General features: G+C 40.0%; 4 protein-coding genes across 15 annotated transcripts; 2 read left to right on the top strand and 2 right to left on the bottom strand.

Annotated features, from left to right (window-relative positions):
- Positions 1-146396: 146396 nt before the first annotated feature.
- CTBP1 (C-terminal binding protein 1) lies at positions 146397-404014 on the bottom strand. 9 transcript variants are annotated; one of them, XM_061992283.1, is made up of 11 exons: positions 214297-214519; positions 189905-189993; positions 188251-188467; positions 184870-185024; positions 171780-171924; positions 167812-168018; positions 161614-161828; positions 157649-157779; positions 155419-155546; positions 153247-153364; positions 146397-147993 (listed from the first exon to the last, which is right to left on the bottom strand). In XM_061992283.1, the coding sequence occupies exons 3-11, from the start codon at positions 188255-188257 to the stop codon at positions 147807-147809; spliced, it is 1293 nt and encodes a 430-aa protein (XP_061848267.1). In that variant the 5' UTR covers positions 188258-188467; positions 189905-189993; positions 214297-214519; the 3' UTR covers positions 146397-147806. The 9 variants fall into 9 exon arrangements, with proteins under 9 accessions (XP_061848267.1, XP_061848265.1, XP_061848268.1 ...); XM_061992281.1 differs by lacking the exons at positions 188251-188467; positions 189905-189993; positions 214297-214519 and adding exons at positions 342886-343048; positions 403950-404014; XM_061992284.1 differs by lacking the exon at positions 189905-189993.
- A 625-nt stretch (positions 404015-404639) lies between these two features.
- Positions 404640-458289, top strand: MAEA (macrophage erythroblast attacher, E3 ubiquitin ligase). Of its 3 annotated transcripts, XM_061993869.1 has the most exons (10): positions 404795-404881; positions 412514-412611; positions 422310-422492; positions 426593-426796; positions 442636-442758; positions 445726-445802; positions 452175-452283; positions 455686-455819; positions 456504-456699; positions 457116-458289. In XM_061993869.1, the coding sequence occupies exons 3-10, from the start codon at positions 422385-422387 to the stop codon at positions 457209-457211; spliced, it is 1047 nt and encodes a 348-aa protein (XP_061849853.1). In that variant the 5' UTR covers positions 404795-404881; positions 412514-412611; positions 422310-422384; the 3' UTR covers positions 457212-458289. The 3 variants fall into 3 exon arrangements, with proteins under 3 accessions (XP_061849852.1, XP_061849851.1, XP_061849853.1); XM_061993868.1 differs by lacking the exons at positions 404795-404881; positions 412514-412611 and adding an exon at positions 404640-404732; XM_061993867.1 differs by lacking the exon at positions 412514-412611 and having other exon boundaries at positions 404789-404881.
- Positions 458290-477034: 18745 nt separating this feature from the next.
- On the top strand, positions 477035-535490 carry UVSSA (UV stimulated scaffold protein A). 2 transcript variants are annotated; one of them, XM_061992920.1, is made up of 13 exons: positions 477037-477309; positions 477547-477877; positions 481072-481192; positions 482318-482746; positions 483834-483943; positions 484716-484844; positions 500882-500993; positions 513108-513285; positions 513874-514026; positions 518127-518310; positions 519482-519593; positions 526236-526419; positions 531562-535490. In XM_061992920.1, exons 1-13 carry the CDS (start codon positions 477212-477214, stop codon positions 531653-531655), a joined length of 2235 nt encoding a protein of 744 aa, XP_061848904.1. In that variant the 5' UTR covers positions 477037-477211; the 3' UTR covers positions 531656-535490. The 2 variants fall into 2 exon arrangements, with proteins under 2 accessions (XP_061848905.1, XP_061848904.1); XM_061992921.1 differs by lacking the exon at positions 526236-526419 and having other exon boundaries at positions 477035-477309; positions 531562-531646.
- A 9491-nt stretch (positions 535491-544981) lies between these two features.
- NKX1-1 (NK1 homeobox 1) lies at positions 544982-549934 on the bottom strand. Its single transcript, XM_061993225.1, has 3 exons — positions 549466-549934; positions 545597-545802; positions 544982-545512 (listed from the first exon to the last, which is right to left on the bottom strand). Exons 1-3 carry the CDS (start codon positions 549932-549934, stop codon positions 544982-544984), a joined length of 1206 nt encoding a protein of 401 aa, XP_061849209.1.
- Between the last annotated feature and the right edge of the window lie 224 nt (positions 549935-550158).

The raw sequence follows: 550158 nt of genomic DNA, 5'->3' as shown, positions 1-550158 counted from the left end.
GTGAATACACTTTAAATGAGAAGCATGTTTTCTTGTAAGTTTTATTGTCTGACAGATGCTTCTTCCAAACATTTACAGAGAGCTTGCTCACTCTCACACACCATATGTATGTGTTCAAATAAAAGGGGTGAGGCAGCTAAAAAAGTCAAGAGGGAAAAAAAAAGTTACATTTCATAATGGCATATACTCACACAGACTGTGTCTTCTGCAAATATGAATTAATTTCAAGTAGTACAGTGTACATTTTTGTGTTCTTCAGTACCTTATGCTGGACGATGAAAGGGCTCAGTAACATTGTGGTTTCTTTGGAAAGAGTGGTTTGGGAAAGCTCTGAGATTTTTCTTAGCTGTCTTCAGAGCGAAAATCCTAAATAAACATTTTATTATTACAGTTAGATCATACATCCTCTGTAGCACAGTATATAAGCTTACATCATTAAAATTATTTAAACTATTTGGGGAAAAATATTCATAATATAGTGATCCAATTAAGAAATAATGTTTCATATTTATTATAAATTATTTTCCCCACCACATTTCAAGAAAGGGAAAACAAACAAAGACTTTGTGTCATTCCTTTAAGGTTAAGAAATGCTATTGTAGCTGATCAGCAAAGGAAGTTAAGTTCAAAAGTTTACAGTGAGCCATGAAGAAAGATCTCTAAGATGATGGTATAGTACATGGAAAAACAACAGAAGTTATTTTTCAGATGAAACTCCCAAGCCATCATAGGTATATAGTTTAAGCAACACTTTATTGTCCACCAGGAGAGTGTCACCAAACAACCAGTTTGACCTTTGTGGTACTTTAACTGGAAACTCATCCTTCCGTTCTGCCCCCCACTCCATGGCAAAGCAACAAGAAAAGCCCAGACAGGAATAAACCAGGATGTCTGAATGGAATTTCCATTAATTATTCTCCAGACAAAACAGAATCTAATGCAAATTTCAACACTCAGCACCCATAACCACGATTCTGGAAAGATTATGGGAATTCTGTAGCAGGTTAAGCCATCTAGACATGGACATGCCCTTTATTACCAAGGCTCCTTCCTATCTCCTACGCTAATGCAACATTTTCAATTATTTATTTATGTTCCAGGAGCCAGTCTCCACTAAGAAAAAGAGCAAAAAGACTTTATGGATACTTTCACACCAGTTTTTTGAGGTTTTTCTTGAAGGATGGTGTTTGAATTACATTCAGCTTTCTCCCTCCTAGGCACTGAATTCCAGATCCACAGGTTCCTTAGAGAACTGAGTCTACTTACATCACAAGTGAGTGTAGCCCTCTAAAACTCTACAAAGACCTCACAGATTTTAATGTATGTTGCTCAAAGCACCGTTAAAATTAGTTAAGATTACTTATTTATTACTATGTAGTTTTAAACTTCAGTGAACATACTGTGATGCTTTTAGGGCAACACTTAGAACGAGAATAAAGCAATTAACTCTGAATCCATCCCACAGTTATTTCATATATCAGACCAGTCTTTTCCTTTCAAAGAAAAATTACGGCCAAAAGGCACATCACCACACTAGATCATTCTGGTTCCACGACTGCATATTACGAATGTATCCAGGAACAAGACAATACATGCAGGCTGCATAATTTGGCACAGCTATTGTAACAAAAACAGAGTGATAGAAGAAACTGAATCCTTGGAAGTCATTAACTTAGGAAGTCATTTGAGGTTTCTGAGTAGAGAGTAGACAAACAAATAAAAAAAAATCAACACAGTTATAGTTTATTCTTGCCTTGGAATAGGAATGCATGATGCTTTGTGCTGAGCATCCAAGAGGCTCTCCAGTTCTAGAAATCTATGTAATCCTTTTATCCTCCTTCTGAGGCTCCATTACTCTAATTCCTTGAGCTTATCATACTCTTCCACATAAGATATGCTGTTAATGGAATACAACTCAACCAAGCTGTTTTATTTTCCTATCTTACTGATGTTGGAATGAGATACTTTGAAGCATTTTATTTTAACAAACCAAATAAAAACTGGACTCCGGTGACTGTAATATTTAATTATATTTTCTCCTCTCGCTATGGCTGAAGGAGAGGGAAAACAGAGGTAAACATGCTAGTTAATACTGTAAGAAAATACTGACTCGAGGGCTCCTAGTCTTTTTCCTTTAAATAGAAACTATGTTAAGCATAATCAGTCTCTGACATTGCAAAGGACATAAAAACACTAAATGTACTTCATAGATGAGAAGACAGGGAAAAAAAAGAAAAAAAATCCCAGGTTTCCACTCAATGGATTACTTTCATGACTGAGAAGTGACAGATGCCAAATTTCTGTGGGGCAGCAGTTGGAGAAAAAAATTGCTGTGGGATCAGAACCTATGGTTGCATTCCTTCTTTAGTTCCCATGTCCCATTAGAAAGCATCTGAAAACTCATGGAAAGAGAAAAAAGCTTCCATCTATAAACCATTTTGCCTGTATATAAAATTCGAGTATTTTCTTTCTCTTTTACAGCAAAAGAGCCTTTGTTTGTCAAATTTCTATCTCTTCAGCTACATCTTTTTACTGTCCACATACATACCTGTATAGGCCCTGAATGCTAAAAGGAGCAGGCATACAGAGCTGATTTTACTTAAACATCAGTGCCAAAGAGTGCCTTGTCTTTAATTTTACTTGCACAAGCATGCAACTTTTGTTATTTCTTGTCAATAAGAGAAGACAGTATTACAGTTCTTGCAGGCTTTACCAGGATCTCCAGGAAAAAACCTGGAAAGTAAAAACCAAAAATGCTGTCCAGATATGTTTGGATGTTAAACAAAAAACATAGCTACATCTAAACTAGTCTGTATTTTTGGGAACCAAAAATAATGAAGAAAACAAGAAAATAAGGAAAAATCCATACTTAAAAATATACCAGTACAGTCTGTATCATGTTGACTCGAATCATTTACACCATTTGAAAACATTTAGATGACTGTTCACCATATCATACAGGAATACAGCACACTAAAAGGGTGTAAATTCCATTTTCAGTAGAGAGTATTGTAGCCCTTTTTTTTTTAGTTATGACTTTTTAATTACACTATAAAATGAAGAGAAAGTTAGTTTAATGATTGCTGTGATGATACTTTACCTACTACAAAACAGAAGCTCCAGAAATCTTGTCTATATACTCCTGATGTGTTAGTACATGGTACAATTTTGCTAAAACAATTTCCATGTTGCTGGTAAGGATTGTATGTGCAACTTTGATATTCATAGGCTGTTTAATATGCTTATGACTAGCTAACATCTCTTTGTCCACCAAGATAAACGTAATATTGTATTACTTAAGAAGGATTATACAGCCATACTTTCTCTCCTGAAGTTACCATGGATACACATGCGATTATGGACATTCAACGATGCCAAAAGGTTTACATTCAGTCAAAACTCTCTGAGCTCTTCAGCTGTAAAATCTCAGAACTAGAGTGGCAAGCAGCAGAACATTTGTCATAGACAAACTGTGGCGTTGGCTTGAAAGCTTTTATAAAATTAACATCTTACCCAGAGGAATAAAGCATTCTCAGTATTGGATGGCACAAGAGAAGTGGAGGCAACTTTAACCTCTATTCATCTTTTAGCATGAAAATTTAATTTACAGATTAAGGTAACTGAAATGAATGTATACATGTGAACTAGATATGCAAGCTAACATTGGATCTAAGAGAGATCTGGTCATTATAGTCCATTATAGAATCTAGAGAACTGTTCAGTTTACCCTTTAATCCATACCTGTTTGTCCAAACAAATAACTGATGAGTAGCTCTCTCTCTTCCACTAACTCTATCGGTGAGCTCTGCATTGATCAGACACCTAGATCTCATGACACATAAGTAACTGATTCAGGCTTCTCTTTCTTTTGCTGAAACCAAGGCCAAGAGGACATTTCTAGAGGCTATCTAGGTGGTCTTGCTCTGGCAGGGGGGTTGGACTAGATGATTGTTCGAGATTCCTTCCAACCCTTAAGATTCTGTGATTGAAGATTATAATCAAGGTCCAACCTGTTAGTAGAGGATTGCAAATTCCCACTGTATTTTGAATTTAGAAATTACCTTTGTAAGGATGTTGGGTTTACAGTTGGCAGGGAGTTGGGGAAGGAATGTTTTGTAATTCAGGACTCACTAAGTATTCAAGCCAAGATAAGGAAAAGAATAAGGAAAAATCCCAGTGTTATTGACACAATAACACTGATCAGCTACAAAAAGCTCTTCTGTCATCTGCTGCATTCTTCTGTCATCTGTATGTCTACACAGTGAGATAAACTGGAGAACTAGCCCAGTTAACAGCAAATCTTTCTAAGCCAGCTTTCAGTCAATTTAGTTCCCTCATTTGACTCACTGTTTGACGTAAGAAACATGATAGAACAAGCAGCTATCAACAGAAAAGAGATGAGAGCACCCATGTCAGAGTCAATATCCTCCTAATTTACATGGACATGGCAATGTAACAATGCATTACAGATTGTAGGCACAAATGTGGCTTTAAAGATGGTAGGGACAAGTTAATGCAGCTGGCAAGCTACTTCCAATTATCAGAAACAGGTGCTGCAAGTTAATCAATTGGGCCCTGGGTGATCACATGGGCAGAAGCAGCATATGAAGAAGTAGCTAGCAAAGGAAAGGTGGCTTGGAGTCAACTCTGTTGGTTGTACTATGTTGCCTGTGTATGTCTCTGCACGTGCACTACCTAGATTCTCTACATCTTTGAATGACTATAGCTTGCACCACTACAACAATGGATTGACTAGTGAAACTAGGGATACACTAGGCATTGCATCCATTTCCTGGGAGTCTTTTGGCTATTCCAGTTTGCTGAGGCCTCTGGTACTCAAGGCGTTAAGATTTCTGGATAACCACCTACACCAGCACTTTTGGATTCTTGATCTGTCATTTGCCACGTTAACACAGAAATTGTGTTCCACTGTATCATTCTCCTTCAGAAATCAAGTACTATTAGTAAAGTCAGAGGTATTTTCTCTTGTTTCACCACAGTTCTTCTTGGCTCTCACAAGTGTTCATCGGTTGGAAGATCCTGATTACTTCATCATCAAAGTTATCTATCCAATCCATCTGTAGCAGAAACCATGAAATCTTGTAATCGCCTTTATGAGTAAGAAGAGTTATCTCAGTGACTACATTGTAGAAGAGCATCAAATTATCCTTCTAAATTAGTCACTGCCAAGCTTATATTATTCCTTGTTTCATAGTCAGTTTTGTTGATTTTCCTTAAATATATTAAATGATAGCTGTGGAGTTATTTAGAGTTACATCTTTAATTTCTGTGAATAAGTAGGTACTGTTAAAAAAGGAATTGATCTTTTCTGGGAAGTCATTCATATATCACAGTCTGCACATAGCTCTAATTCAGGAAAAGAACCATTATTTGCCACCATAGCACAATATCTTCTTCCCACACCAGTACTGGTGAGGAGTCAATGCAGATATAAGAGTAGCATTATAGTGAGGATTTTCTGTCCACTGACAAAGTAGGACTACATTTTGGGAATCAAGATATTTTTTTTTACCTTCCCCTGGGAAAGTTATATAAGAAAATCAGCACAACTTCCTTGTTTACGTATAATTCTGTCATGATTCCTTAGCATGGTTATAAATATGTTCTAAGCACATGCAGAAAAACTAGGAATTTCCAATCTAATGATAACTTGTTAAAAAAAGAAAAAAAAGATTGTGTCATTCAAGAGCATGATGTCTCAGATATTGTAAAGATCACAGGCACTTGCAGTGTTGCATTCACCATTCTTTAGACCTCACCTACTGCACACCTCTGACCGTTATACAGAAAGATATTGATAATCTTGAGTCCATTCATTGGACTTCACTCAAGAAGGGAAAACTTTCAAGAGTACCTGATAGGCCTTCCAGTGCCTATAAGGAGGTCATCAAGAAGATAAGTGGTAAATTTTGGGAGGACAAGTGACAATGGGTTTAAACTAAAGTAAGAAAGGTTCAAACCAGATTTAAGAATAATCTTTTTGAACATCATAACAGTCAAGTAGCGGAGTAGCTGTCCCAAAGATGCAGTGCAGTCTCCCTCCTTTAAGATGAGACCGGATAAAGCCTTGAGCAATCTGATCTAATCTCAAAACTATCTGCTTTGAGTAGGAGATTGAACTAGAAAGCTCCTGAGGTCCCTTTTACCCTCAACTATCCTATGATATTATATTGTGAAGAAAATGTGTTTGCAATCTTCTTCCAGTGTTACAGGTAACAGTAAGAAACTTTCACCTGTCTAATAATCTCATAGGCTTTCTGCACATCTGGGATTTCTCTTTCATAATTAAAGCCAGGAATTTATAAAATTAAAGTTTGTAAAGGAGAGGGAGGAAGAGCTGATGTCTGTGAATGGCATGAATACAAGTCTATTTCGTGAAATGGAATTCAATGCAGAAACCAACCAATCTAGCACCAACCAATCTTGCTCCAAAACTCAAGACACAGAAATTAACATGATGAACATGGAGCTAATTATTGACTGAGAGATGAGATCTACAAATTCAGAAACATGGTCATGCAAATACAGTTTCTTTTGAGTTCTGAGGGAAGATCCATGCACCTGTCTCTGCACATTGGTCAATGACAGCAGCTTCCATAGGCATGTTTGTGGGGTTCTAGAGGGCTTCTGGATGAAAAACTATACTGTAGAGAACTAAATGCATTGCCACAGAGTTTATTAAGGGAAACTTCAAGTCTTTTGTGATCCTCTTAACAAGAAGTAATATTACCAGGCTTTTGTCTACAGTCTTTTATTAATGTCGTGAAGTCAACAACTACAAAATAGATATTCTTAATTGAAAATACTAATATCTTGATGATGAAGGAATCAAATAGCCATCTATCTGCATTTCATAGAATCATAGAATGGTGGGGGTTGGAAGGGACCTTTAGAGAACATTTAGTCCAACCCCCTTGCCAAAGCAGGTCCACCTAGATCAGGAAAAACATTGAAATTTTAAACATTAAACATTAAAATTTAACACTGAAAACATTTGGAACTGGGAGGTTATTGTTGAGATATTGTGCTGCATATATAAATATTGTCTTATAGCTTGGCACCAAATAGTCTCCAACATACAGAAAGAAAATTTCAACAGAATTACCAAGTGGAAAAAGAAGTAGCTTTCATGACATATATATCTACAAGCACAAAAGGTCTTAAAAGTATTATAGGGTGAAAGAAACAAGACTATTACATATGACATTATTGATTCTGACCACAGGCTAGTATCTCATCTACACCAAAATCTTACCCTTCTTCAGAAATAATGAATGAAATAAAGTTTTCTATTCTATTTGATTCTCAGCAAAACTCAGGACAATGCAAACTGTAAGAACAATTTATTTCCTAAATCAATGTTTTTGCCAATATGTCAGAAAGTGAAATATATTTTTTAAAGGGTTTGCTATTTTGAAATTGAAGAAAACTGGGTTTTAAATAATAAGTTATATAATTTCTTGAAATCATTACTGCTGCTTCAGATCCCTGCATTATTAATAAGTGCCTGAGTGTGAATTTTATTTATCAATTACTACACTCAAAATGTGTAGTCAACAAAGAGTTCCATTATATTCCACATTAACTACAAATTAAGGGTGAGTTAACATGAATTTATATTTCAGGAAGCTGCAGTGCTCATTTACTTCTTTTATTTCTAAAACTAAACCAACGTCAAGTATCGTGCTAGGAGACACTGTATTGCTAAAAATGCTTCAATAGATTTTTAATTCTGAAGCACTGTTATAAATGTGAATTAACATCAACAGAAACACTCTACAATTATGCCAGCGTGAACATAATCAGAACCTGACGTATTCTTTTGCAAGATGTAAAACTCATAGTGTAATTTCTTTTGTCAATAGAAAAGCGGTTGCCCAGACCAGATTTTAATTAATCACCCTGAATTCTATTTGCAGTTTCAATTAAGAAAATATATTATTCTTTATTTCTTGTCTTAACCCGTTCTTCAAAGTTACAATGCAGTTTAGTGAATGTGTTATCAGTTATGGGTTCTGAGAAGCTGTTCTAGCAGTTGTTTGGGCAACATTTTATAATTGTAAATAAAATACATTATTAGAAGTAACCAAAAAAAGCATAAAAATATTACACTTATTGTTAAAAATAAGGGTAAAGAGATACAGAACTGAAGAAAAGCTACAGTGCTCATTGACATTCTTCCTTTTCCCACTCCTCACATTTAATTTGTTATATGAGAAGTAATAGTCCTATATTATCATTATAATATGACACATTTCTGTCTCTACAATTACTATAATGGAAAGAGTCAGAACAATCAAAATCAGAAATGCAAAAGCATTGATTTACTCATCTAAGAAAGGGGACCAATATTCTGCAATGAATAAATTTATTCCTAAATGTTTTGTGAAAAAAAAATATCCTATTTATTTTATGGAATCACAGAAACATCAACTGGGAGAGACCTTTGGACATCTCTTGTCTAACCTCTTATTCAAAGCAGGGCTGTCACCTAACTATGTCAGGCCACCTCTGCCTTTATCCAATTGAGTCATGAAAAGCACCGATGGTGGAGGTTTGCATCACCTCCATAGATAACCGATTCCAGTGCTGCACCATTCTCCTTGTGGAAAAGCTTTTCCTCCTCCATAACACAAACCTCCCAGGGTGCAACCTGTGGCTGTTATCTGCCATTTCCAAGCGAAGTTTTGGCTTTGCTATCTTCGACAGAAATCATGTTTCAACTGATTGGATGCTGCTATTAGATTGCTCTTGACCTCCTCTTTCTAGTCTAAACAAGCTTAGATCCTTCAGTCTCTCATCATATGTCAGGTACTTTATTCCAGCTTGCCTCAGTAGCCCTCCTCTGGGCACTCTCCATTCTCTCAACATCTTTCTTGATTTGGGTATCTCAGACCTAAATATTCAATCTGACTTCACCACTGGTGAGTACAGGGTGTAAGAACTCCCCTCAGTCTGCTGGCCATGCAGCTCCCAATACAGCCCAATATGCGTTTTGCTTTACTCACAATGAGATCATGCTTCTTTATTCAAGGTGGCATCCACAGTAATTGCCAGGTTCTTTTGAATGTTGTTGCTCTTTAGTCAGCCAGTTCCCATCATGAGTTGATGCATGGGGTTATTTTGACACCAGGACAGAGCTATGTTTTTGACATTGGCTGGCTCCTCAAGTTTAGGAAAATGTGCCTGGAGAATAGATTCATTGTTTGTCTCATCAGTCACTCTACTGATTTAGTATTGTCATCAAATTTACCAATGTTACCCTGTTTCATCAAGTTTATAGCACAATGATGAAAGATGAAAATGCCCCATGATGTAAGGAAAAGCATTTTACCTTGTTTGAAATGTGCCTTTTCTGCAAGTCTGGAAGTCTTTCTCTGGGAATTCTGCTTCCAACAAGCCTTTGGTAGTTACCAATACTCGGTTTAACACATTGCTGTTGCATTCTCTACTTTTAATGTTCACTGTTTTGAAAACTACATCAGCATTTGCTTTCCCTGCTGTTCTGATGCAGAAGCAGATGTCTCTATCTTAATAGTGATTTTGACACTTCTCTTGGCCAAGTAACTTTTGGCAAATTAGATTGTGTAAGCAGCTTAGTTCTTGTGAGAAAAATAGAGATACCATGATGCTGACAGTGAAAGAATTCTCAGATGCATCAATCTGCCAAACTTTGGATCATCCTCAGCAACAATATTTATCTTTTAGTAATTATCCCAGTGGTATAAAAACTGATATAAACACAGTCAATTTGTTGCATCTGCAGGTAAGTAAATCTCCTGATTCTCAATATGAGAAGCTGCTTTTACAGATGTTTGCAATGATTACTGTAGTGCCTGACCTGTCTTTTTCCCCATGAAAATAATAATAATAATTTAAAAAATAACTCTGAAAGCAACAGTTTGTAAAATCTACTGTGAACAGAAGGTAAATCTGCACCTGTTATATCAGAAATCTCAAATTATTATGGCAGGCGACCCATTATTTCACACTATTGATTTATTTACTCTTTCTTTGTTGGATACCTCAACAAAGTCCAATTAAATACGACAAATCAGACAATCGGAATTACACTTATTGCCAAGCATTATTGTCTTACACCAATCCATTCACATCTCAGCTAGCTAGTGCAGTATAATAGATATTAACACAGCGAAATATAGTGCAGGTTTGCTCAATAAAGGCAATGCAGATATAATTTCACAGAATCATAGAATCATGGAATGGTAGGGGTTGGAAGGGACCTTTAGAGATCATCTAGTTCAACCCTCCTGCTCAAGCAGGGTCACTTAGATCAGGTCGCATAGGAACATGTCCAGGTGGGTCTTGAAGACCTCCAAGGAAGGAGCCTCCGTAACCCCTCTGGGCAGCCTGTGCCAGGGCTCCCTCACCTCACAGTAAAATAGTTTTTTCTTATATTTAAGTGGAACTATTTGTGTTCAGCTTCATCCCATCACCCCTTGTCCTGTTACTGTCTACTGTAGAAAAGAGGGATGTCCTAACCTCCTGACACTCACCCTTTAGATATTTGTAAATATTAACAGATCTCCCCTCAGTCGCCTCTTCTCCAGACTAAACAGCCCCAGTTCCTGTAGCCTTTCCTCATATGAAAGATGTTCTATACCCTTGATCATCTTGGTGGCCCTGCATTGGACTCTCTTTCCAGCAGTTCGCTGTCCCTCTTGAGCTGAGGAGCCCAGAACTGGACACAGGACTCCAGATGAGGCCTCAGCAGGGCAGAGTAGAGCGGGAGAAGAACCTCCCCTGCTGGCCACACTCTTGATGCATCCCAGGATGCCATTAGCCTTCTTGGCCATGAGGGCACATTGCTGGCTCATGGTTAGTTTATTATCAACCAGCACTCCCAGGTCTCTCTCTGCAGAGCTGCTCTCCAGCAGGTCAATCCCCAGCTTGTACTGGTGCATGGGGTTGTTCCTTCCCAGATGCAGGACTCTGCACTTGTCCTTGTTGAACCTCAGGAGGTTCCTCTCTGCCCAACTCTCCAGCTGGTCGAGATCCTGCTGAATGGCAGCACAGCCTCTGGGGAATCAGCCAGTGCTCCCAGTTTGGTGTCATCAGGGAAATTGCTCAGGGTACACTGTCCCCTCATCCAGGTCCTTGATGAAGATGTTGAACAAGACTGGCCCCAGAACCCATCCCTGTGGAACTCCACTGGCCACCGGCCTCCAACTCGACTCTGTGCCATTGATCAGCACCCTCTGGTCTCTGTCATTCAGCCAGCTCTCGATCCACCTCACTGTCCACTCATCCAAGCCACACTGCCTGAGCTTTCTGATGAGGATGTTGTGGGAGACAGCGTCAAAAGCCTTGCTGAAGTCAAGGTAGATGACATCTGCTGCTCTCCCCTCATCTAGCCAGCCGGTTATGCACTCATAGAAGGATATCAGGTTAGTTAAACAGCATTTCCCCTTGGTGAAGCCATGTTGACTCCTCCTGAATTTACGTTGTGATGTGTATACAAAACATGTGGCATTTGGATTTTGGTTCATCTTCAGTAACACTGCCAATTATCACAAAACAGGAAGGGAAGAGGGTTAAAAACTGCATAATGCTTTGTGTTCAATTTACAGAGGGATCAATGTCTTTTTTTGATAGATTGTCCCTATAAATTATACATTTATTTTCCTGGATTGTATTAGAATTTCTTGAGGATATAGGACAGCAGAGAACTTGACTGACTGTATGGGGGCCCACACATATATGAATTTATAATATTGAACCACAGACTTTATAAATAAACAATCTTCTAAACAGAAGGGAAGATATATTTGATTTGAAGTGTATATTTTGTGATAGATGCTGGCTTGAAAAATGAAGATGTTTCATTTTAGCATCTAGAGATAGAAGAGCAGGCAAAAAATGAGAAAATCATAAAACAATATTAGAGTATGTTCTTATATCTCTGCTGGACGAGTTCCTATGTGACCTACTCTAGGTGGTCCTGCTCTGGCAGGGGGCTTGGACTTGATGATCTTTCGAGGTCCCTTCCAACCCTTAAGATTCTGCTACTCTGTGATTCTGTTAGCTAGATACTAGTTGTCATGACTATTTTGGTCAAAGTCAAGAGTTAAAATAACAAGCTTATTTTTCCATGGTTTCTAGTCCATTATAGTAGCTATTTGTCTCCTTCTACCAGCAGGATTGGACAAATAAATTATATCAAGGACAATTTACTAATATCTCTGTAGTCATTTCCAAATAAGGAAGGGAGGTTCTCCATCCCAGAAAGCTTATATATAAATATTTGCCTTCATGAGGTGGTCTGAGCCTTGAGGTAGTATTAACCATCTTATCTGGAGAATGAACATATCTCAAAACACTGAAGTGATTCTAATCTCTGTGTTTTCTCAGAGCATAGATGATCCCTTAAAACAGAGCAAATGCAAATCGTCTAGATGGTGCAGAAAACTAAAAGTTTTGAAAACAAATCTTCCCCCTGTTTTCTATTTCTCTTCAGAATGAGCCTTTCCTTCCAGATGCTCTGGAGTTCAGCAATTTGCACTGCCTTTCTGGGGTTGCAGCAACCTTCACACAGTCTCCCTCTGGGTCTCTAGGAATGTATCCTCTCCTTGACCTCTGAGGTTTGGCTGTAGATCTGCTTCTTTGCAACAAGCAAGACATGTGCTTTGTCAGGAGTCTTCAAGTCTGCATGCAGACGTTGTAATCTCCTCCTTTCCCTCCTGTCCATCCACCTGACACAGATTGCCACAGCCAGGAAAAGCAGAGGCAGCCTTCCTCACACCCTTTTAAACCAAACAAGAAGGAAAAAAACCATTAAGCAACAACCAGAAAGTAGAGACTAATCCATGAGCAAAAAGACAGATTTATAATCTGTCATAAAATCAAAAAACAGTAGAAATTGGAGGCATGTGACCTATTCTAAATGGTCCTGCTCTTGCAGGGGTGTTGGACTGGATGATCTTTCAAAGGCCCTTCCAACCCTTAAGATTCTGTGATTCTGTGATTCCATCTAAACTGCAAAGACTTTCCTGGTTCTAAGGCTGGCATGAACCTTGTTCATTTTCCTAACTCAGGCAAGACCTGAATTGAGACCTGGACTCATCAACACTCCTTAAGTCCTGGTTTCTGGGGAGTGAAGATGAAGGTATTTGAGCTGGAATGGTTCAAGTTTATGCTTCATCTTTCAGAGTCTGGATAACACTGGCACAGCCCTGAATGAGGATGATATTAATATAAAGCCATTAGGCAAAACAGAAAAGCACAGATGGATAGATCTTAAGAAATAATTAAAATGCATCCACCTCTTTGACTTCTCTAGTCACCTGTCAAAGATGTTGTTGAATAATTGTCTGTCCAGCTTCTAACATTGCTACCTGTTGTCGTGACATCTGAATGCCTCTTCAGACAATGAAACACAAGATTATTTACAATCTCTGCAGGTGAAAAATAAAGCATCATATTAGAAAATTTCTACCTCAGCAAAACTCAGTGGAGGAGGTAGCTCGAACAGAATTTAGACTTTTGTAGGAACATGACATTATTGTGAGTTGATGTCCTCACTTGCAGCAGCAACAGTACTGTTAGATCATACGGTAGAAAATAAACAGGAGTGAGGAAGCGAATCCCTTTGGTAGTTCAAATGGTTCTCTCCTAACCATACCTCATCTCTTTTGAAAGCCCTTCTCTTCAGCAGCATTCTTTGACTGTCAGATTTCAAATGCTCTGTCAGTTAGGATAATCTACATAAAACTGAGGAATTCCAAACCTTGTTTCTGCTGTTTTCTACCAGATTCAACTTTATTTAATCATCAAAGACGTTGGGATTGCTGGGATTCACTGTGACATATCAGTCCATACTGCTCACTGATTCATCTTGCCAGATGTTTCTTGTTTATACATCCAACAGATATATTAGATTCATCATATCTTCATGGCATTTTCTCATAGAAAAAAATTTCCTTGTTGATGTTTCTTTTAGATACATGGTAAATTCTTTCTAAAGCTACCTTGAAAATCCATTCCACTCAACTGTTTTTTATCCATGGTAGCAAATATCTTGGCAGACACCAAGTCAGTCACGATCATGCCCAAAATGTCAAGGACTGTTGTATTTTTCTATAGAGATCTTCCATATGCCATTGATAGTGATTTTTCACTAAAACCCACTCTGGGATTGCCATTATGAAGCCACTGATAGCATTTAGGATATGTGTCAGGTTGTACCAGCCTTTAATGAAACATTTCCAACTCCAACTTTTGAATTATAACAACCATTCATAAGCTCCATATATATTTGACAGGACAAAGACTCATTATGAAAAAGTGGGGAAAAAAAAATCCACAGTAGACAATGTTTGTAAGATCTGTAGACATCTCCGTTTCATTTCCCAGTCTTCCCAGTTCTCAAGGGAAATCCAAGACAGAGGCTTCAGAGATCAGACTGGAAAATGTAGAATACGTCCCACCTTTTATATCCACCTGTTTAATATTCAGATAAGGAAGACAGAATTTCTCTAGGGAAATTGCAACAGAAGTTTGTAGTAGAAAACTACAAAAATTTTATGTGTTCCTTGAAGTTTGAAATTTTCAAATTACAAGCCAAGGAAGCCTTTCTGTTTATAAGCAGCCTTCTGTTTCTGAGATGTTTAGGGATCCCCTTTCCTGCATGGCAGAAGAGGCAATATCAGAAGGGGCTAACAAATCAAAAGACCTTGATTTTTTTAAAGAATAAATCTTGCCCCCAAATCTGGAAACCTTCAGAAATTTAAATCTGGAGGAAACAAGAGACCACGATTTTTAGGAAACAGAAAATTAACAGAAGTAAACTGTGAGTATTCTCACCAATTATAAAGGAAAACTATATCTGTGTTTTGTTTAAAAGTATTTCCTTAGGGTAATATGGAGTGTTAGGTTTGGATCTCGTAAACTACCTGCAAAGCTCTAGTAATAAAGTAAATGGGAATATGTTATAAGCATGATGGTACTTATACTAAAAGAACAGATGAGATGTGCATGTACACTACTGAGAGAAGCGTAGTATACTTTTATGAGCCTACTACAATTTATCTATCAGACTAGCAGACTCAGAAGGAACTTATCAGGATATCACTTTTGGCAGTAACATCTGGAAAATCTTTAGAAGTAACTTAATTTTCTAGAGTGAAAAAAGACTCTCTCGGGTCCTCTGTAGTACTTGGTACAAGTCATCAAGGCTTTAAGTTTCCACTCAGACACAAAGATAGGGGAAGGACGTGGATTAAGACGTCATTTCACTCAATAACATGGAAAGAAAATAGTAGAAACAGGTACCTCATAACTGAGATCGTAGAAAATGAATAATAAATGTAAACATGAATATAGAAAATATAGCTACAAAGAACTATTTTTTTTAATCTGAAATCCATATAGATTTTTCATGTTGTATTACTAGCCTTGGACCATGTTATATTCATTTGGATGCTTTCAGTGTCTGTTGTTTACATCCTGTATTTTGAACTCTGATGTAATATTTCAGGGCATGAAAAGGCTATGAGGGTAACACTGACCCTTCTTTTTCATTTTCCTGCATTCTTTTGCTGGCCTCTCTTGAGTAATGCTCATGTGCATTTGTTACTTAAGTATGTCAGTATCACCAAAGCACAAGGAACAAAAGAGGAAATTTAGATAGCTTAGAAAACCTTGTACATCTGCAGTTGCCACATGGACTATTTTGCTTTGGGTTTGGGTTTTTTTTAGCAACATTAAAATGAGACATTTCCTTTTCATTTTCGCATCCCAAGGAAAAGGCATGAAAATGGGAGAGCAATACATTGAATGGAAATCATTACTTTCTGTCATAAACTTGACCAAGAGAGATTCAGAATATTGACTAAAATAATTCCAGAATATAGTTATATTTTCAAAGTTGGACAGGTGCTAAGTCTTTTGTTTTGTGAAGTTGTCTAACCCTCCATAAATCAAGTATATCCCTTCTCAAATTAGCTCCCATTGTTTCAGCTTTTCAATGGGATATTTCAAAACAATCTTACCATACTTTTCAGATGACCAAATCTGCTTATGAATACTAACTTTTCAAGGAAAGGCATCAACATGCTCCATTTTTGCAAAGAGAAATCAAATTATTGGTACATTTCTTTGAGGTTTTTTTGGTTTAAAAATCACAGAGTGTACCTACATCAGCATTTTAGTGCAGGTGTCATCTTTTGAAGCAAATTTCCTGATCATTCCCTTTTAATAACATTTTCATTCATATTATGGATTGGTCTTAGATCTCCATACAAGTTGGATTTTGGAATGAGAGTGATTAGAAGGTGAGCTTTAGCAAGCATTCACTCCACAGTATGACCACAACTAGCCAGACTGCTTCGATTTATTCATCATCTTATATTGATCTGTGATGCTTGATAATTTGGACACAGTTTCCACTGGACTTTGACTTAAAAACACTCACAATATGCAGAACTAAATGCTAAAGTGATTTAGGCACTTTGATTGTCATTAAAATGTATGTAGGGCTGAAGGATATGATCTTCTTTGGCACTTTACCAAAATTTCTTTAATTGGTTATCTGCATCTTTAAATCAAGCATCATCTTTGGCAATCAGAATTTCATGTTTCTGTACTGCAGTTCCACTTTCTTAAAATAAGTATAAGTAATAATACCCAGCTTGACAGCATGTGATGGGAATAAATATATTAAAAACCGTAAGCTCCTCAAATCAAAGAATAAGAGGGTTGCATCAATCCCTAACATAGATTGCTTTCATATCACAGATCAAGGTTAAACAAAGGCTAAAGCTCTGCATGCATGATTTGCAAATGCAGTTATGCTAATAACATGATGATCTTAATTAGATGATCAGCTGCATATCTGACTTTTGATAATAAGTCCTAATGTGACTTGCTAATCAATGTCAGATATGGGAATAGAATGTACAATTTCTGAGTTGTGAATCCATACACTAATTGCTAAACCAGACTGCCTCCCTAATGTCACCCTTCATTTCAAATCTATCTCCTGCTTGTACTCACATCATGTATTATTTGAATAGCTTTTTGTAGATCCACAGACTATTAAGATCAGAATAATCCCCATAATCATATTATCCAACTTATGTATGAAAAGGAAAAAAGAAATTTTTGGTATTTCATATTAGAAAATCAATATTTTTTCTTTTTACCATAAATTTACATTATCAGTCTTATTTTTTGACTGGGCTACAGAACATTCTTTTCAACAGCATCTAAATTTGATTTCAAGATTCTGAATGATGAATCATTTGACCCTTTCTGTGAGAAGAAATGTCAATTATTAATTGATCTCAATGCAGCGAGATGCTCAAAAATAAGGTCAGATTCATCCTAGTTTTAAAAGTTATATTTAATTACCAGTTTAAATGCTTCTGACTTCTGCTTTCAAACACAACAATATCTTTTTATGCCCTTAACTGCTAGATTAAAGGTTGCTACACCTCAGATCTTAGATTGCTGTATAAAGGACACTATGAAAGAAAATTAATCACTTTAATCACACGGCTTAATTTACTGTGGGAAGTAATTCAGATAGCTAAAAAAAAAATAACATAGTAATTTTTGTTTCAAATGTTTTATTTTTCTTTTAATTTCTCAGTAACAGAGACAAATCTTAAAAAAGAACTGTTACAAAAATGGATTTTAAAGTTAAACTGGAAGATTTGCCTAGATTCATTCTTTTTTTCCAGTGGACAATCTCTGTATTCTATACTTGAAGAGCAGGAGAAAAAAAGGAAAGAAACCATTTTTTCTTCCTGAAACCAAAGTATTTGTCAGCTGTTTCTTTGAGTTTTTGTCGACACATCAGAAAATCATCTTAACAACTGGAATTCCCATTAATTAACTCCCTGGAATAAATACAGCTGTCAAAGCAAAATAGGGTATTGTGGAATTTCCACACACAATAAATCGTTGCCACTTCAATGGAAAAATGTTAGAATTAATGAAACTGAATAAGTGCAAGAAGCTGACATGACAGCCCAGTGAATCTAAGCTTCATTTATGTAAAAGCATTGCATGAAATAGTTTCAAAATTGAAAATACTCATATAAATCTAAAGAATAAGACCTTAACTTACAGAAAAGAAAGGAGACAGTTTTCCTTCTGTATGCACACTATGTACAATGGTACATATGCAAACCTTAATCTGAAAAAATGAAAAAGTCTGTTATATCTGTATTTAATTTTATCTCCCCAAAATTAAATGTTAATAGACTGTGGCCTAATTGTAACATGATGTGCTCTTTTTTATCGTATGCAAAATTTTGGGGAAGGGAAAGGGAAAACAGCAAGATGTTTCTCATTAAAAAAGTGTATGTTTGCTGCTGCAGCTGCAGCTTTGGCTTCATTTCATACTTCTGAGCTCTCAAAGGGCATAGAAAGGAACAGTAATAGCCACTATGGCCCCAAACATATCACCTCTTAAATAGAAATGGAAAATTTAAAGAGGAAGAAAATTAGACTTGGTTTCTCTTCTAGTAAAAAAAAACCCAAACCTTTCTCTAAAGAAAAAAAATACCCATGAAGTTATATAGGTAAACCACTGCTGGTGTTTCAGATTCTAGAAAGGAAAATAATAACTTTTCAGTAATTTTTAAAATGTCCAATTTCATTTTTCTCCCATGTAATGCACTTTTCCAATCAGTTTACTTTTCACGAGGAATCCTGTATGATAAAGAACTATAATAGCAGAAGTTCAGTTCCCACAGTGGAAAAAATCCACCCTGTGAATATGTGCACATGTATACCAAAAGATTCTATATAAATAGCAGTAATATTCAAGCTGTAAATTATGGAATGATGTAAGAACATTAATTTATCAAGAACTTTCAACTCCTCACCTTTGCTTTGCTCATTAATCCATTCTTCCTGGGATGAATGAAACATTGTCAGACATTGAGAAATCCATCAAAAATGGGAGTTCTATGAGACTGAACAAAAAGCTGATTTGTAAAGCAAAAATAGCTGGCAAAAAAAAGAAATCGATAGGGCAGTTCTGAAACTTAAGGGGAGGGAAGATTTCTTTTCCTAAACACAGGATTAATTTCTCAGCATTTTGTTCTAATTAAAACACACTAAATAAAACTAATTTTAAAGGCCTGGCAAAACAAAATGCTACAAACATTGGGGTGGAAAATGGAAAATAATGAACTACAGATAAACAGCCTTAATCATAGCTCTTAACTGTATACTGGAAAGTGCTCGGTGCTACGAGGTTAGTTTACAAATTTTGCTGGAATGAAATCATTTATTATACAAAGAATGAGCAACTGGAAAATAATAAGTTCTGAAGACTCTAAACCAAAAAAAAATTAATGATTCAAGTAAGAAAAAGTCAATACATTTTATTTAGAGAGGATAAAAACCCTTTTTATCCCGTATTAATATATTCTATAATTCCAGTGATTAATATTTTAGAAAAGGAACTTCTTTTTTAGTTTCATTGTGCTACAGTGTGAAAACTAGCCACATGCATCCTACTGCTATCCTTCCAGTACACCCTCAGCCAGAACAGAGAAGGTCTGAATTATGGTCCTACTATTTACAAGGTTAAAGAAGGAACTACACTTTAAAATTTACCAAAACAAAGATGTCCAATTTTAAATGCTACCTTCTAGAAAATCCTCAAAAGTCAGTCTAATTTCTGCAGGAATTAAACAGAGTTATTTTGTGTAGAATTAGAACTCTGAAACCACTGCTTGAGTACCAAATTTGACCTTGGTGCTTAGTGATAACAAAAGATGTAATATCTCCTATGTCCAGCCATTATAAATACACATCAAATATTGCAGAGGGAGCATCTGGTTTTAAGAGGCACTTACTTTGGAATGACAGACTGAGACATGTAATGTACGAAAGTGATACATTTTGATTTCTATTACTGGCCTTCACAATTATCATCAGTATCTCTACAGTGTGTTTTTCCTATTCTGCCAAACAAACCATATTTCTGTTAATTATATGACTAAATTAGTCATTCCAAACTTAATACCTCCTAAAGCCATCAGCAGATGTTCCCTTTATAATCATTGATGTCATTCTATAAATGATTGAAAAGGAGATGTTAAATGGAGTGCTATGAGTAAATGCTAACTTTGGCATTCTTCTTGTCTAACTTTAGCTGTGTAACAGCATAGCATCTGGCCTGCCTCAGTCAAATGTGCTGTCTCCATAGACAGTGACACTTCCAAAAGGAAACTCATCCTGTCTAAAACACACACAAGAAACAACCCTGTCAAACTCTTCATTATCTCTAGAAACAGCCTGATTATTAAGATCAGGCAAAATTGTTACCTTTTAAACCTCAAACTCGTGAAACTGATGCTATCTTTCAACTGAATATTGTGGCAAACTGCAGGTCAGATTCCATTCTTAGTTTCAGCTGATCTTGATCTACATTTCAGTAAGATCCAAAAACTGTCCTGTCTTGCAGGAAAAAAGGTGACTGAATGGTAAGTGATGCTTGTCTCAAACATTTCCACAGATGGCCTCTCAATCAAATGCAACAGACACGTGAAGTCAGAGATAAATATTCTTAGACCGCTGGTGCTTATTTCAAAGTCAAAATCAACAGTAATGAACTTATCACACTTATGAGAAATATTCAACACAATATTTTTAAAACAAGGAGGATGCAGATAGAACAGAGTGGGAGCAAAAGGGATTTACTTTGACTTTCAGTTACAGCCTTTACGAACGCCATATCTTTTCTGTTCTCTTCCTTGCTGCTTTATCAATCTGTACCACAATTTACTACTGAATGAGTCTGCAGGAGAAAAAAAAAATTACTGTTTTCCCTCTAAATAGCTATCAGCATGTTCTTTCACTATAAATCCTAGTGAGATCCCTGGTGGTGGCATAACTGTTAACAAATACATAAAGTGATATGGAATAGCTCCATTTCCCCAGCATATTAAAACTACAGTTTTCAACATTTAATGTCTCTGGTATCCTTAACCCCCTACAAGTTGTAGAATTAGCTAAAGCTTTGCCTCCAGGTATCCCATCAGGATGCTCCAATAGAGAGATTTACATTCAGTGTAACTCTCTAGGAGCAAAATATCTTTTTTGACATACTTAATGCGTCATAATAACGGCAAATTTATTGTATCAAGCATTAACCACTTTCTCCTTCATACATGCCTGGAGCAAGGAGGAAACATCACTATTACCATAAGTATGCTACACTGAATGAACAAATATGCAGAAGCCTTACTGCAGCCTTCAATCATTTACATTATTTTTAAACGATATAATTTTAAAATGTGTTCTGTTTGGAGTCATCAATGAGAATGGAACAGATGGTTAGAGCTTAATTTCAAGTAATTTGTCTATTAAAATACACTGCATTGCCAGTGAGTCTTCATTATAACCCTAACTCATTACAAGGGAGTTGGAATCTATGGGGTAGACAGAAAGGTATTAGACCTTTAGGAAAAGTTTATAGTCTTAGAGGATTCACTAGGAGAAGTGAACATAGATGAGTGTTTCAATATAAGTTTTTTGAGGAAAAAATGGGAAAAGCAAGAAAGAATTAAATTATTATTTATGGGCCATTCAGACTTCCCAGTTTTCCAGGACAGAAAGGATATTCACATGCACAAAAATAAGGACCTGCTCTATGTAATTTTATTCATGGATTTCTTAGTTTGCATTGACTTTTAACTGTTTATTAATGTAGAAGATTACAGTTTTACATTACAATAATAAAGACATTTTTAGAAGTAATTTCTTGGAAGTATTTTGAATAAGCAAATGATGCATATCAGAATTCATTATTGCCTTTTTCTCTGTGTTAAAAATTTATTTTAAAGCTTTTTAACACAAAAGCCCAATAAGGCTGTTAATGTTTTCAGATGGTATTAGAATTAATTTTATATTCATTATCTATCTTTAGGGATAAGGAATGAGCAACAGGGAGCCAAAAAGCACACACTGGATGTAACAATTTGGGTTAATCAAAGCTAAAGGTAATGGGAGGGACTTTAAAGGTACATAGAATATAGGAAGCATAAGATCCTTTCAGAGGAATTTCCCAGCTGATATAATCAAACTGACATGAAGTGAAATGAATCTTGTGGGTTTTCATATACCTTCTTGATATCTAAGTTATTTTTCATTCCAGCAATAAGATCCTTGTGTTATTGTGATCAGAGTACCAAAAACTTTTGCTTCTTAGTAACTGTTCAAAAAATAAACACATAGTCACAAACAAAATTACAGACAAAATCATTCTGCATCTATTCTGAAGCTTGTTTTTTGTAACTCTGCCCACATATGCACACTTTGTATATAACTGTATCAAGAAATGCATTGTTCATGTCTGGTGGTGGACCAGAATCCATGAGCAATGATTAAATATACTGAAAACTGCAGTATCATGTATATCTTGTAAATATGTAATTGTGACAAAATGTTAGAACAATTGATTAAGAATGATGCTGGGGCAACAAGTTCACATCCTCCCACTACCTCGAGGAAAGCAAAATCTTAACTCTGACCTTCGAAATGAGGGCTATAATAACAAGATCCTGGCTAGTTTAATGTTCTCCATCTTTATTGAAAGATACTCATCAAAAAATGCAAGATTCACTGGAACTAAAACATATATGCTTCTGGTTTGAGAACTAATGTGTCATTTAAATTTGATGTGTCATGCAAATTTGTTATATCAAGCATTACCCGTTTGCCTGGTCATATGTGCCTGGAAAAAGGAAATGAGTTTAGGACAGAAGAGTCTTACACTCTCATTTGCTCCCAGCACCAGTTACATATTTTTCAACCACTGTGTAATGCCTGAGAACTATTCTCATATCCGAAGACAATTTCTGATCAAGATATTTTAGAACTAAGTTACTGATGAAGTCCTGCTGTGCAATGTCTAATTTAAATGTGTTTTATTTGATGTAAAGAATATTTGGCTTTCCAAAATGACTGTATAAATTAAAGCTCTGCTCAGTTTAGAAGCTCACACACAAATATTACCAGTATGAAATGAAAAAAAAAATAGAAATTAAAATCCATCCTACAAGAGTGCAAGTTTGTTTTTAAAACTAAATACTAATTTTCACATAATAGTAGTTTCAATTGATAGTAAAAGCCTCATCTCCTGCATTGTCTAAAACTAGAAAAGTGAAGAAACAAGACAACGTTGTATGATTTCCTCTCCTCAAATTATGCTGAAGCTTGTCAAATGTGTATCTTGTCAAGCCTCCTCCAAATACATGAAGAAATGTCTAATATTCCCCTTAGATCTCATCTCATCTCATTTATAAAGTGTATTTTATGAATATTAGCAGATGAGGTTTATCTTTATTTCGAATACCCAACCAATCCCTGAAGAATAAGACATGGATGATGACATTTTGTATTACAGTAAGAGAAACCAATTGCAAAGTTTTATCTGTAGTGTGGACTTTAATTTTTAAACATAAATAAACATGAACAAACCCCAAACGTCATAACTTGATGAACTAAGAAAGAAAAGACAGTTTAAGACTTGAATAAAATTTCAAGTTACTTCTTGGTATGCATAAACTATTTTAATAAGACAATGATAAGAACTACATTTTGAAAGTGTATGAAAAGCAGGAGAGTCAGAAATCTAGTTGTATAGCCTAGTGACTACACAGGGCTGTACAAATACATGTTGCACGCCATGACCCACATCCTTCAGGGATCCTCTCTAGACACGGTGGACTTTGAAGAAAAAAAATAGCTTCAAGATGAACAATGAAAGGGTTAGTACCAGTCCTTAATGCTAAAAATAGTAATGTGGATAGACACAAACCCAATGCTATTTGTTTGTACCTAGTCACCGAATCACAGAATCTCAAGGACTGGGATGGATCTTGAAATATCATCTAATCCAACCCCTATTTAATAGTTCTCCCCTAAAAACATAGCATCCCATGTATTCTCTCTTTCTGAAGATTCTGAAGGATGGAAATGGAAATTCCCTCCTCTTATGTTTGGCCTCACTGCAAGATTCAGTGTTTCAAGGTTATTACTTGCGGAGTGCTCAGCACCCTTTCCATAGGGATTGAAATACCTGGGCTTCATTTGGTTCCAGGCTTGCAAGTAACTGTAAATAAAATGCTCTGCTCTTTTCTCTGCAGAGTGGCAATAATACAGAACTGTATGACAAATTGTTTCTGAAAGCAATAATGGATTTTTATAAGTTTAATAGAAATTCATCCTTCTCTACATTATTGTTAAAAAACGATGTCTCCAGATGATTAAATGAAATGTGTGTCAATGTTCAGTGAGATTTTATAAACTGGAAAAGTTTCAACTAGCCAAAGCAGAGATTTCTTTTTATTTGAATAGCAAATATACAGTAAGATTTACTTTGAAAATCTCTTAGAAAATGCTCAGAATAATGTCTCATAAAAGTCATTTGAATGTAAGACCAGTAAAGTACTTATTTACTCAAGTATTACTTTCCAACTGGTAAGCAATTTCAAAGCTACATTTTTTCATATGAATCTACTCCATAGTTTGTATCTTAAAACATTTGTTCAGTGTACAGCTAAAATTAACATCTCTGCCTCAGATTTTAGTTATGAAATATATGTGAACTGATCTAGGTGGACCTCCTTCTGCAGGGGGGTTGGACTAGATGATCTCTAAAAGTGTCTTCCAACCTCTACCATTCTATGATTCTATGCCAGGGCCTAGTGGGATGAACACTGAGAGAAGTGGAAGGTCCCACAGAGACTCACAAGTCAGAGCACATCGCATTTCCAGGGAGCAGGGTAGGCTGGGGTCAGTTCAGGGCATCCACAACCCAGTGCATTAGACAGCCCAGTAGAGCCTAAGGTGGCAATGGCAGGGCTTTGGCAGAGCATAGAACCAGCCACTGAGGCAGGGACTGATGTCTCTGGGTTGATCTGAAATGCAATCCTGGGCCCATGGATGGGGCATGAGTAGGACTGCTCAGGGCTATTAACATCTACTGGTGACCTCAGGGTCCTGACAGTTTAGACCTTTTTTTTTTTTTTAATGAATAAAGTAGTAAAGACTCATAAAAGCAAAATCATGTTAGCAAGAATAAGGCTTTAAGTGCTGGGAGCCACCTGAATAGAAACATTTCCTCATCCTTGAAAACACTTCCTATTCTTTTTCTTAACCAGAGTTGAAAATTTAATTCCTAACCACAAGATTATGAGCTGGATTTTTATCTGAGAACCAAAAATATCATTAGCTGCATAAATCTCTCCAAATAAAGACTTCTAGTCTCTGTATACTCAAAAAATGATATAGTCCATTGGTGAAATTCTTTACATTGAACTGAATAACAGGTTCTGGTCCAGGATTTCTAAGTAGTATCTCAGTCACTTGAAATGAGACTCAACACCATTGACTGCATCCACTGACCTGAAAATACATTTTCCCCATAGATTTTGCTAGAGCCTTCAAGCATCAACCTACACATTTTTTATGACAATTGATGTTTCTCTGTAATGCACATCATTCTAAAACGCTTTAAAGTGCCCTGTATCAGCCCTGAAGAACAAAAATAATAGAGAAAGCCAATGTAATAAGTAAAACCTCTCAAAACATCTCACATCTGCAATGACTGTGCCCAATACACAACTCATACAAATTACTGAGAGCTTATATTAATGTTGAAGTTTTCTGTTACAACCAACATCAAATACATCATTTAAAATTTTTTACTTTTATTTGGAGGAAATTCATTTGAATGACATCATCATTTGAAAGTCTTAACTCATTCCCCAAGAAGAGGGTGGCAGTCACACTTCACTCACCTCAATACAGAATTTGTGCATAGGTAAATAACCCTTAAATGCAAGGCTGAGGGAGCTGGGACTCTTTAGCTTGGAGAAGAGATGACTGAGGGGTGAGCTCATTAATGTTTACAAATACATAAAGAGTGAGTGTCAGGAGAATGGCAGTTCTTCTCAGTGACGTCCAATGACAGGACAAGGGGCAAGGGGTACAAGTTGGAACAGAAGAGGTTCCAAAGGAACACAAGGAAAAACTTCTTCCCTGTTCAGATGAGGAAGCACTGGAATAGGCTGCTCAGATGGGTTGTGAAGTCTCCTTCTCTGGACACATTCAAATCCCACCTAGATGTGTTCCTGCATGACCTACTCTAGGTGGTCCTGCTCTGGCAGAGGGGTTGGACTGGATGATCTTTCAAGGTCCGTTCCAACCCTTAAGATTCTGTGATTCTAGAGGAAAAAGAGAAATTACAATGGCTTTTTGTCTTCCAGACAGTCTGTAAAAACATCACTGAGCTTATGGCAACACAACAGTATGAAAATTTGATGTTTGTTCTAATGTTGGAAGATTAATTGAAACTTTTTACAGCAGTAGTGCATGCAATTTAGTACTTGCATAACTGTGCTAGCTGGACAAGGCATAACTGGAAGGAAGAACCTAGTAAAGTGAGTAATTTAAGTTAAGAAACTTGCAAATTGCATCACTGCAAGATAGGTGGTCTGACTTAAGTATCTTTTTCGTGTTATAGCAGAACATACACGAGGTCAGTGAGGGTATCTAGCAGCTTCGTGTTTTTTGAGTTTTTATTCCCCTAGGAGCAGTGACATTCCCTGGACATCTCAGATTTTTAGCACAATTTGAGCTGCCAGACCTGTGCTGAAGTGCTCAGAATTTGAGCAAGCTGAGATGTTTCTGCACCTTCCTTATGTCTGTAGTGTGGGTGGGACTGATGACCTAAACATTTTCTGATTTATCTTATTTGTCAGGTAGCCTTGACAACATAGAAAATGACAAAAGTTGGCAAGCCTCTGGAGAGTATTTTTGTGTATTTTATACAGAGAAAGTATCTACATCCTTGCTATCAGTACTCTCTAAGCTAAATTTATTGATTAGAAGAAAAATAACCCATCAGCTTGAGTCATTAAAATATTATAAAAATGTGTATTTTTTTCAGTCTCTGAGTCAGAAATTCTGCTGATTCAGATGGGGAAAAAAAATCTTAAAACATAGGTAGAGCTGGAAGAGAGAAATGTTGGCACTGGGAATAGAGGACACTTCTTCCAAAAAATAATAAGAGTATGAGCAAAGGACCCTGTTTAGTGGAAAAAAGTGGCATCCGTGGAAATTTAAGAAGAAGAAGAAGAAGAAGAAGAAGAAGACGAAGAGTTAGGTAGCAGCAGTTCAGAAATAAAGCTGAGGAGTTATTACAGACTACAAATCATATTGGAGTCAATAATACACAATTGTAAAATAATAGTAAGCATTATATCAGAACATACATAGAGATGTGAGAGATTATCTAATCTATGTCTCACCACTCTGAACAGTGCTCAGTTGGTGCACTACATCCCATTTCAGAAAGCTATGGATTGGCAAGACTGCATGGCTAGGTGCATCCTGATGCCACACAACTAATTCCTGACATAGCTGTCAGGCCTTAGTTTGACTGGACACAGAGCTACACTGCTGTGCCTCTAGGGAAAAGCATAGCTAATGTATTACATGTGTGAATCGTCTTCTGACCACTGTTATCTATAATGAACTACATGGAACGGAAATTCAACATCATATTTTCCTTAATAGCCTTCTGCAGTTCTTGACTTGCAGAATGACTGTGAATCTGACTGTGCAGCTCATCAAAATATTTGTCCTGCAGATAAGAACCCACCCTTGACAGCGCACAGCCATTTGCTCTTCTCACAGAAGCAGTGATTTTTCCTCTGTACCTTGCAATAACTAACAGTTCATGAATAGCATCCAGATCTACACTAACCTCGCCAAAAAAATTATTCATGAAAAGATCATCATAACAACATATTCAATTCAAGTATTTCTAAATCTCTTTGCTTTGCTAGGGCTCAAGGTCAAGAAACAGCATTCAAGCGCACTGAAAGTTTGGGCAGAAGAGCACTGAGGGACTGAAGGTCAGCAAGTGATTATCTCCTGTGAGACTTAATTCAAAGAGCCACTAGTCTCTCTATTCAAATTCAATTCAGTCTTTACTGAATTCTTAAAATCAAGCTCAAGCTTATCTTTTTTTGCATCCCTAGATACAGTATTTTTGCCCATTGGCAAATTTCAGACATTATCTCAGCTTCTCAGATGACATTTCCACAGATTATTATACTGCAAAGCCTTCAACTTGTAGTGTTCATGGTCTCTTGTGTGGATATCGTCCAACAGTTAATCCCCTCTTACAACCTCTGAGGAATTTGAAATATCAATAGAATAGCCTAGAGCAGGTTTTGGAAATTTTTTTAAGTCTCTGAAAACATGGCTTACAAAAAAAACTCCAAAACCCAATCAACTCTCCCTGTCCCTATCAGCTCTTCTTCTTGTTGGCATAAAGATAGATACTTATTTCTATGAAGGGAAGTGAAAAAAGAAAATCCAGTCTAATTTATGTACCACAGGCTGATGAATATCACATAAAAGTTAATGACTGAAAACCTAAATAAATAGTGTATTTACAATAGGTTACAATTTTCACCACTTATCCAGTCACATAAAGATTGGCTTCCTGCTGCCTCCTGCAGATTAAGTCTTCTTGATGTATATCCAGACTCCTCACAGATTTTATTATTGCTGTTTATATACTGCTTCTCTGTGGCCTTTTTCAAGTGTTTGGTAAGTTGACGAGACTACAGGTTACTGGAATGTAGATGATGTGAATCATCTACTATTTACTGCATATGATTAACCATCACAATCCCTCCAACTTGATGGTCTTCAAAGTGTTTCATGTCTGTGATGCTATTAGTTGGATACACACTACTAGTGGGATACAACTACTTATGTCTTTAGTGTTTACTAGTATCCTAATAGTCCTTAGTACACATTACCTTTTATTTTCATCCTTCACAGAGCCTGCAAGTGATATCCAAGAGCCTTCTTAGTCCTTTTCTTGAGACCCTCTGCCTGCCTGACACTATTTTGCTGTGGTTTTCAGTCTTGCAGAGACATTGTAGAGTATTGATAATGTTTTCTCATGTTCCATTGCATTCTCCACGTTCTCAGAAGTTTGCCCTATGCTGTATTTTCACCATAAATGGCTTTTTAAAATAGTTTTTATTCTACCCTCACAGCACAGTTTCAAAAGCATGTTTTGTGACTTTTCAGTTACTCTTGGTAGTGGTTTTTTATAGTCACTTTCTAATGGCTCCAAGATAAGACTCTAACTGAAATTCTGCAATTATTCCAGATCATTTTCTGAACATATTAGATATCTACTAGTAAGAGCTTTGGCCTGTTTGCTTTTATATGAATATTTTTTCCTGATTTGCCATTTTAAATCACACTTTCACTTCAGTGAAATGCCACTATAGTGGCATTTTAGGGTTATTGGCATAAAAAATTTCTCGGTTTTGAGCGGTTGACAATTTACTCAAAGTTTTTATCATCAGTTTGAAACAGGTGCACTGAAAATGTCAAGGGTTGAAATGATGCTTTTGTTGATAGCTACTTCTATCTTTAGTAGTTACAATGTGAAAAACATTCTCTTCCCTCGTAGTTTTACAGGCTGTTTGAGGAACTATTTCTAGCTTCATCTTACCTCTAGATGTACCACTTCCTTGGTTTCCTTGTCTCTTGGTTCATGGGCTTCTGACGTGGTTTAGCCCTGGCTGGGTGTCAGATGCCCACCAAGTCATTCTATCACTACTACTCCTAGACTGGACAGGAGAGAGAGAAATATAATGAGAGGTTTGCGAGTCGATATAGGGACAGGGGGATCTCTCAGCAATTAGTGTCACAGGCAAAACAGACTCAACTTGTGGAGCAAAAAGGTTTGATTTATTAATGAACCATCTGAACAGTGAGATGAGAAATAAAACTGAATCTTAAAACACCTCCCCCCACCCCTCCCTCTTCCCAGGACTATCCTTTCTTCCTCTCCAGCAGCACAGGGAATGAGGGATGGGGGTTATGGTCAGTTCATTACAGATGGGTTTTGCTGCTGCTTCTTCTCAGGGGGAGGCCTCCTCACACTTCCTACTGCTACACTGTGGGGTCCCTCCCATGGGAGACAGTCCATCACGAACTTCTCCAGTGCAGGTTCTTCCCATGGGCAGCAGCTCCTCATGAGTTGCTCCAGCATGGGGCCTCCCATGGGGGCAGCTCCTCACACCCTGCCCCAAGATGGGTCATGCCTCAGGAGAACAGTCTTTCAGGTACTGAGTGCTCCAGTCCAATTCCCTCATAGCATCACAAGTCCTGACAGCAAACCTGCTCTGGTGTGGGCTCCCCATGGACTCCGAAGTCATGCCAGGAACTTGCTCCAGGGTGAGCTTCCTCCACAGTCACAGCCTCCTTCAGGCATCCACCTGCTCCAGCGTGGGCTGCTCCACGGGCTGCAAGTGGATCTCTGCTCCACCATGGACCTCCATGAACTATAAGGGAACAGCTGCCTCACCACGGGCTGCAACACAGATCACAAGGGGACTTCTCTTTCAGGGCCTAAGCACTCTCCTCCCCCTCCTTCTCCACAGATCTTGGTGTCTGTGGAGATGTTTTCACATTCTCACTCCCTGTTGCTGCTACATTTCAGCAACCACACAGCAACTTCTTCTAAAATCTGTTATTCACAGAGGCATTACCTCAGTCACTAATTGGCCAGGCCTGGGTCAGCGGCAGGTCCATCTTAGAATTAACCCTGTCAGCTACAGGGCAGGCCTCTGGCAACTGTTTAAAGAAGCCAGTCCTGTAGCCCCTGCCCCCTGTTACCAAAAACCTGACCCAGGCAAAACCACTACAGCTTCTTACCAAAAGTCTGTATTTGTCCTCTGCCTCCTGAAAGAGTTTACTGTAGAGCAAGATTTGGCCTCACTGCTCTAGTCTAATGTTGCCATTGCTGTTCTTGGCATTAAATCACACCTAGCCCCATAAACCAGTGGCAACTGAATTTAGGCATTGGTCTAACAGCATAGTTGCAAACATAGAAACGGACTCATTGGCATTCTTCTGGAAAACTTCATCCTCAGCATCTCTCAGTCTTCTAAAGTTACACTGAAGTTATCCTTCGCTTTACTAGAAATATTTACAGTCTTGATGACTACTACTTATTTTTCCTTTCTTGAAATACCATGACTTCAGAGGATATAGTTATTCTCTTTCTCACATACTGTACTGCCTAAATATAGGGCATTTTTCCTTATGTTTTTCCGCACATTGATCTCCACCTAATGTGCACCGTGACAAATCTGCCTCCAAGTGAGGTCATCTGTTTCCCTTCTTGATTCTCATGGTTTGAACCTTTGTATTTTGAGTTCATTATCCATGTAATTATGTTGATATCATTTTTTTTCATATTAATTCATTGTCTTGGCCCTTTTACTGTGGCTTGCTTTTAATGTCATGCTGTCTGGAATGACATCTCTTATGTGCAATCCTATCCTTAGTTGGGTATTTTGAATCTCTCCAAAGTTACCTGTGGTTATTGGATTCCTTAGAATCATTGAATCACAGAATGGTAGGGGTTGGAAGGGACCTTTAGAGTTCATCTAGTCTGACTCCCCTGCAGAAGCAGGTCAACCTAGATCAGGTTGCACAGGAACATGTCCAGGCAGGTCTTGAAGACACCCAGAGAAGGAGACTCTACATCCTCCCTGGGCAGCCTGTGCCGGGGCTCCCTCACCCTCACAATGAAATAGATTTTTCTTATATTTAAATGGGACTTCTTGTGTTCCAGCTTCATCATATTACCCCTTGTCACGTTGCTAGATACAATAGAAAAAAGGGATGCCCCAACCTCCTGACACCCACCATTTAGATATTTGTAACTATTAATAAGAGTGCCTCTCAGTCTCCTCTTTTCTAGACTAAACAGCCCCATTTCTCGCAGCCTTTCCTCATATGAAAGATGCTCCAGTCCCTCAGCATCTTGGTGGTCCTGTACTGGACTCTCTCCATCAGTTCCCTGTCCCTCTTGATCTGAGGAGCTCAGAGCTGGACACAGGACTCCAGATGAGGCCTCACCAGGGCAGAGTAGAGCAGAACCTCCCTTGACCTGCTGGCCACACTCTTCTTGATGCATGTCAGAATGTCATTGGCCTTCTTGGCCACCAGGGCACATTGCTGGCTCATGTTCAGTTTATTATCAACCAGCACTCCCAGGTCTCTCTCCTGGAGCTGCTCTCCAGCAGGTCAATCCCCAGTTTGTACTGGTGCATGGGGTTATTACTTCCCAGATGCAGGACTTTGCACTTGTCCTTTCCCTTTTTAGCTGCTTGGTTGTGGATGTGAAGTCAGCTTTCCTCTATACTCTTATTAGGTGCATGTTGTTAAAATAGTGTGATTTCAGATCCACTTCCAGTAAAGATGATAGACCTCATTAGCACTTTGGAGCTCTCTTTTTAGAGATACTAATTAAGACTTCAGACTTTCCTGTGCTGTATCCATACTGGGAGTCAAATTTGAAAATTCATAGAATCACAGAATTGAAGGAAGAGACCTTTAGAGATCATGTAGCCCAAACCCCTGCAGAAGCAGGGTCACCTAGATCAGGTGTCACAGGAATGTGTCCAGGCGAATCTTGAAGACCTCCAGAGAAGGAGCCTCCATAACCTCTCTGGCAGCCTGTGCCAGGGCTCTGTCACTTCACTGATTTGGACTTGGAACCTGGACTTGAGACTAGCTTTGGAGAATCCCTTTAGCTACAATATAGATGTCTGTAGATACAGATTCCTGAAAAAGCCTTTTAGATATTTTTCCAAGTAGTGACACAGTGTTGACTTATCCTTTTTCATATTTGCTATGATTTTTTTGTCTTCATCCCTTATTAGCTTTGTACAGATACTGGTCCTTTTTCCTCATTGCTTTCATGCTTGTAGAAGTAATATTTTATCTAGAATGTCACCATTCCCTGTAACCTGAGACTTTCCATGACATCTCTTAATCTTGTTTCCAGTACTGATTTGTTTACTACATTTTCCTGTTTGATGATGCTTTTGCTATGTTGAGCACTGTCACAGTGCTTCATTTACAGTTTTCTAGCTTGTAACATGAAATACTTAAATCCCTGTAAAACTGAAAATAAGCCTGACATATGTAGATAGCTAAAGATGAATGAGATGAATTGCATTAAACCTATCAACTCAACCATAAGCTGCAACAACTGCTACCAGAACAAATGTTGCACAGGCTTTTGAATATTTTTCTGGTTCTTGTAATTGTTCATATTGTAAGTGGAAGCACTGAGATCTTATAAAATCATGTATATCATCACCTTCTGCACTTCCATATGCTGAGCTGCATAAAGATAAGTATAACCAACCAGTCATGGGAGGGAGGTGATTCTCCTCCTCTACTCTGCTCTCATAAGATCTCTGCCTGGTGTATTGTCTCCACATCTGCATTCCCCAGTAAAAGACAGACATGGATCTGTTAGGTCCAGAGGAGGGTCAAGAAAATGGTCAGAGGGCTAGAACAGCACTCCTGTGAAAAAGACTGAGAGCTGAGGTTATTTAGTTTGGAGGAAAAAAAGTGTCCAGGGAGATCTCATTCTGGGCTTTCAATATATAAAAGGACTCACAAGAAAGAAGGAAAACTTTTTACAAGACTCTGTAGTGACAGCACAAGGGACAATGGTTTTAAACTGAAAGAGGGTAGATTTACACTGGATATAAGGAAGATTTTTTTAACAATGATGGTGGTGAGGCACTGGAACAAGTGAATGCCCCATAATTGGAAATGTTTGAAGTCAGATTGGATGAGGTCTTGAGTAACTTGATCTAGTGAAAAGTGTCCCTGGCCAAGGCAGGGGGGTTGTACTAGGTGACCTTTGAAGAACCTCCCTTGCAATCCAAACCATTCTATGATTCTGTGACTCTCTGTCACTCTTTGAAGAGGTTCGTAACTTGTCTGATCCTCCAAATGCTTACCATTCCTTTTTACATTTCTGTTCAATCCAAAGAGTTCATCAGATATACTATTGACATTATTTTGGGCTTCTTTACTATGATGTGTAGATTTGTTGAAAATGAAACTTTGTAAGTAATGTGTAAGTTCAATTCACTTATTTTTGGAGTCCAGAAGGTAATTCCTAACAGGAAGGAGAGTTGTTGTCACATTTCACCTGTGATCCACCCAATCAAAGCTTACCTGATTTCAGTTAGGGACTTGAATCGGGAGCTATTTGAAGTGGACATTCCACCACCAGGACTGTGGTTACTGTAAATTTGGATTCTCATTTCCCCTGAACGCAGCTTTTCCACATTACATAAATAAAAGTTTATTGGAGCAACAAACTGGACAAGTGTCTGCATACTCAGTCCAAGTCTTTTAACCATAGCTCCTTTAAATAAAATGAGGAGAATATATCTCTCTTGGACTTAGAACTTTCTGAATTACATTTCTCTATTTCCAAAACAATTTCAGTAAGTTCTTTTCTAGGGTATTAGACTGTCATTAAAAGTCAAAACAGAAGAAAATTTGAGACTCTGAAAAAACTCTATAACAGTTAAGGGAACCGTAGAGGAAACAAATTTTTTGCCTAGTAAATGCACACTAAATCCCATTGATTACTATATCAGTTTCATACATGATAAATGTTTCATACTACATAGATCTCCATGGATACATCAGGAGTTTGTTCCTCTGGATCCTGGTCTTAAGGAAAAAGAGTAACGCTTCACTTCAGCATTGGTTACCACAGATCAAGGTGTCCGAAGTTGAGCTAGAGATTATCCAGAGGATAGTGACTATAATAATCAGAATTCTGGTGTAGCCATTAGTCTTGTTCTGTTTTATATTAAACCACTCATAAAGCAGAAGCAAGAACAGAAAGATTTCCAAACACCTAAATATTAGTTGTAAATATTACTAAAATTCAGATGCAAATCTTGGATAGTATTTGTGACAGGGCTACAAATCAGATTCTGTCAAAATCTTTCTCTTTTCTCATCTTCTACACTGAAATAAAAATATGTATTTTTTTCATCTTTTAATATGCCAAAGAGGCAATACTATGTATTATTTGAGCTTGACTTCTCTCTTTGTAGAATAGTAATATTGCTGGGCATAAGAAAAACTTCTTGCCAGAATTATCTTGACTGTAATCTTTTATCTAAATATAAGGCTACAAAAGTAGGAACTACAGAGATCTTGAAGGTCCGTGTAATGACATTCTGGGAGACAACATAAAGGCAGAAGTTGCACAGAGCTATTCAGAAATTAATTAAAATGGTATTTTTCTTTATACATACTTGATATTAATGCTTAATATTCTGTGTCAGGAAAAAACTCTTATTAATATGTTTGGTAAGAGCCTACAAGTTTAGATAGATATTAGAAAATAACAGAAATTTAACAGTATCATAGAATCATAGAATGGTAGGGGTTGGAAGGGACCTTTAGAGATCATCTAGTCCAACTCCCCTGTAGAAGCAGGGTCACCTAGATCAGGTTGAATAGGAACATGTCCAGGTAGGTCTTGAAGACCTCCAAGGAAGGAGACTCCACACCCCCTCTGGGCAGCCTGTGCCAGGGCTCCCTCACCTCACAGTGAAATAGGTTTTTCTTATATTTAAGTGGAATTTTTTCTGCTCCAACTTCATCCCATTACCCCTTGTCCTGTTGCTAGATACCATTGAGAAAAGGGATGTCCCAACCTCCTGACACTCACCCTTTAGATATTTATAAATGTTAATAAGATCACCACTCAATCTCCTCTTCTCCAGACTAAACAGCCCCAGTTCCCACAGCCTTTCCTCGTATGACAGGGTTTCTTTACTCTAACACAATCTCAGAAAGGAGTACCTTAAGTATTGTTGACAACTTCAGACTTAAGTCATATATAGTCCAAAATGCATATTACAAATCTTCAAAGCTTCCATATTTCTCATTATATATATTTTGTAACATTATAGCACATATAGTGCTTTAAAGAAGCTGTAGTCACAAAAAAGAGGCAGTTTGAGGTTAAATGTAATCTAATCAGAATTCATAATCAAAGTATGTCCCGTGAAAGATTTGAGGAAGAGGAGGAAAAGGCAAGAACAGGACATGAAATACTGTGTCATGTTCAACACCCAAGCACAAGAATTTAAAAAAGAGCAATTCCCTGAATTGTTCCATTTTGCAATCATGTCGTTTTGAACTACAGAAGTGTCTAGAGCAGTTACCATCAGTGATTCTGGTAAGGAAAATATAGCACCAGCAGTCTCCAACACATGTCAAATTTAATATCAACTGCAAAAGGCAGCCAATTTCACAAACTAGCTGAGATACTGGAATATATAAGTCATGCCATTATCATTAGTGGGTTAAGATTGCTTAAAACGTGTTGGCAGTTTCATTTTTAACTCTGTTCCATTTTTTTATAGTAAGCAGCTTTTAAAAGCTTAAAAATTTTGCCTGTTAGTAAAGCTGGCTCTTATTAGACTTTTTGTTTCTTTAAATGTTGCACTCACTAAAGCCAAATTACCACAGCACTCTTGTACAGCCCTATGCTTGACACAATATTCAGGAGATGAAGGAAGTTCTCCCATTTCTCTGCACAGAAACTTCAAGGTTTGGTTGTGGTCATTACCGGTTAGACAGATCCATCTTCCTGTGAGTAACAGTCACAGGCCCCTTAGCAGGCAGTATCATACAAGACCCTATAACTATCTCACATTCATATGTTGTCTGAAGAAAGACACGTTTGTATGAGAAAGGAGAAAGAAATGTTATAAAATGGTTCTTTCATTTCCCCTATGGGAAAAATCCTTACTGAGGTCTGAATTTTCTTTACTTTTGTCAATTTCACCCATTCCTCCACTCAAAAAAATATTTGAACAAGATCATTAGGCTTAAGGATGGTTTTTTTCAGCATTACTGACTTGATAATAATGGAAAAAGGTTTCAGGCAGTGCTTTGAATAGAATGAATAACAGAATCTTAGTATTTCAAGATGGAAATGACTTTTTAATTCATGTTCTCCATCCTTTTAATCAAGAGATGACTCTGTAAAGGGAGGTCAGATTCTTGGATTGAGTTGTTTAAACTGTAGTACCTTCAAATTTGTCTCTTTAAAGAATTAAATGTCTTTTTTTATAACATTATCTTCTAAAAGCTTTATTTAGTCAAAAGTAAACAGAAATCTTGCTATGAAAGATGGCACTTATGCTATGTCAGTAAATAAGAAGCAGAATACTTCTGCTACTAAGAGAAACGAGACATTTCTCTATCTACACATTCCTTTTGTTATGTAAGTGTTAAAATATCAAACGATGCAAAAAGTTTGTGAGTAAAACATTAAAACAAAGCACATCTTTCTTTTTAATTTTGTTTAGTAGAACAGAAGGGAAAGGTCTCAAACCCTTGTGCTTTCAGTTCTGTTAAGCAGATGTGTTCACTCATGATCTCCCACTTCAAAGATTTTTTTTCCCTACACTATTTATTTATATAAATTGCTGAAAGTTTTCTAGCTGCCTTGTACTTAGTGCTACTGCAAAATACATTTTTAAACATCATAGGAAAGAGGAGATGAATCATTTTCATTTTTGCTAGTTCCAAAATATTTTATAATGACTTTAACAGTGCAAGAATCTCTGGATTACCTCTGACAGGGGAAGGGGGTGGAGATGCTGTGGGGTTTTTTTCTCTGTATTAACATCAGTGGAATCATCTGGAGTCCATCAAGTATAGGTCTGTTTCTAGTATCAGTATTTTGAAACATGCTTTATATATCGTATGAGGCTACTCAACTAGAGCTTTTTTCCCTCAGCTCAATCTCACTAACTGAATAAAATAGACTGCTAAGACTTTTACAGTTTTTTCCCTGTAGCTGCCATGTCCATATAACTTGACCATCCACAGTTTCTTATGGCAACAGCATTTCAGATTTCATGAGGCAGTACTCTGCAAAGAAATGAGATGACATTTTCAGTTGAAAATTGGCAAAATATGTTTGCCTTATAAAACCACTCTGTTGTTCATATACATCAGCTCATCCAAGAGAAATGCTGGCAAAAAAATATTTTCAGCCAAACTGTAGCCCATTGTGTACAAAATAAAAATAAACTTGTGGTAGGATATAGGCAGGACAGGGAATCAGGATCATTAAATATTCCTCTAACTGGTTTGTCCTGTCAAAAAGGTTGCATTGGAAAAATATTGCAACTAAACGGAGGATTTTCAAGGCTTTCTTGAAATCCTGCAGATTTCACAGTCCTGGCAGAAAGTAGATGCTTTGCAGTGGTAGCCAGGGCCTCTCTATGCTACTGACACAGTAGCATGGATCATTCTGAAGCTATGTTCCTGTCTGCATTGTACACATCTGACCTGAAATCTGATTTAAAGGAAACATCAAAAACAAAGAATCTTTACTCTCCACCACCCCATGAGTCTCAGTCTCTTTGGCTGACATCATCCCAAGGGCTGGGACTCACAGAATACCTGAGGTGAGAAGGGACCTTTGGAGATCACCTAGTCCAACTTCCCTGCTCAAAGGAGGATCAGTTAGAGCAGACTACTTGGGGCCATATCCAATTTGATCTTGAATTTCTCCTAGATATATACTCAACAACTTCTCTGGGCTAACTTTTCCAGTTTTTAGCCACTTTAACACTTAAAAAATTATCATAGAATCATGGAATGGTAGGGTTGGAAGGGACTTTCAGAGATCTAGTCCAGCCCCCCCCCGCAGAAGCAGAATTATACTTTTGCCTTGAAAAGGAATTTCTTGTATTTCCATTTATGATCACTGCCTCTTTTCCTTTTGCTATGCAGCACTGAAAAGTCTGGCTTCACCTTCTTTACATCATCACATCAGGTATGTATGCACATTGATAAGATCACCCAGTGAGCCTTCTCCTCTCCAAGATGAACAAATCCAGCTCACTCAGCCTCTCCTTGAGTGTCCAATGCTCCAATCACTAATAATTTTTGTTCACCTTTGCTCAATTCACTCCAGTGTCTCCACGTCTCTCATTATTAGGGAGTACATTGCTGGACTCTGGACTCTAAATGTGTCTCACCAGTGCTGAGAAGAGAGGAAAGATCACCCTTCTCAACCTGCTTCCTAACACAGCTCTGACCAAGGTCTCTATCTGCAAATCTGCTCTCCAGTCATGCAACCACACTTGAAACAGTCAGGATGTCTCCTGGCATTATCATTGGTTCCCATTCAGAGTGGCAGCAGGAAATAGTAACACAAGGGCCATTCAGACCTGGGCAACCTCTCTACAATGTCCCTGATCTAAACTTCTAGCAAACAGCAAACCTCCCTAGACAGCAAGTCTGGTTATCAGATGTTCCGTTTTGAGACCCTCATTACAAGAACTACATTTAGGTGCTGCAGCATGTCCAGAAATAGGCGTTGGAGCTGGTGAAGGGTCTGGAGAACAAGCCCAGTGAGGACTGACTGAGGAAACTGGGAGTGTTTAGTCTGGAGACGAAGAGGCTGAGGGGTGAACTTCTCACTCGCTACAAAAGAGGTTGCAGCAAGGTGGAGTCACAGAATCACAGAATCTTAAGGGTTGGAAGGGACCTGGAAAGCTCATCCAGTCCAACCCCTCTGCCAGAGCAGGGCCACCTGGAGTTGGTCACACAGGAACTCATCTGCCTCTTCTCCCAAGTAACACGCAACAAGATAAAAAAGAAATGGCCTCAAGTTGCATCAAGATTAGATATTAGGAAAAATTTCCTGTTAGATTCCCTTTCTGCTTCCTCCTGATGCTCCTGCATGACACAGGCTTATTAGAGGCATTACAACCTTCAGGTGAATCATAGTCCTCCCAGCTTGGTGTCATGAAAGACTTAGCTGAGGATACACTCTGTCCCCTCATCCAGATCACTGATGAAGATGTGTGTGCCATTCAGCAGGATCTCAGCCAGCTTGAGAGCTGGGCAGAGAGGAACCTCATGAGGTTCAACAAGGACAAGTGCAGAGTCCTGTACCTGGGAAGGAACAACCCCCTGCACCAGTACAGGCTGGGGATTGACCTGCTGGAGAGCAGCTCCAGGAGAGAGACCTGGGAGTGCTGGTTGACAATAAACTAACCATGAGCCAGCAATGTGCCCTCGTGGCCAAGAAGGCCAATGGCATCCTGGGATGCATCAGAAGAGTGTGGCCAGCAGGTCAGGGGAGGTTCTTCTCCCCCTCTCCTCTGCCCTGCTGAGGCCTCATCTGGAGTCCTGTGTCCAGTTCTGGGCTCCTCAGCTCAAGAAGGTCAGGAAACTTAGAGAGAGTCCAGTTCAGGACTACCAAGATGCTGAGGGGACTGGAGCATCTTTCATATGAGGAAAGGCTGTGGGAAATGGGGCTGTTTAGTCTGGAGGAGACTGGGGGAGGGGGGGATCTCATTGATATTTATAAGTATCTAAATGGTGGATGTCAGGAGGTTGGGATATCCCTTTTTTTCGATGGTATCTAGCATCAGGACAAGGGGTGATGGGATGAAGCTGGAACACAGAAAGTTTCATTTAAACATAAGAAAAATCTATTTCATTGTGAGAGTGAGGGAGCCCTGGCACAGGCTGCCCAGGGAGGGTGTGGAGTCTTCTATCCTTGGAAGTATTCAAGACCCACCTGGACACATTCCTGTGTGACCTGATCCAGGTGGACCTGCTTCTGCAGGGGGCTTTGACTAGATGATCTCTAAAGGTCCCTTCCAACTCCTACCATTCTATGATTCTATGTTGAACAAGACTGGCCTCAGAACTCTGGAACTCCACTGGCTACAGGCCTCTTTTATTGTCATCTCTGATGCTGTGCAGTCTGTCAATCTCTTCCCACAGTTCTTTTACCTGGTAAAGTACACAGCTTCTGCAGGGATAGAGACCATCTTCCCCTGTGTCAGGAAGATTGGACCTTGTGATTTCTGACTCTTACAACTTGCTTGAGGTAAAGAGGGTGTACAATATATCAGCTTCAAGATAGATATGTCCTGCAGAATACAAATCTGCTGATGGTACTGCACATCAGTTAATGGTAACAGGATCTCCATGGTGTAGCAATTTCAATTCATGTGTTCACTCACAAGAGCAAAATGGTTATTAAACTCAGCTTAACCAACAAGCAACAGTATCTGAACACATCACCCCAGTCAGAAGCAGGCATCCCATGATCTTGTAAAAATTGCCAATCACACTTTTATATTTTCCACTTTTTTAAGCCAGCTGCCTTGATTGCCTGCAGCCTTCCTCACAGATGTAGCTGTTGCCTTCCTTGACCCCTGCACTGTGGTCTTTCTGTTTATAGTCTAGGCATTGTGAATGTGAGCATCTTCTTAGATGTTGTTTCATATAAATTTACAACATCCATGTGCTCTTTATTTTTATGTCTTATTGACTCCTAATCACATTTCAAACCTTAGATAAAAATCACATGTCTTGTCATCTTAATTTCTGTTTTCCCAGACTATCAGTTAAATAGGACTGGGGTGAGTCTTTCTTCTGTTGCTAATTCTATGAAGATATGGTCTGTGAGAAGGAAAACACAGTATATGAAATAAAACTGTTCTCTATCCTTTGCACTCAGACTTGTAGTTTGAATGTAATCTTCTAATTTGCTGATTATAAAACCCCATGATTTTATTAGTCATTGTAGTGCTGCTAACCTCAGGCACTCGAACACTCTGAGTAAAACTGCAAAAGTTCTACAGCGATGCTAAAACCCATGAAATCTAAAAATATATACATGAGGACATTTCATTTCCTGGGCTAAAGCCTCTAGGGCATGTTGAGGTCAAATTTTCAAACTTTTTGTGCAAACAGGAAGACTATAAATAAATCTTTTTTTAACATAAGTTTATCTAGCTCCTTCCTTTCAGGATCATAGACAATGAGAATCATGATAGTCACAGTACCATAATAAAAGCTGTCAATATTGCCATTTTCTTGCTAGTAGGGTGAACAGGGCTGGTTTTGCTGAATGCTAATGTTTTTTTCCAAGTCAGGATTTACAGATAATAATGAATCAGGCTTGATTTATTTCAAGTGTGAAGGACATTAGGTCATGTTAAAAAGATGGGGAATAAACCCACAGATAAAACTTGTTTCAAACAGAGGAAAAAAGAAATACTCTGTGATGGTAGAGATTTTTTTATCTATGAAGTTCAGCAGTGCTGCCATTCAATATCACTAAAGCTGAGAGTGATAAGGCTTCTGGAGAAGTAAGAGAGGGAAAAAAAGGACAAGGGAGGGGAAAAGCTAACAAGAAGTAGTGCAGTGTCATTTTAGAAAGTATTTTCCACCATCTCAAGCTCTAGCCATCATCATTTGTTAACATAATTGGATAGTCAGGTTACATACTTGGATGGTTTTGGCAGTCTTGCTGTCTCAAATACAGCTTTCACAAGCTACATGGTCTCTGTGCACTTGAATGACGACTAACCAAGTGGCTGTCATCCAGTCAAGGAATGGAAATGATTGTGAATAGTTTGGGGATGTATATACACACATAATGGTAGCTATGTGGCTTCTGTTAAGGCCAGTCTCTCTTGAGTTACAGCAAGATCATTATTTTTATGAAGCAGGAATGGAGTTATAGCTGTACTTCAGCTATTTTTATTCTGAACATGTAGTGATGTTTGTACTCTATTCATACCTAAGCAAACTCAGTAACAAAAAGTGTAGGGTCTTCAGCACAAAGGCTTGAATGCTTGATGAAGAGTCAGATCTACAGAAAGCAGATGGAAGATATGCCATCCTTCTGGGACTAATCTGATCAAACACATAATTACAAATACTCTCAGATGTAAAAATAGAAAATACTCTGGGATATCTTCATTCCTCCCAAATGCTACTTGGATTAAATTTACTTCTTTTCATGGATATTCTCCCCATGCTGCTTCTTTAAGTGACATCCAGCTTAGAGAATCACCAAGTATAAAGGAAAAAGTAGCCTGTTTGAGCTAGAGCCACAAAATGATTTATGAGCTGCAATAATGAAGCATTGTAAATCTAATTTTTTGGGGGCAAGCCACACTCACAACCCCGTATTAGGTGACCAGATTTTCAAAATGATGGCAGGGAAGAGAGACATCTCAAAATAAGATTCAAAATTATGAAGTCTCTGGGGAGGGAATCATATAGAGATGAGGAAAAAAAGGAATAAGAACACATCCTAAATCTTGCTTCTTTTTTAAATCTGAGGAGAAGTAGTCCCTGAGTTAGGGATAATTTCCTGAACACAGGTATCTACCATCTGTCTTTCAAACATGAGCAGAATTATTCTCTTTATATCCAACAGCAGCAAATTACCCCACCATTACCACTCCCTCCACATCACACTGTAACCCCCAGAACAAATCTGATTAGTGTCTTCATCCTGCACCAGGATATGAAAGAGACATGCTGAAATGCTCTCCTCTGTCTGAGGACATTTCAAACCACATCCTCCAACTTCTCTGGAGGGCATCTTGAGCACAAGACAGTTATGAACCAGATACATTCTCCTTTCTTCTGGTTGAAAATGTTCTAAAAATTATACATTGTTCTCTAAAATTGTACAAGAATAAACAAACCAACCAAGATGTGTTGGAACAGAAAAAGCAAAACATTAAAGTGATTCTTGACCCTGATGCTCAGGACAACAGGAAGGGAACATTGTCAGATTCCAGTTTTCAGCCCCAAAGCCTGCTTTTGCATTTTATCCAGGTAAAATGTGTCTACTATTATGAATTCACATTTCAGTTGCCCTATAAATAAAGGATCTATTCAGTTTTCATTTTTCACTCATTTTCCATAAAGGGAAACAGGAACAAGTTTAGCAACATGTCACTTCCTTGCAAAAACAGCATGAAAAAGAAAAAATCCAGAGAATTAATCTACACCTAACTCACTCACTCCAATATTTGAAAATAGGCAATAAAAATATCCATTAAAAGCTGACAGAATATAGCTCAGTTCCTACAACAAAGAACCCAGTCTGGCCACACATGGTTTTAAGAAATTGCTCCCTTCTTTTTTAATCATGTCTTTGTAAAACAAACCAAGCTACCATATAGCATAAAATTAGGCTTAAATACAGTGGTAAGAATAAGGAATTTGCAAAACACTAAAATTCAAGCACATATTTTACCAAAGTAGGGGTTTTTCATCTTTTAATGTACTCATGGATATTTTCCTAAATGTCATATAGCATTTTTGAGATCTGGGGATATACTGTCTTTTATTTCTAAGTCATATTTGGAAAATAATGAAATAAATTCAAGAACAAAAAACTTATTAGAAGTGTTTTTTTTTAGAATAAATATTAGAATTTTTTTAGAATAAGTAAACTCTTGAATTAGCTGATCAAAGCTGGAAACACACATTCTGACCTCACCATAATTAAAACACCCTGCAAGTCATATAGTGAAATACTGTTGGCTCTAGGTAGTGCTTGTTAAGTGTGTTCTGTTCTTTCCATAAAAACATAACTTAATTTTCTGTATGTGGTTTTAATTTGTTCAAATGTTTGTATAAATTATCAGTATTACATTTCATTTTTCCTGGGGAAAATACAGTTGAATTCTACATCAAGAGAAGCTGACTTTTTCATTCTTTTTAATTCTTTACCCCACCCTGCTCAGTGGAGCTGCAGTTTTTCCTTTTGTATTTCAAGTCAATACCATCCAAATACAGAGTTCTCTTTGCTGCAATGTTTATGTGCAACAGTGTCTCCTAGGAGCAGTAATAATCCTTGTTAGCCCTTCCACAATCCCTAATCAGAAGGAGCAAATTATTTAGGTTTATCCTTCTTGTCTCTCACTTTCTTCCTCATAAAATATCAGAATATCTCAAAGATCAGGAAATGATCAGGTCTTTGCTCATTAGTCTGCCCTTAATTCCTTCCATCCGAATCTCCTCCTTCAGCAGGATGCTGAGAATTCTGGCCCTAAATGCCCAAAATTCTTGAGTAAAAGCATTCATATGAGTGAGACTCCTGAGGTTCTGAAAGCTAAATATATCCTTAAGTCTTTTGCTGGATAATGGTTGGAACATTCAGCACTATACAGGACAAAGATCTGGGCAATGTCCTATAATTTTATACCTGGAGAAATTGCCTAATTCCTTCATGTAACAACAAGAGGATCAGCAGAAGGGTCTTCTGTCTGGATCAGGAAGGACATGCATGAAGAAGGAAATACAAAAATCAGGAAATATCAACATTTTTCAGAAGTTAATAACTTCTATTTTTTAAAAAGAGGAAAAAATAAGCATGTTGCTGTGTTGTGTCTAGTTAGGTCCAAATAAAACCTTTACTATAATTTTGGGGCATAGTGGTTTAAGCTGTACAAGAAACATCATGCTCACTCCAAAGGTGTGGATAGAAATACTCATGAAGTGAGAGGTTTAGTTTGGAAATATTCCCACATTACACTCTTTCATTCAATAAATAAGCTCCTTTGATATAAAAGTTTCGCTTTAGTCAGTCCCCCAAGCTGTTCATTTTCACGGAACTGGATGTGATGTGTCAGCCTGTGGTCACAGGATGCAATAAAGACCAAGTGCTGAAGATACAGATGCAAAGCCCTTAGACCACTAACCAACAGCTAGAAAACCAGAAAAGCTAGAAAAATAGATCTATGTTAAAGGATTGTCACTAGCATGAAACCAGACACTTAATTCACATTGATATTCACACAGACCTGCCTAGACATGTTCCTATGTGACCTGATCTAGGTGAACTTGCTTCTGCAGGGGGGTTGGACTAGATGACCTCTGGAGGTCCCTTCCAACCCCTACCATTCTATGATTCTATAAATGCACATGGGTTTTCATTCAAGTCAATAATCTTGGTACGTGTAAGAATAACACCCCAGGTACATATTCTACAATAACATTTATCTTGGACTCAGTTCACTGATTTATAAGAGAGATATAGCAGTTCTGACACCTACCTGTATTCAGCATGGGGTTTCAGGGCAAAATTGCTATAAAAAGGAAATAGGCAGGAAAAGGAACAAGGCATCAAACAAACAAACATAATTTCCTGCGTATTATAACAGCAAAAAATTGGCTCATGAGGGAGCAGCATCTAGACACATGCTTGTGTCAACACAAAGGATCTGCTTTTCCACTTCCTTGCATTGTATAATGTCATGCTTATGTGAAGAAATTACAAATTGCCTTACTCATGATGGTAGCAGTTTGCACTCACTTTGAACAGAGGTAAATGATGGCTTATGACAGAATGGAGAATGTCCATCATTGCACTTGTGCATCTGCTTTGAAAAGTAGAATGTGTTCCAAACTTTCCTCATCTCACCATGATGCCAGGGGAGTGACAAAAGACCCGTGTTCTTAATCCTTTTCCAGTAGGTAGGTACAGCAATGTTTGTACATATACTTAAAGAAAGACAGAAAAGTCAGGTTATTTCTGACCAAGGAATTCATCATCTTTGAGGCAGAAAAATACTCATTGACCTGAGCAGTGATGTATCAGAATAAAACTTTCTGACAGATGCATTTAGAATATATGTTTTTTAATATAATAATTTTTCATAGAATGGTAGGGGTTGGAAGGGACTTTTAGAGATCACCTAGTCCAACCCCCCTGCAGAAGCAGCTCCACCTAGATCAAGTCACATAGTAACGCATCCAAGCAAGTTTTGAAGACCTCCAGAGAAGGATACTCCACGCCCTCCCAGGACAGCCTGTGCCAGGGCTCCATCACTCTCACAGTGAAATAGTTTTTCTTATGTTTAAATGGAACTTTTTCTGCTCCAGCTTCATCCCATCACGCCTTGTCCTGATGCTAGGTACAATAGGAAAAAAGGGATGCCCCTTACATCAACCATTTATATACTTGCAAATATCAATGAGATCCCCCTCAGCCTCCTCCGCCAAGCTGAACAGCCCCAGTTCCCACAGCCTTTCCTCATAATAATTTCCAATGCCCTCAGTAACTTAGTGGCCTGTGCTGGACTCTCTCCAGAAGTTCTCTGTCCCTCTTGAGCTGAGCAGCCCAGAACTGGACACAGGACTCCAGATGCAGCCTCACCAGGGCAGAGGAGAGGGGCAGCAGAACCTCCCTCGACCTGCTGCCCACACTCTTGATGCACCCCAGGATGCCATTGGCCTTCTTGGCCACGAGGGCACATTGCTGGCTCATGGTTAGTTTATTATCAACCAGCACTCCCAGGTCTCTCTCCTGGAGCTGCTCTCCAGCAGGTCAATCCCCAGCCTGTACTGGTGCATGGGGTTGTACCTTCCTGCTTCTGGAATTTTGTAGTTCTTCCTGGGATTTGTTTGACTTTCAGGGACACCAATTTATTCTGATGTTTTAGGTACTCAAAAAGAATGTAAAACCAAGTGATATTTTCCGAGATATTTCACGATCTTGCTCCTAAAAAACAATAACCACATATAATGGGAAAATGAAAAAGCTTTTCCTATGACTGACACTCTCTTTAATAAACATGTAACACTCATGTCAAGCAGAAGAATGTTCTTTTTTTGTTGATTTAAAGAAGATGAATCCGTGTTTACAGTAATGCATTCATTGTACATTTCGCTAGGAAAGTACAGAAATATCTGCAGAAAGTTTCAGAAACAACTAAGAAATTCCAGGCTGTTTTTTCTGCCTTGTACTTTGTGAAGTCAGTGTACCGAGCAGGCTGAAATAGTATTCTTTATTTGGCAGTGATTCACAATCGAGTTACACTATGTATGATCTCTTAGGTTTTGAAATGCCCCTTCTTCAGCTCTCTACAACTTGAATCTCCAAACTGCACTTCTCAGTTAGATATTTTGCAAATTATTACCTGATCTGCAGATCCTTGCAGGGGAAGGGACTGAGACACTCACATCCTTAGGTATTACAAGTGAATTACAGAGCACAAAGAGATGTTTGAGTCATATTGAAAATTACTGTTATGTGACCCATTTAAATCTTTGCAGATTCTCTCCTCTCAGGGATATTTTTTCAATGCAAAAGTCATTAAATATGTATTTTAAATAGTATGATTATTAAAAGTAAACACATAACTAATCTCTAATGGCCATGCTGAAGTAATTCTTATTTGAACAGATTTACTTTTTCTGAGTCAGCTCCTTCAGTACTTTACAAAATATTAGTTCTTTAGTAATAAGCTCTTGCCTCTGGACAGAGGTTCAGAAAGTAGGGTGCATTATTAGAGCACAGAGAAAAACTACAAACTAATGAAGGTCTTTACCCATCTATTAACTATAATAAGCCAATTCAATCCCTAATATAAAACCTTGAATGGTACGATTCATTTGATTGTGTGATTATTTGTTGAAGGATCTAGGCAATTAGAAAAAAGAAGGTAATGCCAAACTTGCTTTCAATAAGATATTGGTTGTGCAGAATACTTTCTAGAGACTTTCCACAACAGTTTACTTTTGAAAAAATATTACCCCAGCAACTCTGCCAAGACTGAGCAGAGCACAGATTGTGTGCTACAGATACATAAATTAAAGAATAGTAAGATTTATGTACCTGGGGTGCTATTCTTACACATACCGAGATTATTAACTTGAATAACAATGCAGGAAACCCATGTGCATTTATAGAATCATAGAATGGTAGGATTGGAAGAGACTTTTAGAGATCATCAAGTCCAACCCCCCTGCAGAAGCACAGGAACATGTCCAGGCGAGTCTTGAAGCCCTCCAAGGAAGGAGACTCCACAACCCCTCTGTGCAGCCTGTGCCAGGGCTCCCTCACCTCACAGTGAAATAGTTTTTTCTTATGTTTAAGTGTAACTTTTTGTGTTCCAGCTTCACCCCATTACCCCTTGTCCTGTCACTAGATACAATAGAAAAAAAAGGATGCCCCAACCTCTTAACACCCACCATTTAGATATTTGTAAATATTAATGAGACCCTTCTCCAGTCTCCTCTTTTCTAGACTAAACAGCCCCAGGTCCCGCAGCCTTTCCACATACAAAAGATGCTCCAGTCCCCTGATCATCTTGGTGGCCCTGTGCTGGACTCTCTCCAGAAGTTCTCTGTCCCCCTTGAGCTGAGGAGCCAAGAACTGTACAGAAGTACTTTGTGTCCTAGTCACAAAACTAGCCTTGTGCTATTGTTCCAGATGGCTCCTGTTCTCTCACCACGTAACTGCCTCCTTTCAGCTAGCTACTACAGCTCTATGCTGGAACAGAGGCATGCAGTACACTAAATTAACCCTGAGCTGATTGGTGTTTTGCACAAGTTGCATTGAGAAGGCATCAGACTTTTCTTGTTCAGTTTATAACTAGTCAATGTACAGATCGTGTACAGGACTTTGTAAACACAGAAAGCAACTGTTGTTCAAATCTGATGGTTAATGACTTTTCCATCTGTTGGCTGGAAGTCAAGGGCAGTTTGAACAGCACTTAGCACAGCATGTAGAGAGCACAAACACCACCCATAAACTATCTCTGGTAACTTATCAAACAGCTTATCCACATATACAGCTGTTTCAGGAGCCTACATTTGCAGAATGTTGATCATATCACATATAGATTTCTCTGTATACAAAAGGCTACCAGTCTAAGTCTTAAGGAAATGAGTACTCGAGGATTGTACATAATTTTCAAGTCTCACAGTTACAACTGAATTGTCATTTATTTGCAAAACTCCCACAGTAAGTTCTTGTAACTGACAGCTTGATAAAAACTGTGCATTATCAAATATTGAGCAAAAGATTGCACAATTCAAGGAAATTGTCACAGAGTTCAAGCCTGCAAAACACACCCTACTCTTGTATCCATCTAGAAAACGTGTTCTTAATGATAAAAAGCTCAAGAAACATCACTAATGGCTTCTTGCACTCATTAAATTTATTGCAAGATGGAGGGAACTGACAAGAGCTCAATGTCATTGCAGGGAACCAGAATCATCCACTGGCTTGGAGGTTACAGTAAATCCATAACCAAAATCCAGATGACCTGTCAGTGAAGTTTTCTTTACTCATCTCTATCTAAATACATTTTGTGAACTGTTTGCTGTGCAAACCAGATAGGCATTTTCTTTCTTCAAAAAGCATCAGACATCCTACAATACATTTCAATTCCATAACAATATGTGCAACACCCACTTCCCCCCCAAAAAGCTCAAACAGGCCCAGAAACTTTTGATTTATTTTTAAAAGATACTGTGCTATTTTTTCTAATGAGATTAACTTTTGCAATTAAGGAAAGAGTAAGTGGGTGAGCAAAGGGGTCAGAAAGATAAAAGCAGTGCATGTTTGTCTCTAGTCAATGTTGTGAAACCTTTCCCTATCCCCTCCAGACTACCACAGACCAATTCTCAACAAATTGCACAACAGCTTTTATTTTGAGCTGGAAAGATCTCTTTCAGATGAACACAGAAAGATATCAGAAGAAACTAACCTGACAAACAGCAATGGGGGATATATGTTTAAGCAACTGCAACCAAAGCTCTCACCCAATATGCATGAAGATAGTGCTTAAGTGACAGGGGCAAAGAAATGCAGACACGACTCCTCTATTTTATTCTGGGGGTTTGAGTACACACTAAAAAAATTAGGGAATGTGCTAATAAAAGAGGTCTTTGAGATCAACTTTATAAAACACAGATTCTATTCAGAAAGCTGATATGCAAATCTGAAGTCCAGAACAATGAGTGGGGAGTGAAAAGGAGAAAATTACAACAGCAAAAAATCTGAAGGGATTGCTTTACCAAAAAAATCCAGAAGAAAAATTAAAATATTCCAATGTGCAAAAGAAGAGTTCAGAATAAACCTCAGTTGTTTGCATATTTGATTCCAAACGTTCTAGCTATCTCCACCCATGTACTAATGTGCTTTCCAGGTAAAATATATCTGCACAACAATACCTCTAATAGACTTCATGGAGCCAGCTGAATTCACTTCCCTGTCACAGGCACCACTAAAATCAGAAATCTAGATGTGTAACATATGTCCAGAAATGGCATATTTCTGACTTTTGATGCCCAGGCAGATTAAGAGAAATAAACCAGGATATTAGATATTTTAACTTTCCATTTAAGCTAAATTATGTTTATTTTTTAAATAAGCTCTTTGGATTCTTTCAGGGATTAGTCCCATCAAATAGGGTAAATCAATGTTAGGAGAGCATTAATCAAAACATAACCCCCTTCTTTCCCAGAAAGACACCATAGAAATGACTGTTTGCTGGTCCTGCTGCATCGACTAGACTCTTTGCTGGAACAAGCTGCAGTAAGCTGACAACTCATCTTGCACAGTAAAACTCATACACAATGATGCACAGTAAAACTTTCATTCAGAGTGAATTATTTTTCACTATCGATTATAAAAGGGACAATATTGCTTTGTCCTTCCAGTCTTTGAAATGTGGGTTCTTTTTCACAGTATCTCAAAAGAAAATGACCAAAAGCCAATAAACTCATTGAGTTGTTTCCATTCCAATTGATTCTGAAGCAGATAAAAGTGTTTGGTTACACTTGGCCTTTTAGCTGTAAGATGGTAAGTGTAAGGGCAGACTCAAAGCAAGAATCAAGGCCAAATTCCCCCAACACCCATATTATTTATGTATTTACCTGTACATTCACACATTTTTATGCATGTTTATATTGCTAAAGTGTTCTCAGAGCCTTCTTCGAAAAAGCCCATCTTGTGCATCCAGGAAATTAAATTCAGACACACAGTATTTCAACATCTTCCCACTTTTACCTGCTTTGTCCCTTCTGGGGCTACATCTACAACTCCTCTCTGCCTTTACAGGAATGCTGCTGGGAACATCAGGGATGCCTAGCTTTAATTCACATTGCCTACAAGGACGAGTACATCTGCACCAACATCCTACAGTACCTTTGTGAGCACAGTTATCCCAGGTGTCCATCTCTCCACCCAACCCTGTCCTCCAACACTGTTCAGTCCCTCCTTTCAACCTCACCTGTAGTGTCCAAACACAGCTCTAAGCTCTTAGATTTTAAATTATTCCCAGGACAAATAAACTAAGAGAGAGTGTGGAAGTCCTTGCTGTATTTCCAGTTGAATACAATTTTCAGCAATGAAAACTTTTATAGGCTTGATAAATCTTCCGATTAAATCCTATATGTTCAAACATCTTTGTTCGCCAGACTTAGGTTATATTTTGTTCCTTCTCCATTTCTGATTTCTTGTAAGAAGGTATCCAAGTCCTTTTACAACTCTTTTGTTCCAAAAACTGAGACTAAAAATGAGGAAAAATTGTAAAACTTACAGTTATTTTTACTTTGAATAAGTGTGACAATGGCAATGGCTGGATCAAATGGATACCAATCTAATTTCAGCAGAGCACAGCTGGAGGAGAAGAAACCTAAAACCACAGAATCAGTGAAACAAAAACAATGGTCTTTTAAAATTTCAAACATGTAATACAAGTTCATGGCAACTAGCTAAGGTTCATATGACCCATTAATCTTTGAATGATTTTCTTTCTCTAGGCTTCTGAAGAGCTTCAGTTCATTGCTGCCTCCACAAATAGTTTTTGTTGTTGTTGCTGGGGGCTTTTTTTCAATAAGAACATCCCGTCATGAGCTCTTTGCTCATTTTATTGAAGGGTATTTTTTGTAGATCATCTCATGGGAAAACTCCATTTAATATTTTTAGATCATCCTTGGGAAGAATTTCTTTTGCCCTGAGAACACATCACTGGAGGTAGGAAAAAGAGCTCCAGAGTTATAGCTACATCCAGAGCCCCACACACTTCCCTCTCCTATGGGGTCCACATTACAGAAACCCGAGAACAGACATTCACTGGTATGGCTTTAATTATGTACAATTTTTACATTGTGGTTTTCTTGTAGCTTTTACTTCTGTGACATCACTTCTTTACGTTGAAAGCCAGGGACAGAAGGGGAAGCGAATCCAATCTGCTAGAGATGTTGAGAAGGATTTTTCAGATTGAGACAAGAGTTTGAAACCTTTTTCTCTGTGCAGTTCCTAGTGATGAAACATATTACTTGCCCTTCCTCCCAGACTCTTGAGTTATGTTTCCCTGGACTGCACATATGTACACTTCCCAGCACAGCCAGTTCTAACAGCTTTAGACACATTAACAAACAGATTAAATGATGTGTTGCTTTTAGGAACTGATTCTTTGATGCCTGAAAAAAAAAAGGGCTTATAGGCTGTTAAGTTACATTTTACTTACAGAGGAACCCAAACCAAAAATCCTAGTTGTGAACTTTATATTACTTTGCTTTTCTATGCAAAGAGAAGAAAACTCAGCATAGGTGGTATAGGAAGTACTTCATAACATCTTTTCCCAGAGAGATGCCCCTGCAGTTACTCTTCCTTTTACCTGTATTCTTAATGACAAAGAAGCTTGTCAGACACGTTTGATTCACATGTATTAAAAGCCTGAATAGTTGTGGTCACACGGAAATATTAAACATCTGTAAATACCAAGTGTGGTTCCCATCACACATAAAAGAAAACAAACTGAACTCTATCTGGAAAATATCTTTCTCGCTGTGCTTGAAAAAGGAACCTCCTGTCACAACAACTCACTGTTACATGCTGATTTCGAGTGAATACATGGAGAGTGCACAAGCAAAACCCTATTATCTTCTTCCCATAGCATTGAAAAGGCGAAAGGCAGACTATGCTATTAAGGCTCACATACATGCCCCAGGACCCACAAAGGGCATTTTGGTCCACACACTGACTGCATGCCTTCCATTACACTTAGTGTGGGGCCCAGCATGTCCCCCAGCTATTTCATCATATCTGCCATTACTGACTTCTCCGAGCCAACAAACTCAGGGTTGGGTTTTTTTTTTCCTACTCTTTGTGATACAACATGAACTTTCCTTGTTTGGTTTATGTTCCAAGAGACAAATGATGGGGAAAACATTTCTGAAGCTCTTTCATTTGTCAATGACAAATGCAGAGATTTATATGAAACACCAGCAAAATGGAAATATTGACTCCGACCCTTCAGTCTGGATGAAAAGTGCTACCCAGGTGAAAAGTGTCATTATTGTTATGAATCAACTGCACACACATCACAGGCATAACAAAGTAATGTTTATTGCTGGTAACCTTTGTAACAATCATAGTTTCCAGTGTGGACTCTTCAGTTGACGATCAAACTCTACGGGTGAGATTTCAAGAGCTGCCTTAGTAAATTTGGTGCCAGCTCAGATGGAAAATTGCTGAGAAATGGGTGCCTAACTCCCACAGGGCCTTTGAAGAGAGGCTCATCTTGCATTAATTGGAAGTGAGGAGGAAACAGAAATTCAATATAGTATCACAAGAGCATGAGAATGAAAATGTCATATTGAGCAACTTGGACGGAAAAGTTCTGTGTCACTCAAGGGCAAATTATTTGAGGATCCTGTTATTTACTGGCATTTTACTTTACTTCACCACCAGGAGAAAGCAGAAATTTAGAAAGATGTCCTGCAATGTCTCAGATCCTTCCTTTCAGTTCTCCAGAGCCCTTAGTGGCAAACTCCAATCAACCACAATGCTATCTGCAGAATTATTCTACATCTGTACAGAGTAAAGAGGAGAGACAGATACCACAGGGATGGAATCAGGACTGCTGCTTGAATTTCTCTCTGTCTCACATCACAATATCATTCTCTATATGTTTCAGTATATATCTGGAAGAAGCACAGCTAAAACTGTTGACTTTAGAGAAGATCGGGTTGATGCTGATATGTTTCAAGCAAAACCAATACTTTACACAGTATCACCTAATATTTAGACATCCATCCTCAGGTTGTTAGGTATCTCTTCAGCCATAGACATCTGTGCTCATTGTGCTTCTGGAAGTTCACTCAATGACAGCATAAAAAACCACTGATTTGCATCCAAAATGGGATTGAATATTTCATGAGTCCAGATACTGACACTTAGCTTAGTGAGGAAAGCTTTTTTACTTCCCCATAAGCTTTCCTAACACTGAAACTACCCCAGAACTTTCCTGTCCCTGAAACCTGTTGCATTTCTTTTTTTTTCAACAGCAGAAGTCACCACTGGAGCCATTCATCCTCTGCACTTGCTCACTGCACTGCACTGAATAGGCTGCATATTGTCTTGACATTCAAAGTCCTCCCTGGATTTAGCTCTAATTAGCAATTCTTTTTCCTCTGCACTAATGATTGTCTGAGGACATCTGCTTTTCTGTGGAAACACCAGGGAATGGGGGCACCACTTCCTAGGGATGACTGGAAACTGTTCAGGGATCCCACGCAGCTGGGAACTTGCCCTAGCAGGAGCTCAAGAAGGAACACATCTACTGAAGCAACCATGTTTCCTGATTAGTCCAAGGGTTGAAAGAGTAGTACTGCTCTATTTTTGAATACTTAGATAAAAGAGGTTGCCCTAATTAGCAGGCACTGGGGCAGAGATTTTCATTGGACCAACTTATACTTACTTAACAAATAAGAATAAGCAAAGGTAGCCCATAAACCCATGGATAAGGGTCTGTACTTAGACTATGCTTGTGAAAAATTCAGCTACAACAATGAGCTGCAGGCTCTTGATTTAACTCCAGACCATTTTCACTTCAGAGAAGCATAAAGAACTTGATAATATAGTGAAAATAAGCCCTGTAGTAACAATTCAGCGACCACTGTAGCATTTTACACAGTTTGAACTGTTTTTACTGATTTTCACAGAGAAGCCTGTAATAAAATACCTCCTGAGTCCTTGTTCTTCATCTGTGTGTTATAAAATAGAAATTTATCATAAAAGAAATGTTTTTGCTTAGAATTCAGTTTTTTCATCGTGATGAACCTCCAAATTAAATAGATGAAAGAGCAGTGGGCTATCAAGGATAGTACCCAGTTTACATCAGGAAAGAACTAGCTGCAAAGCAAAATATTTCATGGGAACCTTTCTAGCTCTGCAGATAGAAACCCTCATAATTATTCGCTGACCTTTCTCCTGCACACAGCTCCTCAGCATACTCTAGCAAATGCTGCAGCTTTGCAGAGAAAGAGATGAAAAACCTAATGGAAAACAGGCTTTTCTGCTGTGTGGGTTTTTTCAGTACTTCTTTCATTTCATGATCATTCTTTTTCTTCCTATTTTAAGTTGTTCTAATGAATTTCTAGTTTTCCGCTTTAGTAGGAGCCTGCAACAGAAGTGGTCTCATGCCAGAAAGTGGAGAGAGATGATGTGCAACACCTTCTTGAGACCAATAGACTGCAATTAAAGGAAAAACTCATTAGTTACTATGATGCCCCAATGTTAGCATTTTAATTAGGGTAGAAAGAGTCTTCCACTGCTGAAATTCAAAGAACAGGTAAATACCAATTGTTTAGCAACAGGGCTCCATTTTGGCTTATGGAAAAGAACTCGGTTAAGTTGAAGGCAGGTGTTAGTCAAAGAAAACTGCCCTTCCTTCCAAGTTTGGTATTGGGTTTTGACCTAGGTTTTGTCTCACAGTTTACAAGAAGGTGTCAGAGATGCAATGTGATGAAAGGGTGGCAGCACTGCAAAACTGGAGAGCTGGCTTTCTTGTGACAACTACATTTCCATTTTTTTATTCCTACAGTGATTTAATAACATCAAGGTAGAAAATACTAAGCTTGACCTTGCTCAGAGCATATGAAGTCCCAGCACTCGTGGGCAGTTGCAGCCTATGAGAAAGAGAATATTACAGGCATACAAGAAGACTGCAGCCATGCCATAATCCTCAAATGGCCTCATTTAGATAAGGGAAAGCTTTCAACTGGAAAACAAACTGTATGAGCATGAACATGGAACATTAGTGAATCATCCTATGCATGGGGAATCTGAGACCATAAAGGGACTCCCCAGTATTTGCAGTACAAGAGAGGTCTTGAAAGTTCTCTGGTGTAAGAAGACAAAATTAGTTGATGAGGAAAAAGTGGAAAAAACAAAGCTAGGATATATTTTTCAGTAGGAATATCAGGAGTCTCAAGAAACCTCAAACTCCTGACTGTGTTTTATTTTAGCTTCATCTACAGATACACACTGACTGCAGGAAACAATTTGTAAGCACTTTCCAAAACTTTAACCGTCTATACAGTTGTACAGAGTATACCAATATTCTACAGTAAGGAAAGACTGGCAGCAAAGTTTGATGGAATAGATTAAGGACTTGAGATCCAAAATTTGCAACAATCTGACTGGGGCTATTTGTTTAAAAAAAAAAAACCAAACTGTTTGTTTTGCAAATAGTTCTTATTTCTAGAGCCAAAAATGATTGTAAGAGAATTAGATTAGTAACCAGCAGTCCAAACAAGCTTATTCAGCTTATTTTACTGCTTGTGTTGATGACACTGTCTTTTGTCTTCATCCAGTAGTGGGAAGTGCTTTATCATCTTCTGGTTTGGAAAAAGATTGAAGCAGCTAATGTAAAAAAAATATATTCTCCAGTAGCTGCAGCATGATTAATTTTCCACCCCATGAGATCACTGTGAGTTTGAAAGCACCCTAGAGCTTTATTTGCTACATTATAGTCATCAAGGACCATAAAGCATCCTCTTCCTTCCGCACCACTAACACTTCAGAGAGCCAGTATGGTTGAATGGAATGAGCAAAGGGTTGAAAATCAGGAAAATTTTATTGTAAACTTAAAACAGCTTGTGACTTGCCTTTGGCCTTGGTTAAATAATGTTGAGCTCAGTTCTCTGAAGCAATACAGTCCTCTACTCCAGCTAAAGAAATTGTAGACTCTAGCCCATATGACACCCAGGCTTTGATACATGCATTATAAAATGGGGATAGTAGTACCAATGTTTTTTCATCAGGCACTTTGGGGTTTGTTGGTGAAGTGCAATAGGTAACAGCAAGACATTTTAATTAAGGTCTGTAAATCATATTCAAAAGAGAAATTACTTACATTCTAGTTGTTCCACATCATTCCTTCCAGATAAGCACATGGAGGAAATCCTGCACATTACATTTCCCTTTTGCTGTACAGAAAGTTCACTTGGGGATTTCTCCCTTTTCCAAATCATTAACACAATCCAATCCCAGCAGTATAGGATGAAAAATCTGTGGTTTAGGCTGCTTCAAACCCCCTGCAGCAGTCATCCTCCTTACTTTAAAGATACTCAGTTTATGCCTGAGGAGTTTCATGGCAAGTAGAGGTACCTAAGCCCCCTGCCTCCCGAACAAGAGCAGACATGATTCCTACAAAAGCTTATAAGCTTGCCCAAAAGCAGTTCACTTCTTTTATCAATCAGCTATTCTTCATCTCCTTTTGGGTAAATCAGCTGACCAAACAGAAACACTTCCCTAGACAGACTGAGACAAGGTAGGTAGAATCATGCACATTACTATTGCCACCAAGGAAACGAGACAGAGAAAAGATCACTAAGATGGTACTGCTCTGGAGTGGCCTCCAAGGATGATCCTTAGAGAAACAGTTCCTACTGAGAAACGTAAAGAAGGGGAAACTTTCATAGATATTGAGAGCACCTTTTGATTTGAAGCAGGACAACAGATTTACTTCCCTCCACTGGTGTGAACAGCCACACAGAAGCAATCAAAACTACTCACAGAAGCAAAAGTTAGGCAAGACTTTTCAATATCACCATCCCAGTATTGACCTGAGTAAGTTCTGCCCACAGTTGTGCTAGAAAGAAACAGATATGAAAATACATTCAAGACATGACCTTCAGCATTACTTTTAAGAAAATGTGTTTCTCCTTAGCATCATCTGGTTCTGTGTCCATAAATTAACTATAATTTAGATAACTGTCAGATGATACAGAAAATGTACAAATAATAATCTTCCTGTTTTTCTGGGTGGTTTTGTTTAAATAATTTTTAAAAGAAAAGAATGTCATCAGAAGCTAAGGTTCATCTGCATCTTTTTAAAATGCCATTGCACTGAATTTTTCCCCATTTATTTTTACTCACATAATTTTTCCCATCTTGTCCTTCCAACTCCTTGCTTCTCTACACGAATCTTCTAGATGCCAGCAAAGATCTGCTCGGATGGGTGATTTTCAGTGAAGATGCAAAATAAAAACCAGCACTGTATGGAATATAAAGCAAAATTTTAGCAGTTGAAATGTATGAGGTATGTTTCTCCCAGTGTACTTTTATATCAAAAACATTTAATTGGGTTAAAAGTAGCATTAAGCTTCATTTCTCATATTGGATGCATCTTGCTGGTGGCCTACAGTTACGTAGCTCCCTGCTATATAAAGTTATCCCTTCAGTTTACATTTTGTTAACTTTGTTCAGTTTCTGAGGTGATGAATTTAACACCTGGTACCATTTTGGTCATGCCTCTTGTTGTTCTCTTAAAGGTATCACTGCAAGCCACAATCTCTGAGTGTTTATGTTCAGTGTCACCCTGGCACTGCCAGCTGAAGACAGCTTTGCACCATTTAAATAGATTAATTTTCTTGAGATGGACCTTGCTACTAGTCTCTTTTCCAGCTGGACAGAATAATTAGGTTGTCTCACCCCAGCCAACAGAGAGTTTAATCCTCAAGCCCTCAATGTTCCATAAATCTGTCTGCAGAGAGCCACTGCTAGCAATTCTTTGTTGTTTATGTCATATCTTGTAAAATCTGTTGAGCCTACTTCGAGCATGTGTCTGCTTTGACTTTTCCTAAAGAACAGTCTTTCTCTCTCTGGAGACCAAGCCTGAACTGTAGCATTTATCTTTCCCTGCATTCAGATAGGCAGTTGTGAAAGTCTCTGTCTCTCATGGGGATATATTCCAATGAGTCAGACTTGCTTTCTCTGGATTGACAAGTTCTGACAGCAAATATTAGTACTATCTTGGAATATTAGTCAACTGGACTCCAACTGAGAGCTGAATAAAAAGACAGATCTTCATTCTGAAGCTGATTCCCAGCCAAGGCTCCCACTAAAAAAAAAAAAAACAGGACCTTTTCCTGAGTAACCAAGAGGGAGTAAGAAGAGTAGGCAGGATTTCGAATGTCTTTGACTCTGTAGGAACTGACAGTTGGGCCCACAAATTTTCTCCATAGATATTATTTGCATTTAAAACATAAGACAAGAAACAGCACAAACACGTTTTTTTATTATCCCGAGCAATCACAATTTGATAATTCATTCCACTTTGTAATCAAAAGCAGTTCACAACAATAAGAGTTGGCAACCAAAAAAAAAATCTGAAACATCCTTTTCCTTATTTTTATCATCGCAGCACAACACAGATAAATGAAACAGCTGAGCTAAAAGCTGTAAAAGCAGCGCTTCCTTCAGATGGAAAATTCAAGAGGAAAAAACAAGAAATGATCTTAATTGCTAATCCCCATTCATGCTGGATCTTTACCAGGTCCGTATTAATATCATCTTGTTCTAAGTAATTTCTGTATTTCCTCTCAAACTTCTTCCTTGATGAGAACTTTAGCATCTAGTTGTTATATGATCTTCGTTTGAGATTCAGTTCTGGCATTTAAATAGGAAAATACGGTGTCATGTTATTGAAAGAAGTAATTCTTAGAATCACAACATTTCCATTGAATATTGCAGATCTTGTTTATCTGAAGAGGAACTGGAACTTCATTAAAGAGAATCAACAAACGAATGCTTCAATTCCAAGAGCAAGGTTATTCTTAAAAGAATGAGAGGGGAAAAAGAGAAAAAAGATAAAGAGAAGAGGATGAGAGAGTTAAAATTAGCAAACTTATAATCTCTGCACACCTGAACTCATTTTTTTGGAGTCTACATGAAGAAACAGTCATACAAATTATGCTGCTTTTAGACTTTACATTGTTACAGTAAGAGAATTATGGTTGCAGGTCCCAAGAAGGAGACCTAAAGTTTGAATACTTGCCAGACAAGAAATGTAGACTGCTCCAATGATCAGCTGCAAGAAGCATACCTCAGCAGCAGGTCATATGGGGAACACACCAGGGAAAATGGCCATCCAAAGATGCCTTTCTGCCACCTTCAGAGGGACATGGAGCAGATTTGAAACCCAGTGTGGATCAGCACATAGTGGTTATGTTGTTTCCTTGAGGTATATAGAAAGCAAACAGCTGATTGGGCAGAGGGTTACAACAGCTCAGAAGCAGCTGTGGATTTCAGAGATTCCCAGACAGAAGTATGATATCAAAGTGTACAGTTACAGTCAACACATCTATCTCACGTACTCATACAGTCCCCTTTCTTCCCGCATATGGACACCTCCCAGTCTTGTAATGTTTCACCTTACAACATTCTCTACATTTCTACATAGATTTTCCTTGGACAACTGAGGCAAATGAGGTTTCAGGAGGGAAGACGAGGGGGCAGGGGGAAACTGTTCAGTGCCAAGGTATTGTTATTGTGTCTTCAGAAGCGCCTTGATCCACAAGAAAAACAACAACCTGGGTGCAGAGATGGTTTTAAAAGCTCCCTGCATGCCTGCTTTATCATGGAGTGCTTAACACCTTTCTAAAATGTGCCTCTGAATTGTTTCTGTCACTCTGGAGAAGCAGAGTTGGAGCAAAAAAGCACAGGTCTCCTATAGGCACTGACTCTCTCCCTTTTTCTTTCTCTCTTTTTCTCCTCCTTGATGACCTTAAAATAATGTAGATAATCCGAGGAAAACAGAATCATATCTTTTGCTGGAAGACAGCAAAAGAATGGAAATTGACTCAATATGTTCTGTAACCACTCACAGTTGAGATTCATGGAAGTTGAAATCACACAAATTCAGACCAAAAATAAAGCTATGCCTTTTTCTTTTTTCAACAGTGAAGATGATTAATCACTGCTACAGCTTAAAGATATCTGCAATATTTTCCATCACTAGCAACTTCTAAATCAGTGCTCAATGGCTTTTAAAAAGAGATGCTCAAGTTCAATTAAAAATTCATTCAGGGAAGACCTACGACCTCTTGTACATGGGATCAGATGGTCATCATAGTCTTTTTTAGGTTTACAATCTATTAATTAGATCTTTCTATTCCCTTCTCTGGGATCACCCTTTCAATTCCACTTCTCAGCATCAGAGGTAATTAATTCTTGAGTTCCTGTAGATTTTGCTTTTCAAGCACCTAGACAGAAGGCAGTTCTATTAAAAATGCCATTAACTCCTGCAAAGCTCATTTAGCTGCTACCATTTCTCATTGGTGGGCCAATCCACCAGTAGGTATATGAAGTTTGACTCTTCATGAGCACAGTATGGTTGTTTTCAAGTTGTGCTGTACACAACCTGACACTAATATGAGTAAGACACTGTTCAGCCCACTATGCTTGAATGTGGTCACGCATATCTCACTTAAAGAAAGAACACTTGTGTAATTCTTGCTGGCTATCCTTAGTAATCACAAATCTATTCAGTCTGGGGTTTGACAAGAGACTAGCTAAGGTTTTTCTTCCAATTAAGTGTTAATGGCTTGAGAATATTTACCTTCTAGTTTTTTTGCTCAAGATGCAACATTTTAATTTCCAAATACCATTATCTAACGTTCATTGCCACTCCATGAAAAGTGTACATTTGAGACAAGCCAGCTCTAAACTAACTTCAGGCTCTGTTAGTATCCTAGGACAGCAGCATGGGCTTCGGCACACATGACTTTTTTCTGTACCATGACTGTAAAATAAGAACACATTCATTACCATTCAGCACACACCGAGTTAAGGCTAAACTGATAATTCTACTTCCATTACTCAGTCCCTGAGGCAGGTCAATGATTTGGGGGTTTGGTTAAATAAGTTATTTAAAAAGATAGCAGTAGTTGCTAACATTATTCTCACTTATATTTGTATCTTTATTTATAGTTTTAACCTTATTTACAGGGATAATTTTTATTAATAATACATATTTTCTCGTAACCTCAGAAATGCACCTTTTCACAGTATGGGAGATTTTATTTGTTACCTACTTACAACAGATCATAAGGTCAGAAAGTGAGTTAAAATCTTCTCCCTATGTGAAAAAAAATATTAGACATTATATTTGATACAATATTAATGTGCTATTGCTGGTTGTTTAGCATCAGAAGGAGATGCTAAGTGTTACCAGGGCAAAATCCCTGTGGGAGGGCAAGACTCATTTCACTTAACTCCGTATGTCTAAAGTATGAACAACTATATCAAAGCCAGGCACCTTTGATTTCTTTTAAGTCAGTACATAGTGTTAAAATCGAGTTTATCTGCCTAATCTTAGCTGTCTGCTGAGGGGTGAGATAAATCCCAACCTAAAAGTGCCCATTTCTCCTCACTGTATATTAAAAAGCCTTTACAGCTGGGTTGGCTGTAGAGTCTGCAGTGCAAATCGTTCCTGTTGGTCAGCCTGTGTGGATGCTGTCTCCAGCAATCACCGTTTTAATAGGTTGAGAGGACATGTGCCAAAACATCATTATTGAATAGCATTAACACAAAGATGTAGGCAGCAAGAGTCAGTCACACAGCAGATGTTTAAGTGCTGCAAAAATACCCCGACTTTCTGAAGGATGTAGTTGTAGGTGGCCTCGAAAAAAGATGAAGTTATTTTTTAGTGCAGATATGTATTTACATACACCAAAGTATGACAAGCACTGGCTTAAGACAAGCTGGGAACAGTGGTCAGACCTTCAGAAGAACTGGGGTCACTATATTCAGAGATATGGATTGCATACTGGGTATATTTATTGAAAATGTCAGTTTTTAAGCTTGGACTAAGTTAAGATTCTAAAAGAGACAGTTGATTCAAAGAATTGATTTATCTGTTTATGACTGAGTTATCAATTGTTGTGAGAGTGAGGGATATAACATATTTTAAAGACTTGCCTTTGAATTTTTATGCCATATAAGCAGCTTTGAAAAGCTTCCTCAGAGTGTCTATTCCATCACCGAAACTGCTGCTTTTTTGCACGGGTAGAAATCCAAAGAATTTCAGTGCTATTTTTTTTACTGTGTAATTCACTTTTTGCCATGTTTCCTGAACTTGTATCTACTTCTATACAACAATCAACCACGACAAACTCTTTTCCAAGCTTATAAAACTACCATTCTTCAAAGCAGATAGCAGCTGTTTTGTAGCTGTCGTACTGCATCATAAGGAAAAGGTCACTCCCCATAGAAAAGTTTGTAAGCTAAATTACAGAATTTGATCTGGTGCCAAATTCTAAAAGCAGAGATACCACATTATGGTGAACTGTGGTGTCCAGAGTCTAATGCATTTCTTATTAAAATCAACAGAAAGTTTATTTCAACGAGGGTTGGATTGAGTCCTAATTACATGTCTACAAACTCTTCCTGTATGCCAGTTCCAGAGCCAGAACTGCTGTTGATTAGATGTCCTTACAATGTACTTTTCAGTCCTGTGGCCAGTAAAACAATTAATTTCTATTGTTAGCATTAAATTTAATTAAAACTAATTTTACTATTGAACAATAGATAATTCACTTTGATATTTAATTAGATAGCTGTCTCATTTCCAGTTCTACTAGCACAATTTTCCAAAATCATAGAATGTTAAGGGGTTGGAAGTGATCTTTAGAGATCATCTAGTTCATCTTGTAAGAGTATAAAATTGTTGGTATAATTTTTACACTAACAGTACAATTGTGATCAAATTGCTTTACAGATAAAGCAAGACTTTACTAATCCTGATTACAGTTCTCTTGATTCAAGAATGAGATACATTGCCTTTTTCTGGCACGTTCCTTCCCCTGTCAATGATAGCAAAAGATTCTTAAAAATCTGTCAGTGGATTATCAGTAAATATGAATCTGGATTCAATTCTTACCAAAAGAGTCTCCCCAGTAGTTTTAATGTGAGATAGATGAAGTACTCAAAGAAGTAAACACGGGAAATAATAAGAAAAATCAAAGGTTGTGATGAATCTGTTTGATGTTGCTGTGAAAAATGGCCACCTGATAACTGGACCTTGTATCAGGCTGAAACTTTCTAACAAATTCTTTTTTTAGGTATATTTCATGTTCTGTGAGCCTGGTCCCATGGATTGATGGATTCATGCATGTCTATGTATATGTTTCCTTCGCATTTTTCTTACAGCTCTTTATGGTTGATGTTTTTTTGCCCAATGAAACATTGTTCTCTCTTTTTCAGTTTTGTTTCTCTGTGTTTAATTTGTCTTCTGGGTTAGGGGCCACTGCTGGCTGAGGATCTATCCTTCTTGTAAGTGAGACACAGCTATTTCTGTTTCTTAGTCCCTGCTGTGCCAGAGGAATTATTTGTGTGTGGCTATTTGTTTCTGGGCATTGGATTAGACTACTAAAGGAGCAGTTTGGGAGGTAAAGAATGCTGGGAATGACTTTGTGTCAGCTCTGCTGAGCTCCAGAGGCTGGTTTTCAAAGTCTTCCTTGAACCTAACTCTCATATTTTCCAAAGCTAGCTGTGATGACATGGGACACCAATATTTTAGGAATTGTCCATGCTCTGCCTAGTTCATAGTAAACTTTCAGACACTTCCTTCTGCATATCTTTCTTGTTTCTACACCAAGCAAAGAGTGAAGGTGTCTTCTAAAAAATCTCACTCAAATGGTGCTACACAATCAACATTATGAGTTTTTACATCAGGCCCCATGTTTCTTCCAAGCATATGACAAAAATCACATTCCATGACAGTACAATATGTTCATATGCAAATGGATAGGTTTCGATGAAAAAGAATTAAATGAAAGGCTCTAAATTAAGAGTATTTTAAAAAGAAGTTGAAATGTCTTCAAAAGCAAGTGCTCAGGACTTTAAAATTCATTCATCATCTATACTGTCTGAAGGAAATAAGGAGGTGTGAGTTCAACTACCAGAAGGAACCACAAGGTGGGTTCAGCCAGAATAAAGCTTGTGAGGCTTGTAAAGAAGAATAAGATACATGATCAGCAGTTATCCCTGTGGCATGATAATCAAAGGTCAGGTACCCACACAACCTGGGGGTCAATCTCACCGAAAAAAAAAGACACAAATAACACTTTAATGAAGAAGAGACCATGACATAGACTGTATTCAATAGAGAATTTTTGTTCTTTTGCATTCTTGGTAAAGTAAACCAGAGCGTTGTTCCAAGTGTTTAATAAAGCCAGTTAGTATGATCAAGTGCAAAACCTAATACTTCCTTTTTACTGCTTCAAATCTTGCCTTGATTGTAATGGACAGTATGATCTACCAACCCTTTTCCTTCCTAGGGACAATGAACACACATCATTAATGTAGTATCAAGGCACTTCACAGTATATACATTTTGTTTCACAAACAAATGAACATTTAGCTGTTTTTCTGATGGCATTATCAACAGCATTGCAAATACATCAAGTGAGCTGGAGTGAAGAATGACTGTAAGATAAGGCATGCATAGCATAAACTAAATTAAACAAAGCAGAAAATATTACATATGGTTCTAAGTAATGTTAGTCTTCTTAATCCTCAAATAGCCACTAAATTATACTTCCAGATTTAGTTATGATATTTACAAATGACTGAACTACATTTAAAGAGGTGAAACTGGCTACAAATGGAGGCAAGCTCATAGTTTAAGGTCACAGTGCTGCCAGCACGGAGCAAATGCTTATTACTGGTGTATTTTTGGTCATGGGGAAATCTCTGTCACTATGAACAAATCCCAGAGAAGTATATTTTTATTATATCTTCCAAATCTGGCATTCAGGCTTTATGTAAATAGACAAGACAGAGGATCTTTCTTTTTAAAATGCTAGGAACTAGAGGCACAGCTGAGATTTGTTGGAGAATATTTCCATTCAAATCATTTGTATGAGTAACCCAAAAACTAAGATATTTTTTTTTAAAAGGGAAGAAAATAAGTAGGAAAATATTGGATGAAAAACATGGCATCTTGCTGGAAGCTACATAAAATCACTTCTCTTTTCCTCCTCTAAACATAGCACCTCCAAGGAGAAAAACAAAAGAGTTCAAAATAAGTTTGCTAGTTTTGTTTCCTTATAACTGAAAACAGAAGGTGCATTTTTTAAAGATTGTATCATCCCTGAGGTCAGTTGCACAGTTGCTCTCAGAAATCCTCTGTCATCTTTTGATATCCATTGTCCTTATAATTTTTTTTTCTCTAGAGTACCTTTCATCTAACATCTGTCTCCTTTTTTCTTGGTAGACAACCACAGTGCAGACCTAGACCTTGGAAGAAGTGTAAAGAAACAGAGTCCCAAAAAACTCAGATGTAGTACTGTAATTTACAGAAAACTAAACACAGTTAATTTTGGCAGGAGCTAAATAAAGGCTATGTCTTACAGTGAACTGACCTGGGCAATACTCATAATGACTTTGTAGAGCAGCGTGAGTCCAGAGAGCTCAGGTTAGTTTAAGTTAAGTTTAATAAGTTTTATTTTATGAAGAATTTGGTGGGTAAAGAAAGAAGAAAGACAGCAGTAAGTGTTGTAATGTAGCACTCTGCTGGTATGAACTATGATGATCTGAAGTTACTCAGATCAGAGGATCTCTCTCCACTACATACACTTTGCCAAAGAGTTACTGGCCATCATGCTCCACAGGGAATCACATTCTTATGTGTATAGTCATAGAAAGATGCATCATCACATTGTGGTACCTGAAATCAGCCCCAGACTAATCCTTGTGCTTCGGTGGGAGATGATTGCCTAGATGTCAGCAAAGGCAGAAGCTCCTGAAGGCTTTATTCTTAAAAGTCATTTTACTTGCATTTGTTACTCTCAAAGGAGGGGAAAAAAAAGTGCATTCTGCTCCTGAGAGTCATTTGTAGTGATTCTTCTCATCAGACACCTTAAAGATTGATAAATTTCATCCCAGTGAGGCAACAGTAGAAAAACGTGACGATAAATGTTGGAAACAAGTCCCATAGAGAACACAGAAACCAGTCTCCTCCCCTAACTGTCATTTAGGATTTCCCCCCCGGCACCCAGCTGTGCAAGCAGAGAGCAAAACTAAGCAAAAGTTCACTTCCTGAGTGTTACTGTTCAGGATCATCCTCCAAAACTAACTTGGTAAGCTGAGCTTGCCTTGCCTGTCTCGGAAACTCCACTCTGAATCATTTCCCTCCCTGTTTTCCAAGATGAAAAAACTCCCTTCTCACACTTTTAAATATTTCTATTCCAAATTAGTGGGGTTTTTACATAAAAATCTGTTAATATTTCTATCAAGTATGTTTGTGACTGTCCCACAGTCTCTCCTTCTGCATTCAGTAGAGTGAGTCCAAACAGAAAACCCAGCCATGCCAAGCCCAATCCTTCACTACAGGTGCTGTTTGGAGGTCAAAATCTTACATTCCTAGACTTAATCCTTCCAGAATGCATAAAAACTTCTGATAATTGTGGCAATTTAAAAATGCCCTAATTTAAAAATCACTGTCTTTTGCTTGCTTCTGGTCTCCGGTAGAGACAGCACGTGACAGATTAATCAAAGAGATCTGGGATTTTGGGAGCTTTGCCTGAAAGATTTTCACACCTCTGCCTCCAGACTGGGTTAGCTCTGACTGCTCAGAACTTGCTCAGATCTAGTATCAGTAATATCTAGAGACAAGACAAGGGGTAATGGAAAGAAGCTGGAATACAAGAAGTTCCATTTAAACATAAGGAAAAACTATTTCACTGTTGAGGTGAGGGAGCCCTGGCACAGGCTGCCCAGGGAGGATGTGGAGGCCCTTTCCTTGGAGGTCTTCAAAATCCACCTGGATTTTTTCCTATGTGACCTGATCTAGATTGACTTGCTTGAGCAGGGGGGTTGGACTAGACCATCTCTAAAGGTCTCTTCCAACCCCTACCATTCTATTATTGAATGACCTAAAAGTTGGCATTTGTTGCCTCCCATCACTATCTTCCCTGCCAGAGTGAGATCTGTGGTGTCCCAGCTGTCATGTCAGAGTTTGTTTGTCTCTGAGAGCAGCAGATTTTATTCTTCAGAGCAACAGATAAAGTTTTGTAGCTTTTATGAAAGCACTCTGCCCCAGATCTAATAACCATTTAATTATGTTCCATAGAAGATGCTGTCCTTGTTAGTTTAATGAAATCATAAATGCAAGGAGAATAAGTTTACCTCAGTGTTTAGAACTGACCTTAAGATTACCTTCAAGTCCAGATCTACCAACTATCCATGAAACAGCACCGCATCGTGCCTCCCAGGTGCCCTCTCCAGCCACAACAGGAGCTCAGCAGAATATCCTGGCATGCAGAAGAGCACTCTCTATCCTCTTCCAGTCACCCCTTTTTGCATCTGGGTCTGGAGGGTGACATGCCCCACAGTGATCACCAAATCCCCTGTTCTTTACTTTGAAGTCTTCCTTTCTCATCTCTACAATCCACAAGGAAAAAAAAAGGAGAGACACCGTCTATGTTGCAATTGTTAGAAGAGGTCTGGAGGGGACAAGTTTTATGGCTGCTTTGTAGAAACAAGCAGCCTGTTTCATGGGTAATGCAGCACAGTAGAGAGAGGGAAGGGTAGCTTGCAGTACAGGCTGCTCAAGGATGCAGAACTAGTGATTAAATATCAAATTCTTCTTCCTGAAAAATTAGCAAGATAAAGAGTTGTAATAGAGAGTTCCCCCAAACTACTGTTCTAAAAATAAGATTAAGAGGTCTGGGGTTCTCCTTAGGTAACAGCATTTTCATATGTATTGAAAAAGTGAGTCACACAACAAACTATGCCAACCAAATGCTGAGGTGTTTCTGGAACTGCAGCACTTCTATGAAGAAATCTGGAGCCTCAAAGCCGGCCAGAGAAAACCAAGAAGTCCAGTCTGTGTGCACACTTCATTTTTGGTGGCTCTGTTGAGGAGGAAATTTCTCTACATATGACCCTTTGGCTCCCAGACGGTAATGATTTGCTTAGCTCATTGCGTTTCAGAGTGAAGAAGTGAGTCAAATTGCCTGAGGTCTTTCTCAAAGGCATTGCACTACCTTGGGCAATTCCCTTCAAGACTGTTTGAAGATGTGCTACTAAACAGCAATGTCCACATTTAGTAAAATAAATAAGACGTTTTTTATGACAGCAACTGGCAGGCATGCTCACCTTCCAACAAAAATCTGAAGCCCTTTTTAATGAAGTGTGCTGGAGCCACAAGCCCGATTCTGCTTCCAAATAAAAAAAGAAAACACACCTCATTAGATGCCAATACAACCTTTCAACTGCCCAAATTCAGAATCATGAGTTTTCTGTTTCTGCTGCTTCTGTTTTACTCTGTAAAATTATGAGATCTAATTTACCCATCAGACACAACATTTTGAGGTTAATCTGACTGTTTGGAACTCTTAAAACTTAGGGCTGAAGAGTCCCAACGGGGCTTACAGCTCTCTAATAATTGCAACTGTTAAAATACATATTGTGCTTGTGAATTTCAGTGTGCAGTGATTCCACAGACATCATTCACAAGACAGAAGCAGTCACAGTCAGTCATACAGGAAGGAGAAATGGAAAATTTAGAAAGAGGCATTTAGGGTGAAGGGAAGGCTCGGGAAGGGGAATTCGTATCAGTGAAAAACAGACATTGTGCAGGACCTACACATGGAAAATTACCCCACAGGGACCTTAACAATTTCAATTCAGTTACACAAAGCTCAACACAGCTATCACACAGGGAGAAACGACTGACCAAAACTCATATGATCCTCACACTGTTTTCAAGCTTGTATTTTCTACCATTACTCTAACTAGAAAGCTCACTAATACATAGGCAGTAGTTCAGCTACATAGTTCCCAAGCTACTAGTTCCTGAACTGTTCAGCTTCTTAAGCAAAGTTACAACATCCTAGAGATTGAGACGTACTTCTATGCACACATTCCTGCAGCTATCGCTTTTTAAAGATGCTCATTGCTAAGCCAATATAAACTGAAATGAAATAATAGACTGACAGGGAAAAAATAAGAGAAGCAAATGTGTTTGTTCTGAGGAAGCTCACATAGTCAAGACAATCATAGAATCGTTTCAGTTGGAAGAGACCTTTAAGATCATCGAGTCCAGACTTTGTCCCAGCCCTATCAACCACTAGACCGTTTCCCTAAGTGCAACATTCACTCAAACACCTCCAGGGATGGTGACTCCAGCACATCCCTGGGCAGCTGTTCCAATGCCTGACAACCCTTTCAGTCAAGAAACTCCTCCTCAGATCCAGCCTGAACTTCCCGTGCCTCAATGTCACGGACCGTTGCACTGCAGAGAGTTTTGCTCCGAATGATATACTTACTGCATTACAAACTCTTAACTTCTGTTAATCCACACTAGAAAAAAATCCTCTTCTCACATTTTGTTATGTGTCTTATTGGAATTAGGAGGTTATTTGTCTGACTTTGCCAGTAATACCAGAAATCTGGATTAGCGGTTTGCTCTGTTGCTTCTGTCCACAAAGAGGTCAGGTCTCCATCTTTTAATAGCTTTTTGTCTCGACAAACTCCAACTGCACACAGCGACAAAGGAACATGAAAACTAGCAGGAAGAGATCCATGTGTTCATCTATCTTGCAATTTCACAGTCATCTACTTCAAAATCAAGCTGCAGATATGTTTACATTATCTCTAGCACTTGCAGTACATTCCTGCTAAACTGACTCTCCTTAATTTCCCTTTATCTGTATGTCTTTCATCTGAGTAGTCTGAACTGAACTGTCAACAAAATAGTTCTTTCCCAATGAGAAAATCATTAATTTTCATGTGACTGAAACTAATGAATATTTCCACATACAATTTTTAGACTTTGGTTCTTTCTCCTTGATGTAACCTTGAGTCTGAATTTCCATGGTTTATGTTATTCAGTTGGGATGTAACATCCCTATAATTTCTTTCCTGTTTAGTACTTCATACATGTTCTCAAAATTAATCCCATCTTAGAAAAGCTTTTTGTCTTACAATGTCTGCAAATAAATCACTGTATTCTTAGATAATGGAAATTGTCAGTGATTAAATTCAATTTGATAGGGTATGAGTGAAATTTCTCTGACTAGTTATCAACAGTATCTTGATTTTAGGTTTGGCTTTATCATTATATCTCCTACATTTACAGCTGCCTGTACTTTCCCTCAGCAGTTCTCCATATTTCATTTTGCAGATTGTTTTCTGCTGGCTTGTGAATATATGGGTATTTGGCAGTGGTTTTATAACCTATAATCAGAACCGAAAATTATAGTGATCCCATTTGTGTTATTATAGTTTAAGAATGTGTCAGATTTTCCATTTTAAACTTTTTACTGTAAAGAAGCTACAACTTTTCTTTACTGCCAAATAATTCTGCAAAATTTCCAATAAGAATAATGTCATTTATTAATTTGACGTTTTTCTCAGGACTTTGGCAGTGGGTGTGTGGATATAGTTTCTCTCAAAATTCAAGGGAAATAATATTCTCACTTCTGTAGTCAGTGACCACCTTTTAGCACAAAAAAGTTAGATGACTGTCTTTTTAAGGACCTATAGTAGTGCATAAAAGGATTACTAGAGAATGACTGGAATTATTTCCTTTCACTGGAAACATAATAAGCTCCTTGAAGATAGTGCCAAGATTTTTCTGCCAGAGGAACAAGAGAATGGATAAGGGAATCAGCTCTCTACTCTGATCATATAACCTTATTTATTTTTAAACATATTATCATCCAAAATAAAACAAATCTTCCCACACCCCACAGCATCTTCTAGATGAGAGCACTGTAGGTGTGAAAATTAGGAAGTGCTGTGCAGGAACTCGTGACAGGAGAAGAAACCTGAAATGAAACCGAGGTGACACTGTTTAAGAGGCACTCACCAGCAGCTTCCCTGACCTTGCCCACTGACCTGACTAAAAGCTAGGGTCCTCTCACCCATTACAACATCTCCAAATGTTGCATGTAATACATCTTGCATTCTCTCCTCCCAATTTGAGGCAAAAGAAGATGTAAAAAGGTAGTAAAATTTGGGCCTCCAGCTTCTTTAACCTATTGGTGAAAAGACAGACAGTGCACACAAATCCATCCTAGAAAACAGCAGGCTGGGAAGCTGTTAGTAGCTCTCACATCATCACTCCAATTTTAGCTGGTTTTGACCTTCAGACTTTTGTTCTGCCCAGCAAAGCATAATTTAATTTCCTTTAAGTTTCAACTACCTGTTCTACCATTAGCTCCCATGGGACCCTGAGCAAACAGTATATCTCAGATTTTCAGGCAAGGTGGGAAATTATAGCACCTTTAGGCTGCTATGAGACAGATCAGCTGGCTCTGGTTTGGTGAGCTCACTCCTGGACACTTCAGCCATCAGAAGTGGATCTCAAACACAGAGAGACAACTAGATGCCAAAAAAAGCTTTACCATGTCTTCACTGTCTCCATTTACAAAAGGGAAATTGTGACAGTTTGATTGCAAGACCTCTATGTTATGGAAATTGGTTGTGCTGTAGGAAGAAAGAGTACTGTTGAAAAAGTACCATAGGAAGAAAGAGAGACTTCCAGCTTCATTCTGGTGATGCAGTTCTCTGGGGTATGTGAATAAATCAGAAATCTTGTGAGAATAATCCTGGTTCTGAGGCTTTCTGTGCTTTCACTTCCACTAATGTATGGAAATCTTACAGAAAGGGATTTCGTCTCCTGATATTTGAACACATCTAGTTCTGGTCCTGCTCAGTGAGAAAGGTTTCTTGATGAGCTGGGTTTTTTTTACCTGTTAGTTTGCATAAAATGCTGAGGATTTTAAGAACTCAGCTCCTGACATACTTAGCTCATATAATTTACATAACTTTTTAAAAGAAAATAATAATTATGAAGACTATGAGATATCACATGCCAATTTTTCCACTACAAATTACATCTCATTGTCAGTATTTCCATTCACTCTCATTGACCATAACCAAAGGCAATGAGCCTAAACACTGGAAGCATAGTCTCGCCTTCAGTGGATTTCCTCCAAACCTCAATATGGCACGTCTGACATCATTGCACATGGAACATCTATTGCCTTTGAACTAAAACCTACAGTGAGAGGTTTTTTAGAATGCAGACAGTGAAGCTGCCAGCACTGTGAAAGAGAGTTGGAAACAAGGAATGAGAAAACCTTATAACCTCTCTCCTCTCTGTTCCCAGGTGATTCCCTGGCTGTTGTGTTAGATCCTCAGCATCAAAGGTGAATGGCAGAGATTAGAAGTAACTTTAGGTGTTTGTATAAGGAACTGCACAAGACAAAAATCCCTATGCCAAAGGGCACTGCCCTGCAATTATTTCACACCTGCAATCCCTCTGATGTCACTGGCTGAGTTCACATTGCATAAAATTCATATACACAGCCAAGAGCCAGCTCTGGACCTTCTCCAACAAGTAAACCACGCTTTAGACAGGGAAGAGGACTCAGTGAGGGTTTAGTACATTTTGTCAAAAGCTATCTGTCCAAGAAAGCCGTGGAGGAGCTTGCCTAGGGTGTCTAAAGAACTGGTTTTAAGAAGTTGTCTCTATCCTACAATGTCATCACCAACTCACTGATTTCTCAATGTGTTGCATCCATTGAGCAAACTAAAAGCCCTGAACCAAGTCCACAGACCCATGGTCAGCAACACTCCCTGGGCAAAGAGTTCCCACCTAAATAAAATGATGTAGTCACAGGTGGCATTTTTTGCCTGCAAACCTTACATTGGAAATCCTCGTGAGCATGACTCAAGCTAAACAGAGGGAGTTCATAAGCTTTTGGGAGTAACATATTCCATACTTTCCCTGCAGTTTATTGGCAAATTAATTCTAATGCAGTCCAATTACATCATGAAGTGTAATGTAGAAATATTTCATGAAGGTTACCTTCATAGAGTGTGAAAACCTGATGAACAGCAATTCAGAGGGAACTGCTTGGCCCATCTCCTATTTACTTGGAAACATTATTGCCTTAAAAAAAACCCAAAACCTTAAATATATTACTTGTTTTTGTGGCTCAAAACCCCTTAATTTGAAGATTTTTATGACTCCTTTACAATACACATCGATTTAAAAAATGTTTTAAACTAAACCAGATCATTTACTGCCAACTGCACTTTGGGCATATCATTGATTAATCCAATGTGATAAAACAACCTTGTTTTTATTCATACTTTAAGAGAATAATAAAACCTGCATATTTGGAAATACTGAAGCAATATCTTGGCCCAGAGCTATTTAGGTATGAATTATTCACATCTAGTTTATTTTTTTTATTATTTTAAATTCATGAATCCCCAGAATGGTTTTGTAAAGTGTATCAGTGAAACTATGTTTCTAATTATTAAGGGAGAAGGGTGGATCAGAATGCATCATATATGTAAAGGGGTCATTTTTTATTTGTATTCCTTGCAAGCCACTGTGAATCTCCTTGGAGGTTAGTTATTCAGTATTCACACTATATTTTAGCTGTTGGCCCATTGAGAGAGAATATAGATAAGAGTTACTTTGTTCAAATAACTTTTGCAAAATGAATTTATTTTACATCCTGTTAGCCTAGAACTGGCTAAATATACCCATTTAGAGGTTTCACCAGTAACTGGGATCCCATTGCCCAAAACTGGTCTGGAGGAACCAGAGGAAATCACAGAAATAGAAAGAATGGGTTTGCATCTTCATCAAAGGCGCATGTAACAGTGATAGGCTGTTTATCTTGATATTACACTGCTACAAATGGGATGTTTTCCTTAACTTCTGCAAAATATCATAGACAGAAATACCTTTTGTAAGTGAAAAAACAAAACATTAATCCTACTTTTGCAATCCTTCCATCCTGTGTAATCTAACAATGCCTTCTGTGTACACCATGATCCGAACTGAGACAGAGGAAAATATGAGACTGAGATAATTATTTTTTCTTATTCCATCACTTAATTTCAGTAGTACATCAACAATTCACCTCGGTGCATCTCCAGCCTTTCTCTTCAGTCTAGGAAACATTTTTCTATGTGTTTGTACAGTACTCAGTGTAACCCTGTGCTTGCTAAATACTGTTGTGTTTTTTTTGTACAATTACAGAAAACCATATGGGTTGGAAGGCACCTTGGACAACATCTATTCCAAAAAAACAATTCAGAGCAGGTCCAGTTAGATCAGCCTACACAAGGATTTGTGGAGTTCTGCATATCTCCAAGATGGACTTTCCAAAACCTTTCTCACTGTGAGCGTGATAGAGCACTGAAACAGGCTACACAGGTGAGTTGTTGCACCTCCTTCTCTGGGGACATTCAAAACCCACCTGAATGACTTCCTATGTGACCTACTCTAGGTGGTCCTGCTCTGGCAGGGGGATTGGACTAGATGATCTTTTGAGTTCCCTTCCAACCCTTAAGATTCTGTAAATCTCTCTAGATCCATCTTCCTGAATTATCAACCTCATGGTAAAAACTTTTCTTCCTTTAATCAGAATTTTTTTCAACGTGTGTCCATTGCCATAGTAGTCTTGGTTTATCCTTTCTATACTGTCTAGTAGGTTGCTGGACAGAGCAGTAAGGCATTATCTTCCATGTAGAACTGCATGTTTTGAAAAATTCCCACCTCCTGGTTCAATTCATCAAAATCAATTAACCTCAAATTCTACATGGTTATAGTTCCATCAGCATGATGGAGCTTCTCTGCACAGTTAGAGGTAAACCAAGCCATATGTTTGAATATTTGCACCAAAGGAGTCAAACAACAGAAGTATTCTCACCTCATCAATATTTTCTTAGTTTTATTTGGCTCATGAAACATTAAAATGCTGGAATCTGAAAGTAAAAGGTACTTTAAGCTGCTGGACACATTGAAAACCAATGCCATTGAGTAGCAGTCTTGTGAATCTGTTAGGGAGGAATTAGGTGTTAACAGCAGCTTATTATACCTAATAACGTTTGCATAGCCAATTTATACTTTATAAAGTGTGGCATTGTTCTGGAGTGTGGCCCTGATGGGGACTTTATGAAGTATGCAGGAGGCAATACAGACTTTATGAAGTCCATATTGAGGATAAGTGTCAAATTAAGTAGGAAAGACACACCAAGCCCTGATACATGACTTGGAAACTCATGCTCATCTGCTACCTGAAAGATCCCCTGTCATTGATGTCACAGGATTACACACAAAACACAAGTCTTGAGCATATTCTACTACTTTGTGAAATTATTTTAATATACTAGTGTTAAGAATATAAAGTAATTTCTAGGAAAAAAACCCAATGAAACTAGGAAACTGCTATGAAATTCATCAGCGTAGTCACGTGTGGTCACTTGTCCAGATCTTTCTATAATAAGCTCTACAATATAGAGAAAAAGCATGACTGACAAAATGGTTATTCTGTGGTTTTCTCCTGCAGATCTCCTTCTTCTGACAAAATTTATAATTTGCTCTTGAAAAACAGACACTCATTATGGGACAAGCAATAATTTGCAGAAGAAAGGTTTATAGACCACTGCAAAGGAAATCTTTCTGAGGTGTAAACCTTGATTAGTGCAATAAAAAGCCATGGATCTTCTAGATCTTTCTCTAATTACTAAATTTATTTGTTTATAATAGCACAACTTCAACAGGACAAGTGAAGAGGAAAAGTGAAGGGAGGTGTGAGGGTCCCACCTCCCAGGTCAACCAAAAGCCTCTCAGTTGCTCTCAGAGAAGGTAAGACATAGGTCTTTGAACCTCAGAAGGTTAAGAAGAATTCAACTTGGCTGTCTTACTTCACAGGCAAGTGTCTTCACACCTCAAGCTATAAAAAGTATTAGAAAAAATAAATTTCACCTTCTGAATGAGCATGTATTAAAGCTAAGTATTCTGCTATGATCATGGGATGCAAATTTATCTTCAGAAGTACTGAGGCTCTTCTTGAGACAAGTATCTATTGAAAAAAAACACATGAACAAGGCAGATATCAACCACAAAAGAACAGAAATATCCAAAACTCATGGACAACTTACCTATCTTCAGTTCCTGGAGAATGAATGAAGGCACCTCCACAGATTCCAAAGCAAGGCACCTAGGCATTGTGGGATTCAAGGTGCAACCTCTCTCTCAGACTTTGTTCTTATCTCCTGGGTTACTTTGTTGGTTGTTGCTTAGATCACCCTAGGCACACATACCTCCACAAATTCCCACTGTAAAGGGAACTGAAGCATCCAAATATGCCTTCTGCCAAAAACGTGCAAGAAGGCTGGGTACCTGAGTGCACTCTCATGCTTAAATGGTAGACAAGTACGTACCTTCCTGTTGCCTTGACCCGTTTTGGTCAGCAGGGCCTGACCATCATATCTTTACCTTCAGAGAGGGCACACACTGATTCTGAGTGGTTGTGCTCTGTTTCAAATTGGGCAAAATTCCCTCTAACCAAAAGGAAACTCCACTAAATGAAGGGCTGCAGAGGTTTGATCTTATAAAAATCACATTAACAAGATAGGTTATTGGCTCTTCATCCTCACATCCCCGTTGACCCACTGTGCAAAGCAAAGTTTCAGTTTGTGACTCTCCTTCAAAACATTGCAATTGCTTTTGTATTTCGTTATAAATATCATCTCCATTGAGTTTGGTTTACATTGTCGATAAAGAATGAAGTTTCCCTTTGTTTTCATTTCTCAACCCATGGATTGCCTGTGAAATATAGAAAGCAGATGGTTTATTAAAACTAGACACAAACAATAACAGCTCTAAACACTGTATGGATTTTTTCCATACTTATCAAGCTGTCAATTAGATTACCTTAACTCACTTTTGAGATGCTCTGACCATTCAGATACATATTTTGATTAATTATTCTACAAAAGCTCTTTATTTACAAGTTGGTCATTTCAGAAATGTAATTTTAGTTGTCTCATATGCAACAGTTTAGCAGGTGTTGGATTACTAACTTGTGGAGACTGGAAAGGATCTCTTCCTTTTAAATTAGAAATTATTAAAGTATTGCCATACTAGGTAGACAACACAATATTTTCAGCTACTAAATCTATGAGCTAAGTTGATTGATTTTATCTCATTTAAATCAGTATGAAATTGATTAAATGACCTGGCACATTTTGTCATTCAGCTTGAGAGAGAAAAACCCAGTGCAATGTTTCAACAGCTGCTTCATTGCTTGTCCATTACTTAACAACTAAAATACTGCAGTTTGAGTATGACTAGAAAATGTACAGATATTGTTTTAGAGCATCATTATGAGTCTGGTAAATAGGTTTAGACTAAGGATATGAAAACAAACTCTCTGTAATTTTCTGTAGCAGTGTTTAAAAGGCTTATGATTGGCAGCATAACTGATTGTATTGACCAAAAGAGCTGTGGACATCTGGCTTTCTAGCCCTACAGATGAAAGACCATATGTTATTAAAAAAAAACACAGCAAGAGGGGGAAAAAGTAGTTGTAGGCTGAATACATGAGCAAGGGTTGGTGTTGCTCCAACAAGAGGTGAACGATGTAGGAATGTAGGGCAATTCAGAAACGTTGTTGACTTGTTGACCAACACATAGTTGAATTGACAGCTGAGTATCAATAAAAACCTCAGAGATCTCTCTGCTTCATCTTTTCCGATGATGACAAGAAATGCCTGTAGCTTACCAAAAGTGTCTTCTGTCAGTATCTCCAGCTGTTTCACCAAGCTTCAACTTAGTATCACAGAATCACAGAATCTTAAGGGTTGGAAGGGACCTTGAAAGACCATCCAGTGCAACCTCCCTGTCAAAACAGGACCACCTAGAGTAGGTCACAGGGGAACTGGTCCAGATCAAATCAAGGCATGTTACAATTTTCAACATCGATCCCAGTTTTCCCATGCTTGCAGCTCTGGAAAGAATGCATCCATTCAGATTCATCTCAAGTGAGTTATGAAGGAACCAAAGCTGACTTGTAATTTACTGGTTTATGTCATTTATTTTCAAATGTTACATCAAAGTTGGGCGTAAACTCATTTGTTTGTGCTGCTCCCTATTTGAGTTCATAAAGAATGGTAACAGTTATAGGCCCAGCTTACTGTGTGGGCTGTTAAAACAGTAATATCTCTGGTGGTTTAGGGAAAAAAAGAAAAAAGTTATTTCTAAATGTAAAATAGGAAATAAAGATGTTGCTCTACATCACACCAAGTGCTACCTGGTGGCATAGCTTTCATTTTTGTCAGTGATCAATGGAAAAGAACATAAATTGAAAACAGTATCTGAAGATTATCTTCAAGTAATGATGAGTAGAGATTAGAGATCTTTACTCTTCTTGAAGGCAGTATAACGTATTTCAGAGAGTAAGTAAAATTCACACCAAGTTGGCTGGCATTTTGAAAGGTGCTAACTCAGCATATTGCTGAAAGTTTCTGCTGAACTGAGCACTTTTTATTCTTTGAGACAAACATCTGTGATTCAGTGTGATAGATTTTAATATAGTTAGACAATAGAACAAGATGTGTTTTAGAGAAAAAAACATCAGTAGGAATGAATGGTTCTTGAAAGCTCCATAATATGTACTTTTAAATTATATTCAATAACAGATTTTTCTCCAGCTTACTCTTATCAGCTAAGAATGATCTTTTGTTTTATTAAGTGAAGACAGAGCAGATAAAAGCATATTTTTTTCCCCAAAACATGGTATCAACTATTTTAAATTAGAATTTTTACATAGTATGCTAAACTACAGCCTTTGTGTCTGTCAGGGGTTTGGGGTGACTTAATGCACCGAATTAAAAGGCGCAGTATGTAGTAGAGCCAATCAAACTAGAAACCACAGAATCATTCAATTCTATTGTTAGTTTTCACAGTCTCACTAGGTAAAGTTATTCAAAGCAGTTCTAAACAAAAGCAAGGGGGGAAAAAAGAGTAAGTTCATTCCATCACCAGGAAACGGATGTTATTGCTGCCTCCCAAGATAATTAGCAAATATGACCCCCAAGCCTGAACCAGCTTCATCCTATCTTAGGCTTTTAAGATTGTCCTAATCAATTTAATCCCAACCACTAACTAGTGTGGCTTTTTACAGTTCTTCACACAGGTTTCATAAAAGGTTTTCTGCAATATGGGCTCCACTACAGACAACTGTTTTGATTTCAAGGAGCACAGGCTGTAAGCAGAGCATACAGTCATTGCTCCTAGCAATCCCAGACCTAGAATCCTCAAGGAAGTGTGTAAGTTCTCCAGATACTTGCAAAAGACCATTGCATAACACTTGATTTCACCTTCAATAATCATTTTGTCATTGCATTCAGATGATAAAGTGGATACAGATGTTCATTAACAACAAAAACATATGCAAACAAGGAAGCGATCCAAGAAGCTGATAGCAACTGAACAGTCCAATGCTGACCATCACGTTGCACAGTCACAAACTTCTATCTTCAGACCAAAAAAGAAATCTGACCCCTCCACCATCTATAAGAATCCAAACTATTTTTTCTCTCCCTACCCACACTTCAAGGCTAAGGCAGTTTTACACAGGGTATATTTAAGCCTCAGTGGCCTAAGGCTGGAGAAGAGTTTGCAACTTTCCAGCCAACCTGGATTTGCTTCTATAAATCTTTCCATACAAACAGTCTGCTCCACTGGCTGAGAGTCAGTGGCTTTGCTGATCTTATTTCTGGTGGCAACAATACTTAATATGAAAAATTCCTCCTGGGGGCTTTTCCAGAGGTATTTTCTCTCCCAGCTTCCCAGTGAAGGAGGGAAACACAAAGCAGATCATCTGCAGGGAGCGACAGCTTCTGTTCGTCACGTCAAACATCGCAGACTCTATCCTCATCCTCTGGAGGGAATCATTCACACAGAGAAGATTAGCCAAAAGGATTAGCATGCACCCAGATTATCCACACACACAGCTCACTCAACTAATAAACCACCACCTTTACTCATTTTCTGCCTTTTAACCTCTCGGTTGCCAGACTTCTGATACTCATCCCCATACTTTAGACGTTGATGATAACGTTAGTGGCTGGTCTGACATGCTTAAGGCCTGGCTCGCCAGCCACAAGATGTCAGTGTTGCTGAATTTTATTATTCCTACCTGCAGAGCATCATCTTTGGATGTTACTGAGGGTGGCTGTCAACCCTGGGCATTATGCAGTGAGTCTAACAGAAAAAAAAAAACCCCACAGGAGTAACCACACAACCAAGGATAACAGAAATCTGCAAGGCAAAGTGAAATTTGGCATTAGCTATAAGAAGTAAAACTTAAACTATATGGTTATTGCTGCCACTTTCTCCTGAAGTGCAAATCCTTGTGTCTCTTCACAAGTTCCAACTCATGCAACACTTGAGCTTAATAGACAGTTCTTGCATAGCAATGTCACTTGGAAAGGAGCAACCAGAGATGACAGCAGAGCTCTTTTATCATGAAGATACTAGTCCATCCCACCAGAAATGAGGCTGTCCAGGAACACTGTCTCTACCAAATCTCACTAGGATATCTGATATCAAAGACCATGCTGTCTCCCCATTTCACTCTTGCTATATGCTTCCACACTCCTCTGCCCATATACCACCATGGAGATCTTTCCGTTCCCAGGCTTGCTCCTCTCTGTATCGCTTCCCCAATTGTATGAGCACACATTTATGAAAGGCCAAACTACAGTTTACTGGATTATCTGGTTTTAAAACACCCTTTCCTCTTCCCAGCCCTTCACAGAAGGCCAAGGTCAGGCAAAAGAGGAACTTTTGAACCTATATTGTTGTGGACACGATGTATTGTGAAACTGCACCTCGGATTTCCTCTGCAGACTGACCAACCCATATGTCGATTATTTTTCTGCTTCCTTCTTGGTTGCAGGAGATTTGCTTCATCAAACACTGACTTGATTTCCACGTCTAAGTATAGCAGGGCACGGGTACAATTAGCATGAGAATTCCTGTTTACATTATTTGCTACCATTCATGTCCTCTGAACTTGTTTACTTTTGAAATCACAGGAAGCACGACTTTGGTGGGAGTGAAGGCTGGACCGTTCTCCATGAAAAAAATTAGATGAATAGAGATAGATGAATTTATACACACTTGCAGTTATCAAAATACACAATGGAAACCTGATTATTTGAGCTGGGAAGTTACATAGACAGTTGAATCTATACTTTCTATTGGAAAATATCTCCCAATAACAAAGGCAAAGTCTTTAATAATGGGGGGCATATTTAGAGGGAAAACAAGAGTTTACTTAATTCTTACAACCTTTCCCCAGCTGCCACCCTTGCCCTTCTTTTTCTCCCCAAATAGTGCCACGGGCAAAGCAACAAAAATAAACCTCAGGTAAAATCTTTCCTGTTTCCAAATCTTCCCTTCACTTGTGCTGAACATCTCAACTATAAAAATACATTCCCAGTTTCATAAAAATCATTCTTCCTACAGGCAGCTCCTCCCTGTTCCATTAAACAGTCTGGTTGTAATGACCATAAACCCCTGTATTTGTCTCTGTCCAGCCTTTGCATTGTGTTGAAGCCATCGTCTTCTCTGCTGGAGTAAGGGATTCTGTTTGCTTGACACGTTCCTGCCTGCCCCTGCTAGTGACAGGAGGCACAAACGTGCCAACATTCACAGGTCTGAAGCTGCTGGCGTGCCCAGGTGTTGTGCAGAGACACGGGCTGGCTCCTCACTGCATGCACAGTGACCGTTTGTCTGTGCTTTCCGGCTGCCTGGAAATCTGAGAGATTAATGCCCAAAGTGGTAGAGCTGGCAGGAGCACAGTGGAGAGATTCTCAGAACAGCCTGACACTTTCCATTGAACTAGTTTGCCTCATGAAAAAATTGCATTTTCTAGGGTCACCTCAGGATGAGGATGACCAGGAATCATTTTTTTCTCTCGAGGTCCCACTCAGTTAAGGACATTTTCATGCGAATTCTAAAATTTCCAAGCTATTTACTAAAACACTGAGACTTCAAGCTACAAACCCTTGGGGAGAGGGACGTTAGTTTTTAATATGATTCCTGGAAAAGTTGAAGAGGTGACCGAAGCAGGGTTATTTGATCCAGCGCTTACGTATGTAGACGGCTAACTTAGCTAAACAAGGTATTGTGCTTCAAATAGCTAGAGCAGTCTAAGAGGTAAAGGTTAGGACTGCACAGGAAAGGATTTCATCAGCCCCAAATTAATAAGGACAGGGATGGAAATATAAGACTTAGAAACTAGAGAGTGGAGGAATATCTAATTTCAGGCACTCTAGTGTAAAGGTGAAACAGCCCTATTAATGTTCACTCTGGCATAAGCCAGTTCTGGCATCAGGGCCCTGCCCTAAGGGTATGCCTTTTTCACTTGTTTTTGTTTTTCCTTCCCTATAACAAACTAAGGATTTTCGTGATGAGAGATAGAGCAAGGCATAATCCTAGGGCACTCTTCTTTTTCTTTTTTGAGTGGGGAGCTACAGAAAGAAAAATACAGCTCTTCTTTTAAATTGTAAAAGGGCAAACTTCAGCTGTGTTGCTTAATTCAGTTTCACATGCAATAACCTTTCAAATGGGGCTTGAAAGTCAAGTCAAATTTCAATATAAATGATATTGCCAGGTTAACATTAACGTATGAGACACTGCCCTTTATGTTTCACTATCATCCCTTTGAATGTGTTGAATGGTAACTTTAACAGAATCATAAAAATCTTCAATTTCCTCTGTAGATTTCACCAATGCCAAGAGCAGTAAAACAGCTATGCTTTTGTCTTATTTGTAAGGCTTGTGATTATTTTAACATCTCAGGTTTTGCAGATCTTGTGTGCTTAGATCCTAAGAAATACTTTCCTATTTAGAGCTGCTCAAATTATTTCATCCTGACTTGCTTCCTCTAACAAGGATGGTAGAATTGGAAGCCACAAGTGAAAAAAAAAAGGAGGTATGGAAATATCCTGATGCCAATATGCTTCATAATTTGACTTCAGTGAATATTCAGTCCTGTTAATTAAACAAGGGCACCAGAAAGTTATTTAAATATGTATCAGATGTTGATACATCGTCAGGTTTTAATGTGAAAAATTTGAGCCCGCAGAGTAATTTCTTGAGAAACATTCAAATGACAGAAAACAGTGAGGAGAGCAAAGATTCAGCTTAAACTACAGCCTTTCAACACATGGCTGTCGCTGCAAGAGGAAAAATGTGTCACCACAAGAGCCACAGGGGACAGAAGGGTACAGAAAGGCTGCAAGAAAAGTGTCACCTTGCACCCATAGAGACCAACATTGCTGGCCCCAGCAGCCCATTGCCAATGCAATCCCCTTGCTCTGATACAAACATTTGTGCAAAGGGATGGAAAAGCAATCCCTGCAAGCTGGAAACCAGGGATGCAGCGTTTCTGTACTGGATGAGGTGTGAAAAGCCCGACTCATCCTTTCCTGCAAAAGGACAAACTTGTCCATGAGCAAAAGTTTTGTCCCCCCAGCTAAATGCAACCCCTGCCCAACAGGGATGGGTGTCCAGGGTCCGTTGTACCTCCCTGCTTTCCCACACCCGGTGCTTCCCAACCTTGCCACCCCATGAATCATCTGCTCTGGAGGTCGCTGCAATTTGAGAGAGGATTCACTCTTATCAGTTGAGGCCCTTTCAAAACAATAAATGCTGCACAAGGGAATATAAATTTCTGGGTTTTTAATTACTACCCAGTCAGGCTGTGAGGAAAACGTGACTGCTTGGACAGAGGCAGCTTAATAATACCTCATAGTATTATCAATACAATAAAGAACTTTGTAATTGACAAATATGTGAATTCACTTTTAAAAATTTTGGTTAGGATTTATTGGATCTGCCTTGACATGTCTGGGAAAAAGCTTCACCAAATGCTGCTCTGCTGTCTGAAGGAAAAAACATTGGTTTGACCATGTAAAAAGGCAAAATGAAATATTCTAGCTTATCCCAGTGATTCTAGGGGCTTGAAATATGAAAGGAACATCATTTCAGGGATAGGAGAGGCATTTTGCTGCTGTTATGAATGTTTGCCCAAATATGTCTAAAACAGGCACTTCATCTTATAGTTTCAGTCAACCAGTTAAGGTTGAAAGGTTCAACTTCCAAAAAGATGTGGAAGTGTAACCCCAGTCCCAGTATTCAGGAGGAGAACTGGGCTTCCTCGGGCTTCTTTTGCTAGATATTGTGATCTGTCCTTGACAAGGGGTAAGAGGATAAAGCTGGAACACAAAAAGTTCCACTTAAATATAAGAAAAAACTATTTCACTGTTGAGGTGAGGGAGCCCTGGCACAGGCTGCCCAGGGGGGTTGTGGAGTCTCCCTCCTTGGAGGTCTTCAAGACCCACCTGGACATGTTCCTATGTGACCTGATCTAGGTGACCCTGCTTGAGCAGGGGGGTTGGACTGGATGATCTCTAAAAGTCCCTTCCAACCCCTACCATTCTATGATTCTATGATTAAGCCATAGGTTTCACATGTCCATTATATTCAGGGATGACCAGTGGCAGGTCATCTTATTTTTTCACATGCCTTACTACAGATAGCAGCTGTATGATTGCCACAGATCTTTGCTATCAACACATAAAGCACTATAAAATACTAAAGGATCTGAAATAGAGGATCATTAAGTGCCTTTTTGACACAGAACTGTCTGGCTTCATTCAGTATCTGTATGACAGATCTAATAATGCCTCTTTACAAGGCCACTGTGAACAGAAATGTAGTGGTTTGATGGATTTATTTAGATTCTGTAACAATAAAAAGGAGAGAAGGAAGCCTAGGATAAAAGTAAATAATCCCGTATTAGTTACTAAACAAAGCCAGAGGCTGTACTTAATAACAGGACTAAAATATCTGTGATCACATCATCTGAGAGTTCAGCATGATGCAAAAGAACCATTGTTAAGTGGGAATTTCAATAAAACATTTATTTATGGTATTTTTAAATTTTAAACACATGATTTACCTTTGACATTCACAGAGTGTAAGACTTTTTCTTGTACTCATACATTAGCATCTTCTCTAAATACACAGCATTTTGATCTACAATAGACACAATATTTGGAAACAATTGACTTCCTGCATGCCTAGTGATTGACATCTCTTCTAACTATGGGCTAACATTTTAATTTCAGGCTTTGCTTCAGTGTTTTGCAAGGTAAGCAATGATTTTGCACTATTGCATTATCCTTACACCAGCATTAGCTACATCCAACCTTAGCCTGGGTTTATTCTCAGTGAAAAATGTCCTGATAAGCATCAGTCGTGCCATGAGAATATGCTACAAGAATCTAGATCATTCTTTTCTCAGAAGGCCACATGTCCAATGTCAGTAGGACATAGCACTTTGAATCCAGTGAATGCTTAAGTGTGTTTCTGAATTGGGGCCTGGATACCATATCTGTTATGGTTATTTGCAAGTCACATTTCAATATCCAGCTTCTCAGCCTTCAGTGTGTTTTTGTAGTTGCAACTTTCCACCTCCCCCGCACTGATTTAAGTGATGTTATTCTTGGCTAATAGTAATTGTGAGAAAATTGAATTCCATCTGTTTCCACCAAAAGCAGAAAATAGAATGTGAGAATCAATAGAAGACTGCACTTGTTATACACATTTGTCACAATCAGCGGCTTTGCTAAGGAAACATGTCCGCAGGTATGATTTGCAAAATAAATAGCAAGTCACAGTATCTGAACACCAGCTGGCATATTTAAAAGTCAGAGCCTCTTCTGACAGCTACAGATCACAAATTTTCAGACATTGCACAGCCCCTCCAGACTCGTTCAAGAGGAAAGATGTCTTTCACCGTACAACTGGACAGATGAGAATTTTAACACAAATACAGACCTGGCAGTGCATTCATCATCAAAGTTTTGGCTTTACATCAGGTAGTTTCTCCATCTCAGATGATCATTTACTCACATTAATGCTGAGTCCTCCATATCCCTTGTAATTTCATACATAGTTACAGTGTGTCATCAGAGATTTCTATATGACTAATATCAGCATCATTTCAGGTTTCCTCCCTAGTGTTGTCAGAATTGAAATCTCTGTGGCTCCCCTTGGCTGAGCTGTCTCATTCATGGTCATGATCAAACCACAAAGAGGCAAACACATAGCATTTTAATAAGTCCTAGCAAGCCCATGCTTCATGTACAGGCACAATACACTCTTTCTTCAGATCCATTATCTATTCACCTCATAGGACATACCAATGTATCTGACTGGTTTTATCACAACCATAAGCTGGGTGGATCATTTCAGGAGTCTATCAACAAGAACTGCCAGATTCCTTCCCAGAGTATTGTTTGTTTAATGTGTACTTTATCAGAGTGTACAACACTTTTGCCTAGTTCCCCTACAGTCTCTGTGTAATACAGCATCTTTTTGCAGATCGTGCTGTGACACAGCCAGTGCCAGCTCAGAGTTTCTTGCTGTGTCAACAAAGCCAAGTTTAGTGGTGGCAGCAGATCATGTCTTCCAGGCACCATTTCCCTACTCGAGTGGGCAGCATACACTATGCAGCCTGCTCCATCCTCAAATAAAGCACAACTCTGGAATGCAGGAAGATAAGAACCATCCTCTCATCAGACTGGTTGTTCTGTAGCTTGAGATCTGCTCAGTACTGTGCAAACCTCACTTTGAGGTCAGTGGTGGAGGGCAAAGCTGGGCTCACCCGCACCCACTGACACCAGAAGATTAACCAAGGCCACCCCATTTGTATTAGTCAGGAATAACAGGCATAGTTCATGAATTTAAAAGGTGATTTGGGGGTTCCTCAGTCTTTATGAGACTTACAATCGTGTAACTAAAACCGTTTCCAGAAAACGTGGACGCTCAACCTTAAAAGCTCAAGTGCCTTGAGCTTCGAATTTAATGCCTGTTGTTTGCCAAAATACATAGGAAAAAGGTGTGTTTGACTGCTTCACAGCAACAGTAAAAAACCAAAAAGTCATTAAAAAGGAGCATTGTGGTATGAATAATGCCATTATGTTAGTTAACAGTATGCCTTCATCTGGAACTCTGTTTGCTATACCTGAGTTTGAATTTTAGCAGAGCGTACAGGCAGTAAAACCTGGAAAGTCCAAAGTGGTAATTACAATGTTCATCAGCCTAAAAAGGCTCCCATAGGCAGAGAGATTTAGACAGTAAAACAGCTTTCAATTTAGAGGAAAGTAAGTAAAAAATGACAGAGCAGAGGTGTGTAGCATAAAGAACAACTTGAGAAAAATAGAGTAAAATTTAGTGTTTAGTTCTTCCTAAAGGCTTCCCTATAGGTCAGTGCAATTTTAACATAAAAAATCTCACAAGAGTCAAAGAAACGTTTTCTGCAGTGCCTAACTGCTCTGAAAATGTCGGAGGAAACAAGGAGTCAACAGCCTTAAAAGAGGGCAGGCACTCAAATTTATATCTGTGATTATCCTGACTGAAATAAAACATCTGGAGATCAATCTGTAGTAAAGTACAGAACAAAGTTTAGTTTTAGAGCACAGCTTTAGTTGCTGAACTCCGAGCTCCATCAGACATGGTTTTATCATACCAGCTGACAGGAAGGTGAAGCTCTTACAATGCCATAAGCCATAGTTCCACAGTGCAATGAGTGGCACATGCAAACAAGTTTTTCCAAGACTTACTTTTCAAAATTCAGGAGGGTTACAAGTGCTTGTTACACACATAGTGGTATAATATTCAAAGAGGTTAGAGAGAGAGTTGCAGGTATTATTCCTCTCCCAGCCTCCCCTTGGCTTTTCCAGCCGGAAACGGCCAGTTTAGGAATAAGGACAGCGTGTGGCTCCACTCAAACAGAATGTAATGGGAAACGGAAAACACTGAATGGGGCAAAAGTTCATGAGTTTGGTGCCAGTAATTGGATACTTTTAAGATTGTTTGGGTTTTGTTGAGGCTTTTTCAAGAAAAAAAAAGTTAAATAAATCATATCTGGGAGAAAAATTAAGCTCTCTGAGGATGAAAGCATCAGTCAATTGAAGAGCCAAGATCTGAAGGTAAAAGTTGTGGCAGACCCATATCCTGCATTAATCAAGCAGATACAGAGAGATGTACCGTACTGACCAGCTGGTTTATCTGCTTCCTGTCTACACAGGCAAGATGTCCCGACCACATGTGCCCTAGCACAGGCTGAACTCTAAACCAACTCCACAAAAATTATAGCCAGCATCGATCTTGTGAACAACAACTGAACTCAGGACATCTCAAGCTGAACATGTGAACCTCTACAGCCAGACAGAAAGGTAAATGTCATAGTGGTGCTGAAACAAAGCCACATCCTCTGTGTATTAGGCACAGCAAAAGGGAAATCTAATAGATATATACAGCAAGAGGCATGCACATAGATGCTGAGCAGTGAATTGTGTCCACAACATTATGAGCCCAAGAGCAGTAAGGTTTGAAAAGGTTGGCATCTTCTCAGCTGAGGTTCCAGTGCCTGCCAGTTACCCATCTCTACATGTTCTTTAAACAAACAACTATTGCAGATTCATATTAATGAAGATTTCAAACAATATTATGAAAGACAGTTGCAGCCCCATCCTTTGTTTAAAATGTGCTGTGAGGGGCTTTTGGAAACATCCTGATTTCAAACATTTGGTGTCTCTTCCTCTTACATGCCTTTCTGAGTTTTAAATCTTTCAGATATGCTCAGGTCTGATATCCAGGTTACTTATGACTAGAAGGAGTAGAAGCCAACTTGAGTTTTAGAAATCAATGTTTCCATTAAATGAGCTGTTCACAGGAGCTAATGCTTCAAGAATAATCATTAAATAATGCAAGATTCATAACCAGAATAATTTCTTAGCGGTACTTCATCAAATTCAGCTATTTTAATCACTTTGACTTTGTCAAACACAGCTTCCAGTGCAGCTTGCAGGAGACCCAGTCTGTGCACACAAACCCATTGACTTATTTGTTAGACTTTCTGCTATTTCCCCACAAACACAAACCATTTCACCCACTGAAGGTCTAGCAAGGCTGTTTTCTCTGTTTCATTTCCATGCTAGCCCTAAAGAAGAAAATCAGAGGAAAGAAATCCGTATCTTCATCATCTCTTATCTTTCAGCTGTAGACACACACATATACATCTTTCCATCCAGAAGGAAAAAATAGGTTCCCTTTCTTTGTGCAGCTAAAGCTTGGTTCATTTTTTACTACCATCTGCTTCCAGCTGCCTGGTTTTCCAGTCCAGTTTGTAGACAAATTTAGCCTTTCTGACCGCAGGCAGGTATGTTCCCAGCATCTGCTGCAGCAAAGCACTGATGATCTGGTTGTGAATCGTCTCTGATTCTATCATTAGGATGCTGGGACTGCCTTACTAGTAAAAAAAGACTTTTATCAACCCAAGAAGCATCCAGAGGAGCCACTATATATAGAGAGAGAGAGAGAAAGAGAGAGAGAGAGAGATTAGATTGTATAAATACAACTAAATTATGAATATTTATTGATAATGAAAACATCCCAAAATTAAGATGTGCTGGTTCACAAGGTACTTCAAAGTAGGTTTATTGTGGCCCAGTAAAGATGTGGACTGGCTTGGCACCCATGATAGCCATGCCCCAGCCTCTCAAGCTGAATTAATTCAAAAGCTGTGCTCTAGAAATGTTAACGATAAAAACATTACCACCAGTAAAAGCAGTGGAGTGGGATGGCTGATAGACAACACTGCTACACTAAACAAGACCAGTAAAGATAAATAAAATAGATGCAATATTCTATTCTTAACTATTATGGGACAGGCTGTTGGTGTAGATAGGTGAGGGTTTGGCACTCAGCATCTTTCAAAAGATTCATGCAACAGCTTGCACTTGCAAACCGATGTCAGCAGTGCTGCCTGTTATACTACAAGCTGAAGAGACTTTGTGTGATGTGAACCTCCTTAGAAGAGAAGCTCTGCTTGCTCTGGGAAATCACCTCCCAAAGGGCACCCTGCTACTTGTCTTTTCTTCAGCAAATGTAACAGAAACAATTCATAAACCTAACACTAATACTGAATTTCAGATGTATATAAACCAGTTATCGGTGATGTTGAGCACATCTCTGAAGGTTCATGCTGCAATGTGTGGGTGAATCTGAGCAAAGCAGCTGTCTTTGAGTAATTTGTGAAGAGTAAAACTAGTTCCAGCTCGTTCTTGCAAGAGCTCAGCACACAGCTTAGCCACAAAACATTTCCCGTACTGTGGTATTTATCAGCTGAGCAATCTGCAGAAATCCCTGAATTTCGAGGGGAAAATGTGGCAGCTTGTTTGTTAAATGCAAGTTACTAAAAGTGGTAAATTACTTTTTTTTACTACCTCTCTCTGATATATGCAGCTGAACACACAAATCACTGAGACTTCACTGGAAGTCTGGAAAACCTCACAGTTCCGGAGTTAATCATTAATATTGTGGGGTTACAAGGAGGTATTTTTAAGATTGCCACAGCATGTGGGAAATTCCCATGTGCATTCCCTGCAGGTTTTCAAGAAATAGCCTTTTCTATTTGGCTCAGATGCTTTTGTAATTGTTTACATAAATTGAATATGAAGTATCAAGGTCAGATATTTTCCAGAAAGCCAAGGAAAACAATTTACCATTCTGTTGTATGAGAAAACATGAGAACAATTCCAGCATTAGACAACTTCCTTTTCTTTCTCTTACTTTATGTGGTATTGCATTATGTCACAGAAAACATTGAAACTCTGCTTACTTAAAAGTGTGCAATCTGTTGGATACAGAAATCCCAAACTAAGAGAGATGGCGAGAAGTTTAACCTCAGGCACTCAAAGCAAAGCTATTTCCCTTCATTTTACTTTCCAGATAACCAGCACAACCTGCAGCATTAGTTCAGTTCCTAGTAAAAGCTCTGGTAGCCTAAAAATTTACATTCATGCAATTATATTCTTACTTTTGAAGAGATCCCTATCTCCCACTTAACATTACTAGTGGAGAGATTAGCCAAAAACAACACTCATGTAATCTCTCAAATTGATAAAGTTCTCACTAAATCTGACCATTATCTGCTGACATTTTTTTTCCCAAAGTCTTCACTCAAATAATGATGTTTGGGCTGCCTATCCCCAAGGACTTTACAGGCTTTTTTTGAGAGCTATGGAAAAAGTCATCTAGACCTTCAGCTTCTTTGGGAAAAGAAACCCTTTTCCATTCTAACCCTACTCAGTTGGGGTAAGAACTTACAGTAAGACACTCTGGCTGTGATGCCTAGTAGATGTTTTGCCACCACCAATAGAGATTTCAGGATTAAAGTGGGATAATACAAGCCAGCATTTCTTCCAAGAGGTGAGAATCCTCTAGACCAGCCCCTGTAATATATGTATCACGTATCTTGTAGGGCTGTTTAGCTGAAGTTTGCACCATAGCAGGCTCTCCTGACCCATTCTCATGCTCAGAGGTCTACACTGGGAAGTCACTTCTGTAGATGCCCTGCTTGAGAAATTTCAGGTAACACAGACAGTGTCCAACATAGATGAATAAAAATCACTTCTAAGAATTAGACTTCTTTGAGAATGGTGCCACTATTTTTTTTTTACCATCTTCCCTTCACCTCTTCTTCTCATTTAAAATTCAGCACTTCTTAGTGTACCAGAGTTCAGCAAAGATGTTGAGGCTCCTCTAGCCTGTACTGCCAAAAACATCATGGGCATTTACCAAAGACTGGTTTAACAAAGACTCCTGAAAATCCTTGCTGCAATGAACAACACACTCCTTGCAAAACAAATATCAGGATGAGAAAATGCAGCCACTGAAATGTAGGTTTGGGTCAATGCTTTCAGAAAGGACACAGATCAAACTGTCTGAGTCCAGGGGAAAACAACAAAAAAAGAGGGAAGATTTAAACCCCATTAATTATGAGGAAAGCTTAAAAGGATGGGCTTTGTTTAGTCTAGAAAGGAGAAAACTAAGAGGAATTGTGATAGCAGTCTCCAAACAGATGGACTTGTAGCTCTAGATGAGAGGAAATGACTGTCCCTTGGGCTCTCTGGGAGCCTGGAAAGCAGCAACGGTGTCACACTGGCCTTGAGGAGGACACGAACAAGGCAGTAGGAAAAAGTTTCTAACATTAAGCAGTGATAAGCCCTGAAAGCATTTCCTAGGGAGGTTGCAGGACCTCTGTCACCAGAGGTTTTTGAAAACATGTGAGGCAAACATGTGCCAAGTGTAGTTAGTGCAAAGCCATTCCCACCCAGGTGAGGAGATGGACTGGCTGACCTCCTGAGAGCTCTCCCAGTCCTATTTTCAATCGTTCTATTCTTCCTCTCTTAAGAAGTGTGGAGAGGTGTGCAATTGCTTGTCACAACCCATTTATAAAAAGCAATTCTCTTACAAAATTCCGATAGGACATCCCAAGATGGCACATTGGAAGCAAGTGCTGAATCCTACCTCATTTCTGCCTTGCAACCACACACTCCCTTGTTCAGTTCTGTTTTTCCTCTGACTGTCACAGCTTGGCTCCAAGATTTTTAAAAGAGCGTTCAGAAAATCTGTTAGAAAATAAGTCTCTGTCTCAATGAATAACTAAAAACAAAACTCCAACTGTATTTAGAAATAGAGAACGTGGGTAAATAAGGCTGTAATTGATGGTAAGATTTTAGGAAGGAAAGGCACACAGACTTGGATACAACCTCTAGACATGGACTGCACTCTGAGATAAGGAAACACACAAAAGAATTCAGCAATCTGATTTCAATGCACCAAAAACATCTCTGGAAAGAGTATGGGTATACTGTTCATGCATATTCCCCTTCTAGCATTATCAGTAATACAAGTCCAATACTACTGAGGTATTTAAGTTTTTAACTCTATTCACTGGGAACCAGGTAGCTAAGCATCACTACAAGCTGAGCCCATATTTATACATCAATATAAATGTTAGACCAAAGAACCTTCCCAAGGTTGGCTGGTCACAGCAGGGCCCACCTAAGGACTCTGAGCTTTGTTTGCTCAGAGTTGTCATCATAAATATGTTCTCTGATCACACTTTACCTAAAAGGAAACAAACCCACCCTATAGCTTAACATTTCACGCAGGCTTGAAAGGTTTGGTAAAAGGTCAGAAAACCACAACAAAACCATTTGAGAATGTTTTTCATTACTTCCTCCCACCTAAAAACGTTCCTCTGTTTTTGAGGCTGTGATCTTTTCAGAAACTTGCACAGACTAAAATGTTTCTTATTCCATGTGCACATCTCTTTTTTTAAAAAAACAAAAACCAAAACACAACACATCATCTCTCTCATTTCTCAAGAATTCAGTTGGCAATTCAAACAGTTTATTTTTTAGTTAATAAGTTATTGTACAATGTCTACTAAAAATATCTGAGACAATCATGCTGTGTTTGGACTGACTGTCTGAATTATGTCCCTTTTCCTTTATTTTTAAAGAGTTTTGCTGCTTCAAAACTCCATTTAGGTTTCTTGCAACTGTTTGGACACGTGCTGTGTCCTGCAGACACTGCTCTCATTTGCAAGCTTTGGAAGATCAAAGAATCTCTTCTAGCCTTTGAAACTCACCACCTTAAAATCTACCTTCCCAATTACTGGACAAGGTTTATTCAATATCCTGGCTTCCTGTGCTATCTTTATAAGTTTCTCTCCCTGACCAACATGAGCCCAGTGCTCACCTTACCCTCACCACCAGTTAAATACAGCTCCTGAAATGTGGTGTCTTTCCTTCTGCTCGGTCACAGAAATCATCCTGCTGGAACCCTGCAATGCAAGAGAAGGTGGGGGAAAGATGAGTTTCTCCAGGATGTAGCACACAACATTCTCCAGCACTGTTTCCAAATGCCACGGTGCCTCCACAATCTCTGCATCCAGCAGAAAACTATAATGGTGTCACAAAGGTTTCTGAAGGAGAGCTTTTTCATGCCAGGGAGGTGGAGCTAAAACAGGTGCAAATGTAGTTTGCCATGCTGGCTACCCACCCAGTGTCAGCTCCAAGTGGAAGTCTCTTCTCTGGAGACATTCCAAACCCACTTGGACGAGTTCCTGTGTGACCTACTCTAGGTGGTCCTGCTCTGGCAGGGGGGTTGCACTGGATGAGCGTTCGAGATCTCTTCCAACCCTTCAGATTCTGTGATGCTGTGTGATTGTGAAGCTCAGTTTCAGACTTCCTGTGTGATAATTGATCTTAGGGTGTATTTTTCATTTTGCTGTAACCCATCACGTTGGAACTCTCTCTCAGCCTGAGAGGTGACACAGGCTGATGTTTAGCCACCCATAGCTTTCATGTAGTCTGTGAAGTTGTGTGTGGTTCTGCTGGTTTAAGTGGACCACTGTTAAAAATAAAGAAATAAAAAGTCACACTATCAGAATAACCATGCAAGTATTGTAAACTAATGAAAGGATATGTTCTGATCATAACTCATTAACTCCAGAGTGAAAAGTGCTGCTATCCAGTAATCCTAATTACAAGTAATAACTTCTTTCTACTTGGAACAGAGAATTTCAATTCACTGCAAATTCAAAGCAATTTAACAATAAGACTGACAGCAGGAACAAGAGAAGAGCCACATCTATTTAGAGAACACAAAGCAGTGCCTGCTTTACAATAGTGTTTTGTGACTGACTGAACGACTGGGAAAACTCGGCAGGGCTACTTTTTGAAGGGAAAGATGGATACATGTGTATTCATTTGGGCACAAGCTGATAGAGAACGCAAGAGCAACACAGTTATCTGCCTTCAAAAGACAATATGGAAAGCACGTTTCTTTATTCATGGTATGCCATTAAAAATAAATAAAGTGGAAAAGGCACGTGGGCTACAGTATTATCCCACTGTAAAACACCCACTTCTAGAGAGACCTTCTGCAAGGGCAGGAGTCCCCCAGGCTCTGCTGCAGCAGACACAGCCCCTCGCTGCCGGGAAAAGCTCTTCCACAGAACAATTAGACAACAAAACCAACTGTGAAAAGCTTTGGGAGTCTGAGTCCCCCATCTTCATCCTTCACAGTAAATAAAGGATAAGTGACTGCCTTCCTATGAAAACAACCTTCCCTTCCACACCAGAGAATGGCAAAGGGAATTACAGAAATCTCCAAATTCATACAGATCTCATGGCACAGCGTGGTGGCAACGCGAGCCTGGAGGATTATGAGAGAGTAATTACTCTCTGCCATAGTTTCTCTTTGTGCTGCTTTGCTCTAAGGATGCTGTACAGATTGCTCTCCCCTCAGTTCCCAGAGCAAATTACTTCCCTCAGCCTATGAGCCATCTCATCAGACAGTTTTGGGATAGCCTGGAACAAAGTGACACAAGGCTGAGGTCTGCCAGGAATCTGGAGAAATGCGACCTGGGGCCTGTGTATGTCTTTATGTGCTTATTGGAAAACATGAACAAGTTTTCAGTATTCACAGAGAAACACAGAACAACCTTAAAATTTGGGAGAAGTGAAGAAATGCTCTTCTGGTTTTTCTCAGTCAGGATGAGAGGAAAGGGCTCCCTGCTGATGCATCAAGGATTCCCACTTTCCATGTTCTCACTTTAATGCTGCATTCCACCCACCTCCCCATCCTGCTTTGAGCGAAGGAGCACCAGCTGACGTTTCCTCTGAGACCACAAATATGATACCAGATCATTATGGAGCCAGATTTTGCAATACTTTTTACTCCACTTCCTCTCTTGAAATCAAAGCCTCATGTGTCAGTGTCACACTATCGCAGCCAGAAGCCTTCTCCTCCTCCAGTCCAGTTTCTTCTGCTCCTCGTTGCCATTGAGGACACAGCTCCCCATGGCAGCACATATGAATGCTAGAAAGGAAAGTGGTTTTTTTTTCCCCTGTATCCCCAGTGCTAGGCAGCAGAGTGAATTCAATCCATGTTACAGAAGACTTCTCCCTCATTTTTTTCTGGGAATATGGCAGAGTTATTGGTTCTGTTTCCTGTAAGGATTATTTCCTGTGATGAATTTGAAAGTACATTTAGAACATGCAGTTGGCTGTTATGTTTTACTGTATGGCACATTCTTGTGTTTGGAGATGGCAGCTGAGGGGTTTTTGAGGCAATGTCAATATTTGAGACAAAATAAAATCACACTGTCCACAGTAGCTGGGATCAATTAGTCTCATTTTCTAAGGCTTTTCCCTTAGGTTAATAGACCACCACTAGGAAAGATCACAAAGGTGCTCATACCATCTCATTTCATGCCATTTAAACATAATTGATATTTAGCCTTCCTAGAGCCCTTCCCATAGCCAAAAGAGATAAATGTCTTAAAAGGGCAGCACAAAGCCCACTGCTGAGGGCAGTCAGCTTTCCCTGGGCGGTGCAGTGGAAGCTTACATCAACTTTTTTTTAGATGCTTGGCAAGATATCTTGCTTTGGAAGACTTTTGTGAGACAAGATGAGAGTGAAGGGATGTTTTTACTGCAGACATAACTTGAAGTGCTTTTTCACTCTTATCCTTTCCTGTTTGACACAAGACATCTTGTACTCAGTCCTGCTGTGTCTTCTGCTCCTCCTGCCTGGCTTGCTGGGGTGAGAAGGAGGACAGGTTCTGCTCCAACATAAGCTGGAAACTAGGACTGGTCAAAAAAATTGCTGTCCCAGAAAACTCAGAAATTTAAAAAAAAAAACAACCCAAAACAAGTCAAACAAACTTGTTCAACAAAGGCCAAAATGTTGCAATGAGGAAAAGACTACCAACCAAAACCACACAGAACTCAGTCATGTCATGGTACTTTGTGTTTTTGAGAAGGTTCAGTAGAACACCAGCCTTTTTATTTCCTTTTGTGTCCAGAAGGCATGTGGCAATTTCAGAATAACGATTTTGAAATGTCACTGTCTTTCAAACAGACCAATCTGCTGAAGTTCAGCCTTTCCTGCCAGTACTTTCCACTTCAAACAATTGGCAGGTCCTGATGAAATAATATTTACCTTAAATAAAAAACAACAACATTTCTGACCAGATTGGATAATCTTGCAGAGCACACTGCAGCAAGGGTGTAAGATACATTACTCAAGAGTAAATGTTTCCTTGGTTCCTTCCCACAGCTTCCCAAATGACACATATCAAATGGTTGTCAGTCCATCCAGCTGTCTGGTAAAGCAAGCTGATGACTTTGGGGCCCTTGCACCCCTGGTGAGTTTGAATAAACCTCACAATAAATTAATCAGACTGTTTATGTTTCAATTTACTCTTCCTCAAAATATTGAGTGTATAGAAAGCTGGTGCTCAAGATAGTGGCTTGAGAGAAGTGGGTCTTCTTTGATCATGGCTTAGATTCTTTTTTGAAAGACAGAGGCACCGGTGGCTATTAGTCTAGGGTATTTTAACTATCCTTCCTCTGCATGCCAAGATTGGTCTTAAAAAGAGCTTCAAAACCCAAGCATTCATGTTCATGCTTGCTCTTCTGCATGCTTCACCTCACCCTTGCTCAGACTCCTCTGGCAGTTCAGTCCCTCTAGTCACTAGCATGTGGCTGAGCACGTTTCTGCTTTGGAGGGAAAGACATTCTGCCTGGCTGTTGCCAAGACTAAAAGCAGTTCCTGATATTAATTCAAGTTCTTATAAGAGTGCATGACTCCCATTCACAGCTAATTGTTAGAGACTTGGGATGGAAACTGATCACAAAATAATATGAGAGGCACAGATGTACATCTTCAGCAAACCTATTTATATGGCAAAAGTCCTGTCCTGACTCCAGGCTACCAATGGGCAGGAGCTGACATCTTGAAATCCTTCTCACAAGAGTTAAGGGTGCAAGATAATATCTTGGTCTGGGTGAAATAGGGTCTGTCTAGCTTCAGAGATCTGCACACCTTGAGATCATCTCCAAGGAGCAGACCCCCTAATGCATTGGTGCAGAATAGACAGAGCGGCTGGACTCTGCTCCCCCACCTTAAGCCTGCCTGTAAGTGTGTGTTTATCTTCAGGCATAAAGATTTTTAAAATGCTTTCATTGGCTTGCACCGGGAGGTAGATGGCAGGATTAATAGCTGTTCTTCAAAGCTATAAACTGCACGGTGTGTTTGCTCAGACTTTGACCCATGAGTTACTGCTGTAATTAAATCCAGAAGGAGAGACCATAATAGCATTCTGACTTGATTTCCAGTGGCAGAGCATTGATTAAGAGAGCTACATAATAAATGAGAGGCATTTCAGAATCACACTGTTGATGTTATCTGTAATTTTTTTGTAATTACAAAAGCCTAAAGAAAATTGTGTATTATAATTACATGCATTATTAATCCTACTCGGTTATAATACGAATTCTTCCATGATTACAGGTTGCAGCAAGCTTTTTGTGATTTTTGTTTTTAAGAGGTCCAGTGATTTGGTTTACAAAAGCCCTTGTAAACAACAGACAAATTGTATATTATTTCAAACTTATGCAGAAACAGAGAAAGTTTGAATTAATGAAAATCCAAAAGGGAATAAATAGTTTAGGGGCAATTGTTTTGCTGTTTAAAGTTTGTGGCACAATGAAAAGGTCTCTCGTGTGTTCTACCTTCTCTGCAGTCCTCAGCACAGAAGTATTCAATAATTGAATGTGGAAGAAGGCAAGTGGGATATTTAATGAGCAAAACCCAACAATTTATGGGTCATTCAGCTCCTTTTGAAGACAGTGGTCTGAGCACAGAGATTTGTTCTTGAATTAAATTGTATTCTGTCATCTTATATGACTATTTAGTGTATGTCTTTTCAACTCCTTTCACTTAAATCAGCAGGGAGTTAAGCAGAAGATACACAGCAATTCTTAACTCCCTGAGAAGAGTGACCACAACATAAAAGTCTGTATTTCCAGAGAAAGCAAAAACACTCCAAAGTCACATTAGTTAAGAAAACCTCTCAGTCATGTTAATAACTGGATACTCTTACAGACAGTCCCTCTGGATTCAGAGGGATTGATTCCTCATATGAGCAGGTGTTCAGGAAAGTGAGCAAAGGTTTAACCCTCTGGACTACATTTCTTCAGGTCTGAATAACCTAACTAATTTGGGTTGATGGAACAGGTAAGGCTCAGGTATCACAATTCTTTTTGCAACTCTCCATGCTGACATTTTAGAGAGACACTTGAAGGCTCATTTTTTGAAGATATCAAAAAGCATTGTAACATGAAAATTAACTGTAGATTAATAACTAAGTTGCACCTTTCATCACCTGTTTTCTATCCACAGTTTAATTACAGGTACAAAACCAACAGGATATAAATGGTAAGATATACTGAAAGATCTTTAAGTGCTTGAGAGTGAGAACAGCATTAACAAGTCTTCCTGTATTCCCATCATTCATCAGGCAGATCTTGCACATGCTTTGAACTGAATTGTTTGATACATGTTTGGGTGAACTTCACCATGTCTGCTAACTTTTGATTCACATTTTAACTAATGTGATGAACAAATTGCATATCCAAGAAGAAAAAAGGCAACTTTTAAGAAAACAATGTACCTTCATCATCCTCATGAGGACAGAGATAGCAGGAGCCACTCGTAGTTAGCCACAGATCTATCCTGCAACATCAACAAAGAGATTATGAAGCTGCCAGAGCATGGAAGTGGGAAAGCACAAACATAAACAGGCAGTTCTCTCGTTTCTGACCCCACAACATTAGTAATCACACAACCTCAGCATGAAGAGCCATCATGCACAACAGATCCCAATATCACTTCTTCCCAGAACTGAAACCCATGTGCCAAGACCACCAACATCGCAGGGCCACCCAACACCAGCCTCTGCCAGCCAGAACCATACAACCCCCATTTGGCTCATGGAAATAAGGCTACATTAATGCCTGCTAAAGACTATTTGGAGAATTGTTAAAAGTTGGTTCTGAACACATTCCAGTCACTGAGTGTTGATTCTGGCAGGCGCAAACTGAGTCATGCTTGGTCCCACACTGAGCCACTGCACTGCAGTCTGGGGCTCTCTCCAGATGGTTACAGATGCCTCTGAATGGGGACCAGCTGGTTAATGTTTTCTTGCCTTGGTTACACGCAGATAAAACCATTTGCGTCATGGTTACTTTAGATGGAAAGTGGTTTTGCTTAATTCGCTTTAGGCTCAATAAAAGGCATTTTTTAGCTGGAAACAAAAGGGTTATTCTGGCAGGTTATGGAAATGTTTTGCAGGTTTGCCTGTGATTTAAATGCTTGAGCCAATCTTAACTGAACTCTCTTAAGACAGACATAAATGCCCCAAGTTGTGCTGTCACATTAAATGCATCGGTTGTCTTGTTCACTTCTCAGTTGCATTTTGCCATAACATACGCTGGGTGGCAATGAGCTTTGATTTCAAGACTTCTGGAGACACTCCAACCTAGAAGAGCATTTGTCACTGCCTGAATTTTGTCTTCATCCACTTCACGTGGTATTTCAAGGTGCTTACCTTGATGAACAGATTCTCCTAGCCCTAAGTCTTGCAAGCAAGGGATTTTCTTCTTTAATTTTTGTAATTACTGATAATTAAAAGAGATTAATGAGGAAGCAATATGAAGGACAAAACTTCTTTCTCCCCAATCACCCAGGATTATGTCAAAACAGAGGTCCAGCTAGCTGAGACAACACTGATTAGACTGGAAATCGTTGTATGTGCGCTTACCTTGGACGTTCCAGCACCAGATCTCATCCTCAGAATACAGTTGACTTTTGTATTTGTTATAAATGAAATATATTTTTGATCAAGGAATACCTTTCAGTTTTTCCTTCTGTTGTTGTAAGAATTTACTTTTGCCTGACCTTTCAGATCCCACTGTATCAAAACTCCCTTTATACAGGATTCCTCCAATCCAAGAATTTTGAAGCACAGGAGTTCTTTATGGATTAACTGCAGTAACTCAGCTCACTTGACCAGATTTAAATTCCAATTGATGACCAATCAGTTAGATTTGCTTTCTTAATTCATGGATTTTCTTAATATTACTATCAATAAATTATTTTCTTAATATATTATTTTAAATGCTAAATATTCATATTTTATTGGTCATCTATAAACAGATCAGACACGTTCCTGTGTGACCTGATATAGGTGAATATGCTTTAGCAGAGGGTTAGACTAGATGACTTCTAGATGTCCCTTCCAACCCCAATCATTCTATGATCTCATGCCTTAAAATACATCTTATTCCCCACTGACATTGCAGTGGAGACATGCAGCACCTGGAGTGTAGATGTTTATTTTTGGTCAGATTCATCCTTGGTGAGTCTGGATTTACGTACTTGAACCTTGAGACTTAGGAAAAAAAGACCTGTTATGAGCATGAAGGGTAGGTGTCACGGTAACAAACAGTTCATTTCAACAGGAAGAAATTATTTCTTCTGAAGTGTCATCATTAACAACAACATAAAACTAACCACAGATTGCTTTACCTGCATTAGGAAACGTGTTTTGCTGGGACTCTAAACATGGAAGTGCAATATAAATTGTGTACATTTTCCACTAACTGCTGTCTCTGCCTTAGAAACAGTCTCTAACTGCTAAAGTAAATTGATTCCATGTGCCAACACCGCCACAAAATTAGTGAATCTACTAGTAGATGCATTGCCCCTTTATGGAAACTCATATCACTTACTGCTATGGGAATAAGCCTGGTGGGGTGATTCAAGACCATCTTACACAGCGCACAAGCAATTACTGCTGGAACAAGAACTCATTTTACACAAAGCTGTATTTATCCTTAGTTTGAAATGACACTGCTTCAAATTATCCCAGTGACTCTATAGAGACTATGTTCAGGCAGTTAACTCATTAACATTGCAGTCTCCAGATGGGCAAAGACAGATCACACGGATTTATATGTTTAATGAATAGTCAAATACGGCAGCTCCTTTAAAATTTTATCTAAATATTTTCTAACATAGCTAAGAGGTCACTCTGATCTATTTCAGTGTACTACTCAAAATTTATACTGCCTGTGAAAGCAATCCAGGGGCCGGTTTGTCTTTAAAGGTTCTGTAACACTTGCTGAATATAGTTTACCACATTTCTTGCCAAATTATGGCAAAAACTGACATCCTCTGACTCTGAATGAAGTTTGCTTCGTGTGTTTGAACTTCAGAAGTGGCTAATACCTATGGTTCATCTACATGTGGTTGGATTTCAGTCTCTGTCCTGGGCGTTCAGAGCTAAATCAAGTCTGACTGGCTGACATGTGACACTATATTCCTATTTAAGAGACTGTGGAGCTCCTCTTAAGAGAACCCCAGAAAATATTTACTTCTGCAGTATCCCAAATCCTAAAGAAAAGGTGAAAATAGAGTTTAACTGAGCCCCTTTGTAGCCATTTGCTTTAAAAAACCATAAAAACTAGGAAAACATGAATCAAAAGTTAGTATTAGTTAGTTTTCATTCCTTGGAGGACTTAAACATGGTACAAACCTACTCTCTAGAAAGCTTCTCAATTCCTGCATCGAATTCCTATTACACAGGCAAGCAATGTGCCTATAAACAGGCTGTTGTATCATGCAAGGACACCAGCCACCCCTTGTCAAGCTATATTCTCAGATGATGTCCCATAGGCTTCATTTAAAATTGTTCCCAAAAGAAAGCACATTGAATTTGGCCTGTAAGTTGCTATAGTACCCTACATTGCTTCAGCACAGGCACAATCTGTAAATACCTACAGTACTAAAACCAGAGCTTTCCACTTCAACGTGGCATCATGATTCAACACCCAGAAACTGAAGACATAGCAAATCAAAATAGTTGTCATTATAAACACATCTCCAAACAGCTAGAACAAGCTTCCCAGTGGTGGAAAGCTCTGTCTTCTTCATTGCCCCAGTGAATGCAGAAATCAGTGATGAGGAATCAAACAGAAGTTATGGGGAAAGAATTCACTGGGTGAGGGTTGATGGTCAGTGTTGTGATTTTTTATAATTTGATAATAGGTTTTGGACTGAAAATCCATGAATTTAAATCATTTCAAGTGTCATCATTTTGATTAATTCATCCCTCTCCTTGTTTTTATGACACTTTTAAGCAATTCGCAGGGCTCTTGCCTGATCCTTTCATCTCTCCTAAGAGAAATCTGCTGTTTCACAGAGAGAAATGTGTGAGGTAATTTACTCGTGTGTTATTAAAGCCTGTCTTCTTGTAGATGGATGCGTGCTCATATGTTGCCATGTTAACAGGAGTTGTATGAAACACAGTCTCATTAGTCATTAGAAGCTCCAGGAATAAACAGATTACTTCAGCTACACAATACTGATTTTTTCGTGATCGCTGTCCGCATCCGCATAGCTTTCTGGCTCCAACAGTCCTATTGTGAAGATCAGAGAGAGAGAAAAGGGAAACTAGTGCCCTGTTTAACTTCCAGCCTGATGCCAATACTCTTCATATTGCAAACCAGAATAACCAAGGACCCAAAGTAAATTAATTCTCTATTCAAACATTCCTATCTGAAATTATGTATGGCAGGGTTCCCTGTAAATCACCAGCATATGGAGAATTTCTTCAGAGATTTACTGCTCCCCAGGCTCTCTCAGATAAAGACAACATATTGAGAGAAGGGAATGGCAAGTCAGAGAGTTAGAATGACAAACAGCATCATATTGCCTTAACAGAATGTACACCATCCAAATGATGGCATCTTTGATGGACTGGAGCCAAGCCCTCCCATAACAGTGTCTGACAACTGCCCTCTCCCTGCTCACCTCGATTTAATTACATATAAGTGAATTGCAATAAACTAACTGAATTATGCAAAGCAGTATCCTCTCAGGAAGGAGATAATGACACAACCATGAGAATTTCTCCCAGTAAATCACTTGCTTCTCTAGATTTGCACAGAGTCATCAAATAACAGCCCTGGAAGGAATCAAAGATGTCTTTACTTGAAGACAGTATCAGTTTATGTCATTCCTGACAGATGTTTGTCTAATCTGTTCCTAAAGACCCCACAACTGTAGGAACTTCACAGCTTCTCCAAGAAACCTTTTCCAGTCCCTTATTGCCCTTGCCCTTTGGGAGGTTTTCATAATAGCTCAGCTTAAATTGCCCTTATGTTAATTTGCAAGTATCACTGTTTGTCCTATTCATCATGAACACAGGAAACCTTTTCATCCTGTTTGAAACGGCCCTTTATGTACCTGAACTGAACACACCAGGCCTTGCTTCAGCATTTGTTTGTGCCACTTCATAACTCCAGGTCTTTGAACTCACAAATCAGAGGGGTTTTTTGTTTTAAAAAAAAAGGCAAATATCTCACAACCTTTATCAGAAGAGGACACTGAACTCTTCTTTGTGTGTGCACAAGTCTCTTTCATTGACCAAAACTGGCCATAGCATTCACATGCTGAGCAGAGCAGAGGGCTCTCCTGTCTGAATCTGATAGTGGGATGTTTGTCTCACACAACACTACACCACTGCCTACCTGCAATTCATTTCTAATCTGTTACAATGAAAAATACCTTCTTGGAGAACTTCTTTCTAACCAGCTGTTTCCCAGCCTGTTTTCTTAGTACAGTATTTCTAGATGAGCATTTTGCACGTATCCCCTGCTGAGTTTAACTGTTTTTTCAGACCTTAGTTTATCACAGAAATGTGACTCTTTCCTTCAGTCTGTTTGCAGGCCTTCTCAGTTTTATGCCTGCTACAAAGTTACCATGCAAACTTTGATTTCTTCTCAAAATCAAGCTTTGTGAGCTTTATTCCTCCCCAGTCCAATCTGCAACAGTACTTTGCAATAAAGGAAATTAAAAATGGTTTAACAACTTATTTTAGACCAGCCTATGTTGACTGCTATTCATCTGCCAATTGTTTTTGTAAACGTTACAGTTCATTTCCTATAGTTGATATTTTCTTCCTTTAGAACTGTTGTTAATCTGGCTGGACCATAATTCTCAAGTTACTCTGGTAAAGAAATATGTTTTCTCCTTCTCCAGAATTCTTCAAGCTCACTGTAATTATCTTCAGGCAGTTTTCACTCTTGAATGTGTAGCAGACCAATCCCACCTTTGATCTTTCTCATTTGATTAATGATTCTTACAGAATTCTTTCTGGTTATCTTTGAGGTCTCATTTTGTGCCTTGGCCTTTCTGTTTTTATCCCTGGATGCTTGTGCTGCTCTTTCAGATTTATTCATAGAAATCTGACTTATTCTCTTTTTTTTATGAGTATTTCTGTCTGCTGTTAAAGTTACAGAAAAACCCCTCAGCATCTACACAGCTTGGCACCTACTGAATTTCCTGTTCTTGCAACTGGACAGCCTGAATTCAGCCTTTAGTTTACTCTGATGAACTGACAACTTCATAGTTTCCATTTGCTTTACCTCTTCAGAGATCTTGTTTACTAAATTTGAGTTTATTGATATCTTCCTCTTGAAACCCACTGCTGTTATCATGATCTCTCCCACCTTCCTCTTCTGACATGGAAGTCATAGAATCATAGAATGATAGGGGTTGGAAGGGATCTTTAGAGATCATCTAGTCCAACTCCCCTGCAGAAGCAGGGTCACCTAGATCAGGTCACATAGGAACATGTCCAGGCGGGTCTTGAAGACCTCCAAGGAAGGAGACTCCACAACCCCTCTGGGCAGCCTGTGCCAGGGCTCCCTCACCTCAACAGGGAAATAGTTTTTTCTTATGTTTTAGTGGAACTTTTTGTGTTCCAGCATCATCCCATTACCCCTTGTTATATTGCTAGCTACTATAGAAAAAGGGATGTCCCAATCTCCTGCCACCCACCCTTTAGATATCTGTAAATGTTAGTAAGATCTCCCCTTAATCTCCTCTTCTCCAGACTAAACAGCCCCAGTCCTGAGGCAATTTTAAAAACAAAGAAACCTTTAAAATATCCAGTAGGTATAACAGCCCTTTATCATTTAATGATAATTAAGAATACAGAGAGGAACAAAATGTAACAGTTCAGCTGCCAAGTAGGAAGGAAACAGTAGTTAGGAGGGGAAGTTTTAAGAGAAATAGGAATCTACCAGTATGTTCTGAAGCAGTGTCAAAGCAACCCAGAGCTTTGAAGGGCCTTGGAGACTGTTTCCATCCAAACTAATGAGAAATTTTCTGATCTTCAATTCAGTGAGACAAACTCTCTCAATCATAAAGTTCTTCTGATTACCCTCAAAAATCACAGTAATAGTCTTGATAGTGTAGTCAATAGAAAAAAACATGAGTATGGCATCTCTCCTTGAGAAGTGGCACTGTACTTCAACACACAACACACTCTCAGTACTTGTTTGGACAGATTTCAGTTTCTTCTGCAGACAAAGATTAAGATTTTAACCTTGAAATTCTTAGGACTAATTTATGCAATAAAGCATTTCTGTGTGCCCCAGCACAGAAAAGGAGCTCATCTGGATGTCTTTTGAAGTGCCATCCGTGAGCAGGTAAGCACTTGACTGAAGACACAGCTTCCCCTGATGGGTCATTTAACCCTAAGTGGAATACCTTCAGAAAACATGGCAATTAGTCCAAATAAGCCTCTGACTTGTAAGCATTTGTTCACCACCCAGAAGCAGATATTTGGACAACTGTGTTTTTGGAACAGCATCCCTCAATGCTTAAAATAACCCAGAAATACCACTTACTATAGAAATCAGCACTGAAACCAACACCTTTTTCTGCACTACTTCAAACCTGCACTACTTCTTACTGTCTGCCACTTCTCCATGGCTGGAAAGCAATAGCTGTTCATCGTCTTCACAAGGGGATGGGACCTGCAATCTGTCTGGCAGCTAAGCAGCAACTCCTTGAGGTTTCATTCCTAGAAAGAGAAAGCCCAGATATATAACAACTTTCTGGCTATTATGCATATCCCCCTCTGCCCCTGGGATTGACCGTGTTCTCTCGTGTGTAGTTGTTTCACCTCCTGATGCTGCTGAGAGAGAACTGAGACCCTTTTTTGGCTAGTGGGGAAGGGCCATACCTTTTGGAGGCTGTCAAGCATGGTGTGCAGCAGCTGCTGCCCATGGAAATGCTGTCTGTCAGCAGATCTGGCTGCAGTGCACAGCATACTCCAACTGCACACATGTGCACACAGTTCTTTGGGTACCCTCAGCATCGCCTGTATCAGGCCTTCCCCTCGTAACACAAGACCTGTGACATTTGAAAAAGAGGGGAAAATAGGGAGAGGAGTGTTTCATGTTCCTGTAAAACAATAAAAATAATCCAGTGGGGAAGAATCAGACAATGATAGCCTCTCTCTTCAATATACCTAAAAACGTATGAAGAGAAAGTCATTCTGGTTTTGTCCTTTTTTTAATGCTGTTAGACATTTTAACTCTCTGGCCTGTGGAGATATAGGCAACAGCTGCCCTTTTGGCTGGACAGATGAGCCCCAAAACACTGTAGGCACACCAATGGCCAGTTATTTCTGGGCAGGAGTCCAGGGGCTGATCTCAGTCCGAAGCCCTCTACAAGGAGCAGCCTCTGTAGGAAAGAGCTTTCTTTTTCCCTCTCCTTTAGGGGTGATTATCAGCAAGAGCCACTCTCTAAATACATCCCTCTCACCATTTGAAGATGCAGCAGAATATCCTCAATGGAAAATCCCCATCTCTGAAAGATCCTGTACCTCGAAGCTAGCCAGGGCTTCTGGCCTGTGGACCAGATTGTGAGACTCGGCTTTGCAGCCAAGAATTTTCTCCACTGGACAAAAGAAATGCAGGAGTCCATTTCCAAACAGCAACAAGCAGGGGAAAAAAAAAGTGCATGGGGTGAGAGGAGTCTCAGCAGTCCACAGCAGGCAAATGTAAGCTGATATTTTGCATCTCCAGCCATCATCTGCTGTGTGGTCTGGCAGCATCGGTGCACCTGTGGATTTTTCCCAGAAAGGGGATGTTAAGAAACAGCAGATGTCAAGAAGACAACAAATCTGATCCCTTCCAGAGAGAGCTGCCTGCACCGATCACGGGAGAATGTCAAGGGAAGAATTGGGTTAAATCCCTCTTCCTCCTCCCCAGCAATGTGTACAGCTAAATTCACCAACTGTCCCAGCACCTACACACCAAATGGTCTTCTCTTGAACAAAGACCAGCCAGGGAAGACGGTGACTCCCTCTATTCAAGTCATCTCTGGTTAAAGTACTCATTTCAGACTTGACTATAAATTCTAAATCAATCTAAGGCAGCTCAAGCCCCATCTTCCACAGACTGTGGAGTATTTGCCTGTGGGACTCTGTTAAATCCTCGAAACATAGCATAAGTAGAAACAACTTGGAAGCAACTTTCCCTGTTACACTCTCTTTTCTCAATGTGCTTGTCAACAATGCACTCCTGTGTAATGCTAGAGGATTAGGTTTTGTTGGCATCTGTTGTAGAACCACCGATTTACAGTACTGGTCCTCACTCCAGCCTGCTTGGCAGGGCTGAGGGATTGCTGCTCCACCAAAACTTCATTAACTCCTTCTGCTCACCACCAGAGTGTTCCTCATTTCAGCTGGTGAAGAAGAGTGCTGGAAAAAATTTAAAAGGAGATTTAAACATCTGATTAAAAGATAGGTAGTCAAAGAGAGGATAACGGAGAAGGAGGGTTATTTGTTTCACAGGTAGACCAGGTTATGGATGCCTCTGGTTCTTGGTAGGTTGCTGCAGTAAAGATGGATCCAAACATTTCTTCTGCTTTAGAGGAGACCAGTTTCATGGCTGGACCTTGCTGCTCTCCTCTATTTTTACAAGAGGTCAGAGTTGTTCTTCCTGACAGTCCATTCCATATTTCTTTCTACTTACTTTTGACATGTTGTAGTGGTCAATACCAGGGGAAATTAGGTTTCCTTTGCTATCAGAAAACCATCTCCCACAGTTTACTAGGCCAGACCAGGTGCAAGTTTTCATCAGTAATTAAACCAATTTCCTCATTGCTTAAGGGGAACCAATTGATTGACCAGGTACCACTCTGTATGCCTGCAGGCTTGAGCCCATCACTGCACTGACTGCTCTCTGCTCAGAAAACTTTCCATCTGTTAAAACTGATTACACTTTTACCCCTCCTTTCCTGAGAAGAGAAAGGGTAATTAAAAATATAGTATTCTAAAATAAATTAACACTGCCATAGTGAAATAAATTCACATGAAAGGCAGTCTCATGCAGAAGGGCAAGAGAACTGAGTGTTCAGAGTGACATGCTGCTCCCAGTGGGCCTCTGAACTGAGTAGGCTCTAATCAATGACACATGCCATTTCTGCAAAAGACAGCCCAAAGGCACACCGGGGTGAATTAAACAGGCAATTTCAACCCTATCCTGATTTTCCTGTTTTTATGAGTTTAAATCTGATCTTTAACATTGTTTGAAAACAATTTTTGTGGTTTAATTAGATATAGTGACAATAAGTCAATAGCCAGTCTAACATTTTCTGGTCCCCAACCTGGAACCAGTGAAGTACCGAGTCCGTGATAAACCTAAGTGTCTATCTTTACATCTTAAAAGCCTTTCAAGCCTGCAGTTGAGCTCACTCTTCCATGTGTACCAATCTGCTAAATGTCCCTGTACTTACTAATATTTTCAGATACCACCTTCTAAAGCTTGAAATAACATCTATATGTTTTTGTTCTAACTCCACGTCTAACAGCCTGTGGCTTGATAGTTTAAATCTTCCATTTGTCAAGCCTGCATTAATTTGCAGGGGAGGCATGATTCAATCTGAACCTTATTGATAAAACCAACTAATGGCTGGAATTTACATAGAAATAATACAGGCATCAAAAGCTATCCAGGAGTTTGAAGCATCAGAAATAATCATGGTGCATTGAATAAGATCATATGAATAATTCAAGAGCTTCAGCATTGCAGTTTTGGATTCCTGTAAGATCACTGTTCTTTTTTTCCAGAATTGTAAGCTAAAAAGGAAAAAAAAAAAATCACATCAAGCCTTGTACATTTATTTAGCTCATCTGAAAAATACACTACTCCCTCCTCAGTAGCTCTCCGTGACTGGTAAGAGTAAATGTAGGCTTGTCAGACCAAAACTAGTACTTTTTAAGGATAAAGTTTTCTAAAACACCTACTAACCACAAGGCAGCAAAACGTCTGATAAGAAAAAAAAAATAGATAGCAGCTTTATTTTTTACTTTTCTTTGTTTGTTATTTTTGTATCAATTTGCCTTAAATATCCCTGTCCCGCTCTACCCTTAACCACCGTCAGAAATGTGGGACAATGGCAGAGTACTGGGCTAGACCAGGGCACTCTCTGGCTACTATAAATACCCTTTTTCAAACAATCTCAGGTAATTCCTTCCCAAATGCAGTCTGTATGAGGAGCTGTGCCAAAATACCTAACTGCAGTAGTTGTGCCCAAGGCTCTGCACCACTGCTCAGTCATGTCCTCTGCCCTGGCACCATGGCTGAAGGCCTTTGGGTATCTTTCTCACATCTCAATTTCTGCATGGCCCTGTTGGATGCTTTTATTCTCCATTGCCCTTCCCTTGGTGCTTCAGCTCCCCTTTTCTGAGTACTCCCCAGGCTGCCTTAGCCCTGGCAGTGAGAACACCACATGGCAAGGGTGGCCCAGGCTGCAGCTGCCCTTGGAGAGGGGTTGAGGGCAGGCCCAGGTTTCAGCTCCGTCTCTAAACGCATTTATTATAAGAGATACAGCAGGATCTTGTTTGAATAGACAATAGACAGGAAATTAACAGTTAAGGCTGAAACTCTAGTCCTTCATTCCTGTGATTAAAAGAAAACAGATATCATGCTGAAAGGGAAAGACAATTTCAGCTTTCATGTAGCACTGTCCTTCAAACGGTGCTTCACATCAGGCACTATTTCTCTGCAGCATTTAGCCATTAATTTCCTTCATTTTAAGTAAAAAGCATCCACAGAAGATTATAAAATGCTCTGTATTCCCAAACAGACAGATGATAATGGCTCATCCTGAATATGCCATTCTGTCCCTCCACACAGATATTAAATGGATGAGATAAATCGTGGCTTAGGGGTTTACAGAGTCATCATGTCAGTGATAGCAATGGATTACAAACTTCCTCCTTTAGACAGCAAACATCCAATTACCAGCATCATCTTCCTTCATGCTTTGAGCAGTGAAGGAGGGGTTGGCATCTATAATTTTTCATTTCTCAATAGATTCAGGCTGATACAGTAATGCATGTTGCAACTGAACACATTGATATCCACAGTCATTAATAAACAAGATGCCACATTACACAACCCATGGGGACATTACAGTGAGAACAAGGAGCCTGCTCCATCTTTGCCTCCCTGTATAGTGTAGGTGTGCAAGGAGAGGCATGAAAACACTCTGGGCATGTTTGCAACATAAGCAAACACAACACTTGTGATAAAAACATGCTAACCAGCATAACACGTACAATAATCTAGTCTGAACTCATAGCTAACCCTGTTTTGAGCAGGAGACTGGACTAAGCACTTCCTGAGGCCCCTTCCAACTTGAATTAACCTGTATCAGCCAGCTGAAATCAGCTGGGTCTTTAATATTCATTCTCTTGATACACCAAGTAAACAGAGGGTTGAGAAAAGGTAATTATACTGAGCAATACCAATTAAATTACTTAATGAGAAATCAATAAGTAATTAATTTAATTACTTAATGAAAAATTAAAGGTCTATTAGGAAATAGGGAGGTGACAAAAAGCTCTAGGAGTCCATGGTGTTTCCTTTTGGTCTCATACAATAGCAGGGATCTTTGAACAGTGATCCTGCTGAACGCTCTTCCAGGCCAACAGAAAGGCAATATAACTCTTAATGTCCAGAGAGTTTTGCTATCCAGGGCCTCTTACCACAGCAAAGCTAAATTCCTCACTACATTGAGGTACTGGAGCATGTCTAGAGACGGGCACCAGAGCTGAGGAAGGGTCTTGACAAGTCTGATGAGGAGCACCTGAGGGAACTGGGGCTGTTTAGTCCTAAGAAGAGAAGGCTGAGGGGAGACATGATCACTCTCTACAATTCCCTGACAGGGGGTTATATTGGAGGGGAAGAAGTCAGTGTCTTCTCCCAAGCAACAAATGATAGGACAAGGGGAAATGTCCTCAAATTGCACCAGGAGATGTTTAGATTGGCAATTAGGAAGATTTTTTTTCTCTGCAAGGGCTGTCAAACACTGTCCCAGGCAGCCCAGGGAGGTGGGCGAGTCACCATCTGTGGAAATACATAAAAGCCATGTAGCTGAGGTGCTGAGGGACACCAGTTAGTGATGGGCTTGGCAGTGTCAGGTGAGTGGTTGGACTTAATGATCTTAAAGGTTTTTTCCAACTGAAATGATTCTATGATTCTATGATAAAGCTCCCCAGCTCCTTTTCTTCCTGGGAAGGGTGCTGGAGGACACAAACCTTTACTTGCCTATGTGGGTTTTTTTAAGCTGGATACATAATGTTAAGTAGCAACATGGTGCCTCCTACCATCATCCCTGCTTGGTCAGCTCACTGCCCACTTTCACCAAGTTTGCAACAGCACCAACCTGGACTACATGTTTTTCACACTGGAGGGCAGGACTCTGTTCAGAAGGACCTGTAGAGTCTGGAGAAACAGGCTGATGGGAATCTTGTGGAGTTCAACATAGAAAATACCAAGTTGTGCATCTGGGATGGCCCAACTCTGTACAGCAGTACAGCACATGGAGTGAGTGACTGGTACTGTAACTCGGGCTATCAATCCTCTTTTTTTGGCAAATAATCAAGATTAGACTGTACAAGTCTTGAGCAACCTCAGCTAAGTTTAAGGATGGCCCAGTTGTAAGCAAAGGTCAGAGAAGATATCTTTCTCACCACTGAAGGGCTGGACTAGATGACCTCTAGTCACTTACAACTCAAATCATTTTATGGTTCTATGATGCCATGAAAAATTGTTCTTTAGAAACTTGCTAGCAAGAAAACACCAGGGAGTAAGCTGGAAACAATAATTAAACATAAATGATTAAAAAAAGATTGATCCCACTTGCAAGCATTTAAATGTGCCAGCTGCTAAATTACAACATTGGCACAGACCTGGATGCCTGTGCCCATTCTAAACAGTGATCGATGAGATCTGTGCAGATAGATGCTGGCCCCTGTCCTGTGAGCAGATCAGTGTGCCCAAACCCTCTGTGACCAGAATAATGTTGTGAAATCCCCATGACTTCATGGGAAATCCCTGCATGGGAACATCTAGGCATCAGTATGGCTTGGACCAGGAGACCATGACTTAAAGCAGCTTGTGTAGCCAGAGGGCTCTGCACATTCTTTGTAATGTTTCTATTTGGGCTAAAGGACACAAAATCTAGAAAGAAGAAACACTTTACTATTCCCAAGAGGAATATAGAGCAAGTGGCATCTAGAAGAGGATGGCAAGTCCCTGATGCTGTGGTTGTAATTTACATGCATCAGGCCTCCATAAGTACTAGAAGTAAATCACAGACCTTTAGAGATCATCCAGTCCAACCCCCCTGCTAAAGCAGATCAGGTCATGCAGGAATGCATCCACGTGGGTTTTGAAAATCTCCAGAGAAGGAGAAGTTACCTCTCCCAGCAGTTCCCCAATCCCTTTTTTCACTATCCAGCAGCAGTCTTCATTTTATTAAGTATTAAGGCACAGCACTGGACCCTTCATGGGCACAAGAAGAAACATAGAATCCAACTGCAAGGAAGGAAGCAATCCCACACATACATCGGCCCCTCTGAGTAGGGACTGCACATCTAGGGTGATGTGATCCCTTATTCCACCTGCTTCATTTGCAGGCTGAATCATTCTAGCATAAACAAGAAAGGGTATAGGTCCTCAGGTGAGAGGGCTGTACTTCCAGTTAGGGTTCAAGGCATTTGCTGTTCCAATAGCTGAGCACACAGTAAAAGACTTCTGTACACTCGCACTGATAGTTGTAAACAGAGGAACAATGGGCACTTATAGCCCAACCTTCTGGAATCATCTCAGGCCCCTTGCACCACCACTCCCGCTCACAGGCGTGTCAGGCTGCATGTCATGTATGTCTCCTGCTTTTGTTAGTCATTTGCAGGCAAGGGATTGTGTCTGCCACTCCTTTAATTATGGAAAAGTTGTCTGTGCACAATTTACACAAGCCCCTGTTCTGCTCTTTATCAATATTGAACACGCCTTCCTGTCTCGTCGAAGCTCCAGCTTGCAGCCACACAACATTTGCTCATAGCTGCAGGCTATGTCAGCGAGACTTTGATAGAGCAACAAACGAGTTCCTTGTTCAAACAAACAGCACTAACGAAGCGAGCAGAGCATGGCAAACGCTGCCAGGATTGCAGCTGGCTGGAGCAGCACCCGCTCCAGGATGGAAACCGGGGCTTTCAGTATGCAGAGTGAATTCTGTCACAGCACCTGCATCTGCCTTGGCAGGTGTTGCTGGTGCTCCTGTCTAACCTGTGAGTGAGCAAGTAAACAGGCATGTGTCCCAGCACTTCAGGAGGATGGGCTCTGCAGTCAGCAGGTTACTCTGCTACACGTCATAGAGATGTACTGGAAAGAAATATCTCCCATGCAATGGAGGGACACACGCTCTAGGTACTTTGAAGTCCTTTCCACTCTCCACAGGGAAATTAATCTGATATTAGGCATCTAATTAAGGTGTGCAGTGCTCACTGATGTAAAAAACTCCAGGAAGCATTGACAGCCTCGCAGGACAGGGTGTGAGCAGTGAGAAAACTGTCCAGGAACTAAACATTGCATCTGTGTGTTTGCCAGGGGCTCCTCCTGACCTTCTCCAGACCTCTGGGTACCACCAACAGTGACTAGCAAGAAGAAACCCTGAGGACACTAAGCTAGCTGATCACTGAGTGGCAAAAGATGATATCTATGGATCCTTTTTGATCACAGGTGATGTGTATCACTCTAAACTGCTGTAGTTTGGCAGCAGAGAAGAAGGTTTGACCTTGTCCTTGGAGCTGTGCTGTGAGCAATGTAGAAACACTGAAGTGGATAAGAAAAATGTGTCTGTCCCAAGAGCAGGCAAACTTGCTCAGCAGGGTTTGCTACAGAGGCAATGGGCAGTTTTACTTGCAAATCCTTGCCTCCTGCTCCCCATCCTGCCACCTCTCCACATGACATGTGTGGTCTGGACACCCAACACAGGCAGCTACAGGTGAAAATTCCCAGTAGTCACAGAGAAACTTAAACTCCACCCATGTTCAAGGACAAAGGTGTAAAGTTGATGCTAAGTTTTCTTATTTTACCTCTCTCCGATCAGAACATTTAAAAGCACAAACTATGCACCAGCATTATTAAGCACACCGAGAAACACTGTGTTTATGCCTTGAATCACTTCATCACAGAGGCAAAATCAGGCCTTTGCTGATTGCCAAATGCCAGGAAACTTTAATGAATAGGTTTTGTTATACAGGGAAAATGAGGGCTCGACTTTCATTTGCATAATGATTAAAGCAAACTTGCAAATCACATTTTACACAGGTAATAATCATCTGCAGCTATTCTGCAAGAGTTGACTTATTTCCAGTGGCTTTAGCACTGGTTTTTCAAGTGATTGGTGATTTCAAACCCTTCTGTTTTGAGCTGTCCAGCCTGCCCTAATCTTAAAAAGGCTTCAAAGGTCAGTGCTTTCTGAAATTGAAACTTCTCTGAGGGTATCCTCCTGAGCATACAGAAAATCACTACTTGCTTTTTCAAACCCCAGCTGTGGCTGCTCAGTCTCATGACCATATATGAGCAAGTATCAAGGAAACAGAAGATCTGTAGGCCACAAAAATGCTAAGAGGGTGTGACTGTTTTACTGCAGGAACAATACTAGGGTGTATAACTCAATACACAGAAGAAAAATGACACTAACCAAGACTATCCAAGCAAATGTTATACCCCTGACAAGTGCTGGCACTTGAATTTTAACTTACATCATTAGGACTTGCTGCCAGGTAAACTCCAAATGTTAGTGCCTGAACATTAGTCAGAGCAAAGGTCCATCCAGAGCCTAGTGTCTTGTGACTTGCATGGGGAAGGAGAGGATGTAACTCTTGGCCAGACCCTCAAGCTTCTGGTAAACCAGAAGTTTAGCAACAGCTTGAGCAGGAGATTGCATCTAGACCACTGTTTTGTTCATGTACTGATCTCCTCACAATTTGTCAAAGCTCTTTCTGAATCCACCTTTGCTTTTGCAACAGTCTGTGCTAACGGTCAGCGACCTCAGTTGTGTCCTGGGTAAGAAGTACTTCAGTCAGGTTGCTTCCTTGCTGCTAGTTCTTGCTTTCTATAAAGCAGCAAAGAGTCAAGATCATCACATTCAGCTGAGCAAACCCTGACCCCAGAGAGGACCTTCTCTGAAGGCTCTCATCCTTCCACAGATATTGTTATTCTTTGGAGCTCTTCCAGTTCTACTTGGTGATCTTGGGATGATCTTGGGATGCATCAGGAAGAGTGTGGCCAGCAGGTCAAAGGAGGTTCTGCTCCCCCTCTACTCTGCCCTGGTGAGCCCTCATCTTGTGTCCAGTTCTGGGCTCTCCAGCTCAAGAGGGACAGGGAACTGCTGGAGAGAGGCCAGCACAGGGCCACCAAGATGATCAGGGGACTGGAGCATCTTCTTTATGAGGAAAGGCTGTGGGAACTGGGGCTGTTTAGTCTGGAGAAGAGGAGACTGAGGGGTGATCTAATTAATATTTATAAATAGCTAAATGGTGGGTGTCAGGAGGTTAGGGCATCCCTTTTTTCTATTGTATCTAGTGACAGGACAAGGGGTAATGGGGTGAATGGGATGGAACACAAAAAGTTCCATTTAAACATAAGTAAAAACTATTTTATTGTTGAAGCAAGAGAGCCCTGGCACAGGCTGCCCAGGAAGGGTGTGGAGGCTCCTTCTCTGGAAGTTTTCAAAACCCACTTGCATACATTCTTGTGTCACCTGATCTAGGTGGACTTGGTTCTGCAGGTGGGTTGGACTAGATGATCTCTAAAGACTCCTTCCAACCCCTACCATTCTATGATTCTATGAACTTAGGAGAGTGTGGTCAAATCTGCAGGAATATTTTAAGCTGAGAGTACAATATAGCTTTATACAACTGATTTATACACCTTGCCTAAAGGTGTTCAAGTGCTTTTGCAGACACCTTCATATCAAGTACTTGAGGCCAGAGATGAATCTGCAGATGCAAAAGCTGTAGATTTCTGTGGACTTTCAGAAATTATGACTTCAGGTCTCCGTTGCACCTTGAAGTATAGTGCCAGGGGCTGAGAGAGACAATCCCAAAGTTGAAAAAAACCCATTCAGTATGTGAGGGTTCCCCATCCCCCTTGCTGGCTGTTATCTCAGTTCAACACAGAGAGCACTGCACTTTAAGGAAAACAAACTTGAATGATCTGTTGTGGAGGGGCTGTCATGCACTGATGTGTACAGAGCACATGAATGAAACCTCGGGTCTAGCAAAGATGGGCCAAGAGATGATGTGTGTTCCTCCTTCCTTTCCAGAGCCTGAACCAAGGTCGCCTTCTGGCTTAGTTTTGAGGTTTTACAACATGACTGATCAAGTGTTTAACTCAAAGTTCCCCTCCCTGTGCTCTGCCTGGATTTGGTACAAGCAGCTTTAATTTATACCACTAGAATAGCATGCTCAGTTGTTCCACCAACAGACAGACACATATCTCGGAAATGTCTTCTGCCAAAGTCTCTCTTTCTGCCACAAGCCTGCAAGCAGACCCCTGGCTCCCCTCTGGCACTGCAACTCCAGCATTAAAAAAGGTCACCAAAGCACAACAGGCAGCACATTCTCCCTCCACCGGGGCAGAGGGAGGAAGGGGGCAGATTCCAGCAACTCCAGAGGCTTGTAGGAATCTCTTTTGGGATGAGTGAGACTGTTAAATAAGAAAGACCATGTGAGAAATGAGTTGTCAGAGCTGTTTTCTGCCAAATCAGACGAAAGAAAGACGTATACACCAATGTCAGCAGCTCAGCCACAGTTCCAGGTCCCTGTAGCCCTGGAGCTGAGGCAGGTGCTGCTGATGTTCCCATGGGGGCTGCAGCAAGCTTTCTGCCAAGGACTGCTGCAAGCACAGCAAAAGCTGTGTGTACACAGCTCCAGCTCTACAGGCATAAAAAGCACAGACAGAATAATAAAATTGCTTAAGGTGGTGTAAGTAACCACATGAATATGCAGGAAGCCTATAAATTCTTTTCAGACTGCCTGGGTGCACTCCACGCCTGCAGATTTCTCACACAGGAAAGGTGAGGCAGAGAGCAGTGCTTTATAAGCTGCTGATAAGGACTCGACTGGAAGGTTTGTTGATGGAAATGTGATAAGTGAGAACGAATGGCAGCACAGAAAATATAGTTCCCACTTCCAAAGAGTGAACAGAAAGGCGTGTTTTAGCTGCCTTTGTAATCATGTGGCTTTACTTTCTATCTTCATTCACCTGGTATCTCTCTCAGCTATGCAGAAATTGGAACTAATACAATAAAAGGTCCTTTCCATGTGCAATTTTCAAGTGCCTGTAGGACACTTGTTTGCTAGATGATAGCTAATGCTTCCAAAGGCCTGTAAGTCAGGTAGAAATGCTTTCCTTTTCAGATACAGCTTGGATCTCAATTTGCAAGGTACTTAGGTAGTTAACTTCTGGTAAGGCATTCAACCTTCATCAACATTACTGAAACTAAAAAGATATAAAAATGTCTCTCTCTACTCACTTTTTTCAGAGTCTAAGTCCCAATGCTCTTTGGTGCAAAAAGGGCTCAGAAGAACCACAACTGATTTCCAAAAATGACGTTGCAAGCTGCCACCATGGGGTCCAGACTGACCTTCCCACTTCTATCACAGCAGACAGGACTTTTTCACAGCCTCTCAGGACTTGCATCTCTGTGTCCTGAAATCTTACTAGGGTACTACCAGCAGGGCTATGGGAGCACAGAACATCTCTCTCTTGGGTTTTTTAGCAGGATCTTCAGCTGTATGCTTCTTTTTCCTCCCTTTACATTTTTTCTAATGACACAGTTAGGAGTTCAGCAGCACTGAATTACTCCTGAGGTTTAAATACCTTTGTTTCACATTATCTATCCATGCATAAAAGGGTCTGAGCAGTGGTTTTCTCTTTTCATAGTATCATAGAATGATAGAATCATAGAATTGTATCTGTTGGAAAAAAAGATCTTTAAGATCAAGTCCAACCACTAATCTCACTCTGCTAAGTCCATCACTAAATCATGTCCCTCAGCACCTCATCTATGTGGCTTTGCAATATTTCCAGTGATGGGGACTACACCACCTCCCTGGGCAGCTTGGGACAGGGGCTGGCAACCCTCTCAGGGAAATAGTTTTTCCTTATCTTCAACCTAATCCTTCTCTGGTGCAACTTGGGTCCATTTCCTATTGTCCTATCACTTGTTACTTGGGAGAAGAGCCCGACCCTCACCTCACTACAACCTCCTTTCAGATAGTTGAAGAGAGTGATAAGATGTTCCCTTAGCCTTCCCTTCTCAAGACTAAACACCTCCAGCTCTCTCAGCCACTCCCCATCCGACTAGGCTCCAGACCCTTCACCAGCTCCGGTGCCCATCTCTGGACACACTCCAGCACCTCAGTGTCTTTCTTGTAGTGAGGGGCCCAGAACTGAACACAGCACTCGAGGCGCAGCCTCACCAGCACTGAGCACAGCGGGACAATCCCTGCCCTGGTCCTGCAGACCACACTATTTCTGATACAAGCCTTCTTGGCCACCTGGGCACACTGCTGGCTCATGCTCAGCCACTATTGATCAACATCCCCAGGTCCTTTTCCCCCAGATAGCTTTCCAGCCCTCTGCCCCAAGCCTGTAGCGTTTTCCCGCGATATCTTAGATGTTTTTTCCACAGAAGCACAGCTTCTCTCTAAGGCCATTTAGAAGATGACCTTTCGGCTCCAAAGTGTGCGTTTGAACATATGGCAAGTCTTTATCTTGGCATGCAGGGGAGGTTAGCGGAGGTCGCTCCCAAAGCAGGTCAGTGCTGCTGCACACCTGCTGCCCAGCTGCAGCCATGCTCGCCAGACACGGCACGGCCGTGATGGGGCCATCCCACACACAGGGCACTGCCATAAACAACTTACCAAACCCCACACCACTTCTACCTCCCATTCCCGATCCACTCAGCTTGAGTTTAGTTGAATGGGAACTTGCACTGTGAATGTCAATAGCACAAAGGGCAGATTTTAGTATTGAGCATTTCTGATTCAGTCTAGAATCAGAAACTTCTACCTCCCACTCCCTCTTGACTCAGCTTCTCAATGCCTGTTAAATTTAACTAGCCACTCTGAAATTTAGGCTTGGAATTTAGTTGGATGGGAACCTGCGCTGTGGATGTCAATAGCAGAAAGGGCAGATTTTAGTGTTCAGTGTTTCTGGTTCACTCTAGGAGTCCATGGAAATGCTAGAGCATTTCATTACTCCTATAAATCCCAGTCAGCAGAGAGGACTGCAGCTGTATGAAATACTGACACCACTCTGAAATGATATACTCCTGCACTACCGGCCCTGCTCCACAAACTTGAATATCAGCCCCACAGCTGAATCTTTCTAAAATGGTCATCAGATGATTCATGCAAGTTTCTGCTTCAGGAAAATGACAGATGGGGTAGGTGAATGCAATAAAGGCCAAAAAACCCACGGCAGACACGTTTTCATTAAAGCTTTGCAAATACAGCCTAAACCCTCACAGATTATGGAAAAGTACCTGCCAATATAATGCTCTGTACCACCTCCTGGGGCCCAGTATAGCTCATGGCCTAAAGCACTGAGTAAGGCTGAGCACTCCTGAGGTTCTGGTGATACTGCTGGCTTGAGAAAACAGCATTCACATCTCCAGATGACCCTGCAGAAAGTCTTTTATACTCATTCAGGGAGCAGCAATTCCCTGACTCACAAAGGTGCTGTAGGGTGAGCAGTTATACTCTGGTCCAGCCATCATGGCCCCACTTCTACAAGCAGCTGCAATACCACAAACAGACAACGTGAAGCACAGTGTGGTCTGTGTCTCCATATCACCAGCAGCCCTCAGACCCATGGGCCTCCATTGCAGAGAAATCCCACAACTTCTCTGCTCACTGTGTCAAACCCTTTAGGAAGGAGTCAAGGCTGTTATGTTGATGTAATACCATGGGATATACAGCAGTCAACAAGTGAGGGCCTTGCTCCTGACTTAATCCTTAAGTAGGACCACACTTGGGCAACAGAAAGAGACAGTTTGGGCTTAAGTTTCTGTCTCTGCTGTCTACAATTCCTGATAACCAGTTCTAACCTGTAAAATAGCAATTAGATGTGACCTCTGTTGTTAATGGTCATAAAGATACTTGAGATTAGCCAGACATTGCAGTTTTTCCCACTGAAAGGCAGCATATTGTATCAGCAATCCACATTCTGTTCTTATTTCTATTAGAGGCACTAAGAAAACCCAGATCCCAACATCTGGAATCACCACTAGCAAGACCAGTAAAATAAAAGACATTTAAAATACAGGTTAAGAATAAGGCACTAATGGGAATGCAATACATGCATTGGAGATTTTGAAACTGTGGTCAATTGGAACTTACCTCCTAAGTAGATTTTCACCAAATTCAGAGGATTAATTCCATAATACTTTCTCAGGCCAAGTTAATTGCCTCTCAAGTATTGGTGTGTGTTTCCAGATGGAAACAAAATTGAGGACTCCACTGAGCAGGATAAGTGTCCAACTGTGCTTTTCAATGCCATGAAAAATCTAGAGAAAAGCCAAAGAGGATGGATTCCAAAATATCTTAAGCAGGCAAACACTTCAGTCCAGACAGCTGAGAAAGTCATCGATACACGATTAGACAGCCTGAAAATGTGTTATCAGCATACCTTGGAGTCTGTGATAACTTCATCAAGGGAGGATAATGATTGCTTTACAGGAAAAAAGAGACATGAAAAGTGTTATGAAATTTGTAACTTTACTGAGTAATTTTTGGGTAGGTAATTTAAAAGACCTGTTTGATTCTCTTAGATATAGCTGGGGTAAAAAGACAGCCATGGAACAGTGTCTTTATCCCACCAGATATCAAGAGCTTCAGTGTAGGTGTCTGGCCAAACAGGACACTCTCAAGCACCCACTACAAATGGGATGAAGTGCTCAGACATGATGTTCTTCCATCTTCAGTGATCATAAAGGAGTTTACATGGCTAGGAGCTGGAGCTATCACAAGTGTGAGCAACTTTAGACTATGGCAGCAGTTAGGTAGGAGGTAAGTGGATTCAAAGATCACACAATTGCCACCTCTGAAATATTGTTTTTGTGTATTACATTGCTTCAATATTACATGAAAAAAAGCAAGGAAAGGGAGCAGTAGCGTTTGCAGATTTGAGTCACTCTTTCCTTAAAAATAGCCTCTCCATCCTATAGGACTATCTTGTATCTTTTTCATCTAAACTACGACAGAAATCTTCCCATTGGAAGGGAAAAGCAAGGAAGGGCTGCTTCACATCTCCAGTTGTGTCTGCTGTCCAGCTTCTTTGTGTGCATTGACAGATTCCTCTCAGTTGGAGGAATAACTTCAGGATATCAAAGGAGTCCTGTAACAATCATGCACCAGGAGAGAAGTCTTTCACCCAGGGAGGTGGTCAACATAGACAATGGCAATTCACCACCCTGATGATTCACAGACACAAAGGAAGGTTTATACAAGTAGGGAAATATCTCAAAATTCCAAAGACAGATGTTCTAAGCAACACAGAAGTACACACATTCCCATTACTGGGGGTCTTCAACACCATACCTGGGTTCAGGTTTGAAAATCTGCTGTGAAACACAAAACCTTACTAGTGCATAAGCCGCTTGTTGTACTTGGAGAACATCATCCTTTCCTTGCTTCTCCTTTCCAATGAGAAGACTCAGGGATGCCTTTTTTCCTTTAAAATTCCTGCCATGATGAAAAGCACAAAAAGTAACGGCTCAGGTGTTGCTCTCAGCGACTGGCTGATGAACAGAAAATTCCTTCCCCATGTCTGCCATTCACACAGCTAGCAGAGAGCTCCTGAGAGCAGTAAATTAGAAATGCAATGAAAAAACAGTGGGAAGAAGAGTTTCCAGGACTGTCCACATGTTGTTGGCATACCCCATTTATCAGAGGCATTGATGACCACTAACAGGAGCCAACCAAAGCACAAAACCTTAAACTGGAGGCAGCCACCCCTGAAAGAGTTTGGATTCATTTTTTAAAAGAGATTTATTTTTTTGTTCTGGTAGATCCAAACCACAGTGTTTCAATTTTACCAATCAAAGCTGGAATATTAGGGTTTTTTTTGCAGAAACTGCATTTTCCATCAAAGAAATTTTCAACTGAACGTTTCTGCTTGGTTTTCAAATTGTTTTTAACATCCTCTGTCAGTATCAGGATTGGTTTCTGGATATGGTCTGCTTATTTTGCTTTTTCTCTTTAAAAGGTATAAAATCTGATGTAATTTGAAACTTTAGTAGTATTTTTTCTTTTAATACTTATATTACAGCATTCAATAAATGATATAAATAAAGAAATAAAATTACAGCTGCCAGCAACTGAACTGTTTAAACAAACTTTATGAGGCCCCAGTGAATGTATCTCCAGGAGTGGATTGAGATGTCAGGCAAGTTAAAAGCCATTTGACTTTGTAATTCAAGAATGACTTTTTTCTCACATAAACTTAATGTAGCCCAGACAAACTCACAAAGCATTTAAACCGTGTAAGAGTTTAAATATTCAGTTTAATAATCTAGTTGGTGTGAACTGAGATGTCTGGAAATGTAGTATTGAATCTGGAAAGCATCTATCCAGGAATGTGGAATACAAAAGCACCATGCTCTTCTCTTGCTGTTTTGGGACAGTCTTCAGTTAGAAAGGTTGCAAAAATATCACACTCTATAAATCAAATATTCTACCTTCTGATACTGCTTATAGTGTTCTACATGGTTTCAAATATGAAAACATATTTGAATAAATACATATTTAATGTCTTAGATTTGACTCTTCTACTTGTAACGTTCGATACTCTTGTTGGATTAAAGCTTGAATATTTTCAGGCAAGCCACATAATAACTCACCGAGCATATTTGTAGGTCAGATCTTCATTAACAGGCTGCCCAGGGAGGGTGTGGAGTCTTCAAGACCCACCTGGACGTGTTCCTGAATAGAGCTGATCTAGGTGGGACCTGCTTCTGCAGGGGGGTTGGACTGTGTGATCTCTAAAGGTCCCTTCCAGCCCTGCCATTCTATGATTCTATGATTCACTTTATGAGACACTGATTAGACCTCGTCTTCTTGCACATGACCCACACTTGAGCAAGGTCTGTCACACTGAGATGACTGAGCAAATCCATCTCAAAGGAGGAGTTACTGCAGAGGAATTCTGTACCAGCCTTTGCCACTGAAGTAAAATCTCCCAATTTTTTTCTGTCATGAATTTTTACACCTAATCATTTCAGCACTTTGGTTACAGGCTAACACCAACTGTCTTGGCATGAATCAAGAGTCAGGAAAAATGAGCCAGAGGGAAGAAAGTATTTGTTAAACCAACTTTGCCATCAAAGCAGAGCACTGTGGACAAATGCCTGTCCTCACTCACTGGATGGTTTAGGATCACACCTTGAGCTGACCTTGGGTCCCAGCTTCCAGATTGCAGACAGCAATTCATTAGCAACCCACAGTGCAGCTGGCAGGTAACACAGTAGGACATGAACTTGATGAAAGGCTCTGGCAGGGCAGGTAGATGTTGATCACTGTTAGTGTGATAAGGCACTGACTGCTACTCGCTTTCCTCAAGCACCATCACCCCGTCAAAATACATCCTTCCTGACACCAGACTGTCTCCCATTTCTATGGCTGCTGCTGCACCACTAAGTCAACTCCAGCATGGTAGAAAATCACTCTTCTCCCCTGCTTGTCCAAGATGTTTGGGACTTTCCAGGGAACCACATGCCATCCTGGTATATTTACTTTTCCCCATCACAGTTTGCATACCTGGCTGGTATCACCTTGCAGTAAATGAGGGAAACAGCTATTCACCACATCCTTCCCTGCATGCTTTTGTATTTGACACTTTCACACTATTAACAATTTCGGTGTCCTGTGGGCTTGTGGGTGTTTGATCCCACCAGTCTAATGTTCTGCATGTTCACACTGTCCCACGTGCAGCTGGAGGGTGCTCTCTAAGGCCCTCATCACACCTCTCTGCCACATACATTTGCTGTCCTTTTCTACACAGGATAGACAACCCAAGGCCAATTGTATGATGTTCAACAAGGCCAAGTGCTGGGTCCTGCGCTTGGGCCACAACGACCCCAGGCAAAGCTACAGGCTTGGGACAGAGGGGCTGGAAAGCTGTCCAGAGGAAAAGGACCTGGAGGTGTTAGCTGACAGTGGCTGAACATGAGCCAGCAGTGTGCCCAGGTGGCCAAGAAGGCCAAGGGCATCCTGGCTTGTACCAGAGATAGTGTGACCAGCAGGGCCAGCACAGGGGTTTTCCCCCTGTACTCAGCACTGGTGAGGCTGCACCTCGAGTGCTGTGTGCAGTTCTGGGCCCCTCACTACAAGACATGTAATGAAGTGTTGGAGCGTGTCCAGAGACAGGCACTGGACCTGGTGACAGGTCTGGAGCCCAAGCTTGATGAGGAGCAGTTGAGGGAGATGGATGTGTTTACTCTGGAGGAGACACAAGGGGAGACATGATCACTCTACAAATATCTGTTAGGCTACTGTAGTGAGGTGGGGGTCCATCTCTTCTCCCAAGTAAGAAGTGACAGGACAAGAAGAAATGGCTTTAAGTTGCACCAGGGGAGGATTAGATCAGATAATAGGAAGATTTTTTTTCTCTTAAAGGTTTGTTAGACACTGTCCCAGGCTGCCCAGGGAGGTGGGAGTGTCCCCATCCCTGGAGATATTTAAATGCTGTGTAGATGAGGTTCTTAGGGACACGGGTTAGTGATGGGCTTGGCAGTGTGAGGTTAGTGGTTGGACTCAATTTTAAAGGTCTTTTTCTACCAAAATGATTCTATGTTTCAAAAACCCTGCTGCTCCAACTTCAGCCTCATTGGGTGAGAGCTTCTTACCTGCAGCCCTCCCTGATTCCTGATCCCTGCTGCCCTGAGCCTGCTCAAAGAGCACTTCCAGCAGTCCCACCATGTCTGCAGACTGGGCAGAGTTTAATTGTTAATTTCTTGTTTTTCATTTAAACAACAGACAAATGATTGACTCTAGCAATCTCAGTCAGCCCACGCTCCACACAGACAATCTGCTGTCACATATTAGGTCCTTTTACAGTGAGGCAAGCGGGAGGAGAGCCAGGAAAGTTACCTCTGCTGTGTCCCAAGTGAGAAAGCATTTGGGGCTTGCAGAAAAAGCCCATAGTAGTAGGTGAACGCAGTGTGCAATTTCCAAGCACTTATCTTAAAAGCAGAGCTTTGAGCATATGACATGAATCAGAATCCTGAGTGCTTCTCATCCTTTACTTTTCTCAAATCCTGCTGAAGAGGTACAAAAAGCTCAATTTACAGAGTACCAGAGCTGCTGATTCACAGCAGAAATGAGCAATACCAACAGCCTGAGCCCACTCTTCCACAGCCTCCTCTCTGTGACCGCTCACTGCAGAGTCTACAGAGGTCCAGGATGACAGAAACCATAGCTTTGATGGGGTGATGGGAAGTCTAATCCAGTTGATGTCTGAGTATAGTGTGAAGGTGGAAGAAAGCTTTTCACCTCCTTGTGTGATGCCTCAGCACCTCAGAAATTCAGTGTGGCTGCTGGGGGATGTGCAGAGCGTCACACGCCAAGCTGCTGCTGCTGCTGCTGCTGGAGTAAAGTCGCAGCATTTTACCCCTGGGATGAACTTTTTCTCTCATTTCCATTTTCATTGAAATATCAATTTGCATTTATTAAAAAGCCCTTACCCTCCTCTCCAGGAAAAAAAAAAACACACAACACAACCACCCTGATCTAAAGAAAGAGATTGGTTTACATAAAAACCTATTAGTTTAGCTGATTGCTTCCAAAACATTTCTGAGAAAGCCTTCCATTACCATACAAATGGTGCTGGGCCTTTTTGCAGGCTAACTGCTTGATAGTGTAATGATTTGGGCAAATATTCATCAAGACAGCTGCTCTGTGAGTGTGGGTATGAGGCTGCTGCACGCCTCTCAGAAAGAAAAGAGCAAGAAATAGCTGATCTCACAGAATCACAGAATGGCAGAATGGTAGGAGCTAGAAAGGACCTTTGAAGATCATCTAGTCCAACTCCCCTGCTAAAAGCAGGTCCACCTAGATCAGGTCACACAGGAAGGCATTCAGGCAGGTTTGAAAACCTCCAGAGAAGGAACCTCCACACCCTCCCTGGGCAGCCTGTGCCAGGGCTCCCTCATCTCCACAGTAGAATAGTTTTTCCTTAAGTGGACCTTTTTGTGTTTCAGCTTTTGTCCATTACACCCAGCCCTATCACTGGACACTACAGAAAAAAGTGTTGTCCCATCCTCTTGACAAACATCTTTCAAATACTTTTAAGTATTAGTCTCCTAATCAGTCTCCTCCAGGCTAAACAGTCCCAGTTCCTGCAGCCTTCTCCTCATAAGGAAGATGCTCCAGTCTCCTCAGCATCTTCATGGTCCTGTGCTGGACTCTCTCCAGCACTTTCCTGTCCCTCTTGAGCTGAGGAGCCCAGAACTGGACACAGGACTCCAGATGAGGCCTCACTAGGGCACAGTAGAGAGGGAGAAGAACCTCCCTTGACCTGCTGGTCACATTCTTCCTGATGCCCCCAGGATGCCATTGGCCTTCTTGGCCATGAGGGCACATTGCTGGCTCATGTTCAGTTTATTATTGAGCAAGACTCCCAGGTCTCTCTCTGCAAAGCTGCTCTTCAGCAGGTCAATCCCCAGCCTGTACTGGTGCATGGGGTTGTTCCTACCCAGGTGCAGGACTCTGCACTTGTCCTTGTTGAACCTCAGGAGGTTCCTCTCTGCCCAACTCTCCAGCCGGTCAAGATCCTGCTGAATGGCAGCACAGCCTCTGGGGAATCAGCCAGTGCTCCCAGTTTGGTGTCATCAGGGAACTTGCTGAGGGTCACTCTGTCCCCTCATCCAGGTGGCTCAATAAGATGTTGAACAAGACTGGCCCCAGAACCCATCCCTGTGGAACTCCACTGGCCACAGACCTCCAACTCGACTCTGTGCCGTTGATCGCCACACTCTGGGCTCTGTCATTCAGCCAGCTCTCCATCCACCTCACTGTCCACTCATCCCAGCCACACTGCCTGAGCTTTCTGATGAGGATGTTATGGGAGATGGTGTCAAAAGCCTTGCTGAAGTTAAGGTAGATGACATCTGCTGCTCCCCCCTCATCTAGTCAGCCAGTTACACTCTTATAGAAGGATATCACATTGATCAATCAGGACTTCCCTTTGGTGAATCTGTATTGAGTTCCTCTGATAACCTTCTTTTCCTTCATGTGTTTTAAGATGACATTCAGGATGAGTTGTTCCATCACCTTTCCAGGGATGGAGATGAGGTTGACCAGCCTGTAGTTTCCTGGGTCATCCTTCTTGCCCTTTTTGAAGGCTGGAGTGACACTGGCCATTCTCCTGTCCTCAGGCACCTCACCTGTTCTCAATTATCAATCAAAAAGTATGGAGATTGGCTTAGCAATATCATCAGCAGCTCCCTCAGCACTCGTGGGTGCATCCCATCAGTTCCCATAGGTTTAGCTTGCCCAACAGGTCTCTAACCTCACTCTCCTCCACCAAGGGAAAGTCTTCCATTCTCCAGAGTATACTACTATCCTCCAGGGACTGGGCTTCCCAAGGGCCAGCCTCGGCAGAGAAGACTGAGGCAAAGAAGGCATTCAGGAGTTCTGCCCTTTTTGCATCCTCCATCACCAGGACATCCTCTTGTTCATCAGTGGGTTTGCATTCTCCTTAATCTTACTTTTGCTGCTGATATATTTGAAAAAGCCACAGTCGTCTCACCACATCCCCACAGAAGCACCTCAAACACATAGGGGGCTGTGAAAAGGGAGATGATGGGAGGATTTGAGGGAGGAGAGGGAGGCTGGCAGCCCAGTGTGAACGCATGTGGGGATCACGTGCTGGAGAAGAGCAGTGAGGGAGCATGCCCACTGCCTTGGCTGAGAGCTGCATTCCTCCTCCATGTCATCATTTCTCCTCCTTGCTGTTGTAACCACGAGATCCCACAAGCTTTTTCCTGGTGAGTGAAGCCAACAGAGCTAGCAATGCTGTAACTTTATAGACCTCTATGTAAATAGCTCCAACAGGTCCGTCCCTGAGGCACAACTCACTGGTTGTCTCTTTGGGATTGCAGGGTACAGGGTGATGTGAAAACAGCCAGGAGCGAGGACATCACCTCAGTGGCTGGGCAGCGGTGTGGGCAAGAGATTCTCTGGGTTTGTAAAAGGGATGTTGACCACTGAAGGTCTTGCAAAGTCTGCCAAGCCAAGGCTTTTGAGTCACTGGATAAACAGTCCTCTGCAGTCGTGTGGGTGCTGTCTGTCCCTTTCCTGTAAACGTGGAGCTTCTCTTAAATACTCCCCAGAGGTGCTTTGGTGAATCAGCCAGCCGTGTGAATAAAATGAGGATCCAGATCTAAAACACCATCATAAATTTAAAGAGCTGATTTCATAGAATCATAAAATCATTTTGGTTGAAAAAGACCTTTGAGTCCAACCCCTCACCTCACACTGCCAAGCCCATCTCTAACCCATGTCTCTCAGCACCTCATCTGCAGGGTTGGGAACTCCACCACCTCCCTGGGCAGCCTGGGACAGTGTCTAACAACCCTCTCAGGGAAAAAATTCTTCCTAATCTCCAATCTAAACCTTTCCTGGTGCAACTTGAGGCCTTTTCTTCTTCTCCTATTGCTTGTTACTTGGGAGAGACTGACTCCCACCTTGCTACAGTCTCCTTTCAGGTAGTTGTAGACAGTGATCACATCTCCCCTCAGCTTTCTCGTCTTCAGACTAGAAGATCTCAAACCTGGAAGAAGTGTCTGCACAGAACTTGCTTTTTTCAATTTAACAATAATCACGGCAATCACCTTTGAGAGAACAAACATCTCATTAGTATCAGTCATGGGACACGAGGTGATGCAGTAACAACCTCTGTAAACAATGTATTGCAGAAAGCCACAATCAGCCTCATTGGCCTTTAAACAAGAGGACTAAAAATAAAGAAATCTGTGACTTCTAAAGATGCAGCATGAGAGCAGTAAACATTTAAACATTCAGCAGCTATTCCACATTATATTTACACATAATTTCCTGTTCTAATAAGGCAAAATGGAAAGGAAACAAAATATAGAACAGCTACTGTAGCAAGGAGACATCATCAGCTGCTGCTGAAAATGAAATAAACCATCAAATCCCTGTGACTTTTCATCAAGAACATGTGAGTCCTAAGCCCGTGTCTCAACTTCCCTGTGAGCACCTGCCGATTTCACACTGCTGGCTGCAGAAAAATGAGCTGAATTATCCCATCTGGCTCTGACCAGAACCGGTGGCTCCTCACTCCCAGCCTGTTTTAGGAGCACTGCATGGAACCCAGACACTCAGGGGTGTTGCCAGGTGCTCTTCTATCACAAGCATGTCAGCAGCAGTATACACCAGTGACACATGACTGGGTGGGATATTAATGAAAGCCACCCAATGTGCAGTGGAGGTGTTTAAAAACAAGGACACAGTTAATTCAGCAGCTTTGTCCCCATTACAGTAAGGTTCTCCCACAGACACAAAATCATAGAATCCCAGGTTGGATTGGAAGGGACCTCTAGAGACCATCCAGTCCAACCCCCTGCTAAAGCAGGTTCCCCTCAATCACAGGGCACAGGAAGGTGTCCAAGTGGGTTTGGAAACCCCTCAAGAAGGAGCCTCCACACCCTCCCTGGGCAGCCTGTGCCAGGGCTCCCTCACCTCCACAGCAAAGAAGTTTTTACTCACATTTAAAAGGAACTTCCTGTGTTCCAGCTTGTGTCTGTTACCTCTTGTCCTGTCACTGGGCAATGCAGAAAAAAGACTGGACTCATCTTCTTGACACTAGCCCTTTAGGTATTTATAAGTGATGATAAGGTCTCCTGTCAGTCTTCTCCAAGCTGAATAGCCCCAGTTCCCACAGCCTTTCCTCATAAGGAAGATGCTCCATTCCCCTGATCATCTTGGTGGTCCTGTGTTGGACTCTCTCCAGCACTTCCCTGTCCCTCTTGAGCTGAGGAGCCCAGAACTGGACACAGGGCTCACCAGGGCAGAGTAGAGGGGGAGCAGAACCTCCCTCAACACACTGGTCACACTTGATGCATCCCAGGCTGCCATTGGCCTTCTTGGCCACGAGGGCACATTGTTAACTCACGTTCAGTTTATTGTCAACCAGCACTCCCAGGTCTCTCTCTGCAGAGCTGCTCTTCAGCAGGTCAGTCCTCAGCCTGTGCTGCTGCATGGGGTTGCTCCTTCCCAGGTGCAGACCTTTTCTCTTCAATTCTTAATTTTATGTAACATGTAATTTGGTTGCCAAAACATAATCAGAGCTGAGCAGGCATCCTCCTGCTTTTTTTTATTTGAGGTGACAAAGCACAGAGGGACACCCAACGAGAGAGACTTAATCAGAACTCACCTCGATCCTGACTTGCCGAGGATGCTGAAGGGATGGCTGCTCTGAGAGTCAGCCTTCTGAAGCAGTGAACTCACAGCCTCTGATTCTGCCCCCGCATTTGTGCTGTTAGAGGTCATGAATTGGTCCAGCACTGCACTCTGAACACCAGCAGCAACTTTCACACACACTCAAAGCTGAGTCAGCCACAGCAGAATCATACAACACCTATTTGTAGGTCAATGGCTAATCCTCTAACAACTGACCTAAACATTCTGGGAGTGTAGGACCTGGACTAGCTAACCAGGTCCTACAGCTCAGAGGTAGGGCTCAGACTGCACACTGAAGGTCAGCAGATGCAGGAAGAACTACCAAAAAAACTGGTTCCATTGCCTGCCTGCTCCCACTGTGTCTTTCTCTGCATACAGGATATGTGAATGAGGGGCAGCAGACAGGCAGCAGACAAAATAACTCTCTCCTTCCCTGCACTTCAAACCCTGTCCACAATTTTCCAGCTGCAGCCTGTCCCTGGTGCCATGAGAGAAGTAGAGGGAAGCCAAAGGGAAATACAAAAAAGCCCTTTCTGAAGACATCAGGCCAGTTGTACGTCGGGAGGGAAAACCCTTGCTGATTGGAGCCCCCTTCCCATCTGCTCCATGGAGGTGATTGGCTGAGGCAGCAGAGCATGAGATTTGATTATAATTACTGTCTTAACGCAGAGCTGAAATTGTTCTGAGCACATGGAGCTTCTGGGAACAGGCAAGCATCCAAAATAATCTTTGGACTGCAAACTCTGTGACGAAGTGATGGCACAAACCGACAGACATCCCAACCCGCTTGGGAGCCTACTTCCCATCAGGCAGGGTTGTCCCCGTCAGCCTGCAATTTCACCTCCAGACAGCTCCCGCTCTCATTCCGGCCTTGGCAGACACATTGTTTTCCAACAAGGAAAAAAATACGTACATCCAGGGACCATAAACCAGCTCAGCCCAATTAAATCAAAGCCAGTGGCTGCCGGGCTCTGCTTCTCTCCGCAGTCGATTCCAATCTGGTGCCTGCCGTGCAAAACCGGTGACACTATGGACTGCAGCGATACAATTGGGACCAAAGCCCAAATCTGTAAAGGTATTTAGAGGCTTAAGTGACAGTTAGATGTCTAAATATCTTTGTGGAGTGACGTGAAATTCTTGGGACAGACATTTTTTGTCTCTCCAGAGAAGAAACCAGCTCCATTACTACGTGTAATCCCGAGGACTCCTACACGTCTCCGTGTTGAACAACACCTGTAGCTCCAGTTGTGAGAAGCCAGATGCAGGGGGGGCAACATCACCTTCCCTGGCCTTTTGCTCTTAACCTCCAGAAACTGGAAGCATTTACTACTCCCTGGCTTCTCATTAAATAAGCCTGACTTCCTGGAGGCTGTGTAAAGCTTTTAGTAGTTAGCAGTGCATGGTAAATTAGAAATGAAGTGTTTGCTGGCTGGAAGGCGTCATGCTGGACATCCTTAGGAAACAGGCTTGCAGCAGTCCCTGTCATGAGCCCTGTTTGAGCAGTCCCTTTTTGTCTACTAGGTGGTTCCTAGCAGAACCTGGTGAGCACTGAGAGGGTTTTACACAATAACTGGCCAGCGTGCACAAGGATGAAGAGCTTTGGCTTTTGCCATCAGTGAAGCAGGATTTGGTCACTCCCTTGAGTCTTGCTAATACCCAGGCACTGCAAAGGAATCTAAAAGGCTTATGCTATTCCAGGTGGGCAAAGCACTGTGTAGGGTAGGAGCTCACAGAAAGTCAATCCAGGAGAATTAGTGTTTCTTCTAGCTGTTATATCCTGCTTAATTCTAACTCCTCTAGGAGTTATTTCACCACAGCATCCGTACAATGAGCTCCAGAATGCCTATTGCTCTGACCTAGCTATGGGTACCCCTGCAAAGGAAATCCACTTGAAACACTTTTCACTGTAAATTCAAAGTTGGAATGGACACGGATAATCTGCAATCGGGTTTCATGGGTACTCCTCTGCATTCTTCAATGAGAGTTCCCCTTGGTGCCTTCACATGAAAGGGTTATTTTTGTGACTCTCCAGTAATGCAAAGCCATGTTTCCCCTCTTCCAACCTGCTGCTTCTGAGTCACATTTTCTCCTGGCACTTGGAAGAGCAAACAGCAGTAAGAAGTGCGAAACCTCGGTGACCTTGACAAGTGTAAACCAGCCTCCCCGCTGGGAAAGGCTCTAGGAAAGGGCATTCTGGACAAGGGAAGCAGCTGCTGCCAATGCCCAGTTGTAATCTTTTTGTCAAGCGCAACAAGGGTGTTGTTAACTACACTGCTGCATCAGACCTGTGAGCCCTGCCTGCTGTGCCCAGGCTCCTCTCCCAGCAATCCCATTACATGCCCATTTGCTCAACCTCTGCTTTGTTGCACATCTCTGTTACTGTGAGAGGCTGGAGAAAGCCCTACCCCTTGATCACAGATGCTGAACATCTTAAAGGTATTTTATATCTGATTAAGCACTTTATAAGTCTCTTCATGCAAGTACCAGGCCAGATTTCCTCATTTTGTAGGCATAAGAAAATATTTTTGCTTAGTTCAATAAAACCATTTGTATCCATCTTTACTGATTCCACTATTGTTTTCCCTTGCTCAGCAAGATGTATATTACAGCCTGGTTAATTGTGTGTTTGATCTTTACTACTTAACCAGATCTATTTATCATTACAATGCATCAGTACATTATAAAGCTTTCAGGCACATTTATCAACACAACAATGCTCCCACTACAGAAGAGTCCTCCAGGGAAATAAAGCCACGACAAGGAATACTTCAATGTGATTCACTTAACAGTACAAATATTTGTAATTACAAAAATCTTTAAGTGTGCTTCTCCCATAGATGCTATGTTTTACTTAAAATTGCTTTCATAATGGGATGGTGCCTCCAATTTATGCAGCTGATGGCATCCTCAAATTAAAGAAAGCAAGGCCAAGTTAACTGCTTTCTTACATCACTTTGCTAATGTGAAGGCAGAACTCATGTTTGCTGTTGAAAATTTGGTTACACCCAATAAAACAAGACCATTTGAAAAACACTGGTGCGTGATTAATAACTGCTATAAATACATTACAGCACGAATGCAACGTTACAGAGAGCTGCCAGCCATGTGTGAACTGAGTCTACAGCAATCAATTAACCATTAATTGCAATGTCTGTTAATCATTGATTAACCCTTTGTAAATATCAAATCACAGAATCTTCAGGTTTGGAAGGGACCTCGAAAGCTCACTCAGTCCAACCCCCTTGCCAGAGCAGGACCGCCTAGAGTGGGTCACACAGGAACTCATCCAGAGAAGGAGACTGAACAAATACACTACCCTTACTGTAAACTGGGAGCACCATGTTATATTACATGGCTATTCATGTTTCTCATGTCTACCAAAGATAAATACATGCTGTCAATTTGGTGCAATTCCAGCACCATTTTAACGTGTTTAACATTCTTGGACAGTATGTTCTTACTCCACTAGTAGCTTTGGGGTTTTTTTTGCTTTTGCCTTGTAGCAAATCATTGCAAACTGAAGGACATCCCAGGAAGTCAGCTTTCACAGCTGAAAACTGACAGGTTACAGAAAAAGGTCTGGGGATATTTGCTTTTGCTTACCAGGCAGGCAGTGATAGTCAATTTGGCTGACCCAGGTATTGCGACGGCAGCTCTCAGCTGTGGCTCACGGATACAGGAACTGGCAGCACTGCACCTGAGCTGAGCTGGCATCCAAGGGACCATAGCAGGCAGTCTGAGCTGAGCTCTGAGCTCAGAAATCAGGGTAGTGCTCAGCAGCACTTCTCAGACCTCCAGCTATCCTTCCACCTACAACAGTCTCTTGCCTTCAGATCATGGCAATGTGAAACTCACCTTCACCAGATCCATCACACCATTGAAATAGCCAAGACTCCCTGAAGCCATGAGAACTAAAAGTGAAATTCTGAATACAAGTACCAGAATGTCAGTACTAAGATTCTGAAGGCAAGTACTCAAAAGTCAGCAAAACCCAGGCTTCTGCTATTCTGTGACATCTCAGTGTGGCCGCCATATGAACACTACGATGCTCAAGCGACAAGCATTGTGCTGCATTTTCCATAGTATTACACATAGCCTTCCATTCAGAAGGTCAATGCTCCATTAATAAATAACTGGTCAAAGATCTGCTTTGTATCCATTGATCCTTAGACTCAACATATTGCCATTGTTATTGTGCCTAATTTTAACATGTAGACTTTAACATCCAGTTAAAAGAGGGAAGCAGAGGAAATCTAATTCTGCCTGTGTTTCACACTGTTCAAGAACAGGAAGATTCCCATCATGTTCCAAAACATTTCAGACAAACCAAATTCTCTGATTTTCTAAGCAAAACCCATGTGGAAGGAGAGGGAGTGAATGTGCCACTGCAGTGCATCACAGGACCTATGTGTACAGCAGGTGAGCTTCACATCCCAATACCTATGAAGTAAAGGTACCACTACCCAAAAATGTGTGATCAGCAGAGCAGTAAGGTTCACAGCTGCAAGAAGGATTGGTAGGGAACAGGCCAACCATGGCAGGACAGGCTTGGATGCATGAAAGCTGTCTGAAAGGAGCCAGCCAAAAGCACTGCTGTCACCACAGAGAGGGAACTGGAAACTTCCCTGTGAGGGCCCCTGAAAGCTATTGAGAAAGCAGAAAAAAAACAGACCATGATGGAAATCTGTAACTTGAGACATTTCCAGGAGGCAAAAATCACAAGGATGTATTCCACAAGGGACAAAATCACATAGAATCAGGATAACAAACAAAATGATCTATCCTCAGGCTTTAGAACATGCTTAGGGTGTCAAAGTTTCCCCTCTGTTTTTTTAACCAGCCTTCATATTTGTGCCTGTGAAATCTTTGGAGCAAGAACCATCTTCAAATATTCATTTACATGTTTATAAATACAAGAAAGCATTTACACAGCCTTTATTCTGTCTGGAATTTCAGAAGGGAAACAACACCTGAACTGTGAGTAACAGGTGAGCCAGGGCTGGCATAGCTTTATTAACAGCCTCACCAGGTTGCTTAATATGTTATCCTCTTCAAAGTCTGTGATACGACAACAAATTCTGCTGCTGAAACGCTCCAGGCAGGTTTAAACTTTGAACAACTGATACATAATTAAGAATGGAAGCATTTACAGACTGTTAAAGGGAAGATTCTCCACGTGCAGTTATCTAAATATGCCATAATACCTTATTCAAAATACTATTTATAGAGGTAGCCTAGAACAGTGGCAGGGAAAGCAGAGCACCTTACTTTAAGGGGGGACTTCTCTCCGCAGTTGGATGCACCAAGTGTCTGTTTTGCCACCTAGTGGCTACTGTTGAGGGACCGTCGGAATGTTTGTGCCCATCACCTCCCAGATCTTGGGGGAAAATAGCAGAAAGAGATAGTAGCAATTAAAGAGACAATAGCGTTTTTAACAGTCACAAACCAGGTTACCTACAGGTCTTAAACTCAGCTGAGAAATCAGTAGAAAAGCTCATGGATCACAGTCCAGGTGCTCCAGAGCCAGGATATGGCACTGACTTGAAACTGTGAGCAACGAGGGATTTCTGAGAAGGGAACTGGAGAAAACAGCATCTGACTTCGTTCCTGTTGTCAAATACAGAGGTTGGCATGAAACAGCCTTAGCTCATCTGTCTCGCTGAAGCCAAAGGTTTGGGTTGGTACCGCAGCAGCTGCCTCTCAGCACCTCCACAAGCTCAGGCTTGTCAGATGGGAAAGCACATGATCACGTTGCACTCTTCTGTGGCATTTTCACATGCTGAACTTGCTGTGAGGGTCAGCCTGCAATTTCCATCCCCTGACACGTTCAACCAGGTGAAGGCTACAGCAGGCAAACTGTCCTTCCCCAGGCCAAGCAGATGTTGCCCTTCTGAATGTCCAGGCCCCTGGAATGAACAACATACTGAAAAATCATTTTAAAGCCTCAACATATCACAACCAAGGAAACATTGCCCTTTCTGACCAGGCATTTACCTTCCCAAAGGGATTTCAGAGGCTGATGGAGCTGAGCCTAAGCATCTGTTCGAGAGCGTTTCCAACATTTGGAGTTTGAAAACTCAGAATAATAGATACTGGGAGTGAATTATCAGATGTGGATTCTCCAAGCAGTTTTTCAAAAACCACAGTTCCATCCTTCTGTGTCTTCAGGGAACAGATTTCCAGCGAGCTGTGTGCATCTGGAGAGAACAGGCATAAGAAGCAGTGCACAGATGTACCCCTTCTGCATGGCACTTCATTTCCTCGGTGTGCAATTCCTAAGTAAGAAAGAATAAACCACTTTGAAAACAGAAAATTACACTCACTGCCATGAGAAGCTTACACCAGATACATTCAGATCTGCAAAGACTGTCCCTGCTTTATTCTAGTGTAGCCTCAGGCACTCAGCTGGATGGAGAATATACACAAGGAGCTATTCCTTTTAAGCTTTTACTTAGGTCACTGGAGACAAAGAGAAGAAAGAACCCAAACAGATGAATCTAGATGTAAGAACAGCCACCATCCAGTCAACTGTCTTTTCAAAGGAGAACCTGTGATGTCTGCTTAGATCTGAACTCACAAGTGTCTGTCACAAATACATCACAAAGTACCAAGAGTCACCAACAATTAACTGCAAAAGTAAACCAAAATGCTTTAGGGATCACAGCAACATCAGAAAGCTTATCCTGCCTCCATCAAAGTTGGACCTAACACATGAAGAGAGTTCTACAAATGGTTCGTGGACAGGTTTGGTCCCAGAGCCACTGTCATTGGGTTAATTATGAAAATTCAAGTGGGATGTGTGCCACAATCCAAGGGACCTCCATTTAACACTACTCTTTCAACAGATTTAAGTTTCCTGTAAAATGGGATCAGATGTCAGCTACTAGTTGCATGATGCAAAACTGGGCCTTTAGCCTTTGAATTTACAGAGGCTGAAAGCTTTGAGTCTCAGCAGAGTTTTTTCTCTCTTGCCTTTGCCTCTTGCAATATGTGGGCTGTATCCTGGGCTTAAAATGGCAGGTCTGCAGGAGGAAAAGGAAAAAAACCAACCAAACAGAAAAAAGGCAGCTGTTCAGAGCATGAATTCTTGAAAACCTTCAGTTTCAGCAATCCATTTCAAAGGACAGGCTGTCCACTTCAAGCTCAGAATGGAAAGGAATGGCCTTGGAGCTAATTACAAATGGCTAGAGTTTAAAGAGAGAAAGATAAATCTATCACCAAAAGTTCATAACATGATAAACATGTTTCACATCAATTGGGCCTTGAAAAAAACATGGGTGAGCAAACAGCAAAATGACTGAAAAGCCGGAGCAAAAAGAAGCTGGAAGTCCCCAACCCCATTTTCATATGAAAATATACTGGTGCCAACAAAAGTAAATGTGTTACTGGAAAACACCACAACAGATTCTCTTTCTGTTGTGGCTTAACACAGTAAAATACAACACTGACTTCACTTTACATGAGGACTTCACCCAAATCCTTCTAAACAGCAATGGAGACTTAAGTGGGATTTACTGTGATGCTTTTAGGTGTGCTGAAGAGCAAATATTGCTGCTGCTGCTGAGCTGCTGGGAAGGGGAACACGCTGTGAAGCACACAGCTGTGTTGGAGGAATTGTTGAGAATTCCATCTATTGCATCGGGTGGGACTTTTTGAAAATGGTTGGAGGGGTCTGGAAACAAAAGACTGAGATGTCAGCTCCTTAGATTTATTTTTAGATGTTGATTTTCTGCCTTAACCATTAGGGTTCACCCAGGAAGGATCAGCTCTCTAAGTTTTTCCCAAAAGAACTGTGTTGTCATTGATAACAAGCTAAACATGAGCCAGCAATGTGCCCTTGTGGCCAGGAAGGCCAATGGCATCCTGGGATGCATCAAGAAGATTGTGGGCAGCAGGTCAAGGGAGGTTCTGCTCCCTCTCTGCTCTGCCCTGCTGAGGCCTCATCTGGAGTCCTGTGTCCAGTTCTGGGCTCCTCAGCTCAAGAGGGACAGGGAAGTGCTGGAGAGAGTCCAGCTCAGGGCCACCAAGATGATCAGGGGACTGGAACATCTTTCATACGAGGAAAGGCTGTGGGAACTGGGGTTGTTTAGTCTGGAGAAGAGGAGACTGAGGGGGAATATTTACAAATATTGAATTGATGGGTGTCAGGAGGTTGGGGCATCCCTTTTCTCAATGGTATCTAGCAACAGGACAAGGGGTAATGGGATGAAACTGGAACACAAAAAGTTCCACCTAAATATAAGAAAAAGCTATTTCACTGTTGAGGTGAGGGAGCCCTGGAACAGGCTGCCCAGAGGGGGTGTGGAGGCTCCTTCCTTGGAGGTCTTCAAGACCCGCCTGGACATGTTCCTATGTGACCTGATCTAGGTGAACCTGCTTCTGCAGGGGGGTTGGACTAGATGATCTCTAAAGGTCCCTTCCAGCCCCTACCATTCTATGATTCTATGATTCATAGCACAAATAGCACTGCCACATTGGCACATAATTGTCTGTTGTAACACATCAAACTTGATATGTAAACAGGGCTCTTGTGGCAACTGAAGCTAACAATTTTGCTCCTCTTTATTACTTTGAATCCTTGTAACTCAAAACATATTCAACTACTTAAATGTATTTTTTTTATCTCCCTCACTTTGTTTCTTGAGCAGATCATCAGTCCTTCCAGTCAGCAAGTGCTTATCTTTTTTAGGCAGCACATGAAAGAAGGGGATAGATATGTAGCTAAAGACTCTGCCTTCAGCAGACTGGCATGCTCAGAGAATGATCTGCATCATCTTGGAAAAGTCTGAAATGCCTCTAATCACCCCAAGGACATACTTTAGTTTGTTTATGGCGGCCTTGACACAGTGTCACAACCTCCCCCAAAAGAAAAAATGCTCCTTCAAGAAAACACTCCGTTAGGGCTCTGAGCAGAAACACAAAAGCAAAGCAAAGTGCTGAGACTAGGTTTGAAGAACCACACTTGTTTCTGTAGTACAGAAAATACGGGAACAAAACTCCAGTTGAGGAATTGCATTAAAAAAAGATCAACTGGGCCATCCCAAGCACAAAAGTGGACATAAAAGATATTGAGTATTGGATATGGGTTTAATGAAGTCCTGTGCACGGAGGTCAGCCCAGGAGAGGGATGAAAAACAACTGGTCTGCGTCAAGCTGGAACTCACAGATGAAAAGCAGAACTGATCAAAGGGCTTTTTTTTTTCTAAAAAAGGGAAGAAGAATTTTAAAGGTAACTTTCCAGGTCCTCTGAAGGTTAAAAGGAAACAGGGAAGGACAGGAGGCAGACACTGAGGGACAAACAGCCTGATATGAGGTACGAGACCCAGATAAGGTCTGTTGTGCAAGACGCAGAAACAAAATGGGTGCAGATGGTGGGATGAAGACAGTGCTTGGACTACAAGAGCAGGACCACTGCACTGAGCATGGAGCTTTTGCTGCTAATGAGGTGCTCAGCTCTATCTAGGCAAATGTCATTTCAAGACCAAGAAGAGGATTAATCAAGTTCTTGAAGCTTGTTGACTGTAAGAAAATGGGTTAGCAAGGAAATCAGAAAGTCAATGGAGGCAAGACGACAGTAGCTGACAGTCAGAGATGAGAAATGTCGTCATTTCATCTGCAGAAGGTAGTCAGACTGCACTGTGCCACTGGAAAGGACAAAAACACAGAGCCACAAAGGGAAGGATGGGCTGTGTAATGAAAGAAACTGGAAAAGAAAACAGATGAATAACGCAGTTTGGTCTTCCTGGAAGATGTGTCACTGACCTCAGTACAAAGGCAAATTGGCTAAAATGTGACACGCTCACTAAATTCAAGTCAGCCCACATGACCTCATGCTCAACATGAAACAATAACTGGAATTTAGAGACAGGAAAAGCCAAATAAAATAAAGCAGTTTGAAAATCACAGTGATGGTTGTCCCCCATTCAAATTATCAAAGGAAATGGCAAAACCCCCATCACCCGACACTTTAATACATAGACTAGACTATAATATATAGACTCTTTCTGCAAGATTTACTTAAGTCAAAACATGACCTTTACTCTTTATTTTTCCTAATTTACAAAAGCTAGGAAGGTTGGAGCGAATAGAATAAAGGAAATACTGGCACTGCTGCCTTCTTCAAGCAGAACAACCAATATTATTGAAGCATCCATTGAGATTAAACAAGAGGAGAACAAAATCCTTCAGTCTGAGGCAAGGAGTAAGCTGGTAAGAGACTACAGCAGTCACAGTCATTTGGAAAGCCAGCTTTAATCCTCTGAGGTGGAAGGCTGGACAACAAAATAATAAGGCCTTTTCTGAAAAAAACTGTACTAAAGCAAAAAGCCTTGAGGCTTGTTATAATGGAAGCTGAAGTGTTTTACCCTGAATGGAAAAGGCCTCTAGTTGTTGGTTTGGTTACAACCTTGTACAACCTTTAAACAATGCTCTTGACATTTTGGACTGAAAAAACAAAGTTATAAAGAAAACCCCCAAAACTCCAAACACAAAACCAAAGAAACCCAACCCAAGCTGCAGGGACTTCAGGACTGACTCTCAGTCACCCCAAGTGCAAACCTGTCCTAGGATCTCCCCGCCAATAGGCCTCTTCCTAACCCCCATTTCTGCTTGTCTGTTCATATACCAGCATTTCTTAACGTTCCTCCTTCCTCATCAGCATTTACTATTCATAGCTATTTCCCCAACTCAGCCTTCACTTTAAGCCGAAAAAGCCAAGTGACTCTGATTTCCTCTCCCACGGTAAGACCTTCCACACCTTCATTCCTTCTGAGAGAAGGTCTTTGACTTCAGCTTGAGCTCACCCTTTTGGGAATGCATGACCAAGACTACACATCAAAATGCTCCAGATTCTATGTAGCATCTCTGTTCCATTTTCATCCCTACCAAAAATACTGTGCTGGATGCATCTGCCATCATGCTGTTGTCTATCACAGCTGTCCCACAGTGGCAATCAATCTGTCTTACCAAAAGAAATCACCTATGGCTCCTTTTTCTGACAGTTGTTTTGACTTGCAACTACTTGACCTTGCATTTGCTCAATTTCTAACAACCTATTCTTTGGTATCATCAAACCCTTGTGCAGACTCCAGAGCCCCACGTGTTCTGCAACCCCTACAATCTTCATCAGTCTCAGTGGTATGCCATCTTCTTGACCAAGACCCTTAATTCAAATAACAGCACCAAAACAAATTAATCCTGTTTGAGGTAGGTGCTTTGATTCCCTTCTCTTTCACCTTTCAACACTGCTTCAGGTCACCTGTGGCCCTGTGCTGCCATTGCCTTCCCCGCTTCCTATTCTCCCACTGATTGCACCTTCTTCTAAACTTTACTTTACTGTCTAAACTTTACTTTGCACATTTTTTGCCAGAGGAAATCTCATCACATGTCCAGTACCCAACAAGAGCAGTCATAAAACACATAAGGTTAGCTTTGCAGTGGTCTTAAAAACCCACCTGGATGTGCTCCTGTGTGACCTGATCTAGGTGGACCTGCTTCTGCGGGGGGGTTGGACTAGATGATCTCTAAAGGTCCCTTCCAACCCCTACCATTCTGTGATTCTATGAACAGCCTTTGTTTATTATGGTACACTTTCCCAACTAGTCATTTACCCCAAATCCTTTCTCTTAAAGTTTTTTAATTCAGGCCATAACCCAGTCAGTGCCCATCAGCCTTGTCATTGTCGATGTGACTCTTCTTATCTGCTCCAACAGAAGCAGGAAACTGGACTACTCTTCACTAGTCAGACCCACAGACATATTTCAAGCACCAGCGCAGAAGTATTGAACATGTTACTACCACAGTGGCAACATCCTATTGCACTCACTGGTGCAGCATGTCAGGCTCAGAAACTGAAATGTTTGTGCCTGAGCAAGCACAGAAATGTGCAGCTGAAGGATAGAGAGCTTCAGCTTTAGTGCACGCAATAAATCCTGGTGCCTTCATTTTCAGTTCATCAGTTTATTGATTCACTGGAAACAAAGGTTACTTACATAAGCCACGTCCAAACCCATGCAAGAGAAGGAAATAAAAAAGAAAACCCAAACCCCTTTTTGTTTCCCTCAGGAAATTCCGTTGCAAATGAGACTGTCAGCAATTCTTTGCTGCCAGATGTTAAATGTTTGTTTTACATACATTAAAAAAGCATCTTCAGCCTGACAAAGCATCTGAAAACATGAATTACCAATGAAATGCAAAATTCTACTTCAACTGCAGGAGACTGCATTTGTTTTTTTGCAAGTTTCTGGCCACAAATCTTCTTACAAGTGTCTTTGCTGGCACAACTTTCAGCTTTAGGGCTATTTTCTGTTTGGTTTTTTTTTTCATGAAGGGAATAGGAGTGGTTTTAACATCAAACAAAAACCTTCCACTCTTCCATGGAGACACAATTTCACTGTATATAGTGCTCCCTGGGTACAAATCCACAAGTTTCTGTCTGTTTTAATTTACAGCCTTATAACATTTTCCTAGAAGTGGAAGTCGCTCTGTAGACTTCCAGGAATGGGGGACACGAACTTTTCATAGATCCCATATAAACAGATCACTAACCTTAGGTCCACAGCTGCTACTTTAGATTAACAGTGAACAAATAGACAAAAAGCCACCATAGAATCACAGAATCACTTCAGCTGGAAGAGACTTTTAAGCTCGAGTCCAGCCTTTGTCCCAGCCCTATCAACCACTAGACCATTTCCCTAAGTGCAACATACACCCATCTCTTAAACACCTCCGGGGACGGTGACTCCAGCACCTCCCTGGGCAGCCCCTTCCTATGCCTGGCAAATCTTACAGGAAAGAAATTCCTCCTCATATCCAGCCTGAACCTCCCCTGGTGCAACTTGAGGCCATTTCCTCTTGTTCTACTGCTTGTCACAGACTGACTCTCACCTCATTACAGCTTCCTTTTAGGTAGTTGTAGAGAGGGGTAAGATCTTTCCTGAACCTTCTTTTCTCCAGGCTAAACAGACCCAGATCCTTCAGCCATTCTTTCTATAAGACATGCTCCAAATCCTTTCCTAGCTTGGTAGCCCAGCTCTGGATCCCCTCCAGCACTTCCATGTCCTCGTAGAGAGAAGTCCAAAACTAGACACAGTATTTGAGGTGCAGCCTCACCAAAGCTGAGTACAGGGGAATGATCACCTCCCTGCTCCTGGTGACAACACTGTTCTTGATTCAGGCCAGGGTGCCCTTGGCCTTCTTGGCCAACTGGGCACACAGCTGGCTCTTGTTCAGCAATGAGGTTTATGCCCAGGTCCACTTTTGCCCATCCCATCCTGGATTTTCTTCTTGCAGCAGTTAAACTCTCCTCTTGCTGTTTTACACTGTGTAGGGGTGAAGGACATCTTATGCAGGGGCACAAATGGCTTCCAGCTGAAATCTCACCTGCCTTGAAAACACTTCTTCCCGTGCTCAGAGAAATCAACTCCAACAGCAAACAGAATCCTATCCTGCCGCAACACTTCCACCATCACAAAAGCAAATAAAACAATGGACACTTCTCGTGTTGGACTTCGGCAAAAGACGTTTATTATTATCATTATTATTACTGTTGTGTTGCTGTTGTACCTCCTCTGCTCTGCCCACAGTGCTTGGCATCAACGCCAACGTTACCGTATCGTAGCTGACGGTGCCGATGTACAAATCAAAATCCATCTTAATCTCAAACTCCATTAGAAACACAGGAAAGGGGAAGAAAAAAAATAAAAGAGAGATCAACATTTATGAAATGTAAAGGCAAAAATGGTATGGAAAGAACTGGGGACTCTTTTTTTATTGGCTTTTTTTTTTCTCAAGCTTCCAAGACAGTGTTACAAACAACAGAGAGCAAAGTAAAGCTAGAAAGGAAATAACTTGACAGCACCTGTTTAAAAATTACAGCTAAGGAACCTAATAAAAGTTGAATAAACAAGTTACTAGAAATAAAAAATAATAATTTTTTACACGTTGTGATATTTGTCTGGGATTTTTATTTCTTTAAAATAATTCCATACAAATGGTTACAGTCACAAACATGGTTTCTTTTTTTTTTTTAACCAAAAATATTGCTAGCCTACCACATTACCAGGAAGGAATCAATGTAGGCAATGAAATGCTGCTACTTTTCAGTAGTCTAGTGCCTTTTTTGCATTACCACCAATAATATATACTTGTAACTGGTGACCAAAAGCACAAGAATGCTCGTTTATACAAAACCTCATTCTGTTGTTTTGTTTGGGGTTGGGGTTTTGTTTGTTTGTTTGTTTCCTCAAAATCTCTTTGCACGGTTGTCTTCACTTTGAAATAAGGGAAATTCATGCCAAAAATTAAGAGAAACTGTTTTTCTTTTGCTTACTAAGTTATTCTAAAAAATAAGACAAGCAGGTAGAAAAAACAATGCACTGTGTGGCGTAGAAAGAAAAATGGGAAAAATTCATTGTCCTGAGAAGTTTGCCAACTGCCTCATTTTTGGGCATGTTTTAAAATATAAAAAGAAAGACTTTTTAATCTCAAAATTGGTTTGTTGAATGCCTCCCTTATGTTTTTTCCTTGTCAACAGCTAAGCAAACAAACCCTTTTTAATGTTCTAAAAACTGTACACAGACAAGTACATTCATGATATAATTAACTACTAACTTCTCTTGCTTAACAAAGAACCCATAGGACACAGAAACAGTGAATCAGTCCACTGGACAGGGACAAACTACAATTTATACGGAGGAAAAAAATGTTTCCAAATCTTCTTTTTTGTCTCCCACCTTTTCCTTTTATACTGTATATTGGACCAGTTTCTAAACCAATAATCGTCTCCTCCTGTAAGTTCATGGGTTTTGCCTTTAATCAAAATCCAGGGTTTTGTTTTGTTGTGTTTGTTTGTTTGTTTTTCCACACGCTGAAGTTGAAATCTGCGATGCTGGGAATGCTGTTTTCGTAGGCTACAATTGGTCGCTTGGGTGGTCTCTATCAGCTTCTGGTTTGACAGTTTGGCCTGGGGAAGGAGCATGGGGCGGGTGGGCTACAGCAGGGAGGCCGTGTGATAAAGACATAGGGTTGGGGACTATTCCTTCTACTGCTGCAGGTATGCCAGTGGAAGCCACGCTTACGACGCCCGGGGGATACCTGCTGAGAGAAGAAAACAAGAACACACGTTAAAACCAAGAGGTGACTGGCTGGAACACTCACCTTGCCTCCTCCTTGAGCTACAGAGCTGCTTCTATTGTTTTAAGACCAGTGAGAAAGACAGTTGGTTAAGTTCCAGATGAGATACCACACGCAGGTGTTGCTCAACAAAGCAGAAGATGCTGTAAGTATTCCCAAACGAGAAAGTTTCCTAGACAGCTTCTTCCGATTCCAGATTGTGACAGCACAGCAAGAGAAACAATCTGGAAACTTAAATACTCTTCTCAAAATACACCTCAACAGCTCTGTGCAACACCTATCTGTCCTCTATGACTTTTCCTCAAGTTGACCTTTGGGGATTCTTTTTTTTTCTCCTCATGTAGAAAAAGTATCTCTTTAAACTGATGTTGCAGTGGTAGCTTTCTGATAGCCTCCAAAAAGAGCAACCATACCCACACACTCTTAACATGACAAAGTCAAACCTGTTGCACCCAAGTAACATTTTTAGCATCAAACCTGTACTTGTCTGAAAAGAGAACCAGCTATAGTTATAAAGAAGACAAAGGCTTTATGCAGACAGTAAGAAATAAAGATGTGAACACAAAACACTATGGATGGTTTCAAAGATCTCTAACTCCTGGCTGAACACCAAGGCCTGAATAGTTTACAAATTCAACCAAAACCCACTCTCTGATTCAGCATGTTTTTATGATGGCTCTGATATTATCAGGCTAAAAAGAATCACAGAATGGTAGGGGTTGGAAGAGATCTTTAGAGATCATCCAGTTCAACTCCCCTGCAGAAGCAAGTTCACCTAGATCAAGTCACATAGGAACGTGTGCAGACAGGTCTTGAAGACCTTCAAGGAAGGAGCCTCCACACCCTCCCTGGGCAGCCTGTGCCAGGGCTCCCTCACCCTTACAGTAAAACAGTTTTTCTTATGTTTAAATGGAACTTTTTGTGTTCCAGCTTCATCCCATTACCCCTTGTCCTGCTGCTAGATACAACAGAAAAAAGGGATGTCCCAACCTCCTGACATCCACCATGTATATACTTATAAATATTAATGAGATCCCTCCCTCAATCTCTTCTTCTCCAGGCTAAACAGCCCCAGTTCCCGCAGCCTTTCCTCATACAGAAGATGCTCCAGCCCCCCGATTATCTCGGTGGCCCCGCACTGGACTCTCTCCAGCACTTCCCTGTCCCTCTTGAGCTGGGGAGCCCAGTTTCAGTCCCAAAGTTCGGTATAACTGATGATATTTCACAGTGCTGTATATAGACTATATGACACTATACACTGCACTGCTCATTCCAGGAAAGATCCCTACAGGCTATACCATCAACTGTAATCTGGGATGGGGAACCAGTCTGGGAAACACCACATCACCCGTGGGTCAGAACTTTGCTCCCAATTGCACACGTATTGACAGGGTTTCCTATGTTAGTTCCTCCTCCAGAGAGGTTCCTTAGAATTAATTTGCAGTTGCTAATGGAATTAGTTGCTTGTTTCACTATCTCAATTTGAACCTTATTAATCAAATTTGCTTCAATTCCTATAAAAACTGTCAAACTGGGTATTGTCTTATTTCTTCATGCTTAATTTTGAAACAGCTCACCTGTTACTCTAGGAGCTTTGCAAAAACCACGACCTGACAGGACAAAGCCTTCCATTTAGAAGTCCAACACAGTAACTGTTTCCAACACAGAATCTCTCCTTTGCAATAACATATTCCCCAGCATCAACACACTGGAGATGGGAGAAACCAAGGAGAAGGAAATGCTGCAAATGTGTTTCCCTCAGGAAGAAAAGTCAGAGCTTCCCCTCCTGAAAATGGACAGTGCTGAATCAGGAACATTAACAGTTACCTTATAAGCACACTTAGCAGTTCAAACTGCACATCTGTAATTCTCCTTTAATTCTAAATAGTCTTTCCATATATAAAAATATTCCCCTTGGACACCACGTTACAGTAACTGGGATTCCACCTGCCAGCACATCTCCTCAGATCCAGGTGTCCTACAGACTTTTAGAAATGTCCAAAAGCCCCACAATTGGTTTTCTTGTTCTGAAGTTACATAGAGGCAGTAGCCAAAATACAGGTAACATAGCCCTCTGCAGAATATGTGTTTTGCTTGACAACTCCTAACCTTATTTTGCCACTCTCTTGTCATAATTTTTGCCCCTTTTTAATTTAATCATCAGTGTTGTACAAGTTGTACCTCTGAAAGGTGAGCACACAAGCTCAACAGCCTCCAAACATGGACACTTCTATCCTACATAACCTTCCCTTATGTTGCCATTTATTGCTTTTCTATTCTTAATCAACAAATACTTTCCCTCCAGCACTTCATAAAGCTGCTCCCAATCTTCTTCCTCTGGCAGCTGTGAGTTGAAAGGTTTTCCAGGTAAAAAATGTCCACTGAATTAAATTTTCGTGAAAGTGGGAGCAACAGATCAGTTACATCTCCTCTGCTACTTCATATTCTTCCTTCCCCTTCTCAGTCTTAATTTATAAAGAAAAAATACAGTAGTCCTCTTAACTAAACCTGAAAGGCAACTCCTATGTTCATTTCCTGTATTGTTTTAATCTACAGAAGCACCCTGAACTCACTATATTAAGCTCTTGATAAAGAAACTGTCCCAAAAGAGATGAGAAAACCAAGCACATGCTGTTCTCTTATAGAGCTTGAAAGCCACCAGTGAAATACCTCAACATGAAGTAAGTCCTGAATTACCAACTTCTAACTATTCTCATGCAACTACCTCTTCAGTACTCAGACATTCTTATCTTCTGTTAGAAGGCAGAATGGTATGTCAACATGTCTATATAAATTACACAATCACCCTTCACTGGCTGTCAGATTTCACTTTGCCTGTAGCCTGTGACACTGGAAATGGCAGGCGCTTATTTAACGGGCAGCTCAGTAACAATCACACAGTAACACCACAAAAACACGGCATGTATTATGCTGCTTCCTCAAGCCAATTACAAATAGTTTCTTCTCGGGAATACTGTTCATCTTTACTCATAAGACAAATCCTGTTTGCTTGACCTTTTGTGTTGATAAGGCATCTTGCATTTCACATAGCAAACAGTTTTGTCTTCCACAGAATATGATCATGTTCAGAGGATCTAGATTATATTTTGCTGATGAATGCTTGTTGCTTGTGATAATATCTGATAATCTGATAATTTAAGAGTTGTGTCCTACATCAAAATACAAGTGACATATACCCAGAATAAAATAACCTCGTTAGACTTAGTTTGCTGAAGAAGCCACATGCATTTTTTAACACAGAATCATAAAATGGTAGGGGTTGGAAGGGACCTTTAGAGATCATCTAGTCCAACGTCCCTGCTCAAGCAGGTCGACCTAGATCAGGTCACATAGGAACATGTCCAGGCGAGTCTAGAAGACCTCCAAGGAAGGAGACTCCACACCCTCCCTGGGCAGTCTGTGCCAGGGCTCCCTCACCTCAACAGTGAAATAGCTTTTTCTTATATTTAAATGGAACTTTTTGTGTTCCAGCTTCATCCCATCACCCCTTGTCCTGTCACTCGATACTATAGAAAGGGAATGTTCCAACCTCCTGACACCCACCATTTAGATATTTGTAAATATTAACGAGATTCCCCCCTCAGTCTCCTCTTGTCTAGACTAAAAAGCCCCAGTTCCCACACCTGTTTCTCATTTTGGGGCTCCCAAGTCCAGCAGAAGCAGGCTTCACAGCTAGGGATGCATTTCTAGAAAGAGATCTAAAGGTCTCTTCCAACCCTACCATTCCAAGATTCTGTGATTTTATTTAGTCATGCAACCCTGCTCCTAACTGTCATGACAGGGTTGAAGCTACTGCCCCCAGTCCAGCAACATCTGACTTTAGACCTCAACTGCACTCAGCTCTACTCTCAAGTGCTCCAAATGAAAGTCAATGAAACCACATGCTGTGTGGAAGAGGACACGTGTGCTTGGACTTTCTGTTTCAGTAAATAAAAACACCCTTCTTCAGATACTCAGGGCTATGGGTAGCCCTGAATGTTTATTTTTCCAAAAACAAACATCTTGGTATGATGTGAGATATATACAGTGATCTAATCAAAGTTAGTATGTTTTCTTTTGCTGCACCAAGAGCTCTTGATCAGGAGATTGTGGCAGAGGGTGTTGATGCTCCCTCCATCATCACTTGCTGATGAGAAATGTTAGAATTCACTGGGATGTGAGAGCTTTGCTTCACGTCTCAGCAGTGCACAGCTGGGTTCTTATATGGGGGAATACACACACATACAGTCCTGTATCTACTAAAAGTATAAGGTAGCTCTCCTAAAGAAGGACAAAGACAAGGAAGATGTAGGAAGGACAGCAGAAAGATCAGGACAGAGAGGTATAAAAAAAAAGATAATGAAAGGACTGCACTGTCCCTTCCCTCAAGGCATTGAGAGAAGCAGCTGTTTGTAGCTTTCTCAGCCACTTTCATCCCACTTATGAGTGAATGCCATACTGGAAGATAAAAAATTGCAGATGTTTTTCATAAATGAAAATTGTGTGAAGCTGGCTACTGGGAAAAATCTGTTGCTAGAACAGCTGCTGGAGATAAAGGGACAGAGAAAAGACTCTCAAGCAAAAAAACTGAGGAATGCACATATTAGACATTAAAAAATTGCTCCTTTCTATTAATTATGAAGAGCTGCTTTCATGGTTGATTGAGAATACATAGATCACATCCCTCAAATGCTTTTGCTTAAAAATTAAACATGTAATTCAGAAAACACTATTTTCAGTATATTTTCATAATCACCACAGGCTATTCCACTGCATTCACCACTGAGCTGTTTGTTCTCTCGTGTCTGGAGGCCTCAGAGCCACGTAATAATAGTTTATTATTGAACAAAGTCTTTATGTAACCTACTACTCTATCATTACCTTCAGCAAAAAGAACATACACTTCCACTGCACTCACTGGAGATGATTAGAATTGTTTTACTGGAATATACAAAAACCAGTGTGTTGTTCAGATATTGCTAACCACACATACAAACACACACAAAAGATTAGAAAAGGAAATGTACTGATGCACTGCGTGAGTGACTCCAACTAGCAAAACAACAGCATTCTCCTGAATGCAACAATTAGGAAAATAATACAGCTGGGGCCTAATCCAGACCCACTTAATTTATTAATAGAAATGTCTTTTGTTTATTCTGGACTATGCAGCTCTGAATTAAGGAGGTGCTTCTTTTGCACCTGCAGCACACTTACCTGTATGCAGCACCGTTAAGCTCTGGATGAACAACGCCGGGATCCATGCTGGCCCAATGTGTAGCTGCAGTCAAATGATCTTTGTTAACACAGTTTTTCAGGCTGTCTGGAATACGACCTAGGATGAAGTGAGAGAGGGAGAGGAAATTAAAAGAAAGAAAAAAAAAACAACAATGTACTTCACACCCTCTAGCTGTTAAAAATAGTTGTAAGTATTTGCTAACTCCCGTGGACATGTTCTACTAGTCTCCCCTTACAAAAGGGTATTATTTATGTTAAACTTATTTCACAATCATCTTTTACACTTGCCATGCTCCCTGTTCTTCCATGACTGTTTTCAACAGTCCTCCTTATTTAACACTTCAAATGTTTTGATGTTCAAAACATATTTAGTATTTGCTCACTGATTTTACCTTATACATCAGAATATCACTGATTTTTTTTTTGAAAGGCAGAACAACTTAATCTTTACGGTCAGATGGTAGTAGAATGGCTTGCACTCTTTTCTTGTTCACCTTTTTCCAATTACCTCCTCTCTCCTTTGCGTTCTCCTACAGCTTTCACATATCCAGCTTTATCCCACACTTCCTGCATCTTTCCTACATTTGCTTCACTGCAATTCAATGTCATTCTCACCTCCTTAATGCTGGCCTCAGTTTGATCTTACCACAAACCATGTGCAAACACTAAAGTGTTGACAGCTTCAATACAAATCAATGACTTAGATCGCTGATAGCACAACCCCACACTTTAGGAAAGTACAGGTCTGTCTTCCTAGGCACATATGTTTTGGCTACTGCACAGTATTTCACATAAAACTAGCTCCATATCTGACTCTTATTTGCACATCAATCATCACTCAAGTAGGCTTGTGCAATCTCTCAGAGCTGTTTGGGAACAGGTAATGGTTACACAGGAACTTAATGAATGTGCTATTAGAGTGTAAGCACAAGGACCAATTCCAGCAAAGGGATGGTCAGACTCTTTAGGTTACCTCTAAAACAGAGAGAAAATAGTCCTGTAAAGGGCAATTCAGATCAGGAGTTTAAGAGCTGCCTTTAATCACTATCCAGAGGAGAATCTTTCTGCACAGGCTATAAATGAAAGCGAATTGGCCAGCATCTCCAGGCACAAGATCCAGGAAAGGCAACTGCTAGCACTTTTTGTAGAGCAGAGCAGTGTGTTGGCACTGAACTGCTCTCAAGGTGACACAGATGGCCCTTCATGTCTGCAGCGCATTCAGTCTTTATTGACAAGGGGGAAAACAGTAAAGTCCTACTAAAGAGAGAACATTAGGGCTTAATGAATCATTTTCAAGTATGAAAATCCTTCCTTTTATTTTAGGCTACAAGGGATTCAAACCAATGCCAAATGGCTCACTCTTCTCATTTTATTTATTAGCAGTGCATGTTCAAGACATAACTGTTTTCTCTTATGTGAACAGTTTACAATTTCATGGAAGTTATATAACAAAGAGACTTTGCCCTTTAAAATGCCAGACTTCTTTAGCAATGCTTTAAAGACAGGCACATCAAAAATCGAGTACCCTTCCCAACAAAATACTGGAAACTTAGCTCAGACATGGAGATGAATTTTTGAGATATGAGCACTACTGGGAATAGCATGAAGCTCTAGATGTTTTTTCTCTGATCATTACAGCCTTAAAGACACTGAGATTCCAGGCCATTCTCTAAAACAAATTTGGATGAACTTGGAAAATATGAAGAAGACAAAGAGAAAAGAATAAAGGAAACACAACTGCTTATCACAGGCATAAGGGGGCACCTATAAAAGATATAAAAAACCTATAAAAGATACCAGCCTTATTTGGGTGATTCGCCGTCAAGCCCATCAGATGGGTTATATGTATATTAAGCAAAAAAATCCCAACCCTACAGATTTTTCACATATAAGGACTCTTCTATTAGATGGAAAAAGTGCTTTGCAGTGCTTGCCTTCTCTTTATATCTGCCGTGAACCTGCAAAATTATCTGTTCTGCGAACGAGTATTTGCTTGCTTCTATGTTCCAAATACTAAAAGTGTTCAACGAAACCTTAGGCTGTTTTGACCTTTTTTTAATTATTTTTAGCATCTTTCAAGACTGAAGAATGAAAAAAAAAGCTGTTAAAAAAGAAATACACAGTGAAGGAGCTGATAAGGTGAGTTGGTACCTGTGATCGCCCTTCGGATCTCTCGCGCTGCTTCCTCCCGCATCTCAATGGAGGCTTGTTCGCTATACCAGGCTGCATGTGGGGTACAGATCAGGTTTGGTGCATCCTTCAAGGGGCCCTGACTAAAGCTAAATGAAGATTTAAAACAAGATCAAATGACACAAAATATATGGGGGGGGGGGGGGGGGGAAGGGATCCAGATGGATTTGTACATACACAGATTAATTTCTACAACAGAAAAGAACTGCATTTCTATTCCTTGTTGGGTTTGGTTTTAATTCTGTCAGTTAATCTAATACACTATTCATAGTATAAATAAGCAACAATCACTTCTCATAAACTCAAAGGGTAGCACTTAGGTACAGTAGCAACTCTAGGTTCTGTTGAATGCACTTACTGCTAACTACAGCCACTGCCACTCCAGTTCTGGTGCAGAAATGCATAAAGCAATACCCAAATCGACTCAGGATGGCATTCCATCTGCCCATTTCATCACAATTTAGCTTTTACTACATTAGCCAACAAAGCTCTGCTCTCTTAAGAGTCTCTGTCAATGTGACATTTGGTCATTTAAAGGAAAACTCTTACAATTATTTCCAAATAAGAAGTGTGTCCATCAGCAGCCTCGAGTTTGGGGTTTTTTTCTAATTTGGTTTTTTTTCCTGTTATTAACTATTTTTTTCTTTCCTGTTCCCTTACAGAATCTTCACAGAAAGAAGGAAATTTACTGTACAGATTGATTTTCAGGAAAAGCAATAAATCTGTATAAAAGTGCTACCACAGGTACAGACTAAAGAAACCGAAAATAACAGAAACTCGCTCCTCCTATTTATTTCCAGTTTTAATCATCTTACAGTCAATTGCAACAACAGGAGAACAAATATTTTAAGACAACAGCAGAGTTGGTTACATTTCATAAAATGTTAGATTTCATCTGTAGTTCAATGAACATCAGAATATCTGGCAAAACTCTTTGAGTTGCACGCTGCGATCAGATAGACGTGCAGCACTGAAGCCAAAGGAAATTGTGGCTGTAATCCTGCAACTGAATCTCTGCAGATGGCATCTCCATGCAGTAAATGGGGCTTCCTATAGGTGCAATGGTCTGCTTGTGCAGATCTGAGATCTGTATTGGGAGGAATGTAAGGGAGCTGAGAGTCTCTGGAGCTGTCAGGCTGGCTTTGCACAGCACTACTGCATTGTAATGATTACATTTAGAAGTAAATGAATGCAGGATATGCATAAATAAAATATTAGTGATGTGGCATTGTGTCAGTAGATATAAAAATTCTACCTGAATGGATACTATCATTTTTTTTTAAACTTTCTGTTCCTCCCTACCCCTCAAACTCATATGAGAGAGACTGTGCTTTCTCTCCAGTCTTTCAACCTGCCCTCAAGTCCTGAATCTTCTATTTAAAAACTTATGTTCCAGTTAAAATTGACATTTGTCCCTGCTCAGACTGAACAACTCAAAAAGGCTTGTTGCATACAAGCAGTGAGCCAAAGCAGTCTGTTCTCATACCTGTAACTCAGGAGTCAGGCTCAAGACTCAAGGACATATCAAATAGGCTCGTTTCTGATTAGGAGTGCTGATATTTTAAGACCAATGCCACTTTGGGGAGTGGTACGTTTCTGCCTAACATGCTAGACTTCTCAATGTCATTCAACAACTAAGGTTTGTGCTACCAGCTCTGCTAATGACAGCAGACTGGTCCCCTGATAAAAGAGAAAATCAAACCAAACCTGCACTCAGACCTAACTTTCTTTTGCAAGATCTTACATTTATAGCTTTCTTGCAGAGGCAACCTAGACAAATGTATGTCTTTTTCCCCAGAAAGATGTCATAAAAAGTAGTTGTTGCTCACATCAAATCTCTACTCTTTGCCTTCAGACATCACATTAGCTGCCCCCAATGTTGACAAAGAGGCATTCCCCTCCAAGCCATGGATTTGAACCCAATTCTCTGCTATTTCTGCTAAATAAACCCATTGTTTTTTGTAGTTTAAGAATTAAATCTTGGATGCCATTTTTTTCACTTCTGACCACAAGCTCCATCTACATTTGCATTAGTCCAGTGCTGCACAGATTCATGTTGCTTTACTATGGAATATTTTAGCTACCAAATGAAGGGAAAACTCCATTTACTTGTCGCTGTTGATAGTATCATGCACTAAGACTTAAAAATAAGAAAGTGAACAAAATAAAAAGAAAAGAAAAGGAAAAGCACCTGAATGGTTCTGACTCATGTACATCTAAGGCTGCCCCTCGTATCCTTCCTTCCTTCAGGGCCTGTGCAAGTGCTTTTTCGTCTACTAACCCACCTCGAGCTGTGTTGACCAGGAAAGCCCCTTGTCTCATCTAGGGAAAGTTAAAAACAAGAATGATGAAATAAAAATAAATGAAAGAAAATCGTCGTGGCATTATTTTTCTTTTACTCAAAGAGAAGCATCCATTACAACAAAGGCTATTCAGCTGGTTTAACCTGAAACAGTTGTCTTCCCTCTCCACTGGAAAGTACCACAACATGTGATGCTTCTATCATAAAATGCCATTTCACAGCACTTAATAACCTTTTGTTTCTGGTAAGCAGTGTCTTTTAATAGAAGCGTTGTTTCAGACATTCTGCAGTAACACGATCAAAAGATACAACTGTGCATATGGAAGTAACAGATCATTTTATGCCTTTTTATTTCACTGTGAAATTGCATGAGACAGTAACTACAGCATATTCTTAAACAAATTCATACTTTGTGGGTTTCAACTTTCACACGAATAAAAGTCTACATGAATTTTTCCTGAAAAACAAATGCTTTTGGATTTTCAAACACTTTTCCCTCCAGTTGCCCAAACACAGTACATCTATGGTTTATTTATTGTTGTTACTTCAGCTTCCTCCTCCCTGCGTGGCACTTCAAATAGTAGTCTGAAGAATTCATAGATTATTCAATTAAAAGGCATGAAAATGAATTTGGTTGACAACGCTGTGTGCCCAGGAGAGAAGCTGTGCTGTGCACAGTGCAGATATTAGCACTCTAGATACCATGGTGTAGAGAGAACTACAAGAATTCACACCGTAACATATCCACAACATGAAAACAAAGTGATGGTTTAAACAAGAGAGGTGGCACAGGAAAAAAGTTAACTGCTACCATCCTGCTTCTAGCCACCCTAATTTTTCATCTTTTATCAAATGTCTTAAACATAGCTTCTGAGGAAGCATTTCTGTGCATGAAGGTAAGCATGTGAAGGGTAGGAACCACAGTGAAGATGAGTGATAAAAACCTGATTTTGTACTGAGTCCATCTCTCACAGTAAAACAAGAAAACCCCAACGTTTTACAGAAAGTCAACTGCGTGAAACTTACACATCAAACTAAAGCTTATGTAAATGGATCCTTACTCTGAAAGGCTGAATTGAGATGCCAAACTCATGAACAAGGAGATTTTTTTTATGTGAGACCATAGCAAATATTTAACAATCAATATGCAAATGCTTGCAGGATAGTTGTAACAAAAAAGCAACTTAATCCCGTTTAACTGGCCAGCTCACTGGGTTTAGCGTGCAATTGCCTCTCCCCATTTGCAGACTCCTGGGCTTCCAGGAGAATCATCTGTAGGTTTGTACAGCAAAACCAAAGTTCACTTAAAGGAGCAGAACCAAGGGATCCTTCTTTCAGTTTCATGTAATTAACCCAGGAATTGGAACAGTGAGGAAATGGTGGCAGGATGTAAAGTTGGTCTAGTAATAGCAAGACATTCCTGATGGGAAGTATCACTGCATCTCCACTATCACTGCCAGCTGAGAGAACTAGATCAAAACTAGCACAGGAAGGCTCACCCAAGTGACAATCACACCTGCTGTGCAGACATGCCTTAGAGGCTCAAGGGAGCTTATATACCCTTCCTAAATAGGAAGCTCTTGCTAATTTGAGGTTTAAGTATAGCCTGGTGTATTTATATGCCTTTTGAAGGACTTGAAAATCTTAAAGTGGACCCTGCTAAAATCTTCTGTCCAACCTCCATAACCTTACTCGAGTTTTCATTTTAGGACTACTTAGAAAACTCTACAACTGGTCCAAGTCCAAGTCAAACAGAACATGGCTGCATAAACACATTCTAGTGGGAATGACTTACTTGACTCACAATCAGTTGCAAGGGTGGATGTAGCTTTAGATGACCCTGAACAATGGGTGGAAGCTTTTTAAGAGCTTCACAGCAACAAATGCTGATGGCTGTTAAACACACCTACACTAAACCTGCACAACTGCTTTGGAAATGCATTGTTTTCAAACTATAGTGTCTGTTTCTCAAATCTGTAAAACTAAAGATGACCTCTCAGCTTCTCTTAAAGAGCACTGGATTATCAGGGGTTCACTTCTCTGAGAAACACTGGGACTGCAAGGCCAAGCACAATGGTTAGGCAGAATGGTGACTAATTACAGGGAAAAGCTACTGAAAGAGGAGACTGACACCAAATTTTCAAAGACATTTTAAGGTTACATAATTTCAGATTCTAAACAAAATTCAGGGGGAGACTTTAGTGAAATGAGACCCACCATACTTCTCTGCACTTGGTTTAAAAATTGGTTGTTACATGAGCATGCATTATTGGACAAAAATGGGATGCAATGCTCTTTAAAAATTTTAGGCCAGCTCTAACATTTGTCAGCTTAAAAAAAACTATTCTGCTCTTTTTGATCCACATTCACAAGATCTGCTCTACGCAATGTTACAGTTCTCACATCAGCTGTTGTAATACAGCTGCTTCAGCCAAACTTTTACCCAAAGCATGAACTACCTTCTAACATTTTCATCTTTGCTTTACACATGAAGGATAGCAAACAGCAAGATCAAGGCTTACAATGTCCTTTCCACTTTATGATATACCTTTCATTTCAGATGGTATCACTCAGTTTTAACGTGTTCTGTTTGTTTCTCTGATTAATGCACTCTCCAAAGCTCATTGCATCTATTCACCAAAAACTCCTGTGATAAACTGGCCCAAGTTTCAAAGTACACTATACAATGAGTGACCACTGCTAAGCCTCCAGATGGTCCCACTACATTCAGAGTGATTCTGCTAGGGTCTAGACGTCTGCTTGCAAAGACATCTTACCATGTAATAACCATTAAATGTTCCTCAGCACAAAACAAAAGAGAATATTCAGGGGAGGGTGACAGCTGTGTTCTCTTAGAGATCTGCATTCTTAGTTTTGTAGAGTTTTAAATCCCAAACCCTGATTTTATGTTGGGATGTACCTATAAAATCGCTAAACTCTCAAATCCAAGAGTGTGTCACATTGCCAGGTTTCTGCCATGATCCTACATGACTATGGAACACGTTCAGCAATTACTTCAGTTCTCCTAAATTTCAGAAGTAGTAGGTGCAAACTATTTATCAGAAATCAAGCACAGATTTTACTGCAAAAGAGTGGTCTTGTCATTTGTTACCAACACACACAAATGCTACGTCTATAAAGAGCAGCAAAATCAACTATTGCATCTTTCCTGTGTGCTATTTGAGATCCTTACACCTCAGTGATACATTTCTAGCTGTAAACACTGAGGTTGCCTGAGTCAGAAGCCAGACATTTAATAAGAAAGCTTACTACCAAATCAGTCAATAACAGAGCAGTTATCATTCCTAGATTTTGAAATTAGTTTAGTATTACCTAAAACTTTAGAGAGAGGTTAGTGCTAATTCCAAGAGATACTTTTATTTCCCCCGAACAGTGCAATGCTGTAAACGTGATCCATCTATGAAGCACTGTGCAAACATCAGGACTGAGCACAGGGGGGAGCCATTTAGTCATAATCTTTAAATTGCATCGAAAGAACAGAACTCACTGAGGAATACAAGTGAAACGAGAATTGCTACCTGAAAATAACACCGGTTAAGTACCTACTAGAAGAGGTAGAAAAAGTGCTTTAACATAAATGCAACTTCATTAAATCCCAGCAACATTAAGAAAATTATTTCCACAAATGCAGTATTACTGAGCAAAAAAATACAATAAAAAGCAATGATTCAAAAGCCACCAGCTATTTCCTAATGACTTATAAACATGTCTGATTTCAAAGCAGTAAAAGGGAAAGAAGAGTCTTTCAAATGAGAATCTGCCTGTTTACATCAATAAGCTCTATAACATCAGGAACCAGCACCGGTGTGGAGAGCACTCACAGAGATTATTACCTGCTTTATGGTGAAGTCATTAATAAGATGATGATTGTGTTCATTCAAGTTGCAGTGCAGGGTAACGCAGTCACTGTGGAACAGCAGGTCCTGCAAAGTGCTCACCCGCTGCAGTCCCAGAGCACGCTCCATGCCATCTGAGAGGTATGGGTCATAGAAAATCACACTGAAGCCAAAGGCTTTGGCACGTAGTGCTACTGCTTGCCCAACACGCCCTAGAACGAGATCAACATGCAATGAGAACAGATGTGGAGCAGCTGGTGGAAGGGAGCCTCCTCCTTCCTATTGCAAACTCTTGTTATCAAACCCTACTGTTTTGTACAGCAACTGAAATAGGATAAAAAAGAGGCGGCTCCAATGCACTTGAAATCATCACTTAGATCAGAAACATGACATCTGGGCTGTTTTACACTGCCTTGTACAAAACAAAGCAAGAGGCTTGCACCTTTTGCAACTGGAGATCTGAAATGCCAGAAGATGTCATGTAATCTGCAATAATCTGTGTAATACAAGGGTTTGCCTGCTGGGCCTGTTTATGGTAAAACAGTACTGCTTGTGAATGCATTCTGCCAATGGCTCACTCTTACCCACATCGGACCAGCTGGCTTTAATAAAAAGCTATGAAATTAATCCTCAGAAATGGATGCAATAAAAGATAACTTGTTTAATCTGAAGCTCAATCACTCTCAATGCATGGAATGTCCTTTCTGAACTATCATTTTCTTTCATTTTGAATAACACCCTTTCAACATTAAAATGCCTACAAGAATCTTGTCATCCAAGGCTTTAAAAAAAACTCTGTAGCCTTCTACCTAAATGATGAATAAATATGGCACTCACTTAAGAAGAGTGCTGTACCATTTTTTAGTCACGCTGACCTCAGCTTTTCTCTGTTCCACTTACTGTCATATTTCAGAGTTGTGCTTGAAATTGCTGTTTGGGCATGACTCCACGCCACATGTTATTGGGAGGTGTGTATTTCCCTTTGACACCATCAGTAGAAGACAGAGAAAATAAGTGAGTGCATCAAGCGAGAAAGGGTCTTTTGAAGAATGAGAACTAATGTGCTTTTCAGAAGACTCCACACTAGATACTCACAAATGTTAAAGACATTTCAAAAGCATCACTAGACACACCATAATAATCATGTCTCATTAAAAAGAGTCGACATATTTTCTTTTGTAACATCCGAGTTTGTTCAAAAAAAAAGCAGCAAATTAACGCAGGGAAATCCCATCTCTTTCCAATTGTGCTTGAAGGGATTTCCCTCTGCTTTTCAGTTTCTCTTTGAATAAACTTAAGGAGCCACAAGAAGAAAGGTTTTGTGTTGATCATTTAACCTGAACATGGCAATTCTGCAGTGCTTAGTGACAGATGTGCTTGGAATACTAAACAGCGTGTCAATCTGATGGGCGCTGGCTGCTCTTCTTTGGGGACACCAAGTTAAAATGCTCTTACAGATCTTTTATTTCAATACTTGCGTACATGTCATTTGTTTGCCTTCCAAGCTGCTTTTTATGAACTTCAATTAGATAATTTTCAGCACAAACACTGTGTTATTTTCAATTTTTGGCATGTTCACAGCCCAAGGAATCAATCACACAACTGTAAACAATTTGTGGGGTGGGTTTTTTTAAAGGTAGCGTATCGCTTGTACTCCAGCTCCATTCATTTTCACATGCAACATTCTGTCATCTGTTCTTCTTTATACTCCTTACAACACTAATACCTGAGGGGATTCATGACAGTCAAATCTCTTACAATAGACTCTCCAGTTAAAGCTACACTTTCCATTCATTGTAACCAGGCTAATAAACCCAAAGCTTTCTTCGATGTGCATGTTTCCTTCTGAAACACTTGATTATCACATCTGTGTAGCTCTAGTCAGAATTGATTTTATGGGATAAAACTCTTACACTAGTAACCATTTATATTTAGTCTTAGTTGTTAGACAAATACATAGGTGGATGCAGGTAATCTGCCAAACCCTTTCTAAGCTATGGTCCAACAACAAATCTCTGATGGCTTTTTTTCCTCTTTCATGAAAAACTGGGCATGAGTAATGTCTCAAAAACTACCTGTCACATCAAGAACAACAGAAGAGCAGACAAAGCATCCCACCTTTGCGACAGCTCTATCTTAAAAACATGTTCAGTTGTTATGAGTATTCATGGCTGCTTCCAGGAAAGACAAGTTTGTTATTCAATATTCAAAATACGTGGTGAACTTTCTGGCTTGTATCATGGGAAGAATGCAGAAAACACAGGTTGCATAAAGTTGTAAAAAAAAGCAGAAAGCAACAAAAGTCTATTTTAGAAATTAAGAGACTTGCACAAAGCTCTAGCAAAGCCCATGCATCACCTCAGTGACACCAGCAGCTACTTCTCCTGTTAGAGGCTGAACCATCCACTCCCAGCAAGACTAACAATTCCTCCCAACTCTCAGAGTTTGTGGGTGTCTACGACCTTGTCAATGACTTGAGTGTGACAGCAGAGTACCTGCAGTTGCCAATGACCCCCACTCTGGGAAGAGAACCTGCACGGTAATACTGAGTTTTATCAAATGTCCCTGATAGCATGGAGATGTTGACGACCTGTCTGCAGACTTTCATGGAAAGATCAAGTGCTTTCACTCAGCAGCCCCTTCCTGTCTATGCAACAGTAATGGAGAATCTGGGTAATTTTTCCTCCCTCTTCGGAGAACTCCTGAAACATGGAGAGTGCCATTCTGGGGGTTGGACTAGATGATCTCTCCAGGTCCCTTCTAACCTCAAGATTCTGTAATTTTGTTACATTTCCTTCTGAGCACATTAAGAGAGCCAGTAGGACTCCAAAGGGCACATCATTTATTGCATGGTGGTACCAGTCAACTCTTAAGCCTTAATACCATGCTATGATTCTATGATTCTATAATGCAGATCAGTACTTTGGCCACGATCTAAGGACTGTTCCGAGAGGAAAGACAAACGGAGTGACGACATTCACTACGATTTTGGAGACAAATGTGTTTGGAGGAATTTCACCTCTCTTGAGCAAGGAAATGCACTAGCTATTAGTCATCAGCATTTGTAACCAGGAAGGAAAGGGAAGGGAGTGTGACTTCACTGCTGTAAAATCATCATTATGGCAGAACCACGTCCAGCAATCTATTCATCCAAGTACTTACATGCTGCTGCTCAGAAAAATTCTTCTTTAAAAAAACCTCAAATGTCTAGATATAAGGTGAAAAGGTAGCTTTGCTGTTTTGGTTTTTTTTAATGCAGGGCTTACTATCCAAGCTTGTGATGCATCACTTGAAATACAGGACACTGGATAGCAATAAAGATCAAAAGTGACAGAGAGAGCTGTTTAATGATGTGGTATTATTATTTATGTAAGGCTCAAAGAATCACACACTTCATAAAGACAGAAAGGAACACAGGCTCTGCCCTAAGGAGCTCAGAGGCTAACCAAACAACTAAACAATGACGGATGGTATCCAACAAGCACATGAAGGACGCATTATGCTGGTGAGTCTCTGCTTATCTTCAAGCTCAATACAAGCAGAGGATGAGAGATGGGGTTAAATTTAAAGGAGGAGCACAGAGTAATAGGATTAAGTAGGATAGACCAAGTGTTAAAGCAGGAATATGCATGAGAGGAGGCAAAGAAAAGAGAGAGGGTGATGGAAAGAAAAAGGCAAGTGAGTCACAAAACTTGGCCAGACCAGTGGATAAGGAAGCGAGCAGCTGAAGCTTTGGAGGGAAAGACACATGACGTAGTCAATCCCCAGCACAGAGATAGGCAAGAGGTAGGGTGTTTCTCTTTGGCAAAACAAGAGAAAAGCCCAGGAACAGATGTGAAGAAGGTCTGCAGTTAGCTGTTGCAGCAGCAAAGTGATAAATTTAAGCAACTCACTGCTGAAGAGACCACAAGTTTAAGATGAGAACAGAGAAACATAGCTGGGCTTGAGATACGAGATGATCTCAGACACACAGGAATGAGAAAGAACAGAGACGGCTTTACTACACAGAACTAGAGAAAAGAAGGACTTAGCAATACATGATGAGACTGGTTTGTGTGCAACATATTCACTTCTTAGTGGTTCATCACTCCTAATGCTGATGTGTCTAAATAATAAAGTAACAAACTTTGGCAAAACAACATGGGAAGAGGCTACAAATAGAGAAACACAACCTAAGAACATCAGTCATTTGTAGGTGGTTGTAAAAACACATTTTACTCTGAAAATAGAGACAGGTAGCCTCTTGCAGTGATCTATTATAGAAAAGAGAAGAACGTTTTCCACAGTCTAATCGAATGTAAATACTCTTACAGTCCCATTTCCTTGTCTTCTAAGACCACGTTTTTATCCATCATGAACACGTCGCTAAGTAGGAGTTTGTCAGAACACGTCAGAATCAAAACGTTGTGCCTATTCACATATATGTGTGCAAAAAGCAGCTGTGGAAGTTTTCAAAATTGACTTTAAAACTTAATTTTCCAAGAAATCATGAATATTCTATTGTAGGGAAAAAAAAAAAGTGGGAACAAGAAAAGGCAAGAGAAAAAGACTGGCTAAGAACTCTAATAGATGTGTACCTTTAACAATAGATTTTTACAAGACTTTTTAATATACTTCATATGTTTTATGAATCATAGAATGGTAGGACTGGAAGGGACCTTTAGAGATAATCTAGTCCAACCCCCCTGCAGAAGCAGGTTCACCTAGATCAGGTCGCATAGGAACATGTCCAGGCAAGTCTTGAACACCTCCAAGGAAGGAGACATGAAGCTTTACAGGCATGTTGTTAACCTGATTATCCATTTGTTTCTCTATACTCCTCAGTCATTCCTAACAGAAAGAACACTCACAAAATTCACTTAAGGAAGTCAATAGTGCATGACTTTTTGTTTTCTACTCTCAGTCTGGAACTTCCGTAATACAAAAAAATGCAATGCCTACAGGACAGCTATGCCCAGCAAACAGGCACAGAGCATGTGAGCCAAGGCTTAAGTTTAAAAAATTAGGTCTGCATTTCCATTTCTGTACCACTGCAGGTGACTGTTTGTTATTTATGTACAGATGCTGTGACCGTGAGTGCAATAATCATTGCGTGTTTAAATGAACTGCATAAATGGGTACAGATTGGAGTAGGCAACTTCATGACTGACTTCAAAGTCCTATTTTAAAGGTAATTTTTTTACTGTGAAGATGTTTTTAGTGTGCTGCACACTCATTTAAGTGAGTACTATGTAATGCCAGTCTATTTTCAGCTTCCAAAAGTAAGAGTTTGTGGCTTGAGTTATTTGACAGCAACGTGTAACTGGAACAGTCATTTAAGTATGATGCCTTGCTGGCAGATTCATATTATTAATTCTTGTGGATGAATACCACAGCAATTACATCAGTAGTCTATCAGATCTTTGATAAGACAAGCACATGACTGAATAATTTTTATACAGAAACTGACTTGCTTGTTTTTCTTCTCCACTTCTCTAACAGACAGTAATTAATTCATTTCAAGCAAGCCTGTCCATCTGTTAGATGCAGCAACACATTTAGGGCCATTCAGAGAGGTAAGCAGGTGATTTTATTAGGCCTGGAAACATTTCAAACATTTTGCATCTATTTTTATCTCTCATTTGAGATGAAATACAGTTTCAGATGCAGCTCAACCAAACGCATGATCTAACTGCTCTGTAGGTTGTTACTGCAGCAAGGACTTTTCAGATATGTTAAAACCAGTTAAAAGGAACAAACCACAAACAGAATCAGATATGACAACGGCTGAGAAATACAACAGATACAGGTGACATCAAGCTGAAGAGGGAGGATCCTTGGTATGGTCCTGCTGTGACAGGCGGGTTGGACTGGATGACCTTTTGAGGTTCCTTCCAACCCTTAAGATTCTGTGATGGAGAAGTAATGAAGGATGTCTCCTTCTCTTACAAGCAGCATGTCTGACACCAGAAATATGGCAGGAGAAAGATGGACAGAAGCTCAAAGAATTCAGAGAGTTACCAGCAACAAAATGAGTTGTCTGAGGAAAACGATATCTAAGGGGAAAACATTTGAGATATCAGGAACAGAGCTGTATTACACAGAAGATTTGATATGGAAAGGAACAAACTAACAGTTCCATTAGCCTGAATCTTCATAGTTTTTTAAAGGAAGGGAAGGCAAGGTGTATCCAAGCAGCTCTCCATGCCAACATACCTAATCCAATAATGCCCAAGGTCTCCCCTCTGATCCTGGCAGCTCCAGAAGCCACTTCCCGAATCTGTTCCACGCTTTGTACTCTTGTGCCTTCTCGCAGAGCCTGGTGAAGCCAGGTGGTTCGCCTGTACAGGTTCAGAATGTGGCACATGGTAGAATCTGCTGTTTCTTCTACAGAGGCAGCTGGCACATTACACACTGCGATTCCTGCAAAGAATGAGGGGAGAGAACAACAGTTGACAAATGTTTCTCTTTTTTTTTTGCCATTTTTTTAATTACTATTGATTGCAAACTAAGGCAAAGAGTAAACAGGCCACTGAAAACACAAAGGGAAAGTACTGAAGATGACAGGTAGTTTTGAACACAAGTTGAGGTCTTGTTAAGAATTTTACATGAACACTGTGCTATGTGTTTTGAATAACAGAGAGAAATCTGCCTTGCTCTCAACAGTGTAGTTAGTGGTGGTTGTTTAGATTTAATTGTGTGAGTTGGCTCTCCACCACTGAGCAAATACCCTCCCAAAAGGTATCTATACAAGGCATACAAAAAGAAGAAAATCTTTTATAATGGCAGCAACTCTTACAAAGCTCTCACAGGACAACTATTTGTATTTCAAATTCATATATGGATAACCATGAAACACAAAGGAACAGTTTGTTTCTTGATGCATACAGGTCTGAAGATTTACAACTGATAGAATCTAAGTCATCCCCTGTCTCTCAAATTAAAGAGAGAACCCATCTAATTGTCAATAGGGAAAAAGAAAATCTGCTTCTGTACAGCATATGAAGATAATGCAAAATTAAGTCAATGTTCCTAACAACTGAAAAGTTACTAGTTTAAAAGGACACAATGTCAAGCAGCTAAAAGACCGTTAGAGATTTCCACAGACAACTGTGGCAGACTGACTGATTCAAATCTCACAATATTCTCTTTTTTTTAACTTCAAAAACCAGATCAGGCAACAAGAGCTTGTAACTGCAGGCAAGTTACCCCATTCTGCTTTTTAACTTTCAGTACTCAACGTACAGCAGTTTGGGAAAATGTTTACTTGAAAAAGTTTATGTCCTTTTTGACTTGCCTCTCTTCGTCCTTTCTGTTTACTACATGTTCTTTCTCTAATCATCAGCTCCCACAAATGTTTGTCTCAGTTCTGCTGACTGAGATCACAAACAGTACACAGTACAATTTCACAGTGGAGAAAAAAAAGTGTTTTGTATCCTGAAAAACACCCTAATACTGTTTGTACTGTCTAGTTGTTTGGGATTTTTACATAAATAAATATTCAGTAAGTCCTCAGCTAATGCCAGTATAGCTTATGAAGCAGTGAAAAAAACCCACTCTCCTCAATAACAACAATCTGATAAATAATATGCTTATATCATATTTATCTACATTTTTCATACAAATGTCCTTTTTCTGCCGTCCATTACCATTGTAAAGCTTTCTTTATGTCAGTAAAAACCAACATAAACCTGCAGAACTATTTTTCTTTCTTCTGCTGCAGACATTCAGTGACTGAGTCACTGCTTGTAGGCTTACACAAAGATAAACCAGCATCATTTGCTGGAATATTAATCTTGGCATCCTGCTAACATTAATGGCAGTGTGAAGTTCATCATTGTTTTAAAATGGGTGGAAAAAAGCATGAATAGAGGGATAAGTTACAAGATTGAAAAATATCATCCCTTTAAGGGCATCATTTTAAACAGCAGCATTTGTTTATACAAAAAGTCTTTTTCATGAAGCAAAAAATGCAGGTTTTAGATGGCCAAACAAATTTAATAAGCATGTATCATGATAGCTGGCTTCAACAAAATAATGCTTTAAAGGGAGCTTGAAGAGTTATACTACATATTCGGGGAGAGAAATAAGGAATTGAACTCACTTTATACCCTCTTCCATAATAGGTTTCCTTAAGAAACTCAGGAGAGAAAAGTCAGATAATTTCACTCCTAATCTGTAAGAAATTCTTCTTCCTTATCACCCCCCAACTTTAAAACCAGCTTAATGTCTGGAAGGCAGAGACATGGTGAACCACAAAATGCAGCAGGGATATGAAGAGACATATGAAGAGGAAAATACATCACACTCTCATCTCCTATGCATTGCTTCTATGCTCCCCTCCCTCTCCCCTTTTCCCATCACTTTTCGGTTCAGTGCTGAAAAATGCAGGAGTCAAACGAGCATCACCTTGTCTCCCACTTCACTTGCATTCAGCTACAATCACAGTTTGTGCACATTTTCTAGTCAGTGATTAATATAGTGGAGAAAATCAGACCAGGTCTTAAAGATTTTATCCAAGAAAAATGTGTTTTCGTGCATTTTAAGAAGAGCAAAAGTGCTACTGTGAAAATAACACAACAGAAAAAGCAGGTAAGAAGCTATGAGCCAGCTCTACAACTTCTAACTGAAGAAGTTCCTACAGAAGTTCAGGAATACGTCAGACTTTACAGTCTAACTGTATTTCAAGAGAGAATCAGAGCTTTTTACAAAGAGCAATGAACTCTCCTATTACCTTGAGATGCAAATTCAACAAATGGAAAGTGATGTGTCCCAGTAGTGGTGAGTTAGTATGTAATTCCAACTGTTTCCCCCAAACTACTGGAAAACATTTTACACCATAAACCTTTCAGCTTTTGACAGAGCAGACAATAATATTTTGTACATACTGGAATGCACAAATGGGATGGATCTGTGTAACTCAGTCTAATCACTACACAGTAACTGAATGATTAGGAATGTGGCCATTTAGCATTTCATATGACTGAAAATTTCCCAAATCTGTCATACTCTGAATTGAAAAACTATGTGGATGCATTCAAATTATAAGCTTGGGCTACAGTCATGCACGGAGACTTGCAAAAACAACCAACAAAACTGCAAAGATTTTCCTCATAGCAGGGATTCTGTGCCTAAATCCGACTCCTGACTGGTTGCGGCCTTTGACCTGTACCTAGATTTTGGGTCTTGAATTAGGATTTTACCCCAAGCTAATCTCTAGATCTATATATGTTTCCTGGGGCTCACACCTAATTCTGGAACTAGTTAGTAGGAAAACAGTCTTGCAAGCTTTCAGACTTGGTCTGTTCTTCATAGAAACTCACAAAGAAGTTTTTATCCTCTGCCTGTTGGCAAGCTACACCACCATTAGAACCAGGTGATGGATTTACTACCATTTGCTGATGGAACAGAACATATTACAGCACCCCACTACCTCAGTGGGGTTATTACTAGGGCTAAGCACTGTCACATTGAAGTAAATGTTTCCAAGATCTTCCCAGGACATAATTAGAAGCATATTTTGTCACTTAAATCTTAAGAGAAGAAATATGTAGACGTTTACTCTGAGCAGTAGTTTGACCTGTAGATTATAGATAAGAAACACCTTATCCTAAAGAAAAGCATGAATCAGACTGTTGGCTTTTTCACAGTGGAAACACTAAGCACCATCTCCTCATCGTTCCGGTACCTAAATTTATTCTGTAGCAGCAACAACCGATTCTCCTATAAAATCGTTATTTCCATTTTATGGAGTGGTTTAGTACTAAATCTCATGCATCATAAATAAGTCTCAGACAGCTGATAATGACCTCATTTTTTATTCAAACAGAAGTAGTATATGCCATGCTGATGGAATTATATTTTGTGATTGGATTACAGCAGTAGTATTTGAAACACACACAACTAGGGTAAAAAAGAAAGAGATGAAAAATTACGGCCTTACTCCTTGGATTTATATTGAACGGGCAGATTGTCACCGTGTCACAAAGCTGTTCACGTTATCGCTTAATTAACTAATGCCAGTAGCTCCATAATGACTTTTAAAACACTTTGATGAGAAAATTATACAGCTTACATACTATGTTAATATAAATTATACAGAAAACATTAATGCAAAGACTCAGATGCTCTCAGACTTCCAGAGGCAAGCAGAAGAGGTAAAATAACGTCTTTCATCGTCATACCTAAATCTCCAGCAGATTTGATGTCAATGTTATCAAAACCGCTGCCAATTCGGACAATTATTCGAAGTGCTTTAAATTTCTCCAGGTCTTCTCGTGTTAAAGTGATCGTGTGATACATCAGTGCACCCACTGCTTCATTTAGTACCTAGAAATAAAATGGAAGAAGAAACACTTATTTTCTTTCACAGGATCTCAGCTTATTCATGTACACATATTTTCAGGTATAAAAAGACTGTAAACGCATTAAATCCTGGTCTTTTCTTTTAAAGGTTATTTCTCGAAGTATCCTTCAGCCACTTGTTATTTTTGTCTGATACATTTGTTCTAGCATGAGGAGATCAGAAGAACTAAGTGACCTGTATTTGTGTTCTTATTAAGAGGGAAAAATCACAGGAGACGCTCCACAATATCGAATCCTAAGCACTGGACTGCATATGAAACACAAGGTGTGAGCAGGTGCTCACTTTACACACTAATTTTATGCTTAAGCAGCTGAGATTCAGTTTTGAATGGAGACACAGAGTAGGATGTCTTCACCACACACATAATGGTACATGCATTCACTGTCCTGTTAAACCTGCATAGAAAATATTCAGTAATCATCATTAAATCCTTAGAGAACAGACTGAAATCTATCAATCCATACAAAAGAACAAAGTGTTAGTTTACTGATACTGCAACTAAGCTCTCACTGATAGAAAACTGGGTATCGTATAAATTGGTGCACCTAAGATACCAAATCAGACCTTATCCAGAAAAATTAGCACCACTAAGAAATCAGAAATTGTACTAAAGCAAAAAAGTTGAAAGGAAAAAAAAAAAACCTGAGAGATAACCAGATGAAAATAAATTCACAAGGTCTGAAAAGTCTGAGTATCTTTCAAATTATGGTAAGAGTACATCCCATCTACTCAAGAAAGGTTAAGAATAAGGTGTGTGGAAATGGGGAAAAGAGCCTAGCATACCATGTCCAGTAGTTTCAAATTCTGCCACCAAACAGTGACACTGCACCCAGCTGATACAAGTTTACCGTTCAGAAAGTAGATAATATTTTTTCTCTTTTTATATGCAAATTAGATGATTTCACTTCTTCAAAATGCTTCTGTTTCTGCCTTCTGCACTTACTACCTAATACCCTAATCGTTCTACAAGAGACAACACATGCAGAGATCATTTCAATATCTAAACTATCTGTAACGACTTCAAGGGGTTCCTATGACATACTTCACATAAAAGTACTGCAGATGCTCTAAATTTCTTATTCAATAGACTTTTGGATCTGGGACACGTACAGATTCTGTCACCTGAGCTATTTCTGCTCATACAAGCATCTTCTAGGGTGCTGCAAGATCCATAACAACAACTGACATGAACATAAATCGCTTAAAAAAAAACCTATGGCAAAAAAAACCAGTCTCACACCTGGAGGATTCCAATTATTGCAACTCAAGATCTGTAGAAGTAACTTTATAAAGTAAAATGCACAAATAACAAATTTAAAAGTAATTTGTCCATAAAAACAAAAGAAAACTGCATCTTACTGAACACTTCACAACATGACTTATGCTATTTCAACAGGTGCTTCTGCATTGGTAACCTCAGATCTAAGTCAAAGAAAGAGGAGAATCCTTTGAGCAGAATGAACTGCAAAAAAAATTACACAGAAAAATTACACAGCCTTAAAGAACGTAGCTACAACATAATTCAAAGAACAGCTGTAGGCTCTGATCTTATAAATGATTATACACATGCAAAAAGCCTTGATTTTAACAGTACAAACAAGTCTTTTGGAGATTATATCTAGCAGTTACCAATCAGAACATATTTCCTTGAACTGTTGCATAGGGTTAAAAAAACCCAAACCAGTGTATTGGTTTTGCTTATAAAGCAACATTGCAGTTGGTATGGACCAGTTGGTATGGACCAAGTCAAAGCTCACGCCCAAGGAGACCTACACAAGCAATAGCCCCTCTTAAAACCTGAATGCCTAACTAAAATGCCTCCAGGGAGCTTTTTATCCTATTAATCCATACAAGAAAATCGTTCCAGAATCTCACAGCTTCAACCATGTGGAAATTCCTTCTAATCTCCAGCCTCAATTTATTCAGAGTCCAGCTTCTATCCATTTGCTCTGGTGCCAGTGTCGGTCATTTGCTTTGACCATACTTTCTCTTCTTCTTGGTGTGTACAATCCAAATTGTATTACAGACAATAATCACATCCCTTCTTAGCATTTCTTTGGTTAGTCTTCATAAGCTGAGTGCTTTCAGTCCTGTCTAGGATGCTGTCCTTCTATCCCCTTGATCAAGTCTAACACTTAGCCACTGTGTTCATGCAAGTTTAATCTCAACTCTTCTGAGCGACCACAACTGCACCAAGAGCTTTACCAGAGATCTCCCTCCTCACTGACTTACACCAGTGCTACCACTTTCAGCAGCAGTACATGTACTGCAATCAGCTCCTAATGACGCCTCAGGTGACATGTGACATTTCTTCATGGCCACCATCATGCTGCCAGCTGATCCTTTGACTACTACAGAATTCTGAATCCTTTTCCCTGTAGCACACCCTGTTGTCAGAATCCCCAGGGTATTTTTTCTCCAAAACACAGCGCTTGTTACCTTACAGCTCAAGATCCTCAAGTTCAATATGATATGCTGGTTCTCTCCAATTAGCCATGTCCTCTATTTTGGGTGGTATCACATACATTTCCTCCTGCCCCTCTGAGGTGGCTCTGGAAGGCTGTGATGCAGGAGAAAGACATCTAAAGTGGCTCAGACATCTGTGTTGTAAAATCACAGTGCTTCACCTGGGAGGCAGCTTTTCACTTCATAATCATGCTTACTTTATCAACCCAGCCAGTCAAGATTGTAATTTGGACTCTTAAGAGTGCTGGTCTGGACCCATCACACTACATTTTCGGGCCCATCTAGGTTACTGTTTGGCAGTAGGAGGAGACAGAAAACTGTTGGGAAGTGTGGGAATGTGTTCAATAAAAGGAAAAAAAAACCTCTCTCAGCTCTGGCTTAAGGCCGACACTAGCCACTTCCACAGGCAGATACCTACCCATCATATGGGATATACAACAAATAGATGCAAATGAAAAACCTTCTTTTAGTGTTTGACCCTCTTTTAGAGTGATGAAACAGGTAGTAAGGAAAGGTAATGACAAAAAATGTAATCTTCTGTGACTATTTATTAGTTCACATTAATTTGATTCCTTAGTTACATTATTGCCTTTTGCAACTGGTCAAGTGCTTGAAGGACCACAAAAAGGCAGAAAATAATGGCAGAAAGTCAGAAGGTAGAACCATTTATCATTGATGAATGTTAATATTGGTACTTGCAGATTACAAGATTAACAGTGAAAAGTTCTGTATTTTGGAATTATTTGTATCAATTACATTCTCAGTCATCACATTTTAGTAAATGCACACAAGGAAGTCTGACAGGCTTGTGAATGAGTAAAATCAAAACTTGAAATAAATCCGAGCACAAGACATGAAACTGAAATCTAGCAGAAATGTGAACAGTTCTGGAAAATTACATAATCTTTAGAAAAAATAAACGTGCATTAGAGTAGTTTACAGAAAACACAGTGGTGGATGCATGAAAAAAAAATGGGGTGTATGTGGGTTTTTTCATCATAAACTTGGTTGACACAACATTCAGTAACTTATAGTACAATTTTATTACAAAGACATCAACTCACGTTAGAGAGAGAGAGAACGTATTTAACAAGCAAGATAAAAATTTCATATCAGCCCAAGTATGTGATAATCAGACAATGCTCTTTCACCATCTCTCATGCAGAAAAGCAATGGGCAAAATCTGACAGAGAAGGAGCCGAGTTTCAACAGCCATTCCTGCTTTCATCAGACTACAGTTGTGCTTTTTGGGAAGAAAAGATTTGACATAAAAGCTGAAACACAGGACATGGGTTGGCTTCCTTCTGTTACCAAATGATGATGTGGCCCATCTGCACAATTTCTGTGACTTCAGACTTACTTCCAGGTGAAGCTACAGCACACTGCTTGTTGGAAGCCTTTTTCATACCCTCTTCAACAAGCTGAAATCCTTTTCAATCACAACTGCTCAGACAGGTCTTTCTGCTGTTCTTCAGCCTCTAAAGGACTACTTTGCTTTCATAACATGTCAGGTCTCTCAGGCTCTTACGTGAGACTGTGGTAGGAGACATTTCTACTTTGAAGAATTTACCAAATCTTGCTTAGTGAAAGACCATGGGATTGGAGCATCTTCTTTATGAAAAAAGTCTGTGGGAACTGGGGCTGTTTAGTCTGGAGGAGACTGAGGGAGGATCTCATTAATATTTTTATCAGAAGGTTGGGGCATACCTTTTTTCCTGTTGTATCTAGCAACAGGACAAGGGGGGATGGGACGAAGCTGGAACACAAAAAGTTCCATTTAAACATAGGAAAAAACTATTTCACTGTTGAGGTGAAGGAGCCCTGGCACAGGCTGCCCAGGGAGGGTGTGAAGTCTCCTTCCTTGGAGGTCTTCAAGATCCACCTGGTTCTATAGGACCTGATCTAGACATATCTGCTTCTCCAGGAGGGTTGGACTAGGTGAACTCTAAAGGTCCCCTTCCAACCCTACCATTCTATGGTTCTATGAATTCTGAAGCTTGAAATCCTTCTTAAACATCTTCCTATCCATTTTTTGTTTCACATTTCAGCATTAGGCTATTTTAACCACCATGCCAAACGCCACACATGCCACCATTGTGGCACACATGCCTCACATTATTTGGGGAAGAACCCTTAACATCTTTTTTATTTTTACCAAAATTTACATATTGTAACATACTAAGTATAGAACAGCGAGGCTTCCTATTCTTTGGTCACCTAAAGATACGCTACTAGATTGTACTATAACACCCTGATCTCAAAAGCTTGTGAATCAAATCTATAGAAACCAAACAAGCAGGTAACACACCAAACTATTTCAGATGCAGAGACAGAACCTATTTAGAAACCACATGTGGAATATGACAATATATCATTTGTTTAAAAAGATTTCCAGAAAATCACCCCTGGAAAGTGCAGTATTTCATCTGATTCTCCATACTACAGGGTGGAAAAACACGTACTTTACCTAAGCTGAGTAGGCCTTGGATTATTTGACTTTCAAAAAGCAGCTGTATGTCAAATTTGTAATCAACATTCTGCCACACAGGGCAAGGCTGTAGCAGAATTGTAGCAGCTCTCAAAACCTCACTATGACATTACAAAGGGTCCACATGAAACTAATGCCAGTAAAACTAAGAAGAAAATACCGTGTGCTCAAATGGTATTTAGCAGGTCTCCAAAACTCTGTGTTTTACAAGTTCCCGTTTCTCTTTAGGAGACCATCAGCTCAATCTTAGCTTCCTTTAACCCAAAGTGCTGTCAGTCACCTACTCATTTCATGATACACACTTTACTCAGCCACAATACTGTCTAGCATAGATACTAAATACTAATATTTAACCTTATACTGCATATAAACATAAATATTTTATACAAATCTAAACAGAAATTAACTGCAGACTCCTGAAAACACTCTAAAAATTTCTATATCAGCACTACATATATACACACACACATTTGACATGCAATATTTCTAGTCTTTTTTAAAAATATTGCTGAAAAATACATACATACAAATATATACAGCTACATAAATACCCTGCAGAGCAAACTTCCTTTCAAAAGCTATATCAAAGCCAGTCTTTCAAACTCGGGATTCACTGACAAATATATGCAGTTTAATGATAGAAGTCAATCTGAGAATACAGCCTCTGAAAACACTTTTATTGAATAAAAGGTTTTAATGAAAAGTCTTCAACAGGAGTGCTGTGTGTTCACTTGTCTGAATTGTGCCCCATTTCAGTTCACGTCTATCAGACGCCACAATGAATTGAACACCTATACCAAAGGATCACTATGCCATGAAAGTCACTGATGACAATGCATCAACCCACACAACCCTGTCTCAGAAAATCCGTTCATAATCACCAGCAATTTTCAAGCCTCAACGATCCTTAGTAAAACCTGGCACTGGGAAATGAAAGAAAAAAACTAGTTGATAACCAGCTATATCAGACCCTAATCCATCTCTAAGGTTGATGTGCAGCTTGCTGGGTTCAGGAGTGTTTCCATTCTGCTCTTCAAAAGGTGTTAGTTCAGAGGAGACACTGGCAGCCTGCCTCTTCCTCTAAGGCTGAACTTCACCCGTGATACTGCCACTGGCAAATCTAACAGATGTTGGCAGAAGAGTCATTGAATATAAACACTGATTTTGTATACATCCTTACTATGATAGCTGTAACTACTTGGCTGTGTAAAAAAAAGCTTTCAGGATTTTCCTTTGTTAATTTTTCTTCAAAGTCTTTCATAATGAATCTGATCCAAGGCTCCTTCAGTTTCAGTAAATTTACAGAGTTTTGGATCAGCTCCAAAGTGACAACTTATTCCTAAGTATACATCACTGTTTAGAAAAAGGTGACTTCCTTTCAATCTGTGTTCTTTGAGAATTTAATTTTGATGGAAAACTGCAAGTGCATCATGAGTATAAAGAGCACTGATGGTGCAAATGCAAGACTGCAGCTTTACTGCTTAAACAAAGGAGAATCTAAAATTGGAAAAATTGTCTTACTTAATCATTCACAGAATCACAGAATGGCTGGAGTAGAAAGAAACCTCTAAAGATCATCTAGTCCAACCTCCCTGCTAAAGTAGGTTCCCCTAGATCAGATCAGTGATACAACTGGAACAAACTGGTCTCAGCTGACCAGCAGTACCATTCTTAGTTTGTCTGTATCAATTTCAAAACATTTATGGCATCAAAAAAGCTCTTCAAGCTCTTCTTTGAAACAGTCTTAGATAAAACTTTAGTGACTGGAACTGTTTCTACATCTAATTTCTATGTAAAAGTGTGACTGAAAAATTTCAAGTCCCACAACTGTTGAATAGGAAGTTTAGCTTTTAAATGTGTTTAACTTTGAAACTACTGAAATGTAGTATCCCTGTGAATACTATTTTATTTTGTGCTTTTATAGCAGTAGTCAAGGGATCTGATATATTCCACCTCAACTCAACAAACTGTAAGGATGGAGCACAGGTTTACCACACAAACAAGTATCTCTGTAATGTCCTGCTGAAATGAGTTACCTGCATAGAGCTGCAAATCCAGTCAAAAACACATCCCATTTTTTTATTTGAGACGAGATGTAGAAAACTGCGTATCTGCAGAAAAAGATACTAAGAAAAATCACAGAACCTCAAGGGCTGGAAGGGACCTCAAAAGCTCATCCAGTTCAAATCCCCTGCCAGAGCAGGGCCACCTAGGGTAGGTCACACAGGAACTCGTCCAGGTGGGATTTGAATGTCTCCAGAGAAGGAGACTCCACAACTCATCTCGGCAGCCTGTGCCAGTGCTCCCTCACCCTTCCCATAAGGGAAAGTTTTCCCTTGTGTTTCTTTGGAACCTCTTATGTTGCAGTTTGTACCTGTTGCCCCTTGTAGCTTCAAACTCCCGACTTCTTTCCAGCCTGTAAGTTTTCCTTTAAAAAAAAATAATTCATTTCTGATCAGCTGTGCTTCACATCTTTTTCATTTGATTTTGCAAGGATCACTTTTCTCCTTGCTGTCTATTACTATATCTCACATATTATGTTTACAGTTAGTGCTTTGGAGCTACATGGTGCATTCCATGTCAGGAAACCCAAAGAGTAAATAAGTTGAACTCCGAAAATCTTAGGCAACATGAAGACCTCAAGGGAGTGCTTGAGTCTAATGCCTTCGAAGATATGGAAGTGGAAAGAAGAAGCAATATAGCAGAAATCAGAAGTGTTGGGTAGTCTGCCAAGAAGCCAGGAAAAGCAATAAACTGTGAATGGCACTGAAAGGAAGAGGGATTGGGGAGAAAAAAAAACAGAGAGAAAGGGAGAGATGACACAGCACAAGACAGTGAAAAAATCCAGTTGACCCAGAATGAGGATGGGAGCAAGCTGATTTTTTTTCTTTTGGATGAGCACCTGTATTTTTGGCTGAACAAATCAAAACACCATGTACACTTGGAAACAGTCAGAGATGGTTACTGAGAAGACTGATTTAGATGTGCTTAACTGTAAAATAAGAAACAGTTTAAAGACAGTGAGGAACTTTTACTGACAGTTAATGCAATCTCCCTTAATAGAGATTTAAGCAGGAAAAATCTTCAAACCATTTGTACTCTAAATGACAGAGGTATCCTGATAGGATGCAGTGAATCCCATGGTACAGTCTGACAAACGCTATGCTCAGGTTCACACAGTCATATGGAACAGCTACAATAAAACGGAGCTAAGGAGTCTAAGTATAAACAGGTACATTGCAGTCTTTCAAATGGCTTGAAAACAAACTATTTTCTAGGGGAAGGGGGGGGGGGGGGGGAGAAGAAATCAGTATAACTTTACAAATGAGTAACTTCTGAAGAAGTGTAATAACTGTCCTCTAACTACAAAGTTATTTCAAAGCCTTGGGTTACTCTCAGAAGAAGTCAGTATTCACACAAGCACTGTCAGCCTCATTTTCAGAAGGAAACCAATCTCTGCCATCCAACTCCCACCCAAAGCAGCAGCAAGAGGAATGAATGCTTTGACCTGAGATGAAGTCGAGTTCTAATACACATTATTACAGACTTGTGACCTTAAACAAGTTATTTATTTTCCATACTTTAATTTCCTCAGCCATAAAAAGAGAATGATAAATGAACTCTGGCATAAGGGAATTCCTATAGAATTGCAACTTTGACATTACTCTCTTTGGAGAAAGCTTTAATTAGTACACACAGTAAGATATAACAGTATTTGCTAATGTCCTACTTATAACCCTGTGTACAAATGGCATTCAAACCCTAATTTCTTTTCCTCCTTTCTGTATGCATTAAAATCTCTCAGTCTCCTTGCTCCTCTATGAAAAAAATATCTAGCTTATGCTTTGCTGTCTCAAATTCCTACAAATTCCCCTTTTCCACTCTATTTCCCGTGTTTTCTGGCCATCTTAAGAGATAAACCATGCTACTGTCCCTGAAACCTCCTCAGCAGCAGCAGAATCCCTTCTCTGGATTCAAAAATGTTTACTCCTCAAAACCAGACTCCTCATACCCCTGTGAGCAAGGCTCCACAACAGCCCCAGCTGAGCTTATACCAGTTCTTACGTTCCTAGCCATCCTTTTGAAGTTTTTCACTCCTTTCCACCTCATCTGATTTTCAGTTCATGTTTTGGTCTTTTTTTTTTTTTCATTGCATTCATCTACACACACCCATCTTTGTGTATTAAAAATATTAATCATCTCCTTCAAATCCCATCTTACATTTCCCAGTCTCTGGCCTGCCTCCTGCAACTTCAGATTATCTAAATGTATCAGTACTTGCTACCCCATTAGATTCAGTATCTCCTCTTAAAGACAAAAAGATATATGAAAGGAAAACTAAATTTCACCTTTTCCTTTCAGCAAGGTCTTCTCAACACTAAACCTTTTCCTGACTTTTCAGCCATCTCTTCTTTCACAATGGGGAATGTTCTTTTGCAAATTAACATCCACTATCAAAATCTGTAACAGGACATTATTTAGTATTTCCAGGAATGTGCATTCATAAACATATGAACATTTTGGATACTGCTTTAAATATGCAACTTCTGATTTTAAACTTTTCCTGAAAACAATTTTATATTAAATAAAGCACCATTCTCAAATAAGGTATTATACAAGCAATATTAAAATACAGATATTTCTCTATTAGAACTCTAAAGGTCAGTGGGAAATAGGTGTTTTTCACTACAGATGAACAGTAGAAATAAAAAGGGAACTTATTACCTGGAAGTAAATGGTGCTCCACACTTTGTAAATCTGATCTCTTAGCCTACATTACAGTAATATAACAATACAATCATGAATCAAGGCTGGTGAATTTTGATGCAGAAATGTATTACCTGACAGAACAGTGGTAATTCACAAAACCAAACATTTTAGGCTTGCATCACCCTTTGGCCTAGTGACAGTTTTTATTATGGCAATGTACTGGTAGCAAGTAAAAACACAATTTCCAGATATATTACTGAGCTCTCTGAGAGTGAATTATTTTGGTATAATAAAAAGCAAACGATGCAAGCTTTCATATAATCCATTAAATACACCCCAGCGAAGATCAACAACAGATGACCTGTGTCACTCATCAGTTATTTAAATGCTTTTTCAAAGCTACAATTTGAGATACACACACTGACCTTCACTCTTAAGATCTCAAAAGTTCTTATACCACACCCCACTGATAACAGAAAATATTGAGTGCTTCTAAGGCAAGGCATTCATGTCACACAGGAATTCCTCAGTCTTCATGAATCAGAAGTAAATGATGCTGATTTCGGTAAGCAAAGCTGTTATCTACTAAAAACAGGTGAAACAGCATTTATATTACTACTTCTTCGGGTGTTATTCAGTTCTTATCAGGACTTTCACGTCTTAAACTTATGACAATGGTATGAGACAGGGAAGCAAGATCAAAGCAACTTTTCAACATGATTAAAAAGAAATAAGGCATTATGTAGTATTTTAAATCTCAATATATATAAAAAAAAAAGATAACTAAGATTAAAAGGCTTGGGTTGAATATTCCTCTAAATTAAAGACAAAGTATTATACTTAGATTATTATTGTCTTTGACCCTTCAATAGTTAAAAACAAAGCTTAATTTGTAATAAAACCCCCAAATCAGTATCCACTTCCATGCATTTCCAATCACCAATGGAGACAGAGGAGTTTATACTTCTTTCCATCTGTTCTCAGGTTAAGTACCCTTTCAATTACTTTTAGGTTCTCATTCACCAACACAATATTAAATAGTTCCAGTTGTATGCACAGCAAAAACACTGATTTGATTTTTTCTTTGAACAGATGTTAAAGAGAATGGCACAACAAACAGAAGTTCAGGTTTTGAGTTTAGAGAACTTCACTGCCCACACACTATAAAGAAGGTCTTCTGTTTGACAGCACAAATGCATTACAAGACATGAGATCAGAACTGTAATATTGCCAGTTCTGAATTTAGCTTGTAATTCAAGAATCATCTATAAAGAACAGCTTTAACTATCCTGTGATAAACAACTAATGAACTGAAATAAAAGAGCCTCTTTGGAATGTAGATTATTTCCTAGCAGGAGTAATTTCATTTTTTTCCGTTTTTTTCCACTTTCCTACTCACAGTAGAATTTTACTGTATCTAAAAATGCAGCTGAACAAAACAAGGTCATAGTGTTAGTCACTCATGAAGTGTTAGACAACTCTAAATACCATTCCTGACTATTGTTCTGATAACCGCCTGTTGCTGTGTGGAAAAGGGGGCAGAAGGGTAAGATAAACTGTAAAAGTTTGCAGAGACATCCACCAACAAACTACAACACAGGGCTTGAGGAGAAAGGTCGTCTCTTGTGTTTGCTTGAACCATGAGAATGATCAGTTCTAGCGTGCTGTGCTGATACACCATAGAAGTCCTTAGTCTTCTTTTTATTATTTAAAAAAGAAAAAAAAAAAAAGGAAAAAACAACCCTACCACTTGAAAATAGCTAACTTCTCTTATCAAGTGAATAAATCTCATTTTCTGTAATGTGCCAACATCCTTCTAGTAAGAACATATTAAGCAACTCTTCAGCTTGTTTCTTCTTACGGAAAATATTTTCATTGTCAAAAAAATTATCATTTTTTAAAATATTGACATTTTTAAGTTGTTAGCTTTGTAAGAAACTCAAAGAGAGATTAAATATTTCATTCTACACAATTTAACATGTTTAACAATGCTATATTTTATAAGAACATGAAAAATAAACAAACAAACAAGTTATGAACTCTAAATAGTGAAAAGCTTATGAAAATCTGTCACAAACCCAAAGGCTGCTATAATTAGCGCAGAACAACTCCAATAAGGTATCTGTAGAGAAAGAAGAACACTGATGCAGTAACACCTCCTTAACACCTGAATCACACTCAGCAGTATAAAGTACCATATGTACCAGAGTGGATACAAACACTTACCTAATAAGCCTTTAAGTAAATACTTGGATCTGTACTTGCTCATCATGGATTTTTGCTGGAGAAGAAGAAAACAAATTCCCTTGGAAGTGAACCCTGACTGCCCTCCACTGCACTTGGCTCCTCCTCTGCAGTCATATTTTTTCCAGTTTTTTACTTACTGTAAGGCCTGTTTTCACCCTTCCTTAGGTAAGGAATATCTGGCATTTGAGGCTTTCTCTGATAGTCAACAAGTTCACCAGAATGAATCCTACCTCCAGAGACACATGGATGTGAAAAGGTTCTATTGCTGTCCAGAGAGCAGCAAGTATTTGGGGTAGACACAAGGCCTCCATGCTGAAAGAAGCCACTGAAGAGAAAAGGTCTATGGGCCATCTGTCTCCCACTACAAAAAAATGAGTATCCCTTTAAGAAAATGAGAAAACCTGTGACAACATTAAGAACCACTACAGCTCCTAATCCACCAGAAAGGGTGTGAACTTCTGGAATAACACACAGTTAGGATGTATTTTATTTTCTAAAGAAATCTGGTGTCAGCATTTATTTTGAAATTCTTCTGCAGTGTCAATTCTCAGTGCACAAGGCCTCCTAACCCAATTTGCACAATTCCTTGGCTAAACAAGGAAGTCTGAAAGCTCCTCACACAGCCAATCTAGTACTGAGGTTGTCCAGTTGAAGGCTGAGTAACAGTGTTTCCAAGAAGCATTTCAGAATATGATGTAATAATACAGTTTTCCCAGAGGTAACTCTCTCCATGAATCTAATTCACTAGCTAAGTATACGGATATCATCCAGACAAAGACACACTACACAAAAGCACAGTTCAACACAGACATTTTCATCTTTGTTTCATCATCAGGTTGCATCAGTTATTGGAAATGACTAGTACCTCACCAAGGTAATAAACCATTAACAAAGATGCAATTGCTAAACACATTGTCATAGCCAACACTGTATCTGTTTGTAATCTTTAAAATATATGCGTTTTCTAAAGCATCTCAATTACACCTCTAAATATTACCTTTTCGTGAATTTCTTGTGTAGACTGAGCATCACAAAACGCCACTGTGGCTACATCCTTCAGAATAGGCATTTCTACTGTACAGTCCCTGCCATCCAGCAATGCTACCAAAGGGCGCGGGTGCATGGGCCCATTCATGATCGGAGGTCGAATGCCTACAAAGAAACAGAGAGGAATTGTTATTCAAGCCATGCAAACGTGATTAAAAAACCCAATAGGTTCTAGCTAGTCTGTTTATTCTGATGGCAGAGAAAGATTTCAAGGACTGCAGCTACTAAACCAAGTTTAGAGTCAGCAATCAACCAAACACTGAAGGATTAAGGAAAAAAAATGCCACGAGAGCTCAGGAGGTAACTGAACAAAGGAAGATGGACAAACCCACAAAGGGAATAGTGTATTTGTCTTTTACAGACCTACTGCACTTGTGCTATCTTATCCAAGGTTTATGTTTTGATTGGACTCCACACCTTTGTGAGCTCTAGAAAGAGTGAGAAATATCTTGTCCAGGCTTGTAAGGGTATAGCTTACAGAATATCATAAGCAACTCGGTGTGGATTTGGGTATTCAGCTTACATATATGATGATGATCTGCTCAGACTAAAATTTTGTTGGAAAAGAAAAAGTCAACAGCAGCAACACTTTGAATTTACTGAAGATCCAATGGTCAAGTGTACAGACTAATTGCTGATGGATATATGTAGCTCAGACTTACATCTTCCAAAAAACTCCCCATCTGTACAGCTTAGTCAAACAAACACATTGTACTTAATCCACCACTGAATAGTGCTATGAAGTATGAAGTCCCTCCCTAAACCAACAGCACTCTTGGAACATGTCAGAGTGAGGATGAAATACACATTAAATATCTGGGGGAAGGAAAATCAGTTGCAAATGCAGCCTTCGTTTATATCTTCTTTAAGGAGTCTTAAAATGAAAAGTAAACCTTATAACAAGACACTTAGCGTCTTTTTAACAGTACAGATGCTATAAATACACACAAAAGTGCTCAAGGGAATAATATTGAACCATTACATTCACACAAAAGTAGTTAAGTGTGGGTGGGAAAAAAGGGACTTCCTGAAGAGATAAGGAAGAGGAAAAACAAGAATAAAGTACAATATTTTCTTTTCCTCTTTTAAAGTAAGAAGTTTTAAACACTGCAAAGTGAAGCAGGCCACATATTTCTTGTATGCAAATTTCAACATCATTTTTGTTGCAGTGTGAACTTAAAAGTGTTTCTTACTGCTTGATAATACAAGTTCATCCAACATTAATGGAAAAGACTGAGGCTCCCCAGCTGCCTTCTACAAGCAATCCCTGCATCTTATGTCTTGGTCTGTGTCAAAGTGAGCCTTGAAAGACTGTCATCTGCATTTTAAGTAGAGGGAAAATTAGAAGAATCCCAGGTGTACAAGATACCTGGTGAAGAAAAATTGCTGCTGGGCAAGAAGACTTTCAGCAGCATATTGCTTCCCCACTGAGACCAATCTCACATCTGGGGCTGAAGGGGTAGAGCTGTTACCCTCAGTCTCAACTGTCCACCCTGCTAAGTCAAGATGATAGTACAGCCCTGCTACAATCTGGCATTGAATTCTTTACCTACTCAAACAGATTTTTTGTATTTAGAACAGGAATCATTACATTTGGTCCTTTTCTGTTGTAGTCCCAGTGTCTCTCAACAACTGATGATGCCAATGGACTGACTGAAGTACCCTCACCACAGCACGCAAGGATTTGGATGTGAGACGTATCCACACACGCAGAGCTTTCCATAGGTACAACACCCATGAATGCTATTCTCTGTTGTAAAACCATCAATTCCTAACCTTTACAGTGAGAGACATGCTTAGAAACACTTCTGATATGCATATTCTTCCAGTAATATGCAACCAGTAAAATTAAATGGAAGCTTTTTTAATACAAACTCTTTTAACATGCATCTTGCTAACTTACTCTTGTTACCTGCTTGAACCAGAAAATGCCACATCACCCTCATACAGTAATTTTTTTAGTCAATGATCCACACACTAACAATGTAGTACAGAACACAAACATTACATGAACACACAATGTAAAGCCACGTAGTTGTTCAGGGAATAATTACTATCCTTTAATAGGAACTTTATTATAAAGCCACACGTTAAATTTATGTAGAAACACATTAGTTTACTTAGAAACACCCTAACATAAAGCATATGATAGATTTCTTTCAAAATAGCATATGCAATGGCATTAATAAAATGCAATTCTATCCTGAAACCAAAGTAAAAATTATACTGAAGTCCTATTTACACTGCAAAGAAGAACTGTGATCATTTGGCAACCAACATGTTATGGTCATCATGTTAAAATTATCAGTCAGCAAAGCCAGGATTTCAACAATTTTTCAACAGCTGGTTCCCTCAGAGAAGAACCAAAGAACCTCTGTCAATAGAGGAGCACATATAGTCCAAACAGGTAACAGAAGATGAAGTTTAAAACTCTCACTTTTAAGAAATATTTTTCTGACTAGGGCTAACTCAAAAAATTGTGGAACACAGTAACACAGAACAAAACTTGGTTTCTTTATAATACATAAAGATCTGGTCAGTGTATCTATCACTTTCAACCAGGTTACTTGTGTCTAATACTTGTGCTCAGTGGAATGCCAGACTGAGCCCCAAAGCACAAATACAAAACTCAGAAAAACAAGTAGAAGGATAGAGCCTCTCCCCAAGAGAACCTCAGATTTGTCAGAGTCCCCAGAACTCAAATACACCCAGTGACCTTGACCACAAAAACCCTGCAAACCTTTGCTTGCCAAAATCCTTTCTGAACTTCAGCTTAGACTTCCTGTTGCACAATTTTTCTGCCTAAAGACCGTATCATTGAATCGCAGACAATAACTCAACACTTAAGTAAACTTAATCACAGGAGCAGTCACTATTTAAAGTTTACATTTGGAAAGACATAGTTTCACTAAGAATCAGAACCCTTTGAACAAAAAAACTACTTCTTCCAACACTGAGATCAGGTCTGCCCGTTTCTTATCTAGAAATGTCGTATTGCCCTGTGTGTTTGGCTTTGCAGTAGACCCTCAGGATGGCAAGATAAAGCAGTGTGTATTTAAGAGCAGTATTTTCCATGCTGCATTAACAGTAAATCATGAGACTTGGCGTCATGGAGAAATAACTGTGAACTGGTCAAAATTTACATTCGATACCACAAATGTGAAACTGATTTTAAAAAAACATAATAATTTCACTTAGCTGGCTTATTTAAGTACAGCATTTCACACAACACATAAAAATTATACCATCCACCCCCACATCCTAGAACCTCCGTTATGGGAAAACAATCTCAGTTTATCCTAACTTGAGACTTTCAGGAACCCCTACCAACCTGACATTTCTTAATCTGAGCTTGATTTCCAGGGTCATGAATTCGATTTCTCAATGCTTTACAATCTTCAGTATTCTGAGGCAAAATAGCAGCCTGTCATTCCATCCTCATTTCCATGTCTTTAATTTTTCTTGCAGCCTCCTGTAATCTTGAACCAAATCTTTTAAACTTCTTATCCACTGCAACCTCTGTAGCCTGGATGGCGTTCAAATTTTTACTAAAAATTAAACACAAACAATACATTAAAACAACGTTAAGGGTCTGACTGGAGCTCACAGAAGCCAGGAAACTCAAAGTTAAAGCTTCTCACTGCATCTGTACCCTTCCCCCTTTCCACCACACCTGCTGTGCTGCCACTGGCCATTTCCACAGCAGGGAAACCTGCTGCCTGGGAAAACACAGAGACCCTTTGTGCAGGACAGCAGGTGTATCGCAAACAGACGTACCTGGAACAGTCGGCACCGCTCGGGCAGCCAAGGCTTTGCCAAGGTGAGGAGGGACCTGAGGCTTGGCTGTGATCTCCAACACCACCCACTGCTCCAGCAAGTACTGGAGATGGAGTGAGAAGCCTTAACTCTGAACTTGCTGGTTTTGTCAAGTAAAAGTCAGGCCCTTAAGGTTATCTAAATGTATTTAAGATTAAAAAAAACCCACTTTCCACAACAGCTCTAATCCAGACAGTAGGCTGAGGGTTGTCTCAACCACCAACATGGAAATAATCTGGTGGTGAAGCTCCTGCCCCAGTAGCAGCTATGATATCAGTGACTGCTGGAAGCTTTCTAAGATAATAACAGGTATACATGCAGAAACAGAGTAGTTGACTCTATGTAGCATCTAATAGAACAGTGCGTTCTCAGAGCTGCAGTTCAGATTAGCTGCTCTTAGAACAAAAAGTCTCAAAACTTTATTCTAGTCCTGCTTCTATGGAAAAAAAATGGGCATTGAAAAAGCAGTTTTCAGCTGCATAACCTGACAGGAGGCCAGCTCTACACACAAGCATTTCAACTGACTCAGTTTCACAAACAAGAGGATTAATGAATTTATCATCCAGCTTTGTAACTGAAACAGGAGAGGAATGGTTGTGAATTATTACCTCCATGCCTCTGGCAGCACAGGGAATTATTATCAGAGCAACCTTAGCACAAGATATATTCTTTGAATTGGAAAGAAAAACAGCTACCTAGGCAGCCTAGTTTCCCCTTCCCTCTCACTCCAAAATCCTACGTGTGTCTTCTGTCTCTCCTGAAATAAAGTGCACCTTTGTGTGCTGCACTCCAAGGGAGTATTGAAGCCAATACCATTAGGCATGCTCACAACTAGACGATAAGAAAGCTCTCCCTGACATAATCTAGGCTGTCATAATGTGTTTCAAATCTCTCGTAAAACAACCTTTTCTGTTACGAAGTGACAGTAACTAAAGCGATCACATTGCATAAATAACAGAGATCTCAAAGTAGGCTGTCATTGTTGGCTGACATTAGAAAACACACCAAAAATGCAACAAGGTAAGTTATTAATGATGCTTAACAACATCATTTTCACTTTCTTTTTTCTGCTGCTGATAATATAACATCATTAGGATGAGGGATGTCTCAAGGCAACACGTGAAAAGTAAAGGACATTGTCAGGTTTGTAGGCCCAAAATTTGACCTACCTTTCATTTTCTTAAATCTGTTTGCAAAGTCCATGTAATTCTTTAAATGTGTTTTTCTTTTTTCAAAACAAATGCTTCAATTCTTTTTTCTGAAAAATATATCAATGCCAGAAAGCACAACACTTATCAGTAACCCTACAATAACAAACCAATATGCATATGAAATGGAGAACAGCAGTCTGGTAGAGTTTTCATTTTTACAGTTCTGGGGACTCTTACAAGTGCAAAGATTAAACAAGCTGGAAAACACCCTTGACAATGTCCTTTTAAAAGAAGAATCTGTTCTGTAAAAGTTTCTTTATGCATCGCAAAACATTGGAGTGATTTAAGATTTTAACAAAATGCAGACCACTGAAAAATCTCACCAATATTTACAAAAACAAGGCCCAAAAGTGACAGGTTGGACATTCAACTAATTTACAGTCTTGCACATGTAACAAACGACTAATCTCCTCTCATTTATCTTTATATTCTTACTTAAGCTGTACATTTGGTCAGAGCTGTCACTTATTTACCTCAAAAAAATTTACATGGTTTTCAAAAACAAATGCTACTATTAATTCAAGTAAAGAATGACTTGTTAAAGCAAACAAACAAAACATATCCCACTCAGAAGCTGTTATGAATTGAATTTGCCAATATGCACTACCTATAAAGTCATACTTTCCAAACATATTTTAAGGTTCCCAACACATCATGCACTTCTAAATTTCAGACCCTATTTCGAGAGGCCCATTGTTTTGTGCACTGTGACCTCAAGTGACATTTAAGATTCAAACGTAGAACAAACTCTGAAAGCAGCCAAGTAGAAATAAACTTTAAAATACACTGTAGGTACATGCATCAGTAAAATCAACACAAGAAAAAAGAGCACTTAACAGCCTTCAGTATTTTGATATTCAGCATATTTAGATGCTGAACATGCAACACAAAAATCTCCTGATTCCACCAGAATCAGAGCCAACGCCTTTTGCCACCCTCTTCAACAAAAGCAGGATGCAGTCTCCCATGATTTGAGATGTGGGATTGGTGGGGGCAGAGGGGAGAATACAAGGAACACCAACAAGGGACACGTACAAAAAGGTGACAGCTACCCTCGGAAGCCTGAATTGCTTAACAGACTGAATTTAATTCCATTATTTTCTTTTTAGTTTCAATGTTTCTAAATATGCTTCCTATGATTTTAGGAAGCTGCTGCCAAGTCTTACTGAAATTAATTGGAACAATCCCAAATTGACTTTCAAAGGACTAAGAACTGGACTTCACAATATACATACAAGAGAAAACTAAGCATAAGCTTCACTTAAAACATGGATGCAGTCTCTATTGAAGTGCACAAGGCTTAGAGGTTAATGCTAGAGAAACTTTAATGGAAGAGCAGAGCTGATGAATACTGCTGCACTCTACACTTTTTATTTATCTCAATTCCGTAAAAACAAGTCATCTTCCTCCTTTTTTTGATTTGCAAGAGACCAAGTAAAGTAAAAGTGGTTTCCAATGCTGTGTTGACCCAATGATGTGCACAGCAGCCACACCCACTTAGATCTTCTTGTTAATTGTGAAGACTGAAATCCACCCAGCTGCTCCAGGACATTCACAGCTCATTCCCTTACATAAAATATATAACCAACAGCACTACCATGTAATTACTGCCCTGGTCCCTACCCTGCCATCATAGTTCAGATTTATGCACACATGATATCATTATTTTACCACCTTTGAGAGATGAGTCTGGGTATCCAAGCAATTGGATACGGTGCACAACGCAAAGGCCTCCATACAGTACCTTAAGATAATTCCCTTACTTGATTCTCCCCTTTAGTACAACAGAAACAGAATAAGCCAATGGTTTCTAACTAGCAAATCCCACATTTTCCTGCTATTACAGAAACCCGAGTCACAATTTCTTGTTACTTTTCCACAGTCACACAGAGAGCAAACTGACCATTCTGAGATAGTAGTCTGGTAACTCTGAGGCTATGGGTTGCTGTTGTGTTTCTAAGTATTGATCTCTAACCAGTCTTTTTTAAACCTCTGGTCATTTTGCTGTTCTCTCTCTAACATCTGTCAGTACATACACAAAATCCTCAATGCTTGTCAGGACACAAAAAAAACCCCTAAGGTCCCACAAGGCACATCTTGAAAGCCTATGATCAGAAATAATTTCCTGTTTAGGGAAACAAAATTCATCTGGCAACGTTTTCTACTACTAAACATGTACTTCAAACATCCACATGAAAACTGGAAGTGTGGCACATCTGTCAAAAAATTACTCAAATCAGAAATTCAGAGTATGCTGTAACAACATACTTAATCTTAACTAATACTTTTCAAAATAAGACTGAAAACAATATGAACCATACTTATTTAATGTCAAATGAACAAGCAGTGCTAGCACAACCTGTTACTGTAAAATGTTTTGTCTATCACTAAAAAAAGCAAATGAAATGACAATACTCAGTAACAACTATATCAAGTACTAAACTGAGAAAGCTTAAGTATGAGCGATAAAATATACACAAAAAGCAACATTGCAGATGCACTGACTTCAACTAACAGTTCCAAGAAAGGCAAAACATTTGAAGGGACTGAGCTTTCCCCGGATGTGCAGCACTTCAGTGCCTGTCCACAGTGATTACCTCACTGTTGCAAGTATTTTCAGCTTTATTAAGTAAGAGGTAAGGGGAGAGGGATATAAAACCAGTGATGGTGGAGCTGCCTTAGCTAAGTACACTCCTGCTAATCCCAGCTTCAGAGAAATTAGCTAAGGCTGCCAACTTTTGTTACTTATCCCACAAGTTTTACAATGACTAAGAAATGTCCTTACTTGCACATACTGTGGCAAAAGCCACAAAATACTTCATAACTTACAGGAATTAGTGCCGTGAAACTCAAGACAGTACCTACAGATTAAGAATGAAAGAACCTGAGAATTCCAACACTCCAGCAGACATATTTGCCCATAACCAACTCTGGACATTGATTTCCCTGCTACTGATGGGGCAGCCCCTCTAGATACAGAGTTGAAAGCATGAATAAAGCTTGCATCAAAGATGTTCCCACAAGGCACTGTATGCTGGGTAGAGGTCACGGTATACATTCACTTTCATCTTCTCCCAGACAATGTCCAGGCTGATAATGGCAACCGGAGGGGGAAACCTCCCTTAACATACACTCAAACCCTAGTTTAAAATACAACTGAGCTTATATTTCAGCCCTTAAACTTTATAGGTTGGTGGGTGTGACTTCAAAAAAAAATTTCAAAGCCAGAAAATTCCTGCTGACAGGAACTAGAAAAACAATCTGCTTCAACAATTGTAATAGAAGCAGTATGATTAACTCTCTGAGCCATTCCAGTAACAATAATAGATCATGCCAAGACTTACTAAAACACTTTCAACAGAAGACGTAGTCTCAGAGATTTTGAGGACAATACTTAGGATACGGAACACAAGCCTAGGATGAGTTGGCAAAACGAGGCTGTATTGCCTCATGAAGTACATCAGTGGCTCTTACCCTTGCTCTTTTACCCATGTGTTCATCATCAAGAAGCATGCAAGCATTGCTTTTTCATTTTTAAATCACTATCAAGAACAGGCATCTCAGCTGTGATTCTGATAAAAGCTAAACTACTGAATGTTACTTTTAAATGTGATGCCCTCAAGGAACAACTCCTGATTTGCCTCTAAAACATTTTGTATTTGAATGATGAAAGAAAAACTGTGGGTTTTTTTCTCTCTCCTCCAAAAAATGTCACTCCCACAGTAAGTTACTTTATTCAAGCAGGTTTGAAGGGTTTTTGGTTTTGTTTTAAAACCACTGACTGAAAGTATGCTTCAGGGGAAAAAAAAATACCACTTTTTAGCACTGCAAATCCAACTGCCTTTGGGCTACTAATTTCACATTATGTTTTAAAGACACTGCCAAGGATTTGTTATGTAATACAATTTCTGTTCTAATGGCTACTTTCTGCGCTGCTTTTCTCATGTTTTAGATGCTGTACAGGATGCTGTCTCAAAAAAACTCAATAACCTGAGCGGAGCCAACATCAAAGGCTTCCTCTATTCCGATCCCAAACATTGAAAGCAATTCTCTAACAGCACACCTGTACTTTGACCAAGAACGTTAAACTATTACTTGAGGCACTCCTTATTTTTCTTATCAAGAGTCTGAAGATTAGCAAGTGTGGGGCCTTGTATGATCAAATTTTCACAAGGTTGGGTTTTTTTTTTTTTTTAGGTCAGTAGAACACACTCGAATGACACTAAAAATAACAGCAAGGAAGTATTTTACATATTGAACACCCACTGACCTCTCTGTTCCCTTTGTAACTTCTTACCTTTTGGGGGTTTTTATTTGGGGAAAACATCTAATGTGATTCACCATCCTCTCAGATAAACACCACAGTGCTATAATGTGTCAGCAATCCTTAGAGTGGAACAAAAATTCTATGACTTGCTTGTTTAATGATGAGAAGAGAGGAGGGCTAGAAACTTCCTCTATGATATCCAGCTAAAACACTTAAAAAAAAAAAAAATACATAGCCCAGACTTTTAAGACCGGTTTAATTAAAAAGGGTCATTTCAGCACAGTATCAAGGTTTCGGGTAAAGGAGGATAATAAACTCCCTCTTGAGTTACAACCCATTATGTTCTCCTGAAAACCAAAACAACTCTGACAAACACTGAACTGGTGCAAAGGGCTCCTTAAAGCTCTTTTTTTTCCCCTCTCCCTTTTTGGTTCCTCCCACAGTCACTGACCTCTGCTCTGCTCTGACAATTTTAACAAAATGGATGATGATGATTACAAACTAGAGAACAGTTTTCTTGTAAAAATGAGAAAATTAGGAAGTCTGGAGTGTAATGAAATCAAAGTTCTGCACCTTTCATCCAGAGTCCCCTGCAGCCAAACCTAGTTTAAATAAATAGGATTTTCTGAAAAGATTGTTCATTCTGAAGGTAAGCAAACAGGAAGTATAGAAATGGCAAGCTCACCGAGAATGGGCCAGTAACAACAAGCCAAAGTGCCAAACAAAACAGGCGGTTTAAGGCAAAAGTTAGGTTTATATTATCATTTTACATTTAATCATAATATAATAAAAGTACATGAAGTAAGAGAGCTGTTCTACTGAGCTTTTCTTCAACTACAGTTTTGAGCTTCCAATTTCAAAAGCCCTGGTCCCAATATCACAGTTAAAGGCTGTACTGAAAAAAAGAGTTAAAATTGGGAGTTATACCCATGGCTTGATGAGAGTAGCAAAATGCTTCTTCCCACACATACCATACACTAAAGGGGTTTAGAGGTTTTTGAACACTTTAAGTTGTTTCCACTGAACTGGTGAGAAGCCAGAAGTGTTTAAAAATGACCTATATTTGCATTTTTTCACTCAGCTTTATAATGTTGCTTTTAGTCTCTGTAGCTTAACCATTTTCAACTTGAAAAGGGTCTATTCACACGCATGAAAATGCTTTGTCTGCAGACAATTATAAATTTTTCAGAGCACAAATCATGTTCTATCTCTGAAAATCGCATAAAACATTAACGTGCTAAAAACATCAGTTGCAGGAAAGTATTATGAAAGGAATTATTGACTCCATTATTAAAGAGTTACAAAATCTGAAGGCAAAGGGCTGCCCATCGTTCTTCACACGGGCAAGACTTCTTAAGAGGTTCTCTCTCCAACTGTATACTCGCAGTTTGATTGAGTGCTGTATTCTGGAAAATTAATTCACTACTACATTCCCCAGCTAAGATGTTAGTTTGTAGTTTTATTCTAACCTTTTCCATGTATGCCTTATCTTCCCCCCCCCAAAAAAGGAAAAAAAACCAACCCCAAGCTCACTACAGCTTCCGTGTCCCCCAATCTGCAGGCAGAGACATTTACAAGTCTGCCCACGGCACATATGTGCGTCACACAAATGTCATCTCCACCTCTCGCAGTGACAGCCTCAGACTTCTGCGGTGTTACAGGCTGGGAAAAAACGGACAGTTACAAAAAAAAACAGACCCAAGCAACTTCCTTTCAAAACAAAATATAGATTGACAGTGGACTGAGAAACGATTTGAATGGAAACCAGGCCAATGTAATAGATGCAATAAAGAATTTCCAAAATAAGACATCTTACTCTGTGGTTTTTCTGCATTTTTTGAAACTAGAAACAGGAGGGATGTCAGTAGCAGGATAAACAGCAGCATGCTGAAACGCTTGCAGGAGTTTTACATTTCTAGACGCAGTCACAGAAAACACTTCAAATTACTTGGAATTTTAACAGCCAAAGATAATCAAAGGATGACCGACCGCATGCACATAAACTCAAAGCCTGTCTTGAAACTCATTCTGTTGCTTAGAACATGGACAGAACATAAAGATACTGGAAAGCAGATCTAACTGTTTCCCGCTGCCTGGAATTTATGACAAAATGGGAGCTAACTGCAGCTTACTGCTTGCCCAGTGCAGGACGACTGCTATCACTTAACTCCCAGAAACCAAGAAAGCACTACGACTGTTCTCTAGAATGTCATGGCAGAGCATGAAGCTAATACTTGCTCTCAAATGTGAGAAACAACAACAGAGCAACAGGTCTTCACAACACATTATTTCCCCTATTTTCTGGATGTAAAGCAAACCAAATGACTGCAGGTGTAGCACTGCAAAAGTAAAAAAAAAAATATAAGTTTTTACTTCTGCTTCCTAACTTTGGCTTCTACCACTTCTTTCTGCTTATTAAGTACTTCGATAGCACAACTGTTATTTCAGAAGAAATTGTAGCTCTTAGAGCATTTTCTTCAGATCATCCTCTCTGTCCCTCTGAGTAAGGACTGTCTGCTCAAGTATAAAAGGAAGAGAAGAAATGACTGCTGAGAATAGCAGAGGAAATCTGGAAAATAACTGTCTGTAGTGAAAATTCTACATCCCCAAGCAGCCAGATGACGGTCATTTATTAGGTCTGCACTGTAAACCAGATTAAAATAAGGCACACAGAAACAGTGAATAAGCTGGTGCTGGCCAATGAGCTAAATGCTTTAAGAGGCAATTCCACTTGAGTGTTCTCTTACTTTTGGAAAAAATAATTAATTAGCATTATTCCTCATGAAGTCTACATCACCACAATACACTTTGAAATGTGACCCTCAAGGGCTTTTCTGAGCTGCCACTCAAAGTTCAGTATACTGATGCATCCAGGCCTCCCACAAGTGTTTTCCTAAAAAATCTGCTTTCCAAGTTCTGAATGCTAGGGACTATAAAATTACCTTGCAGCAAGTTGCAACATAACAATTCCTTAACAAAATAGCATTAGGATACTTTTTACTGCCATCTCCTTGCAGATAACTAATGTTCTCTAACACCATACAATGCTTAACACAATCTCATAGCAGACTTGCAGAACAAGTGGAGTTACTGAAAATTGCACAGCTAATAAGTTTTAGTCATTTTTTTCCCTTTAAGGATATAAGCTTCTAGCAATATTTTCAAAGCTGTCTATGTTTTGATACATTTCTCTATATACTTCTTCTGTAAGCACTTTCCAGAACACTTAGATAAAATCCTCAACTTAAGCAGGACTACGTAGGCCTTAAAGTACATTAACTACTTCATATAATTAAACTTTTAAAGGACAGCAGGATTAGTAGCTTAATTCTTTGGGAGGTCAGGCAAGCACCCACCATTAGAATAGGAGAGAGCTTCGCCACAGAAGAGAAGCCTTTGATTTCAATGACTTCTATATCCAACCTGTGACTGGATTCAAGAAAAGACATTCTCTCTTCTGACACTGCAGAAGAACAGAGATCATGCAACAGCAAATACACTTCACTTACTCGCTTTGTTCTGAATTTTAAGGACCATCTTATCACCAAAAAAAATCAACACAACTGGCAAGTTTTGTGTGAACTCACATCTGCCATCGGTCAGAACTAACGAGTTGTGAGTGCTGCCAGACACCAAACACAGACAACAATCTGGCTGAAGAATTAAAAACATGTAGGAAAAAGTTATGCAGATTACTGAAAACTTAGTTCCAGAGAGAACATGAAAGAAGAGATCAATCTAAGCCAGAAAAGTTACAGTTCAGTCAAGGGATTAAGTCAATTACAGTGAAGTATGTTTCCCCCCCCTTCAATGTGGTTCTCATTGCTGCCCTTCCTAGGCCAGGATTGTCATTAGGTGCTTCAGCAGAGGAAAAAAACAGGTAGTATACAAGAGCCAGAGAAGCACATCTCATCTCTAGTTACTCTTACAAGCACACCAGGATGATAAAAGGGTGGCACCCATTTATTCTTCACTCTTCTCTGTTAACAGACCCATTTGCTTACGACAGATAGAGGGGAAGGGGAGAGAGGAAAGAAGGGAGAAATGGTTTTATTCTGTGCGTATGATGAGATACCGTCACACAGGAAGTGGCGTGGCCTAACTTCTTCTCACAGCTGCTTCATGGTTAGCAAAAATCTGATCTGTAAACTGCTGAAAGCCCTCAAAGACAAAAAGCCCTCATCTTCTCTACTGAACTATCTCAACCTCTAACAAAACCACTTGCAAGTAATGACAAGAAAGGACTGAACAGTTTCAGTAGAAGGGTTTCATATGAAGCAAGCTATTTCCTTTTCCATTGAAGTTGTTCAAAGAAAAGATGAAATGTGAAAATGCGGGGCTTACACCTATAGGGTTTTGCTTTTTGATTTTGTTTTAAACAATCTGAAAGGAATGAGCCATATGGTTGCTGAGTAACACCATGAAATTCATAAAATAAGACTAATGGCACGAACAATGTATTCCTGATCTGCAGATCTGTCGTTCCTTCACTGAAATTTGTCAAATCCTGCACAGACTTTTTGAACTGAACTGTGTGTACTTTAGGGAATAAAGCAGTGCACCAATACACTGAAATACGCCAGATGAACTGTTTATCAAATATGTAGAATGGAGTTATGACCAGTATCAATTGAATATGTCTGGTTTGTACAATACCTATGAGAAGGTTTCTGAAAAAGTGTTTGAAGCCTGGAAGAGGCTGGTGAAGTATGAGCCAAGGTAAACGAATTAAAATCTTATTTTCATTCTGCATATCCAATCTGTATGAAGCTCTTCAGACAACAGTCTGTCGCTATTAGGAATTAGAATGAGATTAAATCTCATCCTAAAGAACTTGAAAGCAGCTACATTGAAAGCAGACAGTCTGCATCTGCTTTTAGCAGGTCTTAAATTAGATATTTAGTTATCTGTACTTAAAATAGTATGTATTCAGAGTGAGTTCCAAATTCTATACATGGGAACAAACACTAATAGTCTAACCATTCTTAATAATGAAGATGTGCAGTGGCACTACTTGTTTTTTTTTTCCAAGCAACAGTTGCTACAGGCACACCATTACGTCACCATGAATACCATGGCAGTGATCATAAAAGAAGTCTACAAGCTCCCTTTTGCCACTATAAAGGTTTTTCACAAACTGCAAACTCTGCTAACTAAAATCACAAAATATCAATGGAAGTACTTCCCCAACTTTCAGCAGAACTGACCAAAGCAAATCTCTAACATTTTCCAACTGAAATTCAGCAAAACCTCACAAGAAAACAAGGCACTCTTGAAATAAAAAAGGGGAAAGGTAACATCACTGAATACATTAATGAAATCAAAATTGAGTGGTGCAACTTTGCATTATGTACAACTGTTACACGTTTCCTGAGCTTAAAATACAATTTGGTGTCAGTCTTTGTTTCACTGATTCTATTGAGTTCTATGTATAAAAATAATTTTTATTCAAAGTACTCTCTTCCTAATATAATGTGTATGATCCAGTAGAGTATTTCCCCTCCACTCCCCTTTAAAAAAAAAAGTACATTTTCCCCTCTAAGACAGAAGGAAAGATAATTTATATTGCGTCGGAAAGCATGAAAGTATTAATGGCAGGGAATGATGAAGAACATAAATGGTTTCCATTTTCACATTCAAAAACAAGTACCTGCAAAATAATGCTAAAAGCAACTGGCCTATAAAGAAGCCATGTTTCCATGCCAACTGATCACAGAAATACATGTAATTCAACAACAACAAAAAAATAACCTACAAAACATGAAAATAAAAAGAAAGCAGAAGTGCTAGAAATCAAGATCCTGACCATACCCAACTATTTTACAAGAATAGCAAAGAACACAACAAAGGATGCCATTTAAGATGTGAATGGTACACAGCTAATGGCACTTCATCATTACAATACTTCTAAAAGCTGTCACTCCCTAGTCAACATGAAAAACAGGATACAGAACACCTCCATTAAGAAGGAGGGAACACTCCTACAATAGTAGCAATTCTCATGGAGGTTTCACAGTTGGTAGACAGGAAAGCATGGGTTACTATTCAGTGCACATCATTTATTAGGATTTGATTCTTTTGTCTTTAAGAAGATCTTGCTTTGTTCCTCATTCACACAGAGTTGTGCTGGGGTTCTGCAATCAGACATCAGAGCTGCTTGTAGACTAAGGCAGTCCCCTATTTAAGGGTTAGTTGCAAACCCAAGCGCATTAGGAACAAGCATATCGTCACACAAGCGCTGAGCCAAAATTATGGTCACAGAAGTTGGAAACTGGCACATACATATCTGGTGTAATTAAAATTTTCTATGTATATGAGCAACTTCCAATTTCACAATTGATAAAAAGATGCTGATGCTTTCTGTACTTCAGCAAAAAAAAGTTACAAGTTCCTACTTCAAATCCCAGCATATACTGTCCACATATGTATGCATTTCCATATAGAAAAAACAAGACTTATTTTAAGCAAGGAAGGTTAGAAATATTGAATAGAAAAGAATGCTACAGAACTAAACATAGCTGCTTCCAAGATACTAACATTTAGATGCAATAAACCCAGCAGTTCAAGTATTTGTACTTTAAAACCTAGAGAAATAAATAATGTCCAACTAAAAGGTCCATAAAACCTGTGTTCTAAATGAACACAAACTGAAGACAGGACAATAAATTTCTGTTTCTTAATATGTCTTTATTTTATCAAGTAAACAACAGTGCTTTTCTTCCTATTTAGTTCTTAAAAAGATATTAAAAGTCATTAGGGGTTTAAAACAGATGGAAAATTATGGTCACACAAGAGGAAGTTGGAAACCTCACCATTAATGCATCTTAGTGCATTTGATTTTTACTGTTTTGCTGCATTCTGCATGAATAAAGAACAGAAAATTACAAGTATTTATTTGCATCCATCCTACTGGCTCCCTGTTTACGTGAACATACAGATTACATGACAACGGGCCTACGCACTGTGTGGAAAACCACAAAGTTCACAGAAAATGGATATTAGCTTCATTTATTACCTTCAGACTACACAGGGACCAGAGTGACATCAGTGGATGAAAGGGAATAATTCTATGTCCATACTCCACCTTACACAGATAGCATGGAAGATTAAGGGTTTCACCAGACTTTCTTCTCTAGCCAATTCAGAATTCACCAAGAATTAAGCTTTTACATGTGACGCTTGCTGTCCCTTTATAATAAAGCCCATGCATATTCAAGGAAGCGCTTTGCAATTTAAAAGACAAAATATATTCTGGTAGAAAAGATCTAAGCTCCTAAGTCACTAAGATGATTTTTTTAAAGCAAGAACAGTGTTTATATCACAGCTTAAGAAAACTGTAAACATTTAGCATCTCTGAAACTCTTTGTTTCTGACTACCTTTCCTCAATCTTCAGCTAAGGTTGGCCACAGCTTCACTAACCCAGCATTACTGTAATTTCTGTAGAAGCTGAGAAGCTAATTAATCTAGGTGGAGGGGCCATGATTTCTCCAGAGTTCTTCACATATAAACTATTATTTTGAGGCAGTACACTCTAAATTCCTGTTTGGGATCCTAAAATAAAAAATCAAATCAAACAGCTCCACACATTTAAGACATACTGAACACTCTTAATTGATCAAGCACTTGTGCACTTTGCAGTACATAAACTGCTCATCAGCTCTCAAAGTATGATGATATGAATTTTGACAGAGAAAAAAAGGTTTTTTAATAAATTCCTAATGATTTCTAATATCACAAAATACTATTCAAAAGAGCAGCAGCTAAAAGCTATCAGCCAGCCACAGAGCAGACAGTACTTGTGTGTCCAGCTCCACACTTCAACAACTTCTACCTGCTATGTTTTGGGAGGACTAGGGGAGGGCAAAGCTGAGTAAGATGAAAGGTCAGTTCAGTTTCTAAGACCTTCACCTCATTTTTCATCTATTGTCACAAAGACTCTACAGTTCTACAAACACCCTTCTACTTTTTGGAAGCTTCTGCAATAGTTTTGTACTAGCTACATCATTTCACTACCACATACGAAACCATCCATAGAGTGCACTGATTTTTCAAACAGCACTACCTCAGGCAAGATTCTAAATGGAAACGGAGCAGACGACTCCATACTATTTCAATATAAACAAGAGAACAATAATGAAATAAATAAAACCAAATAAATCATTGTCAACAGAGCAAAAACTGGGAGGGCAAACAGCAACAATTTCATGTTCAGTAACACTTCTCCCATAGCCTTGGCCAGCACAGTCTGTTTATACAAATGAAAGAAAGAATGCTGCCCTGAACTTGCCCATTATCCCACAGAAAAGGTATTGTGGGAATGTTAACTTTCACCCTGGCTGACTTCCAGATGCCAGCAGGAAAAAACGCCCTTTTAAAATTTTAGTCAACTGAGGAATATTCCACATTTTTCACATTTTCCAATTATTCCAAGTTATGTATAAACTAATATATGCCTTGAATGGAATCCATATTAAAAAAAAGGGTGTAATAAGATGATCATCTACTCTGCAAAAGAATGAATCAAGGGGTCTTGCGTCCAAACCAAACAGCCAGTATCGTATTTCACAAACTGTGGCGGCTTTTGAAAAAGCCAGTACATTTCTAAATACCAGAAATGTTTGCAATGTCCATAAGAGCACTTACTGGACAATGGGAGTAGGAAGTGTAAGAAGTGCCATCCTGATTTCAGCCATGTAGGCTGGTGATGCAGGCCTGGTGCCATGTGACAAAGACGCTGTTTGCGGCCTGCATTCTATCGTACAATTAACAGAGAAATGCATCTTATTATGCATCTAACCACTGAATGGACTTCACAACAGGAAGTGCCACATAGAAGAAACACAGAATAACAGAATCGTTAAGGTGAGAAAAGGACCTCTAAGGTCACTGACTCTAACCCTTAAGCCAGTGCTGCCACAGGCAACACTAAACCATGCCACTCAGCCCCATTGCTACATAGCTTTTAAAGATGTCCAGGGATGAAGGCTCCAGTACCTCCCTGGGCAGCTTGTTTTTGGGGGAAAAAATTAAAAAATCCTAATCTCCAATCTAAACCTCCCCTGGCGCATTTGAGCCCATTTCCTCGTCTCCTGTCACTTGTTACTTGTGAGAAAGGATCGACCCTCACCTTGCCACAAGCTCCTATCAGGTAGTTATAGAGTGATCATGTCTCCCGTCATGTCTCCTCCAGACTAAACACTCCCAGTTCCCTCAGCCGTTCCTCATCAGACTTGTGCTCCAGACCCCTCACCAGCTTTAATGCCCATCTCTGGACATGCTCCAGCACCTCAGTGCCTCACCTCTTCCAGTGAGGGGTCCAGAACTGAACACAGCACTAGAGATGTGGCCTCACCAGCGCTGAGTACAGGGGGATCATCACTGCTCTGGTCCTGCTGGTCACACTATTTCTGGTACAAGCCAGGATGCCCTTGGCTTTCTTGGTCACCTGGACACACTGCTGGCTCGTGTTCAGCTGCTTTCAATTAACACTAGGTCCTTTTCTGCCAGATAGCTTTCCAGCTCCTCTGTCCCAAGCCTATAGTGTTGCCTGGGGTTGTTGTGACCCAAGTGCAGGACTCAGTACTTGGCCTTGTTGAACCTCATGTCCATTTCTCCAGCCCATGCAGTTCCCTCTGAAGAGGCAGAGGGAACTCAAGGCAGGTGTACACTCCCACCCAGCTTGGTGTAATCTGCAAATTTACTGAGGGTGCACTTGATCCCCCTCATCCAGATCACTGATAAAGACATTAAACAAAAGTGGAGAGAGTCAAGCACGGCAACTGTGTGGACTGGAGAAGACCCCACAACGAAACAAGTAAAAATCCTCTTTCTGTTTTTAACAGAAGGCATTTCTCTTGCTCTTTTGCATCTAGCACTTCAAGTAGCTGTCTTTACTTAACAGCCATCTTGAAGTTTTTAATAGTTGTACAATGTGCAAACTCAAACTGAAAGAAATTATCCCTTACTTCTGCTCTGCCAAAGTTCAACTGTTAAGCAAAAATAGCTCGCAATCATGTCTCTGCTCCAAGACTTTGTATCTCAGCAAAAGCAGGACTACTTAGTGATAGCATAACATCCCCATATTTCAGTGCATCACAGCAGTGGAGCTGCAGCTTCATCACTTACCAGTATTCTGCTCTTTTGTTTGCATGCATGTCCTGTCAAGCTAATCAGTGAAATACAATTTCCTGAATCAAATATGCAGGAGGGTTTTTTTTTTCCTGTTTAAAGAGGAAGAGCTTTAATGATGTAAAGTATGTTTTTAATTCAAAAAAGGTAAGCCCTTCAGTCACAGCAGAATGTTTTGTACAACATCATGTTCAGTCAAGCCACAGGTCGTCTTTCTATTCAGTGCATTTACCTTAATTTGCTTCACAACTGGAATCACACTGCCTCCCAAATCACTTCCCTGTGATAAAACAAGACATAAACAAGACCTACCAGGGACCTACTTAGAGTATCATTAACCAGAGAATCTGACTCTAATTTGGTGGTATTTTCAACAGAACCTGGAGTGTTTTCCCACCTCACCATCACTACCCGCACTAAACGTGTGGTGGGACAGGGCACAGAAAAGAGAAGTGAATTATCCCAGGTCACTCCTGAGGCTACTCCAAAGTGTTACAAGACCACCAAGATCATCTGGGCCATTCCACTGCCACTTAGGACATTTGTTAGCACTGCTGCCTCCGCTCTTCTCTCTCTTCCAATTCTCCTCTCAACAATCAGACAAAATTTGCTCAGAAAGCTACCCTGCACTTCATTTCAGTATTTAGTAATGAGAAACTTCTGTTCTCTATAACAAAAAACAAAAAAAGAGAGACTTGAGAAGTTGATTCAGTTTTCATGTTGGACATGAATTTACTAACAGGTGCTTTAGCAAAGTTCTCTCATTAGAGCTGCATTTACATTCAGATATGCTTGTGAACTATAGCTCAACTGCCCAATATAAAGTTGTTGCAAAGTAACATATATTGATTTGTTTTTGCTGATGGCTAAATATCTTAATGCAAACATTAAATAAGCCTAGTTTACACCTGAACAAGAGTTCAAATAGGTTTGCACTACCTCAACTAACTTGATTTAAAGTTGTACGTAATTAAATGTGAGCAGTTTCCCAGGTATCACCTGGCTTATTCACAGACTCCGCCTTTCACCATGCACTTAATTCTGTGATCAAAGAAACCTTAAGACATAACAGAAAAGGTTATTCACTATTACTAAAAATAAAGCACTGCTTAATGTTCTTTTTTTTAACTAGTCTTTGAAAAGGAATCCTAATTTCTACTAATTCTCCTTGAAAATCAGAGAGAATTACACAATTTTTGAGATCCCTTTTTTTTCCAGAACAAAAAATATCCCCTGCTGCCAATAAATCTTCAGGGCATTTCAACAACTGCTAGAATTGTGTAAACCACACTTTGAAAAATTCACCATTTCTTTCAGACAGTATCCCCAGGACAGTCAAACACCCCAAACTTTATTTTCAATTTGTTGGGTGTTTTTTTTTTCCTTCCTCTTTGACTCTTTGTGAACATAAGAAAATATTTTCTATGTTTTTGGTTGTTTTTTTTTTAAACAAAGCCATAAATCTCAGAAAGATCCCTAACACAATTTAACAGGCTTAAAAACAAGTCCAGAAGAAGCTGGCAAAGCTATGAAACCAAATGCACGACAGCAAGATTTGCAGCACTTCAGGTTCTAAATTACCAACTCGGTGCAATGTACTGCTCTATACTTTCTTTATCCATTAAGAAAATAAGATTCATGATTTTGGAGAGTCCTCATCATCCTAGTTCTTTCATCTAAGTGACAGAACTTGTTCCTCAACTGTAGGTTGAGCCATAGTGATCTTTGGACCTAATTTTAACAAAAGGGTTGTCCTGAGGTAACTTAGGCTTGGTATGTAGGATGCAGCCAGGATCCTACCTATTTGTAAGCCCACTCTAGTTCCCCACGATATCAGCTGGGAGCTGAGAAACTCAACATCCTGCAAGATCAAAATCTGCTAGGAAAGGGAAAAATTTGTGCCTGCAGCTTACTGTTTCTCCGAATTCCTACTGAAAACCCTTTTTTAGTGCTTGCTCTAAGGAGATAGTTCTCACTGCTGAATACATAATGCTAGATTTAAATTGTAGATGGTTGAAGAGTGGTCATGAGACAAATACCAAATGTATTTGTATGCCTCTGTATTTACAGTAAGAAGGAAAGTCATCTGGATTCATGGATTCAAAATGTGAAACCTTTTGAACAAAGACAAGGCAGGAGAAAGCCTTGAGCAGAGGACTGACAAATACAAACAACATACACAACCAAAGTGTTGTGAAACCCTTTCAGAACCATACAATACTATGGGAATTAAGTAAACTTAAAAATCCCCTGCAATACATTCGTCATAGCAAATTTGTGATTTCCTGTACGCTCAGTTCTAACAGTACAATGGAGCCTCTATTGTCAGCCTCCTCCCACAAGCTTCTAAAAAAATGTAAGACATTCTTTTTATCTAGACTGGACTGGCTGAAATACATCCAGCTCAATGCAGATAAAAGGTTATTTTCTTAGATGTTGCTTTTGCTTGTAAAAAATGAAAAATAAAGAAATAAATCTGCCACCTGGCTGTGCCAAGTTCAAAGTTCATAAAGGAGTGGTGCTTTCGTGGCTAAACTGCTGACCACACGTCTCAAGTAGAGCAGATGTAAGAAGCCGTTACAGTTTGAGGGTAACAAGAAAAGATTCCACATTAAGAACTACCAGCAAATTCAACACAATTCAAACAGGCCTTGACAGTCTCACAGGAGCTGAAAAACCAAAACAAAATTGACAGAACCAAGGAGTAAAGTGACTGCAGTACTAACTGCAAACCTTTATCGATGGTGAAGGTATCGAGTCCTTCAGGTGCAAGTAACTGGTTCACAGAGGTACTGGAAATTGGTATTGCATTTTTTCATCTTGAAGGATCCTGAAAGCTAATGCAAACCAATCAAAATGAACAGGCTTTCCCACCAAAAGTTGTTATAAGGAATAAAAGAAATAATCCTGGCAAAAGGAGGTCTAAGAAAGGAGTACGACTAGCAGAAGTATAGCACGCAGGAGAGAATTTGGTGAGGATGCAAAACACAACACAAAATGCTGCAGGGGCTTAGGTCATTATCTTAATGATGTTTTTTTAGTCAAGGAATAGTATCCTGAGAGAGAAAGACTTGGCTACGTAGTCCTCTTCAGCATGGGAATGTACACATACAACACTAAATTACTAAAGATCACTTCTCAGCAAACCAGATTACATGAACTGGAAAATCAACAGCATGGGAAAGGTTGCGATACACATTAATACTATTCAGTGAAGAACTAGACACACATTAAGATGGTTGGTAGACCACAAATGTGAAAATGCTCATTATCTGGTTGAAAACAAACAGTTTAACATATCTGGAAGAACACATTAAAGAGAAAAAAAACCCATCTCTATTTAAGTATCAGTTTAAGAGTTTGGAGACTGGCTTGTGGTTATCTCTGCTAAACATTTTTGTCCTGCATGACTCTGCAAAGACTAAAGCCACTCACTCAGCAAGAGACAAACTGGCTGCAACCATTTAATGAAATTTGACTCATCTGGGAATTTCAATGAAGTGCTCCACACCACTGTTTCTGCTAAGCCATACATTTTCTTTATGGGATGGAGAGTGCCATGTGACAAACACACAAGGAGAAACAGCAATTTTGGACAGCTCAGCTTAAAACAGATAACTCTGAAAAATCTATATTCAGGTAAAAATCCCACAGAAGCTAAGAGAAATTCTGCAGTTAGAAATTAAAGATACTGGCATCTGCACCAATGGCAAAGATATTTCTGCCTGCCAGTCCTCAGCAGCACCTCTCACTGACTACACCTATGACTAACAGCTGCCCCGGGCAGCACTCCCTCCCTGCAAATCCTCCTGCGCATCAGCCCCATCTGACTGGAGAGCACACAGCTTAGTACAGCTCCTTTCTGGCTCATTCTCCCAACTTCTGACTCACCCCCCAGGGCTACGATGACATTCTGCAGTGTGGAAAAAAAAATAATAATGCATGTGTAGTGGAAGATGATGAAAATCCCTGCAGTGCTGCTCTCTCCTGGCTTGATTCTGAGCTCTCCATTGGCTGAGCACAATGCAGGACGGCACACTGGCCGTTCCTCTCCTGGCCAGGTACAGGATATTACAGCATGTGGGGTACACTACTGCCATGGGAAAATAATCCAGCTCAATGGGAACGCAGCAGGGAGAGCTTCAGAGAGTTGGATTTGCCATTCCTGCTGTCATCTGATGGCAGCCACGGGCTAATTCCTATTGATCACGTTTGGGGGGTGGGAGAAAGGAACAACCCGCCACACAGCAGTGGCAACAGCAGTCACCCTGGCTTTCAGAGGCTCTGATGGGAGCAAAACAGTAAGCAGGACCTCCTACTTGTGCTGCTCCTAGAACTCAGCTTTTCTAAACCACTATCCGCCTGCGGTCAGACTCTGCTCTAGCTGTCCAACATGGATAAGGATCTATATCCCTTTCACATCCGAGCAGGCACATTTAGGTAAATATGCCTAACACCAGGCTGCCCACCGTATTTCTCAACTACGAACACTTCTGCCTTCTGAAGGTCACGTGTCAACAGAGCACAGAAGGTGGCTAAAGCAACGCTTCGTTTAAAAGGCAGTAAAACAGCTATGCTCTTATCATGTTCCGCATGGGAGCATAAGGTTTAATTGCAAAGCTCCTAGCGTACCCCACCGGGACAAGCCTCTTACCACTCTTATCACAGGGCCTGTCCATGTATGACAGCAGGAGATGGAATCTACGAAAAAAAACCATACTGGCCCTGTTCAGGAAGACCATTAATGTCCAGCCAGCAGTAAGAAATTTGGACTGCCAGCATGAATTTGGAATCGTGACTGAAGTCAAGGAAAAAACGTTTCTCTGCTTCCATCCTTTTTGTGTGAGCTGGCATCACAGTTTCCCTAAAAAGCCTGAAAGGAGAGGAGGGGTAATGTGGCGAGTTCTGGCATACATACAGAGCCAGAAAGCGTGAACAACTTTCAGCGCAGACTTACGTAACTTCGCGGCTGGTGACACAACTCGCTGCAAGTGATTTGGGCACGGCTAAGGGACATCCGCTGACCTCTAAATACAACTATCAAAATGGGCCTTAAAATACCTAACAGAAAGCCAAATTACATATTCACACCACCTCACGTTTTAATACCAGAGCTACAAACCCTTCATATGTAACAGAAATAAAAAGGTTTTATTAAAAAAAACAAACAACCGAACCCCTCAACTTCACAAGTACTCTGGACAATGGCCCCCAGCCCGAGGCCAGCTTTTCCTGCCTTCTGTAGAGCATCCCTTCTGGCTGACTGTACCTGGCACGTACACTGCAAGGAACTTCCTCCAAAAGCCCCTCAAAAAGGCAGGTATAATAACAGGTGAAAATTTTGAGATGAGCAATGACAGTTCAAAATAAACAGTGATGTGAAATATGCCCCAGCATTCGCAATGTTCAGTTCAAAGGAAAAAGAAATAAAAATCAAACAATGTCAATTTTCAGTTATGTTGATTAGACACAAACTGGGTAATTAGTAAATGGAATAATAATACAGAGAACACGATATGTTTGAGATGAAACGACAAAAATATTTCATGAAAGAGACAAGTTAATTTATAATCATCTTCCTTAAAAATTAAATTCCTGCTCTGCTATAGCAAACATAACCACATTACACATTGCACATCAACAAATAATTAACCTATTCATCTAATATATAGTATTTTTCAGGAGAGGTTTCCTTCGAGTGATTTCTTTTAATTTTACTTTGTGAGCTATTGGTTGGTTGTTCTTTTTAAGCAATGACTTCATTACTTTTACAGCATTCACAGAGGTAAAGACCTTGGTTCAGGCAGTGGGTGCAGCTGAGGGAGGCTGTGCTCCAGATACTCCCATCCCCAAGGTGGCTGCAGATAGCAGCTACCAAACCAGACAAGGCCATGGGCTGTCTCATATTCCTTGAGGAACTAGCTAGGTCTCTGGTTGAGTTCAAAAAGAAGTTTTTACTGGTTTCAATCGTCAAATCAAAGCCGAACATCAAAGGATAGGGCCCCACAGGCGCCTAAAAATGTCTGCTCCAGGGACTCACTGGACACTTTTCCACATCATAAGCAATTTCAGACACTTCCTCCTCCCCGCAACACCACTGCATACATCAGTTCCAGCCAGCCAACACTTGGATGCTGCTGGATTCCCAAAACACTTCTGAGTACATTAATCATTTGGGGAGACAGGGTAAGGATTCCTGTGCCTTGGAAAAACATCCTATAGCCCTGAGACCCTAAACACGCCACACAATCAGAAGTGCTGACGCATCTCTCTAGTTCTCCCAGAGGAATGCTGGTGAAGACGCAACGGGTTCTATTTCAACAGGAAACGTTAATTCTAGATTTATCTGTCATGCACATTTGCTCTATTTTCCCTCATCAATATAAAGAGTAAAATAAATCATCAGCTTTGCTCTCAAGGCAGTAGGGAAGAAAGAGACCCAAAAACGCAACTGGGAACTTGTCTTCCCAAACAGTAAATCTGCTGCCCTGCTGCCTGGCAGTGAGCAAGCACGTGCGGCAGAGGAACTGAGGCTAAAGGGCTATGTACTACAACTTTTATCCTCACCTTAAGTTTTAGGACATGTATTAAAAGTGTAACTCCATCTCTACTCTCTCACTAAATAAATAATTACGGGGCCAGAAGGTTAGGGAGCCTCAGATGAGGCTGCTATGTTGCTGTAGTGCCAACTGCTATGGGATTTGAAAGCTTGACACATGCTGGAGAGTATCACCTCATCAATGTTCCCAGCTGGCTTCAGAGGCGCAAACCTAAATATTGCTCTTAAAGTCAGGTCTGTAACACACAAGTAGCCAACCTCTCCAGATAACCTTTGAGAAACACAGTTATTGCAAATGCATGGAAGGTTAAGCAAAGACAAAATGGCAACAAGCAACTGTAGTCCAAAATATTTGCATAGTTTTGATAAGCCTTACATTTTACCTGAGCAAATTAAGGACTGTGTTGCTTCTCAGTGTCTTTATTTAAAAAAACATTTAAATCTGCAACTGTCCACACTCTTTCTGCTGTTCAAACTATTTTCTAGTAAAATAAGCTTTTGGCTTTTTTGTTTTTCATTCTAATGGTATTCATATAAACAGGTACTATAACAGGTACTACTATGTCTGTTTCCCCCCCCAAAAAAGACTACTCAGCCTAGTCACCAATCCACAGGAGATGTTTTTAATTGATAAGGAGGGATAGCAAGTACACTACTGTATCTGCATGATAACACTTCACAGTACCCAGGCTAATCCTAATCTCTCAGATCACCCTTTTGGCTAAGTACTACCACTGTTTACATTGCAAATAAAACAATAACTCTTAGAAACAGAGAGATTAGTAAATTGAAGCATCACACATTTTCTTAACAGAGGGCAGATGCTATTTATCTTTACAATACAGAAGGACAAGTCAAGAGCTAACCAAACTGACAAACACTAAGGGCACCTGCAATTCTTTTTGTCAGGCTAGCAGGGACTCCACTTTATGATAAAGCATCACAGTGTATACAATATTTAGGAAGATGAGCTTTTGATACCTAGTACATTGTGTGCTCTAAAACTGCGCTCGAGCTACTCCTTAACTATGTGTGACAAGACTCAACTGAAAAAAAGACAAAGGTGACTGTAGTAGTTCCATTTCAAAATAGTTTCATTGTCTAAACTCTTCTACTGAGCATGACTGCAGCAACTCTCGGGGTTATTACTCTTTTATCTGCCAATTCAGAAACACAGTAACACGTTCCTTGGTTAAGAAATACTAGATCTACTTTATCAGGAGGAGGCTGGGGATGGGGGTTTACAAAAGGACAGAAAACACACCACTGACTGCAGTAATTTATGCCCTTGATGCCATCAAACATCCCAAGTATTAATTTACATTACCAATGACAAGAAGCGGGAAACAATTTTAACTCTCAATTTCTCTCATCTGTTTAGGAACTGCAGTCACCACATTAAAAAAAACCCACCAATCTATTTCTTGTTCGAACTGTGGCAGGTTGGGGGCAGGGGGCGGCTTGTTCCATTTTGGTGTGAAATAGACCCGTGAATGGCAAACGGACAAAATATTTTGTCACCAGCTTACTCTCGGGATGGCTGACATAATAATAAGCCAAGGAGGATATTATTTGTCAAACGTTAAAGAACTGCAATATTGAAATCTTGCTGCCTTTGGGGGTCAATAAAGAGCAGTGTTATAAAATACACTAAACTGAGCAGTTTGGGCTGCTAATTTTACATGCCTGCTTCACCGATGCACAGCTAAAAATAGATAAAACAGATAAGAACACAGAACAAAGAGATGCACTGGACAATTATCGTTCTACCAGCGTAGCCTACTTTATAGTGAGCTTTGTAACCCTTTTTCTTTACAAAACATAGAGCTTTTCAAAGCCTTGCTCAAAGAGATTGCAAGCTACAACTGAAATTATTTATACCCATTTTCTTTTTTTCTTAGTATTTTCTTGTTCCCTTCGTAGTGGGATGAAATAATGAGATTTGAAATATTTTAATAAGGGCATTGGGCTACTTGTCAGGAGGCTTGAATGCTAAACGAGAATATTTACATCTTCTAAGGCCCAGGAGAAGGAATCGGTGCGACACACTTGAAACACCTATGTGTATCGTAAATACGATCGTTAATTGTAATTCACTGGAGGGGGGGAAAAAGTATGCATTCACTTCAGTTTATGATGCTTCCTTACTTTCAATGAGACTTAGCGGGTGATTATCTTTAGCTGCTCCATCATGGCCTAAAAGCAAACATTCTTTCTGATAAGGACAACAGTTATTAAAATATAAGGTGACGTTAAATTGTTTAATTGAAGTTACAACAGGTGAAATTTTGAAATCCGCTGCTGCTAACAGCGTCTTCTACCATTCTTCTGTCGAGATCAGTAACTACAATTGAAATCCTGACTTTTGAATTTAAATTTTCAGAAGAAAACAAAGCAGCAGAGCAGACTGACTCATACCCACATCGTAAATAGGCTTATTCTCTGCTTTGTAGCCTTTTTTTGGTATCATTTGCTTACAAAACGGTCATGTTTATAAACAGAATTGGACATTCTGTCTCCTTGTGTCTCGGAGAAAAGGGGGGAAAAAAAATCACCTTCAGATTAACATGATAATTTATGCCAAGCAGTTCTGGAGGCATATCTGTTACAGCATCCCATGCATAATATTATTCATGTTACCTTAAAAAACAGCAGCAATCCATAAACGCATTCGCTAGCACACGTTACAAAAAACAAAAACAAAAAAAAGGAAGAGGCAAAAAAAGAGAAATTCAAATTTAGGAAGAAGAGCCTTACCTCTCTGATACATAACCCGTCCACAGATTTAGCAAAATCATTTCAACAGCCAGGCCTTAAGCACTTTTTACAGCAATAAAACGCCGCTTTTAAACTTCCTGTTTATTGAAATATTAGCACAGCTTTTTTTTTCCCCCCTCTCTCTTTCCCCGCCGTGGCACTTTACCAGCATTTCTCTGCAGTTAAAAGCCAAAGCACCGCTCAACTCTAGAGCGAACGGGACCGGGGGGTGGGGAGGGGGGGAAAGCACCCCAAACCAACGTTCTGGATGCAGTTTTAGCGCCGTTCTGACTTTTTTATTCAAGGATGAATTACACCCGCAGCCGCCTTGCCTGGCTGCGCCTCGCCTGCCTCCCCGCGTTTAATTTTCATTCCTATTCCTGGGGATTTTTTTTGTTCCAAGCCCCCCAAGCCACCTCCAGCAGCTCCCAGGCAAAGTTGCGCCGGCGCTGCGGCCGCGGGGGGAGCCGCACTCCCGCTCCGGCTGCCGCCGGGGGCCGGGGGCGGCGCGGCGGGGCCGGGTGACGGGCACACAAAGCGCGGCGGTGGCGGGGGCCGATCGTAACCCACCCCCCGCCCCCGGTCCCCACCGCCACCGAGCAGGCCGACGCAGCCGCGTCACGACGCGAGATCGTTACCTAGAGGCAAGCCCTTGTTTAGTAAGTGAGAACTTCCCATTGAAAAACGCTACGTCCGCGCCCGCCGCGGGGAGGAGGCCGGGGGGCTGCCGCCGCTCCGCGACGGCGAGGCTGGCAATGGAAACGCGAGCCGCCGCCGCGGCATATGGCGGCTACTCCGTGGGCGCCCCTGAACTGAGGCGCCTCGGCGCGAGCGCGCGCGCGCCCGCCCGCCTTCCTTCCTTCCCTCCCGCGCGCGCCCCCGCCGCGCGCACGCGCCCCGCCCACCGGGGCTGGGCGCGCGGGGGGGCGAGGGCGGGGAGGGGGGGGGGGCAGGGGGAGCGGCCGCGGCCGCCGCTGCCTCCGCCGCCGCCACCGCGGGCGGGGCTTCCGCGCCCCGGCTCGATCTCCTGGTTCTAGGCAAAGCACCGAAGAAAGAAAGAGAGTGGGGCGGGCGCAGGAGGGCCTAAAGCCTGACCGCTCCGCTCGGCTCGCCGGCGTTTTGTCACCGAGCACCGAAACCTGGAGCTGCTTTTAGGAACCCACGTAGCCACTTCTGCATTGTCGTGTTTTGTTTAAAGTTCAAGAAACTTACCTCTAGCTGCATTCAGCACCCTTGGTGCTATCCCAAAACATCAGCACTTCTCGTGGTTTATTATGGTTTAACTGAGGCTTTCCCCCCTTATAAATTACCAGGGATGAAAAACAAGAGACCCTCAGAACACGTTACTTTGGCTCCGAATGAGCGTGAGGTTCGGCGCCTCCTGTGCCACCGATCCCTCGGAGCCGCACTCGAGGCCCAAAACCGTCCCCGTGCTGCCACCAAGAAGCGGCAGAGCTGAGGCTCACACCAAACGACGGCGAGTTTAGACGAAAAGCACCAAATCAGCCAAATACTGACATTCGTTCCCATCGGGGATGCCCCCGCACATTCCCGTTAAGCTGCCCAGGGCCGGGCCCTTTTCGGCCCTCACCTTCGGTCACTCAGTGCGAAAGCCCCACCGTGTTAACGGCCGGCTGAGGCGCCTCCGGGACACCTCCGCAGCTGCCTGGGGCGCCCACCCCGCAGCTCCCAGCCCCGTGTGAACGCCCAGACCTGCCCCACACACGGGTTACTAAAAGGGCCGATTCAGCCGTGCCGATACCGCGCGATGGCACCAAATCAGCGCACCACTAGTACCCGACGGCCGCACGGAAGCCCCGCGGCCTGAGCCCCGAGGTGCCCCCACGGTGTGGCTCGGCCGCCTCCACACACAGCCCTGCTCCCATCGCCTCCTCAGGAGGGTAACGCCTGCTTGTTGAAACTAAGTGTTTTGCCTCTGTGCTGTCGAAAGCGGAGCCCGGGCCGAGATCTGGGTCCCAACCCGGTGTGTACCGCCAGCGCTCAAACCCCAGCCCCCCTCGTTCTCTCCGGGGTGCCACCACACGGGCATCCCCCCGAGAGCCCGCCATTCGCCTGCCGCGGCTGCGGCGGCGGACGCAAAACAAAAGTCAGTGCGGGCGCCCCCGCGTCCGGCTGGGTCAGCTGACGGCGGCCCGGCGCGGCCCGGCCCAGCCTCGCCCGGGTGACGGGGGTGCGGGAGCCCCAGCGCCGCCATGGCCCCGCGCCCGCCGCCGGCCTCCCCGCGCCCACCTCGCCTCCTCTCCTCTCCTCAAATCGGTTTCGGCGGCTCCAGCTCCAGACATCTGAGAAACTTTTACGCCGTATGCGCAGCCGCCTCTCTCCTCCGCGGCCGGGCAGCGGAGCGGCGGCCGGGCACAGGCAGGGTGTTCGCTCCTTCGCCCCCTCCCCACACACGAGCCTCGCCAGTGAAAAACACCGTTTTGGGGGCTTTTCTTTTTGCCTTCCCCCCACCACCCCCTTCCCGAGAGCAAACGCTCGATTCCTGTCAGCGCTTACACCGCAAACGGCCCCGGGCTGCCCGGGGACACGAAGCCCCCTCAGACAACGACGTGAGGGAGGAGAGGGAGAACACCACAGGTCACCCTCTGATAAAACGAAGCTGCCCGCGCTGTTTTCTGAGCTCGGCTGTGAGGAGGGGCCGGGTTCTCCTCCGCCGGAGGGGGGTGGCAGAGCTCTTACCGAGGTGGAGGCGAGGGCCGCCGGGCCGCCAGGCCGCGCCGAGGGGCAGCGTGGGGCCGCCCCAGAGCAGCGCGGCGTGCCCCGCCTGAGGGGCAGCGAGCCCGGGCTCCATCGCTCCGTGCCGCCGCCTCACTCCATGCCGGGCTCCCTGCGCTGAGTTTCGGTACCTCCTCTCGCACGTTTGTAATCGTTTTGCGGGATGACCTGAGAGTTAATTCTGCTGACTGAGTGCACTGCTCAGCTCCTGGGACCGTGGGTGCTTCTTAAAAACGAGTGTACGGAAAGGGAGGGGGTAGATGGGAAGATTTTAGAGCGTTTTTTGCGTGGTTTTTTTTTGATTCTGCAAGATTCTGCAATACTTAAGGCACCCGTGGTAATGGGTATGTTAGCGGTAGCTAGTACAAATAGTTACAGGGATGCCTGGGCAGCATTCATTAGTAATTCACTCTGGTAAGTGACATGCCAGATACGAGAAGTTGATCGTCTCTTCTGTCACAGGCTTGCATTTCCTGCGGTGAGGGTGGGTTGTTTGTTTAAGAGGGGAATATTTGAACCCAAAGGTTACAAAGGGTGGGTTCAGCCTCCAAGTTGTGTGGATTTGAGGAAGTGAAGGGCACAAGTGAAGGATTTTAGCTTACAGGCAGCCTTTAGCAATTTGGCTCCACCCCCCTAATAACTTGTTTTTCTCTATCGTTATACAGGTAGTGTCCATTTCATGGATCAGGATCCAGAGGATCAGGAGGTAACTCCCACGACAAGTTTCTACAGCCTCTGCCTTTCTTGATTTTCTTCCTATGTTCATGGGAAAGCCTTTTGTGGCTCAGTATAGACGTCTCAGACATCCCTCAAACAATTCAGTTTCCCTGGATTCTCACTGTGCATCACTAGGGCAGCATCTAGCCAAGCACCTCATGTGGGGTTGGTATAAATAAACAAATTAGGGTTTAATCCCTTTAAAGTGGTTAACCACTTTATTGCCATTTATAGATGTTAGCAAATGTCAAAATATACACATATCAAAGCTGAAAGAAGAAAATCATGATTTTGTTGTTGTTTTTCTTGACTAAGTTGCCATGTGGCAAAGTATCAGCAGGAATGAGCATTAGGGATAGAGAACATGCTCAAACTGCAAGTGAAATATCTGTGAATACCAATGTGGATATGGAAGGAGCTCAAGGAAGAAATAATAGTGGAAAATTAAAATTCAGAAATGAAATGAAGGCTTTGGTTACTTTTTTTTTTCCTTCTAGAGAAACATAAACAGAGGCAATGAGACCATTTCCTCAGTGGGGTTACATGACTGGGCAAATGTTTAGTTCTAAACTGGAACTGCTGCTTCGAGGAGGGAGGGGAGTGTGGTACAAAATATTATGACAAGGGGAGTGCTCTAAGTGAGGATAAGTTGGCATGATGAACAGATGGAGTATTCAATAACAGGAGGTTATTAATACTGCAGTTTGGTATTCTCTACGCTTCTTCATGAAGGGATTCATATGCTTGCTCTTTTTCCTTTCTGATTGTATGCAGACTTAACAAATAGGCAGGCTGGAGGCTGTGCTGGGCTTATTTCCCTCCCGGCGCACACACGTCACAGATTCATGTCTCCTGTGAAAAAACATCAAGGGCTGGATCCTCAAGCTGATCCTAACTAGACCTACTGTGTTCCTTTCAGTAGTGGAAAGCTGATTTGCACCTGCTGAAGGAGAGAGGTTATCTGACCCCTGTCGAAAGGTCTCTCCACCCTGTTCTTTGACAGCTGCCACAAGGCACCTGCTCTAAGAGAATAAACTATGAAGATGCTCAGGAAGGAAAAGAAAATGAAATAACCCAAGAGCGATTGAAGCCTTCCTTCAGAACACAATGCCATGCTCTTTCTGTTTAAGAAAATCACACTCCCTTTGGCCTGGAGTCTGAGCATTCTCCCCTACATGGTTTGCAGTGGCCTGATTTTAGGCTGGACGTGAGAAAATCCAGCAGCTGCCCAGCTGACTCCTGTCAGGCCTTAGGCCACCCCAATCCCTTTTACTTCCTATTTTCTGCTCACCTCTGGGTCACTAAACATTCAGTCACCTTCACATCTTTCAGACCATGCCTTGTACAGCTACAGTGCAAGTAAATCTTCCACAAAATGTAACAGTCCCCTTCCTCTTATCACAGTTTGGCACTGCAACAATTCTTTGTTTACCAGTAACATTACACAGCTGAGTTATCTTCTGTGTTTCACACAAAGAATTATGGCATTTTTCAAAGCCCCCAAACTGTTTCTTGGCTTCTTCAGAGTCAGCTGGAGGAGCACATGTGCTGAAGAGTAAATACATTGTTTTAAGTGTATCTGTTAACAGCCATATGTATCATTTAAGTAGAAGTTTTATTCCCCTCAGAATGTCTAGCCATAAGGGCATGACCTTGGGCTTTCACAAATGAAACACATTAGGGTACGATATCTTTAGCAGATGTGACTTTGAAGATACTGAAAGAGGAAGTTTTGCTGTTGTTATCATCTAAGCAACGAGCCAAGATACATGTTGAATGCTCCCTAAAGTGAATAATGGCGTTTGACAATATTCTTACATCTAGTTACTCAGACCATGTACTCAAAGGTTTTCTTTAGTTTGCCATAGCTGAGTGTCCTTGCTCTTCCAGGCGTGTTTTTGCCTCAGCATCAAACACACGTCACCCATTGGAACAGCTTTTCAAGCCATCATTTTAAAACCTTTATGCCTTTCTTCATCATTATGTAAGATTATATTTCAATGGAATATCTTAACTTTTGTCAACAGTAAATCTTGCAGATGCTATTAGGAGAGCCTGAAACGGATTTACGTCTGAAGAAAAGAATGGTTGGATAAAGCAGGTCCAACATTTAAATTTCAGTCTAAAAATAGATCTTTAAAATGTCTAATCAAAATAAGTCAATACCATTTCTTTACAATCTGGAAAGAAGATCGTGTTTGGATTTAAATCTTTCCTTAATTCTTTTGCACAGATCCCAAAAAGCATTTGTTTATAAAACACACTCGGGGAGATCAGCCTACTTTCATTTTACAGTTGCATATTTTAATTAGAGCTGCTTTTTTTTTTCCCAATGTATAACTTCCCCTGTGTGAAACTCCCCGCTGCAGGAAGTGAATGCCTTCTGCTTGATGTGAAAGAGAAAGGCTATTTTATAGAAATACTTTTCAGCAGGTTCTGAGGGGAAAATGGGAAAAAAAACCCAGAATAACTGAACAAAAGGGAAATGCCTCATCTTCAAGAAGTGGTGGTCATCATAAGCACGAAATAAAACAGAGGACCTTCATCTGCTGTAAAGAAAGGTTTGCTGAGGGATCAAAGCCTTCAAGTTCCACTTAATGAACAAGAAGCTCAGCTGTGTCAAACATTCAAAAGTCATTTTTGAAATGCCAAATGTGCATTGCTCCATTCTCAGAATGCTATACTGGTGCTATGCTGGACATACCAGCCATACAGAAGTGAAAAAGCTTGCAGTGCGCTGAATGAATGGAAGAATAAATTCCCTTCAAACCAGTGAGCACAAAACCCTTCTCTCCTCTCGTATTATCTGTACTAAGTGACTAAGGGATTTTCTTCTTGATCTCACCCTCTTCATACAAGTGCTAAAAGCACAAGAACCAGGGTGGAATTAAATCCTCTGCATTTCTGGTTATCGTTAAAGGAGCGGTATCAATTTCCATGTAGTCAGGAGGAGTTAACAGACCGTTTTCAAGAAGGTCTGTGTTCTGGCTGAAGAGAAAAAGAAGACAGAGATGAACAGCAGAAGAGACCTATGGAGAACCATTAGTGGATGTCAGCCATTGTCCATCTGTTCACAGTGGAATAAATCCAGACCTGAAGGGAACAACTGCAACCTGCCCCATATGGCTGGCTCCCTTCCGTGCTGGCAGGGCTTCTTTGGGGATTTGACATTGGACAAGGTAAAGGAGAAGCGGCACAATCTGTCTTCCCAGGAACACGAAGGATCAAAAAGTGGGTTAGTAACCCAGAGGAAGGTTTTTCCCTTCTCACCTGTCTGAAATCTCGGAGCTCATTCAACCTGTGAATGTTGTGGAGATACTATGCTGAGGCCCTTACTAATGGAGTCTTTTCTCTACTGACACAATTACATGGACAGTGGATAGCCCCTCAATCAGAGGGGGACACCAGCAATCCAGCTGTCTCCCAAGGTGCTCAGACAAAGTATTTGGCATATATTATACCAAAAAAATCAATTAAAAACTACACTGCAATACACTTCCAACAGAATGAACCAGCATAACAACATTCTGCATTTACTTTTATAGGACTGGATTGTAGCAAATTACTGTTGAGTAGTAATTTACTTCTTGAGTTTTAAATCAGTCTGGGTGTGGCCTTGAAGCAGAGTATTATTTGCTAAATGATTAAGGGCAGTAGGCTCAGACCCATATTAAATAGTCATGACATCTGATTGTCTCTTTAAAATTGTAAGTAAAACCAGATACTCTTTGTGATGCTGCATTCTGTATGCAAAGAAACTGATGTACATATTAAAGCCAAATGAATGGCTTGAAACCTGTAAGTTTGTAGTAGATTCAACAACCTGTTTGGTGGTAGTAATTTCACAGGTATTACAGGGAATAATTAACCAGCCAGTGGCCTAAGCAGAACTAGTGGATGTCCTGAGTGAACATGTTGTTGTGAGTCTGACTTCAGTCGTAAGACAGCCTGCTGAGAAACTTGACAGATGTAGAAAAACAAAGTCAGAAGTAACATGCAAAAGCCACATTCACCTACACATATTCAAGGGCAGGCTACTGCCCACACCGCTTCCAGAAGGAAGGAGAGAGATGCTCAGGCTGGAGGCTTGATGTCTGCTCCAGCTCTGAAGCCATAAGCAGTTGGAATTTGCCAGCTTTACTCCAAATGTGAGGTGATTATCTGTTCAGAAGTAGGATTCATTATCCTGGGCCTGGCACCATACTAAAGCAGAAGCAGAGGCATCTCTAGATGTTGTACGTTCACACCAACCTTGGCTGGCAGTAACTCAGCAGCCTCTGTGCTGCAATGTTATTTTCACTGTCTTACCCTCTACTACCTCTTCAATTCCCTTGCTTGATGTTTGGCATCTTATTTTTGTCACAGTTGCTCAACAAGTAGCCAGGAAAAGAAGTTACAGTTGTATCAGAGATAACTTTTAAAGTTTCCAATGATATTTGCACTTATAAATGTCACTCATTCACCGGGTGGCACACAGAACGTCATACTTCCTTGTTTGAAACATGTACTACAATGCTGCAGACCCTCTCAGGAAAAATAAAGGTAGGTATGCACTCAAATCAACTCCTCACTGAGCATTTTAGAGACTTTTCTCTCAAGCCAACCATGAGGCTCACCAATCTGACAAACTGGCAAGGATACTAAAGGATGCAAAAAGCAAAATGTCCCTTTGCTGTCAAGGACCTTAAGTACAACCACACACTGTGATTATAGAGATTTATGACGTTAAAGTGAACTCTCCTGCTTTCTCCAATTTGAGATGATTACTAATTATCAGTCTTGAATTCCATCCTCTCCTAAATTGAATGCTGCTTTGTGCCCTCATGAAATACTGCACTACCAGCACTCCACTATCACCTCGAGCTAAGAGAATGGTTCATTACCGAGCAAAAAGTGACCTCTAGTGAATCATCCCACCAACTCCTGAGACACACAACATCTCCCTGGCAGCACCTTGTCTTTCACTGATCACATCCACAGACAATTAAAAGCTGGTCATGCCACACCATGACATTTGTCAGCATCTGTACACCATCAGTCAAGCACTTCAAATACCTTCAGTTAACTTGCACTTTGCACAGCAGCTGTAACATACTACATAAAACATTTGCATATCAAAAAACCTGAACACATTTGTATAAACACAGTTAAAACTGCCTATAGATAACTATTAGAGAATTTAATGGGTTATGATAAAAACTGGAAGCTCTAACTGGATGTTTTGTTTTCATTTCATTGTAAAAGCAGTATATCCAGAAATTTGTAAATAGAATAAGAAAAGCATCCTATTAAATATGTAAAACTAATCATAATCCCCATGAACAGCCCTTTGTGCTCTAAGAAAACAGGAAAATTAGAGTGGAGACAAACAGCAGCAAAGATATGGGCAGTGAAAATCAATTCCATATTTACGACATATGGAACAAGATACAGGCCAGGCGATCCATAGCAGTGAGTGGTCGATGATTTCAGAACAGTAAAAAGACACTAGCAAGGTTTCCCAAGTAAAACACGTGCCCCATTGCCACAGAAACACATCTCTTCTGCCTCCCTATATCTATCAACATCCTGTTATTTTTATACCCTTCCTAATGTGTATATATTTTCTAACAAACATTTTACAGGCAGTTATTGGGAGGTGCTGCTTTATTTTCTTAAACCAAAACCAAGGGGTAATGGGATGAAGCTGGAACACAAAAAGTTCCATTTGAATATAAGAAAAAAATATTTCACTGTTGAGGTGAGGGAGCCCTGGCACAGGCTGCCCAGGGAGGGTGTGGAGGCTCCTTCCTTGGAGGTCTTCAAGACCCACCTGGACATGTTCCTATGCGACCTGATCTAGGTGACCCTGCTTCTGCAGGGGGGTTGGACTAGATCCCTAAAGGTCCCTTCCAACCCCTACCATTCTCTGATTCAAAATAAAGGCTCTTGTGCAACTTTTTGACTTCCCATTCTCAAGATTTAAAAATCAATCAAGAAATCCTTAGCCCTTTGCAAGACTCTTAAGGTACAACTCAAATCCTAAAAGGTGTCAGTTTATGTGCAGGCTTACACAGTCAGATGGGAACTTTCTGTATACTGAAAAAACTCCCTTTGTCTTGCTGCAGAATGGAAAGAGAGGAGTGGACCCTTATCCTGGCATAAATACTGTCTGATTGTACTACTTCTATTCCTATAACTTAGAATTGATAACAGAAGAAAGTTGGTTCAAATACGTGATAATCAGTATCAACAGATTGATATTTGTTGCTGAATACCTCAATTTACAAAGGCAGCACTGCACATTATGATAGGATGGTATTATATAAAGATTATTGGATGAAGTTTCCAAAACCTTGCCATATTACCTGAAAAATAATGCTGCAGAGATATCACATGAAAATCTCCTTTAAACCCTCATCTTTGCAACGGTTCAACTCCTCTAAGCAGGACGGCACTATCTGACACGGATGGTTTGTTGAATTTGTATCACAGCAACACACAACTGTGGTCCTACAAGTGTCTTTTGGGAAATCCATAATCGCACAAAGCCCATGACTCTTGACAGCAGAATGGCAGTCGCTGTTGTGGCTGGCAGGCGCTGGCAGGGCAGCTGGGCTGAGACCTCTGCAGTGTCTGTCGTCCACAATGACATTCACAGAATGACAGAATGGCAGGGGTTGGAAGGGACCTTTAGAGATCATCCAGGCCATCCCCCGTGCCAAAGCAAGTCCACCTAGATCAGGTCACAGAAACACGTCCAGGTGGGTTTTGAGACGGAACCTCCACACTCCCTGCGCTCCCTCACCTCAACAGTGAAATAGTTTTTCCTTATGTTTAAATGGAACTTTTTGTGTTCCAGCTTCTTTCCATTACCCCTTGTCCTGTCACTGGATACAACAGAAAAAAACAATGCCCCAACCTCCTGACACCCACCATTTAGATATTTGTAAATATTAATGAGATCCCTCCTCAGTCTCCTCCAGACTAAACAGCCCCAGTTCCCGCAGCCTTTGCTCATAAGAAAGATCTTATGCTGCACTGGCCTATCTCCAGCAGTTCCCTGAGCTGGGGACCCCTGTCTCCAGACAGGACTCCAGATGAGGCCTCACCAGAGCAGAGCAGAGGGGGAGCAGAACCTCTCTCAACCTGCTGCCCACACTCTTCTTGATGCATCCCAGGATGCCGTTGGCCTTTTTGGCCACGAGGGCACATTGCTGGCTCAGGGTTAGTTTGCTGTCAGCCAGAACTCCCAGGTCTCTCTCCACAAAGCCCACGAAGAGTTCATCATGAACTGTAAACGAAGCGCATGACAATAGAGGAAAAGAACTTTCAATGATGGTTTTGAAAGGTAAATTTCCTAGAAAAGGCTACTGAATAGAAGAGGATTTGGAACATCACATCAACTTCTGAAATGTGTTTCAACGAATGTACTGCTTTACTTATCTTACTCTTTACAGGTTGTTTTCATTTATTTTGTCAAGACAATTATTCAATCTCTTAACACATACTGCCTTTTTTATGAAGCAGGGTATCTAAAACCGCTTTTCAGTAATGAACTAGAATTTTTCACTACACTGATGTGCCATTTGAGCTACCAGGTCACAGGAAACACAGTAAGCAATTAAAAACCTGCCACACTGATGCAATCAAGAATTTCAACATTTTCAATTTTATTACGTAGTTCTAGAGAACATCTTAGGGTAAACAAACCCTGCTTTTTAACTTGCTTCAAACTCTCATGTTTTATTCGGGTCCTGTTTATTCCTATGACCAGCAGAAGTGTCACTGATATTAGAATCAGCTTTTACTACTTTGCATATCTGGAAGAATGATCACAGTACAGGCTCGTACATCACCTCGGGAAGCATAAAGCTCAGCAGACATACTCAAAAAGGGAAATAATTCCACGCAAACAGATTGGTTTCTTAATTAAAATGATTTTATATGCCTTATGAACAGTACAAATTACATCAGAGATGATGAAGTTACCTTAGGAGAAATGTACTTTAAATTAACTAGCGGAGGCTAAAGACAACTGAGCTGTAATAATAAGTAAATGTATATAGATAATGTATAAATAATTAATTAGCTTTCCCTGAAAGACATGGAAACAAATGAGAATAGTTTGGGTACTACTGTGTTCTGCCAGTCTCTAACTAAAGTGGGTTCCGAGAGACATGACCCAGAAAGGCTAAAGTTTGTCTTTCCCAGAGGCTGCACCTACACGATTTACATTACAGAGAAACCCATGTCAGAAAGAACAACCACAGGAGGGGAATGAACAATAATTCACGAACACAGTAACTACTCTAAAGAGAATAAAGCCCCACCCTACCTTGGTTCAGAAAGAGGATTTTCAGTGTTTTGCCTGTTAAGCACCATAACTGTACTGTAACTTCAACTAAACATCAAATACTGAGAGGGAAGGGATGATTTTTTATTTCTTGAGGTTTTATAATCACAACCAGAGTTAAGTGCTCTCCTCAGTCTATTCCTGGATCTGACAAGACATCTCCAATTGTGTGAAAATCTATGGACGTTTTGAGGTGGAGACAGATGTCTGCAAGGCTGTAGGCTGAGGTCATCAAACTCATCTCATTTGTGACCTAAGCCTGGTCTCTTGGCTCTCTTAAAAAAAGAGAAAGGGGGAGGGGGGAGGGGCAGGGGAGAAGACAGATGGAAAGGACACAAATGAAATTGTTTACTAATTTATGTAAAAATTTGTTCTGGTTAACTTTTAATCTAATAGCACATGGAGGTTTCTGTAACATACAGCCAATGTGATGCGCATTGACAAGATATGTATTTGGTCATCTATCACTACTAGTTCTCACAGTGTAATTATTGTTCCTGGCATTATTAGCAGGCACCTATTATTTCCTGATCATCTAACCAACAAACTTCAAGAGCTTGTATCTGTAGCTCATTTCAAAAATGGTTTTATTGTGCTAAGTGGGTGAAACTGCTTAAATTTCTATGTACTTTACATAAATCTTTATTGATCAATGAATGGTTCAATTTCTCAGTTCTTGAAACATCCAAAGAAGCAAGTGCCACGCTGACACTGACATCATTTCTGCTGCTTAAGGGAAGATAAAATTGGGTCTCTGAAAGCTGCAGGCAAAACACTACAATGGCTAACAAATATTCCTTGTGTGTACATGATTGGAACGGCTGTCTCCATTGGGCGCTGACTGTACGTCGTGGGGCACAGAATGGATTCACACAACATTTGTTTTGTTCACATCAGTTCATGTGTACACACAGTATTCAATCAGCTCATTTTACAATCACTGCTACCTGCTCCCTGACCCCAGAGATGCCTTCTTGCCTGAAAAGAACCATCAAACCTCCAACACACTGCAAAATCCCCACAATGTAAATACATATATATGTGTATGTATATTCATGGCACAAAGGGGGGGGGGCTCTGTTTTTTTAACAAGCAAATATAGACTGATAGGAAATTTTCTGAACCTCGTTCCCTTTTATAGCTGCAGGGTAGCCTAAATTTTTACATATAATCCACTCTTATGATGAACACTGTTTCTGTTCTGCTCTTAAAAAAAAAAGAGAAAAGGAGAAAAAGGTTTTGTATAGGAGCATTAATAGTTCCACTTGCCCTGTGGCAAGCAGGGAAAATATGTCAATGTGAATTATTGTACTGTCTCCATGGATCAAGATTTCTCTTAGTGCTTTCAAAATTCCACTAACAGAAACAATTGCTAAGAGCATTTGCTACTTAGCCTGCTATGCTGGAATCAAATAAGACCCTAGGATCAAGTAATGCTAAAATATTATCTTTTATATTGATTTTCTCCCCCTACATTAACTGAAGAAAGAAACAGCTAAATAATTTCACCCGGAAAGAACGGCATCTCCCTCTCACAAGGACATTCAAAGAATTTAAATAATCAAGATAATTGCAAAATAGAATTTTGAGGAGCTTACACGACCAGAAATGTAAGAATATGACAGTATAATTTTACTTCATTCTGCCCTAAACAAGTTGTACTACATATTCTCCTTACTACACAGAGAGTTACAGTGGCAAATGTAATCTCTTCTCTACAGAAACTGAGAACACCCACATGGATGCATGACAAAATGAATTCTAATTTTGCACAGTTGTGCATGCACATTCGTATCTGAAGGAGTGAGCCAAATACTAATAAAGAGATTCCAAGTCCATTTTCTCTACTGGAAGGCTATTTTATGGGTATTTATTACATTCTCTTTCTATTATCTCTTTTCTAGCACTAGATTATGGTCTCAATTAGTTAATACAGTACAATTGTAGAAATTCATGGGACATTAGGCTGATATGTAATGAAAAATTATTTCTGAACTTCTTGATCTGGCCAACAAGAACACAGCAGAACAAGAATGAATGACTGATGAAACCCAGACACTGTGTACCTGCACGTTATTGATTGCTTCTACCAAATAGCAAATTATTTTCACTAGAAAATAATCGTCTTGATGTTTATACTACATTCAGAACCAGGATTCATAAACATCTGACAAATTTATCTCAGGAAACCATGAAGATGCAATAAATTAGAGCTTTGCAGGGTGTCTTGAGTTAGCACTGCTGGTGTTCTGGTTAAAAAAGTTAGTGGTACACAAAAGCGATAAAAACAAACACATGTTAAAAGGACTATGAATCAGTTAGCTTAGGACATGTTTGTCAATGAAAAGCTCTCTCAATAGAGATGTTTCTAATGGGTATCTGTCATCATCTTCACCAACGATGCAGTCGTAAATAGAAAATCTTTGCCAAAATGACTGTGAACGTCACAAGAACAATAATAACGGTCTGTAAAAAATCATAGCAACAGCACAATCGCACAGTCATTTTGGATTACAGATAAATGAAGATCACAGAAACAAAACATGCCTTAATAAAAACAAGATGGAAAGCTTTGCCATTGGAAACTACTGTCACACTGGCAGGGTAGCGAACTACAGCCTCAAAAGTGATGTGCAACTCTGTGTGAGTTCCAAGAACCAACCACCCCTCTAAAAGAGTATCATAGAATCATAGAATGGTAGGTGTTGGAAGGGACCTTTAGAGATCATCTAGTCCAACCACTCTGCAGAAGCAGGTCCATCTAGATCAGGTCACATAGGAACTTGTCCAGGTGGGTCTTGAAGACCTCCAAGGAAGAAGACTCCATACCCATGTCCCTTAGCACCTCAGCTACATGGCTTTGCAGTATCTCCAGGGATGGGGACTCCATCCACCACCTCCTGTGGCAGCGTGTGCCAGTGTCTAAGCCCTCTCAGGGAACAAGTTCCTTCTAATGCCCACTATAAAACTACTTTGTCACAACCTCACCCCATGTCCTCTCATTCATTACTTAGAAGACACTGATCCTCACATTGCTACAGCCTTCTTTCAGGTAGCTGTAGAGAGTGATCATGTCTCCCCTCTGCCTCCTCTTCTCAGGACTGAACACCTCCAACTCCCTCAGCCACTACTCATCAGACTTGTGCTCCAGATCCTTCCCTAGCTTCATTGCCTGTCTCTGGACATGCTCCAGCACCTCAGTGTCTTTCTTGCAGTGAGGGGCCCCAAATTGAAGACAGTATCCTCCTTCTGGCCCTTCTTCTAGATAGGTATCGCATTTGCCATCCTCTAGTTCTCCGAGACCTCTCCAATGAGCCAGGACTGCTGGTATATGATGGAAAGTGGTTTGGTGAGCACTTCACCAGCTCCCTCAGCACCCTCAAGTGGATCCCATCCAGCCCCAAGGACAGACGTGTGTCGAGGTAGAGCAGCCAGTCGCATATCCTTTCCCCTTGGACTAGGGGGACTTCACTCTGCTCCTTGCCCCTGTCTTTCAGTGGGATGGGTACCCAGAGAACAACAGATCTTACTATTGAAGACTGAGGCAAAGAAGGCATTAAGTATCTCAGTGTTTTCCTCATTGTTGGTCATTATGTTTGCCCTCACATCCATTGAAGGATGAAGATTCTCCTTAGCCTTACTTTTGTTGCTTTTATAGAAACTCTTTCTATTATCTTTACAGCAGTGCCCAGCTTCAGTTCTTATTGTGCTTCAGCTCTTCTCATCTTCCCTCTGCATAACCTCAGAACCAAACTGTACTCCTCTTCAGTTGCTGTCCCTTCTTCCAAAGGTCATAAACTCTTTTTCTTTTTCCCCCTGAGCTCCAGCATAAGCTTCTTGTTCAGCCTGGCATACCTATGCCTTACAGAAGAATGAAACACAGTCGGTATAAGACAACAGTGCTTTTCTATGATGTGGCTATTTCAGCTCCTTGCTTTTAGCAATCTGTGTGACTGTACTCCAGTCACAACCATATTCATTAAAAATACATATCAGTGCCTCCATGTGCCTGTGCTCTTCTCACCCTTAATTTTGGCTTTAGCCAGCAGATGCATTGGAGATGGTGCAACCACTCAGGTCCACACACACATCCTCTGAATCCCGCTTAAACCAGAGTTTGCCACGAAGCTGAGTCCTCATCACTGCCCCACCGTGCTGCCATTAATTGCATAAAACACTTCTTGGAGAGAAAAAAAAAGTCATTTCTGAGACCCAAGAAGCACAACATGCACTAATCACTTCTGCAATAATTATGGCTCATGAAGTAAGTGTGAACTATGTGTCTGTCTGCAGTTTTCACAATCAATTTAGCTCGAAAACAGCACTTTTCTGTTTTCCAATTTATTGGGAAAACTAAGAAGTTTGTGGGTTTCTTTTTTCTCTATGGACTAAGCCTTGATGATACTGAAATCAATGACTGTTTGCCATTCAAGTATACAAGGCCCCAATATGCTAAGACCAAAGTTTTAAGTTAAATTTGTAACTATTTGCTACACTAACAGTTAACACAAGCTAATTTCTGCTTCCCAGAGCTCTGAAGTAATAATAATGAACATGAAACAAAGATCACTGCTATTCAGTCAGTAGTTTTTAGGTGGTTAAACTGAAAGGCTAGAGGGATTCAATTAAACATTTAATAACTGCAGAGGACAGCACAGCTCAGTGTGCCAAAACAAACTTCAGCTCACAGATGTATTAAAAATTTGAAAGATTTTTAGTAAAGGAAATCCATATTTTATTAACATTCTTGCTACAGCTGAAGAAATAACACATGCCATCATAAATTAAACGTTTAAATCAGTACTGTACACTGTCTTGGATATTGCCTGCCTTAAATTCAACTATTTCTATAACTCATTCTGAGTTTTTAGAAAAATATAGAGAATGTGAATCATCTTTTACCACACAGTCTCCTGGCCAAACTTGCTCCAGTTACAAATTAACTATAGGCAGGATGATAGGAAAACCAAACACCAGCTGTAACAGGTATTTGTGGGATAAGGAGCTGGCTTCTCTGCTGACATCACGCATATTCAACCTTCAGAAAGCAGAAGAGGACGACTTTTGTAATGGAGTAATCCTTTCCAGAAAAGTCCTCTGACCTCCAGAGCTTGTTATTCCTGCAGCTGGCTTGTCACCTCTGCTGGCCTTGATCAGATGAGGGTAGCAAAGTTGTGTGCACTTGTCCCATCTTTTTGCAAGGGCTCAGCAGAACCTGACACCTTGTTCATATTTCATACTTTAACTGACGATTGGTTAGTAATAGTTAGCAAATTCCCTGAACGTTCAAAGAGCTTCCAAGAGAAAGGTGTTAATAAGTTTAGTGGGGGGATTAAAATCTTCATTGGCTTTGTCCTACACTCCTGACTCTCCTTTAGCAGACTGGATGCTAACCTCTTCTCAGTGAAGACCCAAAGAAGTAAGGCTTAGAAATACATACCAATTTTGAAATTTGGAGATACTGGTTATAGTCAAAAGCTGCAGTTCAACAACAATATCACTGGGTGCCTTCATCTATTCTTGTTAAATGAGCAGGATCTTCTAACATGAGAGATCCCTTTAGTCCTCCACTTACTGCCATCGCCAGGTAGAGTAGACCCCACTAAACACAACCTCTGAGCCCCATCATGCATCTGGTTGTCCAGCAGACCACAGGCATGCCACCACAACCTGCCAATTTGAATAACACTGTGGGAGGGAGTGTGGACAGCTTTGCTCAAATCCAGGAAAACAATGTCTGCTGCTCTCCCCTACTGCTTCATGTGCCCTGAAACACATTCCCAGTTCTCACACTACCAATGCAGTGGCAGAAACTTTTGTTTGCAACGCTCAAGGCTCAGCTTCAGCTTTGGTTTTCCTAACACCATCCTCACTTGCAAGGACAGTATTTCTAAATTCCTCCTTTGCAGCCTCTCCCTCCTTCCACCCCATACCATGCCCCCATGCCCTTAGACATCCAAGCTTACTGGAGACTGTGTAAGGCCTCCACAGATCCAATTTATACACATGGTTTCCTGAGCAATTTAACCTAATGATTTGCTTCCAGTTTCACTCAAAAAGGCTTTTCTTTTTTTTTTTTTCCTTTTTAAACAAAGGCTAACTTAAGGAACATTGACATCTATAATGGGACTTGGATGGCAGCATGTGAGTAGCATTAAAAAGCCTACTGGGAGCAAAATTATGCCTCTTAAGAAGAGTGTGGTTTTAGAATTTAACTGTTGCCTAGGCCTCTTCTTAAATTCTTATCTGTGCTAAACAACAGAAGAAACGAGTTGACTTCAGAAAAAAACACCATTTTTTTTTCTTTAGGTGTAATTTGGGCAAGTAAAAAACCCCAGTCACTCAGATTAAGCAATATTTCCTAGAATCTTCTCTTCCAGCAGACACAGACAGATCATCCTTCAGTTCATTTTTGTAAATGTGATTATAGGTCCATTTATATATATGACATTTTAGAAGTAATTGTACAAGCACAGCTAAGTAATTGTACTTGAAAATTTGATGATGGAAACAACTTTTTCTTTCTTGCATTCATCACTAATGAAAAGAGAAGGCACTGAGGTTTTTTTAATAAATAATAACCTAATTATTTCTGCATGTTCTAAGTACAAACCTTCAGTCTGCTAAATGTTCCTGTGAATGAAAGATATTTTAAAACTCCATCAATTATAACTGATGTCAAACTGATTTTTGTTTCAATAAGGGGTCTGCTTGTGTTAAATAAAATTCTAGTGGTTTGGGGTTTTTTTTCCCCCCCCATATTTTGTTTTAGTTAATGGCAAATAAACTGCCCCAGAGGTGAAAAATGTGGCCAGATTATCAAATATTTTTTCATAAATAATGCATAAAAATATTGTTAGGCTGATGGCAGTTGTGAAACTGATGGCCTTTTCATTCCTAATCCCTAATTTCAGATCCTTTGTTTTAAAGTATATTTTATCTAAGTGATTTTGAAGTCCATCATCTGAAACCACATGGACCAAATGTCAGGAGCACAACCCGAAAGAGGTAACATTTCTGACCTAAATCACTAAAGTGAGAGGGTAACATAGTAGGGCATTATGCCAAGGTGGGGTTTGTACCTGAAATCACTACACCTCAAACTTGTAAGAATGTTGAATTATTTAGATTTCTCTTCTTCTCTGGAGACATTCCAAGCCCACCTGGACGAGCTCCTGTGTGACCTACTCCAGGTGGTCCTGCTCTGGCAGGAGGGTTGGACTGGATGAGCTTTCGAGGTCCCTTCCAACCCTTGAGACTCTGTGAAAACATTTGAGGGAGGACTTGCCCCCCTTGCCTTTTAGTGCAGGGTTGGGCAGGGTGTCATCAGCTGCTCTGTAAGAGAAGTCACTGGGCTCAGCCATCCCCCATTGGGTCACCTCATCTGGTCTGCCCTTGTCTTCAAACTCCTCAGTGTTTCCCATATTGAAATACTAATGATTTGCTCCTTTCAGCTTCAATGGTTAAAATGACCCAATTGCAAATTTTAACATCTCCATGAGATGGTAGGAGAGGAAAAAAACCCGTAATCCTATGGAAAGTAACATTTCCACATCCTACTTCTGGTGCAAGATATCTGTTGAACGCTGATGATGTTTACCAAGTTGACTTTACTTGTACTGATCTCCTGTAACACCAGACTGAAGGATGAATCTGAACATTCTCCTATCAGTTGCTCAAAATACACACAGAATTATAGTTTCTACTTATTCTGCAATTTGATCACAATCTTTCTGTGAAGTGTCGATTTATATAACAAATTCGTGAGTTACAATCCTAGACATCCCAGGAACTGTGGAAAACCCACACTGAGCTCCCTATCCTCGACATAATCATGAAGAAAACACACAAAAATACCCCTTCAAGCTATAAAGCAATCCTTTAAAGCAATTTTATTATCCAAAGCATAATAAAATCTGGACTTTGATCAGAGAAGGAGCAAGTTGCAGAGCTCAGGACCGTGTCCTCCTGCTAACTCTTTCCTCCTCCCTCCTTTGGCAGCTGCAGGTGTCACTGAAATGGCTTACACCAATCTGGTGCAAACCACTGCTTCTACATTTTAAACTGAACATCATCCAGAGAACTTCACTTCAAACTCTGCTGTCCTCCCACCTCCTACTTTTTAAATGTAGCCTTAACTTTGTAACATTGCTCTCAAGAAAACACAGCAGAAAAGGATTTCACCACAGAAAAGTGTTCCCTAGATGTCTTGAAAAGCTGCTTCCCTCCATGAAGGGAAATGAGGTTTCATGACCCCAAACCCTCTACTGCTGCATCTCATCCCACTGTTTAGTTCCAAGACTGATATAAGTCATGCAGGGCACCACCCAGAGCAGTGGCACACCTCCATCCATGCAGCTGAGAAGAACCAGTTTACAAAGGAATGCTTGTGTGCTCCATCACAAAAACCAGGTGCTGAGGCAAGCCTGCATGCATTGTACCCTGAACACCTCTTGCATCAATATGTCCCAGACAGGTAAGGAGAAGCTGAAGGTCCTGAAGACTTGCTGTATTTTGAATTTGTACAACCCTATTTAAGCCCACATAACTGAAGTTTATTCATCTTCTGGAAAATAACAGCGTACATTTCCATTCTTGTATTTACAATACATACTTGACAACAGGACTTTCATCATTTCTGCCTTCACTTTAACAGGACAAATAATTTGGCACCAAAGGCTGCAAGAAGATGAACAGATTTCATGTCCACACAAAGCAGTATGAAAACAATATAGCCATGGAGCACCACATTTTCTTGAATTTTCTGTCTGGTTTTGAACAAGGAGATGTTTCCCTCTGAAAGGCCATTTCACGTTCAAACTAAAGGGAAGGGCAGTACAGCTGTGTCATTTGATTAAAAAAAAAATCTCCAGGAAGTAAATATTTGCTCTCTGCTGAATAATTGGCATGTCTGGAGCTTAAAGGGGATTTGAAGAGGGAGTAATTTACTTAGATGGTATAACCAGGTGTGTAACAATAATTTATAAAGTGATGAACTCTTTTTGTAAGAGAACAGAATACGACACTCCTCAAAAACAGACCCAAAAACCATTGTGCTGAGTGTTGTGGAAGGCATGGGAGGAAGAAGTCCCCTAAAAGCTTCATAATTTACATATAAAGTAAATGCTTCAGACATTAAACAAATGTAGAATAATAATGGGTAAATATTACTTCTCAAATCTTCATGGAGGGAAGCAGCTTCTCCTACTGAAAATGAAATACTGGACTAGATGAGACAGTAGAGGTCACATCCAGTATCTAACTCCATACAGCAATTGAAGTGAAACAGGCAACAAAAATATATATATATTCAGCTACTTGTGTGTGTGACATGTCACAAAACAAACTCAGTATTTGGGTACCAGAACACAAATTCAATGGATGCAGCGAAGCCATCTCAAGAATGTTTAAATAGGGAGTTATGGTTCTTGTAGGAGACAGAAGCATTACATTTTAATTGCTAGTCTTTATAGCCATGTAACAGAATAAGTCTAATAACTGGAAGCACAGGCGTGATGATTAAAATATAGTCCATCTTACTAAGTTGTCCTTTAGTCAAACACAAGGAAGTAATTCTATTCCTAAATTATTTACTGAAGACATTTGCAAGAGGCAAATCGCCACTTCAATCTTTGCTTCCTTTCTTAACCAAGGGGAAAAACAAGAAGCCAAATTGACAACACATAAAAAAGGAAGAAAACAGTGTTTGCAAAACAAATGCTACACTTTGTCCTTCTGGAATCTTGACTGGGTGTTAGTAATGTGTCATTTGGAAAAATGTAATTCAACAGATCATTCCTGCTAGCTTCTGGAGATCTATGGCTTTGGTGCAGCATTGCTTGTGCCAATGTGATACAAAATGCAGGTGGAAAATAGAAATGCTATTAATCTGTCAAACAATACAATGAAATGTTTCAATACATATCTAAAACATGCAGACCCTGAATCTCTTCTGTCCAGGATGTCAGTTTTTCCCAGACTGGGGAACAAGAGAGGTAGGCATGGTGCTAGAACAATATGTTCCACTTGCAACATCCAAACATGGTAACAGAGTGTTATTCAAAGGGTAAAGTTCATCTGGAAGCAGAGGATATTTTAAGTATTCACCTAGATACATAAAACTATGTACTTTTTCTTAGAAAGAAATATGAATTAGAGAGAATTCCTCTCTACACATCCTGCCCAAAGGTACCAGAAGTCTGTTTCACCTCATGCCTTTATAGCTACTGCTACTGTTTGAGTTTTTTGCTCCTGTTGGCCTACATGGTCTACCATCAACTCAAAAAGTCAAGAGATGATAATAAAAAGTATTTAAAGAAAAGTAGCACTAGCAGCAAAAGAGGAAATTTAGTCTATTAAATGAAAAAGAAGAACAAGGGTCAAAAAACCTTTGTACATTTTCCAAACATTTGACTACTTTGACACAAAGTATCTGTGAAAAGAAATTAACTCTGTAATAAAAAGATCATACATGGTTTCCTTGCCAGAGGTGAAAGTTCTAAAGGTGCAAAGTGGTGTTGTCATGAATTATCTTTTCTTATGTCTGCAAGATTGAAGGACAAAAAGCAGTTTTTTTTCATATATCACCTGGCTGCACTGATCACCCCAAACACATCAACAACCAAATGATGAACAAATGCTCCCAAGATGGGCTGCCCCAATGAGACTACCGAAGTGATTGAATGGACCTCTCCTGGGCCAGCTTTTATGACAAGAGTCAAATACTTTGGCCAACCAAATGTGAAAATGGATCTAGAGTTTGGGGTTGACTGTTAGAGTGCACTGTAAAACAATTCCATCAAGACTTTGGTACCAATGAAGTAAAGAATGTTGTAACCTCAATGTACAAATAACAAAAGCCCAAACCCACTAAATTCAGAAATATCAATCTTCCAATCAGGGAAGAAAGGGGAAAGGAGGGGAAAGAAATGTTCAGCTGCAGAAGGAAGGCTGACATGAAAATTAGGGGAAAAAGAATCAGTGATTAAGACATCTCTTAGCTTTAATTCCCATTGAACAAGTGTTCAAGGTCAGGATGGATGGAGCTTTAAACAACATGATCTAAAGAAATCTCAACCTCTCCAAGTTGAGAGAGTTGGGATTGTTTAGCCTGGAGAAGAGAAAGCTCCACCAAGACCTTGCAGCAGCATTCCAGTACCTAAAGGAGCTGACAGGGAAGTTGGGAGATGGACTTATCACAAGGGCATGTTCTGGTATGTCAAAGGGTCACCATTTTAAACTGAAAGAAGGGCAATTTAGTCAAGATGTAAGGAAGAAATGCACTGGACCAAGAGACACTGTTGATACCCCATTCCTGGAAATATTCAGGGGCAGACTGGATGAGGCTTTGGGTAACCTGGTCTAGCAGAAGATGTCCTTGCCCATCAACCTAAATGATTCTGTAATTGTAACAACAACCACCAGAATGGCTTCTGATCCACTGTAAATGAAAGATGACTTCCTAAGGCTTAGATACTATAACGAAGAATGACTTAGAAAATAATCAAAGACCATCACCTTTATAAACCTATTCTAGATGCTTCCTGCAAACACTATAGAATAGTTTCCCAACTGCTAACAGTCAGCATGGCTCTAAATATAATCTCTGAAATAAAAACTTGGCAGGACAACAATATTTTCAACTAGTCCTTTCTATGAAAGCGTCTTTCTTCAGGTGCTTTGACACAAACAGGGTTATTATACTTTTACACTGTAATACCAGCAGGTTTGAGGAGGAGTGGAGGCTGGTTTTCTAGACATCCTTTTCTGAATTTTCTTTTTAAATAATGACAGAGCAGCTGTAATTGTTCTTTGTTCTTTTGGAAAAAAGAAAAACCCAACCAAAAGAAAACAGTGAAAATTGGCACTTTAGGCAGCATCTGATGCAAGTGAAGTGGAATAAATGAAATCCATTCTAGTTTTCTATCGAGTCAGCAACTGCAAGAAACCAGATGACCTCTGGAACAAACCCAAATATGTACTTATAAATACCAATTTTTTACAGTGCTTTGTTTTACTTATTTAATTCCTACTATTTCTTTACCATCTGTCTTTAAGAAGGTTTCCCTCTGACCAATGAAGTGGCTAACATAATGCAGCAGACAGGTTGGCTTCTTCAACATGGACATCCTTACAAATGAGATAAATGTCCTGGCATTCATAGCTTATTTGATTATAAGGAAAAATAGAGTAAAAAAAATACAATATTGCTGCTATTCCACACTTTTATTCTAGGAAGAGCAACTTCCCTTAAAAGCAGATGCTATTCTATTTTATTTATTTAATATAAACCAGAGAAAATATGTCTGTTGAAACTGCTATATGCTTGCATAAATACACTTACTGTATTTGCACACACATTTAATTATTAGCATTATTCTTGAATTGTGGCTTTGGTCCATTATGTTTAGAATGAGATAATATTAGTAGATGGTTAATTCCAAACCAGTTTTACATATTTTGTACATGATTTTATCCTTGTCCTACATCAGCTTTACGTGATGGTTTTACAGAAACAGTTTCAAGACTTAAAACAGTACAAGTATGAATCCCATTTTGCTCTTTGTAAATACTGTCTGTACAGAACTAAGAGAACTTACATATATAAAATAATGAAATACATTTTAGAAGTCACATTACTGACTTCCACTTTCAAGTATTAAGGTATTAAAAAAGCTTATTTGCTTTTCATTGACAGGGTAAAATCAACTTTCTTTTCACTAAATATTCTGAACAGCACTAAAGAGAGTATTACATTTAGTAATGATAAAACTCAACAGCTTCTAGAATTTCTCGCAGTGATGCATGCAAGACTCAATCACTACCCTGCCAAGAGAGAAAAACCTCCCCATAAACCACGGACTTTGCAACTGAAGAGGCAGCAAAAGTGAACAGGCTCCAAATGAGAGGCAAATTTTTTGAGTTTCATAAATACATTATATCTCACATGCACACAAAAAAATGGCATGACTCCATTTTTGAGTCAAAGCTCACTTAATAAAAATGTGCACATTGGAAGGTGTATCTATGTACAAATTCTATACTTAAGAGAACTGAAGCTTCTGCATGTAGTGAAAGGCACTTACACTGCAATGGAACCAAAATTCACTTGGAAACCTGCATTTATGGCTTCAAAAATCAACCAGCTGAGAAACAGCATATCTTAAAAATTCTCCAAACAACCTATTATTATCCCTATTCTAGTAACATCTAAACGTGCCAGATGAAATGACAGCCCCATGGCGTGAACTCAGAATGAGCAAATGTCTCTCATTAGAGATGAAGGAGATAAGACAAAGGGAAAAAAAGGAGAAGCCAGTTGAAGTGCCTTGGTTGACATCAACAAATGCATCACTGGACAAACCAATAATATAAAGCCAAATCAGCTTTCTACACCAGCATAATTAGGAATTTGACCTCTCAAATTGGTATTTACAAATCGATGTATCCAGGCGTGCCACTTGTGCACAGAATTCCCCCTCCTTCCCTCCCCAGTCCCTGAGGACACTTGTGCAAAAGCAAGGGACCAAAAAACTTGATTTGTGGTTTTGGAAGCAAAAAAAAAAGATTATTTTTCATGTTTTCCTTTGTGTTTTTCCCCACTCATTCAAAATGAAAAGTACTATCTTAAAATAGTGATAACATTTCTTCTGCATTTCATACCCCTAACTCTTTAACCACCCATGGCACCACTCACACAATAATCAGAGGCAATTACATTGTCAACCACAGCAGAGAAAAAAAAGTAGCAATGAGAAATTTTACAAGTTCTTCTAGTTCAGATAATTTTAGTTTCCTTTTTTTTCAGGGTGGGCAGTCAGTACTAGATAGCCAGCCCTCTTATGAAACACAGAAATTCTTCTGAGCTCACTCATATGCAGAGCCTCAAAGATGCTGGGTCCCAAGAGAGCAGATTTGGACCTCTGCAAGGCATTTCACTGCAGAGGGCTCAAGTGAGAAAACAACGTTGGTTATGGCACTGCTGTTGCCAATACCAGCTTGAGAAGGGGAGGACTGGAAGAGTATTGGCACAAGAAGGCAGTTGAACTGGCTTCCAAATGATCTCAATACAAGCACATATCAGAAACACAACTACAGAGCTGAAAACCATCCCAGAAATTCAGCCTTCTTCCAACTTGCTAAACCAAAAGCACTGCACACTATGGTTCTCTCTCAGAGTCCGAAATCTGAGAGTATTTGAAGGTGGAAAAAGTACAAAATTAAGTTGTTAAAATATAATTTACATCGATGACAAAGAAAAATAGGAGGAAAAAAATGCCTTCTATTTTATTAAACACAAATCTATCAGCAGTCTGACCAAAGCAAATAAAGATGCCCATGAAAGATTTAGGATGCATCTTTTATGCACAAACTCCACGAAAATCAGACTTGAAGCATGTCAGGGCTACTGCTTGCTTAGCAGCACAAGAAGAAAGAAAAGTGGAGCTGCATGCCTAAACCTCTTGTTTCGCCTTCTGTAATTTATGAAAGCACACTTCAGCTGATGGGAGACGATAACAGCTCTGAAGAGCAGCATTAGGAAAGCCTAAGTGAATCAGTCTTTCATATAGCTGAAGGGAAAACCAGAGAAAACCAGAATATGTTACACTTGCAGCACCAACTGAAGAAAATCTACTGACTTTGGGTATGATAAAAATATTGCCATTTACTGTCACTTTTTTCATTGCCTTCAATTAATTTTTCTCTCTGTCATATCCAGATAAATGCTGGCAATCTTTACTCCTCAAACCTATAAGCTGTTTTTCATTTTTGCTATCAGAGTCTATATAGTATGTCTGTGAGAAAGAATATGATTTAAGAGTAGTGTAATACTTTAAAATGTATTAATGTATAATAACGTTTCCTATTTAATCCGAGACATTTCTTAAATTAAAAACACATCTAATGGAAATCTATGTGACTCAATAAATCCATTACAAAACTATCTTCTTTGTGTGATGGAGTCACAAAATGGCTCTGTCACATGCATGTATAATTCTGTATTTCATCCTTTCAAGGAACAGTAAAACATGTTGAAAATGAACTTACTACATAATTTTGAGGAACTGCGGCTGTATAAGTCCAAATAGAAAGTGTAACAAAATGCTTGCAACTAAATATATTCAAATCAAGCATCGAGCCATTGAGTACAGAAATTCAAGCTGTGAAAGCATCTAAGGGAAAGATAAATCATTTATTAAAAACCCAACAGCATTAAGGTATACTTCTAAATATTTTCCAGTTGTGCTTCTTGATGTATATTTGAATAACGTGTTGCTTGTCCTCCTCAGTTCCTAGAAATCTTCCTTTCCTACAGCTGTTTGGTGTCTACTCTGATTAAAAATAGACAAATTCTTGTCCCAGGTCAGACTAAAGACTCAGACAGCCCAGCATGCTGTCTTTGGCCATGGCCAAAAATGATTGCCTCAGAAAAACACAAAGAGGGGAGTACTCCTATAGTAATATTTTCCCAAATGTGCAGTAACCTGGTGCTAAGGGATCTCTAAAGCAAGAACTGATGGATAGAAAAAGCCAAGAGATTTCACTTTTACTTGCCCAAATGCAGCTGGAATAGTCCAGAGCTCCACATCACCACCAAGGTGCCCCTTCCTACACCTCAGTCCCCATCACAGACCTTTCAGTCACAATTTACACTCTTCAAAGTAAAAGAAAGGGGAGAAAGCCAAGTTCTACAGGTACTCCAAAGATGCTTTTAAAGCATGAGGAGAAAAAGTAGCACTAATTAACTTCATTTAAAACCAACAAAGTCATCCAGATTCTTCAAGCAGAGTACTTTTTAAGCAACAGTAATATTAAAGTAAAGAGAAATTACCATGGCTAGTAAGAAGTGATTCATTCTGAAAACAGGTATAGTTGGGCCAGAAATAAAATGTTTAAACATTATCTGAGAATCAGGAGGACAGACTGGGAGGTGCTTTAATTGCACAGGTGAAGCACATTTGAGGCTATGAAACCAAGTTACAACTGAATTTTTAAAGCTGAATTGTTCACCACTTACAAGCCTCTCGCTAGAATCTGCTTTTTTTTTTCTCTCTTCATTATCACACACGTGAACAAGAGGTTAAATAATGGTGAAATTAATTGACCTTAAAACAATTTTCTGGAGCAGGGCTGTATGCAGATAAAAATCATATAGCCTGAAAGGCCGACTTTTCTTCTCATGGGCTTAAAAGAACCATAGCACAAGACAACAATCCCTTCACCTGGCAGTAATGTGCATACAAAATCAGATTAACACAATTCTCTTCCAAAATTTTCTGGCTAGACCACAGTAAACATCCAAAGAAGTCTGCCTGGAGATGGCTGTGTAGATTGCATAGTTGCCTAATTGATTTACAAAGTATTCAAAGAGTCTTAACACTTCTGAACAGTTCTACCTAAATATGCTTGAAGGGTGATTGTTTTTAACCCTGACAGAGATTTTTACTCATTTTTACCTCCCGACCTGAACCCATCCTTCATGTAAAGCTTATGCCTCCTTACCCTGCACTCACAAAGCCAAAAGGATGTCAGAGAAAGGTTGTCCACTTCCAAGAAGGATAAATGCTGGATGTAAAAAGCCTAAAAACCCAGTGAAAATGTCACAGGTGTTCTTTGAGCAAAGCTATTAACGTCAAAGATGTTTAAAAGAAAACACTGTAGAGATTGAAGTATTGAGATGTTTTGATTAAGGTTAAGTGGAGAACTCTAGGATTGGCTTCTCAGGTTCCTTATTTCCTACATATTTGAAAGGTCACATCAGTGATATCAGATATTTTAAAATGTGCATATAAACAACCCTGAAATATGTTCATTTGTTAATGCACAGAAAGTACATTACTGAGGGTACTGGAAATTACCTCTTCAAAACTACATGCTCAAAATGCAGCTGGCTGCAATCAGTGCCCTGACTTTCTACCATTCGTACCTGCTGCATTTAGGGGTATCACAGGATATGTCCTCAACTACTGCTCTTAGTTTCTGTGGATGGGATGTCCAAGAGTTTGTTCTGTCCATCTTTCAGACTGACAGATATAACCTACCTCCATGATTCCCAAAGGTAGGAAGGTCTAGATCCCCACCACTTGCTGTGTAACTTCTTTAGTTCATTTGGTTTATGCTGGTCTCTCATTAGATTAAGTTGCCTCCCTGCTTCTAACTATGGAAGGATCTGATGGAACAGCAGCTCTGCTCAGCCACGTGTTTACTGAGACTTGTAACGAGTCTCTATAAAAACGGAGGATTAAAAGTTCATGGTTTAGAAAGTAAAGCTTTTAAGAGGGGCTGTTGTACACATGGGGTTCACAAAGCCACACACCTAAAAATCACTGCTGCTTGCTTTCTTTAAGCAAAAAGTATCCATCTCTGGAGAATCACACAATACTTTTTCCAAGTAAAACTAGGTCTGCACATTACACCGAGACTCAATGACAATTCAAATCATACCACTTTTCTTTTTCTCTAGCCAAGAGTGGGAAGGATGTGTGTGTACACTGCTTTTCCCCCAAGCATCTTCTGGTACACTACTATTTGAAACCCTCTTTTGTAAGGAACACAGCCTAGATATTTTCGCAGCCATTAGCGATGGCTAACTGTGGAAATGCAGGAAAATTTAACAACAGTACAACACTTTGCTATTTTTAAAGCTGGAATATTTTATACTGGGGTCTTTTACCACATTAAAGCACAATGAGAGCTAGGCAGCTAATTATCTAAGAGGTAACAAAACTTTTAAACTACACACAGATGTTGAGCTGCACTAAAAGGACAATTATTTGCCAAAATCACTGCCAAATTAAAGTTCCTATTTGGAAACTTTCACACACTTGTGTTTGGTGCAGCTGCAGCTGTTTAATTGCACATAAATTTTGTTTTCCCCTTTCTGATTGTTATTCAAATGACATTAAAGAGCAATTACAGCAGAATGACAATAACTAGTCCGTTAAAAGTTCAAATTGTAGAAGATCTGTTTTAATTTAAATCCAATAAAGTATTAAAATAGTGAAATAAATGGATCTCTGTGCACAGAAATGTTCTTCTTTATACATGCAGGTATGTTAATACACATATCTACCATATGGGCAGTGGGTGTAACTGTCAGCTCTGGCTGCTGTAATCTTAAGCCTTTGGGCTGGGGCTGGTCTGCAGATGGGCTCGCCCCTTGGAAAGAAATGGGCAGTTTGGGGAGCCATTCATTTGAACAGTGACTTCCAGATTGAATGAGATGAGCAGTAGCCATGGTGCCACATGCACAGAGCATAGGGGTGTTCTGGGCAGCTGCATCAGATATATACATTGCAGACCAACATATACATATATATAAATATATAGGTGGCCAGGTAAGCCACGTGCTTTTGGAGCCTGGTTTTGCCAGGATCTGACCTCAGTGGGCATATACCTTGGTATGAATGCTGAGCCTCACACATCTGATGACCAGACATTTAGCCGAACACACAAATCTTCAGACTGTAAAACTTCTGCAGACTTCATCATTTCAGTATTTATACTGCACCTAAATACCCCCAGTGGACTTGGTTACCTCCTTTACAAAAACATCTCTTAAAAATTAGTCTTGGAAATTGGTCTGGAGGTTATAAATCAGTGTGGCTACATCAGAACAACAGACATCACCAAAACACGTGTCAGCACAGCACTGACTACATCCCTAAGGGTTCTCCTTATCAAACTGGGCAGATAAAACACTATTGCATTTCTTAAACCTAATGGATTCATGACATTTTCAGCTATGTACTGACATCAGTGTGAGAACTTCTAACACTGCCACAGCAATGTATTTACTTTTACCATATAAACATCATCTGTATATTGCTTAACCTTGGTAAGTGGCAATGAGGTACTTGTTTATCAATAGTTAATATTTTATTTACAAAATCATGTTTTAAAACTGCTATTTTTTTATATATATGCTTTAATATCAAGTAGCAACATTCTCAAATTTAAGAAATAGACTTGCTCTTCATTATTTTCTTAGGGAGAATAGTTTCAATCTACTTATATGAAAGTTGTGAGGAGACATAATTACTTATTTCTCAACACAGTCACCTCAAGTAAAAATCATTATTTAACATACTAAAACTACATTATTTAAATGCCTGATAAACACAACATTTCTGAAAGCACTGGAAATGTCACCAATAGCATATTTCATTATTAAACTAGAAAGAAACTCCAAACAACTAAGATTTGATTTTAGGTAGAGTCTCAATAGAAATAAAGGAAGAAAAAATCCCTTTTATTCAAAAAGTACACTTTCATAAAAAGACTGCCTTTTCATTAAGTCAAACTCATTTGCTTCTTTCAGTCTTTCAGCTCTTATTTCTCCCCTCCCCAAATGCAAAAATGAAGGACAATTCCATACTAGCTACCAGAGACAAAGAGAACCATTACCTGTGTAATCCAACATAGTTATGAAAAACATGCTATAATCATCTGCTATACATGCAATCAAAAAAAACCCCAAAAAAAGGCCACATGATTCTTCACAGAATTCCAGAATGGTCAGGGTTGAAAGGGACCTCTAGAGATCATGCAGTCAAATTCCTTGCTAAAGCAGGTTCCCCTTGATCAAGTCACAATTGAATGCATCCAAGTGGGTTTGGAAACCTCCAGAGAAGAAGAATTCACACCCTCACATCCTCCCTGGGCAGCCTGTGCCACAGCTCCTTCACCTCAACAGTAAAGAAGTAACCAGCTGGCAGCCAGTTACCAGTGGTGTTCCCCAGGACTCAGTACTAGGGCTTGTTTTAACATCTTTATCAATGACCTCAATGAGAGGATCAAGTGAACTCTCAGTAAATTTGCTGACAACATCAAGCTGGACAGGAGCATTGACCTGCTTGAGGGCAGGAAGGTTCTTCAGAGGGACCTGGCCAGGCTGGAGCAATGGGCCAAGGCCAATTGTATGAGGTTCAACAAGGCCAAATGCTGGTTCCTGCACCTGGGCCACAACAACCCCAGGCAACACTACAGGCTTGGGGCAGAGGGGCTGGAAAGCTTTTCAAAGGAAAAGGACCTCAGGGTGTTAATTAACAGCAGCTGAACATGTGAGCAGTGTGCCAAGATGGCCAAGAAGGTCAATGGCATCCTGGCTTGTATCAGAAACAGTCTGACCGGTAGGGTCAAGGAAATGATTGTCCCCCTGTACTCAGCACCGATGAGGCTGCATCTTGAGTGCTGCGTTCAGTTCTGGGCCCCTCACTACAAGAAGGACACTGAGGTACTGGAGCGTGTCCAGACACAGGCAATGGAGCTGGTGAAGGCTCTAGAGAACAAGTCTGATGAGGAGTGGCTGAAGGAACTGGGGGTGTTTAGCCTGGAGAAGAGGAGGCTAAGAGGAGACATGATCACTCTCTACAACTACCTGAAGGGGAACTGTAGTGAGCTGGGGGTCGGTCTCTTCTCTGCAGTAATGAATGACAAGATACGAGAAAATGGGCTCAAGTTGCATCAGGTGAGGTTTAGTTTGGAGATTAAGAAGAACATATTCAATAAGAGGATCATTGAGCATTGGAATGGACTGCCCAGGGAGGTGGTGGAGTCCCCATCCCTAGAGATATTCAAAAGATGCATAGCTGTGGAGCTGAGACACATGGTTTAGTGATGAGCCTGGCAGTGTGAGGTGGGTGGTTGCACTTGTTGATCTTTAAGGTCTTTTCCAATCATAATGATTCAGTAACTCTATAATTCTCCAGTTCTATGATTCTCCTCATATTCAAGTGTAGCTTCCTGTGTCTCAGCTTGTACCTGTTACCCCTTGTCCTGACAGTGGGGACTACAGAAAAAAATACTAGCCTCATCCACTTTTAGGTCAGTTACCTGTCCTTTAGGTATTTACAAGCATTGATAAGGTCTCCTCTCAGTCTTTTCCAGGTTAAACGGCCTCAGGTCACATAGCTTTTCCCCATAAGGAAGATGGTCCAGTCCCCTCAGCATCTTGGTGACTTTCCACTGGACTCTCTCCAGAAGTTCTCTGTCCTTCTTGAGCTGAGGAGTCCAGACCTGGACACATGACTCCAGAAGAGGAGCAGGGCAGAGTAGAGGGGGAGAAGAACCTCCCTCAACTTGCTGCCCACAGTCTTCTTTTGATGCACCCCAGGATGCCATTGGCCTTCCTGGCCACGAGGGCACGTTGCTGGCTCATGTTCAGTTTATTATCAACCAGCACTCCCAGGTCTCTCTCTGCAGAGCTGCTCTCCAGCAGGTCAATCCCCAGCCTGTCCTGGTGCATGGGGTTGTTCATTCCCAGATGCAGGACTCTGCACTTGTCCTTGTTGAACCTCATGAGGTTCCTCTCTGCCCAACTCTCCAGCTGGTTGAGATCCCGCTGAATGGCAGCACAGCCTCTGGGGAATCAGCCAGTCCTCCCAGTTTGGTGTCATCAGGGAACTTGCTGAGGGCACACCCTGTCCCCTCATCCAGGTGGTTGATGAAGATGTTGAACAAGACTGGCCCCAGAACCCATCTCTGTGGAACTCCACTGGCCACAGGCCTCCAACTCGACTCTGTGCCATTGATCAGCACCCTCTGGGCTCTGTCATTCAGCCAACTCTCGATCCACAGCCACACTGCCTGAGCTTTCTGATGATGATGTTGTGGGAGACAGTGTCAAAAGCCTTGCTGAAGTCAAGGTAGATGACATCTGCTGCTCCCCCCTCATCTAGCCAGCCAGTTATACTACCAGGTTAGTCAAGTAGGATTTCCACTTGGTGGATTCCTGTTGACTATCCCTGATAACCTTCTTTGCTTCACGTGTTTAGAAATGACATCCAGGATAAGCTGTTTCATCACCTTTCCAGGGATGGCGGTGAGGCTGACCGGGCTTTAGTTTCCTGGATCCTCCTTCCTGCCCTTTTTGAAGACTGGAGTGACAATGGCCTTCCTCCAGTCCTCAGACACTTCACTTGTGTTCCACACCTGTTCAAAAATGATAGAGAGCAACCTAGTTATAACATCAGTCAGCTCCCTCAGGACTCATGGGTGCATCCCAGCAGGACCCATGGATTTATGGGTGTCTAGCTTGCCTAGCACATCACTAACCCAATCCTCTCCAAACAAGAGAAGGTTCAGTCCAGGCAAATTAGCTATTTTTAGTTATGTGGTCCAGATAAACAAAATCTCTTGCCTTAACAATACCAACTTGTTCCCACCTTACCTATAAATCTCTAAACTAGAGAAAAACATCTTCTCCGACATGCAAATACTTACAAATTCCATCATTAAAATGAGTGGATTAATCACACCTGTATGAGTGAAAACTATACATTAAGTATACCAAATAGAAAGCCCTAGTCTCCCATTTTTTAAAATCATTACCTCCACTACTTATGTTGAACACTGAAGAAAAGATTTCCTATTTTTCTTCTTCTTGGCTAAAGGGGATCTATCCCACAGCAGCACAGCTACAACCTCTCGTTACGTGCAGTATGCTGTGGTCTACTTTCCCAGCTCACACTCAGATGAATTATCATTTTTTGAATTGAAATGCTTTAAGAATAATATTTTTCTTCAGACTTGGCATAAGTTAGGCAGCATTCCAGTTCCTGAGGAATATTCTGAAGCCTGCAGATAGCAAATCATTAAAATTTTGAAGACTCAGTAAAAACGGAATCAGAAGATCTATCAGCTGAAAATTGGTCAATCTAGTCCACATCCTGACTCTGGAAGTTGTCCAAGCATCTGATGTTTGAAAAGCAATTTTTCTACAAGTAAGGAAAAAACACATCTTTTTCTGACTCACATTGTCAGTCCTTCATATCATGAAATCCTCCTAGAATTTCCATTTGCATACACTATTTAGTTATTAAATTATTTCATCGTAAATTCTAGCCTATTCTGGTCTAAAAGGGCATCCATTAAGCACTTATCTTTTAAGGACAGCCCTTTCCAAGGCTTGGCATCACTGTTTTTAGCGATACTAGTAACTAACCAGTTCAAAACCTTCCATCCCTTATGAAGTTACTCACATCGACCAAATATGGATATTTCTTTCCTATCATCACTGCAGAACCTCTCATGATGAGGGCTGCTAACTCTATTTGGTACTGTATTATTGAGAGATAAATATTAGATACCTGCACTTAAGGAATTGCCCTTCAGGTGCTACAAACTGTTCCTTACAAGCAGAGCAGACAACTCTATGGAAGCAGGAACTCAGAAAATCAAGCGTTACCTGCAAGTCCTGAGCTTCATAAAAAAATAAATACCATCTAATCTTGAGTTTATCTTGAAGAGATTGTGTAGCAGTTGTTATTTTCCCTGGGCAGCTACTAAAGGATGTAACATCCTTCAAAGGCACTCCTTGCTGGTTTCTAAAGCTAAAAAAGTATTTTGTTTCTTCTAGTGAGAGGGCACTGAGAGGGGATAAAGAAGGGCAGAATGAAAAGAATTGGGAAAAGAGGAGAATATCTCATTTCTATTAACTCTAGGGATCCTGTCCTTGAGATGAAGAGTCAAAACAAGGAAAATGTTCTGTGCAAACCTGCTTTTCGGGGTATTCTCTAAGTAAAGAATTGAAACAAGATTAAGATCTAAATTGCTTTCTCTTTTGAGAATCCAGAACTGTCAGTGATACACCAATAAGCTTTTAGAAGTCTGGCCCAAAACAAGTCACATCTTTCACGATAAGCACATCCCTCAAAGCACAAAGCACGCATCAGTTCTTTTATATATATTATAATCTAGAAGATGCATTTGTGAGTACCAATGTAAACAGAGATCTTCCTTTGTTGTTTACTCCTCTGTTTCACAGCTTGAAGAGACACACATATCATTTCCTTTCCCTCACAAATCAGAGATGCCAAATTTTAATATCTTTATACAGCATATTCTTCTATACATTTAGCATCACTGTTCCAGGAAAAAAAAAATACACCTCCTGATTTTACTAAGGATGTGTGGTCATTAACATCTGTAATTTGTGAGCTGCCTTCAAAACTTGTCTGTAAAGACACAAGTAGAGAAAAGGCTGCAATACATAAAAGACCGTGATTTCATGAGAATCTTGAGCTTTTCACCAAGAGGAGCTCTTGAAAGAGCAGTAGTCATCATGCATCAATGCAGAAACACACCTGGTCAGAGATACAAAGAGGAATTGGGGCTGTTTAGTCTGGAGGAGACTAAGGGGGGTATGTCATTAATACTTGTAAGTATATAAATGGTGGGTGTCAGAAGGTTGGAGCATCTCTTTTTTCTCTTGTAACTAGTGACAGGTCAAGGGGTGATGGGATGAAGCTGGAACACAAAAAGTTCCATTTAAACATAAGAAAAAACTATTTCACTGTTGAGGTGAGGGAGCCCTGGCACAGGCTGCCCAGGGAGGGTGTGGAGGCTCCTTCCTTGAAGGTCTTCAAGACCTGTCTGCACACGTTCCTATGTGAACCTGCTTCTGCAGGAGGGTTGGACTAGATGATCCCTAAAGGTCCCTTCCAACCCCTACCATTCTATGATTCTATGAATAGCTCAATATCTATCTCAGTGCCACCAGCTGAAAAAAGAAAAATGTTTGAAAGCATATTCCTCTGAAATAAGGAAATGAAGAAGAAATGCTAAGATTTTACATCCATTATTGGAGCAGAAAAAAAAAAGAAAAAGAGTGCATATCTCTCTCTACCAGAACTAATTTTCTACTCTCTTCCCTTATTTTTCCAGGGTTATTACAGAGGTGACTTCTAAATGACAACGTGCCTTACATAATGACTTATTAACTATCTCGCATATCCATCACCAACAAAGATATTATCTAAAGCATAGTTATCATCTAAATCTAATGAACAGGAAGGCATTACAGAGAAATTAAGTGAAATAACGTGAAACCAGAAACTATGAAAAAAATATCCTTTCATGAGTGACTAACCATCTCTCTGAAGTTACTTCCAATATTTGCATATGAAAAGAGGACTGCACACAGTTTCAGAAGTTCATATATTATAAGCTCTGATGTTATATCCATCTCCCATATGAACTAATTGAAGGAAGGATACATTTGCCCTGAGGTATTGGATGAGAGATAAAAGGATAGTCAAAATACAGATGGGGCTACAATGGTTACGGCTAGTGAAAACGATGCCAACGTCCAGCAGACAAATACATCCAATATGAAGAATCAATTATACAGAGCAGCATTCAGTGCCAGGGCACGAAGGCACCACACCCTAGGAAGAGAAAGATCATTTTATAGGGAGCATTTATTTTAAAAATGAAATAAATGGGTTTGGGGAAATGCTGGAAAGCAAACAGAATGGCCATTCAAAAACTTTGCAATCAATGAACCATTCTTCAGACGTCTGTTGCTTTAAACTGACAATTTTTTCTGAAATAAAAGCCAGACAAACTGAGTCAGGTTTGGATAACTGACGGTTTAGACCTCCAGGATTTCTTCAGAAAATCTCACATGACCACTAAAAAACCCACAACTGATTCTTTGTGTGCCCGCTGACATAAAAAAATATACTTTCTGCTAAAAAGGCTGGGCTCACATTAGCATTTGTTTCTACTCCATTTTATCATGCTCTCTGTCACACTGTTTGGAGGAGAATGATATATAACATTTTTCACAAACTGTCATATGCTTGCAGATCAGTGGGTTAATGTATCAGCCTTTCACCTTTGGAAACCACAGTTCAACAGCCTGAATTACTTCGGTCATAAATGTAGTATTGTCTTAGTTCAATACAGACTTGTGTTTGAAGAACTGTAACAAAATATTTTTATAACCTTGTGGAAAAGATAAGAAGTTGGCAATTCTCTTTTATGCCATAGATTTCCTCTGTAATCTCAAGAAAGCTAATTAAACCCAGCCTTTGAAAATAATTGGGTATCTAACATTCTGATTTTACTAAGTCTGGTTTAAATAAAACTACTTCCTTTGATAGACCAAGCTGTGATATGAAATAACTATAAATTATTTCCATAAATAGGTTCACAGCAGGTAAAATAGATTATAGGCTGATAAAAGTAAAATGTACATCGAGCTCACATAAGAAGTGAAAAAGGGGTTTCTTTTAGGAATAGAGAGGGAATAAAAGTATTGTTAAAAATCAGATTTTCAGCTTGAAACCAGTTTCCACATTTCAATAATAAAGCTGTGAAACAAACCTGTTTGTTTAAAGAAAAAAAGTCAAACCCACACTGGGATATCATTGGTAAAGAATTAGATAGCAACCCTGTAACAGCAATACCTAGCAATCATTTTGCTCCTGGATACGCATCACCACGCATTTTAACTTCATCCTTTACTATATATACCATAGAGCACGGTGGTCAATCTAATCTTTATAATCAGTATGTTTAAGGGATTTACGAGACCATAACATCCATCCTTCCCAAAAAGCGGATGGAGTTTTAACTTCATATTGATGTTTTTAAGACCTCAGAGCTCCAGGCAGGATATATTGTTCTTGAAAAGAAGGGCAAAGCCTTCTGAAACCAAACACACCACAAACAAGCGCACAGCCAGCTAATTTCCTGCCTTCATACAACTAACGGGCATGTTAATTCTTTTACTGTAATAGGGATTATAAAAAAAACCCCAACACTATTCTATTGATTTTAGTGGTGCTGTCACTGTAGCTGAATAATACTTTTCCAGTATCACTTTGCATTACTGCTTCAACCTCTGATGACAGATGAGAAGTACTGAATCTTAGCCAAAAGCTGAATACGCCATTATCTCTTTTCGCACAGCTGCACAGACGTATCCTCATACAGAGTGGTGCTTTCTACCATTTTGTTTAGGGTTTTAAAAAGAAATACTAAATAAGTAAATAAATAAATAGATCCCATATCCTAAAGGCAAAGACAACCTGAAACTTTGCTCAAAGAAGCATGAAAGCACAATTCCTTTGTAAAATGTATGACTACCTTATAATGTCACATTACCATACTTGGAGTTAGTAATGGGTGGCTGAACTCTGAAATGTTGTTTGGTTTTTATTCTCCGTTTGTTCCAGTCAGTTCAGCAAATTCCAGAAAGGGGATGGATAAATAAATGCATAAAGGTTTATATTAACTCAGTCAAAGTTATAATGTAATTCAAATACTATCGGGAAGAGAGGCACTTAAGCCTGAAAGGGACCTTTTGAGTCACTGACTCCAGTTTTCAACTACTATTCACGCTTAGCTCATATAGGCCTTTTTAAAAAGCAGATCACACTCTACTTTAAAGCCAGCTTGGTGTCCAGACCCACCACGTCTGTCAGAGCAATCACTCGTGGTCAGAAGGTTCCCAGCAGCAAGTCTAAAAGCAGTAATTGACACTTTATATCATTTCATTTCTTATGGTAATGCTGGCATTCAGCTGAAATAACTCCTCATACTTCCCTCTCCTTTAATCTTCTGATATTCTTGCAGACAGCAAACATATACATGCTCTCTGCCAAAATTCTGCTATGTTTCCAGCCACTCTGACTGATCTCCTCAGGACACTCATCTCCGTGGTTTCCTCCATCATGTTAACAAGTCTTCCCTCTCTTGTCCCACTATGAATTCTTCATTTGTGAATGTGATGACAAGAGTAACACACAGGATCTGAGATGAAACAAAAGCTTTATTCAACAACATTACAATTTCCCTCTCTAGAGGAAGTTTCTTATACTCTGCATCATATTTGACCTCACTCATGGCTATATTTCATTAGGGGCTTGCAGTTAACCTGCAGTCACCTATCACTGTTTTTTCTCTTCCTTTTGTCATTTTGAACAGTGGAATAACATGAACTGAATAATATGAACATCATTAAAACAATATCTACTCTCAGTGTCTCAGTGCATATCCTTGCACTTTGTGGTATGATATTTCCAAACATTAGTACTTTACCCATCCTCATCATCTTCCTCCCAGATATTCTGATCCTTTACTACACATTGATAATTCTGTCCTAATTCACATTCTGAGCATATTTCATTCAAACAACCTTCCTGTAAGATCACTAATGAAAATACAAAACACAATACCCACCAGGACCAATTCATGCATCACTAACAATCCTCTAACTTCCTTACTTTCCTTTGAATGAAGTCCTTTATCACACTCTCTATTCTTTAAGTAATTCTTATCCTCTCAGTTTCACTAATGATTTCCTGCAGTGACACTTACTAAGCACTTAGTGAAGCACAGACTGAGTAAAGTATCAGTTACTTATTTTCCGTAAACTCGGGCTACACTTTATGCCATTTTTATCTACTAGATCAGAAACTAGTTCCTCAAAACACTTTCCAAGGGCTGCAAAGGAGATGTGACTAACAAGTTGGTAGATCTTTTAATTAACTTTCCTTCTTCTCTTAAAATTTTTGTTGTACACGAACTGTTTTCCAATTGTAATTCTTATTTCTTGATCTTCGTTGCCATTAGCTGTCTTCTTCATCATTACCCTTTTGGGAAAGGCAAGGAAAGAAGTAACTTGTGGATAACCAGCTGTATTTAATCTCAACTTCATCCAGAATGAAGGAAGTCCCACTTCTATTTTCCTGATTTTCTTTTAACAACCTCTGTCTATCAATTAAACTTTCTTAAGCAAGATTAAGCCAACTTGTCTTTTCCATACTTGTATCTGACTTAGAAATAGCGTGACAAGCAGGGCAAAGGAAATCATTGTCCCCATGTATTTGGCACTGATGAGGGTGCACCTCAAATACTGTGTTCAATTTTGGGTCCCTCACTACAAGAAGGACATTGAAGTGCTGGAGTGTGTCCAGAGATGTGCAAGGAAGCTGCGGAAGGGTCTGGAGCACAAGTCTGAGGGAACTGAGTGTGTTTTAGTCCACAGAAGAGAAGGCTGAGAAGAGACATGATCACACTCTACAACTACCTGAAGGGGAGTTGTGAGGTGGGGGTCAGTCTCTTCTCTCCAGTAATGAGTGATAGGACAAGAGGAGGGCTAGACTGGAGGTTAGGAAGAACTTTTTGCCTGAGAGGGTTGTTAAAGATTGTCCCAGGCTGCCCAGGGAGGTGGTGGAGTTCCTATCCCTAGAGAGATTTAAAAGCCGTGGAGGTGAGGTGCTGAGGGCTATGGGTTAGTGGTGGGTTTGGCAGTGTGAGGTGAGAGGTTGGATTTGATGATCTTAAAGGTCTTTTCCCATCAAAATGATTCCATGATTCCATGATACTTTCTCTTAACCAGTGCAACTCTAAGATGCCACTTTTTGTTTTCTTGCATTTGATGTCCCTGCTCAGTCTATTTTTACATTCCTTGGAGACTGTTCATTCTCAAAACCCTTCTAGACACTGCTTTTCATCTCTGCCGGGCCAGAACGCCTCTGTTTTTTTTGAGTAGCGTGTGTAACTTTGACCTCCAGACATTCTACACGTCCAAATTCAAGTCCTCAAACACCTTGTCCCAGTTGACATCACCAAGTTGCTCTTTTAAAGTTTCTGTGCTAAAAACCTCACACTTTTTCTTTTTTTTTTTTCATTCATTATCCTCAGGACCAGCAACAAGACAACACAGATCCCCACCCACGGCTGCAAGGACAGCGAGGGCACATCCATCTCCTGCCACAGCGACAACTGCAGTCTGGTGGGGTAGCAATTCTATCCTCCATTGGTATGGCAGGGCATAATTCTCATCAACCAGCTTCAGTCTTTTGCTGCCAACCCTCTGCTCAAATATTTTCCAAGAGGAAAGGTAGCAGAGGATGCTGTGTACATTTTTAACTCACTTTGACACAGTCAGAAGTTAACATGCTCTTCACAACAGTTTCATTGCAGATACCAATACAAGGTCTATTGGCAGAGATGATACAAAATGAAGCATTTAAAGCACTGGCTTCTATTCCCAACACTGTTTCTGTCTCACTCAGAAAGTAACTAAATCGGAATACCTTACTGACAAAAGCAGGTGGTTATTGTTACGTCTCTTTCCTTGGAGGTCTTCAAGACCTGCCTGGACGTGTTCCTATGCGACCTGACCTAGGTGAACCTGCTTCTGCAGGGGGGTTGAACTGGATGATCTCTGAAGGTCCCTTCCAATCCAACCATTCCATGATTCTATGAACTACTAAATCCCACACATTATGGGAGACCCTCATGTTTAGTCAAGAGTATGTGATTGCTATTAGAAACTGGAAGGCAACAGCCATCTCATCTCACTAACGAGGATAAAAAGAATATTAACTTGAAGATGGTATGTATTTTCTTGCACAGCACTATTTTACATTGCTGAGGCACAGCTGCTTTTGTAGGAGAGTGCCACAGCACTTTGGACCAAAAAGTATTTTTTCACAAAACCCACATGTAACCTGAGTAACTGTTTCCTCTTCTGAGGGAGGAAGAGAGCCTGAAGCCTAAGTATCAAATGGCACACAGAAGGAGGAGGGTAAGAGTAAGAAGTCTCATACTAGAGATACTGAAAATTTTGCTAAGGTTGTATATACATGTATAACTGATCAATGCCCCAAAATAAATATGTATACACCATGACAAAAAGGCACCACTCTCATTTCAACAATGTCTTTCTGTGTTGCACAACGACAGAATAAGAACTCAATTCACGGCCACTCAAGAAAGTACAATGTTTGTCATGCTTTACCAATGGAAAGAACTCTGCCATCTCTGTTCAGCCACTTGCTTTCATCATAGTACAACATACGTGTATCCACACAGAACTGCTCCCAGGTTAGCAGCAATAAAATACCACCCAGCAATGTTGTCTCTGAAGAGGTTCAAGCACACAGTGCATTCAAATAAATTTGAACAACAGGATCAAATTATATTAAAAAACCTCAACAAGTCTCCTGGTTTTTATTCTTATGTACAAAGATACACAACTTTTATTCCCATATGCATATATATTACTTTTTTCTCACCAAACCATTTATTCCATTGAAAATGGTATCAATAATTCAATTTAAAAGGTCTTTCTTTACACAATGAGTGGTTGTAGAGCTGAAAAGTTCTCAAAAAAAGACCCAACCAGTTACCACTGACCCAGTAGAACAGATTTACAATTTCACCTTAAAACAAAAACTTATTTTTCCTACTAAAAATAGTCTTAAATCTTGTGGCTAATCCTGCTAGCAGCATCCAGTTACCCTTAGTAGCAGCCATCTATTCTGAGCATGTTCTGGCATAACAAACTCAACAACCAAACTTTAAGCTTTAGGAGGTGACACATTGAACACAGGGCACACAAACTCACCTACAATGCATTATCTTCATATTCAAGAGATGTAATGATGAAATCCCATTGCAGAGTGGGCAGTGAGGCATCCCAACTACAGGTGGCTGGGGTTGAGCAAGTGCTCCCCTGCCACAGCCTTCCCAAACCCCAAAGCAGGTTACCAAGATGTCACACACATGTGGTGCAGCAGTTATCTCAGAGCGCCCTTTCCAGGTTGCTCCAATTCCAACCTGGCCTGGAACACTTCAAGGGATGGGGGAGCCACATTCTCTCTGTGCCACGTCACCTCCTCCAGTCCCTTAATACCCTAGCAGGGAAGAATTTCTGCCTTATAGCTAATTTAAATCCATCCTCTCTCAGTCTGAAGCCATCACCCCTGTCCTATGACTGCATGTCCTTCTAAAAAGTCTCTCTCCAACTTTTTGCCAGCCTCTTTAGGTACTGGAAGGCTCCTATAAGGTCTCCCTGAAGCCTTTGCTTCTCCAGGCTGAACAACCCCAACTCTCCACAGCAGAGATGCTCCCGCCCTCTGATCATCTCTATTTTCTCCTCTGGACTCGTTCAAACAGCTCCATGTTCTTCTTACGTTGGAAGTCCCAGAGCCAAACACAGTACTGCAGGGGGGGTCTCACCAGAGTTTCAGCAAACTGAATCAGTCCTTTCCCATGGGCATTTTTATACAAAAGTAGATAGGCAAAAAGTTAAGTCAGTCTACATGAAAAGGTGAAGTCAGCCTGGGTTATTACACATTGAAATGGTCACAACGTGAAAAGTTAGAGCAAGTGATGCACACAGCTACAGGCAGGAATGGGAGCTAGATAGACAGATGGGAAACCGTGGCATTGGTCAAATACGGAGCAAAAAAAAGGTTGAAGACACTTCCCCTCCCCCAGCTTGGAAGGAGTGCATACAGTGTATTTTTATCCAATTATGTATCATGCTCTTTTGCTCCATCTGCTGGTCTGCAACAGCAGACAATGTATTCCACATCTACTATAATTACAATATCAATAAAAAATGAAGATAAAAATAATAGGGAAACATTACTTCTCAGGGTCTACCTCATGAACTTTTATCCATATGTCTTTGCATTTATAGCTAAATGTCTCATTGCCTCATCTTTTACTTAAATGACTTTATTGCAGCTTTTTGGGGTCATTTCCCCCCCCTACATACTATAAGCCTAAAAACTTATTTTTTCACTTACACATTCAAGCAACAGAAAAATCTTATTATGAAGGGTTTTCTGAGATCAAATTCTTTTACTTCCCAATGGTATAATTTTAAAAAAAAATGAGAATTGGAAGGATTTCCTTGCACCTTACAATCACAATAAGTCTGTGTACAAATAGATTATCCATATACAGACTTACATGTATTCAGGTATTTCTTCAATAAATTAAATTCTACTAAGGAAAAGGGTATTCCAGGGCATTTTTATTATTTCCCTAGAGGGAATCATATTCCACTGGAGAATTAAAAACTGGGTCTGGATGAGATATGAAGAGGTCCTTAGTCTATCCACCACCTATAGTATCCCCTCCAAAAAACCTCTAGATGACAGCACCTCCTAAAGCAACTTACTTCACAGTAATACCAGCGCTGGAACAAATCTGCTGAACAACTTAATCATTTTAAAGCTGCAATTTAACACCTTCTTCCACACTCTGAGATGGATAACACATGAACTCATGCAGTGTTGTTTAGGTGTCTGATAGTATATCACCTTTGGGTTTGCAGCAAAGCAGAAGCACCTGATTAGCACATTAATGGAGCAAACAGAGGCCCTGATCAGAAGAGGTTAAATATGCCATACCCTCCTGCCACCCTGAGCTTACAGCACAAGTTTAGGTAGGTTAAGATGCACAGTGACATGTATACATTCCTAAATACTATTCTTTCCAGTGTAAAGCAAGAAGTAAATTAGTTGCCATGCTGATAACTTTAAGGCTTGTGGAAGTCAAGCACAGGCACAGCTAGGAAGTAGGGGATTTTTACTGTTTGAGTCTTGCAATTTCATTTTTCAATTGTCAAAAGCACATATAAATTTGGTTAGAAAGAAGCCTGGTAAGGTTTGAAGACTCCAGTGTTCTTGTGAATGAGAGGCATTGGGAGAATCTTCCAGTAGTGCTGAAACTTTCTTCTTTTTATAGTAAGCATGAATCATAGAATCACAGAATGGTGGGGGTTGAAGGACCCTCTAGACATCATTCAGCTCAAGCCCTGCTCAAGCAGGTCCACTTCAATCAGGGGAAGAGGAACATGTCCAGTCAGGTCTGTAAACCTCCTGAGAAGAAGGCTCCACATGCTCCCTGGGCAGCCTGGGCCAGGGTTTCCCCCCCTCAACACCAAAGAAGTTTCTCCTCATGTTCCAGTGGAACTTCTGTGTTCCAGATTGTGCCCGTTACCCCTTGTCTTGTCACTGGAAACTACATAAAAAATACTGTCCCCATCCTTTTTTGCATCCACCTTTTAGGTGGATGAGATTATATATGAGATCAGTTCCTCAGCCTCCCCTTCTCCAGCCTTAACAGCCCCAGGTCTTGCAGCCTTTCCTCATCAGAGAGATGTTCCAATCCCCTTATTATCTTTGTAGACCCTCCACTGGACTCTCCAGAAGTTCCCTATCACTCTTGAACTGAGAAGCCCAAACTTGGACACAGGATCCCAGATATGAAGACAAAAAAATATGAAAAACCCCCAAAAAACAAAACCCAAAGCCCAAGTTTAAAATCCATTTTTTCAATAGGATCTTAACTCAGAAGTTTTACAACATCAAGCTGAATATTCTTCCAAAGTTAGCTGTCACTGAAATTGGAGGCGTGTGGAATAAATCACTACAAGCTTGCTCTGCTCAGAAATTCCTCCCATAGTATCTGATCCTCAATGGCAAGGAGGAGAGTTACTCACTACTTCGGTTTACCAGGTTGTTGTCAAGCACAACATCTTAATGTTCAAATACAGCAAAAAGATGAAGCTTCTAATTTTGTATTCAGATTGTATTAGTCGATGTCTTTCTCAGCAGCAGGGGAACGTCTCTCACGTCCTCTCACAGAGCAGTTGAAGAAGAGAAAGTTGCCAAAAAATGTATAAGAAATCAGTAATGACTTTTTTGGAAATGAAAACAAACATCCAATATTTCAAATTACTTTATTAGATGTTTGCACAAGTCAAATCACTTGCAGACCACGTAAGGCACCTTGTATCTATCTGTTCTACAGATAAATAGTAGCAGGATGTAAAAGTAAAGAGAGCAGAATTGCCTATCTGTTGTCTGCTTAGTGTGATTTCTAAATACACCAAAAAACCCTTGAATTCTGTCTTTTTGAAAGCCAGTAAAGAGAAAAATATTACCTGACCTTAATAAATTTTTCTTCCACAGCTTTTTTTTCTTTTAATAATGTGCCTAATTTTATACTTTGACAGCTCCCACATTATTCATTTTAGGTCACACATTACAAACAAAACAACATTCCAGAGGAGTATATTGAATAACAGTCAAAATTGGGTTGTTTAGGGAGATAACACAGTGCAGATGCAGTAGTACAAGAGCAGAATTTGCCTCTTTCTGCTGCCTGCTGCTAAGGAACAAAATCATCTCCATCCAGACAAGCGTTCTCCTAGCACCTCATCGTGCAGCTACAGGTATTCACAACACTAGCTGTAAATGAAATAACCAGTATTTAGGAAAAAACCTCCAAATGTATAGGCATTGATCTTTGCTTTAGAGTCACAGGGTAGCAGAGGGTCTGTGTGGGTCGGACTATCAGACCCCAGCAGTTCTGCACAGGGAGAGAGAGGTGAGGAAAGGGTAGCAAATGCCAAACTTCAAAATGTGTAATCAGAAGTTAAATTCCAGTCTGCACTAAGCTGTTCCATGTCTGCCCTCTGTTCCTCAGTTTCCCATATGGTCAAAAAAAGGCTCATAGGACTTTTTGTACCTTTAGAATAAAATACTATATATGCACTGCTTGCTCATTATTAAAAGCTTTTATTTCTGCACATCCCTAAAATACTTCTCTAGAGCTTCAGCTGATGGTATTACAGATGTCAGTCTTTGAGAAGCCAGTGAGACAGCATTTAGCTACAGGCTTAAATGAAGAGTAATGCATATAGATTCTACATTAGTGACACGCCATTTCTACAAGTAAAGATTTTTTCCTCTCTTCCCTGCAAATATTTATGCACTCATTTAAAACCCAAGTGCAACTGTGCAATACAACCAGCTTGAAACAATATGACTGAGCTTGCTTAGAATACAAAACAATATGAAATTAATTTTTGCTGTACTGAAATCCAACACACATTTCAGGGGAAACAAAGTAAAGCCATGAAACACGACTCTTTCTCCTGGGCTTCAGTACTAATTGCTTGTGGACTTTGCAAGACATTAGAAACTGCAGAAAACCACAAAGTCTTTTCTCAGTGGAAATCATGAGAAAAATACCGTTTCTTCTGACCACAACAATAAAGGCTTTTAAACACACAAAGTCGTCAAAAGACTTTCTAAGCAACTCAGAAGAAATCACTTCAGACAGGATTACTACTTTATATGTATATCCAAAGCCCTGCAGGCATACTAGAGTCGTATTCGTTAATTCTGCACTAGGCTGCTTTGACTTTACCACGGGGCTTTTGAAACATTAAAAAAATGGTTGAAAACATGAGGCTTAAAGAAAACTCATATTGCCTTATACTGTAAATATCCTATATCAGGAGTTGAGGATGCTTGATGTCCTTGCCTTTATTTGTTTGGCAATAATCTGTACAATTTTCCTCCTTTTTTTTTTTCCCTTTAATCCACTTCCAATTGCAGAACAGCTCACTAGAGAAGACTCACTGAAACGATGGAAAAATCATTGTAACTGCCACAACCCAGGACCCTGCACATGACTGCACATGTGCATAAAGCTGTTCTTTAAATGATCAAGTATGGGTGTGCTGTGTTCAGAAAATCGAGCCCTTTACTTAGTTATGAAAATTAGCACAGTCAATACACCCAGTGAAACTTTGTATTTTCCAGTACAGAAGCCCAACTCTTTCTCTCCATGCCTCTAATGTCTGGCCTACAGGAGAAAAGTTATCACCTGTAGAGTAATGCATGAGTTGAAGTTGGATATATCCCTTAGGCTGTCATTGCTCCCTTGCTGCCCCAGCTCTTGACTCTTCTGCATAGCTGCAGTAGTGTTAGTTTTTAGTGCAAACAAAGTCTAAAATTCTCTTGTCTCAACTAGCTCTCATCTGGAGTTGGCCTAACCCACAAAAAATGCTCATCCTGTCATATGTTCACAGAGCAGCACTAACTGGCAGTCTTGAAGAACTCATCACTTATTGTCTCTTTCGATAAGGACAATCCTACCTTACTTCATCCAACATCTCATTCCTGAGAGCAGACACCTGCTTCTGAAGATGCTGATAATTTAAGGAAAATATTAATGACAGCATGGAGTTGTACCAAAGCACACAAGGTTTTATGTCCTTTCTTCTCCTATAGTCCGGTCTGAATACGAAATGCAAATTAAAATCACAGATTAGGATGATTTAAATCAGTCATTCCCGGTTTTATCAATAAAAATGAATGTTTTTTCCAGCAAGGACTGCCTGTTTAATTACAAACAGACACCTTTGTGTCTCTGAACAAAACACACCCAGGACAAGGGGTAATGGGATGAAGCTGGAACACAAAAAATCCCATTTAAACATAAGAAAAAACTATTTCACTGCTGAGGTGAGGGAGCCCTGGCACAGGCTGCCCAGAGGGGGTGTGGAGGCTCCTTCCTTGGAGGTCTTCAAGACCCGCCTGGACACGTTCTTGTGTGACCTGATCTAGGTGACCATGCTTCTGCAGGGGGGTTGGACTAGATGATCTCTAAAGGTCCCTTCCAACCCCTACCATTCTGTGATACTCTTGCAGCCTGTCTTTAAAAGCACGGAGATGCATCCATCCATAAACAAAGTTCAGTTTTATCCATGTATTCAGCGTATTTATCCATGTGCAAAGGACATGACTACAGAGCATTACCAGTCACACGCACAACTAACAGATGAAGTAACGTCAGTAAAATAAACTTCTGGAAGGTTCTTAGCATTAAGTTACTTCAATAGCTTTTATAGACAAGAGGAAACAGTCCTGGGAAGGTACTAAGGCAAGTTTTCTCAAGGCTAGTTGCAAAGCCTTGCAAAGGCTGTGAATGTCACGTTGCAGAACCAGCAAAAAACTTCTCCTCCAGTAGTGGAACATTCAGTGCAGGAGCGCAATTGCTTTTAAGAAAGTGGTTTGGTATCCTCAGAAACAACGACTGTATTTTTCAAAAGTGATTAGTGCTTGGGCCTGGAAGTGATGATAAACCATCCTCTGAAAAATCAGATACTTTCATCTTCTCACACAAACATTAAAAGCATCAAAATTTTCCAGTTCATTTTTGAAGTGTTGGCCCAGAGGTACACGTTGGAGCTATGAATATACAGTTCTCTTCCCAGCCCGAAACACTGTTTAATGGAGTTAATAAGAAGTCTGCTTTTCTGTACTTTTCAAGAGTTTCAGGTTTTCTAATGAAGAGCATATTAACAGAGTATTTTCATACCCTAATGCTTTCTCCGCTGATTTCACCGCACATTAGACATCCAACCATTCCAGTCCATCCTACAAAGTACCTGTTGTTCCCAATACAACTGTTGGTGTGACTAAGAAAGCTCCACTGTTCTACAGGAACAGGCTGCCCAGAGGGGTTGTGGAGGCCCCTTCCTTGGAGCTCTTCAAGACCCACCTGGACATGTTCCTACGTGACCTGATCTAGGTGAACCTGCTCCTGCAGTGGGGCTGGACTAGATGATCTCTAAAGGTCCCTTCCAACCCAACCATTCTATGATTCTATGATTTCAGTGTTAAATGCCACGTTCTGTATAGTCTGAAATAGTTTGTTCTGATCTCACAAGAAAACTACATAATTTGGGACTTAAAAATTATCCCAGTATCATAAGCACCAATTTTCTCTCTAAAATCAATTCTCACCTATGTATAGAGGATCACACTTTAAAAAAAGTCTGTAATTTGTAAAGTCTAAAGGAAAATAAACTTCCAAATCTGTACCTTATTAGCACCCAGTTGGTTTTCCCAGAGTAATCTGCATACAACGAAATACGCTCATCCACTGTCTATGCAAACTAGAAGCTCGCCTGGGCAATCAAGCTTAAACAACACCTAAACATACAACCATGAGGAGTATTGTGATTTACACATCACGAGCAGTGGAAGTATGGAGCTAAATTAACAGGCTCCCCCCCTTTGAAAACTGAACTCATTATAAAACCTTGGCTAGAGAACAACTTGACTGCAGCCTACCTGACGACATCTCATACCTTTTATGTCAGCATAAGCAGAAAAGATAAATCCTGATACATGTTACCCCAATTACTTATTAGAACGTGCTTCTCCCTATACAAATGTGTTAGATCCATGTTGGGTTTGTTCCTATTAGGTAAAACTAATTTATTTGGTATAAGGCAAATGGAAAAAAAATGAGACCATTTTAGATTGGCCTAAGGTCACTTCATGGGCAAAACAATGTATTTAAACTGCAGAGATGACAACATGCTTAATATGACTACAAAGAAATTGCCTCCTTGATGACAATACATTAAAATCCTCATTGAATATTCATAGAATTTTTGACAAGATTGAGTGACACGTAATCCCAGCCCCAGCAAGCACCGACTTGATAGTCTCCCGGTGTGAGGATGGATGCCACACCAGCCAGGTCATCTTTGTTCTTCCCAGGGCCAGGAACAATTGTACAAAACATCCTGGTTTCCAGTTTTTAATATCACATCAGGCTGACAGAAATAGAAGAGAAGGAAATCAAATGTACAAAGCTCCCCCATACATCGGATGCACCAGGGTGCAGAAGAGCCTTTATCACAAGTGTACAGTAAGTGAGTGGAAGAGCTGTAATTTCCTTATAGCATAGCAATGGAAAATTAGAGCAACGGCAAAGAAAAATCCTCCGAGCGACTTTCACTTACTAAGTTATGACCTCTGCATGATAAATAGGTAAGCAGAGTTTAAATGATGTGAAATATGTCATTTCAGGATGCATTAGGATGCCATTAACAGACAGTAGCTTAGACATCAGGAAAATATTAAGATGGATAGATTACTTAGCAACAATAGGACAAAGGATGTTTTAATAAAGGCAATGCAAGACAATGCCACACTAACAGCACCGACGAACCAATGTGCCTTTTTATTTCCCTCGGATGTGATAAAAAACAATTACCATTGAGACAAATAAGCCCAGACAATTGAAAAACATTCAAGTCGAAGCCTTGTTTATTTATCAAGTAAGAGATTTCACTGCAAAGTTCTGTACCAGTAATGGAATGTGATTAATACTGTAGTATTTCAATTCCATTATAAAATTCCCATAATTTCATAATAGCAGAAGTGATATGGAACATATTCCTTATGCCTTACGACAGTTCCCTGCCACCTGTATCCTGCTGGATGTCATAGCGGGTCATGAAGCAGTTCAAAGAGATATGACAAAGTTGTCCAGCTCTACTGCTCCTCTTAGGAACAGTGAGACCTGACAGAACTTTACGAAAGGCAATGATGAATTATACATAACCACTTCACACAGTAACTTTTAGTGACACGCTTGGGTTTGGTTTTTAAGTTTGGAAACAAAAGAAATCATAAAATACGTGCGGGAATATCACCCTGGCATAAGAGAGAGTAAGGAACACATAGGTGTATAATAATGCACAGTAACAAAACTGAAAAATAGAATTTAAATCACTCCTTTTATCTTGCTGTTTTCTTGTAAGGCCCAGGCTGACATCTTTGCAACAGCTCCAACTGCACAGTTATACCTGGCGCATGCAAAATTCTTGCATTTTTACACTATTGACCATTCACACGAGCCAGCAATGTGCCCTCATGGCTAAGAAGGGCAATGGCATCCTGGGGTGGATTAGAAGGGCTGTGGGCAGTAGGTTGAGAGAGGTTCTCCTCCCCCTGTACTCTGCCCTCATGAGACCACATCTGGAATATTGTGTCCGGTTCTGGGTCCCTCAGTTCAAGAAGGACAGGGAGCTGCTGGAGAGAGGCACAGGGCCACAGAGATTATGAAGGGACTCGAGCATCTCCCTTATGATGGGAGATCAGCCTTAAGGCTGAGCGAACTGGGGCTCTTTAGCTTGGAGAAGAGGAGACTGAGGAGTGACCTCCTTAACGTTTACAAATATGTAAAGGGTGGGTGTCAGGAGGATGGAGCCAGGCTGTTCTCAATGATGTGGAATGATAGGACAAGGGGTAATGGGTATAAGCTGGAACAGAAGAGGTTACAAAGAAACATAAGGAAAAACTTCTACACTGTGAGGGAGCACTGAAACAGGCTGCCCAGATGGATTGTGGAGTCTCCGTCTCTGGAGACATTCCAAACCTACCTGGACAAGTTCCTGTGTGACCTCTAGGTGGTCCTGTTCTGGCAAGGGGGTTGGGACTAGATCTTTCAAGGTCCATTCCAACCCTTGAGATTCTGTGACACAGCCAATATGGTGGGTGTTTGCACTACTCCAAAGACAGAGGAGTGCCAAGCAATGCCTCTTAAAGCCATCACTCCTACTAAGTATATGGACATGACATATAACATATCAGAGATGAGTCTTGAATCTGCCTTCCCCATCTGCCAGCCCCTTTCACTGTCAGTCAGCCCGATGATGCGAGTGTGTATGTGAGTGATGTTGAAGGACTTTATAAACCCTCCAACGCAAACACTTTAAAAAGAATGTTAAAAAGAGAACAACCCTTTCTGCTTAGAAAATTTTAACCGTCATAGGAAAAAGAAAAGTCTTTTGTGACACAAGGAGGTTTTGTGAGGCCAAAGCTCTGCCTTGTTTGAATAGGCAATAACATCAGCAAAAACAATGGGGACAAAGCTTTTGGCGGCAGTGCTGCACGGCACAGCTGGCTGCAGCTGCAGCACCAAAGCCTGCGAGTACCCCACACCGAGTGGGGCAGCAGGACAGGGGGAGGGCAGAGCCTCAGGGAACACAATCCCTCTGATAAATCCACTCCTACTTTTTAGTTCTATTGTATTCAACAACTTTTTAAGTGAATTAGAGTAATTTGCTCGGCTACAAACGACAGGCAGAGCCCAAATACAGCAGCTGTTGGGGTTTTTTAAACCACTTACATGACAACTGTAAGTTCAGACACCTGATAGTACAGATAATGACAGTAACTCACTGCTCTAAGCTGGGTACCTTTCTCAGGCAAGCCTTTGCTTTCATTTGCTACACAGTTCTGCTCAGTGTTTCACATGGCTGCAAATAAATAACAATATGTTTTAGGGAAATGGCTCCATGACAAAGGTAAGGAAGGGACTGCTGTGCTCCTATAGACCACAGAGCACGTTCCTCTCTTGTCAGCTTCCTTTTAATAATTCATCTCTAACAACTCAGTCTCAATTCCCACAGACAGCATCATTCTTTAGAGGGGTACGTTGCACTCCAGCTGCACTGCTGTGGGTTGCAGTGGATGCGAGCAGAGTTTTGCCATCAGTCTCTGTTCCTCGTGTGTTTTGGAAGCAGAAACAGGTTCATCAGCTTAAGGAAAACACCAGACTTTAAACTTCAAAAGGAGGTATTTTAGATAAAAATGATAATCTACAATACTGCACCACATCACAACTGCTGCTTGGGATCTGTCCTTGGGCAGGCTTCCCCATGCACAGCCCCACTGCAATCAGTCATTAAAATCCCACTGAAGTCCCTATTGCTTTCAGCTTGGAGGATCCAGTTACAGGTGGGCACAAACAACCCTACTTTGGACTTCAGAATTTTAAATTCCTCACCAATGAAGAGGAAAAAAAGCCATTTTAATGCAGTTCTGATTTACAGTACACCAGCATGACTCTGTTTGGAAGATGCAAGAAAACAAAAGGTCCTAAAGCCACTGCTCCACATTCTTCAAATCACTACTATACAGGCAGTTATGTTCTGCTGGGTATCATGTAACATCAACTCCATAAGTACATGGGCAGCAATTACAAGATAAGCTTGAAGACTTCTGTTAGCCTTCTGCAAAAGCTAGGCATTAAACAAGATACAGCTCTGCAACTGATCTGCCTATTTAGTTAGTTAGTATTTGTGAATTGGCCTCTTAGAAACAACAGTTATATCTAGCACCTTTTTTTTTCCCCACTGTCCTCCATCCTGATGGGAGTGGAAGAGATGTATATGTTTATATGACCCTGTGCTCCTACTCTAAAAGATGCTCTCAAGACTGTGGCTTCTTCTGCAGCATGAGCTGGAGCTCCCACCATCATCATCTATCCAAGCCCCTCCTGAGATGCACCCCGCAGGCATACAGACAGAGATCATCTGTGGACTATGAGACAGGCAACTTCATCTAAAGCACACACTTAAGGAAAATTTGAGTAAAATCAGTCCAACCACTTTTGGAAGTTATTGCCACTCACCCCAGATAAATTGCAACGTTGCAATTGAAACCGCTTACAAAATTACAAAGTATTTCAACTGAAAAAAAAGCCAACCAAAAACCCACCAACATTGCATTTGGTTTGTTTCACAGAACTTTCTGAAAACAAGACGATTGCTGGTATCTTTAGACAATTGGCCTGATTACACTTAAAGTTCCAAACAGCTTTTGCATGATACTTTGCAGTGCTTTCAGCATAAAGCCACCTGCAACATAAGCAGGAAGGGAAGCCTTTGCCAGGTCCTTCCTCAGTTAAATTATACTGTTTGTGTTTCACACTTAGAAGCTCTTTTTTGCTTTTGGAAAATGAAACCCCAAACTTTCATTTATCTTATTTTCCTTTTGTGTAGACAGAGCTAAAGATTAAAATGCATTCAGGAAAGAGGTGCTGAGAGTTGGAAATAAACCCAGGGAAACTGCAACAGCAAAGGAAATGAAACATTTCTCATCACAAGTACTTAAGTGACGCCTACTGCAGCACATGCTGCTGGGCTTTCATGCATTAAAATAATGCTAATTACTGATTTAGTTGTAATTACATCTAATGTGTATCTGTATACTTTGAATCACCTTTACAGAAGCAGCAGGATAAAGTGGGAAAAACCCCCTAACATTTTATCAATTGCATGCTTCCACAAAGCAACATATGAAATGCAAACCCTACCTGGTAATGGACTCTGAGACCAAGCTTAACTCCATCTCACTTTATACATGCAGTATTTTTTGTCTTCACTGAATTTTAACACACTGTATTTACTTCTAAATAAACTTCAACTAGTCATGCTAATGTTTTAATCAATGTAGCAGTAGATACCATGAAGTTTCCATCAGTTTTGTTTCTCAGCCTTAATTTAGTGGCGACATTCAGTTTTTGCATTTCATAACCACACTGTTTTACTGCACCAGCCTGGCTTGTTATTTACACAAATGCAAGCATAACCCCAGGAATCACCTGGAGCCAACAGTTACATCTGTGCAAAAATTTACTCTCCCTTAGAATGTCATTTGGAAATTATCCTCAGAAAATGTTATTTTCCCCACTCTTGAATACTGCACTGACTCCTTCCCTTCCCCAAAAGATATCTATCAGTCTGGCATCACTGGAACTGACTGACTATTGATTTAGTCCAAAGTCGCTTCTCTGGAGAAAACATCTCTGTCAGCCTCAGCTTCAGGGCTTGCTCAGTAAAAGGTTTTTTATGTATGCAGCAATATATTTGTTGTACAACAAGAAGTTAAAACAAGCTAGATATTTATGTATTGTCAAAAAAACCCCAAATCAAACATGTTACTATAATACACAGAAAGATACCAAAAGAGATTCAAGTTATGAAGCCAGCACATCATCTAATGCCTGGCTGGTGCTCACAGAGCCAAAGTTTATCATTTGTTACTGGCTTTAACTGCAACAGCAAAGCTGCAGCTCTAAACAGACCAGTGCATCTGTGATCATATTATCCAGGTACTGGAAATGGCTGGACACATTCTCAGGGTGCACATGATGTTTGTGAGCCTGAGGGTCTTTCCTGAAACAGCACAAAGAGTTTGCAAGGGGAAAGCCAAACTGTATCTTAGATACACCAATTCAGAACAAGAATGTCAAAAATAATCACATTTTATATTGTTAAAATCAACTTTTATCAGGGATGACAAGGCTGACACGTCTCATACTATCAGTTGACTACAAACACAAGGCACAGCCAAAAGAGTGCCTGAATTACACCATCCCTAGGTAAGCTGATCACCACCTGCATGGGCTTCTGGCACAGCAACAAGATGTCAGGAAGCTTTTCCTATCAAAGATTTCAAGAATAAAAATCACAGGAACTTTAACCATCCTTCCAAATCTTGCTCCAAAAGCACATAGAACCCCATTCATTACCACTCCCTTCACAAGCACTGATGCTGAACTACATAAAGTGCCCAGCTAGCTACATTTTCAAAAGCCTGAAGTAGCTTGATTCAGTAGCTGTACGGGCTTTGAGCTATTTATTCAGCTGCAGGGCCACTGAGATAAGGCTTTTTTAAAATCAGTGACATTTTGGTAACAGTATTTATTAATTGTTTGACAAAATAACACAAAGCAGGAGCTGAGGAACTTTGTACATCTCTTCATTTGTCACCTCATCCTTTAGACAAAGCTTTCTCTTTGGTTCTGGCCATCAAACTCATCCCTTAAACAAGAGTAGAGCTTTACAGATAACTCAATAGTTACCTGTCCTACATATAAGCAATGTGATTCCAGCAAGGGAGAAAGGTTGGTATTAGCCTTCAGAGTCCAGCAACTGTATTATTACCAACACACTATTAACCAACAATCACTGATTCACCTGTTATATATCAGTTGGAGCCTTAAGAAGTAAAGAGAGAGCACAGTTGACTCAGAAAATGGGCTGGTTTTTATTTTGTGTTTTGCTTGTTTTAAAAAAAAAATCTTAATTATTTGATAACTCACAATTAAAAGCTTCAAAGCTTTTAAACTTTCAGTATATAAAACAGTGAATTTTCCACAACAGAAAATACAAAGATGGGATTTAAAAATTAAGACTCTAGAAGAGTGAACAGCATTAAACCAGGTAAGTATGATTTCCAAGTAACATGTGAGTTTACAAAGTGCTCTGTCAGCCTCCTCTCTCTGTAAAAGCTTATGAGTACACTCCAAATATCTGTCATGGTCTACAGTCAAGACCACAAGATCACAAGAGCAGCTCTCTAAATACATCAGAACACTTCCAATGCAGCACTTGACGTCTGGCTGAAACTTTACACTTTGCAAAAGCTTCACTTCCAGAAAGTTTCACTTATTTTGGAAAGGCACACAACTTGGACAGATCCATACAGACCAGTCACAGACACTGGAGGAGGATTAACTTACAAGACATACAGGTGGTGCCCAAAATACATGGCTCATTTCTCAGATTTATATGTGGTTTCTTTCGCTTGTCCTCAACTGCACACACAGGAAAGACAACGTGTCACAGATATGAAATCTTCATACTGCTAACATTCAAATCCAAGTTGCTCTTACACAGCTAGAATTTGCAAGTTCATACATTAGTTTCCTGAATAGTATACATACATATTGTGGCCCTCTCCTTCTGCAAAATCCCATCATAATTCAGTTAATAAATAACATTCACACTTTAATTGGAGAAAAACAATGTCTTTGCAGAGATGACTAACAAAAAAGCTTGGCAGCCAAGAAAGACAAACGACTGGTTTTTGCCCCAGTTCCCTTAAGCAGAAGCAAAACACTTCCAAAAGAAAAAAAACCCAACAGATATCAAGCCACAGGTAGGTACTAGGAGTAACTACAATCTGCTGACCTAGGTGCATGAAACAGAGATGTAAACCCAGCCTTTCAGCCTACACTAGAGCTTTGCAAGTCATGGATGGAGAATGAAATAAATATTTAACCTATTCCACCAAATATTTCAATCATCAGTTAAATGCATCACTCAACATCCCTACTGTAGTGTTTTCTGAGACCTCGTGATCTCTGCAAGTACCTACACCTTTTATTAAAAATTACTCTTTAAGCAGCAGAAGAAAGTGAAATAAACTGAATGAATTGAAATTCATTACCAATTAAGTGTAATTTAATTCATGATTCTTTCAGCCTTCTCATGAGAATTACAAGCTGCAGGAGGAATGCACACCTGACTGACAGAGCTTGATTTACCACTGCTGGTCCCCCAGGAAATCACATAAAGCTATGTAGCTATAACATAGCTATTAGGAAACTCTTGCCCTCCCCTAAAAAAAAGATGTTTACAAAAATAGATTTTAAGAACATCTGTGTAAGAACTGAGAATGTGTTTCTAAAAAGGTAACAGCATGCTGGTTTTTAGGAAGATAATTAAACCCCGAAGTTAGCATCCAGGATGGCTAATCAAAGAAGCTCCAGCTCACACACCAGATTTGGGAACCTAAATGCTTCCAGAAGCAGCTAAGACAAGACCTGATTAACCAGATTTCAGAGGTTAATAGTGTCAAAAAAGTTAATTATAAGTATAGAAAATGGGTTTTTTTCCTGATTGCCACCTCTGTAAGTGACCTAGTGAGCCACTCAAAGTCTTGGCTGAACCAGGAAACAACACAAGCCAGTGTGCATGACCTACAGCCCTAGAAAGGGAGACAGCACCCATAACCAAAGAAAAACCTATAGCAAACAGCAACTCAGCAGAATCCAAAGCATGAGACCAGCTCTTGCATTTTGACTTTCATATTTCCCCTCATAGAATCATAGAATGGTAGGGGTTGGGAGGGACCTTTAGAGATCATCTAGTCCAACCCCCCTGCAGAAGCAGGGTCATCTAGATCAGATCACATAGGAACATGTCCAGGAGGGTCTTGAAGACCTCCAAGGAAGGAGACTCCACAACCCCTCTGGGCAGCCTGTGCCAGGGCTCCCTCACCTCAACAGTGAAATAGTTTTTTCTTATGTTTAAGATAAACTTTTTGTGTTCCAGCTTCATCCCATCACCCCTTGTCCTGTTACTATCTACCATCGAAAAAAGGGATGTCCCAACCTCCTGACACCCACCCTTTTAGATATTTGTAAATGTTAATAAGATCTCTCCTCAGCCTCCTCTTCTCCAGACTAAACAGTCCCAGTTCCCGCAGCCTTTCCTCGTATGAAAGATGTTCCAGTCCCCTGATCATCTTGGTGGCCCTGTGCTGAAATTCCCCTAAAAAAATTCTGATATTCCCCTCTCTGCATTGAGAATCAAATGCTGCTGAAAAAACACACACACTGCAAAACATGAACACTTATTTATCCTACACCACCTGACAAATACATGGCTAATTCTTCTGGCACAACTACTTTAGTCCTTGGTCCTGCCTACTTGCTTATTTCTGGCATGAGATGTTCACCAACTTTTACCACCACAACTCTCTGTCTTCCACCCAAGTACACACCATTCAAGTGCTGGGAAATGTGGAATTTTAGTTTGCATTTATAGCATTGTTTTGTTTTTTAAAATAAAAAGGAACTTCACTGATTTGCTCCTAGAAAGCAAAGGAAAATGATTTGATGTTGACCCAAGGTCTTGAGGAGTTATTTATAATAATATGTAGAATCACAGAACCTCAAGGGCTGGAAGGGACCTCAAAAGATCATCTAGTCCAATATAAAACCATGTCTAAATTAGCTATAATGTACCAAACTGGCAAGCACTTGTAGGAAAACAGGAATGTCCAAGTGTTTGTTACAGACAACTAGTAAAAAAAAGATGCCATCATTGCACAAGTAAAAAGAATTTCAGAAGAAAAAGCTTTGCCTGGACTAGTTCAGCCACAGAGCCTCATGGCTAGTCTCGTGACAGAAAGAGGTGTGAGGAGAGCTATTTTTCTTCATTATTTTTGCATCATTTTAATGCATCTTAATCCTGATTGCAGGGGTAGTGATGACTGAAGAGGGTGGTATATATAAAACAGATTGCTCTCAGTGGGTTTACAAGGTATAGGTTTGAAGAAACTGGTCAGAAACGGAATTTGATAGAGACGGATTTCAGAAATAAATGAAAATGTATTCTGAAGTAAATTCTGATGACTCAAAAAATCTTAAACATAAGATAGATTTTTTCTTCCTCTTTTTTCCCCAAGCAAAGAACCTCTTTCCCTTAGAACAGCTTCATTCAAGAAAAGATTCCAGATGTGCAAGTGTTTGGTTTAAAACAAGTTTTCCTAAAATATACAAAAGAATTATAGTAACTCAACTGGCTCCTTACAAAATTCATGAATACAAAAAAACCCAAAAAAACCCCCATTTTCAGCATCTGGAACTGTTCCACTCAGCCCCTCAAGGCTACTCAGATATTCTACTATTGACTCTCCACTCAGGTCTAATATTTCAGTAGAAAAAACGATGAAGTTGGGAAAACTCATCAATATTCCACTACAAACTTTGCAATAAGAAAAGCAGATTTTTTTCTTATGATGTAAGTAAGCTGTTAGCCCTGTAAATTAGATGACTAATTGCATGACTGTTCTTTTAAATTACATGACTAGGAACAAAAGCACTTTATAATGAAAAAAATCTCTTGTAAATACTTCAAACTCCAGTAACTGAAACCCCCACCTTTAGAACCTGGTATCACACAACTTCATTTTAAATTGCTTGTAACAAGAAAAACATCGATGAATCAAGTTTATCTTCCACATCAATCAACAATCAAAGCAGCAATTCACTTGCAGAGGACTATTTTACTTACAATAATTCATGCTTTGGGGGCAGAATAGTTTCTTGTTTCCCATAATAAAATGATTATATACATAATGGGCAAATTTATTCATATATATTTAATCTTATACTTGTGTGTGCATGTATACGAGTATATGTAAAATATATATGTGCGTATATAATCTCAGTATCTTCTTTTCCCCATGATGCTCATTTTAAATGAACAACTGACAATATTAACAGCATATTGGTATTCACACTTCAACAGTTACGCCCTTTCTTCCTTCCTGTGCATGGGACATACATGACTTTGCCTGAGTATATGTGAGGGCATCTCTGGCGTGGGCAGTGAGCACTGCAGAAGCCATCCAAGCAGTTGAGTGGGTGCAGAAGGGATGCAGAAGGACTGAACTTGATACTGCCACTGTGATATTTCAGCTGTTTTGTTTCAAATCAGCTCAGTATGTTTATGGGAGATGAAAAACACACCTAATAAATACCACATAGATATACCACATAAATACCCACCGTATCTCTTCTGCACTGTTGCCAGCATTAGTTGACTGTCAGGGTATTTTCTTGTGCTAGTTTATCTCCAGCTAGATAAAACTCTGGCCTGCATTCCAACCTTCTGCAAGAGCTTTCTGCAAATTGTTCAGGCAAACTTCATCTGCATCTGGGCTTGCCTCACCACAAAAGATGGGGTTCCCACCAGCCAGACATGTCTATTACCCTACAGCTCATGCTTTCACAGCTTTAGGTTTTCAGATGGAATGGTTGGCAGAAATTTCAGACAAAAATACAAGTAAAAACTGTTGATTTTCAAACACTGGAGAGAATAATGTAAAATCCAAAACCTCATTAAAACTAACCTTAAGTAAATTCTGTGAAATCTAACAATGCACATGCATACCCTAAACAATGGTAATATTCTAGAATAACAACGTGTAAAAAAATCCCATCTGTAACATGCAAAGGAGAATGGTTGGAAAAGTACTTGCAATGTCATGGGGGATTATTTAAGAGTTTTAACACTGTATTTAAGAATCTCTTGTCTATTTGCTTAACAAAGACTACTTTTACTTACTCATGTGTAGAACAAAAAGGCATTTGGAAGTCTCTCACTTGGAAGTCAACAGCAGAAATTGGCATTATAGAATCACACTTCTATTATCAGCCATTTAATCTGAAATCCTTGTGTTGATGAAGTATTTACTGCCGCAGCACACAAGGCATAAGTAAGCATTTCCAAACGTAATTCATTCCCCCATTTGATTTAGAACTCATTTTTTCATAAACTCTGCAAGTGCTGTAGTAATGTCATTCAACAATCTTATTTTCAAATTGAATCAATCTCTATAATATCATCTAGAAACAGTTTTGTGATCCCTACTGTTTTGCTCTCAATAGACCACCTCATGCGTTTATGTGAGCTGAAATATCACATCATGAACTTAGTAGAAAAATTATGTGATGTATCTTCCATGTGCTTTCTCCATGCACAAGCCAAGCTGGATGATTTCTTTCCTTATGTAAACAGCTATGTACAAATCATGTGAAACTCCCCAGACAGAAGTCAGGTCAATGGAAAGTCTTATTCGTTTCTCCTTGTCCATCCCCTTGATGAGCCCATCGACAATGTCTTTACCAATATCCAATGTCAAAGCTAAAAATCTCTGGTTTCCCTCTCCCCCAAAAGTGCTAAGGAGTAACAAAGCAAAGACTTACTGAAATTGATTTTTGATGAAGCAATTTTAACATCTACAAATTTTTCTATGAAGGAAACAAAGGAGGTATTGGCAAACAGCTCTTGAGCAGCAGTGAGAGATGGTTAGGAATTCACAGGCAGAAGAAGAAACAATTTTGTCTTTTGAACAAATTATCATTTCTTAAAATGAAACAATCTGGAAATTAATAGCATTAAATCAAACAGCGGCAACCAGTCAAAAACGTTTGCCAAATGGAGGTGGTCTAAATGCCAACACCGTGGTGGCACTGCTTGCCACCCAGCCTGGCACACAGGTCGCCAAGGAGGGGACAGGCATCCACATGCAAACCCCAGCCACCACCACAACCCTGGCACAGCTGGCTGGGATGCCAAAGCTGGCAGCTCACAGCACTTGTTGAACACCCACATCTCAAAACATCTCAGAGATGCTCCATGCACCTGCGTAGGACAACATGCAAACAGCAATGTCAAAAGAGTAGAAGAAACTCCCAGAATGGGTAACAACTGCACATCCAGCACGAGGGGTGGCTGAAAATACACTCAGAAGGATGTTCAAATAGCTCATTCTACAGCTCATCCCTAGTCAGCGATTTCAGTCCACATTTAATCATACTGAAGCATATGTCTAAGTGCTTGTCTTAAAAATTATAGTATTTCTTTGTGTGCTTGCTGTGCTTTTTATTAACACAACTGAAGTATCTTGTATTTCCAGTTAACAGTATCACTGCATGTTGTACAAGCTAAAGCTTTCCAGTTTAACTCCACAGCTGGCTTTCCTCCTGTAAATGCCTCTGCTCTATACATTGCCTCATTTTCCTTGCAACTACAAGGAACTAATGGCATAAAAATTAAAGGGGGAAAAAAAAGAGAAAGAAACCAAATCAAATGCCTGCAGCAAGTATTTTTGGTTTAGCATTTAGCTGCTGCTAGTCCTGATGCCCACAGAGAGTGAGAAGTGCAACTTGAAAATCATAGGAGAATGAACAGGAAATCTTTTCCTAGGAAGCTATCAAAAAACTCCAAACACTACTGTACTGCACATTATAGTTTTCCCTGGATGGGCCCTGGATGCAAGCACAAAGAGACTAAAAAAAACCCTCTCAATTCCAAAGAAACCTAATGGAACCAGAATTTCATTTAACAGAAAAGGAATGCAGGGAGAAAAAAGAAGAAAAATGACTCCTGACTGTTCAGAATTCCTTTATAATATTTGGGAATTTTTACTGCAACATACTTTGTTAGGAAAAAAAACCCCACAAAACAACTGCCATATAACCAGGTGTGATGACCCTACAGAAAAGAGTCACATCTTTTGAACATGTAAGTTATCAGCATGTATTCAGCTACTGAATGGAAGTTAGGTCTAAGACCAAAAGACATCACTGGAAGTTACCACAATTCACCCATAGTTGGGGAAGTTTTTCTAAAATCTCTTCTTCTGCTCAGTGACCAAATGATCACCTATTGCCTACGAAACTACAATATTAACCCCACTTTAATGGAGAGATTCTACATCAGCAACAAGTGAAGGTCCCACCATGGTACTGCTCAGAGCAAAAGCTACAGTTAATCCAACCCACTCTCTGCATCTCTCTCAGTGTAAGGGAATTGAGTTTGTCCACCCTCATATGTTTTTAGAATATTAATAAATCAATATTGATTGAATTAATATTAACACAGTCACTACTTAACCACTTTGTTGGAAAACAACTCAAGATTTGTTAAAAATCCAGATTGTCTGCACAAGAAGGTACCAAATATTAAAGTAACAGACAAATCAACTCCGAAGCTCAATGTTCAAGTCTTGCTTCACCTGGGCCAAAACCAAGGAGGTACTAACAAACAGTAGTACACATCCAAGTAAAGCATCAGAAGTTTTATTAACCTCCAAATGAATTAACAAGAAAGTATTAAATGGCTCAGTGCAATCCTCACTTTTTGTCTGCAGGGAAGTTAAAGTTTGTGTAATTTAACTGTTTCTTTAAAAACAATCATCTCCAATGGAATGAAGTTACACTGTGTCTCCATGAGTCTCTTTTTTTCCAAAGATTTAAAGCCCAAATATTTAAAATCAAAGTTACTGAGCATATCTGCTTCATATTAAAACTCTCATCTGATGCCGGAGTCTAAACACCTCTACAGCTAGACCAGGCATGTGGTAGGACAGTGAGAAGTTGTACCAACGAGCTGGCACCTCCTTGGCAGCTCTACACCTACATGAGTGTCTCTTGTTAATCGGTGACCTGCCAAACAACAGTCACAACTGGTTATAGATCCACTGACGTTCCACTCTTACTCATTAATTACAGTTACCACAGTCTGTATTTAATTACCTTTTATGAGCAGGAGGTTCAATTAGATGAGTAAGGCTGTTACACAGGAATGATCCATTTGTGTGCATTCTGTTATTACAAACCAGAAAATTAAAAAATGGAGATAGTGCTTATGATTCCCAATGAACATTTCTAACAAGTAACAGTCAATCTCAAGCTTTCCATCTTAATCTCACGTCTCTCATAGCCAAGATCCTCATCATCAGGCCCTCAAGTCCAGTGTGGGTCAGATGAGGGGCTTTCTCAGTCTCTCCCATGCTGCAACTCACCAAGATTCAGAGGGTTCAGGTTCAACCTCCTCTTCAGTCAATAAAGCAAATAGGCAGAGAGATATAAAAGATGGAGAAGTGACAGGGAAATACCTTTTTTTCTTTCACCAGCACCAAGTTGAATGCTTTTTAAAAAACCCACACTTTTCTGTATATCACATGTAATGTTTTTAAGGTTTATCTAAATTTATGGAATCACAGAATGGTAGGGGTTGGAGGGACCTTTAGAGATCATTTAGTCCAACCCCCATGCTAAAGCAGGTCCACCTAGATCAGGTCGCACAGGAATGTGTCCAGGCAGGTTTTGAAGACCTCCAAGGAAAGAGACTCCATGCTCTCCCAGGGCAGCCTGTGCCAGGGCTCCATCAACCTCACAGTGAAATAGTTTTTTCTTATGTTTAAGTGGAACTTTTTGTGTTCCAGCTTCATCCCATCACCCCTTGTCCTGTTGCTAGATACAATAGAAAAAAGGGATGTCCCAACCTCCTGACACCCACCATTTATATACTTGTAAATATTAATGAGATCCCCCCTCAGTCTTCCCTTCTCTAGACTCAATTCAGATTGACTGCTGTTCTGACAACATTTTCTAGTTGTTTGGCTTGTTTTGCATGGTGTTTGCCATGATGCCACTATCGTGTGCACTCTTACTACTCTTGAGTTTATGAAAATAAAGTACTTTCCAACAGAAGTAAAGAGACAAAGAACTTAACATTTACCATATGATGGTACTGAAAGCAGGGAGAAAAAAAACCCCTATCCATTGATTCCCTTTCTGAACACAGAGATAAACAAGTCTTTCCCCAAAAGGCAATAACTGGGACGTGCCCAGGGTCAGGGTTACAAAACCCCAGCAAACAGTGATTGATTTTCCTTCCAGCCAGGGAGGGCTCAGTGCTCCGGCAGTCCCGGGCAGGGCATGTCTCTGGCCCCCATCGGGTGCTTCTCACCTTCCCAAGCTAAACAGCAAAAGGTTTTGGGGTTAGCCATGAATGCCACTACTGTTTGGTTTGCAATTGGTGGGAAAAGCTTTATTCCACATCCTCCCCTCCCTTTTTTTTCCCCCAGTTTTCAGTTACAAGTACCATTGGCAATTTAAAAAATCTCATGAGTTGACATTCTTTAAGACAGCTCTAGTTAAAAGCAAGACCGTGAAACCAAGGCTATGATACAGAATATATTTGCTCATTCAAGCACTGGGCTCAGTGGGCAATTCTGAACTGGACTTGCAGATTATTCCTGAAAAAAAATGTATCTGTAAAGCTTTTCATAATTTTCTTTTGAATTTAAGGAAAAAAAACACCACCCATTTCCCCTCTTCATTGTAGAGTAAGCATCCACATCAGAAAGAAGTTATTTTCCATCCACATAGAGATTCCACCTATAATAAAAGGTCACTTATTACCCCACTTTGCCAACACAAAAGAAACCTCCAGCTGAATGGGGTCTCCAGGAGGGGAACAGATGGGCCAAGCCTATAACATAGCACTGCTGTATTGACTGGTGATGGAACCGAAATCGCATCGCCATGGCAACTCCTTTACTGCCTCCTCCCTCAAGACAACAAGAAATAGCTCACGAGAGGTATTTTAGGAAATCCATAAAAAGAGAAAAATTGTGGTTCTGGCTTTCCAATTATTTAAAGCACACCTACAAAAGGTGCTTTCAGGAAATGGGTGGATGGCATTTGCTTCCACCAAGTGAAAAATCATCTTTGCCTGTGCAGTAAAGACTTGTGATGAATGCTGGGTTATCAATCACCCTTCTGAAACGGTAACTGCAAACTTTATGGTGCTTCCCCTAAAAATCCTTACACTGATTTTCTGATGTACACGCTTTGGGTCTTCAGTTTCCTGAACAGTGAGTCTCCTGAAGCAAGGTCTAATGAAAATCTGCCTATTTCTTCTCTGAAAATGATCTGAATTTATCAGGCGATTACACCTACCTGTGACACTCACAATGTCTGTATTGCTATTGTATGTAATCATTACAAATGCTGAGGACTCCTGCTTTGCAAAAATCCCTTTGAAAAACAAAGGGAATAAGACTGCACCAAAACCAAGACCAAACTCCCCGGTGCGAGGGAGGGAACGGAAAGCGGGTGGATGTCAGCGAACTCCGGCTTCTTTTAAGCAGGATATTCCCAAGCTTTTAAACAATAATAAACACTTCATTCTCAAAATACAGTTCTCTGAAGTGTTTGTTTCCTTCCAATTGAAATTAATTGGGTTTTAATTTTCAGTAGAAGACTCCATCTCTATTTTCAGACTTGTTTACATCAATACACGTCACAGAGATATAAAAACCGTGACACATATTATTTACAAAAGGATAGATCTCTGAATGCAAACTGCTTGTTAAATAGTCCTAGTGCAATTCTTGCTTGAAGCTTAAGAAACTAATAAACATATTTGATTTTTATAGCATTACCTCAAAACACCAGGAACATAACCCAAAGCAGTTCCAGCTGCTTCATGTATACTTGAATAATTTTGGAAACTTTCATTTCTGACGCACCCCTGAAGGGCCCCACTTAGATTGTAAATGTTTTTGTTTTGGTTGGCAGAAGCCCCTGTACAAGCCCTGATTTAATATCAGCTTTAAAGCAATAATAAAAATAATAATCTCACTCACATGCCAAACCACCCAAGCTGCTGCAGACCCCAGGGAGGAACCGGCTGTGGGAATCGGGCTCATCAGTTCCCATCCTGTTTTCTTAACTCTCTGCAAATTTGAAGATGCCATAATGGAGCTCTCCTCACCCTGACCCCTGGGCAGCTGAATTCAGTTGCTTTCACAGAATCACAGCATGGAAGGGACTGGAAGAGATCTCTAGAGATCCTCCAGTCCAAACCCCTGCTAAAGCAGGTTCCCCTTGATCAGGGGGCACAGGAACGTGTCCAGGCAGATTTGGAAACCTCCAGAGAAGGAGACTCCTCACCCTCCCTGGGCAGCCTGGGCCAGGGCTCCCTCACCTCAACAGCAAAGAAGATTTTCTTTATGTTTAAGAGGGACTTTTTGTGTTCCACCTTTTGTCCATTACCCCTAATCCTGTCACTTGAAAAAAAGTGTCACCTCATCCTCTTGGCATCCACCATTTAAATACTTTCCATAGTTAAGCAGCCCCAGCACTGACACGGTGGGCTGTGTTCAGCTGTTGCAATTTGGAGTAAGAACAGCCAAACTACACAAAATATCTGAAGATTAAAGATTTTAGGATAATGGTCACAAAACTTCCCAAAGTTAGGTAGAACAGGCACCAGAAAAACAACAAACACTGCTTAGCCATTCAATTTTTCCTTGTTTATTCTCAAACTCGGTAGATTTTTTCCCCCACACCTACAAAGTGTCACTGTATAAAACGCATGTGATTTTGGCTTTTCCTTGCTTCTTTTTTTTTAAGGCATGAAGCATTGTCTTTCAAAAATAGTCAGAAAATGGCAGAAAATCTCTCTGCAGCCTTCCTACCCTGCTTGCTGCTGCCCAACACAGACATTGTGTTAAAGCTTTCCCACTCCTTGCCATGCCAAATCTATCAGATGATGCTCCTGTCACTGAGAGCTCTTGCCCAGGGAGCTGCAGATGACGGGATTGTTGCTTTCGGCTGCTTATAAACACGTGGTTCCACCCCCAAACTCTTGTGCACTCATCTCATTGCTCTCTTGGCTGCATTAGTCATCCTCTGCACAACGCTCAGCACTGATAAACTGATGGTTTATTCTTAGGGTTAAAAATCACCACACTATATCTAGCTAGGATTTGGGGTACCTTCAACTTCAATTCTTTTCTCTTGAGAGTATCAAAGTATCTCTCTTTTGTCTCTGATAACATGTTTCCCAGGCCTTTAAACTATTGTTGTGCCTCTTCTCCAAAGCTTTTCCCACCTGATGGAAGGACTCACCTGCCTCAATCCTGGTCAGTCCCACTGAAGAAGCAATACCCTGTGCCCAAAACACATTTTGTCCACTGCTCTGCAAAGAAAGTTCTGGAAGCTCATGCTCATCTGCCAGCTCATCCTAATCCAGAGTCAATGTCTATTGAGATAACTCACCATTCTAACATGTAGCTTTTGCTTCTGTGCATCAGATTTCATTTTCCAATGTATTAAATCATATATTAACCCCATTAAATGATGTGATCCAGAGCCCCTTGTGCCTACAACTTCTCTTCAGCAATTTTCTTCCTTGTCTCAACTACAAACATCATCAATTATGTCTTTAAAGTTTTTTTCCATCTCATGGATAAAAATGTCAGCAAGGATTAAGACAAAAAATTATTCTCTACAGGACTCTGGTAAAAACTACCCATGTTTAATCCACTTAATCTTTATAGTGCTCATTTTGTGTCATTCCAGTTTTCTAATTAAAATGTTGCATGGTATCAAGTCAGATGTCATCAAGAAACGTAGACTGTTAAATCAACACTATTATCCTCATTAAAAACAATCCTATAAAAAGACCCTGCAGTTTAATAATTTCCATACTATAAATCTATGTAGACTGCTGTCAATTTTACTTCCACAGCTTCAATCCACATCATGATTTTTTAAACATGTGGCAAGCAAACTAACAGTTGAGGCAAAAAGAAGTTACAAGCAGCAGAAAGTAATTTACACCACAGAAAAAAAATTACTCAAAACCTTCTGAAGCTAAACCTGAAGCTAAACTGGGCACCACAGAAAAGAGCTGTTTAAGCTGCAGTTAGAACGTCACTGTAAGAATATCTACCCCTACCAGTAACTCCCCTGATGTGCCATTAAAGCTCCTGCAGCCAAACCAGTTGTTTCAAATGAGGATGACCCCTCATCTTCAAAAAAATATATTTTAGCCTCTTTATTCCCCAGACTCCTCCTTGCTAATTAAAAAAAAAAAAGCTTTTGAACTCAGCAGAGGAACAAAAAGGCACAATAGTATTCACAGACCTGACGTGACATAAAGATATTGGTACATTAGGAAACTCATTTTGTCATTATATCACATTGTGTAAATAGAAAACATCATTAATAAGGACAGACATGTTAATATCGGTTCCCTTCAAAACCTACAGGCAAGAGGAGAAGGGGGAATGACAATATTTGGCAAGAGGAAAAAAAACAGTTGCAAATGAGATGTTTTTCAATCCCATTAACAACCTTTAGTAACAACTGAGAATGAAAACAAACTTACAAACACTTTACTGTCTTTTAGAGTGTTCAACTGAAACAGTATATTTAATCTAAGTCATATGGAACATTACAACAATGCTCTTTTTGGCCTCAATATGAATTGAGAATATTAAGTATGTATGCAAAATGCTGGAATGTCTCCAGAATGAAATTTTCAATATGAGGCTTTGTCCTCCTATTTTTTCTTCTTACTTCAAGCTGCAAAGATATTAAAAATTAGGTCAAGCTTATAAAACTCAACAAAAGTATAAGGATCTGCAGTTTCTTGGATTTGTTTAAGTATCTTCCTTAAAAATTTGCCATAAAACAATTTTCCATTTTTTTTTTTTTAAAAAAAAGACAAATACAGATTTGGATTTCCCAACCTTCCTGGAAACAAGCACACACAAAAATAAGGTAACTACTAAAACACAGCTTTCTTCTTGTCCTTGGAAGGCATTACTGCATTTACTATCAAGCAAAGTCACTCAAACTATATGTCCTCTAGAGACTAATCCTCTGCACAAAACATGGAGAATTTCTAAGAAATTAAAAGAAAGTAGATATCCAATTTTTTAAGAATAAACATGTACCAAATCAAACATGATTCTCTAGTTTGCTGCACATGACTAAAAGCGTCATATCCATCAACCTTGTCAGCAACTGCCTCTTCATTTGCATTTTATCACTTTCTAAATTCTAACAGATGTCAAAGTCAACTTTTATTCTTTTTTTTTTAAATAGTAAAATAGACTTAGAGAATTAAGGAGGCACTACCTTTACTTCTGCTGCCTGTCCCACGTGCCCCTAATGTGCCAACACACCATACCCATTTGCCCATCTGAGAAACAAATCATCTGGCCATGGTAGAGATGATGGGATACACCTTCTGCCAGCAAACCAGCTCCACTTCCATGAAGCCCTCACAAGCCACTCTTTCCTCCATTCTCATTCATGGAGCAGAATGTACACTGGGTAGACAACACAGTCTTCCCAATCACTCCACGGACCTCCACACTTACATTTGTTTACCTTTATGTGTAGTTCATCACCATCCTTGCAAAAGCCTGTTTGACATTAGATGTGGCTTGCAGATTTCTTACACCACAGCCTTCAGCAGAAAAGTGATTTACTTAACTAAAAACATGCTTAATAAGACAAATTGTAAACAAGTGTAAATTTAAATTTCAGATTCCACCTCTCCAAAAAAATGCTGCAGCCAGATCAAAGAAATCAAATCTGCTGGGTTGCTGCAATGCATCAAAAACATCAGCTCCAGTTACTAGAGCTGTGGAAGTGAAGAAGTGGGATGCTTAAGAGAGGTACTGACAGCACCAAGGAGAAGCAAAACCTGACAAGGAAGAGACCTGTAATCCCCCAAGAAACTAACTCCAGCCTCTGCGCTAGATACCATAAGGATCTAATTCTGTGACAGCAAGCAAGTAAACAGGTAGAGTGCTAGACACATGGGAGCCTGGCTAGCAGTGAACCCAGTTTTCACTGCAGTCAGTGACAGTTGAACAATAGGAGAACTCTGGTTGTGTCAGTAATAGGGCAAAGTAAATATTAATACGAAATAATAAATAAATGGGAGTCTACTAAACTAATGGTTAAAGCTGAATACCCAGGAATGGCTTTGGATCCCCACACCACAAGTAACAACCAGTGGAACAGTAATAAACTGAAAAAACGAAATAGCCAACATGGGATTAAGATAAAATGTTAGCACAAAACTCTATAATAACTTCAGTTGGAAAGGAGCACAGGAGATCATGCTCCAAAACACAATTTGTACACTACTCCTTTCTGATGACTTGGGAAACAGATATAAGGGTCAAGAGGCCCAGGTAATTCCGTGAAGCTACACCACCAGCAGTGATAGAAAAATGCTGTAACACAAGTCACTAGAAAATCAAATCCAAGTTGCTGTCAAGGTTTATTAGCAGCTAGTGATCAAAACAGTCAAGGGATCTGAAGCCAATTAGAATGCTTAAATACATCAGCGAAACATCCTTGAGGCACCCTGGAAGTGCTGGGCTTAGAATGAAGAAGGTGACAAATTGCTGACAGGTCACCAAGTGATCTAGTTGAATGAAGGCAAAAACCACATTTCCAAAAAGACCTAAATGAAATGAGGAGCTGGGCAAAAAATGCTAGGTTCTTATGTAAAGATGGACACCCTCAACTCAGAAAAATAAACCAGTGCTGTGATAAAGTTAATTGAAGAAAATGTGTACTGACTTAGTGGCACTTGTCTTGAGCTGTGTATTTCTGGTGTTAAAAAAGGCAGAATTCTAACATGGAAATCCTGTATTAGTTTTTCTTTTCTCTTGCACAGTCTACAAAGAGTTAAAATGAAAATTAACACTCATGTTTTTTAAGGGCAACCTGCAGGATGAGTGTAAAGGTTTAGCACTGGGCCAGGTGAGATGGAAGTCAAGTGGAGTTCCCAAATTGGAACAATAATTTCCAGAGTGGACCTACATCCAGGAAAGTGCCCGATGACCCTCACTCAAAGGCTCCTATAGGACTGCTTCCACCATGAGCAGGTGTGAATTCAGTGCCTCAGTCCACTCCTGCAGCCTCATGGACCAGCAGGAGGAGACTCCTACCACTGCCAGCCTTTGATCTTAGGACAACCTTCTGTCAGAACCATTTCGTGTCAATGACAGATAATCACACAAAATTATGAATAAAAGAGGCAATGACTTGCTGGAAAAGCAACAAAACTGAGAGGAAAAGGCTCATGAAAATATTTTTAATAGGTGTCTGAAAAATTATCTGTCTACAGCTTATCAGTGAATACCTGTTTGCATGAAAAATGTACCGCTGCAAGAATATTTGTTATCTTGACCTAATTTATGTATATACAAATAAAACTATATAATGTTAAAATTACCTATTTATATTATACAGACTTTAAATTCACACATCTATTTTATAAACTCAACTCTTTATCAGAAAGACACACAGGCAATTTGAAAAGGAAAAATATATAAAGACTTAAAATACAGTTGCAATACCCCAGTCTCTTCTAAGGGTTTTCTTGACTCCTGTAAATCAAGCATGAAGCTGGCATTAAAGTACGTTGCTGATAAACTACAGCAACTTTCCAAGGCATTTCTGGGAGTTTTAACCAATATTCCCTCACAGTGTCACCTCGTTTGCCTGAGAAAAGCAGTTGCAGTTATGCAACACTTCTTTAAGACATAGAAACCCAGGCAAAGTTTTGTTTATTGCTATCTAAATCCCCATATAAAATGACAATGTTCAGATATCTCTTGGCAACCAGCCCCACAATTTACAAGCCCACACCATTTTGCAAATATATATGGCAAGATATTTATTGCAACCCATCCAAAGTTTCTTGACTGTTGATTTAGTATCTGCTTCCCGTACTCCTGCTGAACGTTTATGTAAGATGATTGCTTTTAATCTTGATTTGCTTTAGATGTGCCCTGACAACTACTTAGAAAAGTGGCATTTTCCTGACAAAATGAATCATTTGTTTTCTACCACCAAGTTGCAGATCTTTGTAACTGAAGTTAAAAGACTTGAACACGCCCTAGGAAGTCTCTTTCTCCACTTAGAAATTATAGGGAGCAAATATATTCCATTTGAAAATCTCCTGATTAAAATAAAAAAATATATCAACATTTCAAAATTAGACAACATTTCCAAAAGCATAATAGGAACAGTATATTGTGATTGCAAGAGGAAAAATACAGTGTGGAATTGCACAATTCTTTTCTAAGTAAAAATACTGACACCACGTTCCGATGAGAAAACCTTTTTGTCCCTTTGATTCAACAATAAATTTCATGTAACTTTTCTTGGCTGTAGGAATGGAACAGAAATAAAACCCAAACACTGTCCTGATGTGTTAGCATTAAATGTCTCCTTTAAGAAATATACTTAAGTCTCTCTTATTGTTACATAAAGTTCTAATTTCGGCCTGAACAAGAGAGTGAAAAAGAAAATAATCACAATCAATTCTCAAACCAAGAATTCATCAGAGGTCTAAAAATATAAAACAGTCCTTTCTAAGGAAGAACAGACTTTGATTTCCAGCTCTACATTCCAGTTTCTACCACCTTTGCTTGGCAAACAGTGGTCAGTGCTAAACCCCTCATCCAAAGCATTTCTAACAGTCTCACCCTCCTCAAATTCCTCATGTCTTTCCAGAGTATTAAACACTTCTGATTTTTTTAGACCTTCCCACGGCTATCCCTTCCTATTTGTTTATTTCTGACATCTCTCCCTTCTCAGAAATGAGTCCTCCTCCTTCTCCAGCATCCACTGAGGTTCAGATGTTGACATCATGTTTTTCTCTTTCCATCCCATTCCTCCATCTGAGCAAACTCCATCATCTTTACGCTGACAGCTCAAGTTCAATGTTACTCCAAGATGAAACTAATTTTAAATTTTGCAGAGGTACAGAATGTGGATTCAGTAAGTATCACTTCACTCTCCATCAGCCTATGAAATTTCAGCGGTCTCCAGTTATTTGTCTCAGCAGCTAATGCCATCAGGCCACTGCTTCACAGCACAGCATCATCAGTAATTTGTCTCCCATTCTTCCTGGGCCTTTTTGGCCACATGCAAGTTGTGCTACTTCTACTTTGAAAAAAAAAAAACCAAACAACCCCAAAACTGCTGAGGAACACAATTCTTTCTCATGACCTTAAACTCATCTCCTATATGTTTTCCCAATGGCCCTGATCAAAGTGACTCATCAAGCCTTTGCCAAATATCACTACTTGGCTATTTTCTTTCATTGTTTTACGTCATCTCACACTTTAAGCCCCTGAATTTAGCTGGGTTTTGGCAACTCATGCACAACACAAGATTTTTTTTCCCCATGGCACGTAAAAGATGTAATTACAGTTGCTCGCCTCCATTTTCTGTCTACTAAGGACACCCAATACCATTTGGCTGCTTGCTGTAGTCACCTTCAAGCTTTCTGGCTTTTAGAGACAGAACTGTTCTTCAGCATATAATCTTTTCTCCTTTAACAAAAAATTCCCACACCAATGTCTTTTTGTTATAATACCGTGAGTCATTATTATTATTAATAATCAACACCATAAACGTTCACCAAGTGACAAATGCACTTGCAGGGGGAAGGTTGCTGAAAAACTATTTGCTGTACTTGAGACGGGTTTCCTGCTACTCACTTACTTCATCTGCTAGCTGAAATATAGAGTGACCTCTCCATATGGCACTTACAACATATGGAGGGGAAAAAAAATACAGATGCACAAACGTTTTGTGTAAACCAGAGTGAAACTGTAGAGCAGCCCTCAGCTCCAATTCATCTCCTTTGTACTGACATCATAATTTAGAGAAATTTAAATGTCCCAAGGTTTGTCTTTGACAAAAGCTAACATTTCTGAAACACTTTTTCAGAACGCTGTTTCTGAAACAATGGATTATAAAAGGTCTTCAGTAGTAAGCAAGAAGGTCTTTTATGAAGGAAAATACCAGTTACTGATGGCTATCAGACAATCAAACGTGTCCCTGTGTGGACATGCACAGAACACATCCGCTGATGACTGAGCTACTGCTTTCAGATAAATTACACTTTTTCCTTCAAAATTCTTCAGACAGTAGTTTTGGCTATTTTTTTTTTAAACAATCATTCCAAAATGATGAAGTTGGAACACAAAAAGTTCCACTTATAAGAAAAAACTATTTGACTGTTCAGGTGAGGGAGCCCTGGCACAGGCTGCCCAGAGGGGTTGTGGAGCCTCCTTCCTTGGAGGTCTTCAAGTCCCGCCTGGACATGTTCCTATGTGACCTAAGTGAACCTGCTTCTGCATGGTGGTTGGACTAGATGATCTCTAAAGGTCCCCTCCAACTCCTACCATTCTATGATTCCATGAAAATATTTCAACTCATGTGAATAATGATCTCAGGTCACTAAACTAAAATGTATTACAACACAAGTATAGCCACAGAGAGAACTGTCTTTTATTTTCCATGAAAAGGAGAAAAGTTCAATACCATAAAATTAGCCCCTCATGGAAAAATGGCAGGACAAAGTTTACTGAAAAAGGCTTGATCCTCTGCATTCAACTGCTTAAAGCAAGAGATGTATGTAGCCAGCTACTTCGTAGTATTTTAGTATCCACAAGCAGATTTGCAGATCTAACAGCATGAATTTACAGTTTTCCACAGGCAAACAAAAAGCCATCATCTTCCCAAGGCGTGTCACTCATGCTCTGCATCAGGGAACAGCCATCCCATACGGTGCCTTTCCTCTATGGGCACAACATCTACACGCATGAGCAACCTGACTCCAGCACGGGATGCAGCTGTGGTCTCTGAACAACCAGACCTCAGAGTTCCCAGTTGGATGAAGTAAATCTTTATAAGTCTCTAAACTGCAGAAACCAGGACATGCTGCTCCAACAGACTGACATTCCAAGGTGGCCAAGTTGAATGTGTCATTGGAGGTGTAAAAATTTCCTGTTCAGGCGCTTCCATTTCAACAAGGTAAAAGGTTTCCTTGCAGCTGAAAAATACCACAAAAGGCACTCATGGCAACATGTGCAGGTGATGTTGGGGGTATATAATCCATAGACATAGGCTGTTGGGAACATTAATCCAATGGGCTCCATTTGATCAAGAGAAGATGACATGCCAGGCCTTGGAAAGGGCCATTGGGGCTTTAGGAGCATCCAAACCCAGAACACTAGCCCTGACCAAGGTGCAGTATGGCTGTTTCATAGTAAACTTGCTCCATTGGGAAAAGAAGACGAAAAGCAAATGAAATGTAAACTCTGTAGAAAGCAGATTTGAAGAATGCAGGTAGCGTGTATTTACAGCAATGTCACTATATGGTTTACAGCTCACTTTTTTCTTCACACAGATCTAGCTGTTAATGAAAAAGGTCCTCAGTAGCAGCATACTCAAACTGTAACTAGCTTCATGTGTTATCTCTTTCTCCTTATCTTCAGATGTTAAAATTGAGTTAATCTCTCAGCAGAAAAGCATAGATCACTGTCCTTGTATCACACGCACCATAACCCACACAAGTTTCGTTGATGCTATGTGACCACCAACTGGAGGAAACAAAGCACTGCAGGATAATAACTGAAGACATGTGTGGTCCAGAAGACATACTCCTTACTAATGAACTCAAAATCTTTGACATAAAAAAGGTATGTCCCATTTTCCAACGTCTCTGGTCGGGGTTCTTTACTGGTTGTTTCCCTACGATCCTGTTCAAAGGGTTGATCCATCCTTTCCCCAGCTGCTCTCAAAAATACGTGCTGTCCTGTACTAAATTTGGTAAATCTAGATGTGTGCACTTCACCATCTGCTCTACTCCCATTTTAATCCAGCTCCCACCTGGCTGGCACGGCCTGAAGTCTTGTGGCAGAAGATGGGCACAGCAACCTGGGGCTCAGCTGGGAGCTTCTCATTGAGAGTCTGCCAACACTGCCTTGAATCCATTCTTACTACCCTCTCCTATACTCACAGCAACTGTGAAGTCCCTATTAATTAAGCCCTTTCATTTGATCCACTTTTCTCAAAATAGCACTACCTGGGATGGGCTAAAAACGAGATGGGGGAGGGGGAGGAAGAGGAGGGAAGCCACACATTTTGCTTCCTGGATAACACCTCTCAGAAAAGCCAACTCTTTCTGATTTTCTCCACTATTTTTTCTTTCTCTCCTTTTTTTTTCTTCAACTTCTCTTCTGTATCTTCTTTTTGTTTCTCTCTGCAAGAAGAGGAATCAGGTTAGGAAAAAGGAATGATGGAGAACGCCGATCTAAATTGCTTCACATCTTCAAAAATGTGGAGAGAAAATGATGGGGCGTGGGAAGGGAATGGAGCCCTGTGGCTTTCCTTTTCCAGAGTTGACTTTCTTTTTCCTTCTGGCTCATGATCGAAGGAGACATGAGAGGGTAAGAACTGCTGGAGATTTTGGCAAATATTGAAACAGGAGAATCATGCAACTACAATTATTTGGAGAAGAGGAAGCAAATGCTAAAGAAAAATAAACCCCACAAATGTAGACTGTGGTCTCTTTCCAGAGGGAAAAGGCTTTATTCAGTCTGAATCAAATCTGTTTCTTTCTCACATTAATTCAAGCATGGCCTTTTATATAAAATTCACAAATACTTATGTCCAATGCAATGGTGAATATCAGTTTAGATGCATCAGAAAACCTTGTTTTATTGTAAGAGGGAAGACACATGGTTTTGTTTTCTGAAGGATGACAGGGAACCAGACAGAAATAAAAGCACAGCCTTAATATTGTAACTACTGATGTTAAAAAGTTCTTGTCTACAAATTCTGAGGCACCACCATGCACTTTTTGTTTACACTGACATTTTGCAAGGATGATAACATAGACTAAAACCAATCCCAGCATTCTGCACTGTTGTCTGCAACAAGGTTAGCTTCCAGTTCAGAAGAAAGGACTCTCATCATAAAAACAGGATACTCAGATATACCTGGGATCTGAAACACAGGCTTTGTTCCTGTAGCATGAGGCATTTTCCAGGTACTCAAGTAGAAGGTACTGTGCTAGAGCTGCCAATAGGGATCATCATTTCTCTCTAACATGGCTAGCAAGTCTTTCTTTGTCAGTCTTGCAAAAACCAATACCAAAAAAAGAGAACTGTTAACCTACTGACACTAAATGCAAGTACAGAAAGTGAACATTTATTTAAACATGAGCTGTTCTTGGGGCATCCTTTTGCAGTTTTGTTTTCTTACTTGCAACCTTCGGGAAGGAAGAATCTCTGTCACTGCTTGTTTGCAGAGCTTATACTATTCATGGAATCAAACTAGCACAAGCACCTGATTATTTGCCTTCACCAACCAAATGCACCAGAGAAAACATTCTCCGTTTTTAACTCATTTAAATTAGAGGTATATTTCATGGAGACATGAGATCTCCAGAGGAATAAGGTTTGCATTTAGTGACATTTTCAGAAAGACACAAGAAATAATATATAATAACTACTATTTCTGCTGCCTGACAGGCTGGTTGGAGTCTCTTAAAACAGCTTGCTAAAATAAACCAACTTTTTTCCTGCACAGATTTGCCATCAGGGAACTGAATCTTATCCTTATACGGTTACAACAAAACAGAAGTCCTGAAAAGAAGTACAAAATTGAGTCCATATTTTAACTCGGGAAACAGGGATATGAAGGTACAGCAAAGTTGAAAATTGATTTCTTCAGAATTAGCAATAGTCAGATGCTTAAGAAAATCATCTCCCCGGTGATCACCCCTCTTGCCCTTCACCCGAAATCATTCCCCTCCATCTAGTAAGGTCTTAACTCATTAGAGCTACAAAGTTAAAGCAGAGATTTGACATCTAAAGGCAGTATTCAGGCTTTACCCACTAAAATACTTTTTTATATGCACATATGGTTACTTTTACCATTAAAGAATTCAAAATGCTATGGCAAGGCAGAAATTACTTAATTTAGGCTACAAGCAGCAACACTGAATCTGTAATAAAACCACGATACACATGAAAACAAAAGAACCTCTCAGTGTTAAACACTGGAAAATGACCTTAAGAACAATAGATTCTAAACTAATTTGGAAGAATCTAAAATAATGTGTGTGCTAAGATAAGACAGAAATCAAAACTACCTGAAAAGAAAATCGACATTAGGATTAAGAGCCCACTTCTCTCCAAATTACAAGATGCAGGAAAAAAAATAAGGCTTGAAAAGACAAGGTTTTCTTTTCCATTTTATCAATTTTTTGCTGGGGACCTTATTCAATTAAGAAGTTGCTTGAGAAGCAAATTGCTCTGAAGCGGAGCTGAACCTCACCCAAGGTTAACTGCAACACCCAAACGCAGGCCATTTCCTTTGGTTTCTTTTTATAACAAGAAACTATTTCTTTAAAAGACATAAAGAAACAAAAGATGCTGCTATGGCTGCTCACACAAGCACATTACATTTCTGATGTTTGCAGTACTCAAATTCTGCATAAGTAAACTTTAAAGAATACTGAGAGGAGTTATTTTCATCCTCTTTTTCATTACCCGACACTACGAGCTGAATCGTATGTGAGATTTCACTGTACTACATACAAAAGCAGCGGCACACCAGTGAGCACTTCATTAATTAAAAGCCAGAAAAGGAAGTTTGCTAAACGAAGCAAATGTTCTTATCACTCCTATCTATATTCATTAAAACTGACAGGAAACCAAATATCACCATCTGTCTACTTGCAATAAAGACACTAAAAACAGCTCCAGGGTAGAAGAATAATATAAAGTATAAAACTGCAGTTTTTCAAGTTTCAGTTTTAAATGGACAAGAGACAAACTGATGTCAGATGGGGGAGAATAAAAGATGACAGGGAGCTGGTACATGAGACTGGAGAAAAAAAAATTGTATGTTTTACAATGTAAACTGACAGTTCCTTTGAAATCTCACGTAATAAACGATGAACCTAAAGTTTGCTCTGTATTTCTCATTCAGATCAAGGGGTCCACAAAAAGCAAATCATTGCAACTGCAGCTCATTTGCCTATTTGGAAACAAATGCTACCAAAAACATCCAGAAAATTGTATTAAGCTACATGAACTGCAAAGTTCTAATGCTCAAGCAAGTCACGGGAAATCCTTCTGTGCCTTTATTGTGTACTGATGTGCTGTCTTGATCTTTACAGAGGTTTATTTATTCCTATATTTGGATTTTGCTTGTAAGTCAGCAGCTCAGCATAAAAGTTGAATAAGATTCGATGAATGGAAGAGGATTGCAGAGGTAGTAACTTAGCTCTGACAAAAATACCAGGGCTCACACCAGCAGTTGCAGAGGTCAACCGAAGGTCACCAATTTAAGGTAATTTCCAGCAGTTGCATAATTCCTACGTCTATTAATTGCCCTTTTTTTTTTCGTACTGCAGGAAAGAAGAGAGCAAAAACAAATACATGGTAACAAGATATTTAATGACAGAAATGAAAATAAACTACCACTCACATTTTCAACAGCATAGCTCTGTGTTGTTCATTCTGCACCAGACCCCGGCTGCATTTCGCATAGCAATGAAGAGCACTTCCAGTTCCTCTCAATGCTGCATAAAATATTAGCTCTATAGTCACAGTTTTTAAGACTAAATTAGGTTAAAGCCATTTAAAGCTGAGAGAAACTGAAAAATAAAATGCCTTGTTACAAGTGCCAGCCGGCTCCCAGCCCCATGTCGTGCCCAGGTACCAAAGCACAGATGTCACAGGGCAGATTTCTGTCATACCTTCAAGAAACACAAATGGGCTTAGGAGGGGAGGAGCAACAGAGTTAAAGGCTAAATCGAAGGCTTATTGATTTTTATTATTATGCTCCTCCAGAATGGCACTTTTTTGTGTGTAATTTAATTTTGCTTCCTAAGAACAATAATTCATGCATCTAAAAAGGCTCTCATTATTCTTTTATGAGAATGCCTTTTTTTTAGACTCGATACAATCACAACACAGCAGTTATTATTCTTCTGTTAATACTTTAACAATGCTAACAGATCCATTAAAACAGCTCAGCACAAGAGGCATTAAAGAAACAGAAGTGTAGAACTATTTCAGTTTACTAAACAAATCACAAAAGGAAAGTAATGAAGTCTGAGAGTAAAAAGTTACTGTAAAGCGATGTGCAAATGCGCCATCAAATTCCTCTTCAATTCTGAGGCAGTTTCTTTCAAAAGTCAATCTATGAAGGCGTAGGAAAAGTAAAATACTTGATGTGAAGGTTGAAAATCAAGGATAAACTCTCTTTTATGTTAAATAAATAACACACATCCATTATCTGTCCATGTCAATGAAACCACCAAGATGTTTGGAGGAGACTTTGGAAAGCTGATAGGCAAATGTGGAGATATGTATCAGAAGAGAAAATACAAAATCATCCATAATAGCTTCCTCTGTGTGGTTTTAAATAGCATCCAGACCCAAGCTGGTGAATGTTTATTTATTCTAAGTTGGTTGTATGATATCTTTTAAAAAACAAACAAACACAGAAGAAACATTGTTACAAGGAGGAGAGGAAGAAGCAAAATGTTGACTTGTTAGCTTTATAAACCTCTTAATCACAGAAAAACAGGATCTTAAGGGTTGGAAGGGACCTCAAAACATCACCTAATCCAACCCTCCTGCCAGAGCAGGACCACCTAGAGCGGGTCACACAGGAACTCATCCAGGTGGGTTTTGAATGCCTCCAGAAAAGAAGCTACATAGTAAGACTAACAAGTACATGCCAGACTATTACAGTTTGAAAAAAGATATTTTAAATACCCCTCATCAAAGCTCCTGTTTTCCTACTGAGAGTAACAACTGGGGAAGTTGCACTTTATTTTATTTAATGATAGGAAGTGTACAAAGACTGAGGTTCTTTAGAAGCACAATAACCAGCAGAAAAGGTAAACTTCTTTGGCAGAAATAGCAAGCACAATTTAGTCCTCCTGTCCACCGCTGGCACAGTAACCAGGAGGAGTAAATCACTAAAGCACCTTGAGAAAACGAGCCACAGACTCCCTGGATTTGAGAATGCTGGGCTGGGAAAAACCTTCTGGGGAAGTGAGAAGGATCAATTTCCTATAATCCTCTTAAAAAGGTAAATGCTCAATCCTGAAACGCATGGTGTTTCCTAATCCCTCTTGTTCCTATGTTATGAGACTGTTTCTTATTTTTTTTTTCCTTTAATTACATTAAAATTGAATATTATTTATACACAAACAAATTACCAGTATTGATCTTATTATCTATATATGTGCATAACAAAATATCCATTTATTAATGTACACTCTGTAGTTTTTTGATCTTGCACCTTCCTTGTCTACGAGCCGAAACATTTCCTTTGCCTGGTCTTCAACTACAGATGAAGCAATTCCTTCTATAAGGTCACTATAAAGCACCCACTTCATTCTGGTTGCACTAAACTCTTTGCTCATAGGATTATGTTTGCTGGGTTTAAACTCAACATGGTTTTTGCCCTTTTGTACCTAAAACTCATCATTTTCTCTTCATCTTGATACATACAATAAAACACGAATTTGATACAAGCCTGCAATATGACTTATTGTGGGGAGCTGTGACACCCCCTCATCTGCTGTGACACCTTCTTGTTGGTATTATTCCTGATTTCACTTTAGACAGTCAATAACAATTTTCCCACACACTTTTGTAAAGGCTCCCTAAAATCTGCTTTTAAGAATTGAATGATAAAGCAACAATACCCAAGACACAATGCCTTCATGTGTGTTATTTACAGTACAATACCATGACATCTGTGTGCCAGTAAGGCTCATCATGCTTTTGCGCTACTGCTTTATAAAACCTGACCAAAGACCAAGTCCATCCTAGAAGTACCTTTTAATCCACACAAAGACAACATAATTTATTACTATTTACGTTATTTTAAGCACTTTTCAGTTGCTGTTTAGATGGTCTTAGTAGTAACAACTGCAGCAATCTGGAAGAGGTTTGCCATAAAACAGGGTGGTATTAAAAACCTGGGTGTCTTAAAGCCTGGGGAAAGTACAGTAATGCTACAAGGCATGAGAGAAAACCTGCAAGAGGTACTCCCTTCACAGACAATACATCTTTATTTGTTACTAGGAATGAACAGATATTTACAAATAAAGATTAATCCAGAGCTACACTATGTTTCTGTAATACTTCATCACTCCCATGTGTCAATTCCCTCGCATTTCATTCTTCTGCCCCCTACCATCTTTATTGCCTTGAACCAGGCTTAGGACAACTATTTCTCCATGTCCTGGTTTTGTCCTACCGATCTCCTGGTCCAAATGATGCAATACAGGTGATAGCTGAAAACCCACTCCAGCAGCATCTCAGCAAGCTTATGTGCCAAGCCCTTGCCTCTTTGGTAACAAGCCAACTATTTTTTCTACCATTTCTTTATATTCTGCAGTAATTATATCTTCTTTTATTCTTTTTCTCAGTCTATCCCATTATTTCTCTCTATTTTACCTACTATCCATTACTTTTCAGGGGTTTTTTTTTTCCCTTTTATCCTCCTATCATTATCACAGCCTTTAAGAGAAAGCTGAGCCTGTTAAGTACCACACATCTGTCATTTCAGCATTGTGATTAGAAAGCAGACTCTGAAAATCCTGGTACCGCCATAAAACTGCTAAACTAAGAAATCTCACATTAGATTTTATCACTTTATCACTGTTCTTGTCTCCTTCCCTAGATAGCTGCTGATCACCGTCAGAGACGGGATATTGGATGAGGCACACTCAATCTGCATCTCTACAGCTGTTCTTAAGGGATTTATTGGTAAGTGTTTCCACTAGACCTAACAAAAATCAGCAAGAAATACAAACTGTTGCATTTTACTACAAGTACCCTTGTCATGTGGAAGTCTCCTGTTTTGTCATCTATATTCATTTGATTACTACACAAAGAGAGTTAATTCTGGTGACAATCAGGACATAATGTAAAGGACTCATATTTTCTTTGTCGGCAGTAGGAAATCTTAAGCATGGGATTTAGCACAAGATTTTTTTCCACTGCTGAGAAATACAGGTGAAAATGTTTTGAACATGATTTTATTAAGAGTATCATCCTTATTTGCATCAGAAAGGAAAGTGATTTGCTAGGAAATATCCACATTTATGGTATTCCACGGTGCTTTCCAGCGTTATGTTCCCAGAGACACTAAACATGGGTCAGTTTTGTGGTCTAGGCAGGTTGGGGAGAAGGCTGTTGGTGTTTTGAGGAAACCTACCAAAGCTTGTTTTGCTTGCTTGCACCTGATCCTCAGCTACAGCAAGAAGAGACTAGGAGACTTAACTTCAAAGGCCAGCTGCAGGAGAAATTGTCATTATTTGATGCACTAAATCCAGAACTTAAAGAAAGAAATGAAAAAAAGATTCCAAGGAAATAATAGGTTTCCTCAACTGTAAAGTCCAAGTCCCACTGGCCAAACCTTTCCAACTATATACCCACCACCCCTGGGTTCCAGGTCCAAGTAAAACTCCACTCTTCCCTAGCAGCCTTATCTTGGCAAATTCAGAGCAGGAGGCAAACACCCGGCGTGCTGAGGCCTGCAGGGCAGGCAGGCTGGCAGCCGCAGCCCCGACACACATGGCAGCGCTCCCAGCAGCGGCTCCCGCAGTTGGCTCTCATTAAGGAACGCACACGCTCCTGTGCTCCCCTCAGAAATATTCAGGGGCTCCAGCACATGAACAATAACTCAATAATCACATTTCCTTCTCCGTATCATAAAATAAACACAAGTCTCAGATAAGATTCTTTGGATTTATGTCCTTTCAAAAGAATTTAGTAATTAGGAGGGGAAAAAAAAAACCAACCCTCTGCAAGTAAAGTGCAAGGGTTCAAAATGTGCAGTAAATACTTTGGAAAGCAATGTTCTCATCTGGGAATATTGCAACAGATGTTTATCATGAGCTACTGCAACAGTTAATCTCACTCTGAGCCAGGTTAACCCTTTGCCATTGGAAACAAGTCTCTTTTTCCACTGGCAGCCTACAGCAAACAAGGGGATGTGCCAGAACTGCTGACAACAAGCAGTTAACTGAATGAAGGGAGGGAGGAGGGAAATCCACAAAGCCCAACCAAATAACCAATGTCTGGCCCAAACTGCTTAGATGAACAGGTGTATGTGTGGGTGGGAGTGTGGGGGAAGAAATAAAGAGAAAACATTTAAACAAAGCCTCTACTGATACTGTGGTCACTGAAGTGGGTCCACACAAAATGATCCAAACAACATTTTTTAACAATTCAGCAAAAAATGATGCTTTTTTTATTATTATTTCTGGAGAAGAAATACAATTACTGACCTTGGTTTTCAAAGTGCAGTGCCAATATATCATAGTAACAATTCAGAGGTTATTCTAGCTAAAGATCATAGAATCACAGAATGCTAGAGATTGGAAGAGACATCCAAAGATCATCTATTCCAACCTCCCTGCTCAGGCAGGTCTGCCTGGATCAGGTCACAGAGATACTCTCAGTAAGAATGAAAATAGGGAAGCACAAAACTGCAATCAAAATCTACACCATTCAAACAGCAATTCAACAATTCAGAAACATTAGAGTGTTTCAAAATACTAAGAACTGTTTAAATCTAGTTTAAGTATCTGTACATCAAACAAAAAATACAAAAAATAGCCCAACAGGCTATTTTTCCCCCTTTTATTTTCTTTTTTCAACTGATTAATTTAATGGTGGGGTTTTAATGTTTATGTAACTGCAGTACCTAGGTATGCAAACTGGTATTTACCACTTAAAGATAAAAATACAAATTGCAATTTACAGTATCATTATTTAAAGCTGTTTTTTAACAGGTGTGACTCAGATCCCTGTTTTCAACCTTTCCTGAAAGCAAGTGAAGGGCCAGTGAGCTCCTACCCTGAGCCATACCTCTGCTCCCAATTCACAGGCATTTCATTTTAGGAATCACTGAGCACTTATGGGTACCAAGAAAAGAGTGAGCAGTCCATCCTCTTTCACCATCCCCAAGAGATCAAGAAGATGGAAGATTGTTCTCAAAGCACTTGCTTGAACATCACCAGCACCTAGGACCAGGCAGCAGTGGCTGCACCAGGATTGTGTCAAACTGCTGGGATGCAGAGATGATTTGAAAAAAATCACAGAATAAAATCTTAGAATCATTTACACTATAAAGACCTTTTAGAGCATCAAGTCCAACGTTAACCCAGCACTGTCATGGCCACCACTAAACCATGTCTCTCAGCACCACAGTTAAACAGCTTTGGAATACCTCTAGGGACGGTGGCTCTACCACATCCCTCAATAGCCTGTTCCACTGCTTCATAAACTTTCTGGTGAAAAAACTTTTCCCAACATCCAATCTAAACCTCCCCTGGTGCAACCTGAGACCATTTCCTCAAATCCTGTCACCTGTAACGAGGAAGAAGACACTGATCCCCACCTCACCACAACCTCCTTTCAAGTAAAGAATGATCATGCCTCCTTTCAGCCTCCTCCAGACTAAACACCCCTAGTTCCTTCAGCTGCTCCTCAGACTTGTGCTCCAGACCCCTTTTCCCAGCTCTGTTACCCATCTCTGGACATACATTTTTAAACATGTGAGGATCCCCAGTCCTGGCTACACACAATGTTCATCTGAGGGGGACACCTTTCCCTTCACATTCCCAGCTGCAGTAACACAAGCATGAAAGTCGCAAATTCTAGAAACTTTGGTCTGCAATTCCTTCCTGACTGAAGAATCTCAGCTTGTTGGTTGCTTTTTCTTTCATTTTCTAAACGGAGAGAAAAACAAATCCCAATCTGTCACGTATAAAGACAATCTAAAGAGGTTTTGTTTATCTAATTGCTAGGCAGAACAATAAATGAATAAAAAGCTGTAGGAAGTCCTTTCGACTCCGCAGTATTTCTGCTGGTAATGCAGAACAATTTCTTGGTATTACTCCTAATCAACAAAAGCAATGGCAAACATTATCACTCCTTTCATATTTGATGAGAGATTGATGGTATTTATTCAAGAAAACCTTTATAAATATTCCTCTGATTCTAAAAAGACCCATGACTGCAAAACCACGTGCTGGCAGTACCTCTACCCAGCCCTTTCATTCCTACACTAAAGCCACTGGAACAACCATCCATTAGTCTGTTGACTAAAATACAATCATTTGCAGGTTGTTTGGGGTTTTTTCCCCCCCTCCCCCCGATATCACACGTCATATATGCAGAGAGGAAGGTTTTGTTTCCTAAATTTTTAGTATTCCAGAGAAATACACTGACATTACATTCTGGAAGCCTTGCCAAGAATGTCTTTTGTGTTCACAGCTTCAGTGTTGATGATAAATTTTGAACATTAACAGTACAAAGTACGATTTAAATCAAAGCCTGAATCAGAAATGTAGAAGTAATTTAAACTACTGAACTAGAAACCTTGATCTAAATAATATCATTTTGCAAATATTGTTCTCCTAAAGAACTGTTTACTTTCAATGGTTGTTAGTTCTCACTGAGTAGGTAAATAAACTACATGCATCTATTTAAAGTATTGTGAAGCCTAATATACTCCAGATTCTTCTATTTTTTACATTTTATTAAGTAGACAATTGACTAGACAATTATTTTTTAACTATGATTCCTAAGTGCTTCAGAAACATTAAGTCCTAAAGCACCTTCTATGATGATGATTATTCCCATTTTATAGAAGGATAATACAAAGAAAATATAACTAGTTTAAAACCTTTCCTTCACCAGATTAGAACAGAGAATCATAGAATGGTAGGGGTTGGAAGGGACCTTTAGAGATCATCTAGTCCAACCCCCCTGCACAAGCAAGTTCTCCTAGATGAGGACACATAGGAACATGTCCAGCTGGGTCTTGAAGACATCCAAAGAAGGAGACTCCACTAAGATAATACGACTAATCTCCACTGTAACAACTAGCTGCTGCACCTTATATTTGACTCTGACATAGCAATCTTAGCGATCTGCAAATATCAGTACAAGAACAATTAACAGTAGAGCCTCAGAAGGCAGCAGCAGAAGGCTGGACTAAATATCTGCCTATGAGAACAGGGAGGTTTTGCCAGATGGCTTCAACAAGATATAACCAATAGATAAGGCATTCTTTTCACCTCATCTTCTAAAAATCAGATGTAAAGGTAACAACACCACAGCCTGCTGCTATTCGTCACAACACAGCTTCTGCCATGAACAAGGATGGCAAAACCAGCAGTGTGCATTTAGATCACTTCCACAACCCAACCAAATCATCATACTAGACTCTCCAAGTTGTGCAACCTCTAGTTTGAGTACTCATTTTTTAATCTTGTGCTGCAAAATCTGCAGGACATTCTGCCAATGGCACGTACTGTGAATGTTTCAGAACCACTTCCATGGACTGAATATTGTCCCCACTTGTCAGCTAGGTTGAGTCCCTACACATTACACAGCTTCTGCCCTGAGAGACAGTGCCAGATCTGAAACATTTACTAGTCAAGATAGGTGAGGTACAACAAGTGTGAGAGGTGGTACAGAATGATTTTTAAGGTTTTTCACAGTGTCTCACCATTGGGCCCATTTTTCACTGCTATGAAAAGCTACATGTGCCCCAAGCTGGCCCTCAGTGGGAAAGTGCATCTTTCCTAAAGCACATCTTTCCCCCTAAAACCATCCCTTAACAAGAAAGAATACTGATAGCTCTCAAGCTACTTTGTTCACCTTTAAACTTGCCTTTGCTGTGATGCTTACAGAAATTTTACCAGTTAGACATCAATGACCACCTCTGAGCTTTGCCAGGAGGAGTAAGAGGTAGAACATCAAGTGCTGGAGGACAATAAAAGAGTAAAAGATATGGTGGTCTGTGATGAGATAGATTTGGTAGGTGTAATCACATAGAATCTGTCAGCTCCTCCTGTCTGCCTGACACCCTAGTCTCCATTAAGGGGGTGAGAACAAATAGTAGTGTAGGAGAGGAGGGTCTCAAGGAGACAACCCATCTCTTTGATGATGAGGCCCACATCCTGCAAGGTCCAGCTGGATTCAGCCATCCCACTGTAAACGCTTACCTTAACCTTCAGGAAATAAAGTCCTACTGCCTCCAAAATAAATTGCAGCAGTGTGTGCCAGACTCCAAATCCCACACCACTGGCCACCTTGTTTTGTCTACACGCCAGCTCAGGAATTAGCGGAATGAGCAGAGAGCACAGAGACCAAGAACAAGATGAGGTCAGGGACTGTGTGGCACCTAAGCAAGTCACCCTTCCTAAAATGAAACTGAAAGAAGGCTTTGTACTTTATAACATCTGCATTTCCTGCAGGAGTTTCCCAACAATAGACACCAAGTGAATCATTTCCCTGCCCTGTTGCCCATCCCCTGTGCAGGCTCCAGTCTGCCCTGCCACGATGCTTTAGGCTGCTGCTTTGCAAAGCGAGTGGGCTCCGGCAGGAACGTTGGCCCCAAAAGGCAGATGTTGTGTAAATTCATATTTCATAAACACAGTTAATTGTGATGAGAGGGCTATAAAAATCCTTGTACTGTTGAAATTATTTCTCCACTTAGGGCAACTCTAGCACCAGAAAATGTTACCCACTGCACTTTATACTGAACTGGCAGCGCTCCGTGATAACATTACAGCTCTATTAAATAACAGATATAAAAGATCACAGATCTATAAAGGCTACAAATTAATCTTTCTGCCATCATTCAGCATAACCATTTCAAAACAAACATGCCCTGCAATTGTCATTAAAAGTTTTCCAACCTAACACTGCATATGTTTAAATATGAAAATGATACATTTGAAGTAAACATTGCTGCTATCAGGGAACAGTGCTACAGCAAGTCTCGTGGCTATTAGACAGAAACTACCACCAAAAAGAGTCCATAATTGCTCACACCTTACCAATGAAGTAAACTCTCCCCGTCCAATAAGGTCAGAATAAAGGAAAAAAAAACCCAAAACCCATCAACAAAACAACTGAACAATACCAGCTAAAAAACTCTGATCCTTTGACTCAGACACATTCAGAGACTGATTTTAATAAATTTATGATTTATGCAGCAACTGATGATGATTCCTCAGTAAACTCTGTACAGCAGATTCATTGTGTCCATATGAATCTTCTTGCATATACTGGAGCCTAAATTATTACCTAGCCCATATAACTAGGGGGAAATAGAAAAACAAAAAATCCCAAAACAAAATTAGTTTTACTTTTTTCTAGACTGATTTTTATTTTAAATGTTTAGTTATTTAGAAAAATGTTAATAATTTACTATCTATTTATACTTGGAAACTTTTTCTTTAAATAACATATCACTTTCAGGTAATAATCAACACTTTCTAACCAACATGTACTAACTTAAGTGCAAGAGCAAGAAAACACAAGCTTTTCTTCAGTCCTGTAGGGCCACCGGATCTGTGAGCCGTATCAGACACACAATCTGGTACTGGGTGAAAGGAAATGAAAAGGCATCACTTGGGCTCCCTCATGTTGTCTGGGTGAGAAAACAAGCAGGAGGGGCTGAGGGGTAACTCAGTTCTGCAGTACTCACGTGCTCTTTCATATTTCTGTTCCCATCACAAGCAGGTAACTGCCTGCCAGCTTGGCTGCAGTTTGTTTACACACTATTAGATCTGACTTTCCTATTTAGGCTCAAGAAGTCTCAGTAGCTATCAGCAGAGCACAGACATTATTTTATCTGTTTTCTAGGGATGATCTGGGAAAGTTTATATAAAACATGAAAAGTATGCAAGCCATTACGTAATGAAATCAAGATACACTAAAATGTACGCATGGATACTTTCACTCCTAAATGGTGGTTACTGAACTGTAGCTGCCTTCATTTTAAAAGTACACATCACTAGGATAAACAGTCTTTATTTCATAATAAAACAATACTCAATATGAAGCTTTCTACATTTCTTGGGCAGGCAAGTGTTCACAATCATTTGAATATAACACATTGATAAATTGAAACTCCCTGGATATCTCTCACTTTAGACAATTAAGTGATTTGGGCAGATGATCAGAAAACTGCAGCTATGCAGGTTTTTTCCTAGAGGCTGACAAACCACCGGTGGTGCAACAGGTGCTGTTTCCATTCACTGTTGTTTTTCACAGAAAGGATGACACTGGCACTCAGGCTGCCTGGGCAAGGGAGAGAGGCGAGGAACCGGGAAGCTGCAGCACCGCAGAGGCACAGAGGCTGCTCCTGCTCAGTGGGGCCAGGCTGACATGCTTCAGTCACTCCCTGAACAAACCTTCACTGCTTCCTACAGCTTCAGGTTAGCACCAAATAAAAAAAAAAAAAAGAAAGGTTTTAGGCCTAGCAATAGACCTGGACCCACAAACATCCTTCTGCCTCTGTGATGCACAACAAGGGGTTAACAGCCCTCTGAGCAAACACACAGCTTACACTAACTTAACTGACAGCACCACTGATTTGAATGCAAATTTCTATATAGGGTACACCTTACCTTTTCAGTGCCGATTTCATTCCAAAGAAACATTAAGGTACTGATTTTAACCAGCTGAAATCAGGTATTTGTAGCTGTAACTTCCACCGTTCACTTACATCACAGAACTGATCATGCAAATACACTACAGTCCCAAGTACTGCCTCCAGCTGGGGATGCTACACAGTGTATTTCTAGGGAACTACTAGATGGCTCAGAAGGCATGCAGCCCCATCCTAACAGCAGTGTTACTCAAGAGAAAATACCACAGAGGAGAGTTGCAAAATCTTTTAGCTCTTTCTGTCTTAAATCAGATTTCCATCAGAAAACAAAACAAAACAACTTTTCCCATGAAAACCACTAGAAAACTCAAGAGCTTGAAAAGACAGGTGCAGGTTTTGTACCAAGTGAAATACACAGAGGATAATGTAATAAATACAGTGAAATGCCTCATGAAAAAGAGATGAGATTAAATATGCTACAAAATAGAGCCAAATTTGTCCCTGAACCATATAACAGATTTACAAGAGTGGATAAAAATGGAAGGTATTTAACTTCATATTTGTTGTTTTAAATTTAAACCAAACAAAATATGTTCCTCTAACAACACATAGCCGCGTCCATTTCCAATTAGCTATCATCTCAGGCTGGTGAGGAAACACTAATTGAACACTTAGCGACTCCACAGAAATAACTTATGGGAAGGATCCGAGCTTTTCGTTCGGATGTACTTTCTGTCATTCAAACAGACGCAAATGTCAATTTCAAGCCCAGAGAAACCCGCAGCGGCAACTCGGCGTTGGGAAAGCTGATGCTGGCCCCTGGCCAGCCAGAACTGCGCAGCATCCGCGCAAGGGACAGAGGCACCAGTGGCCCCACGGCAGGGTTCTAGCGGGCAGCGCTGACAGCTCCGGGAACTGGAAATCAGATGCACGACTTGGGCTGTGCCGTTGGCATCTCGCATTCTGAGCCCGTCCCGCCGGCGCTGCCCGGGCAAACTTCTGCCGCACGACGGCCGCCGTGCCCCCTGCGGGGCAACGCACAGCCCACGCACAAAGAGCCCCTTCCCCTGCCCACAGACAAACCCCACACTGCCCACCTCCAAGACGGGGAGCGAGGAGTGCGCTGGCGGGCAGGGGCCAGGCGGTGGCCGCAGCCCCCGCGGCGCAGGCGGCGGCGCACCGGGGCGGCCTGTGGCCGCGGTGCCCCCGCCCGCTGCGCGCTGTCGCAGCCCGGGAGCGCAGGCACCCCGCCCAGCGCGCCGCTCGAGCGGCACCAAGCCACCACCACCATCATCATCATCATCACCGCAATGCTTCCCAGCAACACAGAAATCCACCGGTTCGGCCTCAGGCCGGGGGGCGGCCGGGGACACGGGGGGGGCACCGCCGCCCCCGCGCGGGGCCGGACCCGCGCACCCACCTTGCATCGCCGCCGCCGCGCACCGCAAGCTGCCGCTGCTGCTGCCGCTGCTGAAAATACGGGGCAGGCGGGCGCGACCAATCGGGGCGGAGAGCCTCCCGCCCGCAGCCAATGGCGGCCGCCCGCCGCCGGCCCTCCGCCAACCCCAGCGCGGCTCCTTACGCTGCCGCCGGCGGGGCGGGGCGGGGCGGGCGCGGCGCCGCCCCCGCGGAGGTGGGGAACGTGCTCCGGGACGGGCGAGGGGCCGTCGCGCAGCCTCGGCCCGGCTCCGCTGACACGCGCGCTGGTTTTGCTCCTTTTTCACCTTTTCTCTTCTATTTTTATCTTTTTTCCCCCTCCTTTTTTCTTTTTTCCCTATTTTTTCTCCTTTTTTCCCTTCCCACTTTTTTCCTTTTACCTTTTATTTTTTGAGGTAGTTTTTTTTTACTCTTTTTAGGTAACACCACACACCAATGTACATCATACAGACTGACAACCTTTGGGAGCACCCCAGACAACATGGTCTGCTGAGTGTGAAGGGATGTCCCTGCACAAACCAACACCTATCTGCTACTACTGATACAAGTATTTTAGAGAGTCCAGAAAGAGGAGGACATGAAAAACACAACAACTGCTCTAGCAAACATCTAAGGTGCATAAGAGCATCTGTTCAGCCCCTCTTGTTTCCTAATGATACACCAGCTCAGTGCATGGCTAGAACAAGCTCCCCAGGTGCTGAACACAGGCTTGAAAAGTTACCAAAACAAAAGCAGCAGATGTTTCAAACACATGGCTTCACTTCAGCATGCAAAGCTTGTCATAGAATCACAGAATCGTTTTGGCTGGAAGAGACCTTTAAGATCATCGAGTCCAGCCTTTGTCCCAGCCCTATCACCCACTAGACCATTTCCCTAAGTGAAACACCCACTTGTCTCAAACCCCTCCAGGGATGGTGAGTCCAGCACCTCCCTGGGCTGCCTGTTCCAATGCTTGACAACCCTTTCAGGAAACAAATTTCTCCTCATATCCAGCCTGAACGTCCCCTGGTGCAACTTCAGGCCATTTCCTCTTGTTGTATTGCTCATCACAGACTGATCCCCACCTTGCCACAGCTTATTTTCAGGTTGTTGTAGAGAGTGAGAAGGTCTCCCCTGAGCCTTCTTCAGGCTAAACAGCCCCAGACTCCTCAGCCATTCATCATATGAGACATGCTCCAAATCCTTTCCTAGCTTAGTAGCCCAGCTCTGGATCCTCTCCAGCATCTCAGTGTCAATGGGATCCAGTTGCTTGATCACCACTGCATAATTATTAGCAAATAGTAGTAGTAGTAGTAGTAGTACAAGTACATTTTCTTATTAATTCTGACAATTTGGGGAAATAAACATCTGCTTTGCTATAAAAACAAACTGAAAAGAATGCACAGTCCTGTATTTTAAAATTTGTGTCAGGAGGTTGGGACATCCCTTTTTTCAGTAGTAGCTAGCAACAGGACAAGGGGTAATGGGATGAAGCTGGAACACAAAAAGTTCCATTTAAACATAAGAAAAAACTATTTCACTGTTGAGGTGAGGGAGCCCTGGCACAGGCTGCCCAGAGGGGTTGTGGAGGCTCCTTCCTTGGAGGTCTTCAAGACCCACCTGGACATGTTCCTGTGTGACCTGATCTAGGTGAACCTGCTTCTGCAGGGCGGTTGGACTAGATGATCCCTAAAGGTCCCTTCCAACCCCGACCATTCTATGATTCTATGAAATTCTCTAACATTTGCTCATCAAAATTAACTTTTCAATCAAAAAAAGTCACAACCGCTGTATATCACAGCAGGAAACTGTAGGAGAGGGGACACAAAAAGCTTGGAATTTTCTTTTGTGTTTCCAGTCTAGTGACTCCAATAACTCCAAAGTTTAGAGCAAACTAAAACGGTGAGAAAATCTGTACCTCCCCTTTCTAATGTTGTGCTCCTCCTGACCTCATCCCCAGCATTTAAAATCACTAAATCATATTTGCTGAAACCTCTTGTCTGAACAAGCCTCGTTATGAATTTGTTCACAGTGTTTGGCTAACACAGAATAATACACGCCGTGAAGCGATAAACCTGATATCAACTCCAGTCTTGATGATAATTTACAGGAGAAAGCTTTTCTTTTGCAGATCAAGAAAGGCTTATTTCTAAGGTGCCCCAAGAGCCAAGAACTCTATGTGCTGACAGGCAACCAATAACTGTGACAAATTATACATTCATGGCATCTGCAGCGATCGATAAACTGACTCACCAAATTAATAAAATATAGATCACAAAGCATACATTTTTATTAAAGAATAATTTCCTGATAACCAAGTAATGTGGATGCTTCCAAGCATAAGATTAAATTACATGCTGAGCAAATCTGGCATTTTGTGATAAACTGTGAAAATAGTCTTTGCAACAACAACTGAGGAAGAACATTGCTGACATAGTCTATAAACATGTTTTATAAAGCATAACTGAAAGTAACAAAAAAAAATAATAATTGCAGTGGTGGCTAGAGATTTCACTACCATATCTGTAATACTGACTTTCTAGACTTCTCCTTGCTTTGTAATTTAGTCCTTCAAATATGTCGCTGGTTTTGGTGTTAAGTGTAATAAAACCAGATTGCCTACATAGGGGAATATTTATACCAAATTAATTCCTTCAGCAGTCAGACTTTGGCAGTTGTTATTGGAGTACAATAAGATTTTTAGTACATTTAGGATGGCAGAAAATTTACTTATACACAAAAGGCAAGTGTCTTGCTTGATAGGTGGACATTGAATATCAGAATGTTGTGCCTGCTAAATAACTGGAAGTGTTAAGTATTTGCTTGAACTTGAGAATACAATGACTCCCTTTGGACTCAAAGGTCTGAAGCTATACACGTGGGAAAGTGTTTTCCTGCTTGGATATATTCCACTACTGAGAAATTCGTCAAGGAGAGCTTTTCCCAACCTCATGTAAAGGTAGGGGAGAGGTCACTCCTTCCCCAGGGAGGAAGTCGGAGCAGCCCTTACAGCAAACACTTCACTTCAGGGAAGAACACAGTTAGGCACATCCTCGGTCCCCATTAACCTGATGAGGTTATGGCTCTACAGCTACAAAACATCTCCTAAACGAAGAACTTAAAATACTGAGATCCTGTTTATTAAAGTTGACAATTATTAGTTCCTGAAACTCCTCAGTACTCTTGGTCTCTGGAGGCTAATCATGCCATACCAACAGCATACGAAGGCTGTCCTAAACTTACTTTTAATCCTCTATAGTACCAGATATGTTGTGCTCTCGGGCAGTCTTCACATGATGGAAGTGCTGTCAGATCTTCCAAATATTTCTTCATATTAAAATATGCAGCATTTCCTGGAACCATACTTTCATACTTGCAGTGAGTCAGGATTTTACCTCTGTAATGTTGAGCCACTTTACAGACTGCCATGGATTTCTTAGCTAAACACACGATACGACGTCTTTCCTGTCCATCTTTCTAGATAATAATGGAATCTTAATTCTGAAACAGTCATGAAACAAAAATCAAATAGAGCCTTAGTAATATGAAAATAATATTTGTTTATACTAGATCCATTATGAATTGAATTCCTTTCTTAAACAAATGACGTTTAATAATACATCAAACACATAAACAGGAAGATATTTGAAGTTACAATTCCCTCTTTCTCATAATATCCATCTGTTCAAAGACCATATCCACATTTAAAGCTAATCATTTTTAGGACATTGTTAAGTCAATAAACAGACATGGCTTCTTAAAAATGGCTTTCTGCTTAGATAAACTGCTGTCTTCCCAAACTACGGCAACTCAAGATAGCTTTTCTTTAAGAATAATCTATTCTCTGGCATATTACCAGCAACTGTTTGTTTCCTCCCTGTCTCCTCTGACCTAGTGAGGCCTCATCTGGAGTCCTGTGTCCAGTTCTGGGCTCATCAGTTCAAAAGGGACAGAGAACCTCTGGAGAGAGTCCAGCACAGGGCCACCAAGATGATCAGGGGACTGGAACATCCTTCATACGAGGAAAGGCTGCAGGAACTGGGGCTGTTTAGTCTGGAGAAGAGGAGATTGAGGAGGGATCTTACTAATATTTATAAATATCTAAATGGTGGATGTCAGGAGGTTGGGACATCCCTTTTTTCGATGGTATCTAGCAACAGGACAAGGGGTAATGGGATGAAGCTGGAACACAAAAAGTTCCACTTAAACATAAGAAAAAACTATTTCACTGTGAGGTGAGGGAGCCCCGGCACAGGCTGCCCAGAGGGGTTGTGGAGGCTCCTTCCTTGGAGGTCGTCAAGACCCACCTGGCCATGTTCCTATGCGACCTGATCTAGGTGGACCTGTTTCTGCAGGGGGCTTGGACTAGATGATCTCTAAAGGTCCCTTCCAACCCCTACCGTTCTATGAACTGAAAAATTATTTTAAAAATGACATTTCCTTGAAAACAAAATATCTTTATTTGCAATATGTACTTCTGTATTCCCATTTACAAACCATTATTTATTTAAATAAATGTTACAAGTTTTCTGCATGGTGGTTATTTCATCTGCTAAGAAAGTCCTCACGTTGTTACGAATCTCTTTAGTCACCAAAACGTGACTAGAGATAGCAGCAACGAATATTTTAGGGAAGCGGCAAACAGAACCAGATTCAGAATTACACCCACCATCCTCATGATAAGATGAGGCAAGAGCATTTTCTCCTGGCATAAATTACCACTCCCTCCTATCAGCAATTATTTAACTTCCAAAAATAGCTGCAACGCAGACAAATTATGAGCTATAATTATGCAAATTTATCCCCTGATATTAAGACTGCATACATGCATATATGTACATTCACTTAGTCTATTCTAAAGTGTATCTGCAAGGATAATGTTAACTATTATAATCAAATACACCAGGATTTCTTTAACACCCAGAATGACAATGTTTCTGTCCTAAATATCTGTAAGTCACCCCAGCGGCCAAAAAAACACCCAGTACCGCTTTTTATCTGTACTGCACCAGTCACGCCATCCTGATGCATCTCCTATCTAATAAACTTTCCTACTTCTCAGACAAGAGTGCAGAGACCTAAGCTCACAGGAGTCAAAAGGAGCACTAGACAGGCTCCTGGGCAAAGAAAATAAATATATGTGTATCATAGAATCATAGAATGTATATATATATTTGAGTGCAACACAGAAGCTGCACCCAGTTCAAAGTCCATACTCTGAAAACACACAAAGGCTGGTAGGATAAGCGATACCATATATTGTTGGCCTGTACTTGGCTGCTGTTGGATACAGGCCATTGGGCTGGATGATGCTTATGGTCAGATCCATTTAAACAATTATTTTATGAAGTATTTCAAGACCAAAGATGCCTCATTCTTTTCTTGGAAACTAGAATTATTGATTATCTTAGTGTCACTCAGTGAAAAGCAAATTAAAATTTGACTACTCCTGCATGACTCTTCTGACCCAAAGCAAGCACCTGCCACTTTGCCAGAGGTCTTGGTAGACCATTTCTCCAAAGAACCAAACACTTTTGCTAAATCTCTATCATGCTGTGAAGTGCTGTCTCTCCTGTTTGAACAGGAGTCTTCTGTTCAAACACCCAATTATCCAGGTATTCATCTGAGACACAGGATAACACCACAGACCTTTAGCAGAAGCACTGCTTTAAGAGCAGATTTTTAACTCCTAATAGTCCTTTAGAGCCTCTGGTCCTATCTGCATGGCTTTACATCCCACCATTTATATACAAGAGCCTGTTGGATGAGGGAAGGGATATTATTTGAGAGACAGCCCCATGGCCATGTTTGGGGCACTTTTATTCACTTCTTAATATGTCAAATGTACAGCATTCATTATGCAGTGAACATTGCACAACAATTAACTCAGACTGTTGTTACTGGGTTTTTATTTATTTAAGCATTTCTTGTTATTCTTTGTATTCCTATAGGGTTCAAAAATCCTGTATTCCCAAAGATCTAGGTTCTGCACAGAAGCTTAACAAAAAGAAGGTAACCCAATACACTTGTCTTTTACCATGGTGGTTTTCAATGGAGATAGACTATATTGCTACAATAAAAAGCCTCAATGCTTTCTGATTTAATGCACAAGAAGAAATGCTATTTTTGAAGTCAAAATCTGTTATAATGATAGGGTTGAGGTTTGGGGTGAGTTGTTTGGTGATTGGTTGGGCTTTCTGGGTTTTTTTTGGAAGAGTAAAGATCTATTTCTTTTTACTTACAGTGACAATTCTGAATATTGTACATGCACATTCACATCACTTTGCAAAACTGTCAACACCAGATACACGCTTCCTTTTTTGAACCATCTCTCTGTGTTGCAACCCCCATCTATATTTGAAAATATTTTGGTAAACATAGCTGATGTTTCATGGGTGTAATTCTGATACCATAAGGAATTGAAGAAAACAGATGAAACTGTACTAAAATCTAAAATGGGCTTTTAAGAATTTATCAGCTTTCTCAGATCAGCAACTAGTATGATAGACAGAAATAAGTATTTGTAGCCCACCTACCTCCTCCTAAATTTTCCTCCCTGGAGTTTTGGTTTGGAACTTTTGAGCTTCTTTTGAAGGATATTTGTACATTTAATTGTAGTGACATATTTAATACATTAGTTAAATATATTCTTCTCTTAACATTACACTTTTAGGCTATATTTCAAGCTTCTAGTATCCCATTTATTACAATGGGCTTTTAATCCAAGAGCAGATTGCCTCAAGTACAGTTGTGAATATTCACGCTTTCCCAGATAAGGAAAATAGTCTGAATAAAGCATTAAGAGTGGTACTGGTGCAACACATTTCTCAAAAGCACAGGTCTGAGAAGGATTTCCCTCAGGATATTATAGTAACCAGGCAAAATAATTCCTTTCACAAACCTGAATTCCCTTATGAAGGAAACTCATGCGTTTTTTTGCCACCTCTCTCCTATGGTGGACTTGCAGCACTTTGCCCATCAAGAATCCTCCTTCTGCTTTCAGTCTCTATTCATACAGCATTTGCTGGTGCCATTTTTTTTTTCTTCTGTATCATTGGGTTTGTTTTGTACCATACTTTATCTCTCTAAGGATGAACACTCCATACTCTTAACATTCCCCTCTTACATTACAGTCTCTTCACCTCACTCATTAAACTCTTCAAAAAAGATGGGACTCACACTGATAGTGCAGAAAACTGTTTACTTGTTTTTATGCATATCATAGGGATTGCTACAACACACCCCATGATCTCCCAGGTACTATATATTTCTAATGAAGATCTTGTTGCAAGCTCCAGTTTTACAAAACTCTGCTATTACTCATGCTTACAAGAGATGACCTTTGGTTTTGCATTTTGAATTTGATTCCATTTCTATTAGCCCAGTTTTCAATGTCGTTTCAGTTATTTCTGTACAATATCCTGATTCTCTTCTATATTTAGGATGCATTCCAATTTTGTCATTAGCACAGCCCATCTATGATGCCAGGTGATCCACATTAAGGAAGTCAGGCTCAAAACTCCACTGGTAACTTTCCTGCACATCACATCTTTTAGAAAAACACTGTTTCATTTTCAACAACACCTGCCTGTCAATTTATGCAAGAAATACTTTTTCTTTAGCTCAATTTTCCAGCTTGCATTCCAGATTTTTTTTTACACCAAGAGTTAAGATAAATAGAGTGAAATTGTGCCTACGGTTGCTTACACACAGACCACATCTGGCCTCTGCAACATCATGATTCCATAGACAGTTGTGGGTTACATGTTCTGGCTCAAGGTCTTGAACACCACTAGGTGCGTACGAAGGAATTCGCCCCTGTGGTTGGAGCCACAGGCACACACATGCTTCGTAGCTACTTTACTCCAAACAAGTCCTTCAAGAGGCAGACAAAACCCAAAACTTACCTTGTTACATCTGGTAACTTGTAAGGTAGAAGCCTATAATTCTCAGTAGCAGTAAACAGTAATTTTTAGGAGTCTTGACTTAATGCCCAATAAGCTCCTTAGTATTCCATAAAACACAGAATCGTAGAGTGATAGGGGTTGGAAGGCACCTTTAGAGATCATCCAGTTCAACCTCCTTGCTAGAGCAGGTTCAGATCAAATCACACAGGAACATGTCCAGGTGGATCTTAAAGACCTCCAGAGAAAGAGACTCCACACCCTCCCTGGGCAGCCTGTGCCAGGGCTCCCTCACCTCAACTCTGAAATAGTTTGTTCTTATGTTTAAATGGAAATTTCTGTGTTCCAGTTTCTTTCCCATTACCTCTTGTACTGTCCATTGCATAAAACAGAAAAAAAGTGATGCCCCAACCTCCTGACATCTACCATTTAGATATTTGTAAATATTAATGAGGTCCCCCTGCAGTCTCCTTTTCTCCAGGCTAAACAGCCCCAGTTCCCACAGCCTTTGCTCATAAGGAAGATGCTCCAGTCCTCTGATCATCTTGGTGGCCCTGCACTGGACTCTCTCCAGCACTTCCCTGTCCCTCTTGAGCTGAGGAGCCCAGAACCGGAGACGGGACTCCAGATGAGGCCTCACCAGGGCAGAGTAGAAAGAGAGAAGAACCTCCCTTGACCTGCTGGCCACACTCTTCTTGATGCATCCCAGGCTGCCATTGGTCTTCTTGGCCATGAGGGCACATTGCTGCTCATGTTCAGTTTATTATCAACCAGCACTCCCAGGTCTTTCTGCAGAGCTGCTCTCCACCAGCCTGTACTGGTGCATGAGGTTAACATGCAATACTTGCAAGTGTTGAAGGCTGAGCTGAAGCTTTTTTATTTTTTGGAACATGAGACAACATCTGGATTTAAAAACATGGTGATGGTTTAGAAATGAAGAGTAGAGACTCCCGCAGGGAGGTGCAAGAGGCTGCCCTACACATCACACAGCTGCGTTTGGCACACCAGTCTCAGAACCCGTAATAAAGAGGTTCTGCCAAAAAAAGATCAAGTAGGTTTAACCATTTTCAGAAGCACTGCCAACACCTAGGCATTAAACCAGAGTCTTTGCCTGTACCTGTTTCCTATCCCTAGAATGATCAAACTGTATCTTTAAAGTATCCTTAAAGTTGCTCAAGACACCCTGGAGGTGTTGGACCCAAGCACCCAAGACCTGTGGGCAGTCAGGGAAGATCCTTGCCTTGAGCAGGGCAGCATGCAAATGGATTTACTGCCAAAAGGGTGGGATTTCTGTAGAGAGATGCCAGGGAGCTTTAGGACCTCTGCTGAGGCGTGTTCAACAAAACACTGCATTTTAATTATGCAGTTTCAAAGAACTCAAAGACCCAGCTCTCGAGTTTTGCAGGCACAGCCCTCCTTCTTGGCACAACCTACTTCAGCGGTTAAATTCTGAAGCCATGTGCTTCAACCCTTCCAACAACATCAATAACACAGCCCTAGTTATGAACTTCAGTGAGCTTCGTGCTCATTAAATCACAGCTGTTTCCCCTTGATGTAGTATTAGATCAGACATCACTAAAACTGCTGCTGTGTATGTATACAAATACGCTTTTCCCTTTGTTCTGCAAAACAAACTCCTAACAGAAAAGTGTTTATATTAAAGCTAAGTAGAATTAAATGTCAATTAACAGTTAATAATAGTCTTAAGATAACATTTCAGATCTATCATAATCCCATAATAAACTGACTGCAGGGTTGACATTGTTTTGTTTTTAGCTATTATTTTGTCTCCAAAATAAACTACTGGTTGATTAAAAAACCTGAATGATCTTAAGCATTATCTCAATTGAAAATGCTCCTGAGCTTTGCTGTTTCCTCACAAGGAGGTCGCCACACCTCACTTCACTTGCTTACCTGTTCATCACAGCTCTGCATACATCAGGAAGGGTTTGAGGGTTTTTTATACATTTTAAAAAACAATTATTAATTAGTACTACTTTAACAAAAGCAGAAGGACTTTTTTTGCTACTTCTTTGGTCCTTCACAGCTCCTTGCTTCACAGACAACACAGAACCTATTTAGCCTATCTGGAATGACAATACTGTTCCATTCGCATGACATAAACCTGTGTTTCAATGAAATGGATATGCCTGTTCTCATAGCTGTCTGAGATTCAGAAAACAATCAACTGAAGACATAGAACCAGGTTAAATATGCAACAATTAACATCCTTCATTGCATTTTGCACTCACATTCTCACTAGAGTAAGATTTCTTCATGCAGCCCGTCTTGCAGCACGAGTAATAATAGAGCAGTGTTGATGGGTAAATCAGAAGCAACAGCTTCAAATTTATTTTTAAGATTGTCTGTTCCTATGTGCCTTTTTGGAAGAGTTTAATAGTCTTCAGAGACTCTAAAAATGCTTCTGTCAAAAAAAATTAAAAATAATTAGGCTTAAGCATTTTTAGAAGGACTGGCAATATTAAGGCTTCAAACCAGAGTGTTTGCCTGTACTTGATGCTTGTTTCCGTGAAGATAAGAACTCTGGAATTCTACAAAAAGCAGCAACTGATATTGTAACGAAGACTGAATGCTGAAACACCCTGAAACATTCCATTTCAGTTCTTTGCTAAAATATATTGAAGCACAAATACATTTCAGTTGACCAACATACTTCAGGCCAAGTTCATTTCTATATAAACTTACCTTTAGCTTGTAGGGTCATTTAATGATGTAACACGTCACTTACATTCTGTATGCTATGCAATAAGCATTTTGCTACGTTTGGAAAAGCAAATGAAGCTCAAGAGCTTGCTCCATTCATCTTTTTCCAGCATTAATCTAATGAGAAGGTGACAGATGAAGCTGCAGTGGGCTATAAACATCCTCTGGAGCATTCCAGTAGGTCACTTACTGTAACAGAAGTATGCATGTTTATTCCTTCTCCAAAAGATAACAATGCTACAATCAGCTGCTTATGAAGTACACATTAAGTCATTTGGAGTGAGGAAATACTGTTATAGGGACTGGAGTGACTCTTTGTGAATGTATGTATGCCATGGAGTATATATGACCTAGATATTGAGTCATGGTCAGACTTAAATATCTTCTTTTAGAGCTACCAGCTACAATGTGTTTTGTATACTCTTTTGGGACAATGGAAAAATAACTTCATCCTGACTGTAAATTTCCACTCGTGATGCACACCTTTTCTCCTCAACCACCTGAATGAACCCATGATTGACAGACAAGGAAGAGCAGCTTGTGTTGACAAAGACTTACACAGGACTTACGACAGTTCAATTATTTGAACAAGGTTACATTTTATTTAATAACAAAAGTTTTGAGTTTAGAAAAAGAAAAACTGGGAGTAGTTTAACAAGGTAAAAGGACTATGCAGCAGTTCTTCTCATGGACAATGAACAAGGGTTGAAAAGCAACAGCCATAAAAGAAGAAATTAGCTTCACCTTGTTTGAACTACAAATTCCCTACACAAACTAAGCAAACATCCTTATCCTTTCAACAATCTGAACACTTGAAGCCAAAGTAACAAAGCAAACAAGAATGTTCATTTAGTAGCATCTCATCTCTGGGACACTCAGAACTTTATGGGTAACACTAAGGAGTATTCTTATTGTTTTGCACCAATGAAGAAGATAGAAGAAATATTTTACTCCATGAGTGGATCCAAACTACCTCCACACATAGAAACCTCAATGAGTATACATAACTAAATGCCCTACACAGATAACTAAGTGGCTATTTAATCATATGAAGCATTAAATATCATACAATCATAGAATGGTAGGAGTTAGAAGAGACCTCTAGAGATCCTCCAGTCCAACCTCCCTCCTAAAGCAGGTTCCCCTCCATCAGGTCACAAAGGAACTCATCCAGGAGGGTTTTGAGGACCTCCAAGGAAAGAGACTCCACATCCTCCCTGGGCAGCCTGTGCCAGGGCTCCCTCACCTGAACAGGGAAATAGGTTTTTTTATATGTTTAAAAGGAAGGTTTTGTGTTCCATATTTGTCAGAACAAGAAAGCAGCAGCCATTAAAAAAAGCACATTTAAAAGTAATGTAAAAGTAAGTGTAAAAAGGTAAAGGAGTGATTAAGGAAAAGTAGCATGGTGATGATGTAAGAATAAAAATTTATCATCATTGAAATTACTTCATTTTATGCAGAAAAATCTCTGCAGGACACCATAAAGGACAGAGGCCTTGTGAGACTGACATCCACAGTACCTTGATAAGAGTCTTATTCCTTCTCTAAATCCAGCACTAACATACTTCCTACTATAAATACTTCAAACGTCCAAAAGCAATAGCAATATGTGGTAGTAGTTATAAGACAGCATTAATGTACAAAAATTGATTTTTACTTCTGTTACAAAAATATTAGCAATATTGTATATAAATAAGTTTTGAATTGTGTCTAGGAAGACTGGACTTCAGTCTCATTTAAAATTGTTCAGTCACACCACTTGCTGAGCACAGTATATTTTGAATCAGACACTTCCCCCACCCCACCCCCTCCAAGAGGAAATTCTATCATCAAAGTAGTAAATTTAAAAGTGAGTCTATTTGAAAAGACCAAATTCTCCTTTTGGTCTGTTGGGTTTTTGTGGGGAGTAAAATATCTTAAATTTACAGCTTCAGTACACAAAAGCAAGAGAGATCTGTATTAAATGGCTCACTAGAGCATGTAATATTTTACAGAAATTGGATCTTACAAGGATACATAAGACTAGATTTTCTGTATTTGAAGAGTCAACCAAAAGGCATGGGAAAATAAAAACAACAAAAAAATCTAGTATGAGGTAATAGGGATGTCCATGATAAGATTTGAGGTTTAATATGCTTACTTGTAATTTTTTTAATGAATTAGCTAGATATTGTTACAGTGGAGACGTGCTTAGAAATTGATTTGATGTAGTTGAATAGGGGAATTACAAATATAAGGAATCCTTTTTCATTTAAGATGAAAAGGACCCACACACAGAGTCATACAACTGGTAATTTAGCAAGTGAATAAATAAAAGTTGATAGTCTTTCCAGAAAATCAATCTTGGTGTATAGTAACATACAGAAACAAGTCTAAGATGTGAGGTACACAATAGACTGTTAGTACTGGATAAACACACATCCCCCATCCATGACCTCCAGAAACCACACAGGGCAGCAGAATCATTGAGACTTTCCCCTGAGCATCTCCAGTGTGACAGGAAACACTAAGATACCCACCTACTCAGGACTCTCACCTCAGAGGCAGTCAAAGCCAATGTGTGTCATCTCCATTTCAGCCAGCAGTATCATACAGATTTATTGACTTTTATCACCTCAAATGCCTTGCCAAAAGATTTATCATTTGAAGCTCAGAAAGCAGTGAATACACTGAATATCTAACAGGTCTGCATGTTCTACATGTATTGGCAGATTACAGATTTATTTAAAACGTTAATTGGCAATTTGTGAAAATTAGTTTTGTTACAAAACAACAAAATCATAGATCTGCAATTTTGTCCTCTAATTACATTACTTCCTTTAGTCTGTTATCTATTACATTTTTGTTATATTGCTCACACAATTGCATTTATTATTTCTGGAAGAAGATATAACTGCATCTTCTTTCATTTCATAACAGTACATTGAGATACACTGTCTCTGTGCAAGCCCATGTCTACATAACAAGAGAAAAACCCACCCCACTACCAGTTTTTAATGTAAAGGTTAAGATGCATTTGCTCTCAAGCTCAGTCTATTAAACCTTTTTGTCCCCCGATTAACGGTTAACTGACACCAAGTTTGCACTTTTTTAGTGATATTTATTGCACGTTACAAGCATCGTGCTGAGAAGCACATATGTAATAAGGTTAATTTCCATTTTCATGCTACTCCTTGCCAAAAAAGCACGGTGAAACCCATCTGTTGTATTTCCTGGCTGAGGTTAGACAAGAAAAGGAGACTCTACACAGCACTCCATCACTGCAAACGGCATTGGTGAAAGCAGAGTTTGGAGACGGAATCCAAAGTGATTACTCAGAGCAGGCATTCTTCTTCACTGATATATCCAGGTCAAAATACATATACATAAATATATATATATATATAAAATAAAATACACAGAAGAAATAATGACCAGAAGACATGCATCTCTGGAATCTGGTCAGGCAGGTCTCTGAGATAAGGGCCTAAGTGCAGTCTGAAGCTTCAGTGTATCTGTACATGTATCTTCAAATATGCCAAATGTGCTTGTTTTATAAATGAAGAATCTACCTGAAAAACTGAAGTATATTTGGGAGGCCTATTTTTTACCTCATACAAGTGATGCAAGTCCCCTGATAGGGCATACACACTGTATTTTTTTACTTTCTCAAGGGAAATGTTTTGTTGTTTTTCTTTGCAGATGGCATGCCTTTACAATGTTTAACTGTACTAACTTCCTCATTCAAGACATGAGAAATGTTCTACCTCGTATCTGTCAAGCAAACTGATGCAACACATAATTCAATGTTACTTTAGTCTATGAATGAGCATAAGTAATCAGCATGTTGGTAAACTCAGTTGAGGTGATGCAAATGGATTCTGATACAAGGAGAGAGGCAGGCCACCCAAATACCAGACTTGAAACAAAAATTGCTGATAGATGACTTATTTTGAAGGGAACAGAGGTAGGCTGTATGTTGAATACTTGAGGAAAGCCTTTCAGAATTGGAAACATTTTAGTCGTTAGGAAAGCAAGGGTGTATAAGCCATAACGGAAACATGAAATTGTCAACTGCAAAAAAAAACCCAAGGCAGAGCTCCAAATGAAAATTATGGTACAGAATAATTGTAGGCTGTACCATCACAACATACAAGGGCTTAAATTAAAACACAGAGCAATTCAACCTCTTAGCGCCAAGATTTTGAACGCTTGTTTGCAGTGTGGATACAAATATCAACATGATTGCAAAACCTAGGTTTAGGCATAAACACACAACATATTTTTCCTTGACCTTACTTTGAAAAGTAAGCACACATGCTACTTTTAAGGAGTGTTGCTTTCAGAGCTCCAGAAAGTAATGTTCACAATGTTAAAAATACAGTCTAGTCAAGAGCCTAAGATACACCTGGTGGCCTCAATGCAGGAATCACAGAATCTCAAGGGCTGGAAGGGACCTTGAGAGATCACCTAGTCCAACCAGAGCAGGACCACAGAGTAGGTCACACAGGAACTTATCCAGGTGGGTTTAGAGTGAGTTACCTTTATTGTGAAGCTACAGTAACCCAGCCAAGAGGGTAGCTTCCAAGAATAACTACTCTCCCGTCTAAACTCCAGATCCAAAGAAGTTGGATCTGTATCTTTCTTAGGCTCAGACCCTTCCTACCACCTAAACAACCTAAACAAGGTACCTTACTCAAGTTAGAAACTCCCTCATATTTGACTGGAAATTATAGAAACTTGCAGATCATGTCATCTCAAGTAAAATCCTACTCACTTCCTCTCTTATTCCACTCATTAGCAAGCTAGCTGAACTGTGGCTTATCAAGTCATGGCTACATTTGGGTATTCTGAATTCAAATCAGAAATAAGGATGTTCATACAGCAAATCTCCCTAGAATTTTTAAAACCCATGGATGAGAGACAAAAGGTACTTCGAGCCCCATGGCTGGTAAACTGGTGTCTCCTCACTGAAACTGCCAGCAGGGTGATCAACTGCTATTGATGGCAGTGAAAATGGTTATATAGTTTTGGTAATGTAGATGAAAACATCAAACAGTATCTTGTAAACCCCCAAAATTCTGTAGTAGTATTTGTTCTTTTTCAACAACTTAAAAGAATACATTTCAATAAACCAGAAAGCTGCCCTTTAGATAGGGATGAGGGTTTTTTATGTAAGCATGTTTGTTTTCATTGCTTGGACTCAAGTTCAACACGAAGTTTCCTTTATCAGGTAGATGTTTGGCGGAAGACCAAAGCAAACAGTTGCATTCTATGCATCTTCACATCTCTATCTAGCTCTGTTATTTCTTGGACTGACATTAAAGGCTCGATCAGAAATGCCACAAGGGTACCAGATACTTCCCCATTCTTCCCTCAAAGATGTAGATCAGTGCAGTAGAAAGATGTAGTTGTTCGAAAAAACCACAAGTTAACAAAATTGTGCAGCCTATATCCCTGTTGAAGGATATAAAGAATGCTTGGCACGGGCACAGAGTTGTAATTGAGGCCATCTCTGAGACTGATGAACTGCTCTACAAATGACATATCACCCCCTTTTTTGTAGATGCCTAATAATATTTACATCACAGTCCTTGTTTTAGTGTATGAGCCTCAGTTCAATGCAATTTACTTGCAATTACTTTTTTTCTTCCCCCAGAGATAAATCTCATCCTAATGAAAACAGCCCTCCCTTATCTCATGCTTAGATCTCTGGCTGTTTAGAAAGATCACTTGCATGAAGTACCACATGCAGTGTGAACCTGAGAAGTTACTTCTATATACAAAGTCTCAAACGTGTTAGAAATCTTGTAGAAGTCTAGTAGAGTGGTTCTTGTGTTACAAAAACAATAAAATCAACAGAGTATTTTTACTATTTGTTTAGGAAAAGCGCTTGACAACCATAGAGCCCTGTACCAGTAAACTAAAATCCACTTTTATTGCTCCTGCCTCCAAAAAAGAAATAAAAGGTATCACTCATAAGAAATTTTACAAGAAGTACTCGTAAGTTCTCTCATTTTCTTTATGAAGTTGATATAACTGCTGGTACAGTTAGACATTCAATGAGGCAATATTAAACAAAAGGACAAAAACCCTACACCAACAGAACGAATCTGCTTGTGAGAACTTTTTTAATTCCTGTACACTGCTCGCACATATGAAATTAGTCAGAAATGTAACAGTGGTTTCCATTTGAAAACTCCCGAGTACAAACGAATCTGTCCTTTACGCCTGATAAAATCTAGTGACACAGCAAAATATTGCTGCTGCAGTGTCCTCAAGGTATGCCCTTTGGAGAGTCCTGTGCTGCTTGCTCAGAAGTGCTGCAATAATCCATTAAGTAAAAATCATTTACATGCATAAAACCAGCTCAACTGCTGAATCATGAAGTATGTAATAATTACGTGTTATAGCTTTTTAGCTTGATAATGCTACTCTTTTCTTTCCATTTTCTCTGTAAATATGTTTCAATTATTCCTTAATAGAGAGGGTTCCTTGGAGAGGCAAATTATTAAATACTAAGTAGCATTATTCTGTAATAGTTTGTTGGGGGGGGGAGGTTAACTATATATAGACCTTTCGCCTTGCTGTACAACCAATAATGAGTTAAGCCTCAGTGTAACTATTATCATCATTTCACAGCTAAGGAAACAACGACAGCTCCCACAAGGGCTCTAAGTACATCTAGTTAAGTCTTGTTCTGATCTCCCGTATCTTTAATCACATACCACACCGCTTCTGAAGATCTGATCATAGATTAGTCAAGTGCATCATCCGCATGCTGTGCATTACTGCAGGTACCTAATACACAAAGGGCTACTTTTTAGTTTTATGACTCCTGCTTTTCTTTCTTTAAGGGCTTCAGTCATTCTCAGACCAAAAAAACCAAATTGAAAAGCAGCGTCTAAAATTACTATTTCTTACAACACCTATAAAGTATATACCTAAAGTCATGAAAAGCATTATTATTTATTGTTCTGACAAGTCTAATGGGAAAGTATTAGAAATGCACAGCAGCATATACCTCAACTCCTAAATATTGATATGCTGGGTTAGTATACAGGTGCACTACAAGCGGGCAGTGTTACTTTCATTTTTGACTCAAAAGAACAGGAAAAATCATAGAATCATAGAATGGTAGGGGTTAGAAGGGAACTTTAGAGATCATCTAGTCCAATCCCCCTGCAGAAGCAGGGTCACCTAGATCAGATCACATAGGAACATGCCCAGGTGGGTCTTGAAGACCTCCAAGAAAGGAGACTCCACAACCCCTCTGGGCAGCCTGTGCCAGGGCTCCATCAAACCTCACAGTGAAATAGTTTTTTCTTATATTTAAACGGAATTTTTTGTGTTCCAGCTTCATCCCATTACCCCTTGTCCTGCTACTAGCTACAATAGAAAAAAAGGATGCCCCAACCTCCTGAGTCCTCCAAAGACCTACTAAGTTAGGACAAGGAAAATAGAAGCATTCTACAAGCAGGGATGCAAGAAAAGCTTGTGATGGGTTCAGACCAAAGGTCCATCTTGCGTAGTATTTTTTTTCCTGCTGCTAAATTCAGGAAAAGAACCATGAGAAAAAGAATATGCAAAGAGGGCATGCCTAGAAATTAATCTGCAGAAGCTGTCTATGATACCAGCAGTTTGCAGATGAGGAAGGGTACAAATCAGTAGTGTTTCAGCAAACCAAGTGGATTTTTCTTCCACAAATATACCTACTTGGTTTTTCAATCTTCATGAAACTTCAGTAACCTACACTATCCTGCAGTAAGGAGTTTCATAACTCACCTGATGTGTGAAGAAATGCTTTCTACACAGCAGTTTCACTTTATGTCTGCTGGTTATCGCATTGAGAATGGAAAGAGATTTGCAAAGATAACAGGCAAGGGGTTTCAGATGATTTTGGGAAGATGGAGTGCTGCTTTCTAACCTAGGCCTGAGGAGAATATTTTAACTGCTATACTTTCACTAAAGTAGGTCAAAATCTTCTTGCTTATTCCAAGAAAGGGACTTGATGTTCTAACTATCAATAGTATGGAGTGCAATGCCGAGTAAGGAGTTTTTTTCAAGCATAGCTCATCAAGACTTTGTCAATGAGACACATTATTGCTCTTTAACCCTACTTGCTGGCTGGATCCACACGCAGCTCATGGCAAACACCAGAAACTCCAGCTGAGTCCTGAACCGCTCCCTAAGGGCACCTACTTTCAACTACAACAGCCCTTACCAGCCTCCCTGGTCTATATAGGATGCCACACATAGCTTGGATATCTGAAGTAGGTAATCTTCAAATTACATCAGCAAACCTAAACAATCCTGAGTGTGTAAATTAATTGTTACGAGTTCTCATCTTCAAATCATCTTAGCTTTTTAAATTCTCATTTCCTTCATTGAACTGGTAACAAATTCTGGAAAGTCCAGAACACAGGCAGGCCAACAGTCTCAACTTAAACTCTGGCTACAAGACCAATAATCAATATGCTATCAGGAATCTGTGATTTGATTAAAATGTGATGGACATTGCTGTGTCCCCAAAACACAAGGTTGGTATATTTTTTTCCTTATTTTGAAACACAGTAAAAAAAACCCAAACAAATGAGAAGCAGGAGAAAATAAAATGTCCAGAGAAAATACCTGAAAGAAAATTAAGAGTTTCTTAATTGCTTGTTTTATCTAACAGTCAGCCAGGCTTATGCTCAATTGCAACACAAAACATTTATGGTATTTTGTAGATACCATGGTGTGGGTAGAGGTATCTTCTTAAAACTTCTGTAAGTTTAATAAACTAATTTTCCACTACCGCTTCGGAACTGACTGATGTTGAATTCAGTGAACAACATCCTGGGTATATCATGAAATCTTTAAGTTTTTTCAACTTCATTTTCAACCAGTTAAATGCTTTTAGAGAATAGGTATTATCACATCATTTGAAAAAAAACCCCAAAACTGAGGAGGATTATACCTAAGTTTCACAGAAACCGAGTTCTGGAAACATCCCATCCAGCACACACCAAATGCTTCTATCAAACTTTCTGCCGTTTAAAAAAATATGCTAATCATAAGCATTAGTGGAACATCTTGAATGGTGATTGTATCTTAAAATAACTTTAGTAACTGCTGAAACATCAAGTCTAGGTATATTTTTGTCTTAGTAGCAGCTACGCTGATTCCCTACTTGCTGAGAACATCATATGATCAATATTATTCTTAAAGAAACCTACCATTACCTTCCATAGAGATTAAAAAAAAACTCTTTCAGTAATTAAAAATAAAACTAAATCAGTGTTTCTGATTTGAGCTGAACGTTAAAAAACCCACATTTGTTAATCCTTTACTACTTGCCAACTAGGTGCAGCTAACCACTGATACTCGGAAGCACCTGGTTCAAAGTCCTGGGTTTAGATGTCATAAAAAATAAGATATTGACAATAATGTCAGTATTACTCTTGTTTCTGGAATGTTCATCACTGATGAACTTTGATTTTTTGGGGAACTGAACCCCTTTCTTCAAACTTCAACTTTTACACCAAATAAGTTTTTATCGTCTTGCCCCATAATCCTTTAATGCTGCTGGAAGGACACATTGTAATTAAAGTGCAACTGATAGAAAGGGAAATGTGTTATTAATAGAAAACACCACAAACATTATGCACATATCAATAGGGAGAACAGTGTCATCTGGTTTTGGATGGTTAGGCAAAATAGCAAGGCATCACTGCCAATCTACAGTACAGAATACACCAGTAATGTCAAGGGTATGATGACAGCTTGAACTTGCTTTTATATATAATTTTAGCTTTCCCTCTCTCCCTCAGCTCTGTCCTTCACAAACAAAGCCTGCATAGGATTATTTCTCTGGAAGTTTCCAGTGTTCAATACATGTAGTTAAAACCTGAAGTTTTAGCAGTGTTTTTCAAGTTAAAAGTGTTTTAGACCAATTTAACCTTTCATACAGTAACATAACCCACAGAAATTAAATAGGAATTTATGGCCTTTCTACAAGCCCTGAAAACTCTCCTCCTATTAATCTATGAAGTATCTAATTAACTAAAGACCATTCAAAGTTTATAAAAGCAGCAGCAACTATAAACCTGGCAACCTAAGTCAGGATCTGTCCAATGCCTCAGCTACATTTGAAAACTTCTGGAACATCAGAAAAAAGCCTATTCATACTGCAGAGGGGAAGGGGAAGTATCAGCAGCCTTTTAAATTAACTGAACTAATAAATCAACATCCTATTATGTGGGATATAAGTGTAGTTGAATTATAACATCAAATTAAGGAAGAATTTCAACAGAATATATACCTCCATGCTCCTATAAAGAAAGGTTGATAAACCTCTAATTTCTGTGCTTTGTGGCAGTTCTGACCTACACAAGTGTCATACACAGGAGAGGAATTCCAGGAACTAGCATGTCAGCTTTGATAAAACAACAAGCTTTGCATTACTCAGGCATGAAGAAAAATCAGAAAGAGCTCAGAAAGAACAGATACAAGCTGTATCAAAACTGCACAAGTGATAAGAAACCTGAATCATAATAAAACCTCAAAGGAACGTCACAGTAACTCCAAGACTAAGGAGTCAGGTGGCACAAACCCCATAAATACATGTTTAAATAAGCTTTTTAAAATAAAATATCTCTTTTTTCAGATGAAAAAGTAACCAAGGATTTTGTAAGTGATCTATCTTGTGCATAGATACTCAACATATACTTTAAAGGAGTTTTAAAGGAAGTATAAAGTAATCAAAAATACATACTTGGAAAAAGTGTTTTCTTGTCTATGCAAACTGGGCCTAATTATTATAATTATCAGTGCAAACTCTTCCTGTTAAATGAAGCGTTCCAAGTGTCTTACACAGAATGAGGCTAAGGACACTTTTTCTTTGAACTCCATCTTCCTACCTGAAAATTTTCCGTCAAGATTCATCAACACAAAAGGATAAGCTTGCCTGTAATTCATTTTTAACAGAGCTTTTAAAATTACATATAATATAAGGTCTTTATCTGGAAAAATCCCACAATCTCTGTTTATCAAATATGTTTTCCAGTTAGATGATTACATCATGCCAAGGAAGTGCAAGTCAATCATGACTCTGAAGCATGACTCTGAAGCAGTTCATGACTTGGGGAAGAGCACATCTTGGTTCTGACAAATCTCTGGCACAATCAGTGCAGCTGACATGGAAATCCCATTGATATTTCTTTTATAAATGAGAAGTCCACAGTGTAGGGGCAGGAGTGCTTTCCATGCAGAAATCAGAAGTGGAGACTGAAAGATATGTCTGAGAGCTGGGTTTCCTCCAGTTGATCAGACAAGAGATGGAGCAACCTACCGTATTTGACATAGAAGTCTCCAGACTTGCTAGCTTTCAGAGATGTAAGCCAATGTCAGTAGAGATGGTTGTTTCAGAATGCTACTTTGTGTTTTCCAAGCTAAATCATGTCAATACCACTGTTCGCAAAAAACCCTCAACTCTTCTTCATCTAAAAGGACTACACTGACCACTCAGTAAACAGTTAAACATCTTTAACCTATGTGGAAAATTATGATTTTAGGAAGGTATTTGCAGGTGCTTCCATTCACAAAGGACTAATGCAATAAATATTGGAGCAAGCAAAATAGAGTTGAACATGAAATTGAAAAAGTTAACATTTGATGCTAATCAATGTCCAGTGGAAATCTGCTTGCATATCGCCAAGCAAAATTAATATGTTGCAAAGAACATTATAATAAACATTAGAAAACAAGGAATGAAACAGAAATTATTTCATTTCATTGTTAGCAAAGAGAACCAGAAGAATTACGAAAAGGAGACTAGGAATTGCAGGGGAAAAAAAAAAAAAAAGTCAGCTAAAGATCACTTTTCACTGCAAGACCATATTTACAAATAGCTAAAGGGTGGGTGTCAGGAGGTTGGGGCATCCTTTTTTTCAGTAGTAGCTAGCAACAGGACAAGGGGTAATGGGATGAAGCTGGAACACAAAATGTTCCATTTAAACATAAGAAAAAACTACTTCACTGTTGAGGTGAGGGAGCCCTGGCACAGGCTGCCCAGAGGGGTTGTGGAGTCTCCTTCCTTGGAGGTCTTCAAGACCTGCCTGGACATGTTTGTATGCAACCTGATCTAGGTGACCCTGCTTCTGCAGGGGGGTTGGACTAGATGATCTCTAAAGTTCCCTTCCAACCCCTACCATTCTATGATTCCTTTATCCCCATATGCACTAGTACTATTACCTTGGTACAGCAAGGTCTTTAAGGAGTTGCTCTGAAGTTCCTTTCATCACTTATTCTGGATGCAACTGTGCATTTGTTGATTACTGCAATCACAAGGAACCTATAAAATAACCACTGATTTATGGTTAACACAGATAAAAGGAAGCAACCGACTAAAAAATTCTTTATTGGATGTTTTCAGCTGTGGAATGAACTCCCTTTTACTTTCATGTTTCAACATCTTGGACAACGGGCAAAACTAATCTGATGTTCTGACATTTTTGGAAGTTTCACAGACTGACACTCAAAAATTAAACAGGAAAAGATTTTGTAAACTTTCATAAAAGATTATATTAACAAGCTCTTCAGAATTCCAGTGAAGGATTAGGACCCAAGAAAAGTTCAAGCCAAGCTAGTGCCTATTTCAAAACATTGCAATTCAATTTTATTAAGATACAGCTACGAGATAGGGGAAGAATGAAGAAAACGTAGGTCTGGAGGTATGATACACTGCTTTTAGAAATACTTTATTAGGACAAGTTTCTTATGAGAATAGAGGGGAGGAGGCAGGGGCACAAGAATAGCCCAGTGATGCAGGCCTCACCTAAGAGAAAAGATAGTCCATAGCTTGAAGTCTACACCCACAAAATTGTATACACAGAAATACTAGAAACAGTGAAAAGAAGCTTGAAATTCCCCTTCTTGATTCAGAGCACTCAATACTGAGCACAGTTATCCCTTTTGTTTCTGGCACAATGAATTATCTAGCATTACCTGGAGAACAGATAGAGACAAACCACACAGAAAAGGTAATGAATCTCCTTTCAGAAAAAACCCTAATTATCTTTGGGTTGATGATGATCTCAGAACACAAAAGTTCCCTGTCCCAGGTAGACACCCTTAACCTACTGAGGAGCCACTGTAAAAAGCAATCCTGCTTTGCAGAAACAACTTGAAGACTCCGGGTCTAAGGAAGGAACATGATTTGAGTCTGGTGATGGAGGGCACTTCCTTGGCCAAGGAATGGCCAGGTGGAACTTCTTGTTTCTGTATGTAATATCTGAGCAGCTTTTAGACAGATTTTTCAAAGGCAACCAGGCTTATGTAATTGTGTCTGTCCATCTCCATGCTGGGCTTTCCTTAATTAAATCCTTAACTATCTAGCAAATTTCAACCCAAATATGTCAGCAGTCTCAAGAAAATGAGTGAAGTTCCAGTAAGTTTCATTAAGGAGGCAAAAAGAAATTAAAAAAGGCATCAAGATGAGAAGATGGACTTAAATTAGAGGCCCTGCTTTGTGAAAGACTGCAGTAGGACACCAGCACTAATTCCTTCCATGCCACCAGCTGGTCCCCAGACACATTCTGACTCACAAGTCCACAGGCATCTCAGATCCAGCCAATTGTTGTCTTATAAGAAGTGCTGGGAGGGGAGGCACTGCACAGGAATTTCTTGAATAAAGCAGCATCATGCCTGCTAACTTTCTACAAAACAGGGTCCAGCTGATGCGTGTCATATCACAGAAGGTCTGCTTGATATGCATCTGCCTCCAAAACAGCTAATTCTGTTTGAGGAACCTGCCTTGTCTTCAGCACAAAATACACACTACACTGCTCCAATCCACAATAGGAAAGACTATGAAGGTGATCGTGAAGTGTGTAGAGTACTTCAATTTAACCCATAAAGTACAAAGGGATATCGAAGTGCTGATTATTTTAGACAGGGTTTGCAGTAGACACCTACCTCCCCTGTAACTCCTAACTTCAGATGTCTATATCCTTTTGGAGATCTGGACTGAAGCATGTTGCTAGGCTGCCAAGAACTGCCAGGCAACAAATTACAGCGTGTAGATTGAAGTCACGCTTACAATGCAACATATCGAGCAATGTTTTATTGTTAAGAAATCGATAATCTCCATTGCCATAATCAAATGTAAAAATGTTACCATATTTTTCCCAAGGGGTGCAAAAAAGAGAGTTTAAAAAAATCCCTGCAAATCATTCTTCTTGCTCTTCTAAAGTAAAACTTATCCATTAATTTTTCAATCTGTTATAAAATCAAATTAATTTCAATATTAATAAGCAAAGCCAATCGTGTTGCACAACATGTAATTAAGATTCCTACTACTTCTTTCTGAGTTCCTTCTATTCATTGCCCCACCAAATTATTAAAACAAAGCAGTTACTATGGTAACTAATTCATTCTCTGCATTATTATATTGTTTCTAAACATCAGTGCCTAGTCTTTCTGACTTACATGCCCTAAATTCCAGTTGGAAATTCTAAACTTTTGTCTTGTTTGTCAGAAAAGCCCTTTACAATCTATGCATTCATGCAGATAAGGATAGCTAGAGTGCAGCTGCTTTTGTTTATTGCAAGAAGTAACTGTTACTAAATTATTTGAGTTTGATAAATTGCAGGTGCCTGCAAGCAAGCGCAGAGCAGCGCATGGGGAACAAGCACGGGAGTTTGTGAAGCACTAGACAAACAGGCAAACATGACCATCTGCAGGTTAGATAAACTCACATCAACAACAAAAAAATGACTGGCAGATGTTGTGGAAACTAACACCTGCCTAAGTGGCATTTGATACGCAGGAAAAAACACATGGGTATGACTGATGCAATCTTCAAGAAAGGAAGGAACAGCAGGGAACAAGAAGTGATAAAATTGCCTGGGAAAAAGTTTTATTAGCATTTAATAAAACTATTTCTTCAAATGTACACTCATTTAAAAAAGAGAGAGATTCATCATCTATTTAATTAACATTTGTAATTATTCTTAATTAGCTATTAACAGGAGTCATAGTCTATATGTATTTGAGCATCATCATCTAACACACAAGGAAGCTTTCTGAGAAATATAGGTGGGATCAAAAGAATAAAAAGTTTTTCCTCTTCATCTTTCACTATCCTACCACCACTGTCTGTAATTTTTATTGGTTTTTTTGGTGTGTCTCCATTTAATTGGCAGGATGAGGTTTGAAAAATCAGAGCATGGGATGATACTTCGAAAAATAAGCATCAGGAAAAGGGAAACGTGAGTAATCTTGAATTGCTAATTTCTGGTTTTAAATAAAACCCCAAATACATCTACTCAAAGTCACAAGAAATTTAAATTTCACTCTCACAGGAAAGGAAGGAAGGATAAAGCTTATTATTCAGGCACCTGAGAAGCATTGTGAACCACTGCAGAGCTCTGGATCTACAGTAGTACCAATGAGCATGCCTTTACCGGCTGCAAATGCCACGTGCTTTCACAGTTGTCAAGGCTTCACTTTTTAAAGAGATTCTAAGACTGTTACAACAGCCTGCTGTTATTTCTATCCCTGTAACTCTTAAAAGTCTCCAACTGACTGTTTTCTGTTAAAGAAAACACACAGAGACCAAGAGGCAACTTTTGTTTCCTACCCTGCTATCTGACTTCAGAAGAGCTGAAACACAACTTTCTCTGCTACAAACGATCCGTCCATCAGATCACAATGACTTTTCCAAGGAGGAAACAGATCTCTGCAAGATATTCTTCCCCCAGCAAAGCCTCCATGCAATTCCTCCTGTTTAAGGAGAGGAACCCTTCAAGTTCAGTACTGGCCTGATGGAGCAAGGACTGAGCAGCAGAGGACTTTAAAAGACTGCCTCCACTTTTATTTTCTTGTTTCCACTTGTATAATCACACTCCCATCCTGACTGTACTAAGGGAGGAAACAAAATCCTTTTTTGCATCTCAGATAGCACTTCCCTAAGGATGGGAACTGCCTCTATGAAAGCTGAGCATGTCTGCTTTAATTAGATGACTATTTAAATTTTTCAGTATGTTTACCTAGACACTTAATCTTTCTACAGTTCGGTTTTCTGGAGCACAGTGTAAAGCAATTTATAAATCCAGGGCTTTCCAAGCATCTTCCCTGACCCCAGGGCACAAATAAGTCTATATTACCACCAAGTACTTGAACTTCTAAAGCTCTTAAAAGTTTTACCAGACACTAATTTGCACTGTATTAAAGCTAAACATCTAGTCCAAAAAGTTTTTTAAAGTCTTTGAAGATTGCACAGAAATTAGATGATGAGATAGGATTAAATATTGGATTCTAATTCAAATATATATGATATTACAAAGGCAATGATTAGGACCCTGTAACCCAATGTTAACATATTTAACATTGTCTTTGACAATAACATTAAACAAAACTATTTTGACTTCGTAATAGCAGTAAGATGTGGTGTTCTGGATGTATCAGAGCTAAACATAGCTGCTGTCTGTCAGAAGAAGTGTGTTTTATTTCGGTAAAATGAAACAAGTAACTCTACAGATCAAATAGGTAAAGTTGGACACCACAAAACCACAGCTTTTCTTTAAAACATTTGTAGCAAATCAGCAAGCTGAATGTTTCAGTGATTTTTTAAAATCTAATTGATATTGGAGTTTTTTTGTAGGTTTTTTCCCCTCTCCCCCATTTTTCTTGTTAAAATAATGTTTTTCATTAGCAGCTACTGTTCATCATCATTTTGGGCAAAGCAGGTTTTTAAGCTACTTCTCTTTTCATACAGCTTGCACTGTTACTAGGAATACCTTTGTAGCATTGCAGTAGCTTATGTGCAAGTAAATTCAAAAGCTCTTTAGCTGGCACATAACGAAGATGCAAATTGCCAAAGCAAGTTACTGCAGCAATCCAAAAGAAAGCAAAAAAACATCTTGAACTGTAAATATTGAATATTAAGGATAACACCAAAAACCAAACATAAGCCTGTGCACAGGCATTTCAACTATAATTGTAACGAGATTCAGGTTCTTACATTAGGGTAAAGACAGCCCAAATATACAGATAACTTTCCTTAAGTGATAAATCATCTTTTTATGTGATAATTTCATTTTCTCATTTCAGAGCCAACTTACCTTAGTCCTCAGAACAGCCTCCCCATTCTTTGGAAACATATAACAGATTAAATATTTTACCTAATCCTTCATATTCCAAGATCACAAAAGTATTTTCAAAGTTTCAAAGGTAAAACACAATAAAAAGATGGTGAATTGTTAAAACACCCTTGTTTACAGCAGAGGAATGTATGCTTTTTTATTTTAAAACACTTGTATCTGGAAGTAACTTGTTTTACTTATAGAATATTCTGCTTAGTTTATTCATAGAAAACTCTGCTTGCTTAAACACTTTCATTTGCCACAGTTGAAAGATTTAATGTCTGTTCGTGCAGAAAGATTCTGGTAGCTTTTACTGCCTGATTTCTATTTTAACTTCTACTGGATTGCTAGGAGTGAAAAGGAATTTTCTGCAGCTCAAAATCTTTATTTATTTGCTGAAGGCACTTAAGGTTAGAAAAATCAGTTTTGGGAAGGCTCTTGGTACTTCATGAAGGAGCAACTTTCGCTTAGGAAATAACAAACGATAAAATATTAGGAATCTTTTAGCTCCCTCTGCTGCCCTAATCCTTCAATAAGACTTCTCCTAAAGTCTCAAAAAGACTGAGCAACTAGGCAGGCCATTAATCCTTTTTTAAGAAGCACTTGGCATATTTAGTATGCCTAATACTAAGATCAGCGTACATGAAGAAAACCCTATAATGCACCAGGTGATTTATAATTGTCTGCACATTTGATTAGTTCCTTTCTTTCTCTGATCTATGCAGTGAGACAACTATGAACATTTTCAAATTTGGATGTCAGTTAAGAAATTTGATAGCTCATTTCCCAAGGAACTTGACATCTGCAATTCCCACTTATATAAAGAGATAAGTATACGCACTGCCTGGAAACATTTATTCCTCCCTCCTTTTCTTTAGAGATTAAATTACACAGCACATACCAATTTTAGTAAAAATCCTTTTTTAAATTCAAGGAAAACCCAAGCATTGCCAAAGTAGGCCATCTCCCCCGTTAATATGCAGGAAACTTGTCTTAACTGCCCAATTTCACAACTGGAATGGGTCAAATCACAGTTTACACAAGCCAGAAAAGCTCAATCAGCAGTCATGAAATAACATTTGGATTTGTCAATCTGGTACTGCCCACTTGTTAAGAAGTCAAGCTTTCTATTGCATGCACAAGAAAGAGAAACATCAACCAGGAGAGAGAATGTTATTTAAACTAAGTCACTCTGTATTTCAAGGTTTCTTTATAAGTTTGGAAAGAAGAAAAATGCATTCAGTTCATATCTGCTTTTTTGTCTGCATTTCTCCAGGAACCATCAATGTATCACATAAACTATGAATTGAAGATTCATCTAATTAAATCTCATGTTACATAGTACCATAAGTGGAAAAAAGAAGCTTTAGAAACACAAATGCCTTCTTATAGGGACAGAAAGCCTAAACCATATACTTGAAAAGAAACTATTCTTTTGTCATGCACTTTCACTGTTCTTCAAAGAGTGTAATACTTGGGTACTTGCCAGTAGTCAAACAGTCCCAAAGAAAGGCTGCCCTTCAAAAGTAAAAAATCATACAATGATTGAATGGTAGGGGTTTGAAGGGACCTTTAGAGATCATCCAGTCCAACCCCCCTGCAGAAGCAGGGTCACCTAGATCAGGTTGCATAGGAACATGTCCAGGCGGGTCTTGAAGACCTCCGAGGAAGGAGACTCCACCATCCCTCTGGGCAGCCTGTTCCACTGCTCCATCACACTCACAGTGAAATAGTTTTTTCTTCTGTTTAAATGGAACTTTTTGTGTTCCATCTTCATCCCATTCCCCCTTGTCCTGTTGCTAGCTACTATAGAAAAAAGGGATGTCCCAACCTTCTGACACCCACCCTTTAGATATTTGTAAATGTTAATAAGATCTCCCCTCAATCTCCTCCAGACTAAACAGCCCCAGTTCCCACAGCCTTTCCTCATATGAAAGATGCTCCAGTCCCCTGATCATCTTGGTGGCCCTGTGCTGGACTCTCTCCAGCAGTTCTCTGTCCCTCTTGAGTTGAGGAGCCCAGAACTGGACACAGGACTCCAGATGAGGCCTCACCAGGGCAGAGTAGAGAGGGAGAAGAACCTCCCTTGACCTGCTGGCCACACTCTTCTTGATGCATCCCAGGTGCATGGGGTTGTTCCTACCCAGGTGCAGGACTCTGCACTTGTCCTTGTTGAACCTCATGAGGTTCCTCTCTGCCCAAATCTCAAGCCAGTCGAGATCCTGCTGAATAGCAGCACAGCCTCTGGGGAATCAGCCAGCGCTCCCAGTTTGGTGTCATCAGGGAACTTGCTCAGGGTACACTCTTTCTCCTCATCCAGGTCATCGATGAAAATGTTAAACAAGACTGGCCCCAGAACCGATCCCTGTGGAACTCCACTGGCCACAGGCCTCCAACTCGACTCTGTGCCATTGATCAGCACCCTCTGGGCTCTGTCATTCAGTCAGCTCTCCATCCACCTCACTGTCCACTCATCCCAGCCACACTGCCTGAGCTTTCTGATGAGGATGTTATGGGTGACAGTATCAAAAGCCTTGAGACAGTGTCAAAAGCCTTGCTGAAGTCAAGGTAGATGACATCCACTGCTCTCCCCTCATCTAGCCAGCTGGTTATGCACTCATAGAAGGATATCAGGTTGATCAAACAGGATTTCCCCTTGGTGAATCCATGTAAGTCCCCCTGATAACCATCTTATCCTTCATATGTTCAGTGATAACATTCAGGATGAGTTGTTCCATCACTTTTCCAGGGATGGAGGTGAGGCTAACCGGCCTGTAGTTTCCTGGGTCGTCCTTCCTGCCCTTTTTGAAGACTGGTGTGACATTGGCCTTTCTCCAGTCCTCAGGCACCTCACATGTCCACCATGATTGTTCAAAAATGATGGAGAGAGGCTTAGCAATCACATCAGCCAGCTCTCTCAGCACTCTAGGATGCATCTCATCAGGACCCATTGACTTATGAGCCTTAAGCTTGTCCAACAAGTCTTTTAGCTCTTCCTCTTCCACCCAGGGCAAATCCTCTGCTGTCCTGGCCATCCTGTTATCCTTGCTGGACTGAGCTTCCCAAGGGTCAGCCTTGGCCATAAAGACTGAAGCAAAGAAGGTATTCAGTACTTCGGCCTTCTCTGCACCTGGTGTCTGAGGATCTTGAAGAGGCCAAAGTTGGCTCATCTGAAATCCAGGGTCACGGTCCTGCTTTGTGTTCTGCCTCTTCCACACAGGATCTTGAACTCTACCATCTTATGGTCACTGCAGCCGAGGTTGCTTCCAACCTTAACATTCCCAACCAGGTCCTCCTTATTTATCAGTACCAGGTCCAGCAGCACATCCCCCCTTGTTGGTTCCTCAATCATCTGTCACAGGAAGTTGTCATGAACAATCTGTATGAACCTCCTGGACTGCGTGTGCTTGGCTGTGTGCCTGAGAAATTTGATCTAAGATTTAAGAAATTCATCTAATTAACATGCAGTTTACTTTCCAGTTCAGGATCCTGACCAGCTCTTCTTTTCTTAGGTACTGAAGCAGCACCAGTAAAATAGCTAAAACACATGTCAAGTTTTCTTCTGGGCACTTTTGAAAAGAAGAGGCAACCTATGTATAAGAAATAACCTCAGGATGTATATGAGTGCTCAATAAAAAGGTAAAAAGACTTGAAATGACTGTTGAGAAGCCCTGAGGTGAGCTAAGATGCTTTTTGCTTCTTCAAAATTAGAACTAGAGAAATATATGAAGTCTGTGTGGGGTCTTCACAGATTTGTTGACTTGCATGCACTACAGGCTTTGCTATGAATATCATACATGTGGTGCCTGGAAAGAAATTTCTGATTTCAAGCAATCATATTTCTCACAATTTTACAGTTACATTTGCAGTATTGTGCTGTAGCTTCATCCCCAAATACCTGGGTAAATAAGCAAGAAAAAATGTAAAGGGAGGTATAACTTTCCTCCTAGTTCCATCCATGCCCGTAAGGTCTCCCTTTTAAAAAGTTTCCTAAGACTTGAAAACTCACCAAAAGCAGTGTTTACCTGAGCCCTGTACTATGTAATGTATTTGGAGAAAATTCACTATGTTTATCAAGTCTGTTCACAGACAATTGAGGGGAAGAAAAATTTTCTCCACGCTGCAGCCACTTCCTGTTGCCTTCCTACTTCATCTATTAGCTCGCAGCAAACTGTACAGAGGTCAGACATCCCCCAAGGTAAGTTCCAAGCAACACTCAGTGAAATATACTCACATTTCATTAAAGATTTCTAGAATATAAGCAAATACACAGCACTGTTTACAGTTCTGCTACAATATAAAGTGCAATAATACCTTAATTAGAGATAACAACTTCTCAAAATGCCAAAAACATTTTGAATTTTTCAAATTACCCACAAAATGAACACATTTTATTTTTGCACTGTGACACTTCCAACTGTTCTGCCAAATGTATACTACTATAATTATGCTTTGCAATCACCAGCATCACTGGAGAAGGGGACAAAGAACAATATAATCAGTAACTAATTAATCTTTCACATGCCTTTGGTACTATTTATCTTCAAGGGAAGAATCCTAAATGTTACTTTATATATTGTGAAGTGAGTTTAATATTAGCATCTCGGAGTCCCCAGAATCATGTCTTTATGCCCCCAAGTAAAATTCACAGCTACTGGTAGAAGCTAGAAAACAGACCTTACATATTTGACTTCTTCAAGGCACAGTCCTCCACTTCCATCTAGTTTACAGACCTACATAAATCAGATGACAAAGCACATTTTATACCATCCTTTTGAGATGATACACATAGGAACAAGCCAGACCAGAGAAATGTCCACGAAAATGTAATTGCAAACAGGTTCAGAAATAAAAGCAAATATTCCCTTTCATATTTAAGAAGCCACTGAAGGGAATAGGTACCTCAGACAAAATTACTTACTCAGTTACATTAAAGGCCAACCAATTGTTTCCAAAGTAATACAATCAGAGTTCATTTCTGCATCGAGTTTCAACTGAAATTTAGTAGTAGTGCTTTCACGCTGTGGTTAACTGACAAGGCAATAGTCAATACAATGATGCTTGTTCAATTCCTTGCTTAATTTGCATGACTAGTTACTACAAACAAGTGTGCAAATTACCTAAAGCCACAGGAAAACAGTTCAACTCTAAGAACATTGTGCATGCATCGTTACCTAACTAACAAGAGCACTTGTGGTAATCCATTAACTCCACTGAGAAAGCTGCGTGCAACTCTGGGCATGTTCCCCAACCTGAGCATTTCCTTTTGAGAATCAAGCCCATAGCACTCATTTTTCAGAAACTGAGTTTCAACTCACTGTCATCCCCTCCTCAAACAGGGATACAGACAGTAATGAAATGCTCTATGTTACCACCAGAATGACATCAGCATCTCTTTATGGATAAAATAATGTATTAATGTCTGTGCACCACAACTTCTTATGTTAAACAATTTATGCAAAAATGTGTAGTTAGTAATAGTTAATAAATCTTTGTTGCCTGTTTTTAAGTGGAACTTGCAATAAAAAGAAAATGAATCTTAAAAATAATTCTCTTCTGAGGAAAAAGGTTGAGTGAAGAAAGCTGTACACAAACTGATGAACAAAAAAACAGCTGAGAGAGAAGATAAACTGCCTTTAATAGCTATAAAGCTCATTACATTTCCCAAGCTTTGTAAAATGTTATGCATATTTCTAAACTATAAAATATTTAACTTGTGTTATGGAAGGCATATATCAGGAAGCAACCCTGCAAATTTAAGATTTAAACCTGAACAGGGCCAGATGTAGGGAAAAGCCTTTTTAAAACAAACCAGCTCCTTATGTTTTATGCCACTTGATGCAATCACAGGGATAGAGATTTAATAACATCAGGGATGTGTTTACAAACCTCAAAGAGCTTCTCAACATTTGGACACACAGACACTCAAGAGCAGAATACACGTCAGACATTTCAAGAGACAAAATGAATTAACGTAATCATAAAATTTCAAGCATTTTTCCATATCCATTGTTTCACCCCCTCTCCTTTTTAGCACCTTCTGCCTAGTCTTCTCACTCTATTTTTCCAACACAGCTGTTTCTCTAGCACACAGTAAATGGGATTAGGTAGCAGAGGTAGCTAAAACAACTTCTTTCCTACATTATTTTTCAACTGGATCAGTTCCCTACACTGCAAGGCTGCACAGATTTTACTGTAGAATGCAGTGAGTTGTGCAGGGATGGAAAAAAACAAGCCAGACAAAAGGCATCAATTAAAGTACATGTAGTGTGAACACAAAGCTTGGGGGAAGCCACTGTCATTTTAAACAGTCAGTGTGGCTACTGGTCTGTCACCTCTGCCCTGATAACATTCCTTGCCACATCATCACAGGCTCTTTTCCTATGAAGTTGCCCTGTTGATCAATACAATAAACGCAAAAATAAGCTGACATTCCACCAAGGGAGTTGAGCTGATCTAACTGCTGGCTGTCATCAAAAGGGATGGGTTTCTCCATCCTCCTCAATTTGCCCAGTCAGCTAACACAGACCAAAACAACAGTCAACATGCTACATTTTTTACTGAAGGGTCAGATACAGATACCCTAGGATGTCCCAGGACATTCCTACACCTTAGACTGGAAACAGAAGAGGACCATGAACTGCACCATCACACTCCTAGGTCATTTTCAGCTGATTGCAGAGCTTCCCAGAAAGAGAGGCACTCTTCTCAAATTTCTCATCCTCAGCAGCCAGTACCGCATTTCTCTGAGAAGGGGTTAGTCTCCATTGAGCAGACTGAACTGACCACTTGGCCGACTGATCTAAGTGGGACATCAGAACAGTTTGGACCTGGTAATCAGGCATGGACTTGGATGGGTTTAGAACAGACTAAGGAGGAGATTAATCATCTGAACCTAATGTGGAACTGCATCCTTTGATAGTTTAATGAAATTTCTCTTTCTCTGGCTACGTCAGGGTAAATGGTCCCAGTGCCCCTCATGGATCCTTTCCAACTGCCCTCTTCAATGCAACTACTTTGTCAGCTGAATAGTGACCTGGACAGAGCAATTTACCTAAATGGAAAATATCCCAACAAAATAGCTTATTTCAAGCATGAGTCATCTTCTCAACATAGCTCATTATATGGTTACACTCATATTGGCACAAAGAAAGGGTGAAAAACAAGGACAGAAATCAGCTGCCAGGGACTGCTTACACCAACACAGCTGCTAGAAAAAAAAGTCTCAAGCCCAATGTGCTGGAGGAGCAATTGTTTCAACTGCAGTTCACCGCTTCGGTATTAGACATGATGCAGAGACCACGTGCCCAAAAGTCTGTACACTTTCTCCAGTCTTGTCAAAACAGGTTAGTAAAGGAATTAACTATTACTTTTTAAGGAGAAGCTAACATTTTCGTATAAAAAATAATTTAGCCCATATCACTTATGTATATTCTTAAAAATAGTACAGCTTATCCCTTGACCTCCTTTTACACCAACTCTAGAAAGCAAATGAACTAAGAATAAAGGAATATATGACTCAGTCATTTGTGACTCAAGGTAAAACGACTGACTAAAATGATTACACTCCTTTTGCTAGAACCCAGGCTATTTTTATTAATACTTATTAAAGTTCTGCAAGGTTTTATTTCATATTTTGTTTTAATTTTATTTTCTACTTACTTTCTAGGATCAGATACAGGCTGTTAAACCAACCTGTATGAAGCATTCCTATAGAGACAGATCCTAGAGAGCTCCATGTGGTTATCTCAACATTTTGTGATTGTTATTCTACATAAAACCACAACCTTTCACAGCATATGGGTAGAAAGTTGTAAAGTGCTAAAATGAAAGCAAACTTAACTGTAGAATAGCAGAGTTCACACACTAGTTGCTTTTATTAATCTAAATCTGTTTTCAGCCCAAACCAGTATTTATGCACAGTTAATATCATCTCAACAGGAATTGCAACTCAATCAAAAAATATACTGAATGATCAAAAGAAAAAAAGCTGCAGTTTCCAGAAATATCAGTAATCCATGAAACTAATTGATGCTGTCAACATTAGAAACTGAAATGTCCAACCTTCAAATATGCGATCCAGACGTTGCCGCTTCACTTTGTGTTTGTCCATTAGAGACGTAAGAGTGGAAGCTCAAAGAACGTCTCCACACAGCTTGGTGATATAGTCTTTTCAAGCCAGCCACAAGTCAGAAACACTTACTGTCTTTTATAAACTTATTATCACCTGTGAACAGAAAGATAAACATATTAAACTTGAAAATACAGGTACTTTTTTCCACTTCTTTCCAGAAAGATGATCTTGATGTAATTTAAACAATTAAGAAAACACAAAGTCCTTAAATCATATTTAGTTACCTGGCATTTCACGCCAAACTGCCCTCTAAACACATAGAGATGCAAAGCACAGTACAGCTCAAACAAGCCAGTATAAGAAACGCTCCAAGACAGCTGCCGTCTTCTGCTATTTGACTCAAACATTTTTTTACCCTTTCACTGAACCCACCACCAGCTAAAGAAGGTGTCTTGGGTAGGCACAGGTACATGATTCCCATAAAACTACAGAAAAGTGTCCATCTGGAATGAATCTGGAAAGTCACATTTGTGCATTGTAACATCTGCAGTGAGAGAAACTGCTTTTTATTATCATCTAAAACTTAAAAGTTAAGAAAGCAAATCAGAATCTGATACTCAGAAGTTGAAGGAAACAATTCAAGGGGCACAGACCCGAGCAAATGCATCACAGTGACAACACAGAACGCCAACATCTATATCAACCAAATGGCATTTAAAGCAGGTTTATGCATGACTAGGCAAGCTCTTTGGCAGCAAATACAACTAAGCACTTTTCAGATACTGTGTAGCTGGGCAAGACAGCATGAGGGTATTGCAGCAAGCAGTCTGCATTTCAAGCCAAACCACTGAGAAGCAGGAAAGGGGGATGGGATGAGAGAGAAGAAAAATCCCTCAACAAGAACCTAATCAAAGCAGTAGAATCTAAAATGCACATGAGCAAGTGGACAGTATAAAACTTGGTACACAGCTCCTCTAAAAAGCATAATCAGAGCTCTGCTTTTATCCACCTTTAAATGCCTCAGCAGCCTTTGAGAACCAAAAACTCAGAGAAAGCTGTATTACAAGCACAGTGCACATTAAAACGAGCCAAATAATCCACTTCCCCATTTCTTTTTATTCCTGCCTAACAGCTTTCAACATCAGTGGGTAGCATTAAAGGGCCTTACAAGTGACTGGCTGAGAAATCTGCTTGTTCCTCTCTAGACGGTGAGCTTTTCTCAAACCTAACACAGGCACATTTCAGGAAGATTCACACACTCTGAGAGAAATGATAAAGAAAAATATTTAGAATATTAGGAATTTAATGCACATTTGCATTAAAATAGACATCTTTGCCAGCACTACTCAGCTTAGTGCATTTGGATTTTGAACAAAGTTCCTTTCTTTGGGTTTATTTCTGTTTATAAAAGGAGTTAACGTGCAATATGCACCATGCTTTTGACACTTTATTCAGCCTCCTCTTCCTCTTCCTTTCCCTCCTCACCTTTTTCTTTATCCTCACATTCAAGGTTCTTCTGCTGTTCTGCATAGTCTGATTCCAGGTAAATCTAATGTCCCATCATGAATGGGAAGAAAAAATGGAAGAATGCAGACGCTCATTTTTATCCTCTTTAAAAACAAAAAGAATGTTGCCTTCTTAGAAATTTTCTAGTACATTTCCCAACATTGATTACAAACTAAAACATACTTCAATATTGAATGTGGCTCTTATAAGATGACACAAGCTTTATATCAAATCTGACATGTATTTTAAATCCTTAAAAATCTAGCTATGTAGCCACCTGACTTTGCTTAAGCCAACATCCCAAACTTGTGCAGAGGATCAGCCCCTAAACTAGTTTGTAATTTATTTCCTTATCACTTCTGTTTTATAATCCACTTCCTCCAACAGTCACAATAGAAAGATCTAACAGATAAGAAACCAAAACCAGAATATAATGAACATTTTAAATACGAGTCGTGGTTTAAATTTTTATAGCTTATTTAATCTCCCATCTTGTAGAAACATAAATGCCTCCTGGCCTCCTTGTGCTTGTTTTGTTTGTTCATTCAGCAAAAGATTTTTCCACTGAAGCTGGATGACAGCTGTAAAAAAACAGACCATCTGTAACTACTGACCTACCACTGAAAGTGTCAGCAGATGTTTTCTATCTGTCTACAGTAGCTTCAAAGTGTACCATATAAATCAACCAGTTTTTTTCTTTTAAACATTTCTTTAAATTCTTTTTACTCACAGTAAGTTATCATAAGACTCCAAAATTATTTTAGCAGAAAATTAAATTAACATGTTAACACAGTTCTAAATTTAACTCTCATACAGTTTATTACACTTCATGTTCTAACACAAAAAGAAGATTATGATATGGGAAGCATTTCCCAGCAAAACAAAAGCCTTACAATTACGGGAGCATTACTTACTGCAATTACTAAACCACAACATGAATAATTGTATTTGAGAAACTCACTAAAAATGCAAGCACACTGCCTAATGAATTAAAAATCAGAACACTAAACACCAAATCGTATAGGATCAGGCTTCTGCAGTTTAATATTTTAAGATAAAGTGAGAACTCAAGTGATTTAATAATATATAGTTCTTATTGTATACATCAAGCATGAGGATCAAAGCTGTCTGAGGTATCATCAATGTACAGAATGCTTTTGAGCAGTAACAATTTTAGATTTAAATAGACTGTTGAAAATAGATAGTTGGCTTGAGAGTTGGGCAGAGAAGAACCTCATGAGGTTCAACAAGGACAAGTGCAGAGTCCTGCATCTGGGGAGGAACAACCCCATGCACCAGTACAGGCTGGGGATTGACCTGCTGGAGAGCAGCTCTGCAGAGAGAGACCTGGGAGTGCTGGTTGATAACAAACTAACCATGAGCCAGCAATGTGCCCTCACTGCCAAGAAGGTCAATGGCATCCTGGGATGCATCAAGAGTGTGGTCCAAGGTTGTTCTTCTCTCCCTCTACCCTGCCCTGGTGAGGCCTCATGTGGAGTCCTGTGTCCAATTCTGGGCTCCTCAGCTCAAGAGGGACAGGAAACTGCTGGAGAGAGTCCAGCACAGGGCCACCAAGATGATCAAGGGACTGGAGCATCTTCCTTATGAGGAAAGGCTGTGTGAATTGGGGCTGTTCAGTCTGGAGAAGACTGAGGGGAGATCTTATTAATACTTATAAGTATCTAAACAGTGGGTGTCAGGAGGCTGGGACATCCCTTTTTTCAATGGTATCTAGCAACAGGACAAGGGGTAATGGGATGAAGCTGGAACACAAAAAGTTCCACTTAAATATAAGAAAAAACTATTTCACTGTTCAGGTGAGGGAGCCCTGGCACAGGCTGCCCAGAGGGGTTGTGGAGTCTCCTTCCTTGGAGGTCTTCAAGACCCATCTGGACATGTTCCTGTGCGACCTGCTAGGTGAACCTGCTTCTGCAGGGATGGGACCAGATGATCTCTAGATGGTCTCTTCCAATCCCTACCATTCTACGATTCTATGAAAACATTATAAGTATTTTTTTTTCTTTTAGTTAAGCAGATGATTCCAGTGTTTGAAAACATTTTTTAGAGAATATGCCTCTGGGTTTGCAATCTGGAGCATTTAGCTCTTTCTAGGGAAAGGAAGAGCTTTACTCTTTGGAGACGTCAAGATAAAAGGAGAAAAGAAACTCAAACTTTTTTATAGGAGTAAATCCTACAGGCTAAACCAAGCATGCTAAGTAAATAAGACAACTTTGATTTCAGTTTTCAAAACTGATAACACTGGTAATGGAGTAAAAGATAAATACAGGCTGTGAGGGAGATTTGAAGTAATACCCATTCAAAAACCATGATCTTCTCTTCAGAGAATGAGGATGAAGAAGACACTAAATAAGAAATAAAAATTCTTAAGAAGGTAAACTAGCAGGCCAATTATACACACATTTGTAGATTAAGACAAGCTCCAAATTACTAGGGAAGAACTCCCATCAAGCCCAAAATGCCACAGCATGCCATGCAGAACCATTTCCTTTGCACCAGTCTAATAGGAGAATTTTGTGTAGACCAGATCAAGTTTCCTCTGAATTCAAACAGTTGGGGAAAACCTACCAGAAAAATTGTCAGCTGTATCACTTCTAATTCTTTAGCCCACACACAAAAAGATCCAAAGCATAAACTCTTCTGAGCACAGACTTTCATCTGTTCAGCTAGGAAAGGTAAAAGGCTGATTTCTACCTATGCCTCACTATCAGCTGCTTTTGCATGGAAGGATTTGCAGGCCTGCCCAAATCCGATGATAAAGCTTAAGAAATCAAAACAGAAATGAAATTCACAGAACAGACTGATCATTAACACATTGAGAATAAGGCTGTTAAACTTCATGTTACCCTTGGGCATATCAATCTTCATTTAATTTAATCATTCTAATATATGTTCGTTGGTTTAAACTAGATTAAATTACTGATTTTTTTTTCTATTATCGACTTACAACAGATATAAAATAAGGCTATCATAAGAAAAATGGTAAGTAAGTTTATATTACAGATTTCATGCCATCAGTTTTAGATTACTTCCATTTCTTTCCTTCCCATCCAAATCAGTAAGATGTCTATTTTCCATGACACTCCACAAGCCTTGAAATGTCCATTCTGCAGAGCCCTGGAAGCAATAAGATAATGAAAATGTTGTTCCTCTTGTTATAAATATTTTAATTACCCTAGATAATCATATATTTTGCAGTAACTATTCATTTCAGATAGTGAATTCATCTGCTTCAGATAGTAAACACATCATCTAGTCCAATCCCTCTGCCACAGGCACGGACATCTCTCACTAAATCAGGTTGCTCAAAGCTCCATCCAACTCAACCTTGAACACTTCTGATGATAGGATATCCACAGTTTCCCTAGACAGTTTCAGTGTCTCATCATTCTCACTGTAACAAATTTCCTCCTTATACAAAAGCCAACTATGCCTAAAATTTCATGGCAAAAAACTGTCACAGTCAGCAGTGAGATGGAGAGCATACCCACAGCAACTGGGGCTGCTCAACAGAAAAAGTGCCATTTAAACATAAGAAAAATCTATTTCACTGTTGAGGTGAGGGAGCCCTGGCACAGGCTGACCAGAGGGGTTGTGGAGGCTCCTTCCTTGGAGGTCTTCAAGACCCACCTGGACATGTTTCTATGCGACCTGATCTAGGTGACCCTGCTTCTGCAGGGGGGTTGGACTAGATGATCTCTAAAGGTCCCTTCCAACCCAACCATTCTGTGATTCTATAATTCTGCAATGACTACCATTGCAATTTTATGACCAACAATATGAATACTTCACCTCACATATGATCACCTGAACGGGTGAGAAACAGTAAATCATTTTGTGGGGTTGTTTGGTGTTGTTTGGGTTTTTTTTCATCTTACCCCACCCATGTATGTTTGAGCACCTCTTCAGTGAAATGACCAAGACCCACAGGGTATACGTCAGCTTCATGTCTAGACTTCAGATATTCCTAGCATCTGAAATACTCTGTGCCACAACTGGTTCCCCAGCTTGTGCAGCTAAAAACAAAACACCAGACTACAAACTTTAAACCTTACAGTCTGGAATTCTGAAATCCATTTTATCAATTTCACTCTTGCCAGAGCATGAAGTAATAAGCTTCTCTGCAAAACTAACTCAGCGCACAACACACAAATACTCACCGTACAACAATTATTGGTGTTCCTTAAGAATTAAACTTAATGTGATACTTATCTTTTTGGGGGGAGAGTGACACATGCTGAAGACAACTTAGGCTGCAAGGAAGATATTACTGAGAATATTTATCTAGTACAGAACAACTTATCTTGTGTTTGGCAAAAGAGAGGACACTGTCAAGCTAATAAAGAGTAGAAAGTAAAATGACATGTAAAAATGCCAAGTCAGAGAAATTAATGCTCAAATAAAAGCAAATATGCATTTACAGAGTAAAGAAGTCAACTTTCTGAGGCCTCCAACTCTGAGAAAAGGAAAAAATAAAGCTGATGATGGATGCAAGAAACTTTCTATTTGAAAAAGCTCTACAATTTGTAATTGAACATTTGTAGAGTCGGTGGCAGCAGTATTGCTTCTGCATAAAACAAAAACTTTGTATCAGTGTACAACATCTAAACACAAAACGTAACTTTAAGATTTGAACTCTTGTTTTTCTGAAGTTCAAAAATATTACTCAACATGATTTATCACTAGGAGTTTGAAAAATGCCCAATTAAAAATACAGAGAAACCTCAAAGAGGAGGATGAGAAAAAAAGGGCAAAGACTTTTGTTTGCGTGTTTCTTGAACGTACAGCAACAGTAAGACTGCTACAACAACGCTGGAACTTTCTAGTCACAAGTTCTGCAGGACAGTATCTGTTCTTACATTTTATTTCATGCTGCCATCCTCTTCTGGAGATACTATGACTCACACTAAAAGCTTCTGCAGTATAAAACCATCACATCACTTACACCGTGCTTAAAACTACTCTTGCAAAGATATAAACTGCATTTCAAAATAAGTGTTGACCAAAGAGAAGGACAAAAAGAGATTAACTGCCAGAATATAAAGTATTAGGTCAGATTTTCTGTGCAAAAACTGAAGCTACTCCATCTTGTCTTACAAAAAACTAATACTGAATTAAGACTATATGATTATATTTCCCTGACAGACAATTTATCTTGCCATTAAGTGTGGTTAAGACACTTTGCCTTACCATTAGATGTCAGCACAATCTAAGAGAAACTGTTCAAGGAGCTTCAAGATCAATAAATTAATTACAGAAGTGAAGCAATTACTGAATTAAGACACCAAAAAGAGTGTTAGATACTTTTCAGAAAAGGACTAAAACCTCAAACATTAAAATGGCGTTATCTAAATCTGAGATTTATCTATCTCCAAAAAGATGGAGAGTTAAAAAAAGTGTTAGGACAGACAGTGAGTACTGTCTAAGGCACAGAATAGCTTGCTAAAAAGGAGAAAAAGGAAGGCACTGGTATTCCCCAGTCTGAAGAACACAAGACTGTGGGGAATACAACAAATACATCTAAAATATGCACCACATCTCCATTCAATGCCTAGGGAGCACACAATGAAATAGTAAGTCAGTATATTAAAAACAACAGGAAGTATGCCACAGAGTATGTAATTAAATTGTAAGATCTGGTGTCACAGGTATCGTAGCTACCAAAACTTTAAGGGATTCTTAAAAAGAATTAAGCAAGTTTAAGTAAAACCATTAGTGGTCACTGATAATAATGGCCACAATACAAACTCGGGTCAAAAATCCATAAGCTGGTAAATGCCAGAGACAAGAAAAACGTCACAGCTTGCTTGCTTGCTTTGTCCTCATACATAGCAATCACTCCACTGTGTTATGCTGACCAATTGTCTGTTTAGCACAGGGTAGGACAAAGGACAGATGGACCGACAGTCTCTTCCAACACATAGGCACACCTCACGTTCTTAGGAAATGCAGATCTACTGATCTAACCATGAAGAAAGCGAGGTTCACAGCTCACAGAGATACACAAAAAAACCTAACACAAAATAAAATTGAAATGAGTTAGTACTATACTGTTGGAATCAAAAATCAAAAACAGTCTCTCCAGTACAGATCATCAGAGACACCTAGAAAAATTTCAGGATGGTTTGGGTTGGAAAGGACACTTTCCACTAGACCAGGTTGCTCCAAGCCCCATCCAACCTGCCCTTGAACACTTCCAGGGATAAGACATCTAGAGCCTTTTTGGGCAACCTGTTCCATACCTTACCATCCTCCCAGAGAGAAATGTCTTCCCAATCGTCATGACTTAAAAACTGCTGGTGCCATAGACTCCACCATAGAACTTGGTAGGCTCTTCCAGCAACAAGTATCCTTTTATTATTGGCTCATCTTCCTTAATTGCCAATTTAGTTCAAACTTCCAGTCATCAGATTTTCTAACAGCTTTGCCTGGTAGAGAAAAGAACTCCTTGACATTCTTTGCTCTGATACCTTGATCTAGTTGCAGAAAAGATCAAACACCTTGACATTCTTCTAGGAAACTACAGGCTGGTCAGCCTGTCCTCCATCCCTGGAAAAGTGATGGAACAACTCATCCTGAATGTTATCACTGAACATACGAAAGATTACATGGTTATCAGGGGGGCTTACATGGATTCACCAAGGGGAAATCCTGTTGGATCAACCTGATATCCTTCTATGAGTGCATAAGCAGCTGGCTAGATGAGGGGACACCAGCACATGTCATCTACCTTCACTTCAGCAAGGCTTTTGACAGTGTCTCCCATAACATCAGAAAACTCAAGCAGTGTGGCTTGGATGAGTGGACAGTGAGGTGGATCGAGAGCTGGCTGAATGACAGAGCCCAGAGGGTGCTGATCAATGGCACAGAGTCGAGTTGGAGGCCGGTGGCCAGTGGAGTTCCACAGGGATGGGTTCTGGGGCCAGTCTTGTTCAACATCTTCATCAAGGACCTGGATGAGGGGACAGAGTGTACCCTGAGCAAGTTCCCTCATGACACCAAACTGGGAGCACTGGCTGATTCCCCAGAGGCTGTGCTGCCATTCAGCGGGATCTCGATCAGCTGGAGAGTTGGGCAGAGAGGAACCTCATGAGGTTCAACAAGGACAAGTGCAGAGTCCTGCATGTGGGAAGGAACAACCCCATGCACCAGTACAGGCTGGGGGCTGACCTGCTGGAGAGCAGCTCTGCAGAGAGAGACCTGGGAGTCCTGATTGATAATAAGCTAAATATGAGCCAGCAATGTGCCCTCATGGCCAAGAAGGCCAATGGCATCCTGGGATGCATCAAGAGTGTGGCCAGCAGGGGAGGTTCTGCTCCCCCTCTACTCTGCCCTGGTGAGGCCTCATCTGGAGTCCTGTGTCCAGTTCTGGGCTCCTCAGCTCAAGAGGGACAGGGAACTGCTGGAGAGAGTCCAGCACAGGGCCACCAAGATGATCAGGGGACTGGAACATCTTTCATACGAGGAAAGGCTGCGGGAACTGGGACTGTTTAGTCTGGAGGAGACTGAGAGGGGATCTTATTAACATTTACAAATATCGAAAGGGTGGGTGTCAGGAGGTTGGGACATCCCTCTTTTCTGTAGTAGATAGTAACAGGACAAGGGGGAATGGGGTGAAGCTGGAACACAAAAAGTTTCATTTAAACATAAGAAAAAACTATTTCACTGTTCAGGTGAGGGAGCCCTGGCACAGGCTGCCCAGAGGGGTTGTGGAGTCTCCTTCCTTGGAGGTCTTCAAGACCCACCTGGACATGTTCCTATGTGACTTGATCTAGGTGAACCTGCTTCTGCAGGGGGGTTGGACTGGATGATCTCTGAAGGTCCCTTCCAACCCCTACCATTGTATGATTCTATGAAAGCATGCTTCTGATGATAAATTGTGTCAAACCTTTGCATTTTTAACTAAAATATTAGTCTGTGAGTGCTTGAACAGGAGCAGTTACATCAACATTGAATGTATAAGAACCTTTACCACTTTCCATCAGTCATCAGATACATTCTGGGACCACACCTACGATGAAAAGATTTTGCACTTGGTTCAGCAGTTTTTATTCCTCACCAGTGCAAAGACACTTCTTTTTAGAATGTGATTCACAGCTGCCCTGTGAGTACAGCTGACAATCTCTCATTCTTTAATTATGACCTAAAATTTGATGAAGTACAGCTTATCAAAGCAAACTTCATAGCTCTGCAGCACTTCCATCTGTTTTTGGTTGTTTTTTTTTTAACAAATAAGGCCCAGAATGCCTCTTCTCAGCACACCACTGAAAACAAAGATTATGGGGTTTTTAGCTAGTGTCCCCTTTTTTTAATACCATCATTAACTTTTTTGTACTGTTCTGGTTTTAATCACATTACTTCAGTATCAAACAAAACATCTACCAAAATGTGGTGTAATAATTTGATAATGATAAGCTCTTATTTTTATGGCAGAAGATTATAAACCACTGTTTTGGACACGGAATATGGTGAAAACAGCAGAAAAGGTTGTGACAGTAATTCTGTTGTTACAAGCTTTTTATGAGATATTTGTTTTCACCATACGGCTTTTTCTGAAAGCTTTTTTTTTTCTCTCCTTAGCAGCATTCTCTCTCAATTATACATCTGTCCACAAGCCAAAAATTACTCACTACTGAAAACACATTACTGTAGATGTGTATGACTACAGACAGATGGGAAGCATCTCTGCTAACTCTGATTTCTAGGTCATCAATAGAACTTTACTCAGAAGCTCAAACTATGATTAGAAAATTACTGAAGGCTACAACCAGAGACACTTATGCTTTAAGTAAAATTAAAAAGATGTCCTTAGTGTCAGAAAACACTCCTTCATTGAGCAGTACTACACACCTATGCTTCTCATCAAATGGTATTTCTAAAAACTTTGAGTATTTAGCACAAGCTCCTTCAGAAATCCTGGCATTGTGATAAGCCTCAATCTTACTCATGAACAGATGTAAAGAAAATGAAGAGACCTGTGTGGACTTTCTCAGATTACAAATCTGATTCACTCACATGTTGAATTCCTGACATTGTCTCTTCCTCTCAGAATGGAGACATAGAATCTGGTGGGTGCATTCTTCATTTCATCCACCTCTGGTTTGGTGTGTAAAGCTATCCAAACACACATACCACAGTGCAGATATATTGTGATACTGTTTTACAAAGCACTTCAAAACTCCCAGATGAAAACCATTTAAAAATGTCACATAAATGGGTTGTTAGGTCAGTGTTGAAGTAATCACTGCTGTACTTTTTGAAGTCTGAAATGAAATGAAATCACACTGAAAGAAGATTTTTTTTCTGAACAGGCTGAAGAGTTGAAAGCCTCCCTCCCTTTTGGGAAGTTGGATGTAAGTGAAAGTATCTGTAAGTGAGGGAAACCAAATCTTAAGGATTTTGAGAGACAACAGCAGTGAAACTGAATTGCTTCTACAGAAAATAATTAAAACCATAATATTTTTTGTTACTTGAATCAGAAACTCAACATTAATAATATGTATTTCATATTTTAATGCACCTGAAAAAGTATAACAGGATGCAAAGAATTAGTCAGAGCTTATGACAACAAAAAGGCTTGGTTAATGAATTCTCTAGCAAAGGAAACAATTACTGGTGCATTTCATGAATCTTCATTGCTAGAAAGGATTTGAACCAGCAGAGAGAAAAGATTACTCTTAACCTTTTATTGATTTATTGCCCCTTAATTTTTTTTTCTCCAAGAAAGACACAAACCCACATCAAAATGCCAGACACATGAACTGCACGTGTACTCCACATATGAAACTGGTTCCCCCACCACAGATCCACTACTACTAGAAGTAGCCCACGGATGTCCAGAAATCTCCGCTTTATAGACTAAAACTACTACTTAAAATAATACATGCTTGTTCAGTAGAGAAGAGTGGGGAAAAAAACAGAAGCTATATTCTGAGACCTGTGTGGGTTTTTTCTCTGCACCAAAAAACCTAGGATGTTGTGTATGTGACCTGCTGCTGTAAGAAAGCATTTTTAGTATTGGGAAAACATTTTTTTGAGATTGAATACTTCCCACTTGAACAGTAACATGGTCTGAGTAATATTTAAATATTACAATTTTTCCCCAGATACCAGGAGGAATGAAAAAATAAGACACTTCAGTCAGTTTGCAATGACACCAAGTTGAGTGGAAGTGTTGATGTTCTTGAGGGTAGGGAAGCCTTAAAGAGAGATCTAGATGGGCTGGATGGCTGGGCCAAGGCCAGTGTCCTGACTTTCAAGAAGGCCAAGTGCCAGGTCCTGCCCTTGGGCCACAACAACCCCCAGCAGCGCTACAGCTTGGGGATGAGTGACCTGGAAGCTTCCAGGCAGAGAGGGGCCCAAAAATGCTGACTGACAATGGCTGAATGTGAGCCAGCCGTGAGTCCAGGTGGCAGGAAGGTGGTCGGTCCCCTGGACTCAGCTTTGGTGAGGCTGCACCTCAAACACTGTGTCCAGTGTTTGGGCACCTCTGTACAAGAAGGACATTTTGGTGCTGGAGAGGATCCAGAGATGGGCTGCCAAGCTAGGAAAGGATTTGGAACACGTCTCCTGTGAGGAACAGCTGAGAGGTTTGGGGCTGTTTAGCCTGGAGAAATTAAGTTCAGGAGAGACCTTCTCACTCTCTACAACTACCTGAAAGGAAGCTGTAAGGGAGGGAGGGTCAGTCTGTTCTCCCTAGTAACAAGCAATAGAACAAGAGGAAACAGCCTCAAGTTGCACCAGGGGAGGTTCAGGCTGGATATGAGGAGGAATTTCTTGACTGAAAGGGTTGTCAAACACTGGAACAGGCTGCCCAGGGAGGTGCTGGAACCACCGTTCCTGGAGATGTTTAAGAGACGGGTGGATGTTGCACTTAGGGAAGTGGTCTAGTGGTTGATAGGGCTGGGACAGAGGCTGCACTCGATGACCCTAAAGGTCTCTTTCAGCTGAAACAATTCTATGATTCTATAGTTGCTACTGTAGCTCCTGCTCTTAAGACTACAACAACTCATTTCAGTCAGAATAAAAAATGGATGGTGTGGGTATTCATCTATTGCTTGCTTAGGTGTCCTGGGAAAACAACATTTTTTAGTAGCACATAAATCTGACATGTATTTTTTTTTTTAAAATGTGCATAGTCATAGATATAAATCACATGTATTTTCTTTAAATGTAGTCCACATGCTGGACCATTGCCTTCTAATTTAACGAGAAGACAACTTCCACCACCCAAAAATAATAAAAAGATATGTAACAAGTGTTTCCTCACCATTCTCCCAAAAATCAACATTAAAAATATACTTGATTATTCAGTTTATATCTGACCATGACTAACATTTATCAATAGCATCTCTAATTTGACATTTATGACATTGGTAGAATTACACATCTGGCACACAACCTCTTTTGGAAGTTTATGGGGTCCACATTTCTTAAAGAGTGACATTAACAATAAATAGTAAAAATTTCAAGCATAACACTAGATACTGGCAAAATGTTTCCCCTCCTTACTAAACTTGGGCTGTAAGGCAATATAAGACAGGAGACCAAACAAGTGACAAGTTCTATTTACTTTAAAAGTATTACCCTTCACGTTTCAATTTAAAGTCTCTTTGTCAAGCATTGCACTATTACCTACAGTTATATAAAGTGTAGAATTGCTTGGGTTGGAAGTGATCTTGAAAGATCACGCAGTCCAAGCCCCCATCATTGGCAGGGACACTTTCCACTACATTGGCCTGCTCAAAGCCTCATCCAACCTGAAAATGAACACTTCCAGTGATGGGGCATCTGTAGAGGCACAATCATACTATGGTGTTATATTTTATAGATCAAAACCAGTTTGTAAGTATAGTAAACATTAGCTATAAAAAACCCTCTAACTATTAGAATATCTACTTGACAACACAGAAAATAGTGCTCAACTCCACAAAAAAAACAAGAAGTGTAATTACCAGAGTATTTCCTACTCTGGATTTCTCCTCCTTGATCTCCTGGAAACAACTATCTAGCCTTAAAGGCATCACTGACCGTCTTCCTGCAATCAGCTTTCATACTCAACCAGAGAAATTGTTTATTTGGTAATTCTTTTCCCCACATTTTGGTGTCAATTTGTATCTCTTGACATGACATTGCATTAAGAAATTTCCAGCCAACTACATTCACATCTCAATCACAGTAATATGGAGCATTTTTACACCTTGCTAAATTCTATAAGCCATCTCCAACGCAATTAAGGGAATTGCTTATGTAGAAGATGAATGCTGGTGGCTAAGATATAGTACACTAGAATGTAATTAAGTGTGGGGAAACAAAGAATTAAAAGTACAATTAAATAGTCCCATGCATCTGAGACTGACAATTGTGTACAACATAATATCTTGTAACCAACACTACCATACAGCACTCATTTTCCAAATTGATTTTGCTTTATCTATAGTCAGCATTTAAGCTCATCTGCTCACTCTTCTATTCAGTAGCAGCAAGGGAGCAGAGAGCACTAGTCACTACAGGCTGCTTCACTAAGGAGTTCTGCAAACTTGGCTCTTCAGAGATACACAGGAGGTCCAGCTTGTACACTGGATTTTCCCTTCTTCTCTTCACAACTAGAGCTGAGATCTTGCCTCTCAAAAGAGAAATTTGGGAATCATGTTATCTCTACATTCAAAAGCCATATTCAGGAGGTCTAGGATGTCACAGAGGAGCACAGTTTCCTTGGGTTTGTGCTTCAATGCACAACTGCTTTACTGGAAAACCATTTTGAAATTTGCAGAAGAGGACAAACAGGCAATTATGTTTCCATGCACTGAAATCATTAGGTAGGTTTAGAAACCTCAGAAAGTTTCTTTGTGCTCACACCAGGATGTAAGATACCTACATTATGTACACCAAAAACCTGGCATAGGAAGTCAGTTCAAATGCAGCACTATTTTGTTTTATTCCATAGAGGTTTTAGCATAACTACATTCATCATAGTATCTCAATAGCCTCCTGCAATATAACTGATGTAACCATAAATTTTCACAGTGTATTCTCTCATATATCTGGGAAGAGAGAGCTGTATGTGCAGCCTTCTATTTTTAGTTTCCTTATTTCAACATATATGCTGTTTTGTATCTTGTTACAGAAGAAAGATCAAGCAAGAAGTGCATTTGGCAGCTGGTCTGGAAAGTGGTTAAGACCATATTAGTCTTTAACGCAAATTCATTTCAGGCCTGTGCTACACTACAAAATAAGATTTCCAGCCCATATTAACTGGAAGGTTAGCTCTTCTTGATTAATTAGAATGTTCCTGTTACTGAAGAAGGGCAGGTTTTAGGTAAAAGTTTTAAACTATCTTAAGCTCATAACACTTTACATCTTGAGGATAAGGCCTAAACCATGAATCATAGAATGGTAGGGGTTGGAAGGGACCTTTAGAGATCATCCAGTCCAACCCCCCTGCAGAAGCAGGTTCACCTAGATCAAGTCACATAGGAACGTGTCCAGGCGGGTTTTGAAGACCTCCAAGAAAGGAGCCTCCACAACCCCTCTGGGCAGCCTGTGCCAGGGCTCCATCACCCTCACAGTGAAATAGTTTTTTCTTATGTTTAAGTGGAACTTTTTGTGTTCCAGCTTCACCACTTGTCCTGTTGCTAGCTACTATAGAAAAAAGGGATGTCCCAACCTCCTGACATCCATCCTTTAGATATTTATAAATGTTAATAAGATCATCCCTCAATCTCTAAAAAAAATTATCTCAAAAACTATGTAGAGACATAAAAAATATGTAAAAAGACTGAAAGCTAGAGATGGACCAAGTAGTTTGCAATCCTCAAGAACAGTGTTCCTTAATTGTGGATTAAAGTTGAAAATATGAGACTAGAGAAGTAGCACGGCCTAGCATCCCAGCCACTAGTCCACATCATCAAACCCTTTAATCGGTGATCAGGAAGAAGATTAACTTAAATAAGAATTATTCCATGCAGGATTCCCTGTAGAAGAGATGAGGTGGTGGCATTTTGTGTCACTATACACAGAATATGCTTCTTCAAGAAAGTCTGGAACCCTTTTAGTGTATTGATCTCCTGTCAGAGAGAAGCATGACATTCCTTGCCTATGAAAATGTCACACTGTCACAGAGAATGAGAGAAGACATCCACTGACTGGTCGTCAGCAGGTCCCTCAGTAGTACCCTACACCGTTTTCCAAGGCACATTCTGCCATAACACTGACTTTTACAAAGGTCTAAATAACAGTTTACATAAATTAGATGAACTTCCCATTGATTTGTGGTGTACTATGAGCTCCTGCAGTAATGTAAGGTGAATGATAGTTGGCTGGAAGCAGAGTGTCTGGAGAAAAAGTTTTGCAGTGTTGCCTCCATCAGGAAAAATACCAATTTCTTCCATGAAAGACTCACCTCAATACTTCTGAGTATCAGTACTACAAGTTGCTCCTAACTCCTCTGCAGTCCAACTGCTCCAAAAATACTCTCATGAAGGTTGCTCATCAGTGATGGCTGCAAAAAACTACTCTTGAAATCTGCTTTCATAGCTGAGAAACCCTAATATTTCATATATTCCTTAATTTTGGAGCTTCACAACACATGCTGTCCTCTCTTTTCCTCACTACAACTTTCTTACCCCCTCAAGATGAATCCTGAACTCTCTGCAGGATACTGGTTACTCCTCCTAGCTACTTCATAGTTTTTGGCAATACTGCTAGGAAAACAAAGCTCCTAAGCCCTGCAGACTGCCTGGATCATCAACTTGGTTCTCTGTAAAGAAACACAAGAACTGCATAAAACTCAGGTTCTCCTTTTAAATATTGGTGCTTGTATGGAAGTGATTGAGGAACTTACTACCAATTGCCTCATCTTCACTTTCCCAACATTTGCATGTGAACTAAAATGCTCGTATGTTTCAAAGCTTAACATTAGAACCTAAACAGCCAGATGGTATTGTTCTGTCTTCAGGAAGCAATGGAGACAAAAACCAAAAGCAGCTTTTCTAAATACAAAGTTCAAAACAGATTCCAGAGGAGACAATCTCAATGCTCCTTCTAAAACAAACACAGGGAGATGATAGTATTACAGTTTTACTCAGAAACAAGATATTTTCCTCCCCACTCTGTTTAGTAATTAATTGTAATGGTCTCCAGGAAAAAGGGAAAAATTACGTCCTAATTCTGAAAATATAGTCAACATTGCACAAAGTGCTGACTGATCTGCCAGAAGCTTCTGTAGCTGATAGAGCTAATGCCAGTCAGTTCTAAGCTGGACCCTGCACCTGGCCAAGGCCTGGCCAATGTGTGACTGAGGTAACACCTCTGTGAATAACGGATTTGAGACAGGGAAGAAGTTGTTGCACAGTTTCTGAATGGCAGCAGCAATGGGGAATGAGAATGTGAGAATAACATCTCCACAGACAACAAGGTCAGTGGAGAAGGAGATGGAGGAGGTGCCCAGACACTGGAAGAGAGATTTCCCCTGTGCCCTGTGGTGAGGACCATGGTGAGGCAGCCGTGCCCCTGCAGCCCATGGAGGCCACCGGGAAGTAGAGACCCATTCGCAGCCCTTGGAGGAGCCCACGCCAGAGCGGATGGATGCCTGAAGGAGGCTGTGACTCTGTGGAAAGCCCACCCTGGAGTAAGTTCCTGGCAGGACCTAGAAGTCCATAGGGAGAGAGGAGCCCACGCCAGAGCAGGTTTGCTGTCAGGACTTGTGATCCTGTGAAGGACTCAGGCTGGAGCAGTCAGTACCAGAAGGACTGTTCTCCCCAGGGATGACCCACGATGGGACAGGGTGTGAGGAGCTGCTGCCATGGCAGGCCCCACACTGGAGAAGTTCGTGAGAGACTGTCTCCTGTGGGACGGACCCCACAGTGTAGCAATGGGAAGAGTGAGGAGACCCCTTGAAGAAGCAGCAGTGACAAAGTCCATTTGTAATGAACTGACCATAACCTCCATCCCCTGCACTGCTGAGGGGGGAAGGAGGGAGAGTCCTTGGAAGGAGGAGTGGGGGGAAGTGTTTTAAGATTTGGTTTTATTTCTCATTTTTCCTGCTCTGTTCTGATGGTTCATTAATAAATCAAACCTTTTCTCCCCAAGCTGAATCTGTTTTGCCTGTGACGCTAATTGCTGAGTGATCTCCCTGTCCTTATCTCCACTCACAAACCTCTCGTTATACTTCTCTCTCCCCTGTCCAGTTTAGGAGAGGGAGTGATATTACAACTTGGTGGGCACCTGGCACCCAGCCAGGGCTAAACCACCACAGAGATCAACAGCCACCAGATCAAGTGTGAATAGCATTGTAACAGGTATTTATGGCCAAAGAGGGGTTGAGGCAACTTCAGTAAATTGTATCTGGAATTCACTTAAGACTGCACTGATGCCAAAAAATCCTGTAAGAGATACTCCAACTTAAAAAACCAAAACTTTAAATAAAACAAAAACATCAGAATAGAAGCTTAATCCTTGAAGCCTTTCACTGAAATATACTACTAGAAGGACAAAGTGAAGTACCTAACAATAAAACCTTTAATGTCAAGAGTCGCAATATCATAAAAATCTGAATTTTCTTTTCATCTTTTATCAAAGACTCCCAATACATTTTTACAGGTGTTTCATAAGTGAATATTACAGATTGCCTCACTAACTTTCTCATCATTTCATTTGCTACAGTTAAGGATACTTTGTTACCTAGTGCTTAACTGTAAGCAACAAACAAAGGGATTACAAATATATGCAGCTACAAATTTGATTTTCAATTGATTGAGCTGCTGAAAATGGATGCACTTCCATCTCTGCCTCCCCAAAAGTAAGGAATAAATGGTTCTACTATGTTTTAATGGCTTTAGTTTACAAGATTGTCGAGCACTACTTTAGCATGTCTATGCAATTTTTGAGACAATGTCATAAAGTAACACATTTCTCATCATTGATATTGTTAAACTTCTTGTTTCCTATCTGTTTTCAGTATGTCACATGCCTCTACCACTTCTAACTCACCTGATCACAACCTTATCTGCATTTTCATCAATTACTATTTCTCCACTTTGTTGTGGACAACAAAGCAAGCAGTCCACAAAGAAGCCTTTGTTTCTGAAAGCTTAAAAAACCCAAATGAACTATAAGGAACATGACCATAGGATTTTCATTCATAAAGAACCATGACTGCAGAATACACTTATGGTCCCATGATAAAATATAAAGATCCCAGTGTTAATTTATTGTACATGGAGAAATTTCCAACCAAGCAAAACTGTATTTAACTTAATAGTTATGAAACCTGCATATATGGGAAAACATGGGAAATGGGGAACTAATTTCTATCGAAGGCAGGCAAATGTTAACCTTGCTTTGACTGATGGCATTATTTATCCACAAGTATTTCAAACACTGCCCACGAAAGACAGACCCTGCAACCTTTTCCTGAATATTTTCAACGTAATTGAAAAACAGCTCTCCCTATACATAATTAGATTTGAAAATGTGTCTTTTGCTTGAATAAATAACATCAGGAGTTCAACACTCCAAGACGAGTATATTTGCAATTATATTACAGTTCAAAAACAAATGAAAAACTGTCCTCTGAAAAATCAAGTCTTAAAATAGACCAGAAGTACAACATGTGCTTTTTTTTTATCTGACAATGATGCCTATCTGGATTTAGACTGTTAGCTTCTGTGTCAAGAACTAGATGAAAATTATCTGTATAAAGGGAGTAAAATGTCAAACTCCGAATTATCTCACAGTTCTACAACAGATGGCCTAAAATATTAGTGATTCAGTTGTTGCTGGCGTTGGGTCAGTTCTTTACTTGTTAATTAAGGACCTTAATTTCAAACTATTATTTTGCTATAAAACTGCCCATAGGCAAAAAAAAGAATTAAAATTTAGGAAATGTACAGCTAAAGATTTTATAAAGCTTGTTCTGCATTCCCACAAGAATTTCCATTCTGGTAAATTACTAAAATTCCAGGTTGAAGAAAACTCTCTGCCCCCAATTGTTTTAATAAGATCCAGAACTTGCCTTTAGTAAATACTGGCATTATGCAAATGCAAGAATGCTGAACCTAGTCCATTTTACCTCATGTATGGATATATTTTATACTTTAAGATACTTAGATGCTCATGCTCTTTCTTCCAGGGTTTGGAAAGAGGAAGGGTGACAAGAGGCAGCTCTTTCTGTTTTTCAGAAGAGATGCAGTGTCAATCTTTCTCCACCACAAAGACTGGAGCTTGTTGGGAGTTCACTCATCATTTGTATTGCAAAGCTGAGTTTGTCCTTCTTCAGATAAGGCCTGCCTCACTGAGTGCCAGACTGGATCTCCTTATCTCCTCTTCCCTCTTGCAGCAGCAAACACAGTACCTGATCTTCTCTAACAAAGTTCACCACTAGTTGCCACAAGCTGCTCAGAGCAGCTTCCAGCTACACAGAGAAAGCTCCTTGTTGCAGTCTCCCACATCCTGGGAACTCTCTCAACAAGGAGTTGGAAGATTGCCATGCCACAGACTTAGTTCAAAATATGTAATGTCTGAAAAGGCTACACACAGATTATTGCACTGGAATCAGCTAAGGAAAAGTGAAATGCCTGAATGTTACAAAATTCAGTACATTTGTTCATTAAATCCATCATAAATTACATCCAAGTTATCTTGTAACTAAGGAAAAACAAGCGGTAAATAATAGCTACGCAACAACAAAAACCCCTGTCTTGTCTCATGTTCTCAGTATTTTCTTTCCATTGCCATGTCCTCTGTGTGGAAATACATTCCCCCAAAAATCACTTCCCCTCAAATAGTCTACATTTGCACTGGTGACAAGAACACTTCACCATCAGTTACTACCAAGAGCAATTCCTCAAAGAACTTGAAGCTAAATCTTGCTCCCTCCTGAAGCATCAGTTTATCTGATGATTTGAAAATGATATCTGATAATGTATAAGGGTTAGCAACTATACAGGTGGGTATTTATAAACTCTAGAAATGTTAACATATTTTATAAATTTAAAAGAAATAATTACCGCTAAAACGATCACTTTCCATTAGATGTATATTCCCTGAAAAAAATACACCTAGGTAGTAATAAACCTTGATAATATATCTTTAAAATACAACTACTTGTTTTAAAAGAAAGAAATGAAATTTTACATGAGTATGAGATTTTCAAGTATTACTATGGAATGACAGATTTACCAGTTGGCAGAATATGCATTTGAATGAAACTGAAATATTGATATTTGCTAACTTTTATAATTTGTTCACTTTACAAGACCCAAATGACCACTCTGAAATACCCTGGAACACTGCTTTACTTTTAAATATGAGGTCTATTCTTGACTTCTGTATAAGACAAACATAGCAACCTAAGGCCTTTTAAGCCTGAATAAGTATTTCACTTTACTTAGAAGTTATACTTACCAGCATTTTAAATAAAACATTTGTCTAAGTACAGCTATCAGTTCTTTAGAATGTGTCCTTTTAAAATAAATCCCTCTTGACACGTTTCATTCCGATTTCTATCTATGTACAAGCAGTTATCTAAAGCACAAGTAGTATTGGTCAGACTTAGTAATGGAGAAAACTGCTGTTTTTTTGCTTTCTGTGTGATATTGGACTGCCACTTGTTTGTAAGGGGCTCTGTTTGCCCCAGCATGTTAAGCTGGAGCAGTGCACAACGGAAGCACAACAAGTTCAGAAAGCAGCAAAGCATCTGCCACTGTGCTGAAAGCGAATCGCTCATTCCATTCTAGTTCTTAATATTCTATTGCATAGTAAAAATACAAAATTTGATACCACAGAAAGAACCATAGAAAATTAAGAATCAATAAAACATCCTACAGGTGTCAGGATACTTTTTACCACATATCGTAAGGACTGCAACAGCTATGGCATAAATTAATAACAGTGAGTCTATAAAGGTTGAATTTATACTGATATCTTGGATATTATTACTGTAAACGACAAATTAATGGACAAAGGCACGAGATTCCAATAGTCATCCTAGGTATTTAATTATGAGGAAGTAACCAATAATCATATTAATTAGTGCAGTTAGAAATCCCATAGAGCAGTAAATGATTTCAAAGGAGATTTTGGCTATAACAATGACAAGTTAAGCAATAGCTTACACCAACGCCAGCACAGAATAAATGATTTAATGATCCCCATAGAAAGTTTTACTTTCCTGAGATCAATATCTGACCCCTATTATATACTAAAAGCCATGCTTGAAACCAATTACAAGAACTATTGTTGGAAGTCTGAATTACAAAGAAACTTCCTTCATTATTATCATTCCATCAAAACTGAATAGATAATATTACACTAAATGCATCTTTTCAGCATTTCAAGAGCAATAGTAACTATTGATATTTTAACATTTTATTATAAAATTACCTCTAAGTCTTCAGTACTTAACCCTCTGTGTGATAAAAAAACCAAAGCATTTTGCAACACTCTTAATTTCCATATGCAACATACTATTATCATAGCTAAGCAAACATCAACAGCAATAATGATTTAGTAATGCATGTGAAAAATAAAGGAGATGCTGTGAACTTAAGGTTTTAATTAGTAAAGGTGTATTTTCAAAAAAAAAATCCCTTTCATACTTCATTTAATGAAATTTAACAAATACTTTATGCAAAACAGAGGGGTTCGTGATGAAGTAAAACTTCCTAAATTAACACTATTGAGCTATTCTCTATCTTTATGAAACATTTCTAGAAGTAATACTCTTCACATCAGAGCTTTGCAGAAACAGATGTTACTATCTAAAGATAATGGAAAAATGCAATGTATAATTATCTCTTAACTGTAAAAAATTATACCCACATGCCAAAATTGATCATTTTTAAACAATAAATTACTTTTTTAATCCTTTTTGCCAATGGAATTTGAGAGAATGCATATATTGAAGGTAAAAAACAAAGTGAAAAAGGTCAATATTTAATTGCATTATAAAATATTCCTATTCCAATTTTGAAAATTACCTTTGCTTAAATCACATCCTGTTTGTGAATACATCTCACTTGTGGATGATATGACCTGAATGATGGAATATTCAATTAAAGACTGAGAAGTAATGGAAATAAGATTCTTGACCAATTCACTTAGCCTTATATTTGCCATGATCTAAAAGCAGGCTGAAGTCCATAAAATCATGGAATGATTTTGCTTGGAAGGGATCTAGCTCCAACCCCTGTGCCTTGGACTCATCTAACTCCCACCCCTGTGCCTTGGGCAGGGGCATCTAGACCAAGTTGTTCAAAGCCCCATTCAACCTGCCCTTGAACACTTACAGAGATGGGGCATTCACAACCTTTCTGGCCATCCTGTTCAAGTGCCTCAACACCCTTACAGGGAAGAGCTTCTTTCTAATCTCTCATCTATAACTACCCTCTTTCAGTTTGAAGCTGTGACCTCTTGTCCTATGACTACGTGCCCTTGTAATATAGTCCCTTCTCCAGCTTTCCTGTAGGGCCCTTTAGGTACTTATTACTGATCTGATGTTAACACGTTCATCTAAAATAACCTGGGTTTATATCTATATACAGATATCTATATGGAGTCTAAATATAAAAGAGTCTAAATTCTCAAGTATCTTCATTACAAATTTCCCAGTGGGTTTGTGAAATTGGCACATCTGAAATACTTACTGGTTATTTAAACTCAAAGGCATTCTAATTTTGACATTTAGACCAGTTGATTAATATGTTCATTCATATATATGGTTGTTTCAAGATTACTCAAAGATGGGACAGAAAACAAAGTATCTAAGAAAAAAAACTAAGACCTTATACAGCTGCTTTTCACAGAATCAATATTCATTTTGTAGCACTTTCAGTATTGCTTCCCTTATGTGAGCAACTCCTTTAAAAGCTTAATATTGGAAGTAAGTTTGTTTTCAGGAACAGAAATATAGCTACCAGAAATTATTTGAAGAATAAGAAATAATCTCTTCAGTACTAGGCATTGTAGTTATAAGCTAGACATTAACCAGTCAACATATCTGGACAATCACTATGGAAATGTGAACATCTGAGATACTATATCACTTAGGAGAAAAGTTTAAATAAAGGAACAAAAGAATTAGTGAGGAAGTCCTCTAGTTCCATTGCAAAATTAAAACTTAAACCAAAGGCTAACTTCCAATGAATTTCAGAAAAGGACTTCCCTACAGTAAGACCATTAATTGCTTTCAAGTTTTTTTAAATGGACAAAAGACAAGAATAAAGCATCCATATAAAACAACTGTAAAAAGCCTGTTATTCAAAGAAACATGTCTCAATCTAGTTAGTTATTGTTCAAATGATGCTTTGGTTGAGATCATTAAATGGAATAACAAAATAGAGAAGATTAATTTCTCAGAAGTTTCCACAGTTGAAAGTGGACAATGGATTAACAAGAAGGATAAGAGATGTAGACCCTATAAGGACGAGATTTAAACCACCTGTATTTTATCAAGTTTTCGTCTGTGCATTATGAGTTGGCTTTCCATCAAACTCTGGCCCTTAAAAACCTCTTTTTGGTTAAATATTTGAAGACTACAGCTGTTCTTATCACTAGGTTTTTTAATCACTACTCACAATCTTCTTTAAAATATAACAATGTTTGAAAATATTCAGCAAAAATGATACCAATAAAAAACTTTACGTCTAAACTCAACTTTCAACATTCAGAAGATGAAAACAGCAAGAGCATATAATCAAGATAAACACAACTGGTTTAGGGAAACTTTGAGAGTAAATATAGAAGAAGGATTTAAGGAATTACAAGAGATACTGAACATTGGTTATTACTGAATATTAAACTATAAAGCACAGACGGATTTTCTTCTCTGAAAATATTGGCTTTAAATAAGAATCTTTATATTGTATTTAAACTTATCATACCTGCTGCTTATTCTGAAAGTTAAATTAGAATGAACAACTCACAATTCCAAAAATAACTTGGAATAGCCAGTTACACAATTACAGTGTGAAAATGTTGGCATTCATTAAATTCACTCGCTTCAACATTTTTACTGAAGTAGTAACACAAAGTTCATACAAAGGTCTTTTGTTCTAAAAACAGCAATAAAGAAAATGCATTGTATAGATTCTGAATAAGTACATACATCAGAAAATAGAAAGGATTTCCTACAGCTACAAAGCAGTAACCTCCCCATTTGCAAACACAGTATTTTTTATTCTCAAATACATAATAACAAATGCACAGGAAAGTATCTCTCAAGGTTTTAAGATCTAAAATAAACTTGAAAAACAACAAATCGAAAGCAGTTTTATTACAGGTCTTACAATAAAAATTGTACCTAATAGAATCAGATGCAGGGTAGCTTTATCACTCTGAGGTTGCACCAGGAAAAGAGCTGTAAAATTAATTAGCAGATAAGGCAAAATGGCTGTGTCACACTGTCTTCTCAACAAAACAGAATCAAGTTTTAAGCTATTAAACAATTGCCTGTTCACTGCTACATGTAAGCAAACGGCCTGCTGTCTGACCACAAGTTGCAGGACTCCTAGAGCACCACTTAAAATCATAGAATGGTAGGGGTTGGAAGGGACCTTGAGAGATCACCTAGTCCAATCTCCCTGCTAAAAACATGTTCATCTAGAACTACAACTTGCTTAGATATTGTCTAAAATGATGTTGACTATGTCCTTGTCATTTTGGCAAACATCATGAGAACTCCAGGAAATTATTTAGGGCATTTGTTTTTTGTCATAAAATAACCTATGGAGTTTTGTACACCGAAGTGAGCTATTACTTCTATCTATTACTGTCTTTCAAAGAGGCATGGACCAGTTTAAGAATTCTTTGTTTTTGACATTATAACAATATTTAGATTGTCTTCATATCTCAGATCATAGCTGGCACTGTACAAATATAACTGAAGTCCTTTAGGCTAATCCTCTGGGAATGACTCCAGAAGTTTATTGTCATGAAGCACCTTTTATTTCAGAGCATACACACTTAGTAATTTCTTGTTCCCATAGATTACCAAGGGAATCTTTTCACACCTTTAAAGAAGCTGTGTTTTTCTTTTTCCACCCTGAAAATTGCATGAAAGCTATATTAATTGTTCTGAGATGCTGGAACAATCAGGACATCAGCTACAGAGTACAGGCAGATCTATTGAAATATAGATAAAAGCAGCAACATGATATTTTAAATGCATTGACCCACTTACTACTGATAAAACAACAAATATATTTTAATAGAACTTTACTGTGTATGAAATGAAATATTTTGGCATATGAACATCAAATGTAGAAAATAAGAAGCCTGTAAGCACTGGAAGCATGATTGCTAGACTCATAGAGACCTAGAGCCTATATCTCACTAAAAAACCATCAAAAAAGAAGATTCATTAGAAAATACACTGGGAAAATCAGAAAACTGAAAAATATTCTTAGCAGAAAAGGGGAGGGGGGAAAAGCAGCTCAATCTGTCTAGCTAATGAAAGAGAATGTTATGGTTTGGCTTGTTCAGAGGTTTTTTTAAGTATTTATGGCAAATTTCCTCCCAGCATCTGCCATTTCATCAATACACAAACCCTGCAAGAGGTTAATGAAAAAGTAAGATTCATCATCTTTAGAGACATAATACATAGAAGTATAAAGTATGTTCTTATGTTTTTACGAGATTAGAGCTTTAATAACAATCTAATAGTAACATGGTTTCCTAGAAAATGTGTGTGATGTCTCCTGCTAACCTGCTGCCAAAAAGTTAAGGAATTGCTCTGCTAGAGCCTTGCCAGGGGTCAGTTCAAGCAAGCGACGCAGCTGCGGTCTCCACAGAACTAAACCAAGCCAAATTCAAAGGCGGCAAAGGGGTGGAAAAATAGTGTACACCTTGATACATGTACACCTCCTAGGAAGCTGGTCAAGCTACAGAGCATTCCTAGGGACATCCAGGAAAGCCACAGATGGGCAGCAGCAGTCCTTTCTGGACAAAGTGGAGACTTAAGAGGATGCTTTGCTTGGCAATGGAGAGAAGGCTCTGGTGCGAGCTCATGGGTGAAGATCAGGGGGAAGGCAAAGAAGGGATGTCATGGTGCTATTGTGCAGATCGCAAATTTCCTGTGGTTATGCTGAAACAATCATTTCCAGACCACTGAAACCAGCAACACTTCACCTTCCCAAGAATATCATGCCACAGTGCTGTTGAACAGCAGCCTCAAACTCAAGGTGCAATCAAGAACAGGTCACTGGGCAAACTGTAGATTTTTCCAGAAACATGATCAAGACTTATTTTGTTGGAATCCAAAATATTAACAAAAGATTAAGTATTCCTAGCTTCAGAAAAGAAAAACAAAACTAAACAAACGTCATAACTACAAACCTCAAAACCTTGGAAAGTAAAAACTCACATGTTTTTTTGTTTTTTAAATAACTTTGATGAAAAACCATCACTATGAGACCAACTCCCCTTCTTTTTCTACCCACAATGACACAGAGTTCTACTCTAGTGTGTTCAGCATAGCAGATTTTCAGGTGGTCTCACCTTTATTATACAAGCTTAAAATGGAGGATCATACCTAACGAGATTCAAGTGATTGTGCTTGTGTGCCTCTGATTTAGAATAATTTACAGTCCAATTACTATCCAAGTGTTTTAAGCTTTTTAGTCTGAAGGAAAAAAATCAGAGAGGCAAAAGAAATACCAAGAGACACATGAGTACAGGCACCTCAGGACTCCTTACTTTTACATCAACCAGTAAAAAGAGCTCTGAGGAATGTGACAGTGTCTCTCTAATCAGTGATACCTTGATGTCTCCTCCTAATAATTTACTCCGGTTTGACAGTAACAACCTGGAGATGATACATTTTTCCCAGCCCTTGATTGACTGAGACACTGAAGTCCCTAAAGAGACTAACATAAATGAAAATAAATAGTCCCTCTATAAAGGCCTAAGATATTGAATGCATAATAAATATAAACATTGTATCAGTATCTATCTACTAGGATTGCTTTAAGCTCATTTGAACAGAGTAAAATCAAACATGAAGTTTTTACTTCTTTCCTGGAAATTCATTTACATAAGAGTAGCAAAGATATTTTATTCAGATATCATTATCCCTAGACAGATTTTTTTTTAAAGATGGTGAAAATTTGAACTTCAGATGCCTTAAGTCTGATAATAGTCACATTGCCAACACGGGAAATTGAACCTGCAAGTCATGAAAAGACTTGGAAGATACCAGTTTAAAATCTGTTTGCTACTTCTGCAATGATTAGAACTTTGTTCCCTCACAACATAAATTCTCTCAGTGTACAAAAAAAGAGTAAAGCAGTAAAAAAAGCCCTTACTATTTGATATCGATCCTCTCACAGTTGTTCCAAAGGACAGTGTTTCTTCTTGAAGATAAAATATATACTGTCTTCTCTCCCAGTGACAGCCGTACTAACTCAGCTGTCTTCTATTGACAAACGTGTCATAGAGTTGTGCCTGCTAGAGCAGTCTTTTCCAGAAAAGATCCTAGAAATGTATTTGTAATGTTTTCAGTGACTTTTTTTCTCTTTTCAGAAAAAGGGAACCACATTTCATTTTTACCTTTTGTTATATCTTCCTTCCCATCCATTCCATTCCTCTCAACTATAAACAACTGAAAGCATCAGCTGTAACTGTGAAGCACTGTAAAATGGTATTGTCTTCATAACTTCCCATCATAAACTACAGTGTAATATGCTGATTATTGTTCACAACTGCACTGCACTCCAGAAATGCCTGTAGCACTTCCTTTTTGGCAAAGTAAACAGTATCTCTACATTGATAGATGTATTTTTCTTAACCCAAAAAAAAATCCAGCTACAAGTTACTGACTCAAGCATTTCTAGCACATATTTATTGTGTCTTCCTTGTCCAAATGTGATTTATATTTGGTATGTGCTGCAAGAAAACTAAGCACTGCATGGCTGGTCTAAAACTAGCTACAGCCTTCTTCTGCAACCTATTCAATCAACTCCAATTAAATTACTTTATAAGGATAGATTACTTCTATGAGGAAATATTGCACATATTAATTAATGGCACTTCTGGGGCAGAGTAAGATATCAAGGTATTCAGGAAATTTACTGAGTGCTGCAATTAAGAGCAAGACCCAGAAGAAAGACCTGATTATAGCTGTGTAACATTGACAAAAACAATGGAATAACAGCACACATAGTTTTTGATACATGAGCACAAAAAACTCAGTTCTGAAGACGTGTAGGTGTATATACACACCTAATAATCTGCTACCAATTTGAAGATAAAACTCATTTAATCCACATGCTTCTGTTATAGGCATCAATTCCCTGTTTATTAGAATCATTCCAAATATTTTTCTCTGTTACAACACGCTAAATTGTTACATTCAAAAGAAAAAAATTACCAAAGATATTTCAGACACCTTGTGCATCCAGAAATTCCACCCAAGATGACATTAGACTTGTTCTTATTGTACAATCTGGAGACATGAAAGACCTGTTAAGTCATCTTAATAGAGAACTTGTCCCCAGGGTGTCTTCCACAAGTGATTCATTTCATTGACTCTGATAGTAAAAGGGTCATAAGCAGAAGCAACAAATATGCAATATAGTACTGAATGTACATTCTGGATTTATTAGAGAAAATGGAAAGTATTGCAGTACCAAACCCTAATACAGTGTTAAATACAGCATAAAACACAACAAACACCTCTATAACTTCACTTTTATTAGGTATTTTACAGATATTTTAAGTCACAGCAGATTAAGCTATTTTACTTTCAGCACAGAGCTCTGGAGGTGATACATGACAGCTATACCTTATTCCCCTGCTTCAGAATCTTCTGCTTTATATTTCACATGCATTTTATCACAACTTAATTTAAAAAGCTGTTAAATAACTCTTAATACACAGATTTTTTTGTTCCTCAACCCATTATATGCTTTCATGTTGTATTTGAGAAGTACAATACTTACAATACCTAAGTTGTTTCTCGGTGTATGTGTCTAAAAACCTACAGGCTTTAAAGACAGCAGTCAACACACACTGTTGTAAAATATAATAGCAATGGGTAATAGCCAACATTTGTGGAGAGGCACAAGATTCTGTTTCCAGTGGGAAGAACAAATATAGACGTTGAAACAATGTTTCTTTTTTATACATTGTTAGGGTAAACAGATCCCTAGAACATTCTGCACATGGCAGAAGATTTAAAAACCAACATTAGGTGTTAAATTGTGACAAGGTGGATGGGACTTAACCCAGAAACATCTCACATGCATTAGAAACATTTGGTCAAAAAAAACAAGCTTCATACTATATATTCTTGGTGAAGAATGCACCTCAGTCTTCCAGGGATAAACTCTATTCGCCCAGAAAAAAGCTCAGAAAATGAGGTGCAGCACTCTCCAACACAATGCTGGATAAATGAAGCCATTGTTAAATGCAACTGTGGAAGCATAATATGAAGGTCACCAAGAAGAGAATGGATAAATCCCAATATATGTTAGTTTTCTGAGTAAAATGAACAAGAACCTGAAATGCATATACAAGCATTGGCTTTTTTTCATATTCAATAGTTGACAGAAGGCTCAGGATTCACAGATTTCATCTCTAACAGCAAATAAACAGAACACAAGCAAAATTTTATCATGCTGCATCATCACACAAGCACAGATGAAACAACTGGAATAAAAAAAACCAACCCAAAACCTAAGTTGCTCCTGAGCTGTTATATCTTTCAGAGCTTTTTTCACCTTGTCTTGTCAGAGATATCAGATTGTGTCAGGAAAAATTAGTCCAGCTTCACTGAGTTTCAAGTAGCATATAAATACTAATGCAATTCAACAGCTTTTATGAACTTAGTGGTAGTGGAAAGGCTGGAATTGGAAATTCAAGAGACATACGTAACCCAAAGGACATCTGTCCATCTAAGTGTCCAGAAGGTGCTCACACATTTGTTTGTTGTTTGGGATTTTCTTTTATACTAGGTATGTTTTTACCTAAAAGAATTTTGTGTAGCTCAAAGGACTAGACTTACTCAATTCAGTTTATTTGATTTTTCTGTGCTGATTCAGAAGCACAGTCATAACTTCATCTAGCCAGAGCTTCAGCACTAAATACGTGAATTATACAGAGTTTTAGATCTCTGCTTGTGATCGAGCTTTTTGCTGATGGCATTTATACAAGACAGGCACAACAAACAAATCATACAGCAAATAAAACACATAGGCTTTAAAAAAATAGTTTAATCCACAACAGTAAACTTAGCTGACTTTGAATCACAGACACCACACCTTCTGTTGTGTAAGACAGAAAAAAAGTCACCAAAATAAGATATAACATGCAGATGCCCTAAAAACTTTAAATGCCTGTCTATGACACACCAAAAAATATTAACCTTCTTCCCCATAACTATGTAGGAAACACCAACTTGATTACTACTGTTACCTATTGCTACATTTCAGTCCACAAAAGCATTCATAAACTCTCCAAAAACCCTCAACTGGGAAAAAGCAGCTGTTTATCAGAACACTGACACTAGTTCCCTATATATCCAAGTCAATTGATTTGATTCTTTACCAGCTACATAGATAAAAAATAAAAATGAACTATTCTATGAGCATCCTCTGAGAGCAGCTGTTACTGTAAACATGTTTTGCTAGAGGCGAATTCTGTTCTTTTCATATAATTCCTGCTTTCCTTTAATTTTCAAGGTTGCTTCAATAGGAACAAGACAACAGCCAGCCAAGCCTGAGAGCACTGTATTCCCACACAGTAATATGTATTCTAAACATACAAATCTTGCAAATCATAAGAAAGCCAAGTTTGAGTCAATTCTCTGTTCTGTTGTGGGTTTTCTTCAGAGAAAACTCTCCCAAACCATCACAAGTTACACCACTACAGCACTGAAGTTACTCAGTACTATAACATGTAGGTTTCCGCCTGCGATTTTTACTTACTATTCAAATTCTGCTTATTTTTGTTACAGTTTAGTTTGTAAAAATATTTTGCTTCCTTATAAAAACAAAGAAGAAATATGGTTTAAGTGATTTTTCTAAATTTTGCTAAAAAATCCAAGCAAAAACCTGGTTTTTTGTACTGCAGGGAAGCTGGCGTGGGAAGGGATCCCAGAGACCATACACATATGCGCTAATTATTGTAGCATGCACTAGGGTGAAGTAAATGCTTATATTGAAGTATAAAGACACAGAGGCAGAGAAACGCATGAAGGAGAAAGTACTTATGTACAATCAACATGGATTCACCAAAGGCAAATCACACATCACCAACCCAAATGCCTTCCTGTGACAAAAGACTGCTGTTTGGACAAAGCATCACATTTCACAGCAGTCTTGTTTGGAAGATGAGGAAGCACAAGCCGCATCAAGGGGTTAGATGAGTTGTAAATTGGCTGCATCACTGAACCCAAAGTGATTAAATCAGTGGCTTAGCTGGTGGCATGTAATAAGCCAAGCAACTACAGGAGTTACTATTTGATATCTCTACCAGTAACCAGGAGGAAGACACAGAAAGCGTCTATAGCAAATACAATGACAATGTCAAGCTTGGAAAGGAAGAGGTTGATATTCCCTATGGTAAAGCTTCAAATCAAAGGAAACTTGATAAACTAGAGAACTGGTCTAACTAGGTTTCCCAGAGAGACAGTAGAAGCTGCACCCCAGAGGTCTCTAAAATGAGGCAGACAAAGTCAAAGCTGGCATGAACTCATGCTGTCAACAGTTCTGCTTTGATGGGGAGGTTGGATGAGATATGCTTCAGAGGTCCTTTACACACTACAGGCTTGTGATTCTAATCTACAAGAGACATTTGCAAGAATTTCTCCACATCTTAACATCTCCACATCTTAACCTTCCTTCAGTAAGGTTCTCTGTATTAGCCAAGAGAAGTCTATTCTCACTTCAAATTTATCGACCCTAAGAAGACATTTTCTCACACAAGTACAGTCAGCTTCTGATAAAACTAGACTTGTTAACTGTTTCCAGTACTATTACTGAGAAAAATGCCTCTAGATTTCATCTCTTAAGTAACCAGTACAGTAATGTCTTCCTAAATCTAAAGCAATATTGCTGTTCGGTACAAGGAATGTCTGTGATAGTTGCTATGTCCAATAGAAAGAAGGAACTACAAGTTTCCCTCCTCATCCTTTCCCAAAGCTTCTGTCCATGGGAAATGTTCGGTATTAACTCAAAGGTTGACCTTAAATTAATTTATTTTTTGGCTTGTGGTATAGCAAAATATCTTGGTCTCTTGAGGACAAACCTTGGCTGCAGGGTTTTTCTTCGATTTTTAGCTCAACACCAGCATGCATTTGTGTGGTACAAAAGGCAAAATTAAGTCTTGGTTACAGTAGGTATCACATTTGTGACTTAGGCTTGCAATGCTTGAGCTAATTTTAGATTCAGTACTCTCCAGGTACTCACATTCAAGCTAGGACTAAGTAGTGATGATTCAAAGGTTTGTAATTCATATGTAACTGAAATTTGAGTTCTGCCTGTTACTAACGAGACACTTGATTATTTCCTTGTGTGAGGTTTTTCTCTGAGCTGAAGATACAGACCATACCCTCCTGGAGCTTCCAGCATGCTACTGTAACATTTACTTGGCTCACTTTTTCAATATTTCATCCCTTCTACTGTATGCTATGGCTTCTCCATTAAATGGAATAGACTGCACTCCGAAGGCTTCTGTAGCATACCCCAATAACAAATCAACTACCTCTCACTCAGTAAAACTGTTTGCCCAAACCCACGAAGCCTGACTCCACTATCACAAATGAGTGGGACTGCCAAGGGAGAAGGGTCAGCCACCACACAATATCCCCAGGCCTCCCCTCACCTCACCACGTCTCACTGACGTGAGGTTCAAGTCCAATATTCTTTTTTGTGTGTTTGGCCTTGCAGACCGCAGTGCCCACTGTGACACCAGCATCCCCTAACATGTGTAACATTTTCAAACAAGCACCTCTGAGCTTTCTACTGTGTGATGTCTACCTCACACTTGGGAAAAGCTGCCATGTATGCAGAGAGAGACCTGGGAGTCCTGATTGATAATAAACTAAACATGAGCCAGCAATGTGCCCTCATGGCCAGGAAGGCCAATGGCATCCTGGGATGCATCAAGAAGAGTGTGGCCAGCAGATCAAGGGAGGTTCTTCATCCTCGCTACTCTGCCCTGGTGAGGCCTCATCTGGAGTCCTGTGTCCAATTCTGGGCTCCTCAGCTCAAGAGGGACTGAGAACTTCTGGAGAGAGTCCAGTGTAGGGCCACCAAGATGATCAGGGGACTGGAACATCTTTCATATGAGGAAAGGCTGTGGGAACTGGGGCTGTTTATTCTGGAGAAGATGACATCTTATTAACATTTATATCTAAAGGGTAGGTGTCAGGAGGTTGGGACATCCCTTTTTTCTATAGTAGCTAGCAACAGGACAAGGGCTGATGGGATGAAGCTGGAACACAAAAAGTTCTACTTAAATATAAGAAAAAACTATTTCACTGTGAGGTGAGGGAGCCCTGGCACAGGCTGCCCAGGGAGGGTGTGGAGTCTCCCTCCTTGGAGGTCTTCAAGACCCACCTGGACATGTTCCTATGCGACCTGATCAAGGTGACCCTGCTTCTGCAAGGGGGTTGGACTAGATGACCTCTAAAGGATCCTTCCAACCCCTACCATTCTATTTGTTACAGTGCTTCACAACATTGTATCAACCTAAACAAAATTTAGCAGACCTCAAAGCCTAGCACGCAGCCTCAGATATCAACTGCAGAGCAAGAGGCTCCACAAGGAAAGAGGTAGAGGAAGATTTAGCACCACCCACATATCTATAGCATCCCCAAATGCTCTCATTTATCTGCAGGATTAAAGCCCATACCTTTCATCTACCAACAGTATTCTGGACAAAGAAAGTCTAGTCTAGGGTATCTTCCACCCACCTGGTTACAGTTGAAGCATGGCACAGGCAAGAATTCAAAGCTGAAACTGGTGAAAGTGTAAGAGATTATTCTCTAAGAAAAAGGATATCCAGGTGAGACAGAGACCTTAGGTTTGGTTATATGCTCTTGAAATCATTTCAACATTTTGCAGAAAGCACTCCAGATAATTTAAAAAAAAAAAAAAAAGTAAATTTGTCAGTTCAACTTCCAAGCAGGTTACTCCAGATGATTATACTGTTAAAGGTAAAGAGGTACTATTCATCTTCCAGCTTCACAGCACCAGACAATCACTGTAGAGCCTGCCTTCCCAGTGCCTTATTCCCAGGCTACAGAAATATTTCTCAACAGAAGTATCCCACTAAACCAGTAAACAAATACATGTTGCCACCTGCTAGAAATGGGAAACAACTGATCACAGCACACTGTAGAAGAGTAGAGCAAATCTCTATTTGTGCCATGTGTAGTAGTTGTAAACTACTTGTCTAACTTGGCAAAGGAAATATTAGAGAAACTTTACAAGCCTTCGCACTTGTTTACGATGAGACGTTAATTTATATCATTCCTGATTAAATCCATACAAATACTTTTGATCTATAAATAAGACTCCCCATTGAAGAGCATGAAGCTAATTCAAAACAAGACATTCTTTTTCTGGAATGTGAGCAGCTGCTCAGAAAATAATTGGGACTGAGAACTGTCATCTCAATGTATTCCCCCGTAAACATGGGTTCTGTTATTCTAATCTACTATGCTATGCTAACTCCATTATTCTTTATTGTACCTCTATTTACAGTATGATATCGTAACTAACTCCTTGATATCACTAGAGAAGAGTTTAAGGCAGAGAACCTTGTTTCTCTCAGCAGGGGAGTCACACTGACATCCCATCCTCCCCCATACGATCTGTCATCAAGCAAGATTCAGAGCACAAAGCAATGCAGGTTCTTTCCAGAATAATCATCATACAATTATAAAAAGCTTGAAAAAGCAACTCTTAAGCATGCCCAATAGTGACCCTTCAAGTACTTCTTACTACTTTCTCTGAGCAAATCTTTGGAAGTAGTTTATAGCTAGCTTATAATCTCTCTGTAGTTTTCACCCCGTTCATGATACACAGACATCTGCCATGCCTGAATTGTTGGATTAGTCTCTCTGTTATGCTATCCAAAAAAAGAGTTTCTGATTCTGTACAAGTCTTAAACATGAATTACAATTTCTCCAGTGAATAACGTAAAAATTAAATTTAACCTCTCAGCATGATCAACATATTCCCAATATCTGTGCTCTGAAAACACAGATTGATCTTCAGAAGATTTTTGAAACATCCACAATTGTTTCCTCTAGCTGTAATCCTCTCTATTACTATGTCTCTTGGTAGTCTCCAGTTACAGTAGTTACACACTGCAGAAAGCCAAGAGCTCAAATGAATTTTTCTTTATATTTAATGTTTGCAGGAAGAATTGTGTTTCATCATTTCTAAGTAGGAAGTTACAATTTTAAAAATATTTCTTGATAGACTCACAGTTGGTCAAAAATACTCTAGGTGGTTTGGGGGGAAAAAAATGATTTAGGGTTATTTTTCAAAGAAACAGATAGATTGGTAAATTCCTGAAGACTTATTGTCCAGAAAACATATAAATATTAGTTGGTAAAACATCGGGTAAGCAGCTATTGCTTCGAGAATCTCTGCCTTTCAAATTATGGGAAATCCAAGGTATAACACTTGCACACCAGGCTGGTGGCAAGATGAACACATCCCAGGCAGATGTTACAGCTGTGAGCTTTGCTGAGTGTAAGTCATCCCAAAACAGAAAACAGGCTAAAGCGCTGGGTTTAAGAGACTGAGAATCAAAAATTACATTGAGAGAAGAGAAGGTGTTCTTAGTGTATTTTTTCAACTTTTTTATTGCCCAGAAAACTTACTTGACACAATTAAATAAACATGATTAAGGGTGCAAAATCAGGCATGCCAAAATTAGGAAACACTAGAAATAGAAAATAACATGCTCTGCCTTTTTCTAAATGCAAAGAAACATTGAGAGAGAGGATCCTGCCTTATTCAGCAAGAACTTGTTTATTGTACACTATTCCTAATGTGTTTCTCTTTGGCATTCTCCACTGTAATGCCTGAATATTCATGGTGAAGAAAAGGTATTTTCCAGTCTGCAAAATATGAAAACTAAGGCACAAGAAGATCAAGATCTAAGGTATTAAATGAAATAGCCAATATGAGATTACTGCACCTGATTTCTTAAAGGACATGATACTGAGCAGTGATTCAGTCAAATGTTCAAGCCATGAGTTAAAGTGCCACTTTAGCAGGTATGGTCAAGTCAGCTAAAAAGTTAACTTACTGGCTTACTGCTTCTAAAAGAAGCTAGTGTTCATTCCTCTCACTTCCACTCTTCCAGACAAGAGATTTCACTGTTCACTTGTACAGCTTGGTATTTGACCATTCAGCAATTCGATATATCCCAAAGAACAAAAATAAAACTAAGATCATCACAAAAAAAATAATGCTGAGTTAGTGAGCTAAACTAGTTTGTCAAGCACTCTGGCAAGCAGAAGATTTGATGCAAAGGAAGAAAATTGATACAGCTACAGGATAGGGAATGGGATTTCCCTCATGGAAGCAATCATCTGTTGGATCAGGTCACACATCGCACCCAGCTCAGTAACTGGCTTCTTTGCAATTTGGACTGCAATGGCTCAAGAATAGACTGCTAAAGCTGGCAACTACCCCAGGAAAAAAACAGCAGTCACAAAGCTTTCTAGCACTGCATAAGGAAAAGGAAGAAAAATCCAACTCGTTTCCTCAGGAAACAGATTTTCTGATTTTAACTCTAACATCCACCACTGCTGTATTCCTAAGGAATAGGACTATCCACAAGAAGAACTTTGGAAAACTATACACATTCCAGTATTTGCAACACAAGGTAAAAGCGCTCGTAAGCAATGACTTCTTTTACTACAATTCTACACTGATCCTTCTACATACCAGACTGCTGGACTTCCACAAATAGGTTACACAGAAATCAAGCACAAATAAGAAATGGCACCTCCCAGACACTAAGGCAGAAATCCTGTTATAAGCAGAATACACAGATAAATAATAAAAGATGTCATCATAGTGAACAGAGGATCCAATTTATTTTATCAGGATTCTAATATTTACCAAGTTCTGAGGGCTTTACTTTGGAAACTTTCTAACTGACTTCAATATGTACTACACATTTGCTGAGCCCTCAGGCCCCCTCTTTTTAAAATGAAGGAATAAAAATCCTGTCACATGGAATATTACTGATAGTGAGATGTTTCATATTTGCCATAGTAGCTATGTCACATAGACAGTGACAACTTCAGGCTGAGACTACAAAACAAACAGATATAAATTGTCTCTGAGCAACAAGACTGGGCCTTCAGGCTTGACTCCATAAATACTCCCAGCTATGCTGATGCAACTGTTCACAGGAATGTGTGGTGGAACACAACACTGAAATGTTGAGATTTTTCAATTAAAAAAAAAAAAAGCACAACAAAACAAAAACACCCAACCACCTTTTAAGCACAGTTTGTTCCGTTAATAAAGTTTATACGGCCAAACATAATTCAACTTCAGTGGAGGATAGAGAGGAAGGTACATCAAATTGTATTTTCACTTACGAAACATAAGAAGAGTGCCGTATTGGTTCTGCCACTGTAGATTTTTTCCCCCCAGGATTTGATTCCATTTATGACCTTCTCATTGAGAACAGGAAGGGTTCAATAAGTGAAAGATTCAATAGTCCATAGAGTATTTTCCACTCCTTTGTTCTTATGTTGACAGCAGTGTTCTTTTAACGGACTACAGGTTCATCGCCAGACTCTTCACTGACTTTGAGGTTTTGTGCAGTGGTTTTTTCATGTTTTGATCAAAATACTTTTGTTGAGGACAAATCACAATAAACTAATAACCAAATGCATTTTCTAAAGCCATCAACTCAAATTTCTGAGAAGCATTCAAAAGTCTGAACAACTCATCTCCTTTTTCAATCATTCCTCAGCTGCAGATATGCCTTATTTTCCTCATCCTCCAATCTGAGACAGAGAAATACTTTCCTCATGGAATTCTTGAAAATATTCTTGAGATATTTCTAATTCCACATGCATTTTCATTTTAATGCATATTTCTTAACTGCCTTACAATTTTTTCCTTATTTTTTTATATGCAGCACCCCACACTAGTATAAAATTAACACTTGGCTAATATGTTTATGATGGATTTGTTAGTCACAAACTGTTTGTTCCAACAGTATTATAGATGAAACTGATGATCAAATTGCAAAATTTCTTTTTGAATCTAATTAGGACTTCTTAATTTACTTGTTTTTTAACAGCAAAATCCGTGACAGAGCTATATTACAAACAAAAGATGTTGGAAATACTGGAAAGAACTCTAGTCTGCTGTTTCCATCCCTTTGTTTTACCTTTGGTATGTTAAATCTAATCAGCTCCTATGTCAATGTCTGGCAATCAATAAACAGTATTCAAAAGTCAGTATAATTTCTTAGCATTTTTTGTCACTTGACTGGCTGTAATTAAAATAATGAGCAATCAAATAGTAATCTAAGTTTTGTAAACACTGAAATGCACAGCTTGTTAGCCAGCTTTTTACAGATCTAAACATCCAAATGCTTTTCATACACTTGAGGTACTTCCAGAAAGCAACAAGTGTATCGCCAAGTTGCACAAGTTTATCTATTTTACTTTTCCCTCTCAGTTGTGCTGAATTGACTCTAACCATCTCTCTTACAAGTCACCAATGAAAGATCAATTCTCATTATCCACAGTTCTGACAAGCCAGAAGACTAAAAAAGCCTGAAAACACTTGATGGAAATTTTAGGCTTGTTTTTTAGATTCCTTTTCAGTAAAAAATGTAAAATCCTCATATCAAAGTGTTATCACTCACCTTCTCATAGCAGGAGAAAAGTTCAAAATGAGAACATTCCTTCATATTCCTCTATTCCTCTTATCTTTAAAAATAACTAATTCTTAAGGTTTGTTAGTGTGAAATACTTGGATACTACAAATGTCTTAACTACAAAAGGTTCTGACATAATTATTTAAAGTACTATTCATTTATTCAAAAAATTAAAAGATACTTATTAAAATATATGTTCAAACTTGAATTTAAAGCACCTGGGAATTAGACAAATTTTAATCACAGAAAGGAGAACTTAATAAACATTTCTGAGACTCAGCATACTTGGTCCTGCAATTTCCCTGTAGCCATGTACACACTGAGAATGAAAAACAAGGACTGCAAATTTATGAGTAATTCTAGTAATACAATAAGATACTCATTATTTTAAATTACAACATGCAAGAACATTTACAAAACAGGCTGCAAATTCTCTTTTCCAGCTTCTCTAGAATAGGAGTGAAACAACCTAAGTTATAATTTATGATTTAGTTAGCACATATAGGTGTGTGTGTGTGTGTATATATATATATATATATATTCAGGGTTCATTTAATATACTGAAGAGGTTCAGCAGCAACAGAAAAAGAAATATAAAAGACAAAGTGAACAACAAAGTAATACCACCTACAAAGTACTGTAGTTAAAAGTTATTTTATATCAATTTTTTCTAAAGGTTAGATTTTCAGAAATCATTCTCACAGCCTAACGTGATTTATTAAGGGTCAAACTACTTGAAGAGTAACACAAGAATCCCTGCATATCATTTCTTTGCATCTTATTCACCTACTTTGTTTTCTAGTTAATGTTAGCGAACATCACAGATTTGCCACTACAACACAGAGTCATTGTCTGAAACAAGCCAGAAAGGAATGTAAAATATAGTGTGGTGGACTTAATGAGAACTCAATTTTCAAGCACAAGTACCAGTTAGATCGATTTAGAGAATAGTCTGGTGTAACAAGTAAGATCAACAGGACATACTAGCTCTCAACAGAATACAAGATCAAAAGCCCAGATTCAGTTGTGAACTTGAACAGACTGCTAAGAAAACCAACATGATCATAAGGAAAGATACCAGATATTCTACTGATTTATCTTCACATTTTCTTGAATAAGAGGTTCTACCTGGTTGAATATCTAGGAACATGTTTTCTTCTATGGACATTTTGAAGGAAAAGAGAGGGGGGAAAAGATATTTTAAAAGCTTTAGCAGCTTCTGTGGGCATAAATCAGTTTTAATTTAGGAACAACCAATCAAATCCCAGTCCCTGCCATGCTAACATAGCACATTCCACATAGCCTTGCTTTTGATTTCAGAACCACATGAAGTACTGCCATCTTTCCATGGGCTATTTTGGCAACAGAAAGCAGACAGTTTTTCAAATCATCCAAAATAAAGTTTTCAAGAATCTGACTCTGAGAAAGAGGCAGACAAAAAGAATCAGGTTTGAGAGTACAAAGAATTTTTCATTCCTATGGTAAAAGCTAAGACTTTAGCTGCCAATCAGCCACTGAAAACAGTCTGGGAAACAGTCTTACCAAACCTTTGGATTAATGAACAGCTCAAAATGCATAGGCTAAACAACATTTAAGTATTTCCACATCAAAAGTTTTACTTTTTTTTAGAATAGCAAGTAAATGCTTTTCCATCCAGACACTTTAGAAGCAAATCTGCTGGGCTAAAAATGAAAGAGATTCTTACAGTATAATCTTGGAAGCAGATAAAGCCTTAAACAAAAAACCTAACAAGCAAAAAACAAACAAACGAAAGAAATCAGCCATTAGTGGGTCTTGCCATTTGACCATTTTCATCAGACTATTTCTGCAGATGGGCCTCTCAAGATCCAGCTTAATTAGATCTCCTGAAACACCCACTCAGGCCTCCAACATAACCTTGGGTCATCTGTCCAGACACATCATGAGATAACAGAATAAAACAAAACAAGTCACTAACCTTTAAATCATAGGCAGAGTTGTCCTTACAAGAAAAACAGCAGATAAATCTAATCATGAAACTTTTTGGGCACAGGTTTCAGGTAGAACAGTAAATACAGTCAGTCATTCTTCTCAAGAGTCTCATTTGGTTTACTACATGTGACTAAGACTATGCTGGGAGGACACTAAGAATTTCTCATTAAATCACTTCTTTTGGAGGAGGAGGGGTGGGTAAGGAGAATCTCATGAAAAAAAAAAGACCCTCAAATGCTCCCAGAAATGCAGACCATGAAAGGGTGCTAACAATGACAGTGGTACCTGGTCCATGCACCTGAATTCCCACCACCTCTCCTGCAGATTCACACGTCTAAATCGGTGTGACCAAACAAGAAGGTATGCAAATGGTAAGCGTTTATTGCATAAGTAGTAATTGCATAATTACACAACAGTAGGTCAACAGCTTTGGAAATCAAGAAGAAAATTCTTTAAAATCTCCACTTTCAGAGAAAACATCTTCATTCATGTGGAAGCATGAACATAATGAACTCGCAAATGCTTTAGTGATACAGTCATGAATAAACTCATGAGGGCTGAATAAGCATTTACACAACTGCACTTAGGGAGATCATAAAATAGCAGGCCACACCAGATTAAAAAAAACCAACAAACAGAGGATGAAAACACTCCAGACCTGCATTTCATATCTTTAAAGCCAAACTGCAGAAGAGAAAAAGCTGGCACTTCTGAAGAGAGGTTTTTTTCAAAAGCAACAAAAAACAAAACACAAATCACATGAACTCATTGACTGGTGCTCCTAAATAGCTGCATACTAATGTGCTTGCATACATTAAAAAGTATTAAAGGACACTTTGAACAGACAACTTGAATCTTGGCAAACTAACTGATAGCATATAGTACTTACAACTTCATATTGGAAAGGGGCTAAACATATGAGTTACTGCTGGCAGTGAACTGACCAAGGATACATAAGCCCAATAACTAACAAAGTTGAATTGATGTTATATTCATCAAAAACCACAATTAAAAACAATGTGAGAGGTACTGGAAGGTTTAATGGCTGTCCTATTCTATTCTTAGGTTCACAGAGAAAGAAGTTGGAAGAGAGAGCTCAAAAGGTCATCTGGCCTGCTCCTTTCCCAAGCCCAGATCATCTACACTTCTCTCATTCCTGACAGAAGTTGGCTAAACTGGAGTTTAAGGTCTCAGATAACAGAGACTCTGTAAGATTTCCAGGCAGCTGATGCCAGTGTTTCTGTATCATTATGCTTATAAAATAATCCAAACACACAACTTGTTGGTTTGACTGTAGTAAAGTTCAATCTTCCTGACTCTCTTGCTGTGATCTAAGTTCCTTAGTTCTTGTATTCTCCACCATGACTCCACAAAAACTTCTTGCACATCTGAAAGATGTTAAATCTACTCTTACTAACCTTCTCTTCAGATTAAACTCTAATTAATCCTTTTATTCCCCCTTCCAAGGCAAGTTTTCCAAGACTTAGGTCCACATGACAATATAATGCAATTTAATTTAAAATTTAATAAAACTTAATACAATTTTAAATCTTGCTATTTGCAATGAAGTCCAGAGCAAAATTGAGTACCATGAAACAAAAAACACAATCTGGAAAGAATCCTAGAACCACCCTTGCCAAACAAACATTTTAAGAAGTTGAAAGCAAGAGATTAAATGGTTTCTTTGCTCTCAATATTTTAAACAATCTCAGTATCATCACAGGTGAATGAATTCATAGCAATTTTAGCAGTAACTTTCACTGATAAAATCATGAGCCATGTGACAAACCAGATGTTTTTTCTCATATCACACTGGCAAATACCCTCTTACTTTCATTGCTCACCTTCCTTTATCCTAAATACTTATATTGATGGAAAACAAACAACTATGAACAGACTGTCAGAAGAGACCAATGATCTATAATTGCTTCAGTTGCACAGTTCCTGTCTGGTGTGGAGCTCTCCTGTTCCTCTCACTAGCCATATTAGTCTGTGTCACTTCACAGAAAGGTATTTCTTAATTATAGATTAATTTCCTTAATTTTGTCTCAATATTACAAAAACATCTGACCAAAATAAGAGTTGAAAGCAGCTGTTATATTTAAAGATAATTCTTCCAGTAATCCATTGTAACAAAATAGAATGGGCTACAATCTTTCTTTAAAGCAGAAGTTAAGGGTTTTTTTTATAGATAGCTTCCAAACCTTATGTCAAAATTGAAAATCTGGTCTCTAAATAATAGGTCTAATTATTTTTTCTAGCTGAGAAAAGGACTTCATGTTGGCCTGACTTTTATTAAAAACAACTTGCTTTAACACCTCCATTGATTTCTCACCAATATTCAGCTCTACTCTATCTTTGGACATGAATAAGTACATCAGAAGGCAAAGTGAACAAGTTAGATCTGATTGTTTTTTGTTTGGTTGGTTTTTTTTAAATAGTAAAATTAAACTGAGAAGGAAAACAAAGGAATCCTAAAAGCGTTATCTTAATTTCATCCTAATGAAATTGGATATAATTGGCCATACCATGACTTAAAACACGAAGTTTGTAGATTGGCAAAATTATCCTGTACTGATTCCAATGGAAGTACAATGAAGGAACGATATTCAGCTTTGAGAGGAATGAGTTGTTACATGTTTTAACACCAAACAGATGTTGACATTTTATACTACTTAGCAGTATTGTACCGTACTGTAAAGCTAAGATATAAGATAGAGGTGGTAGTTACTGCCTTACCTTTCAGGTCTACATCATCTTTCCAGTTTATCAACTAAAATCCAAACCGATTAAACCCATGCAAAATAACATAAAGAGCTAGAAATGCTGTATAGATGTGACTGTCAAGTTAACGTATGACTTGACCAGCATCAGATACAATAGTTTCTCATGACAAATTGAATGCAGAACAAAAAACTTCACCTTTAAACCACACCTTTTCTTACAACTACCTTGAAATATGGAGATCTACACCTCATCAAAGCAGCCACCACTCCAGCCAGAAGCTCTGAGTCCTTTCAGAGTATCAGAGTCTTAACACAAACCATAGGTACATCTGAGGGATCCTCTGATATTCTTTTCAGTGATCAATGAAGAATCTAAAGGATCTCCAGAAAAAGAACCATTTTTCTCATGGAAGTATCTATCTGTCTAAAGCACATGCCCAAAAATTTCATCTGGAATTAGAACTAAACGTAATGATTGTTTCATAGAATCATAGAATGGTAGGGGTTGGAAGGGACCTTTAGAGATCATCTAGTCCAACCCCCCTGCCGAAGCAGGATCACCTAGATCAGGTTGCATAGGAACATGTCCAGGCGGGTCTTGGAGACCTCCAAGGAAGGAGACTCCACACCCCCTCTGGGCAGCCTGTGCCAGGGCTCCCTCACCCTCACAGTGAAATAGTTTTTTCTTATATTTAAGTAGAACTTCTTGTGTTCTAGCTTCATCCCATTACCCCTTCTCCTGTTGCTAGCTACCATCGAAAAAAGGGAAACCTCCTGACATCTTGGTGGCCCTGTGCTGGACTCTCTCCAGCAGTTCTCTGTCCCTCTTGAGCTGAGGAGCCCAGAACTGGACACAGGACTCCAGATGAGGCCTCATCATGGCAGAGTAGAGGGGGAGAAGAACCTCCCTTAAATGTTTCAATGTTGTAGAATCTAGTATGAAATCCATATGGATGCAACATCCCACAATGAAAATAGCCTATACTTGAAACATGGAGAACTGAAAAGTGACAGCATCCCTTTATTGGTCATTCTACTTATATATATGAAGTATATTATAAGGACCTTCTCATCACTCACCCCACTCCTGATTATTTAAAAAAAAAGTTTGAATCAACATGTAATTTTTTCTTTAACATCAAATTGAGAGACGTCTGTCATAACATCACATATTAAGCACAACTGTGTCTAAAATGCTTTATCACATTATTGATCTTGTAACACGTACATCTCTAAGCAATGTATATCATCAAGTCTTTCTTTATAAGTCTATGATCAGAAAGCAAAAGTAAGCAAAATGCAAATGGTAAGTAGTTTATTTCAAGACTTCAGATTCCCACTCAAATGGAACAGTGAAAGGGAATCATGCCTAATTTGATAAACAGCAGACAAAAATAAGTCGGCACTTTCATACTCGCTTCTGCTCCATCATATCCTTCCCAAATAAGGGATTTCTAAATGTCAGAGAACTATGATTAACTACAGAAAAGTAATGCAAAGAATAGGGAGGACTTCTCACTAGGGAAGAGTCTGGTTATGTTGCACCAACTCTTGCTATTTGAATGCACAATTCTATTTCCAGGCTTGGATAGTAGATGTTTTGCTCTACGTAAGTAGATATTAGATCTCAACATGCAATCCATCCACACATCACATGGAAAGGAGAGGATAAAGACTGTAAAGTTTCTAACTCTTCTGCTAAAAGCAGTTGGTTAAGGGATGCCAGATCTCTAAAGAAGCGGAAGGATCATACAGATTATTAGGTAACTGCCCATTTTCCATAGAACACATTTTGCTCTGAAGAAGCAGAAAGATCCATTGAAACATTCCTATCAGCCCTCTACAGGACACACAGACATTGCTGAGGTTCAATCTTCTTTGTTACTAGTATGACAAAAAGAAAGGCAGATATTTTTGAGAAATTACCTGGATTCTCTCTTAGTCTATTATAGAGTCCATGAAAGACAGCCTCACACTACCAATCAGCTGAGCACATCCACTGCACATTCACTGTACTTCTGAGCAAATGTCACTGTAGCTTATCTGCACCCCATGTCAGGCTTGCAGACAACTTTGTCACAGTTACTTAACTACTTGTGTGAATCCACCTTCTGTTTCCTGTTTCATACTCCGTCACTCTTCAGGAACACATTTTTTTTTCCAGACTGATGTAATGTCCAATAGCACAGAAAACTGGTCTACAACTAGGTTGAATAAGAGACTGAAACCAAACTGAACACATACACTGGATAGATTCACCTCACACAGGATTTAACACAAATTTCTGAACACAGAAGACCCTTTTTGGATCATACCAGAATCTCTGAAAACTCAAATAATGGAAGCTTTTGGCCTGTTAACTCAAATTCCAGAATCCTCTTAGATCTGGGTTTCAGATTTGGAAATATGACAAATTCTTTTCCCACACAAGAATTGCAGTAGAAATTCCCCCCAAAACTTGCTTTGCATAACCTTCCTAATTGCTCAAGAGTCAATGCTGAAGAGGGAAACCTTCTTCACAAAGTCTGCTCTAGGACATGCAACTGTCCATTACCAATGCATGAAATGTAAAAATATTTTTGGTTGAATGAAATGTTTATTTTGGTAGCAAGACTAAACAGGGACAGAAGGTTTATTTTGCTGACAAGTTGTACCCATAAGTTGTACATCATATTTGACAGGAAAATATTGCTGGAAACTATCTTCTCCAATGTATCACTTGTCTGTTAAAAACCACACATTACTCATTGAGTATATAAACCAGTTACAATATTCATAATGGTTCTGTCAAAGAACTATATTCTTCCTTGGAGAATCGGCACACACATAATAAAAGACAATTTCTTTGTTACTGTATAGTGACAGTTAATGTGACAATACTTTATCTCATTTAAAATTTAAACTGAATTTAGTTTTAATTTAATCTTGACTGAAATATCTTATCCAGAGGTTTGTATCCAGATTCCAAACAACTAACAACAATGGAATACTGAGTTATAATTTAGCGCCTTATCCCACTCTTTCTTATGAAAAAAGAGCCATTTTTATCATCAGCCTTGACATCAACACAAATATCAATTTGAAAAAAATATTTATCAGGCTGAAAACTCTGTAAAACTTCCACAGTAGTGGAACTATGTAATGCAGCCTCTGGTATAAATTGATTATTTTGACAAGTAGCTGGGCATAACACATCCTAAATTAAAATTTTACTGCAATCTCAAGGTGATGAAATATGTAAGATTTTTGCTATCAAAGTGCACCAAGTTTAAGTCTACAAATACCTCTTAAAAACCACATTAAAATTATCTGATCTTTATAATCCCTATTCTTTACATCATGCCTTACATTTTAAGACTCTAAAGCACGTGCAAAGACTGTTAATAGCAAAAAGGCTAATTAAAGAGAAAAATCACATCACCAGATAGCCGACAATAAGGAACCTAACTTCTCAAGATGACCGGACAAATTAATATCTGTACTGCATATTTTAGCTACCTTGCAGTTAATAGGCTGCCTTGGATGTTTTCATTGCATATTCAATGGTTACTATTTGCAATGACAGTGACTGTCATTTTTAATTAGCATTAGGTAACAGTCTACTAACATAAAATACTTTCTATACTTACAATAAATAACCGTTGGCTCAGAAAAAGCCGTCATAGCAATTTTAGGTATACATTGGCTTTATGGATTTCAATACATACTCACAATAACTTCTTCCAGAGCTACATAAACTCATTACTGCCAACTAAGACCAATTTTATACTAATTACAAATTTAGGAAAGAACACTGACGCTACAGCAGGCATATTCTTACAAAATAATGCTTGCATCTCTAAAAAGCCCCCTGTGAATCCATTAGCAATGATGGTAAACAGTAACATGTTTTAGCAATTAAAGTTTAAAACCAAAGGATGAAATTAAGACAACACCTTTCAGGATACAAAGTTATCACAGTCTGAACATTGCAATTAAGTCTCTACTCAAAATCCCTCATTGCCTATAACAGTAAATGAAGGGGAGGTATTCTAAGGCTGCGTTGAAAAATTAACATTGGATATTAAACAGGTTATTGTCCCATGTCCAGAAATATTGATTTCTAGTTATGACATTTTCAGAATTCATAGTAAATAATATTATGGAAATGGCTGTCATTCAGAGAAGTGAGCTCCTGAAAATGTCACCAGTTCAACTGTTCACACTACTTCTAAAGCATACAGCAGAAATCCATAGCATGGTGGGCTGCACACTTCTGCCTTACCTTTCAAGTGTCAGAATGCCATTGCCTCTTCCCAAAAAAAACTAGAAAAGGTTCTGGACTTTACCCTCAGCAATATAATTTGAGCACCTCCATCTGACCATAGTCTGATTCAGCAAGATTATCAAGATTGAAAAATGCTCACAAAATCAAAGCATTAGGACAGAAAACAGCTGACAAAGTTATTTCTTGAGACAGAAGCAAATATAAACACATCGAGGAAATTTCAAGACTGAACTCACCATTTTCCTTAAAAGACGTCACCCATGTGCTAGGAGAAGGGTCCGTTTAGCATTTTATCCTATATACCTCTGCACTCAGAAAACACCCGCATACATCTTCAGGCTTACTAACAGACTATCCATTTCTCCCAAGACAAATCTCAACAATCATAATCTGTGAAACACCTCAAGACCAGATTGCTGTGCCTTTCCCTAGCTAATTCAGATATTGATCCATCTAAAAGCAGTCCCAAAGGAACAGAAAAACTTATTGGACTTGCTGAGAAATTTGTAACTAGCAGGCAAAGTTATCAACAATTGGCTCTAAACCAGGAGAAAAAAAAAATGTATATACATTTAGAACACATTATTGCAAGACAAAACTCTATCAATCAACCACAAACACTGAAAACATCCCCCAAGAAACAGACTTAAAGAATTAATCAGATTCAGAACAAATTAGCTTACCATGAAGTACAAACATCCAAAGACAGAATGACATTAAAGAGTGCTTAAAATACCTGTCATACTTATCTATGTACTAATTTTGCTGCACAATGCTAATTAGAAACTTGAAATTATCTACTCTTACAACTTGTACACTCTATTCCTACATTCTCATCCTCTATAGGTTTATACTTCTTCCTCCCAGTCACAGCAGGGGCAGGCAATCTGTTCTGTACAAGTTTCCAGCACTTCCACAGCTTAAGTCCTCCCTTAATTGTGTAGGCAGAAATGCTTAAAGTTAAAAGCTATGTGACCTAGATTTAATTAGGTCTTACTCAAAGTAAGTATCAATAACGTCCAGAAACCTTAACACTTAGTCAAGACATGAGTCTGTTTATTTTGATATAGACACATCAGGATCATAGAAGTTAAATTTTCAATTGCACCTACAGAGATGAATAAATCACCTTGTTTTTGACATCTTCACCAGTATAAAACTGCAGGTAAAGTAAATCTGAGATTAAAGGATTTTATCTGCTTAACTTTTACAGTGCAATGACTCTACCACAATCTTCAGGTTCTTCAAGCTGACTTCCCATGAGGTAAAAATCTGCAAAACCAATTTCCTGTCCCATAGCTATTGAGTAGAATGGGAAATGGCATTTTTTTTTCTCCAGGGAATCTCTTCCAGATACTTTGGCCCTAGAAGTCAACAGGATCTCTAATTTCTGTGCCAGCATTTGAGGAAACACATCAACCCATTCACAACAATGTTAAGTTTAACAGACCTCTCTGTGTCTCACAGTCTGAAGTCCAGTGGTCACCTTCTCTGAAATGACGTTGAAGGATATAATGGGCATGGTTTTTTATATCTATTCATATCAGAGGGCCTGAGGAATGATATACTAACTGCATTAGATCAAATTCACATTACACTAAGAATGACTATGACACTGATACCACTCCCTCACTGCAGAAATGGAGGGTGAGAGTGGATGTCCAAAAAAAAAAATACTATGCTTAAAAATACTTCGAATAATATATTGTTTAAATACCAACTTCTGGCTCTACTTGTCTGTCATAGTGCAGAATAAACAAAGTACAAAAAAAGAAGAGAGTATACATATACATTTAAGAGAGGACAGAAGAAAATGTCACGTCATACTCCTTCTGGAGTTGTATCAGGAAGGAAAGCAGGGAAATGATGAAAGATCTACAAAAAAAAAAAAAGGTATGCAAAGGCTTTCAAAAGTACGATGGTCTTACAAAACACAGGGAAAACATTCCAATTAGCAAAGGCATTACCAGTTCACATCATTCTTACTGGTCACCCTTCCTCTACGAAATGCAAGCACAGGTTATCTGAGAAAGGTAGAGAAATACTTTAACAACATAGCCTAAGTTATAATGATTTCTACAGAAATCCCACCTAATATTTAATGTTCAAAAGGGAAACTGTCATGTCATTGATGCTCTACGATTTAACAAGCTAACAAATAACATAATTTACTAGACAGAGTATACACTCAGTTTCCCAAAGCTAAAAGAATCCTTCTCCACACACAAACACCTCTTACTGAGAAATATAAACAGAAGCTGTTTGGATACAATAACTTTTATCTATCCTATTATTCATGGGCTAAGACATATTCCAGGCACCGTGCAGACAAAAAAATACCATTGTATAAACAAATCTTACAAACTAAGCCATACTGGCTTGTTCTCCAGATAAAGAAAAATATTCCTGTCAAATGGAAAACTATTGGAGAAATTTGTTTTTAAGACTCTAAAGTGCTTTTGAGAATAAAATCTTGTTCTTTAAACATGAAAACATATTTTTTAAAGTGTTTGGGGCTGTTTCTATAGCCAAGAACAGAAAACAGCAAATGGCCATTTTCTGTAACAAAATCCTGACCCTGCTATCTACAAAGATAAAGGAACATGTTGATGTACTGATGCAGTGTAACACATGAAGGAAATAGTGGAAATTTAAGATGAAATTTGTATATCAAACTATGATTTTGTAAATTTTCCTATCAAATGTAAGATTTAACTGCTCCTCTGTGACAATTGCTTAAACTTATCAGTCCTCGGCAAGTCACAAAAGATAAATCATATCGTGAACTGCAATGAATAACCTGTACAGGCTGGCAGTCCACTCTTAACACTTTCTAAACTTTATTCCACACTTTGCAGCATTAAGCTATCCCATATATCCTACATTGCACCTGAAATCAAGTTCCATACCTTCATATGATGTACAAATGGAGCAAGAATCATCTCACAAAGATCTTAGAACACTTCAGACTTCCCATTGCATTTTGTAGAATGCTAGAAAAGTTTTTTCCAACCAAAATTATAAGATCATCAAGTCCAACCACTCACCTCACGTTGCCAAGCCCATCACTAACCCATGTCCCTTAGCACCTCAGCTACACAGCTTTGCAACATCTCCAGGGATGGAGACTCCATCCACCACCTCCTGTGGCAGCGTGTGCCAGTGTCTAACAGCCCTCTCAGGGAATAAACTCTTCCTAACGCCCAATCTAAATCTACTCCGACACAACTTCAGCCCATTTCCTCTTGTCCTCTCATTCATTACTTGGGAGAAGAGACTGACCCTCACCTTGCTACAGCCTCCTTCCAGGTAGTTGTAGAGAGCGATCATGTCTCCTCTCGGCCTCCTCCTATCTCAACTAAACACCCTCAGTTCCCTCAGCCACTCCTCATCAGACTTGTGCTCCAGACCCTTCCAAAGCTTCATTGCCTGTCTCTGGACATGCTCCATCCCCTCAGTGTCTTTCTTATAGTGATGGGAACAAAACTGAACACAGCACTTGAGCTGTGGCCTCATCAATGCCAAGTACAGGGGGACAATCACTGTCCCAGTCCTGCTGGTCACGCTGTTTCTGATATAAGCAGGGATGACATTGACCTTCTTGGCCACCTGGACACACTGCTGGCAATTTCCATGATCATGGACAAAAATATGATAAATATGATGAACTTTAATCCTTAAAATTCTTATTCCCTTCAGTAGATACACTGAGTTAAGTAAAACCATTCAGCTGTCTGAGATGGAGCACAAACATAGCTGCTTGCACAGGGATTCTCATCTTGTTTTTCAGTTTTGCAATGTACTGATTTAATCAAGAAGGCCAGAGGTTCCCTGGTACTAATGTAAACACCTTCACTGGGGAAATGGAGGATTGGTTTTTTTCAACATCCTAAGATGCAGCTGAAACTACACTTCTGGCTGAATCCCAACAGAACAGCTGCACAAGTCAACAAAGGCCCATCTTTTGTTTCAAATTTTAAGAGAGATTGATAAACTGTCAATATTCAATACCAAGGTACTTGCAAGCCAGCTGATATTCAATTACCTAAAAATCTTCTAATTTAACAACAACAGTCTCAAAATACATCATCAGTGGCATGTCTAAGCTTTTTTCTGGAAATATTATATCACCAAAACACTAGTGATTTAGGGTTTTTAACACTTTGTAACTTTTGATGGAGATTTAAAAAAAATTATTATGTGACTATCCACCATCTATTGGTCTCATATGTACTGCTGCAAGACAAAATATCACATGCCTCAGAATTTCATCAGTAGATTCTGAAGTACTTTTAAAAGGAATTACCATTATATCCCTTCGTAGATAGAAAATGGAAACAGAAAGGTGAACTGACCTGCTCTAACTCAATAGCAAAGCAAGGGAAACACTATTTCTTCCGATTGTGCTGTTACTATCCATTAGGTTGTACAGCATCCCATGCCTGAAATATCAGGTGTACTGTTCTTAAATATAGTCCATCCTAATAAAGGGAGATGATAAAACAATTTTGAAATACATTGAACAAAGAAACGAGTTGTCATGCATCAACGGTTAGGTCTGAATTTTGCTCTAGTTTATGGAAGCTTTCTGCTTCAATCTAAAATAGCAACCTTCACATAAACAAAAATTTTCATCTGAAATAATCCATTATTAACACAATAACAATATACCATTCCATACAAATGTCAACTCCAACAATAGGGGAGGGGGGAAAAAGGCAAAATGTTGCCCACCTAACAGCAGTGATAGAATTCCTTTTCCTCCTCTTCCTCCCTATTAGGGCAGAATACAATTACTGAGGCTTTAATACTTTTCAGGAAATGACAACTTAAAAGCAAAACCCAATAAATTTTGAGCTGATAATTTCTCTTGTGAAAACAATTTGTAATGAATGTGAATTACATTGCTGTTGGGTCTATTATTTATCATTTTGCCTGTGAACATTCCTTTCATAGGTTTAACCCACACTGTTGCACAGCAGTAGTGAATGTAGTCTCCAGAACAGTTATCTGATAACACACTCTTAGAACACTTGAGAAAGCAAGGTGTGGGATTATGACCCACAGAAAGATAAAAGTATTTCCTAGCAAATCTGTAAACACCTTAAAACTTTTAACACCAACTGTCTAGACTCATCTGAACTACTAATTCCCCTGAGGACTTCTCCCAAGACAACTGTTTTTCAACTACTATGTTGAGTGTGGGGCAGGGAAGGAAGAAAACTCCAACCTTTAAAATATTTTATTAAACATGTTTCTAATACTTTGCCAAAATCCATAGTATGTTCTAACCTCTACTACTTGAAAGCTAAATAAAGCTGAACATAGCTCATATTCCCAAGATGTCTCTGCACTATTGTAGTGAATGTACTTTTCACTATTATAGAGAAACAGTCCCTCTCTACTGGAAATTAAACCTCATCTGCTCCCTTTCTGTTTCCCGAGTATTCCAAATAGCCAATCACTCATTAGGATCTCTGATAGTCGTCTCTGAACATATGACTTGTGTGCAAGCATGACACTCCTTCATATGTCCCTCAGAGCTGATCAGCATAATCTGAAGTTCTTCTCTGAAAGGCTCAGGGTAACACTGAACCCTCTTCTCAACTCAAGGAAAATCAGAAATATGGTCAAAGTCTCTCTTACTGCAGTTCACACTCTCCCAATATTTACCAGCTAGAAGACTAAGTTGTGATATTATTTTCCACTTTATATGACCACCATCTTTGAAGTTTAAAAAAAAAATCCTAAATACATATCTTGACTATGCTTGAAAAAAGGAATGCTATGCAACCCAAATAAATCAGTATCACTGAACTCTGCAAGAATCTAAAACGAGTTAATTCAGAATATCAGACTATACCTGATTTTATGCTGTCACTTGGTAATGTAAATATCTATGCTGGTTCTGGTTTTGTTGCCCTGGAATAGGAGAAAATTGATTTCATTCCTGTATGCATGAGCTGCTGTTGATATTCCCAATCAGAAAGATTCCTTTCTAGAATTATCATCAACGTATATTACAAGACAGTGTTTACTTCCACTCTGCCTCTCTTCTACAGTCCTCTTCAGTGTTAATTCCCAGAGCAAGGCTACAGGTTTCCTGCTCAAAATTCCTCTTTCAATTCTCTAATCCTTTTCTCCTTAATCTCCATTGTATGAAAAGAAATTCATGTATGTATGGTCTGTGAGAAGCTAAGTAACTTTACCTCTCACCATAGTTACCACATCTGATTTAACCACTGGCTCCGGACATTGAGTCATTGTCCTTTAAGATTTCAGATTTTATTTGTTTATGCCTCAATACATTCATAAGCATAAAATCCTAAAACCAGACTGATTCTAATAGCATTAGTAGACAATTACGTTTCAATTTATGTGACCATCCAGCTCTGCTATTTCTGTACGCTGTGTGTTGTTTTCCTGGATCTCTGAAGCAAAAATGTTTAAATGTGTCACTATGACTGCTATTAAAAAGATTTTCTGTCTAATTCAATCCTTCAAATGATTCCGAAACAATTTGACATTCAGATTTTCATTACTATGCTCAACTATTCTATTAGACTTTTTTTTGTTTCTCATGGTAACCAATTTTATTTGACTTAAGAGAAGCTGTTCAAATATTTAAAGGCACTCCGAGATGGCAGGAGTTTATCTAGGAGCATACATGTTGTGTCACAGATATTCCCTTCCTTGCTCTCACTCGCCTTTCCCGCCCCCCCCCCCCCCCCCCCCCCGCTTTTTTTCCCCCAAAAACGGGAGCAAACAAATGAGCTCTCAAGTAGCCACATTGTACCAGGAACGTGCTCGCTTCATCTGTTCGTGTTAAATTCAAGTTACAATGGGCACATCTCGAAATTATAAGCTCGGTAGTTAAAACAGATGCTTCTTAACGTTCCTTCATAGGCACTGTATCCCTCTGCCAGTATCGTCAGGCGCAACGCAAGAACTAAAGTATAAACATCTGCAACACCTCTCTGTTTTGTTAACATTCTTGCACACATTTTCTTCCTAACTCCAAAAAGGCTCAACGGTGTTAAATAAAAAAAAAAACAAACCAAACACAACAGCCCCGTAACAGTGAAACTGGAAACATCTGCGAGATAGCTACGGAAAACGGAATGAAACATGAATAAACAAAAACATGGCGAAAGTGGCCTGAGGTTGTTACACTGTCAGATCATTTTTCCAAGCCCAACATCAAGGCTTTTGTTACAACCAAAGCGGTCATTTGCATGGAGAACCAACAGGGTTTCTTCTTCTTCAGCGTTTCCCCCGCTCGTAACACACACCCGCTCTCTCCCATACACACCGAGGCAAAGCTCCTCTCTGGCAAACAACCACCGCGGCTAAACCCACACCTCATCGCAACCACGGCATCGACAGAGCCCAAACAACGCTCCGTATACGGTGTAGTTACTACTAAGACATAATTTAGGTAGAAAAATAACAGACAAACCTTTGGAGCGCTGCCCCAGCCGGAGTTCCTCTCCCTCTCCCTCTGCTCTGCCGTTACTGACAAGATCAGGCTGAGATTAACAAGTCCATGCTACTCCGCCAACCTGACTCCTCTGCCTTTTCCACGCACGCCGTGGGCTTTAAATCACAGCAAACTTTCCGAAAGTTAAAAATGGAATTAATTGAAGGACTGAAAAGCACAATGGCAGGGAAGCAGCAAACCCTGCCTGGACAATTATTGCAGCAGCAGGCAGGGCACTGCTCTGTAGTTAAGACTGTGTCAGCACTTTCTTTCTAACCCACCCCAACCCTAGCCTCCCCCCCCCCCCGCCCCCCCCCCCCCCCAATTTTTCAAGGGGCTGTAACTCAGAAAGCAACTAAAAAAAAATTGCTCATGGCTAAAAAATTGCTCCCAGATAAACCCCCTCCCCTTTGCATTTTAAAACATCCACTTAGACCACTCAGAAAGTTACAAGACTCTGCGCTTCACCAGTATGTCCACGTGCCCTTTTTTATGCCAATACCACGCTGCTGTTTTTAAAATAGCATTACACAAGAATTAGATCTACATTGCTATTTTTGCCCCCTTTTTAATATAAAAACTAATTAATAAACACTTTGACAGCTGCAAATGTGTAAACATGGGCTAATTTCTAAATAACTTTTTCTGGCATACATGGACTGAAAGGTACCAGCTTAGTACAAGAGATATTAAATTGTCTGCTCATACCGCTGATGCAGCACAGACAATGGTCTCTGCCGAGGGCTCAACTCTAATCCATTATGGCAACTTTGTAACCTCAGTTGCTGAGGGTATCTACATTTTCCCCCGATAAGGAAAGTGTCCTTACAATCATAATGCTAAAGTAAGGAAACAAAGCATTTGATCTGCAATTACTGCTTTACAAGGATGTTCTAAACTGTGGCACATCAGGGCCATCTCTCCTGCTGTTGTTAATTGCTGGGTTTTGTTTGAGAGGGGTTTTTTTTGTTTGTTGGGTTTTTACAGTCTTAGTAATTTCCTCTCAGACAAATAAATAAAAACACTAAGTCCACTAGCTTATTTACACAAGCGGGATACACTAATACACTTTTCAATTACAAGCCTGAAGTTACATTACCAAAAAAAGAGAACTTTACAGTCATGTTATTCCTTCTGAAATAAAGAAATATGCTCTTCTTGTAAAAATTGTATAACAACAGATGAAGTCTGCTGGGCAAAAAATCCAAATCGTTAAGTTTTGCCCCTTTTGGCAGATATGGAATAACAAAGACAACAGGAAGCTCATTTGATCCTTATAAAATTCAGTATAGCTACACTCGTTCATCAAAAGGTGTCCCTCTGCTCTCTAGGAATTTCAGACTCTGCAGTACTGTTGCTCACAGATCACATAAAATCGAGTGGCATCCATTTAAATGGAGCAATTCCTAAAAATGCTGACTTGCTGTGAATAACTCAGTAAAGCAACAATGTCCCCAGTAGGAACTGTCTCGTTCTCATTCTAAAAAGTCAGGACGCTCACTGAATATCTGTCTCAAGGTATCTGATATCAGTACAGGTCATCTCACATTTCTGGCTTACAAAGACAGCTGCTTGGCATATTTTGAAGAGGAACTGCTTTGACATTAACACCTTCTTCTCTCAACTGCTGTGCAGGGTAGTTGTTAAAAAAATACCAGAATTTCTCACCCCAGTCAGAAGAAAAAATGAGCATGGACTAAAGGCAAGGCCCTAAATATTTCACAAATATCAGCACTCACCAGAAGAACAAACTGAAAGCTTCCATGTCTCCAGGCTAAGATGGACAGTACAATCACCACCTAATCTGCTAGGGGAAGAGGGCTCTTCTGGTCCGGGGAGCAACCTGTGCTCCCACCTGATGCAACACTGGACTTTATATCACTGGCTGATGCCAGTTGCATCTGCTAAAATGAGAAATGGTGACATATTCATTTCTGCCACCTGGATACAAAGATTCCAACACTCACAATGAGGAAAGAGAAGCAAGCAAAGTAAAACCTCAATCCACAGCAGTTTTCTTTCTGCTTTGCTCCACCAAATAACATATAGAGTATTCATAGTTTTGAAAGATGCATAGTTTGCATGCAACACTTAATGGTAGACAGACAGCTTTTCTCTAATCATTAACCTGGAGCAAAGTGGACAATTATTGGAAACACTTAAGATGCCCTCAAATCACTAAGGTTCTGCTAAAAGTTTGAAGCATTCAGTTTGCACTGCTTAATTTCAACAAGACACAACATGAGGACACACATAAGCAGATGATGATTCAACTGGACAATGCCAAGAAATACAAAAGGGAAGGTGATTTTTATTCTTCCATTTACACCACTAGGGGACACAGAAAAATAAACAAGATACTGTACACAAACCTTCTCATTAAAGCCAAATCTCTATTCAAGAATAAAGTGGTAGAATTTATGAACACTGTAAAAGCCAAGTTGTATTGGTAATTAAACTAAATTTAACTAAATTAAGCCTTGGATTTATAACTTTGTATGGTAGGTTAAGCAGAAGACATTTATTAACCTACTATTAAAGAACAAAGTACAACCTCTGTATATGAATAACCATACCCAGGAATAACAATAACTATAAATATTTTGTTAAATTCAGCAGGAAACTACTGATTTTAACAAGTTCACAAGGCCATTAGCTTAGTTCATATCTCCATATTTATCATGTCAACATTTATATTCCAAATCAACAGCTGCAACCTGAAGTTGAAAACATGCCAGAAGTATGCATCGGTTGTATCAATATTTGCCCATGGAGCCTATAACACAAATTAGCTGACACTCAACACTTTAAGCTTCCTCTCTGAAGTTGCAATATTTAAAGGTTAAAGATTAGACATGCTCCCTCTTGTGTTAAACTAAGAATACACGGAATACATGCTGTTTTCTCTGACATGATGGTTGCTTGGCCATCTGTTCCATCAAGCAAACCCTTCAACTTTGGCTACTAACGTCTGACAAACCTTCACCAATTATTCTCCAGTTCAAAGACAGATACAGTCTGAGCACATAACCTCTATCCACATATTATTTGACTTAAATTAAATTAGCTACTGTATTATCAGAGAGGATCCTTAACATATCACGTATAAAAAAAACTGTTGCAAATAAGTATTGTGGACAAATACAGATATTATTTAGAAAATTACATGGAAAGTCATGCCTCTTGGGTCCCTATAAACATTCACAGGCCTAAAGAGTTAAAAGTATGTTAAGTTCAAGCTGTTCAGTAACATCAATGATGTGGATTATCTAACAGCAAGTTTTCTTCTAAATATTAAATGATAGAATATTTAAAACAGACCGGAACAACAGGAAGAATTTACAATGCCACATAATGATGTTTGTAAATACAGCAACAATTGAGGTAAGCTTTCAGCTCTATGCTTTACAAGCTCTGGTGAACCATTCCCTGCACAGAGCCTTAATGGAGGCAAACTCTCCTTACACAAAGCCTCCTGCAGAATCTGGCCCCAAGTTCATGTCTAGACACGATGGTTAATCCCAGGTGTAACTTAAACAAATGTTTCTACTAATATAGTTTTTAAACAAAGGCTTTGCACCTGGTATGGGCTTGGCAAATTATGTTTAAGCATACATTTACTGATTATGGTCAGTACCAGACTGAATACCAGAGCAGCTGAGAGTAAACACAAGTAAATAGTTTGCAGTCCAAAGCTGAAGAGAAACTAACACTCAACTACATGGTTTCACAGTTTTTTATTTACCACTAGCCTTTTGTGGTGCATTGATGCTCTCAAGTGCAACAGGGCCCTATGCACATTCGAAATAGCTATTGAGTATTCCAAGAAACACACTTGTTAAATATGACTAGTTTTTTCAAACCATGAAAGTTTAAATGTGCTTTATCGTCCTGGAAAGGTTTGTGTTTATTTTTCTACAGTCTCCTGTGAACAAGGAACAATCTAACCACAAAGTTTAGACAGCAAAATCCACCACAATTATTAATGGGTACAGGTTTTAGGGTGTCTTTCAAGCTTTTAACCACAACAGTATGCCACCTGAAAGATACCTGTTGATAATGGCAAGTACCTGCATTGAGAGATAGAATCTTTGCCACCGACTTCAACCACCTAATAAAGTTTCTATCACTGCACATTCAATCTCTGATCAGTATGTTTCCACTTCATTAACGTCATGCTGCAGACCTCACAGCTTCAAGGTCTGACAAAGCATCTTCTGTCTCAGTCACTAAGGTGCTCGAATCACAGTGAGGAGCTCCACTTAGGGTACTAACAAGGCATATGTTATGGTTGAATCTCAAAACATTTAACTCTATATATTATCAAGAAGGTAGTTTTTACACCAGAAGCCAGAGGATTAATATTCCAAGAGTGCTTTTATTCCCTCAGACATACAAGTAGAAACAGCCTGCAGGATCATGGCTCTTTAAAGTATGGAAAGGAAACTTGTTCGTTTAAACCAGCGCTCTTCACCTTACGTCCCACTAACTCCTGTGGACCACTCTCAGGGAATGAACAGCGGTCAGCAAGACAAGCAAGCCTTCCGAGTGCCGCGTTACACCAGTCACAGAGCCACAATCCCCTCCAGACACAGCTGGCAGCCCGCAAGAACCACCACAAAAAATAAAGAGGGAAACCCCAGAAGCTGAAAGCCCCAGCTCCGAAGTTGTGTCACACGCCGGCACTGGGAGCACCGGGCGGGGCGGGGGGCGGCGCAGCTCCCTCTCTCCCCAGTGCGGGGGACGCCCCCCGGGCCGTGCGGGAGCCGCAGGGCTGCGCCGCTCGCCCGCGCACGCCCGGCGCGGGGAGGAGGGCGCTGGGCCGGTGGGAGAGGCTGCCCGCCAGCCGGGCACGCTTCTCAACGGCTGCAACGGCAGCCAACCCCCCTTCCCACCCGCCTGCCCCGCGGGGAAGGCAAGACTGGCCCGGCTGTAAACGGAGCTGCTCCAGCTCCGCGCCTCGTCTCATCAGGGAAACTTAGCGCCAGCCCTCCCGGGAGAGGAGACCCGCCGCGGCCTCCCTCTCTCCGCGGCTCGGAGGCGACTCGAGGCCGCCCTCGCACTTAGAGGTGAGAGGAGAGCAGAGCAGCTCTGCAGCGGGATAGGGAAGGGAAGCTGCACTGGGCGCTCCCGACTACCCCGGGGAAAACGGCGGCTGGGTGCGCGGGAGCTGCCCAGCACCGGGGAGAGGGACCTGAGGGAAAGGGGACTCACGCTGTCTCCGCTATTTAAACCTCTTCCCGCCGCCTCCGCCTGACTGACTCTCACTCACTCTCTCCTCCCCACGGAACTTAGTAGGAGCGGCGCCCTCCCTCCCCTCCCCGGCCAATATACACACGGCCGCACGCCAGGCCGCCGCCGCCCCGCCCATCCTCCCCCTGCGCGCTCGCTATTCGCTCAGCCCTCTGCCCGTCAGCAGTGCAGCGCAGCGCGATTGGCTGCGGGCCCTGCCTGTCAAAGCGCGCCCCGCCCTCTCCTCGTGCTCCGCCCTTCTCCCCGCCTCTCCCCTGCGGGGGGGCGTTAAACGGCCGTTTAAGTCACCACCAGAATTTACTTTTAGGTTCCTCCTACTGAGCTCTAAGGCCGATTCTGATTGGGCGACAGGAAGGTCCTCTCTATCCCAACTGGATGGCTGGATGTCCATAACCCCCCAAAGTCCCGCCTATCTCGATGCCGTAATTCCGTTTGATTTGTCCGCGCATCCAGGCGGCCCCGCCCGTTTCCGTACCACTGCCCAATCAGGCGCAGCTTCTCAAGCTTTAAGGCGGTGTCAACGCGCACAAACGGAATGTACGGAAGGGTGGTTTCGATTGGCTGGCCCGTGTGGCTCCGCTGTTGCTCTTCCGCCACCACTGTCCCGCGGAGCGTACCACGCCGCCGCGGCGGCGGGGGGTGCGGGGGCGGGCCGTGGTCAGGAAGGAGCGCCGTTGGTTTGCCCCGTCTCCATGAGGGATGGGGCGGAGGAAGGGCTTTATTGCCCGTCATGCCGCGCGCGCTGTAGGTAGCTCCCTCCGGTCCGGGCTGGGGGAGGGCGGGGGAGGAGGAGGAGGAGGGAGGAGGTTGGTGCCTATTCCAAGATGGCGGTGCAGGAATCAGCTGCTCAGCTCTCAATGACTTTGAAGGTGCAGGAGTATCCCACTCTCAAGGTGGGTGCCGAGCCGCTTCCTCCTCCTCTGGCGCAGCGGAGAGGGGTAAAGCCGTTCGGCGTCCCGCCGAAGCAGCGCTGAGGGGGAGAGAAGGGTTTGGCGAGCCGGGCAGCCCGACCCCTCTTCCTCCCCTCTCCCCGTCTCAGGAGCTGCCGGGGCCCCTGGGGTTGCGGGATGCGGGTGGGGAGGGATTCCCACCATGCCGCTACCCGCCCGTCCTCCCTTTTCTTCGTTTGACGTCTCGGTTTATTGCCTCTCCGGCTTCTTTTCCCCTCCCCCTCCGCAGAGGGTGAGGGACGTGCCTGGAATATTCAGCTTTCCCCGGGTGTCTCTGTGCCCCGAGGTGACGGGGGAGGGCCCCGTGCCACGCTGAGAACACCGAAAGGGTCGTTGAGAGACGGAGCGGCTGTCCGAGGAGGGCGAGCCAGGTCCTGGTGGCAAGGCGAAGCTGTGGTCACAGGGGGATGTGGTGGGGGGAGAGGGCTCGGACCGAGCCAGGCTGGGGGAGAGGGTTCAGGGGCGTGTGAAGGATGGCTCGAGAGGACCGAGGGTTGCTTTCAGTGCTCATCCCAGATGATCAGCTGAATCGACGTGGCGTTGTTAGGAGACGTGTTAAAGGGGAGGGAATGGTGGTGGTAGAATATGGTTCCCTGGCTTCTTGGTTCCCCAAAGATGGAGATGAGCTTAAAATATGAAAAGGGATAAACGTACTGGAAAAGACTGGAGACCTGTAGAGGTGAAGAAGCCAAATACTTATGGTTTGATTAAAGCGTGGAGCGTCTGTTAAGGTACTGGCTCTATCAATGGAAACCTTTGTTTGAAGTCTTGTGTTTACTGTAGGTCTACCACATTAACAGCAATAACTGTGGAAGGGAGGTAGAAGGATCTCTATTGCAAAATGCTCATTTAAACATCTCTCCTGTCGGTGTATCACCATTTTTTTCATCTATAGAAGATGTTTATGTAAAGTAAACTTTGCTGTGCTGAGATCATGCTGTGCTTTCACCCACTGAATACTGTGGGCTCTTTGCAGTGTTTGTTTTGCAGGTTTTCTAGCCATGTTCTTGTACATGTTCTTCTCCACTCTCCTAGCCTCATTCTGCTGAGGTCCACTACGCAGGAGGACCAAGTGTTGATTTCCGTTTTGCATGTGAAGGCTTATTTCTGTCATTGTGAAGTGCTTTAAAGCTGACAACATCAGCCTTAAATTCTAAAATAGCTGTAAAGAGCACTCTAGTATTTTCTACAGCCAGAACAATGTGAAGGCATTTAAAGTTATGATGATCGTTTAAGTCTGCATTTCAGTTGTATTCCAGTTGTTATCACAGCTTTGCTTGTTACATTCCTGAAATATTACTGGTAGTGAGGATCAGTGAGGTTTTGTTTTGCTGCTTATGACTTGAGTTGAATTGTCAAGGTGCCAGGCATTTAAAAGGTAGGGAATATTTTAGACTAATTCTTTTATTGCCACAAGCAATCTTAATCTGAAAAATCTTAATAAAAATATACAGAAGAAAATGGAATGTTGTTTGTAAAGTTGGGAAGCCAAATAGTAAGAGGATGAGACATCTTTGCACTGGAACTCTTTATTTCCTAGCAAAAGTGATGTTTATTGATTCTTCTCAGCACTCATTCAACTACTGAGTTGTTCCTGTAATCTTTAATAGCATTTTTCATTGTTTAAAAAACCTGCCAGAACAGTGTCTGCTCAGATCCTTTGAATGTGTTCTCTTAAATATTCTTAACTGTGAGTCATATCAAAACATTTTAGTGGTGGAAGTGAAAAAGCAGCAGGGAGAAATGAACACTAAGGCTGAAGTCTACTGAAGTAAGTTTATGTCAAGTCCCATTTTGCTCATTTGGAGAGAGGTGCTCACAAGTTTCTGTGGGACTGAGCCTCTGTGAATTTTTATTTCTAGTGTGAAACATTTGCATGTAATTTGAATTTTTTTTAGTTTTGTCCACCAATGCAGCAGCTGAAATATTTTTTTCTTGGAGCTCTGAGCACTGGTGATTTTCCCTGATGTGAGTAAAATATAAAAGATTGTAGACTTGCATTTGTATCCTTCCTGTTTCCTCCCTCTAGCTTCCTCATGCCAACATCACTAGATAATAGTTGTGTAATAGCTCTAGATTTACAGTGTGTTCCACAGAGTGCCTTTTATGTGAAAGAGTGCTTAAAACTGCAAAGGGAAATCCCTTTTCCATAGCTAAATTGTGTTTGCTTCAGGAGTGGAAATGCTTCAGCCGTTCTTCAACAATTCAGCTCAAGGGAAGTAAATAGACTGAATCTAGGGAAGCTATTGAAGTGTGCAAAAAAAAAAAACTTGAATATTCCCCCTCACTCCAGTTCCTTCTTCCTTCTCAAGGACAAGAAGGTTGCCAGCTATTCTTCCTCCAAGTGCTGTGGAATCTTTTTTAAAAAAAGCCTGCTGATGGGGAATTATGCTGTTTTCATCTGAGCACATGTAATGTGAAAGCTGGCAATTTAAAAATGAATGAATGTGAACATTGTTATTGTAGTTCTCTGCTGAAACATTAATAAACAAGTGATGACAGGAAGCTAGATAAGTCATCCATATCTTTGAAAGTGTGAGTAATTATTAAACTGAACTAGCAAACTACATAGAGTAAGACCCTGAAACTGGAAGGTAGAAGACCTGAAAGCAGGAATGATCATTTGTGAAAATATTCTTATCTGGGTTGGTCTTTGGCAAACAGTTTAGTGTTAGCTTGATGTCCTGGACTGCAAGGGCTTTAGCAAACAGCTGATCAAAAGGAAAGCTATAGAAACCCAAAATACTTGAGCACCTTCTCAGAGCTGCTGTTTGGCTTCTTGTGTTGGCAGCTGTGGCAGGGGAAATGCTGGTGGTAGGTTTAATAAGTTATTTATTAATTTCTCATGGAAATACCCATGTTTACCTGAGTACTGAAGAGGGATGCAAATAGCAGAGTGGGATTATGGAGAGTGTGTGTTGTTTCTGTCCTGAGTCTATGGAATAGCAGAGTAACTGAGGTTAGAAAGGGCCTCTGGAGACGAACTAGTCCAATAGCCTCCCCTCAACAAGAGCTAGTTGTTCTGATCTTGGTTTTCTCAAAGATGGAGAATTAAGCCTCTCTTGACAAACCTTTTCCAATGTTTGACCACTGTTATGATCTAAAAAATTATGTATATATAAACTTTGGTTTCCGTGGAATTTTCTACGTTTCAGTGTGTGCCCATTGCCTTTTGTCCTTTTACTGAGCACTGCTGAGAGTAGTCTGGCTTCATCTTCTTTGCTTCCCTGTCAGGCATTTATGCATGTGGATGAGACTTCCCTTGAGCCTTTTCTTCTGAAAGTTAAACAGTCCCAGCTTTCAGTCTCTTTTCATATGTGTAATGCTCCCATCTGTTGGTAATCTTTGAGGTCTTCTGCTTTACTCATTCTGGTATGTCCACGTCTCTCTTGTGCTACAGGCTCAGAACTGGATACAGCACTTAGAGCCTAATGCGTGCTGAGTAGAGGGGAAGGGTCATCTTCCTTGTCCTGCTGGCAACGTTTTTCCTAACACATCCCAGGGTTCTTTTGGCCTTTGCTGCAAGGGCTTGTTGCTGTCTCATGGGCAACTTGTCCACGGGGACCCCAAGTCCTGCAAAGCTGCTTTCCAAGGTGTTGGTCTCTAGCGTGTACTGCTGCATGTGGCTGCTCCTTCTCAAATACAGGACTTCATGTTTCCCTTTGAGTTTCGTTAGGTTCTTGTTTGCCCATTTCTCCAGCCTGTTGAGATTCCTGTGAATGGCAATGTAATTATCTGGCATATTAACAACTGCTCTCAGTTTTGTATCATCTGCAGACTTTGGAAGGGCACCCTGACTCATCCTGTAGGTCACTAATGAAGGTGACAAAGAGTTCAGGTCAACTTCCTTTTCCCACTGAAGCAGAAAAGGTGAAAGATGATTTTTTTGTCTAATTGGTTGCAGTGTTTTTTTTCTGTTCGTAAGCTTCGATGTAAGTAGTTGTTTTTGAACATGGCTTTGTACTTTGACATTATGAGCTATGAGTACTCTTGAGAAAACTTTGAACACAGAGCAGCGAAAGTAGTTCAGAGAAAGCATTTTGGGCAGAACTTTAAACATGTAATGCACTGTCAGTATGTCAGTGTACAACAAAAATACGTGCTGCTTCTAGATCAGTACCTGATTTGTGAAGTGCTTTTCAAGTAGAAGACACAATAAGCCAAACATGAATCTTAGTACCAATCAGCTTTGTACTAACTCAATGTGAACGCTCATATCTCACATTAAATCCCTCTTCAAAGTAGGTGCTCTGACTCACCAAGCATACATTGAATGTCCATACCGTACGTTCATTTGTGTGTTGCTGAATAAAGCGCTTCCTGTTTCAACATATCACATGTGCACATCAGCAAACAAGCGTAACATCCTTTGTGCTGCTGCTGTTCTGCACTGGGCTCTGCCTGCTGCTGTTTTTTTTAAGAAAAATCTCATACTGTGGGACTTCAGAGTAAGTTTGACATTGGAAAGCAGCTGAAGTAGGAGTTGGCTCCTATGGGAATTGGTCTTCCACCCTTGCTCACACTCTCTAAAACACATATTAAAGTGATTAATGGGAGCAGAAAACACAGTAAAAGTAAGTAGAAGTGTTCAAGAAAAATACTCTCAAACATTTTACCGATGACCTCCTGTTAGTATGTTCAAAGTGAATACTTATCTGATGTTGCAATTCACAGTTGCAACATACTTGTAGTGTTTTCACAGGACACTGCCCTGTGATCTTGTGATTTAAGTTGGTGTATGTTTTCTGGTATAAAAATTATGTGTTTGTATGGTAGTTAACATGTTGGAGCCTTTAGATGTTGACATTAAGCAAGAATGTCTGTGAAGTCCTTGATTCTTGGTTTAGTGAGTGGGTATTTTTGAGAGCTGAGAAACAAGAGTAAAGATGAGCTTCAAACATTTGCTAGATATTTAGCTTGAAGAAGAGGAAACTGAGGGGTGACCTCATTCATGTTTACAAATACATAAAGGGCAGGTGTCAGGAGGGTGGAGCCAGGCTGTTCTCAGTGATGGCCAATGCTAGGACAAGGGGCAACAGGTACAAGCTGGAGCATAAGAGGATCCAAAGAAAAGTAAGGAAAAACTTCCTCCCTGTGGGAGTGATGGAACACTGTTAACGGGCTGCCCAGATGGGTTGTGGAGTCGCTTTCTCTGGACACATTCAAAACCTACCTGGATGAGTTACTGTGTGACCTACTCTAGGCGATCCTGCTCTGGCAGAGTGGCAGAGGAGTTGGACTGGATGATCTTTCAGGGTCCCTTCCAACCCTTAATATTCTGTGATTCTGTGATATTGTAATGGGAGGAAAACGCTTCACAACTTAGCGTGATAGGAGTACAGCTCTTGAGGGATGTTAAGGACCACCCAGTGTCAAGTTTTCTCATCTCTCCAAACCTCTTTCCATGGTCTTTCTGTTCAGTAGTTCCTGTACTAATCAGCATAAGTGTACCCTTTGGTACACAGAGATTTAAGAAAGTACTATTTGGGTAGTTGCTATGAGACTGTGCTGGCAAAATACATCACTCATTGTAACCTGCCTTCAAGGTAGACTTAGCCTCCCATAGCTTGCAGTCTGAAAGTATTCTATGTGGAGAAGTATTTGCTAACCCAGAAGGCAGAATACTGATGTAACTTTGTTGCTTAGAATACTTTATTCATATTTAAATAAAACAAGTTTTTGTCAAGATATCTTTATTTTGATAGTAATCTAACTGTTTCACAACCTACTTTTGGTTCACTTCAGCTTCTTTTGAGTTCTCTGTGGATTACCTTGAATTGTAAACTAGTGAGAACTAAAACCAGGTAATATATTGAGTCAAACTTTGGTCATTCTTATGTTCTGATAACATGCCTGCTATTTGTCTTAGGAGAAATCCTGTAACTTCATCTGGAATAGGTTATTTTGGGAGCAATCTGATTGGAAATGGGAACCCTAGCTTAAAGGCTCCAGCCAGTATCACGGTGTCTGAACTCTACAAACATGGAGAATGGTGGCCTCTTTCGTTTAAAGTGATGATACTGTGATTAAAATGAACAAATACTTGGAGAAGAAAGAAGGATCAAAACAAATGAAGGGACTTGTGCAGGTCACAGACCTGCTGTGTAGCCTTAGCTTCGCAACTCAACTGGCTCTTCAGACAGAGAGGAGTGCTTAGGTCTTTGTTAGTACTCAAATACTTCTACTAAAAGAAGAAAAGTGACAAAATTTCTGTGGAGGCACGAGTCCAAGATGGCACCTATGAACAAGTGTATTGCAAGTGACTGGTCCCTGCTGTCCCTAATATGGCTCTGAATGGAACTCTAAAATGGCTGTCAGTTTGCTTACATAAGGGTGGAAGACAGTTTTATATAACTGTAAAAGAGTTTTGGTTTTGGAAGCCTTTATCAAAAGTTTGTAATATATTCAGAAGTTAGTAGCAATTTGTGCAAAAGGATGATATTTTGAAGGCTCACAATTGTTTCTGTTGATTAAGTATGTGTGTGGCAGATGGATAGTCCAAGAATTTTTGCTGCTAATTCTCTCCTGTATTGAAGTAGGAGCTTGGAATATTGTAATGATATTTTCCTTCTAGACGTGGCTGCTCTGGTCTTCCTGAGTGGTAAAATTGACAAGTTTTTAACTAGAGGAAGCTATTAAGCTTTATACTTGAGCAACATTGCAACTGTTCTTACAAAGAACCATTCTTCTAAAATCCAAATGGTCTCCAACTGTGTTTAGGCTTATGGAATTTTATCTGTTTTTATCTGTATGTTTTCAAGACTTTCTGTAAATGCTTTTACTTGCTTAAATCTAACTATTACTCTAAGCCTCTCATTCCTGAAATATACTACTCCTTTTTTTTTAACTTTGTTTTCTTTTTTTGATTTTTGGCTAGAATGAGGGAAAAAATTACTGTTTCCAGGGACTGATAAGAGCTATGCATCAGAAGAATTCGTTCTGTGAATAAGTGGTGATGTAATTCACATTTTGGAAGAGCTCTGTGACAAATCATGATGCTGACTAAGTTCTGAAATAATCCAAGAGTTACAGAGGAAGAAATAAAAAGTGTATAAAAATAGATAATTTCAGTAATTCTGCATGGAAATGCTTAATTGTTATCAGAGGAAATATTTGCTGTAGTTTATTGTACCTTGCCTCATTTTTCAAATGGCATCATGTATAATAGATGTCTTCTACTTTTCTGGTTTGTTGAAAATGAAAACGGAGATCTAATATAGTCTCAAGGAAACAATGCTCAAAGGTGTTTTTTGCTGGATTTACCTTTTCTCTTGACACTGTTTCTTTATTAAACTGTTTAGGAGATGCTTAGTTTTTCTTCTATATTCCTATACACTTCCTCTTTCCTCTTGTATCAAGTAGAGCTAAATTGTCTTTGCCTCTTTTTTTTTTTTTTTTGAAAGGCAGTTTCAGCACTGTACTTTTACTTCCTTTTCCCTACCTAACTTTGGCTAGGCTTAATTTCATGTAAGAGCACAATATATGGCATTTGATAAAGCTTATTTATACCTCAAAGTCTTCAAGTGAATTCTCTTGAAGACATGTAGATTCATAAAAATTTCTGGTGCTTTTCAGGTGTTATAAGCTAACACGATTGAGGAGAGGAAGCACATCATTTTTCTGACCCTTGAAAGGAGAGCGTAGTTCTGTAATGGTTCCCCCCACCTAATCTGGTAGGATTCTTTTATTTTTTTTTTTCTTGAAACTTTATTTTTCTTCCAACTAGTTATCTGCCTTTGTGTACCTGAAAAGGTTTTTAAAAATCCATTTCAAATTCACTGTTGTCCATGATTAAGTTAATTTGAGAAGATACACAGCATAGGTATTTGGGTTTCAAAAAAATCTACATCTTATGTGGTAAGGAGTTGCTTTCAGCTGGGAGACTGGAACAGTAAAGAACACAGACACCAGTAACATCAGAATATACAGTTAAAACTACCCTGCATGGGAGTTACTACTGCTGTCAAGATCTGATTAACTTCTTCCTCCTGAATATGGGAGTAAATCAGATGTCCATTTTCAGAATTGCAAATATGCTTTTTTTTTGATCATCTATACTGGTTTTGGTAAAAAACAGTTTTTAGAAAATAAACCTTTGAAAATTCCTGTTAAAAGGAGGCTGAAGATTACTTAATGGTCTAACTTTCACCACCAAGTAATTCTTCCTTATTATGTTATTTGAACTATCACTCTTACTCTATAATTTCCAACAACCACAAAATAGCTATCCAAACTGATGTTTACTTTCTGTTTTTCTGGTACATCTGAGCTAGTTTCCTATATGCAGTCACTGTGGGGTAGAAACTTTTTTGTTGATGTTGTGGTCTAAGAGAGATTATTTGGCTTTTCATTTCCATTTTCATTTGGAGTTTCTTAGTCTTGAATCTGTGTAAGTGAAGGTGTAATCTAGCCTGTGTTGTAGGATTTAACCAGATCGGTTTGAGAACTGGTGTGCTAAAGGTCTAGTGTAAGGCTAAAGACTTATGGGAGGATAAAGGCTTACATTTGTCACAAAGTTTAGTTATGAAAGAAACATCTGCAATTCAGTCTTTCAGTATTACAGTGCACCAGTTGGGAAAACTTGTGGGCAGCATCAAGCTGGTATTTGAAGTTTACTGCAGTAGCCATTACCCTTTGGCCTAACATCCTATATGGCTAAAGGAGTAGAAATGTAGGATGGAACACATTTTATAAGCTTATTTGGCTTAGAGAAAATACCTTTCTCCCATGTCCAGTCTTCCCCTTAAGTCTCTAGAAATTCTCCAGTAAATGCTCAAGTAGTGTGGGGCTTCTTTTGAATACTACTGAAAGAAAGACCAAGTAGAAGACTTTGTTTCGGTGCTTCTACTTAAGTCTTAGTGATGTTCTTAATACATGTAATTGATTTTCCCCTTCCAAGTAGTGATTTATTGATGCAGAAGTACTATCCTGAGTAATTAAATATGGAATCATGTACCTCAGTTAACTTCTTTAAAAGGAAAGTCGTGCCATGCAAAGATACTGGATTTTTATGTTGGGGGGGGGGAAAAAAAAAAGGTGCAAGATTTGTCTGATGAATTTATGTTATTGAATAGGGGGATGGGGGCTGAAATTTCCATTACCTGGAACTCTTTGAGAGAAGGATGTGTTTATGTGGATAGGTAACAGGGCAAGATAAGAAACAAACCTCAGTATTTAGCAGCCAATTTCTGTAATGGAAGGAGATTACTGTTAGGCTTCTGCTGGTGTCTCTTCCCATACTGCTGATATTCAGTTGTTTGAACCACCCGGAGGACAGAGTATCATGATTCAATGATGACCAATGATACGGCAAGGGGTATAAGCTGTGACACAAGAGGTTACAAAGAAATACAAGGAAGAATTTCTTCCCTGTGAGGGTGAGGGAACACTGCAAGGGGCTGCCCAGATGGGTTGTGGAGTCTCCTCTGAAGACATTCAAAACCCACCTGGATGAGTTCCTGTGTGACCTACTCTAGGTGCTCCTGCTCTGGCAGGGGGGTTGGACTGGATGAACTTTCAAAGTCCCTTCCAACCCTTAAGATTCTGTGATCCTGTTTCCTTGATGATATGAATATAATGGAAGTATTACAGATACAACCCAAGTGTGAAGCATGAGAGAAGAACAAAGAGAGGCAGAATGGGTATCAAAATAAATGTAATTGTATCACACTTCACTTGTCAATATTCAGTTTTTAGGTATCGTTGAAAGAAAAGCAATCTTAGTCTTAAATACACAATAACTTGGAAATGGTTATCATTATTCAGTGGATCTTGGTTATAGTGAAAGTTTTCTGGGAATTATCAGGTTAATGCTGACAAACATAGGACAAAAGTGTTGGGAAAGGGAATAATAGAGAACCTTATTACATAACAAATCCATGTTTTTTCTTCTCACGGGTAGTATGAGTTACTCCTATTTTCTCCCTTCTCTCATCCTGAAAAAGAATGTAGTAGAGTGGGAAAATTGTCTACAAAAGGGCAAGAATTACTAGAGATATAGAATGGCTGGCGTCAAAGAATGGTTTAGAAAGAAGCCTCTTGAGTCTCAAGAGACATGAGAGGCATAGGAGAGAGTGAACGTTCTCTTCTTTGCTTCCAAAACAAGATGAAAAGGCTTTCAAATTAAGCTAGCAGTTGATAAGTCAAAAGCAAGACATGTGTCTTCACACAATGCACAAGGCTGTGGAATGTCTCACCACAGGATGTTCCACTGCTAAAACTTTACAGGTCAACAGCAACCAGCAAACTTCATGGATGAGAAACACCCTGTGGTGTTTCTACTATAAAACTCCCACCTCTGGTCCAAGAAGCCCAAAGAGACTATTTAGGATTAATAACTTTATGTTCTTGCCTTTTTTTCAAGTGCCATCCCCTTTCTGGATGTTAGAGAAGGGATAGTGACAGAGGAGAGACTTTTAGGTCTTACCTGGTGTGGCCATTCATATTGAAGTGAAATTGGTGTCTTATTTAGTAATGGGGAACTCTCTCTCTAGATGAATTGATAAAATTAAAGTAGGAAAGGACCTCTGCAATCAGTGTAGTTCAGGCTAATGATTGCATCCAGGCTAACTTCAAGGATAATTTGAGTTGTTCAGGGTCCTGCCTGGTTTCCGAGGGTAGGGATTCCAATACCTTTCTGGGCAGCTATTTCAGTGCTTACCAACTCTCCTGGTTAAAATACATTTTTCCTTGTGTCCAAAGGCTGGAATTGCCTTTGCTACCAATTGTCAACTTTGTCTCCTTTCGTTTTGCATCCTCAGAGGTTTTTTGAGTTCTGTAACTTAGACAAATTTGGCTAGCTCTGACCTTCACCTTGAGGTAGTAGAAGACCTCTATCAGATTGTGCTGTTCCCAGCTCCCTGTAGCCTTCTCTTATGTAAGTAAAACAGTCCTGCTCCTCTCAGCTTCTTTGAATTTTATGTCCTCCAACCAGATAGCCATTGTGGTGGCATCCTTCTAGACTCCTATCTTGTTAACAGATCTTCTTTGTCAGAGGAATAAGAAGGGACCTGAAAGCCAGACTCAGTATTCCACATGAGCCTGCACGAAGACTGGCCATAGAAAGCAATCACTCCTCTCAACCCACTGCGTTTAATCTTCCTAATGTAGCCTGATATGTGGTTAACTTGTTGATTCATGTCCAACCTGCTGTCCATCAGAGCCTCTACATCTTTTTCTGCAGAAGTGATCCTGGCCAGTTATTCCACGGCCTATGATAATGGATGGAGTAGTTTTGTGCAAGGTTCAGGGGTCTGGTTTTTGCCTTGATTGTGTTTCATAAAGTTCTTTGTAAGTTTCTCCGGCTGTCATTTCCTCTGAATGGAAGCTCTAGCACCCAGCATTATCAAACATTCCACTTGTTTGTGGTCTTCTGGAAATCAAGCGGTACTTGCAGTTGGCCTCCAGTTAGCTTTTGAACCCTTTCAGCCTGGTTCTCCAGTCAGTGCTTAACCAGTGTTGTATTCGGTCCACGTCTCCTCAGTTTGGCTACAAAGGTGCTGTGGGAAAGACGATGTCAAAATCCCACTAAACTTAGTGCAAAGGATTGCCAGTGCACTCCTGTCATTCAGAGCTTGTCATTTCATTGGTGAAAGCAGCAGCGTTACTTACGGCAAAACTAGTCTGGCTATTTCCAGTCACCTTTGAGTCTGGAAATTACTTCCAACTACTTTTTGCGAGGTTTTTGTTTCTTAACTTTCCCACAAACTGAGATGAGGCAGACCAGTCTGTAGTTACCATGATCTTTCATGCCCTTCCTCCAAAAAGAGCCTGAAACTTGCCCTTCTTGGAGGACTTGTTCACCATGATGTTTCAGAGATGACAGCAGCTTTGCAGTGTCGTTCGTGAGCTCCTTCCCTTCTGGTCCCATGTACCTGTGTATCTTAAGCTTGCTTTCGACTTCTTGTGTGAATAGTACTTCTCTCCCCAGATTTGGTTGCTCATATACAACCAGGAAGGCTTAGGAGAAGACCTTAACCAGTAAAGACAAAGAAGGCTTCTTTCTCATGTCCTTCATTGTTAGGTTATAAACTCAATTCTATAGATGCATTTCTTCATCTTCCTTCATCTATCAATAAAGTCCTTCTAATTACCATTGCTTGTTAGTTTGAACTCCAGTTGAATGAATTGGATGTACATGTTGGCTGTGTGGTAAGCAGTGCTGGATTTCTAGCTGTGACCTGACATGCTTTTCCTCATCATATCTGGAGGGCTGTAACAACTCGGCAAACAAGATCTTGCCACAATTCATATTTCTTTTGTTATTTCATATGTTCTCCCAAGCAGAGTAAATGTCATGGAAGCTGCAAGTGTGCAATGAGGCTAAAGCTTGGCCATGTTTATCTGCTTAGTGGAGTTCAAGGTGCTAGAACCAGCATAAGAAGTCTAGTTGACTGACTTGCACCAACAAAAATACCATTGAGGTAGCAGAGCTTTTTAAACCTTGATTAATTAATGTACTTCTACGTGTGGAAGATTATTTCTAATCTGCTCTCCCTTTCTGTGTTGTTAAAAGCCATAGATGGTACCTTTTCCTGTTTGTTTTTTTTTTTTTTAAATCAAGTTTTCTCTGAACCTGTAGAGAAAAGCACAGGCTGAGATGAGAGTACCAGCAGTCTGTTTCTGTATGTTTTGTTTTATGGATAGAGTAGTAATTGTGTGTACATAGATACACTTAGAAAATCTTAAGAAGAAAAGAAAAATTAAGAATCTCATTAAAATGTTGATGATTAATGGAAAGACTGAGGTAGATATGCATTGTAGGATGTTGTGTAGGGGACTGACTGGTTTAACTTGATATTGTATTTATTTTCTTTTACAGAATGGTAATAAATACTTGGGAAGTATAACATTTTGCTAACCATCTGGATACAATGTATAGAAGTGTTTAATACTTGTGGTTTTTTCCTATTCTTAATGTGTATTCAGAAAATTCAGGGAAATTGTATCACTTATTAAATGAACAGCTTATTGAAAATATATGTTTTGTTGGAAGTGTGTTTGGTAGTATTATTAAATTCTCTTTGTTTAAAGATATTTCAAGTTAAGTTTGATGTGGCTTATTGAAAGAAATATCACCTGGAGTTGCACAAATTGGACAATATTAGCTACTTCCCGATCCTGTCAGTCTTGCTTTGGTACCTTGTTTGCATTCATGGGCTGGAAGAGGACTATGTTTGGGCTGAAGGCCAGATAGTTGACATCTCAGTTGAATGTCTAAGTGTAAGCTTAAAAACTGCCTCTGACATTCTTAGTTCTGCTGTTCTTTACTTCCTCCACTCAACTGAACAACCAACACGTAGGTCTCAAGAAAATCCTTCCTCCACCTATCCCAGTTCAAGCTTTTGGACCCAGAAGGATCATCTTTGAAGTCTTGCCTCCACAGCCAGAGATTGTTGAAGCATGTTCTGGGACAGCAGACCAGAGTTTTACAGCTTTCTAAAACCAGAGTGAAGTAACTCTTGAAATGACAAGAACTTGAATTAGCTTATTCGGTTGTCTCTGACTCTGTTAGCACTTAGCACCTGGAAACAGTCATGCTGTGATTGCAGAGAAGCCTCCAGCCAAGTAAACTTCCCTTCTCATCACAGTAGGAAGACTTTCATCTTGGAAGAAGTCTTGTTACTGTCATTTTACCCCTTGTGTAGGCTGTTCTAGCTTAAGTTAAATTCCTTTTCATTGGGTTTAATTTTGACCTGGTGTAGTACATGCTTAAGTTGATTAATGTCTGCGGCTATGGAAGCTGATGAACAAAAGCAGCAGAATCGATTAATCTGGATTTACATGTGCTACCCACTAATATTTCACATCTCACATCTCTCCTTTTTTCTTGTATGCTCATGATATGAGCCAACTGAGATGTGGTTTTTCAAGCTATGATGAGTAGGACAGGTTGGTATTATGCTTTCGCAAAATATATTCTGGGTAGTTCTTGCTGGTTTGTTTATTTTCTTTTTTATTGTTTGGTACGTGGTTATTCTCTTTGCCTTGAGGTAGTGCTTCCCTAGGCTGACTTCTGTTGCTCACTCATCTTGCAGAATAGCGATGTGATCCAGGCTTGGTCACAGAATGGTACGGACAGTAAAAATTGTGAGGCTCTGATAAGCTTGTGGCAGCTAATGATATGTAAATTTTGCAGCTTTCTCTTGGTCCAAGAGTTTGGTGTTTGTTGTTTTATAGCTATGCTACCTGAAAGTTTAAATGAACCATAATTAGGAGTTCTTAGAAGTTCTTTTTCCAGAGTATTGTTTTGTTACGTTTTCCTCCCATTCATTATCAGAGAAAAAAAAAATAAACTTATTGGTACAATGCTTGCAACTTCTGAAGAATTCTGTGGTAAAGTAAGCCAGTGTTAGGAAGTGGAATCTTTTTTGGAGTATGAGAGCTGGAGAAGTAACAGAAGAACCAGTGAATCAAGGTGCAGAGTCTAGATAGGTGCATTCTCAGTAAGGAATGTAACGGTTACAGTTTCTGCATTTTGGTATTCATATAATCTAGTCCTCTAAAATAGATATAAAAGCTGTACCTAGGTACAATTTACAAATGTTATTTAAAAACTATTGGCTCTATAGTAAGGAACAAGTGCCCTTGTGAATTATGAAAAACTATGGTAAAGAATATTTACTGTCACTTCCAGTTATGCAAGTAATTTCATGGTACCTTTAAAGTCATTTCCCTTGTTGTGGTACATTAAAATGATGTCTAGCAATACATTTTATTTGTATATGCTTTCAGGGTGCTTAGTAAAACAGTTCAACTCCTAGCCTCTTCCACACAGGATATTCAAATCTTTTTCAGGGTAGGAAAAAAGAGCTAAAGATTCAAAAACCTATTGCACCTCAACACATTATAAATTATATTTAATGATGCCAGCTGCAATTGCAAGTCCAATTGTTCTACATGTCATACGAACACAGATTGTGCCAGAAATTCACACACTGAAGAGACAGAGCATGGGAAGTGGTTTTGCCCTTTTGTGCAGATAAGAAGCTAGGGAAAGGAGAGAACTAAAGCTGGATTTTTTTTTTTTTTCAGACTTACTAGACCTGCATCCAGTTCAACTCACTGTTCAAAATTCAGTGAAAATACTTTTTGCGGTCACAGATACCTCAAGTCAATGTTAGCTTCTGAAAGTTGTGATTGATGTAGCTTTTCCTCTGGTGAGGAAAACTGACTAGCAATGTACTTGCAGAAATTAAGCTCACTAGGTGCAACTAACTGAAGGATATGGGTTTTTTCAATTAATAGTAAGAAAAAATGAAGGGGGAGAAAAAAGGAAAGAAGTTGTCTTAGTGCTGTCTGGCATCAAGTCTTGGAGCTGTAAACAAGCTTCTACGTTCAAAAGTATGAGATGTCAAAATAAGGTCCCTCCAAAACACCTATGTTGTCTATGGGGCTTTAAAACCTTCTGTCTTTTTTGTGGAAAGGAATAAAGAAAATAAGAGCTAAAGATAGTATGAAAAATGGTTATATAGACAATTAAATAGGAGTTGAAGCCTATTAATTGTGATGTTTTGTGTGTTTGAGTGTGGGAGTGAGAATGCTGAGGTTTTAGGGAAAGGATGTATAAAGAAAACAATACTTCTGGTGGCAAAGATTTGTTCTGTGATTTATTTAGATTTTAGTTTGAGATGTTAAAAAACATCACATAGATAAATTCACTCTTTGTGAGAGAAGAGGAGCCCTTTCATATCTTACCAGGAATACCCTTGCGTTCTACTTCTACTACATATCAGGCCAAGGTGTTACAAGTTGTACAAAGTCTTTGAAAGCAAGTACTTTGGCTCATCTTCCATGCTCTGACCCTAAACTTTCTCAGTATATCTCTGTCTGTTAATTGCTATGGTTATGTGGTAATCTGTCTCCTAATAGAGCCCTAAAGGAGAGTGGACCCAGGAGATTCTTTCTTGCTTGCAAATGATGTGAAGGAAGAAAATGGAGGCAATCTTGATATAGTTAATTAGAAGTTATATACTTGCAAGATTTATAATCAAACATATACTTGATACCATTCTGTTTGTACCAAACAGAACAGTGGTTTGCATTTCCTGTTTTACCTTTGATATGTGTAATCTAATTACTAGCTACATCATGTCTTTGATTAATGAAAAAGCAATCAAGGTTATCAAAACTCCCCGAAAGAACTTGCCATAGACTCTTTCAAGATAGAAGAAATGGGTGAATTAAGTGGATAACACTAGAATGTCTTTAGAACAAAAAGTTCCTGTTTCTGTGAAGTTATACCACTGACAGTCTAAATTACTTTCACTGTCACTGCAGTGGAAGCAACCTGATGGGAACAGCTTAACATTTACTTTAAGCTTTTCCCGAATTATTCAATACCCTAAAGTTTGACCAGGTGTAGACTGCTCCGCATGTCCTTAATGGTCTTTGATATGACTGTCTCATAAAGACGTAGGACAAGCAGGACAGGAACCCTCCAAGACCTGTTAGTCTCTAAGCTAAGGAATGAAACCTTAGATGAAGGTTTCACAGAGTCTAGGCTTTTTTCATTGAAAGAGAACCTAATTTTAGCATTCATCGTAGTTCTGCTGGAATTAATATTATAAAATAGTCTTTCCTGGGCAGAAGTAGGTAGGAGACCTGTTAGATTTTATGAATAACCATTGGTGTACTATGTATAAATTTTTCAGTGGTTAATTTGCACTATACATGCTTTCTCAAGTGTAACTTTCTCTTCTCTTATGAATTCCTGGAAGAAATTCCTTCTTGTCTTACTCCCTCAAGTTGCAGTAGATGAGGTTCAGGCTGGATATGAGGAGGAATTTCTTGACTGAAAGGGTTGTCAGACATTGGAACAGGCTGCCCAGGGATGTGCTGGAGTCACCATCCCTGGAGGTGTTTAAGAGAAGATAGGATGCTGCACTTAAGGAAATGGTCTATTGGTTGATAGGGCCAGGACAAATGGGGATGATCTTAATGTTTTCTTCTACCTGAAATGATAATATGATTCTAAATGTGACCTTAAACGCCGTCTTCTGAAGAGTGATCTTATAGTTGTAGCATTCCTTTTTTAGATATAAGTTTGTCTTTACATTTTATTCTCTCTGAGCTGTTTCCATCAAGCCTTGCTACAGTCAAAGCAGAATAGGTGAAACTGGTATCAGAAAAGAATCTGTCAGCTTCTGTTTCCTGACACTGTTTTTTCATCATCTTAGAAGCTTTAGCTGCTTGATGAGAGGACTTAATAAGGGCTTTGATGTGAATAGTCAAGTTCAATTAATGACTTATGTGTCCTGGAACTTAGATAGTGTTCTGGCTACATCAGATAAAATCATCAGTCTGATTGAACTCCAGAAGACCAAATATTTTGTAATCTAGAAATTCTAATGATTTGGTATTTCTCATGTAGGTGCCATATGAAACATTGAACAAACGGTTTCGAGCTGCACAGAAGAACATTGATCGAGAGACCAGCCACGTTACAATGGTTGTGGCAGAGCTGGAGAAGACGCTGAGCAGTTGTCCTGCTGTGGATTCAGTTGTTAGTCTCCTGGATGGAGTAGTTGAAAAACTCAGTGTTCTGAAACGAAAGGTAAGTGGGGTTCTACCTTGTGACTGCTTTGTCTTTAGAAAGTTAACAGCAGTAGTTTTCTGCAATGCTGTGTGCTTGGATTTTCTTGTCAAGATCTGAGGTGTTACTGGCACTGTAAACAAAGGCCTTAGAATGCACAGCAAAACACCAAAACTTCCTATATTTTGCTTCACTGCCCTTATGAAACTTGACTTGGTGTTCCATGACTAAGTACAGCAAACCTCTGCTTACAAGTGAAATGAATATGGTTTTATAGTCCTGCAAAGGATTTTTTCTACCCATAGAAAAGATTTAGTAGCAAAAGAAATTGATTTTTGTCAATTCCTGCTTATCTAATGAAAAGGTTTGTGCAGTTGCATTAATTGATCACTTGAGGAGCAAAAAAAAAGGTAGAAGATGAGTCTGAAAAATGTTTAAACCCCAGTGGGGGAGTAGTTGTATGCAGTGTTGAGGCTTCTTTGCAGAAGAGTGAGAGTTGCCCTGGATTGTTACTTAAAATGTTTTTTATGAACTCTGAACTTGTAGGTTGGGACATTTTTAGGAAATATTACTAAAAGCATTTTAGAAGGCTTCTATGAAATACAGCGAAACTTTCATGCCTTAACTACGTCTTTCTAAGAAGAATGAGTTTAAAACACGCTGTGTAGTATAAGCCATCCATATTTTGGATTAAATATTACTCATCTTGAGACTCATCAGAACACTTACTTGAAACAAATCTTGCAGAAAAATAAAAACAGCTCTGTTGCCTGGCTTTAGAGTAGTGCTTCTCCAAAAATAGATGAAACAAATGGTAGCAGAGTCATTTCATTAAAACTTAAATGAAACAACCAACAGATATAAATCTTGAGATTACATTAAGTGAAGCATCAAAATACCTTGGTGGTTCATAACAGGAAAATAACACTGTCATATAGGTTGATTTGGGGTTTTCTGCTTGAACAGGTTAGCTGGCTGTTGAAAAGCTGTTCTGCAAAAGACTTCATAAATATAATTGCTGTTTTCATCTTGTGTTTGTGAGACTTAAAGAAGTCTTGAAGGATATGTTTTGTTCACTTCTCTCTTACTTAGCAGTAATTTCTTTCTCTATTTCTGAAAGAGGTGTTAGATTTTGCTTGTAGGTGTGTAGTAATGATATGGAGGAGTAAGTTATTTACTTGTTAAATCTTCCGCTGGCTGCGGGGGTGTGTCTGAAGGCATTGCTGAATGTTTTGGGTGCAAGGCTTCATTTTAGTGTAATTGCTCATTTGTTTTTGACTGCTTGTAAGACTGTGGGGAAAATGCTAGCTGCTCAAAGAACAAAAGGCAAAAAAATCTATTTAACAGTAAAAGTCATCTGAAAAACAAAGGTCTTGTTTCTGTTCCAATCTCTTAACTCCAGCTGCCTTCTCTGTAATCTCTGCCCTGAGCAAAATGATTGTTTTCTTTAGGGCCTTTGGACCCATGTGGGATCTCTGTTTTCTTCTCTGTTTAGACAAGGATCTGATGAACTGCTGAGATGGCTGTAATAGAATTAGATGATCCCTTTATTTAACACCTTACTCACTCTTAAAAGAGCTTTTCAACACAGCAGGTTTCTTAAATTCTGAAAAAGATCCTGGGGAAACCTAGGCCTTTGTGTTTTCCTCTTTATATCCTGTTTATTATACTTGTTCCCTCAAGTTCTATTAATGTCTAGCAGGGCAAGTCCAGATAGACTTGCCTCAGAGCACTTTGAAAAGAATTCAGAGCCTTTCTGAACGGAGTACAAGGATGAAAAAAAACCAGCAAGAGCTGTATAAATTCAGATACAAAACCAGACAAGGATAGCCTTTTGGAATGAAAAGGGGCTCAACCTCATCCCTGACTGCCTTGAATTCTTTTCCTTGCATTCAGAATAATTCTCGAGATTGCCTTCATATCTGATAATACTGCAGACATTTAGCAAGTGAAAGTGGGTTTTGGCTTGAGTTAGTGTTTGCTGAATAGGAAACAACTCAGTTTATAACTTGAACAAAATGCTAATCTCTAAGCCGTATGTTACAAAATGAAGCTAAATTCAGTAACAGAAATAACTCAGACTTTGATAAAAGTAACTCAAGCTATAGATGTTTACATGCATTTGAGTAAAAGACTATGTGGTAGAGTGAATAGGATTTTAAATACTTGAATTTGTTTTTGAGGACCAAATCAGAGTGAGGTATTAACTGGGTGTGCAGATTTTGTCTGGGATAGAGTAAATTGTCATAGTAGCTGTCATAAGGCCATGTTTGGAAGTCATACTGAAAACAGTGTTGATAATGCAGAGATCACACAAGTAGAGTCAACACCTTTTCTACTCCTCCAATGAGGAGGCTGAGGGTACACATGGAGATGGAAGGGGACCCAGCCAGGACAGCTGACCCCAACTTACAAAAAGGATATCCCGTTCCATATGGCATCATGCTCAGCATATAAAGCTGGACGAAGAAGGAGGAAGGGGGATGCATGTTCAGAGTGATGGGGTTTGTCTTCTCAAGTAACCATTACTTGTGATGGAGCCCTGCTTTCCTGGAGATGATCGAACACCTGCCTGCCCACAGGAAGTAGTGAATGAATTCTTTGTCTTGCTTTGCTTGCAAGCAAGACTTTTGCTTTACCTGTTAAACTGTTTTGTATCTCAACCTATGGATTTTCTCATTTTTCTATCTCTCTCCCCCATCCCAGTGTGAGGGAGTGAGCATGTGGCTGTGAGTGTCTTAGTTAACACCTGGGATTAAATCATCACAGTGGATAAAATGTTTAGTAGGCTTTTCTTGCACAAATTTTCATTTATTTCACCTTGCTTTTCAAATAGTGGTCCTTCCAGAAGTCATCTGTAAATGAGCATGCATGGTAAAAACAATTAGAACCACCCAGTGCTTCCAGAGCTGGGAAGTTAACCATGCCAGCATAGAGTGCAAAGTGCTAAAAGCTGGCAAGGTTATTTGGTCTAGACTTGTTTGGCAAACCTGGGTGAACTTTCCTGTTGCCGTAGCTGTGCAGTGTTCATACATAAGTCAGCAAGCTTAAAGTCACCCCAAGTAAGGCAACACAACCTGAAATTGCATCACTAGTGATACATTGCAGATGGGAGAGGTACTAAGCCTCTCTCATCTTCTGGTTTGCTTTTACCTTAGCAAGCATATAAAAGCACTGCAAGCTTCCTTGTGTTCTGTAGCCTGGCATGACCCACACTTGTCACGTGCTGTGCACTGAGTCAGCTGGCTTTGAATTACGGTATGTCTAATAAAATTGTCTGGTAACATTTGCAGCATAGCCATGTAACTTGAAGGCTGAAGCAAAGTAAGTATGACATGAGTGTTTTGGATTTTAATTTAGAAAATAAAATGTTGTGGAGGGTTTTTTCAGAGGGATGTGTGATGCACTAGATATACCAATATCTAGTTAGTCATTCTGCTTTCCTCTGGACAAAGTCACTTTCCTAAGTTAGGCCCAACAGTAGATCCGTGTTTCCAGGGTAGCAGTTAGGTAAAATAATACCAGTTTGACTAAGCTGATAATTTTTGAAAAGTAACACTAAGATCCTTGAATTCAGGGTGCCAAGAGGCCAAATGTTTGTACAGTTTTCATTGTTGCATGACTGATTAAAATGGCTCCAGTGCATTAGAAGTAACATGAGTTTACTCTACATCACTCCCCAGCAGAACTAATTCAGAAGGACAGCTGCTTGAAGAAGAAGCCATGCATAGGTTAGGGGTGAAAATTCATGATTTTCAATTGTTTGGACCAGATGACTGCAAACCTTTCCAAAGCTCTTTGAAGACTGTTACAGCAGTTGCTGCTGTAGTTGTGAAGGTGGTGTTTTTTGGGACTGACTGCACATTAAGCGAAAAAATGCATATACTCATAATGTCAAATAAGTCAAAACTTGTTTATATGCAAGAATATCTCAGAAGTGGACCAGCCACAGTGAAACTTATGTGCTGCCAATGGAATTGTCTTTCTAAATAAAGAAATGCTATTTCTATAACTATATAACATGTATCAAATCATTACAAACGATTCTTAGTGTATTTTGCTTTAAAAGTAAATTGGAAATGTGTAGCTCTTACTTGTTCCTGTTAACTTTTACTTTTTAGGCAGTTGAATCAATCCAGGCTGAAGATGAAAGTGCAAAACTCTGCAAACGTAGGATTGAACATCTCAAAGAACATAGTAGTGACCAGCCAGCTGCTGCAAACATGTGGAAGAAGAAACGTATGGATCGTATGATGGTGGAACACCTCTTACGCTGTGGCTACTACAATACAGCTGTAAAACTAGCAAGACAAAGTGGTATTGAGGTTGGTAGCAATGTGCACTAACTTACTAATAAAATGACAGTAAAGAGGAAGCTGGCAAATAAGAACAAGCTGGTTTAGCCCTGTAGAAGCTATTTTAATGTGTTAGTATGCCATTAGTGCTAATGTTTATCTGTTAAGCTCTTTCGCCCTGTTCTTCTTACTTGATGTAAATTGTGCTTTAATGTATTTAATAAGTCACAATTGAAGACATAACTTCTAGTCACTAATTAAATGCTTTTAGATAAACACCTTGCCCTATTAAAACTTTAAGTAATTTTCAAATGTCATACAGAATTTCTTGTTAGAGGCCTTTAGGCTGCTGATTAAGCAGTTGGTGGAGCTTCCCATCTGTCTAGCTGCACTTAAATGATATGTGTAGGTGACCAGACTGAGCAGAACAGCATATGCTGATTGCAGGAACAACTGTTTTATTGTATCATCCTACTGCTTCATGCACCAAGAGGAAAGCTGGCATGTACTTTGGAAAATAAATCTTGATACAATTGGGGGTTTTAGTAGTCAGTATGTCTTGCATGGTCTGTAGCAACTTTTTACTGTTTTGCTTGTTTTGCCATTTATTATTCTGTGGCTGGCACTTTTCAGTGGTTATCTAGTTGTTTTCACTTTGATCTCGCAATTGCTTATTAAGTGTTTGGAGCTGATGCACGTTGATGTAGCTTCTTTACACTGAGCAATGAATCCACAATGTGATCTTCCAACACCTCCAAGGACATTAAAACTGATTCTTTAAGAATTTGCTGTTAAATTTGCAAAACATTATTTTTCTGGATACAGTTGACATTTGTTATTTGATCCTTGGTGATTCTTTGGGTATTCCTGATTGCAGAAGATATGCAACTCATCTACTTAAAATCTTTCAGCTATAAAGATGCTCAGAGCTTAGTTCTGTTGTGTGACGTAGGTGCTTGTACTTTCTTAGGTGACATACTTGAATGCATCTCTCTGAGATGTGGGAGATTTTTGTTACTGGTGTTAAATTACAGCATATATATTTGTTCTTTGTCTTGTACAAGGAGCCTCTCTGTCACATGTCTTAGTTACTCTTTGGCTGCTTTACCTGTCTGTTCTTGATCAACTAGCAGTGATTTCACTAAATACCAAAAAGAAAACAAGGTGGAGGTTGAGTGGAAGGAAAATAAATGGGTTGCAAACTATTAATAGGAAAGAAGAAATTTCCTAATCTTTCCTATTAATAGGAAAGAAGAATTTCCTGAAGAAATTCACTGAAGAGAGGCTGCTGTGCCTCACTAAAGATAGCCCATGCATGTGCATCAAAAAACTGAGATGACTGTTCTGGTATAATTGTAGCTGAATGGTCAGCTATACTTCTGGTAGATCTTTCCCCTTGTTTTGAGCAGGAGCTCATCTACTGCTGAATCATCATGTTACCATACCTACTAAGTCTGCTGAAAACGCACTATGGAAATATTTTCACTTTCACAGCAAGTTCTATTATGCTTGATTAAGCAATGCTCAGCTTTGGTTTAGACATGAGCATGGAAGTCTGTCATGATACACTGCAGGGCCGTGTGATACGAAGTGCTGCAGTTGTGAAGCCTTAAAGTTTTCCATTCGGTTTGCTGATTAGTAACTTCTGTGTTCTAAAATAAAAGCTTTAAATAAGCTTTTTTAACTTAAAATAAGCTTATTTAACTTCTACTTTCAAGCCTGAGTATTTTTATTTGCATAACATCAAAGTAATTTGAATAACACAGAACTTAGTTGCCCATGTTGAGTACAGTAAGGCCGTATTTCTTTTAGTTGGCTGAAATTTTGTATTTTACTTGACATTTAAGCTTATGTTTTGGCTAAATGAGGATAGGCTTTCCTTAGTCTCTCATACTCTATGGTGATACTCATTATGAACAGCTTTTAGAATGGTAAGATAGTGAAATTTGGTTGTTACACAGAATTTGTGGGTTTGCTGCCTTAAGACAGTTACTCTTGTTTCTTTTTGTTCCTTCTTTGCTGAAGGATATGAAAAATGAAACATTCTCTAATGCTTCATAATGTAACTTTGATAACAAAATATCATGGTATTCTTCTCTCATCCAAAGTAATCTTTCTGTTTACTGTAGTCTCAACTGTAACTTTGACAAATGTCTCTGCTACTGCAGAGTTCAGGATCACATTGATGATCCTGGTTATGGCTATTACTCAATTTATTTATTATTATTTAATTGAGACAATATTGAGACAATACTGTTACCACTGAATAGGCACTGTACCCTAAATAGGATCTCGAAAAATCTGGGTTTTTGCTCAATTTGTTCTCCAACCAGAAATGAGGCTAGTGGACAAGTTGAGTGTGACATAGCAATGTGTTTTTGTGGCAAAGAAAACTCAACACTCTGGATTGTATCGGGATGAGCATCAGCAGCTGGACAAGGGTGGTGATCCAATCCCTCAACACTGGTTGAACCAATCTGGAGTGCTGAATCTAGTTCTGGACTCCTCAACTGATACTAGGGTGTGGAATCTCCTTGTACTTGATGATATTCAAACCCAGATTGGGATGGACAAGGTCCTAAGTAATGTGTTGTAGATGACTACTCTTGGAGCAAGGAGATTACACAACCTCCAGAGGTCCAAATCTCAACTGTTCTGTGATTCCATTTCTGCAATTGCAGGCCAAATGTCTCAAAGTGCTCTTTGCTGCTATTTGAAAGGTTGAAGGAATCTGCTCTTTCCATTTCAGTTGTAGCTTGTGGATCCTAGGTGAAGCATCTTTCCATAGCTGTTAGACCAGTCCTGGAGGCAAGTCTCAACCTGCATGTTTTAAGTTCTTTGCATGGCTTCAGAATGTTGAGACCTGCGGAGCTACTGAGGTACTTCATGGGTGGAAACAGCTTAGAAACATTCTGTTTCAGCGACTAAATGCAAACCAGATGTTTGCCAATAATACACAGCAGTTTGCTCAAACATCAGCTGTGCACCACAGTGTCCACATCTAATAATTACTGATAGACTGGGACAAGTTGTAGTCTGCTTTCTAAATGAACTACCTTCATAGGAACGGTACTCTTGAATCTTTGTAATGTAAGATAAGCACTTAAAAGCCATGGTTATAAACTAGGAAGCAAACAGCTATGAGAAGAAATGCTGGATGTGGAAAATTACAGGGAAGTTTAAAGAGCTAGGTTCATAACTGCTAAAGTTAGGCATAACTTCTGACATGCAGCATATTAGAAGCATAATGTTATTCAGCAATATAAGAAATTAACCATAAGCATGCAATTGTGTGATATGTCTTTGAAGAAAAATGTCTTTAAAACAAAGTAATGGAGCTTGGGAAAGTAAACTGAAACGTGAGTAATACTAAAGTAAGTGCTGACAGTCAAGGACAGAAATGTCATGTTTGTGCCAAAGTAAATATAGGGGAGGGGATGCTGCTGTGGACACTTTCTTGATATCTTCTGACTCCTTAATAATATGAAAACCAGTTTGGATTGAAGAGGAAAAACTAGATGTTAAGTTTTTGTTATTGCACACAAATTAAGCTTATCAGTATCAGCTTTTTACACTTAATAATGATCTTATTTTGACTCTATTATTACTTTGGAGTGCAACACTAATATAAAAATGCTTATTTTCATCTGCAGGTTCATATTTTCAGCTAGTTGGCAGAGTTTTCTGTTAACTTAAGCTTTGTTATTCTGTGTGCTGCTGCATTATGTTATCTGGCTTCTGTACCATCGATTGACAAATTAGTTTGGGAAATGTGGTCTTTCCAGTAGGAAGTTGGTTGCTGTTTATATGTAGGTTTCATAATTGGATTATATATGTAGTGCTTTCTTTGCTTCTTCCAGGGATGATTGTTTTCTTAAATTTCATGGATTTCTAGCGCCTTTTTTAATGGACTAGGAAGGAAAAAAACCTAGAAAGTGTCCTATGTTCTGTGCTTAATTATGACCGCCATAGTGGGTTTTGACTATGTGAATGAAGACAAATGCAGATTTTTGAAGCTGGCAATCTCTCTTATCATACGCTATAAATCCTCTGTCTTTACTTAGTTCAGTTTAGTAAAAGAATGGATGTATTTGCCTTAATTCTGTTTCTGTACAAAAGATGTATGAGTAGCAGTGTTTTTTTTCTGTGAGGAACAGTGTAAATTTAAGTGCCGGTGTGTCGGAGTAGGAAGCAGAGGATTCAGACATATATAAACCAATGAGGGACAGAAGTACTACTGCACCCCCAGGGAGGCTGGTCAGTGGCACTGTAGGGATGGCAAATATAAGAGAATGAGTTGAATTAACTTTTCAGTAGCTTAAAACTTGCTTAAGATCTTGCATCATGTGTTATGCATGCCATTCTGAGTTATGGAAACTGATGTTCTTGGGTCAGTAATTAAGTGCATCATTCTTCAAAGTTCCTTAACTGGCCATTTGCATTAATACCACAGTGTGCTTTTTGCATTTGAACATTGTGGGCAGGGAAATTTGAGTATTCTTTTGCCACACATATGACTGTTGCCGTTCACCTGGATTAGCACTATTAAACCAGCTGACAGCAGTCCTGAAAAGATAAGTGTTCTTGAAATGTGAGTTCAGATCTGCCCTTTTTGTCAGTGGTTTCCTCCTTGAGCAAAACTTCTAAATCTGTGATAACAGTTATTCCTTGGAGAGTATCAAAACTCTGCAAATGTCAAAAGGCCAGATATTGCAAAGCCATTCTGAAAAAGTTTAAAAAACTTTTTAAAATAAGTATAAAAATGAATTACTGAATTAGTGTAAAAAAGGAATACTAGCTGCTGAAAAAAATATCCTCCATTCTCCCCTCTCTTCAGTTTGCTCCAGTTGTTCCTCTTTTCTACTGCATAAACACATAGTTTCAATTTTTGTAATTTAAAACCATTTTAAATAGATCTATGTAACTGAGTATTTGGGTGCCCAGATGGATTGTGGAGTCTTCTGCTCTGGAGACATTCCAAAACCACCTGGATGAGTTCCTGTGTGACCTACTCTAGGTGGTCCTGCTCTGGCAGGGGGGTTGCACTGGGTGATCTTTCAAGGTCACTTCCAACCCTTAAGATTCTGTGATTGTGTGAAAGATACCTGCAACATTCATATTGTGTTCCATTGTCTGAATTCTGTTATGGAAGATAATAAAGTCTTATTTGATGTCCTTGGAAATAAGAGAAACTTGATATTCAGGTCAAGCTTGCATGGCTTTTCACCAAGTACCTGATCTCTTCTTCATACTCTTGCACATGATTGTTCCTTTTGTCAACTCCAAAGTTAAAAGATCTCTTACTTTAGAAAAGTGTTTCACAATGGTCTGGATTAGATCCTTTACCTGCGAGGTCAGAAGAAGATTCGTGAATTATCTTTTTGTGTTGGGGCTGTTAGTCTAGAAAAGAGGAGACTGAGGGGGGATCTTCATAACATTTACAAATATCTAAATGGTGAGGGGCAGGAGGTTAGGGCATCCCTTTTTTCTGTTGTAGCTAGCAACAGGATAAGGGGTAATGGGATGCAGCTGGAACACAAAGTTCCGTTTAAACATAAGAAAAAACTACTTTACTGTGAGGGAGCAGTGGCACAGGCTGCCCAGAGGGGTTGTGGAGGCTCCTTCCTTGGAGGTCTTCAAGACCCGAATGGACACGTTCCTATGTGACCTGATCTGAGTGAACCTGCTTCTGCAGGGGGGTTGGACTAGATGATCTCTAAAGGTCCCTTCCAACCCCTACCATTCTATGGTTCTATGAATATCTCACTGAAGCTGCCATTTTTTGAGATCATCTTTTCCTGGAATAACTGTTGCTATCAATGACTTCTTTTCCCTGGGAGAAAAAAAAAAGAGAGAGATTGAAAATGACCTCCACACTTTTGAACATTCTAAACAGGAACAATATTCTTACAGTGAAAGAAAAATGTTCCCTGAGTATAATACTATTCTGATTAAAACATGATTTGTTTAGTTCTTACTGAAGCTCACTTCCTGGCTGTTGACAGTGGAGAGCGAGTGCTATTGAACACATAACTGCTTGCATTTTAAGGAAAGTTTCTTATTTAAGAAGCTGATTGTCTTTGCCTGTCTCACTGGACTAGAAGTTTCTTATCTTTGTAGCTGATGTTCTTTTTCTGAGGGATATACAGGACAGAAGCATTTTGTGGTCAGTGAATGTCCACAACGGCAACTAGCTCTGCACATCAGGAGGAGTGGGCAGGCAGATTATTGCTTTTGTGTTTCTGGTGTGTGATCTGTGCTCCACTGAGTCTTTTAGCTTTGCTAGAACAGCATTCCACTTCATGAACGAGTAGACTATTGCCATAACAGACTGATAGTACGTATGCATGGAAAAAATAAGCATGTGCTTTGATACAGCTTTGTTCCACCAGTCATCTCCTCAAAGGCCTGAAATGACTATTCATATTTAACCTATATTGTTGGGTGAATTAGAAGTGGAAACTTAAATCTAGAGCGAAACTTAAATATAGGAAACTTAAATTTAGGAGTGACATTTCAATCTAAACTTAAATCTGAAAAACAAATAACAAAAAAGGTACACAATATGGTATAAGAGCATTGGATCAGTAAACTTGTGATACTTGGTCAGGATGGATGTTAATAATATGTGATTGCTTCAGTGAGAAATTCATATGAATGTTTAGAAGAAATTAGGTTTGAGTGATGGATATTAAAGATAAAAGCTGAATAAGTATTTCTCTGAACAATCTATACTGTAGCTGTAGAAGTCTTCTTTAAGATATGTAGTCCAAGAATGGCTTGTAGGCAAACACATAAATATGTATTAAACTAATGAAAACAAGTTTATATTCATAACACTTAAGTTCTAAATAGGCAAGTGATATTTGTCCAAATTTCTTTGCTTCACTGTCATGCAGAATGTGGGCATGCTGATTTTTCTAAATACATGCTGAGCGGCAAAAGGTGTTTTGTCTAGAACTATTTGTGTCATTCTCATGTGACTTGCTGTTCACACACTAAAGACGCTTGAGAAAGCTACATCTGAAGGCACTCCTGAGCTGCCATGCTTTATTTAAGGTTCCAGGATGTTAACTTCTACTGATTTGAGCTATCTTACAGTAGTAGACTATAGAAGAACAACTCAGAAACTCATTTAAATGTATTTTGGCTGTTCATAGCGTAGGCATGGCAACTTCCACTAGATTGGTATAATGAGTGTCTGGGTGTGTTCATCTGAATTTCAAAGTGCTGTAATTCCTGAACAGCCTTACATCTGCAGTTTGTCTCAAGCATCTTTGGGAATTAGAATTATGTAAATGTGAAATAGTCAAGATCAATGCAGAATAACAAACTCTCGTTACAAATTACTTGATGCTTCAAAAGGCAACAACATGAAGTGTGCTGTGATGTTGAATGCCTTTTATTTTTCAATCCTTTTAGACAACATGGGTTACCTGTAGTGTATCATAACAGAGCTGATTTATTGCAAAACACTTAGTCTAGAAGGTTAGTAATTCAAGAAGGATTCTTGGATTGAAACTGTATCTAGATGGAGAGTGGTGGTACCACTTGTAGATCACCTTCATGTAGAAGAGGTTTCATTTCAGTTATGCCTCTGAGATTTTTCTTACTGTATGGCCTTCCTGTCAGACATTCCTTCAAGGTATAGATGTTACTTTACATTTAACACTTTCTCTTATTACTCTACCAGGTGACAGGAGTTTTCTTTCTGTGAATGTGTGTATACAGAGTGATCCTGCTTAGACAAATGCTGCAGGGCTCATACAGGGTTAGTTGCCTTACCTCTCCTAGAAGAGGCTACAACAGAAAATGGCCAAGGTAGAGCTAAGACAACATTCCCCTTTTTTTTTCCCCTCCCTGACTAATGATGCATCTTAAGCTCTAGAGGCTTGGTCGCATTACTCTAGCGTAGTCATTTATTACTGTGCTTAGTGTGATAGACTGTATTGTTGGATAAGGTGCAGTCATTTGCTCAGCTACAAAAACTGCTGAGGCAGGAGTAGAGGATGCACTGGGAAACAGCTTGCTAATAACCAACCTAAGTGCTAGCTGCAACTGTGAGGCTCTACTAAAAGTGACTTATGTGCATGAGCAAAAATAGGCAAATGAAACATTTTGACTCTGGAGCAATCAGTACCAGAATGTGTGTAGTTTTGGTGACCACACCTTGGGAAAGCTATTAAAAAAAATTGGAGGGAGATGGGTAGAAAACAGGGGGATGAGTGCATTTGCTAGGTAGGAGAGAAAAATTGTTTACCAAGGAATTTCATAAATCTAGTGCAGAAAGGCTTAGGGAGGAAACAGTGTGGAATCAGAAGTCAGAAAGATCCAAGTTTGAAATCAGGTGTAAGATCACAACATGATTTAATCACTGGAACCAACTACCAAAGAAGTACTATCATCTCCTAATGTCAGATGGAGACAATAATCTAAAGGTAATGACAGTTTAAGTTACTGAGGTCTTTCAGAAATAACCTAGTAAAATTAAAAGGACTGTGCTATACAGAGGTTGTGGAAGATGCTCTCATGTGAAAGCTCAACTGTACATCATGGAATACTGTGTTTACTTTCTAAACAAACTTTTCTGTCTCTTCTTGTTGATGAATCTGTGGTTTGTTGTTTTTCAAACAACTAGCTCTGCAGCTGGCTTGTGAGTAGGACATTTTGTCAATTACTCTGTTTATTTTCTCTGTAATCCTGTTAATATGTGTAGAATTATAACACTTAATAGTAGCTTAATGAACTTCAAACAACTACTATTTTATTAGCAGAGAGTAAGGAGGGCTTATAGTTTGTGCCTCAGTTCAACTCATTTTTCAGTAACTCTGTTGCTGTACTGTCACCACCTGTGCCATTGTTTTCTTAGTTTGTATTTCCCTTCGATCTCACTGCAGTTTATCCGTACTCTGCATTGCCTTTGAAGAAGCTGTTGTAACCAGCAGCCTTTTATTCCTCAGGTTGTATAGGATTAGAGGAGTAGGGTGGCAGTCTCAGTTCGTTACTGCCATTGAAACTTCTTACCCACTTTTCACCTGCACATTGTTTTTTTTCTTCATGTGCTTTCAAGTATGCAGTATAACTGACATGTTTCAGTCTTCCTGTTCCTGATAACTGTTGTCACCCTTATTGTTTTCCCCCCACTGCAGATCTAATCTAACATCTTTCTTCTTCCCCAGACAGTCCTGTTTTTTACCTTTTACGTCCTTGCATCTGCCTTATTCCCAAGTTCTGTAACAATCACAGCATCTAGAATATCCCTGGATTTCCTGTGCGTTCATCAAAAGGGAAATGTTAACAAATTAATAAAAAACAGACTAATTTGACCTTTTTGTTTGTTCATTACTGCATTTCTGTTTCACTTCTATAGAAGGGTTAGGCTGCAAGTTGAGGGTATGTAGTGCAGTATGTGAGTAGTCACTGAAAGCTTAACTTTGCTTTTTAATAAGTAGTTGTTTTAGAATCATTGAAGTAAGTGTTTTATTGTATTTCATTGCTAAGTAGTTTAAATGAAAGCTTACTATACTCTTGAATGTTAAAATGCATCAGCAAGGCCTTTTTAAAATGAAGGTAGTGCTCTTATGCATAGATAGTCAATCTTATTAAAACTGTCAGTGGTACATACTCTTGGCAACAAGCCACTGATAGCTTGAGGCATACTGGCCTATTTTCAATTTCATATTGATTCTAGTAAGCAATTAAAAATAAACAATTTCCATGTTCAAAAACTACATAAACACCATCTTATGATATTATGAATCACCTACTTTTATACAACAAATAATGTCTCTTCCACCTGTTGTTTTTATTCCACCATGGAGGCTTTCTTGTTCACAAAATGCTACCTTTGACCACCTGACTCAAATCTCTTTATGTCTTGCCTTAAGCCTAGTGTTTCTTTTTTTAATGAATTGTCCTGTTTTGAATATAGGTCGTGGGGGATATGAAAATATCAAATATTTCGTGTTTTATTACTCATTTTTGTTTGGTTTTGAGCCTTGTTAAAGATTCCCATTTTATATGTTAAATATTCTGAGGTTTATTTTAATGCGTAAATGTTCATGTGAACTATAAGGGATTTTATCATGCATTCTTTCTGACAGTTTTCCAGACTTCAGTCTGGGGGTGTCACGAAAATCCTTCAAATCATGTGCAGAGTGGAGACTGATGTAACGTTTTAAAACCTGGAGCAGTCAGGTCAAGTCATTCCTCTCTATCAGTTAGACCCCTCACATAAACATTTAGAGCAAAAGCTGTACTACTACTAGAGAGATGCTGCTTTTTTTTCTTTTAAAGCCGTTTTTGACAGAGGATGAAATACAGAGTTGCTGTTTGCTTTTATTTGGTGCAAAAGAAATGAGCAGTTTTCTTGGTGAACTTAGATCTGAAGCTGTATATTGAAGATTTTGGGGATTATATTTGGGAATGCTCTAGTCAAAACCCTGTCTTACATATTAAAGTGACAAAATCATTGCTGACTCTTAAACTATTTGTAACGAGGTTCAAATCTGTGCTGTACCTTACATACTAATCTGCATATTGCTATCTCTTCATTATGAGTCTGACTAAAGAGTTACTATAGTTTAAATGAAAAAATTGTAATTTGCTTGAAGTGTAGTTACCATGCAAAGATGTTTCACTTTTTAAGAAAATGAAATTATATGAAGGCTTCTGCTTATATGCTGATATCTAAATAGAAAGAGCCATTTTTAAAGGCATCTCAGGGCACTCTTAAGTCACCACATTTTGAAGTCACTTCTAGTATGTGACTAAACCAGAATTTTTTTGATGGAGTTACTGTTGTTGAACTTTTATCTTACTTTGACTACTGAAATGCATTTAATTGTAGTGAAGTAAATGAATTTTACTGGAGGTCTTTTGGAATACAAGATTTCTGTGCAAATACTTGAGGATGTTATCGTCAGTTGCACAAGTCCTGCCAAAGAAGAAAGGCTAACAAACTCGATAGACATTCACTGTTTTTTAGCAAGGTTCTGCTTTTTATTTTCTTTTGTTACTTACTTAGTTCCTGTAAAAATGTGGAACTACTGTTGTTTTTTTTCCAGTTCACTGCTGAATTCTCTTAATTGTGCAGGACTTTAAAGTTACAAACTTTGTTTGGCTTGAAAGACAGTCCACACTTAATTGTATGGTTGCCAGTTTCTCAGTTCACAGTTTTGTAGTAGACATAGCTGTGTTTAATTTCAAATTCATGTGAAGCTATAATATCTTCCAGTTAAAACTAAATTACCCTACTGCTTTCAAACGCACCTTCTTACTATTTCACAGATATTGTTGTATTTTTTCAATGACTCCTTCTTCCTTTCTGTACTACAACCATGTGTACTGTATGAAGCTATATTCTGAATACCTTCTCTATGGGGAAGAACTTCAGATCATCTTTCCAGTGTTGACTCCTTAGTGTCTAATAACCAGTACACATTTGCTGCAACCTTTCTCTCCAGTGACAACAGATGCTGGAGCCTCCTACAACCGGGGCACTGCTGAGGAGAGCAACCTGGCAAGAAGTGAGATCTGCTGAGAACCCTGCCCCTCTCAAACCTTGTTCAAACTGTCCAGAGAGTCCAAAAGCTGTTTGAAGGAGGAGACATGAATATACATGCTTGGGATGTTCTTACTAAGAATCCATCCCAGAAAATGGAAATGCCATACACGGATATAGCTTTCATGTTGGCCAAGAGTATGTATGTAGTAATAATAATCACAAAGGAATCCTTATTCTTCATAGTATTTTATACCTTAATAATTGGAGTTCTGTGTAGAATCATGGGATTGGTAACCTCCCTCCCTGGAGGCATTTGCAGCTTAAAAAGAAGCAGTGATATTTTAAAAGCTATATATATGTAAATCAGGCAGAGCACAGGGTGATAGATAGATCTACTCTCTAAGTCAGTCCATCTGATTTTACTTAAGTGTCTTCAACCTTCATGTGCGGTTTTCTCTTATAATACATATTTTTCTCCAAAGTGTGCACTATTGTAATGGAATTAAATAGACCTTTTATGATAAAGTTCATCCACTGCTGAAATAGTTGCACTTCTGATACCTGGTTGGTGACTGTGGAATAGAAGGAAAAGTTAGGTTACTTTAGTCCAATAGATTTTGTCATTTCTGCTTAAAAACCTATGTGGTACTTTGTTGCTTATACTAGAAGGAAGAAGAACACTTATACGGTGTTCCCTTTCTTTAGTGTTTGGAGTTAGAGGCGTTCCTGAGCCATTTGATGCTGGTTTTCAGTATTATTGCAGAAGCCCAACTAAATGAAAGTTTGATTTTGTTCAGACTTTCTACCCAATGACTGGGACTCTGAATTTGTAAGCAAATTAAGATAAGGTAATCAAGATAAAATCAGATGTGGGGATGCACAAGAGGCTGGAGAGTCAGTGCCAAGAGTTACAGTTTGATAACTATGAAAATAATCTATGAAGTGCAGAGTTCTAAGCTTCTGCAGTGCTGCAAGTACTGCAAAATGCTTTTTCAAAGTGAGACAAATTATGAAAGAAGGAAGAACTTTACAGTATTGCAAAAGGTTGTGACTAAAGTCTTCAGAATTGCTTTTTAACTTATATACAAATCAGAAAGTGTTTGCTGTGATGCTGAATGATATGTCAGTGAGAGGAGCAGTATGCAGGTGACAGATTTCTTCCTTCAACGTTTTTTCCACCTGCCAAACCAGTGGCAATATTTCTCTAAAATTACCTATTTACGTTCCTTCCATTTTATATGTAAACAAATTATATAAGAGAATGTTTTCATAACAGCATGCTACATCTTAATGCTGATTTGGGAACTGGGAAAGTGTTTCTGTGTGGTTTACAGCCTGGACAACTCTGAACTGCAGAATACCTTCAGAAAACTGTTCAGGATTGGGGTCTAAATGCAGTTTTTTTATGGCTTCGAACAAGATACTTCTTAAAACTGCCAACACTGTTAACTGGTTCTCATCCTTTCAGAATAGTTCTCCAGAGTAGTAGAAGAGCTCTGCTGGTTTTGATAGATAAATAATTCCCTGATACTCCCTTCTTCTTTATTCTTGGCTAATGAAATAGGCCATGGAGAACCATCAAGAGCAGGCACCACCAAGAAAGGAAGATAGGAAAACATGATCAGATTGAGAAAAACTTGGGTGATGTGAGCACATGTAGGTTTTTTTAAAGGTTTATTTTCTAATTATGTCTTAATGTTTTCCTTCTGTCAATCTGGATGATTAAGGCTTCTAACTACTTTTTATCCAATGGAAAAGCTATTTCTTTCCCTACTAATGCACTTCTTAATGTGTTTTTTTCTATTGTTGCCTTACTTTCTATCTAGTCAGCAGAGAAGAAAATCCTGTTTATTGGTGCAATTTAAATGTGATTGTTAGTTCTGAAAGAAACTCTTTAATTAAAAATGTTCTCCTCTGTTTTCTGGATACATACTGTCTATTTAATAGAAGTGGCTGCCAAGCTCTGCCTTCTTTTGGCAAGTGCAAATCTAATTAGCATTCCTCTACCAAACAGAACCTTTTATTTTAAATTTGCAAAAGGAATTTAGGAGTTCTCTTTTTTTATTTTAAGTTTTGTCTGTCTCTGCAGCAACGACAATCTTTTTGCTCCTAGTTAAGCGTTGCTAACAAGTGCTTTAAAGACTTTAAACAAGTGCTACCCTTATGCTTCTTCAAAAAATAACTTATTTGTGATTAAGCTTAAACTACAAAATGAGATGAAACCAATTATTTGTTGTCTGCCTAGCATATAGAATCCTTTTTTTAATATAGAAGAAAATACTTTTGTTTTAATTTGGTGTAAAAGCAAATGCTGTTCATTAAGAGGACATGTGGCTCAAATAAGCTTGAGGAGATATATGGAGATACTATTATTTTTAACTCAAATCAAATTGCCTTTCCATTCAGCAACTCTGGAGTAATATGCAAGCAAGATAATTAATATAGTTGTATTATTTGTCAAATTATTCATACACACGAGTTACATGGGGAAGAGATGTTTTTGTGATCACCTTATCACACACAGGGAGTAATGCAGCTCTTTTTTCCATGAGAGAACATAATCAGAAAAGCCTCAGACTAACAAAAAGGAAGATACTCTGATGTTCTTGTAGGAAAACGTCATAAAATAAGTAAATTCCTTTTCTTGAATAAGTTGGCACATTCTTTCAATCCATTTGCCAACAAGTTCATAAAATAGTGTTGTGGGGGTTTTTTTTAATCCTTAAGTGTCTGACAGGCGGCAGTGAAAATCGGATCTTAATTTTGTTTTATGAACTTGTAACAGCTTTAGCTCTGACCTCAGCCTGACTTAGATGGATTTGATGCCACTAGAGCTGTGTGACGCTCTTTACTCTTTTGATGATGTAATGATTTCATTGCTGTGGTCATGCAGTCTATCAAATGTAGTTGCATATCAGCTATTCTTAATATGTTGTTTCTAAACTCACATTCGAGTCATAAGAGAAGGCTTCAGTAAAGGCTTCAACTTGTGCTGCACTTCAGAAATACGTGTGGCCTGTTTACATTTTGTGTAAATAGCCATTCTGACAAACCTAACATGATCTGATCCACTTTTCCAATAGCAGTAGGCTTCTTACATTTGTAAGGAAAAATTATCTAATGAAATGCAAGGTGTGAATGTGATATGTCTGTTGCTACTTTCACATTTTGTCTCAGGGAGGTATAAGTTCTAAGACTAAGTACATTCAACTGTTCTAACAGTTGAAAATGCCATCTGTTTCTCAAAGTAGTTTTGTTCACTAAAGCTACTGTAATATTTGTGACATTCAGCGTTTCAATTGTGTATTTTTTAGCATTTTGCTGTGGAGTCTACATAAAAATGAATTTGGTGAAAAATAAGAGTGCATATTAAATGGTTTAGTACTGGATTTCTGTTTGAGTGTTGAATTATGGTTTTCCACAGTGTATTTTGTTCTGAAAAGTGTGAACTGTCACAACATGATATATTTATGCAGCTCTGAATTAACTTCTGGCAGTGCCAATTCAGAATCGATCCAGTTTGTATCACTTGAGATCATCTACTAGAGTCTTCTTTTTTTAGGAGAAATATATGACAAAAAAAAAAAAAAACTCTTCAATAACATGCTAGATCTTAAATTGTATTTGGTTGTGTTTGCCTTGATAGGTATAAATGGGTAAAGCTTCTGGTAATTACGAAGTGGCATAGGTGTATTACTAGGCAACAATTATAATAGATTACTGCTTTTTCTGCAAAACCATCTGCTTGTGATAAGCACCTGAGAATTCTTGTAGCCCACTCATTGCCTAAGTGGTTTTTCATATAGTAACTTTGTTTTATCACCTCAGTGTCAGATATTGCGGACAGAGCTGGTGTAAGCAATTGAGGGTCTGGAGCTCTCAACATTAAGGAAAGTGAGAGAAAATATGTTGGAGACCTCAGACCACCGTAGGACTTGGCCGACTAATTACTGAGTTTTAAGCAAAATAAGGTAGATTTAGATTCTTTTACACTGGTGTGATCCAGTTGATGGATTAGACCAAGCTTTAAGGAAACCAAATACTCCAGGAACTGTGAACTGTACTGAAGTAAGTGATCATGGGATCTAGTCACTTTCTGTGCAAAGCCCATAGGTTTAATCTTTACTGTTTCCCTTTTAGTTTAAGTAGACTGAGAAAAATACTGTCACTATCAGAATATCTCAGTGCTGGAAATATAGTCTTTAAAATATACTGTAATGTTTTTATGTAAAGTACTACTATAAAAATCAGAGCTCTCTAGAACAAAGCTTTTTTTCTCTCTATATTCCAGCTCTGTGGAAGAGTAGATTGCTGTGTTTTAAGTACAATTTAACAAAACCTGCTTTCCTTTTTATTTTTTAAGGACTTGGTAAATATTGAGATGTTTTTGACTGCGAAAGAAGTGGAAGAGTCATTGGAAAGACAAGAGACTATGACTTGCTTGGCTTGGTGTCACGATAACAAATCCAGACTCAGAAAAATGAAGGTATGAGAATGTGACAGCTCTACATTTTGCTTAAATTGTGGCTTTCAAAACTACTTTGATATTTGATGTGGTCAATTGGGTTTAAATTATAGATCTTCACTGAGGCTTTGTATGAAAGTAAGGACACTAAGTACAAAATTATTCTGTTAAGAAGGTATAGGTACTTGAAGTTAAACCAGTTCATGCAAATGCCAAATCTGAAACAGAGAAACAGGTCATTTTAGAGATACAAGTGTTGACTCAACAAATTATGCTCAAATAAAATAGTATTCAGTTGATTTTAGTGTGATTTACAAATACCTAAGTGCAGATCAATATAGTGTCTTGATGCATGTGGACTTACATTTATAACTCTTCATCCTGCTGAGACTGTAACTCAGTTTATATATGAAGGTATATTAACAGTGAGATTATTTGGTAAACCTATGTCCTCAGGCTTAACACAAAGAGAAGTTTCATACAGGGTTTTGTCTTGCTGTGTGTAAGGAAATAAAACTTGAGTAAAGAACTAACTTTCTTTGAGAAACTACTGTTGAAATGTTTATTTAAAAAATAAAGGCTGTCTAATCAAGTAACAAAAACAGTAAGTTTTTTTTCCTAGCCATTGATACCATGCCCTGGACATGCTGTATCCTTGTTCCTGTGCAGGTGGTTCAAATTTCCTTGACCCTTAAATTCTGCATTTCAACACATGCTGTATATAATCTTTTTACAGGGCTTGCAGAAATCCATTTTTGACTGGTATTAACAAAAATCCCTGCCTCCCTCAAAGATATGTGTCTTTATTTTTTTAAACTAAGCACTTTTGTTAACCAAAACTGTTTGAGTGCACTTAACAATAAGCAGAGAGTGACGTTCTCTGTCACTCAGGGCTGTCAAAATGAGAATGAAGATGGGACGCAAAAGTAAATCAGCTAGTGATTACTCTAAAGAAAATGATGATCTTATTATGGAAACCATTAAAGGAAAACCAGAATTGGTATGTAAACACTATTGGATAATTATACTGCAGGAAAATAATTCCCCTTCTGTAATATTAATATGTTAAGTAACACAAGAAAATCTGAAAGTCTTACTCTTTCATCACCAATCTTCAACAAACATTAAATCAGGAAAAATCTTCCCCATCCCTCTTTTTTTTGAAAACAAGAACAACAAAAATTTATTTCTGCAAGCCCTACTATTTAAACAAACAAACAAACAAAAAGCAAAGTTAAGACTGTGAGAGATCAGAGTTGGAAGAAGAGAAATCACTATGCCGCTTTTTGAAACCCATTTATTCCGTTTCTAGTTGCTTAGCTACTCACCACTGCTAATGTTCTAGAATCTCAGTCACCATCTTAATGCAAGCCTAATCTAAAAACTAAAAAGGGAAAGCACACAGTCCAATAGTCTTTACAGATGTGAGCCATCTCAACTTATGAATAGCTTTTGTGGAATAACCTAAAGGTATAGCAAGCTGAAATACATGCATCATCTGGTTCTCTAGGACTTTTTTCTTCTAGTTACACTTGTTTGCAGAGTCCATACAGCTGTTGACTTGCAGCTTACTTGAAGATTCTTTTAAAGAAAAATACAAGCTGAAGATTATTTGGGGATATGGGTTTTTGCTGCTGAAACATTTTATTGAAATACTTGGCCCTAGGATTTAGTATTATTAACAGTTAAAAAGCAAGATCAATTTTTTAGTAGAAACAAACTTTGCTAGAATTCTGAATGAGTGTTTTGTGTAGATATGGATAATGGGGTAGTTTAAAATAGTACTATTTGAAAATTTCAGATAAAGTAGTGAAGAAATTTTTGTTCTCTGCTAAACATGGACTTGAGTTCTGAAAAATATGTGGTTGGAAAATAGCTTATTTTCTGTTCCTAAAGAAGTATATTCTAACATACGACAGAAGGCATCATTTTATGTTCAAATGGCTTACATTTCAAATCTTAAAATAAGCAGTTGTTGCAATGTGAACATTAGTCACCCCAGGCAGTTAACTGATACAGATTTGGAGTTGCCTAAATTCCAGCTGAAGTCATTGAGGAATTTCGATATTACTGTGCTGATGGACAATAAACAAAAGACAAGTATTCATTAGAAGCATGGGGGAAGAATAAAGCAGTCGGCCAAATGGAGCAGGGTAACTCAAGGAATACAGTTCTTTAGGATTCAAGTACTTAGGGGTTTTGTTGTTAAGGTACTAAACCAGTTGACTGTGTCCCTATAAAGAAGTATAGTGACTTGTTATTTTCTGGGGGCAGAATCATTTTAATTCCACATATTCAAAGTTTTTTTTATAGATTTTGTGAACTGGTGATGGAATTTGATTTAAAGGGACACTGTCAACTTCATTAGGCTTCAAATTTTACCTTTTTCCAAAAGCAGGTAAATGCCACTTGGTTTTCTTGTTTGAGACTTGTTTCCAGCATGGCTTTTAGATGTTTGACCAGAAGAGCGGGATACAAGTTTGAAGAAAGGGAGGGAGGGAGGGGACTGCGGCAGCTTAAACTGGATACTGGATCTTGTTAATATTGGGGACTTTCAAAACTGTTCAAAGACTTGTTTCTTCCTTACAGTCTTCTGGGTAGACCTCTCGTCTATATTATTGCATAGTCCCAAACTTCTGTTGAATTTAATACTTAAAATTGTAAGAAAGTACAACAAAATCACCTATTACTCCCACTTGCATCTCAGGTAACGATGCTTTTGATCATTAGGAAAAAGTTCATCTCTGATAAATACTGAAGTTTGGAAGAAGGCAAGAGGAGGAGGTTTTTGTTTGCTTTTAGGGAATTCTGTGCTGATGCTTTGTCTGTAAAGTCAGCATTTCAGCTGTTTTGCATGGATGCCTAAAAGCAAGCAAACAAGGTTGCATGTTATTAACATTTTCTCTTTTTTTGTTGTGCATATGTGTTGACATATTGTGCAGTGGTGTCTTGGCACCATCTAAGACCCTGTCTTGTCTTTAATCTTAGAGCTGTCTGGAGTTCAGCCTAAGGATTCAAGAGTTCATTGAACTCATTCGACAGAACAAGAGACTGGATGCTGTGAGGTATGAAATTAGGATGCTTACCAAACAACTTTCTTAAGATGGTAATGTGTTTCATTAGAAACATGTGACTATTATTGCACCACCCAGAAGCCCCACTGCTGCAAAGAGTCTTGTTACTGTTGAGATCAGTCTTTGGGTTTAAACTGCAGTTTAATGTTTTTTTTAAAGGCAAGGTATCATTGCACAGATGTACCTTTAAAAAAATGTGATGTTGCCACTGAAACTCTGAATCTTCTTACCCTTCAAAGTTATGATATTTACTCTTAACTAATTTTCAAGAGGTACAGCTAACTTCTCATAGGAGCTCTGCACATTTCATCACAAAAATACTAAAAGGTTAATGAAACACCCGTCTAACACTTAACATTTCAATTTTGACTGCATTCACTTCTGCTTTACTATATTCATTATACTTTTTGCTCTATAAGTTACACTTCAGGCCAGGTTTACTTTTTTTTGCACTGAATGCACAATTTGGTGTTCAGTATTGCCAGGTATGTGAGAATAACAAACGATGTTAACCCCACTCCTTGCCTCTGGCCCCACACGAAGAAACTGGCTCCATATCCATTTTCACGTCTTCTGAACTAGTTTAGTGGGGACTACTTTGAGAATAAAGTAACATGGCCCAAGGTGGTGTGCATCAGCAGCAGAACTAGTCAGACCTAATAACTGCCTGACTTCAACCACAAGATGGTCTTTCTGGCAATACTTACAACATCAGCACATGAAGCAATTTGTGCTTTTAAGTTAGTGGGATCCTGATTTAAGATGTAAGAGTAATGTTTCAGGATAACAGAGGAAACCAGTTCTGCTGAAATGAGTGCAATCTTGACCCTACAAAATGTGTTGATGGTTCAGATAAGCAGTGATCTTGCCAGCACCATAACACATGATGCAGGTGGCAGAGCTACTGGAGTTTACATGTAGATGAGGGAGAGGAACTTGCAGCAAGTTCTGTTTTGTAGGAATATTTAAACCTAGGGAGAGATGACAAGTTTTATGGCCAGACAGACTTGAAGCTTTGCTGATACATTCTGGTGATAACACTGTTGCTGTTTAACATTTCTGACAAGTTTTATATTAAGGAAGATGCAAGTCTTAGTCCCTTCAAAGATGTAATAGGTATTCCAGAAACTGAAACCAACAGGAGGCCTGTATTTGTGGCAAAGCTGCTTTTTGGTCAAAAGAGCTCAGAGCTATGGAAGACAAAGTATCATAACATAGGCACAGACCGAAAGCATTCTAGCACATTCCCAAGCTTTAGATGTAGAAACTCTTCTGCAGGGCAAACCACGGAATGTTCAAAACAACATAGCTTTTCTTGAATAAAATGAGTGAGAAAGACTTAGTTGTTTAAAAACAAGAAAGGAAAAGTTAGTGCAAGTAAACAGCCAACCCCAAAATTATTCACCTTAAGTTTTAGGGTTAGTTCCAGTTGTTATTTCTAATTTAATTCAAATATGTTGCTTGCTTCGAGCTAACTCATGTCATTCCTACTTTGCCCTACTTAGACATAAATCATTGTTGCATTGGTCCCAGCCAATGCAGATGTGCAATCTGATAAACTCCAGTTAATGTTAATAATTAAAACAAAGTCTAAACCTACATGCCTAGTGTTTAGATACCTGTGCTTACTGGTAACTTTGATAGAGTTCTCAAATCCTGAGGAATTTTTGTGTGCTTATGAAAAGGGTGAAAGATACTTTAGCTGTCTTCTTAAGCCCATGGTGTTCTTTATATCTGACTAATACTGTGCCTTTGTGCCTTGAACTTTATTCTCTGCTAAATTTGCTTCTTTGCCAAATGTGCAGTCATGCATCTTAACAATGACTGGTCCATGCTCTAAAAACTGTTTTATTTGAGCAGCAGCTTCCTTATGTAGCTTGGAAACCAGGAGGCAGGCATAGAGCTGAAATAAGGAGATAGGCTGATAACTGGGACGAAGAGGAGATCGTTCTGTATTTTATTATTGCTACTGGGTATTTATTTTCCTCTTATGCCTTTTCCATGTCAAAACTGGTAAAATTTGCAAGTTGTCAACCCTCAAGAGGATCCAGCACTCTTGGCGTGGAATAACTTGTACTAGCATAGCCTCTGAGGTTCAAAACTTACAGCTCATATCTACATTGCAAATGGGCATCCATATTGAATGTGATTAGGAGTGAAGCCTATATTTTGCACGCACCTATTGAAATTCAGGGTTGGCATACATTTTCTACTTGGCAATTACAACTTGCCAGGCATAACAATGCTGCTTTAACTTCATAACTTGTGAAATGAAAAGGAGCTACAGAAGTCCTTCTGTATCTTAATTCATCCATTTTTAACAGGGTGAGGTTTTTGATAATTCTGTCTATTCAGAGTACATCTCCATGATTTACTTAAATTATGGGGCTTTAAAATCTGAAGTTTTTACCACTTCATTCTAATTTGCTTCAAAATAAGTACATAATGAATAAGGGAATATATTTTTGTGAATGTGTACATAAATCCCATTGCTTCTAGCAAACCATTGCAACTTGTACTTTTATTAGCTTGCTTCTGTTAAGTGCCTGCAGCAGGATTCTTTCAGTATTGTGTCCCCAGTGCAATAAATAGGTCAGGCATCCATTAGAAAGCAGAGAAAAGAGGCTGTTTACCAAGTAGTTTCCTGTATGAGTGGAACTCTGAGAACTGACATTTTGTTGAAACACAGCTGAAGTTTGAAAGCTTTACTTACTGCCTGCTGAGAGGCCTCTGAAGTGACATACTGCTTTTAGGGTAAAATTGAAGTGAGCTTTAAAATTAATACACCTTATTAAAGAAGTATTTGAATTTGTGTAGCTTTTTAGAATGAGTACAAACAGACCTTCCTCTAAGGTAGCTTATCAGAGTAGTCTCGAAAGAGCAAGTTTCAGGAGTGTTCAAAAAGTATTTTGTGAATACAAAGAGTAAAACCTCTCAAGTTTAAGTAGATCACAGGTTGGGTTTTTTCCTTATATCATTAACCTTTAACTCCCACAGTCTTTTCAGCTTTTTTTTAAAGCTCATACCTATTACCATTGAATGACTGACACTTATTTCACACTTTTAGGGCTTTCACTAGTTTAATTCTGGGAAATCTGACAGCATTTTGCTACTTTGTTGTTATGGGATGATAGAGATACACAGAGTTCTTGGCTTAAAGCTTAACAAAACACCCTGTGCACTTCTTGTTCTTAGGATATAAAGGACAAAAAGGGTAAATAAAAATAGCTGATGATGCACAAAGGTGGGAGAAAGTGGCCACAGTATATTAATTTTAGTAAAGCTCTCTCCTACAAGGGTGAACAAGTACATTTTGTTCCTTGATTTTTATTATGGGGTGGGGCTGAACAGGCATATAAAAATAACAATAAAACTTTTGAGCTCTTCAAGTATAAATTTTGCTAGTAGTCATAATGGTCTGTGAGAAAGGCATTCAGGAGTTGGTCAGAAAGAATGAGCAGAAGACCAAGTCGTTTCTTTGTAACACGTTACGTTTGTGTTCAGTATTGCCGCTTCCTGATAAATATGCTCATTCTTATATTCAGGCATATGTAGATACACATATACACACCATATAGCTTAAATACATTAAAAACTTCATGTATCCTTAGACACTAAAGTGTTAATATTAAGTCTTCATAAATATCCTTTCATTCTTGGATTTATCAGGTATGATATGCCTGCTGTAACTGTGTGGGCTAGACAAATGGCTTTTTCAAACAAAAGGCAATGGACTTTGTCCCTGCAGAGTTCACAGAATCATTCTGGGATTTGAAAAGCCAAATTTTCTACCTATTATTTTCTTCTGTCACAACAATTTAGTTTGTGGTTTCAGTGATGTTCCACTGGTCATGATTCTTAAAAAAGGATCCTGAAGAGATGTAGACCCCTGCTGTAGTAATTCTGCCTTGTGTGTGCTAATGGTGAAAACATCAGAGATAAGCTCATAGGTATCTCCAATAGCATAACATTTGCATAAGGATATGGGAATAGATGAATGGAAAGAGAAGGGATGAATAATGGTGTGAGGGCAAATGAGGTGGTATGTCAATGTCATGCATTTGCAAGTAGTAATATAGTGCTGTTTCTTGCTTCTCAATCTAAAGATTTCAGAGTGCTACAGGTTAAGGAACTCACTTCTCTTTTAAAAGATACCTATCTTCATTTTAATTTCTCTGTGTTAGCACTCAAGAGGATGAAGTTCAGATGTTAGCATAGCAGACTGTGGAAAGAAGTCTGCACATGCAGAAGGGACAGTCAGGAGATGAAAACTAACAGAAGGCCCCTTTAGAAAGCCAAATTCCTTCTGACTGAACCCAAAATAGCCACCACCTCCCAGTGCATTCAGTACTTCGCAAATGATGGAAGTGAAGATTGCTGAGTGCTTCTCCTTTGGCTTGCACACAAATAGTGATTAGGTGTCATCCATACACAAAACAAGGTATTAATTCTAGCTCTTCTTGAACACATACAGTGAATGTGGCCAGTATTTGCCTGTTGCAGCTCAGGCCCTTTCTGTCGGTAAGGGATATGTATTGATGAAGTGCTGTCAGTAACCTGATGGGGAGTAGGGCCACAATGTTAATGAGTCTGGTGCAGAACTGAAGTGCCACTTCTGATTTAACATCACAAAACACAAGTGCACAGTCATGAGTTCTGTTAAGATGAAACCTTTCTCTTCTCCCTTATGTGTGCATACACAGTCATTTAGCTTAACTGGTAGATCTGATTATTTTGTTTTGCCTAAGTATTCTTTTAAATTGCTATTGCTTTCAGCTGCAGTTCTGCACTAGCACTTGTTTTAGCTTTCTTCCAGATGTCCAGGCTGCTTACTCTCTCAGGCTGTGAATTTCGTACTTCTGCTCTCCTAATCACCTGGGGAACAATATTTACATTCCTGAATTGCTCACCCGAAATAGGAAGTTGGGTGGAAACAGTCTGTGCTACATAACTTCCATTGCTTCCTGGTTTGGGTGGGTGAGGAAGTAGGAGTACTGAAACACTGCTGAAGAGACTGTTCTCATGGTATTGGTGACCTCAGTGTAGCTAGTGGAACATAAAATTGGGGAAAAAATCCCAAGATTACTTAGATTTTACTTTTTTTTTTAATTCAATCCTTGAAACAGGCAATTGGAAAATACTGTGTATTCATTCCTGAAAGCAGTTTGTAACTAAATACATTTCAACAAGTTTTTTAAAAGTTAAAAAGAGCAAAGACTTATAAAATACTCTCTGAAGGTGCTTTCCCATAGTACAAACTCTGGACAAAATACAGCATAGGGAAGAATTTTCTACACTTGAACAATGCCAGAAGCTCAAAGTAGTGCTGATTCTGTACATGGACTACTGTGCAACATCTGTGCACCACTGAGAAAAGGAGCTTTTATCAGAAATGCTGAGCTAATCATCCAGATGAAAGTCTGAATGGTTTTCCTACACACTTCAACTTGAAAATTGATGATCCTGAGAAGAGTACAATAGAGGAGGCTTTTATACAGGGTTTATAAGTGGTCAACTATCTTTATAATATGGTAATTCTTAATATTAATTTCTTAAAAAGTATTAAAGCTGTTATTTTTGTTTCAAATACATTTTGGGTAATTCTATCATTTTTCAAATATCCAAGTTTTCAGACTTGTGTGTGTCTGTTATAATCATTAAGTGTTCCAGTACAAAAACTTATACTGAAGTTCTACTGAACTTTTATTATTTCCCTGACCAAAAAAAGTTGCTTTTAACAAGGTATTTCCTACCACATTTTACCCTGCAATTACTTGTATTTTGTACAGAAAGTGGTCCTGCTCTGGCAGAGGAGTTGGACTGGATGATCTTTCAAGATCCCCTCCAGCCCTTAAGACTCTGGGATTCTGTGTGATGCTGCCTTTTACACTATACCAAAAAAACCCCCCATAATTTACTCAAAAGTAAACATTCTTTCAAATGTCAATATAAACAAGGTAGATATTTGAACACACTTGATGTTTAATGGTTTGGAGTAGCTGACTATCAGACCACATTTATCTCACTTGGGAGTGTGTGCCAAAGGAGTGTGGTACATTGAGATTGCAAAAGCAGAGACATTTCTTCTAAAGTCTATCTAGATGCAGGCAAGGTAAGACTTCATGCTACAGTAAGAAGTTCTGGTTTCTAAGAAATTAGTGTAAAATTGCTAATGCTTAAAGTCATTCTTTGCATCCATGTTTGCAGGATCGTTTTTTTCAGGACCATCAAACACGTCACCTTTTGGAGTTCATGTGTTGAGTGCAGAATCTAGACTTTTTCTCTGAAATCTTAAATAATTAGGTACATTTACTTGATTTAGAAAGAAGGGTATTTATTAAAGGTATAAATTCTGTATTTCAGACATGCCAGAAAGCATTTCAGTCAGGCTGAGGGAAGCCAGCTGGATGAGGTTCGACAAGTGATGGGAATGTTGGCCTTTCCTTCAGACACTCATATCTCCCCCTATAAGGTAATGTGCTGTTTGAAATTCAGTGGTACAGAACATCAGAAGAATAAAATACATGTTGCAGTTCCTTTTCCTTACACGAAAATACATTAATAATCTGAAGATTGAATGTTGTTCTAATTTAACTTTCTAAAATCCACCTTTAATAGTAGTCCTTAATAACCAGTCCTTGCCTGTATATTACTCCAGGTAGCATTTGTATTGTTGCAGTTGGATCTTTATAACAACAGATTCACACTGAGCTAAGTTCACCACAAAGCCAGCACTAAAGATCTGTGGGATGAGAAGCATGATGTGCAAGAGATAGAAGATGGGGAAGTACAAAGAGAAAAATGAGAGAATTTTTGCTGAACATATGAGTTGTGGCCTTAATACACTAGCAGCAGTTCTTGATCCTGCTTCCCAAATTACTGTTCTGGCTGTAGTTGGGGTAAAAAAGGGAAAGATTACTGGAATTATCTGAAAGTTGTATTTTTGCTACTTGGAAGTAACTGTTCCTTTACATTATTTTGTATAACCCAAATAGTTATTAGTGGCAATACCTACATCTAAGTATGAGTCAAGCAAAACTCATAGGTATTTACTGTTTCTACAGATTTTGAGTTGTTTTTGTTGTCCTGTGCTAATTCCTTTTGTTTCCTTAACTTGGCATTGGAGACGAAAGGTGGACAAGAGTTGAGCTGGCAAAGCAAGACAAGCCTGTGAAATGCCAAGCCAGTATGTGGCTATGCCAGTACAAACATGTTATTTAAACAACCGATGATGAAATCAATGGTTTAACAAAACAAACACCAAAAAAAACCCCTCACCAAAGGCTCATAGAATTCATATGAATTTCTTTGCTGATCCTGGAGGCCTGGAGGGATCCTGGTATTTTGGATTCTCCATTTGATGGAGTAATGAGCATTAATGATAGATGTGTTAGAAGACTGTATGTAAGACACATCTTATCATTGTTTTAGTAGTGAGAAAGAAGTAGTCAGGAAATAAAAATCCTACATTTTTGTTCCACAAGCTGCTTTGAACAGAATGATTCAATGAGGGAGAGTAAGGAGAAAAGCTAATCATTTTTCACATACAGTCATACAGTTGGAACAAATCCCTACTGTTTTCTATGGATCTGGCTTAAACCACTCTATGGAAGTTATTTTGGGTCCTCTAAATGCTTAGATAAACAGAATCATGGAGTGCACCCTTTTTTTAAGATACCTTTAATATGTTGACTAAGAATTCTCTACATAAATATCTTCTTAAATGGCTACAAGTGAAATTACTTTTAAATCTGTGAGAGTTTGTCAGATTGGATCTCTATCAATTGGCTTATTAATCCAAGAGAAGAAGCATCTTCTATAACCAATGAGAAGAACTTTCCCCAGCTTTTCCAATCTTTTAGGACTTTAAGGAAAACATATTTAACATTGTGACAAAGCAAACTATTTTTTACACCCCTTGAATGAGCTCGTGTAGCTGTGGCTGGAATTATTCCAACTAGATGTTTAGTAGGGTGCTACTTTTGTTTCCCATCACCCAGACTCTTAATCATAGGCTTTTCTTAATAATTAGCATCTCTATTATAGATCTGGTGTAGACTCTTGTTCGTTATGTCTTCTCAAGAGTTGCCTTAAGGTCAGAACTAAAGCTTCATCCTGGAGTTCTTGAACAGTTCTGGCCTTACATGGGGCTGGAGACGGAGCAAACAGACATGCAGTCTGGTGGCACAAACGATGCTTTTTGTTAAGGCAATATCCATATATGTATTTACTTTTGCCCTCATCTGTATAGATTCTCTCTCTGCTCTGCTTGTTGGTTTGGAGCATTTAGAAACTGGACAAATAACTACTGATATCCATGATTCTTTTCTTTCCTGTGGATTTGCCTCTGAGTGTTTCTGTCTCTTCATGTGAATTCTTCTTTATTTTGTGACATTTTCATAGGCCCACATTCGTTCCAACTGTTTCTGCTGCAAGACTTTTTCCTTTTCTCTCTCGTCTTAGTACTCCCGGGGGCTCTTTTGAATCTATTGAAAACTCACATACCCTGGTGCCCTTTTTCAGCGTCTGTGTAGTTCCACCTCTTAACTGCGTATCAGAAAAACACACCATGACTGATTTGTGTGAGCTTTTCCCTCCCTCACCTGAAGATGTTTCCAGTTTAATGGGAACTGTTAAAACTTTGATCCTGCCTCTGCATGTTGTACTTAGGGAAATGGTCTAGTGGTTGGTAGGGCTGGGACAAAGGCTGGACTTAATGAGCTTAAAGATCTCTTCCAGCCAAAACTATTCTATGGTTCTATTATAATGCTGGAGTCCCTTCTTCTCCAGTGCCTTGGCTTGAATGCCCAGGGAAATGAGGAGAGGCAGGGTGGGCCAAGGTGATATAAAGCAAAGTGTCAAGACTAGTGTCTACATCATGGCAAAATCCCTGCCTAGTAATTCTGGTGTAGCATGTTTTGAATTTGATGCTGCTACTCGGTGTATTTTCTGTCATTAAATCTTTGGGTTTTTTTTCTTTATAAACTTATTTTGTAAATGAAACAATATACTGAATAGTTTCTTATAGTTGCCTCTGTCACATGTACAGTTGATGAAGTGAACTTATTTCGAAGATAGTCACTTCTTATTACCAAAATGCAGGTTAGGCTACAAGGAAAGGAAAGAATGCAAGCAGAAGAAAGGATTAAGTCTTTGCCTCTGTATGTAAAATCAGTATATTTTCCAAGGGTCTTCACTTCTTACACATCTCTTTCACAGCATTATTTTGGGGGTACAATATATTCTTGACCTGTGGGATTACATTTTACTTCCACAAAAGAGCCTCATCCCTACTTTAACTACTGTTCCCTGTTCTTCAGGTAACATGTAGCATTACAATATATGTTAAAGAATTTTGTCCTTTAAATTCATATCTTACCTAAGCTTTCTCTAACCTGGGGTTGTGCCAGCTCTTCAAATGAAAACCTTTTTACAAAATTCTGTAAACAGAATAATATTACAAAGAATCAAAAAAAACCACTTCTGACTTTCCAATGTCAATGGCTCAGAAGCCATAGAGTAAACATTCCACAATAGTAATGTTTGCTTCATAAATGGGCCAGCCTTCTAGAAAAGTAAATGCAAGAAATAGCCTTACCAGGATTTACATACCTTAATTAGAGTGTGTGGTGGATGATGGAAATTGAATATTGTTATGCCAGCTATTTAAAGTAATCCTTGATTTAACTCGTAGTTCTAGTGAAGCAGTGTAAAAAGGTACTTTCTAAACAAATACATTCACACTATGTATTAGCATAGACACTTTTATGATGGATTCAGTCAAGTAAGTTTTGCAAATATACCCCTCCCAAGCTTTTTTCCCCCAGGACAATAAGATTGCAAACAACTTATAGTTGTGTTTGTTTTTTATCAGGATCTCTTGGACCCTGCTCGATGGAGAATGCTGATCCAACAGTTCAGATATGATAACTACAGACTACATCAGCTGGGAAACAATTCTGTTTTTACTATAACACTCCAGGCAGGCCTTTCAGCTATCAAAACACCGTATCCTTTAATGCAGACACTACTGTTGGGTGCAAAGGAGCATTGTGGGGTGGTTTTTTTGTTCTATGGAAGCTTTTCAGAGAGCTCCAAGACAAGATGTATCACTTGAATATTTTTGCTTGTGAGTTGGTTAAATGGAGTATGGATTGGTCTCTCTGTTTAATTAAGGGGAGATCATAATAAATGGCATTATGGTTGTAAAAACAACAAGCCAAAGTTGTAAGGTGAAATCTCCATTGTGTTTGCATGCCAGCTTGTCTTTCCATGTGTCTGAAGTTAGTGATTAGGTCTGTGAAAGTGCTGGATCGGGGTGATTTTTTAACCATTTACATACAAATTTACCCTGTTTATATGTGAATATTCAAATATAGCTTGCATCCTTTGAAGCCTGGCTGGACTTGCTCCATGCTGTGGTGTATTAGAGAAGAACTAGTGCTACTGAAGTGTTCTCCATCTACAGAGGCTTTACACATAGTGGGTGGCAGGCACTTGTTGCTCGCTCTTGTTCCTTGAAGCAACACAAGCACTTGAGTCTGTGTACTCATTCAACTCGAGTTAAATGGTCCTGTACATTCTACAACTAGGCTATATTTACACAGTTCATCTTTTTTTTTTCTGACATATGTCATTAACAAAATGTTGTTGCATTCTGTGGTGGCTGTTCCTTAATTCGCTGTTAAACAGACAGTGCTACAAAGAGGATGGGAGCTCAAAAAACCCAGACTGCCCTGTGTGTAGCAAATCCCTGAACAAGCTGGCTCAGCCTCTGCCTATGGCACATTGTGCCAACTCCCGACTAGTCTGCAAGATTTCGGGGGATGTAATGAACGAAAATAATCCTCCTATGATGTTACCAAATGGATATGTCTATGGATACAATGTAAGTGGTGAAATCAATGACTTACTGAAGTCTAAAGTAGCAGTGGGGGATAATAACTTTCTCTGTCAAAATAAGGGCTTAGAAACTCAGTCACAGCTGGAATTATCTTCTATGTTAACTAGAAGAAAAGTAACTCCTTGCAGTACGTTTTAAAGGGTGGTATATTTGTAAGATTAAATTGGTCTTTAGAGAAGCTAATATCTGAATGTACTAATGTATGACATCAAATGAAAAGCCACTGGAAATATTTCCCTCTGCAGAGTGGTGATACAGACTAAGTAACTTCTAGGAGCAGAAATATTTTGGCCTCAGACTATAACATATGTGTAAAATAAAACCAAGTTTGTTTACTAGACAGCTCAGTCATGCTTTGAGTTACTATCGCAAATATTACCTTTGATTTCACTCTCTTTCAGTCTCTGCTTTCTATTCGTCAAGACGACAAAGTAATTTGCCCAAGAACCAAAGAAGTCTTCAACTTCTCACAAGCTGAGAAAGTCTACATCATGTAGGTCCGTAAAACCCATGATGAAGTGCCGCTGGAATTTTGACACCGTGTATCTTGGCATACCCTGTACAGGGGGAGGCCTTAATGTGTGGCAAAGAAGCAAAACCTGCCACCTTGGGGATCAGACCTGTCGGTGGCATTCTTGTTTCTTGCGACCAAAGATCAATGAGCAACAATAAACACTCTTTAAAAAGAAAAACAAAAGAGAGAGAGAGGAATTAAGTTTGTACTTGAATAAAAATGAAAACAAATTTTGATTGTTAAGGTTTTGTAACGTAAGGTCACAAATTGGACTCTTCTCAAAAGTACTTTCATCTTCTAAAGGATACATTTCTTTAAAGATGGACACTTGCACTGGGGGAAAAGTTACAACAGATTTGAAATTAGATCCATTTTTCTTCCCTCTGTTTCACAATTGTCCAAGACCCTTTTGTTATCAAAGATTTCAGTACTACCACTATGTTCTCCTTTAAGCTCCTCTTTGCCTTCTTTATGATCCTCTCGTGAAGCAATCCCCAACGTGAATAACTTATTTCCATGGGAAGTTACTGATGTCTTTGACAGAAGACTGACTTCTCTGGAGGATCGACTAGGGACTGGTTTGAAGGAGTATGAAGTCTTTTTCCAAACCCAAATATTTTAAGGAGGTTGCATAAGTATCAAGAGGAACTGAGAACATTTCAGGCAAAATCCAATGCTTGTTTAAATGTTCTTTTTCCAGTCTACCATAGTGTTAAAGTCCTTCTAAAGTTATTAGTTATGTGCATAGGGTTCAATATGAAATCATTAGTGCTACTGCCTTATTTCTTGCTTTGAGAATGTACTTACATGAAAATGAGCTGGTATTCTTAAGTGTCGGGCGAAGTTTCTGAAGATGCCTTGCAGGATGATTACATAATTTTAGGGTCTAAATAGTATTCATTACTGAAACTAATAGTTCAATTTTAACAGCTACAGAACACATCCTTATGACTTTTCAGAAGAATTAAACCATTGTAGTTTAAACAAAACCATATTGTAGAGGTTTGTAGTTAGCGCTTATTTTTGCATGTTGATGTTGATTAGCTAATAAAAGATTGTAAATGTAAAACATGTTAATAAAAATTGTTTTCCATTTCTTGATTATAAAAAAATTAGAAAGCTGCTTTGTATTTAAATCTAAAACAATTAACTCTCTTTACGAGGGTCTGTCTTAAAAGGAGGGCAAGTTCCAAGTCTGCAAGCATTAAAAAAAACAGACAAAACACACACAAAAAAACACTGACCAGCCCCCACTCCCCTACTACTCCATCTACTCTTCCAGGCTCAAACATCACAGCATCTGTAAACCAAAGTTAGTTGACAAATTCTTCATATATGAAATTTATATAAATGTCTTCCTTTCTTTTTTTTTTTTTCCTGTTGCTTCCTCGAAGGCCTCCTAGAAGCTTTGTTAATAAAGTGCTGTGGGAGATGATAGGTGTGAGGTTTGGACGTGTGACTGGGTGCTATAAAGAACACTGAGAAGGAATAGTGGAGGGACCACATCTTCTTTTCATCTTTCTGTGTCTCTGATTGTATTTAGTTTCAGAGTAGCTGATGGGGTTCCAGGGAGATATATTTGAAAAGGTTCCACTTTAAGCAAGCATGTGCTACTGATGCTTTGGAACAAGTCCCTCTGGCCCACTGCAGAGCTGCCCCCCTGGCAGAGACCACTGTCCACTGCTGGAGGGGTCCATTTCCCTCAGTGTTTTCTGAAGCAGCAGACTTAATGATTCCTTGAAACAAAAGCAGTGTGCCAAGAGTAGCTGGAAGCAGATAATGAGAGAACTTGCATCAGTAAGTGGAGTAATTGGCAGTTGGTTAATCAGTAGCTGATCTCTTCCTTCCTCATGGGGCAAGAGATGAAGCATCATCGGTTTAGAAGGAGAAGGGATGCCACCTGGGGAACAGCTTTGCTGAAATGTAAATGCAACAGCATCTGGTATTCTTTGAGAGGCTATTCACAGCATCATAGCAGAAGGGCAAGTATAACTTTAAGAATGGTAACCTCATTGTTCCCTACTTTGTATTCCTTGCCTGCTTTCTGCAGCATTGAGCTCAATATTTTAGACCACAAATCCTGTGAGGAGCAGCCAAGGGAACAAGGAGTATTTATCCTAGAGAAAAAGAGGCTGAAGGGAGACATGATCACTCTGTACAGCTATCTGAAAGAAAGGAGGTTGTAGCAAAGTGGAGGTTGATCTCTTCTCCCTTTACAAGTGACAGGACAAGAGGAAATGGACTTGGGTTATGTCAGTAGAGGTTTAGATTGGATAATAGGAAAAAATTATTCTCCAAAAGGGCTGTCAAGCTCTGGCACAGGCTGCCAAGGGAGGTGCTGGAGTCACCATCCCTGGAAGTATTTAAAAGCTGTGTAGCTGAGGGACATGATTTAGTGGTGACTGTGGCAGTGCTGGGTTAAGGATTGAACTTTATGAGCTTAAAGGTCTTTTCCAACATCAACAATTCTGTGATTCTTTAACCGACAGAGGTGTCAGTTCATAGCTCATATCACGTGGGGGCTTCAGACATTAAACCAAGAGCCTTATGTGACTCATAGGAAGTATAAACCTATTGCCTGTAAACACTATTTTAATAACTATTCTCTCACTGCATTGATTCCTGGCTGTGGGCATGCTGAGAAGAGGGCTTTGAAAGGTTTGTATAACACTGGTGGAGGTAGGGCAGGATTATAAAGGCTTTCCTCAACAGCTGAAAGTGTAGTAAAGATCTTGTTAAACCTCTCATGCTAGCAATATCTTGCGTAGCAATAAAGTCACAAAACATAAGAGGGGGATCAGTTCAACTTGACTGTAACCAGATGTGCAAACTTCTCATATAGAGCTGTAACCTGCTATATAGAAACCCAGCCTTTCCTGCCAGTTGTACATCTCCTGTGTTTCACAGCAAACAGAAAGTGGCACCAGCTACTTTAGATGAGGTTCCTAAGGGTTTTGGTTTTATGGATAACCTGCATCATCTAAATGCCTGGCAGTGTGCTGAGGTGGAACACAAGATAGTCCACGTATTTCCTTAAGGGTACAAGTTGCTGCCTGTACAATGAGGGACATCCTTTTGACATGGAAGAGGCTGGTTCATGAAGACTGACTGAGTTGGGAATGAACAGTATCCTTTATTGGGATGGGTTTTTTCAGTCTTGCCAAGCAATTTAACAAAATGAGACTGAAGGCTCTGGATTTTGGTTATGGTGTTCCTGTTTGAAGGAAACAGCTTGACCTAGTTGGGGTCAGGACATGTGTCTGATTTCAACAGTTACAGAGAGACTGAGAATTGCCTTAACCTTTCCTTTTATTTGTTGAGGTCCAAAGCCCTAGTCTAAATGCTGAAGATGTTCCAGTATTGCAAAAGGAGAGGTGTTGGTAACTATTCAGGATTATGCGTTCCATTATCCTCCAGGCTGAGAAGGGTTCAAGATGCTGACATCACAACACTTTGTAGGTAGGAACCAGCAAAGCTGATACTATGCACAGGCAAAATATTTGGCAGGAAGCTTTAAAGACTGATGGGCTGATGTGATTTGAGGTGAGTTTTTTTCTATTGTTCAGAACAAGAAGAATGAGAAAATTATGCACAGCTGGTAATCTGCCAAGAGGAAGCCTTTGAACATTCTTAACAGACCACTGTTCAGAAAAAAAGTGGTACTTTGGCTGTCTTTTTCCTGCTTTGGGCAGCCCAAGCAGAGCACTTTGGGAGATGCACGAAGCCCTTTATGCACCAAGCTTTGAGCCCTGTGATGACACCATGATCTTTTGCACTCCTGTAGCACTACAGAGGTCACTTGGTGTAACCAAATGAGTATTTAAGTCTCTTCCATCATGTTTTAGTGTATTCGCTAACAAGGTATCAGATTCTGCTCTGCACATTGTTTCTTCCTGTGATGGCCTGAAGTCTGTGGCACCATTAACACTATCCCAGCTGCAGGACAACAGGCCTTTTGGGCTTCCCTGTGTCAGTCTTGTATTACTTGGGCCAGGGTTTTTAGCTGTAGTCTCCAGCATACTCCACCTCAAGGGCTATCGCCTGCCCCTGAGCAGTGATTTTTCTGTGGTGTGAGATTTGGTACAAATAATCTGTATCTTTAAAGACAAAACAAGGTTTTACTGAGAACATGCTGTCCCGGCTGCATAGCTCCATGCTCTCTGAATCAGTGCACCAAATAAACCCGAGCCCAGACCAACAGAGTAGTTACCAAATCTGATCTTCCTCTGATCCTTGAACAGGTAAGCTGCAAGTAGTTTCTTCTGCTCATTGAATGCTAGAGTAACTGTTTATGTTTGATGGTGGGGGGCATCTGCAGGTTAGATATTCACCAGGAGCTCCCTGCCACTATGCTTTTCCAAAGATGCAGTGTCTGGTTGGTTCTGCAATGTGCATCAGCCACGCTGAAAGGCAGCATTTTACTTATTTACTTTGAAGAATTTAACCTGCTCACCAAGCTTTGAGAAGTTTCCAGCTGTTTTGCCGTCTCCTCATTTTAGGAAGAAACCTGGGATGGACAGAAGTGGACAGCAGAATCTGTTCTTATAGCCAGGGACATCCTGTGAGTAGAATAAAGTCTCTCTGGCACATAGAGGAAGAAAATCTCCAGTAAGTGGGAGCAAGAAGTTACAGCCCAGTTATTGTTGGGTGTGAGGACTGCAGAGGTTTTTTGGCACAGTAGCTATAGAGCCAACAAAGCAGTTCTACGTTATAGTCGGCTTTTGTGAGAGGTTCTTTGTGTAGCTAAACTAGTTATTGAAAAAAACCTCCTCTTAAAAGATCTAGTTCTGATTTTGATCTGAACTGAAGTTGCCATACTGTGCATACAGAAGTTCTTCATTTCAAGAATTAGTCCTTAGCATGCAAGCTGGCAACGAGTTTATTTCACTGAGGAGTAGGTAAGACATTTCAGACTCCACCATAAAATCCTGCTATTTGACCATGTTAAAATCATCAGAGGTCTGTATCCTAAGCCAGAGGGAATCAGCTGCAGGATAATGTGCACTGCAAGAGGAACAATAGGAAATAGCAGAACAGGAAGAAATAGAAAAGGCTGCTTAAGAGGAAAAGTTTTTTGTTATGACTTAAGGAAAATGAGATCAAGTGTCAGGGTAGAATTAAGAAATGCTGTCAGCCAGCTATCTGTCAGGGGTTAAAATAACTGCAGAAGCTTTTAAAAGTGCAAGTAAGGGGAAAAATTAACATGAAACTACCGTGTGATAATGATCCAGACTCGATTATAAACCTACACCCAGCACCTTGCTGCTTGCTCCTAATAAAGACAGCAATGTTCAACACTGGTGAGCGGGGTGGAGGAGGAGATACACTGAGAAAAACAGTTCAGAAATAACATTGCAACAAGGAAGTGGGGGGAAAAGTGCAAGTTACAGAAAGCAAGCAGTGCCTCTCCTGGAATTGTTAATTGTTCAGATCTAATGGAAAGAAGCTGTTCTGGGATCCAGACTGGGGACAGTATCACACCTGACTCTGCTACAGGTGCTGGTTTCTAAGAGAAAGAAAAATCATCCTGAAGGGTAACTGTAAGTGGGTGTGAAGGGGAGATGTTTACCGAGGATAATTATGCCATACCACCCTGATGACTGCTGTTATGATGGGTCTTGTCAAAGTCCATCTGCAGTGCAGTTCGGTGTGATGGCATTAGCTAACAACTGGAGAAGATGGGAATTAGAAATTGCATGAGGGTCTGGCCTCGGGAGATGGGATAAAAGGCAGCGTGAAGGGCAGGGTAACTGATGGGCATCCTCAGGGATCTATTGTGGAGCTGCTACGAGTTGTCATTACCAAGGCTCAACAATAAGCAGGAATGTGCTGATGTGACAAAACCAGTCGATAGCCTCAGCCCAGAGGGTGCTGGCATATTAGGAAGTAAAACAGGTGACCTTGAGAAGTGGACTAACAAAAACCAGGATTGCTTTAATGATAGCATTAAAGGTCATTCAGCTGCTGATTAGGACTTAGCTTGAAAGAGTCCTCATTGTACACAGCCGTTGTGGAGTGCTTTGAGAGACAGAAATGCAACCCTATGGTGGTGGAACTGTCAAGGTGAAGGAGTGAGGGCTGCAGAGAGGCTGCAGCTTTGGTGGAAGCTGCAGTACAGTCCTGATTGCTCATATCTGTATTTTACACCAAGGCTGGAGCAGAGGAAGCACTGAGTTGTCAGTGGAATGGACCACAAATCCCTACCCAGTCCAGGATAAGGCATTTCCTTCAGTCCCAAAGTAATGTGGAAAACCAAGGCTGGTTAAGTGGGTGATAACACTCAGGGGCTGGAACCTGCCTCTGTACTCATTCCTTTGACCCTATTTCCTATCCTATAAGATTAACTTTTATGTTGTGCTTTTCTCAAGGAAATAGTTTTATCTGCCTCACAGAGCAGAGCAGCAGATTTTCCCAAGGTGCTCATCTGAGTTCCCAGACTGGACTTTTTCCTGACAGAGCCAGAAGGAGGAATGAGGAGAGAAAGATGATAAAAGTCTATTCACCTCAGGACAAAAAGATCATTAACTAACTTAAATATTTTCTTCCCCACCCATGGAGATTAAGCAGGATCATATAGACAAACTCTCCAAAAGGAAATAAACAGATAATAAAATCAGTAGACAATTTCCTCTTCCTTCTTTGCAAACCACAGCAACACAAATTGTTCACAAGAGCCAATATCAGTCTTGTGGGAAGTTCTTCAGGGTGCATGTGCATACCCCATAGGGAGGGAGATGTCTCCTCTGTTTAAAATAGAAGGTTTGAGACTTCAAACTAGAGAAATATTTTATTAAATATTGAAGAGAGTCAGGAGGAAATTGGGCTTAGAAAAGCTCAAGTTGCCCTGGATGCAGACAGTAAGGAAAATATTACGTAGTGCCCTACATTCATTCTTGCCAGGTGGGCCATCGCCCTGGTGCTGTGCTGGGACACCAGGTAACTTCCCAGCTGGAACCCAGCCTGCTCCCCCAGCTCTGTCCTTTGCTAACAGAATTGCTCTGCAGGAGGGTGGCAACCCAACAGGCAGGTTGTTTCTCCATTACATGATTTTCTGTCTTGAACTGTGCACACTCAGGTGGCCATCTCGTTGTCCTGCTCATCCGTGCACAGGATCTCACAGCCACCAGAAATTATTCGATACTATTCAGAGCCATAAGGAAGATCAGTTTATGGGGCTGACTTCCACCATAGGGAACTGAGAAGAATTGAGGCCAAGCAGTGAGGTGATGCATCAGGAAAGTGTCTCTGTGTGCAGCTGCTGTGGCGAGTGAAGAAGCAGCATTGGCTTGTGCTGTCTCTCTGCAGAGATACCTGAGCAGTATGAGGGTATATGTTATGGAGAGGAGGGTAATCACAGCTGTGATCAACATAGACTAGTTGAATTAGTCTAATCTTAGTCTTATTCTTGTTTCAGGAGTATTATAACCTGCTTCCTGACCCTTTTCTGGAGTCATAAAATCATAGAAACATTTTGATTGGAAAAGACCTTTAAAAATCAAGTCCAACCTCTCACCTCACACTGCCAGGCCCATCACTAACCCCTGTCCCTCAGCACCTCAGCTACACAGCTTTTAAATACCTCCAGGGATGGTGGCTCCACCTCCCTGGGCAGCCTGGGACAATGCTTAACAACCCTCTCAGTGAAAAAGTTCTTGCTAAAGAACTGCTGCCCTGTCAGCATGAGGCTTGAGCAGAACAGACTTGAAGTCTCTGGATTCTGTATATGGATGTTGTCCTCGAATCATTTGCAGCTTGGCCATCCTGAGAGTGTGGAGGGTGCCCAGAGCAGCTGTGCTGCTACCCCGTGTGTGGGAAACAGACACAGCCAACTCAAGGAGCAACGGCCCTGAACAGGATGAATACCATCAAGGGTGTGATCTCATCTTGTTAGATGGTCAGAAAGTGAAGAATAGATGGGAACTGACGTTGCTGGTGCAAATCTGTTCCGGCTTTTTTTCTTCTCCTTTGCAGGAGCACTTTGTAAACATTGATCTCAGATATACAGACTCTCTGATGATCCACACCTCGTGGTTTACTTTGAATTTCACTGTCACTTCCATTGCCAGCTCTCTAGCTTCAATGATGCGTTATCTCACTTCAAAAAAGCAGTGAATAAAAGGATGCTGTTTTATGGGAGAGCTAATTATTCAGTTTAACTACTAGGTATAGAAAAAAAGCACAGCCGCTTCAGCTGAATTGCTGTCTTGCTCCTTTGGTGAACAACAGACCTTCTGTGAGGCACCTAATGTGTCTTATTTTTGACAATAATTGGAGACAATGTCACCTGCCCTGTCAAGAGGGAAATTATCCTATCCTTGGCCAAAACTTATTCCCTCTCTCTGTGGTTGGATCCCTCCTCTGAGGGGGTAAAATGAAGAATTCCTCACTAAAGTAAAATTAGCAGTTGCCACATCCAGAAATACTTTTCTCACTCTTAACCAATATAGCGAAGGATAACGACTGGTTTCTTTGCACTAGGAAACCATAAATAACATAGCCTGTGGCCTCTCTATTGGAGGATGTGAGATGCTGGATTAAAATTTGAACTGAACAAGGTATTTGTCTTAATTCTTTCACTCCACACCTTCTGCTTCCAGGAACAGTGGGAAAAGAAAATAGAGACTGAAGAAGAACCTTTGGGCCAATGAACCCAGCACTGAACCTTCAGATGTCTATATAAAAATTATGACTGCAAAATAATACCTCTACCTAGGACCTGACCAGTATAAAAATGAATCATGATTTTCATTATTTCACCCCATAAGAAATATCAAAATACCCAAATGGTTCTAGCAGCTAGGAAAATGATTCCAGTCTGCTTGCTTTGGGCTCTTCCAGAAAGTCTCACACTTGGTTGAAGTGAGACTAAAACATTTAGACTAAAACGTAACCTCCTGTAGAGCAATGGATTCTTGAGTGTTCTAAAGCTTTGTGCAAACTGCAGTAAACATGCCAGGATGGATCAACTCTGTTTAAATCCCAAGGATTAAAAATGCAGCCTCACAACTTTATCTGCTCCAAGCAGTCCTTTCTACTGTGGGGCTGCTTTCATCATTCCCACCATTAGAGGAACCTTCCTATCACCTCTATCTGTCCTTAGGTAATTGAGTCTTGAACTTGGGAATAGTCTCAGAAACTTACAGTAGTTGCTTTTAACTCAGGAACTCTTCGAAGTGCCATAGTATGCCTTTTCTTAAACTCTTTGCAAAATATTCTCCCTCTATCCTGTCTTCTCTCCAGGACTCACTGACAACTTCATATCAGGAGTAGCCAGGGCTCCTGCTTTAACATTTACTGTCTAACTGAGTCATCAGATTTTTCATGTCCTGCCACCTCTGTTTTGTGCAAAAAGTCCTCTCTGTAACTGAACGCTTTCCAAAAGAGCCAGGAGCAATAAATCTCCAGTGTCCTGGTTTTAGATGTCCACTCTCACAACTATTTACAATCCAGAGTTGTTTGGTTACAGCACATCTGTCAGAAAAACTTCATCATGAGACAGAGAATCCGTTTCATCACTGGTGAAATATGTGCCTGGTTTCCAGTTTGAATTCATCTTTTGTTTCTTGTGCTTTTTGCCACTACCCTCGAGATCATTTAATATGTGAGATCTTCCCCTGAAGATCCTTTTCTCTTATGAATGTGTTATCTCTAAATCATCAAAACTGATTTAAATCTTTATTTAGAGGCACTATTACAATTATTCCTTCTCTGCAGTTTGCCCTTGTGCCCTTCCTATACGTCAGTGACATCTTTAAAAGAACTTTGGCAAATTGATACCATTTTGGTATTGGTCATGCTGCTTACACATTTTACAGGGGTAAATGTTATTGCTCTGGCAATGTTTTACCCTGCTGTTGTCCCAGTATGATTTAATATCATATAGATGTATTTGAAATAAGCTGTGGGTTCTGAAATAGTCATAACTGACGCTTTTCAAAGCAGTAAATCCAGGACATGGATCAATGTTAACGTATTCCTGTGCAGTCTGAGGCCTGTTACCTGTGATACTTTTCAAGAGACAAACTAGTCTATTTTTCACAACATATGCACTTGTTTTCCTAAGAACCACAAACAGGTCTTCATTGCACTGTTTCAAACAGAGCCCAAGGACCTAAACAGGACCTAAAACAGGACTCAAAGAGGACTTACTCTGTAATGGGTAGAAAACTGTCTGAATGGCCGGGTCCAGAGAGTCATAGTGAATGGAGATAAATCTAATTGATCACCCATGGTGTTCACCAGGACTCAGTGTTGGTGCCTGTTTTGTTTAATATCTTTATCAATGATCTGGATGAGGGGATTGAGTGCACCCTCAGTAAATTTGCAGACGACACCAGGCTGGGCAGGAGCGTAGATCTGCTTGAGGCAGGAAGGCTCTTCAGAGGGCCCTGTCCAGGCTGGAGCAATGGGCTGAGGCCAGTTGCATGAGGTTCAACAAGGCCAAGTGCTGGGTTCTGCACTTGGGTCACAACAACCCCAGGCAATGCTACAGGCTTGGGGCAGAGGGCCTAGAAAAGGGGGAAAAGAACCTGGAGGTGTTAATCGACAGCAGCTGAACATGAGCCAGCAGTGTGCCCAGGTGGCCAAGAAGGCCAACAGCATTCTGGCTTGTATCAAAACAGTGTGACCAGCAGGTGCAGGGCAGTGATTGTCCCCCTGTACTCAGCACTGGTGAAGTATTGGTTTTGGGGTGTTATTTGTTTTAGGGATTTTTTTTGTGGGTGTGTGTTAAGAGGAAAGGCAAAGTATGCCATTTGACACTTTTAGTGCTTCTTTCTGGAAGCTTTACCACATCCATTTTCCTCTACAAGCGCAAGGAAAGCAGTGAGTCATTCTGTTTGGAAAATACCTCCACTTTCAGTGCTTTCTCAGAGAGAAGCGTTTGCTTTATAACTGACATTAAAAGTAGTTTCTTTGATGTGATGCGCAGGAATGTTTTCTTCATGAGATGAGAACTCTTCTTTGCCTGTTTTACTGCAAGACTCTGATCATGTGTTCAAGGTTGTGATCTATTTAAAGACTTATGCCTGGAAACTCTGTGGCCTTGCAGAAGATGCAACAAGAGAATATGTGAGAATGTGCTGTGAGTTGAGTTCTTGAGCAACATTTTACATATAAGAATATGTGTAGATAAATATAACGTAACATCTATGTGGCATATGCATATATATTATATATGTGTGTGTTTGTGTGTATAGGAACTGTAATTTCCACCTCTGATGGCTGAAAACCCCATGGCACGTGGATACCCTCACAGGTCACCCCTAAGGTTTTGGACCTGGAATGTCAAACCCTTTGCCACGGCTCAATGCCTGTAAATTCCAATCCGACACTTTAAAAAGAAAATAAGATGACTTGCTGATAGTGAGAAGAAAAGCTGCGCTCCCTCTCAGTTAAAAATACCGAGGAGTTCCAAGGCGGTGGTTTTGTGCCAGAGCACTGGGCTCAGCCCAGCTCTCGCCTCGCCGGACCGGCCACAGGCTTTCCTGCATTGCCATCTGCTGGGGGCTGCGCCAAGGGCAGCGCCGCCGCCGGCGAGGGGCGAGCAGGGTGCTCGCACGGCCCCTCCTTCTACCAGCCCTGTCTCCAGCGCTCCTCCTGCGTGTGGCTTAAAACCCGGTAGAAATGGCCTTGGTAGTGGAAAACAAATCTAATTCGTGTGTGTAATTAGCTAGGCACGCTGTTGTCAGAGAATCACAGCACTACATCTGCCACAGCCACCGCTAAATCATGTCCCTCACTGCCACATCTACACTGCTGTGGAATCCCTCCGGGGATGGGGAGACTACCACCTCCCTGGGCAGCCTGGGACAGGGCTTCACAACCCTTTTGGGGAAGAAATTTTTCCTGCTATCCAATCTAAACCTCTCCTGGTGCAACTTGAGTCCATTTTCTCATATCTTGTAATTTGGGAGAAGAGACTGATCCCCCACCTCACTACAACGCCCGTCTGGCAGTTATAGAGTGATCGTGTCTCTCCTCAGCCTCCTCCAGAATAAACATCCCCAGCTCCCTCAGCAGCTCCTCATCAGGTGCTCCAGACCCTTCCCCAGCTCTGTTGCCCATCTCTGGACACGCTCCAGCACCTCAGTGTCCTTCTTGTAGTGCGGGGCCCAGAAATGAACACAGGTGCAGCCTCACCGGCGCCAAGTACAGGGGACAACCACTGCCCTGGCCCTGCTGCTCACACACTTTCTGACACAAGCCAGGATGCCGTTGTCCTTCTTGCCCACCTGGGCACACTGCTGGCTCATGTTCAGCTGGGTGAGGATTCTGTTGAAGGATGAAGAAGTTTGGAGCTTTATAGAGTTGACTTTTGCCCTTATCTGAAAATGTAAAGTACTTTATACTTCCCATAGCTCTGTGAACTTTAGAGTGGGGTTTTTTTCAATTAAAAAGGTGTAACTTCAGAATTGTTTCAGTTTAAGTGAATGAAATAATTTATAAATACATTTAGAATTTTCTTTTTTGCCAGGAAGCTCTCAGTGACTTTTTTGCCACTGGCTCTCAGTGACTGTGCCTCTTTCACAGCTGTGTAGGAATGCAGTGACAAAGGCATTGATGGAGTGTTTCCTGAGGTTGAGGGTGTGGGATGAGAGAAGACTGTCACGGTTATCCAGCCCAAGCTGCTGCTGGCAGCACAGCTTCCTCTACCATTCCTATGAATGTATCCTGTTCAATTGGAATTACTGAGTGACACTTGTGTGGTTAGGTTTTTAAGAAACCACATCAGTTTCCTAGAATTCAAGTCACATGCCCCGGAGCAGAACTGGGTGTTGGAGCTCTGCAAACCCGTGCTGGAGGCTGTTGAAAGGGTCCCATCTCATGAGTATGGGCAGATCAGATTCACATGGACTCTGACCAAAAAAAAAAGTCTCAGCCTGGCTATGTTTTACTGATGTGTCAACAACTGATCCATTTTGGAATGGAGGAAATTATTAGGGGAGCAAAAAGTTGCTTTTTCATCTACTGTCCTCTGAGATGGGTTGACCTTTATGCTGATCTTAGTAGGAAGTCACAAAAACTTTGTGTATAGTTTCCCAAGGCGTGTTCTCCTCTACTGCTTTTTCAACCATTTGATATATTTTTACTGTATGACTTGTACAAAGAGGAAAAGTAGCAGTGATTCATTTCAGAGGCCTTTCAATGCTGGCATGAAACCAGCTGAAACACAGAATATGGGTGGCCGCATGAGTGAGGCCACTGAGCTCACACTGGGGCAGGGATGTGTTGCTGGAGGTACAGAATGGTGCCCCCAGTTCTGCACTCAGTTCCTCTGGGAGGCTATTACATGGTCTTCTTAAAATCAACTCATTCTTCCTATGTGTTGACTGTATCTACAAGTCTCATTCCCTCCTGTACTGAGGTTCCATTGCTGGAAAGTTTGTGAAACATTTTGGGTGGGAGTCTTAGTGGTGCACAAGCGAAGAGCTGCGTGTTGGTCAGTGTCATGACGTGCTTGCTGCAGAAACTGAGAGCATGCAAAGGGTCTAAAACTGGAAACAGGAATAAGTATTTTCCCATTCTGCTCCCACTTATGTATATAGCCACAGAAGTGCAAAACAACCCCTTAAAGTCATAAATATGGCCTCAGTTCATAAGACTTGCTACCTTATTTTCAAGACATGTCTTTCTTCCTTTTAATTATACTTCACTATTTCCTTCTCTCTCAAGCTGTGGTCTTTGCACTCTTTTTTTTGTCTGAACTACCTTGTAATCTCCTCAAGCCCAGGGAATTTCCTTCTGCCTGCAAAAACTGACCTGTATAAATAATCTCTTTCCAAAGATATAAGCTGTCTTTTATCATAACAGTAAAAGAAATTCCCTAGAAGAGCTTGTTTTGATCCATGTGGCTTTCTTGGTCGCTGCTCATAAAAGACAATGGAAATACCCAAAAGGCCTGAAGGCTGAGAGCACGCTCGTTTGGGCAGTCTCCTGGTGCTGAGAGAAAAACCTCAGGACTTGCTGCTGTGATAGAGTAACAGCAGTGTTGCTGTGCGTTCAAGCTACCTACTACACAAACAGGGCAGGGGAATGTGAAATGGAACCCCCCTGCCTGGCTGGTGGTTGTGTGATGGTGTGGAATGGTTGTGTGACACACAGAGGCAGACCCAGCACCTGGCCTGGCCCACAGCCATGACAACAGCTTCAGATCAGGATTGGGCCTTCATTTTAACTGGCCACAGCACTACAGCTTTTGGCAGCTTTAAAGCAGTTCGCTCCTTTCCCACATCCTTGGGAAAAAGAAGACAAAAGTAGCTCCTCTGGGTATGTGAAGCCACGGCTCTGTGCAGCCTCTCATTTGGAGAAACCAGCTCAAGTGACCGCAGCTCTATTACGGGCTGTGGCTTTCCAAGGACTCGGAACTCAGATGTCAGGCAAAAATGTGCCCTCAATGAGTCCATAGGACACTCAAACCAGACCTCTAAAGTTGTTTAAACACCTTCTGCACACATGGCTGTGTTTGAAAGCAGTCCTATTTGCATACAAGTGAAGGGGGCATTTCTGTCGCTGTATGATATAGCATCAGAGCATCTTCAAGCAGAATTTGGGCTGAGTTTCCTCTTACTGGAAGCCTGAGGTTCTCTTCCTCTGCACTCTCCTTTTTCATATGTTAGTATGCTTCAGGCTCCTACGTTTCTGAACCACCTGATCTGAGTCCTGCCTTAAAGACTGGTATCCCCAGACCCCCAAGCCACTCGCTTGCAGTGCAAAGGGCTGTGCCTTGATCTTCCTTCCGTGCATTCACGTAGAAATGTTAACTTGTGAGATGGACATATATTGTCCAACACATAAAAGTGCTCATTAGGTTCCACTTAGAGGCTGCATAGATCTTTCCATGGAGGCAATACAGCAATTTACCCTCATTGACACTAATCAGGTGTGTGAATGCTGACGTGCAGCTTCAGGAAATGCTGTAGGATCATTTAACAAAGGCATTCTAGACATGAATCTAAGCTGTGTGTAGGAAGGTGCTCCTTGATTTGTGATGGTTCTCCTACTGCTACTCCTGCTCCATCCAGCTTATAAATGGCTATTTAATTAGCAATCTAGATCATACAGAGGAGTTTCATTCATCTCCTCCTATGACAGAACTATAAAACTTTAGAGAAGGCTGAAGTGCTGTCACAGTCAGTATTTCACATCACAGGAGGTCTCCAAGTGTCTTTGGCTTTGTATTATTGACAGTTTAATGAATGGGCTATTCCTCCTCTGAGAACATCTGTTTAAATATAGTCTTTGCCCCTTATGAGGTAGTTCAGAGCTTTCAAACAACTGTCACCCTTTTGCTCGAATCAAACCAGTGGTTAAGCATCTATTCATCTCGCCTAGGTCACTATTTTCTTTGCAACCCAACTGGCACAAACTCTGTGACAGTTTAATATCAGTGTTTATCATGTTTCTGCATCTTCAGGCCTGAAACCAAAGTTATTTTAGCTTTATTTGCCCAAGTTCCATTTTGGCAGGGAAAAAAACCCTCCTTTTTAATTGCATATCTTTAAGCTGAATACAGCTATCTCAAAAGTTCAGTGGGGTTTCTTTCTGCCTGATGTGGTTTTTATTGCAAAGTTGGAAAACAGCCCCAGACAAAAAATCATTGAGTAAAATGGTGGAGCAGTCTCCTACCTACATCTTTCTCTTACAAAAAGACTACAACAGAAAATTTATTATTACACGGAAGTTTGAAACAATCTTTCCTAAAGCCATGGGTTTAACCTTTTACATTTTGCAACAAATGTCTCTATTGTAAAAACCGTGGCCAAGAAGGCCAATGGCATCCTGGGATGCATCAAGAAGAGTGTGGCCAGCAGGTCCAAGGATGTTGTTCTTCCCCCTCTCCTCTGCCCTGGTGAGGCCTCATCTGGAGTCCTGTGTCCAGTTCTGGGCTCCCCAGCTCAAGAGGGACAGAGAACTTCTGGAGAGAGTCCAGTGCAGGGCTACTAAGATGATCAGGGGAATGGAGCATCTTCCTTATGAGCAAAGACTGTGGGAACTGGGGCTGTTTAGTCTGGAGGAGACTGAGGGGAGATCTCATTAACATTTACAAATATCTAAAGGTTGGGTGTCAGGAGGTTGGGGCATTGCTTTTTTTCTATTGTAGCTAGCAACAGGACAAGGGGTGATGGGATGAAGCTGGAACACAAAAAGTTCCATTTAAATATAAGAAAAAACGATTTCACTGTTGAGGTGAGGGAGCCCTGGCACAGGCTGCCCAGGGAGGGTGTGGAGTTTCCTCTAGAGGTCTTCAAAATCCAGCTGGATATGTTCCTGTGTGACCTGATATAGGTGGACCTGCTTTGGCAGGGGAGTTGGACTGCATGATGCCTTCCAAGCCCTACCATTCTATGATGCTAACCCCCAGACCCAAATAAATGGTGTCAATGGACAAAATTCTGGCACTTTCTTTGCCTATGTAACTCGTCAGAGATACTGGACCAACTGGAAATGATCTGTGGATGGGCCAACTGGTCATGCCTGGAGTTTTCTTGTAGGAGAACATTCTTATTGCAAATGCCTCTTGCCAGTGACAACATTGTTTGGTATCCTGGAGAGGGGGTGGATAGGACAGTGGTTCTGGAAGTCTCTGCTCCTGCAAAGTATCATTCACCCTGGAGAACTCCTAAAGTGTGATTGCATTGTCCTTGCTGATGTCTCAGTACAGAGGTAAGAAATGCAACTTCTTGGGTCAACAACCCATCACAGTCCACATGACATGAAACAGCAGAGTCAGGATTTGCTGAAACCAGGTGTAAACTAATAAGAATGTTCAACCTTGAGGCTCTGAAGGGGTTGCAGGTGGTGTTCAGTTCTGCCTCTGCACTCCACAGAGCCCTGTGTGGTCCTAGAACAGTCATGTGAGGGGAAAACCAACGCAGGTGTAGAGTGGTTGTGACTTTTGCAGCTAAATCAATTCTTCAGTGTTCTAGCTATCTTCAGGTTGGTCCAGAGGAAGACAGAATGGAAATATTTGAATGCTGGATGTTTACCATGTTCATTAAAAAGGATAAGGGGCAAGAAACTCAGCAACATGGGCAAACATGATTTTATGTAATTGCCTTTGATTTAAAAAAGAAATGAAATGAAAAGGCTTAGCTCTCACTAGGATTGGCCTCAGGCACTACCATGAATGAGCTGCACCACTCAGCATTCATTCCTCAGCTGATTCTTTGCAAAACCATATGGCTCCTCATAGGGATTTCTTTAAACATTATGCATGGATCTGAAATTGATGCCTTTGTAGAAGTTCTGTTGCCTGAGGCTCTTTTGAACTGGTATTTCTAGATAGCACAGCAATGCTAATTTTGCAAGCAATAACCTAATAGAAAGCAGTTGTTGAGGCATTTTCAATCAAATCAAGGAAAGAGAAAAAATAAACAATATTGAAAGAGCAAATTGATCCAAACTTTAAAGATGAGCTGTGCCATTCTGCACAGCTTTCACGTGGAAATCCATTTTACTCGATGGAATGCAAAGAAAGGAGAAACATTAAAAAGTCAGATGCCATGGGTTTCACATATCAAACCAGAAATCACAGAACCACTGCAAAACGTATGTGTTCATTTACTGCTGTAAATTTAGTTTAAAATTCAAGTTAATTTCTCACAAAAAGTGCTTAATGTTTTCCCCTGACACAGGAGCCAGCAGAGACAGCTGCAACACCAACTCATGCATGTTGCTTCCAACACATGCCTTGGCTGTGGATTAATGGAAATACATTCCCATTATCCGACATTTTCAAATGGGAAGAGATGTATTTTAGATGTTTCCCTTCTTTAGATTGTTCAAAGCAGAGCTGCAACATGCAAGGGCTTCATCCTTCCCAGTAGTTCATAAGCACTTTCAGAGATGGGGATCTGCAAAACATTTCCAATTGAGCACTTAAAACTGAAAGCAGGTGGTGCCAAGAGCAAATCCAGGGCAGCCTCACAACCTCCAGTAACTCAATCATGCTTGTGGAGCCGGGGCAACTGGAGACCACAATACTGACAAATCTTTTCACCACTCTCTCACCATGGGTGGCCTGAAGGGCAGCAGGACACATGCCAGAGACCTGCCCTTCAAGCACAGCTGCTTGCAGAGTAAAACACTGGGATATTTCCCTGTCTGTGGGAAAAGATGAGAGAGTGCTTTGGTTAACCAACACTACCCAATCACAGCAGAGCATATACCATGCTTCAAGGATTGGACCCAGGTAGATAACACACCCTTGCTATACTCAGTACCTTGGCTTCTCTCTTATGGCTGTGATCCTTCCTCAGCTTCTTTTTCCACATGCTGATGGGTTACCTGTAACACTCATTAAACACTCTAGATTTTAAGTGGAAGGTATGGTTATAAACACAGTTCTGTTCTCCCCTTTAAAGTCCTGACAACTAGGCGCTATTCACCACCGTGTTTCTTTCCAGCTTTTTATACATAAAAGTACCATTTTTTTATAGAGCTGCACAGTAACAACCCTCTAATCCCTGCAATATTCTAAAAACAACATAAATTTCCACGTGCTGCAAAGGGAAGGGTCTTTTCCAAAGATAAAATCCATAATTTACACCACTAGAAGCTACATGTCACAAAGCTTTGGAGAAAAAGAAGTGTATTTTTGCCTAATGAAGACTGGCCTGTGTTTGGTTATTTGCTTCCCCCACCGTATCCTAACTTTGGTAACCTACAGATTCATGATGAGCAGCTCAAATTGTTTCACATGGCATACATAGAATCCACATAAGAATCACAGATTGGTGGAGGTTGGAAGGGACCTCTAGAGATCATCCAGCCCAATCTCTCTGCTAAAGTAGTTCCCCTCGATCAGGGGGCACAGGACCATGTCCAGGAGGGTTTGGAACATACAGAGAAATTCAACACCCTCCCTGTGCAGCCTGGGCCAGGGCTCCCTCACCTGAACAGTAAAGAAGTTTATCCTTGTGTTTAAGTGGAATTTTTGTGTTCCAGCTTATGTCCATTACCTCTAGTCCTGTTACAGGACACTACAGAAAGAAGTGTCATCCCATCCTCTTGACATACACCTTTTAGGTATTTATAGATATTAATGAGGTCTCCCCTTCTGCAGACTAAACAGCCCCAGTTCCTGCAGCCTTTCCTCATAAGGAAGATGCTCCAGTCCCCTGGTTATCTTGGTGGCCCTGCACTGGACTCTCTCTAGAAGTTCTCTGTCCCTCTTGAGCTGAGGAGCCCAGAACTGGACACAGGACTCCAGATGAGGCCTCATCAGGGCAGAGGAGAGGGGGAAGAACATCCTTGGACCTGCTGGCCACACTCTTCTTGATGCATCCCAGGATGCCATTGGCCTTCTTGGCCACGAGGGTACATTACTGGCTCACAGTTGATTACCAAGCAGCACTCCCAGGTCTCTCTCTGCAGAGCTGCTCTCCAGGAGGTCACCCGCAGCCTATGCCGGCTGGCGTATGGGCTTGCTCCTCCCCAGGACAGCAGCCTCCAGGCTCTCACTAGCGCCTGGTACTCGAGAACATCCCCCTCCTGCCGCAGCAGCGAGGGGCTGGGCTCCCCGCTATGAGGGCAGCCAAAGGCTTGGCTCCTGCCACGGCTCCGCTGTAAGGCAGGAAGGTGGGGGAGGCTCCGCTGTCCCCACCAGACCCGTCACCACCTTCACCCGCGCAGCCTCTGAAGGGAAGCGCCATCCCCTCAGCGCGCAGCCAGGCGCGGCGCCTTTAAGGCCTTCCCCGGTCCCGTACCGGCGCTTCCGGGTGCGTGACGTCACCGCGCAGCAGCGGCGGGGGGGGGCCGGCGGCAGGCGCCGGGGCAGGGGGTGAGGAAGGTGCCACTGGCAGGGAGGCGGGGGGAGAGCAGCCCCGAGAGCCGGGGCGGGGCCGGGCTTCCCCTGAGGGGCGGGCAATGGCGCCGGGGCAGCCCGGCGAGAGCGGGGCGCGGCGGCCTGGCGGGGCTGCCCGCGTCTGAGAGGCTCGGCACCGGCTGCGTCGTCAGCCCCGCGCCCGGCCGCTGGCGGACATGGACCATCGGCTCGCCGAGCTGGTGGAGGAGCTCACTACCTCGGGGGAGCCGCGCCTGGAGCCCGGCAGGATGAAGGAGCTGAAGAAAATCTGCAAGTACGGCCGGTGGGACGTGACGGGGAGGGAAGGGGAGGGAGGCGGAAAACACCGCCTGTCCCCAGGCCCACAGCCGCGGGGGAGCCCCCGAGGGCCGCGCTGGGGCCTGCACGTTGACCTGGGCGCCGTTTGCTGCCAGCACCGAAGCGGCCGGTTTAAAGTGTAGAATAAGTGATTTAAAAGCTCTGTGTTAATGTGCTAAACCCCACCTTTTAATAACTTCTCCACCTTCCTCAGGTCTTCAGACGAACACATCAGCCACGCCTATCACCTGCTGATGACACGGCTCCAGGAGGAGCACGCCGAGATGCGCTTCTCGGCTTTGCAGATCGTGCAGGAGTTGTTCACGCGCTCTCATCAGTTCCGGACGCTAATCATTTCCAACTTCCAAGACTTCTTGGAGCTCACGGTGGGGACAGACCATGAGCAGCCTCTTCCCCCGCCCAAAGAGGTGGCACAGAAACTGAGGAAAGCAGCCATTAAGTCAGTGCAAGACTGGCATGAGAAATACGGAGAAGCCTACAAGAAGCTTTCTCTGGGATACCACTTCTTAAAGCAGAATAAGAAGGTATTTTTACTCCTGTGTGTGTTTTAGGTGATGATCACTAGGTGTTTAAAGTGAGGAAACTAATAAGTATAAAAGAAAAGCTGTTGGAAGTGACACTGTCTTTAGGCGACATCGTATTGAGCATGGTTTTTGAAAAACAAACCTCAAACTTCTTGTTCATCTTGCGATATTGTAAAGTTTTAAAACCCCCAGGCTTTTATTCAGGCTCAACTAGACCTTTTTCAGGGTGCAAAAGTATGACTTATCAGTAGGCTATCACTCATTCATTCCTACTTGAAGCTGCAATGTCTAGCCCCTTTTTAGAAGGGAAACAATCATTGTACCTTAAACTGAGGATAACCAGCTATTAAGTCTTTCTGTGCCAGTTTAAAGTAGCCTGATTTCTGTACTGAGCTGTCCAGTTCTGGCATCCTTGTACTGTACAACAATGTGTAACTGCTGGCTCCCCTGAGCTGCAGTGTGTATCCTGCAGAAGTTTTATTTTTGCTTCTGAGGTTAAAAACAATGAAATTGGAAACTCTTGCAGCATTTACATGGTCTACAATGATGTCAGACTTTCAATAGACATTCTCTTTAGAAAGACAGATGTTCAGTGTTCATAACAGCAGATCAAAAACTTTTCTGACACATTCTTTCATTGTTCTGGTTCCATACTAAACTAATAGTACCCTATTTGTACTGTTTATTGCACTGTCTTCTTTTTCAAGACAGTTTTTTTTAGTCTACTTACATAAGGTGTTTATCTTTAAATTTTCCTTTATTGTCTTGTTTATTAAAGAAGGAAAACTTTCTGAATGTGACAAGGAGAAATGCAAGACTGAGACAAGGGAGCTTTAACACATCATACAGTTCTACTGAACACATAAGCATACAAATCTGCCCAAGTTGGCACATCTCTCTGCTCCTGGGGTTAGTGGCTATTCCCCAGTTAGGAGTGAGTGGTCAGTTTTTGTATATTTCTTCTACTAAGCTACTCAGTGAGACTGGCTGTACTGTTTTCTAGAATAGCTGTATTTGACCTACCTGACCATTTGCCAGTTTCATGCTTGAAAGTGTGAGAAACAACCAAAAGATCGGAGGAGGCATTTGTACTTTGTAGTAGTAAAGTACATCAGCTGTTCTGTGTTACAGCTTTAGAGGAGTGTTAGCTGTGTGTGGTTTATGGTTGTTGTTTTTGTTGTGTAGGGTTTTTTTAATCACCAAAGTCACCTTATAAGCAGTCAGAAAAACGACAGCTGCTGTCCTTTAAAGGTGTAAACTTGGAGAGCTACCCACTGTTCCCACTGTTTTGATATTAGTAGGTCCAGATTTCTAGGTACCAAATAGGTACCTATATAAATGTTTGACTTCAAATATTTCAGTATATGTGAAAAGAATTGTGTTCAAACTTTTATCTCAAAGTTTAAAAAAAAGAAGGGAAAAAGAAAAGTATTTCAGATAAGTCCAAATGTTTGCTTATTTAGCCAACTGACTTTTAGTACAATATCTTTGCATTTGAGGAACGCTTGGATGGAATTAGAGTGAGCTGCAATTACAGAATGGACAGGAGCTTGAGCAGCTCAATACAGAGCAGCTTACTGCTGTACTTAAATATTTTCCAAAAAGTTGCAGTAGCTGTCTTGGCTCACTGCTTAAACTCTTTAAATCAAGAACAGTTGTTTGCACCTCATCACATCCAGTTCCATAATTACAGATCAGTACTGAAATACAGATAAGTGGTAAGTATGCCTTTCTTCTTCAAGTGATGGACACTTTTCATGCCAGTTTCTGTGAAAGCTAAGATCCTTTTGTTCCTAGAAGCTTTTATATAAAAACAGTTTGTCTTCAAAATGTTTGCATAACTCATATTTATTAAAAACCTGAAAATTGGTTGCACACTGTAGGGATTATTCAGCAGTAGGAACATAGCAATACACTTTCCTTCAGCACGTTACTAAGCCCAAGTTCAAGCATTTGGCTTTTAACTTCCTTAGTGTTTAATGGAGTGACCTACTTGCTTAACACTGAACCAATATTCAGATGTTTTAGTAAGTTTGAGATGAGGCACCAACAAAATTCCTGGTTGTGCAAAACGTGTGTGAGCTTCAGTTGTAGGAGGTACTTGGCTTACTTGAGCTGTGGTTACTAAGTCCATCTCCATATTACAGGAGAGATCTTTTAAGATCTCATGTGGCTCCAAAATGTTGATGTAGAATGTCAGTATCTGGGAACTGTTACTTTGTGTTGACAAGCTTTATCATTGAGCAGTGGCAATTGTGTCAAAAATTCAGTAGGTGCTTGACAGCACATGAGACTCTTCAGACTTGATTAGCAGCAAAGTACAGGCTTCATCAGCATTCAACATAACCTGTACTGAAGTTGATGAAAGTTATGTGTTAGTAATCAAAAGGAAATACTGTGGGGTATTTTTGTTTCTGATGAGATTTCCTTATGCAATAACACAATTCAGACTCCTTTCCTTAAAACAGAAGTGAAAAATATTTATGCTTTCAAGCCCTTCTAAGAACAAACTAAAACAACCTCATTGCAATTATTTTAAGAAACAGTACTTGGAATCACTCAGATTTATGTTAGTCAGAAGAAAATAAAGGGAGATTGAATGATGACCTGTCCCTCAGTTCCCAAATCCAACAAATGTAATTGTAAACCCCCAAATTGTATCTTTTAAAATGAATTTAAATGTCTTCTTTCCTATTTACCTTGTTTACAAAGTCCTTCAGTAGATGATAGGAATGGTTGTGGTAATAATGCTTCCAAATTTTCCTACATTTCCTTTACTAATAGTAGACCTAGCATGAGATTTTCGTGTAATTTGAGTACTTACCCTGTGTAGTCTCTTTCTGCCCATTCCCCCTAATCCCTTGTCTCCATTGCTGTGACAGAGATCTCCCAAAGCCTGGTATATTCCTATAATTTAGATGCAGAAATCTAAGCATTCTGGTTTTGTACCTTAGGATTCCTTTCTGAAAGCCATTGATTTTCAGCAGTCCCTTATTAGTAGAAGTAAAAACTCCATTCAGAATTGCTGTAGTTATTGATTCTAGGAAGAGGAGAGATAAAAGGAAGCTCTGCTGAGCTTCTGGCGGATCACTGATGTTAGAGGATTTTTCACTGCAGATAAAGATCTTAGGAGATGGATTTTCTATATATTTTCTACAGGGAATGTTATACTTTTTTCTTTATTTCCTCCATAGGTGGATTTTCAAGATGTACATGCCAGAACTGTGGCCGAAAGGAGGAGAGAAGAGGAGAAGCAAAGACGACTGGATAACATTTATAAAGAAAAAGCTAAAAAAGCTGAAAAGGAAATGGAAGGTGAGTAACTTTGGTTCTTTCAGTAGCTTTTTTAAAGCAACCTTTTTATATATAAAACAAATTCTGAGAGAATAGCTATCCAAATTACAGCTGACCACAGGGAATGGGAATAGTACATTTGTTAGAGCTTAACCCTCTGTCTCTCTCACCTAAAAAGTATTGGGAAAAAAGGGAAAGTCCTGTGAATCTAAGGAGTATGAAGAGATAAAAAATTTAGCAAGTAAAGATATGGTCTGTAATTCAGTAAAGTATGAATGCCTGCCTCAAGCAAGCATATCACTAGACATTTTGAAGGTAGTGGCTTAATTACCATGTCTGTGACTAGGCACAGACTTCTTAATACCTTATGGATTGATAATGTTAATTATATTGAACATATAGTCATCGTGTTCCAGAAGTGTAGGCAATGGTCTGCACAGGTGTCCTGGATGCAGCGTAGGTTATCTCTGAAAAGGATCTCATTCCTGCTTAAAAATGTGTCTTAAGTGGAGGCTGAATCTCTGAGCAATATGTACATAGCAAACATATAGTATGAAAGAAGAACAGAGATAGTAAATACGTTACCTTGCAGTTATAAAGGGTTATTTAATCACTTTGGTAATGCATGCAATTGTGTCAGCATTTATACTGCATGCTGGAAACATGTGCATGGATGAGGGTAGAATTTTGAAGAGATTTAACTTTCTTAAAGTCATTTTTCTTCATAGCATCTTTTTTCAGCAATAGCACATATTCATGGCTACGCCACAGGCAACTATAGCTGTAGAATGAGTACCCACCAACACCACCAAGGATATCCTTGTTGAATCATGTTTTCCTTTAGATTCTATGAAATGTTTGTGTTATTTTTGCTGCATAGTGAAATTTTAGAAAGGAAAGGAAAAGCAGGAGCACTGATTTTTAGTTCTTTGCTCAGGAAGTTCTAGATTTCTTGCATAAGAAAACTGTTGTGACTTTTATAAAGAGAATTTCTGCAGTGGAGAGCGTCTGTATGGGTAAATTATCACTGATTATTGGATAAACAGATTACCTCCTTGGCAGTTGTATTTGTTTTGCAGATCTGCTGTGGAGACATGAGCATTTGACATTGTTTAACAATATTCTAAAACAATTGTGTCATGATAGAAATGTCTCAAGAGGTTGCTGACACGCTGACAGAGATGGAAAACTGTTTCCAACTTCTGATGCCAGATCCTTTCGAGTTCACTGTGAACAACACAGAACTGGAACCCAACAAACGAATGGCTACTGATGTGGATAGGCCTGTGTCCCCCTTGTCCTCCCAGATGGAAGTTAACCAGTCCCATTTTGGATTCATGGACGATGAACAGCCATGCTGCAGCAAGGACATTCTGTCTGTTTCTCAGTGTGTTAGAACTGATGAAGAGTTAGATGAGAAACAGGAGAAACCTGAGCAGAAGGAATTAGATGAGGGCATATGCTTGGAAGTTCATTCTGATGTTTCTGCTCTCAACGATGATGATTACCAGACTTTTGTGAGGAACCATGGGCTTATATCACATAAATACACTCTAGACCTTGAAATCTCCACAGGTATTTGGAAAAATCTTTTCACATAAAGCTGCAAACAGTCTTTGTCTTAAGTGCTTTATAGTTGAGTTTGGGTTTTTTTCCTATGTCTTAAATGCTTGAGGTTTCTGAACACTATTTATTGTGGAGTCCTTTTCCATTTTAGCCTGTTTAGTAATAATTCTTTGGTTTGAATGTCCTTGTATGTGATTTACAGATTTTATTATTTACCTTCTAAAATTCAACTTCTGCATTGGTTTCCATAACCGTAAAACAGCATTTCATAGTACCTGGAATGAGATGAGTTTCCTGTACTTTAAAAAAGCCTTTACAATCTGTTTACAGTGTAAAGTTCCACAGGCTTCACCATTCACCTTTTTCTCTCTATAGCTAGAGTATAAGCTACTAATTTTAAAATCTTCCAGTTGGCCATTTCATAAACTTTTTTTCCTTACTATTGACAATTTTCAGCAAGCAATAAATAGAGTTTTGAAAGGAACTCTTAAGGATTATACCTTTTTTATATGACTTTTCTAATCTGAATTACCTCTAGCAAAATACAGATGGTTTGTGTTTTAGTAGTCTAAATGAAGTCTCTTACAATACTGTGCTAAGAGAATTCCATGTGCAAATAGCCAGTAAGACATATATCTGCTTCTGGGCTTACAGACAACAGAATTGCAAATGTGTCTGTGGGGCTTATGAATGACTAATAGGTAAAAAGTACCATTTTTATTTGAATAGTGGCTTCTTTGATGATAAGTCCCTCTTGCTACTGGGACGGGGACTTTTTTGCATATTGAATATGCAGAAATGGTAAAGTAAGGCCCAGTCCATTGATTGCAACTTAGGACAAGATTTAAATAGTAAGACTGCATTTGCCTGTGGTTTATTTATGATTTCTTCTGTCATCACTGGACTGACAGCTTTTCCTCTGATTTTTTTTTTTTTTGGAATGTGTGGATAATGGTAGAATAATTAATACTGAGCAGGGAAACCTTCTCATGTTTATAACTTTCACGTTTACCTCTTCTGCTTAGCTTCTTGTGCTTCTGTAATGAAGATACTATAAGCATTGTGCACTAAGTCTTTTTTCCCCTGTTTTGAGTAGATATAAAAGTGCAGGAGAATGAAGATAACACTGCCATAATAAACAATGTCACGGATGCTCATAAACTCCTCAGGAATAAGTTCTGGCCTTCTGTGCAGTCCTGGATTCAGGTAGGATGAAGAGAAGATTTTTTTCATGTTTTTTAATAAAAGGATGGAGAAGCAAGGACTGAGGTATAGTAAATCCTAAGGGAGAGTGAGCAAAAAGGAAATCAAGGTTGAAGAAACATTTCTAGGTCAGTAGGGGTGACAAACTCGGAGCTACATAACTTGTTTGATGACTCTCAACATTAGATTTACTACCTACAGTCATCATTCATTTAGTTTTTTTTGAATGGGGCTTCTTTGCAAAGGGTTAAAGTAAAACAGCTTGTTTTTGCCAGATGTGTCTACATTAGAAAAACAGTACGTCTTTTCTTTCAGTGGATATTACTGCTCAAGACCCTCATGCATGGGACTGTGCTTAGAGAAGGGCACTCAGGAGATGTTTATACCAGCTGATCAGTCGCTTCTTTTTAGTATAATCACAGAATTACTTAGGTTGGAAAAGGACCTCTCAGGTCATGGAGTCCAACCATTAAACCAGCACTGTCACAGCCACTACTAAATCACGTCCTTCAGAGTCACAGATACAGGTCTTTTTAGTTCCTCCAGGGATGATGACTCCAGCACTGCCCTGGGCATCCTGTGGCAGGGCTTCGCAACCCTTTAGCAGTTGCTATTAGATTCTATTCTAGATAGGAAAAGAAATGGCTTCACTATTTGTTACTTGTAAAATAAAGGAATTTGTAGCAATGTTGTTTCATTAATTATGAAGGCAAACTGAGGGATTTTTTGCTCCAATGTCTAGAAAAAAGAAGAATGTTGATTTCTTGCTTTACAGTTATTTACCAGAGCAGGAATAAATGATGATCGCCTAAGATGTGCCATTGATCTCAAGAACAAACTGGAGAGAGCTATGAAGAAATACAAGGAAATGAACATTTCCTTTAAAGAGAGAAAAAGAAAAGTGGTGAGTTTCTTAAAATCCTGTTCTACTAGAGGGTACCATTCCCAATATTTAGCTTGTATACCAAAAAAAAAGCATTTTCTCTTCAGCCTCAATCTTGGAAACTTTTTCAACACAAGTTTTATTGCAAAGCACGCTAATGCAGCTAGTTGTAGCTTTGCTTCAGGAGGTTGAACTGAACACCTGTGTAGTGTGCCAGGGCCCTGGTTATTAGGCAAAACCACCTGAGTCAGCACTGTTGTTTTGGATAAAAAAGTGGTTAAGTTCAGATTTTATTTACTCTTAGTTTTTTCAGGTGTAACATTGTTATATGCTTGACTTCTGTGCAAATTTCTTGGTAAACACTGTTAATTACTTGTGTTCTTTTACAACTTGGTAAACTGTGTCTCCCAGTTCAGGGAAGCAATGTCTGTGCTTTGCAGCATTTACTCTAGTAAGTACATAATATGACTGAGAATATCTTAACAGAATAAGTTGTTATATAAAGCTTTAGAGTGTCAAAATGTTTCACAAAGAATAGCTACTTGTGACAGTCTTTGTGAGATAAGTAAAACTTGTGAATAAATGGAGGCTGGAAGATCAAATACTGTATTCAGATCCAGAAAGGGAGCCTGTGGTTTGTTTATGTAGCTAAAAATCAAAGCTGCATAATACTGATAATTGTGATCGAACAAAATCACTGTATAGCTTGATGTGAAAATAAGGGGTTTGGGTCTAGAGTAAAGTCTGGGTTATGACTGGATTGTAAGTATTTGATCCAGACGTTATACCTTGGACTTGGTAGCCTCCTTTAACCATGACTGACTGTTGCAGACTTTGCTTTCATTGTGAAAATGAAGCTTTATCAAGATGAATCTGGTTCATCACCTTAATACATACTGATGTACCACACCAGTCAAAAATGCCAACTCTGAATGAAAAGTACTGAAAGACTGTCTTGTCAGAGAGGTTTTTTTCTCCAGTGAAATATGTGTGCTACCTTTATGCAACCAACTATGAAGGAATCCAGACATCTGCTGTCATTCCTGCCATTTGCTTGACAAGACTTCATTTGCTGCACCTCTGCATGGAATATTGCTTGCTATATTTCTTGCAAGATATAAAAGACATTCAAGCCTGGATTTTCATGTGTGCATGCATGTGTACGTGTTTAAAGTGGTATTGTTACTACTTCTGGAGATTGAGCAATTCTATCTATATAAGGTCTGAAAGCTAATAAATTCCATTGTTAGAAGGGAAAGGAAAAGAGGAAAATACATAGCAATGCTCACAAAGAATATATTCAAAATGAAGCAATGTAGATTGAGGTATTAACCTAAGCATTGAAAACAATATATATCCCTAGGGTTTTTCTCTGGTGGAAAATACCCAAATTTAGTGCTAGTGCTGCGTTGCCTTAAATTTATAACCTTATAACATAGAGAGCTTTGTACTGCACAGGGAAACTGTGTAAACTATCTTTTATTTGTGTGTCAAATGACTTCGCTGAAACGTAAAAACACTGTGAAATGAGAGACTGATAGAACAAAATAAACAGCATCTCTTAGACTGTGATTATTAAATCCCCGTCTGTCAAATATTTACATGTCAGCATGTGAAACACTACACACAGCTCCTCTTTTATTTACCATTTGCTGCTTGCATTATGACTTCAGTCAGTAGGTCCTGTGGCACAGAGCTATAGTTCTTGCCATGCCAAAGTTTTGCTGTCTTCTGTATCTTTAGATCCAAGAGCAGAAGTACTGACGATCTGTCCTTCCATGCAGTGGCTCACAGCCAGCCCGTCCCAAGAGAGCTCAGGGATGTGAGTTGTTAGCACATGGAGTCAGTGCTGTTACCTGCTTGTGTGTAGAGATGAGCACAGCTAGAATCAAAGGGGAGCACTTAGTAAGAGAGAGAGATAATGTAAATAAAGTGTCTGAGTGCAGAGGGTCCTATGTAAATTGCCTGGTTTGTGGTTAATCTCTGGTATCTCTACATTTGGATAGGACAGCAGTTTCCCTGGCAAGTAGTGACAGCAGTCTGAGGTACCTATAGTGTTGGAGAAGTAGAGGTGAATTGTGCACTTGCCTGTTTTGAGTGTAATGGTGATCCTGCACCACAGGCAAACCTTACCTTTAGGGACAAAGTGGCCTGCAAGGCAGCGTCCTTAAGCAATTAGAACATGTTAGAAAATTAACACAAACTATTTTCTCTGAAGGTTTGGGGTTTTTTTTTCCTGTACTGAAAAATCCCAACCCCTTCCAACCCCTACCATTCTATGATTCTATGCCCTGTAAACTGCAGGAGAACTTTAGAGACCTTCTCTTACATGAAGTCTCTTGAAGGAAAGCACAGAAGCTTATATAGTGAAACGCTGGCTTGAAATGGTTTATAGTGATATTTCTTTTCTGCTCTATGATAGTAAATTCAAACCATCAGAAAGATTTAATTATGAAGAGAGCTATCGTTTTTACATAACACTTAAATCCTGCCAATGAAAGTAAACTCTAGCACCTTTCTTTTTTTACCTCTCAGGAGCCTGTGGGAAGAGAGAGAAAAGCATAAAAACAAATCCTAGAAGCAAATCTCTTGCAGCTAACTTTATGAATGTTCATACATCCCAGCTGCTCAGACTATGCATTCCTTCTTCCCAATGTGAATCGGGTGTCTGGGAGACAAGAGCTTAGAAAAATGAGTTTTAGCTGCATCTGGGGAAAAGGAACAAGTCGTGACAGGGCTTTTATTTCCCGGTACCTGGATAGCTGGACACATGCCTTCCTCCTCGGCCTTCCCGCTCGGGCTCATCTCCGTGCCCAGTAGAGGGAGTGCATACTGCATGCTCCACGCTTTTCTGCACGCCACCTTTAGCCAAAGCTAGCCATCGGCTCAGTCTGTGTCTACAGGTAAACTTAATACCAGAGCAATACACTAGAGGCACTTAAGGTTAATTCTTGACTCTATTTAGTTGAATTGTTGTAGAAGTACAATTGTAATTATTGGCTGAGATTGGTGTTTAAATAGAAAATCCTAGAGGTTTAATTCTTTCATGGGAATAACTTATTTAGGGCTAAAATGTGCCTTTAAAACAAATTTTTGCAGGTTAGAAATAGTTTTGTTTGTAAATATCTTCCTCCTTTTCTTAAATACTAGCGTTTTTTTCCTTGTTTAATGTTTAATTTGCAGCTGATTAGTTGCAAATGATCCTGTAGTTTTAAAAGTTGTGAGAAGATAATTGTGGACTGCATTTTAAATCATGCACACTACCCTTCACTGAGTTGTTTCAATAACGGAGTATCCATTAGGAAAATACCTGAAGTCCTCACATTGTTAACAGAAATGTAACTCATTAGCCACGTTTTGCACACTGAGAGGATATTTATCTCTTTTGTAAGAAACCTTTCACAGCTTCCCAAGGTTAACTGCTCAGGCTGGATAGAACTTGGCCAGATAGAAGCCAGTAGGAAGTGTGATGTGAGAAACATTCCTCATTTATCTGTCAGCAGAGCAGTTTTTTAACAGGTCTATTGCACTTTGAATTTTTGTATTTCAAGTTATATTAACAACCAGGGATATAGTTTTTCATTAACTGTCTTCATTACTTTTTGTTGCACTTGTCCTTATCTCCTGTCAAATCTAAGCATGCGCTTGGATCTTGATTTATTCATGTACTTAATTTTATCCTTGTGAAACATCTGGTTGAATTCAATAATGCCATTAATAATTAGATTTGGAGAAGGCTGTCCTTGTGTTGTCCAGAACCTGGCCTGTTCCCCAAACCTTATTGCAATACGAGTCAGATTTTTTTCTGAAATAATTATGTTAGAAAATTGTTAGGAATTATGTTTGCAAGTTAAATATTTGCTGCTTATAATTTAATCTTAAAATACTGTAATGCATAAAAATATTAATATTTTAATATGTAAGAAATTAAGCCAAGAGCTCTACCAGTTACTTGCCTGCAAGACTATTGCTGATCTTTTTTTTTTGTGTCTTTAACTACAGCTTGGCATTTCATCAATGCTAATGAGTTATTTCTACCTAATCATTTTGTAGCTTTATAACCATCTCTTCTTAAAGTCTCTTTATTAGTTAAGTTAGTGCCTGTTTAAAAAAAGAAAAAAAGTCATACTTGAATTTAAGGTCAAAAGCAAAGGCTGTATTGTTTTCTCCTTCTATTTGTTTCTATAGCCATACAGAATCCAGTACAGCTGACTGCTTTCTGTAGCAGCTTTTTGTACTCACATCCTCCTTTATTTTAGTCTTTTCTTCATTTTAGAGAAGTTGTTTCTGGGGCTAAGTAACTGTCCTTAGTGATCCCTCACCATGCCTGAACCCACTTTTGTTAAAATGTACTTAGAGCAAGAGAGATGCCTTTGTAAAACAGGTCTTTTCCTCAGATGGTGCTTTTGAATTGCACAGGAACAAAACACCTAACTCTTGACACAGTTGCTCTTTGAAAACCAGAGATATTAACATCAGGATTTGAATAGTAACATGCTGTTGATTGTTAGTATGTTTACCAAAACTTAAAAGAAATGCAGGGAATATTTGATAATTAAGTCAACATTACATCTAAAGATGTCCTTTATCAGATTGTGTATATCATTAGCATGTCATATATTCAGAAAAAGTTTAGTAACATTTGCAGGGTCGAAGTACTAGCCCAGGCAACATTTTAAATTATCTTTTATTTTGTATAGCTAATATCTATCAAAAAAGCCAGATCAGCCATAACTGCAGAAGAAAACACAAAATCTTAAGTGTCAGACATGCTTGTGCTTTCTCTTCCATCCTCCCTCATTTTAACCATCCTATGGTAATTACTTCTATCTGTTAAAAGTCTCTTGTGATCACTTTTGAGCTAAAAGAGCTTTTCAGGTTCTTTAAGTGTTACCAGGACGTAGGACTGATATAAGACAAAACACTGTAAAATTAACCCTAGAAATGGTACTCTCCTGTTGAAGTATCTAATCAGCTAGTGTGATGGTTTGGTTGTCTTTCTTTTCTAGAGCTGAACATTGCTGTGGCATGTTTTATACTTTGCCAGTGGCTATACACCCTGCCACTGGTACAGAGTTATTAAAAATATCTTGTTATGCAGATCTAGCCATGAATTCTTAAAAGTTGTCAGTGTGACGACCTCTGATCCCTATCTGATTCACAGGTCGCACAATGCCATTTGGAGCTTTTCTAATAGAGTGTAAAATAAAGTAGGGTGTCTCTATCATCAAGTTAACCCTTATGTTAAGTATTTAAGTTTTTCAGGCCAAAGGGTCATCTCCCTTTATTCATCTATGAATACTAAGCAGTGTGTAGATATAAATTCGCTTCCTTCTTTTTATCCATTCTGCCTTACAAGGGGATACAGTCTATTGAAATGAATTGAATATATTTGTGAGAATACATTGCTAAATGTATACTTACAAAAACGGAAAAAAGAAGATAGTTTTCAGGCTTGAAACATGAAATTTTAATGAATTTTAATGAATAATGAAACATGAATTTTAATTTAGTTGGCACAGTAATATTAAATGTATTGACATCTCAGGTTATCTTTGTGCCTAAAATCTATAGTCAGGAATATATGTAAGGTTATGTGTATCTTGCACAGAATGTTTTGTTGACTTGTCTGTAATAATTGAAATGAGTATTTATCTGTTAAAAATGCAACATCTGAAATATTTTTACCAAATGTTCAGTTCAGATTTATCCATAAATGTGGTCATTGAAGTAAGCTACGATTTAGTTACTGATTTCACAGCCTATGGGTGTGCAAGACTGTAGCATAATACAGGAGCATACATAAGTTTGTGGTAGGTGCAAAGTTTTAGTAGCACGAATTTGATCTGGCCTAAGCTCTAGATGGTGATCCATCAAATGCAGTAGGACTTTTTTTTTGCATGAATGAGTGATAAAGGAAATCCTGTTATGTCACATTTTACATGAAAATCACCTCTCCTAAAATTTCATAAAGAAGATGGCTAGTAATAAGGTCCTTTTTTCCCCTTCAGCTCTAAAACTTAGCTTTTTATCAGGTATAGGCCTCTGAACCATAAAGAAATTAAATAATTCAGAATGCTTCCTAAAATATTTGAAGGAGTCATAGGAAAACGTAATGGATGGGTGTCAGGAGGACAGAGCCAGGCTCTTCTCAGTGATGTGTCAGGAGGCTGGGGCATCCCTTTTTTTATAGTAGCTAGCAACAGGACAAAAGGTAATGAGATGAAGCTGGAACACAAAAAGTTCCGCTTAAACATAAGAAAAAACGATTTCACTGTTGAGGTGAGGGAGCCCTGGCACAGGCTGCCCAGAGGGGTTGTGGAGTCTCCTTCCTTGGAGCTCTTCAAGACCCACCTGAACGTGTTCCTATGCGGCCTGATCTAGGTGAACCTGCTTCTGCAGGGGGGTTGGACTAGATGATCTCTAAAAGTCCCTTCCAACCCCTACCATTCTATGATTCTATGTCCAATGAGATGATAAACGGCAATGACTACAAGCTGGGACATAAGAGGTTCCAAAGATACACAAGGAAAAACTTCTTCCTTGTGAGAGTGAGGGAGCACTGGAAGGGGCTGTCCAGATGGGTTGTGGAGTCTCCTTCTCTGGACACATTCAAAACCCACCTGGACAAGTGACCTACTCTAGGTGGTCCTGCTCTGGCAGAGGGGTTGGACTAGGCAAGCTTTTGAAGTCCCTTCCAACCCTTAAGATTCTGTGATTTTGTGTTCATCTTATAAATAACTTGAACTAGCTGAGAAGCACTGGAAAACCTACAACTTCTCTGTGGAGGGGGAAAGAAAGGTATTTTTGGTTGACCTTTGAGTTATCAGACCGTAAAACAACTTTTTGGTCCAGGAATGGATGTAGCCAGTTCTGGACTTCACTACAGCCTAAACAATGGCTTTAAACAATTTCATCTGCACTGGTGTGCAGGGAATAGTGTGTAGAGGAGAAAGGTTAGTCCATAAAGAAGGGAGAGGTGCTTGAAGCATAGTAGCTTTTCAGGGTAACCCTTGTTCCTAATGGGAAACATCTTAGGAACTCTGCTGTGGGTATGTTCTGGTCTGAACACGGACCCTAATGTAATTTCACATCACTTAGTTTATTGCTTTGCTGGCTTCAACACGCCTCAGTGGTCAAACCTTCAAACCTTTCCTTTTATGTTAAGACGAATGGAAAACTGAGTAGGCACTTTACAGAGTTTCCTTACAGTTATCTGGGAGTTAAGAGGAAACCAAGTTTGTTTTTCAAGGCACAGATAATGTGCACAACACTATTTCATGCTTGCTTGTCGTTTGTTAAAATTCTTTAACCCATTCTACAGTTCCTGAAACATTAAAGATGAAAATCTGCCAGGTATTTCTTGGTGTGTTGTGTAGTTAACAAATCTTAGCAGGTGGATTTTTGTACAGGTTGCTGTTGTACTACTTGTGGGAGCTGAACAGGCAAGTGGCTTATATATTTCATTTATTATTTTATGGTAGGCTTGAAGATGTTCTAAACACAAGCAGCAATTGAAAGGGATTGTACTGTCTGTTTGCCCCCCTGATGATTTCCAGTGCCTCCATTGTACCTGCTATAGAGCTTCTGTTGCAGCAGGGATCTGAACTGACTGGAACCTAATCCAGAGAAGGAGATCTCTGTAGCAGCGTTAAGCTCAGATAGACTGTCCTTTTCAGTAACTGAATAAACTCAGGTAATGCAGATCCGATTATGAAGGTCAATGTTTAATCAGAGGACTCAAATTGATGGAGTGATATACAATTAGTTTGTCTCCCAGTGTGAATGAAACTGGATTAAGAAACCATACCAGATACTACTGTTAAAATACAACTCCCTCAGCCTTTTATCAGAAGGGAGATGCTCTGCTTCTTTCATCATCTTTGTGGCCCCGCACTGAACGCTCTCCAGCAGCTCCCTGTCCTTCTTGAGCTGAGGGGCCCAGGACTTGACACAATATTCCAGATGTGGTCTCATGAGGGCAGAGTAGAGGGCGAGGAGAACCTCTCTTAACCTACTGCCCTCAGCCCTTCTAATACACTCCAGGATGCCATTGGCCTTCTTGGCCACGAGGGCACATTGCTGGCTCATGCTCATCCTGCTGTCCACCAGCATTCCCAGGTCCTTTTCCCCTGTACTCCTTTCTGAGAGTTGGTTTATTAGCGTTACTAATGAAAGGCAGCAGACTTCTGTGTTATCTCCAGAGAGGTACACCCCAGAGGATGCATAGAAAGACAAGATGTTGGTACACTTGAAAATCTTCAGTGGTTTAAGTAAAACAATTACACCTCTGAATGTGGTATTTTATGAAAATTGGGATTAGGCAAGAGAACTTTGCTTTTCTAATGTACTTTTTTTAAGGTTTAAGAATATTTATGCAACCAGTTAACTGTCGGTTTTAGTGGATGGTAGGAGCCCAAGTAGTGAGGTATGACAGTGTAGCTGAGTGGTTACTGCTAAAATAGCTCTAAACTTGTCTTGGAATATCTTCCTGAGACAATAGTTTTGTTTAAATCACCAGCTTTCCAGATGATCTTTATTTGCTGTCATCTAAGAAACTGTAAGCACAGCTGCTAGTTCATTGGCTATATTGGACATATTACTTTCTTTTGAACAATAATTCATTCAGATTCAAGGGGTTTTGAACTGCTTTAAGGCCTACTGGTCTTTCTGAGTAAATTTTGGCTTCTTTTTATTAAAGTCCTTCCCAAGCTTAAGTTGGATATTGAGCCTGCCAGAGTCCAGAGATGCAGTAGCCAATAACACTAGAGTGGTACAGCTGTTATGCAATGTGCCTCACCACTATTGACCTTCCAGTGTATATATCTCAGCTCTGTTTATCACTGGGTGGGAAGGAGAGGGCTTCAGCACCAACTCTTCAATAAACCTCAAGCTTGTGCTTCCAGGGCCACAACATTACTCTCAGAGTGTGGCTCTCGTGTTGGTTTAAAGAAAAACTAGTTCATCAGGTGGTTTGTGTTGCTAAAGCAATTTGGAGCAAGGTACACAGCTTCTCCAGCATTGTACTTAGGTCAGCTGTTAAGCTTGGACCCTTTAAGCATTTTTACTAACTCCTGGAAATTATGAAATAATGTGAAAAGTTTATTTCTAAGTAAAAGTCAGACTGTCCCAGTAGCCTCTGTGCTATTGAGCAACAAACAGAATGAACAGGGATGCTTTTACTGATAAACACAAAATGTGATCTGCCACATATCTAATTTGCAGTCTCTAGGTTTAAATTTATGGTCAAATCACAGAGCAAAGGGGGAAGGAGCATATGTAGGAGGTCCCTATAAATACAGCTCTTTTAGTAGTTTATGTTTTCCTTGGGTTGCACATAGGAAAGATCACACAGTTCTGAAATCTGCCTAATGGCAGCATTTATTTCCTTTTCATCCTGGGTTGGAAAATAGAATGGAAAAGAAGGAACTTAGGAAAATCTCTACATGTAAGATGTGACTGTGACTATTCAGTTTCTGTTCCTGGCACTGAAGGAATTATTTTTACCCAGTTGGTGCTTGCTTACGTAGAATATCCCCAAATTTCCTTTCAGATGATTGAAGATTGTTTTGTGTTGCGGTCGAATAAAAAAAATGTATTTGCTTAAGACTGCCCCTTTAACTAGGTTCTGTGGCAATAAATATTCTGGTTCTCGAACCAAAATCTTCTGCCTCTAGGAAAATATTTAGTTGGCTTTGAGTAGATGCACATGAGATATTGGCATGGTGGAATAATTTGCAAGATCTTCCAGTGAGGGTATTAGCATATAAATAGCAGATGCAATGACGACCATCACAGCTGAGTACATTTAATTTTTAGTTTATAAGATAGAATGGGTTTTTAAATGCATAGCCATCAAGCCTGCTGAAAGACAAATGAAGTTTAGAGTTCACTTGTCTGAGGATGCCTTACATAATTTATTTTTTTTAAAAAAAGGGAAACAGACAACGCATAAAACTGAACAAAAGTGATTTCTTGGGTGAAAAGTAATTGAGATTGCAAACCAAGTTAATTAGACCGTGCAAAATTTATTTAATGGTCCCAGCTGTAGTTTGCAAGTGGTGTTTTAGTAAGTAGATATGACTCCTTCATGTGCTATCTTTTCTTTTCCTTCTTTTTCTAAAATAATTAGTAATCTCTGTACCTCTAGCCCTATAAACTGATTATGCTGTATGTTTCAGTCATTTTATTGCTTGCTTTAGTTAGGATTGCAGGTTTTAAAATCCTCTTAACAGAATGTACCAATCGATTTGTATAAAACTGGGAAAAGGACCAAAGAACCATAGGACCATAAGCTCTTCTTTACATCTTCCCAAATGTTCTGTCATGGATGGAGGGGTTTTTTTTGCATTTATTCCTGGTTGGGATGGATGAGTAAGGCAGTTAACTGGAGCTGTGGTTGCACTGAGCTGCACTAACAGCTGGAGGCTCTTGGAGTGTTGACTCCAAAGTAAAAGCTGCAATTGCTTTTCTGCTGGCATCCAATGTTTGTTTTCAGTATTTTTAAGAAGATAGAGAGTAATAAGGAAACATCTGTTTTTTTTCCAAGGTTTTCTTAATGAGTTAAGGAACAAATGGTTTGATTGCACTTTTCTAGCTGGAAAAGTCAGCACTATTTTAAGGGTTTTTTTATGAAGACAGGAGATTTAAAGAGATGGTGTTCTAAATCTGACTATGCTGAAAATAATACACACATATTTCCTGTCTGTTTTTAACTGTATTCTCATATGCAAAGAAGTTCAGCCCAAGAATCTAAAATTGTTCAGGTAAATCCTGTTCCCTCTCGCAGTGAGAGATCTAGGCAGGAATACTGCCACATTTAAAAAAAATATCCAACACATAGTTTTGCAAACTCATGTTTCATTTAGATAAATGAGCAAATAAATAAACATCAGTGTTATAGAACAGTTTAACAGTGGAAAAACTTCCCTTCTCAATGCAGCTTCAGGAGCAATGATGGTGTGAGCAGCTGATGGCTTGGCATCTGGTCTCTAGTGACAGGGAGAAGGGAGTTCACCCTTCATCTTATAAGGCTACTAAACTGTAACCTTCCTCATATCACATGATGATTAGAACGGATTTGAGACCAAGGCCCTTTTTTCCCACGTTCTTTGACAGGCTATTGAGAAACGAGCAATTGGGTAACTACTTACCTTAGCTGTGTTTAATTCTATACACTACAAGAGAAGCCTTACTTTGTAGTATTTATCACTTGAGCTTATACTTCCCTTCAGATCTGGCACACTAGAAAAGGGATACTGCTTGTTTGCTTCTTCTTTGTAAGTACCTAACCACTCACTCCTAAAGGATTGTAATTTATTAATTCTGACACTCAAAATGTTGTCTTAAGTATTTATTTCTTCTGCTGTAACTGTGGGTTGTTGATTTGACTGAAAAGTTTAGCTACAGAGGAAAAGTACATAATCAGTGGCTGAACTTTTGTACTGCATCTGCAGTGCTTGCTTTGTAGCTTTCTTCATGTTTAAAAAGTGGAATTAACTCTTCCCCCCCGACTTTTCTGATGAATAGTGTTGCCCATAAACTTTGGAACAACTTTCATACAAGGAAAGGCTGCAGGAACTGGGGCTGTTTAGTCTGGAGAAGAGGAGATTGAGGGGTGATCTTATTAACATTTATAAATATCTAAAGGGTGGGTGTCAGGAGGTTGGGACATCCCTTTTTTCTATAATAGCTAGCAACAGGACAAGGGGTAATGGGATGAAGCTGGAAGACAAAAAGTTCCACTTAAACGTAAGAAAAAACTATTTCACTGTTCAGGTGAGGAAGCCCTGGCACAGGCTGCCCAGAGGGGTTGTGGAGGCTCCTTCCTTGGAGGTCTTAAGACCCACCTGGACACGTTCCTATGCGACCTGATCTAGGTGAACCTGCTTCTGCAGGGGACTTGGACTAGATGATCTCTAAAGGTCCCTTCCAACCCCTACCGTTCTATGATTCTATGATAAACTCTGCTCCTTTCTGTAGAAAGGAAATGGGACAAAACAGCATAAATGGGATAGTTCTGAAGAAGTATCACTACAGTGAAGTAAACTGAGATATAACTACTGTCTACCACTGTACAACTTTTTGAATTTCTACCAGTGATGACTTCAAAATATTGAAGTAAAAAGATAACTTATTTACCTTGTTAAAGATTATATCAACTTAAAGACTCTCTGTTTGTTTGGAGGGAACTGAAGGCTTAATTCCTGAATAGTTAGTCAAGCAGGTAATTTTTTTTTACAGGAAATCTGAATTTAATAGGAGACCCCAGGGAAATTCAAGGGTGTGAACAATAAGCATAATATTTTATGAAAATGACCCCCATATTTAAAACCTGGCATTATATGTTATGCATTGTAGCACCAAGTCCACATCTACCTTTTAGAAAATTAAAACACATAAATTCTGTTTAGTGTTTGATATGCACTGCACTAGCTGAAAGCCATAATGCCCCTAAAACCTTGGGTTGCTTTTCACCTTTCATAAATTCCTGGGTAGATTCTATACAAAAAATAATTTTCAGCTCCGTGGCTCATTGTTATTCAAACTTGATTGATCGTCGTCATTTACTCCGTGAGGAAGTTAAGTGCTCCTGTCATTTCCAAAGAGTATAATTGGGACGTTTCACAGGTCAGCGATAGTGACAGGTTTCCCTTTTGATTAGTGTTAGACTGATAACAAAAATTACAGTTTCCTATGATTAATGTTTTCTATAGTACTTGAATGCACAGCTCATGGATTGTACCTAAACAAAGTGAATTTGCATCTGATTATGCCTTTTCTCCGTCAGGCTTTTCACGTGCTTTCAAGTTTTAGACCACGCAGGTAAATACAGCAGAGTTGCTTCTGATGGAGTTTTCAAGCTGAGGATTAGTGAAGCTCACTGAATTTTAGTCTATTAATGTACAGAGAGCTACATGCCTCCGGCAGCATGTGAACAATTAGGAGAAATGTCAATTAAAGATAGTGCTCTTTTGAATTCTTTCTAGTTCTCTTGGATCATCCAGTCCCACTCCCCTGCCAGAGCAGGAACACCTAGAGTAGGTCACCCAGGAACTCATCTGGGTGGGTTTTGAATGTCCCTAGAGAAGGAGACTCCACAGCTCATCTGGGCAGCCCCTTCCAGTGCTCCCTCACAGGGAAGAAGTTTTTTCTTTATGTTTCTTTGGAACCTCTTATGTTCCAGCTTGTACCCGCTGCTACTTGTCCCATCGTTGGCCATCACTGAGAAGAGCCTGGCTCCATCATCCTGACACCCACCCTTTATGGATTTGTAAACATTAATGAGGTCACTCCTCAGTCTCCTCCAAGCTGAAGAGCCCCAGCTCCCTCAGCCTTTCATCATAAGAGTGATGCTCCACTCCATCGTCTTTGTGGCCTTCTGCTGAATGCTCTCCAGCAGCTCCCTGCCCCTCTTGAACTGAGGGGCCCAGAACTGGGTGCAATATTCCAGATGTGGTCTCACAAGGGCAGAATAGAGGGGGAGGAGAACCTCTCTTGACCTACTGCCCATAGCCCTTGTAATACACCCCAGGATGCCATTGACCTTTTTGACCACAAGGGCACATTGCTGGCTCATGCTCATTCTGCTGCCCACCAGGACCATAGGTCCCTTTTCAGATTACTTCTGGGTAAAACTGATCAAAATATGCCTAACTTTCCCTGTTTTATAAGAGGAAAGTTAGTCAGCTTTTAAATTATACTACAAAGTTGTAGACTAAGATCATCCATGGTGAGTTTTGGTAAAGCTTGACAAGATGTTTTTTAATAGCTAAATGAGAAATGGAAACTGAGTAAGGAAAGTACAATGTTACCTTGCTTCTAGCTGGAGAAATAAGAGTTATTTCCAAACTTAATTAAATTGCCTCTAACAGATAAAAAAGGGATGACAATGCCAGCAGAATTTTGAAACCAAAACACAAACTGATTTATCTTTAAATCTCCACCTTTCTTTTACTGTGCAGAATACAACATTTGATGATGTTTTTCTTTCTAAAGGCCATTGGGGAAGGTCTTCTCAAAATTGCAGTTTAACACAGATGTTCTTTGTGCCTTTTGAATTTGTGATTCGTGGCAGAATATTTGACCTTTTCCTTGCATTAGAACTCTATTTTGGTTTCTGCTGCAGGGGTCAGGTTCCGAGTGTGTCTGTCTTGGCCTTGCCAGGTAGGGCCTGAATTGCTTCTTTCCTTTAGATGAGGAAAAATGATTGCAGTGGGAAACAAAGTCAACTAGGGTACAAGATCCTGCAGCATAGCCTGAAGGCTGGTAGTTCTTGAGGTAGTGATAATTGGGCTGAAGAGACTAGCTTGTGCATCCTCGGCAGTAGGGTACTTTCAAACATGATTATGCTGAGACTTTATTTGAAAAATGGAGACTAATTCTGTTCTTCAGGACAGTAAATTTCCTGTTTTTTGGTCTTTTTTTTTCCACAGGAACTGCAGCTTTCTTAAAGTCATTTTTTTTAAACAAAGGGGGAAGAATCATATTTCTAACTTGGCACCATTCATTCCTTAAAGTGTATCAATGTGTGTATTAATATCAATTAATGTTTTTATTAGCAATTCAATTCAGCTTACAAGTAATCCTGACCAAAAAGTAATGCTGATTTTATTTATAATATTACTTATTTTAAATTTTTAAGTACATTCCATAAATCAAGAATTCTTTCTAGGTTTTTTTGGCTTCAGAGTATGTGTATGATATAATGGAACTCAGCTGTGCAGCTGTGACATGAGATTAGAGTGGTGAATTAAATTGGGAAAATTCTGCTGCAGGCAAAACCTGCAGCATCCTCCAGTGCTTCTAACAATGAGTAGTTGATGTGAATATCAACGTAAGTCAGGTGCAGTAGGAGAAGTCAAGAGCACAACTGGAAATAGTAAAAATGATGCTATTCCTTATCTACTGCTCTTTGGCTTGCTTCAGTGAGGTTAAAAAAAGTGATAGCTTGTGGTAAGGTTGTTTTTAGTGGATACCCCTTATTATTTCCTAGACTTGTGGAAGTGCATGGCAAACATATAATAATGTGCTGCTTATGTTGTTGTGAGGAATTTAGGTGACTCCTAAGGTGTGCAAAGGAAATAAAGCATAAACCCCCCCATCATTGCTGCTTTTTTAGGGTAGTTGGCATTTGCTGTTCTGAAGCTCTGACAGTACAGGCCATGTCTGAGGTGACGTAGATTCTTTTAGTTTATGAGTAGTTTGGAAGAAGAATTCATTTCAGGTGTAGAACAAGCTTAGAAAGAAGACACAGGGACTTGCTGGTGCACATAGAGTAGTGGCTAGCTGAAGTGATATATAAGGAGCCACTTATGTGAATGAATTACCTTGGATAGTTGGTAGGAACTTCATTTTTATTTTTCAGGTAATCAGTTTCAGACTGCAATATAGACCAAATGCATGCTTCAAAAATCCCATTTTGTTTGTCTTGGTCACAATAATGTGTGTAGTCTAATGATGTGAGTGGTTGGCACATACCAAATTAGTGAAGAAATGAATGTATTGAATGATTTTTGGTGCTGTTGTGAAGAACACAGTGAAACCCTCCAGTATACACATCTGAATGTTCCGATGTTGATCAGTATTAGTTTCCCCTCTTGTTTTCCTGCTCTGGTCTTGAGCTCTTAAACAATTTGTACTGCTGTTTAACATGCCACAGACTATTTGGATGCAGTTAAATGAGTGAAATGAACCCAAGAAGAAGAGAGTTTTACTCATTAAATCAAAACCTTGATGTTATTTTAAGATCTTTTTTTTTTTGGTCTTATTTTATAGCTTCACACTTTCTCAGACTTCACCAGCTGCATGTGTTCTAATGGATAAAAGGGGCTTTAAAGAAGCCCTTAGGATAGAGAATGGCTTTAGAGATAAAATGTTAAGCGAAGGCCTAATCTTAGATAAAGATTAAATACATAATTAGGGAAATACTTTTGACATAGAGCAGTCTCAGTAGGGCTATCAAGATGTCTGTGAAATGTTTTCAATGTGAAAGAAAATGAAAAGCAGTCTTCACATTTAAAGAAATCCCCACCAAAATAACAAAACTATCTCTGTAGATGAAAGCCTTGGATGATGATGACGACGATGAGGATGAAGATGAATTTGTGGAGGTCCCTGAGAAGGAAGGTTATGAGCCTCACATTCCAGACCACCTGCGTAAAGAATATGGTGAGTTTGCCCAGCTGTGACAAGCTTTATCCCTGCATGTTACTGCTGCACTAAAGTAAATAAACAGCCATTCTGAAGTAATAAAGTGATCAGTGGTGTGGGTAATCTCTGCCTGCTATGAGGAAGTCATTACATAGAGACGGGAGCAGCGATTGGCCCTAGATAAACAAATACTTTCTAGGAGCAAGAGCAACTGAGACGAGAAGCTTATTTCATTCCATCATGTTCCACTGTAGCTCAGAGCCAGAAGCAGCATGGTGAATGCTTATAAGTATGCTAAACACATACTGGGAGTGAAGGATTTGCAAAGGAAAGCTGTGAATGAGCCGAAATTATTAGGAATATTAAATATAGTCATTCTGGTGAGATGGAGTAAGGTTTTGTACTATGCCCTGCATTAGTGTTGGAGATGCACAGCTACTTCCTCTCATAGGGTGATCAACTTCCTTTTAAAATAAGGCTTTTGTTTGTTTGGGTGTTGCTGTCACAAGAGGTTAAATGGAGCTCAGCCTTTAACTGCAGAATTACAGCCACTGAGCATATACCAGATGGTAAAAGGCAATCTTGCCTTCTTTTGGTGCATTCTAAAGAGATATTTTCTTAAAGATATAATCTATGTTTGTGCAGATGAGAGGAGAGTTACCGAGGAAAGTTCTTTTAAAAATAATTAGGTTTCAGTGCATTGCTTCTTGTCCTTTGTACCTTCTAGCTTACCAAGTGTCTGCAGCTTTGCCTTGGTAGCATTGTGTATCTTAAGATTCAGAAGACTTCAGTACACGGTAGAGGAGAGGATATCTGCCATCACAGAGAAGTTAAAAACCTTGAACACTGTAATAAATTTCTTGCTCCTACATTTCTCCAGGATTATTTGTGCAAGGCTGGTGCTGTGTTGTGCATTTTCCTGATCATACTTATTTTTAACTTATCTGTGGATTCCATCAGAAAAGTCAGGCTGCAACGATTACCTGTATGAGCCTTTTTTGCTGAAATGGGGGGTGTGCCTGTGTAAGCTTACAATTATGTAGCTCAAGTGTCCTTTTTACTGTCTTCTGCCATCAAATTTGGCTACAGACAGCAAAAGATGATCAATAATGATAACCTGTAGGGACTGGGAGGATCAACTCAAGGACATCTCTAGGTGTGAAGTCCTGCTGGTGCCTCAGTTCATCTGCCCCATCTGAACTTAACTGGCCAGACACCCTGGGAAGTAATGCCCGTGTTGGTGATCAGTCTGTCTGTATTCCCCACCTAAGGACTTACAGCACATCCAACTGGATGATTCCAGTTTGTTTGAAGGAGGTAGATGTCTCCATGCCTTTAAAAAATCATGGAAATTGGCAGCTATATATAGGACTGAGGTTAGACTAGTGCCCTTGTGAGCAGGTAGATGTGCTTTAGCATGACTCTTGGCATACATGTTGCTTGAAACAGTCTGTAGGCGCTTATTTTGTCCAAGCAAGAGCTGGGGAAGATGAAGTAGAGCTGGAAATACTGAGACAGTGAAATGGGAAATGGACATGTGTGTTAGACCAGAACATAGACAGTGTGAAGAGCTATAGGACACAAACTCAGGAACTGAGCAGATTTGTATTTTTTTTGTTCATGAAACAAAGTGTTCTGTTATATCAGTACATGGTGGCTATCCCAGCTACCTCAGTCTTGCAGTAAATACTGAAAACATTCTAATTATTGCCTCTAGTGGAACTTTCAAAAAGGAACATAATGGAAGAGAGGGGTAGCAGCCCTGCAGACAGTTCTTAAAAGCTTCTTGTGTGTACTTGGCTAATGAAAGAGTCCAAAAACATTGTTAGTGATAATAAATGAATGAACAAATGATATTAATTATTAACACAACTATGGTTCTTTAGTCTTTTTTCCCTTCCTTTCGCAGTATTCCTTGTATCAAAACCGGCTTCTCTTAATGCCAAGGCCATTTTCTTAATAATTCCAGGCACTGGAAGTTGATTTTCATATTTTTAGCAGCAGCCTGATAAATCCTAACATGCAGAAGTTCTGTTTATACTTGTTAACTTCTGTTGGATTGGAAACATACTCACCTCTTCCCTCTCTCCTTCCTCTCCATATTCCTCACGGGAACACGTAAAGCATCTTACCACCCTTTGTATAATGCTAACACAATAATCTGCTGCTTCTGGAAAAGGATAAAGGAACAAGCCTACTATCTACTCAAGGATATTTTAAAAATCTATATAGGGCGGATTAAGAAATTCCCCATTTGTATTTGAACTATTGCTGGTAGGAAAATATCTTGTAGTGAAGAAGCCAATCAATCAGAAAACAAAACCTCTCTCATTTTGTATACACGTAGTTATGTGGGAGCTTGGCAGTTCTTTATCTGGTGTGTTTGTTAAAAATTACATTTTGAAAGAAATGAACCATTCCTGAAGGCATTCAGCTTTTCTTGCTGCAGTTTGAAGTTATTATGTAGGCTTCCACTTCAGGAAAGAGCCTGAAAAGAATTCAGCATCCTGAAAATAAGGTGATCTTTTAAGCATCTGCTTTCTTTTTTCTGTTTTCTTGGCCCAGCTGGCTGGCTACTAGTTAAAAATCTGTTTCAGAAGCCAGTATGTTACTATTTCATAAATCAACTGACTTCTGTGTAACTACTTCAGTTCTGCATGAGGAAAATTGAGAACTATATTTGCTCTACTGGATTCTCTTCTGCATGTGTTTCTAGTAAGCAAAACCAAAATAAGCATCCCTTTGACACACTTAGAAAAATGAATTAACATAGTAAAATACACAAGAATATTTTGGTTTCATAGTAGCATGTTGTCATCAAGAGATGGCTGTGTTAGGCAGCCACCTCCCTAATTAAATATGGTTCTTTGTTCTATGTTAAAGTGCAGTTATCATAGCAGTGACTTTAGCTTTATCTTACTATAATCCAGGTGAGGTTTTGCTGCATGTCTTTAGTTCACATTTAGTTCATGACAACTCTGAGCTAAGAAAATGTAAGTCTGTGCACCTGAAAGGTTCTAACTGGAATGTTTAACCTTCCATGTAAAGTAAAATCTCAGTGTTATGTAAAAGGTGGGAACAGTTTAAAGCTGTTTTCTTTCTGTTGTTAGTTTCCCTGAACAAACCATGAAAAGTGAACAGCTCCTCAGCTTAATTTTTTATACTAAGCAGTTGTAAAACTTGCCTGTGGAAATGTATTGAAATGTGATGTTTAAATTATTGATTGAAAAGGCATTTTATTCCCTTTCACTTCTCTTAGGAAAATGGAATTGTCCTACTGACAAGGTAAATTTCAAGCTCAGGTGCTATTTCTGATTATGTTTATGTGCGTTTGTAGTTCTCCTGAGATCTGACAAGTTTGTGGAAAACGAAAAAGATATTTAGAGACAGTTTTGTCTGCGTTAAGTATATAGACATATGTAGTTATATTATCTTTGTGTGTATGTAGTTGATGATGATGAGACGGATCTCAAAATTGATGGTGATATTTCATTGTATAAGATGAAGCAAGCACTGGTACAGTTTGGATGGAGGGAGAATTAAACAAGTCAATTTGCGTCTCCGTGTATAAGATGAAATGTAAATTTGTTAGAAGAATTTAGGTGATTAGATAACTGAAGTGTGAAGATATAACCCATTAGGGGTGTCATGCCAAATTAGCATTACCAGACTTTTAATGACCTCCCATTTGTATAATCCTTATTTACACTTGCACCTGATGTCTGCACCAGACAAGAGACCAGCCATCCTGTAGTACCACAAAGCCATTTTATATACATTGTGTTGCTGAAGGGGAATGGTGGGTTGGAAAAGAGCTGTGAAAACAATTTTCATAGGGTTACTCTGCTTCTCAGCACCCTGCAGTGGTGTTGCCTATATCCATTGCACTTGTATGGCTGAAAACCTGAGGCATAATGCATTTAAAAGAAAGCTTTAGGGAGAGAGAAGAAACTTGTTTCCATCACATCCCAGCCTTTAGTGGGCAGCTGGCAGTTGTGTTGGCTTAAAGCAAAAAAGGATGGAGCAGTGTGGCTTCCAACGTAGTTCTTGTGCCATGGGCAGAATATGGTGCTGACACCAGAATAAGAGATTCCTTCCTGCCCTTGGTGGTCTCAGCATAGCTTGCAGCTGAGCTCTGAACCATATGGGGAAGTGATTTGCTTTGAGAGATGTACTTTCCCATGTAAAACAGGAATAATTCTCAGTTCTAGTTCAAAGCACTACTAATGGATTTTGTGAATGCATAATTCTTGTCTGTGTCTCTGTACATACATTCATGAACTTAAACTTCTGAAATACTATTTTGAGGTACAGGGAAGTGCTACTGCCATGTTATAAGTGGTGACATGAGGAACCTGCCTGACTTGGGAATATTGGCGTGGAAGCAGTTGACCAGTTATCAGGCTTCATCCTTATCAAAAATTGTGTGAGAAATGACTGTACAGTGAAGAACACAAACCAGTATTTAAAATCTGTTTAATGGGCCTTAAGCCAAAATGGTTTTAGGTCCTTCATAACTACTCCAGGTTAAAGCTTGCTTGGGATTTCTTTCATATTGGGTTCAAAGTTGCAGTTCTAAAATCCCAAGGGTTCTTTCTGTCCATTTCAGAAGCTCTTCCTTCTTCCCTTCACAGAGTGATGTGCCTTTGTGAGTTGTCTCCACATTGTCTTTGCTTATTTGATGGTGTCTCAGTCCGGTCTAGTGGTTGATAGGGCTAAGACAGAGGCTGGACTCAATGATCTTAAAGATCTCTTCCAGCCAAAATGATTCTATGATTTTTTAGTATGAAATGTCATAGCAAGCTGGGAAAGAAGGCCTATACCCCAACTGAACAAACGAGGTGTACGGGACCAGACTATTTCCTTAGCAGAGAAGTCACCACCTACATTATGTAGAATTCAGGGTGCTTCAGACTACACAAGCTATTCTATTGCAGCTCTCATTGAGTATTTTGGAAACATGGATAAACTTGCTATTGTGACCACTCATTAAAGGTGTGGGGGTTTTATAGCTTTGGTGTTCTCTCTGAACATTAAGAAGCCCTTATGAGAAATACCAATAAAATACTAATGCATGATTGAATTTTCAGATTTGAAGCAGCAATACATTTCAGGACATTTATTCAGCAAATTGCACTTGTTTGCATTGATTAGGTGTACTCTGATCTGTACCTAAGGAGCACACTTCCATGCATATTGTTTTTAAGAGTTTTATTCTCCTGACTGGCATCCATGAAGACAGGCAGGGTACAAAATAAAAACTAAACTGCCTCAGAATTGTGGAATATAATAGAATCATCATTATGGATTAAAAATTAGGAACATTAATTAGTAATTTATTGGAATCTGGTTTCTTTTATTCCCTACAGAAAATATTTTCTAAGTGCTTTTGAATGTTTTTGTTTGTGTAGTTAAATACTAGTAATTTCAGATGTGTCCCACTGTGAGTTTGAAGCCTGGCATGTTATCTAACCACATGTATTGCTCTGTAGCTTCACTGTGCTGACTCTTTCTTAGCTCTATTTATTTCCATTTTTTATGTAGGAAGTAGGAAAACTGTGGTTTTAGTTACTGCATACAACAATAATGTTCTCATTTGTCCTACATCTAAATGAAGTTTCTCCTATAGAAAGACTTTCATGTAACAGATTTAGACATAAACATGGCAAAAAGAACGTGCATGTAAGTGATGATAAGGCAAAACAGAAACCACTTATTTTGACCTGTGAAGAAATGATGGTTTTCCTACTGGTCTTTTTTACCTCCATGGAAGCATGTAACAGATATAGTTGATACAGAATGATTATCTGTTGAATTTACAGTTAGGTTTTCCTCCGTTCTGTGGGATTCTTTTAATAATCTTCTGGAAATCACAGGGAAAAAGCACAAATCCTAAGTGTAGAATTTGCATCCCTACCTACAACATCTTAAACATCTCTGAAACACTCAGTGGAAGGCTGTTTTCAGTGCTTATTCATCTTTTAGGGCAATACTTTGTATAATTTCCTGTTATTAGGCTTGATTAGGGTTCTCTGGTTGTAGCCATCTTTGAAAAGCTTACTAAAAGTCATTTTGTAATAGCTTTTAAAGTGATTGAGTGCTGGCCAAGACTAGGCTTTCACAGGAGAGAGGTTGATTCTCATGGTATTGATCATAAAGTAGGCTTGATTCAAGGATGACTCCACTCAAGTAAGACAACACAGGTAGGGGATTGATACTGCAGCTTCTGTTGCTGATGGAGACATATATGGAACATCTATCCCATACATAATGTAAGGTAGGTATATTTCGGGCGAGATGTATGTCTGAAGAGCAGTCTGGCCATATCAGCTACATAAAAATGTGCATCACTGAGTAACCAGATGATTGTGCCCTACCTTAGCTGGAATGGAAACAACTGTTTTTGACAACATTATTGTTTGGGAATGAAGTTGTTGAGATTCTACTGAATAACTGAACAGGATGATCTCTCAAGGTTCCTTCCAGCCCTTGAGATTCAGTGATTCTGTAAATAGACACACATGTGCTGACTAAATGGAAATTTCAAAATATACTGAAGCTTTTTCCTTACTACAGTGGTTTCTCAGTTTATCTGAGTTCTACTTTAAAAGCTTAATAGCTTTTTAGTCTGGTTTGGTTTGTCTGGTCTTTATACCTGAGAAAATACTTCCTGAGGAAATTCTTCCTGCACGTGAAGAACACGGAGGGCAGTTTTATATAGAGAAACAGCTCAGCAGAGACCACAGCATAAACAAACCTGCAGACTTTGAAGTATATGAAGCTCAGGAAGTGAATTTGAGACTTAGAATTACAGTAGCTGGGCTAAATAAGATCTTATGGATATCACTTGACCGTCTTTAAGGGGGAAAAAAGAATCAGATTTTGCAGGGGGAAGGACGGGCAGAATTTCTCAGATTTGGAAACTTGACTCAGTTGTGTTTCTCTTCCTAGATAGGTCTGGTATTTAGAATAAGATTTCTATTAATATTACTGTAAGTCCTTGGGGGAAAAAATATTTAAATCATGTAACAGCTAGGTCTGATTAGCATGCATTGATTTACCATAACTGGATAGCTAACAGGTAGTCAGCATTAACATTAGGATCCCAGCCCTGAGCTGCTGTCATCAACTATGTATTGTGTGCTCTGGATTTTTCTTAGTGTAGTCAACACTAGAAGTTTTTAATTACAAGTTCACAGGTGAGATTGCTTCATTATATTAGTATGTTTTCAAAGTATCTAAATATAGACAAACACATGATCTATATAGCTACAACTAGGACTAGTTGAGTCAAACATTAAAATACAATATTTAGAATGAAGTTAACTTTTCACATTTATGAAAAAAAGCATGATTAGCTTCCAATAATATACTTCTAGATCCTTGCAGAAATACTGGTTGTAGATATTTCTTCTGATGCATCCTAATCAGCTGATCATGCAAAACCTTCTTAGAAATTAATAGCCACTGCACAGCACTGCTGATGATACTTCCAAGTGGTTTGTGATGGTAGTGTACCTCATAAGAACCATGCAATGTCCAAGGGCTGCAAAATGATAAGAGGTTTGAAAGATCAGAATGTAAGGTGTAAAAAGGCTTTTGCTGCTTTGATTTATTCTGATTCTTAACTATAATTGTAATCCAACAATAAATGGGTTTCATTAATGAGAATTGAATGAACACATCGTGTAATTCGAGCAAGCCCGACAAAGTATTTATGTAACATTAGTCAACTCTTCTAGTTTGCTGACATAAGTTTTTTTTTTTCTTTCATTTGAATTTCCAAAGTAGAAATCTTAAATTTTAGACAACTATAGATGAGCATAGCTCCAGTCAAAAGTGCTGAGGCATCTTTTTTTGGTTCTTTAAAACCTCTGATTATGAAGGATCCCTTGACAGCTTTGTAAAGTACTGTCATTTAGACATCACTATTCATATGTGCTGTTGCCCATGTTATAAGTTGCTTTGAGTGCACGTACAGCTTATGTGTGCTGTGAGAATATTTGCTAAAGCTACCAGATCTGGCATTTCAGCATCCACCTCTAACAGCTGCAGACAGCAATTTCTTTAGTGGCATTCAAGGGTAAGGTAAGGAACTGTGTCTATCTGAAATTAAAGAGGAAATTTTCTATCAGAACGAAGAGTGTTTTAATCAGTGTCATCCCTTAAAGTTTTATAACATATTTTTTTTCCTTTGTTTTAGAGTTTTGTGTAGGTGAAGTGATGCTGACAAAAGAGCCTCATTGATTTAGGTAGAAAGAGATAAAATAGGATCCCAATTAAAAGAAAAAAATACAAAGACAAAACTGAGTATTCCTTTAATTTGTGATGGCTTCATAGAGATCAGATATCTGTCAGGGGTGATTTGATTCCAATCTCCATACTTTATGAGTAGCAGAACCTTCAAAGATAATGAAATCTTCCTACCATATGATCACCTATGTTTATTTTGTACACACACATTTGTGCAGGGAGGAATATAGCAGAACTGATCCTGAAACACTGAAGCTCTTTAGGAAGCGATGGCCCAGACATTGATTTGAATCCAATGGTTTGCAAGTCCATGTGAAGTAAGCTTTGCAAAGTTCTATTTGCTTACCAGCAAAGCTTATTTTGCTTCTGGAGTAAAATACATGCAGTGTTTTTCATTGTGAGTACAGTAGAGGGTAAGTGGGCAAATACTGTACCTGAACTGCTAGATTTTCCTGACACTCTTGGAGAGTGTTTGTACTGATACAAATCAAATACATTCAGTTTGACTAAGATTCAACAACCAGGAAACAGAAATTATTACCTTTTTTTTCAGGATAGTTGAAGTCCTTAGCACTTGTTTATATTCTATCTCCGTTTTTTCAATTAAAGTTAAGTGAACCTGAAGTAGCTAGATTTCTTCTAAATCCACACAGCTGAGGAAACCTGTGCTTGCTCTTTCTCTGAATTTTCACTGAGGGGCTTTTATCTCCCCCTAATCCCACCATTTCTGTCAGGACATAATCTCTTTCTCAAATTTACATTTTAATTACAAGGCCAGCTGAACTAGCTAAAATCAATAATGTCAGCATTCAGCAGCCTAACTTCAGCTGAAACCCCAGCCTCTCTCTTTCCTTCTATCGATTTATCTTGTGAACACGGTCTACTTTATTGCTTCAGGCAAATAGGTGCCATTTGGTCAATTTAAACAAAAAAAGGGGATTTGAACATTTTTATGATTCTTTCTAAACGCTGCTATTGGAACAATTTGAACTTGAGTACTGTACTTGTGTTAAATGAAAAACTCAGAACAGCAGAATTCCCAGGAGGAATTTTACTTTTAAAACAGCACTTAATCCTATCTGTGTCTTAAAACAAAAAACCAACCCTGACATTGGATACTCTTCAACTAGGGCTGTCTGCATGGCGACTCTTGTCTTTATCTTGATAGCAAAACCTAATTTTATAAAGAAAGGTTCTTTAAAAACCACAGCAGAGGTGGTGTTGCTGATTTCAGATTGTAATTACCTGCAGCCATTTTTTGCTGTTAATGGTTTAAAATAAGAAATCAATGGGAAAATATTTTGTACTTGTAACTCTTAAGAATTCTTATATTGATCTTTTGGATGTGATTTTTATCTGTCTAAATGTCACATTGTCCCCTAATCTCTCTTGCCTTTTCTCTGTGTTGCTGACTGCTTGTCTCTGCTTTTCACATCCAACAAATTGGGGGTAGTGAATGAGCAATCGTGCTTTCCATAAACATCATAGGAGAAAAGTGGAATAAAACCAAGGTTTCCTGCTAATACAAGTGAACGTATTCTCTCTGAAGAAGAAAAAAGATGGCACATACCTGCTACCTTCAGACCTCAGGACAGTTTGTAAATAGCACACTTCTAGGTACTCTCAAAACTGTTGCTTTAATGCTTTTGAGAAAGCAAAGAGAGAAAAAGGCAATTTTAAATACTAAGTACAGTCTAGGCAATTCTACATTAAACGTACAGCCTCTGACACATTTTTCTCAGCTATTCCTGTTCATGACAAAGGGCCTGTTTGTTTATAGCTCTTTTGTCATAAAAGAAAGTTTACTTTTCCAAGTCTTGATGACCAAATCCTGATGACTCTGAAGTGTGGTTGTAATGGAATCTTTTGGGTTAATTCTGTTTCTTTTTGCTACAAAGCACCTGAAGAAGGCTTTTTCCCTTTCTAGCCAATGTCAGGAGGTGAGGTGAGTTCTGTCCTTCCTCCTTTCCAGATAACACTAATTCCAGATTGCTCCCTGAAATGCTGTTTAAAAAACACTTTGGAGGAGGCCCCTTTAGCCCTCTTGAATGGCAAGTCCTCATCCTAATAAATGCCATGAGATCATTTCTTTTGCTATTTGGCCTAGGTATTTCACTGTTTAGTTCCATCCTGTTATGCTTAATTACCGTTTCTGTTGCTGCTGGTCCTTTTGCTAATTTTGGGACCCTTTTCCAATGCACAAATTAGTCTTTTAAATAATTTTTTTTTTTAACAAAGAAAAACCCTTTACAGCCTTGTTGGCTTTGGGAAGGGAAGTTGGATAAGAAGATGACTGTGGTATGTTCATTGCTTTCATTAGAGTGTGTGATGTGGGCACAGCTGAGTAAGAGAGGAATAGTGTCAGGCTGGTGATGCTGCTGCTGAGCATGCCAACAGCAAGAGGACTTATGTCATTCTACAGCTCGTTCAAACCTCTAAACTGAGGGTATAACAAGGAGTGAGCCTTCTTTGCATCACAGTGCATAATGGCTAAAACAGATAAACTCAGATTACTTTCCATAAGAAGGCTGAGAGAATTTGCTTAAAATTGTAGTCATGTGAAACCATGACTGTTTTAGTGTCGATTAAGGTTTTTTTGGGGGGAGTGGGGCTTTGCATTTCAATAATTTCTTTTATTATAAAGGCTTTCTGATGGGGAAAATGTAATCTGGTACATTAGTGTGAGGGATCACGTCTTTCCATTTTTAGCTGTCCTTGGCTGGAAAGTTCTTGTTACTACTGCCAGCTAATAGAGTTGCTTCTCTAACTTGGCGGGTAGAGGCGTGTGCTGCCTAACTGCTCAGCCTGTCTAATTGCATCATTACAGTCAGTGTTGACTGTGTAATCTGGCTGTATGAAGTAATTTAAGTTGCCCCACCACTGAGCTGCTGGTGCTGAACATCAATGCCTGGTACTGGCTTGCAAGTGGGCTTGTTCCTCAGGTGGGGCTCAAGCATTTGCTGTCTCTTGAGCATACTCTGTGGGTATGCTCAGTGCTTCTGGCAGCACTTTGATATTTTATCTTGTTAAATTGTGTGTTTTAGTGCCTGTGAAAGAAGAATGTTCTCCAGATAAATCTATTTGCAAATATATTTATGAAACAAAACTCAATTATTCTCAGTGGTGCTGCCCCTTAACAAATCAGTAAGGAAAAAAAAAAGAGCTATTTTATCTTCTCAGCTCAGAAGGCTCGATGTGGTAGCTGAGAATCATCAAAGGACAGGGATGTGCCTCTCACACTGTTTTTTCACCAGGTGCTTCCCCAGCTGTGCTGAGTGGTTATGGTTCCCATTCACGTTAGTTGTGTATTGCTGTGAATCCTTCACCCAGAAATGGTTTCTCTTTGCCAGGCTGTAGGAACTTTACCAGGACTTTTTACTGACACACTAAAGAGAATTAACCTTGACACACAGGAGGATTGGTTTCTACTACTCTTAGATGTGTTTTGTAACTCTAGGTGTTAAACAGGTGTGCTAATAGTTCCTTCCTTCTCTTTTACCTCAAGTACAGAACTGACATACCAGCAATGGATGTGACACCAGAAACTCACATACAAAACTACAGTATTGCAGTTTAGGCAAATATGTGGTGTTAAAATCCTTCTTTCAAGGTGAAGTAACATCATTCTTTGTTGTCACACCACGTCATACAAATTTGAAGGTTGGTTTGCTGCAGGTACTTACTCCGTGTGTTTCTGTTCCAAAATAAGACTTTCACAGGCAGAAATATGGCTTTGTCTGTGAGTTGGATTGATGTCTAATGCAAAGTGGAAACCATATGACATATAATCAGCATCCTGAGCTTTTTGGCCCCACTGTGAATGGCTGAGGATGAAGAAGTGAATTGCTCCTAAACATCAATTGGTTTATTTTTTGGTAGGGCTGGAACCCCAATCACCTCCCAAAGCACCAGTAGGAAAGGCACCGGTAAGACCATCTCCGCTGACCTCTCACACTCATCTGAAGGGGAATGAAGACGAACTTGATCCAACCTGTGCAGCTGCCACACTGAAACTTATTAGAGACAAACTACCAAAGTTACCATCTCCACGTGCCAGGTTACCTTTGTTTTAATTCTTGTGAAACCCTCTTGCTCTTACTTGTATTTATTAGTCACAAAGGCCCACAGAAAAGCACAAGTGAGCCAGGCAAGCAGCTAAGGCTGCCTTGGTTTCATTTTGGAGTTACAGTGGTTTCACTGAGATATACATTCACTGCTTGATGTTTGGGATTTTCTTAGTGATTGCACCAGGATCTTTTTAAGGAATCTTTTACTACTGACTTGATTTAGGTTTTATGTAGTATAAATGGACTCTATGAAAATACTGTGTTTCCTTCTAACAAAAAAAGAAATCCCTGCTTATTGGAATTGGGGTAATTTTTTATTTGCCACTAAACAGAACATATCCTAATTATCCTAATACTAAATTAGAAAGTAGTTTCATCCATCTCTAGCTGTTTGTGCAGTTAAAGTCATAAGCAGAGAGTGTGATGTTGTGGTCTGTATTATTTGACAACCCTGTAAAGGTACTTGTAGTCTTAGATCTAAACCAATATTAACATTGGTGTGAAAATCCAATGAAAACAGGGAAAAAGTTGTTGTGGTCATTGCTGTTCTGTATTGACTTGTCATCTATTTTCTGCAGTGAGTCTGCAACCACTGAGCCAGCAGCCTCAGAAGAGCCCGACAGTAAGAGAAGAAAACTAGAAGAAGAAAGAGCTAAAGCTCCCCTCATGCCTTTTGGATTAGATCTTCACTACTGGGGACAGGATCAGCCAAGTGCTGGGAAGATTCTCAAGTAATACTCTTTTTCTTTTAAGACAAATTAGACAAATATATAGATTTACTTGTACTCAGAGGTCATGGAGTGAGGTGACTACTATTTCTTTTCATAATTACTTTTCTTCTTTCCCTTGTGTTGCAGGATCCATAAACAAAGTCAGAAATTCTACCTTTAAATGTTATTTGTTTTGAGAAGATGTGGTGCTAATTAAATATCCTTTGATGCTTCAAAGCACTTTTTTTCCCCCTGCTCTTTTCATGTATGTGTATTATTTTCAGCATGGCATCACTTACTCCAATTTAAATTGGAACCTCATTATGCAAAGTGCTCTGCAGGTGCATGGTAGACATTCCCTCTGATGTAGACTTTACAGTCTAAATAAATAGAAGGCAAAGTAGGAGAAAGTCTGGGCAGGTCTTGGAGTATTTTTCCTGACTTTACAGAGTGGTAACTGAGGAAATTGATATGCTTGTTCAGTCTCACAAGAAATAGGTTGTGGTTACAGGATTTGAATTTGGAGCTCTCACTTCCTAGTCTGGGAAGATTTTGTGTTTCTTGGACACAAAGCATAGGTGACTTAGGGAAAGCTTTAGCAATGCCAGGGACAAGAGATTATAGGTCTACATCAGAAGTTGTTTCTAGCAATCAGTTTCCAAATCCCCTTTGTAGGAGTAGCATTGTTATAGGAAAGTTGGGATGCAAAGTCCTCCCTCTGTAAGTTTTATTTAAGTCCACCAGAACTTTAGTATCAGCATTCTATGATTCTGTGTACCATACCTGCCTTGAAAAAGGCAAAAGTCATTGACTGGCTAGGTTGCAAATCAGACTTTCATATTCTCAGCAGTAATACTTCAACTTAGTGTGTTTCACAACAAAACAAACCAACCCATAATCACAGTGTTAAGACAGGATTTGTAGAAAGGAACAAGAGGAAAGCTTTGCCCCTGTGCTTGATTGCATAAAATGCTGAATATCTTTAAATTTCTTGAAAGCCAGTGAAATTTGATGCATAATAGTTCTTTAACACAGTCACTCCCAGGCTTTGGGTTCTGTCTCATGTAGTGTAAGCTCTTCCAAGCCTATAAAATGGTTAAGATTTTCAGCAGGGCTTTAAGAAGCATTTGTCTGTGATAAGGCCAAAGAGGTAGTAAGGCTTTACTTTACATTGCAAATGAGTTATTCAAGTCATAAGTGAAATCGGAAGCATATTTCACTGCCTGTCTGCCTTATGCTGTACTGTTTTATTTTTATGCTTTCCAATAAAATAGAGGGCACACTTCTGAACCTTATAGTCTATAACTACAGATATGCCAATCTAGCTAAAGATAATTTAAGTAACTCTGCACACACAATACCATTGACCCCTGGGTGTAAAATATATTTATTGAAAAATTAAAGCCAACTCATTTAACTTTTCTATATGCACCCATCCTGTCTCTATAAGGTGCCTAGAAAAAAAAGCAAACCCCCAAACCAGTCAACACATACGGAATTCTTACAATCTGAAGTGGAAAAGTCCTTCCCCTTCACTTATTTAAACTACACTTACCTAACTTACTGCAAATGCTGCAATTAAGATTTCGATGGTGAGAATGTGGCAGTCAGCAAGGTGATTTTGTAAAGAAGTGTTGTTTAGCCGGTAAATAATGAACTGCCACCTCCTCTAAAAGGTGACAGTCACTCTGAGCTTTACAAAAAGTTTGAGCTGAACTGTTTTTCCTACTTCTGCCTTCACTCACACAACTCATTAAGCTGCTTAAGGGCTCTTAAAATGACTTTGTAAAGCTGAGGGTAGTACTTCTGGGGGATGGAGGTGTGTCCTACACAATGTTGTGCTGTGTAGAGGCTGCTATGCCAGCTTTACCAACTATTTTGGATAGCATGGGCCTTCCAAGCTCATCTACCCTCCTCCTCGAATTAAACTAGCTTACACTTAGGATCAGGGTAAATTAGCTAGCACAGCATTTTTTTATGACTGTGACTAGGGTATTTAAATGAGCTCACAGAATCATAGAATGGTAGGGGTTGGAAGAGACCTTTAGAGATCATCTAGTCCAACACCCTTGCTCAAACAGGTCCACCTAGATCAGGTCACACAGGAATGTGTCCAGATGGGTCTTGAAGACCTCCAAGGAAGGAGACTCCACAACCCCTCTGGGCAGCCTGTGCCAGGGCTCCCTCACCTCACCAGGGAAATAGTTTTGTCTTATGTTTAAATGGAACTTTTTGTGCTCCAGCTTCATCCCATTACCCCTTGTCCTGTTGCTAGATACAATAGAAAAAAACTCATTTAGCACTTGCTGCAGGGCTCTATGTGCATCATACCAGTTTTAGAAGTTCTGTTTATTCATGTTTTTTATAAGCTTCCCATCAGCCTAGGAATGAGGTTGATATACATTTGTTGAAAACATGCAATATTTATCTGTGAGCTGGACTTTCTTCTAAATTTCGTAGAATCATAGAATGGTAGGGGTTGGAAGGGACCTTTAGAGATCATCTAGTCCAACCCCCCTGCAGAAGCAGGTTCACCTAGATCAGGTCGCACAGGAACATGTCCAAGCAATGTCCATGTCTAGATAACCATTGATTGTCTTTTATTCCTCCTAGTGTATAGCTTTGTAATTTCCATCAAAATCTCTGTTATTTGGCTACATCAGTAACATTCTTTCAATGAGTGTGAGAGGGGTGTTGATCTCCTAGTTTATTATCTGTTCACTTTCTGATCCTTCTTACAAAAAGGTTTCACTTGTACATATAGGTCATTTTTCCAGAGATTTCACATTCTGCCTTTTTAAAATGTTGCTTAAATTACAACAGCAGGAAATGAGAAAACTTTGGGAATCAGCACTGCTTCCTTCTTTTCTCACCTGCTTGTAAATCATGCTGAGAAAAAAAGAATCATAGAAAGGTAGAAGTTGGAAAGGACCTTTAGAGATCATCTAGTCCAACCCCCAAGCTATGTGCTTGTAATAAACAATGATATTTATGAATGTCTGCCTAGAAATCAGGCTATTTTAAGTCTAGTTCCCAAATACTGATCAATGTTATATAGAGTAAAACATCATTTCATTGTCCTTGAGATTTGTTGAGTGCAGACTAGGAGGAAGTTGGGCAACATTGCAGAGGTGCAGAAAAACTATCAAATAGGTCTTTTTCCTAATGTGAAAGGTTGGCATACACAACTTTGAAATGCTTTTTTGTTCTCATGTAACTGTAATTTGATAATTTAGAGAGGGAGGGTGAGTTCAGATCGTTGTTAAAATTTTACTAAGAGATTCCATAAAGCTCCCTTGCATATAGAAATCCTATATGGTGTCTGTTTAGGAATGCTTTCCTCTCCTTGGGTCTGTAAGGTTAGTAATGCGGAGCTAGCAGTCGGCCTTCTATTCAAGGTCGTATTAAAACTAAGCAAAGAAGATAGTTATTTCATTCTTTTGTTTACTATATATTGCTCTCAGTGATGTCTGATGACAGGACAAGGGGCAATGGGTATAAGCTGGAACACAAGAAGTTCCAAAGAAATACAAGGAAGAATTTCTTCCCTGTTCAAGTGAGGGAGCACTGGAACAGGCTGCCCAGATGGGCTGTGGAGTCTCCTTCTCTGGGGACATTCAAACCCTGTCTGGATGAGTTCCTGTGTGACCTCCTCTAGGTGGTCCTGCTCTGGCAGGGGGATTGCATTGGATGATCTTTCAAGGTCCCTTCCAACCCCTGTGATTCTGTGTGATTCTCCCTGGTCTGTCTTCTGTGCTGAATTGTAGAAGTGTTTTGTTAATAAGACTGTTAACTACAGAATTACAAAGTTATTTGCTGAAACTGAATATCGAATAATTGACTCTGAATGTCAGATCATGAACTAGAACTGATGCTTAGGTTAGCATTCAACAGGTTAACAGGTTGAACAAGAAATCAGTATTAGACAGACTTTGGTGATATTTTAAAAACATCATCATATAGGAGTCATAAGAAAGAACAGTAGATTCCCAGGCTCTTCTAATTAACTGGTAAAGCTTCCCTTCCTTTTATGTGTATGTTTACCACAGCATGACACTGGCATTTTTTTGAGCTTTCTTACAAGACTGTCTGAGAATAATTTTAATCTGTTTTTTTCCCAGATTTACTTCTGAGCATCGATTTTGGGCACCCAGTGAAGTAGAGGAAGAGGTGGAAAATAAAGAAATAACTGAAATGTTAAAAACTAGATACATAACATTTGCTGGCAAGTTTGAACCAGTGAAACATAAATGTCGAGCTCCAATGCCTGATGGAAGCCTGTGTGAAAGACAAGATCGGATTAAGGTGGGCACCAAGTTACACAACTCCCAGAATATGGATGTCAAGAGATTGGATCATCCCTTTTATTCTATGGCATGTAGCAACAGGACAAGGGGTAATGGGATGAAGCTGAAACACAAACAGTTCCATTTAAACATAAGAAAAAACTATTTCACTGTGAGGGTGACGGAGCAGTGGCACAGGCTGCCCAGGGAGGGTGTGGAGTCTTCTTCCTTGGAGGTCTTCAAGACCCACCTGGACATGTTCCTATGCAACTTGATCTAGGTGAACCTGCTTCTGCAGGGGGGTTGGACTAGATGATCTCTAAAGGTCCCTTCCAACCCCTACCATTCTATGGAATGTGCTGTATGGAGAAGATCTTGTTAAAATGTGTTCAGAAAAGTTTATCTCACATTCTGAATATAGCTCAAGGGAGTGAAAGAAAATTGTGTCTGGGGAAGTTTCCTATAAATCTAGATTTCAGATGGGAAGGATCCTTTTGGTAAGGAGGCTGTAAACATTTAAGGCACTGCTGAATATTTTTGATGTTTCTCATAGATATTTATATTTTATTTATTACTTTGATATATAAGTACCTGAGAGTAAAGCAGAGACAGTTAGTTTAGTGCTGAAAAGTTTTCCTCATTTACAGGCACATTTGATATAAACTGTTTTTAGAAAATGAGTGTTTGAGGCGTAAAGAGATTTTACCTACAAATGAGGTTTCATGAAAGCTAAATCTTACAAAGCCTCAAATTATTAGGCTGTTGATCAGAAATACTTTGCTTAAGCACTTTTTTCTCATATCCCTATTATTCCTGTATTATGTGAGATAGAAGCATCTGAATGCACTCAAATACCTTAAATGGGATTGTTACAGGATAGAGATCTAGCATAAACAATAGCATATGACACAGCTTTGTTGCTCTTGTTCCAGACTTGACGGGCTGTGCTGCCTTGCCTCTTGAAATTAGTATTTATATCACAAAGAGCATATTTCTTTGTGATTTTGGCTTAATTAAACACATGATGTTTGTGGGATCCTGATGTTTTTTAAGGGGAACTGGGAATCAAATGCAGTTTCATTGCTTGATCTTTGTGTCTGGCTTTAAGCTGTATTGAATAACATGTAAACATTTTCTTTTCATTGTGAAGTTTTGAGATTATTTTTTTCTCCCTTTCTTTCTTTCTCAAGTGCCCTTTCCATGGAAAGATAATTCCTCGGGATGAATCTGGGATTCCTGTGAGCGCAGAGGACAGAGCCAGAGAAGAAAAGATGCGGTTAGAGAAGCAAGTGGCTCAGCCAGGTCTGTGTCTGAATAGTATCTCAGTAAAAAAAATGTAAAAACCCCAAAATATTCTATTAGACAGAGGTGGGAGATAAGCTTTAAATGTACAATATCTACAAACAATCTAAACAGTAAATGTTGAGAATGAGTCTGATGAGGAGCAGCTGAGGGAGCTGGGGAAGAGGAGACTGAGGGGAGACATGATCACTCTCCACAACTACCTGACAGGAGGCTGTAATGAGGTGGGAGTCAGTCTCTTCTCCCAGGTAATAAGTGATAGGACAAGAGGAAATGGCTTCAAGTTGCACCAGGGGAGGTTCAGGCTGGACATTAGGAAGAACTTGTTCCCTGAGAGGGTTCTTAGATATTGTCCCAGGCTGCCACAGGAGGTGGTGGAGTCCCCATCCCTAGAGATACTGTACAGCCATGTAGCTAAGGTGCTAAGGGACATGGGTTAGTGATGGGCCTGGCAGTGTGAGGTGAGCAGTTAGACTTGGTGATCTTAAAGATCTTTTCCAACCAAAATGATTCTGTGATTCTATATTGTATCAACATTGTATCTAGATATTTAATCTACAATATATTGTATCTATACAGAGATATAGAGATACAAGTTGGAGGGCTATCAGTATACAGCTGGATGACAACTATGACAGGCTGTATGGAAGAGGAGAGATGATGTTTTTGTTGCTGAAGGCACAGGTTGAGATCCACAGAACTGGATTCTATTTCTGTTTTGCTCCTAACCACATTCTCTCATTTAAATTCCCATTGATTTTAATTTGCAGATCATTTGCGGTGATTCTTGTTTATGTGGTAAACATGGATGCATGTGTACACAGCATAAGGTTAACACTGTGTTTGTTCTTTATTTCCAATACTTATCATAATGTTCCTTTCTCAGACAGATGAATTGTAGCCTTTACCTTAAGGAACTTGTTTATTAAGGACAATTAAACCTATTTCCTGGGAAATTCTCTACAGTCTGTTCCTGTGCAGGTCCATAACAGTTGTGATTTATGTAATGTAATGTAATTACAATATTGCTTGGATCACCGTGTTACCACAAAGACTGGCAGGGTGGGGGTTTTGTCACAAAGCAGGTACTTGTTTATCTCTTCAAGTCTTATCATATTTAGTATTTTCTGTATCACTAGTTATGTTTTAAAAGGAGAATTCTTGGCCTTGTTATGCTGTGCATCAGGCAAAATAAACTAAGAGAGCCCTCAGCTTGGACTTTATTGGCATGATAACTAGACTAGATGTTCTAATAGGCATGATGGGCTTGAGGAAGGGAGCAAGCAGACCTCTGCTATTTAATTGTTTACATCTTCCTGTGCAATACTCTGGATTTTGTTTTTAAACAATGTGGATGGGCAAGAAAACTAATGGCCTTCTCCTTGCATCCTGGCTACTGCTTGCAAGTGAGCAAGGATCATACCTCTCCAAAATTATCTGGACATTTTTAGCCAGGGTAAAGCTCTGGATTGCTATGTAAGGAATTCAGGCAAAGAGAAAGACAGCAAGCAATGAGTACACAGAATCACAGAATCTTAAGTGTTGGAAGGGACCTTGAAAGATCATCCAGTGCAACCCCCCTGCCAGAGCAGGATCACCTAGCATAGATCACAAAGGCAGGAAGCCTTCCAAGGGGAATAATAGATTTTTGCAATACTATAACTAAACCTCATTAGTGATGGAAAGAAGGTAGATTTTAGTAGACCACTGGGAGAACTGCAGCCAGGAAGCTCCTGGAAGTTGATGGACTGCAAAGGAGAATGGGAGAGATGGGATCTATCCAGCGAAGACAGTGTATAATTGGAGGGGACAGATTTGTTTTCAAAGGTTTTATTTAATCTGCCTTCCTCCAGAAGGTCTTAATTTTCTATTTTAAGTTATTTATTCTAGGTGAGTAGGCTGCATTCTAATTAAGCTTATTCATAGACTTTATCATTCTGATAACTTGCAGTACACTCCCTTTAAGCAGTTTGTTTTCTTAGCTCTGACTGACTCAGTATTTCACCACTTTCACAGTCATATTTATTATTAATGAGGCTGCTAAACCTTCCACAAAATCCCTTCAGAGCCTAACAAAGTTAGTTGTTGATCTATTATCCAAAAAGGTCCATGTCAAATGAATGTGCATTTAAAAATACAACTAACCCACCCAGTTTCCTTTCCAGGCATTTCAGGGTGTCTGTGTTTGGCAATTACCAGCACCACATCACTGCAGCACTTCCTGAACACCTTTTGGGGTCTCCATGTGCCCAAGTTCTGTTTGCAGGCAGCTCCCATCCTTGTCCAGGTGGAGTGAAATGCCCTCAACCAGCATCCAGCCTATAGCATGGACATGGTTGGGCTGTGACAATGAGGCCAGGCCAGGGCTGAGTATGTTGTGCTAAAAAAGAAAGTTCATAATTTAGTTACAGCAAACTAAACCCAACAAATTAAACTGTAAGTGTTCTTGAGGGACTAATTTCAAACTAGAAGTTAGTACTCTGGTATAAAAACCACTTGCACTGAAAAATATTGTGGTGGGGTTTTTTCCCCTGTGAAATTGCCATTGCTTGAAGCTAGACTTTATTTTTATTACAGTGTCAGCTCAGTGTTGTTAGAGGTTTCTCACCTCTGGCCCACAGGATGTGTGTGTTAGTCCCAAACTAGTGTTGACATGGCAATGTTCCATTATTGAATGCTATTGTTAAGCTGAGATGTCACACAGAGGTCCAGCCCATCTGGCTGGGGAGATACTGAACAAGCCGTAGCACTTAATTTATTGGACAAAACCTCACAGGATTCTAAAGCCATATGTATACCAGATGTTACTAAATACCTCTCTCCACTGCTGTTTGTTCCTTTATTTTTTTCCCGTGCCTCACTATTTTTATATTTGTCTTATAATATTTACATCAGCCTTTTAAAATGGTCTTTTGTTTGGTTGGTTTGGGCCTCTGGGTTGTTGGTAGATTGATTGGTTTGCATTTAAGGTTTGGTTGGTTGGTTGGTTGTGTTATTTTAGCCAAGTATTTGAAGCAAGTCTAAGCCATGCTATTATGGGAAATTGTGGGAACTCAGTCTATACAGAAAGTACTTTGGTCTTAAAATTGACAACATCATCTACTAAGGACAAGAGTTTGAAAAAATCTGGAAAAACCCATTAAAATGTGGGGATCAGCTGTGTGGTTAAAAGGCACTGAAATTCTTTCTACATCTTCCTGTTGGATGGTTGGTTTCTTTCATCCTTGTGTGATTGAAGAGGAAACCAATTATATGATACAGTTTGTGTGATAATGACTATGTTTTGACAACACTGTCATTGCTATTATGGAGCATTTTTTAACACAGCAGAAGATTTTAAACTCTAGCCAGTGTCCACAAAATGGTGCTTTGGGCTCTTCAGTCCTGAAACAATGAATCAGGTGGGATTACACTGACCCGCTAATCTTCAGCGTTCATCCTTTTCCAATAGTTCGCACATAGGAGCAAATTAAGTGCCTATTTTTTGTGTCAACCCTGAAGAGTATCTGGTTTTTCAGCCCTTAGTGACTTGTTAACAAACAGGTATCAGGACAGGCTGGTGAAGGCAGGCCGCTGGCCAGTCAGATGTGAAATAGCATCTCTTTACTAACTACAGTATTGATTCCCACCTACCCTCGCAAACTGTGTAATTTTCTTTTCCCTGCTGCTAAACTCAGTAACAATGTATGAAGAGCTTTAGGGGCCCATCAATGCTCAAAAAGGCTGCTCTTCCCTGGCATTCTATTGATTTTTCTCAAAGGCTTTTAAATTGCTCCTTCATTTTACTCAAATGCTCATTTCATCTCTACTGGATGCCGGCATTTTTTCCTTGTGTTTAAACAATTGCTCCATTCACTGGGTTCCTAAACTGTGACGCCTTCTTATTACTGGGAGATAAACTGTTTAGACAGTTTTCCTTAATCTTGGATTAATCGTTCCTGTATCTGAATTGTGCTGTTCTGTATTACTTCACTTCAAAAATGCCCCCCAAAAAAGTCTGTGAAGTCTCATATCAACTGTATGTGCTCTATTCTCTCCCTCTATACTTCTGCACAGTTCTTGCACAGCTTCCTTTTCCTTGTGCTTTTCGGTCTGTTGGATTTTAATCAGCCCTCGCTTTCACATATCACAGGAGGTTAGCTCTAACCTTTCCTTGGAAGATCACTCTGGTGTCCCTAAACACGGTGTTCCTAAGTGAGAACATTGCTTCTGACTTTCCTGAAATGTTGTTGCTTGTATTTGGCACACTCTCTGATCATCTTGGTGCACAAATAAAGCTGTGTGGTTGTTTAGGACTGTTTCTTTTCCTATATCATACATAGATTTTAAATAAGAATAGTAGACATTTCATAGAATCATAGAATGGTAGGGTTGGAAGGGACCTTTAGAGATCATCTAGTCCAACCCCCCAGTGGAAGCAGGGTCACCTAGATCAGGTCGCATAGGAACATGTCCAGGTGGGTCTTGACCTCCAAGGAAGGAGCCTCCACAACCCCTCTGGGCAGCCTGTGCCAGGGCTCCCTCACCTCAACAGTGAAATTGTTTTTTCTTATATTTAAGTGGAACTTTTTGTGTTCCAGCTTCATCCCATCACCCCTCGTCCTGTTGTTAGCTACTATAGAAAAAAGGGATGTCCCAACCTCCTGAAATCCACCATTTAGATATTTGTAAATGTTAATAAGATCTCCCCTCAGTCTCCTCTTCTCCAGACTAAACAGCCCCAGTTCCCGCAGCTTTTCCTCATATGAAAGATGTTCCAGTCCCCTCATCATCTTGGTGTTATAGTTTCTGCAGGCAAGAAAGGCTGAGTGACATCCTGGAAACTATATGACAAATGACTGACAATGACTGGTTGTTAGAACACAGATCCTAGCATTTCTCCTGTTTGGACCATGATACTCTTCAAAGTGGTATTTGCTACATGTTTTTCCGGCCCATATGCTCCAAGTCTTTATAATGCAATGCTGTTTTTCTAAATTTCCCCTTGAAGATATCCATCCTTTAGCCAAATTTTTCGGTTTTAGTTTGTACTGTGTTACCTTGTTCTGATATGCCAGACTCTACACTAAAGGGTAGTACACAGAGTTTAGTCTAACTTGTCCATGCCTTTTCCTACTATGGCATCTATGATCAGAATCCATTTACAGTGGATGGATTCTGAAGCATTAAGATTTTTATGAAACTATACAACAAGCTTTTGGTAAGATAAATCAACTCTTAGAATCATAGAATCACAGAATGGTAGGGGTTGGAAGGGACCTTTAGAGGTCACCTAGTCCACCCCCCCCCCGCTCAAGCAGGTCCACCTAGATCAGGTCACACAGGAACGTGTCCAGGCGGGTCTTGAAGACCTCCAGAGAAGGAGCCTCCACACCCTCCCTGGGCAGTCTGTGCCAGGGCTCCCTCACCTTGACAGTGAAAGAGTTTTTCTTTTGGTTTAAATGGAACTTTTTGTGTTCCAGCTTCTTTCCATTACCCCTTGTGACAGCTGCCCTTTAGATATTTGTAAATGTTAATAAGATCTCCCCTCAGTCTCCTTTTCTCCAGACTAAACAGCGCCAATTCCCACAGCCTTTCCTCATAAGGAAGATGCTCCAGTACCCTGATCATCTTGGTGGCCCTGTGCTGGACTCTCTCCAGCACTTCTCTGTCCCTCTTGAGCTGAGGAGCCCAGAACTGGACACAGGACTCCAGATGAGGCCTTACCAGGGCAGAGTAGAGGGGCAGCAGAACCTCCCTTGACCTGCTGGCCATACTCTTCTCGATGCATCCCAGGATGCCATTGGCCTTCTTGGCCACGAGGGCACATTGCTGGCTCATGGTTACTTTATTATCAACCAGCACTCCCAGGTCTCTCTCTGCAGAGCTGCTCTCCAGCAGGTCAGTCCCCAGCCTGTTGTGTTGCATGGGGTTGTTCCTTCCCAGATGCAGGACTCTGGACTTGTCCTTGTTGAACCTCATGAGGTTCCTCTCTACCCAACTCTCAAGCTGGTCTTGTGGTATTGAGAAGAAATTTTATTTAGATAATTAAGCTGAGGAAGTGTAGGATCCTTAAAAACTAGTATTTTTTTCAGAAGCAAAGTTGGGCAACAGGTTTGTGTTGTTTTGTTCAAGAGTGCTATTTAGGTGTCAGGTACCAGTTTGTGTTTTGAAGGAAATATGGTTCTTTGATGTAGAAAAGTTACAATGTTGTCACCCCTGCTCTGCTCAAAAATTGACATATTCCTGTTATTTTAGGTTTATTTTTAAGCTTATTCAGAATTGATTTCTGTAAGTAAGTTCCTCAGATACATTGTTGTAATTTTGTTCAATTTCTCTAGCAATAATCACTGTATTATGTTACCTCTCCTGCAAGGAATAGCTGCCTTGGAATTTTACTACTAGGCTACTGCAAAAACTTGTGTCTTCCTACAGAACAGTTTTACCTACAGCAGCTAATAATAGATACTAATCTCAGTCTGGCAGGGCTTTTTCATCAAGATCTGTTGTTTATGCTAACTGTTTTATCCTCCCCTTTGTGTCTGTAAGTTAGACCACAGTGACTCTGCCCTCACCTAGTGGTAACAGGAGCCTGTGCTTCAGGAGACTGCAAATTCCACCTGAGTTTGGAGTTTCCAAGAACATGATTTCTCTTTCCAACAGAGTGGCGAGATCCAGAGTTCATGAGAGAAGTTGAAGCAGCTACAGGAGTGGATCTTGGTTCATCTAAAAATAGTGGAAAAGGAGGGAAAAAGAAAGGGAAGAAGAAAAAATACCCCAATCTGACAGACCTGAAGCAGCAGGCTAACACTTCTCGGTCTCGGCTTGAGAAGAAAGTCTTCAATAAGTAAGATGCTTCCGTTCTCTAAAGCCTGTTAAATTGTTGTTTCCCTTTCTTTCAATGGTATGTTCTGTTTCAACATAAACATGGATTTACTAAACTACTTTTGTAGCCAAGTATGGAGCAGGAATGCCTTCTATGTCTCTGGAGAGTAAACAGTAGCAGGTACTGATGTCCAAGCTCATTTTCAGCTAATTTCCTGATAAAATAACTTTTTTTTCCATCCTTCTCTCTTTTAGTTTTTTAATCGTTTCATTGGTGTAGTGGCCTCTCTGGATGAGCATTTCTTAATCAAATGGATGACACTTTGTGTGTGCAAATAGTGCTGGATCTGGAAAGAAGATAATGTGTTGAGAGCAACACAATTTGCAGCCTGAGACACGCTGTAGTAGAATAGATGGAGTGAAAATGAGGTTTTTCCTTTTGAAAGCCTAGGATGAGCTGTTCTGAGCAGAACTTCAATTTGTAAAAGGACTTGTCAAAAATCCTTGTCTTTTGGCACATAGCAATGTCTCAATGGTTACCCTTGAGCCTCTGGTGTGTGCTCAGAGACATTCCCAAACTTCTGACTGCTGCCTGGGCTTCCTGTGTATTTTCTCTCACTCTTAATTGCTAGCTGGGTCTTCTGCAGTGCCTTCCAGCCCAGCATGGACACACAGTGGTCCCTTCCTGGGTATTACTCAGTAACACTCTGCCGTTACATTTTTCTCCTCCTTTACTGAGAATGCATTCAACTGATTGAAAAAAATACTTAGGTCCTATGTTGCGGTCTTTTTTCAGATAACTCCTGCTGTCTTCTGTAAGTGTCAAGGGCTGTGGGACCTGCTGCAGGTGTCTCTTCAGTGTCAGAGCTTTGAGATTATTATTTCCTGTTACCAGAGACACACGGACACAGAATTATTCCTGTGATGATCTTGTTTCTGTACATCTCCCTTTCCTCCCAATACATCTACAAACAGTAGCTCTTGGCCTACATTTTGCTTGAGAATCACAGAATCATAGAATGGTAGGGGTTGGAAGGGACCTTTAGAGATCATCCAGTCCAACCCCTCTGCAGAAGCAGGTTCACCTAGATCAGGTCGCAGAGGAACATGTCCAGGTGGGTCTTGAAGACCTCCGAGGAAGGAGACTCCACAACCCCTCTGGGCAGCCTGTGCCAGGGCTCCCTCACCTCAACAGTGAAATAGCTTTTTCTTATGTTTAAGTGGAACTTTTTGTGTTCCAGCTTCATCCCATTACCCCTTGTCCTGTTGCTAGCTACTATAGAAAAAAAGGGATGTCCCAACCTCCTGACAACCACTATTTAGATATTTGTAAATGTTAATAAGATCTCCCCTCAGTCTCTTCTTCTCCAGACTAAACAGCCCCAGTTCCCACAGCCTTTCCTTGTATGAAAGATGTTCCAGTCCCCTGATCATCTTGGTGGCCCTGTGCTGGACTCTCTCTAGAAGTTCTCTGTCCCTCTTGAGCTGAGGAGCCCAGAACTGGACACAGGACTCCAGATGAGGCCTCACCATGGCAGAGTAGAGAGGGAGAAGAACCTCCCTCGACCTGCTGGCCACACTCTTCCTGATGCATCCCAGGATGCCATTGGCCTTCTTGGCCACGAGGACACGTTGCTGGCTCATGGTTACTTTATTGTCAACCAGCACTCCCAGGTCTCTCTCTGCAGAGCTGCTCTTCAGCAGTTTGACCCCCCAGCCTGTACTGGTGCATGGGGTTGTTCATTCCCAGATGCAGGACTCTGCACTTGTCCTTGTTGAACCTCATGAGGTTCCTCTCTGCCCAACTCCCAAGCTATTCGAGATCCTACTGAATGGCAGCACAGCCTCTGGGGAATCAGCCAGTCCTCCCAGTTTGGTGTCATCAGGGAACTTGCTCAGGGTACACTCTGTCGCCTCATCCAGGTCCTTGATGAAGATGTTGAACAAGACTGGCCCCAGAACCGATCTCTGTGGAACTCCACTGGCCACAGGCCTCCAACTCGACTCTGTGCCATTGATCAGCACCCTCTGGGCTCTGTCATTCAGCCAGCTCTCAATCCACCTCACTGCCCACTCCCAGCCACACTGCCTGAGCTTTCTGATGAGGATGTTGTGGGAGACAGTGTCAAAAGCCTTGCTGAAGTCAAGGTAGATGACATCCGCTGCTCTACCCTCATCTAGCCAGCCGGTTATGCACTCATAGAAGGCATCAAGTTGGTCAAACAGGATTTCAAATAAATAAATAAACTGTTTAGATGGCATTGGCATTTAGACATGTTGAACAAAGGTGTGTCTGTGACTTATGTGGACATAAGTCCACAAATTTAAAGCAGGTACAGATGGAACTGGGTGCCTACCAACCCACTAAGCTGAGTGGGCTTTAGGACATGTAGTAGCTCCACTTGTCCACTCCGTTAGGCCATTTCTGATATCCAGTCTTGGTTAGATGTGACTGCAACACAAGTTTGCCTAAGCATGCTCTGTCTGGTCTTTATCAAATGGGAAGCAACTGCAGCTATTTAAGAGTTACACATGTCAAAAATGAAGTAGTTGAAGGAGAAAAGCTGTCAAATACAAAAAAACCCAAATCATTAATGGTGGGTTATTCCCTTAACACACTGAATGAGCTGCACAGCATCCAAGGCATAATAATCTGTTTAAACTTGATTTTCCCTTTTCTGATATAATTGTTGTAACAACAAATGCAGACCCACATTGCTTTTAGTTACAGATATAGCACGTTTATAGCATGAAATAGCATGAAATTCTCATGTCACCTGATCTTAGAAGTCACAGACATACAGTTCTGATGATCAGAATTTCATATCAGCTATAACAAAATAACTTTTAAAAGCTGGTTTTGGTTTACAGTGGTTTGTGCTAATGATGCTGAGTGTGTGTGAGTGCCAGGCTCAGGGAATCAAACCTGTCATGTTTTAATAGGTTTCATGCTTTGCAGCACTAAACAAGATGATAACCTTGGCTCCTTATAACAACCCCAAATTACTTGAAATGTATAGGTGATAAACCCAGGCTCCAGTCTGCCAATAAAGTTAAGTGAAATTGCACACAGATCATCAAAGTGGGATCTCATTTCATTTACAGTATCGCACAATCCACTGGTGCTAATGTAAAACCTACATGACATGAAAGTGTCAAGGCCACTCTGCACTGCTAAAGGCTCACTTTTCTCCTACCAATTAGGCAATATTTGAAGTACAAAACCATGACCACATTTTCCTTACTCTGGTAACTTTAATGGCAGACTTTTGTTAAAAGCATACCTCTTCCAAGGTGTGTTTTCAGAATGTTGGTTTTCATTACAGTTGCTGCTGAGAAAGTCTTTAATCCCACCATTAAGAAGCATTATTATGGAGTAGCCTCTGTTTTCAAACGTTTCAGAATGGCTTTTGAAATGAAGCTGTTAGAGCAGTCGGTTAAAGCAGAAGGCAGCTTGCCTCTCAGAGAGAACCACAGGAGCAGAGCTGGAATCATGTGTAGGGCTTGATGCTGAAAGGGTTGGTTCACACTGCCAAGTGGATGTCTCACTGCACAGCCTGCAGCATCGTCAGAAGTACTAAAGGCAGACTGTGACAACAGAGTCTTAACAACACTAGACTTGAAACTATCTAGTTTGTGTGATGTAACCTGCCAACTGTATTTCTAAAGGAGACATCAATCAGGGCCATGTTAAAAAAGCCCTTATCTGATATACCTCCCACATTGACAGTGTCCAGGTCTTTACAGAGATGTGTTAGGAGATAACCTCCCTCTTCATAAATATCAGGGTGATACCTGAGCATACCTGCAAATGTCAGCCTCAGATTTCTGAGCTTCTGTGCTGGAGGCACATAAAGTAGCCAATAAAACTGGGAAGTCTAGAAATCCATTCAAGAACAAAATTCCCTAGGTAAGATGCACTCAGTTGTGCACAACAACTACTATAAGTTTCTGTGGGGGCAGAAGTACACCTCAGAGCATTCTCTTGACTTCTGCTATTGACTTTCTTCTGCTTTCTTATCCCCCTGACATCATGTACCCATTCCTCTGTCTTCTGGGCATCATTTTCCTCACTCTTAAAATCTCAGCTGTATGGTGTTCACTCAAAACTATATGGAGGGGAAGAAAAATGCAGGTGTCTCCACTCACCCAGTGCAAAAGTGTAGCAGTCACTCCCAAAAGACATCTTTGGGCACTCTCTTCACTGAGAGGAAACAAGGGTAACAAATAAAGAGCAGCAACATGAGAACAAACCCTCATCAGATTTAGGAGCACCAGAAAACTTAAGAGATTTAAAGTTTATACTTTCATTTCCTTTTTAAATCTCAAGCACACTCCAGAGCCACCATCCAGCACAGCAGGTGCCTCAGAGGGCTCAGGTTCTTGCCCATCATGAGGTGGCAGAGATCCCATTCCACTTCATATGAGAATAAGATATTGACCACACTGTCCTGACTGTGCTAAACCCTAAGCACTTAGCTGTTCTGCAGCAGTAGTCTGTCTCTCTGCATTGAGGTACATGACAAGCTCTGGTGATTTCCAAAACTAGCATTGTGCTTGCAGATTAAATAGTTGCTGCTCAGGGATGGAGATGCTGCTGGTGTGAGCAAAACAGTCTTATTCTGATGACTTACCCACAGATGATGAAATGGGTTTTTAGTAACCTGTGGAAGGAAAGTTACTAAATGAATTATAGTCACCTGAATGGAGCAGCAAGCCCTTCCTTCACAAAAATATTCCAGATTCTGCAGGTTGGATTTCATAAGGGTTTCTGGGAATTAGGGGTTTTTACATCCTGTTAGATACTTCTAGCTCTTTGGGTTTTTTCCTCCAAGAGCAGCTGGGTGCTTTTGAAAATCAAACTTACTATGTGTGGCTATTAGAAATAATGCTAGGAGGGTGGAATACAGAGCCATTAAACAGAAAGGCTTTAATTTGTTTACTCCTGTTAATAAAATCATTGCTGAATTAAACTATTTGTACTGCTGCAGCTAATTTAGTTAACAAGACAAATTTGTTCAGCCTCATCAGTGCAGTGTTCAGAAGCCTGGTAGTGATTAATCATAGTTCAGGGCTTTTTTTTTCCACCAACATTTGTAAACATTCTCTAAGATAGTGTGGAATCAACATAACTGTTTCCATTATTTCTGTGTTTCTCTTTCAGAGGTGCAATGAAACGGGTGGTGAAAGCAATGAACAGAGTGGACCAAAGGAAGCACGAGAAGTTTGCCAACCAGTTTAACTATGCACTGAATTAAGTTCTTCATCTTTTTTGCCCTTTATTACAAGAGTGCAGCTGCACAGAAGCTTTATCACAGATCTTCATACTTAGACTAAAATACCATACTAGGTGCATTCTTACTGGAGTAATGTTTTAATTGTTTTCAACTTTAACTTATTTGATAATGAACATTGATTTTGGCAAAGATGTGGTGGTATAGAAGGGAATGCATTGAACAAGTTGTTAATTATTTAAAATGTACATGAAATAGAGTGTGTTTTATGACTTGTATATATTCTGGGTAAAATGTTTGGGGTTTTTTCCTCCTTCCTAAGAGACTCTTGTAATTTATACATCCCTTGCCAAGTGTTTTGTAATTTGCCTCTACTTTCATGCCATCAGAAAAAAGATGCCTTACAAGCAATTCAATTTCTACCACAGAGGGCAAAGCACAAGGTATCATGCTCAGCCTGTTCTAGAAAGTGAACCACATCAAGCACCACCATGGCTCCTGCATTAGCTCTGAAGACCCCTTGTGTTGTACACACTAAAAATTCACAGAGTCATAGACTGCTGGGGGTTGGAAGGGGCCTCTAGAGCTCATCCAGTCCAACTCCCTGATAAAGCAGTTTCCCTCAATCAGAGGGCACAGGAACATGTCCAGGCAGGATTGGAAAGCTCCAGAGGAGGAGACTCCACACTCTCCTGGGTAGCCTGGGCCAGGACTCCCTCACCTGAAAAGCAGTTTTTCCTTGTGTTTAAGTGAGACTTTTCGTGTTCCAGTTTTTGTCTATTACCCCTTGTCATGACATTGGACACTACAGAAAAAAGTGTCCACCTTTTAGGTAGTTATAAGCTTTGATGAGGTCCCTCAGTCTTCTGAACAGCCCCAGTTACCGCAGCCTTTCCTCATAAGAAAGATGCTCCATTCCCCCGATCATCTTGGTGGCCCTGTGCTGGACTCTCTCCAGCACTTCCCTGTTCCTCTTGAGCTGAAGAGACCAGAACTAGACACAGGACTCCAGATGAGGCCTCACCAGGGCAGAAGGGAAGGAGAACCTCCCTTGAGCTGCTAGACACCCTTGATGCGTCCCAGGATGCCATTGGCTTCCTTGGCCATGATGGCACATTGCTGGCTCATGTTTAGTTTGTTATCAATGAGGTATCCCAGGTTCCTCTCCACAGAGCTGCTCTGCAGCAAGTCAAAATCAAATCAGCTGATCATTCAGACAATGGATGGAGTTGAGTTTGATTTCAGCAAACTGAAATCCAGGAACTAATTCAAACTTGGTAGCTGTGACACCAGTGGAGAAGCTGAAATGACAAAGGTTCTGCTTCTTGTTTTCCCTAGATGGCATCCCTGTATCTGTCGGAACTCTGGAACACCTGGAAAGCATGTTGCAAAAGTTTGTAGAGATACTCAGGATGTGCTGCAGTTTAACTGACACCAAAAAGCTCTGGCACAAAGTGAAAATGTTGAAAGTGAAAGAACATTCAAGTGGCATATTCTGTTAGTGAGCTCCCTGGCTTGCATCAGTTAAAATTACATCAGGCTCAAGCCTGAGAATGCATGTAAGGATCCAGATACAAAGAGAAGCATCTGTACTCGTCTAACTCCAGAGAGCTAACACACAGAATGACATTAAGCAGATGGATCCAATGTCATTTGTCGTTGTTGGCTGGATGCTGAACCAGATCCCCCAAACATGCTTTATTGGCTATGGATGTATCTTAAGCACAGTGAACAAGCCACTAACCACTTGTGCTCTTGCAAGGCTTCAGACAGCTTGAAGGGTGGAGGAAATCCAGAGTAGCAAAGAGGGTAGAGTGTTTGAAAAATCAAACTGAACAGCAGTCTTCAATAAAATACTGAATACAAGTTAGAATGGATTCTCTGCAGCACTGCCTTAGTCACTCACCAGTTGGAGATGTTTCCTCAGGCATCAACAGGCTCTAAGAATTAAAAAAGGAGAAAATTTAAACTTCTCTGTGTGGCTTCTGACCACCTCAGACAAAAGCTGATTCACAGTTCTGCCAAATACCTTTTCACTTGCACAAGTACTGCTTAGAAAGCAATTAATGCTGCATCTTGGTAGTTTATCTTGCATGAGCTCTATAGTTTGGAAGACATTTTCCTCTCAACACAGAGAACTACCAGAGATAAAATAACAAGAGTGCCAGAATTTCAAAAGCCATCTAACTGCACTGGAAAGCAAAGCCACTTCTACTGTCAGCCTAGCTAAGTTGGCAGTGCTGGCTCCAGGTGAAAACATGTTCAAGGACAAACCAAGTTCATCAGCAGGGGAGTTGAATGAAGCACTGAGCTCATTTTATTTCTTACTAAGAGCAGAGACCAGAAAAAAAAGTTAAGCAAACAAAAGCAAGAACCACACACCCTGAGCATTTTGATGCAGTGGAGATCACGGGATGCTGGGATCCCAGAACACTCCAAATGAAACTGTTTGATGTTGGAGATTAACATTCAAAAGAATCACAAAGGTCATTGTCTCACTGCTCCAGAGACTCTTGACCCTGCACAGGCTGAAGGTGTTCATTTATAACACACATTTTCTCTTCTCCCTGTAAAAAGAGTGCAGAGTTTGTTGTGCAGTGGTACTTAACCCTTCTTTACTGTGGACATGAGAAAACTCCCAGCAAACAGTAGAATCATAGAATGGTAGGGGTTGGAAAGGACCTTTAGAGATACCTAGTCCAACCCCCCTGCAGAAGCAGGGTCACCTAGTAGGTGCCTTTTCCCCATGGAGTTCTCATTTTTGGCCTTTAGTAAAATACTACTATTTTGTTTTAAAAAAGCAACACCCAAAGAGCAAGAGTGGCAAGGCAAGTGGTAGAAATCTGTGAGAAAAAGAAACTGTGCTGCTAAGTAATGCTCCCTTCTCAGGCTGCTCACTCACATCATTCTAGCAGCTTCCAGCTGCAGCTTCATGTCTGGGCCTAAGTGTCCCATCCACCAGTTAAACCTGATCCTATCACGTGATCTTTGTGCTCCCTGCTTTTGTTTCTTTAAAACACACACATACATGCACAAAGGTAGTTTTCCAGAGTATCTGTTTCATGCAGAAAGAGAATCTGTAGAGTCAAGGTTTCTCAGCGAGTGATGTGGACATGGCCAACTCAGACACAGGTGCATGGGCCTTGGGCCAGGTTAGCAATGACCTTTGTTAAAGCTCTTCTCCTTCTGGTTTATTGCAAGAGCTTTTCTTGTCAGGTGAGGAATACACTCAGTTGGATAGATGTTTTTTCCTCTTTCTACCTTGAAGCAAGCAAGGCCATTGACTTTGTAGCAGAGTGTGTTGAACACACATCCTCTATAGCACTGCCTTTGTGCTGGCCTGGCCTCTTACAGCATGCACCTTTCCCTCATCCAGCATTTGAGAAACCTGTCCTTCCCCTCCTATGTTAATTATCACCTCATTTAATCAAATGATTCCTCTACAAGGGAAACTCAGCATATTTTCCACACAGCAGGTCTGGAATTTTGTCACTTAAGCATTTTGTTAGACCTGGCTAGACATAGAGAGGATTTGGGGATCTTTCTCCTTTTCCTGGCTTTATCTGTAGCTCTGCTGGAGGAAGAGGCATTTTTAAAAGACACCTGTGTCCCAAGATCCAGCATACCTTCATTAAACAGAAACCCTTTTAAGTTCAGAATAAATCAAATCTGCTTTTTAGATATATCACACCTCTTTGTGCCTCACTTTACTGACAGCAGTTCCTAAATTTGAGGTGTCTGAGCTCACCAGCTTTTCAAACATCTTTGTTGCTAAACTGTGTGACGTTTCTACTGGAACTTTTCTGTTCCTGTGCTCAGGGCTTCTAGGGTAAAATAAATACAAGTATCATTCACATAATGCCTGCTATGTGGGGTTTTTTCTGTATAACTCCCTCATATGCCTTTTCAATTGTACTGTAACACGCTTCTACTGAGCGGAGATCCTGGACATGATTTCCAGCTACCTAAACACCTCACCAGATGTGACCCTTAGAGTGTTGTTGATGTGAATGCTTGTAACAAAGGGCTGAATATTCTGTATGTCTAAAAGGACATGGTAACTCTGAGCTGAAGGGAGCTGTGCTGATGTATCTGAGTCATCTTTTTAAAACTCATGCTACTTGAGTGGTACTTCTCCGTGGTTATTCTTACCTGATCACACAGTTGCATCTGGGAAGTAAAAACCTGGAAAGAAAAGACTAAGCATGTAGGAATTTACTGCTGTTTAAGATTGAAATGAAGAGTCTGGTCCTCTAATACAAAGCATTTGGTGATATGAGTTTGATATAGAGTTTGTGAACGGGACTTGTTAAAAAAGTAACCCTAAACAATCCTTCATCACGTTCCCTCTGAAGTCCCTGAGGCAGGATGATGGGTCCATACTGTTTTTTTTTGCATGATACCACATGATCTCATTTTCTCTAAACTGACTTGAGGCTTGGCTTTAACAATCCAGGCCTGGTTGAAGGTTTCTAATAGAAAACCGTAACCCTTAATAGCTCTTAGAAATCATGTTTAAGAGATTTATTAGAGCTTGAGTGTGGTTTGGGGATTTGAGTGGGTTTTTTTTTTTGGAAGCAAAACAAAGGATTTGTTAGAGATTCTGTGTGGAAAATGCATCATGCCATGTAGACTATTGTGCAGGTTGGGAAGGGGATCAGTCAGTTCAAAGTGGACATTACTAAATAAGAAAACAAATATATTTATTTAGTGGAAAACAAAAGTTAAACCCACTTAAAGTGGCTGTGAAAGTGAGTTATAAGGATAATCCTAATGATAAGAAGCTACTAGCCAGAAGCTTGAAGAACTGAAACTCAGGAGCCCAGACAGAATAACCTCCATTCAGCATGTGTCATACAGTTCAGCAGAGACAGCCATCCATTGGGCTGTGACCCTCCTGCAGGGACCTGGCTTTTGATAGCTTAGCCAGTGGCTAAAACTATTAAATATATTAATGGTTTTAATCATGGAAGTGATATAAATATCTCTGTAGGTTATGCATCAGGGTAAGGACAGCCTGATGTTACAGCAGTGCTTGAGTGATGAAAATTGGTCACTTAAAGCTGTGCCTTTTGAAATGACAGCACCATATAGAGGAATGTTGTGCCTTCACAGTGTAATCTGACTGAACAGTCAAATGGGAATGGAGAGGGGCTTCCTACACTGTGGCCCTAGGAAGGGACAGGTGCCCAAGGCCAAAAGTGCAGCCCAAGGGAGTCCCTGAGGGTCTATGAGCTGTGAGCTATGCTAGCCTTCCCACCTAGACCAGAGTTCTTACTTAAGCCTAAGGAGACACAGGGAAAGAGTTATATGAGTGAGAAGGCTCCTTTGGCATGTATTGTCACACCTTGCCTAGCACCCACTGACCTCAGACCTGTGACAAACCCTCTGTTCTAACAGGCAGTGGCAATCAGAGGGCATGTAACTGCTACAATGCTGGAGCACACATTCAGGTGAGGTGGAGTTCCAGGTCCCTTCTCAGCCTAAGAGGTGGCAAGTCCCACATCCTGGCTTAGGAAACAGCCTGAGTCATGGGTGACTTAAATGCTCAGAAGCTAAAGAAGAGGGCTCACATCTTCCCTTCTGCCGTGGGAACTGAAACTGAACCACACCGGAGCTGAACACGCTTCATGTAGGAGCCTAGACAAAAGGTGAAAAATACACGGTTCCTGGAATGGGACAAAGAAGGACTGGCTCTGGATCCTCAGTCCCTAGACACCTACCATTGAAAACACCCCTGAGTTTCATGAATTCAGGAAAGAGCTCTCTCATAGCTAGATGATCAGTCTTTAAAACCTTTGGACATCAAAGCCTGGGAGAATGGTGTTATTCTGATAAATGCTGGACAGAAATTCCTCCATATGTCTATTTCAGGGTGCAGTGGGACAGCTACTTTTAAATAAGAGCAAAACAATGAACAACATCCTACTGGGTAGAAACAACACTTGATTTTACATCTGGAAACATGAAAAGAGAGTTCTGCACCAAGCAATGCCCAAGGAAAGCTCAGTACTAGGAGTGCAGAGTGAAAAGTCCATCACAAGGCAGGAGAAAAAAACAGGGCAGAGACTCCAGGAGCCAGGAGCAGAAGGTGAAAACAGGAAAGGACAGTGGACTTCCTGACAAGAGACACCCTCTAACAACATTCAAACAAAAGAACTGAGCTTGGTGGTGATAACAAAGGTAGCCAGCCATTACCTGAAAGTCCACTAAGAGAAAAGACAGGTCCAGAGCCAAGTCAGCAGAGAAGGATTAGGACAAGAGCTTATAAAGTACAAAGCTGAGCAGGATACAGCCAAGGAACACACCTAAATGCAGTTCCCTGCTGCCAGCTGCAGGGCTCAGGGTGGAGGCCCTGGTGATGTGATTCTATCCAAGGTAATGCAGCTGTGCCATACCCATGCAGACCTAGAGCACCTGGCAGGGTGTGGGGTGGGGATTACAGAGCAAGATGGTGAAAGGCTAACAAGAGAAATAAGACCCTGTTAGTACATTCAGACCCCTAAGAGCATCCCTCTGAAATGAATGTGCTGATGGTCCTTTCTATTCCAAAATCCTCTACAGAAACTTTAAGATTTAAGAAAGAGGATGGGAAGCCCTGACAGGCTGAGGCCTCAGAGCTGCAGCCTAGATCAAAACCAGCTTGGACCTTCCCCATCCAGCAGCACTGGTGGCCCCTTCATTTGAGAGAAATGCTAAAGATCTCAAAACTTAGCACTTCCCCTGGAAAACACATGTGAGTAAGAGCTGCCTGTGACTAGCAGCTGGACAAATTGGGACCCCTGAGAAAAAGTTATTGCTCTTCCAGCTATGGGAGTCAGACACTGCCCCTGAAGGAAAAGAAAGGGATAGAAAGATACTAGTTACTCATGTTTCTGAATTGATGTTTTCCCTCTTATTCCTCTCCTTTACGTTTGATTTAGTAGAGGAATAAGTTAATTAATGTCCTTATTGAGCCTCTCCTGATAGCCAGGCCTGGGTAGAACAGGGCCTAAATGTCTATACTAAAGGTCTGGGAGCAGACTCTGCTGTGCTGGAAGAAGGGCACAGCAGTGGTTGTGCTGGGCAAACAGAACTAGGTTTTACACCAGCACAATCTGTTTTTCTATCCTTAAATGCCTGGAACTTAAATACTGGGTTTTTGAGTAGCTGTCCCCTTGCTTTTCTGCCTGTGAGCGCCCTGAGCAAAAACCCCAGCACTCATGCCAAGGGCTCGTAGGTTTTTGCATTAGCCTCAGGAATCCCCTCTGTCAAGGGGTTAAGGAAAAAGCTTATTAAAATTGTTTAAATGTGGTGCTAATTAGTTGAGATGTAATGAGCAGCATTAGGCTTGTGGTTACTTTGAAAGGGATTGTTGAATAACCATTTCTGCCGACATTCCAATTTGCATAATGACAAGGTGTTGGCATTGCATCCACCATTAATTTGCTGTATTTATAATGCCATTATGGGGCCACTCTCATCCTCGTGTGCTGTAAAAGGTGTATGGAAATGTAACAGATGATTCTGCTGCTTTGGAAATTGCACTTGGAGACATTTGAACTTCTGCAGTAATATTTTTGGCAGTTGAGGGGGCTGAAAACTAGATGTTGCTTTCACATGTGTGTGTGAGGCCTTTACTCTCTCCACTGCTGAAGCAGATGTGGCACAAGATGCTCAAGGCAAGACAGAAACCATCACTGCAAGGCACAGGGATGATGTCCCAAAGAGCATTCTTCATTGCAAATCTCAAACTGTGTAACAGATCATAGAGATTGCAGCTTGGTACTGCCACCTCTGGGTAACAGAATCACAGATTCTCAAGGGTTGGAAGGGACCTCGAAAGCTCATCCAGTGCAACCCCCCTGCCAGAGCAGGACCACCTAGAGTAGGTCACACAGGAACTTGTCCAGGTGGATTTGAATGTCTCCAGAGAATGAGATTCAACAACCCATCTGATCAAGACAAGGAGCTGAGGAAGTCCCACCAGCTCATCCAAATGCTTTATTCCTGCCCTCCTCTTTGCTGTGGGCAGTCTCTGACCAAGGCAGAGGAAATAAAGCTTGTCACCTTACTTGTGTTAAGGGTGGACAGACAGGAATGAATGCCTTTAATTGTGGGACAGGTTCTTGTAATGTGTGTGTGTGTTTATGAAGAAGGATAAAAAGGAAGGAATGAGAGAGTAAGAAAAAGAAGGAAAGGAAGAAAGAAAGAAAAAATTAGCACTGAGGTTAGTTGATTTATTTTTCTTCTCTATAAAAAGCAGCAGTTGAAAGGGGGTGAAATCTTTACTTCACATAATATTTCCGTGTCTTGCAGTCCTTTACCATGGTGTCATCCCTCCTTTATTGACATTGTAAAATGTTTCTGCTTTCTGACATTACACAGAAGAAATTATAGAAGATGTGTTTTAAAATCAAGTGCAGTGCTTTGGGTGGAGCTAGCTAGTTAGCTTTAGCTCACTGAGGCTTCTTCATGCAATGGGACTGAATTAGTGAATCCTATACAGACAGTGCCTGACCCTGCACATTCAGGCTTTCAGGTCCCGACCCTGGGTTGCCTTCCATGTCCATGGTGTTCCCTTGTTGATTCTGGGTGCATCCATAGGATTGCCAGCCTCCACAGGATTTCTCCTGAATGGATAGTGAAGACTTAGCAGCTCCAGCTTTCTGATGCTGTGATAAAACTCCTGAGATACTTTGAAGCTGATTCTGTAAGATGAATCCACAGGAGGAGTCAGAGAAGAAGAAAGAGCTCTCTTACTGTAAGGGTTATTTTCACTGTGACAACCATCATTCTGTCCACCTGGGACAGATGTATATTGTGAGTATCTGGTACAGAACAGTATGGGCAGAAGAAGGGGTAAAAAACTCCACCAGGTTTATGTAAACTCACTTTGTGAGACAAACTGATCAGGATCCCATTTGTTTACTTGCCCATGTCCTTCCTTGTCAGTGTCCACTCTGATCTGTGCCTTGATTTTTACCTCTCAGTAATTTCTGGCAAATCTTCCCATATCATAAACCCCCATGCACTTAAGAAAGGCTCTATGACAACCATGTTTGCTTGCTTACTCTTTGAGACAGAGCCTGAAGACCAGAACTGCCCAGACATAAAACAATGTTCCTTTGTGTATTTAAATACATCCATCTTTGAGCAGAACAATTTTATACATCTAATACAGGAGTTAATGGGTATTTGCCAATATAACAGCAATAAGCAGACATCCTGATGGAAGTGGATTTCAGTTCAAACAGATAAAACTTTCTTGTTAGCAGTTTGCTTCTGTAGTATAAGAATAGAAGCACCTGACATATCTGTGGGTTCAGTCTGAAGCAGAGTCTGTAATACACTTGAAAAAACCCTAAGAATTCATCTTAAAAAAGTAACTCACTAAACCTGTGTTCCCTGCTCAACTGGAAAAAAACACCAGAAATCATTTGGGGGGATGATGATACAGAACACTGGTTTTCAATGATTTAGTATCATATCATTGGCTGTTATGTGTAAGCAGCAACAGAAAATATTTCACAGTGGAATGTATCTGTCTGAATTTATGTACTTTTTTTTTTAGTTATTTCCTCTTTAAGACATTTCACTGATGTTTATTCAACGAACACGAAAACCTGAAACTTGTTCATTGTAAGTTTATATATGTGAAGCAAAATGGATGCAGTTTCCTTCTCTTTTTACCTCGCTCAGTCACACCGTGAGCAATGATAAAATGCGAAGGATTTCTGAGTCATTTACTCACTAATATAGGCTGGCACCCTTGGATTTAACATTGGCTTCATGGGAATTAATTCAAAAATATGCTGATGCCCTGGATCTTCTTTGGTATGTGCCAAAGGCATCACTTGAAAATAGTGAAACAGACTCTGAATGTGCAGCTCAGTGTATCTGAGATGAGAAGTTTTCCTCTGGCAAACACTTTGCTAAGCATCCTCTTGAATATGTTCAGCATCCTGAATCCCCTCACACAAAATGTTATGAGTGAATAATAAAGTAATTTTAAAAAGTAATTGGGAAGCAGAGCAAACACCTCCTGCTTGTGTCATAATCATCTTTCCTTCAGTCGGTAGCTTGGACTCACTCTGTACCAGGGCCTCTGTTTCTCATTGATGACTCACTGACAACAAGCTGCATCCCTCCAAAAACCCGTGTGCAGGAGCACAGACCATTGATGTAGTGTAATAGATACATCAGGAAGATCCTGTATGGGATTCAGCTTTTGGGCCTTTCTAGGGAGTCACCATGGGAGCTTTGGGGGCTTTTTATGACTATCTAGTATGCTAACCTCAAACTGCTGCATCAAGCCCTGTTTTGTTCTTGAGAGCCAGAGTATCAACAGGCAGGATCACAGATGATAGTGAGGACATGCAGGCAGGTTGAGAGCATTCAGCCCACTGCGTGCTGATCCTTCAGCCCAAGGGGTTTCTCTACCCTGATATCACTGAGCTTCTCATTGGCAATTATGTAACCAGACAGCCTGATCCAGCACCATGAACCAGCTCCAGAACTGTGGTCCGGGGAGAATTGTTGGAGAGTTGGCTTTTATTATGCTGATACACCACCCAGCCTGGACATACAGACAGTAATATCCCGGGACTTAGGACTGAAAAGCACAGCATGCCCTATACCACTGTGAGCTCAGCTTACCTGGGAAGATGTGCTAGAGCTAAAGCTCTGCAATTTTGCTCATGACTTCTGTGAGATCAGACGTCTGGATGAGGCACCCAAGCGAGGATTATCAATAAACTTCCTAAACTATGCTGAGAGAGATACCTGCAGCTCTATTTTCAGCACTCTGTAAAATGTGAGAATCCTTGTTAAATGGAATTTAATGACCAAGAATCTCAGGCTAACCAACTCCTTCATCCAGCAGCTGTGAGAAACAATATTCAGATGAAGAGGCTTCACTGGCAGGATGCTAACTGGCCTGGAGTGGGAAAATCAGCTACTCCAAAGCTCAGAGCAGCTCCTTGTTGAAGCTGAATTATTTTTCCACCTGGGGGGAATTTTGTTTGAAGTTCCCAGTCTGCAGACAGGGTTTGAATGATCTCTAAATTAAGCTGGGTCGTGCCCCATCTCAGCTAACAATTCACTTGCTAGTAGCATTCACTCAAACCTGGTCAGCAACGGGTTAGTTTTACAGAGTGGGAGTCTCCTGAGTGTCCATTTCCCAGCTTAGCCGCTTTTCTCCTACCAGTAAAAGCTGTGTTAAGCACTATTTGTAATGCTTCCCCCTGAAAATTTTCATCCAAACATCATTTATCGTTAAAGTTTTTATTTCCACAAATGTGAATGAATCTAGTCCGAAGCTGTTGGCTCTTGGACGCTTGTGCATAAACGGAGATGGATACTCCGGAGGTGCTGGAGAGCCCGCATCCTCCCTGCAGGCTGCCGGGCTCCCGCACTCACCCGGGCTGCGGCAAATACCATCCCTGCGGGGGTCTGCACCGCGGAGCCGGCTCCTGGAATACCAGAGACAGCAGATTTTAATCCTATTGGAGGAATGAAATGTTGTATTTATTTCCAACAGCAGCGCTGCGGGAGCGGGGAGCGGTTGCAGGGTCTTCCCCAGGGGAAAGGCAAGTTGAAGCCGGGGGGCAGCTATGCCGGTGCAACACCTCTCAACACCTCTCTTTACTCCCCTAAAATCGCTCGGGAAAACGCTAGCTTCTTAAAATTGTCCCTGGGGAGGCAGTCGTCAAATTTCCGAGCCGAAAAAAAAAACCCCATCCCCCAAACAAAAAACCCAAGCTAGTGGAAATGAACTTGGGATCATGCAGGGAGTGTGGAACGGGGATAGAAGCATCCCTTGGGCATCGGGCTAGAAGGTGAAGTCCCAGCGGGAGCCAACTCGGGGTGCTCAAAGCGGTTCTAGACTTTTGTTTGGAAATTAAGATAAAAATATAATAAAGGAATGATTATTAAAAAAGTGACTTTACTAGCAGTTTAAAAGTACTCGGGGGAAAAGGCGATGGAAAAAACACTTTCGCTTTTTAAACTGGCGGAATCTGAAAGGGACAATTTATTTCATTTACCTAAATTCAAAACATCCCGGTCTGCGGAATCATAGGCTCATAGAATGGTAAGGGTTGGAAGGGACCTTTAGAGATCATCTAGTTCAACCCCCCTGCAGAAGCAGAAGCAGGTCAACCTAGATCAGGTCGCATAGGAGAGATCTCGAGTTCTCTATGAGGAAAATAAGAAAGGCGGGTTTTTTTTGTTGTCCTTAATGTTGCGCAACAGGAATCGGCAAAGCCAATTAAGACAATGCAAACAAGGGAACTAAGAAGGGAAATACTCTCTATCGTACAAGAAGAATAAAGTTTGCATCTAAGGAATACGGTCTCGGAGTAAACGAAACGAAAAAAAGGATGATGCAAGACATCCCCCCCAAATGTCTTATCGGCCGGACGAGAACCTGTTCTCTTGTTCCCAGAGGGAACTTGTCTCACAAAAATCCATCCGAAAAGCAGGGACTCACCACCACGGCAAGCCGCCGCGTCCTTAAAGTTTATTGATTGATTTAAAGTGTTTAGCAAACAAAGTGCTTTCTAGATCATCTCTTGCTCGTTACTCCCATAACTTATACATTAATTATAAAGTTAAAACTTCTTTTTTTTTTTTTCCGTAACAACCAGAAATATACAGAAACGACGAAGGTAAAAAAGCCGTCTCCCGCTCCCCGCTGCCCCTTCCCCGCGCGTCCGCGGCGGCTCCTCCACGCTCGGCCTTCGTTGAAGAATGACGTAGGTAAAAAATAACCGTCGTCACTGTGAAGTCACGGGAGGGAGCGGCGCGTCGTTGCCTCAGAGATGCCGAGGGACAGCACCGATAGTTCTCTGTTTTACCCTGAGAGTCAAACGGGTATATAATAATTTTTTTAGAAGTCTTTTACAAGTGGCCAGACTAGAATAAAAACGAAGCCAAAAATAATAACAATAATAATAATAATAATAAAATAATCAAACCCACATAGCAACGGGGAACGGTGAAAATAAAAATACAGGTAACGAAGATTTACATCTACTCATATGTACACGGCAGAGAGAGGTTTTCCCTCCTCCTCCTCTGCCCCTCAGAAGCGCAGTCCGGACATATCGCGTATAAAAGGGTAGTAGAAAGGGTGGTGGGAGCTGCAGCCGGGCGCGGGAACTGACAGACGGCTGGGGGGGCGGCGGTGTCCCTGGCAGACCCTGTTCCTCCCGGTGTCCCTGCCCGGCTGTTGCCGGTTTCACCTTTCGGGAGGGAGGGCAAAGCCGCACGGCCACCGGCCCCGCAAGAGCCCGTCCGGGCGGCCCCTGAGGGGCGGCGGGGCGCAGGGGGACGGGGGGTGAGGAGGAGGAGGAAGGGGCATCGGGCTTATAGGTGCGGAGTGTAGAAAGCCGGAGCGCCGTAAGTCTGCGAGCCCAGGACGAAGGGCGAGAGGACGGCGGGGCTGGGCAGGAAGGGCAGCTGGGCGGCACAGACCAGCCCGCCGGCGGGGTGCCCGGCGTAGCTGCCGGGCCCGTGCATGGAGAGCGGGTTGCCCATGGGCGGCGAGTGGCTGAGAGGGCTGAGCCCCCCCGGCAGCGCCCCGCCGCCCAGCCCGCCCCCCGCCCCGCCGCCGCCGCCGCCGCCGCCGCCCGTGGGCGCGCTGGTGTCGGCCCCCGGGTTCTGCTTCTTCCACTTGGTGCGGCGGTTCTGGAACCAGATCTTCACCTGCGTCTCGGTGAGGCTGAGGGACAGCGCCAGGTTGAGGCGCTCGCAGACCGACAGGTACCGCGTGGACTTGAACTTGTTCTCCAGCGCCACCAGCTGCTCGTAGGTGAAAGCTGTCCGCGCACGCCGGGGCTTCCCCGACTTGGAGTCCGAGCCCGTTCGCTTCCTCTTGGGCTTGGCCTGCTGGCTCTGCTGCCCGGAGCCCGGGGCCGGCGGCGGCTGCGGCGGCTGCTGGGGCGGCGGCGGCGGCGGGGGAGGAGGCGGCGGCGGCGGGACTCCGCTCGCCTCGGCCGCCTCGGCGTGGAGGTGGCCCGGGTCGGCCTCGCCGGGAGCCGCCGAGCTGGACGTGCTGCTGCTGCTGCTGCTGCTGCTCTCCTCGCCGCACAGCTCCTCGTCGTCCGGCAGCTCGCTGTCGGGGCTGCGGCTCGGCCGGCTGCTGTAGTCCAGGTCGCACTCGTCGGCTTTGAAGAGTTCGCCGTCCTCTGCAGACAACCCACACCCGATGTTAGGCCTCGCCCTCACCGCCGGACCCCTGTCCCGACCCCGCTCCCCTCCGGGCCGGCCTCCCGGGGGGAGGGCAGACGGAGGAATAGGCCCAGCGAGGCTCTGCCTTGCCGTGGGGCGGATTCGTAGCCCCCGTCCCCCTCCCCCGGCATCGCCGCTGCTGTTGGAACGGGAAGGCTCGGCTCGGCTTGGCTTCCCCGGGACTCCCGACAGCGGTGGGAACGCGGAAACATCCCCCTATCCCCACCCCGCTCCCCACCAGGGCGCCCACAAAACACTCACGGACGGGAAGGTCGTGGGGAAGGGGACAGAGGGTTCCCCCGATCCCCCAGAGCCGCGGCATAGGGCCGGGACGACGTGCCAAGCCCGCCCAACACTCCTCCCCCCTTCCTGCAGTGTTTTGGGAGCGGGCAGGGACGAAGTAATATCGCTTTGAGCCATTTAGAGTGACGGAAATCTCTGCATGGGGGGGATCTGCTGGGTTTTGCTCTGGCGTTTTTAACTCTTTCTCTGTCTGGTTTGACCTCTTGTCACTTCCTGAGATGGAAGTATTGAAGTGGAGTAAATACTTGTATTGATTAGCAGAGCAGATACAAACTTAATTAAACTCATTTTGCGTAATGTACAAACTAGTTAACGGTCATTTAATTTATTTGGGTTTATATTACGGCCCAATTAACGGGTCTCCATCGGAGAACAAGGTAATTATCCGATATTTAAGGCTATTGGACTTCTGCTGTCGGTTCTGTCATTATGAAGCCTGAAAGCAAACGGCATTTACCAGAGCGTCGGCCTCTTCACTCCCGGCGAGGGGCTCGGGCTCCTCCCGGGGAACAAATCCTCCCCGGTCCCCCACCGCCGGGCCGGGGATGGTGGGAAGCAGGACGAGGGCAAAGGCCCAGAAGTACTATCCTCCGTAGCCGATGCTTTCAGACCCTTCTCAGCCTCACTCCCCTCGTATTTGCAGCGAGTGTGCAGCTTCCAGAACCTCCCTGTCAAGGGCTCGTTTAACTTAGTAAACCGAGATGTGCACAGAAAAGCGAATCGCTCATGGTTCATCCTTATCCCTTGTGTACTTCACTTGATTTTAATCCTCAAAACAAAAAGTCCTGAGCACACTATTGCACCTCAAACTGTCCATCTCCTAACGCCGCCTGCCCTAAAGCCCATATATAAGATCAGGGTGAGGACTTTGACAAGTGAGTTTTGTTCAAAGGGTTGATCTCGGCCAATGTCGGGTATGACTGGCTCACTGTCAGAAGAGTGGGCAGAGAAGTTTATTGTAATCCTCTTCACCGGGAAGGTATGCCCGTAAGAACTGCGGGCTCAGGAACAGCCCTTTCTGCTTCAAATCCGCGCATAGAAACCACGAGTGATCGCCGCCGCACGAAGCTGCGGCCCCGGAGGTGTTTTCTTCTCTCCGACACGGTGCCAGCAACCTGTAGGATCTGCTTCAAACTATAGCGAGTCATGTTTTGCACAGCCGGTGTGTAGGTTGCGGCTGCGGGGCGAGGCTGGGGCCGGAGCGGCACGGCAGCGCCCGGCGCTCCCACACACCGGGGAAAAGATTATTGCCTATTTTAGAGCTTCTTTTTCACCCTAAACACGAGGAAATCTCAACTAAAATTTTCTTTATAGAGAAAAACACGTCACAGATACAACTGACGAAGGGGATTGACGCCGCACCCGCGATTTTGTTCCTGAGAGATGTTAAATGTGAATTTAATAAGGAGCTTTAACCTGTTTTTTTTTACCATTAAATGAGTTTTGCGAGCGGTGTGTGGCAAGAGCCGTTTTCACTCTTTTTGCCAGAAAGAACTGTTGTTTTGCGGGTGTTGGGACTTTTTTTGTTTTCGGGGCTTTTCTGTCCTGAGCTACTTTTCCGAACACTTCTCCTAAATTAAACCGCTACTTAAACTAATGTTCATTACGGTGGGGAAAGAAAGGGAATGAAATTTCATCATTTTTCCAGCAGTCCCAGAGCTATTCGTGAGTGATGCGACAATATCAAAACGGTGGGACCGAAGGGCTCGATGTGCAAAAGGGCCGGGAGAGCTGCCGGCAGCGCAGCGCTGCCCCAAATACAGCTATTTTTAGCGAAGCGATAGAATTGCTTTTCTTTCCTTGTCTGGCGATAAAAGTGTGAGATTAGGGATGGGATGACCTCGTCAGTCTTCCCGATCGCCCAGATCTATTTAGTACGGCAGGAGTCAGATGAGTTTAGACGAAAAATTACTCGAGCTACGCGCTGCTTTAAAAACAAACGCAACTCTTTGGAATTATATTCATGCCCCGTTCCTGCTTTTACTTTCGAGATTAAAAATACGTCTGGTGTAAAGACTGGAGCAGGTTCCAGACCTTTTGTGGTTTTTTTACTGCCTAATTTTAATTGAGAGCTCCATACGATGAAGAAAAGCTCCGAGCACTCCCGCCCCAGACGCAGAGAAATGATCTTTCCCTCCCCGAGAAGTTTATCTGCTGCCACTCGCCGTCCCTTCTCAGGACACGGATCAGCTCTAGATATTTTCCACAACTATCGTCTTTTCCCGGAAAGCCTCCGCTGTCTCCAGAGTGTTTAGAGGCGAGAAAGTTGGGATATTTGGACCCGGGAAGAAAAAGAAAAAGCAATCTAGAGCTTGGGTCGAATGCAATTCCCGATCAATAGCGAGCCCTAATAAGTGTAATAGGTTTTAATCGAGTAATTATCCGAATTTTGACCCTATAATTTAGATGTTAGGGAAGAGTTTGCAAGGTGCTTGAAAGAGATATGCACAATTCGATAATAGGATATCGATCCAGGCAGTCCTACATGCCACTCTGGGGCGATTTCCCCCATTATCCAGCCTCTTTACGCTGCTAAGCACATTTTACCTTAAATGTAATCGAAGGAATTTAATTGTTTTTCCAGAGATAACCAGCATTTTGTCACAATTAGTCTGATTTGTCCTAAAAAAGCCAAGGGGAGAGAGAAAATTGAATCTGTCGCCCAGAGCAACGGGCGGCGGAGGGGGGGGGGGGGAAGGGCCGGGGGGAGTGGGGCTGGGGAGAAGGTGCACAAAGTCCTGAGTGCCAGGAGGAACTCGGGAGGTCTATAGAGGGGCATGGAGTGAGGATTTTAAATCCCCGGGGTCCGAGGTCCGGCCCGCTGAAGCCTCAGCTCTAGGAACCGCTTGAAAGTTTGAGCCGGAGCTCACACCCAGAGCTGTTTCTTCCCGGGGAGGAGGAGGAAGAGGAGGGCGGGATCCTTCACCGTTCCGGTACCTCCAGGGACTGATCCAGAGGCTCTCAGGGATGCACAGGTCCCATAACCCTCCCCAGGGCAGGTGGGGCGAACGCATGGAGCAGAGCCCAGCCAGTGACGAACCTCCCGGGGAGTCTTGGCCAGCCCTGGCCCGGCCTGAAGCGCTCGTCCCTCCGCCCCGCCGTCCCCCGAACTCACACAGTTTGCCACTTCTTTCCACCTAACAGCAACATTTGCGCTTCCCTGAGAGCCAGCTGCCCCCAGCGCCCCGGCTCCCGGAGCTGCCAGAGCGGGAAGAAAGGTCTTGAAACGCATGCAAGCCCCTTCCCCGGGAGGCTGGTTGCAGCCCTCCATCCCGGGGGAGGCGGGGAAGGAATCCAAGCCCCCCAGACCCACTTACTGATCAGGTCTGCGGATTTCTTGCACGTCTCGAAATCCTCGGCGAGAGTCTTTTGCTCGGCCAGCTCCGTCCCTGAGTCCTCGGGCTTATCCTCCGCCCCCAGCGGAAACTCGCTCCCCACCGATTTGTACAAGACGGCGCACTGCCTCCTTTTGCTGTTGAATTTGTTAGGGTCCAGGATGTCGAGCACGGAGAAGGAGGTGGTCCTGTGCACCATGGGCAGCGCGGCCACGGCTCCCTCTTGTCCAGGGGTGTTGCTCGGGTTGTCCCCTTGCCTGTCCCTATTGCCAGGGCAGGAGTAGAGGGGCAGCTCGCCGCCGGCCGAGAGCCGCTGCTCCCCGTGGCTCTCCATCCCTTCCCCGTGCAAGCCGCAGGACTCCCCGCCGATGCCGGTTGCGGGGGCTGTCACCGCCGCGGCTGCCGCTGCCGGGATGGAGATGTCACCGACCTTGTCTCTGCCCACATTCATGACTCTTTGCAGAGCCTCTCTCGGTTGCAACTTCTCCCCCCCCCTTTCCCTTACTCTCTCCCTCCCCTCCCTTCCTCCGGCGAAGTTGAGCTGGAAACTCCTCCCCGGCCCTGCTCCGGCTCCGGCCGCTGTCTGCAGTTCCCCGGGGCTGCGCTGGATCCCGCCGGCCTGGAGCCTCCGGGGTAGATGGGGAGTCACAAGGTGATGATCGGCTCAGAACCTCC

This window comes from Colius striatus, chromosome 3, assembly GCF_028858725.1.
Source record: "Colius striatus isolate bColStr4 chromosome 3, bColStr4.1.hap1, whole genome shotgun sequence".
Classification (NCBI taxonomy): domain Eukaryota; kingdom Metazoa; phylum Chordata; class Aves; order Coliiformes; family Coliidae; genus Colius; species Colius striatus.
The sequence above is the reverse complement of the archived record's forward strand: the minus strand, read 5'-3'. Positions and strand labels throughout refer to the sequence as shown.

Bases quoted from the DNA above. Each gene is read 5' to 3' on its own strand.
- CTBP1 (XM_061992281.1), bottom strand. From the start codon at position 342,934: ATGGACAAACACAAAGTGAAGCGGCAACGTCTGGATCGCATATTTGAA. The intron at 171,925-184,869 runs GTAATATTTAGA...TTTTATTTCTAG, and splicing joins CACAAGAAATTCACGAAAAG to GTACTAAATGAAGCAGTGGG. The intron at 155,547-157,648 runs GTGCTTTTCCTT...ATCTTCATTTAG, and splicing joins CATGAGTCAGAACCATTCAG to CTTTAGTCAGGGCCCCTTGA.
- UVSSA (XM_061992920.1), top strand. From the start codon at position 477,212: ATGGACCATCGGCTCGCCGAGCTGGTGGAGGAGCTCACTACCTCGGGG. The intron at 483,944-484,715 runs GTAGGATGAAGA...CTTGCTTTACAG, and splicing joins CTGTGCAGTCCTGGATTCAG to TTATTTACCAGAGCAGGAAT. The intron at 500,994-513,107 runs GTGAGTTTGCCC...ATTTTTTGGTAG, and splicing joins CCACCTGCGTAAAGAATATG to GGCTGGAACCCCAATCACCT.
- NKX1-1 (XM_061993225.1), bottom strand. From the start codon at position 549,934: ATGAATGTGGGCAGAGACAAGGTCGGTGACATCTCCATCCCGGCAGCG. The intron at 545,803-549,465 runs GTAAGTGGGTCT...GGTTGTCTGCAG, and splicing joins GAAATCCGCAGACCTGATCA to AGGACGGCGAACTCTTCAAA. The intron at 545,513-545,596 runs GTCCCGCCGCCG...GGCTCCGGGCAG, and splicing joins AGGCGGCCGAGGCGAGCGGA to CAGAGCCAGCAGGCCAAGCC.
- MAEA (XM_061993867.1), top strand. From the start codon at position 404,813: ATGGCGGTGCAGGAATCAGCTGCTCAGCTCTCAATGACTTTGAAGGTG. The intron at 404,882-422,309 runs GTGGGTGCCGAG...TTTCTCATGTAG, and splicing joins AGGAGTATCCCACTCTCAAG to GTGCCATATGAAACATTGAA. The intron at 455,820-456,503 runs GTATCCTTTAAT...GCTGTTAAACAG, and splicing joins CTTTCAGCTATCAAAACACC to ACAGTGCTACAAAGAGGATG.